Source organism: Pelophylax lessonae, assembly GCF_965119305.1.
Source record: "Pelophylax lessonae genome assembly, chromosome: 4".
Taxonomy (NCBI): domain Eukaryota; kingdom Metazoa; phylum Chordata; class Amphibia; order Anura; family Ranidae; genus Pelophylax; species Pelophylax lessonae.
In genome coordinates, this window is record NC_138771.1 from 17,159,781 (window position 1) to 17,674,285 (window position 514,505).

A 514,505-nucleotide genomic window follows, 5' to 3' on the forward strand; every position below is an offset into this window, starting at 1 on the left:
AAAAATACATAGCAAATTCTGCTCTCAAATAAAGACTGCCTTTACAGCAAAAACAAAACTCACATCATGAAACACATCATTACCGGGAAAAATAATCTTAATAAGACTCACACCACCACACCAGACATCAAACCTGCGAGGTCAAGAAACAAAATCACCCCCATTATGCATGCAGCCCTTCTTCAAAAATGAAGATATTAACCAACAAAAGCTAAGGGCGTGAAAGAAATAGCATAGGAAAAAAGCTTTTTACCCAGAGATGGACAGTTCACCAAAAGCAGGTCTGATATTCCTCCACGCCCTTATCCAGACCGCTCGAGGCTCCCTGCCCTTCTCAAGACCCCGAATCTTCCCAACCTCACCAAGAATATCGTACACCACCACCTCGACAGGGAGGACTTTCTTCCGCAGGGTAATCTGGCACCGTGCATTCCACGTGAAGTAACGGACAACTATACTAACTAGAAAACTTGTATCCAAATCAAAATCCCAGCGAGTCGGGAATGCCCCGTACACCCACTCCACATAACTCATGCGATAGAGAAAGGGGATGCCTAGAGCCCTCCCCACCCTTTTATACACCTCTATGTTAAAGGAGCATTCTTCCCACTGACCACCAATCTAAGGAGAATTCTTCCCACTGACCACCAATGTAAGGAGCATTCTTCCCACTGACCTCCAATGTAAGGAGCATTCTTCCCACTGACCACCAAAGTAATGGGAATTCTTCCCACTGACAACCAATGTAAGGAGCATTCTTCCCACTGACCACCAATGTAAGGGACATTCTTCCCACCGACCCCCAATGTAGGGAGCATTCTTCCCACTGATCACCAATGTAGGGAGCATTCTTCCCACTGATCACCAATGTAAGGAGTATTCTTCCCACTGATCACCACTAACCTCTATATTAAAAAAGAACTCTCACAAGCTTTAAAAAAAAATGAAATATAAAGTAAAGTTCCATACAATCATATCTACATATCTGTATTAGCCTCTTCAATTAAATCATATTGAAATGTGAAGAACATCCCTTCATTATTTTAGGCAACCCGGCCGCACAGCGCCATTCGTTTCTGGAACACAGGGCTGGCCCAGAGGTTTTTGGGGGACTCACCCAGAGGTTTTTGTTCAAACGGTGGAGAAAGACGAGAATATGGAGGAGGGGGAGATTCTGTAAAGAGAAAAGATTGAAAATGTCAATTTCTGCTTATTAAAGACAGAGACATTCCACAATAATACTTATAGAGTACATGGTGAGATTTACACAATTTAAAAGTACAAATATAAAATGTATATTATCTTTATACGCATATACTTATATATATATATATATATATATATATATATATACACATACTTATTTATTATGAGAGATAAATATATATATATATATATATATATATATATATATATATAATGAAATAGAGATAGATAGATATAAATAAAAAATCTTATAGCCATTTGTTTAGTAAATGTTCACTTTTTCCACATCTTATGTTACAGCCTTATTCCAAAATGGATTAAATTCATTATTTTCCTCAAAATTCTACAAACAATCCCCCATAATGACAACGTGAAAGAAGTTTGTTTGAAATCTTTGCAAATTTATTAAAAAAAAAAAAAAATTCCATGTACATAAGTATCACAGCCTTTGCCATGACACTCTAAATTGAGCTCAGATGCATTCTGTTTCCACTGACCTTCCTTAAGATGTTTCTACAACTTGATTGGAGTCCACCTGTGGTAAATTCAGTGGATTGGACATGACTTGGAAAGGCACATACCTGTCTATATAAGGTCCCACAGTTAACAGTCCATGTCAGAGCACAAACCAAGCCATGAAGTCCAAGGAATTGTCTGTAGACCTCCGAGACAGGATTGTATGGAGACACACAGGGCTGCTGTTAGGAATGATGGGGCCCCGTACAGCCTACCTGATGGGGCCCCCTTCAACCCCATCCCTGGCCCTGCCTCAAAACAAAATGCAGGTTTGTCACCGTTTACGTATATGTGCGGGACCAACATGCATGTTTGCAATTACGCATGAGCAAGGGGGAATGGGGGCTTTAAAAAGGTTTTACATTTTATTTTATTATTTATGTTACTTTGTGCAAAGTTGCTGGGGCTATCATGCTGCAGGGATGACCAAGATATCACCCTTCCAATCCAGGGACGTGCCGGTGTTCTGTCAGAATAGCGCTACCTATCAGATTCTGCTACCGGAAGTAATATACAGACGAGAACAACTTACTGCGCATGCGTCATGCATTCCAACATGGCTGCTATGCGTACCAATAGCTTTCCTAATGTGACAGAACACGAAGCAGCAGCGGACATCTTCTTACACCCACGCAAGTCTTCAATTTTACATTTATTTTATCAGTAAACTGACCTTATAGAATAAATCACAGTATTACATTTGTATTATTATTGTATTCTAGTAAATATAGCGAGAAACCTGCGGCCAATGTGGTGACGGCCACCTTGGTACACCCCGCACTGCTCAGCGACAAACTGATTCTATAGTGAAATAGACTGTTCCACTCGGTTGCGGTGAAATAGTCTATTTCAGTATATAAGGTGAGTTTACTGCTAAAATAAATGTAAAATTCAAGACTTGTGTGGGTGTAAGAAGATGTCCGCCTCTGCTCCGTGTTCTGTCACATTAGGAAACCTATTGGAACGCATAGTCGCCATGTTGGAACACATGGTGCATGCGCAGTAAGTTGTTCTTTCCGAATGCCACTTCTGCTAGCAGAATCTGATAGGTAGCGCTATTCTGACAGAACACTGATACATCGATGGGCGGGAAGAGGTTAAAGGGGAGTGGTTTGACTGCACATGTTTACTGTCCCCCAAACACAAGTTTAAAGTAGCATCTCACTGTGTCCTATGATCACCAGCATGAAAATCACACAGGCTACAGGTGCCCTGTCACAGTGTCACATGGATGCTGGGGATGCTGACTTTGTTATGCAGTAACACTCACTACAGTCATAGCTTAAAGTCAGCATCCCCAGAATTCATGTGACAATGTGACAGGGCACCAGCAGCCTGTGTGATTTTTATGCTGAGATCATAGGACACAGTGAGGACTCTATCTGTTCTTCACTCACTGTGTCCAATCCAGCCACGCTGTCCTCCTGCTGTTCCCTGTCAGCTGCTGAGCAATCTGCCTCCGTACATGATCACACTCTGCACTTGAGTAAGGGGAGGCGGGGCTGAGCAGAGAATTATTGTATCCCTCCGCCAGGCAAGGCAGTGGACAGCAGCAGCCAGGACTATATGGCAGCAAATCACCATGGAACTAAATCCCATGTATACATGCGACCCGAAAATGGAAAAAAAGTCCCGCCACTGCACTCACCTCCTGGGCCCTTCTGCTGTCATTATAGGGCCCAGGAAAATGTAATTACACCCCAAGAAATTACAAATTAGGAAAAGGTTTAGAAAAAACGATTTTTTTTTGAACATGCAGACATTAACTGTGATGCTGCCCGGGCCCCTTGTAGAGCTGATGGAGCCCGGGCCCGGTACAACAGGGCTGGTTGTACTGCCCTATCAGCGGCCCTGGAGACACAGATCGGGGGAAGGGCACAGAAAAATATCTGCAGCATTGAAGGTCACAATGATCACAGTGGCCTCCATCATCTGTAAATTGGAACCACCAGGACTCTTCCTAGAGTGGGCCGCCCGGCAAAACTGAGGGATCGGGGGAGAAGGGCCTTAGTCAGGGGGAATGACCAAGAACCCGATGGTCACTCAGAGCTCAAGCACTTCTCTGTGGATAGAGGAGAACCTTCCAGAAGAACAACCATCTCTGCACCAATCAGGCCTGTATGGTAGAGTGGCCAGACAGAAGCAACTCCTTAGTAAAGGGCACAGGACAGAACGCTTGGAGTTTGCCAAAAGTCACCTGAAGGACTCTCAGACCATGAGAAACAAAATTCTCTAGTCTGATGATACAAAGATTGAACTTTTTAGCCAGAATGGCAAGCGTCATGTCTGGAGGAAACCAGGCACCACTCATCACCTGGCCAATATCATCCCTATAGGAAAGCATGGTGGTGGCCGCATCATACTGTGGGGATGTTTTTCAGCGGCAGGAACTGGGAGACTAGTCAGGATCGAGGGAAAGATGAATGCAGCAATGTACAGAGACATCCTTGATGAAAACCTTCTCCAGAGCGCTCTGGACCTCAGACTGGGGTGAAGGTTCATCTTCCAACAGGACAACGACCCTAAGCACACAGCCAAGATAACAAAGGAGTGGCTACAGGACAATTCTGTGAATGTCCTTGAATGGCCCAGCCAGAGCCCCGACTTGAACCCGATTGAACATCTCTGGAGAGATCTGAAAATGGCTGTGCACCGACGCTCCCCATCCAACCTGATGGAGCTTGAGAGGTCCTGCAAAGAAGAATGGGAGAAACTGCCCAAAAATAGGAGTGCCAAGCTTGTAGCATCATACTCAAAAAGACTGGAGGCTGTAATTGGTGCCAAAGGAGCTTCACCAAAGTATTGAGCAAAGGGTGTGAATACTTATGTACGTGGGATTTTTTTTTTGTTTTTTATTTTTAATAAATTTGCAAAGATTTCAAACAAACTTCTTTCACATTGTCATTATGGGGGATTGTTTGTAGAAATTTTAGAAAAATAATGAATGTAATATTATTTTGGAAAAAGGCTGTAACATAAAATGTGGAAAAAGGGATTTTTGCTGATCCGGTGTACAGTAATCCTGCCTAAATTGGGCAAAAAAATGAATATTCTTAAGGCTATTTTCTCCTCTACATTAATGTTCTTTTACTATGGGCCAGCCATTCTCAACCAGAGTTCCTCCAGTGGTTGCTAGGGGATCCTTGAGCTTCGGCTGACTGACCACCCCATAGTTATGGGTCATTCCCACTTGACAGAGCCATCTGCATTACACCAATGATCATTTTATCTGTGTGTAGGGGTGGTACCCTATTCTGACTACCACTGTAATCACTTTTCATCCGCCCCATAGAAGACTTACTGCTGCAGTGCAAGATCATGTGTGTGCATGTATGTATATACATACACACACACACACACACACACACACACACACACACACACACACACATATATATATATATATATATATATATATATATATATATACACACACACACACACACACATATACACATATATATATATATATATATATATATATATATATATACACACATACACACACATACACACACACATACATACATATACATACACACACACATATACATACACATACAAACATACATACGCGATTCTGCACTTACACCTGTAGGAGGCGTGCGTGCAGAAGCAGATCTGCGGGTGTTGGGCACTGCATGTCCTCCGGCACTCGCCGATCGTCGGTAAAACACACAGAACGAGAATCTGCCTATGTAAACAAGGCAGAGCTCCGTTCTGACAGGGGGTAAGGCAAGGATCTTGTGTCCTTTCAAAGCAGGGAATATAATTCATATCTTCCCCTAGTAATAGCACCTCCCACAGTACACATAAACACTGGCTAGACACACAGTTAACCCTTTGATTGCCCTAGATGTTTAACCCTTCACAGTGTCACTGGGTCCCTAAAATTGTCAAAAGTGTCAGTTAGTGTCCAAATGTTCGCCGCAACATTGCAGTCCCGCTATAAGTCGCTGATTGCCCCTTACATTGATGATTTACCATTACTAGTATTAAAAAATAAGAATTACATAAAATATATCACATAGTGTGTAGACTGTAGACGCTATAACGTTTGAGATCAATCAATATACGCTTAATGGGATTTTTTTAACCAGAAATATGTAGCAGAATACATATTGGCCTAAATTGATGAAGAAATTTGATTTACATTTTATTATTGGATACGTTTTTATAGCAGAAAGTAAAATTAAAGTTTTTTTTTTTTTTCAAAATGGTCGGTCTTTTTTTGTTTATAGCGCAAAAAAAAAGAAAAAACAGCAGAGGTGATCAAATACCACCAAAAGAAATCTCTATTTGTGGGGAAAAAATGACAAACTTTATTTAGGTACAGTGTTGCATGACCGCGCAAGTAATGCAGTACTGTATTGCAAAAAATGGCCTGGTCATGAATAGGGGGGGGGGGGGGGGGATCTTCCAGGGGTCAAGTGGTTAAAAAATATTTTTTTTCCCATAGATCACCAACAGGGTGGATTTGATTTAAATCACTAGTAAAAAAGACTTGATTTAAATTGACTCTATTTAAATCATAATTTTTAGGGTAACTGTCATCTCTGTCCTGCAGCGGCTCCTCCGCTGACCCGCTGTTGACTCACCGACTGTCCCATTCACTTTAATGGGACGGCTGGTAATGCGGAAGTGACACAACAAGGTGAGGGACGTGGCGGCAGCAGGTGAATGGATGCCCGCTAACAGGCCCTGCCGTGATTGATCTGAAATGACAGGGGCTCTTTAAATTTAAGGACTTATTCTTGCTGGTAGTTAGGAAACCTTTGTTTTGTTTGCAAATATTAAGGAATTCTATTTAGAATAATAAGCTGTCAGGTTGGTAAAACAGCAAAATCAGAACCGATTCAATCATACAGTTTGTAGTGTACATAGATTTGCAAAACAATGGGATAAAGGAATGTTCCTGAACTTTGTTTTATCTCATGGTTTCTGTGAAATTGTGTGAATGCATCAATGCAGTGCATGTTATCTCCGCTTGCAGAGCTTGGATTCATTGAATGAGTTTACCAAAAATGTAAATATTGCGAAATATACAGCCCCATGCTACATAACTAAGCTCCATTTCATGCTGAATAAAGTAAATTATTATTGTATCTTAAATAGAAAGCTATCTTTAGATAGCTTTTTACTCTAAAGGCATTTTATTAAAATGTTGATAAAAATCAACAAAATCAGATTATTATTATTTTTTTTTTTTTTAAATCATTGATTTTAATCCACCCTGACCACCAATTAATTCATTTTACCAGGGGTTCCCTAAGACCTGAAAATTATTTCAAGGGTTCCTCTGCAGTAAAAATGTTAAGAAAGGTTGCTATGGGCAGTAGTAAAATACCAAAATTATGACCACTAGATGGAGCAGAGGAGGAGCACAGAAAAATTGGATTTTTAATTTTAAAACAATTTAAAATCCATTTCTCTGATGATCATTGACGGACACAGCTCCCGATCTTCATAACCATTGGGTTATACAGCCCCCTGCAGGAGTAGGACACTAGGCAGAAAAAGAATCTGGCTACGCCTATGGGCAGTTCCAGGGGGGTATACTCCCTCTCTCTGCTATAGGTACTCAGTTTTGTTACAAGCAGTGTTAGAAGAATTACAACTCCACAGAGGGGTGGGTGCTGTGTCCGTCAATGAACATCAGAGAAATGGATTTTCCGGTAAGTCAAAAAAACAATTTTCTCTTTAGTTCATTGACGGACACAGCTCCTGATCTTCTTAACCATTGGGATGTCCCAAAGCAGTGTTAAACATGAGGGGTGGGAACAGCAAAAAAATTCCCTAGGCTAAAACAGTAGCCAATCAGGCAACAGCAGACCAACCAAAACAACCGAAGCCCACCTGAAAAAAACAATACACCCTCAAAGAGGATCAAGTCCACTAAACAGCAGCCTACAAGACCTTGCGGCCAAAAGAAGAATCCACAGATGCCAACACATCCACTTCAAAGAACTTTGTGAAAGTGTGCAAGGAGGGTGCCTTGCAAACCTGCATGACTGACGCCTGATAACGGAATGCTCAGGAGGCACTAAGTGCCCGAGTAGAGTGCGCCTTGACAGGGAAAGTGGAAACCTTACCCCTGATGGAATAGGTCTGAGTAACCATCTGTCCAATTTATCTGGAAATGGTCGCAGAGGAAGCAGACAACCCCTTCTGAGGCCCATCCATGAGCACAAATAGTGAGTCTGACTTTCTAAAAGACTCTGTATTCAAGAGAAACCACCTTTGGGAGGAACAATGGGCAGGGGCGAAGGACCACCTTATCTCTGTGAATCACCAGTAAGGTGAACGACAGGACAAAGCCACCAGTTACGACACCCTGCTTGAACAAGTGATAACCAAAAAAGCCACCTTCTGAGAAAGCTTAAGCAAGGGAATCTCCCGAAGGTTCTCAAAAGGGAGGTATCTGGAGGACCGAAAGCACCAAATTGGAGGTACCAAGGCAGCAACAGAGACCGCACTGGAGGAACCAAATATTGGACACCCTGAAGAAAGATACGCACCAGGGTGTGTATGGCCAAGGGCTGTCGGAAAAAGACTGCAAAAGCCGACACCTAGCCCTAGATGGTACTCAAGGCCAATTTCTGTTTAACCCCCTGTTGAGGGAAGGTCAAGATCTGAGCCAGAGAGAAGGAGCGAGGATGTACCTCAAGAGATTCACACCGCGCATTGTACGTCTTCCACATACGATGATAGATCTTCCTAGAAGTAGATTTCCTAGCTCTTAACAGCCTTGGAATCACCAACCCAGATACACCTCTATCCATCAGCACCTGGCGTTCAACAGCCAAGCCGTCAAAGCCAGCAACTGTAAAGCAGGATGGAAGATTGGTCCTTGGGACAACAGATCCTCCCGAGAGGAAGCTTCCAAGGAACATTGGTGACTAGCTGCAACAGATTGGTGTACCAAGCTCGGTGGGGCCATTCCGGAGCCACTAAGATGACCGCATCCCTTCTGCCTCGATCCTGCGTAAAAGTCTTGGCAAAAGCTTTAGATGAGGGAAGGCGTAAATCAGACGTTACTGACCCCATGGGGCCACCAGCGTGTCTGTGTCGTCCGCCAGAGGATCCCGTGACCGAGCCACAAACCTCTGCACCTTTCTGTTAAGCTGAGATGCCAACAGATTACCTCAGGGATGCCCCACCAGAGACACAACTGATGAAACACCTCCAGATGAAGAGAGACCATTCCATAGCCGTTAGGACACTTTAGGTTTCCCCTTGGTGATTGACATAAGCCACGGCCGTGGCATTGTCCGATTGAATGCGCACTGGACCTCCCTGAAGATGATCCGTCCAATGGTCAAGGCACAGTTGATCACTTGGAGTTCCAAGACAATGATCGTTAGTCTAGACTCTTCCAGTGTCCAGATCCCCTGAGCAGAAATCGTTGCTGAGAATGCCTCCCCAGCTAGAACAGGCTGGCATCTTTGGTGACCACTGTCCAATACAAGGGAGGAAGGATTTGCTCAGCCAAAGCGCTGGAGAACGAAGCCACCATATCAGGGACACCTTCGTTCCCTGACTCAGCCGGATCAGATTATCCAGGGACTGCGGTGCCTTGTCCAATTTGGCCAGAATCACCATTGCCGGGACCTCGTATGGAACTGTGCAAACAGAACCGCCTCGAACGTAGACAACATCAGGCCCAGCACCAGCATGCTGGCCAGGAGGGATGACCATTTGCTGGACAGCAGAAGACGAATTGCAGCCTGCAATTTCTGGAGTTTGTCCAGAGGAAGGAGCACTCTGACTAAGGCCGAGTCCAGAGGCAGATCCAGATAGTCCAGCTTTGTGGATGGAACCAAAACAGACTTCTGAAAATACAGAACCCAGCCAAACTCCCTCAGAGTTCGTAAGGTGATTTCTAGGTTTTCAGCCAGAGCAGTAGAGGACTCCGCTCATAGAAGGAGGTTGTCCAAGTAGCCCAGTATCGCGATCCCCCATTGGCTTAACAATGCTAGCACCAGGGCTAACACTTTTGTGAAGGCCCGAGGAGCAGAGGCGAGACCAGAGGGTAACACATCAATCTGATAATGCTCCTCTCACATGGCAATGTGGAGGAAGCACTGGTAACCGGCACATATTGGAATGTGAAGGTAAGCATCCTTGATGTCGACAGAGGCAAGAAAATCCCCCTGATGCAGGGATGCCACCACCGTGCGAATGGTGAGGTCCAGGATTGGGCGCACCTTGCCTTCCTTTCTGGGAACTGTAAACAGGTTTGAGTAAAAACCCTGAAAACGTTCCAAAGTCGAAACCGGGACAATCACCCCTTGAAGCAACAGGTCTTGTACTGCCTCAAACAGACCCTGTAAACGGTACGGGAACAGGTGCAAGTTTGAAGGAGAGCAAAACTCGATCTTGTAGCCGGATCCTGGACCAGCTGGTCCGCCAGCTCAGTAAAAAGGCAGGGGGAGCTGTTCTCCATCCAGGTCACGGTGTAAAAGCTTAGCCCATTCAGTCAGAGTTTGCGACACCAGGGCAATGGTGAATACCGGCCTCAGTGCCAAACCAGCCAGAGTGTACATACTGCGGGCCACAGCCTCCGCCTTCCTGTCAGATGGATCTTTAAAGGCCGGGGACTCTTCAACCGGAATCATGGTTGCCTTGTTCAACCTGGAAACTGGAGGGTCCACCACTGGTGGAACAGTTCACTTCTTAATAGGGGACTCCTCATAGGGGCCTAGTAAATCACTTAGGGATCCCAAGGGGATGCTTTGGTCGTCCTCACTCTTTAGCGACTATTCTGTCATAATAGGCTAGGAAAGGAAACACCTTTGCCGCTCGTGATGGCTTGTAAATGCCAAAAGGGAACCTGAGCCTCAGGTTCCCTGCCACTTCCACCCAGGACACAAAGGACTCCAGAACCGCCATCAGTGCATCGATGGATGGTTGAGACCCGGAGGGCCCTGCAGCCTCAGAAAGGGGGCAAAGTGGGGTGATGTGCTCCAAAGACTCCATGAGTCACCAGAGGGACCCCACAAAAAGTGTAAAACACTGCAAAGGGACAACCCCTACCATGCTGGCAGCACCTCCCAGTCACCAGGCACAAGCACCAAGCGATCCTCAGCAGAGAGGGAGAGAACCCCACCAGATTCACCACCCAGCAGAAACAGGCACCTGCAGCCACCAAGATAATCTGCACTCACGTGCGGTGATTAGGAAGTGAAAGGATCCAGAAGTCAGCACCAGGGGATGAGGAAGGGCTCCCACTGCCGAAATCGCCGCCCCCAGGGCTCCACGGTCATGGTCACTGCTATTTTCAATGGCAAACCACCGCAAAATGGCCATCGGACTACACAAACATGGCCGCCATGCACAGAAACACACAGGCTACAGCAAAATGGTGGCACCACGAGGCACCAGGAAGGTTTCCTATGCCTCAAGGACAGGCCCAGGCAGGACAAGGGGCTCTGGTAGGAGCCTCCATCAAGTACAACCCCCCCCCCCCCGCGCGCACAGCCGATCGTCCAGTCGCCTGTGGCACACCTCCCCCCCGGCCCCATCGCCAGCAAGGGCCCTACCCCCACCCCAGAAGGTGGACCAGACCACACACACACGCATGCAACCTCACTAGGCGCTTAACTCGAAGGCCAGCCCCCATCCGGTGGGGCTATGTTGTGGCCGACCTAGCGCGCAGCTGAGGTCTGCACGCGCTTGCTGCCCAGACTGGGTTGACCACTGGAACTACATTATTCAGCCCAGTCTGGCAGCTGATTGTAGATCTCACAGGAAAAAGCCAGGAGAAAAAATTTCTATCTAAAAAGGAAAAAATTTGCCAGGACCAGAGATCCCAGCAATGAACTAGGTCCTTACTCCTGACTAGGAAGAAAAAAAAAAAAACGAACTACATATAGCAGGGAGAGGGAGTATACTCCCTGGGACTGCCCATAGGCGTAGCCAGATTCTTTTTCTGCCTAGTGTCCTACTCCTGTAGGGGACAGTATAACCCAATAATTATGAAGATCAGGAGCTGTGTCCGTCAATACATGAAAGAGAAATACATCTTTGTAACAAGAGATACATTGTAACAATTCTAATGTAAACATTGGTTACATTGGTATGTCAATTCCCTCTAGTGTTCTCTAGAACTATTAAATTGTATCTCTTGTTACAAACTACATATTTCCTGTGCTCCCTAGCACCATCTCGTGACCATAATGAAGTATTTCACTACAAGCCATAATCAAAGAATATTTGTTCAGAAGAGAAACTAGCAAAGTACGTTTATTTTAGCCCATTTTGCACAGAACCAGTGTACAGGCAGATTCACTGGACACATAGCTATGCAATTCTTTTTTTTTTTTTTTTAATAAATACCCCTTCAAGTGTTAAAAATGTGTATTACTCAATAGAATGTCATCATGGCATTGTGACATTACAACACCCCATGCATTCATTGGTTTTATCCACTGTTCAGCACTAGTCTCTAGTTATCTGCCTAGCACATCCTACAGACCATGGTCCTCCTGTGGTGGTCCAGCACTGGTCCCCTTGCGGAATAAAAAGCCCATGGGGTTATGGACACAGCCAACAGGGGTATGACATCATGGCACCCTACACAGACAACGATCTGTGACATTATTTCAGAACTTCTCTCTGCATCATTAAGCCCCATCCCCACTGTTCACTGGTCAAGATGACAGAAGAAGAAAGACCACCATGTTGGTCACGGTCCGGATTAAAGGTCGGCTTCTAATTAAATTATGTGACAATAGTCACATGATCGCTGGTCCTTCCCACCACTCAGAACTGTTTAAACCACATGACCCCCAGGCCTTTACTGGCACTTTTTGGATACATGTAACAATCAGTATTTTTTTGCTACAAAAATTACTTCGATCCCTCAAACATTATATTTCATTTTAAAGCAGAGGCCCTGGAGAAGAAATTGGTGGGTTTTGCAATTTTGTATGTTACACAGTATTGGCGCAGCAGTTTATTAAATGCATTTTTTGGGGGGAAAAAAAACACACTTTTTAAAATATTTTTGCAAAAAAAAAAAAAAAGCAACAACAATGCATAATCCAATCTTTGGTACAATATAAAAGATTATGTGATGTTATGCTGAGTAAATAGATACACACACACCCATTGCAATGGCGACAAACAATGTAAATTTTACTATCCATAGGTGGTGCTTTAAAAGCCTTAATGGGTTACCGCTTTAGATTTACGGAGGAGGTCTGGTGCTGGAATTACTGTCCCTAATCCGACGTTCGTGGTGATACCTCACATGTGGGACGATCGCGGTTTGCGTGTAAGCACGGGAGGACGAGAGCACTTTATTTTTTTTTTTTTACACTTTTTTTTTTTGTTTTTTATGATCACTTTTATTGCTGTCACTTGGAATGTAAACATTCCTTGTGGCAGTAATAGGCATGAGACAGGTCCTATTTATGGAGAGATCTGGGGTCTATGAGATCCCAGATCCCTCCCCTGCCCTTAAAAGCATTCAATCACAAAAAAAAAAAAAAGAAAGAAGATCGGTGTGATTAAATGCTTTTCATTTTTAAAAATGGTGCCGTTTACATCCAGATAACCCGGAAGTGATGTAAGTAAGGTCATCGCTTCCAGGATACAATATATATACAAAGCTGATCCAATCTTTGTTGGGCTCTATGATCAGGCAGGAAAAGCTGGTCGATCGAGACCCCCGGTGGGATGGGAGATGCAGCTAAAGGGGGGTGGTGGGGAGAAGAGCACAGTGCTGGAGGAGTGGAGGGTCAATAAGTAAAAGTGATTTTTGCCCCCCCCCCCTCTAGACCTAAATTAACATTTACCTTTGCAGAGAGCAGACAGCACCGATTTTCCTTTTGCCCCAAAGATGGACTTCATTTTTTTTTTTCCCCCTGAATGAACACGCTTTAAATCATGGGCAGTGGTAAAATACCACATTGCAGCCACTAGATGGAGCTTAGGCGCATAGGAAATATGACATACAATGAAACAACTCTAGAGAAGGCTAGAAAGTAACCATTGGTTACATTTATTTGCAAATTCCCTCTAGCATTCTCTAGAAATGTTACATTGTAGCTCTATGTATTTTGTGTGCACACTACAACTAACCACACAAGAAACAGATTCTAGCAACCTCACAAAGTGGATGGAAAATTCCCACTCCCTCCCCAACCCCCACCTGGATATCAGATTTTAACAGTGGCACCTACCAATGTCAGTGTACACTTATCAGTGGCTGATCAGCTGAAAATGTTCCAATAAATCCTTTCAACAGAAGATGCTTAAAGTGGCCCTTTACCCTTTTTTTAAATGTTGCTCTTCCCTTCCTCCCCCACCCCTCTCCATACAACAAAAGTGCAAAAACCTAGCAAATGGTTATCTCCACCTGCGATCATTGAGGGTTGTATGCTTTACCTCTAGGTGATCGCAACCTCTTTTTCTACACAACATCTATTTTTTGGGGTTTGGATTCAACAACTGCAAAACATATACCCACTACACCAGAGAGTGTACCAACCATGGTTCCATGGAACACTAGTGTTCCTCCAGAGGTTACCAGGGGTCGCTTGAACAATAAACTAAGATGAGTAAACACTGACACCAGTCATCTTTTTAGCTATCTGTAAGGGAAGGGGGTCATTGTTCGTATTGGGCACAATTAAAAGGAGCTTTCTTCCCACTTACCACCAATGTAAGGAGCATTCTTCCCACTGATCACCAATGTAAGGAGCAATCCTCCCACTGACCACCAATGTAAGGAGCATTCTTCCCACTGACCACCAATGTAAGGAGCAATCCTCCCACTGACCACCAATGTAAGGAGCATTCTTCCCACTGACCACCAATGTAGGGAACATTCTTCCCACTGACCCCCAATGTAAGGGACATTCTTCCCCCTGGTCACCAATGTAAGGAGCATTCTTCCCACTGACCCCCAATGCAAGGAGCATTCTTCCCACTGATCACCAATGTAAGGGACATTCTTCCCTCTGACCACCAATGTAAGGAGCATTCTTCCCACTGACCACCAATGTAAGGAGCATTCTTCCCACTGATCACCAATGTAAGGGACATTCTTCTGGCTGCCCATCACACTAATATCTGGTGAGCTGCAGATACAGTAATTATCAGGGGTTCCCTGAAGCAAAAAATTTTTTCAAGAGTCCCTCCATGTTAAAAAAAGTTTAAGAAGGGCTGCACTACACCATGAGGGGTCCCTCTCCTCATCCTTTTCTGGTGGACACTCGCTGGAGGGGATTGTAGCCGCATTAATGCACTTGCAACAGAAACAATTGCGTACGGTCCGTGATACTTTTTTTTATTTGCTCTAACATACAACTTTTCAGGACAAGTTTTCAGGGTGTAACCCCTGCTAGGACCTTCAAGAATAGAAGGGGGTACGCCCCAAAGGCTTGTCCTGAAAAATTGTATGTTCGTGCAATTAATAGTGCAGTATTTCTGGTGGACACTCACTGTGCAATTAATAGTGCAGTATTTCTGGTGGACACTCACTGTGCAATAGTGCAGTATTTCTGGTGGGCACTCACTGTGCAATTAATAGTGCAGTATTTCTGGTGGGCACTCCAATCCTATAGGTCTCGAATTTGCTTTATTTGGCTTGACCCGTCAGACCCCCGAGGACCACCACCCCTCACCCTACTAACTCATCGTCTGCTCACTGGAATTACACTGCGGTTTCCCTTTAAATAAAAATGCAATGCAGTCCTGGGCTACAAGAAGAGAGTGCAGTAATGAGGAACAACCCAGAAAAAAAAGGAAATGGAGAGAAAGGAAGGAAAAAAAAAAAAAAGGAGATATTCTAGGAGGTAGGGGGAGGGGTGGCCGGCTCTCATTCAGTTCTTTATAGAGGGGGAGTTTTCCTTCTAGGAGGAGAATAGATGGCATTTCTGAGGACAGAATGGGAGCAGGAGGACAGGACTGGGGGGTTGTGGTGACTGCAGCTTTAAGAAAAGCGCCTGTAATTGGCGAGATCTCCAGATAAACAGTCATTCTGGCGCCAGCAAAAAAGCAAACTCTGTATTATCACCACTCCTACTCCTGGACGGCGCAGGGACCTCCTCAGGAAAGCAGAACCGACGCTGATCTTATTTCAAAGAGAGCGAGTGCCTGCCAGACAAAATAACTCCAACCTCCCCGAGTCCCGGGCTCCTCCATTAGAGGCCGAAAACCATTACCGGGAAGAACGGACCCCCTCCAACACCAATAGAACCACTCCAGGCTGGTAGACGTTTAAATTAGGGATCGAACGATTATCGGCACCACTGATATATTGGGGGCCGATATGCACTTTCCCCGATATATCGGAATCGGTCCCAGAGGTTACCGATATTGCCGATATTTCGGGAAAGTGCTGTACCGGAGTGATACTTGCAGCTAGAGGCCTCAACCCGGTACCGGCGCCCATAGCCGACGGTCGGCTGTCTGGTAATGACAACCGACGCGGCTGAGAAGCCGCTATGCTGTCATTACAAGGAGCGGGAGGGGACCCGGGCATCCTACCTGCACGCCCGCCGAAGAGAAGACCCGATCAAAGCTGCATTCGCCTCTGATTGGGTCTCCATGTAAAAACCCGAAAGTGATGTCACTTGGCGTTTTGAATGCTTTTCAGTGCAGAGGAGGGGTTTGGGGTATTTTAGACCCCCAGATCCCTCCACAAGGAGTACCTGTGAAAAAAACAAACAAAAAAAAAACAAAACATTTTTTACATGTCCGAAACCAAAATATCGGTATCGGCACTGAAAAATCGATATCGGTCGATCACTAGTTTAAATAGCCGGAGGACGGTTACCCGCTAAACATCTTCATGGTTTAGGGCGAAGCGGGAATATTACTCCTATAGTAAACAAGTTAAAATTTAAATCTGACCTCCAGGTATGATGTGTATCGTATTCTATTGATCCAGGTTGGCACAATGTAATAGGTAGATCTCATACATGATGGAGCGCCGAGGAAGCGGGCAACCACTGCATTAGTCGGCGCTACTACACTAATAGCCACAATCTTCCAGGTCCTGTGCCGAGTGGCTTCCCCTCTACATGCCGACCACAGTGGGGGGGGGCGCTCACTAGGCACCACCGCCATTCACAGTGTGACTTTTAGAGGGAGACAGTACATTTACAATACAATAAAATACAAGAGGATTAATTCTCCGTTCACACTATGTCGCTCCGACTTAGGGGGCGACCTGTGAAGTCGCGTGCAGCGCGACTTGTACGGACTTCATAAAATGAATGTCTATGCAAGTCGCCCCGAAGTAGTACAGGACCCTTTTTCTAAGTTGGAGCGACTTGTGTCGCTCCTATTAGAACGGCTCCTGTACTACACAATGGGAGCGTGACGGACCGCGACTTGTCAGGCTGACAAGTCGCGGTCCAAGTTGGATCAATGTGAATGCGGTCTCAGAGGGCCCTGCTCAGAAGAGCTTACAATCTAATGGGGTAGGACAGGTGTTACAAGGGGTTGTAAGAGTAGGGAATGAGCTGATGGCAGATTAGTTGGCGGTGTGATAGGCTTCCCTGAAGAGAGGAGTTTTCAGGGATCGCCTGAAAGCAGCTAGAATAGGAGATAGCCGTACAGGTTGAGGTAGAGCATTCCAGAGGATGGGAGAGGCCCTGGAGAAATCCTGGAGATGAGCATGGGAGGAGGAGACAAGGGAGCTTGAGAGTAGGAGGTCTTGAGAGGACGATTTGGGTGATATTTGGAGACAAGATTGGTGATGTAGCTCGGGGCAGAGTTGTGAATGGCTTTGCATGTTGTGGTTAGTATTTTGGATTTAATTTGCTGGGCAATCGGGAGCCAGTGTAGGGATTGGCAGAGAGGGGAGGCAGACGCTGAGCGGTTGGTAAGGTGGATAAGCCTGGCAGCAGCGTTCATGATAGACGGAAGAGGGGATAGCCTATGGAGTGGTAGGCCTATGAGAAGGGAGTTGCAATAGTCGAGGCGAGAAATAACAAGGGAGTGAATGAGTAGCTTGGTGGTTTCAGTTGTTAAGAAGGGGTGAATTTTAGAGATGCTGCGGAGGTGAAGTCTACAAGTTTTTGACAATGATTGGAATTGGGGCTGAAAGGACAGGTCAGAGTCCAGGATTGGCACTTTTCCACTGCAAGTACCGGCTCGGCTCTACTTGGCCCTGTTTGGTTTTCCACTGCATGGTACCGCATGGTACGGTGTTGGAACGGTTCGGTATGGTTTGCTTTTCCACTAAAGTAGTACTAAAAGTGGGTGGGATAACAATGATTCTCTGACCAATCAGTGGCTAGTAGTCACAAACTACTTTGCAAGCAAAGGATTGTGGGATATGGTACCGGGTATGGTACCTCTTGGAACCACAATCGAGGTGGTACTGTTTTAGAGAGCCATTCGGTTCCATGTAGCGCCGCCGTACCGTACCAAACCGTTCCTACACCGTACCATGCGGTACCAGCAGTGGAAAAGCACAAAAGCGAGCCGAACCGTTCGGTTCCATGCAGTGGAAAAGCACGCTAGTACCCTGGCATGGGGGAAGGGATTGATGGTTGCATAACTAATTTTGATAGAAAAGTCATGGAGGGGGGCACGGGCGGGAGGGAATATTGCCAGCTCAGTTTTAGAGAGATTTAGTTTGAGGAAGTGGTGTGGCATCCATGTTGATATGTCAGTAAAACACAATGAACACAAAGAGTTCTCTGGAGGAGGTGGAGATCATGACATCATCACCTCTCCTCTACACTTTGCTCAATCAGAGAATTCATTGCAGCCGATCACTGGACACTCAGTAATGTCAGTACAGCTATGATGAAGGCTATATGCCGAAACGCGTTGGATTCTTTAACTTTTTCTAATATGTGTAAGCGGGGAGCCACATGACACAGACCGCTGCACTAGGAAACACGCTCAGCAAAGCTGGGCTTTTTGCGTTTATGTGCCTGGTGATGCCAGTGTATTCAGCCTATGGACTGAGATGTTGATACCATACTGCAGTGTTTGGATTTTGTAACCCTCTCCATGCTGACTTCAGTTCATCGCATCGAATATCCCTCCAGCAGTTGACTAATAAGATCAGCCAATACTCCTATGGATCTCTGGTTGGACAATTGTTGTGTACCTGCTATCCTTTCCTAACGTAGAGTTGGATATCAATGAATCAAACACCTTTAGGCCCTGTTCACACCTGAGCATATTTCAGCTCGTAAAACGCTCATCTCTGAAGTCTCAAAACACCCAACAAGCAAAATCCCATTCATTTCAATGGCCCCTGTTCACATCTGAGCGTTTGGTCACCTGAAGCAAAACACCTGAAGCTCAAAAAAGTACATGATCTTTTTTTAGCAATTTTTTTAGCAATTTTAAATGTACGAAAATATCGGCCCATACCAATATTCAATGGCCAAAATATCAGTATCGGCAACAAAAATCCGAAATCGGTCGATCACTAATTGACATCTAACAAAATAGCATTTTGTTAGATGTCAATTAGTGATCGACCGATTTCGGATTTTTGTTGCCGATACTGATATTTTGGCCATTGAATATTGGTATCGGCCGATATTTTCGTACATTTACAATTTTTTATTTTTAAACTTGACAGGTACTGTTGTGGAGGGATCTGGGGGCAGTGGCGGCTGGTGCTCAAAATTTTTGGGGGGGGCGCAAACAGAAAAATGAGTGACCAGCGTGCCCCCAATCAATGCAGAATGCCACAGTATTGCCCCCAATCAATGCATAGTGCCACAGCATGCCCCCCAATCAATGCAGAGTGCCACAGCATGCCCCCAATCAATGCAGAGTGCCACAGCATGCCCCCCAATCAATGCAGAGTGCCACAGCAATTCCCCCAATCAATGCAGAATGCCACAGCATGCCCCCCAATCAATGCAGAGTGCCACAGCATTGCCCCCAATCAATGCAGAGTGCCACAGCATGCTTTCCAATCAATGCAGAATGCCGCAGCGTGCCCCCCAATCAATGCAGAGCGCCACAGCGTGCCCCCAATCAATGCAGAGCGCCACAGCGTGCCCCCAATCACTGCAGAGCACCACAGCATTGTCCCCAATCATTGCAGAGCGCCACAGCATTGTCCCCAATCATTGCAGAGCGCCATAGCATTGTCCCCAATCATTGCAGAGCGCCACAGCATTGTCCCCAATCAATGCAGAGCGCCACAGCATTGTCCCCAATCAATGCAGAGCGCCACAGCATTGTCCCCAATCAATGCAGAGCGCCACAGCATTGTCCCCAATCAATGCAGAGCGCCACAGCATTGTCCCCAATCATTGCAGAGCGCCACAGTATTGCCCCCAATCATTGCAGAGCGCCACAGCATTGTCCCCAATCATTGCAGAGCGCCACAGCATTGTCCCCAATCAATGCAGAGTGCCACAGCATTGTCCCCAATCATTGCAGAGCGCCACAGCATTGTCCCCAATAAATGCAGAGCGCCACAGCATTGTCCCCAATCAATGCAGAGAGCCACAGCATTGTCCTCAATCATTGCAGAGCGCCACAGCATTGTCCCCAATCATTGCAGAGTGCCACAGCATTGTCCCCAATCAATGCAGAGCGCCACAGCATTGTCCCCAATCAATGCAGAGAGACACAGCATTGTCCTCAATCATTGCAGAGCGCCACAGCATTGCCCCCAATCATTGCAGAGCGCCACAGCATTGTCCCCAATCATTGCAGAGTGCCACAGCATTGCCCCCAATCATTGCAGAGCGCCACAGCGTGCCCCCTTCAATGCAGTGTGGGCTTCCGGGACTTCCTCCCCTTCCCCCCCTTCAATTTCTGAAAGCATTCTTCATTTACAGCAGACTTTCACACCTGCCTAAAACTTTTGCACAGTACATTATGCCCCTATATACTGTCAAATAGGAACACATGTACTAAGCTTTCCATTAACCATAATACAGTGCAGGAAAAGGAACGACTCCCTCAACGCGTTTCGTACAGTTTTGCTTTCACAGGAGGGAAGAAATGACTATCGGAAGGAAACGTGTCTAAACGCACATTAACGATAGGTGCGTTTAGCGCCTGAGCGATAATTCATTTTAAATTATTATTCCTGCAAATTAAATTAATGAGCGCTCACGCGCTTGACCCACCTAAATGCGTATTTACAAACGTCAATCCTTTTTTCTGCCCGAACGCCGCTGCCAGGAGGAAAGACGTCTAGGAGAGAGAGAGCGAAGCATGAGGCCTAAAAGTGCCCCGCATTATAACAAATTGAATTTGTATAAAAAGGGGGATTCACTCCAGAAATAAAGAGATTATTCTCCCGCTCTACAAGACTCTGGTCCGGCCACATCTGGAGTATGCTGTCCAGTTCTGGGCACCGGTCCGCAGGAAGGATGTGCTGGAACTGGAGAAAGTCCAGAGGAGGGCAACAAAAATAATTAGGGGAATGGAGGACATCGGCTATGAGGAAAGACTACAAGCACTGAACCTATTCTCTCTGGAGAAGAGACGATTGAGGGGGGATATGATATCAATGTACAAATACTGTACTGGCGACCCTAGCATAAGGAACAAACTATTCAGAGAAAGGGAATACAATAATACACGTGGCCACTCACTAAAACTTGAGGAAAGGCGGTTTAACCTTAAAGTGCGTAAGGGGTTCTTCACTGTAAGAGCGGTAAGGATGTGGAATTCTCTTCCACAAGCAGTCGTATCAGCGGGGAGCATAGATAGTTTCAAAAAACTATTAGATGTACACCTTAAAGACCACAACATACAGGGGTACACAATGTACGGTTAAAAGCAAACACACACGCATCATGGGTTGAACTGGATGGACTTGTGTCTTTTTTCAACCTCACTAACTATGTAGCAAAATATCAGAATTAGCAAGAAGACGATCACGCAGCTTTTATGGATGTGGCCCCCAAATTTTCAATACAACCAAAACGCCAAAAAAGTTTTGGAAATGCATTATTGAACTGTCCCCAATACGTGTGTAAATGTAATAAAGCCTTTGATTAAAAAGTAAGGAACAGCTTGTAACATTAAAGCAGTATTAAACCTAAAACCAAAAATGTAATAGATTTCAGCTTACCAATCAGATGTGGTGGCTGCATTAGTTTTCCTCTCTGCTTTCACCAGTAACAAATCTCCTGTATTAGTGAGACACAACTCTGGAGGAATGAGAACAGGAGGCACAGCAGGTAGCAGCATGGTCAAGGGGGGGGGGGGGGAAGAGTCTTAAATGTATTAGAAGATTTAAATTCACTAACAAGTTGAAGCCAAACTCCAGCTCACACTTTATAATCGGTTACAAAAATGATCGAATCGGCAAACAATCTAATACCTATTACCCAAAACAAACCTTTCCTATCAATTTAGTTTGATCGACCCAGCTTAGTTGAATCCAGACAGGGTGGAAAATTTCTGATCGGTTGCATTGATCGGCAGCATTGAATCTTACTGTATTCTGACCTATCAGATGATGGGATTGCATGGTGGAAATAGATGGGTGGATAGATCCATAACTTACGATATGATCTTCCAACTAGCAATCAAAAACTACTTCCCCCCCCTGTGTGACATATTAATTAGGTTTTTGATTATAGATCGATTATTCCTATTGAGAGAGATCGATCATAAGGGCTGCCGCACGTCATTGGCCACAAGCCCGCTCTAGGTTTGTATTTTCGGGAAGGCCATCGGTCTATGACTGGGCGGATAAGTGGCGGTACTGACAGCTCTGATTGCGGCTGTGTTATTAAACAGTGATATGGGCAGCGTGCCTCATCCAACTTCCCGAAGATTGCAGCCCCCCCCCCCCCCTTCCCCTTCACATCTGATCCCCACACGCATCGCTGGCTGCCTGCTATTCCACAAATGCGGCTCTCAGGACCCACAACGATTCCCCAGAAAAGAAAAAATATTCTGTACGCTCTGATTCTCCATAACACTGAACACACTTACCCTCCCCCATCAAAAAGCGACCCCCCTAACGTACATTGCCTTGAGAATGCCTGATAGTGGACGAACATTACCCGTCTCCAGTACACACCGCACAGTGTTTGTGAAGAGTGAGCCCCTTTCGTCATCATCTCATAGCCCTGTGTATGAATGAAGCATAGTAGGCCTACATAAACAACAGGATCAAATCACAGCCTGGCCATCCACCGGCCATCACTGACCGTCCACCAGCCATCCACCGGCCATCACTGACCATCCACCGGCCATCACTGACCATCCACCGGCCATCACAGACCATCCACCGGCCATCACAGACCATCCACCGGCCATCACAGACCATCCACCGGCCATCACAGACCATCCACCGGCCATCACAGACCATCCACCGGCCATCACAGACCATCCACCGGCCATCAAAGACCATCACAGACCATCCACCGGCCATCACAGACCATCCACCGGCCATCACAGACCATCCACCGGCCATCACAGACCATCCACCGGCCATCACAGACCATCCACCGGCCATCACAGACCATCCACCGGCCATCACAGACCATCCACCGGCCATCACAGACCATCCACCGGCCATCACAGACCATCCAAAGGCCATCACTCACCATCCAACACTCACCATCCAACGGCCATCACTCGCCATCCACCCGCCATCATTGGCCGTCCAACGGCCATCACTGACCGTCCACCCGCCATCACTGACCGTCCAGCCGCCATCACTGACCGTCCAGCCGCCATCACTGACCGTCCAGCCGCCATCACTGACCGTCCAGCCGCCATCACTGACCGTCCAGCCGCCATCACTGACAGTCCAGCCGCCATCACTGACAGTCCAGCCGCCATCACTGACCATTAGGGACCATCCCTGACCGCAAATTGACCATTCCGGACCATCCACCAACCACACACTGACCTTGTCTTTAATATGTTAGACCACCCCCTACTACTCCCCAAAAACTCCACGCCTTTGGTCTCTGTGACTGTACTCTTGACTGGTTCTCTTCCTACATCCAACCACACCTTTAGTGTTACTTACAATTCTACTTCCTCCTCTTCCTTTCTCTGTTGAGGTCCCCCAAAAGTTGTGTTCTTGGACCGCTCCTATTCTCAATCTACACCTCTTCCCTGGAGAAGCTAAAACCTTCTCTACCCTGACAACACCCAAATTTATCTCTCTACCATGGAATAGTATCCCTATATTATATCCCTATACTATACTATATCTCCTATAGTATTGATTCTGTCAGTAGGGGGAATGGTGCCCCATCATTGATGTAAATCGGTTGGTTTAGAGCCCCATTGATAGTGTCAGTAGGGGGAATGGTGCCCCATTGATCGTGTCAGTAGGGTGAATAGTGCCCCATCATTGGTGTCAGTTGGTGGAATAGTGCCCAATTGATCGTATCAATAGGGGGAATGGCGCCCCCATCACTGATGTCAATTGTTGGGATAGTGCCCATCTGATGGTGTCAGTAGGGGAAATAGTGCCTCATCATTGGTGTCAGTTGGTGGAATAGTACCCCGTTGATGGTGTCAGTATGGGGAATGGTGCCCCATTATTAGTGTCAATTGGTTGGTTTAGAGCCCCATTGATAGTGTCAGTAGGGGGAATGGTGCCCCATCATTGGTGTCAGTGTGCGGAATAGTATCCCATTGATAGTGTCAGTAGGGGGAATGGTGCCCCATCATTGGTGTCAGTTGGTGGAATAGTATCCCATTGATAGTGTCAGTAGGGGGAATGGTGCCCCATTGATCGTGTCAGTAGGATGAATAGTGCCCCATCATTGGTGTCAGTTAGCGGAATAGTGCCCAATTGATCGTATCAATAGGGGGAATGGCGCCCCCATCACTGATGTCAATTGTTGGGATAGTGCCCATCTGATGGTGTCAGTAGGGGAAATAGTGCCTCATCATTGGTGTCAGTTGGTGGAATAGTACCCTGTTGATGGTGTCAGTATGGGGAATGGTGCCCCATTATTAGTGTCAATTGGTTGGTTTAGAGCCCCATTGATAGTGTCAGTAGGGGGAATGGTGCCCCATCATTGGTGTCAGTTGTCGGAATAGTATCCCATTGATAGTGTCAGTAGGGGGAATGGTGCCCCATCATTGGTGTCAGTTGGCGGAATAGTATCCCATTGATAGTGTCAGTAGGGGGAATGGTGCCCCATCATTGGTGTCAGTTGGCGGAATAGTATCCCATTGATAGTGTCAGTAGGGGGAATGGTGCCCCATTGATCGTGTCAGTAGGATGAATAGTGCCCCATCATTGGTGTCAGTTGGCGGAATAGTGCCCAATTGATCGTATCAATAGGGGGAATGGCGCCCCCATCGGGATAATGCCCCACTGATGGTGTCAGTAGGGGGGAATGGTGCCCCATTGATCGTGTCAGTACGGGGAATGGTGACCCATCATTGATGTCAGTTGGTAGTGCCCCAAGGACCAGATAAAGGCAAGCAAAAGGCCACATTCAGCCCCCCCGGCCGCAGCTTGGAGACCCCTGGTCTAGTTCAACCCAAAAAAAAAAAAAGGGAAAAAAAAAATAGGAAACCTCCATATACACTATTCTATACCCATAGTAGTTGTAGGCAAAAAAACAAAAAAAAAACAAAGCATGGTCCAATTCACTCCAATCCCAGTTACTAAAAAAAGGGTTACTATGGAAAATTAGGCAAAATTCTGCTGTGCAAAATTTAGGATGAGATCTCAAAAAGGTTTGCCTCCGAAACAGAAGGGGTTACTAAGTGGCAGATTCCTTATCTCTTCAAGGCTGAGCTTTTCTATGCCCTGCCTGGGGCCACTTGTGTAATTACACAGAGAAAACAGGTCTTTAGTGGGAAACATTGCAGGCCTGTCATGACTAAACAGCATGATAACCCCTTTTAGGCTTGACACTTTCCAGGCATGAGGGGACCCATACTTCTCATTCTTCTCTCTGCTAGGATTACTGCCGCACGCGGAGACTTAAAACAGGAGCTACGCATGTATGGCCTTGTGTATTTAAAAAGATATAAAAGACCTATAGGTAGCAACAAAGATATCTACAGTGGAATGTCTTTGTATAATACTCATCATGCACAAAACCTTTCTTATTAGTCACATACAGACCAGGAACTTCCATCACTAGTCCACGTTCTTCGGTAGACCTCTACCAATGGAGGACCATTTTATTCCCTTTTCACATAAGACACTTGGAATCAGAGATGTATAGTAACTAAATAGAACTACTTCTATTTTGCGTTTCGGCACTGCGTGACGTTAACGGACAATTGCGCGGTCGTGCGACGCTGTACCTAAACGAATTTGGCGTCCTTTTTTTCCCACAAACAGAGCTTTCTTTTGGTGACATTTGATCACCTGTGCGATTTTTTGATCATGCGCTATAAACAAAAAAAAGAGCGTAAATTTTGCAAAAAAAATAATATTTTTCACATTTTTTATATGAAATTCCCCCCCAAAAAATTGTAAAAATCAAAATTTTTTAACATTTTAGGTCAATTTTTTTTTTTTTACCATATATTTGGCAAAAAAAAAAAAAAAATTGCAAAAAGCGTATTTTTGATTGGTTTGCGCAAAAATGATTGCGTTTACTAACAAAGGGAAAGATTTTTGTAATTTTCGTTGTTTTTTTTTTTTAACGCGTAATGGCGGCGACCTGCGATTTTTTTTGCGGGACTGCGACATTGCGGCGGACAGATCGGACCCTTGACTGACATTTTTGACACTTTTGGGGTTACCAGTAACATTACTTTCCTAGAGTAGAATTTTTTTCTCCTACTTCCACTTTTACTTAACTACATTTTTTCAATGATTTCAATACTTCTACTCCGATATTTTTTTTTTGTGCTGCATAGTTACTCGTTACAATTATAAAAATTACCACTGCCAGAACAGTAGATGGCAGGTTTCATGAAGCTCAAAACATAACATGTGTATTATCAGCGCATACGAAAATAAATGCTACTGTATGTATAAATAAAAGCTGCATTTGAAATAATAAAAAACAATATGATGTTCAAATTTTTGACTTCTTTCTTTAATAACTACATAACACAGTACTTGTACTTTTACTTTCAGTACTTGAGCAGCAAAATTTAAAAAAAAAAACTACTTGCAATACTTAAGTACAAAAAATGTTGAATACTTTAGTACTTCTACTCAAGTCACTTTTTGATCGAGCGCTTCCACTTCTACTCAAGTCACTTTTTGATCGAGCACTTGTACTTTTACTCAAGCATGGCTTTCGAGTACTTTATACAACTCTGCTGGGAATTATCCCACCAACTTTTCCCCTAGGCGGGAAGTAGTATTTATTATAGGGACTTTCCACTTTAAATGAATATAGATTCCCAGTTTAGATTCTTCTGAACTCAGAGAAGTCCACCCACCCTTGGTAAGCCACAGGACTACCCTGTCATTTCAGTTCTTCTTTCTTCCCACGTTGAACATGAAGCATCCTATTGTTAGCTTACTAAGCTAAAAGTTGAAGAACTAGCTTGAAAAACAATATTTTTGTGAGCCACCCAGAATAGAGAACTCATTTTTATATAGACAAGCCATTCTCATCCAGGTCCGGTGGAAGACTAGAGTTCCTCCAAAAGGTTGCTAGGGGTTCCTTGAGCTGTTGCTGATTGACCTCCAGTCTGATGGTGCTTGCAAAATCCTAGCTCCATTGGCACTTGACAGAGCCAGTTGCATGACCCTTTTTTAGTTGTCTGTAAGGAACATTCTGCCCACTAACCAATGTACGAAACATTATTACCACCAATGCAAGGAACATTATTCCCACTGACCACCAAAGTAGGGGGGTAGGTTTGATCTCTGAAAAGCTATAGTATTGTTTGCCTCCGTCCCTGTATATCTAGAGGGCTGGTAGGTTGGCGCCTCAAACCAAGGGGTGGGACTTTAAGGGCAAGTGATTCTATACACAGTTGTACATAAAAAAATCAAAATAATTTATTGATGAATTAAAACATATATTAAGTTGTTTCAAAATAGAAACTATTAACCACTTTACCTCCGCCCACAGTAATATTACTGCGGCAGAGTGGCTCGTTATCGTCTGACGACGTAGTACTACGTCGTCAGACACTCCCCCTTCTGGGCGGCGCTTGCGCGCCGCCGGAGGCGCGCTCCCGCTGTTTCCGGTCACAGCGGGAGTCGGGCCAGGGGAAGAGCAGCGGCGATCGCCGCCGCTCATCCCCGATCGTCGGGGATCTAGTGTGGAGATCCGCCCGCCTGTGTAAACACAAGCGGGCGGATCTCCCAAGTGACAGGGAGTGACAGATCGGAGTGTTCAGCATAGCTGGACATCCGATCTGTCCCTGGCTCACTCAGTCACCTCCCCCCCCACACGTCAGTAAGCACCAGGCATACATTAACCCCTCCCTCTCCAATAAAATTAACCCCTTCCCTGCCAGTGTCATTTTTACAGTAACAGTGCATATTTATAGCACTGATTACTGCAGTAATGTCACCGGTACCCCCAAAAGTGTCAAAAATGTCAGTCAAGGGTCCGATCTGTCCGCCGCAATGTCGCAGTACCGCAAAAAAAAAAAAAAAAAAAAAAAAAATCGCAGATCGCCGCCATTACGCGTTAAAAAAAAAAAACACCAAAAATGACAGAAATCTTTCCCTTTGTTAGTAAACGCAATAACTTTTGCGCAAACCAATCAAAATACGCTTATTGTGATTTTTTTTTACCAAACATGGGTAGCAGAAAACAAATTGGCCAAAAATGTAAAAAAAATAGTTTTTTACATCTTTTTTGGGGGGAATTTCATATAAAAAAAATGTTAAAAATATTGTTATTTTTTCAAAATAAACGCTCTTTTTTTGTTTATAGCGCAAAAAGTAAAAATCGCACAGGTTATCAAATACCATCCAAAAGAAAGCTCTGTTTCTGTTTTTGGAAAAAAAGGACGTAAATTTCGCTTGGGTACGGCGTCGCACGACCGCGCAATTGTCAGTTAAAGTCGCACAGCGCCGAATCGCAAAAAGTGGCCTGGACGTAAGACAGCAAAATCCTCCGGTGGTAAAGTGGTTAATGACAGTCATCATCATGTGCATAAGTGTTGGGTTATAGACCCAAAGTTCGTCGAAGGAAAGGTAAATTCGGAAAAGAGTTTCCGTGACAATTGTGAATAAGGTGACTTATATTGGAGGTTTGGTCTCTGTTTTTCCAGGCTTGATTGCTTGGAAATATGTTCACAGAGGTCATCCGGGGTTATCCAACGCGTTTCGGCTACAATGTAACCTTTTTCAAGGATTTTTATATCACCAATTCTGTAGAAGTAGTGATAAATATTAATAATCGTCTATATTATATATATATATATATAGTTTATTTTAGAACATAATTTTAGTAAGGAAAAAGGGGTACATAAATTTTTGCCTATTCTTGTAAGCTTCCCTTTGTCTGAAAAGAACTCGCAACAGGAACCAATGGGATGCAACCTGGAGGGTATATATGAATAATCATGATTGCAGATTTATTTGGAGTGTATGAAGTAAGGATTTCAAGGTAAGTAAGTCTTTTCAATCCTTACTTCATACACTCCAAATAAATCTGCAATCATGATTATTCATATATACCCTACAGGTTGCATCCCATTGGTTCCTGTTGCGAGTTCTTTTCAGACAAAGGGAAGCTTGCAAGAATAGGCAAAAATGTATGTACCCCTTTTTCCTTACTAAAATTATGTTCTAAAATAAACATTATATATATGGACTGACCACCAATGTGTCATGGACTTGCAATAGTTTGGCAGCTTACCTGTCCCATCATGTCTGTATTAGAGGTCAGACTGCACTTCTGGTTCCTTTTTATCACCTCTACTTCCTGTTCCTGCCCCACCCAGGTCATCACAGGAAGCCTATTATAACCAGTGCACTGCAGGCCTGCTTTGCTGTTCAACAGTGTTTGTTTCCCGTTTGCCGTGTGCTTGAACTACTCTTCTGTGTACCGACTTTGGCTTGTCTCTGACTATTCCTGTTTGCCTGTTACCCTGACCTTTGGCCTGTCCCTTGACTACCCTTGTCTGCCTGTTACCCCGACCTCGGCTTACCCTTCACCATTCTGTGTGTCCTGAGTGGCTGCTTCCCTTCACTCCCTACGGAGCGTGACCTGGGAGACCCCAGGGGGCGCGACCTGGGCCCAGCTGCAGCGAAGTCCATCCTCACCACTAGAGGCCCTGGTGAACACCTGCTGGGTCTTAGACTCCGCGCCCTGGGGAATCTTGGGTTCACGTTCCGGTCCATCCGCAGCAGTCTGCTATAGGGTTCACTACCTTGCGCTGCACCCCTGCCTCCAACAGGGTGCAGTTGTCACCTGGCCACAGGTGACCTGACACAATGTAAGGGACGTTCCTCCCTCCAACACCCAATAAATGATTTTTAGTAGTGGTTCCCTGAGACCTCATAATTATTTAAGGAGTTTGTCTTGGGTAAACAGTTAAGAAAGCCTGCTATAGATCCTTCAGATTAGTAAATCATTTCACATATACATTTCTAATACCAAACTAAAGAGAATCACACCCAATTATCATGGCGGTTGATGTAGAAAATGTTAGCAAATCTCTACTTGTGTAACAGGAAAGGGTCTTTCCTCTTAGACGTCCATGTTAAAGTGATGTTTGATTTCTGTAGGGGGTAGCATGCTGTGGATTACAATAAAGAAACTCAAGAACACATGTCAGACATTGCCCTTGACATCCGTCAAACTACATGTGCGAAGAATCATGGGAAGTGTTCTTCAACATTAGCTACAGTGCTCCTGGCTACAGCCCAGGAATTCAAGCCAGGAGGCCAACGATTTCTCATTACACTGGTATCTCCCAGTCTAAGAGAATGTACGTTTTCCGAGAAAATTCTGCAACAATAAATGTTATCTCACCAAAAGGTAAACGAATAAAAAGGCAGCTTAAAGGAGTCAGCAAAACTAAGCGTCAGCGGTCATTGCCACAAGTCTAGGAATAAATGACCAACGTAGTGTAACTAATGGAAAAAGCCTAAACTTTTTCACCACTCTGGCTATTTTAGAATAGTCCATTCGGAGACCTACAGTATTAAACTTAATAAACCTAGTTACAGTGTATCTAAAGCTGGCCAAATATTGTTTTGTAAAAATAGTTTGGACCAAAAACCACTCTACCGTCACCATCTACTAACCCGAGAGAAGGACATCACACCACGCTACCGTTACCATCTACTAACCCAAGAGATGGACATCAGACTACTCTACCGTCACCATCTACTAACCTTAGAGAAGGACATCAGACCACTCTACCATCACCATCTACTAACCTGAGAGAAGGACATCAGACAACTCTACCGTCACCATCTACTAACCTGAGAGAAGGACATCAGACAACTCTACCGTCACCATCTACTAACCTGAGAGAAGGACATCAGACAACTCTACCATCACCATCTACTAACCTGAGAGAAGGACATCAGACAACTCTACCGTCACCATCTACTAACCTTAGAGAAGGACATCAGACCACTCTACCATCACCATCTACTAACTAGAGAGAAGGACATCAGACCACTCTACCATCACCATCTACTAACTAGAGAGAAGGACATCAGACTACTCTACCGTCACCATCTAATAACTCTAGAGAAGGACATCAGACCACTATACCGTCACCATCTACTAACCTGAGAGGACATCAGACAACTCTACCGTCACCATCTACTAACCTGAGAGAAGGACATCAGACAACTCTACGAAGACCATCTACTAACTAGAGAGGACATCAGACCACTCTACCGTCACCATCTAATAACTTTAGAGAAGGACCTCAGACCACTCTACCATCAACATCTACTAACTAGAAAGAAGGACATCAGACCACTCTACCATCAACATCTACTAACTAGAGAGAAGGACATCAGACTACTCTACCGTCACCATCTAATAACTCTAGAGAAGGACATCAGACCACTATACCGTCACCATCTACTAACTTGAGAGAAGAACATCAGAACATCAGATCACTCTACCCTCACCATCTACTAACACGGCAGAAGGACATCAGACCAATCGATCGTCACTAGAGGTGCACCGAATGGAAATTTTGGTGCCAAAACCGAAAAGGACAGTTTCTAACCACTTCCAGTCCAAGCCTATTCTGGCATTCTTCGACTACATGTAAAAATCATCATTTTTTTGCTGGAAAAATACTCAGAGCCCCCATTATATATTTTTTTTTTAGCAGAGACCCTAGGGAATAAAATGGTGGTCGTTGCAACTTTTTATGTCACTCGGTATTTGCACAGCAATTTTTCAAACGTGTTTTTTTTTTGGGGAAAAAAATGGTTTCATGAATTAAAAAAAAAAAAAAAACAAAAACCAAAGTTAGCATTTTTTTTTTTTTTTTTTGCATAATGTGAAAGATGATGTTACGCCAAGTAAATAGATACCTAACTTGTCACACTTTAAAATTGAGCACACTCGTGGAATGGTGCCAAACTTCGGTACCTAAAAATCTCCATAGCCGACGCTTTTAAAATATTTTACAGATTACCCATTTAAAGTTACAGAAAAGGTCTTGGGATAGAATAATTGCTCTCGCTCCAACATTCGCGGCGATACCTCACATGTGGTTTGAACGCCCTTTACATATGCAGCCGCGACGTACGTATGCGTTCGCTATGCGTGTGAGCACACGGGGGGGGGGGGGGGGGGTTGGAGATCAAAATTTTATTTTTAATGTTTATTTTACTCTTTTTTTTTTTATTTTGACACTTTCCTTTTTGTTTTTTATCACTTTTATTCATATTAAAAAGGAATGTAAAGATCCCTTGTAATAGGAATAGGGCATAACAGGTCCTCTTTATGGAGAGATCTGGGGCCTATAAGTCCCCACATCTCTCCTCTAGACGGTAAAGCCTGAGAGAAAGAAAAAAAAAAAAAAAAAAAAGGATCTCGGCTTCCCAGCTGAAGAAATGGCATTCTTTATACCTGCTGAGGCTGGATGTGATATCATAATGTCACGCCCGGCCTCCGAAAGTCATAGAGATTACTGGGGACCATCTGGTCCTTGGTTAGCTCTATGGTAAATGGCCGCTGGCCGATTCAGGCTTGCTGATCTCATGGGTGAGCCGGTAGAAGCACAGGAGGGCGGCGGGAGGAGGGGGGGGGGGGTTTCCTCCTGCCGCCTGTAAAAATGTTCAAGTGGCTGAACAGCCACTATGATGGTTATATATGGTGCAGGGAATCGCCAGCAGAAAAAGATGATATCTAAATGTTGCCTGCAGCTGCACCCATCATTTAGATATCTCCACTCAAAGCCTTGGGTGGGAAGTGGTTAAAAAAAAAAAAAAAAAATAATATATATATATTTTTTTTTATATATAAAATTTTATTATATTTGACTTTTTAATTAATATCCTGAATGAATAAATATGAATTTGTCGGCCATTATTGGCACCTTTAGGGAAAGAAAAGCTCAAGAAAAATGCATCCCATTAAATGCTATGCATGTCTTCACACTGGTCCGTTGCGCTTCCGTTGTGGTGTTAAAAATCTTACTTGCTGCAATTTTCGTCAGATAAAAAAAAACTGCACCAAAAAAGGCACCTCCCTGTAGAGTCGCATTGAAAATGCAACAAGAATGTATCAATAACGCACCTGTGTAAGGCTCCATTCACACTACCGCGGCTTGTCAGCCTGACAAGTCGTGGTCCCTCGCGGTCCGTTGACTGCTACAGGACCCGTTCTAATAGGAGCGACACAAGTCGCTCCGACTTAGAAAAAGGGTCATGTACTACTTCGGGGCGACCTCAGAGCGACTTGCATTGACTTCCATCATCTGGTCCAACCGTATCTGGAGTATTCTGTCCAGTTCTGGTCGCCGGTCCTCAGGAGGGATGTGTTGGAGCTGGAGAGAGTCCAGAGAAGGGCAACTAAACTGATTAGGGGATTGGAGGACCTTAATTATGAAGAGCGTCTGCAATCGCTTGATTTATTCTCCCTGGAGAAGAGACGCCTGAGAGGCGACATGATAGCAATTTATAAATATCTCAATGGTGATCTCAGCTTAGAAAAAAAGCTGTTCATTCGAAGGGATTGCATGAGGACTCGGGGGCATACTATTGGAGGAGAAGCGTTTTAACCTCAGGCAACGTGGGGGGTTCTTTACTGTTAGGGCTACAAGATTGTGGAATTCTCTACCACAAGAGGTGGTTTCTGCGGGAAGTATGGTGGCTTTCAAAAGACTCTTAGACGTACATCTCAAGGATCAGAACATTCAGGGGTATGTGAGATGATTACAGCCACACACACCTACACAGGTTGAACTGGATGGACTATTGTCTTTATTCAACCTCACCTACTATGTAACTAAGTCGCGCCAAATTCGCGGTGCACGGGACTTCACAGGTCGCCCCCGAAGTCGTGCAGAAGTCGTGCCACTTCAGTGTGAATGCGGTCTTACGGGTTATATGTGGTTTTTGAGTAACATGACCTATGAGAAACACACCACAAGCACAGTAAAATCGTGGTCATATGGGCGTGCGCACAGGGTGTGCCAGGTGTGCCTGGGCACACCCTAATCACCCCATTTGCATCAGTATTATCCAGGGGAGGCACCAGGTGGGTGGTTGGGGGTGCCAGTGGCCAGTGTGAGTGCCCCCATTATTTTAAAGGCTTGGTTCAACCTCAGGTTACACCCGTATTTAGGGTGTAACGTAATATATGCTCCTGCAACTGCCTCCCACCACCAGAACCTCCTCCCTGTGACAGCAGGTGGCATTCATATGTGTTTGAGCTTTGGGGTGCACACCCGAATGCAATAGGCTGCGCACACCTATGATCGTGGTAAAATCACATGCGTGTTCAGCACCTTTTTCTCTCTCATCGGCAAAACGACAAAAACACCAATTTCTGCCGATATAGTTCAGCCGCAATGCAGTGCGGCGCACATAAAAGCCCACAGAAGAAAGACGACGGAAAGGACCTGAAAAGGAAATACAAGCTTAGGAAAAATGCACCAGAAACGCGTGAAAAAATGTGCATCGGATGCATATCACGGTGGATGGGATAACGCTCAGTAAACATGCAGTTTCTGGTTTAAGGGGGGGGGGGCCCTAAGGCTCGGTTCACTTTGCTGCAACTCCAAAGTCCTGCGACTTCCAGTGCAACTTCAATGTGACTTCAACTATGACAAATCATAACAATACAGAGTGTGACACAGTATTATACTTCCAAAACCTTCTGAAGTCACAGCTAAAGTAGCAAAGACAAAGAAGTCCTTGCGACTTTTGTAATTTTACCATCGCAGTCTACGGAACTCACAAGGAAGACGCAGAAAAGTAGTGCAGGAACCATGACTTGAGTCGCAGTAATTAAAGCCTAGTACACACTATTCGGTTTTTTTTTTTCCCCATTCATCCCAGCGGCTAAAGGGAAGGGAAAAAAAAAAAAAAAAAAAAAAAATGGAAGAGCTCAGGAGGAGCTGCTGTACTAACTATGCTATGTTAGTACAGCGATCTCCCCCACTGAGCTATTGTGTTAGGATAGGGCAACGCATGCAGGGCCGTCTTTAATATTGATTGGACCCTGGGCAGACATTTTCTTGGGCCCTCCCAAATCCACTTATCAACTATTCTCAGGCAGTGTGGGCTCAAGGGGCAGCTGCTTTAGGCCCCACAACAATCACTGGGCCCGGGGCAGCTGCCCCTTTTGCCCTGTCTTAAAGACGACCCTGAACGCGTGACTCCCGTCAGCGGTCATGCGCCTTCGACGCGGGCCGAACATTGTTTGGTTTCTTTTGAACCTGACATTTGGCCCATGTGTACTAGGCTTATGCAACTGTGTCGCATGAGAAGCCGCAGCAGTGTGAACCAGGGCTAAGGTAATACTTTTTTTTCCCCGTTTTTTTTTAGTATGCTTTGTGAATGGGAACACAGAACTTTGACTGCAAAAGTGGAAAAACCCTTTAGGTTTTGACAAATTACTGCAAGAAAATCTCACCACTTAGGCTCCATGCACACAGGGCATCATAAAAACGTGCTCCAAAGCTGTTTACTTGACGCCGGGAAACAGCAGCTGTAAAAACGTGCTTTCAGTAGCTTTTTCCATTAGCGTTATTGCACGTTTGGCCACAGTAGCTGTTAGCAGCGTTTTTTCTGCCTCCATTCAAAATCAATGGTTCCCTATGGGAGCTTATTGATTTGAATTGTAGTTGCACCACAGGTCGGATCAGGGTGATCCGATTTGCCGTGCGACTTGCGCTGTGAGAATCTTGAGGGGGAACTCCACGCCAAAATGGGGAAAAAAAACGGCGTGGGGTTCCCCCCCCAAAATCCATACCAGACCCTTATCCAAGCATGCAGCCCGGCATACCAGGAAAGGGGAGGGGACAAGCGAGCGGCCCCAACCCCCCTGGATCATACCAGGCCACACGCCCTCAACATGGGGGGGGGGTGGGTGCTTTGGGGCAGGGGGGGCTCTGCACCCCCCACCTCAAAGCACCTTGCCCCCATGTTGATGAGGACAAGGGCCTCATCCCCACAACCCTGGCCGGTGGTTGTGGGGGTCTGCAGGCAGGGGGCTCATCGGAATCTGGAAGCCCCCTTTAACAAGGGGGCCCCCAGATCCCGGACCCCCTCCCTATGTGAAAGGGTATGGGGGTACACTGTACCCCTACCCATTCACCCCATAAAAGGCAGTGTGCGTAAATAACGACAGGAGACGTTTTGGAAAGTTTATTAAAAATCTTCATCGGTCTTCTCCCTCTCCGGTCTTCTGCTCTTTTGCTGTCCACTCTTGTTGTCTTCTTTTGTCCGGTCTTGTGGTCTTCTGCTCTTTTGCTGTCGGCTCTTCTTCTTCCTCCGGTCCTCCAACGACGACGTCTCCGGTGATTATGCCGTTCTCCGGTCTCTGCAGCTTGTTATATAGCAATTAGGGGCGTGGCCGCCAGATGACGTCATCAGGAGACCCCGCCCCCTTATGTCACAGATGACTGATCATCTGTGACATAAGGGGGCGGGGTCTTCCGATGACGTCATCTGGCGGCCACGCCCCTAATGGCTATATAATAAGCTGCAGAGATCGGAGACCGGCATAATCACCGGAGACGTCGTCGGTTGAGGACCGGAGGAAGAAGAAGAGCCGACAGCAAAAGAGCAGAAGACCGAAGAGAAGAAGACAACAAGAGTGGACAGCAAAAGAGCAGAAGACAAGAAGGGAGGACAGCAAAAGAGCAGAAGACCGGAGAGGGAGAAGACCGATGAAGATTTTTAATAAACTTTCCAAAACGTCTCCTGTCATTATTTACACACACTGCCTTTTATGGGGTGAATGGGTAGGGGTACAGTGTACCCCATTCCCATTCACATAGGGAGGGGGTCCGGGATCTGGAGGGCCCCCTTGTTGAGCCCCCTGCCCGCAGACCCCCACAACCACCGGCCAGGGTTGTGGGGATGAGGCCCTTGTCCTCATCATGTTTTGAGGTGGGGGGTGCAGAGCTCCCCCTGCCCCAAAGCACCAACACCCCCCCATGTTGAGGGCATGTGGCCTGGTATGGTCCAGGGGGGGTGGGGCCGCTTGCTCGTCCCCTCCCCTTTCCTGGCCCGCCGGGCTACATGCTCGGATAAGGGTCTGGTATGGATTTTGGGGCCCCGCCGTTTTTTCGGCGTGGGACTACCCTCAAATTCCATACCAGACCCGTGGGGCCTGGTTTGGAACCTGGGGGGACCCCCACGCCGTTTTTTTCCCCATTTTGGGGTGGAGTTCCCCCTCAAGATTCTCACAGCGCAAGTCGCGCCGCAAGTCGGATCATCCTGATCCGACTTGCGGTGCGACTTCCATTCAAATCAATAGGCTCCAATAGGGAACCATTGATTTTGAATGGAAGAAAAAAAACGTATAACGTGGCTTAACGCACGTTAAGCAACGTTATGCAGCCTTTAGCAGCGTCAGACGTTTTTACAGCTTGACGCTGCAGCTCCAGAACGCACAGTTCCTGGGTTTTTTTTTGGACTGTAAAACGCCTATGCCACTTGGAGCTCCTAAAAGCTCTATGTGTGCATGAGGCCATAGAATAACATGGATGGGCGTTCTGCAGCTGCAAAAAAAAAAACGTCTGACGCTGCTAACAGCAGCTCCAAAAACGTCCAGTGTGCATGAGGTCTTAAAGCGTAACTCCACTTTTGTTGAGCGAAAAAAATCACCCCCCTCTGGGTGATCTCTGTACAATGCAGGGATTACCAAACTTTGTTGCAGATTCCTAACTTTTATTATTCTAAAGAAATCATTGTTTGTTCCTCTAAAGGGAGGGGTTTCATAATTATCTATCAGCTGTGGCAGCTGCAGAGCACTAATGAGGGAATCTGCTGGGCCTGCATCCCTTTAGACGTGTTCCTATTGGGAGTATCTCACCAAAAAATGACATTTTTGTTGCAGGGGATGCCAAAAATTTGACTTGTATCTTAGTGCAGACTTCTGGGAAAATTGGTGAGCCAATCACACAAGCAGGAAATTATGTTTCTGGGGGTGTGGTCAGTATACATTCTGTGTACAAAACAGCTCCAGGCGGCCATATTGCATTGCATTTTCAGAAAATGACAACAGCTGCAGATAGAAAAGGAAAGGGAATTTTTAAAAACATTCAATTACAATATGATTTGTGTCACAATTGTATAGATCAGGGATTCCCAAACTATGACCCTCCAGTTGTTCAGGAACTACAATTCCCATCATTCCTAGTCATGTCTGTGAATGTCAAGAGTTTTACAATGCCTCATGGGATGTGTAGTTCTGCAACAGCTGGAGGGCCATAGTTTGGGAAACCCTGGTATACGCTATATTGTTTTTTTTTTTCTTTATTTGCTATTTCTTTCCCCCCACGAAAGTGGAGTTACCCTTTAGGTTTTTGGCAAATCACAAATTACTGCAAGAAAAATCGCACCACTTAGGCCTCTTTCACACTTGTGTGACCTGAAAGTCGTGCGATTTTGCCACAATTTTTTTATGCGACTTTGACTGGACGTGAAGCAATGCCTGTATAATCCTGAGGTCTATGGACCTCAAGTCGCATCAAAGTCGGACCAAAGCAGTGCAGGGATTACTTTGAAGTCGCACAGATAAGAACGGTACTCATTGGAAGTCATTGGGGTACGACTTGTCATGCGACTCTGCAGTCCCAAGTTGCAGGGCAAGTTACCCAAGTGTGAAAGGGGCCTTAAAAGAACTGCCATAGTGCCGTGGTGCGCCCCGCTAGCGCCAGATAAACTTCAAAGAACGCTCATCTTGATTGGCCGGTGATTAGTGTATCTCTATTATTAATGCGTCATCCATATAAAAGGAAGCAATCTTTACTTATTAATCCCAATACTGATTTCTCTGATGATTGATCTTCCGAAGGAACAGTATTGACCAGCATAGAATTCTATAGCTCTCAGTGCGGTTACATTGATCGGCATGTGATTACTGGGTGATAATTGCCACAGCAGGGCTTCTCGGATATCCTACAGCCACTTACTTCCAAGGGAAAGGGAAGGCGGGGGCCAGGGAGGCTGCTGCCTTTGTTAGGCCGGAATTTACACTTCAGCTCCGGGCCTTTTTCCGACACTTTTAGTAACAATCAGTATTTGCTAGAAAATTTGTTAGAACCCCCCAAACATTACATTTTGTTAAAGCAGAGGCCCTAGAGAATAAAATGGTGGGTTTCTCAATTTTTTATGTCACATGGTATTTGCGCAGCGGTTTTTCAAGTACACTTTATTTGAATTTTAATGCAAAAAAAAAAAAAAATCAGCAACACATAACCCAATTTTTTGGTAAAATATAAAATATGATGTTGCGCTGAGTAAATAGATACCAAACATGTCACCCTTTAAAGTTGCGCACTGTCATGCAATGGCAACAAACAACATCAATTTTACTATCCATAGGCGTTGCTTTAACCACTTCTGGATCGGGCCTATTTCTGAGTGTTATGGTTTAGAAGTTAAAATCAGTTTTTTTTTTCAACTACAAAATTACTTGGAACCCCCAAACATTATATATATATATATATATATATATATATATATATATATATATATATATATATATATATATATATATATATATATATATATATATATATACATATACATATACATATACACACATATACACACACACACATACATATACACACACACACATACATATACACACACACACACACACATATATATATCTCCACATACATTATATATATATATATATATATATATATATATATAATGTTTGGGGGGTTCTAAGTAATTTTATATATTTTATATATGCCTTCACTCAACTTCCCTCCTGAGAGGAGAGTGGACCGGATCGTTTTCCCCGCTACCGTCGGGGCCGGTAAGCGACCAGGAAGCAGCGGGAGGGGCACCGCCCATAAAGGTGATCCCGCGGCTAATCAGCTGCTGGGACCACCCTTATGTTATAGTGGACCACCCGCCGTTTTAAAAATACCAGGGTTATGGCAGCTATCGGCTGCCATAAAACGCGTATTTAACGTCAAAGTACCGACGTCAAACTGCGGTGGGCGGTCCGTAAGTGATTAACAATCTTGCTGTGCAATAATTAGGAACAATCGTTGGCTCTAAGGCTACGTTCGCACTTTGTGAAAAGTTGTGTGCTTTCCCGATATCCAAGAAACGCGTTGCCCTTTAGCAGATGTGCCAATAAGTCTTAATAGCACCCCAATGCACCAGCCTACGCAGCACCATGCATTTCAGTATAAGAGTAAGGGACTTCTTTTGAGCGTTTCTTCTGCATAGGAAGCCCATTGAAATGAATGGACTGCCTACATGTAACGAGCCGAACCTTGTCGCGCCTGCGTGGTGTGAACGGAGTCCTAGGTGGACCACAGACAGGCCAATTTCTGTTAGATACGATGCCAGGGAGTTTAAATATTACTAGCCGTGACCAGGCCACACTGGAGGAAGAAACATGAGTAATGAAGAACCTACATGACGAAAATGTTTTATTACCTCTCATAGATACACTATATCACCAAAAGTATTGGGACGCCTGCCTTTACACTCGCATTAATGGCATCCCAGTCTTAGTCCGTAGGGTTCACTATTGAGTTGGCCCACCCTTTGCAGTTATAACAGCTTCAACTCTTCTGGGAAGGCTGTCCACAAGGTTTAGGAGTGTGTCTATGGGAATGTTTGACCAGTCTTCCAGAAGTGCCTTTGTGAGGTCAGGCACTGATGTTGGATGAAAAGGTCTGGCTCGCAGGCTCCGCTCTAAAATCGTTCCAAAGGTTTTCTATAGGGGTTGAGATCAGGACTCTCTACCCCAAACTCGCTCATCCATGTCTTTATGGACCTTGCTTTGTGCACTGGTGTGCAGTCATGTTGGAACAGGAAGGGGCCATCCCCAAACTCTTCCCACAAAGTTGGGAGCATGAAATTGTCCAAAATGTCTTGGTATGCTGATGCCTTAAGAGTTCCCTTCACTGGAACTAGGGGGCCAAGTCCAACCCCTGAAAAACAACCCCACACCATTATCCCCCATCCACCAAATGATTTAGACCAGTGCACAAAGCAAGGTCCATAAGTCAGCCTGCATATGCCCACTGTGATTATAGTTACCATGTAATGACCTTGGATGGCAAGAGATTTTGGAGCCTGGTTTTTGAGACTTGTGACTGAACTTTTTAACCATTTGGAGTCTGTTTGAGTGGGGTGTTGATGCCGGTTAGAGGTACCCAGACAAAGTCAATTATGATCTGTGAAGGTTCTCATTAATCCAGGTCATGGTATATATATAGCGGTAGTCACATTGAACTCGACATGTTGCGTAATGTTGAAGCTTATCCAAGCCAATTCTTCAAATCTAACGAATGTCAAGAACATGCCCCAGCATTTATACCCACACCAGTAGATACAATCACCAGAGGTCATGAAGAGGTTATTGTCTAAGGCAGCTTTTCTCAACCTTTTTACCACCCAAGGAACCCCTAAAAAAAATTTCAGGTCTCGGGAGACTCCTACTAAACCCAATTAGATTGGGGACCAATGAAAAAAATGTCCAACATTGATGGAGGCAAGAAGAATGCAGCTCTTACAGTGTTGGTTACCATTATAGACCCCTGAAAAGATCACTGGTGTCATGCTGCTGGCAAAGTGGTGTTGGCCCTGGATCTATGGAGGCACTATCAAATGGTGGGGGTCAATCTGCCACGGCCCAAAGAACTCCTAGCAGCCTCTGGAGTAACCATAGTGTTCTAGAAAATCCTGTTTGGGAATGGCTGGTCTAAGAACGGGATAGGTGGTGTAAAAAATTGTGACCCACCCTGTTCTAATCATAAGCCCTTCCTTGGGGTCAGGAAGGCTTCACAGGTGTTAATTCTTAAATTCACACGGCACCTTCAGCCATGTAATTTGAAGGATTATCACCTATGAAGCCTTCCCAACACAACTGATGGGATTAGGTAACGAACAGGGTGCTTCCACAAACTTTACATCTCCAATACCGTTCCTGGACATTAACATTCGCATTTCCGTGGTGATTGGATCAAGAGGTTGGTGCAACCTGCATCATTTTAAATTCTACGGTATTTTCTCCGACACTCATTAGAACCGAAGTGGCTTGGACAAGCTACAAAAGGACATCAACATTCCGGATTATGTCCAGCGGAACGTAACTTTCTACAATTAGTTGAGCCTGTTCAAGGCCAGTAACGAGCTTGGAGGTGTTTGGACCAGGATCCGAACCCACCAGGATGCTGTCTCCATCCTATTCTTGGACAAGAACATTTGCCTTTCCATGGTCATTGGATCAAGGTTTTGGTGCAACCTGTATGAATTGAATGAGCTTGGGAGTGTTTGGACCAGGATCTGAACCTACCAGGAAGCGGTCACCTGTACAGACCTTGTATACATACCTTGTATACACCTAGCCACTGATTAATTGGCCCGTGCAGGTGACAGCCCTCTGGCGGGCTGGCACTTTTCCACTGCAAGTACCGGCTCAGCTCTACTCGGCCCAGCTTGGCCCCATTTGGTTTTCCACTGCATGGTACGGTGTTGGAACGGTTCGGTACGGTTTGCTTTCCACTAAAGTAGTATTAAAGTAAGTGGGTGGGATAACAACGATTCTCTGACCAATCCGTGGCTAGTAGTGACTGCATGCAAAGGATTGTGGGATATGGTACCTCTTGGAACCACAATCGAGGTGGTACTGTTTTAGAGAGCCGTACCGTTCGGTTCCATGCAGTGGAAAAGCGCCGCCGTACCGTACTGAACCGTTCCAACACCGTACCATGCTTTACCAGCAGTGGAAAAGCACAAAAGCGAGCTGAACCGTTCGGTTCCATGCAGTGGAAAAGCCCCATAGGTTTGGATCCTAGTCTGAACATGCCCAAGCCTATCACTACTCAAGAGGGTCATCTTATTAGTTCAGATCTTCTCTGCCAATGATCGCTACATAAACAACTTTCAAGGCCAACAGATGTCTGAATTATCTGATGGTCAGAGAGGAGGTTGTAGTCATAAGAAGGCCACATTGGCCAAGCAAGTTCTGTACTGATGCCAGATGTTCAGTAAGGTAAACCTCAATACGTAATAGCCAGAACTGTCCACAACAGTGGCTAGCCAACTCTAGTCTTCCAGCGGGGAATATTCGGTACTGGTTTATATGGCTAGTGGAAGACACCAACAGCCAACCATCCTCGAGGGTAAAGGCAATTGAGTAGACTTAGATTTATTTTCATCCAAAGCCGATGTTGGGTCAGTTCGGCTGCTCTTCTCCACTACGTGAATGCTTGGGTGATATGTGCAAGCATGTTCATGGGAGGATAAATCAGTTAATAGCTTTAATTAGAGCAGCTGTTCACACTCTGTGGTAAACAACTGCTCCGAGGATAGAGCTGACCATTGATTTGTGCCACTTATAATTCAAAAAATAGAAATGGAATTTAAAAGTTCTCCTCAGCTTATGTATATGAGGAAATTATATTCTTTCAGGTGGTCCTTTATTCTTTAACTGCACATACAGTGCCTTGCGAAAGTATTCGACCCCCTTGAACTTTGCAACCTTTTGCCACATTTCAGGCTTCAAGCATAAAGATATAAAAATGTAATTTTTTTGTGAAGAAACAATAATAAGTGGGACACAATCATGAAGTGGAACGAAATTTATTGGATTTTTCAAACTTTGTTAACAAATAAAAAAACTGAAAAATTGGGCGTGCAAAATTATTCAGCTACTTTACTTTCAGTGCAGCAAACTCTCTCCAGAAGTTCAGTGAGGATCTCTGAATGATCCAATGTTGACCTAAATGACTAATGATGATAAATAGAATCCACCTGTGTGTAATCAAGTCTCCGTATGAATGCACCTGCACTGTGATAGTCTCAATGGTCCGTTTAAAGCGCAGAGAGCATCATGAAGAACAAGGAACACACCAGGCAGCTCCGAGATACTGTTGTGGAGAAGTTTAAAGCCGGATTTGCATACAAAAAGATTTCCCAAGCTTTAAACATCCCAAGGAGCACTGTGCAAGTGATAATATTGAAATGGAAGGAGTATCAGACCACTGCAAATCTACGAAGACCTGGCCGTCCCTCTAAACTTTCAGCTCATACAAGGAGAAGACTGATCAGAGATGCAGCCAAGAGGCCCATGATCACTCTGGATGAACTGCAGAGATCTACAGCTGAGGTGGGAGACTCTGTCCATAGGACAACAATCAGACGTATACTGCACAAATCTGGCCTTTATGGAAGAGTGGCAAGAAGAAAGCCATTTCTTAAAGATATCCATAAAAAGTGTGGTTTAAAGTTTGCCACAAGCCACCTGGGAGACCCCAAACATGTGGAAGAAGGTGCTCTGGTCAGATGAAACCAAAATCAAACTTTTTGGCAACAATGCAAAACGTTATGTTTGGCGTAAAAGCAACACAGCTCATCACCCTGAACACACCATCCCCACTGTCAAACATGGTGGTGGCAGCATCATGGTTTGGGCCTGCTTTTCTTCAGCAGGGACAGGGAAGATGGTTAAAATTGATGGGAAGATGGATGGAGCCAAATACAGGACCATTCTGGAAGAAAACCTGATGGAGTCTGCAAAAGACCTGAGACTGGGACGGAGATTTGTCTTCCAACAAAACAATGATCCAAAACATAAAGCAAAATCTACAATGGAATGGTTCACAAATAAACATATCCAGGTGTTAGAATGGCCAAGTCAAAGTCCAGACCTGAATCCAATCGAGAATCTGTAGAAAGAACTGAAAACTGCGGTTCACAAACACTCTCCATCTAACCTCACTGAGCTTGAGCTGTTTTGCCAGGAGGAATGGGCAAAAATGTCAGTCTCTCGATGTGCAAAACTGATAGAGACATCCCCCAAGGGACTTACAGCTGTAATTGCAGCAAAAGGTGGCGCTACAAAGTATTAACTTAAGGGGGCTGAATAATTTTGCATGCCCAATTTTTCAGTTTTTTTATTTGTTAAAAAAGTTTGAAATATCCAATAAATTTCGTTCCACTTCATGATTGTGTCCCACTTGTTGTTGATTCTTCACAAAAAATTACAGTTTTATATCTTTATGTTTGAAGCCTGAAATGTGGCAAAAGGTTGCAAAGTTCAAGGGGGCCGAATACTTTCGCAAGGCACTGTAAATTGGCAGATTGGGCCAACTGCAAATCTGACTGATCTGGATATCTTACAACTACTCCAGGACAATAGCAGCAATAGTACGGCATACACATAGCAGTGCAACCCTTGCACTCTATATGCTCTATATTTAAGCAATCACTGGGAGATTGGCTCCACAACTACAGTTCCATCTACCATGAACCAGATCTGCCACGTGCACGTCTCAGCCAGTCAATACACATTGGTTGGATGGTTTTCAAGTGAACCCTTGAAGCCCCAAAAATACTAGGTTGCCCCATTATGCAACAAGCAATTTCAGCCAAGAAGTTGGACTTGGCAGTACCGCCAAGCCCCATAATTGGTTAGGCAGGCGGTCCATCACTGCTGTGGGCCAAATAGTAGGCGGACAGACTAAAGCGCTGACTTCCTGCAGGGCTTTTCCATCTACAGTACTGAGCTAAAGTTTTAGGCAGGTGTGAAAAATTCTGTAAAGCTTTCAGAAATAGAAGTATTAATAGTTACATTTTTATCAATTAACAGAATGGAAAGTAAATGAACAAAAGAGAAATCCAAATCAAATCTATATTTGGTGTGACCACTCTCGGTCTTCAAACCAGCATCAGTTCTTCTAGGTAGACTTGTACACAGTTTTTGAAGGAATTCGGTATGTGATGGTGAGATCAGGGCTCTGCGGGGGTCAAACCATCACTTCCAGGACTCCTTGTTCTTCTTTACACTGAAGATAGTCCTTAATACCTTTGCCTGTAAATCAGCATCAGTTCTTCTAGGTAGACTTGCACACAGTTTTTGAAGGAACTCGGCAGGTTGGTTGTTCTATGTACATCTTGGAGAACTAAGCACAGATCTTCTGTGGATCTCGGCTGCCTCCAATCCTTTTGTCTCTTAATGTAATCCCAGACAGACTGGGATTACATGATGGTGAGATCAGGGCTCTGTGTGGGTCAAACCATCACTTCCAAGACTCCCTGTTCTTCTTTACACTGAAGATAGTCCTTATTACCATTGGCTGTATGTTTGGTGTGGTTGTCCTGCTGCGGAATACATCACATGCCTCCCTGATGGTAGGACATGATGGAGAAGTATCTGCCTATATTTCTCAGCATTGAGCACATCATTGATCCTGACCAAATCTCCAACTCCATTTGCAGAAATGCAGCCCCAAACTTACAAGGAACCTCCACCATGCTTCACAGTTGGCTGCAGACACTCATTATTATACCAACCTTCATCCATTCACCAACAAACTGCCTCCTGATCACAGGTGCTCTGTGTTCATAACAGCTGACCGTTCTCTTATCAGCAGGGAGCGATCATGGGTGCCCGGCAGCAATCGTTGCTGCTGGCCCCGTGGATCGGCATCCCCACTGCCTAGTGGGGGGGCAGCACGACCTCGTGTCTAGGAGCGCTCCCGCAAACCGCGGTACAGTTACAGTGATTCGTGCAGCCAAGACAGCCTGCCGTAATATATATGTAGTGGGCGGTCAGCAAGCAGTTACACTGTTAAATCAATGGCTTTACTTCCACTTTAAAACGAATCTCCAGTGTAAAGAAGAACAAGGAGTCGTGGAAGTGATGGTTTGGCCCCCACAGAGCCCTGATCACGCCATCATGGAGTCTGTCTGGGGTGACGTGAAGAGACAGAAGGATTGGAGGCAGCCGACATCCACAGAAGATCTGTGCTTAGTTCTCCAAGATGTCCATAGAGCAACCTACCTGCCGAGTTCCTTCAAAAACCGTGTGCAAGCCTACCTAGAACAGTGATGGCAAAACTTGGCACCCCAGATGTTTTGGAACTACATTTCCCATGATGCTCAGCTACACTGCAGAGTGCATAAGCATCATGGGAAATGTAGTTCCAAAACATCTGGGGTGCACAGGTTTGCCATCACTGACCTAGAAGGCGGCGGGGGGGGGGGAGGAGGGGGGGTCACACCAAATATTGATTGGATTTCTCTTTTGTTCATTTACTTTCTATTTTGTTAAATTGATAAAAAATAAAACTATTAAACACTCCTCTTTCTGAAAGAATTCTTCATTTACAGCAGTTTTTCACACCTGCCTAAGACTTTTGCGCAGCACTGTACATAGCAGAGCGCTGGGTTCGGGTTCCCGGGATGTCCTCTGCAGGGTAATACAGAGCGCTGGGTTCGGGTTCCCGGGATGTCCTCTGCAGGGTAATACAGAGCGCTGGGTTCGGGTTCCCGGGATGTCCTCTGCAGGGTAATACACAGCGCTGGGTTCGGGTTCCCGGGATATCCTCTGCAGGGTAATACAGAGCGCTGGGATCGGGTTCCCGGGATGTCCTCTGCAGGGTAATACAGAGCGCTGGGTTCGGGTTCCCGGGATGGCCTCTGCAGGGTAATACAGAGCGCTGGGTTCGGGTTCCCGGGATGTCCTCTGCAGGGTAATACAGAGCGCTGGGATCGGGTTCCCGGGATGGCCTCTGCAGGGTAATACACAGCGCTGGGTTCGGGTTCCCGGGATGGCCTCTGCAGGGTAATACACAGCGCTGGGTTCGGGTTCCCGGGATGGCCTCTGCAGGGTAATACAGAGCGTTTGGTTCAGGTTCCTGGGATGTCCTCTGCAGGGTAATACAGAGCGCTGGGTTCGGGTTCCCGGGATGTCCTCTGCAGGGTTAATACAGAGCGCTGGGTTCGGGTTCCCAGGATGGCCTCTGCAGGGTAATACAGAGCGCTGGGATCGGGTTCCCGGGATGTCCTCTGCAGGGTAATACAGAGCGCTGGGTTCGGGTTCCCGGGATGTCCTCTGCAGGGTAATACAGAGCGCTGGGTTCGGGTTCCCGGGATGTCCCCTGCAGGGTTAATACAGAGCGCTGGGTTCGGGTTACCAGGATGGCCTCTGCAGGGTAATATACTGTAGTGTGTGTGCAGCAGGCGTGAAGAGGTTAAAGTGGAATTCTAGCCAAAACCTAACTCCTCTAAAAACTGTCCCCTCCCCCTCCTAACACCTACGCCCCCGTCCGGTCACATGATCGCCTGTGTCAGCCAACGGCGGCTGCAGGGGAGAGGAGGGAGCATTCAACAATTTTCGTTTATCGGTTTCGATTTGCCGTGAAACACAGAGGGGAATAATAAAAAAAAAAAAAAAAAAAATTCAGACAACCGTTCCCCCCGATTATATTACAGTGTGTACCCCACTTAAGACAGCATTGAACCCAAAACCAAAAATGTCATTTATTGCAGCTTACCGACCAATCATTAGATGTGGCGGCTGCGTTACGTTTCTTCTTTTCTCCCCCCCCCCCTCGGTTTTCACCTGGTGATCGATCTGGCCAGTAACACACCTCCTGTATTAGAGCGCCCCCCACTATGGATGAAGGAGCACTGGGGGCATCTATGGATGGCACAGCATTGTCAGTCTAGGGGGGGCGTGTTAGATGGACTAGCAGATCTAAATACACTAACAAATTAAAGCCAAACTCCAGCTAATAGTTCACAATCTTTTGGGATAAAGGTTTTACACGAATACACTGCTCTCTTAGAGTGTAAGCTCTCAGGATCAGGGTCCTCTGATTCATCCTGTTTTGAATTGTAATGTAACTGTACTGACTGCCCTCAGGCTGTAAAGCTAAAGCGCAAACTGTTGGCGCTTTATAAATCCTGTATAAAAATAATAAATTGTAGACACGCCCATCAGTGTTAAGTGGTTTGTCTCATCCCTTTAAACTGATACATTCTGCTGGAAAGCTTGTGCTTTTGAAAAACAACAGACTTAGTGGCCAGATCACCGGGTGCAAATAAAATAAAGAAAGCCTAAAAATGAAAACTAATGCAGCCATCACATCTAACAATTAGTAAGCTAAGCTGCAATGTAATAAGGATTTGCTTTTGGGTTCAATACAGATTGTAAGCGCTAAGTAGTGGGACCCTCCGACTCCTCTTGTATTGAATTGAAACTGTATTACCTGCCCTCATGTTGTAAAGTGCTGCACAAACTGTTGGCGCTATATAAATCCTGTATAAAAATAATATATAAATCCTGTATAATATTATATATATATATATATATATATATATATATATATATATATATATATTGTAACAGGAAGTCAGCTAAATCTGGGAATGTAGTCACAGGAAGGAGATACATTCCCACCTGCTTTGAAAGTTCACTGATACTATAGGGTGTTGGCTGCAGAGAGAGCCAGCAGGAAGTTGAAAACCATTCAGCTGTTCAGAATGAGGAGATCAAGGACTCTATAATTTGTCCAGAGAAAATCTATTGACTGCTGCCTCCAGAAGCTGCATCCTGAAGCCATGTGGGCTGGGAGCAGGAGGACAGTCAGCGTGTGCCTCCCGACAGGATGTGTGGGCCTGGGAGAAGACCCCCCGGAGTGATGTGTGCCCGGGACGGTAACCAAGAGTGAAGACGTCTCAAAGGTGAGAAGACGAAGTGTTGTTGATGTGAAAGAAAACAAAGGGACATGTTCAATGGACAATGTTTGTGCTGTGTGAAAAGCAAACAAATGGACATTTGAGTGTCTGCTGTAGGATCAGCAGTGTCGGCCCAACAGTAGGTTGGGAAGACTTCTTAGGTAGGTTCCAGCGTGAGAAGGTAGCCGCCCACAGAGGCAAGGATTTATTTTGTTTTATTTTATTTTGATGTTTTTGCTGCATGCACTTGTTTGAAGAATAAACCTGTTGTTTGCAAGCACTTTTGGGCTATTTCTCTGTGAAAACGCACCCCCCAAGGAGTCATCTACACCCGCCACCGAGCTAATCCCTTACATATGGTGGAGGTATGCAGTGGGCATAAGCAGAGATCCCTGCAATGGAGTGCATATGTTTGATGAACTTTGTCTGGTGCATGAGATTGCACAATCTATGTGTGCAGGAGAGAAGATCCTGACAGAAAAAAAAAAAGTGTTTTAAAGAGACAGCGGTCTCAAAATTATTTGATGAACTTTGTTGTGTCTGGTGCAAGTGACTGCACAAACTGTGTGCGCAGGAAAAGAGATCCTGCAAGAGAGAGAAAAAACTACATGTGTTGAAGAGACAGTGGTCTGAAAATTGTTTGCTGGACTGTGAAAAATTTGTTTGTGGAGTTATTGAAGATGGGGCGTTCAAAACGCCTGAAGAATGTAAAGATAGATGAAATGAGAGACCGGATTCTATGGATGGAGGGGATGTTGCCGTCTGAACCAGCCCCATCCATGCCTAAAGAGAGTCTACTAAAGAGGAAGGTTGTTGTCCCTAGCAACACTGATGAAACGTGTGCTCAGATGAAAAGTAAACTCAAAATGGAGGAGATGTTGAAACATCTGATTATATCAAATGCAGCTCAACAGCAAGCAAATGCAGCTCAACAGCAGGCAAATGCGGATTTTCAGCAGAGCTTTGCAGCTCAACAAAAGGCTCATCAAGAGAGCATGGCAGGCTGGAAACAGAGACGCCAGCAGCCAATGGAGGCCATCGGTATGGAGGAAACCGAGTATGTGTGCAGGGCTGAGTTGGATGCCTTGCAACGGAAAATGGAAGAAAAGGAACAAGCCTTGGAGTTGCTTAAAATGGAGCATAGAAACTTGCAGGAAATGAATGAACTACTCAAGTCTCATGTGTTACAGTGGGAAGAATCCACTGCTCTTCTTTTGGTCGAGTTGCAAAAACGCAGAGAGACTATAATGGAGAAAGATACCATCCTCATGGAAAAGGAAAGTGAAATTCAGACTTTGCAGAAGCAAAGTATGGCTGATATGTTGGAGTTGCGTAATCAGCTGGAAAAAAGTCTTCAGTCTTTGGGAGCTACAAAAATAGACCTGCAGGAGTCGCAGGAACAGAATGTCGCTCTGAAAACGACATTGTCTCTCAGCGACAACGAGAAAAGTGAAAGAGAGGCTAAATTACTGAGTACTGTGTATGAGCTCACTACTTTGAGCAATGTGGTAGATGAATGGCGTGCGGACTGTGAAAGTTGGAAAGGGGAAGCCCAACGTGTCCAGCAGCAGTTAAAGGAGAAAGAAGCCTGTGTGGCAGAATTACATTCTTATTCCCAGATGCTAGCCAATGAGGTGAAGGCTCTTATGCAGGGAAAAGGAGATTGTGAACATAAGAGGGAAAAAGTAGAGGCACAGCTTCTGGAATCGCAAGTCAAGGTGTCAGAAGGTGACCGATTGTGTGCTAAGCTGTCAGAGAAGGCAAACCGACTGCAGGTTGAGTTGGACAATGTTACAAATCAGCTTTCTCAAGCAGACAGCAAATCTAGAGAAATTGCGGAAGATTTTTCTATCTTGGAATCGCAGCTGCAAGACACGCAGGAACTCTTACAGGAAGAGAGGTGTCAAAGGCTGAGTTTTAGCACAAAGCTCAAACAAATGGAAGATGAGAAAAATGGCTTCCTGGAACAATTAAAAGAGGAGGCGGAAGCAAAGAAAAACCTATCAGAGCAAGTCGCAACATTGCAAGCTCAGATAGCGGATATGAAAAAACGCATGGAAGAAAGCGTTGGTTCATTACAGTGTGTTGAAGATGTGAAAAAGAAGTTTGATCAGATGCTTGGTGAAGAGAAGACTGTGTCTGCAAAATATGCAGAAGAACGCGACCGTGCAAAAACGGAGGCGCGTGATAACGAGAGCAAAGCCCTGTTCTTGGCTCGCTCTTTGGAGGAAGTTCTAGAGTGTAAGGCTGAACTAGAAAGTGTTAACAAACAGCTGCGTACAGAAATGGAAGAATTGGTCAGCTCCAAGGATGATGTTGTGAAAAGCGTTCAGGAGCTAGAAAAGTCTAAACGAGCCTTAGAACAGCAAGTAGAAGAGATGAAGATTCCGTTGCAGGAACTGGAAGAGGAATTCCAGGCAACAGAGGATCTGTCCCAAAGAGGGGATAGTGTGCCTGATGCAGTTTTTAAAAGGATCAGTGTTTTGGGGTCTGTCCTGAGTGAGCCTCAGAAATGTGATGACACGTGGCTTGAATCACCCCTTTGGAATAAACCGTTCCTTCAAAAACTTCAAGCATTGGAAAATGTATCATTAGAACTTCAGCAAATAAAGGAGTTGTGTAAGAAATGTGATGATTTCTCAGTTCAGGCTGAAAACCTAGTGGAGAAAACTAAAGCGGAGAAAACTAAAGCAAGTGATATAAATCTGGGAGGAAAAAGCAAACGCCACCTAGTGGAGAAAACTAAGGCTGTTGGTGAAAACGTGAAGCAAATGAATTTCAAGTGCCTTTCAGAGAATATTTCTAAAATGAAACTGGTAAAAGACGGGTGGCAGAAGTTTGATCGTGATCTTGAGATGCATTCCATGTGGAATTCAGATAGAGAAAAAGAACTAGGTGACCTTGAGCGGTCAAATAGTTCAGCAGAAAGTGCATTGAAGAAACCTGTAAAAGAATGTGTTGCAGTTCCATGCTTCTTCACTGATGCAGAGAGGAGGTCTATAATGGATACCACCCAGATCGCTGGGTTCAACTGTGTTGTTGCCTTTGACCCCTATGTTGGTGGAAGGAAAGTTGATGATGTTCTGGTTGGCTTCTTCTGTGAAGAGTTTGGCAAGAAATATAAACTCAATATCAAATCAAATAGTAGGCCTTTACTGCGACTCGCTCAGGAGGGCGAAAAGTTTAAGAAGTTGATGAGTGCAAATGCTTCAGATCTGCCTATGAATATGAAATGTTTGAATGATATTGATATCTCTGGGAAAAGGAACAGGGGTCACTTTGAAGAAATGTGTGACAGCCTGTTGTCTCAATTGGAAAATCCTCTGCACAGCATCTTAGAGCAAGCAAAGCTCAAGAAGGAAGATCATTCCCTTTTACAACAAAAAGTCAATGATTGTGTACAGCTGTATGGAGAGGCAACTCAAGTCACAGAGGGATGTCAAGAGTCCCTACTTGGAACAAAGCTTAGTGAAGCAAAGGTTCTCAAAGTTTTGTGGAAAACATTTATGGATTGCAGAGAGAGGCGTCTTAAGAATGTTGAAGACATTAAGACTAGCCCAATTGAGTTGCCTATGGATCACGGTCCTCCATGGTGGATTGGACAGACGGTTATGAGGGACAAGCTGTCTGACATTTATGAGAAAGCTGTCAATGAAGATGACAGAAACGAGAAGGAGCAAAATGATGCCAAAAATGCAGTTGAAGAATGTGTATATGAGATGAGAGACAAACTGTGTGGCATTTATGAGAAATCTGTCAATGAAGATGACAAAACAGTTTCATCCGGAAGCTTGAGGATAATAGGAGGCTTATCAGTGAGTCAGCAGTGCCTGACACATGCGTGCCTGGAAATATGTGTCCCAACCCTAGGGTTGAAACAAGAGGGGGGGGTATGTAACAGGAAGTCAGCTAAATCTGGGAATGTAGTCACAGGAAGGAGATACATTCCCACCTGCTTTGAAAGTTCACTGATACTATAGGGTGTTGGCTGCAGAGAGAGCCAGCAGGAAGTTGAAAACCATTCAGCTGTTCAGAATGAGGAGATCAAGGACTCTATAATTTGTCCAGAGAAAATCTATTGACTGCTGCCTCCAGAAGCTGCATCCTGAAGCCATGTGGGCTGGGAGCAGGAGGACAGTCAGCGTGTGCCTCCCGACAGGATGTGTGGGCCTGGGAGAAGACCCCCCGGAGTGATGTGTGCCCGGGACGGTAACCAAGAGTGAAGACGTCTCAAAGGTGAGAAGACGAAGTGTTGTTGATGTGAAAGAAAACAAAGGGACATGTTCAATGGACAATGTTTGTGCTGTGTGAAAAGCAAACAAATGGACATTTGAGTGTCTGCTGTAGGATCAGCAGTGTCGGCCCAACAGTAGGTTGGGAAGACTTCTTAGGTAGGTTCCAGCGTGAGAAGGTAGCCGCCCACAGAGGCAAGGATTTATTTTGTTTTATTTTATTTTGATGTTTTTGCTGCATGCACTTGTTTGAAGAATAAACCTGTTGTTTGCAAGCACTTTTGGGCTATTTCTCTGTGAAAACGCACCCCCCAAGGAGTCATCTACACCCGCCACCGAGCTAATCCCTCACAATATATATATATATATATATATATATATATATATATATATATATATATATATATATATATATATATATATATATAAAAAAATCCTGTATATTATTATTATTTATATAATTCCTATAATAATAATTATAATAATAATATTCTATAAATCCTGTATAACAGGGGTAATGAATTAAAATACAAGGAGGTCCGGTCACTAAACTTTTCTTTGGGCCGAGGTCCGAATCTCAAGTCTGTGCCCATCACAGTACTCCTTTACATCAGGTGTCCTCATGACAGTGCCCCCTACATCAGGTGTCCCCGTCAGAGTGCCACCTTACGTCAGGCATTCCCATCAGAGTGCCCCCTAAATCGGGTGTCCCCGTCACAGTGCTCCTTTACATCAGTTGTCCCCATCACAGTGCCCCCTACATCAGGTGTCCCCATCAGAGTGCCCCCTTAACATAAATTGTGCCCATCAGAGTTCCCCTTAACATAAAATATGCACATCACTGTGTCTCACAGCATAAATATGCCCATCGGCGTGACCCTTTTTTTATGTTAAGAATCCCACTGATGGGCAAATTTTATACTAAGGAGCACATTTTATGTTAGGGGCACTCTGATGGGCATAACAAAATATGCCCATCAGCGTTGCACTTAACATAAAATGTGCCCATCAGCGTGATCCTTAGTATAAAATAAGGGGTACTCTGATGGGCACATTTTAGGTTAGGGGGCACGCTGATGGGAACATTTTATGTTAGGGGGCACGCTGATGGGAACATTTTATGTTAGGGGGCACGCTGATGGGAACATTTTATGTTAGGGGTAAGCTGATGGGCAGTGGCACAACAAAATGTGCCCATTAGTGTTGCTGTTAACATAAAATGTGCCCATCAGCGTGACCCTTAACATAAAATAAGTAGCATGCTGGTGGCCACTTTTTATGTTAATGGGTACTGTGATGGGCACAATTTTATGGGGCACTCTGATGGGCACAACAAAATGTGCAAAGCAGCTGTACAAAAAATAAAGGAACAGAGCGCCCTAGTGTAACACCATTTATTTGAAGTTAATAGAAGCCATAAAAACAGGTACTCACAAACAGATAGGAAGAGCAAAATGTGCCCATCAGAGTGCCCCTGAACATAATATGCCCAACAGTGTGCACTTTAACAATTATTCTCATCAGCAATCCTTTTTAAAATGTGCCCGACATACCTTTGGGGCAGGAGTCAGGAGATAAATACGAGATATACCAAGCCATGAGCCGCGAGCAGTGGGGGGGCGGGGTGCACTTGATGTCACACCCAATTTGCGGCCCAGCTGGGAGTAAGAGCCGGGAGCCGCAGTGAGGAGCAGGGGGGCGGGGCGCACACGTGATGTCACGCCCCCAACTCGCGGCTCGGAGTGAGAGCCGTACACCAGGAGACGCAGTAAGAAGCAGCGGGGCGCACATACAGGACGTCACTGGTTGCTGGGACACCCGCGGTCCCAGCAAACCAATGACTGCTCGTAGGTGGCGGCCTGACGGTCCAGGCGGAAGCATCGTGCGGTCCGTCATTTAATGACGACTGCTGTATAATATTATTATATAAATCCTGTATTGAAATAATAATAAATCCTGTAGAATAATAATAATAATAATATATATCTCCATCCTGGATAAGAATAATAATAATAATAATAATAATAATAATAAATAAAAATCCTGTATAATAAATAATATAAATCCTGTATAATATAAATCCTGAATAATAATAATATTATATAATAATATAAATATTATACAGGATTTATATAATAATAATATTATACAAATTTTTATATATTATTGATAATATATAAATCCTGTAGAATAATAATATTATAATATATATATATATATATATATATATATAGAATTACTGTATTATAATATAAATAAATAATAATACCTCTCTTGTTTTAATACCTGCTATAGCAAGTTTTATATCATTGTTGTTATTTGTTTCTCTGCCACAGCTGACATATACCCTTCTGGGCTAGGACAGGTTCTCCTATACCACTGATCCCCACTCAGGCCCTTGTGGACCCGGAGGTATCAATGTGAGGCATGCACCTATTACTGAATATTGCTGTATACAGTGATTGACTTATTTGTATGTATTCTTTTATTCTTGTTCTATGCTCTGTACAACAAAAGTTTTTGCTCTTTTTCAATAAACTAAGATTGAACTAAATAAATAATAATAATTATATAATATATATATATATATATATATATACACCCTGTATAATAATAATAATAATATATAAATCCTGTATAATAATAATAATAATAATAATAATAATAATATTATATAAATCCTGTATAATAAAAATTCTGTATAATAATATAAATCCTAAATAATAATAATAATAATAATAATAATAATAATAATATAAATAAACCCTGTATAATAATAATAATAATAATAATAATAAATATAAACCCTGTATAATAATAATAATAATATAAATCCTGAATAATAATATATAAATCCTGTATAATAATAATAATAATATATAAATCCTGTATAATAAAAATTCTGTATAATAATATAAATCCTAAATAATAATAATAATAATAATAATAATAATAATAAATAATATAAATAAACCCTGTATAATATTATTATAAATCCTGAATAATTATAATAATAATAATATATATAAACCCTGTATAATAATAATAATAATAATATAAATCCTGAATAATAATAATAATGCTTAAGTTAAAGTGGTAGAATACCGCTTTTTTTTCACTTTTAATGCAGGTAAGCATTAATGCTATAATAAGGCTTACCTGTGGGTACAATTAATATCTCCTAAACCGGCACTTTTTGGTGCACTGGACTGCACCAAAAATGCATCAAACATGCACTGAAACGCATAAAAAATGCGTCAAATAAGCACATGCAGAAAAGCACCTGGAACGCATCCGGACTGCGTTTCTATGCTGTGAATTGGCCCTAACAGTAGGCAGCCAGCTGACCTGGTTTAGTCCTTTAGATTCACTTTAAATCCCCTTCTTGACCACCAGACCCCGGTCACGCTCAATACTATCAAATGGGGGGGGGGGGGGGGGTCAGTTTAGGCTCCGTTCACACCTAGGCGATTTCAAACGAAATTGCTGCGATTCCAGAACCACAGCAAACCACGGGACACTTTTGTGATGCCGTTATTTTCTTAATGGCACCCCAAACGCAGTGTAATTTTACCGTAATTGTGGAGCAACAAAATTAATGCACTAAAAATCACAGCAAAAATCGCAAAGCCAAACGCTCCTGGCTCTGTGCAAAGATCTGAAACCGAGGAAGTCCCATTCAAATAAAAATGATCCAAAAACGCTCCACAAAAAAACAAAACAGGATTTTTGCTTGCAGCTGATTGGATGATGCAAGTCACCAGAACTTCACCTCATTCACTCAGGCTTGTTTCAAGTGTGCGACTCCAAAGTTGACTTGGAGTTGACCAGTGTGACTTTGTTGCGACTTTACACTCAAGTTGCAATAAAGTTGCATCATAGTAGTGCAGGAACCTTTTTAAAGTCGCTTCAACTTTAAGGCACATAGATTGGAATGGGTGCCATTGAAATCAATAGACTAGGAGCTTGTCATGCGACTTTATGGGGTTGATTTACTAAAACAGAAGAGTGCAAAATTCGTCACTCAAGTCGCAAGAAAGTTGCATCAATGTAGCGCAGGAACCTTCTTAAAGTTGCTGCAGAATTTTTGCTTGCAGCTGAAAAGAAGATAAAAGTCTGCTTCACTTCATTCAATTGAGGCATGGTTGACACACTTGTGCGACTCCAAAGTGCACAATTTCCAGTGCGACTTGAGTGCCAGAAAGTGTAAAGTTGCAAGAAAGTTGCATCATAGTAGTGCAGGAACCTTTTTAAAGTCGCTGCAACTTTAAGGCACATCGATTGGAACGGGTTGCAAGAAAGTTGCATCAAAGTAGTGCAGGAACCTTTTTAGGCCCCTTTCACTCTTTTGCGACCTAAAAGTTGCACGATTAGAATTTGCCGTGATTTAGAATGGACTTAAAGCAATGCCTATGGACCTCAAAACGCATTAAAACCAGCCCAAAGTAATGCAGGGGCCACTTTGAAGTCGCACAGATATGAACGGTACTCATTGGAAATCATTGGGGTACGACTTGTCATGCGACAGTCCCAAGTCGCAGGGTAAGTCGCACAAGCGTCTTACCCTTAAAGTCGCTGCGGTTTTTAAAAGCGAGGGAGGCCCATTAAAATTAAGGACCCCAAAAAGAAGGACTACACAAATGCTAAAAACACAAAAATGTAAACGCTGCAGCAGCGGTCGCTACGCTCAGGTGTAAATCTGCATAGCCATTCATCCAGCGAACTTTTCGTCTTGGTTCGCACTATAGCGATGACAGACATCGCATGGGATTCGCACCGCACTGCTCTGAAAATCACATGCAATGTCTGTGCAAAGCAAATTCAGCCATATAGATTGTATATAGATTATATGGCTGAATCCGCATCGGATTCGGGCACAACTCGCACAGGACCCTTTTTTGGGTCCGCAGCATAATCGGATCGCATGAGTGCTCACACCTATGCGATCCGATTCATGTCCGAACTGACAGTTCCCACTGCGATATGTGAACTGATCTGGGGGTGTCGTTAACTTTGTATTGACACCCCCAGCGATTCGCATATGGCAGTGTGAACTGCCTGCGATTTGAATGTGTTGCGGGAACCTGCAGTGGATTCGCAGGGTTCCCGCATCGCATATGTGTTATCCTGGAACTTCATGTGCAAAAAAGAATATTCTTTGTTGTAGGTTCCCTCGGGCAGCAGTATAATATTGCATTATGGCCACTGGATGGAGCCAGAGAGCAAATATATGTCTTTCTAACAAGAGATACAATGTAACTATTCTAGAGAACACTAGAGGGAATTAAACTGTTACATTTATCTGTTACTTCCCTTTATCATCTCTAGTATTTATAAAGGGGTATCAAACTGGCGGCTTCCCTACTGGTTCCCTCAGGCAGCAGTATAATGCATTATGGCCACTAGATGGCACAGCAAATATATGTCTTTGTAACAAGAGATACAATGTAACTATTCTGGAGAACACTAGAGGGAATTATACTGTTACATTTATCTGTTACTTCCTTTTATCATCTCTAGTATTTATAGAGGTATCAAACTGGCAGCTTCCCCAATGGTTCCCTCAGGCAGCAGTATAATATTGCATTATGGCCACTAGATGGCGCCAAAGAGCAAAGCAAATATATCTTTGTAACAAGAGATACAATGTAACCATTCTGGAGAACACTAGAGGGAATTAAATTGTTACATTCATCAGTTACTTCCCTTTATCATCTCTAGCATTTATTATACAGGGGAAACTGGCGGCTTCCCTACTGGTCACTCGGGCAGCAGTATAATATTACATTATGGCCACTAGATGGCGCCAAAGAGCACAGCAAATATAGGTCTTTGTAACAAGAGATACAATGTTACTATTCTGGAGAACACTAGAGGGAATAAAATTGTTACATTTATTAACTGTTACTTCCCTTTATCATCTCTAGCATTTATTATACAGGGGAAACTGGCAGCTTCCCTACTGGTTCCCTCGGGCAGCAGTATAATATTGCATTATGGCCACTTGATGGCGCCAAAGAGCACAGCAAATATATGTCTTTGTAACAAGAGTTACAATGTAACTATTCTGGAGAACACTAGAGGGAATTAAATTGTTACATTTATCTGTTACTTCCCTTTATCATCTCTAGTATTTATACAGGGGTATCAAACTGGCGGCTTCCCTACTGGTTCCCTCGGGCAGCAGTATAATATTACATTATGGCCACTAGATGGCGCCAAAGAGCACATCAAATATATGGCTTTGAAACAAGAGATACAATGTAACTATTCTGGAGAACACTAGAGGGAATTCAATTGTTACATTTATTAACTGTTACTTCCCTTTATCATCTCTTGCATTTATTATACAGGGGAAACTGGCGGCTTCCCTACTGGTTCCCTCGGGCAGCAGTATAATATTGCATTATGGCCACTAGATAGCGCCAAAGAGCACAGCACATGTAGGTCTTTGTAACAAGAGATACAATGTAACTATTCTGGAGAACACTAGAGGGAATTATACTGTTACATTTATCTGTTACTTCCCTTTATCATCTCTAGCATTTATTATACAGGGGAAACTGGCGGCCCTCCGGAGGTTGTGGAACTAAAAGTCCCATCATGCTTCGGCCCATGGGAGTCATGCTTGTAACTGTCAGCCTTGCAATGCCTCATGGGACTTGTAGTTCTGCACCAGCCACTTTGACCCCCATTCTGCCTGAGCACTGGTGACGCCCATCCCCCCTGCACTCACCTGGGCCGCACAGCCGGCTGTAGTGGTACGGGTTGCAGCACATGCTGTTGCTGTCGGCTCCTCCGGCTCCCTGACACCCGCTCAGGGCTTTGAGTTGCCCGGGATGCTGCAGCTCCGGCCAGCGGAAGAGTCTACAGAGCAGAAGGTGAGGGGGGGCCCCGCTGCGGGTCACCAGCACGCAGCCCCCCGGCGCCGCCCCCCTGGACTCCACCGCCTCCAGCAGGGCGCAAAGACTTTGCTCCTTCAAATGTTTCAGCACGCCCGACGCAGCAGACCGCAGTTCGGGGGACCCGGCGGGGGGCGGCTCGGACAGACCGCAGCAAGACACTCCCCCATCCCCGCCCGCCCGGCTCCGCCACAGGCGCCGAACCAGCCCGGTGCGTCTGGACTTGAACATGCGGCGCCCCCGGGGATGCGCCCGGGTCACCGTAGCCTCAGTGCCCGGGGCGAGCTGGGGGTGTCGGCATGCGGCTGCGCGGGGGCGGCTCGGCCTGGGAGGAGCCGTGGGGCCACGATGGTGCCAGGCACACTGCGATCCCAGGGGCTTCCAATGAGCCAGGTGCACAGCGCTACATCATAATGCCCTCCTGTGCCAGGTGCATGCAGTTCTGAGGGATCCTCTCCTGTGCCTGCTTCTAGCTGATCCCCTGCATGCCAGGCACACAGCTCAATGTCCTCAGCCAGGCAAACAGCAGATCCTCCTCTTGGCGACAGTTCTAGGTCCTTAGCAGTTCCTCTTTCAGGTCATGGACTGGATGCCAGGTACACAGCAGATCCTATTCCAGGTGGACTTTGGGGGAGGTACACAGGAGATCCTCCTGCAGGTAATCCAAGATGCCAGGCACACAGCAGATCCTAGGTCAGGTGATGGAGTTGGTACCAGGCACACAGTTCTCGATCCTCCGCCAGGCACACAACAGATCCTAAATCCAGATAATAGACTTGGTGCCAGGTACACAGCAGATTCTATTCCAGGTGATGGATTTGGTGCCAGGTACACAGTTTTATGTTCTCAGCCAGGCACACTACAGGTGATGGATGCAGTGCCAGGCACACAGCAGATCTTCCTCTAGGTAACGGACTGCATGCCAGGCACGCAGCAGGTACTCTTGGTACTAGGTGCCAGGCATAAAGCAGTTCCTCCTCTAGATAAAGGTCTGGATTGCCAGGTGCACAGTTATATATCTTCAGCCAGGCACACAGCAGATTTTCCTCTTGGTAGTGCAGATGTTATTCCAGGTGAGATGAACTGGGTGCCAGGTGCACAGCAGTTCCTGCAGGTACTAGGTGCCAGGCACACAGCAGCTCCTCCTGCAGGTGATGACCTGGATGCCAGGCACACAGCAGCTCCTCCTGCAGGTGATGACCTGGATGCCAGGTGCACAGCAGCTCCTCCTGCAGATGATGGTGTGGATGCCAGGCACAGTTCTATGTCCTCAGCCAGGCACACAGCAGATGATGGACATGAGTTCCTGCAGGTAATACCAGGTGCACAGCCGCTCCTCTTGCAGGTGATGGTTTGGATGCCAGGCGCAGAGCAGCTCCTCGGGTCTCCGGTGGTCACCCCCCTGTGGGGCCCCCCGGAGGTGTCACATGTCGGTCCCCCCTGATGTCCGGCATCCCGGGGAGCAGAGCCAGGCACAGAGCTGTGCGGGTATCGCTCGGTCCGGTCACTCCGCTCGGTGCTCTCCGCTCTTTGTGCTCAGCTCTTGTCTCGCTCACACTCGGGCCCAGCTCGGCCCCCCATTGGCCGCCGCCGGTCATGTGACAGTCTAGACACTTTGGCGGCTCCGCGGCTCTCACTGTTGCGCAAACAAATCTCAAGTTTCTCAACTCTTAAAGGAGCCGCACGGGGGGATGGGGGGGAGGATGGTCCTACCCTGTGCCTGGCTGAGGAGGGCAGCCAAGGACATCTCCTCCTCCTCCTTATATCTGCTGGTGGACAGATTGTACCATCACCCCACTATGGTGATCATACATACCATATGGTCCATCGATTTACTCTCCGAGAAAAATACATGAACCCCAACCTTCCATGAACCCCATCCTTCCATGAACCCCAACCTTCCATGAACCCCATCCTTCCATGAACCCCAACCTTCCATGAACCCCAACCTTCCATGAACCCCATTCCTCCACAAACCCCTTCGCACCAAGGACCCTATCGCTCTACAAACCGCATCGCTCCGAGAACCCCATCCTTCCACGATCCGCATTCCTTTACGAACCCCATCCTTCCATGAACACTATTCTTCCAAGAACCCCATTCCTCCATGAATCCCATTCCTATACGAACCCCGTTCCTCCATGAACCTCATTCCGCAACAAACCCCTTTGCTCCGAGAACCCCATTCCTCCACGATCCGCATCCCTTCACTAACCCTATCCCTCCATGAACCCCATTCCGCCACAAACCCCATTCCTCCACGAACCCCATCGCTCAGAGAACCCCCATCCCTCCACGAACCGCATTCTTCCACAAACCCCATCCCTCCACAAATCGCATTCCTCCACAAACCCCATCCTTCCATGAACCCTATTCTTCCGAGAACCCCATTCCTCCATGAATCCCATCCATCCACGAACCCCATCCCTCCATGAACCCCATTCCTCCATGAACCCCATTCCTCTACAAAACCCATCCTTCCATAAACCCTATTCCATTGCAAACCTCATCCTTCCAGGAAACCCCATCCTTTTGTGAACCCCAGTTCTCCATGAACCCCATTCTTTTCTTAAACTTCATCCCTCCATGAACCCCATTCCTCCATGAACCCCATTCCTCCATGAACCCTATCCCTCCATGAACCCCATCCCCTCCATGAACCCTTCCTTCCGTAAACTCCAATTCTCCATAAACCTCATCCTTCCAACTACCCCATTCCTCCATGAACCCCATTCCTTCATGAACTCCATCCTTCCATGAACCCCATCCTTCCGTGAACCCCATCCCTCCATGAACCTCATTCTTCCGAAAACCGCATCCCTCCAAGAACCCCATTCCTCCATGAACCTTTTCCTTCTGTAAACCCCATCCCTCCAATTACCTCATTCCTCCATAAACCCCATTTCTTCATGAACCTCATCTCTCTATGAACTCAATTTATCCATGAACCTCATCAATCCGTGAACTTCATTCCTCCATGAACCCCATCCTTTCAGAGAACCCCATTCCTCCATTAATCCTATCCTTTTCATAAACCCCATCTCTCCATGAACCCCATTCCTCAATGAACCCTATTCCCCATGAACCTCTTCCTTCTGTGAACTTTAATTCTCCATGAATCTTATCCTTCTGAGAACCCCATTCCTTCATGAACCCTGTTCCTCCATTAACCCCATCCTTCCGTGAACCCCATACCTCATTGAACCCCATTACTCCGTGAACCTCATCCTTCCATGAACCCCATCCTTATATGAACCTCATCTTTCCATGAACCTCATCCTTCCATGAACCCCATCCCTCTTTGAACCTCATCCTTCCATGAACCCCATACTTTCGTGAATCCCAATTCTCCATGAACCCCATCCTTTCTGTGAGCCCCATCCCTCCATGAACCCCATCCTTTCCATAAACCCCATACCTCCATGAACCCTATTCCTCCATGAACCCCATCCCTCCATGAACCCCATTCCCCCATGAACCCCTTACTTCCGTGAACTCCAATTCTCCATGAACCTCATCTTTCAGAGAACTCCATCCCTGCAAGAACCCCATTCCTCCATGAACCTTTTCCTTCCATAAACCCCATCCCTCCAAGAGCCTCATTCCCTTCATGAACCCCATTCTTCCGTAAACCCTATCCTTCCATGAACCCAATCCCTCCATTAACCCAAGTTTTCAGTGAACCCCATCCCCCCATGAACCCCATCACTCCATCTCCATAAACCCCATTCCCTCTATGTACCCAATTTATCCAAGAACCTCATAACTCCATGAACCCCATCCTTGCATAATCCCCATTGTTCCATAAACCCCATCCCTCCATGAACCCCAACACTCAATGAACTCCAATCTTTAATAAACCCCGTCCCTCCATGAACTCCATTCCTTCATGTACCCCATCCCTCCATGGATCCCATCCCTCCATGAACCCCATTCTTTCATGAACCCCATCCTTCCGTCAACTTCATCCCTTTATGAACCCCATTCTTTCATGAACCCCATTCTTCCATAAACCCTATCCCTCCATGAACCTCATCCCTCCATGAATCTCTTCCTTCCATGTACCTGTACCTTTCACAAACCCCATCCCTCCATGAACCCCATCCTTACGTGAACCCCATTTCTCTATAAACCCTATCCTTCCACGAACCCAATCCCTCCAGAAATCCCGATCCTTCCATGAACTCCTTCCCCATTCCTCCAGGAATCTCGATTCTTCCATGAACCCCATCACTCCATGAACCCCATCCCTACATTAACCCGATCATTCCATAAACCTCATCCCTCCATAAACCCCATCTCTCAATGAATCCAATACTTCCATTAACCCCAACCCTCCATGAACCCCCATCCTTCCATTAACCCCATCCCTCCATGAACCCAATCCCTCAATGAACCGTACACTGTTAGCATGGCACCCACATTTTTTTTTTTTTTCAAATATAAACTTTATTGAAAGTTAGAGTGGGGCAGTCTGCCAACATGCAACACCCCAATACAGTAAGAGAGAAACCATCACATTGCATGTTACAGAGCCAGAAGGACATGAAGATCCGCAGTATGAAACAAATCAAAACTAATCAGATTAAGGACATCATAGACCCCCCACTCCCACCATGCAGCCATAGTAGGCCTTGCAAAACTTGACCATGGAAGCGGGACGTCCTCCACTCTTCCCATTTTCTAAATGGGAAATAGAAATACCAAGAACAGCTAGAAAAGTCTAAAGCCTCGTACACATGCAATGATTGTTGGCCGACCGATCGGCCGTCTTTTGTCCAGTGTCGTTGTGTTGGTTGAAACGTGCTCTAGACTGCACACAAATTTTTTCGGCCAACAACAACCAACTTCAGAAGTGATGTCATGTTCTGGTTTCCTTTCCGTGTGCGGAGGAAAAGGGGGTGCACCCCCATCTCAAAGGAAGTAGATCCATCAAGCAATCCGACCAAAATGAACATAGCGAGGGCCTATGGACTCAGAAGAGCCACAGCTTCACCCGAGAGGACAAACAGGTTCCATGCATCCCATGTTCTAGAATAGCTTACCCTTTTGTGTTGGGCTGAGAGCACCAAATCCTCCATTTTGTTTATTTCTTCTACCTTCCGCATCCAACACGCAATTGTTGGAGGCGCAGGTGATTTCCAACACAGGGGGGGTACAAGATCTGACGTCATTCGACGGGTAACGTACGATAGATTTTTTATATCTCTTCACCGAAACGTTGGACAACTGCAAGAGAAAGAGGCACCAACATTTTAGGTTTGACAAAGGGGCGATTGTTAAAGGAGCAGAATGTGGCACGCATAGCACACTGCTGCAAAAAGTGGGTGTGACTAGTGGAAAGTGAGTGTGGTCATATGGGTGTGATTTACACATATCTCTAAAGAAGCTTTAATAAGAATTTAGTACAGACCAACCTTCCATTACAGACCTCCTCCATCCCCACCAGTACAGACCACCCCTCACCAGTTCAGACCCTTTCCTTCCCCACCAGTACAGACCCTTACACCAGTAAAGATCCCCCCTTCCAATACATACCTCCCACATCTTTATCAGCACAGACCACCCTTGCAGTACAGAACCCCCTCCAGTACAGACCCTCTACCTTCCCACCAGTATAGACCCCCACATTAGTAAAGAACCCCCTTCCAATACAGACCTCCTCCATTCCCACCAGTACAGATCATTCTTCTCCACTAGCACAGACCCTCCCTCCAGTACAGACATCCTTCCTCCTCACCAGTGTAGACCCCCTCCAGTGCAGACCTCCTCCTCCCTTACCTGTACAGCCCCACCTCCAGTGCAGACCCCCTTCCCCACCGGTAAAGAGCCCTCCCTCATTAGTACAGACCCCTTTCCACCCCACAAGTACAGACCCCCGCCCCCAGTTCACGCCAATATAGACTCCCCAACAAGTACATTCCTCCATGAAGCCCATCCCCCCATTATACCTATCCCTCCGATCCTTCAGTGAACCCAACCTTTCCATGAACCTTACACCGATAGCACAGCACCCAAATTTTCAACTTGAAAAAGAGGTGATTTTTAAATGAGCAGAATGTGGCACACATAAAGCACGGCAGCAAAAAAGTGGGCGTGGTCAGTGGAAAGTGGGTGTGGCCATATAGATGTGGTTTACACATATTCCTGCAGCTTCAATAGAAATTCAGTACAGACCAACCTTCCAACAGAGACCTTCCCCATCCCCACAAGTACAGACCACCCCACAAGTACAGACCCTTTCCCTCCCCAACATTACAAACCCAACACCAGTAAAGACCCCCTTTTCCAATACAGACCTCCTACATCTCCACCAGTGCAGACTTCCCTTCCCCAGCAGTAAGGACCCCTCCACCAGTATAGCCCCCTCCCTCCCCACCAGTACAGACCCATACACAAGAAAAGACCCTCTTCTAATGTAGACCTCTTCAATCCCCACCAGTACAGACCCTCCTTCCAGTACAAAGACCCCCCTCCCCTTCTTACCAATATAAACCGCCTCCAACAAGTACAGAGCCCCCCCCCCCCCCACTCCAGTACAGATCTCCTCCCTTTCCACCAGTAAAGACCCACCTCCTCCAGCAGAGATCTCCTCTCTCCCCACCAGTACAGACCCATACACAAGAAAAGACCCCCTTCTAATGTAGACCTCTTTCATCCCCACCAGTACAGACCCTCCTCCCAGTTCCCAGTACAGAGACCCCCCTCCCCTTCGCACCAATATAAACCGCCCCAACAAGTACAGAGCCCCCCCCCCACACACACACACACACACACACACACTCCAGTACAGATCTCCTTCCTTTCCACCAGTAAAGACCCACCTCCTCCAGCAGAGATCTCCTCTCTCCCCACCAGTACAGACCCCCCCCCCCCACCAGTAGAGACCCCCTATATAAGTAAAGACACCACCCGCATCCAAAATCGACCTCCTCCATCCCTACCAGTACAAATCCCCCCTCCAGCGTAGACCTTCTTCCTCCCCACCAGTACAGAACCTCATCCTCCTCCCCCCCACCATTACATACACCCCCCCCCCACCACCAGTACAGGCTTCCTCTCTCCCCACATGTAAAAATATCCCCCTACTAGTACAAACCTCTACACTTCCTACCAGTACAGAACTCCCTTCTCCATTGGTACAGACCACCCAACCTTCCCACCAGTAATCCCCCCCCCCCCAACAAGTACAGAGCCCTCCTCTCCAGTACAGACCCCCTCCCCACTAATACAGAACTTCCCTCCCCATGAGTACAGACCACCCCACCCTCCCCACCAGTAACCCCTCCCTCCCCCCCAACAAGTACAGCTCCTTCCTATCCAGTATAGACCCCCTCCCCTCTACAGTACAGACCTCCCACTAGTAGAGAGCCCCAATGAAATTGATAATTTTTTTCTCAAAATCAATCAATGACATAGTGAGGGTCTATTTAAAAAAATATTTGCATAGGCATTCATCAGCACATCTGCATGTATATATATTGTGTATGCACTGGGGAAAAACAAATGTTCTTTAGGCTATTTTCACTTTCTGAACAAATGTTCTTTTATTATGGGCAGCAGTAAATTATCTCACTATGGCCACTAGATGGAGCTGAAGAGCATAAGAAATACATATGTCTTTGTGTCAAGAGATACAATGTAACAATTCTAGAGACCACTAGAGGGAATTAGCAAATACCTGTAACCAATTCCCTCTAGCATTCTCTAGAATTGTTACATCGTATCTCTTGTTACAAAGACATTTACCTGTTTCTTATGCTCCTCAGCTCCATCTGGTTGCCATAATGTGGTATTTTCTGTTCTGAGGCTGGGTTCACACTGATGCCAATCGGATGCAGGTTTCCCCACATCCAATTCGCATGACAGGAGACTGTGACCGGCTCTCAATGCGGTTGGTCCACATTGGAAAAGGGTCCTGTGCGTCTTTGGCTCTGTTTCACGCAACAATTTGGACCTGATTCGCACCTGAAACAGAGAACAGGGACGCACTGGACCCCCCTGCTGGGAGCCACGGCCACAGCTAGTGTGTGAACCCAGCCTAAAGCCTTTTGTTTCACTTGACCCTCCCTTCTAGATTGTAAGCTCTAACGAGCAGGGCCCTCTAATTCCTCCTGTATTGAATTGTACTGTAACTGTATTGTCTTCCCTCACATTGTAAAGCGCTGCGCAAACTGTTGACACTATATAAATAATGTATAGTAATAATAATAATAACAATAAAGCAGTAATAAATCCAAAACCAAAAATGTAATACATTGCAGCTTACCAATCATTAGATGTGGTGGCTGCATTAGTTTTCTTTTTTTTTACCTCTGTTTTTTACCTGGTAATCTGGCCAGTAACAAACCTATATTCGAGCGCCTCCACTCTGGACAAAGGAGCACAGGAAGCACCTTTGGACGGCAGCATTGTCAGTCTGGGACGAGGGCAGTGTTAAACATATTAGCAGATTTAAATACACTAACGAATTGAAGCCAACCTCCAGCTAATACTTTAGGCTCCGTTCACATTTTAGCGTATGGATCACGGGCAGAACCGCCGCGGTTCCGCCCGCGATCCGGAGATTATTGCAAATCGCGGGACACCTGTGCGTTGCCCGTTGATTTGCAATAGACCCCCAAACGCTGAGCGATGTTGCCGCGATTTCCGCCTGCCGAATCGCGGCAACATCGCGCAAACAAAATTGCGGGACGCAATACGCTCCAAAGAAGTACAAGAGCTTCTTTGGAGCGTATTGCGTCCCGCGATTTTGTTTGCGCGATGTTGCCGCGATTCGGCAGGCGGAAATCGCGGCAACATCGCTCGGCGTTTGGGGGGCTATTGCAAATCAACGGGCAACGCTAGGCGTCCCGCGATTTGCAATAATCTCCGGATCGCGGGCGGAACCGCCGCGGTTCCGCCCGCGATCCAAACGCTGACATGTGAATGCAGCCTTAAAATCAGTTGCAGCAAACAGTTTTTTTTTCTTATTGTGATAAAGGTCTATAGACAAACGACGGCCTGACGGTGGTTTTGTTATCCTGAGTGGACGTCATATGACGTCCTCTCAGGAAGCACCGATCACGGGGCTACGCAGCAGCGCGATCTGTCAAAGGCACACAGCCAATGACTGATCAGAGTACCGTCTCGCTGACCAATCACAGCAGATCACAAGACAGTTGTACACGATGGCTTTCTTTCATGCCATTCAATCTGGTAACTTGTGTTGCTAGCTGTGATTGGTCAATTTGATCACATAGTACAGACAGGGCCAATCACAGCCCATCTGTACCATGTGATTAGCTTTGACCAATCACAGCTAATGACAGCAAAACCAACTGAATGCGTCAGTTTCATTCTGTAAAATGCTTGCTTATAGCAATATAATTCAATGCTATAAGCAAACAATGTGTAAAAAAAAAATCCTGATCACTTCCCCAGAGCAGTACAATGTTACTATGGCATTTGGTCACAGTGTTAAAAAATAATTGAAAATATTATAAATATATTAAAATAATTAAAACAAAACAAAAAAAAAAAACAATGTAATAAAAAAAAATTATAACTTTTTTTTTCTTTTTTCTGTACTGTCACCAGTCAGTGTCCCTGATCACCACCACACGAGTTCTATGATGACGCTGTACTGCACTGGTGACAGTATGTAAAAAAAAAATGTGAATTTTTTTTTTAATTTCTTTATTTCCACAAAATGATGACAAAAAAAATTACAACTTTAAAAACCCTGCCAATACATTGGACTGTCTTTTTTTTCCAAAAGGGGTGATTGGGTGGGGGGGGGCTTGGGATTTGCACTGACATGTTTGGGCCTCAAGAAATGTGATAGGCCATCAGTACATCAGGATTGGTCAATTTTCGGATACATACCATAGTTTGTGGATTTCACACAGGCTAAATAATTTACACTGATTTGGGTTATTTTCACCAAAGAAATGTAGCAGAATAAATTTTGGGCTAAATATATGAAGAACTATTATATATTTGCAAAACGTTATAACAGAAACAAGAAAAACTATTTTTTTTTTCAAAATTTCAGTCTTTTTTTCAACATTTCAGTCTTTTTTTATTTATTTAGCACAAAAAAAAATAAAAAAAAAACAACGGTAATAAACCACTTTCCACCCAAGGAAATTCCTGTACATCCTTGGGTTTTAGTGGTTATATCGGGATGGTGGGTGCACCTACAGGTATCATTCTTTTCAGCCAGCGATTCTCTTTCATGCAGTGATCCGAGCTGCTAATTAGCCACTTAATCACTTCTGTGGGTAGCAGAAGGGAGTCTCCCCCTTCCGGCCGCCGCCCCTGCCTCTTCCGGGCTCTCCGGACCTATCGCGGAGGCTAGGAACGATGGGGCTGGCGGCGAGGGCTGCCCTGTACATAGAGAGAGAGAACTGACATTGTTCTCCTCTCTCTGTAACCCTGAAATCCAGGAGCGATGAGTAGTTTGTCACTTCCGGTTCGGTCCCTTTGTTTACCTTGCCACCAGCAGCCAGAGAAGCAGCCGATTGGACCGATCTGTGTCTGGTTAGGTGCATGGGAGGCCAGAGGAGAGATTTGGGGTCTATTAGACCCCAAATCTCTCCATAAAGAGGTTCTGTCATGGCCCATGCTGTCACAAGGGATGTTGTTCATCCCTTGTGATAGCAATAAAGTTAGTACAAAAAACAATTTTTTGTATAAAATAAATTTAAAAAAAAATTTGATAGCATACGTTACTCCCGCATGCATATGTAAACGGTGATCGCACCGCATATTTGAGGTATTGTTGCAAATGTCAAAGCGAGAGCAATTATACCTCCTGTGCAACTCTAAACAGGTAACCTGTAAAAGCGTTTAAAGTGTCGCCTATGGAGAATTTTAAGCACCGTAGTTTGCCACCATTCCACGGGCAGACGCAATTTTTAAAGCGTGACATGTTAGGTATCTATTTACTCGCTGTAACATCATCTTTCACATTATACAAAAATAATTGGGCTACCGTTACTGTTTTGTTTTTTTTAATTCATGAAAGTGATTTTTTTTTTCCCCAAAAAATTGCGTTTGAAAAAACGCTGCACAAATACCGCGTGACGTAAAAAAAGTGCAACACCCATCATTTTATTCCAAAGGGTCTCTGCAAAAAAAAAAAAGAAATATATATATATATATGTGTGTGTGTGTGTGTGTGTATATATATATACTAGGGGGTAGGTATAAACTGCGCTAACCCAAAAAATTCCTTATTAGTGTATGTCTTACTCCAAAATATTGTGCATATATCTAAAGTGCAATATAAAGTGCTCTGGTGTTGGTCAGTGTTGTGATTGCTCACATACATCAAACCTTGTGACCATACATTAAATATCAATGTGTCAATATACAAAGATTTGCAAAAACAATATCCGATATACTCCAATCAATCGTGCATATATCAAGTGCAATATAGGTGCAAATTATTAAAATATAAAAAAACATCTAGAAAAATATTAAATACAAAAGTCCATATTGGTGCTGAGAAAAGAAAAAGTGCAAATAGTGCCAAAGTCTTATAGGTGCAAAATGCTGATAGGTGATATCTGCGTCCCTCCACTTCACCGCAAAGTGATATTGGTAAGGTAGCTCACTTACCAGATGACGTGGATTCCTTTGGCGTAGGAATCAATCTGCGCTTGTACCCCGCTCCAGATCGTGGGTATGTGGGATTCTTGAGACACTAATGAAAGCTCAGGTTGAAAGATAAAAGAAATACCTCCTCATCGTGTAGCCGGTTTAACAACCTTTTTATTTTTAAAAAACTTCACACGATCATCCAATAAACGTTTTCCATAAAAAGTTTTGCATAAAACAGTGCAGTGGTGCAAAATACTATTCACTCCAAAAATTGTGTCACAGCAAATGAATAAAACTCCATAAAAACTCCAAACCTTCTATTGGTATATGGTTTGGCTTAGTCCTTGTTCTAGCCAATTCTGAGTGCCTGTACTAGCCTCACGGCTATGGTGATTTAGGACGCTGCTGTACTAGCTGCCGCGAGATGTGCCGTTCCTGGAAGTAACTCCTCGGCCTGCGTTCCAGCAGACAACTCAGAACGAGGCAACGTGCGTACCAACTTGACGCGTTTCGTCAGAGATGTGACGTCTTCTTCTCCTACATTTAAAAATCTTCTTTTTTTGCTAGAAAATTACCTGGAACCCCCAAACATTATATATATAAAAAGATATATATATATATATATATATATGTGTGTATATATATATATATATATATATATATATATCTTTTTATATATAATGTTTGGGGGTTCCAAGTAATTTTCTAGCAAAAAAAGAAGATTTTTAAATGTAGGAGCGAAGTGTCAGAATAGGCTTGGGAAGGAGGTGATTAAATACCACCAAAAGAAAGCTCTAGTTGTGTGAATAAAATGATAAAAATTTCACATGAGTACAATGTTGCATGACCGTGCAATTGTCATTCAAAGTGTAACAGCGCTGAAAGCTGAAAATTAGCCTGGGCAGGAAGGGGGTGTACCTGCCCGGTAATGAAGGGGATAATATTGCTCAATATTAAAGTGGAAGTAAAGTCCACTTTTTAACTTGTACCTGCAGGTAAACCTATAGTAAGGCTCACCTGTAATCATATGCAGAAAGGCGGTCCCCGGGTTACAAACATCTGACTTACAAACGGAGGGAGACAACAGGAAGTGAGGAGAAATCTCCCCCTAGGAAGGGAAATTCACTCCTGGAAGAGTTCTCATGGGAAAAAGGTGTCTCCACCGAAGCTTTATCACCAATCCTTTGTTTCCACAACAACCCAAAATTTTCAAAATCCAGTTGTCACAGGGACAGAAAGTGAGGGGAAATCTTCTGAACAGGGGTACAGACAGCAACACAAATGGTACAGGGGTGTTAACCCTTCCCTATGCTATCCAAAAAACTTAAAAATTATTGTTTTGGCTGGAGCTACACTTCAAAAATTTATCTGTTCCGACTTAAGTGGGGTACACACTAGTAGAAAATCTGCCGAAAATTCCCATCCGAGGTAAAATCGTACGATTTTCGGCTAGCGTGTACACAATTTCAGGGAGGGGCAAACACCAAAATTTTTATCGTCCGTCCCCAGACGACCAATTTTCGTTTAATGTGTATGCAGTACGTCCGTGAAAAATCGGATATGAAAAACCGCGCATGATCTTAAGTTGCTCACGACCCGGAAGTCAAGGAACAAATGTCCCAAAAAAAAAAATCGGACGAGAAATTTTGTGAACACTGTCAACTAAAAACGGTTATGAACGCTGAGCAAAAGAGAGAAAAATCGGAGGATATTTCGTCCGATTTCCGTCAAGTGTGTCCGGGCCTTAACAAACAAATTCGGCTTAAGAACGAACCTACAGTCCCTATCTTGTTTGTATCCCGGGGACCGCCTGTACACACATCGGCCACTATATTAGGTACACCTGTTCAATTGCTAGGTAATACAAATTGCTAATCAGCCAATCACATGGCAGCAACTCAATGCATTTAGGCATCTAGAAGTGGTGAAGACAACTTGCTGAAGTTCAAACCGAGCATCAGAATGGAGAAGAAAGGGGATTTTGGTGGCTTTGAACGTGGCATGGTTGTTGGTGGCAGATGGGCTGGGCTGAGTTTTGGGATTTTCTGGGATTTTCACACACAACCATCTCTCGGGATTAAAGAGAATGGTGGGAAAAAAAGGAAATATCCAGTGAGTGGCAGTTGTGTGGAGGAAAATGCCTTGTTGAGGTCAGAGGAGAATGGGCAGACTGGTTCCAGATGTTAGAAAGGCAACAGTAACTCATTACACCCAAGGTGCTTGGCACGCTGTTCACTCTGCATTGAAAGGGGGCACGCTGATCCCTGCATTGAAGGGGGCACGCTGGTCTCTGCATTGAAAGGGGGCACGCTGGTCACTGCATTGAAGGGGGGCACGCTGGTCACTGCATTGAAGGGGGCACGCTGGTCTCTGCATTGAAAGGGGGCATGCTGGTCACTGCATTGAAGGGGGCACGCTAGTCTCTGCATTGAAAGGGGGCACGCTGGTCACTGCATTGAAGGGGGCACGGGGGGGGGGTGCTTGGCACGCTGTTCACTCTGCATTGAAAGGGGGCACGCTGATCCCTGCATTGAAGGGGGCACGCTGGTCACTGCATTGAAGGGGGGCACGCTGGTCACTGCATTGAAGGGGGGCACGCTGGTCACTGCATTGAAAGGGGGCACGCTGGTCTCTGCATTGAAGGGGGCACGCTGGTCTCTGCATTGAAAGGGGGCACGCTGGTCACTGCATTGAAGGGGAGTACGCTGGTCACTGCATTGAAGGGGGCACGCTGGTCTCTGCATTGAAAGGGGGCACGCTGGTCACTGCATTGAAGGGAGCACGCTGGTCACTGCATTGAAGGGGGCATGCTGGTCACTGTTTTGAAGGGGGCACGCTGGTCACTGTGCATTGAAAGGGGACACACTGGACACTGTGCATTGAAAGGGGACACGCTGAACACTGTGCATTGAAAGGGGGCACGCTGGTCACTGTGCATTGAAAGGAGGCACGCTGGTCTCTGCATTGAAAGGGGGCACGCTGTGGTCACTCTGCATTGAAGGGGGCACACTATACTTTAATTACTGAAGGCCGCTTTCACACTTTTGTGACCTCAAAGTCACGCAATTCTTTACAGCATTTTTTGCCGCAAAGCAATGCCTATTACATTTTTCTGTTTGCGCACCCTGAAAGATTTTGAGCACCAGCCGCCACTGCATCTGGGTGCCACTCCTGTCAGCTAAGAACAGGAAACTGAGGCTACAATTGGCACAGGATCACCAAAATTGGACAATAGAAGACTGGAAAAACGTTGTCTGGTCTGATGAGTCTGGGTTTCAGCTGCGACATTCAGATAGGAGGGTCAGAATTTGGCGCATGGATCATGGTTCAGAGCCCAGCAGACCCACTACCAGTAAAAGCAATCCATCGGCTTATCAGCCGCTAGGATGGCTTTTATAAGAAAATCGCCGGCTGAAAAAAAGATACTGGGATGATGCCTGTAGCTGCAATCATCATCTTGGTATAATAACTGAAAGTCAAGGACATCATATAATATCCACCCTGGGGAAGTGTTTTTTAAATCAATGAAAAACATTCCACCAAAACAGGAATTAGCCTAATAAAAATGTTTTTCCCCTATTCCCCTATTCCCCTATTACATGCACATTAAGGGCTGGAGGGAGACAGCCAGAGGGCCAGATGTGGCCCTGGGGCCGCAATTTGTCCAGGTCTGCTTTAACCACTTGCCAACTGCCCTCCGCAGATATACTGCAGCAGGCTGGCTCTGCTGCGTGAACTGCTGTACCTGTACGGCGGTTCGCGGGACTGCTCCTGGGGGCATGCTTGTGCTGCTGGAAGCGCACGCCCGCCCCCATTAGGAAGCAGGGAAGTGGATCCACGGGGCCGGAGGCTGCGATTGCCGCCGGGCATCTGTGATCGCTCCCCACTGAGAGAGAACGACGATCAGCTGTTGTAAACACAGCAGATCGTTGTTCTCTCTGGAATGAACACAGAGCGCCTGTGATCCTTCTATATGGGATCACAGGTCTCTGTGTTGATTCCACAAGTCCCTCCCCCAAACACCTCCTAGGCTCACACTTAACCCTTTGATCACCCCTGGGTTAACCCCTTCCCTGCCAGTGTCATTATTACAGTAACAGTGCATATTTTTAGCACTGATTACTGTAGTAATGTCACTGGTCCCCCAAAAGTGTCAAAAATGTCAGTTAGGGGTCCGATCTGTCCGCCGCAATGTCGCAGCCCCGCTAAAATCGCAGATCGCTACCATTACTAGTAAAAAACCATAGAATAAAATAAAAATGACATACATCTTTCCCATAGTTTAACTTTTGTGCAAACCAATCAAAATACGATTATTGGGATTTTTTTTTACCAAAAATATGTAGCAGAATACAAACTGGCCTAAAATGATAAAAAATTTTACATTTTTTTTAATGGGAATGCTATATAGCAGAAAAATATTGTTTTTTTTTTTTTTTTTTTCAGAATTATCGCTCTTTTTTTGTTTATACCGCAAAAAATGGCACAGGTGATCAAATGCCACCAAGAGAAAGCTCTGTTTGTGGGGAAAAAAAAGGACACAATTTTATTTGGGTACAGCGTCGCACGACCGCGCAATTGTCCGTTAAATTCACGCAGTGCCGAATTGCAAAAAATGGCCTGGTCATTAAGGGGGTAAATCCTTCCGGGGTTAATCCAATTAAAAACATTTGACCAGCACAGGGAATAGCCCCATTCCACAGAATGAATGTACATTCACTTTCACTGGATGAACTGCAATGCAATCTTTTTTATTTTATTTTTTATAAATAGTATTTTTGGTAATATTGGAAGAACGATTGCTTTGTGTACAGTGCATTGCGAAAGTATTCGGCCCCCTTGAACTTTTCGACCTTTTGCCACATTTCAGGCTTCAAACAAAGATATAAATCTGTAATTGTTTTTTGAAGAATCAACAACACATGGGACACCATCATGAAGTGGAACGAAATTTATTGGATATTTCAAACTTTAACGAATGAAAAACTGAAAAATTGGGCATGCAAAATGATTCAGCCCCTTTACTTTAAGTGCAGCAAACTCTCTCCAGAAGTTCAGTGAGGATCTCTGAATGATCCAATGTTGACCTAAATGACTAATGATGATAAATAGAATCCACCTGTGTGTGATCAAGTCTCCGTATAAATGCACCTGCACTGTGATAGTCTCAGAGGTCCGTTTAAAGCGCAGAGAGCATCATGAAGAACAAGGAACACACCAGGCAGGTCCGAGATACTGTTGTGGAGAAGTTTAAAGCCGGATTTGGATACAAAAAGATTTCCCAAGCTTTAAACATCCCAAGGAGCACTGTGCAAGCGATAATATTGAAATGGAAGGAGTATCAGACCACTGCAAATCTACGAAGACCTGGCCGTCCCTCTAAACTTTCAGCTCATACAAGGAGAAGACTGATCAGAGATGCAGCCAAGAGGCCCATGATCACTCTGGATGACCTGCAGAGATCTACAGCTGAGGTGGGAGACTCTGTCCATAGGACAACAATCAGTCGTATACTGCACAAATCTGGCCTTTATGGAAGAGTGACAAGAAGAAAGCCATTTCTTAAAGATATCCATAAAAAGTGTTGTTTAAAGTTTGCCACAAGCCACCTGGGAGACACCAAACATGTGGAAGAAGGTGCTCTGGTCAGATGAAACCAAAATCCAACTTTTTGGCAACAATGCAAAACGTTATGTTTGGCGTAAAAGCAACACAGCTCATCACCCTGAACACACCATCCCCACTGTCAAACATGGTGGTGGCAGCATCATGGTTTGGGCCTGCTTTTCTTCAGCAGGGACAGGGAAGATGGTTAAAATTGATGGGAAGATGGATGGAGCCAAATACAGGACCATTCTGGAAGAAAACCTGATGGAGTCTGCAAAAGACCTGAGACTGGGACGGAGATTTGTCTTCCAACAAGACAATGATCCAAAACATAAAGCAAAATCTACAATGGAATGGTTCACAAATAAACATATCCAGGTGTTAGAATGGCCAAGTCAAAGTCCAGACCTGAATCCAATCGAGAATCTGTGGAAAGAACTGAAAACTGCTGTTCACAAACGCTCTCCATCCAACCTCACTGAGCTCGAGCTGTTTTGCAAGGAGGAATGAGCAAAAATTTCAGTCTCTCGATGTGCAACACTGATAGAGACATACCCCAAGCGACTTACAGCTGTAATCGCAGCAAAAGGTGGCACTACAAAGTATTAACTCAAGGGGGCTGAATAATTTTGCACGCCCAATTTTTCAGTTTTTTATTTGTTAAAAAAGTTTGAAATATCCAATAAATTTCGTTCCACTTCATGATTGTGTCCCACTTGTTGTTGATTCTTCACAAAAAATTACAGTTTTAGATCTTTATGTTTGAAGCCTGAAATGTGGCAAAAGGTTGCAAAGTTCAAGGGGGGCGAATACTTTCGCAATGCACTGTATATCTGGCGTTTTCTCTTGTTGTGTTGTTTCAGGTGTGTGTATTCGGATGAATTATCCATCCACCCAGATTTATAGAGGGGTTGCTTTTTGGCGGAATCATTCTAGAATTACTGTTCAGGTTACTTATTCTGGTCAGTAATTAATTTATTGTTCGTTAATAGATAACTCGTCTTATTACTCATACGGGAACGTTTTATTTGCCGTCTGGCTACTCATCAGTCCACAGCAATTTGCTATAGTAATACATACTGTATGTGCAGACCCAGTAACTCAAATGCACAGCTCCCATCATCTCAAACCCCTCTCCTCCACTTCATCTTGGGGGTGCTCCCTTGCCACCCTCACATACAATGCAGGGGTGCATTGTACTTAACCAGTTCTGGACCGGAAGGATTTGCCCCCTTAATGACCAGGCCATTTTTTGCGATTCGGCCCTGAGTTATTTTAACGGACAATTGCGCGGTCGTGCGACGCTGTACCCAAATAAAATTGATGTCCTTTTTTTCCCTACAAATAGAGCTTTCTTTTGCTGGTATTTGATCACCTGTGCAATTTTTTATTTTTTTTGCACCATAAACAAAAAAGAGCGACAATTCTGAAAAAAAAAACAATATTTTTCACATTCTGCTATAAAACATTCCCCAAAAAAAAAATTTAAAACTGAAAATGTTTTAACATTTTATGCCAATTTGTTTTCTGCTACATATTTTTGGTAAAAAAAAAAAAATCACAATAAGTGTATATTGATTGGTTTGTGCAAAGGTTATCGCGTCTACAAACTATGGGAAAGATTTATGTCATTATTTTCTCTTTTTTTTTTTTTTTTTTTTTTTACTAGTAATGGTGGCGATCTGCGATTTTTTGCTGGACTGCGATATTGCGGCGGACAAGACCATAGAGGTGATCAGAGACAATCTGGTCTCTCTTTCACCTCTATGGCCAGCCGCGTGACCTGACAGATCATTTCCTGGGCTCGCTGGTAAGAAAGGTAAGCTCAAGAAACACCGGCGAGTGGTAGGAAAGGGGGGGGGACCCCTCCCACTGCTTCTAAAAGTGAACCAGTAGCTAATCAGCTGCTCTAATCACTTTTAATAGAAAGAGCATATTTTTAGCACTGATCACTGTATTAGTGTCACTGGTTCCCTCAATGTGTCAAAAGTGTCAGTTAGTGTCAGATTGACCGCTGCAATTTCGCATTCCATGGTCAGAAGGGTCCATTTAAATATGTGTGGTGGGCGTCTCTGAGGGCCGCCCCCATCCCAGGGCACAGCCCAACATATGGTTAGTAGGTGCCCGGGGCAGGAGGAGGGCCTCTCCCCCCTCTCTCATTGACCGTCCCAATGACGCACGTTTGGCGCCAAAAATGGGGCATCTAATCCCAATTGGAAGATTCACACTTCCGGGTAAGATGGCGATCAAGAAGCCTATCGCGCAGGAAGGGAAAGCACCTTCTTCCATTGGTTGGCTGTGTCCCCCACATGGCTTCTCACAAACTGCAAACAGGACTTCTTATGGCTTTCTTCCACCAATGGCTTTCTTCTTCTCACTTTTCCATAAAGGGCAGATTTGTGGAGCGCACGACTAATAGTTGTCCTGTGGACAGATTCTCCCACCTGAGCTGTGGATCTCTGCAGCTCCCCCAGAGTTACAATGGTAATGTTCTCCTTGCCCGGCCGGTCAGTTTAGGGGGACGGCCATGTCTTGGTAGGTTTGCAGTTGTGCCATACTCTTTCCATTTTCTGATGATGGATTGAACAGCGCTCCTTGAGATGTTCAATGCTTGGGATTATTTTTTTACAACGAAAACTCTGCTTTAACCTTCTCCACAACTTCATCCCTGACCTGTCTGGTGTGTTCCTTGGCCTTCATGATGCTGTTTGTTCAATAAGGTTCTCTAACAAACCTCTGAGGGCTTCCCAGAACAGCTATATTTATACTGAGATTAAATTACACACAGGTGGACTCTATTTTCTAATTAGGGACTTCTGAAGGCAATTGGTTCCACTACATTTTAGTTAGGGGTATCAGAGTAAAGGGGGTGAATACAAATGCAGCCACACTTTTCACAGATTTATTTGTAAAATTTTGAAAACCATTTATAATTTTCCTTCCACTTCACAATTATGTGCCACTTTGTGTCGGTCCATCGCATAAAATCCCAATAAGTTACATTTATGTTTTTGGTTGTAACATGAGAAAATGTGGAACATTTCAAGGGGTATGAATACTTTTTCAAGGCACTGTATATTGATTGGTTTCCACAAAATTTATAGCATCTACAAACTATGGGATATACTGTATACTAGAATTTTTTTTTTTTTTTTGTAAACTAGTAATGGTAGCAATCAGTGAATTATAGCGGGAATGTGATATTGGGTATTAATATTTTTTCAAGGCACTGTACCTTTATTGGGATTTTTGTTTACCATAAATTTGCAGCAGAATACATATTGGCTTAAATTTATGAAGACATTTGATTTTTTAAATTTATTTTATTTGATATGTTTTATAGCAAAAAGTAAAAAATATTGTTTTTTTTTTTTTGTTTTTTTTTTTAAATTGTCAGCCTTATTGGTTTATAACAAACAGAAAGAAAAACCCCAGTGGTGATTAAATAACACCAAAAGAAAGCTCTATTTGTCAGGAAAAAATGACACAAATTATATCTGGGTTCAGCGTTGCATGCAGTGCTGTATCTTGGCCTAGGCCAACAAGGCCCAGGCCTAGGGCGGCACTTTGCAGGGGGGCAGCAAAAAAAGCTGCACCCTGCACAAACAAAAAAACAGCCTCCTCCCGGTTCCCGCATGAAAGGGTCTCTGCCGGCATGTGCTACACTTTTAACCGCTTGCCGACTGCTCACAGTATATTTACTGCGGCAGTCAGTCCCTCACAGGCAGAGTGACGTAGGTCTACGTCGCTCACCTGTGAGGCTCTGGGGAGCGAGCGCGCGCCCGCGGAGGCGCGCTCCCGCTCCCGCGCGGTCACGGACCCCCCCGCGCGTGTGACCAGCGGACCCGATGTCCGCCGGTCACTCGGCGATCGGCGGGGGAGAGGGAGAATGTCAGGCAGCTTGTGTAAACAAGCCACCTGTCATTCTCCTCGCTGTAAAAACACTGATCACTCGGATCTAGTATGTAGATCCGTTGATCAGTGTCCTTACAGCTCAAGCCACAGCCAATCACAGTAGAAAGCACGCCCCTAGGGATACACACAGCCCCTCCCTCCCAAATAAAGTTAACCCCTTCACTACCAGTGTATTATTACAGTAACAGTGCATATGTATAGCACTGATTACTGTAGAAATGTCACTGGTAACCCCAAAAGTGTCAAAAATGTCAGTCAAGGGTCCGATCTGTCCGCCGCAATGTCGCAGTACCGCAAGAAAAATCGCAGATCGCCGCCATTACGCGTTAAAAAAAAAACAACAAAAATGACAAAAATCTTTCCCTTTGTTAGTAAACGCGATAACTTTTGCGCAAACCAATCAAAATACGCTTTTTGCGATTTTTTTTACCAAACATATGTAGCATAAAACAAATTGGCCGAAAATGTTAAAAAATTTTGATTTTTACATTTTTTTGGGGGGAATTTCATATAAAAAAATGTGAAAAATATTGTTATTTTTGCAAAATGTACGCTCCTTTTTTGTTTATAGCGCAAAAAGTAAAAATTGCACGGGTGATCAAATACCACCAAAAGAAAGCTCTGTTTGTGGGAAAAAAAGGACGTCAAATTCGTTTAGGTACAGCGTCGCACGACCGCGCAATTGTCCGTTAAAGTCACGCAGTGCCGAATCGCAAAATACCCCCTGGTCGTTTAGCAGGAAAATCCTCCGGGGCTTAAGTGGTTAATATAGTGCTAGTCTTATGGGGTGAATTGGGCCAGAGTCCAGAAGGCAAATCGGTCTGGCACCCCCATAAAGCGGTCAGTGATGAGGCTGCACTGATGGGCAGTAATGAGGCGGCACTGATAAGGCTCCGCTGATGGGCACTGATAGACTTGTGGTCTGTGGTTCACAGATGACAGGGCGGGTCGTAAACAGTAAAGGGTGTGGCCTTTACAGGAAGGGGTGGGTCATATGTAAATTAGGGGGTGCACAAGTTTAGTCAGGCCTAGGGCAGCACTAAACCTAAATACACTACTGGTTGCATGACCGCACAATTGTCAGTTAAAGTAACACAGTGCTGTATCGCAAATAATGGCCTGGTCAGGAGATGGGGTAAATCTTTCAGAGTTCAAGAGGTTAAAGGCCACTTAAAACGACATGTTCACCTAAGACTATCCTGTTCACATGGTAACAAAACTGCTGCGCTGTCACTACAGAATGAATACTGTTGTCACTCTGGAAAAATCACAGATTTACTGGCAGGATCAACAGGCAATATAACTATAAACTGTCAAAAGTACCCCATCATTGTATTAGTGGGAGGAATAGTGCCCCATCATTGGTGTCAGTGGGAGGAATAATGCCCCATCATTGGTGTCAGTGGGAGGAATAGTGCCCCATCATTGGTGTCAGTGGGAGGAATAGTGCTCCATCATTGGTATCAGTGGGAGGAATAGTTCCCCCATTATTGGTGTCAGTGGGAGGAATAGTGTCCCATCATTGGTGTCAGTGGGAGGAATAGTGCCCCATCATTGGTATCAGTGGGAGGAATAGTGCCCCATCATTGGTGTCAGTGGGAGGAATAGTGCCCCATCATTGGTGTCAGTGGGAGGAATAGTGCCCCATCATTGGTATCAGTGGGAGGAATAGTGCCCCATCATTGGTGTCAGTGGGAGGAATAGTGCCCCATCATTGGTATCAGTGGGAGGAATAGTGCCCTATCATTGGTATCAGTGGGAGGAATAGTGCCCCATCATTGGTGTCAGTGGGAGGAATAGTGCCCCATCATTGGTATCAGTGGGAGGAATAGTGCCCTATCATTGGTATCAGTGGGAGAAATAGTGCCCCATCATTGGTGTCAGTGGGAGGAATAGTGCCCCATCATTGGTGTCAGTGGGAGGAATAGTGCTCCATCATTGGTATCAGTGGGAGGAATAGTTCCCCCATTATTGGTGTCAGTGGGAGGAATAGTGTCCCATCATTGGTGTCAGTGGGAGGAATAGTGCCCCATCATTGGTATCAGTGGGAGGAATAGTGCCCCATCATTGGTATCAGTGGGAGAAATAGTGCCCCATCATTGGTATCAGTGGGAGGAATAGTGCCCCATCATTGGTGTCAGTGGGAGGAATAGTGCCCCATCATTGGTATCAGTGGGAGGAATAGTGCCCTATCATTGGTATCAGTGGGAGGAATAGTGCCCCATCATTGGTATCAGTGGGAGGAATAGTGCCCCATCATTGGTGTCAGTGGGAGGAATAGTGCCCCATCATTGGTGTCAGTGGGAGGAATAGTGCCCCATCATTGGTATCAGTGGGAGGAATAGTGCCCCATCATTGGTATCAGTGGGAGAAATAGTGCCCCATCATTGGTATCAGTGGGAGGAATAGTGCCCCATCATTGGTGTCAGTGGGAGGAATAGTGCCCCATCATTGGTATCAGTGGGAGGAATAGTGCCCTATCATTGGTATCAGTGGGAGGAATAGTGCCCCATCATTGGTATCAGTGGGAGGAATAGTGCCCCATCATTGGTGTCAGTGGGAGGAATAGTGCCCCATCATTGGTGTCAGTGGGAGGAATAGTGCCCCATCATTGGTATCAGTGGGAGGAATAGTGCCCCATCATTGGTGTCAGTGGGAGGAATAGTGCCCCATCATTGGTGTCAGTGGGAGGAATAGTGCCCCATCATTGGTGTCAGTGGGAGGAATAGTGCCCCATCATTGGTATCAGTGGGAGGAATAGTGCCCTATCATTGGTATCAGTGGGAAGAATAGTGCCCCATAATTGTGTCAGTGGGAGGAATAGTGCCCCATCATTGGTATCAGTGGGAGGAATAATGCCCTATCATTGGTATCAGTGGGAAGAATAGTGCCCCATCATTGGTGTCAGTGGGAGGAATAGTGCCCCATCATTGGTATCAGTGGGAGGAATAGTGCCCTATCATTGGTGTCAGTGGGAGGAATAGTGCCCCATCATTGGTGTCAGTGGGAGGAATAGTGCCCCATCATTGGTATCAGTGGGAGGAATAGTGCCCCATCATTGGTGTCAGTGGGAGGAATAGTGCCCCATCATTAGTGTCAGTGGGAGAAATAGTGCCCCATCATTGGTATCAGTAGGAGGAATAGTGCCCCATCATTGGTATCAGTGGGAGGAATAGTGCCCCATCATTGGTGTCAGAGGGAGGAATAGTGCCCCATCATTGTATTAGTAGGAGGAATAGTGCCCCATCATTGTATTAGTAGGAGGAATAGTGCCCCATCATTGGTATCAGTGGGAGGAATAGTGCCCCATCATTGGTGTCAGTGGGAGGAATAGTGCCCCATCATTGGTGTTAGTGGGAGGAATAGTGCCCCATCATTGGTATCAGTGGGAGGAATAGTGTCCCATCATTGGTGTCAGTGGGAGGAATAGTGCCCCATCATTGTATTAGTAGGAGGAATAGTGCCCCATCATTGGTATCAGTGGGAGGAATAGTGCCCCATCATTGGTGTCAGTGGGAGGAATAGTGCCCCATCATTGGTATCAGTGGGAGGAATAGTGCCCCATCATTGGTATCAATGGGAGGAATAGTTCCCCAACCAATGGTATCAGTGGCAGGAATAGTATCCCATCATTGGTATCAGTGGGAGGAATAGTGCCCCATCATTGGTATCAGTGGGAGGAATAGTGTCCCATCATTGGTGTCAGTGGGAGGAATAGTGCCCCATCATTGTATTAGTAGGAGGAATAGTGCCCCATCATTGGTATCAGTGGGAGGAATAGTGCCCCATCATTGGTGTCAGTGGGAGGAATAGTGCCCCATCATTGGTATCAGTGGGAGGAATAGTGCCCCATCATTGGTATCAGTGGGAGGAATAGTTCCCCAACCAATGGTATCAGTGGCAGGAATAGTATCCCATCATTAGTGTCAGTGGAAGGAATAGTGCCCCACCATTGGTATTAATGGGAGGAATACAAATAGAATATAAAAGCTGCCATTTTTTTATGTCTCCCTTTAATATCTCACCCACTGATAAGATTTCCCTTGCTGTACCTGTCCAGCTCTGGTTTCATCTTGCATGTTCATTCCTGTGTAATCAACTTAACAATAATGATGGAGAAATCATTCTCCAATACGAGATGAGTAAGGTTGGGGTTCATTTCCTCAATCTAAACATCGAAGCGTTGGATGATAGATTGGTGACTTCCACTATCTTCAAGGATACTGACCGTAACGGTTTCTTAAATATGTAGAGCAGCCATCATACTTCTTGACTTAAAGCAGAGTTCCACTTCCGCTTATCTGTCTCCTCCCCCCCCCCCCCCATTCGGTGCCACATTTGGCACCTTTCACCTGTCCCCACTTCCGTCGGACCTCGCCATGGCGAGGTACGTCAGAGGTTCGACCCCCTCCTCCTCCCTCTGCTTCCAGGCCAGTTACCGAGCACAGCACGCTTCGCGCATGAGCAGTAGGAACCCGGCCGTGAAGCTGCAAGGGTTCACAGCCAGGTTCCATTATCGGCAATGGCGGCGGCAGCACCCGACAGCCGATAGAAACATCCGACATCGCTGGACTCCAGGACAGGTATGTGTCCTCATATTAAAAGTCAGCAGCTACAGTGTGTGTACAGTATGTGTAGCTACTGACTTTTAACTTTTGGAGAGGGAGCCGCTTTAAGGCAATACTGAAAAGCTAGTTCTTACGATAAACCACTTGCCTACTGGACACTTAAACTCCCTCCTGCCCAGGCCAATTTTCAGCTTTCAGCGCTGTCGCACTTTGAATGACAATTGCGCGGTCATGCAACACTGTACCCAAATGAAATTTTTATCATTTTTTTCAAACAAATAGAGATTTCTTTTATTTAATCACTACTGGGGTTTTTATTTTTTGCTGAACAAACAAAAAAAGACTGAAAATGTTGAAAAAAAACCCAAAAAACCAACTGTTTTTATAGTTGGTTATACAATTTTTCAAACAGGTAATTTTTCTCCTTCATTGATGTACACTGATGAGGCGGCACGGATGGGCACTGATAGGCTGCACTGATGGGCACTGCTAGGCTGCACTGTTGGGCACTGATAGACTGCACTGGTGGGCACTGATAGGCGGCACTGATGGACACTAATATGGCGGCACTGATAAGATGGCACTGATAAGGTGGCACTGATGGGTGGCACAGATGGGCACTGACTGATGGGTGGCACAGATGGGTACTAATGGCCGTCACTGAAGGGCACTGGTAGGTGGCATTGAAGGGCACTGATAGGCTGCACTGATGGGCACTGATAGGCTGCACTGTTGGGCACTGATAGACTGCACTGGTTGGCACTGATAGGCGGCACTGATGGGCACTAATATGCCGGCACTGATAAGATGGCACTGATAAGGTGGCACTGATGGGTGGCACAGATGGGCACTGGTGGGTGGCACAGATGGGTACTGATGGGCGGCACTGAAGGGCACTGGTAGGTGGCACTGAAGGGCACTAATAGGCAGCACTCATGGGCACTGATGGGCACTTATAGGTGGCACTGATGGGTGTAAGGAGAAAAAAACAGCTGATCGCCGGCTGCTATTTACTTCACATTATCAGCTGTCATTGGCTGACAGCTGATCACGTGGTAAGGGGGCGGGACTCGCTGATCACAAAGCATGTCATTGTACGCCCTCCCGGCAATTCAGGTCCGTGCTGTAGCCGTCATTCGGCTATAGCACGGGTGCAAGGTAGTTAAAGAGGAACTATACTTACCGTGAGAAATATTTTCAAGAGGCGGATACCTTGAAGAAACGGTTTTTGGAGAAAGGGTTATGACCCTGTAGAACTCAAACGGGTTATACATGAAGTAGGTAATAGAGATAGATCTGACATCTTAGCCCTCCCGATCTCAGTTAGCTAAACATTATTCCTCCAAGTTTTCTTTTGTCATGTCTTATTCCACTCAACATTATGCGGTTAAAAACATACTTAAAAAAAAAACATGGGGATGTCCCTAAGAGCGACTTGGCCCAGGCTTGCCAGCAGCACCTGCATTCGTTTTTAGGGGGTTCCTCTCTTCAGGCTACAGATTTCACCCAATGTAATAGACCCCCCCCCCCCCCCCCCCCAAAATCTGTTTTTTTTTCCAACAGATGAAAGGGCTTTACCACTGTAGGAGGTGTGCGGTCTGCCAAATTAGCTGTCTTAAGGAAAGAAGGTATACCTCCTTTCAATCAAATGTCACATCCAAGTCATACGAGATTAACTGTCCAGTTCTGGTCGCCAGTCCTCAGAAGGGATGTGTTGGAGCTGGAGAGGGTCCAGAGAACGGCAACTAAACTAATTAGGGGATTGGAGGAACTTAATTATGAAGAGCGTCTGCAATCGCTTGATTTATTCTCCCTGGAGAAGAGATGCCTGAGAGGGGACATGATAGCAATTTATAAATACCTCAATGGTGATCTCAGCATAGAAAAAAAGCTATTCAGTCGAAAGGATTGCATGAGGACTCGAGGCCATACAATGCGATTAGAGAAGAAGCATTTTAACCTCAGGCAACGCGGGGGGTTCTTTACTGTTAGGGCAAGATTGTGGATTCTCTACCACAAGAGGTGGTTTCTGTGGAAAGTATGGTGGCTTTCAAAAGACTCTTGGATGTACATCTCAAGGATCAGAACATTCAGGGGTATGTGAGATGATTACGGCCACACACACCTACACAGGTTGTACTGGATGGACTATTGTCTTTATTCAACCTCACCTACTATGTAACTATATAATTCATTTCTGACATTCAGAAAATTTCGCATCAAAAAATGTGGTATATATCATTACCTCTCCATGAGGTCTACAGTATGTTGGCCGTACTATTCGAGCATTTCAGGTGCGAATGAAAGAGCATAGAGCCAACATAAAGAAAGGCTTTCCTATAGCCTCTTGAAGCATTTTGATTGTCACCATGGTAGAGACCATAAGGAAGCCTTTTTCAACCAGGATGCCTAGGCCCCCCCAGGGGTGCCTTGGCAAAATGCCTACAGAATGCCCAAAAATTGTATACAAGCCAGCAAGTAGAACAAGCCTGCCTTTTAGTTACACAAAGTCACAGATTTTTATCGTGCACCATTACGACCTTCTAGCCACCGACGTCCTAACAACCAATGACATCATCAGTTAATAGGGAGGATAACTGTTGCCTGCACGGCATCCTTGTTTGACCCTCCCCTGCCCCAATCCATTAGCAGTAGAGTCACCTTAGCTGAGGGATGGAGAAAAACTGAGGGAGAAGAGAAACATTAAGATACTAGTCAGTACCAGTGTGCAAAAATGTATTTGCTTTGGAAAAATAAATCACCTCTAACGTTTGGTTTCCTACGTGTGTGAACGTTGCTGAATTACCGTATTTATCGGCGTATAACACGCACTGGCGTATAACACGCACCTCACATTTAGGAGGGAAATTTTAGGAAAAAAGCTTAAAATTTTAAATAAACAGCATTGAACTCAGAACTATTTTTTTTTTAATCAAATGCAGTCTTACCTGTGCCCATGAATGCAGCCTCATCAGCGCAGTGTCCATAAATGCAGCCTTGCCAGTGCAGTGTCCATCAATGCAGCCTAGCCAGTGCAGTGTCCTCTGCAGCCTAGCCAGCGCAAGTGTCCCCAATGCAGCCTAGCCAGCGCAAGTGTCCCCAATGCAGCCTAGCCAGCGCAAGTGTCCCCAATGCAGCCTAGCCAGTGCAAGTGTCCCCAATGTAGCCTCACCAGCGCAAGTGTCCCCAATGCAGCCTAGCCAGCGCAAGTGTCCCCAATGCAGCCTAGCCAGAGCAAGTGTCCCCAATGCAGCCTAGCCAGCGCAAGTGTCCCCAATGCAGCCTAGCCAGTGCAAGTGTCCCCAATGTAGCCTCACCAGCGCAAGTGTCCCCAATGCAGCCTAGACAGCGCAAGTGTCCCCAATGCAGCCTAGCCAGCGCAAGTGTCCCCAATGCAGCCTAGCCAGCGCAAGTGTCCCCAATGCAGCCTTGCCAGCGCAAGTCTCCCCAATGCAGCCTCGCCAGCGCAAGTGTCCCCAATGCAGCCTAGCCAGCGCAAGTGTCCCCAATGCAGCCTAGCCAGCGCAAGTGTCCCCAATGCAGCCTTGCCAGCGCAAGTCTCCCCAATGCAGCCTCGCCAGCGCAAGTGTCCCCAATGCAGTCTAGCCAGCGCAAGTGTCCCCAATGCAGCCTCGCCAGCGCAAGTGTCCCCAATGCAGCCTAGCCAGCGCAAGTGTCCCCAATGCAGCCTTGCCAGCGCAAGTCTCCCCAATGCAGCCTCGCCAGCGCAAGTGTCCCCAATGCAGCCTAGCCAGCGCAAGTGTCCCCAATGCAGCCTCGCCAGCGCAAGTGTCCCCAATGCAGCCTCGACAGCGCAAGTGTCCCCAATGCAGCCTCGACAGCGCAAGTGTCCCCAATGCAGCCTAGCCAGCGCAAGTGTCCCCAATGCAGCCTCGCCAGCCCAAGTGTCCCCAATGCAGCCTAGCCAGCCCAAGTGTCCCCAATGCAGCCTCGCCAGCGCAAGTGTCCCCAATGCAGCCTCGCCAGCGCCATTACATTACATTCATTTTTTAAAAAAGCCGGGCAGCTCTGAGGCAGAGGGGGGGGGGCGGGCCATGCGAGGAGAAGCGAGTACTAGCCGCCGCTGTCATCTGACGTCCCGTCGCCTATGATAGATGTCACACATCCCGTGTCCCGACATTGGGCCACTGTGCTGTCTATCATAGGAGACGGGACTGACAGCAGGCGCTCGTCCTTCCTTCTGCTCTGCCCGGCCCGCCGCCCTCCTCTAACTCTCAGCGCTGCCCGGCTTTTTTTTTTTTTTTTTTACTATATCGGCGTATAACACGCACTGGTGCTTTGCCCTCCATTTTTAGGAGGAAAAAGTGCATGTTATACACCGATAAATACGGTAATTAAAACTATTAGAATCGTTTTTTTAAATGTTAGAATGGGGTGCTGTCTATAATTCTAGAAGGTGCCTCAAAATTTTCCAAAATTTAAAAGGGTGCCTTGACTGAAAAAAGGTTGAGAAACACCGCCTTAAAGGTATCTCTTTTATGGCCATAGACCAATACCAACCTCATTGGAGAGGTAGTCATATCAGGAGGGAGATTTCTAAGCTAGAAACAGAGTGGATCTTACAGGCCCCCTGGCCTAAATATTGAGTGGGACATCAAAGCCTTTCCTAAGAATAGTTAAACTTATTTTATCATTGATGAGTTGGTTCAATTTTATTCTTTATTTTTTCCTTATATATATATATATATATATATATATATATATATATATATTTTTTTTTTTTTTTTTATTAATTTGATTGTAATTTATATTTTGTTGTTTTAAACACTGTTTTTCTATGTATTCTTTGTCCATTTGATTCTATATTATTGTTTTTGTATTTTATGTAGCATCCTGCTAGGTAGGTCTGTCTGCCTATCAGAGGAGCGGCAGGCAAATCTATGTTGCTTTCTTCCTACCAGGGAGCAGGATCTGTGAGTTAGGTCCGCTCAGTGTGCTCAGTGTGTGATTCATTGGGTCTAGATAGTGTTTCGCACTGGTCCAATAGGGAGGCATTTTGGACAGTGGGAGGCAACCTAACCAATGGGTACACAGGCTTTGATACAGTCCCAGTGATTGGCAAAGATTGGTTGTCTCAGTGCATTATGGGATACTGTATAAAAGCCAGGAGCACATGTGCTACGGGGTCTTTGGCCGATGAGCAGAGTCCCGGAGAGAGGGTGGCGTCTGCCTCCTCCTCTGTAGTGGTGGCACGTGGTCACAGGCGGTCGGCCTGGGGACCAGAGGAAAGGAACTGAGCCCAGAGGTCCAGGAGAACTGACTGGAGGGGTAGAGATACTGGAGACCTTAGAAAAACTGTATCGTGAGTACAGGGGATCATGTCTAGGAGCCTGACCTGAGGGGGGCCACCCTGGGGTGAGATAGTCAGAGGACGGGTGTCAGTCTGTAGAGTGAAAGGAGATACTAGGAGGGTCTCCTGAAGATAATCTATCCCTTCAAGTTATCTGCACAGAGACTAAGACCCCGTTCACACTGGGGCGACGCTACTTGCCGGGGCGACCTCACAGGTCGCGGTGCGCAGCTCGCACCACGACCTCGGAGCGGCCAGCACGGACTTCATATCATATCAGTCAATGCAGGTCGCTCCGGGTCACCCCAAAGAAGCTCCGGACCCTTTTTCTAAGTCGGAACGACTTGTGTCGCTCCTATTTGAACGGGTCCACAGCTTCTCTATGGCAGGCGACCTACGGCAACCTGTCAGGCGACCAGGTCGCCTGACAGGTTTGCCCCAGTGTGAACGGGGTCTTAATCTAAAATCCACCTAGTGGCAGGGTAAATCAGCAGCCTGGCTGCATTGCAAGTAAGAAGTCCTCAACCATTGTGAATAGTTTGATTTGGAGTATCCCACTCTTCCCTTCTCCCATCCCTAATTAAATAAAACAACAACAAAAAAAAACTACATTCCCTAGCCTAGACTGTTTATTGACTGAGCCAAGGAGTAAAGTGTTAATCTGTGCATGCTGCAGTTGCTAATGGTAACCCAGGGGGGAATCTGGAATGCTATTCATGCTAGCCAGTTTTTTGCTATTGGATTCTTCATAATATATATTGGTTTTCCTTTTGATGCGGCGAGACCCAGTGTTTTTATTTTTATATTTTTTTATTTGTGTTTGTTTTATGATTTGCAACAATTTTTGGCTTTCTTCATGGAATACATTTGCATAAGTAACAAGGTTGTTGTGTCTATATGAAACCCATTTATATTACTTCCGGTTAAGGTGCTGGGACATGTCTGTCGCCGAAATATAGTTACGTTATTTCTGGTTCACCTGTGTTTACATTTGTGCAGTCTGCAGCATATTTATGTCAGTTCTGGTTGGACGAGGCTTCACACCCGCCTTCCAGAACGCCGCTTCCGGGGCTGCTTTTTTTGATTTGCTCTTGTTTCTCTATGAGTTGCTTTATCATTTCCGGCTGCTACCCTATAAAATTAGTGATGGGCACACACGTCGCCACATCCCTGATGATGTCTGCTCATGACAAAACGCATTGGGAGGAGCTAGGTCACGTGATGTCGCCACGCTGGTTAGTCGGCCATACTGTTGGATGGAAACATCAGCTATTGTATGACTTACATGCAGTTTTTATGCTTCTGTTTGTAAGTATTTTGCACCTTAGCAATAAATAATTAGATATGAGTAATACTTCGCAATGAGGTTTTTTTCTGCTTATCCTTACATATATCTATCATGAGAGTCTATATATGGTGGTATATGCCATTTTATTGATGATCCTTGATGCCATAGCAGTGGAGAGTTGGAGTGAGATATGCCTAAGCTTTTTTGACTACTCTTGCACAAATAGTCCTCTTTTGGGGTAAGGATCAGTGTGAACTCTTTCCTCCGGTGGCGGATTCTTCTCAACACTTCTCTTGCATGCGGTTTTGCACATTTATTGACTCTTTTTTGGAATATTGTTTTTTCATTTGCATATTGGACTTTTTAAGTGGTCTTAAGTGCTGCATTTGTGTGCTAATATAATGATGGGGAAATATTCCTCCCACTGACACAACTGATGGGGTACTCTTCTTCCTACTGACACCAATGATGGGGAACTAATCCTCCCACTGATACCAATGATGGGGCCTTTTTCTTCCACTGACACAAATTATGGGACACTATTCCTCTCACTGAAACCAATGATGGGACACTCTTCCTCCTACTGACACCAATGATGGGGAACTATTTCTCCCATTGACACCAATGATGGAGCACTATTCCTCCCACTGATATCAATGATGGGGCACTATTCCTCCCACTGATACCAATGATGGGGCACTATTCCTCTCACTGAAACCAATGATGGGACACTCTTCCTCCTACTGACACCAACGATGGGGAACTATTTCTCCCATTGACACCAATGATGGAGCACTATTCCTCCCACTGATACCAATGATGGGGCACTATTCCTCCCACTGATACCAATGATAGGGCACTATTCCTCCCATTAATACCAATGATGGGGCACTTATCCTCCCACTGACACCAATGATGGGGCACTATTCCTCCTACTGACACCAATGATGGGGCACTATTCCTCCCACTGACACCAATGATGGGGCACTATTCCTCCTACTAATACCAATGATGGGGCACTATTCCTCCCACTGATACCAATGATGGGGCACTATTCCTCTCACTGAAACCAATGATGGGACACTCTTCCTCCTACTGACACCAATGATGGGGAACTATTTCTCCCATTGACACCAATGATGGAGCACTATTCCTCCCACTGATACCAATGATGGTGCACTATTCCTCCCACTGATACCAATGATAGGGCACTATTCCTCCCATTAATACCAATGATGGGGCACTTATCCTCCCACTGACACCAATGATGGGGCACTTATCCTCCCACTGACACCAATAATGGGGCACTATTCCTCCTACTGACACCAATGATGGGGCACTATTCCTCCCACTGACACCAACGATTGGGAACTATTTCTCCTACTGATACCAATGATGGGGCACTATTCCTCCCATTGATGGGGTACTATTCCTCCCATTAATACATATGATGGGGCACTATTCCACCAACTAACACCAATGATGGGGCACTATTCCTCCCACTGATACCAATTATGGGGCACTCTTCCTCCTACTTACACCAATGATGGGGCACTATTCCTCCCACTGATACCAATGATGGGGCACTATTCCTCCCACTAACACAAATAATGGGGAACTATTTCCCCCATTGATACCAATAGTGGGTCACTATTTCTCCCCCTGACACCAATAATGGGGCACTATTCCTCTCACTGACACCAGTGATGGGGCACAATTCCTCTCACTGACAGCAATGATGGGGCACTATTCCTCTCACTGACACCAATGATGGGGCACTATTCCTCCTACCGACACCAATGATGGGGCATTATTCCCCTCATTGACACCATTGATGGGGCATTTTTTTACTGATGGCAGGACATTTTCTACTCCTACCGACCACAGTCTGGCTCCTCTTTAGTCTGAAGAACAATAAACTGGCCCTCTGTTTAGAAAATTTGGAGACCCATGCCCTAGACTGATCTTTGGGCCAGAGGAAGAATGCTGTAAATGCTGTGTGCCTGGTTGTGTGTGCTGTGAGTGGGGAAAATAGGCCCAAATTACCAGTGGCTCCTGCAGGGAAAGCGCTACATAATTTCAGCTGTAAATCATGAATCATCGTGCATTTGTGGTTTTGCTGAAGGTAATTTCTGCCGTGCATTTTTTTTTTTTTTTTATCTTGAGTTTAGTTTGCATTGCCCGGGTTCATAATAAGTTTACTTTAATAGTAAAGAGTTGTGATGGCGACAAGCCTAGTTAATGAGTACAAATCATTTTCAGGGACAGTCGGAGTTCTGAATTATTGCCTCTGGAAACTTTTAGCCCTGACAACGTCCATGGCCATCACCAGGAATTATGAGTTTTAATACACTAAGACAGCTGAGATCTTTTATGTATTACAGATGAACTAACTGAAGAGTTCAGGGACTGTTATTCGTCCCTGGTAGTCATTTTCCATGTTTCCATTTGTTAAATAATAGTTTAAGAAGGTTAAAGTGTTATTAATGTTATTTCAAAGGGTACAAGTTGACAGGGGAGGTGGGGGGCACTCTATAGGAAGAAGGAGGTAGTGGCTCTATCATGCATTGGTGTGGTGAGGGGCAATCTATAGGAAGAGGGAGGTATAGTCTCTGCCATGCACTGGTGAGGTGGGGGCACTCCATTGGAAGAGGGAGGTAGAGGCTCTGCCATGCACTGGTGAGGTGTGGGGCACTTCATAGGAAGAGGGAGGTAGAGTCTCTACCATGCACTGGTGAGGTGGAGGCACTTCATAGAAAGAGGGAGGTAGAGTCTCTACCATGCACTGATGAGGTGGGGGGCACTCCATAGGCTGAGGGAGGAAGAGTCTCTTACCATGTACTGGTGGGGGGCACTCTATAGGAAGAGGGAGGTAGAGTCTCTACCATGCACTGGTGAGGTGGAGGCACTTCATAGAAAGAGGGAGGTAGAGTCTCTACCATGCACTGATGAGGTGGGGGGCACTCCATAGGCTGAGGGAGGAAGAGTCTCTTACCATGTACTGGTGGGGGGCACTCTATAGGAAGAGGGAGGTAGAGTCTCTACCATGCACTGATGAGGTGGGGGGCACTCCATAGGAAGAGGGAGGTAGAGTCTCTACCATTCACTGGTGAGGTGGGGGGAACTCCAAAGGAAGAGAGAGGCAGAGCCTCTGCCTTGCACTGGTGAGGTGGGGGGCACTCCATAGGAAGAGGAAGGTAGAGACAAATCTCTACCATGCACTGGTGAGGTGGGGGGGCACTCCATAGGAAGTGGGAGATAGAGTCTCTACCATGTGTTGGTGAGGTGAGGGCATTCCATAGGAAGAAGGAGGTAGAGTCTTTGCCATGTACTAGTGAGGTGGGAGGCACTCTATAGGGAGAGGAAGGTAGAGTATCTACCATTCACTGGTGAGGTGGGGAGCACTCCATAGGGAGAGAGAGGCAGAGTCTCTGCCTTGCATTAGTAAGGTAGGGGGCACTCCATAGAAAGAGGGAGGTAGAGGCTCTACCATGCACTGGTGAGGTGAGGGCACTCTATAGGAAGAGGGAGGTAGAGTCTCTACCATGCACTGGTAAGGTGGGTGCACTCTATAGCAAGAGGGAGGTAGAGTCTCTACCATGCACTGGTGAGGTGGGGGGCACTCCATAGGAAGAGGGAGATAGAGTCTTTACCATGTGCTGGTGAGGTGAGTGAGGTGAGGGCATTCCATAGGAAGAAGGAGGTAGAGTCTCTACAATGCACTGATGAGGTGGGGGGGGGGGGCACTCTATAGGAAGAGGGAGGTAGAGTCTCTACCATGCACTGATGAGGTGTGGGGGGGGGGAACTCTATGGGAAGAGGGAGGGAGAGTCTCACCCATGCACTGTTTAGGTGAGGGGCACTCCATAGGAAGAGGGAGGTAGAGTCTATAACATGCACTGGTGAGGTGGGGGGGGGGGACTCCATAGGAAGAGGGATGTAGAGTCTTGACAACAGGATGCAATGAAAAATATTACAGAAATTTATTTGTGGGCTAGGGGGCCTATTCATTAAAAGGGGGACCCCTGAGCCCATCAGAACCATTTTGCAGCATATATGGGTGGTTGGATTTCAGGTCGGGACTGCAAGAAGTCTAGCATGTAAGTGATCTGGTGCACTGGGGGCAGCAGGGGTAGTACCAACTGGGTTGCCAAACCTTTAGTTGCTCTTGTCCATCAGAAAAAAGGGTGGGGTTTTGGAACGTAGGGCGTTTAGTTAGCTCTGTAGGGTTGGGGCATCTCCTAGCCATCATCAAAGTGTATATCTGTCTCTGACAGAGAGGCAACAATGCAGGAGGGGTTGTTCATAAATAAAAACCACTGGTTTATGCTGGGGGATTTATTGCTGCTCCTACTGAACTCCAATGTTGAGAGTTTATTCCAACTCCCATCTGAACACCAATGCTTTATTGTTGCTCCAACAGAACACCAGTGCTGGGGTTTGTTGCTACACCCCTGACACCGAAGCTGGGGTTAATTGATGCTCCCATCTAAACACTAGTGCTGGGGGTTATTGCTTCGCCCAAAGAGCACCAATGCTGGTGATGTACTGCTGCGCTCAGTGATGCCAATGCATAGGGTTTATTGCTGAAATAATGCTGGAGATTTATTGCTGCACTCACTTATCACCAATGTTGCAGATTTGTTGGTAGATACCAATGTTTGGGGTTTATTGTTGCACCATTGCCACCAAAACTAAGGTATATTGCTGCTCACATTTATGAACTAATGCTGGTGGGTAATTGCTGTGCCCACTGAACAATGGTGCTGGGGGTTATTGCTGTGCCCACTGAACACCAGTTCCGGGAGTTATTGCTTCACCCACAGAGCACCAATGCTGGGGGATGTATTGTTGCACCCAGTGACACCAGTGTTGGGCATTTATTGCTGATCTAATGCAGGACATTTATTGCTGCACCCATTTAACAATAATATCGGGGGTTGATTGCTGCACCCACTAGACCCCCATGCTTGAGGTTTATTGCTGCTCCCATCTGAACACCAAAGCTGGGGTTATTGCTGCAAAACTGACACTAAAGCTGGAGATTATTGCTGCACCCACTGAACACCAATGCTGACTGAGGTTTATTGCTGCTCCCATCTGAACACCAAAGCTGGGGTTTATGGTTGCTCCAATCTGAACACTAATGCTGGGGTTTATTGCTGCTCCTTCATCTGCACACCAATGCTGGGGTTCATGGTTGCTCCCATCTGAACACCAATGCTGGGGTTTATTGCTGCTCCCCATCTGAACACCAATGCTGAGGTTTATTGCTGCTCCTTCATCTGAACACCAATGCTGGGGTTCAAGGTTGCTCCCATCTGAACACCAATGCTGGGGTTTATTGCTGCTCCCCATCTGAATTCCAATTCTGAGGTTTATTACTGCTCCCATCTGAACACCAATGCTGGGGTTTATCGGTGCTCCCATCTAAAGACCAATGCTGGGGTTTATTTCTGCTCCTTCATCTGAACACCAATGCTGGGGGATGTATTGTTGCACCCAGTGACACCAATGCTGGACATTTATTGCTGAACCCATTTAACACCCATGCTTATTGCTGCACAACTGACACTAAAGATGGGGATTATTGCTGCACCCTCTGAACACCAATGCTGGGGTTTATTGCTGTTCACATCTAAACACCAGTGCTGGGGATTATTGCTGCTTCCCCTTCTGAACACCAAGGCTGTGGTTTATTGCTGCTCCCATCTAAACACCAATGCTGGGGTTTATTGCCGCTCCCCCATCTGAACACCAATGCTGGGGATTATTGCTGCTCCCAACTGAACACCAATGCGGATGTTTATTGCTGCTCCCCCTTCTGAACACCATCCTGGGGTTTATTGCTGCTCCCATCTGAACACAAATGTTGGGGTTTATTGCTGATCCCATCTGAACACCAATGCTGAGGTTTATTGTTGCTCCCCCTCTGAACACCAATGGTGGGGTTTATTGCTGATCCCCATCTGAACACCACTGCTGGGGTTTATTGATACTCCTTCATCTGAGCACCAATGTTAGGTTTTGTTGCTGCTCCCCCATCTGAATAACAATGCTGAGGCTTATTACTGCTCCCATTTGAACACCAATTCCGGGGTTTATTGCTGCTCACCCATCTGAACACCAATGCTGGGGTTTATTGCTTCTTCCCCATCTGAACACAAATGCTAATGTCTATTGCTGCCTCCATCTGAACACCAATGCTGGGGGATGTAGTGTTGCACGTTGTGACACCAAAGTTGGGGGTTTATTGCTGATCGAAATCTGGGCACCCATGCTTGAGGTTTATTGCTGCACAACTGACACTAAAGCTGGGGATTATTGCTGCCCCCTCTGAACACCAATGCTGGGGTTTATTGCTGTTCACATCTGAACACCAGTGCTGGGGTTTATTGCTGTCTCCATCTGAACACCAATGCTGGGGATTATTGCTGCTCCCCCATCTGAACACCAGTGCTGGGGATTATTGCTGCCCCCCCTTCTGAACACCAATGCTGGGGTTTATTGCTGCTCCCATCTGAACACCAATGCTGGGGATTATTACTGCTCCCAACTGAACACCAATGCGGAAGTTTATTGCTGCTCCCATCTGAACACCAATGCTGGGTTTCTTGCTGCTCCCAACTGAACACCAACGCTGGTGTTTATTTCGGCTCCCCCATCTGAACACCAACGCTGGTGTTTATTTCTGCTCCCCCATCTGAACACCAATGCTGGGGTTTATTGCTGCTCCTCCATCTGAACACCAGTGCTGGGGTTTATTGTTGCTCCCCCATCTGAACACCAATGTTGGGGTTTTATGCTGCTCCAATCTGAACACCAATTCTGCTGTTTATTGCTGCTCCCCCATCTGAATACCAATGCTGAGGTTTATTGCTGATCCCATCAGAACACCAGTGCTGGGGTTTATTGCTGCTCCCCCATCTGAACACCAATGCTGGGGTTTATTGTTGCCCCAAACTGAACACCAATGCTGGGGTTTATTGCTGCTCCTATCTGAACACCAATGCTGAGGTTTATTGCTCCTTCCCTATCTGGGCACAAATGCTGGGGTTTATTGCTGATCCCATCTGAACACCAATGCTGGTATTTATTGCTGCCCCCTTCTGAACACCAATGCTGGGGTTTATTGCTGCTCCTATCTGAATACCAATGCTAAAGGTTTATTGCTGCTCTCATCTGAACACCAATGCTGGGGTTTCTTGCTGCTCCCATCTGAACACCAATGCTGGGGTTTATTGCTGTTCCCCTATCTGAATACCAATGCTAAAGGTTTATTGCTGCTCCCCCATCTGAACACCAATGCTGGGCTTTATGGCTGCTCCCATCTGAACACCAATGCTGAGGTTTATTGTTGCTCCCCCTCTGAACACCAATGGTGGGGTTTATTGCTGTTCCCCATCTGAACACCACTGCTGGGGTTTATTGATACTCCTTCATCTGAGCACCAATGTTAGGTTTTGTTGCTGCTCCCCCATCTGAATAACAATGCTGAGGCTTATTACTGCTCCCATTTGAACACCAATGCCGGGGTTTATTGCTGCTCACCCATCTGAACACCAATGCTGGGGTTTATTGCTTCTTCCCCATCTGAACACAAATGCTAATGTCTATTGCTGCCTCCATCTGAACACCAATGCTGGGGGATGTATTGTTGCACGTTGTGACACCAAAGTTGGGGGTTTATTGCTGATCGAAATCTGGGCACCCATGCTTGAGGTTTATTGCTGCACAACTGACACTAAAGCTGGGGATTATTGCTGCCCCCTCTGAACACCAATGCTGGGGTTTATTGCTGTTCACATCTGAACACCAGTGTTGGGGTTTATTGCTGTCTCCATCTGAACACCAATGCTGGGGATTATTGCTGCTCCCCCATCTGAACACTAATGCTGGGGTTTATTGCTGCTCTCCATCTGAACACCAATGTTAGGTTTTATTGCTGCTCCCCCATCTGAATAACAATGCTGAGGTTTATTACTGCTCCCATCTGAACACCAGTGCTGGGGTTTATTGCTGCTCCCCCATCTGAACACCAATGCTGGGGTTTATTGCTGCTCCCATCTGAACACCAATGCCAGGGTTTATTGCTGCTCACCCATCTGAACACCAATGCTGGGGTTTATTGCTTCTTCCCCATCTGAACGCAAATGCTAATGTCTATTGCTGCTCCCATCTGAACACCAATGCTGGGGGATGTATTGTAGCACCTAGTGACACCAATGTTTATTGCTGATCTAATGCTGGGCATTTATTGCTGCACCCACTTAACACCCATGCTTGAGGTTTATTGCTGCACAACTGACACTAAAGCTGGGGATCATTGCTGCACCCTCTGAACACCAATGCTGGGGTTTATTGCTGTTCACATCTGAACACCAGTGCTGGGGATTATTGCTGTCTCCATCTGAACACCAATGCTGGGGATTATTGCTGCTCCCCCATCTGAACACCAGTGCTGGGGATTATTGCTGCCCCCCCCCCCTTCTGAACACCAATGCTGGGGTTTATTGCTGTTCCCCATCTGAACACCACTGCTGGGGTTTATTGATACTCCTTCATCTTAGCACCAATGTTAGGTTTTGTTGCTGCTCCCCCATCTGAATAACAATGCTGAGGCTTATTACTGCTCCCATTTGAACACCAATGCCGGGGTTTATCGCTGCTCACCCATCTGAACACCAATGCTGGGGTTTATTGCTTCTTCCCCATCTGAACACAAATGCTAAAGTTTATTGCTGCCTCCATCTGAACACCAATGCTGGGGATGTATTGTTGCACGTTGTGACACCAAAGTTGGGGGTTTGTTGCTGATCGAAATCTGGGCACCCATGCTTGAGGTTTATTGCTGCACAACTGACACTAAAGCTGGGGATTATTGCTGCCCCCTCTGAACACCAATGCTGGGGTTTATTGCTGTTCACATCTGAACACCAGTGCTGGGGTTTATTGCTGTCTCCATCTGAACACCAATGCTGGGGATTATTGCTGCTCCCCCATCTGAACACTAATGCTGGGGTTTATTGCTGCTCTCCATCTGAACACCAATGTTAGGTTTTATTGCTGCTCCCCCATCTTAATAACAATGATGAGGTTTATTACTGCTCCCATCTTAACACCAATGCCAGGGTTTATTGCTGCTCACCCATCTGAACACCAATGCTGGGGTTTATTGCTTCTTCCCCATCTGAACGCAAATGCTAATGTCTATTGCTGCTCCCATCTGAACACCAATGCTGGGGGATGTATTGTAGCACCTAGTGACACCAATGTTTATTGCTGATCTAATGCTGGGCATTTATTGCTGCACCCACTTAACACCCATGCTTGAGGTTTATTGCTGCACAACTGGCACTAAAGCTGGGGATCATTGCTGCACCCTCTGAACACCAATGCTGGGGTTTATTGCTGTTCACATCTGAACACCAGTGCTGGGGTTTATTGCTGTCTCCATCTGAACACCAATGATGGGGATTATTGCTGCTCCCCCATCTGAACACCAGTGCTGGGGATTATTGCTGCCCCCCCCTTCTGAACACCAATGCTGGGGTTTATTGCTGCTCCCATCTGAACACCAATGCTGGGGATTATTACTGCTCCCAACTGAACACCAATGTGGATGTTTATTGCTGCTCCCATCTGAACACCAATGCTGGGTTTCTTGCTGCTCCCAACTGAACACCAACGCTGGTGTTTATTTTTGCTCCCCCATCTGAACACCAATGCTGGGGTTTATTGCTGCTCCTCCATCTGAACACCAGTGCTGGGGTTTATTGTTGCTCCCCCATCTGAACACCAATGTTGGGGTTTTGTGCTGCTCCAATCTGAACACCAATTCTGCTGTTTATTGCTGCTCCCCCATCTGATTACCAATGCTGAGGTTTATTGCTGATCCCATCAGAACACCAGTGCTGGGGATTATTGCTGCTCCCATCTGAACACCAGTACTGGGGTTTATTGCTGCTCCCCCATCTGAACACCAATGCTGGGGTTTATTGTTGCCCCAAACTGAACACCAATGCTGGGGTTTATTGCTGCTCCTATCTGAACACCAATGCTGAGGTTTATTGCTCCTTCCCTATCTGGGCACAAATGCTGGGGTTTATTTCTGATCCCATCTGAACACCAATGCTGGTATTTATTGCTGCCCCCTTCTGAACACCAATGCTGGGGTTTATTGCTGCTCCTATCTGAATACCAATGCTAAAGGTTTATTGCTGCTCTCATCTGAACACCAATGCTGGGGTTTCTTGCTGCTCCCATCTGAACACCAATGCTGGGGTTTATTGCTGTTCCCCTATCTGAATACCAATGCTAAAGGTTTATTGCTGCTCCCCCATCTGAACACCAATGCTGGGCTTTATGGCTGTTCCCATCTGGACACCAATGCTGGGCTTTATTGCTGCTCCCCCCTCTGAATACCAATGCTAGGGTTTATTGCTGCACCCTCTGAACAGCAATGCTGGGGTTTATTGCTGTTGACATCTGAACACCAGTGCTGGGGTTTATTGCTGCGCCCATCTGAACATCAATGCTGGGGATTATTGCTGTTCCCCCATGTGATCACCAGTGCTGGGGATTATTGCTGCTCCCCCATCTGAATACCAATGCTAGGATTTATTGCTGCTCCCCATCTGAACACCAATGGGGTTTACTGCTGCTCCCCCATCTGAATACCAATGCTGAGCTTTATTACTGCTCCCATCTGAACTCCAGTGCTAGGGTTTATTGCTGTTCCTTCATCTCAACACCAATGTTGGGGTTGATTGTTGCTCCCATCTGAACACCAATGCTGGGGTTTATTGCTGCTTCCCATGTGAACATCTATGTTAGGTTTTATTGCTGCTCACCCCTCTGAATAACAATGCTGAGGTTTATTACTGCTCCCATCTGAACACCTGTGCTGGGGTTTATTGCTGCTCCCCCATCTGAACACCAATGCTGGGGTTTATTTCTGTTCCCATCTGAACACCAATGCTGGGGTTTATTGCTGCTCACCCATCTGAACACTAATGCTGGGGTTTATTGCTGCTCTCCATCTGAACACCAATGTTAGGTTTTATTGCTGCTCCCCCATCTGAATAACAATGCTGAGGTTTATTACTGCTCCCATCTGAACACCAATGCCAGGGTTTATTGCTGCTCACCCATCTGAACACCAATGCTGGGGTTTATTGCTTCTTCCCCATCTGAACGCAAATGCTAATGTCTATTGCTGCTCCCATCTGAACACCAATGCTGGGGGATGTATTGTAGCACCTAGTGACACCAATGTTTATTGCTGATCTAATGCTGGGCATTTATTGCTGCACCCACTTAACACCCATGCTTGAGGTTTATTGCTGCACAACTGACACTAAAGCTGGGGATCATTGCTGCACCCTCTGAACACCAATGCTGGGGTTTATTGCTGTTCACATCTGAACACCAGTGCTGGGGTTTATTGCTGCCCCTATCTGAACACCAATGCTGGGGATTATTGCTGCTCCCCCATCTGAACACCAGTGCTGGGGATTATTGCTGCCCCCCCTTCTGAACACCAATGCTGGGGTTTATTGCTGCTCCCATCTGAACACCAATGCTGGGGATTATTACTGCTCCCAACTGAACACCAATGCGGATGTTTATTGCTGCTCCCATCTGAACACCAATGCTGGGTTTATTGCTGCTCCCAACTGAACACCAATGCTGGTGTTTATTGCTGCTCCCCCTTCTGAACACCAATGCTGGGGTTTATTTCTGCTCCCCCATCTGAACACCAATGCTGGGGTTTATTGCTGCTCCCCCATCTGAACACCAATGCTGGGGTTTATTGCTGCTCCCATCTGAACACCAATGCCAGGGTTTATTGTTGTTCCCATCTGAACACCAATGCCGGGTTTATTGCGGCTCCCAACTGAACACCAATGCTGGTGTTTATTGCTGCTCCCCCTTCTGAACACCAATACTGGGGTTTATTGCTGCTCCCATCTGAACACCAATGCTTGGGTTTATTGTTGCTCCCCCCATCTGAACACCAATGCTGGGGTTTATTGCTGCTCCCCCATCTGAACACCAATGCTGGAGTTTATTTCTGCTCCCCCTTCTGAAATCCAATGCTGGGGTTTATTGCTGCTCCCATCTGAACACCAATGCTGGGGTTTATTGCTGCTCCCATCTGAACACCAATACTGGGATTTATTGCTGCTCCCCCATCTGACCACCAATGCTGGGGTTTATTGCTGCTCATCCATATGCACACCAATGTTGGTGTTTATTGCTGCTCCCATCTGAACACCAATGCTGGGGTTCATTGCTGCTCCCATCTGAACACCAATCTTGGAGTTTATTGCTGCTCCCCCATCTGAACACCAATTTTGGGGTTTTTTGCTGCTCCACCATCTGAATAACAGTGCTGGAATTTATCACTGCTCCCATCTGAATACCAGTGCTGGGGTTTTTTGCTGCTCCTACATCTGAACACCAATGCTGGGGTTTATTGCTGCCCCAAACTGAACACCGATGCTGGGGTTTATTGCTGCTCCCATCTGAACACCAATGCTGAGGTGTATTGCTGCTCCCATCTGAACACCAATGCTGAGGTTTATTGCTTCTTCCCTATCTGAACACAAATGCTGGGGTATATTGCTGCTCCCCCATCTGATCACCAGTGCTGGGGATTATTGCTGCTCCCCCTTCTGGACACCAATGCTGGGGTTTATTGCTGCTCCCATCTGAACACCAATGCTGGTATTTATTGCTCCCCCCCTTCTGAACACCAATGCTGGGGTTTATTGCTGTTCCCATCTGAACACCAATGCTGGGGTTTATTGCTGCTCCCATCTGAACTCCAATCTTGGGGTTTATTGCTGCTCCCCCATCTGGATTCCATTGCTGAGGTTTATTGTTGCTACCCCATCTGAACACCAATGTTAGGTTTTATTGCTGCTCACCCATCTGAACACCAATGCTGGGGTTTATTGCTTCTTCCCCATCTGAACGCAAATGCTAATGTCTATTGCTGCTCCCATCTGAACACCAATGCTGGGGGATGTATTGTAGCACCTAGTGACACCAATGTTTATTGCTGATCTAATGCTGGGCATTTATTGCTGCACCCACTTAACACCCATGCTTGAGGTTTATTGCTGCACAACTGACACTAAAGCTGGGGATCATTGCTGCACCCTCTGAACACCAATGCTGGGGTTTATTGCTGTTCACATCTGAACACCAGTGCTGGGGTTTATTGCTGCCCCTATCTAAACACCAGTGCTGGGGATTATTGCTGCCCCCCCTTCTGAACACCAATGCTGGGGTTTATTGCTGCTCCCATCTGAACACCAATGCTGGGGATTATTACTGCTCCCAACTGAACACCAATGCGGATGTTTATTGCTGCTCCCATCTGAACACCAATGCTGGGTTTATTGCTGCTCCCAACTGAACACCAACGCTGGTGTTTATTGCTGCTCCCCCTTCTGAACACCAATGCTGGGGTTTATTTCTGCTCCCCCATCTGAACACCAATGCTGGGGTTTATTGCTGCTCCCCCATCTGAACACCAATGCTGGGGTTTATTGCTGCTCCCATCTGAACACCAATGCTGGTATTTATTGCTGCCCCCCCCCTCTGAACACCAATGCTGGGGTTTATTGCTGTTCCCATCTGAACACCAATGCTGGGGTTTATTGCTGCTCCCATCTGAACTCCAATCTTGGGGTTTATTGCTGCTCCCCCATCTGGATTCCATTGCTGAGGTTTATTGTTGCTACCCCATCTGAACACCAATGTTAGGTTTTATTGCTGCTCCCCCATCTGAATAACAATGCTGAGGTTTATTACTGCTCCCATCTGAACACCAGTGCTGGGGTTTATTGCTGCTCCCCCATCTGAACACCAATGCTGGGGTTTATTGCTGCTCCCATCTGAACACCAATGCCAGGGTTTATTGCTGCTCACCCATCTGAACACCAATGCTGGGGTTTATTTCTTCTTCCCCATCTGAACGCAAATGCTAATGTCTATTGCTGCTCCCATCTGAACACCAATGCTGGGGGATGTATTGTAGCACCTAGTGACACCAATGTTTATTGCTGATCTAATGCTGGGCATTTATTGCTGCACCCACTTAACACCCATGCTTGAGGTTTATTGCTGCACAACTGACACTAAAGCTGGGGAAAATTGCTGCACCCTCTGAACACCAATGCTGGGGTTTATTGCTGTTCACATCTGAACACCAGTGCTGGGGTTTATTGCTGCCCCTATCTGAACACCAGTGCTGGGGATTATTGCTGCCCCCCCTTCTGAACACCAATGCTGGGGTTTATTGCTGCTCCCATCTGAACACCAATGCTGGGGATTATTACTGCTCCCAACTGAACACCAATGCGGATGTTTATTGCTGCTCCCATCTGAACACCAATGCTGGGTTTATTGCTGCTCCCAACTGAACACCAACGCTGGTGTTTATTGCTGCTCCCCCTTCTGAACACCAATGCTGGGGTTTATTTCTGCTCCCCCATCTGAACACCAATGCTGGGGTTTATTGCTGCTCCCCCATCTGAACACCAATGCTGGGGTTTATTGCTGCTCCCATCTGAACACCAATGCCAGGGTTTATTGTTGTTCCCATCTGAACACCAATGCCGGGTTTATTGCTGCTCCCAACTGAACACCAATGCTGGAGTTTATTTCTGCTCCCCCTTCTGAAATCCAATGCTGGGGTTTATTGCTGCTCCCATCTGAACACCAATGCTGGGCTTTATTGCTGCTCCCATCTGAACACCAATACTGGGATTTATTGCTGCTCCCCCATCTGACCACCAATGCTGGGGTTTATTGCTGCTCATCCATATGCACACCAATGTTGGTGTTTATTGCTGCTCCCATCTGAACACCAATGCTGGGGTTCATTGCTGCTCCCATCGGAACACCAATGTTGGGGTTTATTGCTGCTCCACCATCTGAATACCAGTGCTGGAGTTTATCACTGCTCCCATCTGAATACCAGTGCTGGGGTTTTTTTGCTGCTCCCACATCTGAACACCAATGCTGGGGTTTATTGCTGCCCCAAACTGAACACCGATGCTGGGGTTTATTGCTGCTCCCATCTGAACACCAATGCTGAGGTGTATTGCTGCTCCTATCTGAACACCAATGCTGAGGTTTATTGCTTCTTCCCTATCTGAACACAAATGCTGGGGTATATTGCTGCTCCCCCATCTGATCACCAGTGCTGGGGATTATTGCTGCTCCCCCTTCTGGACACCAATGCTGGGGATTATTGCTGCTCCCATCTGAACACCAAATGCTGGTATTTATTGCTCCCCCCCCCTTCTGAACACCAATGCTGGGGTTTATTGCTGTTCCCATCTGAACACCAATGCTGGGGTTTATTGCTGCTCCCATCTGAACTCCAATCTTGGGGTTTATTGCTGCTCCCCCATCTGGATTCCATTGCTGAGGTTTATTGTTGCTACCCCATCTGAACACCAGTGTTGGTGTTTATTGCTGCTCCCCCATCTGAATTCCAATGCTGAGGTTTATTGCTGCTCCCAACTGAACACCAATGCTGGGGTTTATTGCTGCTCCCATCTGAACACCAATGTTTGGGTTTATTGCTGCTCCCCCATCTGAACACCAATGCTGGGGTTTATTGCTGCTCCCCCATCTGAACACCAATGCTGGAGTTTATTTCTGCTCCCCCTTCTGAAATCCAATGCTGTGGTTTATTGCTGCTCCCATCTGAACACCAATGCTGGGGTTTATTGCTGCTCCCATCTGAACACCAATACTGGGATTTATTGCTGCTCCCCAATCTGACCACCAATGCTGGGGTTTATTGCTGCTCATCCATATGCACACCAGTGTTGGTGTTTTTTGCTGCTCCCATCTGAACACCAATGCTGGGGTTCATTGCTGCTCCCATCTGAACACCAATCTTGGGGTTTATTGCTGCTCCCCCATCTGAGCACCAATCTTGGGGTTTATTGCTGCTCCACCATCTGAATACCAGTGCTGCTGGAGTTTATCACTGCTCCCATCTGAATACCAGTACTGGGGTTTTTTGCTGCTCCCACATCTGAACACCAATGGTGGGGTTTATTGCTGCCCCAAACTGAACACCGATGCTGGGGTTTATTGCTGCTCCCATCTGAACACCAATGCTGAGGTGTATTGCTGCTCCCATCTGAACACCAATGCTGAGGTTTATTGCTTCTTCCCTATCTGAACACAAATGCTGGGGTATATTGCTGCTCCCCCATCTGATCACCAGTGCTGGGGATTATTGCTGCTCCCCCTTCTGGACACCAATGCTGGGGTTTATTGCTGCTCCCATCTGAACACCAATGCTGGTATTTATTGCTGCCCCCCCCTTCTGAACACCAATGCTGGGGTTTATTGCTGTTCCCATCTGAACACCAATGCTGGGGTTTATTGCTGCTCCCATCTGAACTCCAATCTTGGGGTTTATTGCTGCTCCCCCATCTGGATTCTATGGCTGAGGTTTATTGTTGCTACCCCATCTGAACACCAGTGTTGGTGTTTATTGCTGCTCCCCCATCTGAATACCAATGCTGGAGTTTATTGCTGCTCCCATCTGAACACCAGTGCTGGGGTTTATATCTGCGCCCTCATCTGAACACCAATGCTGGGGTTTATTGCTGCCCCAAACTGAACGCCAATGCTGGGGTTTGTTGCTGCTCCCATCTGAACACCAATACTGAGGTTTATTGCTTCTTCCCCATCTGAACACAAATGCAAGGGTTTATTACTGCTCCCATCTGAACACCAATGCTGGAGTTTATTTCTGCTCCCCCTTCTGAAATCCAATGCTGGGGTTTATTGCTGCTCCCATCTGAACTCCAATGCTGGGGTTTATTGATGCTCTCATCTGAACACCAATACTGGGGTTTATTGCTGCTCCCCCATCTGAACACCAATGCTGGGGTTTATTGCTGCTCACCCAAATGCACACCAGTGCTGGTGTTTATTGCTGCTCCCATCTGAACACCAATGCTGGGGTTCATTGCTGCTCCCATCTGAACACAAATGTTGGAGTTTGTTGCTGCTCCCCCATCTGAACACCAATGTTGGGGTATATTACTGCTCCCATCTGAACACCAATGCTGGGGTTTATTGCTGCTCCCATCTGAACACCAATGCTGGGGTTTATTGCTGCTCCTATCTGAACACCAATGCTGAGGTTTATTGCCTCTTCCCCATCTGAACACAAATGCTGGGGTTTATTGCTGCTCCCATCTGAACACCAATGCTGAGGTTTATTGCTGCTCCCCCATCTGAATACCAGTGCTGGGATTTTATTGCTTTTCCCCTATCTGAATACAAATGCTGGGGTATATTGCTGCTCCCATCTGAACACCAATGCTGGTATTTATTGCTGCTCCCATCTGAACACCAATACTGGGGTTTATTGCTGCTCCCATCTGAACACCAATGCTGAGGTTTATTGCTGCTCCCCCATCTGAATACCAGTGCTGGGGTTTTATTGTTTTTCCCCTATCTGAATACCAATGCTAAAGGTTTATTGCTGCTCCCATCTGAACACCAATGCTGGGGTTTCTTGCTGCTCCCATCTGATCACCAATGCTGGGATATATTGCTGTTCCCCATCTAAACACCAGTGCTGGGGTTTCTTGCTGCTCCCCCATATGCACACCAGTGCTGGTGTTTATTGCTAATCCCATCTGAACACCAATGCTGGGGTTTATTGCTGCTCTCATCTGAACACCAATCTTGGGGTTTATTGCTGCTCCCCCATCTGAACACCAATCTTGGGGTTTATTGCTGCTCCCCCATCTGAACACTAATGCTGGAGTTTATTGCTGCTCCCCCATCTGAACACCAATCTTGGGGTTTATTGCTGCTCCACCATCTGAATACCAATGCTGGAGTTTATTGCTGCTCCCATCTGAATACCAGTACTGGGGTTTATTGCTGCTCCCCCATCTGAACACCAATTCTGGGGTTTATTGCTGCCCCAAACTGAACACCAATGCTGGGGTTTATTGCTTCTTCCCCATCTGAATACCAATGCCATGGTTTATTGCTGCTCCCCATCTGAACATTTTGATCCAATTTAAATTGGTTCTTTATACGGTGCATGCTGGGTCAGTGAAGTCACAAGGTGGCGGTGCCACCAGGTGACCTCGCTGCGTGGCCCCATCACTAAGCTACTGTATTAAAGAACTGTCATACAGTGTAGCAGGCAGATCGTGGAAACCTTTGGCATGGGCGGAGATTTTTTTTCATTTCTCTGGATCTACACCGGGGAACATTGCTTTTTTTATTTTTAATGAAGAAGTTGTAAATAACTGTGTCTGTTGTTTTTAGTTCTTTTTGATACTTTTTTTGACGAATAAGTAGGGGTAAAATATAACCCATACTCATTCACATGGGGAGGAAGCTAGGATTCCGGGGCCCCCTTGCTAAGGGTCTGGTATTGATTTTGGTGGGGGGACCCCACGCCATTTCTTTTAATTTTGGCATACGGATTCCCCTCAAATTCCAAACCAGACCTGAGGGTCTGGTATGGATTTGGGTGGGGGGACCCCACGCCATTTTTTTAAATTTTGGCGTGCGGATTTTCCTCAAAATCCAAACCAGACCTAAGGGTCTGGTATGGATTTGGGTGGGGGGACCCCACGCCATTTTTTTTAATTTTGGCGTGCGGATACTCCTCAAAATCCAAACCAGACCTGAGGGTCTGGTATGGATTTGGGTGGGGGGACCCCACGCCATTTTTTTAAATTTTGGCGTGCGGATTTTCCTCAAAATCCAAACCAGACCTAAGGGTCTGGTATGGATTTGGGTGGGGGGACCCCACGCCATTTTTTTAAATTTTGGCGTGCGGATACTCCTCAAAATCCAAACCAGACCTGAGGGCCTGGTATGGATTTGGGTGGGGGGACCCCACGCAATTTTTTTAAATTTTGGCGTGCGGATTCTCCTCAAAATCCAAACCAGACCTGAGGGTCTGGTATGGATTTGGGTGGGGGGACCCCACGCAATTTTTTTTTCTACATTTTGGCATGGGGCTCTTCTTAAAATTTGCACCAGACCCAAAAAGGCCTGGCATGAATTGGGAGGGGACCCCCAACTGTTTATATTTTTTTTCAGATTGAATTTGTGTTTAAGCCTGATGACATGTGCGATTCAGATGCGTTCCCTTAGGCAATAGCCTGGAATTCCCATCTGAACCACACCACAGTGCTCAGAAAACGCACTTTTTTTCAATTTGCAGCGAATTCGCACTGCCGCTGCACCGCATATATGTGAACCAGCTCCATAGAAAAAGGCTGCCGGTTCACATTTCATGCAAATTCGAATGTGGTTAAAAACGCATCCGATTCGCATTTATGTGAACGGAGCCTTATGCAACTAAAAACACTGTCTAGAGCCACGCGCGGCGGCATCGCTCGGTAGAAAGCGGATGGCTCAGTAGCAGTCTATGACATGAATGTCACTCGCTGACAGGCCGCTTCTAATTACAGCCACTCGGTTACATGAAGTCATTTCGATTCCTTCGGTCGCGTTGCTCGCAGTCTCTCGAATGGCAGGCGTCTGTGGGCAGAGGTGGAAGTCATCCGGCAGTGAAGGAGTTGAACTCCTGGAGTCAGAGAGACTGGCCACGCCCCCCCACAATGTGTTTACTTGTCCATGGTGGCAAAAGTTCAAGCTTCCAGCCCTGCCATTGGATGGATAGGCTGCCCAGCCACGCCCCTCCCTTCTCCTTTAAATGAAAGAAAAGCAGAGCTGTCAATCACAGAGCGGCATGTGTTCATATGTGTCAGAATGATCTTACAAATGCCATAGAAATCTGCAACATTACCCTGACGAGAAACATAATCATGGAATCCAATAGCTTGCAGCGAAGGGAGATAGAGGAAGCGCAATTCAACAGCCATGAATAAATGATGGAGTAAACAAAAGCACAACACTTGCTGCTGATATCAGGGTTACAGACAGCGAAGGAAAAAAAAAAAAAGCCTGTTTAACATTCGCACTGATCCCTGTAAATAGACGTGACTGGCACGCATCGATTGTTCTACATTATCCATCGTCACACTTTGGGGTCTACTTAACCACTTCTGGGCCAGAAGGATTTGTCCCCTTAATGACCAGGCCATATTTTGCGATTCGGCACTGCGTTACTTTAAACGGACAATTGCGCATCCCAGCGACGCTGTACCTCAAAAAAATTTATGTTCTTTTTTCCCCACAAATAGAGCTTTCTTTTGGTGGTATTTGATTACCTGTGCGATTTTTATTTTTTGCGCTATAAACAAAAAAAGAGCGACAATTCTGAAAAAAAAAAATATATTTTTCACATTCTGCTATATAACATTCCGCCCCCCCCCCCCCCCCTAAAAAATTAAAAAATTCAATTTTTTCATCATTTTAGGCCAATTTGTATTCTGATACATATTTTTGTTTAACCGCATTCCTTTGATCCATAGGAGATGTACAGCCATACAAGCTTTCCCCGTACTTCTCCTTTAACCACTTCTGGACTGGAAGATTTCCCCCTTATTGACCAGGCCATTTTTTGCGATTCGGCACTGCGTTACTTTAAACGGACAATTGCGCGGTTGTGCGTCGCTGTACCCAAATAAAATTGATGTCCTTTATTTCCCACAAATAGAGCTTTCTTTTGGTGGTATTTGATCACCTCTGCAGTTTTTATTTTTTGCGCTATAAAAAATAAAGGAGCGACAAGATATAATTGTCAGTGGTTTAGACATTAATGGCTGTGTGTTGAGATATTTTGAGGGGACAGCAAATTTAGAGCCCTTTCACACGGGTGGTCCAATCAGATCCGCCTGTCAGTTTTTTAGGTGGATCTGATCGGATCCTCCATGCAGCTCTATGGGGCAGCGGATGTCAGCGGAGACATGTCCGCTGACACCCGCTGCCATCCATATCCGATCCTGTCCGTGAAATCTGGACGGATGGAAACCCTATTTTTCCATCCGTTCAGGTATCGGATCGGATCGGATGAGAGCGGACAGTCGGTCTGCTCTCATCCGATCCCCCATAGAGAGCAGCGGGGGCTGTGACACCTCCCTCTCCGCACTGCAAGCGGAGACGGAGCTGTCATCCGCCGGCTCAGCGGGGATCGCGGATCGATCCCCGCTGAGCAGCACGGATCCGCCTACGGAGGAGAGCCCTTGCACTGTTATACAAGCTGTACACTCACTACTTTACATTGTAGCAAAGTGTCATTTCTTCAGTGTTGTCACATGAAAAGATAGAATAAAATATTTACAAAAATTCTCATTCTGCTACATAACATTCCCAAAAAAAAAAAAATATATAAAAATCAACATTTTTTAACATTTTAGGCCAATTTGTTTTCTGCTACATATTTTTGGTAAAAAAAAATCGCAATAATTTTGATTGGTTTGCGCAAAAGTTATTGGGTCTACTAACTACGGGAAAGATTTATACCATTTTTATTGTTTTTTTTTTTTTTTTACGAGTAATGGCGGCGATCTGCGATTTTTTGCGGGACTGCGACATTGTGGCGGACATATCGGACGCCTAACTTACATTTCTGACACTTTTAGGGGTACCAGTGACATTACTACAGTAATCAGTGCTAAAATATGCACTGTTACTGTAATAATGAAACTGGCAGGGAAGGGGTTAACAGTGTGGGTGATCAAGGGGTTAAATGTGTACCTGGGGGAGTGTTTCTAACTGTGGGGGGGCGTGGCTTGTGGAGTGACCATAGAGACCTGTGATCCTATATAGAAGGATCACAGGGGCTCTATGATAATTCCAGGGAGAAGAACGGTCGGCTGTGTTTACAACAGCTGAACGTTCTTCTCTCTCAGCGGGAGCGATCGCGGGTGTCAGGCGGAAACCGGAGCCGCCTGCCCCATGCATCGGAGTCCCCGCTGATGAGCGGGGGGCGGGAGCGCGTCCCCTGGTTGCCTCCAAGCGACCGACGTAGACCTACGTCGGTTTGCCTGGGAGAGCCACACTGCCGCAGTAAATATACGGTAAGCGGTCGGCAACCGGTTATTAAAAAAAAAAAAAAGCCAGCGAATCTGCATGTACGTTTGTTCTGTGCAAAACAAGCAAAATGAATGTTCTTTAGGCTCCGTTCTCATATTGGCTTCCCGGATTGCGGACAGAATCGCAGCGATCCTGAATCACGCCAAATCGTGGGACACCCGTGCGATTTCCGTCACTTCCAATGACACCCCAAATGCGGCGCAATCTTGCCGTGATTGTCGACTGCCGAATCACAGTAAAATCACGCAAACAGAATTGTAGGACGCTCTTGTTGGGCGACAGGCGTCCCGCGGTTCTGTTTGCATGATTTTACCGCGATTCATCAGGCAACAATCGCTGCGTTTGGGGTGCCATTGTAAGTGACTGGAATTGCACGGGCGTCCCATGATTTGCCGCGATTCAGGACCGCGGTGATTCTGCCCGCAATCCGGGACGCCAATATGTGAATGGAGCATAAAGAACATTCGTTTCGCTTGATTTGCACAGAACAAACGTACATGCAGATTCCCTGGCTTTTTTTTTTGTTATAAGTAGACCCCAAAGTGTGATGATGGAGAGTGATTTGGGATCTAATAATATGAACGGAGCCTTAGTGCAGGTTCAAACTAGTGCGATGCCAGACATCGCATGTGATTCGCACTGCATTGCTGTGCAGATCACATGCGATATCTGTACGATGCAATTTTATCCATACAAAATGTGTGGCTGAAATTGCATTGCATTCGCACCAGAATGGTGCAGGAGCCTTTTTTTCGCACTGGAATCGGATCATCGGGTGATCCGATTCCTGCACCATTTCACAGTTTGCACTACGATCTGCAAACAGATCTGGGGTGTCATTAACCACTTCTGGTCCGGAAGATTTTCCCCCTTAAAGTGGTAGTATACTCCGCTATTTGACTTTTACCTACAGGTAAGCCTATAATAAGGCCTATAATAAGGATTACCTGTAGGTACAATTAACGGTTTAGGACATATTTAACCTGCATGCAGCCGCTGACGTCAGCGACGCATGCGCTCTGAAGGACCTTCAGAGCTCCTTGCCGGAAAGTGAAATTCCCACGCGCATGCGCGGGAGTGACGTCATCGCGGCTGCAGCCACTCACAGCGCTGGAGCCGCCGAACCAGGAAGAGACGCAGAGGGAACATGACAGCGACCTCAGCGTTGTCCAGACAACGGTGTCTGGGCTTCGTTCTAAGGTAAGTATTTCATAATGAGCTAGTATGCGATGAATGCTAGTATGCGATGCATTGCCTTATGCCTTTGTCCTGCAGGGGTTTGGTTTTTTTTTTTTTTCATGAGGATACAACCGCTTTAATGACCAGGCCATGTTTTGCGATTCCGCACTGCGTTACTTAATTGACGATTGCGCGGTTGTGCGACGCTGTACCCAAAATAAAATTTGTTGACACGGTACAGGAGAATGCAGGGCTGCGGACATGGTACAGGAGAATGCAGGGCTGCGGACATGGTACAGGAGAATACAGGGCTGCGGACATGGTACAGGAGAATACAGGGCTGCGGACATGGTACAGGAGAATACAGGGCTGCGGACATGGTACAGGGGAATGCAGGGCTGTGGACATGGTACAGGGGAATGCAGGGCTGTGGGCATGGTAATGGTACAGGAGAATGCAGGGCTGCGGACATGGTACAGGGGAATGCAGGGCTGTGGACATGGTACAGGAGAATACAGGGCTGCGGACATGGTACAGGGGAATGCAGGGCTGTGGACATGGTACAGGAGAATACAGGGCTGCGGACATGGTACAGGGGAATGCAGGGCTGTGGACATGGTACAGGAGAATACAGGGCTGCGGACATGGTACAGGAGAATACAGGGCTGCGGACATGGTACAGGGGAATGCAGGGCTGTGGACATGGTACAGGAGAATACAGGGCTGCGGACATGGTACAGGGGAATGCAGGGCTGTGGGCATGGTAATGGTACAGGAGAATGCAGGGCTGCGGGCATAGTACAAGAGAATGCGGGGCTGCGGGCATGCTACAGGAGAAAAAGTGCTGCGGGGATGGTATAGTTATACCATCCCCGCAGCACTGCATCTCTTGTAGTATGCTCGCAGCCCCGCATAATGGCAGGCAGTGCGGCTGTGGAGGAGTCTCACTTACCTGTTCCTGAGGCGCCATCGATTTAAAAATGTCGCCGCCCGGCGCCAAAATGTCATTGCGCATGCGCCGCCGCTCGGGAAAGCGCGTATACATTTGGCTATTCCCGGGAATAGCTAAACTTGTACGGACTTTCCCGAGCGGCGACGCATGCGCGGTGACATGTTGGCGCCGGGCGTCGCCATTTTTAAATCGAAGGCCCCTCAGTAGCACGTCGAGCCGGCCGGAGACATTTTTTTTTATGACTGTTAAAGTGACACCGGCAACCCAGGGACATTTTTTCCTTTCAGTGACACCACAGACACGGGTAATTTTTCTTCTCAGTGACACCACCAACCCAGGGACATTTTTTTCCTTCCAGTGACTCAGGGACATTTTTACCTTACAGTTATACCAACAACACAGGAACATTTTTTTTCTTTCGGTGACACCACTGATGCAGGGGCATTTTTCTTCTTCTCAGTGACACCACCGACTTCTCCACTGTTAGCCTCAAATGTATGCACCGATCAAATAATTTCACTGCCGTGTACCATAAACATCGGTACTATTTTATTGCATGCCACAAACATTTTGGCGTGTGCCGGTATTGGCCCCCAGCCCTTTCCGCACTCCAGGAAAAGGGTTGATGGGTTTGGGGTGTCCGATAGGTGGGGGGTTGTAGGCTGGTGGGGTGTCTGCAGTGCTGTATTTTGGCCTAGGCCGACAAGGCCCAGGCCTAGGGCGGCACTTTGCAGGGGGGGCATCAAAAAAGCCCCCCTCCACCTTAGACTCTATTGGCCAATAGTTGATAGAGCTGCCTCTCTCACCCCCCTCTCTCTCACCTACCTCTCTCTTTCTCTCTCACCCCCTCTCTCTCTCAGCTTCCCTTTCTCTCTTTCTCTATCTCTCATCCCCCTCTCTCATCCTCCCTCTCTCTCTCTCATCCCCCCCTCTCTCTCACCCCCTCTCTCTCTCACCCCCCTCTCTCTCTCACCCCCTCTCTTTAATCCCCCTATCTCGCAGTCTCTAATCCCCTCTCTCACCCCCCCCCTTCTCTCAACTCCCCCCTCTCTCTCTCACCCCCCTCTATTTAATCCCCCTATCTCGCAGTCTCTAATCCCCTCTCTCAACTCCCCCTCTCTTTCTCATCCCCCTCTCTTTCACCCCCTCTTTCTCTCATCCACCCTCTCTCTCTCTCTCATCCCCCCTTTCTCTCTTTCTCTATCTCTCATTCCCCTCTCTCATCCTCCCTCTCTCATCCCCCCTCTCTCTCTGTCCCCCTCTCTCTCAACCCCCCTCTCTCTCTCTCATCCCCCCCTCTCTCTCTCATCCCCCCCTCTCTCTCTCTCTCAGCCCCCCTTTCTCTCTTTCTCTTTCTCTCACCCCCCTCTCTCATCCTCCCTCTCTCTCTCTCAGTCCCCCTCTCTTTCTCATCCACCTCTCTCTCACCCCTCTCTCTCTCACCCCCCTCTCTCTCTCTCTCATCCCCCCTCTCTCTCTCTCACTACCCCCTCTCTCTCTCACCCCCCTCTCAACTCCCCCCTCTCTTTCTTATCCCCCTCTCTCTCTCACCCCCCTCTCTTTAATTCCCCTATCTCGCAGTCTCTAATCCCCTCTCTCAACTCCCCCCTCTCTTTCTCATCCCCCTCTCTTTCACCCCCTCTTTCTCTCATCCACCCTCTCTCTCTCTCTCTCTCTCTCTCATCCCCCCTCTCTCTCTAAATTCTTTACCTACCCCCCTCTCTCTCTCCCACCCCCTCTCACCCCCTCTCATGAGATCTCAGGGGTTCATGCTGGGACTTGTAGTCCTTCAATTTTGGAGGGAGTCACATCCATTAAAAAGGAAGGAGTGGGGCACATTTACATAGGAGGGGGAGGGGGGCACCCAATTTTAGTCTTGCCTAGGGCAGCACAAAACTAAAATACACCACTGGGTGTCGGGGGGAGTGGGGTGCACAGTTTCTCATTTAGTGGCGGGACGGAGGATATCTATAGAAATGGAGAACATACGATATTTACATTCACTTTTCATGGAACGCCGGAGGTGATCCTTCTAGCTAGCTGTGTATACTGGCAGTGTGCGGGAAATGTTATCTTTCAGAGTTTCCTGGTAGGCTGCAGACTGAGAGTCCCGCACCGTATCTTAAATCCAAAATTCCTCAACTCCATCTCCATGGTGACAGTCATCTCTGAGGCCCAGGCCTTATCAGAAACGCTGATTACACCCCCCGGAGGCATGAATGCATGAGAGAAAGTATGCACTTAAATCTGCGATAGCGGCCGATTCCCCTATAAATGTGAGCAGGCCTGAGCCCCGGGCGCACGTCACTCACAGCAAGATGGGCCCCTCGTCTTCCGCATGCCGAGAGAAACTAGAGAAAAGCTTCCAGCGAATGCAGAGACTAAATCTGCCCATCCAATTCCTACAAACATTCTCAGCATACAGTGCCTGGAAAAAGTATTCATACCCCTTGAAATGTTCCACATTTTGTTACAAACAGAACCATAAATGTATTTTATTGGGATTTTATGTGATAGACCGACACAAAGTGGCACATAATTGTGACGTGGAAGGAAAAATGATAAATGGTTCAACATTTCTTACAAATAAATCTGTGAAAAGTGTGGCTGCATTTGTATTCACCCCCCGGAGTCAATACTTTGTAGAACCGCCTTTCCCTGCAATTACAGCTGCAAGTCTTTTTGGGGATGTCTCTACCAGCTTTGCACATCTAGAGAGGGACATTTTTGCCCATTCTTCTTTGCAAATATCTCAAGCTGTGTCAGATTGGATGGAGAGCGTCTGAGATCAGCAATTTTCAAGTCTTGCCACAGATTCTCAATTGGATTTAGGTCTGGACTTTGACTGGGCCATTCTAACACATGAATATGCTTTGATCTAAACCAGGGGTGAGGAACCTTTTTTCTGCTAAGGGCCATTTGGGTATTTATAAAATCATTCGGGGGCCGTATAAAATGATCAACTTAAAAATGTGCCTGTTATATTTGGTCAAACATTTAATTAACTCACCCCTAATGTGATGGCTGCAACTGCTTCTCTTTGGTGCGGTGTGTGATGTTAGCTGGTATTTATGATGATGCTACTCGCAACTGGTTTTCCATGTTTGCGTCTGTCAGTCTGGAGCGCACTAGAATCTTTGTGGTGGTAAGTTTTGAAAAGAACTGCTGGCGGGTACTGTTGGTGGGTACAGCTGGCTGGTACTGCTGGTGGGTACAGCTGGCTCAGACTGGTACTGGGCTGGCTTGTACTGTGCTGTGGGTACTGCTGGCTGGTACAGCTGTGTGTACTGCTGGCTCAGGCTGGTACTGCTGTGGGTACTGCTGGCTCAGGCTGGTACGGCTGGCTTGTACTGTGCTGTGGGTACTGCTGGCTGGTACTGCTGGCTCAGGCTGGTACTGCTGTGGGTACTGCTGACACAGGCTGGTACTGTGCTGTAGGTACTTCTGGCTGGTACTGCTGGCTCTGGCTGGTACTGCTGTGTGTACTGCTGGTGGGAAATGCTGGCTAGCAGTGGCGCCGCGCTGGAGGAAGAGGCGATGTTTCCTGCATTGGTCACAGACGGAGTGCATTTGATATCACTCCGGCTGTGACTCACTCAGACTGTCAGAACAGAGCCGGAACTATACAGGAAGCATCGGCTCCACTCTGACAGATCAGAGAGACTCAGCTGCACTGGGGGCCGGACCAAATGACTTTGAGGGCCGCATACGGCCCACGGGCCTTAGGTTCCCCACCCCTGAAAAACCATTGACGGCAAACCTTGGCACCCCAGATGTTTTGGAACTACATTTCCTATGATGCTCAATTACATAAGCATCATGGGAAATGTAGTTCTAAAACATCTGGGGTTCCAAGGTTTGCCATCACTGATCTAAACCATTCCATTGTAGCTCTGGCTGGATGTTTCGGGTCGTTGTCCTGCTGGAAGGTGAACCTCCGCCCCAGTCTCAAGTCTTTTGCAGACTCTAACAGGTTTTCTTCTAAGATTGCCCTGTATTTGGCTCCATCCATCTTCCCATCAATTCTGACCAGCTTTCCCTGTCCCTGCTGAAGAAAAGCATCCCCACAACATGATGCTGCCACCACCATGTTTCACAGTGGGGATGATGTGTTCAGCGTGATGTGCAGTGTTCTTTTTCCGCCACTCATAGCATTTTCCTTATAGGCCAAAAAGTTAAATTTTGATCTCATCTGACCAGAGCACCTTCTTCCACATGTTTGCTGTGTCCCCCACACAGGGTTGCCAATCGTCTGTATTTTCACTGGCAGCCAGTAAAAAACAAATACTTTTCTCCTGCCAGTAAATACCAGTGGCAGGAAAAGGTCGCCAGTAAAAAATATGGGTCTGACGCTCGGCTTGGAAATGTGCATGTGCAGTTCTGGTCCGGAGCTGGCTGAGACGATACAAGTGCCTGCTACATCGTGTTCCGGTGGTGCCAGCAGGGGGCGGGTGCCTGAGTGTGTTGTGTGATGTCATGGTGCAAGGAAGCTGAGCAGGTCTGCGGGACGGGAGCAAGGCAAGCCGGGAGCGGGACTGACAGTGCTGTTTGGACTGAAGGGACCACCTTGCCATGGATAGAGACTGTCACTATGACTCAAGAGGGGACGTGTCGTGTCAGCAAAGTATCATCTCCTCCAGTTGAAACCACATGGGATGTGGCGTAACGCGTAGAGGTACCAAGCAGTGGGCAGGTTTGAAGCTACATATTTGAAAACTGCTGGAATTGATTTTATATATGCCGTGTTTTCTTTTAGTAAATGTGAGTGTAATGTACGAAGCTGCGATTGTGATTTATTGCAACCTTTGACCCGGGTTCTGCACTATTGGAGATTGTCTCTTTCTTCCTATATGTCAATTCTAGAGCGCGGCTAAGTGGTGTGGAGCCATATAGCGATTGGACGCCAGAGAGAACTTTCATATTTGCTGTGTTGACCCCTTGTGGGTCTGTAATGGAGGTGAGCAGGCACTTCACCTAGCGATTTGAGCACAAGATTGAAGGAGAGACACACACCGAGTGATTAACCACTTCTGGACCGGAAGGATTTGCCCCCTAAATGACCAGGCCATATTTTGCGATTCGGCACTGCGTTATTTTAACGGACAATTGCGCGGTCGTGCGACACTGTACCTAAATAAAATTTTCCCACAAACAGAGCTTTCTTTTGGTGGTATTTGATCACCTGTGCGATTTTAATTTTTTGCGCTATAAACAAAAAAAGAGCGACAATTCTGAAAAATATATATATATATATATTTTCACATTCTGCTTTATGACATTCCCAAAAAAAAAATTTAAAAATCAATTTTTTTTTAACATTTTAGGCCAATTTGTTTTCTGCTACATATTTTTGGTAAATAAGCGTATTTTGATTGGTTTGCGCAAAAGTTATCGCGTCTACAAACTACGGGAAAGATTTATGTCATTTTTATTGTTTTTTTTTTTACCAGTCATGGCGGCGATCTGCGATTTTTTGCAGGACTGCGACATTGTGTCGGACAGATTGGACCCCTGACTGACGTTTTTGACACTTTTGGGGGGACCAGTGACATTACTACAGTAATCAGTGCTATAAATATGCACTGTTACTGTAATAGTGACACTGCAGGGAAGGGGTTAACACTGTGGGTGTAATAGTGACACTGGCAGGGAAGGGGTTAACACATTGGGTGATCAAGGGGTTAAATGTGTACCTAGGGGCGTGTTTCTAACTGTGGGGGGGGCGTGGCTTGTGAAATGATCATAGAGACGTGTTTTCCTATATAGAAGGATCACAGGCGCTCTGGGATCATTCCAGGGAGAAGAACGGTCGGCTGTTGTAAACACACATCTGTGACATGAGGGGGCCACGCCCACAATGGCTATATAACAAGCTGCAGAGACCGAAGACCGGCATAATCACCGGAGACAGCGTCGGAGGAGGACCGGAGGAAGAAGAAGAGAAGAGCCGAGGGCAAAAGAGCAGAAGAGCAGACAGCAAAAGAGCAGAAGACCAGGAGAGGGAGAGGGAGAAGACCAGAACAGAGAAGACCGGATGAAGATTTTTAATAAACTTTCCAAAATGTTTCCTGTCGTTATTTCCATACACTGCCTTTTATGGGGTGAATGGGTAGGGGTACAGTGTACCCCATACGCATTCACATAGGGAGGGGGTCCAGGATCTGGGGGGCCCTCTTGTTAAAGGGGGCTTCCAGATTCAGATGAACCCCCTGCCCGCAGACCCCCACAACCACCGGCCAGGGTTGTGGGGATGAGGCCCTTGTCCTCATCAACATGGGGGCAAGGTGCTTTGGGGTGGGGGGTGCCCCAAAGCACCAACACCCCACCCATGTTGAGGGCATGTGGCCTGGTATGGTCCAGGGGGGGTGGGGCCGCTCGCCCCTCCCCTCCCCCTTCCTGCCCTACCGGGCTGCATGCTGGGATAAGGGTCTGGTATGGATTTTGGGGGGGACCCCACGCCATTTTTTCGGCCTGGGGCTACCCTCAAATTCCATACCAGACCCGAAGGGCCTGGTTTGGAACCTGGGGGGACCCCCATGCCGTTTTTTTTCCCATTTTTGGCGTGGTGTTCCCGCTCAAGGTTCTCACAGCGCAAGTCGCGCCGCAAGTCTGATCATCCTGATCCGACTTGCGGTGCGACTTCCATTCAAATCAATAGGCTCCCATAGGGAACCATTGATTTTGAATGTAAGAAAAAAAACTTATAACGTGGCTGAACGTAGTTCATCACGGTCGGCCGCGTTTCTGCGTTTGAAACGCCGGGAAACACACGTTCGAACGCAATTAATTGCGTTCCAAAAAACGTCCCTGAACTCAACTGCCTGCAAATGACTGTAAACGACCCTGTGTACATGGACAGATAAGATAACATGTAGGTGGGTTCAGGGGGCTTCTGAAAAAAACGCCCAACTACTCCTAAACGGCCATTTCCAGCGTCCCGTGTACATGGAGCCAGGGCCGGTGCTTCCACTAGGCAAACTAGGCAGCCGCCTAGGGCGCATTGCCACCTAGGGGCGCAGCCATGAGTCAGCACTCTCTCTCCATCATTAATGATCCTTGTGAGCTGAGGGGAGAGGCGGCAGTGGGCGAGGAAGAAGGGACAGAGGAAGATGATAGGTGTCTGGGGCAGTGGCAGAACTACCAGGCCTTGGCTTTCCATCGCTGTTTGGGGGGTCCCAATAGGCAGGAAGGGAGCCCACCGGAGTGCTGCCTGCATGATGATCCTCTTCGGCTGGAGCTGAGTGGCCTAAACCCCGAGCAGGAAGTGATACTCTGCACTGAGCTGGTGAGCAGCCGTTCACGTCTCTGGGTCGATATTAAGCAGGGAGCGGAGGAGAGCTGAACCTGAGCCGGAGCTCGGCACTGACTGCTGCTTCTCCCTCCACCACGAGCCGGTTGGAGCCGTGGCGAGCACTGTGGTCCAGGAGAGGAGCGTCCTGGGAAAAGGAATCACGGTGAAGGTGGGCAGAGAGCGGGCCACTCTCTTCATACTGCCCAGTGGGTGTCCCCAGAACCAGTGTTAATTTCGTCGACTAAAACCGACTAAAACGTTTTCGTCGACTAACACAATTCAGATGACTAAAATACGACTAAAACTAAAATGGCATTTTAGTCTTAAGACTATAACTAAAACTAAATCGAAATTTGCTGCCAAAAATTAACACTGGTGCATGCTCAAAGCATAAATAATAACATATTAGATTTTTCACTCCAGGACCAGCAGTAGTATATAATGAGTTTGGAAATTGTAGAGAAATGCTTAAATAATGCATTACAAATTACAATTGAACTACACCCATTCCATTATAGATGACTAAAATGAGTTTTAGTCGACTAAAATGTAGGGCGTTTTAGTCGACTAAAATATACTGGAGTTTTAGTCGACTAAATACGACTAAAACTAAAACACTTGCAGAAGACTAAAATAGGACTAAAACTAAAATGCCATTTTAGTCCTAAGACTAATGCCTCGTACACACGTGCAGATTATCTGCAGACTTACCTTTTCTATGTAGTGCAAGAGCCTGCCGGATTGCATACAAATTGAAAGTGTTTAGGTTTGACCTCATATTATATGGTTTTGGTAAGTCTGCAGACAAAAGTCTGCAGATAATCTGCACGTGTGTATGGGGCATAAGACTAAAACTAAATTGAAATTTGCTGCCAAAATTAACACTGCCCAGAACAGGGGATTGGGGTCCTGGGGTGTGACATGGAGGATCCCTGGTGTGAAAGGGAATCGGGTCACCAGGTTTGCCATGGTGAATCGGAGTCACCAGGTGTAACAGGGGTTCGGGGTCACCATGTGTGCCCTGAGAAATTGGGGTCCCTTTGTGTGCCATGGGGGATTGATGTCCCCAGGTGTGACATGTAAAAACATCAGGGTCTCTCTGAGTATGACGTGGAGGAACATCAGGGTCCCTGGGTGTGACATAGAGGAAGATTGGGGTCACTGGGTATGACAGCATGACATTGAGGAATATTGGGGTCCCAGGATGTGACATGGAAAAACAATAGGGCCCCTGGTGTGACATAGAGGAAGATTGGGGTCACTGGGTATGACAGCATGACATTGAGGAATATTGGGGTCCCAGGATGTGACATGGAAAAACATCAGGGTCCCTGGGTGTGACATAGAGGGACATAAGGACATGAAGGAATATGGGGGTCACTGGGTATGACAGCATAACATGGAGGAACCATCAGATCAGGGTCACTGGGTATTACATAGAGGAGTTTTTAACCCTTTCCCTTTTTTTTTTCTTTTTTTTGGTGGGGGGCGCAAGTAGCTGGTCTTGCCTAGGGCGTAAAATAGTCCAGCACCAGCCCTGCATGGAGCCTTAAAGGTGAAGTAACCCTTTTATATCACACAGCCGTCCCTCTGGAGACAGAGAGCCCCATCCGCTCTGCGGAAGCCACTTAAAGGAAAAGTTCAGATTGTTATCTGAGGGCTGCTCTGTGAAGTGTGTGTGTCAGCCAGAAAGCAATGTGACTGACCCCAGATTGTGTGGAGGTGACATGCGGCGGGGAGGGGCCCCCAGGCCTCGTTATTTCAGGGCTGGCTCCTTTCCCACACAGTGAGGGGAGGCCCTGGTGCTTATCTCAGGAACATGTCTCCAGGCGGCTCCCACACACTGATAACTCTGCAGCCTCGGGAATTCCTGCGTCCCTCCGAACAGGGCAACCAGGCGCCAGCCTCATTAACCTCCTCACTGCCGCCGCCACACTGACCCCCATAGGCAGCGCTCAGGCCTCCGCTCTGTTATTACTGGCAGCCTTGGCTTCAGCTTTCCCTTCCAAATGTTTGTTTTTCTCTTTTCTCCTGCCATTTTCTGTCCTCAGTATGCAAAAAAACATACAACAAGGCCGAGCTACAGAATCCAGGCCGAGAAGAGCCAGCAAGAAAATCGCTATACTTAACCACTTGCTGTCCAGGGCAATTTTTTAAAATTTTCATACACATTAAAAAATTTGCGTATTTTGCTTAAAAAATTAATTAACCAGTTCTGGATTGGAAGGATTTGCCCCCTTAACCACTTGCCGACTGCCTAACGCAGATCTACGTCGGCAGTCAGCCCCTCACAGGCAAAGTGACGTAGGGCTACGTCACTAGCTTGTGAGGGTCTAGGGAGCGAGCGCGCGCCCCCGGGGGCGCGCTCCCACTCCCGCGTGGTCACGGACCCCCCCCCCCGCACGTGTGACCAGCGGACCCGATGTCACTCTGCGATCGGCGGGGCAGAGGGAGAAAGTCAGGCGGCTTGTGTAAACAAGCTGCCTGTCATTCTCCCCTGTGTATGAAGGATGATCATACGGTTCTACTATGTAGAACCGTTGATCACTCTTCATACATCTGAAGCCACAGCCAATCACAGTAGAAAGCACGCCCCTAGGGACACACATAGCCCCTCCCTTTCAAAAAAAATTAACCCCTTCACTGCCAGTGTATTTTTATAGTAACAGTGCATATGTATAGCACTGATTACTGTAGAAATGTCACTGGTAACCCCAAAAATGTCAGTCAAGGGTCCGATCTGTCCGCCGCAATGTCGCAGTACCACAAAAAAAATCGCAGATCGCCGCCATTACGCGTTAAAAAAAAAAAACAACAAAAATGACAAAAATCTTTCCCTTTGTTAGTAAACGCGATAACTTTTGCGCAAACCAATCAAAATACGCTTTTTGCAATTTTTTTTACCAAACATATGTAGCATAAAACAAATTGGCCGAAAATGTTAAAAAATTTAGATTTTTACATTTTTTTGGGGGGGGGAATTTCATATAAAAAATTGTAAAAAATATTGTTATTTTTGCAAAATTGACGCTCTTTTTTTGTTTATAGCGCATGATCAAAAAATCGCACAGGTGATCAAATACCACCAAAAGAAAGCTCTGTTTGTGGGGAAAAAAAGGACGCCAAATTCGTTTAGATACAGTATCGCACGACCGCGCAATTGTCCGTTAAAGTCACGCAGTGCCAAATCGCAAAATACCCCCTGGTCGTTTAGCAGCCAAATCCTCCGGGGCTTAAGTGGTTAATGACCAGGCCATTTTTTGCGATTCGGCACTGCGTTACTTTAACAGAGAATTGCGCGGTCGTGCAACGCTGTACCCAAATAAAATGTATGTCCCTTTTTTCCCACAAATAGAGCTTTCTTTTTGGTGGTATTTGATCACCTCTGCGGTTTTTATTTTTTGTACTATAAACAAAAAAAGAGCGACAATTCTGAAAAAAAATACCGTATATACTCGAGTATAAGCCGAGTTTTTCAGCACATTTTTTTGTGCTGAAAACGTCCCCCTCGGCTTATACTCGAGTCAAGAAAAAAAAAAAAAAAGTCCCTGGCTGCTCCGACGTGCTTAAGCTTTAAAAATGGCACCGCCCGGCGCATACATGTCATTGCGCACGCCCCGCTGCCGCTCGGGAGAGGCCGGGAATAGCCGAAAGTATACGAGCGGCGGCGGCGCGTGCGCAATGACGTGTCGGCGCCAGGCGGCACCATTTTTAAAATGAAGGCGTCTCTGGAACAGGTAAGTGAAACAGCTGCACTACCTGCCATTATGCAGGGCTGCGGGCATACTACAAGGGATGCAGTGCTGCGGGCATGGTCCTGTAGTATGCCCACAACCCCGGATCCTCTTGTACCATGACAGTCACCCTGCATTCTCCTGCACCATGCCAGTCACCCTGCATTCTCATGTACCATGCCAGTCACCCTGCATTCTCCTGTACCATGCCAGTACCCTGCATTCTCCTGTACCATGCCAGTACCCTGCATTCTCCTGTACCATGCCAGCCACCCTGCATTCTCATGTACCATGCCAGTACCCTGCATTCTCCTGTACCATGCCAGTACCCTGCATTCTCCTGTACCATGCCAGCCACCCTACATTCTCCTGTACCATGCCAGCCACCCTGCATTCTCCTGTACCATGCCAGTACCCTGCATTCTCCTGTACCATGCCAGTACCCTGCATTCTCCTGTACCATGCCAGCCACCCTGCATTCTCCTGTACCATGCCAGTACTCTGCATTCTCCTGTACCATGCCATTGCCCTGCATTCTCCTGTACCATGCCAGTACCCTGCATTCTCCTGTACCATGCCAGTACCCTGCATTCTCCTGTACCATGCCAGTACTCTGCATTCTCCTGTACCATGCCAGTACCCTGCATTCTCCTGTACCATGCCAGTACTCTGCATTCTCCTGTACCATGCCAGTACCCTGCATTCTCCTGTACCATGCCAGTACCCTGCATTCTCCTGTACCATGCCAGTACCCTGCATTCTCCTGTACCATGCCAGCCACCCTGCATTCTCCTGCACCATGCCAGTACCCTGCATTCTCCTGTACCATGCCAGCCACCCTACATTCTCCTGTACCATGCCAGCCACCCTGCATTCTCCTGCACCATGCCAGCCACCCTGCATTCTCCTGTACCATGCCAGCCACCCTGCATTCTCCTGTACCATGCCAGTACCCTGCATTCTCCTGTACCATGCCAGCCACCCTGCATTCTCCTGCACCATGCCAGTACCCTGCATTCTCCTGTACCATGCCAGCCACCCTACATTCTCATGTACCATGCCAGCCACCCTGCATTCTCCTGTACCATGCCAGCCACCCTGCATTCTCCTGTACCATGCCACTACCCTGCATTCTCCTGTACCATGCCAGTACCCTGCATTCTCCTGTACCATGCCAGCCACCCTACATTCTCATGTACCATGCCAGCCACCCTGCATTCTCCTGTACCATGCCAGCCACCCTGCATTCTCCTGTACCATGCCAGCCACCCTGCATTCTCCTGTACCATGCCACTACCCTGCATTCTCCTGTACCATGCTAGTACCCTGCATTCTCCTGTACCATGCCAGTACCCTGCATTCTCCTGTACCATGCCACTACCCTGCATTCTCCTGTACCATGCCAGTACCCTGCATTCTCCTGTACCATGCCAGCCACCCTACATTCTCCTGTACCATGCCAGCCACCCTGCATTCTCCTGTACCATGCCAGTACCCTGCATTCTCCTGTACCATGCCAGCCACCCTGCATTCTCCTGCACCATGCCAGTACCCTGCATTCTCCTGTACCATGCCAGCCACCCTACATTCTCATGTACCATGCCAGCCACCCTGCATTCTCCTGTACCATGCCAGCCACCCTGCATTCTCCTGTACCATGCCACTACCCTGCATTCTCCTGTACCATGCCAGTACCCTGCATTCTCCTGTACCATGCCAGCCACCCTACATTCTCATGTACCATGCCAGCCACCCTGCATTCTCCTGTACCATGCCAGCCACCCTGCATTCTCCTGTACCATGCCAGCCACCCTGCATTCTCCTGTACCATGCCACTACCCTGCATTCTCCTGTACCATGCCAGTACCCTGCATTCTCCTGTACCATGCCAGTACCCTGCATTCTCCTGTACCATGCCACTACCCTGCATTCTCCTGTACCATGCCAGTACCCTGCATTCTCCTGTACCATGCCAGCCACCCTACATTCTCATGTACCATGCCAGCCACCCTGCATTCTCCTGTACCATGCCACTACCCTGCATTCTCCTGTACCATGCCAGTACCCTGCATTCTCCTGTACCATGCCAGCCGCCCTGCATTCTCACCCTAGGCTTATACTCGAATCAATCATTTTTCCCATCTTTTTGTGGTAAAAGTAGGGGCCTCGGCTTATACTCGAGTATATACGGTATATATTTTTCACATTCTGCTATATAACTCCCCCCCCCCCCCCCCCAAAAAAAAAATTAAAAAATTCAATTTTTTCATCATTTTAGGCCAATTTGTATTCTGATACATATTTTTTTTTAACTGCATTCCTTTGATCCATTGGAGATGTACAGCCAAACCAGCTTTCTCTGTACTTCTCCTTTAACCACTTCTAGACTGGAAGATTTCCTCCTTATTGACCAGGCCATTTTTTGCGATTCGGCACTGCGTTACTTTAACGGACAATTGCGCGGCCGTGCAACACTGTACCCCAATAAAATTGATGTCCTTTATTTCCCACAAATAGAGCTTTCTTTTGGTGGTATTTGATCACCTGTGCAGTTTTTATTTTTTGCGCTATAAAAAATAAAGGAGCGACAAGATATAATTGTCAGCGGTTTAGACATTAACCACTTAAGCCCCGGAGGATTTGGCTGCTAAAAGACCAGGGGGTATTTTGCGATTCGGCACTGCTTGACTTTAACGGACAATTGCGCGGTCGTGCGACGCTGTACCCAAACGAAATTTACGTCCTTTTTTCCCACAAATAGAGCTTTCTTCTGGTGGTATTTGATCACCTCTGCGATTTTTACTTTTTGCGCTATAAACAAAAAAAAGCGTTTATTTTGAAAAAATAACAATATTTTTCACATTTTTTTATATGAAATTCCCCCCCCCCAAAAAAAATGTAAAAATCAAAATTTTTTTAAATCTTTGGCCAATTTGTTTTCTGCTACCTATGTTTGGTAAAAAAAAAATCACAATAAGCGTATTTTGATTGGTTTGCGCAAAAGTTATTGCGTTTACTAACTAAGGGAAAGATTTCTGTCATTTTTGGTGTTTTTTTTTTTTAACGAGTAATGGCGGCGATCTGCGATTTTTTTTCGGGACTGTGACATTGCGGCGGACAGATCGGACCCTTGACTGACATTTTTTACACTTTTGGGGGGACCAGTGACATTACTACAGTAATCAGTGCTATACATATGCACTGTTACTGTAAAAATGACACTGGCAGGGAAGGGGTTAACTTTATTGGAGAGGGAGGAGTTAATGTATGCCTGGTGCTTACTAACATGTGGGGGGGAGGTGACTGAGTGACACAGGGACAGATCGCAGATTGAGCTATGCTGAACCCTGCAATCTGTCACTGCCTGTCACTTAGGAGATCTGCCTGCTTTGTTTACACAAGCGGGCGGATCTCCAGACTCGATTCCCCGACGATCGGGGAAGAGCAACGTCGATCTCCGCCGCTCCTCCCCTGGCCCGACTCCCGCTGTGACTGAATACAGCGGGAGCGAGCCTCCGGCGCGTGCGCCCCGCCGAGAAGTGGGAGTGTCTGGCGACGTAGGTCTACGTCCTAGACGATAACGAACCACTTTGCCGCAGTAGAGCTCTAGTGAGCAGACGGTAAGTGGTTAACGGAAAATTGCGCGGTCGTGCGACACTGTACTGAAATAAAATTTATGTCCCTTTTTTCCCACAAACAGAGCTTTCTTTTTGGTGGTATTTGATCACCTGTGCGGTTTTTATTTTTTGTGCTATAAACAAAAAAAGAGCGAAAAAAAAACAATATTTTTCACTTTCTGCTATATAACATTCCCCCAAAAAAATTTAAAAAATCTAAATTTTTCATCTTTTTAGGCCAATTTGTATTCTGCTACATATTTTTGGTAAAAGTTATCTTGTCTATAAACTAGGGGAAAGAGGTAAAGATTTATGTCATTTTTTTTAAATTTTTTGTACTAGTAATGGTGGCGATCTGCGATTTTTAGCGATTTGGTTACAATGCCATTTTTAGCGATTTGGTTACAATGCCATTTTTAGCGATTTGGTTACAATGCAGGCTGGGAAGAGCAAGCAAGAAAATTGCTATTCTTAACCACTTTCTGCTGGGGCAAGTTTTTTTTAAATGTTCACACACATTAAAAATCAGTGTATTTTGCTAGAAAATGCATGAATTATGGCCCTAGAATTATTGCTCCCACTCCAACGTTTGCAGCAATACCTCACATGTGTGGTGCAATCGCTGTTTACACTATATTGTCAAAAGTATTGGGACGCCTGCCTTCACACACACATGAACTTAAATGGCATCCCAGTCTTAGTCTGTAGGGTTCAATATTGAGTTGGCCCACCCTTTGCAGCTATAACAGCTTCAGGTATTCTGGGAAGACCGTCCACAAGGTTTAGGAGTGTGTCTATGGGAATGTTTGACCATTCTTCCAGGAGCATATTTGTGAGGTCAGACACTGATGTTGGACAAGAAGGCCTGGCTCTATTTCATCCCATATGTATCCTATCGGGTTGAGGTCAGGACTCTGTGCAGGCCAGTCAAATTCCTCCACCCCAAACTCACTCATCCATGTCTTTATGGACTTTGCTTTGTGCACTGGTGCGCAGCCATGTTGGAACAGGAAGGGGCCATCCCCAAATTCCTCCCACAAAATTGGGAGAATGAAATTGTCCAAAATGTCTTGGTATGCTGACTCCTTAAGAGTTTCCTTCACTGGAACTAAGGGGCCAATCCCAACCCCTGAAAAACAGCCCCACACCATAATCCCCCCTCCACCAAATGATTTGGACCAGTGCACAAAGCAAGTTCCATAAAGACATGGATGAGCGAGACTGGGGTGGAGGAACTTGACTGGCCTGCACAGAGTCCTGACCTCCTAGAACACTTTCGGGATGAATTAGAGCTAATACTGTGAGCCTTCTCGTCTTTTTTTTTTTTGTTTTTGTTTTTTTCAAAATTGTCGTTTTTTTTTTTGTTTATAGTACAAAAAAGAGAAAAAATGGATACATTTTATTTGGCTACAGCGACACATGACCGCGCAATTGTCAGTTAAAGTAACGCAGTGCAGTATCGCAAAAAATTGCCTGGTCATTGGGGGGGGGGGGGTAAATATTCCAGAGGTCAAGTGGTTGAGCGCCTCATAGAGGATTAATTTTTTTTTCTTTCAACCGGCAAGATGAAAAAAAAAAAAAAAAAAAGATTTAATTTCCCCATTCGCACATTCGTGGTAGATGGGGGAATCCTCCCCGCTGAGTTATTTTAGGGCCCTTTTACACTGATGCGTTTTTGCTGCATTTTTCACCTTGCTAAAAACGCAAGAAAAAATGTTTCTCTTTAAATCCTATGGGACTCTTCACACCCTGCATTGAGGCGTCGGTGCGCTTTGAAAAGTCCCGCTTGCTGCATCTTTGGTGCTTTTTCAAAACTGCACCAAAAACGCAGCTCTTAACCGCTTGCCGACTGCTGCACGACTATTTACGTCAGCAGTCAGCCCCTCACAGGCAAAGTGATGTAGGACTACGTCGCTAGCCTTTGAGGCTCTAGGGAGCGAGCGCGCGCCGCCGGAGGCACGCTCCCGCGCGGTCACAGACCCCCTCCCCCCCCGCGCGTATGACAGGCGGACCCGAGGTCTGCCGGGCACTTGCGATCGTCCGTTACACCGGAAGAAAGGCAGGCGGCTAATGCAAACAAAGCCGCCTGTCATTCTCCCCTGTGTAAGAATGGAGATCAGATAATTCTACTATGTAGGACCGTTGATCACTGTTCTTACACATCAAGCCACAGCCAATCACAGTTAGAATCACGCCCCTAGGACACACTTAACCCCTCCCTCTCTAATACAGTTAACTCCTTCCCTGCCAGTGTCATTTTTACAGTAACAGTGCATATGTATAGCACTGATTACTGCAGTAATGTCACTGGTAACCCCAAAAGTGTCAAAAATGTCAGTCAAGGGTCCGATCTGTCCGCCGCAATGTCGCAGTCCCACAAAAAAAATTGCAGATCGCCGCCATTACTAGTTAAAAAAAAAAACAATAAAAATGACAGAAATCTTTCCCGTAGTTAGTAAACGCAATAACTTTTGCGCAAACCAATCAAAATACGCTTATTGCGATTTTTTTTTACCAAACATATGTAGCATAAAACAAATTGGCCTAAAATGTTAAAAAATTTAGATTTTTAAATTTTTTTATGAGAATTTCATATAAAAAATTTGAAAAATATTGTTAGTTTTTCAAAATTTTTGCTTTTTTTTTGTTTATAGCGCAAAAAATAAAAATCACGCAGGTGATCAAATACCACCAAAAGAAAGCTCTGTTTGTGGGGAAAAAAAGGACGTCAATTTTATTTGGGTACAGCGTCGCACGACCGTGCAATTGTCCGTTAAAGTCACGCAGTGCCGAATCGCAAAATAGGCCCTGGCCAGGAAGGGGGTAAAATCTTCCGGGGGTTAAGTGGTTAATTAAGATGAGTTGAAAACAAATCAAAAACTTTTCAAAAATGCACCACGCTTTGCGTTTTTGGTGTGTTTTTTGAGCCATGTGTCCATGTTTCACAGGTGCATGCTGGGAGCCAGGCAACCAGAAAATGCTCCAAAAATGCATAAAAAAAAAACGCATATTTGCTTTTGATGGATTTTTTTTTTTTTAACGGAAAGCAGCCGTGATCTGACAGCAGAGACACTTCCCCCGACATCAGAATACACTGATCAGCTCCTGATCGAGCTGCAAAAATCCAACAGAAGTCGATCGGTAGACAACCACCCTGCCCATACACGGAATGAAATTTAGCCGGTCTCTGCTGGGCAGGACGAATTCGACCATTGTATAACACCAGAGCAGTCATTGTTCGGCCAAAATTTTTGACATACAAATACCTTTTAACCACTTAAGGACCGCCCGCCGCAGTTTTACTGCGGCAGGCAGCCCCTCCTGCGCAAACCGACATAGGACTACCTCGGTCACGTGCCTGCTGCTAGGGGGCTAGCGCGCACCGCCGGCGGCATACTCCTGCCCCCACTCAACAGTGAGTACTCCAATGCACAGGTCAGGCGGCTCTGATTGTCGCCTGGCACCCGCGATCGTTCCCCGCTGAGAGAGAAGGACGGTCAGTTGTTGTAAACACATCCAACCGTTCTTCTCCCTGGAATGATCACAGAGCGCCTGTGATCCTTCTATATAGGAACACATGTCTCTATGATCATTTCACAAGCCACGCCCCCCACAGTTAGAAAACACCCTCTAGGCTTACATTTAACCCCTTGATCACCCACTGTATTAACCCCTTCCCTGTCAGTGTCATTAGTACAGTGACAGTGCATATTTTTAGCACTGATTACTGTAGTAATGTCACTGGTCCCCCCAAAAGTGTCAAAATTGTCAGTTAGGGGTCCGATCTGTCCGCCGCAATGCCGCAGTCCTGCTAAAAATCGCTGATCGCCGCCATTACTAGTAAAAAATAAAAAAATAAAAATGACATCACTTCCGGGTACAATTAAAAAAACTGACAGCATTCAAAACAGCCAAACTTGGCGTTTTGAATGCTCTTAACCGGTTGCCGACCGCCGCAAGTACATATACTGCGGCGGTCAGCCCCGGCCAAGCAAAGTGACGTACCGGTACGTCACTAGCCTGGGAGCCAATAGCGCGCACGCGTGCCGCAGGAGGCGCGCTCCCGCCTCGGCTCGTTCACGGACACCACCGTGCGTGTGACCGGCAGACCCGATGTCCGCCGGGCACTTGCGATCGTCTGCTGTGAAGGGAAAAAGGCAGGCGGCTAATGTAAACAAAGCCGCCTGTCATTCTCCCCTGTGTAAAAGCACTGATCTAACGGTCCTGCTATGTAGGACTGTTGATCTCTGCTGTTACACACACAGCCACGTCCAATCACAGTTAGAAGCACGCCCCTAGGGACAGACATAGTCACTGCATCTCTAATTCAGTTAACCCCTTCCCTGCCAGTGTCATTTTTACAGTAACAGTGCATATGTATAGCACTGATTACTGCAGTAATGTCACTGGTACCCCCAAAAGGGTCAAAAATGTCAGTCAAGGGTCCAATCTGTCCGCCGCAATGTCGCAGTCCCGCAAAAAAAAATCGCAGATCACCGCCATTACTCGTTAAAAAAAAACCCAACAAAAACGACAGAAACCTTTCCCTTAGTTAGCAAACGCAATAACTTTTGCGCAAACCAATCAAAATACGCTTATTGTGATTTTTTTACCAAACATAGGTAGCAGAAAACAAATTGCCCAAAAATTTAAAAAAATTTTGATTTTTACATTTTTTTGGGGGGAATTTCATATCAAAAAAATGTGAAAAATATTGTTATTTTTGCAAAATTGTTGCTCTTTTTTTGTTTATAGCACATGATCAAAAAATCGCACAGGTGATCAAATACCACCAAAAAGAAAGCTCTGTTTGTGGGAAAAAAAGGACATCAAATTTGTTTAGATACAGCGTTGCACGACCGCGCAATTGTCCGTTAAAGTCACGCAGTGCCGAATCGCAAAATACCCCCCTGGTCAGAAAGGGGGTAAAATCTTCCGGGGCTTAAGTGGTTAAGTGCAGAGGAGGGGTTTGGGGTCTTTTAGACCCCCAGATGCCTCCACAAGAGTACCTGTCAACTAAAAAAATTTAAAAAATTTTTTTTTTTTAAATGTACGAAAATATTGGCCCATACTGATACGCCATGACCAAAATATCGTTATCGGCAATGGAAAAACGATATCGGTCGGATCCCTAGTGTGCACGGTTCATCTCTTTTTATCACTGACTGTCCACATCTCACTTCCACCTCTCCCCCTGGGTTCGGGGGCCACAAGAAATGGCCTAGTGGGCTGGATTCGGCCCGCGGGCCTTGTGTTTGACACATGTGATGTAGAGTAAGATTGGAAGAACCATGTGAGCGGTCCCCCGCATTGGATGGACACACTAACAACCAATCTAAATCAGAGGGATTCCTTTTGAATTGTTTCTTTGTGTGTTTATTCTTTGTAATGGTAAAGAAAAAAATGTTCTGGCACTTGCAATTGTGCGCACCTCCATCCCTAATTATTTGCAAAAACAAAGAACGTGAGTCCTGATGGGACTTTATATGAGGTGGACACAATAGTCACTGGGAGTCAAAGAGTGAATTTTAACCACTTGCCGACCGCTCACATTGAGCGTACTGCGGCAAAGTGGCTCGTTATCGTCCAGCGACGTAGACCTACGTCGCTGGACTCCTCCCCTTGTGGGCGGCGCGTGAGTACCGCCGGAGGCTCGCTCTTGCTGTATTCAGACACAACGGGAGTCGGGCCAGGGGAGGAGATGGGGTGATCACCGCCGCTCTTCCCCGATCGTCGCGGATCGAGTGAGGAAATCCGCCCGCTTGTGTAAACAAAGCAGGCGGATCTCCTAAGTGACAGACAGGGACAGATTACAGGATTCAGCATAGCTCAACCTGAGATCTGTGTCTGTGTCACTCAATCCCCTCCCCCCACACACGTCATTAAGCACCAGGCATACATTTAACCCCTTGATCACCAATAAAGTAAACCCCTTCCCTGCCAGTGTGATTATTACAGTAACAGTGCATATTTATAGCACTGATTACTGTAGTAATGTCACTGGTACTCCCAAAAGTGTCAAAAATGTCAGTCAGGGGTCCGATCTGTCCGCCGCAATGTCGCAGTCCCGCAAAACAAATCGCAGATCGGTGCCAGATCGCCGCCATTACTAGTTAAAAAAAAAAACAATAAAAATGACAGAAATTTCCCGTAGTTAGTAGCTGCGATAACTTTTGCGCAAACCAATCAAAATACGCGGGGCGCATGACGCCCCGGAGAAGCTCTTGTACCTTTTTTGGGCGTCATGCGTCCCGCGATTTTTTTTGCGGGATGTTACCGCGATTCGGCAGGCGGGAATCGCGGTAACATCGCACAGCGTTTGGGGTGCTATTGCAAATCACGGGGCAACGCACAGGCGTCCCGCGATTTGCAATGATTTCCGGATCGCGGGCAGAATCGCAGTGATTCTGCCCGCGATCGCTACGCTCACATGTGAACGTAGCCTTAAGGTATATACTGTATCACTTAGTGATAACAGAAAGAAGGGGATATTCTTTGTAATGGTGTCACACTGAAATGTTCCATTTACATGCCTCCATTTATGAGGGTTCTCTCTTTTAATTTTTTATTGATGCAATAAACTTTTGTAACATTTTTATTTTATTTGTGGTGTAAGTTCTTTTGCCATACCATGAAAGTCCTCAATGCCCAACTCTATTTTTCCAGTAATTATATGCTGTAGTTTATACAGTCTACCTGCTCAGGGTCAGCACAGCGCTCAGGTCTTCACTGCTCCAATGGTATAATGAAACGCATGCATCAGTACGTACTTTGGAGGATAATTACAATGCTGGGCTCAGGATGGAGGCTGTCATTATTCTTTATGGCTTCTCCTGCTGGACTGCAAAGCAAATCTGGAGCACTGAAAACGATTTTCTGGCCCAGGAAAAACTGAGCCGTATAAAAGTGCATCCTGCCAGCATATGAGGTATGTGCTTACATTAGGAAAGTTGCTGCAGAGGTTGGGATGCAATTGGAGAGTAAACTTCCAGGTGCACTAATCCATTAAAGGGTAACTCCACATTCGTAGGGAAAAAAAAAGCAAATAAAAAAATAATAATAATAATATAGTGTATACAATTGTGACACAAGTCATATTGTAATTGAATGTTAACCAGTTCTGGACCGGAAGGATTTGCCCCCTTAATGACCAGACCATTTTTTGCGATTCGGCACTGCGTTACTTAAACTGAAAATTGCACACTTGTGCGACGCTGTACCCAAATAAAATTGATGTTATTTTTTTCCCACAAACAGAGCTTTCTTTTGGGGGTATTTGATCACCTCTGCGATTTTTATTTTTTGCGCTATAAACAAAAAAGGAGCGACAAGATATAATTGTCAGCAGTTTAATGGCTGTGTTAGAACTCTACGTACATCGGGGATACTGTAGTATGAATTTATATATACAGTGGGTACGGAAAGTATTCAGACCCCCTTACATTTTTCACTCTTTGTTATATTGCAGCCATTTGCTAAAATCATTTAAGTTCATTCTTCTTCCTCATGAATGTACACATAGCACCCCATACTGACAGAAAAACACAGAATTGTTGACATTGTTGCAGATTTATTAAAAAAGAAAAACTGAAATATCACATGGTCCTAAGTATTCAGACCCTTTGCTGTGACACTCATATATTTAACTCAGGTGCTTTCCATTTCTTCTGATCATCCTTGAGATGGTTCTACACCTTCATTTGAGTCCAGCTGTGTTTGATTATACTGATTGGACTTGATTAGGAAAGCCACACACCTGTCTATATAAGACCTTTCAGATCACAATGCATGTCAGAGCAAATGAGAATCATGAGGTCAAAGGAACTGCCTGAAGAGCTCAGAGACAGAATTGTGGCAAGGCACAGATCTGGCCAAGGTTACAAAAAGATTTCTGCTGCACTTAAGGTTCTTAAGAGCACAGTGGCCTCCATAATCCTCAAATGGAAGACGTTTGGGACGACCAGAACCCTTCCTAGAGCTGGCCGTCCGGCCAAACTGAGCTATCGGGGGAGAAGAGCCTTGGTGAGAGAGGTAAAGAAGAACCCAAAGATCACTGTGGCTGAGCTCCAGAGATGCAGTCAGGAGATGGGAGAAAGTTGTAGAAAGTCAACCATCACTGCAGCCCTCCACCAGTCGGGGCTTTATGGCAGAGTGGCCCGACTGAGGCCTCTCCTCAGTGTAAGACACATGAAAGCCCGCATGCTAAAAAACACCTGAAGGACTCCAAGATGGTGAAAAATAAGATTCTCTGGTCTGATGAGACCAAAATATAACTTTTTGGCCTCAATTCTAAGCGGTATGCGTGGAGAAAACCAGGCACTGCTCATCACCTGTCCAATACAGTCCCAACAGTGAAGCATGGTGGTGGCAGCATCATGCTGTGGGGGTGTTTTTCAGCTGCAGGGACAGGACGACTGGTTGCAATCGAGGGAAAGATGAATGCGGCCAAGTACAGGGATATCCTGGACAAAAACCTTCTCCAGAGTGCTCTGGACCTCAGACTGGGCCGAAGGTTTACCTTCCAACAAGAGCAGCTAAAATAACGAAGGAGTGGCTTCACAACAACTCCGTGACTGTTCTTGAATGGCCCAGCCAGAGCCCTGACTTAAACCCAATTGAGCATCTCTGGAGAGACCTAAAAATGGCTGTCCACCAACGTTTACCATCCAACCTGACAGAACTGGAGAGGATCTGCAAGGAGGAATGGCAGAGGATCCTCAAATCCAGGTGTGAAAGACTTGTTGCATCTTTCCCAAAAAGACTCCTGGCTGTATTAGATCAAAAGGGGGCTTCTACTAAATACTGAGCAAAGGGTCTGAATACTTAGGACCATGTGATATTTCAGTTTTTCTTTTTTAATAAATCTGCAACAATATCAACAATTCTGTGTTTTTCTGTCAGTATGGGGTGCTATGTGTACATTCATGAGGAAGAAGAATGAACTTAAATGATTTTAGCAAATGGCTGCAATATAACAAAGAGTGAAAAATTTAAGGGGGTCTGAATACTTTCCGTACCCACTGTATATATATAAAAATTCATACTACAGTATCCCCGATGTATGTAGAGCTCATCATAGAATGAACAGGCACCTACACACATTTGAGACATGTTAGCCGGATATGATTTGAGGAATGTTCCTTTGTAGATCGTTCTTGGCACCCATTTGCCAAGCCTTCTCAAGTGGAGGTTGGCCGGAATGGACATTCGGCTGATCGATATTGCTTTCCACCGAGATAGAATGTGCTCCCCTTCCAACAGGTATAAACATGCATGTTTACTCAATGATAACATGTAGGTTTATACCGTGCTTGTTGGAAGTTTATTGATTGGCTCATTAGATGTTTTACAGTCTGGTGACCAGATCAATTATATCTGTAGGCACCTTTACAGGCTATGGATGAATATGTTTACAATGTCTACATATGTTCATTGCTTTTGGCTGATATGCAATAGAAATCCATAAGCTAAAAAAAATGATTTCTGTACAACTGTTTGCATGCCTCTCCAGTGCTCAAGGACATGGCTATTTTAGTTGGCAAAATACAAGTAGAATTTAGTTAGAAAAATTTAGTTTTTGGATAATTCATTTCATTCATTTTTAAAACTTTCAGACAAGCTGTATAATTTCAGCACTTTGAACGTATGTGGAGGAGATACGACTGCAGATAAACAGGTACAACTTATGTAGGAGAATTTGTTTCATCTCTGTGTATCACCTGAGGCTAGTCACTTCACTGGGTATATGGAAGGGGTTACAACTATTGATCGACCGATATCGTTTTTTTTGAACGCCGATACCGATATTTTGGTCATCGGATATCGGTATCGGCCGATATTTTCGGACATTAAACATTTTTTTTTTTTTAATGTCTACAGGTACTGTGGTGGAGGGATTGGGGGTCTAAAAGACTCCAAACCCCTCCTCTGCACTTAAAAGCATTCAAAACACCAAGTTTGGCTGTTTTGAATGATGTAGGTTTTTTGAATTTGGCGCCGCTAGTACCCGGAAGTGATGTCATGTCATGACATCACTTCCGGGTACTTGGCGCCTGGTTAAAAAAAATGAAGACCCGGTCAGACGGCGGCAGTGAAGGTAGGATGCCCGGGTCTCCTGGTGGGACGGAAGACCCGGGCGAGCCACGGAAGGTGGCGGGAGGGGGGGGGACGTCCCTTCCCACTCCTTGGAATGACAGCCAAGCGGCTTCTCAGACGCATTGGTTGTCATTACAAGACAGCCGACCGTCGGCTTTGGACGCCGGTACCGGGGTGATGCTTCTCAGCCGCATCGGTTGTCATTACAAGACAGCCGACCATCAGCTATGGACACCGGTACCGGGGTGATGCTTCTCAGCCGCATCGGTTGTCATTACAAGACAGCCGACCGTCAGCTATGGACGCCGGTACCGGGGTGATCCTTCTCAGCCGCATCAGTTGTCATTACAACACAGCCGACCGTTGGCTATGGATGCCAGTACCGGGGTGATGCCTCTAGCTGCAGACATCACTCCAGTACAAGCACTTTCCCGAAATATCAGCAATATCGGCAAATCAAAAGGCCAATAACGATATATCGGGCAAAGTGCAGATCGGCCACTGATATATCGGTGTTGTCGATAATCAGTCAATCACTAGTTACAACCACTTTAATGGGACTCCAATCAACAATAGTTTTGACCATAGTGCTAAAAATAAAAAATAAAAAAACAACAAAGAAGCAAGATGGAATTTTTCTTTTGACTGAATAAAATTCTAACAGTGAAAGGGGTTTTCATCTGGGGAATTCCAGTTTTTACAAGGTCCAAGTATGTATGTGACATTACCGTAAGCTGGAAATCACTGGAGTAGGCACCAATGCTACAGAGATTGCTGCTAGCTTCCGGGTCCAACACTCTGCAGCTGCTTTGCTGCTTACTGAACACAGGAGTTTGCTCGCTTGGCACAGGTGCCACCTTCTTAGTGTTCTTTGATTGGACGAGGTGGAGATTGTGATGTCACCGCCTCATCTCTCCACCTTGTCAGAGAATGCTTTGCATTTATTGAGAAAATGCAAAGTGTTCCGTCAATGGTGCCCGTGCTGAATGATCCATGATCCAGAAGCAAGTGAAGATAATTGTACAACAGTAGCGGTACCAGCTACAGTGATTTCCAGTTTCCATGGGGATCCCACAGGTATGGCACATACATACATAGGTCCAAGCTGGTCCAATGCCACTATGTTAAAATGGTGATGCCTAAACTTTACCTTAAAAAACATGGAAAGTACTTTCAAATGGCATTCATCAAGATTCTGAAATGAACTATCGAAAAGTGAAATGTAGGGCTTGCCCTCAAAAGGGCTCACTGAATTACCCCAGGTTCCTCTTCCAGCTTAGTGCGGGAGCAGCCAGGCACACAGAAACTATCCCTCTTCAGGCTCAGTAAACTGTCTAGGAGTTGGTTTTCCTTTAAATTATTATTATTGTACAGTATTTATTTAGTACCAACAATTTACGCAGCCCTTTACAATATAAAGGGAGACAGTACAATTACAATACAGTTCAATACAGAAGGAATAGGAGGGCCCTGCTCATGGATCTTATAATTTAAAGGGTGGGGGAGGTGGTACAAAAGGTAATAGCTGCGGGGGATGATCTAATGGAGGTGGCTGAAATATAGTTCTTAGGTGGAGGTGGAGTAGGCTTCCCTGAATAAATACGTTTTGAAGGTAATAGCTGCGGGGGATGATCTAATGGAGGTGGCCAAAGTACAGTTCTTAGGTGGAAGTGGGGTAGGCTTCCCTGAATAAATACGTTTAAGGATCACCTGAAGGCGGACAGGGTAGGAGCTGACCAGACATACTGGAGCAGGAAGTTCCAGAGGATGGGAGAGGCTCTGGAGAAGTCCTGGAGTCAAGCATGGGAGGAGGTAACAAGGACGCTAGAGAGTAGGAGGTCTTGGGAGAAGAAGAGAGGACAATTTGGGCGATATCTGCAGATGAGGTTGGTGATGTAGCTGGGGGGGGGGGATGTTGTGGATGGCCTTGTATGTTTTAGTTTTTTGAATTTTATATGATAGGGTAGGGGAAGCCAGTGGAGTCTGCGAGGGGCAGCAGTCACGGATCAGTTGGTAAGATATATAAGTCTAGCAGTAGCATTTATGATGGATTGAAGGGGGGGTAGCCTGTGTAAAGGTAGGCCAAGGAGGAGAGAGTTGCAGGAGTCAAGGCAGGAAATAAGTGAATAAGTTGATTTGTGGTGCCGTTAGTCAGGAAGGGGCTAATTCTGGAGATGTTGCGAAGGTTCAGGCGTTAAGATTTAGCCAATGATTGGATGTGTGGGCTGAAGGAGAGGTCAGAATCTAGGATCACACTCAGCACTCTGGAATATGTGGATGGACCAATGGTTGTGCCGTTGATCTCAATGGTAAAATCACGGGGAGGGGATCGGGGAGGAGGAAATATCACAAGCTGAGTTCTAGAAAGATTGAGTTTGAGGAAGAGGTGTGACATCCATACGCATATATCACTCAGTAAGTTTTTGATACATAAGGAAATTGAAGGGGTGAGTTAGAGAGATAGATCTGGGTGTTGTCAGCTTAGAGGTGGTATTGGAAACCATAGAAGGTTATCAACTGGCCCACGGAAGAGATATAGAGAGAGAATAGGAGGGGCACAAGGATGGATCCTTGGGGTACCCCAACAGAAAGAGGAAGAGGAGCGTAGGAGATGGTGTTGTATGAGACACTGAAACTACGCTTAGATAGGTAGGAGGAGAACCAAGAAGGAGCGGATTCACAGAGCCCAGGGGAGTGGAGGTAATTGTGGAGGAGAGGGTCAACTGTGTCAAAGGCAGTAGAAAGGTCCAAGAGTATAAGTATGGAGTACTGGCCATTGGTTTTAGCAGTTAGAAGGTCATTGGTGAGTTTTAGTAGGGTCGTTTCAGTGGAATGTTGTCGAAGTAACCGGACTGTAGGGGGATCGAGAAGATTGTTGTCAGTGAGGTAGCAACTCATACGATTGTGGACAAGGTGTTCAAGAATCTTGGAGGTAGGGAGATGGGTCTTAAGGTATTCAAATAGGTGGAGTCCAGTGAGAGTTTTTTTAAGTGTGGGGGTAACCAATGCATGTTTGAGCAGGGAGGGAAAGGTTCTCGGTTGAGGATGTGGGTTAGAAAGTTTAGGATAGAGAAGGAAGGTGGTCGCAGTAATTACGAGGGGACAGGGACCAGGGGACAGGGTCCAGGGGACAGGTGGTGAGGTGGGCTGTGGAAAGGAGTTTGGTAACTTCCTCAGTGGTAACGGGGCTGATAGAGGAAAGTATTAAGTGCGGTGATGGAACTAGTGTGTTCATTGGGGGAGGAAGCTAGACGCTGGATATCTCATCACAAATTGTCTTGATTTTGTTTTTGAAATGATTGGCAATCTCCTAAGCAGTAAGCAAATTGGTGGGTGGAGGCAGTGAGGGGTGAAGTAAGGAATTAAGGGAGGAGGTTTGGATGAGAGAGTTTTAATGAGAGCTGCGTAGTAGGTTTGTTTAGCAGTGTGGAGGCAGTTGTATTTGAGAAGGGCAGATTTGTTGAGGGTGAAGTCTTGCAGGGATTTAGTTTTACACCATGCTCGCTCAACAGCATGGCTAGGTCTCTTGGTGTCGTCTGTTTGCCATGGTTGTAGCAGAAGAGGCCTATTTCTGCATGTAGAGAGAGGAACGAATGTGTCCAGGTGGGATGAATGTATGTTGTTGTAGACAGTGGCCCGGTCTGGGCAGGACAGGGGGTGCGATTTTATCTTAAAGGCAGTCAGTAGCAGAATAAAGAAGAGAAGATAGGAATAGAGCATAGGGAGCTGCAGGATACTCCAAAAAAAAAAACCCTGAACAGTAAAAGGACACTCTTCACTCTGTAGCTACTATTTGGAACAGTTCTTCAGTGGCCAGGCCAGGCAAGCTTTAACCTTCATGCACAAAATGTTGCAGCATCAGCAGTCACCAGGATCCTGCACACAGGTCTGTACTCACAGTGCCCCTGGATACTTGGATTGCCACCTTCCACTTTACTTTGTGAGCTTTCCTAAATGGATCCTCAGCAAAATCCATTGTATGGTTGCAGCAAATCTCAGCAAGTAGGCTCCACAGTTCAGCAGAAGCTGGGACCTCGATGACTACAGGCAGGTTTTCAGCTAGGCTGTCTGGAAAGGCAGCAGTCCTTCAGGTTGGGAAATTTTCCTTCTGGGTAAGAACAAGGCTACCTTAATTCCCAGACTATTTATGCACTTCTCCAGCCACCTTCTGGGTATCCTCCCCCAGGGATTGGCTGAGACAAGATAAATATTCAGGTTGCTGATTTGCCTTTCCAGCCCACTACATTCTGGAATCTTTCAAAAGGCAGGGAGAAACAATTAAACCTGCAGCCAGTGGAACCCAGAACAGCCCAAAGCAATCACAGACTGCTCCACTGATTACAGAGAAGCCAAAGAAAACTAAACTTACCTAGCCTTCCTAGTAACCTATCTGGGAGGGTGCTACACAAATTACTAATATTGTACAAACCCAATTCCAAAAAAGTTGGGACACTGTACAAATTGTGAGTAAAAAAAGAATGGACTAATTTACAAATCTCATAAACTTATACATACCTCCCAACCGTCCCGGAATTCGCGGGACTGTCCCGCAATTTGGAGTGAGTCCCGCGGTCCTGCGGAGCGGGCTGAAGTCCCGCAAAATCATCTGGCCGGCCATCTCTTCTCCCCCCTCCTCCTCCCAGCTCCACCCCCGTCTTCGGCTCCTGCCTCTAAGCGCCGGGAAACTATCAGAGACACAGACTGTAGTCAGGGCGTCTTTAATGCAGGTGAAACCAGGGCTGTCATTTTTGGGGTGCCCAAAGCAGTTGCCCCTTGCTGCCCACGCTTGCCAAATGTCATGGCTTTGTCTAAGCTGCTGTCCCGCTGTGCTCCATTCCCCGGCTGCATTCCGGCAGAGCCACGGTTGGGACAGCTTGCAGCCATTTCACTCCATGTTTGCTGCCCCTGCCCGCCCACTGCTCACACATTATTGCCCCCTGTACCTCCCCCCAGTGGCGTACCAAGGGGCGGGGGGGGGGGGGGGTGGCCCGCCCCGGGTGCCACGCACTGGCGGGTGTCAGCTGGTGTCCTGCCCGGTGTCAGGGGGGGCGGAGCCGCGGCGGGAATAAAGGGCGGAGCCGCGGCAGAAGAAGGGGGCGGGGCCTCGGCGAGAAGAAGGGGCGGATCTTCAGCGGGAAGAAGGGGCGGAGCTTCGGCGGGAAGAAGGTGAGTGCCGAAGTGTGTGCTGGATAGGAGGGTTGGGGCAGCTGCATATGAGGAATTCATCTTTCCCTAGCTCCCTGTCCCCTTCAGTGCTCTCCACCCCCCTGGTTTTCCCTGCCCACCCCCCAAGTGCTACTTGTCCCCCCCCCCCAGTGCTCTCCACCCCCCTGGTTTTCCCTGCCCACCCCCCAAGTGCTACCTGATATGTGCCCTCCCAACCCCCATAGCGTGTGCCCTCAGGTTCTGATATGTGCCCTCCCAACCCCCATAGCGTGTGCCCTCAGGACCCCCTGATATGTGCCCTCCCAACCCCCATAGCGTGTGCCCTCAGGACCCCCTGATATGTGCCCTCCCAACCCCTATAGCTGTGGCTGTGTGTGAGAGAGGCAGAGGCTGGGCGGGATTGCCGTGTGTCTCATTGTAGAGGGGAGTTTGTGAGACTACAATATCCAGCATGTCTATGGAGGAGGAGCTCTCCCCCCCCCTTTCTCTTCTCCCCCCTTTTTCTTCTCTCCTCCCTCCCTTCCCATCCTTTACCCCCCCTCTGTCCTCACTTCCTCTCTGTCCTCCCCCCCTTCCTCCCTCCCCCTGTCATCTCTCCCTCCCTCCCTCCCTCCCTCCGTCATCTCTCTCTCCCTCCCTCCCTCTGTCATCCCTCTGTCATCCCTCCCTCCCTCTGCATTGAAAGGGGTCACGCTGGTTATTTTCTATTAAAGGGGTCACGCTGGTCATTCTGCATTGAAAGGGGTCAGGCTGGTTATTCTGCATTGAAAGGGGTCAGGCTGGTTATTCTGCATTGAAAGGGGTCAGGTAGGTCATTCTGCATTGAAAGGGGTCACGCTGGTTATTCTGCATTGAAAGGGGTCAGGCTGGTCATTCTGCATTAAAAGGGGTCACGCTGGTTATTCTGCATTGAAAGGGGTCAGGCTGGTTATTCTGCATTGAAAGGGGTCAGGCTGGTCATTCTGCATTAAAAGGGGTCACGCTGGCCATTCTGCATTGAAAGGGGTCAGGCTGGTTATTCTGCATTGAAAGGGGTCAGGCTGGTTATTCTGCATTGAAAGGGGTCAGGCTGGTTATTCTGCATTGAAAGGGGTCAGGCTGGTTATTCTGCATTGAAAGGGGTCACGCTGGTTATTCTGCATTGAAAGGGGTCACGCTGGTTATTCTGCATTGAAAGGGGTCAGGCTGGTCATTCTGCATTGAAAGGGGTCACGCTGGTTATTCTGCATTGAAAGGGGTCACGCTGGTTATTCTGCATTGAAAGGGGTCAGGCTGGTTATTCTGCATTGAAAGGGGTCAGGCTGGTTATTCTGCATTGAATGGGGTCACGCTGGTCATTGTGCATTGAAAGGGGGCACGCTGGTCTCTCTGCATTGAAAGGGGGCACGATGATCTCTCTGCATTGAAGGGGGGCACGGCATGCTGGTCATTCTGCATTGAAAGGGGTCAGGCTGGTCATTCTGCATTAAAAGGGGTCAGGCTGGTTATTCTGCATTGAAAGGGGTCAGGTAGGTCATTCTGGATTGAAAGGGGTCAGGTAGGTCATTCTGCATTGAAAGGGGTCACGCTGGTTATTCTGCATTGAAAGGGGTCAGGCTGGTCATTCTGCATTAAAAGGGGTCACGCTGGTTATTCTGCATTGAAAGGGGTCAGGCTGGTTATTCTGCATTGAAAGGGGTCAGGCTGGTCATTCTGCATTAAAAGGGGTCACGCTGGCCATTCTGCATTGAAAGGGGTCAGGCTGGTTATTCTGCATTGAAAGGGGTCAGGCTGGTTATTCTGCATTGAAAGGGGTCAGGCTGGTTATTCTGCATTGAAAGGGGTCAGGCTGGTTATTCTGCATTGAAAGGGGTCACGCTGGTTATTCTGCATTGAAAGGGGTCACGCTGGTTATTCTGCATTGAAAGGGGTCAGGCTGGTCATTCTGCATTGAAAGGGGTCACGCTGGTTATTCTGCATTGAAAGGGGTCACGCTGGTTATTCTGCATTGAAAGGGGTCAGGCTGGTTATTCTGCATTGAAAGGGGTCAGGCTGGTTATTCTGCATTGAATGGGGTCACGCTGGTCATTGTGCATTGAAAGGGGGCACGCTGGTCTCTCTGCATTGAAAGGGGGCACGATGATCTCTCTGCATTGAAGGGGGGCACGGCATGCTGGTCATTCTGCATTGAAAGGGGTCAGGCTGGTCATTCTGCATTAAAAGGGGTCACGCTGGCCATTCTGCATTGAAAGGGGTCAGGCTGGTTATTCTGCATTGAAAGGGGTCAGGCTGGTTATTCTGCATTGAATGGGGTCACGCTGGTCATTGTGCATTGAAAGGGGGCACGCTGGTCTCTCTGCATTGAAAGGGGGCACGATGATCTCTCTGCATTGAAGGGGGGCACGGCATGCTGGTCATTCTGCATTGAAAGGGGGCACGCTGGTCATTCTGCATTGAAAGGGGGCACGCTGGTCATTCTGCATTGAAAGGGGGCACGCTGGCCATTCGGCATTGAAAGGGGGCACGCTGGTTTCTCTGCATTGAAGGGGGCACACTCTACCTTGATTACTGAAGGCCCCTTTCACACTTTTGTGACCTCAAAGTCACGCAATTTTTAACAGCGTTTTTTTGCTGCAAAGCAATGCCTATTACATTTTTCTGTTTGCGCCCCCCAAAAGAGGGCATTTGGGTTGGATGGAGCTGGGGGCATTTGGGTTGGATGGAGCTGGGGTGGGCATTTGGAGTGTTTGGAGGTTGGATGGGTGTTTGGGATAGATAGTGCTAGGGTGGGCATTTGAGGTGGATAGAGCTGCTGGGGGCATTTGGGGTGGATGGGGGGGGGGGGGTGTATGGAGCTGGGGGGGGGCATTTGGGGTGTATAGAGCTGGGGGGGTGGATGGTGCAGAGTCTGACCCTTACATTCTGTACATTACATACTCCTGTCTCCTGCATTCTGTACATTACATACTCCTGTCTCCTACATTCTGTACATTACATACTCCTGTCTCCTGCATTCTGTACATTACATACTCCTGTCTCCTGCATTCTGTACATTACACTCTCCTGCACTATATACACAATACTGTACATTATATACTTCTCACCAAAGTCTTCATTGTCTCAACAGTTGCTGGTTGCTATGCAGTCTCTGACTATTTTAATGAAGTTCTTCTTTAAGATAGGCTGAGCAATCAAAGCATATTTTATGAGTACTAGTAAGTCTGGGTTTTGTTTACCCTATCCCTTAAGCCCCTCCCACTGCTAAGCAATTGGCCACATCCACAATTTGCCGCAGGTTTGTTTCTCTTTCAGTGTCCCTCATTGCGAAGTTCAAAAGTTGGGAGGTATGCTTATATTTTAGTCACAATATAATATAGATAACATATCAAATGTTGAAAGTGAGACATTTTGAAATGTCATGCCAAATATTGGCACATTTAACCACTTTACCTCCGCCCACAGTAATATTACTGCGGCAGAGTGGCTCGTTATCCTCTGATGACGTAGTACTACGTCGTCAGACACTCCCTTTTCTCAGCGGCGCGCGCGCCGCCGGAGGCTCGCTCCCGCTGTTTTCGGTCACAGCGGGAGTCGGGCCAGGGGAGGAGCAGCGGCGATCGCCGCCGCTCTTCCCCGATCGTCGGGGATCTAGTGTGGAGGTCCGCCTGCTTGTGACAGGCAGGGTCAGATTGCAGGGTTCAGCGTAGCTGAACCTGCGATCTGTCCCTGTGTCACTCAGTCATCTCCCCCCACACACGTCAGTAAGCACCAGGCATACATTAACCCCTCCCTCTCCAATAAAATGAACCCCTTCCCTGCCAGTGTCATTTTTACAGTAACAGTGCATATTTATAGCACTGATTACTGCAGTAATGTCACTGGTACCCCCAAAAGTGTCAAAAATGTCAGTCAAGGGTCCGATCTGTCCGCCGCAATGTCGCAGTCCCGCAAAAAAAAAATCGCAGATTGCCGCCATTACGCGTTAAAAAAAAACACAAAAAATGACAGAAATCTTTCCCTTTGTTAGTAAACGCAATAACTTTTGCGCAAACCAATCAAAATACGCTTATTGTGATTTTTTTTACCAAACATAGGTAGCAGAAAACAAATTGGCCAAATATTTAAAAAAAATTAGATTTTTACATTTTTTTGGGGGGGAATTTCATATAAAAAAAATGTTAAAAATATTGTTATTTTTTCAAAATAAACGCTCTTTTTTTGTTTATAGCGCAAAAAGTAAAAATCGCACAGGTGATCAAATACCACCAAAAGAAAGCTCTGTTTGTGGGAAAAAAAGGACGTAAATTTCGTTTGGGTACAGCGTCGCACGACCGCGCAATTGTCAATTAAATTCGCACAGTGCTGAATTGCAAAAAGTGGCCTGGACGTAAGACAGCAAAATCCTCCGGTGGTAAAGTGGTTAAGCCCCGGCATTAGTCATATGGTATCTATTATCCTAAACTCTCCATATTATTACTGTTTTCTGTTATTATTATTATTGCCATTGCTGTCACCGGGGTACAGAAGGCTCTGTCTTATATATTCGCCTCATTCCGCTGCTTTCTTGACTTCATTCCTGTCTTTACTAGTTGCAGAGCATTGCCTACAGAGAGATGATTACGTTTGAAGTCATAGTGAAGAAATATGATATTCTAAAGACAGATTATTAACATTCCTCTCGGAGAAATCCAGCTCAGATTAGGAAAAAAAAAAAAAAGAGAAGAGCGCAGATTTCTTGGTTTGCTGTCACTTCTGTTCATCATATCCCAGAGCCGGAATCCTTTGACTTAGGCAGTAGCCGAGTGGAAGAGTTTGCAGATTCCAGAGAGCCCGGCCAGGCCCAGAATGCTCTCCAGAGGAGCTGAGTTTAATGTGATTTCACAGGCTGCATTCCAGGCAGGTTAAATAACCAGAAGAAATAATCAGAAATAGATGGAGCTGGAACTGCCTGTGGCTGTGACTGTGACAGAAAGCAGAGGAGTTCCTTGGGGGTAGGAGGAGGGGGGGGGGGGGCAAACTTTGGCTCAGAAGGCATCTCCGTCCTTTGATGTTTGAGATGTTCTGAAGATGCTGATTCTGCTCATGTAACCTGCTTCATCCCTGAATGTCCGCATTGTTCTGCTGATCCAAATCATTTCCCTGCTCTGCTATGGGCAGCCAGAAACTCCTCTGTGCATTGTAAGAGGCTTCGCTTTTCTCTAGGAATAAATACCTTTGTGAATTTTTATTCTTTATTATTAACCACTTCCAGGGCCGGTGCTAGACTATTTTGCGCCCTAGGCAAGACCAGCTACTTGCACCCCCCCAAAAAAACTGCACACATTGCCCCCCTTCCTGCACATAATGCCCCCCCCTTTAACCCTACACCCACCTTCCTATACACACTGCCCCCCTTTAACCCTACACAACCCTTCCTGTACACACTGCCCCCCTCTAGAGATGACATCCACTGGGGATGAGGAGATGACAGGAGAGGAATGTGGCACTGGCCATGGCTATGCCCTAGGTGGCAGTGTGCCCTAGGCGGCTGCCTAGTTCGCCTAGTGGTAGCACCGGCCCTGACCACTTCAGTACCGAGCCACTTCCACCCCCTTCCTGCCCAGGCTAATTTTCATATGACATTTCTATCATTTTTTTTTCACATAAATAGAGCTTTCTTTTGGTGGTATTTGATCACCTCTGGGGTTTTTTTATTTTTTGCGCTATAAATAAAAAAAGAACAAACATTTGGAAAGAAAAAAAAAAACGTGTTTTGCTTCAAGAGATTGTAAAGGTAAATAAAAAAATAAAGCAATCATGTCTATACTTACCTGCTCTGTGAATTAGAACATAGAATTGCACAGAGGCTCTGCAAACCTCCTCTTTTTGGGTCCCCCACCAGGGCTCCTGGCCCTTCCCCTCTGTCCAGTGCCCCCCATGGGAAGCAGAAGAGATTGTAACGGTAAATAAAAAAAAAAAAAAAAAAATCATGTCTATACTTACCTGCTCTGTGCAATAGGATTGCACAGAGGCTCTGCAAACCTCCTCTTCTTGGGTCCCCCACCGGGGCTCCTGGGCCTTCCCCTCTGTCCAGTGCCCCCATGGGAAGCGGAAGAGTTTGTAACGGTAAATAAAAAAAACAAAAAACAAACATGTCTATACTTATTTGCTCTGTGCGTCCGCAGACCTCTTCTTCTCGGGTCCCCCATTGGTGCTCCTGGCCCCTCCTCCCTCTCCAGTGCCCCTATGGGAAGTGGAAGAGATTGTAACAGTAAAAAAAAAAACAAAACCAAACATGTGTATACTTATTTGCTCTGTGCGTCTGCAGACCTCCTCTTCTCAGGTCCCCCATTGGTGCTCCTGGCCACTCCTCCCTCTCTAGTGCCCCTATGGGAAGTGGCTTGTGTGTGCCCGCTCCCCCAGCCTGACCCCTCCTCCCTCTCCAGTGCCCCCATGGGAAGCGGAAGAGATTGCAACGGTAAATTAAAACAAAACCTAACATGTCTGTACTTATTTGCTCTGTGCGTCCGCAGACCTCCTCTTCTCAGGTCCCCCATTGGTGCTCCTGCTCCTGGCCCCTCCTCCTTGTCCAGTGCCCCTATGGGAAGTGGCTTGTGTGTGCCCGCTCCCCAGCCCCGCTGCTGCATCCTTTAATACGGACAGCGGGACTCAGCCCCCCCCCCCCCCGCGTCACTGGATTTGATTGACAGCAGTGGGAGCCAGTGACTCTCGTTGCCCCAGCAAAGCCAGCAAAACCCAGAAGTGAGGGGAGAGATCTAAAGACATTCACAGAGCTGGATTGAATGTAGGGGTCAGGTAAGTAAAAGGTGTAGGGGGGGGGGGGGGGATGCTGATGCCTAAATATTTTTTTACCTTAAAGCAATTAAGGTAAAAAATGGTTCCTTTTGGTGGTATTTGATCACCTCTGGGTTTTTTTATTTTTTGCTATATAAATAAAAAGAGAGCAAAAATTTGGAAAAAAAAACAAAACGTGTTTTGCTTCAAGAGATTGTAAAGGTAAATAAAAAAAAAAACAATAATGTTTATACTTACCTGCTCCGTGCAATAGGATTGCACAGAGGCTCTGCAAACCTCCTCTTCTCGGGTCCCCCACCAGGGCTCCTGGCCCTTCCCCTCTGTCCAGTGCCCCCATGGAAAGCGGAAGAGATTGTAACGGTAAATAAAAAATAAAAAAACAAAACCTAACATGTCTATACTTATTTGCTCTGTGCGTCCGCAGACCTCCTCTTCTCAGGTCCCCCATTGGTGCTCCTGGCCCCTCCTCCCTGCCCAGTGCCCCTATGGGAAGCGGCTTGTGTATGCCCGCTCCCCAGCCCTGCTGCTGCATCCTTTGATATGGATAGCTGGACTTGTCCACGCCCCCCACGTCATTGACTTTGACTGACAGCAGCGGGAGCCAGTGGCTCTTGGTGCCCCAGCAAAGCCAGCGAGACCCGGAAGTGAGGGGAGAGAAGAGCTAAAGACGTGCACAGCGCTGGATCAAGTGTAGGGGTCAGGTAAGTAAAAGGTGTAGGGGGGTGGGGGATGCTGATGCCTAAATATTTTTTTACCTAAATGCAATTAAGGTAAAAAAATGCTTTCTTTTGGTGTAATTTGATCACCACTGAATTTTTTTTTATTTTTTGCTAAATTAATTTTTTTTTTTTAACACACTGTGACCATAGTCTACTCAGGGAAAGTGATCAACTTTTTTACACAAAATGATTGATTATAGCAGCAGATTTCTAATTTATAAGTAACAATTTTTACTGAATGAAATGGATTCATTCAGTGTTTACTATTGTGGTTAGCTGTCATTAGCCACAGCTAATCACATGGTACAGATGGTCTGTGATTGGCCCTGTCTGTACTACGTGATCACTGTGACCAATCACAGAGATCAACACAATAGTACACAATGGATGGCATGAATAAAAGCCATACATTGTGTACCATTGTCATGTGATCTGCTGTGATTGGTCACAGCAATCACATGGTAACAGCAGCGGTCCAGTTTACTGATCGGTCATCCGCTATGTCCCCTAACCTTAACCTTAACAAAATAAATAACTAAATGATAAATAAATACCTAAATAATAAATAAATAAATTTGTAATACTCACCTTTAAACCCTAACCCTTAGCCCCTTACAAAAGAAAAGTCAAAAGATGAATATATAAATAATTGTAAATAAATCATAAATAAAAGCGAATGAAAAAGCTGAAAAATCTAGCAACAAATGATGAAACAGATGCCACAGCTCAAAAAGGCTTTAAAAATGGGCACACAAACACAAAAAAAAAAAAGGCAGGAAAAAAACGCTCAAAAACTTGACGCCCGGGTGTGAATGCAGCCTTGATTTTGGGTGGACTAGCCGTTAAAATGTGTAGATACATCTAGAGGTCACAGTCCATTAAGATTGTAGGCGTGTGCAGGGGGTGTGCCGGTGTTCCGTGAGAATTACCTACCCGTGAGAAAAACCTACCCCTCGTCACTTCCGGTACTCGGCACTGTATGTAATGCAGCGGGTACATTAAAACAGCTGTGCTGAAATAGGAGTGATCTCCGCTCCTGTCCCGGTCACTTCCCTGCTCTCGGATAGTAAATATAAAAGCGGCGGCGGCTGTATGAAAACATAAATCACTGAGCCGAAAGCCGCTTTTATATTTACTTGCCGAGAGCAGGGAAGTGACCGGGACAGGAGCGGGGATGACTCGTATGTCAGCACAGCTGTTTTAGGTAAGCGCCGCGTCGGTAGGTTTTTTTCACGGTACACCGTGATCGTTTTATACTAGTGCGCATGCGCACTAGTAAGCTCCTCTGTTCTGCCATTAGGTATCCGGGGCTCTGAGCATGCGCACTGCTGCGCTGCTCAGATGCTTCTGGCCGGAAGTGACGAGGGGTAGGTAATTCTCACAGGGTAGGTAATTCTCACGGAACACCGGGAGTGCGTGTGCCACCCTAATTACCATGTGCAGCACAGATTCCCCCTGCTGATATTTTACCAAACCCACCCAAATGAGGCTCCAAAAAAAATTGGGAAAAAAAAAAAAAAAATTGTGAAAAACAATTCAATCTCTGCTATACTGACACCGTCCTCTGCCCTAATGACACCATCCTCTGCCCTACAGACACTGTCCACTGCTCTACTGACACCATCCACTGCCCTACTAGCACCGTCCTCTGCCCTACAGACACTGTCCACTGCTCTACTGACACCATCCACTGCCCTACTGACACCAAGCTCTGCCCTACTGACACCGTCCACTGCCCTACTGGCACCGTCCACTGCCCTACTGACACCGTCCACTGCCCTACTGACACCGTCCACTGCTCTACTGACACCGTCCACTGCCCTACTGACACCATCCACTGCCCTACTGACACCGTCCACTGCTCTACTGACACCGTCCACTGCCCTACTGACACCGTCCACTGCCCTACTGACACCATCCACTGCCCTACTGACACCGTCCACTGCCCTACTGACACCGTCCACTGCCCTACTGACACCGTCCACTGCTCTACTGACACCGTCCACTGCCCTACTGACACCGTCCACTGCCCTACTGGCACCGTCCACTGCCCTACTGACACCGTCCACTGCCCTACTGACACCGTCCACTGCTCTACTGACACCGTCCACTGCCCTACTGACACCGTCCACTGCCCTACTGACACCATCCACTGCTCTACTGACACTATCCACTGCTCTACTGACACCGTCCTCTGCCCTACTGACACTGTCCTCTGCCCTACTGACAACGTCCACTGCCCTACTGACACCATCCACTGCTCTACTGACACCATCCACTGCTCTACTGACACCATCCACTGCCCTACTGACACCAAGCTCTGCCCTACTGGCACCGTCCACTGCCCTACTGACACCATCCACTGCCCTACTGACACCATCCTCTGCTCTACTGACACCATCCACTGCTCTACTGACACCATCCACTGCCCTACTGACACCGCCCACTGCTCTACTGACACCGTCCACTGCTCTACTGACACAGTCCACTGCTCTACTGACACCGTCCACTGACCTACTGACACCGTCCACTGCTCTACTGACACCGTCCACTGCCCTACTGACACCGTCCACTGCTCTACTGACACCATCCACTGCTCTACTGACACCGTCCACTGCTCTACTGACACCATCCACTGCTCTACTGACACCATCCACTGCCCTACTGACACCGTCCACTGCCCGACTGACACCATCCACTGCTCTACTGACACAGTCCTCTGCCCTACTGACACCCTCCACTGTTTTTTACATTTATTTATGAGTGTGTGTGTTTTTATATACTGTATATATATATACAGGACTTTTTATTTTGTTGCAGAGAATAGGTGCAGGTACTCCCCCCTTCCAAGTTACCCCTTGTCTCCATCCCCTACCCACCTTTGAGCACCCCCCTCTCTTACTTCCACCCCCCTACCCACCTCCCAGTACTGCTCCTTTTAGAGATTACTGAACCAAGTAACTTTCGTTGTAACGCTCTGCAATTTGTATGAAATTTGTTAGTGACAACAATAAAAGCAGTAAAATAGATCCCCCTGTAACCAGCAACAATGGACCCCCACAGCAATAACAGACCCCTCCCCCAGCAACAATAGACCCATTCAGCAATAAGAGACCCCCCAGCAATATTAGACTCCTCCAGCAATAATAGACCCCTCAGAAATAATAGATCCCCTTCAAAAAATGACTCCCCCAGCATTAAAAGATCCCTCCTTCAACAGTAGCTCCCTCACAACAACAATTGACGCCCTCCAGCAACAATAGATCCCCAGTCGCCAATAATAGACCCCCTGCAACAAAATACTCCCTAAGAATCAATAGACCTCTCCCTCAACAGTAGAACCTTGCCAAAAACAATTGACTACCCTCCAGTAACAATAGATCCCACACCAGCAATAATATATGTCCCCAGCAGCAATAGACCCCTAGCAACAAAATACTCCCCCAGTATCAACAGACCCCCCTCACTCAACAGTAGATCCCTCCTAACAACAATTGACCCCCCCAGTAACAACAGTCCCACCTCCAACAAAAGATCTGCCCCTGCATGTGTGTTTGAGCTCTGGGGTGCACTCCCTTATGCAATAGGCTGCGCACACCTATGATTAAGATATACGCTTCAAGGATTTCCAAGACAAACTGGAGCACTTCAGGAGGTTGTACATTTGAACATGACCTTGAATGAACATTGAATGAACTTAAATCATTATTAGCAGACACAAACATAACAGTGAACCCGTGTGAATTAGACCGTTTTATTTTACATTTAAACAAAAATGATAATTAATTTTAAAAATGTTAAAAATGTTTACAGTTATTTTATTTTACAATTTTTTTTAAATTAATTTATTACAATGTTTAATTGTTATTTTTGTAATTGCCCCTCCGCCCGACCGCACCGATTCCCTGTGCTGTTGGGGCCCCCTTGTGTGCCCGGGCCCCCTACAGGATGACTGGTGGGCCCCTCCTATTAGCGGCCCTGAATGAACGTGACGTACATGACAGGGGCGTAACTACAGGGGTTGCAGGGATTGCAATTGCAACCGGGCCCCATGCTCCAGGGGGCCTGTGCTGCGGCTCCCCTGTACACCTGGATAGGAGGGGGGGGGGGGCAGCATGTAGAGAAATCACTGTCCTCCTGTAGCTGCAGGAGGAAAATGGGAGGAGATTGGTTCCTCTGTATGCTGCCCCAGCCACTCCTCCTATACAGTTCACTTGTGTTCTGCTGTCTCTGGGCCCCTCTGTGCTCCCCTGGTGCCCCCCCCCACCCACTCCTCCTATACAGTTCACTTGTGTTCTGCTGTCTCTGGGCCCCTCTGTGCTCCCCTGGTGCCCCCCCCCCCCCACCCACTCCTCCTATACAGTTCACTTGTGTTCTGCTGTCTCTGGGCCCCTGTGTGCTCCCCTGGTTACCCCCCCCCCCCCACTGTGCTGCCACCCCCCCTCTCCACTGTGCTCCCCCCCCCCTCTCCTGCCGGCTGCTGCAGGGGATGTGTCACAATAGAGAACCAGGAAGGGGTCGGTAAATATGTAATTTACCAGCTCCTTCCTTTTCTGAATGGACAGAGTCATAGTCAGTGACATTGTAAAAAAATAAAATAAAATGATAAAAAAATAATACAATTAAAATACCAAAAAATAAAAACTACTGACAGAAGTGGGTGAACTTCCAGGATCGCAAAGGTCACACTTGCGACCGGGCCCTGGCGTTCCACCACCGTGGGGAGGCCCCAAGATGGCAGGAAGGGGCCCCACTGCAGAACTTGTGAAAGGGTCCCGCTGCGGGACCGTAATAAAGGGCCCCGCAATGAGAGCAAAGGGCCCCAGGATCAGTGGGAAGAGCTTCAGGCTTGAAGGGAAGGGCCCCGGCCAGGGGTCCGGGGGGCCCTTCATGGTTTCTTGCAAGGTTCTAGTTACGCCTCTGGTACATGACCTTGAGAAATTGGACCATGTGCAGTCATATGTTCAGCCAGGTCATAGTGGACACCTTGTATACCTTTGTATACAGTAGCGGTAAGCTGGGGTTTAGGAGATTACCTTAGATGCCTCTTCCCCCCACCCCAGGTTTTTGGCCTGCTCACCTCTTCTCCCCAGGTGCTTGGTTTGGGATGAGGTCACCTCCAGTCCTGAATGGGACGTTCAGTTCCATAGGAAACGGCAGGAATTTCTGTCATTTTGGCAGCAGCGGCTGTGCCAAAGCACTGAGCTCATAGCTCTGAACTGGAATCTGAACTGGCCACGTTGACCGGTGAACACATTCACATTCTCCAATTCCGATTGTAAGCTCTTGTGAGCGGGGAACAAATATTTTATTATTTCTTTGTTGTATCCTAAGTTATGCACATTTTGTCTTTTTGTACCAAGGAGTTTCCCAGAGCAACCTTATTTCAGACGCAGCGACATTTAACTCTTTCGCTGCTGGAGTCATTTTTGTGGGCTTTTTTTTTGCACACGTGCCTAATATTTATTTCAGCTCTGAAAATGACATAAAACTCCCCAAAAACAAATATTTTCTGAAAGCAGACACCCTAGAGCAAGGATCTTCAAACTACGGCCCTCCAGCTGTTCAGGAACTACAATTCCCATCATGCCTAGCCATGTCTGTGAATGTCAGAGTTTTACAATGCATCATGGGATGTGTAGTTGCGCAACAGCTGGAGGGCTGTGGTTTCAGGATTCCTGCCCTAGAGGATAAAATAGTGGTAGTTCCAATTTTTTTACGTCACACGATATTACCGCAAAGGTCTAGCACATTGTTTCTCAACCTTTTTTCAGTCAAGGCACCTTCTAAAATTATGGGGTCTCGAGGGACCCCATTCTAAAATGTAAAAAACTATTCTAATAGTTTTACGTAATGCAGCAACATCCACACGTAGGACACCCAACGTTCGGGGCGATTTTTTTTCTTTCAAAGCTAATCCACTTTTGCACACTGCTACTGACTAGTATTCCAATGTTTCTCTTCTCCCTCAATTTTTCTCCATCATTCAGCTAATATGACCCCAGTGCTGAGGGATAGAGGCAGAAGAGGGTCAAACAAGAATGCTGTGGAGGCAACAGACATCCTCCCTATCAACTGATGACATCATTGGTTGTTAGCAGGGGCGTAACTACAGGGGTTGCAGGGGGCTCAATTGCAACCTGGGCCCCATGCTCCAGGGGGTCTGTGTGGCTCCCCTGTACACCTGGATAGGAGGGGTGGCAGGGGCAGCATGTAGAGAAGTCACTGTCCTCCGCTTTCCTCCTGTAGCTGCAGGAGGAAAATGGAGGAGATTGGTTCCTCTGTATGCTGCCCCCGCCACTCCTCCTACCCAGTTCACTTGTGTTCTGCTGTCTCTGGGTCCCCCCCCCCCCCCCCTGTGCTGCCATCTTCCTCCCTCCCCTCTCCTGCCGGCTGCTGCAGGGGATGTGTCACAATAGAGAACCAGGAAGGGGTCGGTAAATATGTAATTTACCAGCTCCTTCCTTTTCTGAATGGACAGAGTCATAGTCAGTGACATTGTAAAAAAAATAAAATAAAATGAAAAAAAAATAATACAATTAAAATACCAAAAAATAAAAACTACTGACACCAGTGGGTGAACTTCCAGGTTCGCAAAGGTCACACTTGCAACCGGGCCCCGGCATTCCCCCACTGTGGGGAGGCCCCAAGATGGCAGGGAGGGGGCCCACTGCAGAACTTGTGAAAGGGTCTGGCTGCAGGACCGTAATAAAGGGCCCCGCAATGAGAGTAAAGGGCCCCAGGATCAGTGGGAAGAGCCCAGACTTGAAGGGAAGGGCCCTGGGCAGGGGTCCGGGGGGCCCTTCATGGTTTCTTGCCCCTGGGGCCCTGAAGGTTCCAGTTACGCCTCTGGTTGTTAGGATGCCAGTGTCTAGAAAGTTGTAATGGTGTATAATGAAAACCTATGGCTTTGAGTAACTAAAAGGAAGGCTTCATTCACCTGCTGGCTTGTATACAATTTTTGATAGATTTTTAGGCATTTTGCCAAGGAACCCCTAAAGAAGCCTCGAGGCGCCCAATGGTGGCTGGGCACCCTGGCTGAAAAAGGCTGCTCTAGGAAATGCAAAATTTCAGTAGCAAATACACTAAAGTTAATTTTAGGGCACACAAAGATGATAAATTACTCAATTTTTTTAGTAAAATCTAAAAGACGAGCTTGCACCGAGTAAATTGATATATAACAAGTTATACCTTAAATTTGCATGCACCTGTGAAAAGGCGACTAATTTCAGTACCCTATATTTTCTATAGCCGACACTTTCTTTAAAACCACTTATGGACCGCCCACAACGTATTTACGTCACTAATTTGACGTTAAATACCGAGGTTATGGCAGCAGATAGCAGAAAGCTGCCATAACCCCATTATTGTTTTAAACGGCGGGCGGTCCGCTTTAACATAAAAGTGGTCCCAGCGGCAGATTCGCCTCCGGAATACTTTTATGGGCAGCGGGTGAGGTGCCCCCCCCCCCCACTTCCCGGTCGGGGGGGGGAAATTATCCGGTCCTTTCCCCTCCTAAGGAGGAAGTCGAGTGAGGGCAAGATGGCCCCCACTCCACTCTATGGCCTTGGAGGACCGGAGCGACGTCATATGTCGCTTCCTCCCAACGGCCTTAACCACTTAAGCCCCGGAAGATTTTACCCCGTTCCTGACCAGGGCCTATTTTGCGATTCGGCACTGCGTGAATTTAACGGACAATTGCGCGGTCGTGCGACGCTGTACCTAAACAAATTTGTTGTCCTTTTTTTCCCACAAACAGAGCTTTCTTTTGGTGGTATTTGATCACCTCTGCGATTTTTTGATCATGCGCTATAAACAAAAAAAGGGTCAATTTTGCAAAAATAACAATATTTTTCACATTTTTTTTTATGAAATTCCCCCCCAAAAAATGTAAAAATCAAAATTTTTTAACATTTCCGGCCAATTTGTTTTATGCTACATATGTTTGGTAAAAAAAATCGCAAAAAGCATATTTTGATTGGTTTGCGCAAAAGTTATCGCGTTTACTAACAAATGGAAAGATTTTTGTCATTTTTGTTGTTTTTTCTTAACGAGTAATGGCGGCGATCTGCGATTTTTTTTGCGGTACTGCGACATTGCGGCGGACAGATCGGACCCTTGACTGACATTTTTGACACTTTTGGGGTTACCAGTGACATTACTACAGTAATCAGTGCTATACATATGCACTGTTACTGTAAAAATACACTGGCAGTGAAGGGGTTAACTTTTTTTGAAAGGGAGGGGTTATGTGTGTCCCTAGGGGCGTGTTTCTAACTGTGATTGGCTGTGGCTTGAGGTGTAGGAACAGTGATCAATGGTCCTACATAGTAGAACAGTATGATCACTATTCCTACACAGGGGAGAATGACAGGCGGCTTGTTTACATCAGCCGCCTGCCTTTCTCCCTCTCCACCGACGATCGCGAGTGACCAGCGGACGATCGGGTCCGCCGGTCACACGCGCGGGGGGGTCTGTGACCGCGCGGGAGTGCGCCTCTGGCGCGCTCGCTTCTGAGACCCTTACAGGCTAGTGACGTAGCCCTACGTCGCTTTGCCTGTGAGGGGCTGACCGCCGACGTAAATAGTTTTGCAGCGGTCGGCAAGCGGTTAAAGAGCACATTTTTTCGTGATGACAAAAAATTACTTTTGCTTTTTAGTATAGATGGGAGGTCTTTTTGACCCCAGATCTCACATTAAAGAGGACCTGTCATGCTTATTTCTATTACAAGGGATGTTTACATCCCTTGTAATAGAGATAAAAGTGGTCAACTAATTTTTTTTAAAGGAACAGTGTAAAAACAAAAATTAAAAGGTGAAAAATAAATAAGAAAGGAAGAAAAAATTTAAAGCGCTTCGTCCCTCTGAGCTCATGCAAAGAAGCGAACGCATACGCAAGTCCCGCCCACATACGTAAACGGTGTTCAAACCACACATGTGAGGTACCGCTGCGATCGTTAGAGTGAGAGCAATCATTCTAGCCCTAGACCTCCTCTGTAACTATAAACTGGTAACATGTAGCAATTTTTTAAAGTGTTGCCTATGGAGATTTTTAAGTGCCAATGTTTTTCGCCATTCCACGAGCGTGTGTAATGTTGAAGCATGACATGTTGGGTATCTGTTTACTCGACATAACATTATCTTTCACAATATAGACAGAAATTGGGCTAACTTTACTGTTTTCCAATTTTGTAATTAAAAAAAGTCTATTTTTTTTCCAAAACAAATTGCTGACTCCCGCTGCTATCCAATCCGATCCTGTCTGTAAAATCCAAATGGATAGTAACCCTATTTTCCATCTGTCTGGCAGATCGGATCTAATGAAAACTGACAGGCGGTCCATTTTGATCCGATCTCCCCATAATAGAGGAGAGTGGGACCGTCTCTGCACAGTGAACGGAGACTAGCCTGTCATCTGCCTGCTCAGCGGGGATCAGTGGATCGATCCCCTGAGCAAAGCAAAGCGGAACGCCTGTGTGAAAGGACCCTTAGTGTGTCCTGAGAACCACCTTTTTAATACATTTAATACTCCCCCCCAACCCCCAGACTGTCAAAACTCCTGTCCGCTTAGGTGTGTTACCGGCCAGATCACCAGGAGAAAACAGAGGGGGTAAAAAAGCTAAAGAAAAAGAATGCAGCCACCAAATCTAATGATTGGTAAGCTGCAATATATGACATTTCTAGTTTTGGGTGGGTTTAATACCACTTTAATTCTTTATTTTTTTTTTGTGTGTGTATTTTCCTGGGACATAAAAAAGCCAAATTAAATTTTTTAAATGTATTCATATACACAGGTATTCTGATCACTAAGAAGATATGTGCAACATTGAGTGCACAGGTCCTTGATACACAGCGCCCTCTGCTGAAATAATTCAACAAATGCGGCCTTTGCATGAGACAAAGTAGATACATTATGTATACAGTATCATTTCCTACAAATACAGCCTCAGGCGTTCTTTATGTTATCATCGTGCCCCATGGATCAAACAATCAGCTTGCTATAGAATATCCTGTTTTTCATTTTTTGCGCAATAATGAAGAAGAAATGTTTGTATGTCTGTATCAGGAAGGGGGTCATTGATTTATTGCAGGTATTTACAGTATCTCACAAAAGTAAGTACACCCCTCACATTTTTTGTAAATATTTTATTCTATCTTTTCATGTGACAACACTGAAGAAATGACACTTTGCTACAATGTAAAGTAGTGAGTGTACAGCTTGTATAACAGTGTAAATTTACTGTCCCCTCAAAATAATTCAACACACAGCCATTCATGTCTAAACCGATGGCAACAAAAGTGAGTACATCCCTAAGTGAAAATGTCCACATTGGGCCAAAAGTGTCAATATTTTGTGTGGTCACCATTATTTTCCAGCACTGCCTTAACCCTCTTGGGCATGGAGTTCACCAGAGTTTCACAGGTTGCCACTGGAGTTCTCTTCCACTCCTCCATGATGACATCACAGAGCTGGTGGATGTTAGAGACCTTGCGCTCCTCCACCTTACATTTGAGGATGCCCCACAGATGCTTAATAGGGTTTAGGCCTGGAGACATGCTTGGCCAGTCCATCACCTTTACCCTCAGCTTCTTTAGCAAGGCAGTGGTTGTCTTGGAGGTGTGTTTGGGGTCGTTATCATGTTGGAATACTGCCCTGCAGCCCAGTCTCTGAAGGGAGGGGATCATGCTCTGCTTCAGTATGTCACAGTACATGTTGGCATTCATGGTTCCCTCAATGAACTGTAGCTCCCCAGTGCCGGCAGCACTCATGCAGCCCCAGACCATGACACTACCACCACCATGCTTGACTGTAGGCAACACACACTTGTCTTTGTACTCCTCACCTGGTTGCCGCCACACACGCTTGACAACATCTGAACCAGATAAGTTTATCTTGGTCTCATCAGACCACAGGAGATGGTTCCAGTAATCCATGTCCTTAGTCTGCTTGTCTCCTTAGCAAACTGTTTGTGGGCTTTCTTGTGCATCATCTTTAGAAGAGGCTTCCTTGTGGGACGGTAGCCATGCAGACCAATTAGATGCAGTGTGGGGCGTATGGTCTGAGCACTGACAGGCTGATCCCCCACCCCTTCAACCTCTGCAGCAATGCTGGCAGCATTCATACGTCTATTTCCCAAAGACAATCTCTGGATATGACGCTGAGCACGTGCACTCAACTTCTTTGGTCGACCATGGCCTGTTCTGAGTGGAACATGTTCTGTTAAACCGCTGTATGGTCTTGGCCACCGTGCTGCAGCTCAGTTTCAGGGTCTTGGCAATCTTCTTATAGCCTAGGCCATCTTTATGTAGAGCAACAATTCTTTTTTTCAGATCCTCAGAGAGTTCTTTGACATGAGGTGCCATGTTGAACTTCCAGTGACCAGTGTGAGAGAGTGAGAGCGATAACACCAAATTTAACACACCTGCTCCCCATTCACACCTGAGACCTTGTAACAATAACGAGTCACATGACACTGGGGAGGGAAAATGGCTAATTGGGCCCAATTAGGACATTTTCACTTAGGGGTGTACTCACTTTTGTGAGATACTGTAGATGCATTACACGCATATCACGCAAGTGATATATTTCAAGCATTTCTTTCTTTTAATTTTGATGATTATGACTTACAGCGAGTGACACCCCAAAATTCAGTATCTCAGAAAATTAGAATGTTACATGAGGCCAATACAAAAAAGGATTTTTAATACAGAAATGTTGACTTAGTGAAAAATCTGTCCATGTACAGTATAGGATGCACTCAATACTTGGTCGGGGCTCCTTTTTGCATGAATCACTGCATCAATGTGGCGTGGCATGGAGGTGATCAGCCTGCAGCACTGCTGAGGTGTTATGGAAGCCCAGGTTGCTTTGATAGCAGCATTCAGCTCATCTGCAATGTTGGGTCTGGAGACGTCTCTCATCCAATACCCCACAGATTCTCCATGGGGTTTAGGTCAGACCAGTTTGCTGGCCAATCAAGCACAGTGATACCATGATCATTAAACCAGTCCTGCTGGAAAATGAACTCAGCATCTCCATAAAGCTGGTCAGCAAAATCAAGGTCCCAGAGTCTGGAGGAAGAGTGGCGAGGCACAGAATCCAAGTTGCATGAGGTCCAGTGTGAAGTTTCCACAGTCAGTGATGATTTGGGGAGCCGTGTCACCTGCTGGTGTTGGTCCACTGTGTTTTATCAAGTCCAAAGTCAGCGCAGCCCTCTAGCAGGAAATTCTAGAGCACGTCATGCTTCCCTCTGCTGACCAGCTTTATGGAGATGCTGATTTAAATTCCCAGCAGGACTTGGCACCGCCCACACTGCCAAAACTACCAATACCTGGTCACATGATCGTGGTATCACTGTGCTTGGTTGGCCAGCAAACTCATCTGAAATAAACCCCATGGATAACCCACTTACACTTCAAATGACTGGAAAAAAACAACATCTAAAATTACTGCCATTACCTGAAGTAAAATTGCGTTGAATTCAATTTCTGTGTCTTATTGAAGAGTTAGGCTGCCTGTGGATGATGCCAAGTTAGCAAATGACAGAAAGGAAGGTGTACAGGATGGAGTTGTCTGCAGCTGACTAACCACCACCAGTACACATTAACAACAAACAAAATGGCCACTGCCCCCACCTATTACTGGCCTTCATAGCAAAGAACACACGGAAGGGCTCCACACATGAAACAAACAAAGGTAAAATTCCCAGTTCAATCTGCTAGCCAGTCTGCTTACCAACCAAACTAACCTGTCTAACAGTTTGCGTCAAAACAGGGGTTTAGTTAACACACATTTGCAAACGCATGTGAAAGCTGCAGGGCCACTCCACGGCTCCCTGTATTACCTGCAGTCCTAACTCTAATGAATTTATAAGAGCCTTCACAGTGGAAGCACATGCAAGCGAATGGATAGATATGGGGCAGGTGAGCCTGGAGGTGGCCCATCCCTCCTCTGAAAGGTAATTCATTATGCCCCCAATTACCTTTCAGAGGAGGGATGGGCCACCTCCAGGCTCACCTGCCCCATATCTATCCATTGGCTTGCATGTGCTTCCACTGTGAAGGCTCTTATAAATTCATTAGAGTTAGGACTGCAGGTAATACAGGGAGCCGTGGAGTGGCCCTGCAGCTTTCACATGCGTTTGCAAATGTGTGTTAACTAAACCCCTGTTTTGACGCAAACTGTTAGACAGGTTAATTTGGTTGGTAAGCAGACTGGCTAGCAGATTGAACTGGGAATTTTACCTTTGTTTGTTTCATGTGTGGAGCCCTTCCATGTGTTCTTTGCTATGAAGGCCAGTAATAGGTGGGGGCAGTGGCCATTTTGCTTGTTTGTGACTAACCACCACCGCCTAAGAGGGACCAGCTGGAGGTGTAAAGTGGATCTACGTTACCAATTACCCCTAGGAGAGGTGGATGAACAGATGCTTCAGTTAAAACACGTGCTTTTGTGACCTGGACATGGACAAACTGAGCGAGCATTTCTGTTGGTGGTGGAGAACTTTAAGTTTTGCTTGGAGCATCGATTTCGGCATTCACAAGATCATTGGAAGGAATTGCTTTTGTTTATTCAGAGGGCTGTTATCACCTAATGGTGGTGGACCACTTGACCCTTGGAAAGTTCATTCCATGAACCAGGCCATTTTGTGCTATTTAGCACCGTAGACATAGGGGGTCCTATGTCAAGAAAACAGGAAGTGCTGATCCAGTCCCTTTCTTTCTGTCAACCTACCAGTCCTCTACTTCTCCCATCCTTACCTTCCCTCATTCTTATACCCTACTCAATCTTTACCCAGCTATCCAAACTTCCACACCACTTGCCCCCTTTTGTTAGCATCCATCCGACTACACAGAGCCATGCCCTATCCCTCTTTGGGGGTTCCAGACTCCGCCACACTTTTGCACCATCCAAGGGAGTCCCAGGATCCTCTGAGGGTGGACACCAATCCCCCACCAGCAGGACTTCAATTCTCTGGCTCTTCCACCATGAAAGTTTTACCCTCCTCAATCCAACTAGGCAGGGCAGCATGAGGAATTCTGTGCTAAGCCTAAACAGGCTTCTGGCCACTCAGCACATCGTACTGCACACACACATCCTCAGGCCGCAGCCTGGGGGTAAAAGCGTTTACCAGGCCAATCCCCAAATATTTATATTGTGTACCCTCCTATAGTTTTGGCATCTCTGTAGTCAGTGGAGCAGTGATCAGTAGTCAGGGTTTCCTAAGCTAGATGTTTGCTTTCTTCCACCTGCGTCTAGAAGAAGCTTCCAGAATATAGGGCAGGGAGAGTCAAATACCCAATATGAATATTTATCATTCCCCAGCCAATCCCTGGAAGGAGGAGTCCAGAAGGTGGCTGAGGAGGTAATACATTTTGGGGAGGTCTAAATAGAACGTTCTTTCATCTTCAGGGAGGGTTCCAGTTCTCCTGGGGCTGCTGCTTCTGACAGCTACACTGAGACAAGAATTATAGTCTGGGCTTAAGTTAAAGCTGAGCTGAGGGCCTGAACTAACTAAAAGGATTTTTGCTGGAGGGCACTGTCCTGAAGTCCTGGTTTGGAGAGGGATCTTTTGTCTTCCTTACTGAGGATCTACCTGAGGAAGCTGGGTGGCAGACATTGTGAGTAAGACCTGATGTTGGGACCTTCTTGTTTGCCTCCAGCTATAAGGATTTGTGCTAGAAATGTGTCCTCCTATTGATGGTTTTGGGAGTGTGCTGAACCCTTCTCCTGTTTCAAGTTATTCAGCAATAAATTCTAAAAAGACATCCCGCTAGATCAGGGGTGTCCAAACTACGGCCCTCCAGCTGTTGCGGAACTACACGTCCCATGAGGCATTGTAAGTCTCTGACATTCACAGACATAACTAGGCATGATGGGGATTGTAGTCCCTTAACAGCTAGAGGGCCACAGTTTGGACACCCCTGCGCTAGATTAAGCCTGTATGATCGGTGTGCATGGAGCTGTGCTTGTGACTGGCAGCCTCAATACTAACTAGGGAGAACTGGGTTATTTTCAGTGGGCCCTTCGGGGGTGAGCGTTCCATGATCCTCCCACAGCATGCACCACTGGCCATGAACCTCCTAGTGGTTGCCAGAGGAGACATAAAAAAAATCAATAGCACAAGATTGTTACCACCCCCCATGACTAGTGCCAGTGACACCAAATGGTGGCAGCAGGGAACAGCAGCAAGCCTGAATTTAGAAGAGAGCCAATTGAAAAGCTACAAATTAGCCTGGGCAAAACTACTACCCAGCACAAGTCAATTTCTCCTACACCTCTGACGACAGGGTGGCTACATATACACCTCTGACGACAGGGTGGCTACATATACACCTCTGAGCTCTGACGATAGGGTGGTTACATATACACCTCTGACAACAGGGTGGTTACATATACACCTCTGAGAAAGAAGGTGCCTACATATACACGTCTGACGACAGGGTGGCTACATATACACCTCTGACGACAGGGTGGCTACATATACACCTCTGACGACAGGGTGGCTACATATACACGTCTGATGACAGGGTGGCTACATATACACCTCTGACAAAACGGTGGCTACATATACACCTCTGACAAGAAGGTGGCTACATATACACCCCTGACGACAGGGTGGTTACATATAGACCTCTGACCACAGGGTGGCTACATATACACCTCTGACGACAGGGTGGCAACATATACACCTCTGACAACAGGGTGGCTACATATACACCTCTGACGATAGGGTGGTTACATATACACCTCTGACGACAGGGTGGCTACATATACATCTCCGATGACAGGGTGGCTACATATACACCTCCGACAACAGGGTGGCTACATATAGACCTCTGACGACAGGGTGGCTACATATAGACCTCTGACAACAGGGTGGCTACATATACACCTCTGATGACAGGGTTTCTACATATACACCTCTGATGACAGGGTGGCTACATATACATCTCTGACGACAGCAGAGACGTAACTAGAACCTTCAGGGCCCCAGAGCAAGAAACCATGAAGGGCCCCCGGACCCTGGCTGGGGCTCTTCCTTCTGATCCTGGGGCCCTTTTACTCTTGTTGTGGGACCCTTTCACAAGTTCTGCAGTGGGCCCCCTTCCTGCCATCTTGGGGCCTCCCCACGGTGGTGGAATGCCAGGGCCCGGTCGCAAGTGTGACCTTTGCGATCCTGGAAGTTCACCCACTGGTGTCAGTAGTTTTTTTTTTTTTTTTGGTATTTTAATTGTATTATTTTTTATCATTTAATTTTTTTTTTTTTACTCTGTGACTGACTATGACTCTGTCCATTCAGAAAAGGAAGGAGCTGGTAAATTACAATTTACAGACCCCGACCTGGTTCTCTATTGTGACGCATCCCCTGCAGCAGCCGGTAGGAGAGGGAGCACAGTAGGGTGGGGGGGGGGGACAGCACAGTAGGGAAGGACCAGGGGAGCACACAGGGGCCCAGAGACAGCAGAACACAAGTGAACTGGATAGGAGGAGTGGCGGGGGCAGCATACAGAGGAACCAATCTCCTCCATTTTCCTCCTGCAGCTACAGGAGGAAAAAGGAGGACAGTGATTTCTTGACATGCTGCCCCCACCGCCCCTCCTATCCAGGTGTACAGGGGAGCCACACAGGCCCCCTGGAGCATGGGGCCCGGTTGCAATTGCAACCCCTGCAACACCTGTAGTTACGCCCCTGGACGACAGTGTGGCTACATATAGACCTCTGACGACAGGGTGGCTACATTTAAAACAAAATAATTTTGAGGTCACAAAACATTTATAGTAATATGCTTTGGTAGATAAACAGTACATTGATTTAAGAGGATTTAAAGATCGAACAAAAAGGAACCCACAGACAAGAGATGACGGTTGACTGATCCAGCTGAATGAAGCTAAACGCCGGCCAAAAACATTTTTTGTCCATTTGCACTGTAAAAATCAATGAACGCCAATAGAATTTGTGCTATGTCCTAGTTTGGCTAGTAGCAGAATGCAGGTGCACATGAATATCCCAACCCCACCCCCGCCCCCCAATCCAATCACAGAATGTCTTGCATTTACTCACAAGTATGTATGGTCTTTTTTTTTTCAGAATGGATGAGCTGCAGAGCGCGCAACCTGCTATGATCTGTGTGCTCCACCAGAACTGTAAGTTTCAACACCAGATGTTTGGCGCTGAACGTACTGTACAGGGGGAGTCAAAGTAAGAGAATTGCATAACATAGCAGCGGTCACTCGTTGCACACACTTCATTTCCATTCATTTATTTTTATAGTGCAAAAGGCCAAAGATTGTTTTTGGCCAGAGTTCAGCTTTTAAGGAAACTCTGTCCAGCTACTTTTGTGATTAAGTGGCGGTTCACACCAGTGCGGCTTCAAAGTCATGCTACTTTGAAGCCGACATCCCTGCACCACTTCATCGTGGTTTGCATACGACTTAACAAAAGTTAATGCAAGTCGTGATGAAGTCGCCCCAAAGCAGTGCTTTTCTAAGTCGGAGCGACTTGAGTCACACTGATAAGAATGGTTCCATTGCCATTAGGGGGCGCGATTTGTCACTTTTCATGCGACAAAGTCGCGGCAGTGTGAACCGTCCCTTAGGCAGCACCAGCCAGGAGGGTGACTCTACTTTCTCTGTTAACCACTTCTGGATCGGAAGGATTTGCCCCCCTTAATGACCAGGCCATTTTTTGTGATTCGGCACTGCGTTATTTTAACTGAAAATTGCGCCGTCGTGCGATGCTGTACCCAAATAAAATTGATGTCCTTTTTTTCCCACAAACAGAGCTTTCTTTTGGTGGTATTTGATCACCTGTGCGATTTTTATTTTTTGGACTATAAACAAAAAAAGAGCGACAATTCTAAAAAAAATATATTTTTCACTTTCTGCTATATAACATTCCCAATAAAAAAAATGTAAAAATTAAATGTTTTCATTATTTTAGACCAATTTATATTCTGCTACATATTTTTGGTAAAAAAAAATCCCAATAAGCGTATTTTGACACACCATGGGATATATAGTCCTTAGAAATGGAGGAGAAGCTGAAAAGCACACTGGGAATTGGCTGCACGAACCAAGGCTCCTGGGGGCGCACGCGCCGCCGGAGGTGCGCGCCCGTCCCCATTAGGAAGCAGGGAAGCCGATCCCCCAGGAGCCTCGGTTCGTGCAGCCAAGCCAGCCTGCCGCAGTATATCTGCAGTAGGTGGTCGGCAAGTGGTTAAAGGAGATTTATGGTCCACAGCACACACTTTTCATTTTATCAATATTTTAAGAAATAAAGAAATACATACAATAGTTATATTTGACAATCCAATATAAGATTACTTGAAAAATCTATTTTCATGTTGTGAGTGCTGCTTGTCTGCTGGCCATCTTTTTCTACAACTTCCTGACTTCCCAGCGTGCTTTTCAGCTTCTCCTCAATTTCTAAGGACTACATATCCCATGGTCCCTTGCTGCCTGCAAGCAGTGATTCCTGTACTGACTCCACCTCCAGAAACTCTTCCTCTCAGTAGGCAGGCTCTGTGAAATGTGTGACACAGCAGTGCCTACTCACAGGGCATAGTGACTACGTGTCACAGAATTCAAGGAAGTAAATGTGTTGGGATCTTCACAAAATAAGTTTATAAACTTCAAGATGGTTCAGATTAATAGGAGTGGGCTAGAAATAATTTAAATAAAATGTGGAAATAAACAGGATTCAGAAGGGAGCTGTTAAGCAGGAAGAGTTTTAAAGACTGAGTCTGGGAGCATTGCACTGTGGGAAATGTAGTCCCGAGGAGAGACTTTACTGTAATCAAGAACTTTTAGACTGCATTTTGCAGTTAGATATTGCCTGGTGGAGGTAAAAGGGCTGCATTTTCTCAGGCTGTACAGGACACAGCTTCCTCTTGCCAGGAGGGAGCACAAAGTGCTGAGTTGAGGTGCAGAGAGTCAGAGTCAACGGGGTGCAGAGCAGAGAGTGGACTAATCACTGTGTGAGGTGCAATACCGCTGGGACTGGTGAGCTGTTGGTGTGGGGATCTATTATTTGCTGCTAGAGAGACTGAAACCTTTAGGAACTGATTATACAGCCTTATTGCTGCCTGCAGGCTTAACTGAGACTGCTCTCATTTACACCAATGGTACAATTTGGCCCCAACGCTAGCCGGTTGAGGAGTTAGGACTAAAGACTGTCCCATTGAAGCTATTACGCAGAGACCTATCACTTATGCTATGAGATACCTCTCAGGGGACATTGCCACCATTTCCTATACTAGGAATTGTATTAATATTCACATTGCAATTATTGCTTATATTCACTGTTTATTTCTGACATTGCAGATTCATGAGTTATTCCCAGTCTAGTGGTTATAGATCTCTATTCTAAGTTACCTTGGCATGGTAATTATACTGTCTAGCAGGCTTTGTCTGAACCTACCTTCTGTGTAGTGAACCTACCTTCTGTGTAGTGCACCCCATGTAGGAGCCGCTGGTGAACTGGGATCCCCCACCCTGCACAACCTGGCACACCGAATCATTACAGTGTCTCAGAGTCAAGAAACAATCCAGTGCTTGTTTTTATGTTTTATTGAGGGGATAAAACTTGGATAGGGAATAGGGAAATTATGGGATGCCCACTTGACTTCAGAACTGTTAAGGGACAACTCTCCTATATACAGTCTATATATGTTCCTCTTCCCCCAGCACTCACTTACTTGCAAAAAATCACAGACGCAGCTGGAACACTGTTTGATGTATCTGGCAAAGCACTCAGCCAGATCAAGCAAAGGCCCTTTACAGGCAGGCACAGCGGGCCCCTTTGGTTGTGTAGAAAAAGGTCCAGCTACATTCCTGTGGCTACTGATCCCAGCACCACCTCTTCAGGCACTGCCAGCCCGCCTGACTGCAGCTGCCTCTCTCACTAGCCCTCCTGGCTTCTTCTCACAGTCCTCCCAGACTGCAGACTCACCAGCCAACCCGGCTGACTTTTCATGGAGACCCCCTGGATGTGCTGACTTTATCTCCTGCTGTCCTCACACCTGCTCCTGGGCATCCAGGACAGGACTCCTCCTTGTGTGCATCCCTCAAGCCCCCGAACCCCAGGCCTGAGGTCACCCCCCACAAACTATGGTGCACCCTCAAGTCCCACCAACAGCCTCCTCAGCACTCCATCTCAATCTTCCACCCTACTGTCCCTACTGGCATGACCCAAGAGTATTTAAGAGGTGCCCACCCTCTGCCAGCCCATTATGAATTCTCCAAGCAGCTCCCCCTAACCTCCCACCCATTCTTCTGGAAGATTCTACAAAGTTCCAGCAAGGAGAGGGATGTATCAGAGGTGCTTCTTGAGTAATCCAGCCTCCCCGAGTCACTCACCCTGACCAAGATTCACTATAGGCTTGGCTGCCAGCCAAGCCAAAGTTAGCTACCCTAGCAAAAAACTATTTACACTAGCACACCTTAGTGGGTGCTACATCTGTGGGTTATTTTATGCTCAAGGCACCATTTATTCTAACCTATACCAATACATTGAGTTCATATAACACAAAACAGTCTTGTGTCTATTTCACAATCAAGTTGAAGGTATCTACACTTGTGTTCCTATAGGTGCTTGTAGTAACTTTCATTCAACCAGGCTTGTCAGAGGGGCCGAGGGTGTTCTTGAAGTCAAGGCGCAGAACAGAGAATCCAATTTACCAAGCGGCTCCTTTGTGAGTAATGATAAATTCGATTACCACTTCATTCTGCTCACACATCACTAATTTACTAACTGGCATTAGTATGGATGTCACATCACTTACTCAAAGTCAGTCTTTCAAAAACTGATTTCATAATATTTCCTCCACCCCCTAGTCACCTACCCCCATTTTTCTAATCAAGATCAACAGCACAATCCTCAAACCCTCCACTCAAGCCAGGGTGTTAGGTGTAATCCTAGACTCTTCAGCCTCCACATCTAATCACTGTACAAAGCTTCCTGCCTTAATTTCTACACATTTCCAAAATTCAGACCTTCTTAACAAATAACACAACAAACCTCCCAATCCACTCCCTTGCAATCTTCTGCAACTCCCTTCTCGTTGGCCTACCTTTACACATACTATACTACCTGAGTCTATAATGAATGCTACTGCTAGGTCCATCCACTTCGACACCATCCACTCAGCATCCTCCACCCTTTTCTGCCAACCTCAACTGAAATTATCACCCAAAAAGTCCACTCTGCTCCTCCAAAGACCTCCTGCTCTCTAGCCCCCTTGTTACTTTCCCTCATGCTCACATCCAGGACTTCTCCAGAGCCTTCCTGTGGAACTCCCTACTATAATCTGCCCAGATATCTCCTATGCTGTCTACCTTTAGATGATCCCAATAAACTCAGCTCTTTAGAGTAGCCTATCCTGCCTCCAGGGGGCGTACCTACAGGGGTTACATGGGTCGCAATTGGGACCTGGCCCCATGCTGCAGGGGGCCCATGCGGCCCTCCCTGTAAACCTGGATAGGAGCGGTGGGGGAACCTGCATATCGAGGAACTGATTTCTCCATTTTCCTCCTGCAACTGCTGAATGCCTGCGGGAGGGAGAGGAGGACACGTGGGCATTCAGCGGCTTCAGGAGGAAAATGGAGAGATCGTTACCTCTATATGCAGGTGCCCCCGCTGCTCCTCCTCCACCACCTCTTTCTGCTGCCCCCTGTGTCACTAAAAAAATCAGAAGTTCAGAAACCGACCGCCCATAAAGTAGTTACAAACGAGGACCAACAGCAGTATAACCAGTCACAATAGCTTTATTGAAGTCACAAAAAATGAAAAAAACATTATTGACTTAAGGCCTTAAATCCTACAAACACCATTTAATAAGGATTGTGCTCTACAGCCCCCCTGTGCTCTTTCCTGGCGCTCTCTCTTGGCCCCACCCCCTTTGTCCCCTGCAGCTCTGCTGGGTTCCCCTCTCCCCTCTCTGGCCGGCTGCTGTGGGATATCTGTCATATCTGTCGAAATGGAGAGCAGGGAAGAGGCCTATAAATGTGTAATTTACCAGCTTCTTCCTTTTCTAAATGGAAAATCAGTGATCGGTACTGATCACTGACTATTTATTCATACCTGAAACATAGTAAACTGTGTTTACTGTGCTTCAGTTTGTGAATGGAGGGGAAGCTCTGAGGCTGCAGAGATGGAGATTGAGGGCTGTGTTCTCAATCTCATATCTCTGTCTCAAAGGTGAAACATCAGAGGTCTGTTTAAACACCTAATATTTTACCAAAGTTCACAATGGGGCTCTAAAAAAAAATTAAAAAAATAATAAAAAATAAAATTGTAAAAAAAAAAAAAAAAAAAATACAAATAAAAAAAATGGTAAAAAATAAAATAAGAAAAATAAAAAAACTATTGACACCAATGGTGGAACTACCCGGGGGCCACAAAGCTCACACTTACGACCAGGCCCTGGCGTTCCACCAACGGACTCAGATGGAAAAGCCCCAATTGGGGGTCCGGGGGGGTCCTTCATGGTTTCTTGCACCAGACCCCTGAAGGTTTTAGTAATGCCACTGTCTGCCTCAACCCAAAAACTGTACTACTTCTTACTCCACCAGCTGATCCCCTGAAGTTATTACCTTATGCATCACTTGCCTCATCTTTTTATCTTTATAAAGCACCATTCAAACTGTTGGCGTTATAAACCACCATATTAATAATCAAGCCATGTGATCTCTGTAGCTGCAGGCACTGTGGAGCAAATCATCCTCAAAGTTCACAAGAGAATTACGTCGTCCAAGTCCGATCTCAGCACTATGCTCATGACAGATTACAATATTACAAGACTGCCAGCTCACTGCCGGAGGGGAGGAACAAAACAATCCCAGGAATTTGAGGATTAATTACTCCACTATGCTTGCAGCTACAGTGGTCAGTGGTATTTTGTTTTGCACAACTTCATTATATGGTGATATCATATCTGCCTGAAATTCTGCCTGAAACTTTAACCACATAACGACCGCCCGCCGCAGTTTTACTGCGGCAGGCAGCGACTCCTGGGCAAAGCGACGTTATGTTACGTCGCTCTCTCAGGAGACTCTAGGGGGCGAGCGCGGGCCGCCCGCAGCGCGCTCCTGCCCCCGCTCGTTAGCTGGGGAGCCAGTGCGTGTGACCGGCGGCTCAGTTGGCCGCCGGCCATTCACGATCTCCCGCAGCTGAGAGAGAAAGACAGACGGCTGATGTAAACACAGCAGTCTGTCATTCTCCCTTAGATGATCACAGAGGCTATGTGATCCTGCTATATAGGATCGCATGTGCCTGTGATAGTGAGTGCACAGCTTGTATAACAGTGTAAATTTGCTGTCCCCTCAAAATAACTCAACACACAGCCATTAATGTCTAAACCGCTGGCAACAAAATTGAGTACACCCCTAAGTGAAAATGTCCAAATTGGGCCTGGTGTCATGTGACTTGTTAGTGTTCCAAGGTCTCAGGTGTGAATGGGGAGCAGGTGTGTTAAATTTGGTGTTATCGCTCTCACTCTCTCATACTGGTCACTGGAAGTTCAACATGGCACCTCTTGGCAAAGAACTCTCTGGGGATCTGAAAAAAAGAATTGTTTCTCTACATAAAGATGGCCTAGGCCAGTGATGGTGAACCTTGGCACCCCAGATGTTTTGGAACTACATTTCCCATGATGCTCATGCACTCTGCAGTGTAGTTGAGCATCATGGGAAATGTAGTTCCAAAACATCTTGGGTGCCAAGGTTCGCCATCACTGGCCTAGGCTAAAAGAAGATTGCCAAGACCCTGAAACTGAGCTGCAGCACAATGGCAAAGACCATACAGTGGTTTAAGAGGACAGGTTCCACTCAGAACAGGCCTCGCCATGGTCGACCAAAGAAGTTGAGTGCACGTGCTCAGCGTCATATCCAGAGGTTGTCTTTGGGAAATAGACGTATGAGTACTGCCAACATTGCTGCAGAGGTTGAAGGGGTGGGGGGTCAGCCTGTCAGTGCTCAGACCATACGCCGCACACTGCATCAAATTGGTCTGCATGGCTGTCGTCCCAGAAGGAAGCCTCTTCTAAAGATGATGTACAAGAAAGCCCGCAAACAGTTTGTTGAAGACAAGCAGACTAAGGACAGGGATTACTGGAACCATCTCCTGTGGTCTGATGAGACCAAGATAAACGTTTTTGGTTCAAATGAGGTCAAGTGTGTGTGGCGGCAACCAGGTGAGGAATACAAAGACAAGTGTGTCTTGCCTACAGTCAAGCATGGTGGTGGTAGTAACATGGTCTGGGGCTGCATGAGTGCTGCTGGCACTGGGGAGCTACAGTTCACTGAGGGAACCATGAATGCCAACATGTACTGTGACATACTGAAGCAGAGCATGATCCCCTCCCTTCGGAGACTGGGCTGCAGGGCAGTATTCCAACATGATAACGACCCCAAACACACCTCCAAGACGACCTCTGCATTGCTAAAGAAGCTGAGGGTAAAGGTGATGGACTGGCCAAGCATGTCTCCAGACCTAAACCCTATTGAGCATCTGTGGGCATCCTCAAACAGAAGGTGGAGGAGCGCAAGGTCTCTAACATCCAAAAGCCCCGTGATGTCGTCATGGAGCAGTGGAAGAGGACTCCAGTGGCAACCTGTGAAGCTCTGGTGAACTCTATGCCCAAGAGGGTTAAGGTAGTGCTGGAAAATAATGGTGGCCACACAAAATATTGACATTTTGGACCCAATTTTTGACATTTACATTTAGTACTCACTTTTGTTGCCAGGAGTTTAGACATTAATGGCTGTGTGTTGAGTTATTTTGAGGGGACAGCAAATTTACACTGTTATACAAGCTATACACTCACTACTTTACTTTGTAGCAAAGTGTCATTTCTTCAGTGTTGTCACATTAAAAGATAGAATAAAATATTTACAAAAATGTGAAGGGTGCACTCACTTTTGTTAGATACTGTATGTTCAGTATGTTCTACCAAGACTAGGCTAGACTACTTTGTAGAGTACATCATGACAGTACTTTAAAATGAGAAGATATAGACAATCTAAGGTCAATCTTGGAGCCTAGGGGCATTTGCTACTTCTGAAGCTTTTGCTGCTATACCCTTATCCCGAATCCAGCTAAGTAGAGAATTCCATACAAACTTTTTAACCCTCTTGATCAACATGCTTTAGAATTAGCAATCTTGATGAACCCGAACTCTACGTTACATATGACTATGATCTTCATTACGTTTTCAGTATGCTCTACTGAGATTGAGATAGACTCTACTGTAGAGTATATCATGACAGTACTTCCAAGAAGGAAGAAATAGACATTCTAAAGTCAAAGTTGGGGCCAGCGGACATTTGCTGCTATACTCTTAAACTGAACCCAGCTAAGTGGAGAATCCCAGCCATACAAACTGTTTAACCCTCTTGATCAACATGCTTTAGAATTTGCAAGCTTGATGAAACCAAACTCTACATAACATATGAATTTGATCTTCATTATGTGTTCAGTACGTTCTACTGAGACTGAGCTAGACTCTACTTTTGTAAATAAATCAGCGTCAGCAGTGACCTTTTAAAATTATGGAAAAAAAAAATGTGAAGGTAGGATTTGTTCTCAGCTAGAATTTAACCACATCCCAAACACTACAAAGTGGTTAACATGGGTCAGCATGCCAAAGCAGTTCTCATTAGTTCTATTCTCATAAGGCAGGACATTGGCCTCTCTCTTATTCCAGCTTCCAAGGGCCCCCTAATTGGGTCTGTTTCCACCAACAACACAAGCTCCACGACAGGAAAGTTTTAATTATAATGTTCAGGAGGGTGGGCCGCATCCCCCGCACACTCAGAGGTCCTGTCCGTTCTACTCAGTCCTTGCAACACTAAGCACACAGTTCTCTTTGTCACCCAGACCTGCCCTGCCAGTCTCTAGGCAACTTGTTTTAGTAGCAGCGATGCCCTTGGGCCGGAAGCTGGAGCGGTGAGAGGTAATCCGCTTGATATGGATCTCATTCAGCTTTTTAAATGATTTAGTGTGGGAACAATGCAGCTTAGGGCTCAGTGAAGGTTCATGGCTGTTACGCATTTTGTTTGGTTCTACAGATGGCAAATGCCACGACTTTCCAGTCCAAAGTTATCAAGGATTTAGTCTTGGCCCATTTGTCTCTGAAACTGTATTCAAAATGTTATGACTTGCCAACTCCCCAATATACAGTTCTTCATTGATGTGGTGGATTCATAGAGTCATTATGACCCTGGTCTGGTGATCTGCACATGTGAAATTGTCCTAGGCCCAAAGTTTCCTCCTCTTCAGGGGGGTATGTACAGGGGTCGCCATTCTGACACAACCCCATGCTCCAGGGGGCCCGTGCGGCCCCCCTGTGAACCTGGATAGGAGGGCAGCCAGGGCGGCGGCATGTTGAGGAACTGATTCCTTCATGCAGTCGCTAAATGCCTGCTTCTCCTCCTCTTCCTCCTGCAGACATTCAGTGGCAGCAGAAGGAAAATGGAGGGCACCAGTTCCTCCACATACCGCTCCGCCACTTCCCTATCACTGTCCTGCTGCCCCAGGCCCCTGTGTGCTTTTTTGGCCTCCCCTAACATCGCTGCCGGGTTTCCTCCTCCCACCTACCTCTGGCTGCTGCGGGGGATCTGTCATGGTGGAGAGCGGGGAAGGAGCCGATAAATGTATAATTTTTTAGCCCCTTCCTTGTCTTAAGGAATAGAGTCAGTGTTTGGTACTGATCACTGACTCTGGTTTTCTATTAATTCATAGCTGGAGCATAATAAACTGTGTTCATTTATACTCATAGACGTGCGCACAGGGTGTGCCAGGTGTGCCTGGGCACAACCTAATCCCCCTGTCCTGCGCAGTTTCCCCCTGCTGCTTGGCTGCAAAGAAAGGGACCGGGGAATTTCTGTTCTCAGTCCCTTTTCTCTGTCTCAAAAGTGAGACCTCAAGGGTCAGTTTAGACCCCTGATATTTCACCAAAGCCCCCCAAAAGGGCTCCTAAACAAAATTGTAAAAAAAAAAAGTAATAAAAAATTATTGTAAAAATAAAATAAAATGGTAAAGTAATACTAAAAAAAAATAAAATAATAATAATAAAAATAAACGACTGACATTGGTAGAAGTAGTTTATTTTTATAATAGATTATACAGTTTATATTTATTTTTATAATTGTATTCATTCATATTGTTTTTATTAGTATTATTATTATTTTTTTTTATCTCTCCCCTACTATAGTCCACTGTTCTACTGACACCAGCCTCTGCCCTACTGACATTGTCCACTGCTCTACTGACACACTGCGCTATATATATATATATCCATATGTTTGAGCTTTGGGGTGCACACACTTATGCAATAGACTGGGCACACCTATGTTTATACTTGTGTTTCCTATGACTCAGTTTATGAAGGAACGGGAAGCTCTGTACAGAGCTATTCCTGTTAATTCATTCTGTGAAGCTGAGGCTGCAGAGAAAGGGACTAATGAATCTGTCCTCAGTCCCTTTCTCTGTCTCAAAATACTGTCACCAGTGGCTGAACTACCAGGGTCGCAAAGGTCACACTTACTACTGGGCTTTAGCGTTCTGCCACTGTGGGGGGACCCCAAAACGTCAGGAAGGTGGCCCACCGTGGGAGCATAATAAACGGTCCCACAATGGGAGTAAAGGGCCCCGGTCGTGGGTCAGGGGATACTTCATGGTTTCTTGAACCGGGGCTCTGAAGGTTCTAGTTACATCTATGCTCCTCTGGGTCCTGTGTCAGACACACTGACCTGTTTGTAGAAAGATTCTCCACTGTGCAAAGATGTCTATCCCATACACACAAGCAAACTGTCAGGGCTGGGCTCGCAGCAGCTCTCTTCTCTGTGCTCAGGCTGCTCAGCTGTCGCATAATTGTCAGCATTCATTGGTTCCCAATGGCTCACCTGGTTATCATTATCTGCTCGTCAGTCCTGCCTACAGCCAGCCCCTTCTGGCTTATTAATCTGCCTTGTTCATTCCTTTCCTGCCCCTGCCTGGTCAACATATCTGGAGTTTCTCTGCTATGTTCCTGTGAAAGACTTTGCTCGGCTGACGTCCCTTCTGGTTCCTGATCCTGTTCCTCTGCCTCTGACTATGCTGATTTCTGGTTTCCTGATCACTGGCTCGTCTGACTTATTGGCGTATTGGCTTCTGACCCCTGGCTTATGTTTTGACTACGTTTACTGTTCTGTACCATTTTTTATTTTTACATTAAAGGTATGATTTTACTGCATTTTCAGTCTAAGTCTGATTCATGGTGACATCCTGACATAAACCATATGTAGAAATTGAAAATGAGTTCAAATAATTTATCAAGATCCTTGAATAAAAGTTAAAGTAAATAACCACCTATCTCCCCAATTTAAATTACAGCATGACATGTGCCAAGGGTGCCCTTTGTCCACTTTATTACTTGCGATAGCTATAGAACTCTGCAGGTCCATCAAGATTATCACTTTTTATAAACATCTTGTGATATGAACATTTCTAAACAAAAAAAAAAAAAAACTTTGATTCCCCATTACTTGAGAGACAAAAAAAAACCCCAGGCGCCAGGTCACCAAGGCGACTAGAAATTGCGTCCTGGCGCCTGGGTTTGTCAGTCCATTCACTGCCAGGGTTGCAGGCTGTAGCGCTCTGAGAGCGTCTCTCTCGTATGCCGCCCAGAGCGTGCACTGATAGTTCCCCCCTCCCATCCACACAGACGGTAGAGGAGACAGAGAGCTGGTCAGCTTCTCCTCCTCCTGCCCTCTCCTTCTGTGTTGTGATCCCAGGTGCACATGGAGCCACCAGGGCCAGTCGGATTGTGGCTCCAGCAGAGAGCACATGCAGAAATACAGTAACTACATATATCCTGGAAGGGGTGAGAGTAAGACACAGATTCCTACAATCTGTCTCTCCTTGAAACCTCATGCCACTTATCTGTGCTACTACACCACTGACTCTCTGGCAATTAACCCTCTCCTTGGATGCTAGTGGAGGACTGGGCTTATCTACCCTGCTTCATTTATGTGCTGCTTACCTAAATGGTTAAATAATTAACACTTTACAGCTTAACATCTGCAGGCTTTTGCTTCAGGTATGAATGGCATTTGTGCCTGCTTGTGTATCTGGTTAACCCTTCATAGCTACCTGGGACTGTATGGCTAATGCTGCCTTCTGACCAGGGGCGAACCTACAGGGGTTGCAATTGCGACCGGGCCCCATGCTCCAGGGGACCTGTGCGGCTCCCCTGTACACCTGGATAGAAGGGGCGGTGGGGGCAGCATGTAGAGAAATCACTGTCTTCCTTTTTCCTCCTGTAGCCGCAGGAGGAAAATGGAGGAGATTGGTTCTTCTTCTGCTGCCCCCGCCACTCCTCCTATCCAGTTCACTTGTGTTCTGCTGTCTCTGGGCCCCTGTGTGCTCCCCTGGTCCCCCCCCCACTGTGCTCCCTCCCCTCTCCTGCCGGCTGCTGCAGGGAATGTGTCACAATAGAGAACCAGGAAGGGTCGGTAAATATGTAATTTACCAGCTCCTTCCTTTTCTGAATGGACAGAGTCATAGTCAGTGTAAAAAAATAAAATAAAACAATAAAATAATACAATTAAAAAACCAAAAAATAAAAACTACTGACACCAGTGGGTGAACTTCCAGGATCGCAAAGGTCACACTTGCGACCAGGCTCTGGCATTCCACCACTGTTGGGAGGCCCCAAGATGGCAGGAAGGGGGCCCACTGCAGAACTTGTGAAAAGGTCCCTCTGTGGGACCATAATAAAGGACCCCGCAACAAGAGTAAAGAGCCCCAGGATCAGTGGGAAGAGCCCCAGGTTTGAAGGGAAGGGCCCCGGCCAGGGGTCCAGGGCGCCATTCATGGTTTCTTGCCATGAAGGTTCTAGTTATGCCTCTGCTTCTGACATATGAAGAAAAGTGTCATTTCTGAATATAGATCAGTCTGGATTTTATTGTCCATCCTGCTGACTACATTTAAGACTGATGGATATTTCTTTTTTTTTTTCTTTTTTGTGTGTGTCCATTTAGGTACACATGTCTCTATTTGTAGTGAACAGTGCAGTTTGCTGAAGAGGCCAATAATTCTGCCCTGCTATGATCTATCCATCAGCTCCCGTCTATACTCCATCCACAGACACATGCACACACTTACTTTCTGTGTGTATGTAAGGGGGGCAGGACAGGTGTCAAATTGGAGTACATGCACACTAAAGGCTGAAAAATTGGTGAGTTTAAACACCACCTCTCCCCTTGACAATTGCACTAATGCCTCCTCTGCTGCTCGGAGTCTCTGATTAAAAAAGACTGCCACTCTTCTGAAAAGCAATCCACATACAGATTTCTTTTCAGAGACAATTGACAGGCAGTGAGGAGGTGATATGTCACCGTAAATGCTGCAGCATGGACCCTTTTATTTGAATGGGTTGCGTTCAGTAGTAGTGGGTTGCAATTCTTGAGAGTAGGTGCATAAATGATGGCAGGCCGATAGGGGACGTGTGGGCGGTAAGCTTAAAGCCCAACAGCGAGAAAAGGAAAAAATAAAAACCTGACTCCTAACTTTTTTAGCTGGTTCCTAGATTCAAAGCATATTTGTCAAACCCTGACATAGGTCCCCCACAATCATAGATTGGATTAAAGGAATAGCTTATGTTTCCGAAATGGAAGAACTCATCAAGACAGACTATATTAACCAGTTGCTGATAATGCCCTATGGCAGTAAAGCTGCTATAGGATGGCCACTCTGTACAGAATCACGTATATATACGTGATTCCACACTTCTGGGTAGGGAGCGTGTCACTTCTGCTGTGATTAGTCACAGCAGAAGCCGATCAGTGGGTGCCGGCCAATGGCTGACCGCTGACACCCGCTGATCGGTAAGGAGAGACAGACAGAACAGAGCTCTGTGAATGTAAACAATGCAGAGCTCCGTCCTGTCAGTGGAGATGTGGTGGATTTTGTTTCCCTATAAAGCACATCCCTTAGTGAAAGCAGCACATAGTACACACATAAACACTGGCTAGGCACACATTTAACCCTTTCATAGCTCTAGATAATGGATGCCCCACCTGGGGCCTTCCAGTTGTTGTGAATCTATAAGTCCCATGAGGCATTGCAAGGCTGACAGTTACAAGCATGACTGCCAAAGGCAGAGGCATGATGGGACTTGTAGTTCCGCAACAGCTGGAGGGCTGCAGGTTGGGCACCCATGCTCTAGATCAGGGGTCTTCAAACTATGGCCCTCCAGTTGTTCAGGAACTACAATTCCCATCGTGCCCAGTCATATCTGTGAATGTCAGAGTTTTACAGTGCCTCATGGGATGTGTAGTTCCACAACAGCTGGAGGGCCGTAGTTTGAGGACCCCTGCTCTAGATGTTTAATCCCTTCCCAGCCTGTGTCATTAGTACAGTAACAGTGCATATTTTTAGCACTGGTCACTGTATTAATGTCACTGGTTCCCACAAAGTGTCAAAAGCGTCAGTTGGTGTCAGATTGTCCGCCAAAATATCGCAGTCCCGCTATAAGTCGCTGATCGCCGCCATTACTAGTATAAAAATTTAATAAATACAAATTTCAGTATATTCAGTGTACTAGTTTGTAGACGCTATAACTTATGTGCAAGTCAATCAATATACATGTATTGTAATTTTTTTTTTTTAACAAAATTATGTAGCAGAATACAAGGTGGTATCAAAAAGTTTCGAGACAGTATTCCAGTTTCATCCCACGCTCCAAAGACATACTGGTAGGTAAATTGGCTCCTGTCTAGATTGGCCTTAGTATGTGAGTTGGGAACCTCACACTATAAACATCATGAGGGCAGCAACTGATGTGAATGTGTGATATATGTAAAGCACTGTGTAAACCAGGGGCTGATTGGCAACTTTCAGCCCAGGGGGCAAGTACAAACCAGAGGCCCATGGTGCAGTGACTAAGCCCCCCTCCCACTCTCCCTTCTTCCCAGCATCCTCCTGACCCCCATTCCAGGCTGAAGCTCCGCTCCAGGTACTCTCTACTCACGAGGTGAATCCGGGTTCCCAACCTAGCCAGCAGGGGGCGGTTCGGGGGAGCTAGGACTGCACGGCCGGGGCTGCCTGGGGGAGGAGAGTCTCCAGTGGGGCATGGAAGTGGCCTCTGCTCAGACCCAGTTTACACCATCCATGCTTGGGGGGGGCTGTGCTCTGTCCTTGTCTTCATCCTGCACTCAGTAGGTCAGCAGTGGGGACCTTTTTACTTCTCTTCACCAGGAATCCTTTAGGCATGTCTGTGGCAGAAGCGGTGCAGCCTTTTTACGGAGCCCCCCTACCCCCTGGCCCAGTCCTCCCCTGGTGTAAACTGTCAGCACTGTATAAATGCATGCAAGTAACAAATCAACTGAAAAATGAGCAGGGCCCTCTGATTCCTCCTGTATTGAGTTGTATTGTAAATGTAGTGTATGCCTTCATTTTGTATAGCGCTGAGCAAACTGTTGGCGCTATATAAATCCTGTATAATAATAATATAAAAAAAAAAAAGAGAGGAAAAAAGATAAAAAATAAAAGTTTTGAGACTAGTTTTGTTACACGCCAACAGATGGCAGCACAAGGCTGCACACACACAGTCACAGGGAGCACCAACCTTCATAAGTCAGTGTGCCAAAAACAGTGTACATCGGGAGCTGTGCAACTGGTGCTATTCTGACCACGTGCATTACCACGCCTACTATTTCATCATGGACAGCAAGTTAGAACAAAGAGCTAATGTGAAATTCTCGGTGAAACTGGCAGAATCTGTCACAGAGACGTTTGACGTGATTCGTCAAGATTACGGCGATGCTGCAATGAGTTGAAAATCCAGCTCAAAGGTCACCGTTTTGACACCATTGCGGAGATCTAGCGTGAATAGCAGAAGGTGCTTGGCACGCTTTGAAAAGAACACTTCCAGGACACATTCCAAAAGTGTCAGGAACGATGGGAGCGCTGTATTGCTGAGCAAGGGGACGATTATGAAGGTGATAGTGTGTAAACGTAGATAACTAAAGTACTTTATTGTAAACAGAGCTAATCTCAAAACTTTTTGATACCACCACATACATGTTGGCCAAAATTATAAAGAAAATGGGATTTTTGACTTACCGCAATCATCATTTCTCTGATGTTCATTGACGGACACAGCTCCTGATCTTCTTGACCATTGGGTTATGCTGCCCCCTACAGGAGTAGGACACTAGGCAGAAAAAACTTCTGGCTACATCCATGGGCAGTCCCAGGGGGTATACTCCCTCTCCCTGCTATAGTCACTCAGTTTTGTTACAAGCAGTGTCAAGAGAATTATAACTCCACGTGGGTTCTGTGTTCGTCAATGAACATCAGAGAAATGGATTTTACAGTAAGTCAAAAATCCAATTTTCTCTTTCGTTCATTGACGGACACAGCTCCTGTCATTCTTGACCATTGGGACGTCCCAAAGCAGTGTTAAACATGAGGGGTGGTAACAGGAAAAAAAATTCCAAGGCCAAACAGTAGCCAACCAGGCAACAGGGGCTAAACCAAAACAACTGGAGCCCACCTGAAAAACACAATGCACCCTCAAAGAGGATCAGGTCCTCTAAACAGCATCCTGCAAAACCTTGCGGCCAAAGGAAGCATCCGCAGATACCAACACATCTACTTTATAAAACTGTAAAAGTGTGCACCAAAGACCAGGTGGCTGCCTTGCAAACCTGCGTCACTGACGCCTGATGACGGAAAGTCCAGGAGACACTAAGCGCCCTAGCAGAGTGTGCTTTGATAGGGAAAGGAGGGACCTGACCCATTATGAATAAGGCCTGAACCACCGTCTGTCTGATCCATCTGGAAATGGTCGCACAGGAAGCAGACAATCCTTTGCAAGGTTTATCCATGAGCACAAATAGAGAATCTGACTTTCTGAAAGACTCCATAGCTGCCAGGTACACCCTAATAGCCCGGGCCACATCCAAGGCATGCAAGGCAATTTCCTTTGGCTGTTTAGGCCACAGGGAAGGCAACACAATGTCTTCATTCAAATGAAAGTCGGATACCACCTTAGGAAAGAATGATGGACAGGGGCAAAGCACCACCTTATCCTTGTGAATCACCAGATAAGGTGAATGACAGGATAACGCCGCCAGTTCCGACACCCTGCACGCAGAGGTGATAGCCACCAAAAAGGTCACCTCTTGGAACAGCGTAAGAAGGGGAATCTCCCGAATATTTTCAAAAGGAGGCTTCTGCAGAGCTGAAAGCACCAAATTAAGATCCCAAGGCTTCAACGGAGCCCACACTGAAGGAACCAAATGTCGGACACCCTGAAGAAAAGTACGCACCAGGGAGGGTATGGCCAAAGGTCATTGGAAAAAGACTGCCAAGGCTGATACCTGGCCCTTGATAGTACTCAAGGCCAATTTCTGTTCAACCCCCCATTGAAGGAAGGTTAAGATCCGAGCCACTGAGAAGAAGCGAGGATAAACCCCAGACTCAGTCAGAGTTTGCAACACCAGGGCAACGATAAATACTGGCTTCATTGCCGAACCAGCCAGAGTGTTCATAGTGTGAGCCACAGCCTCCGCCTCCGCCTTCCAGTCAGCTGGGTCCTTAAAGGCTGGGGACTCTTCAACTGGAATCATGGTTGCCTTGTTTAATCTGGAAACCAGTGGGTCCACCACCGGTGGCACAGTCAACTTCTTAAGAAGGGACTCCTCATAGAGGTAACACCTAGTTAAACGCTCAGGAACCCCACGGGGACGCTTTGGACGTCCCCACTCTTTAGCGACAATTCTGTCAAAATAGGCGGGGAAAGGAAACACCTTTGCCACTCTGGACGGCTTGTGAGTGCCAAAGGGTACCACTGCCTCCTTCACAGCTTTAGCTGTGTCCTTCATCTTCAGGGTCTCACGCACAGATACAATCAGTGCATCCACCAGCGTCTTTTCGTGCACGGTCGCAGACGTGGAGGAATAATCTTCACTATCAGAGGATTCCAGGAGCGTGGTCGCAGACCCAGAAGGGTGACCCACATCCATGGTGGCTGAATCAGATTCAGGATCTGATGAGACAGATGAGGCAGGGGAAGGCGGGGGGGGCGCTTTTTGCCAGCCCGTCTCCCGCAAGGCGCCTTGCTAGGGACAACCCCCCACTGCACTGGCAGCACCACCTGGTCGCTAAGCACAAGGCACAGAGTGATCCTCAGGAGAGAGGGTGAGTACCCCACCAGACTCACTACCCGCCAACACAGGCACCTGCAACCACCAGGATAATCTGCACTACATGTGAAGCAATCAGGAAGCTAAATGACCCAGGAGCCAGCACCAGGGGATAAGGGGGGGGCTCCCACCGCCAAAATAGCCACCCATAGGGCTCCACTGTCATGGCTGCGGCTATTTGCAATGGCAAACCAAAAGAAAAAGGCCACCGGACTACACAAACATGGCTGTATAGGAATACATAGGCTCAGTGGCGGCCCATCCATTGGGGGCGCAGGGGCGCCGCCCCCCCATTCATGCGTCTGGCCCCCTAATCTACATGCATGGGAAATGTCATTATAATGGGGGACTTTAATTATCCTGATATAGACTGGGCAGAAGGAACCGCGCATTCAGCCAAGGCTCGGCAGTTCCTAAATGTTTTGCAGGACAATTTCATGGGTCAGATGGTGAATGCACCGACAAGAAACAATGCGGTACTTGACCTACTGATTACCAACAATACAGACCTGCTCACGGATATAGAAATACGGGACAACTTAGGGAACAGTGACCATAGGTCAATTGGTTTCAGTATTAATTACAGTAATAGGAAACACAAGGGTAATATAAGGACACTGAATTTCAAAAGAGCCAATTTCCCTAAACTGCGCTCACTGCTAGAAAATATCAAATGGGATAGAACCCTGGGAACAAAGAACACGGAGGAAAAATGGGAGTGCTTCAAGAGCATACTTAACAAGGGGGTGGGCCAGTGCATTCCACAGGGAAATAAATTTAAAAGAGCAAAACTAAACCCTGGGTGGCTAAACTCCAACATAAAAATGTATATTAGAGCTAAAGAAAAGGCCTTCAAAAAATACAAGACTGAGGGGTCATTGGCAGCATTTAAGCATTACAAAGAGTGTAATAAGAAATGTAAAGATGAAATCAGGGCGGCTAAAATAGAACACGAGAGACATATAGCGGAGGAGAGTAAAAAGAACCCCAAGAAATTCTTTAAGTATATAAACAGTAAGAAAGCGAGGCCAGAACACATTGGCCCCATAAAAGATGATAAAGGAAAAATGGCCACTGAGGACAGAGAAAAGGCGGAAGTGTTAAATAATTTCTTTTCTTCAGTCTTCACAAAGGAATCGGGGGGCTACATGAACCCCGCTTGTAAGGCCGAACTAAATAATACACCTCAGGAAGTGCCGCCATGGCTAACAGAGGATAGACTTAGAGCTAAACTAGAGAAACTTAACATAAATAAATCCCCGGGACCGGATGGCTTGCACCCAAGGGTTCTGAATGAGCTCAGTCAGGTGATTGCCAGACCATTATTCTTGATCTTTAAGGATAGTTTACAGACGGGTATGGTGCCAGCTGATTGGAAAAAAGCCAACGTGGTACCAATATTTAAAAAGGGGCCGAGATATATCCCGGGTAACTATAGGCCGGTCAGCCTAACATCTGTAGTCTGCAAAATTTTGGAGGGGATGATAAGGGACCACATACAAGACTTTAGTAATGAAAACGGTATTATAAGTAGTAATCAGCATGGATTCATGAAAAATCGTTCTTGCCAAACCAATCTATTAACCTTCTACGATGAAGTGAGCTGCCACTTAGATGAAGGTAAGCCTGTGGATGTGGTGTATCTGGACTTTGCAAAGGCCTTTGACACCGTTCCCCACAAACGCTTACTGTACAAACTAAGGAAGGTAGGTATGGACCATAAGGTGAGTACCTGGATAGAGAATTGGCTCCAGGGGAGAGTACAGAGGGTGGTGATTAATGGGGAGTACTCGGATTGGGCGGGTGTGGAAAGTGGGGTCCCCCAGGGTTCTGTCCTGGGACCAATCCTGTTTAATTTATTCATAAATGATCTAGAGGAGGGGATATCTAGTACAATCTCAGTATTTGCAGATGATACTAAATTAGGCATGCCAATATCTTCTATGCAGGATGTGGAAATCTTGCAAGCAGACCTGAACAAAATAACGGGGTGGGCAACTACATGGCAGATGAGATTTAATGTAGAAAAATGTAAAGTAATGCACTTGGGGGCCAGAAACCAGAAAGCAAGCTACTCACTAGGGGGGGAACCTCTGGGTGAGTCTAGGATGGAAAGGGACCTGGGGGTACTGGTAGACAACAGGCTTGGAAGTGGCATGCAATGCCAAGCCGCTGCAAGCAAAGCCAACAGAATACTGGGTTGTATAAAAAAGGGGATTCACTCCAGAAATAAAGAGATTATTCTTCCACTCTACAAGACTCTGGTCCGGCCACATCTGGAGTATGCTGTCCAGTTCTGGGCACCGGTCCTCAGGAAGGATGTGCTGGAACTGGAGAAAGTCCAGAGAAGGGCAACAAAAATAATTAGGGGAATGGAGGACATCGGCTATGAGGAAAGACTACAAGCACTGAACTTATTCTCTCTGGAGAAGAGACGCTTGAGGGGGGATATGATATCAATGTACAAATACTGTACTGGCGACCCTAGCATAAGGAACAAACTATTTAGAGTAAGGGAATACAATAAGACACGTGGCCACTCACTAAAACTAGAGGAAAGGCGGTTTAACCTTAAAGTGCGTAAGGGGTTCTTCACTGTAAGAGCGGTAAGGATGTGGAATTCTCTTCCGCAAGCAGTCGTATCAGCGGGGAGCATTGATAGTTTCAAAAAACTATTGGATGGACACCTTAAAGACCACAACATACAGGGGTATACAATGTACGGTTAAAAGCAAACACACACACATAGGTTGAACTGGATGGACTTGTGTCTTTTTTCAGCCTCACTAACTATGTAACTATGTAACTATGTAACAAGGCGTGTAGCTGTCCTCAAGATTGTGAATAGTTAATAGTTGGAGTATCCCACTCATCCATTCTCCTATCCAAGTTTTCAATAAAAACACAAAAACGACATCCCCTGGATTGATTATTGACTGAGCAAAGAAATTTCGTTGCTGTTTATCTGCTGTCAGTTGCTAAGGGTAACCCAGGGGAATCCAGAAAGTGTAATTCTCAGCAGTCCTCTAGGGGGCAGTGCTACACTCGTTTACTACTTCAATTCGTTTAATGTGATGGTCTCCAAACTGCGGCCTTATGCTCGTCTTTATCTGGCCCATGGGGCATTACTCCCACCACTGACACCAACACGAGGCAATATTCCTCTAACTGATACCATTGATGGGGCACTATTTCTCCCACTGATACCGTTGATGGGGCACTTTTCCTCCCACTGATACCAATGATGGGGCACTATTCCTCCCACTGATACCAATAATAGGGCACTATTCCTCCCACTGACACCAATGATATGACACTATTCCTCCCACTGATACCAATGATGGGGCACTATTCCTCCCACTGATACCAATGATATGACACTATTCCTCCCACTGATACCAATGATGGGGCACTATTCCTTCCACTGATACCAATGATATGGCACTATTCCTCCCACTGATACCAATGATGGGGCACTATTCCTTCCACTGATACATTGATGGGGCACTATTCCTCCCACTAATACCAATGATGGGGCACTATTCCTCCCACTGATACCAATGATGGGGCACTATTCCTTCCACTGATACCAATGATATGGCACTAGTCCTTCCACTGATACATTGATGGGGCACTATTCCTCCCACTGATACCAATGATGGGGCACTATTCCTCCCACTGATACCAATGATGGGGCACTATTCCTTCCACTGATACCAATGATATGGCACTATTCCTCCCACTAATACCAATGATTGGACACTCTTTCTCCCACTGATACCAATGATGGGGCACTATTTCTCCCACTGATACCATTGATGGGGCACTATTCCTTCCACCAATACCAATGATATGGCACTATTCCTCCCACTGATACCAATGATATGGCACTATTCCTGCCACTGATACCAATGATATGGCACTATTCCTCCCACTGATACCAATGATGGGGCACTATTCCTCCCACTGATACCAATGATGGGGCACTATTCCTTCCACTGATACCAATGATATGGCACTATTCCTCCCACTAATACCAATGATTGGACACTCTTTCTCCCACTGATACCAATGATGGGGCACTATTTCTCCCACTGATACCATTGATGGGGCACTATTCCTTCCACTGATACCAATGATATGGCACTATTCCTCCCACTGATACCAATGATATGGCACTATTCCTGCCACTGATACCAATGATATGGCACTATTCCTTCCATTGATACCAATGATGGGGCACTATTCCTCCCACTGATACCAATGATGGGGCACTATTCCTTCCACTGATACCAATGATATGGCACTAGTCCTTCCACTGATACATTGATGGGGCACTATTCCTCCCACTAATACCAATGATGGGGCACTATTTCTCCCACTGATACCAATGATATGGCACTATTCCTCCCACTGATACCAATGATGGGGCACTATTCCTGCCACTGATACCATTGATGGGGCACTATTCCTCCCACTGATACCAATGATGGGGCACTATTCCTCCCACTAATACCAATGATGGGGCACTATTTCTCCCACTGATACCATTGATGGGGCACTATTCCTTCCACTGATACCAATGATATGGCACTATTCCTCCCACTGATACCAATGATATGGCACTATTCCTGCCACTGATACCAATGATATGGCACTATTCCTCCCACTGATACCAATCATAGGCGTGCGCAGCCTATGGCATTAGGGTGTGCACCTCAAACCAAAGCTCAAACACATGTGCGTGTGTATATGTGTACATGTGTGTATATATATATATATATATATATATATATACACACACACACACACACACACTTTTATAAATAAATGTAAACAAACATTTTAAGCTGTATTAAAACATTTTTAATTAAATAAACAAGTATCAATGTAAAAAAACATTATTCTTTGGATGGTGTCAGTAGAGCAGTGAACAGTGTCAGTAAGGCAGTGGATGGTGTCAGTAAGGCAGTGGGTGGTGTCAGTAGGGCAGTGGATGGTGTCAGTAGAGCAGTGGACGATGTCAGTAGAGCAGTGGACGGTGTCAGTAGGGCAGTGGACGGTGTCAGTAGAGCAGTGGCCGGTGTCAGTAGAGCAGTGGGCAGGGCCAGTGAGCAAGTGGAGGGTGTCAGTAGGGCAGTGGAGTGTGTCAGTAGGGCAGTGGACGGTGTCAGTAGAGCAGTGGGCAGTGTCAGTGAGCAAGTGGAGGGTGTCAGTAGGGCAGTGGACGGTGTCAGTAGGGCAGTGGACGGTGTCAGTAGAGCAGTGGGCAGTGTCAGTGAGCAAGTGGAGGGTGTCAGTAGGGCAGTGGACGGTGTCAGTAGGGCAGTGGACGGTGTCAGTAGAGCAGTGGGCAGTGTCAGTGAGCAAGTGGAGGGTGTCAGTAAGCCAGTGGAGTGTGTCAGTAGGACAGTGGAGGGTGTCAGTAGGGCAGTGGAGGGTGTCAGTAGAGCAGTGGAGGGTGTCAGTAGAGCAGTGGACGGTGTCAGTAGGGTAGTGGACGGTGTCAGTAGGGCAGTGGATGGTGTCAGTAAGCCAGTGGACGGTGTCAGTAAGCCAGTGGACGGTGTCAGTAAGCCAGTGGACGATGTTGGTAGAGCAGTGGATTTTTTTTTATAATCTAATTTTACAATTTTATTATTTAACAGCCTTGTTTGGGGGCTTTGGTAAAATATCAGAGGTCTAAACAGACCCCTAACATCTCACTTTTGAGACAAAGAAAGGGACCGAGGACAGAGATTCCCCAGTCCCTATCTCTGCAGCCTCAGCTGCACTGGATAATGAATGAATGGGAAGTGCTCTGTGCTGAGCAGCATACCATTCATTCAGAAACAGAAGCATAGCACCCCCCCCCTCCCTTTCCCCGGCAGCAGCTGGCAGGAGAGGACAGAGGGATGCCATCAGTGCTGCAGGGAGCCATCATGGGGTGAATCAAGACAGGTGGCAAACCTGTCTCCTCCCGCACCTGGTCCGGCCGACTTCTCTTACCTGGGTGCGGTGCTTCTTCTGAGCCGAGAGCCAGGGACTGGTGGTGGCCCTTCCTCTTGAGAACCGAGCTGGGCAACGTGGACCAGGGTGAAAAGGTGACTTTCACTTTTGGGACAGGCGGAGTAATCTTTCGTTCCGCAGCTTTTGCCTACAAATTAAATCCCTAGCCTGCCTCAGCGGATTGATATAGAAGAGGCCGCCGCCGGGACTTTAATTGTCGGGAGCCGCAGTACGGTAGATCACTACGCCTGCACCCGAAAGTGGTTAAATAGTTCCTTTTTCTGCCCCCAGTCCTTAGCTGAAAAATGGGACTTGGGAAGATTTTTTTTTAAAATAGCTGCAGAGCCAGAGGAGGAGTTAAATTGGCAGGTCCTGGCAGAGCGATGCACAGGGGGTTGATTAGGGTGTGCCCCGGCACACCCGGCACACCCCGTGCGCACGCCTATGATACCAATGATGGGGCACTATTCCTCCCACTGATACCAATGATATGGCACTATTCCTCCCACTGATACCAATGATGGGGCACTATTTCTCCCACTGATACCAATGATATGGCACTATTCCTCCCACTGATACCAATGATGGGGCACTATTTCTCCCACTGATACCATTGATGGGGCACTATTCCTCCCACTGATACCCATGATGGGTCACTATTCCTCCCACTGACACCAATGAAGAGACACTACTCCTCCCACTGATACTAATGATGGGGCACTATTCCTGCCACTGATACCAATGATGGGGCACTATTCCTCCCACTGATACCAATGATGGGGCACTATTCCTCCCACTGATACCAATGATGGGGCACTATTCCTGCCACTGATACCAATGATGGGGCACTATTCCTTCCACTGATGCCAATGAAATGGCACTATTCCTCCCACTGATACCAATGATATGGCACTATTCCTCCCACTGATACCAATGATGGGGCACTATTCCTCCCACTGATACCGATGATGGGGCACTATTCCTGCCACTGATGCCAATGATGGGGCACTATTCCTGCCACTGATGCCAATGATGGGGCACTATTCCTTCCACTGATACCAATGATATGACACTATTCCTCCCACTGATACCAATGACGGGGCACTATTCCTTCCACTGATACCAATGATATGGCACTATTCCTCCCACTGACACCAATGATGGGGCACTAGTCCTTCCACTGATACAATGATGGGGCACTATTCCTCCCACTAATACCAATGATGGGGCATTATTCCTCCCACTGATACCAATGATGGGGCACTATTCCTTCCACTGATACCAATGATATGGCACTATTCCTCCCACTGACACCAATGATGGGGCACTAGTCCTTCCACTGATACAATGATGGGGCACTATTCCTCCCACTAATACCAATGATGGGGCATTATTCCTCCCACTGATACCAATGATGGGGCACTATTCCTCCCACTGATACCAATGATGGGGCACTCTTTCTCCCACTGATACCAATGATGGGGCACTATTCCTGCCACTGATACCAATGATGGGGCACTATTCCTGCCACTGATACCAATGATGGGGCACTATTCCTCCCACTGATACCATTGATAGGGCACTATTCCTCCTACTAATACCAATGATGGGGCACTATTCCTCCTACTAATACCAATGATGGGGCACTATTTCTCCCACTGATACCAATGATGGGGCACTTTCTCCTACTGATACCAAAAATATGGCACTATTCCTCCCACTGATACCAATGATGAGACACTACTTCTACCAATGATACAAATGATGGGGCCCTATTCTTCCCACTGACACCAGTGATGTGGCTTTGTGTGTTCCTGTGCATTGCTTTAGATCAGTCTCCAACTGTGGCCTTTTGCTTAGGCACTATTCCTCTCACTGACACCAGTGATGGGGCACTCTTAATAACGATCCCGTGCGTAGTGAGAAAGGGAGAGATAACGGTGAAGAGTGAAGGCTCAAAACAGGTTCTATAATCTGGATAGGCCAGGCTGGGCTTTGAATAGAGCGCCCAAAGTGGGGTGGTGCCATCTCATTAGGCTTCTTTTACATGGGTACAGTCAGGCGGCAAAATTAGGCATTCGAAGCACGTTTTTATCTTGTCTCAGCCACCTGTTAAAATCAGGCGATGGACACCAGACAGCCCTGTACACATTGCTGCAGGCGATGCCGCCTTCCACCATGCCCTGGGGCCGTGCTGCAACCACGATGCAACCACATCCAATGGGTGCAGCATGGTTTTCTCTTTTCTGTTTTCTCTCTTTCTCTTGTTTTCTCTCTTTCTCTTGTTTTCTCTCTCCTTTTTTGTCCTATAATGAGTTACATAAAGATCAGATTGCATTTTAGATGCTGGTAATTGCAAAATCTCTGCCAACTGCTAAGGATAAAACATTGCCCCTCACAGGTACATATATGCATTAATTTATAAAACCTTTGGTGTTGCCATTCCCTGAATTCAGAGTCCAGAGCCCCAGTATCCTGCGCCCTCTGGGGTTTAGTTGTATTCTACAAAATATGCAATGTGCGCCACCTAGTGGTGATAGGTTATTTCTACAGCCTGTTACGCTAATGCACTGCACAGGTAGGTGATACATAATGTTATGAAATACTGTATACAGATAAAAGACATTATAAAGGAATAAAATGTAACTGTGTATTTTTTTAATTGTGATAAAATATTCAGTTATGTGATCACAGATTTATTTTTATTTCTTCCTGGGAAGAATGCAAAAGAATGCAGTGTGATGAAATAGAATAAGCAAAACTGATTTTATTTAGGTACAGTGTTGCGCGACCGCGCAATTTTCCGGTAAAGAAGTGCAGTCGCAAAAAATGGCCTGGTCATTAAGGGGGCAAATCCTTCCTGTCCAGAAGTGGTTAAAAAAAAAAAAATAAGAAAAAAAAAAAGTTAAATGCCCCAATCCCTCCATGCTCACATGCAGAAGCGAACACATATGTAAAAGTTGTTCGCACCACACGTGAGGTATCTCCCCGAACATTAGAGCGAGAACAATAATTCTAGCCATAGACCTCCTCTGTAACTCTAAACTGATAACCTGTAAAAATTTTAGAGCATGGAGATTTTTTAGTATCGTAGTTTGCTGCCATTCCATGAACTTGCACATTGTTAAAGTGTGACATGTTAGGTATCTATTTACTCAGAGTAACATTATCTTTTATATTATACCAAATAATGGGGTTATATATTTCTTTCCAAAAAAATTGCGTTTAAAAAAAACCCCTGCGCAAATAACATGTGACATAAAAAATTGCAACAATTGCCTGTTTATTCTCTACGGTCTCTGCTAAAAAAAATATATACAGTGGGTACGTAAAGTATTCAGACCCCCTTAAATTTTCCACTCTTTGTTATATTGCAGCCATTTGCTAAAATCATTTAAGTTCATTCTTCTTCCTCATGAATGTACACATAGCACCCCATACTGACAGAAAAACACAGAATTGTTGACATTGTTGCAGATTTATTAAAAAAGAAAAACTGAAATATCACATGGTCCTAAGTATTCAGACCCTTTGCTGTGACACTCATATATTTAACTCAGGTGCTTTCCATTTCTTCTGATCATCCTTGAGATGGTTCTACACCTTCATTTGAGTCCAGCTGTGTTTGATTATACTGATTGGACTTGATTAGGAAAGCCACACACCTGTCTATATAAGACCTTCCAGATCACAATGCATGTCAGAGCAAATGAGAATCATGAGGTCAAAGGAACTTCATGAAGAGCTCAGAGACAGAATTGTGGCAAGGCACAGATCTGGCCAAGGTTACAAAAAGATTTCTGCTGCACTTAAGGTTCCTAAGAGCACAGTGGCCTCCATAATCCTCAAATAGAAGACGTTTGGGACGACCAGAACTCTTCCTAGAGCTGGCCGTCCGGCCAAACTGAGCTATCGGGGGAGAAGAGCCTTGGTGAGAGAGGTAAAGAAGAACCCAAAGATCACTGTGGCTGAGCTCCAGAGATGCAGTCAGGAGATGGGAGAAAGTTGTAGAAAGTCAACCATCACTGCAGCCCTCCACCAGTCGGGGCTTTATGGCAGAGTGGCCCGACGGAAGCCTCTCCTCAGTGTAAGACACATGAAAGCCCGCATGGAGTTTGCTAAAAAAAACACCTGAAGGACTCTAAGATGGTGAGAAATAAGATTCTCTGGTCTTAGGCCTTTATTCTAAGCGGTATGTGTGGAGAAAACCAGGCACTGCTCATCACCTGTCCAATACAGTCCCAACAGTGAAGCATGGTGGTGGCAGCATCATGCTGTGGGGGTGTTTTTCAGCTGCAGGGACAGGACGACTGGTTGCAATCGAGGGAAAGATGAATGCGGCCAAGTACAGGGATATCCTGGACAAAAACCTTCTCCAGAGTGCTCTGGACCTCAGACTGGGCCGAAGGTTTACCTTCCAACAAGACAATGACCCTAAGCACACAGCTAAAATAACGAAGGAGTGGCTTCACAACAACTCCGTGACTGTTCTTGAATGGCCCAGCCAGAGCCCTGACTTAAACCCAATTGAGCATCTCTGGAGAGACCTAAAAATGGCTGTCCACCAACGTTTACCATCCAACCTGACAGAACTGGAGAGGATCTGCAAGGAGGAATGGCAGAGGATCCCCAAATCCAGGTGTGAAAGACTTGTTGCACCTTTCCCAAAAAGACTCCTGGCTGTATTAGATCAAAAGGGGGCTTCTACTAAATACTGAGCAAAGGGTCTGAATACTTAGGACCATGTGATATTTCAGTTTTTCTTTTTTAATAAATCTGCAACAATTCTGTGTTTTTCTGTCAGTATGGGGTGCTATGTGTACATTCATGAGGAAGAAGAATGAACTTAAATGATTTTAGCAAATGGCTGCAATATAACAAAGAGTGAAAAATTTAAGGGGGTCTGAATACTTTCCGTACCCACTGTATATATATATATATATATATATATATATATATATATATATATATATATATATATATATATATAAAATGGTTGGGGGTTTTAACCACTTAAGCCCCGGAGGATTTGGTTGCTCAAAAAACAGGTCCTATTTTGTGATTCGGCACTGCGTGACTAACGGACAATTGCACGGTCGTGCGACGCTATACCCAAATGAAATTGACGTCCTTTTTTTTCCACAAACAGAGCTTTCTTTTGGTGGTATTTGATCACCTGTGCGATTTTTACTTTTTGCGCTATAAACAAAAAAAGCAACAACTTTGAAAAAGTATCAATATTTTTCACATTATTTTATATGAAATTCTCAAATAAAAAAATGTACGAGTGACGTACTCATACGTCACTTTGCCCAGGAGAGGCTGACTGCAGCAGTATATAGTCGTGCGGCAGTCGGCATGTTAGGTATCTATTTACTCAGAGTAACATCATCTTTTATATTGTACCAAATAATGGGGTTATATATTTCTTTAAAAAAAAAATTGCGGTTAAAAAAACCCCTGCGCAAATAACGTGACATAAAGAATTGCAACAATCGCCTTTTTATTCTCTGCTAAAATATATATATATATATATATATATATATATATATATATATATATAATGGTTGGGGGTTTTAAGTAATTTTCTAGCAGAAAATACTGATTTTGGCTGGGTTCACACTAGCTGCGGCACAGCTCACAGCAGGGGTTCCGTTTGGTGTCTGTTCACCGTTTCAGGTGCAAATCAGGTCCGAATTGTTGCCTGAATTCATACCTGACACGGAGCCAAAGACGCACCCTTCTGCAATGCGCTCCGCGGCCGTTCCGGAGATATGTGAACCGGCTCCATTGAGAGACGGTTGCACTCTCCTGTCGTGCGAATTGGAAGTGGAGAAGCCACATCCAATTCCAATAAGTGTAAACCCAGCCTTAACCACTTACCGCATACTAACGTAGGTCTACGTCAGTAAACTTTGCGGTAGTGTACCGGGATGATGCCTCTAGCTAGAGGCACCATCCCGGTACCGTGGTTTAGAGCCGACGGTTGGCTTTCCGTCGGTACCGACCGATGCGGCTCGGGAGCCGCTCGATCGGTACCCGGGGGGGCGGGAGGGGACGTCCCCCCCCCTCCCGCCGCCTTCCGTGGCTTTGCCCGGGGCTCCCGTTCCACCGGGAGCCCCGAGCACCCAGCCGGCACGTCCGCCGGCTGGATGGAGTCCCGATGAATGCCGGAAACGGCATCGATCGGGTCTCCGATGACGTAACCCGGAGGCGGCGTCCATGACGTCACTTCCGGGTTACTGTGCTGCAAAAGGCGGCAAATTTGAAAAACGGCTGTATGCAAAAATGCCGTTTTCGGCGTTTTGCATACAGGGAAGTGTAGTGGAGGGGTCTAGGGTCTTTTAGACCCTCGATCCCTCCATAAAGTGTACCTGTCACTACATATTGGTGTCACAAGGGATGTTTACATTGCTTGTGACAGCAATAAAAGTGATCAGATTTTTTTTTTTTTTTAAAACTTTAATAAAGTTAAAAAAATAAATAAAATAAATGGGAAAATAAAAAAAAAAAAAAATTTAGCCGCCCCCGTCACCGTTAGCTCGCGCACAAAAAAAAACGTATACGGAAGTCGAGCCGCAAATGAAATCGCTGTTCAAACCACACATGTGAGGTATCGCCGCGATCGCCAGAGCGTGAGCAATAATTTAAAAAAAAGAGCTACACTCTAACTCTAAACTGGTAACCGTTACATAAATTTAAAGCGTCGCAGATTGAGATCTCTTTTGACCGTAGTTTGTCGCGATCCCACGGGGGGGCGCAATTTTAAACCGTAACATGTTGGGTATCTATTTACTCGGCGTGACATGTTCTTTCACAATATACAAAAAAAATGGGCTAACTTTACTGTTTAGTATTTTTTAAAATTAGTGAAATGTGATTTTTCAAAAATTTTCCAAATAAATGGCGCTTTAAAGACCGCTGCGCAAATACCGCGTGATAAAAAATATTACAATGACCGACATTTTATTCTCCAGAGTCTTTGCTAAAAAAATATATATAATGTTTGGGGGTTCTAAGTAGTTTTCTAGGAAAAAATACTGATTTAAACTTGTAAACAAAAAGTGTCCGAAATAGGGCTGGGGCTTAAGTGGTTAAACTTGTAAACAAAAAGTGCCAGAAAAGGCCTGTTCTTCAAGTGGATACACAATGATATCATAGTTTATAATTGTATGTATGGTCCTGTCTATTTATCGGTCAGTCATGTCTCATCTCTCAACAGGGCTGGCCCTACCATGCATACTTGCCAACTGTCCCGTTTTTGCCAGGACAGTCCCGGCAAATAGGAGCCTGTCCAAGCCCGTTAAACGGGCTGCCTGTAAATGCCCGTTACGGGCAGCCGGTGCCCTAATAAAAAATGGTTGCGGGCCGACATCGTAACTGCGCATGAATGGGAGAATTACTCCAACTCTGCTACTTTGGCCTTAAGTTTGAAATTCCCTTTTCAATTTCCTGTAATTCTCTCTTTATTGAGTAGACCCTATAATCTGATAAGTAGGCGGAGATTAATTATGCAGAGTGGTCGGAGCTTCGGAAAGTGGGTGTGGTAAGTAATTGATAGCCGTGCTGCAAAGTGTCCCTGGAAATTGTTTTCAAATGTTGGCAAGCATGTACCATGGGTCCAGGCGGCACTTTCACAGGGGCAGCAAATTGATGTCCCAGATTTGTTTTTCAGCAGTTTTGAGTGTCACCAGTTTGCGGCGCATTACGTGCGGCATTTCCCCATCTCATACTGCCGCTCATAGTGCAAACTGATGAGTATGAGGAGGCGGAGCGTTTCCTCCGGGGAACATCCCTCGCGTGATTGTGGTGTGCGCAATGACGTCAAGATATCAGCGCACTCCATCTCATGAAGGGTAGGCTGGATCTTCTAGGGGGCAGGGGCCGCGGCAGACACAGGAGTGACAGGAGGACCGACAGTGGGTGTTTGGTGGACCGGTCCGGTGGTGAGGTATGAAAGACGATAACACTATATATAATATTTTCTACATTTTATATTTATTTTAGTTATTACTGCTTTTTGTTTGTTCCTATACCCCACAAAGCAGCTCCTTAACCTCCCCCACAAAGCAGATCTTTAACCTCCCCCACAAAGCAGCCCCTAAACCTCCCCCCACAAAGCAGCCCCTTAACCTCCCCGACAATGCAGCCCCTTAACCTCCCCCACAAAGCAGCCCCTTTACTTCCCCCAACAAAGCAGCCCCTAAACCTCCCCCACAAAGCAGCCTCTAAACCTCCCCCACAAAGCAGCCCCTAAACCTCCCCCCACAAAGCAGCCCCTTAACCTCCCCCACAATGCAGCCCCTTAACCTCCCCCGACAATGCAGCCCCTTAACCTCCCCCACAATGCAGCCCCTTAACCTCCCCCGACAATGCAGCCCCTTAAACTCCCCCACAAACCAGCCCCTTAACCTCCCCCACAATGCAGCCCCTTAACCTCCCCCACAAAGCAGCCCCTTTACTTCCCCCAACAAAGCAGCCCCTAAACCTCCCCCACAATGCAGCCCCTTAACCTCCCCCGACAATGCAGCCCCTAAACCTTCCCCCACAAAGCAGCCCCTAAACCTCCCCCCACAAAGCAGCCCCTAAACCTCCCCCCACAATGCAGCCCCTAAACCTCCCCCACAATGCAGCCCCTAAACCTTCCCCCACAATGCAGCCCCAAAACCTCCCCCGACAATGCAGCCTCTTAAACCCCCCCACAATGCAGCCCCTAAACCTCCCCCCCAAAGCAGCCCATAAACCTCCCCCACAAAGCAGCCCCTTAACCTCCCCCCACAATGCAGCTCCTAACCCTCCCCCCACAAAGCTGCCCCTTAACCTCCCCCCACAAAACAGCTCCTTAACCTCCCCCCACAAAGCAGCCCCTAACCCCCCCCCACAAAGCAGCTCCTTAACCTCCCCCACAAAGCAGCCCCTAAATCTCCCCCCACAAAACAGCTCCTTAACCTCCCCTCGACAATGCAGCCCCTTAACCTCCCCCCACAATGCAGCCCCTAAACCTTCCCCCACAAAGCAGTCCCTTAACCTCCCCCGACAACGCAGCCCCTTAACCTCCCCCCACAAAGCAGCCCCTTAACCTCCCCCCACAAAGCAGCCCCTTAACCTCCCCCATAATGCAACCCCTAAACTTCCCCCCACAAAGCAGCCCCTAAAAATTTTTGCATATAAACAAGTTGCTGTTACTTGCAAGCTTGTTGCTTGACTTCCTCATAAAATTAATTTGAGTTTTATTTATCATGATATAAAATAATGGATGTGGGGGCCTTTTGGTGGGTGTGATTTTTTATTTTTTTTGAGGGGGGGTTTCATTCTTGGACCCAGGCAGCACAATATTTTGGATCCACACTCCACACTGTCACTGGCGCAGTCGCAGTGGCGCCTGGCGGGCGGCCGGCGGGAAGACTTGAATGACGGCGGGGGCGGAGGCAGGGGCGGGCGCAGGCGCAGTGCGAGCCTGCATCTCTTCTCAGCGAGTCCGAGAGAACTCGGGAATCTCCGGAGTCCGGAACTGCGCGCCGCACATGCGCAGTTCTGACCTTGCCGCCGCCGCCGCCGTAGATTTACTGGCACTTTTCTCCTGCTACGGGCATTTACGGGCAGGAGAAAAGTGCCCTGATTTTACGGGCTGTCCGTAAATCTACGGGCGGTTGGCAACACTGCCCTGAGCCCTGTCTCTCAATGTGAGTAGCAGGCTTCTCAGTAACGTAGAATGTAATTGTGGAATGAGAGATGACTAGAACACATTTGCTGGGTCACACGGTCCTACTCTAGGACAATGCCTCCTAATAGAAGTTCAGTAGCCCACAGTGCTTTGCGTCCACTGTCCAGGCATTCACTCCCAGCAGCCTTTTCTCTACGTTTTGTGGGCCTCAGCTAATTTTTCCGGCCTCGATAGTTCTGTGTTGTTTGGGGTTTTGCTGCAGCTAGAGAACATCAGGACCAGACTCTTCTCTGAGTTTCCAACATTCTCACTGATATTCACCTTCGGGACAATTGGCTGGAGCTGAGTTTGTGGGAAGAACATAGGAAGGACATTCTTGACCAGAGGAGGTAAGCTGGACCTTGGATTTACAGAGATAAATACAACCAACCCTCATATCAGTCATGAGCTAGGTTAGTGGATTCATCCATGGACAATAGTAGATTTGAATATTTATGTCTGGTGCATCCAAAACAAATTCATTTTATTCTGGGTGGAACATTTGCAACACTTCATTTTAGATCCAATACCATGAAATTCCTAAATTCGTTTTCCTCCTAGAGAACAGACTGGACATGAAGGCATGCAGAGCACCCGGATGCACAGTACTGGGTCTCTGCAGTCCCGTAGGGACAACTTTGACCCAACAGGGTCTTTCTCTAATATATTCGCTATGTTTTTAATTTATATATTTTTATATAATATATTTATATAATTTATTTATTTTAATTTATTTTTAAGAGCCCATTCAGACTAGCGCGACACGACTTTGGGGGGCGACCTGTGAAGTCGCGTGCACCGCGACTTCCGCGCGACTTGCATAGACTTCACATAATGGAAGTCTATGCAAGTCGCTCCGAGGTCGCCCCAAAGTAGTACAGGACCCTTTTTCTAAGTGTGTCGCTCCTATTAGAACGGGTCCTGTAGCGGTCAATGGACCGCGACCGAGCGCGACTTGTCAGGCTGACAAGTCGCCTGACAAGTCGCGCTAATTTGAATGGGCGCTAACTGTTTTTTCTTTATATAGGTTTGTACCAATAAAATTTCTATTTGATACAATCATAGTTCTCAGTGCAGTGCCCGTTAACCACTAAAGCCCCGGAAGATTTTACCCCCTTCCTGACCAGGCCATATTTTGCGATTCGGCACTGTGCGACTTTAACTGACAATTGCACGGTCGTGCGATGCGGTACCCAAACGAAATTTACGTCCTTTTTTTTCCCACAAACAGAGCTTTCTTTTGGGGGTATTTGATCACCTGTGCGATTTTTACTTTTTGCGCTATAAACAAAAAAAGAGCGTAAATTTGGAAAAAATAAAAATATTTTTCACATTTTTTTATATGAAATTCCCCCCCCCCCCCCCCCCAAAAAAAATGTAAAAATCAAAATTTTTTTAAATTTTTGGCCAATTTGTTTTCTGCTACCTATGTTTGGTAAAAAAAAAATCACAAAAAGCGTATTTTGATTGGTTTGCACAAAAGTTATTGCGTTTACTAACTAAGGGAAAGATTTTTGTCATTTTTGTTGTTTTTTTTTTTTTTTAACGAGTAATGGCGGCGATCTGCGATTTTTTTTGTGGTACTGCGACATTGCGGCGGACATCGGACCTCGGACCCTTGACTGACATTTTTGACACTTTTGGGGGTACCAGTGACATTACTGCAGTAATCAGTGCTATACATATGCACTGTTACTGTAAAAATGACACTGGCAGGGAAGGGTTTAACTTTATTAGAGATGCAGTGGCTAAGTGTGTCCCTAGGGGCGTGCTTCTAACTGTGCAGGGATGTGGCTTTTCATGTAACAGCAGAGATCTACGGTCCTACATAGCAGGATCGTATGATCTCTGCTGTTACACAGGGGAGAATCACAGGCGGCTTTGTTTACATTAGCCGCCTGCCTTTCTCCCTCTGTAACTGACGCCGGGTCCGCCAGTCACTCGTACGGAGGTGTCCGTGAAAGAGCGGGGGCGGGAGCGCATCTCCGGCGGCGCACACTCGCCCCCTATTGGCTCACAGACGAGTGACGTACCCATACGTCACTTTGCCTGCACGGGGCTGACCGCCGCAGTATATGTACTTGCGGCGGACGGCAAGCGGTTAAAGTCCCACCAGAGGGTTTTTTGATCTGTTTTGTGTCAATTTAAGGGCCATACACACTATAAGATTTTCTGAAGACTTTTTCCTTTAGACTTACCAAAACCATATAATATGAGGTCAAACCTAAACACTTTCAATTTGTATGCAATCATGCCAGCCCTTGCACTACATAGAAAAGGTAAATCTGAAGGAAATCTAACCACAAAAGTTGGCTAGTGTGTATCCAGCTTTTTAGGGATGTGGGCATTCCATGTGATGTTTCCAATAGTGACCTAACTACCAACAATATGAAATTCCTAAATTCGTGGCCTCCTAGAGAGCAGACTGGACATGAAGGAATGCAAATCACCCGAATGCACAGTACTGTGCAAAAGTTATAGGCAGGTGTGCAGAAATGTTGTAAAGTAAGAATGCTTTCAAAAATGTATATTTTACTTATTTTACTCAATTTACGAAATGCAAAGTGAGCGAACAGAAGAAAAATCTAAATCAAACCAATGTTTGGTGTGACCACCTTTTGGATTCGAAGCAGCATCAATTCAATTCATCAAGCTGAAGAGATAGGGAACACTGGTTCACAAAGAACCACCGATCATTGCCACATCCCTAAAATATATTAGAAAACAAAATTGGGTGAGGGAGTAGTATTGCACTATTGCATCTTTTACTATGCTTTGTTGCTTTTTAACATGTTTGTAATAAAATTCTAATATTTTATTCATAGATGGTCCATTGTTCTATTTCATGTCCACCATATTATCCTTGCCCCAAAGTCCCATGTTCTTGGTAGGGTGGTATCCGGACATTTCTTCTCCAGCCTTTGGCTTGACTCAATGCCGGACTACTCCCTCACCCAATTTTGTCTTCAATTCATCGTGCACTTTTGAAGACACACAAAGAAACTGGTAACAGGTCCAACGGGAAACTTAACCACTTTATCTCCGGAGGATTTTGCTGTCTTACGTCTGGGCCACTTTTTGTGATTCGGCACTGTGCGACTTTAACTGACAATTGCGCGGTCGTGCGGCGCCGTACCCAAATGAAATTTACATCCTTTTTTTTCCAGAAACAGAGCTTTCTTTTGGTGGTATTTGATCACCTGTGCGATTTTTACTTTTTGCGCTATAAACAAAAAAAGAGCGTAAATTTGGAAAAAATAACAATATTTTTCACATTTTTTATATGAAATTCCCCCCAAAAAAATGTAAAAATCAAATTTTTTTTAAATTTTTGGCCAATTTGTTTTCTGCTACCTATGTTTGGTAAAAAAAAAATCGCAAAAAGCGTATTTTGATTGGTTTGCGCAAACGTTATTGCGTTTACTAACTAAGGGAAAGATTTCTGTCATTTTTGGTGTTTTTTTTTTTAACGAGTAATGGCGGCGATCTGCGATTTTTTTTTTGCGGGACTACAACATTGCAGCGGACAGATCGGACCCCTGACTGACATTTTTGACACTTTTGGGGGTACCAGTTACATTACTGCAGTAATCAGTGCTATATATATGCACTGTTACTGTAAAAATGACACTGGCAGGGAAGGGATTCATTTTATTGGAGAGGGAGGGGTTAATGTATGCCTGGTGCTTACTAACGTGTGTGGGGGGAGGTGACTGAGGGACACAGGGACAGATCGCAGGTTCAGCTTTGCTGAACCCTGCAATCTGACCCTGCCTGTCACTTCGGAGATCCACCCGCTTCGTTTACACAAGCGGGCGGATCTCCACACTCGATCCCCGGCGATCGGGGAAGAGCAGAGGTGATCACTGAAAACAGCAGGAGCGAGCCTACGGCGGCGCGCGCGCCGCCCACAAGGGGAGGAGTCCAGCGACGTAGGTCTACGTCGCTGGACGGGAACGAGCCACTTTGCCGCAGGACAGTCAACGTGACTGGTCGGCAAGTGGTTAAAGAGGAAGTAAACTCTTCTGTATTTTTTCAGTTTTTTTTTTTCTTCCCTGTGAAGTAAATGCATAATATGCTAGTGTGCATCGCATACTAGCACATTATGTGACACTTACCTGCAAAAGAAGCCGTGTTGTCCCCGCTGGCAGCCGCATCCATCTTCGCCCGTCTTCCTATCCGGTCTGTGGACTCCGGCTGTATTAGTGGCTGGAGCCACCGTGACGTCACTCCCGCGCATGCGCGCCGGAGCCGCCGGTCACGGCACAGGGCTCTGAAGAAACAGCACGGGCTGCTGTTTCTTCAGAGCGCGTGCGCCGATGACGTCATCGGCTGCATGCAATGTAAATATCTCCTAAACGGTGCAAGTTTAGGAGATATTTACAGTACCTATAGGTAAGCCTTGTTATAGCCTTACCTATAGGTAAAAGTTATTAAGGTGGGTTTATAACCACTTTAATGCAGCAGATAAAAGACACATCATGCTTCCACATCTGAAAATGTCCAGCAGTGCCATTAACACAGAACTGGAGGAAACCAATTGGACCCAGGTACACCCATCTACTGTCCGGAGAAGTCTGGCCAGAAGTGGTCTTCATGGAAGAATTGCTCCCAAAAAGCCATACTTCTGACGTGGAAACAAGGCTAAGTGACTCACCTGTACAGGAAAACATAGGAACTTGGGGGCATAAAAATAGCAGATGGACTGATGAGTCAAAATGTGAAATACCTGGCTGTAGCAGGAGGCAGTTTATTGGTGAAGGGCTGGAGAGCGGTACAATAATGAGCGTCTACAGCCAACTGTGAAGCATGGTGGAGATTCCTTGCAAATTTGGGGCTGCATTTCTTCAAGTGGAGTTGGAGATTTGGTTAGAATCAATGGTGTCCTCAATGCTGAGAAATACAGGCAGATACTTCTCCATCATGTCCTACCATCAGGGAGGCGTGTGATTGGCCCCAAATTTATTGTTCAGCAGGACAACCACCCCAAACATTCAACCAATGTCATTAAGAAATATCTTCAGTGTAAAAAAAGAACAAGGAGTCCTGGTAGTGATGGTTTGGCCCCCACAGAGCCCTGATCTCACCATCATGTAGTCTGTCTGGGATGAAATGAAAAGACAGAAGGATTGGAGGCAGCCGACATCCACAGAAGATCCGTGCTTAGTTCTCCAAGATGTCCATAGAGCAACCTACCTGCCGAGTTCTTTCAACAACCGTGTGCAAGTCTACCTAGAAGAGTTGATGCTGGTTTGTAAGCAAAGAGCGGTCACACCAAATATTGATTTCATTTTTATTTCTTGTTAATTGATACTGTATATGGGTATTTAGTGTTATACCAACAGTGTTCCCACTAGACATGAACAGTTTGTGTCGTTCCAAATAAATATTCAGAGGAATTTTATGTTATTAGGAGATTCGGATATATCAAATTCCCCGAATTACAGTACAGACAATTTTTTTTTTTTTCTTTATAAATCTTTTTTTTTTTTTTTGAGGTTATGAACAAAACACATTACAGTACAGACAATTTTTACAGAATTCTCTGAATAACGAAACAAAATTAGTCTGAATTTCCGAAATATGAATTGAAATTCGACTCGAACATTAAATCGAATTCTATTCGAACTGTAAACATATTGTAGAAATCAAAGACTGTGCGTGTTATTAGAGTACCATTTCGAAATAATGCTGTTTTTATTAAGCCAAAGGTGATTTAACCACTTCACCCCCGGAGGGTTTTACCCCCTTAATGTCCAGCCCATTTTTTGCGATTCGGCACTGTGTTGTTTTAACAGACAATTGCGCTGTCGTGCGACGCTTTACCCAAATACAATTGATGTTATTTTTTTTCCCACAAATAGAGCTTTCTTTTGGTGGTATTTGATCACCTCTGCGGTTTTTAGATTTTGCGCTATAAACAAAAAAAGAGCTGCTATAAAATATTCCCAATAATTTTTTTTTTAAAAAATCTATTTTTTTTATCAGTTTAGGCCAATTTGTATTCTGCTACATATTTTTGGTAAAAAAAAATCCCAAAAAGCGTATATTAATTGGTTTGCTAAAAAGTTATAGCATTTACAAACTACGAGATAGATTTATGGACTTTTTATTTTTTTATTAGTAATGGCGGCAATCAGCGATTTTTATCGGAACTGCAACATTGCGGCGAACAGATTGGACCCCTAACTGACATTTTAGAAATTTTTTGGGGAACCAGTGACATTACTACAGTAATCATTACTAAATAATATGCACTGTTACTGTATAAATGACACTGGCAGGGAAGGGGTTAACACTGGGGGTGATGGAGGGGTTAAATGTGTTCCCTATTGTGCTTACTAACTGTGTGGGGGGATGGGTTGGACAGAGGCAGAGAGAGATCGGTCAACTTAGCTGAATCACATGATCTTTCCCTGCCTCTCTGACAGGAGAGCCGCCTGCTTTTTTTACATAGGCAGGCGGCTCTTCTGTCATTCTAGCCGAAGATCGCGGGAGACCGGCAGCGATCGAGCTCTCTCCTCCCGCGGTCTGACTCCCGCGGTGTCTAATCACAGCAGGAGTGCGGATCCGTTGCTGCCAAAACCACGCCCACGTAATCCTGTAGATCTACGTGATTATGCGCAGCCGAGCAGCCCTGCCGCAGTAAATCTGCGTGGGGCGGTTGGCAAGGGGTTAAAGTGGTTGTAAACCCACTTTGATGACTTTTACCTATAGATGATCCTATGATAAGGCTTACCTATAGGCACTGTAAATATCTCCCAAACTTGTACTGTTTAGGAGATAGTTACATTGCATGCAGCTGATGGCGTCATCGGCGCATTCGCTCTGAAGAAACGGCTGCCCGTGCCGTTCCTTCAGAGCCCTGTGCCGTGACTGGCGGCCCAGTTCACTTCCTCTTTAACCACTTAAGCCCCGGAAGATTTTACCCTCTTCCTGACCAGGGTCTATTTTGCGATTCGGCACTGCGTGATTTTAACGGACAATTGCACGGTCGTGCGACGATGTACCCAAATGAAATTGACGTCCTTTTTTTCCCACAAACAGAGCTTTCTTTTGGTGGTATTTGATCACCTGTGCGATTTTTTGATCATGCGCTATAAACAAAAAAAAGAGCATCAATTTTGCAAAAATAACAATATTTTTCACATTTTCCCCCCAAAAAAAATGTAAAAATCAAAATGTTTTAATATTTTAGGCCAATTTGTTTTATGCTACATATGTTTGGTAAAAAAAAATCGCAAAAAGCGTATTTTGATTGGTTTGCGCAAAAGTTATTGCGTTTACTAACTAAGGGAAAGATTTTTGTCATTTTTATTGTTTTTTTTAACGAGTAATGGCGGCGATCTGCGATTTTTTTTTTGCGGGGCTGCGACATTGCGGCGGACAGATCGGACCCTTGACTGACATTTTTGACACTTTTGGGGGTTCCAGTGACATTACTACAGTAATCAGTGCTATACATATGCACTGTTACTGTAAAAATGACACTGGCAGGGAAGGGGTTAACTTTATTGGAGAAGGAGGGGTTAAGTGTGTCCCTAGGGGCGTGATTCTAACTGTGATTGGATGTGGCTTGTGATGTAACAGCAGAGATCTACGGTCCTACATAGCAGGATCGTATGATCTGTGCAGTTACACAGGGGAGAATGACAGGCAGCTTTGTTTACATCAGCCGCCTGCCTTTCTCCCTCTGTAACCGACGATTGTGAGTGACCGGCAGACATCGGGTCCGCCGGTCACTCGCACAGGGGGGGGGGGGTCCGTGAGCGAGCGGGAGCTCGCCTCCAGCGGCGCGCACTCGCTCCCTAGAGCCTCACAGGCTAGTGATGTAGACCTGTGAGGGGCTGACTGCCGACGTAAATCGTCGTTAGGCAGTCGGCAAGTGGTTAACCACTTCCCGCCCGCCCTATTACAATATGACGGCGGGAATGTGGTTGAGTTATCCTGACCGGACGTCATATGACGGCGGCAGGATAACTCCGCTCTGGGCGCCCCCCGGGGGCGCGCAGAGCGGCGATCGGTGATGCGAGGTGTCAGTCTGACACCCTGCATCTCCGATCTCGGTAAAGAGCCTTGTGCTGCCCACAAGTGCCCATCACTGCCATCCGTTAGTGTCGCCCACCAGTGCCCATTATTGCCCACCGGTGCCGCCTATCAGTGCCCATTAGTGCCCATCAGTGCCGCCCGTCAGTGCCGATCAGTGCCGCCCATCAGTGCCCACCAGTGCCGCCTATCAGTGCCCACTAGTGCCCGTCAGTGCCACCTATCAATGCCCGTCAGTGCCACCTATCAGTGTCATTCAATGCCGCCTATCAGTGCCCAGCAGTGCCGCCTATCAGTGCCCACCAATGCTGCATATCTGTGCTACCTATCAGTGCCACATATCAGTGCCTATCAGTGCCGCATATCAGTGCCGCCTATCAGTGCCACCCCATCAGTGCCTCCTCATCAGTGCCTGTCAGTGCAGTCTCATCAGTGCTCATCAGTGCAGGAAAACAATTATTTATTTACAAAATTGTATAACATAAACAAAAAAATTTTTTTTTTTTTTAAACTTTTCGGTCTTTTTTTATTTGTTTAGCAAAAAGTAAAAATCGCACAGGTGATCAAATACCACCGAAAGAAAGCTCTATTTGTGGGGGGAAAATGACATAAATTCGGTGTAAGTACAGTGTTGCATGACCGCGCAATCGTCATTCAAAATGCAACAGCGCTAAAAGGGGAAAATTGGCCTGGGCGGGAAGGGAGGAAAGTGCCCGGTATTAAAGTGGTTAAAGAGTCATTGTAATCATTTGATGAAGATTTTTATTTTGTTCGTTCACTTTGCAAGTGTAGAATTGATAAAAAGAAACCAGTAAAATATAAATATTTAAAAGCATTTGTATCTGACATTATCATTTCTGCACAGTTTTGTACATAGTAACATGGTGAAAGTAAGATCCTAGTTTTATTAATTAGAACATTTCGCATATTTTGAATCAACGTATTATTAATACAAAAAAGATCAATGTGTATAAATAACAATCAGATGTTTGGTTACTCAGCTGCCGCATTCGAATCTAAAGAAAAACCTAAAATTATCGATTCGACCGATTCAAACGATTTGAATCAAGAAAAAAATAATCTGTAAATTTGAAAAAAAAAATTGAAAAATACATACAATACAAATCCCGAATACGAATTAACAACATTTAACGAAACAAAATAACTAGATTAACCGGTTGCCGACCGCCGCACGACTACATACTGCGGCGGTCAGCCCCGGCCAGGCAGAGTGACGTATGGGTATGTCACTCGCCTGTCACTGACTTGTGAGCCAATTGCGGGCGGGCGGGCCCCCCCCCCCCCTTACCCATGGAGCACCAGCCGCCACTGATCTGAAAGTTCCATTTAGACCAGAACTTTGCCAGGAATCCACGGAATGTGATTCTAAACCTGGAGATCTGAGGATTGATACTTAGTGATGTCAGAGGGATGGAGAGTGAGGCAAGTCCTTCAGTGTGTAACCGCTGATCCTCCGCTTATGTATATGAAAATATTGTTGAAGGGATTACAATTACGTAAAAGATCTGCTGACGTCTTTGTATTTCAGGCTGTGAGCTGTGGGAGCCCCGGGCAGAGAGAGTCAGTCTCTGGAATCTGATGGACCTCGCTGGGGTAGGCAATGGTGTGACCTACATAGAAAGCTCCTGAAGGTCTCATGGTGTGTAACCATCACTGATGTAGCTTTGTTGTATTATATCTGCAGCTACTAGATATGCTTACAGTTGGTTTCTTTTATCTTTGATATCAATATATTGCAACTGTGTTTTACTTCTTCCATTATTTGAGCCCTGCACAGGTACATATAATTAGGGGAATTCAAAACAGCCCCAATGACAGGTTTCTGGTGGTAGTTCCCCTTAAGTAGAACAACAAAAAAAGGTGCAGAACCCATTCTGCCAAAGGCGGACTTTACTGGCATAAGCATGAGACCACCAGACCCATTGAAAGTAAACAGTATCAAAATTTAAATGTATACATGTAATAGAAAAACACAACTTTGGTATCACACCAGTATAGTACAACAACACATATACACAGAGGCGTAACTAGAACCTTCAGGGCCCCGGTGCAAGAAACCATGGTTGGGGCCCTTCACTTCAAGTCTGGGGCTCTTCCCACTGATCCTGGGGCCCTTTACTTTCGTTGCGGGGCCCTTTATTATGGTCTCGCAGAGGAACCCTTTCACAAGTTGGGGAGCTATATGGCCCTTATGTCAGATTATGAGACGCTAAGATAGCCAGCCTTGGATTCAGCTAATATTGCCAATAGGAATCCCTCCCACAAATGGTCTTGAGGAAGCTAAGCTTGTTAGCGAAACGCGTTAACCTGTGACCAGTGGAGGTGTCTTGGTACATTGCATGTACCCCTTATACACATAGGGGGAAAAATCTATTACTTGTATAAATTAAAATTTTGATATTGTTTATTTTCAATGGGTCTGGTCTCATACATATGCTAGTAAAGTCCGCCTTTGGCAGAACAGGGGTTCTGCACCTTTTTTTTGTTGTTCTGCACTATGGGATGTGGCACAGATAGAGGTTTTCCTTTCTCCCTTAAAGCAGAGTTCTGCCTCCCCCTCCAAAAATTAAAAGTCAGCAGCTACACATACTGTACACATACTGTAGCTGCTGACTTTTAATATTACGACACTTACCTGTTCTGGAGTCCAGGGATGTCCGCACCGTAGCCAAGGTTTCCATCGGCTGTCGGGTGCTGCCGACGCCACCATTGCCAGTAAGGGAACCCGGCAGTGAAGCCTTGCAGATTCACAGGCGGGTCCCTACTGCGCATGTGCAAAGCGCGCTGCGCATTCCTATTGGCTCGGCGGTGGAGGAGGGAGGAAGGGGCTGAACTTCCGAGGGACGGCTCCGCGGCGCCGTATCCCGGAAGTGGGGAAAGGTACCTGTCAGAACCAGGTACTCATTCCCCCCTGAAAGGTGCCAAATGTGGCACCGGATGGGGGGAGGAAACAAAAGAGCGGAAGTTCCACTTTTGGGTGGAACCCCGCTTTAACTAGAAGTCTAAACCTAACCAGTCTTAAAAAATGCATCAGCCAGCAGCAGCTGCAGGGGAGAGGGGAGACTGCTCAAGAAGGGCTGGGAAATCCAGGAGCGTTGACGTTACCCATAGGCTCTTGTGTCCCAGCCATTGTTGACGATCCCTCCTCTCCTCATACAGCTGCCACTGATTGACACAAGAAGGATCACATGACGGGACCAGAGTGGGCTGAAAATAGGTACAAAGATAATACATCTTTTTTTTTTTTTTTTAAACATGTTAGTTAGAGTAGGTTCTAGGAGGGGGGAGGAAGCATTTTTAAGACTAGTTATGTTTCGGCTGGGATTCTACTTTAAGAACTAGCTGTGCCTAATTCATTTGCACCAGTGTCGGTACATTTCTGACACCTGGTGGCAAATTTAGGTAGTTCTTACTACCACCGCTTTAAGAATCTATCGCTGTAGCAGCAACAAATTCTTAAAGAATTATTACTAGTTCTCCGTTTAAGAAACTGACGGTAATTAAAACTGTAACAGATCCCCAATACTTGGACCAAGTATTTCTGTCTTAAGTCTCCAGAATCTCAAGTGATGCAGTGACCTGGCCCCTCAATTCCCCCCAAACATCAGCCTAGGCTCGATGAAGGGTAAAACAAAAGACACTTTATTCACCAACTCACTTCCAATATATACAGTCTCATGAGTTTGATTTCATTATCATATGCAAATGTAATTGTATACAGAACATAGTTAACATACATTGGCCTTCTGGAAAGAGACAATAGGTGAATGAGACTGCAACATTATCATAATTAATTCAACAAACAACAAGCCCAAAACATAGCCGAATACGCATTCCTAGAAGTGTGAACACACTCCACCTCTAAACAGATGAAAGCAGAAGACATAGGCTCTCAGACTGCACGTCTCCATTTTCAACACACCTTATTATAACTTAAGTGTCAATTCACATCCCCCCTGTATACAACTCTAATCTGGCGTACAAACGCTTATAGGAGGGGCTTTATGGTTGGTTAATAATGGTGCCAAGAGCACAAATCCCTACCTCTGATGCTGCCCTGCTAGAACTTTGCCTCTCATGCTGTGGCCAATCCCTCCGCCATATTGAGCCTCATTCCATGCCAGAGGCCTCCACACAACTTTCCCGGCCATTGACCTTTAAATCCTTAAGAAGGAATGTCCACACAAATGAGTAGAACTCCTGCAATTTACTGATGGAATTCAGGGAATGGCATAATAGTCATATCATAACCCACATACATTTCAGAGTCACTTGCCATCCATCTCTACCTATACAGTCTCTCCTTCCACCCGGGGTCATTAGTACTCAAATGGGTTCTCTGTAGTCACCTCCATTATTGGTACACCTCTCCTGGGACCCTCCAGGGAAGTAGCCTCACTCAGGCCTGGCCTAAAAGGCCTTTGCAGCCTGACATAAAGGTCAGGAAGTCTACAGCTGGCTCCCCTGGGTGCAGGTCTACTCCTCCAGCACTGTCAGGGGCCTTCATGTGCTGGTTACTTCTGTGCTGGTGTGGGGTGCTTGGCTACCATGCCCCAAGTGCACTAAGGCTCCTCCCAACCAGGTTTATATGTGGGTGCTGCCTCACCAATGACATCACTGTAGGAGGGCTTTGCCTAAAAAATGCCCAGCACCTGATGACACTGTCTGCTGTAACCAGACACTATTCTGGTACAGAGCCACCTAGTGGCAAACTAGCTAACTGCACCTGCCTACTTGCTAGTACCTTAGCTGTGAAGCTGAAATAACAAAAATGGAAGGACCAAGAGAGGTCCCAGAAAGCGGGACTATACCAGCATTTAAATGGTTGCAGGGATATTTTTTACGCTTTGTATATATGTCTTGTTGTCATATTTGTTCTTTTATCTTTTTGTAATAAAATGAATATGTTTTACACATATTAGTGTTATGTTTGTATCTCTGCAACCATTTAAATGGGACCTCTCTTGGTCCTTCCATTTTTGTTGTTTCTACATTCTATGGGGATGATGGCATATATATCACGGTACCCTTTTTTGGTTAGCTGTGAAGCTGTCTTTTATGGAACAGCTTCCCACACAGAGCTGTATCCCCAAGCTCATTTAGCAGTCGGCTGGGGGATTCCATGTGACTGCAACGGGGAAGGAGAGTAAAGGGTGGTGGACACTCCTTCACCAGTGCAGAAACGGACAAATTCGTGTACCTATCTCTGATGGGTACATGAATTGGTAACAAACAATTGGCCCTGCCCCCACCTATAATTGGCCTTCACAGCGAGGAGCACATGGAAGGGCAATGCATGCAAAACAAAACCAAAGAAAATTCCCAGTTCAACTTCCCGAACAGCCTGCAACGTACCAAATTGTCCCGTTCAACAGTTAACGTTAAAAACAGGGGTTTAGTTTGCACACATTTGAAAATACATACGTAAGCTGCAGAGCCACTTCACGGAACCCCAGTATTATCTGAAGTTCTAACTCTAACATTTTTTTGAGAGCCTTTCATAGTAGAAGCACATGCATTCTAATGGATAAATAGAGGGCAGGTGATCCTTGATGGAGCTCACCCCTCCTTAAAGGCAACCCGGGATGCCTTGGAGCTGTTCTGCAGCTTCCGCATGTATTTGCAAATGTGTGCAAACTAAACCCCTGTTTGAAACGCATACTGCTAGACAGGTTAGTTGGGTTAGTTGCAGACTGGTTGGTAAATTGAGCTGGGGATTTTCTTTGGTTTTGTTTTGGGTACATAAATTTGGTGCAAGCACTGACACTTTCGGTGTCGCATCCAGATAGAATGTTAAAGGGGGTGTCTAGGACACGCTTTATGAATTCCCCCGATTATGCTTAATCACTTAGTATCAAGATTATAAAAATGTTGTTGACAGTCTTCTTTATTTTGTGACATTGCAGGCATATGAATTGCTGTGATTCTAAGTAGTTGGATTGTAATGATGACCTTGCAGCATAGAAGCAGAGGGCCGCATATGGCTTTAAATTTTTGCAATGGAACTCCAAAAAAAAATGAAAATGCACTTGTACTGTATGTGTTTTGTACAAATATGTGTGATCCTGTGCAGCCTGTGTCAAGTCCATTGTTAATTTGCTTCCACAGGTTGAGCACTACGAAAGTGTAGTTTTGGGGTCTCCAAACCTTTCAGTATAAGAGGCACATCATATATTTTACAAATATTCATGCATCAAAAAAAAAAAAAAACTAAAAAAAAAAAAAAACAGTTTTATCATCATTTAATCATGTAGGTCCAGGAGCGCCCATCATAGTTCCCCCCCCCCCCTTACATCAAGGAGTAATCTATTGAGTCCAATTATTGAATCCAGGATTGCCCCTCAGAATCCCCCCCCCCTTTTACACCCAGGAGTGCCCATCATAGTCCCCCCTTACATCAAGGAGTAACCTTTGGAGTCCATTACTTAATCCAGGAGTGCCCATCAGAATCCCCCACTTTTACAGCCAGGGGTGCCCCTCATAGCTCCCCTTACATCAAGGAGTAACCTATGGAGTCCATTACTAAATCCAGGAGTGCCCATCAGAATCCCCCCCCCTTTACATCCAGAGGTGCGGTGCTGATCATAGTCCCCCCTTACATCAAGGAGTAACCGATGGAGTCCATTACTACATCCAGGGGTGACCATCAGAATCCCCCCCTTTTACATGTAGGGGTGCTCATCATAGTCCCCCCTTACATCAAGGAGTAACCTTTGGAGTCCATTACTAAATCCAGGAGTGCCCATCAGAATCCCCCCCTTTTACATCCTGGAGTGCCCATCATAGTCCCCTCTTACATCAAGGAGTAACCTTTAAAGTTCATTACTAAATCCAGGAGTCCTCATCAGAATCCCCCCCTTTTACATCCAGGAGTGCCCATCATAGTCCCCCCTTACATTAAAGAGTAATCTTTGGAGTCCATTATTAAGTCCAGGAGTGCCCATCAGAATCCCCCATCCTAATATTTAGGAGTGACTATCAGATTCCCCCTTACATCCTGGAGTGCCCATCAAAGTCCACTTTCCCCCTTACATCAAGGAGTAACCTTTGGAGTCCATTACTAAATCCAGGAGTGTCAGTCAGAATCCCCCCCTTTTACATCCAGGAGTGCCCATCATAGTCCCTCCTTACATCAAGGAGTTACCTTCTGAGTCCATTACTAAACCCAGGAGTGCCCATCAGAATCTTCCCCTGTTAAATCCAGGAGTGCCCATCATAGTCCCCCTTTACATTAAGGAGTAACTTTTGGAGTCCATTACTAAATCGAGGAGTGCCCACCAGAATCCCCCCCTTTTACATCCAGGAGTGCCCATCACAGTCTCCCCTTACATTGAAGAGTAATATTTGGAGTCCATTATTAAGTCCAGTAGCACCCATCAGAATCACCCATCCTAACATTTAGGAGTGACTATCAGATTCCCCCATTACATCCTGGAGTGCCCATCAAAGTCCACACTTAAATCCAAGAGTGGCCATCAGAACACCTCTTAACACTGAGAAATGCCAATCAGAGTTCACCTTACATTCAGGAGTGCCCATGAGAGTCCCTCTTACTTCCATGAGAGTCCCCCCCCCTCCTTTACATTCATGTGTGCCTAGCAGAGTCCCCCCATCCTGGAGTGCTGGATCCTAACAATCAACCATGGCATAGTTGGGGGGTGGGGGGGACATGGCTGGCTAGTAGTGGATGCACTGCTCTCCATAGTATAATACCCAGACCAGCTCTTCCACTGCCAGCCAGCTGGTATATTTCATGGACGGTTGCTGCCGGCTGGATGAAATCTCATAGCTAGCCATATGTGGCCTGTGGGCCATGGTTTGGGGACCCCTGGTATAGGACATGATACCAAGAACACAGCTTGGCAGATGATGCTATTCCCAGTTAACATTTAGGGTTCATGCTGGCAGTTAGAGCTACACATCGCATGTTGACCAATGTGTAATGGGCAATGCTTATTATTCTAGATACAGTGAATTCACCATCACCTCTGCTGCAGAATGTTGTTCCCGGTGCTCTGGGTGACCCAAGTGTTGTCACTGGTACTACCGAGCTGGGCAGAAGAGGAATTCCAGTGGACACAGACAGATCGAGGATCATTTTATTATGGCACTTTTCCACCCAGTAAGTTCATTGGTGAATAGTTACATAACTGGTAAGGATGAATAAAGACACCAGTCCATTCTGAGTGTGTGCATGTTTATGTCACTAACATTATCCATATCCCTGTACATTGGTTTTGCTAAGAAACACATCAAAATGTTTTTTTTAATTAATCTATATTCCCCGCCAACACTACCAACTGTGGAAAGGAGCTTCACAACCTTACCACTTTAACAGTAAAGCCCCGTACACACGTACCGATCGTCGGCCGAACGATCGGCCGTCTTTTGTCCCCGGGCTGTCGTGTCTGTTTAAAAGTGCAAAAGACTGCACAAGAATTTTGTCCGCCGACTACAGCCGACTGCAGAAGTGATGTCATGTGATGGTTAACTTTCCCTGTGTTTTTTCTTTTCTGAGCATGCCCAGTCTTGCAAATCTGCTGTCTGTCGGCCGAATTCTGTATTGACTGGCGAACAATCGGCCGTTCTGGTGTCGGCATACTAAAATTTTAATGCTTGCAAGACAGATTCTTTTCGGCCGAAAGTGCGCTGTCGGCTGTCGGAAGCATCATACTAACAAGCCGAAAATCGGCCGATCGTTCGGCAGCCGAACATTTTCGGCCGACAATCGGTACGTGTGTACGGGCCTTTAGGAATCGCTTTACACAGTTTAAGTTGCAGATTTTGGGCGTGTTACACAGGCCTCAAAAAACGTCATTTTTTTTTTACTTTAATTATCCCTAATTAACTCCCTTTTCTCCTATCTTCAACCAATAACTTACTGCTGCTTTTTTTTATTTGCTTCTATTTTTTTAACCATTAATATATAAACTTTTTTTATTTTTGTTTTGTTTGTTAATATTTTTACACATTTAACATACATTTACAAATTTTCCCATTTAAAAACGCGCACAATTAAAAAAAAAACAAAAAAAAAACACTTTATTTAATTTGTAAATAACTTTGAAATGCCTTGTACCAGAATCATAATTATAGTGTAATTTTAAACAGGACAAACTACAGGATAAAATATGCACATTATGTGCAGTAACACTATTTATTTTTATTTTTTTGTCTAAAAACGTTTATTGAAAGTGTTTCGGTACAAAACATACAATGTATAATAAAACATCCATACATCATACATATAGTTTTGTAATATAAATATGAAAATATAGATCCAAACAATAAAAAATAAAGGTTCTCCTCTTCTTTTTAGAAAAACCAACTGTAATATCATCAGTAATAGCAAGATATTAAAGTATATCAATGTCAATAGGACTCAGTAATGAACAAACGGTATATTGAGGTAAAGGTTAATGCTAACATATAGTATTAGGGATTGACTGGAGGTGCATCAGTTTGTGAAGCTTTGTACGTGAGCCAAGGGTTCCACTTAAGGTCATATAAGTGTTTGGTGTTAGTAATGGAGTGTTGTAAATACTCCATATGTCTTATTTCCTCAACTCTACTAAGAACCTGTGGTAAGGGGACAACATTTTTTTTCCAGTGTAGAGCAATTTGTCCAGTGAGCGGCAACACAGATCGTGTGGACAAGTTGTTGGAATTGGGAGGGTGTATCGTGTATGTTCTGGAAAAATATGCAGTGGAAGTGTGTCAGTTCAAGACTCTTACCGGCCATCTTGTCCACAATCTTGAACAGTTCGGACCATACTTGTTTGACCCTGTCACACTCCCAAAATATATGTAAGAGTGGTCCAAGGTCTGGACAACCACGAAAACATAGAGGGGAGGTGTCTGGAAAGAATTTATTTAATTGGACCGGCGTGTAGTACCACCTGGTGAATAGCTTAACTGCCGTCTCTCTAATAGAAAGGGATCTGGTGCATTTGCGCAAGTTTGACCACATTTGATTTCATTCACCAACCGAGTACACCGCATCAGGCTCGGTTTCCACTAGTGCGACTTGCGGTGCGACTTGACACATGTCAAGTCGCACAGCAAGTCAAAACCCATTGTTTTCAATGGGGCCCGTTTCCACTGCCGCGGCTTCAGTTGCGGCAACTTCAAAAGTAGATCGTGCACTACTTTTGAGCCGCCTTCAGTGCGACTTCCCTCTATATATGAGGGACAAGTCTCACTGAAGCCGCAGTTTACTTTCGCTACGAAGTCGTGCTAGAAGTAGCACGACTTCGTAGCCGCACTAGTGGAAACCGAGGCTTAAGGTCTGTCTCCCATTTCAGCATATATGATAATTTAACATCTAAGTGTTGAGAGTTAAGATCACTGTATATGATAGAGATGAGACCTCTGCCCCCGGGTGTTGTAGAGCAGATATGTTCGAAGCCTGTTACTGGAGAACCGGAGGGCTTAGGGAGAGATGATTCAAAAAATTGTCTAATTCGTAAATAGTTTGATTTCTCTGAATCTGGCATGTTGTATGAATTGGAAAAATGGGTAAAAGGAAGAAATACTCCTCCATGATAGAAATCTGAAAGTTTAATAATATTTCTCTCTATCCATTGTGAGAAATCTGAAGGGGAGACAAAAGCTTCTACAAATCTGGGGTCTCCTAGGAATGAGGCTCCCGGAGGAGGGTTGGAGATCAGAGATCCCTCCTTTTTAAACTTATTCCAAAGTTTTAATGAGTCTGAAACACTAACACTAACAGTAACACTATTTTTTAAACTAACACTGCTCAAAAAAATATAAAAAGTGTTTTTTGTTTAGTTTTGTTGTGTGTTTTTTTTTTTTTTTTTGCCTAAGGATTGTGTGTCTAAGGATTGTGAGTCTAAGGATTGTGAGTTAAAAATATAATTTTTGCAAGACAATATCTGAAAAGAAAGCCTTGTTTGGCCATAAAAAAAAAAAAAATCTATGATCTTGTTATCTTAACCACCTAAGGACCAGCTCTCTCACCAATGCTTCCCCTCCTCTCTTACTAACGCCCCCCCAAGCTCTCTCACCAATGCTTCCCCTCCTCTCTTACTTATGCCCCCCCAAGCTCTCTCACCAATGCCCCCCTCCTTTCTTACTAATGCCCCCCAGCTCTCTCACCAATCCCCCTTCTCTCTTACTAATGCCCCCCCAGCTCTCTCTTCAATTCCCTCCTCCTCTATGACTAATGCCCCCCCAAGCTCTCTCACCGATTCCCCTCTCCTGTCTTACTAATCCCCCCCCCCCCACGCTCTCTCACCAATTCTATCCTCCTCTCTTACTTGTGCCTCCCCCCAGCTCTCTCTCACTAATTCCTCCTTCCTCTCCTACTAATGCCAGCTCTCTCACTAATTCCTCCTTCCTCTCCTACTAATGCCCCCCGGCCTTAGCTCTCTCACCAATTCCCCCTTCTCTCTTACTAATGCCCCCCAACTCTGTCACCTATTCCCCCTCCTCTCTTACTAATGCCCCCACCCCAGCTCTCTCACCCATTCCCCCCCTCCTCTCTTATTAGTCCCCCCCCCAGCTCTCTGATCAATTTCCCTCTCCTCTCTTACTAATGCCCCCCCAGCTCTCTCACCAATTCCCCCCCCTCCTCTCTTATTAGTTCCCCCCATGTCTCTGATCAATTTCCCCCTCCTATCTTACTACTGCCCCCCCAGCTCTCTCACCAATCCTCCCCCTTACTAGTGCCCCCAGCTCTCTAACCAATTCCCCTCTCCTCTCTTACTAATGCCCCCCCAGCTTTCTTACCAATTCCACCTCCTCTTACTACTGCCCCCCAGCTCTCTCACCAATTCCCCCCTCCTCTCTTACTACTGCCCCCCAGCTCTCTCATCAATTCCCCCCTCCTCTCTTACTAGTGCCCCCCAGCTCTCTCATCAATTCCCCCCCCCTCTTACTAGTGCCCCCCAGCTCTCTCACCAATTCCCTCCTCCTCTCTTACTACTGCCCCCCCCATCTCTCTCACCAATTCCCCTCTCCTCTCTTACTAGTGCCCCCCCAGCTCTCTCACAAATTGCCCCCTCCTCTCTTACTAGTGCCCCCCCCCCCCAGCTCTCTCACCAATTCCCCCTTCCTCTCTTACTAGTGCTCCCCCCAGCTTTCTCACCGAGTCCCCCCTCCTCTCTTACTAGTGCCCCATTCCACCAGCTGTCTCACAAAGGCAGATTGATATTTACTGTATCCCTGTGCTTTTTTAAGCACAGTGCTGCTGACAGAGCTCCGAGTGTCAGGACTGTAGCGTGGAGCTGAGGAGGAGTTTCACAACACTTCACTCAGCTCCATGATACAGTCCTGACAGGCAGGGAAAGAAGGCACCTCCAGCATCCCCAATTAAACAGCGATGTGGGCAGTTGTGGCGCTGGGACCCAGGGTACCCACCAGCAAATGTGGGCTATGTCCCCCCTGGGTGCCTGATGTAAACACACAGAAGCAGGTGGAGTGCTTCTGTGTGACAAGGAGTTCCTCTTACCTGTGATGAGGATGACAAGGGGTGGGGTGTTAGCAAGGTTGTAGTGGGGTGCCAGGTTTAATGAGGATGACAGGGGGTGGGCTGTTAGCAAGGTTGCAGTGGATGCTAGGTGTGATGAGGATGACAGAGGGTGGGGTGTTAGCAAGGTTGCAGTGGGTTGCCAGGTGTGATGAAGATGAGGTGGAGGATGGCAGGGGGTGGGGTGTTAGTGAGGTATCAGTGGGTTGCAAGGTGTGAAGAAGAGGAGGATGACAGGGGGTGGGGTGTTAGAAAGGTTGCAGTGGGGTGCCAGTTGTGATGAACATGAGGATGACAGTGGTTGGGGTTTTATCAAGGTTGCAGTGGGGTGCCAGTTGTGATGAACATGAGAATGACAGTGGTTGGGGTGTTAGTAAGGTTGCAGTGGGGTGCCAGGTGTGATGAAGCTGAGGATAAAAGGGGATAGGGTGTTAGTAAGGTATCAATGGGTTGCCAGGTATGATGAAGATGAGGATGACAGGGGGTGGGGTGTTAGCAAGGTATCAGTGGGTTGCCAGGTGTGATGAGGTTGAGGATGACAGGGGGTGGGGTGTTTGTAAGGTATCAGTGGGTTTCCAGGTGTGATGAGGATGGTAGGGGGTGGGGTGTTAGCAAGGTATCAGTGGGTTGCCAGGTGTGATTAAGAGGAGGGTGACAGGGGGTGGGGGTGTTAGCAAGGTTGCAGTGGGGTGCCAGATGTGATGAAGCTGAGGATGAAAGGGGGTAGGGTGTTAGCAAGGTATCAGTGGGTTGCCAGGGGTGATGAAGATGACGACAACAGGAGGTGGAGAGTAAGAAGGGTATCAGTGGGTTGCCAGGTGTAATGAGGATGTCAGGAGGTGGGGTGTTAGCAAGGTATCAGTGGGTTGTCAGGTGTGATAAAGATGAGGATGACAGGGGGTGGGGTGTTAGCAAGGAATCAGTGGGTTGCGAGGTGTGATGAAGATGAGAATGAAAGGTGGTGGTGGTGTTAGTAAGGTATCAGGGGGGTGCCAGGTGTGATGAGGATGGTAGGGGGTGGGGTGTTACCAAGGTATCAGTCGGGTGCCAGATGTGATGAGGATAGCAAGGTATCAGTGGGTTGCCAGGTGTGATGAAGATGAGGATGACAGGGGGTGGGGTGTTAGTTGCGAGGTGCGATAAGGAAGACAGGGGGGAGAGAGAGAGAGAGAGAGAGAGAGAGAGAGAGAAAGGAAAGGCACTGAAAGAGAGAAAGAAGGATCACAAATATTAAAAAATAAAACATAACACATTTTTGGCATGATCTGTCTTATTTATGAATTTAGAAATTGGGAAAAAATGTATTTATAAAAGTTTAGAAAGATTTATGACCTCAATATGCACGTCTGCAGCCAGTAACTGATGCTGTTGAGAAGTCAAAATAGAACAGTGCAAAAACATGTACAGTACAGGGGTGTGATTTCCTTTATGGAATCACTGCCTCTTGAAATCCTCTATAGCCTGTATCCTCATGCTTTTATGGGAGGCGGAGCATCCATCAATCAACATGTGACATCCCATCCACTGTGTTCTTCTTTAGTTACTGGGCATGGAGTAGGAGGGAGGGACTGGGCTGTCATTTAGGATCTGAATACCCGCCCAAATGTGTGATGATAATACCATGTGACTTCAATAGCTCAGCTAAAACCAGCAGTAGAGACCAAACTGAGCATGTGCAGCTGAACTACACTTACTGTGTCTTATCTGGACTTGTCCAAAGTGAAGGCGCAGGAGAGGGAGGATCTGTGCATAGAGGATCACACAGCCTTTTTACACAATGCAGAGGATTACTCACTTAAGTTACACAGTGAGTATAACAAGTGTGCTATTCTGCATCTCAGGGCCGTGCAGAGACCTTTGGAGGGGCAGATGCTCAGTTAACATTTAGGGTTCATGCTGGCAGTTAGAGCTACACATCGCATGTTGACTAATGTGTAATGGGCAATGCTTATTATTCTAGATACAGTGAATTTTCTGCATCTCAGGGCTGCGCAGAGACCTTTGGAGGGGCAGGTGCTCAAAGTATAAAAGGCGCACATGGAACGGGGCTTTAAATAGGACTGTGCTCAAAATTTCAATACAGCAATTTATCATGATGCATTCCTTCCTGATACGTGTATCGATACGGATGATTCTGTATTGATAGGGCAGAAAAATTTAGAAGTCAGGAACACTGCACATGCTGGGATATTTACAATTATGTGCAGGGGGATAGTTGCACCCCTAGCACATGTGACTTAGGCAGCCAGAAAATGTCATGTCTTTGTTCATACATGTATGAACAAGGACATGACATTTTATTATGACAGAACACAACTAGATATTTTAAAACATATTGCAACAATTAACACACAGATCACATGGATGCACTGTGGTTTACCTGCTGGTGGTTACTGCTGGCTGGTACTGCTGGAGGGTACTGGTGGCTGGTACTGCTGGAGGGTACTGGTGGCTGGTACTGCTGGCTGGTACTGCTGGTGGGTACCGCGTACTGGTGGCTGGTACCTGGTACTGCCAGTGGTTACTGCTGGCTGGTACTGCTGGTGGGTACTGCTGGCCAGGAAATGCTGGCTCCTCTAAGACACATCAACGCCGGAGTATGAGGAGCGGCGCTGGAGGAAGCATGCAGAGCCGATGCTTCCTGTATCTCTCCCTCCTCTCACAGACGGAGTGCATTTGATATCACTCCGCCTGTGACAGGGTGGAACCGGAACTATAAAGTAAGCATCAGCTCCATTCTGACTCGGGGATACGCTGACGGCTGGGCAGCCGGGACATCGTGCGGTACATGCGGGTGTGAGGGAGCCGCAGCCCAAATGCGGGAGACTCCCGCACCTTGCAGGATACTTGGGATGTCTGCCTTGACATAAGGTCACTTTGGGCATCAAGGGGCAAAGGGGCAGGTGCTCAAGCACCCTGTGCTCCCCCCCCCCTCTGCACGTGACATGCTGCATCTACAGACAGATTTTACTGTTGAGGGTTTAGTAACACTTTAAAGCGGAGTTCCTCCCCCCCTCCATAATGTAAAAATCAGCAGCTACACACACTGTAGCTGTTGACTTTTATTATTAGGACACTTACCAGTCCTGGAGTCCAGCGACGTCGGATGCTGCCGCCATTGCCGGTAAGGGAGCCCGGCAGTGAAGCCTTGCGACTGCACGGCCGAAACCCTACTGCGCATGCGCGAAGCGCGCTGCGCTCGGTAATAAGCCTGGAAGCAGAGGGAGTAGGAGGGGACCGAACGTTTGACGATCCCTCGCCGCGGCGAGGTCAGATGGAAGTGGGGACAGGGTACCTGTCAAAAATAGGTACCCCCAGCCCCTCCCCCCTGAAAGGTGCCAAATGTGGCACTGGGGGAGGGGGGGGAGTGTAATGTTCCGGTACCTTTGGTACCCTAAATTACACTTTCCACAAGTGTATGCGCCCCACCATTTACTTTTGGAAAGGTGCGCATACACCTTTAAGACTGGAGCTGTCATCACCCAGCGCCGGACTAGATGGCTATTTAAAGCGCCGGTTCTCACTCACATGTGTTCGTTCAAACACCCTTACCTGGATGCTAACCTTGCTTGAAGCTTCCATGCTTGCAAGCTTACCTCGCTGACGGAACCTCGCCGCGCTGATCCCTGTATCCCGCTACTGGATCATCCGCCTCTCCTGAACCACCCTTCGGCTGTATCGCTAATAGTGCTAAGTACCCCGCAGGGGAATTCTCTATAAACTTATACTAAGCTTACACTATCTAGCTCTGCATAGTAAAGACTGTTTATCACATCTGCATAACTAGATTGCTAGCTCTTGAGACTACTGCTACTTTTCTGCACTGGGTTGATCTCTTTTGTATGTCCACCTGCTATTCTATCATCTGCTATCATACAACATTGCTAAACCTTCCTGCATCCATCTGCTACTGTCTCACCTTCAAGTGTCTATCACCTACCACCTCCACTCAACCTATCCCTCAACCTTCATCATTGTGTTACCACATACATAAAGTCACTCTAGGAACCAGCTTGCTAATTGTGTGTATTTACTGGCTGAAATAAGACCTTCCACACATGATGAGTCATTGAGGTTGGGAATGGTATCTCAGCATATCTCTTACATGACTACTGACGTGGAACTATTTCTGCAGCTGAAAATCCACACCATATAAGAAACGCAGAAGCGTTACAGATTGAACGAACCAAAAAATGGATTCAGCAGAAATAACCACTCAGGTGACACAATTAAAACAGCAAGTATCTGCGTTAATACACGCACTTGCTGAATTAAAAGAAGACAATCAGGCTCTGTCGCAGCAGGTAATTAGACTGACACAACTTACCTCTGCTCAGTCCCCTGAACCCAAGATAAATCCCCCTTTGGTATTTACAGGCGATCGCAAAAAATTTCGCGAATTTAAAAACGCATGTGAGTTACTTTTTTTGCTAAAACCTCGTACCTACCTTACTGATCACATTAAGGTTTGTACTATTATTTCTTACCTATCAAGCGATCCTCGAGCCTGGGCAGATTCTCTTTTTGAGAAAAACGACCAGCTTCTCAACTCCTATGCCTTGTTCCTGGCAGAGCTCACTAGCCTATATGATGACCCCAATAGGCAGAGTACTGCTGATCTTCAGTTAAGATCCTTGAAACAAGGAAGGAGGCCTGTAGAAGACTTTGTCGCAGAGTTCAAGAGATGGACCCTTGATTCAGAATGGAATGATGCATCTCTGAAAACCCAATTTAGGCTTGGCCTATCAGAAGCCGTTAAGGATGAGCTTGCCCGAGCGGATCTGCCAAAAACCCTGGATGCATTAATACAACTCAGTATTACCATAGATAGAAGACTACGAGAAAGAAAGGCTGAAAAGATGGGAATGCCATTATCCGTTTCCTCTCGGAGTCTGGCCGTTCCTATGGAGGTAGGAACCATACGCCCACCGCTATCAACTATGGAAAAAGCCAAAAGACGAAATGAAAATCTCTGCTTGTACTGTGCATCCCCGGATCACAAGATAAACGTCTGTCCCCTAGTCAACAAAAAGAAGGGTGAGTGTTCACATGTCTCCCTAGGAGGATTGACAACTTCATTCACTAACCCCTACATTTCTGTTTTTTTGACATTACAGTGGGACCAGAACAGGATTACTACTAAGGCCATGATTGACACAGGATCTTGTGGAAATTATATGGATATATGTTTTGCTGCATTAAATAAAATTCCTATTATTTCTAAACTCAAACCTGTCTCAGTAAGTCTTATTACCGGTGTTCCGTTATCTTCTGGTCCGATCACCGATCAGACACAAGCACTTCTAGTCACTATTAACGAGTCTCATAGGGAGACTTTTACCTTCGATTTAATACCATCACCCCACTTTCCCATTGTGTTGGGACTTCCCTGGTTGCACACACACCAACCAACCATAGATTGGAAGAAACGGTCCTTGACCTTCCCTTCTTGTTATTGCGAGGAAACGTGTAACCTCCCGTTTTCCGGGAAGATTCTGTCTGTGGTGACAGATGAGATTGCACCACTATGTTATCAGGATCTTTCTGAGGTTTTTCTTGAGAAAAATGCTCAAGCATTACCTCCTCATCGAGACTATGATTGTAGCATTGATCTACTCCCAAATAGCAAATTGCCGTTCGGTCATGTTTATCCTCTTTCACAGGATGAACATGCCCATCTCAAAACCTATTTGGATGAGAACTTGGAAAAAGGTTTTATTAGACCTTCCACTTCTTCCACAGCAGCAGGACTCTTTTTTGTTCCCAATAAAGATTCAAGTCTCAGACCTATCATCGACTACAGGAAATTGAATGCTATTACAATAAAAGATCGCTATCCTCTACCGCTTATCCCTGAGCTCATTGAGCAGGTGCGTGTAGCTACCTATTTTTCAAAATTAGACCTGAAAGGAGCATACAATCTCATTCCAATCCGTGATGGACACGAGTGGAAGACTGCATTCAGAACTAGATACGGATTGTTCGAATATCTTGTGATGCCATTCGGCCTATGCAATGCCCCTGCAGTTTTCCAACGATTTATAAACTATATTTTTAAAGACTTACTAGATGTCTGTGTTGTGGTATATCTGGACAATATACTTATATATTCACGGACCCTGTCTGAACACATAAGGCATGTAAGACTTGTATTATCGAGATTGCTTGCACATAATCTTTATGTGAAGCTGAAGAAATGCTTGTTCCATAAAGATGAGGTACTCTTTCTAGGCTACATCATATCCAAAACAGGAATCGAGATGGACATGAGTAAAATATCCTGCATTCAGGATTGGCCTACACCAACTACACGCAAGGCGCTACAGCGATTTCTGGGATTTTCAAATTTCTACAGGAAGTTCATAAAAAACTTTTCTGCTATTGTGAGACCCCTCACACAGCTCACTAGCATAAAAATACCATTTAAATGGTCAGAAGAAGCAAATAAGGCTTTCCACTTGTTAAAGACAAGGTTTACTTCCGATCCCATATTACGCCATCCAGACCCATCCCTCCAGTACATTCTGGAGGTAGATGCGTCAAACATGGCAGTAGGAGCAATACTCTCCCAACGACCTACCCACACTTCCCCACTTCATCCAGTCGATTTTTTTTCTAAATCCCTGAGCAGTCCCGAGACAAATTACCCCGTGGGTGAAAAGGAACTGCTTGCTATAAAATTGGCTCTGGAGAATTGGCGACATTTACTCGAAGGCACCCAACTACCAATAATTATATACACGGACCATAAAAACCTCCAATATCTTCAGACTAGCAAAACTCTCTCGCATCGACAGGTACGATGGTCACTATTCTTTCTAAGGTTTAACTTCCTAGTGACCTACACACCTGCAGATAAGAACAAAAAGGCGGATGCACTATCACGACTAACTGAAGAAAACTACTTTGAAATCCCTTCCGTTCCTATAATACCTCACAAACGCATTATTGGAGTTGTCCGTTCCTTAAAGGAAGAGGTTCTGCATGGTATAAGTTTGGATTCACCCCCACCACAACTAAATACTGATGCAGAAGGCTTCCTCTACTACAACGACAAACTTTACATACCACCTACCCTACGCACCAAGATCTTGGAATTATCGCATGATGTGCCTATGGCAGGACATATGGGTATGACAAAGACTTTCAATTTGATTTCTCGACAATTCTGGTGGCCTGACATGAAAACATCTATACAAAAATTCGTCTCTTCATGCAATGTCTGTGCCAGGTCCAAAATTGACACTACGAGACCATCCGGTCTACTATGCAGTCTACCAATACCCCAAACTCCATGGGAGGTTTTGTCATTGGACTTCATCGTAGAATTGCCTCCTTCCAAAGGATTTAATACCATCTTGGTGTCAGTGGACCATCTGACAAAGATGGCACATTTCATTGCTATTCGCAGACTACCTTCGTCCAAACAAACGGCAGAACTCCTGATGAAACATGTCTTCAGATTACATGGTATCCCAAAAACTCTTCTGTCTGACCGTGGATCCCAATTTATTTCTAAATTCTGGCAAGAACTATGTCACATACTACGGATTGAGCGGAAGCTCACTTCTCCTTACCATCCGCAGACCAACGGACAGACTGAAAGAGTCAACCAATGCATAGAGCAGTATTTACGTTGTTACACTTCTTACCAACAGGATGATTGGTTGGATCTTCTCCCCCTGGCAGAATTTGCCTACAACAACGCAACTCACAGTACAACCAAGCAGAGTCTGTTCTACTTGAACTATGGGTTCCATCCCTCTATTCTCCCTCCACGCATCCTTCCTTCAAATAACCCAGTAGCCTCAGACTATCTTACCCAAATAAAGGATTCTCTGGGCTTACTAAATACTAACATTGCACACGCTCACAGTCAACAAAAGAAGTACTATGATCTTTGTAGAAGACCTTCTCCACAGTATACTATCGGGGACCTCGTTTGGCTCTCAACAAAAAACTTGAGACTGAAGATCCCTAGCAAAAAGCTTGGACCTCTGTTCTTGGGACCTTTCCCAATCAAGAAACTTATTGGAAAAGCTGCAGTGCAGCTTACATTGCCAATGGACCTAAAAATCCATCCCATTTTCCATGTGTCGCTACTAAAACCCCATGTTCCGGACCAAGGAATAAGGCCTAATATTCCACCTCCCCCTCCTGTACAAGTTGAAGGTGGAGAAGAATACGAGATAAAAGAGATTCTGGATTCTCGTATCTACAGAAGAAGACTTCAGTACTTGGTTAGATGGAAGAACTATGGGCCCCAAGACGACACCTGGCTAAACACCTCTGACATACATGCCCCTAGATTAATCCGCAATTTTCATGCGAGATACCCAGACAAACCAGCTCCAGAGGCCTTCAGGAGCAGGCCTTAAGGGGGGGGTATTGTAATGTTCCGGTACCTTTGGTACCCTAAATTACACTTTCCACAAGTGTATGCGCCCCACCATTTACTTTTGGAAAGGTGCGCATACACCTTTAAGACTGGAGCTGTCATCACCCAGCGCCGGACTAGATGGCTATTTAAAGCGCCGGTTCTCACTCACATGTGTTCGTTCAAACACCCTTACCTGGATGCTAACCTTGCTTGAAGCTTCCATGCTTGCAAGCTTACCTCGCTGACGGAACCTCGCCGCACTGATCCCTGTATCCCGCTACTGGATCATCCGCCTCTCCTGAACCACCCTTCGGCTGTATCGCTAATAGTGCTAAGTACCCCGCAGGGGAATTCTCTATAAACTTATACTAAGCTTACACTATCTAGCTCTGCATAGTAAAGACTGTTTATCACATCTGCATAACTAGATTGCTAGCTCTTGAGACTACTGCTACTTTTCTGCACTGGGTTGATCTCTTTTGTATGTCCACCTGCTATTCTATCATCTGCTATCATACAACATTGCTAAACCTTCCTGCATCCATCTGCTACTGTCTCACCTTCAAGTGTCTATCACCTACCACCTCCACTCAACCTATCCCTCAACCTTCATCATTGTGTTACCACATACATAAAGTCACTCTAGGAACCAGCTTGCTAATTGTGTGTATTTACTGGCTGAAATAAGACCTTCCACACATGATGAGTCATTGAGGTTGGGAATGGTATCTCAGCATATCTCTTACATGACTACTGACGTGGAACTATTTCTGCAGCTGAAAATCCACACCATATAAGAAACGCAGAAGCGTTACAGGGAGACAGATAAGCAGAAGTTCCACTTTTGAGTGGAACGCTGCTTTAAGTGTTTATGGGGTACTGTATCAAATGCTTTAGTAAAATCTAGACACAATGGGGATTTACCAAAACAGGAGAGTGCAAAATCTGATGCTGCTCTGCCCAGAAACCAATCGATTGGTTACTATGCAGAGCTGCAGCAGATTTTGCACTCTTCAGTTTTAGTAAATCTCCCCACTGCGTCCACAGGAACACACACCATGTGATTAGTGTGGCATACAGTAAGTATCTTGTGTGACATAAAGCTGAGTATCTTTGTCTTCTGTACAGCTTTCATGTGGGGAGTGGGCAGCTCTGCCTATCAGACTGAAGGAGCCTGGGACCAGGATGGCAAAGGGAAGAGCATATGGGATGTATTCACTCACAAGAAAGGGAAAGTGTATATGAACCAGACGGCAGATTCTTCCTGCGATGGATACAACAAGGTCAAGGTGAAGACAATATATTCATAACACAAAACTTTGTGAATAAAAACTGAAACTCTGGGCAACCGACTAAATACACAAATAAAATACATGTATGGGAACTGATCTACCTGCCAAAGAACTTGAATTAATGTCCATCCAGTCCTAAGATTTACAAAGCTCTGCCACACAGCTCAGTCTCGTCTGGCAAGACAGGAGACCTAACTTTTCTCAGCTGCCTCTAAGTAATACATCCATAGGTGTGCACAGCTTATTGCATTAGGGTGTGCACCCCAAAGCTTAAACACACATGTGTGTGTGCATCTGTATATATATACTGACGGTGTCAGTAGAGCAGTGGACAGTGTCATTTGGGCAGAGATTAATGTCAGTAGGGCAGTGGATGGTGTCAGTAGCTTTTATTTTTTAAATTTAACCCTGCATTGTACTTAGAGGCAGTGGTGGGGTGGCGGTTGGGAGTACCTTAGTGAGGAGGCTTTGCAGAACCAGTTGCAGCACTGGAAGAACCCTGCCTGAGCGAGGAGTAAAGCCGCTTACAGATGGATCATATCTCGTCTGGTTCAGCAGGGATAGGAATAAATTTGATCCATCCAATGGCAGACTGGTTGTACTGAAGTATATCCACCGATCCACTTTAGTAGAACCAGCCTGTCTGATTTTTTTCAGTACGATCGCTGCTGAGAGGGGGCCCTGGGATGAGGACAGAGAGGGGGCCCTGGGATGAGGACAGAGAGGGGGCCCTGGGATGAGGACAGAGAGGGGACCCCTTGGATGACAGCAGAGAGGGGGTCCTGGAATGACAGCAGAGAGGGATCCTGAGATGACAGCAGAGAGGGGGCCCTGGAATGACAGCAGAGAGGGAGCCCTGGAGTGAGGACAGAGAGGGGACCCTGGGATGACAGCAGAGAGGGGGCCCTGGGATGAGAACAGAGAGGGGGCCCTGGGATGGCAGCAGAGAGGGATCCTGGGATGACAGCAGAAAGGGGGCCCTGGAATGAGGACAGAGAGGGGGACCTGGGATGACAGCAGAGAGGGGGTCCTGGGATGACAGTAGAGAGGGGGTCCTGGGATGACAGCAGAGAGGGACCCTGGGATGACAGCAGAGAGGGGGCCCTGGGATGACAGCAGAGAGGGGGCCCTGGAATGAGGACAGAGAAGGGGTCCTGGGATGACAGCAGAGAGGGGGTCCTGGGATGACAGCAGAGAGGGGGCCCTGGGATGAGAACAGAGAGGGAGCCCTGGAGTGAGGACAGAGAGGGGGCCCTGGGATGAGGACAGAGAGGGGGCCCTGGGATGAGGACAGAGAGGGGACCCCTTGGATGACAGCAGAGAGGGGGTCCTGGGATGACAGCAGAGAGGGACCCTGGGATGAGAACAGAGAGGGGGCCCTGGGATGACAGCAGAGAGGGGGCCCTGGAATGAGGACAGAGAGGGGGTCCTGGGATGACAGCAGAGAGGGGGTCCTGGGATGACAGCAGAGAGGGACCCTGGGATGAGAACAGAGAGGGGGCCCTGGGATGACAGCAGAGAGGGGGCCCTGGAATGAGGACAGAGAGGGGGTCCTGGGATGACAGCAGAGAGGGGGTCCTGGGATGACAGCAGAGAGGGGGCCCTGGGATGAGAACAGAGAGGGAGCCCTGGAGTGAGGACAGAGAGGGGGTCCTGGGATGACAGCAGAGAGGGAGCCCTGGAGTGAGGACTGAGGGGTCGGCCCTCAAGGGTGGGCTCTTGTGGGCAGCTTTCCCAGAAGAGTTGAAGCTGTTATAGCTGCAAAGGTTGGGCCCCCTATTGACTAGGACTGGGATGCCATTAAAGTTCATGTTTAAATATTAGAGTTTACCTGTCCAGGGTTCCCGCGATGTCAGCTCCCGAAGCCAATTTTCGTATCAGCTCTCGGGTGTTCCCGCCGCCATTCAGGGTAAGCCTTTCAGCTTCACAGCTGGTTCTCTACTGCGCATGCGGGAAGCACGCTGCACTTTCTAATTAGCCTGGCGGTGGAGGAAGGAGAGGGCTGAACTTCTGAGGAAGCATATAAGCAGAAGTTCCACTTTTGGGTAGAACTCCGCTTTAAACAATGACAAAGTTATTGCAGAATAAACAGGTCCATAGCAGAAATGTAATAATTGCTTTGGTCCATAGGGGTGAACAGGTGGGATAGGCGAAGTGGATAAGGTTAAACCGCTTCTCATCCAATTTTCATTGTGTGGCTGTGAGGGCAGCAAGACTTTAGATGCCAACAATTTAGCCACCGCCTCTTTGGTTTTTACATTTGAGCGCAGGAGACATTTACTTGGCTGCGTGTCTTCTTTAGAGACCTCAAGTTAAATAGTTTCCAACCAATGCTAGAGTCCCCATTGAAAGATTTGTATATTGCAATCATATCCCCTCTTAAGCGTCGCTTCTCCATGGAGAACAAATTTAATTTTTGTAGTCATCCTCATAACTGAGGTCCTCCATTCCCCTTATTAGCTTTGCCGCCCTTCTCTGGAACTCTCTCCAGTTCCAGCACGTCCCAATACTTTTGGTAATATAGTGTATATCAAAAACCAATAGCTGAGATCTGATTGGCTTCTGTGGATGGCCATTCTCTTTCTGCTTGTCTGTGTACATTAGGAGTATATATGTGTTTTCTTTCATAAATGAGAACAATATTTTGCCATCACTGTGTGTTTCAGGAGGACATAGATCTGCTGAAGGAGCTGAAGGTTTCTCATTACCGTCTTTCTATCTCATGGCCTCGGTTAATTCCTACCGGCATTAAATGTGAGTGTGTAAGAACCCAAGAAACACCATATCAGGACATGGATGTGTGATAAAGTTTACCAAACAAGTTACAATCTCCTTTTTATTTACCAACAGATATGTAGAGTAAGGATCTGCCTGATTGGATTCACCAAAACTATCCAAATTTGCTTGTACGGTCAGATTGTAGCGTACACTATATTGTAAGAAGTATTGGGACGCCTGCCTTTACACGCACATGAACTTTAATGGCATCCCAGTCTTAGTCTGTAGGGTTCAATATTGAGTTGGCCCACCCTTTAGAGCTATAACACATTACAATACAATAAATTATTGCGGGAAGTTGTATTCTGTTTTACAAGAATTTCCATAACTCTAGTAACCTATCCAATATTGAGTTGGCCCACCCTTTCTAGCTATAACAACATCAACTCTTCTCCGAAGGCTGTCCACAAAGATTAGGAGTGTGTCTATGGGAATGTTTGACCATTCCTCCAGAAGCGCATTTTAGGCACTTATGTTGGAGTAAAGGCCTTGCTCGCAGTCTGCGCTCAAATTAATTCCAAAGGTGTTCTATCAGGTTGAGGTCAGGACTCTGTAAGGCCAGTCAAGCTCCTCCACCCCCTGGACTTTGCTTTGTGGCCATCCCCAAACTGTTCCCACAAAGTTGGCAGCATGAAATTGTCCAAAATGTCTTGATATGCTGATGCCCTACTAAAGTCAGATTTTTTTTTTTTAAATTAAAATAACAAACATGTTATACTTCAAATAACAGTGGCTCCTACGAGCCTCTACAAATAAAACTATATCAATCAAGAGCTGCAGGCACCAATCACCATCTCATTCAAACGTGCTGTGCAGGTTTCAGTCTAAAATGGTGCTGCGCTACAAACAAAACTATATCACACAAAATTATATATATATACAGATTAATTCCTGCTAACAATAAAAAGGATTGATTTAAGGCAGATACAGTATCTCACAAAAGTAAGTACACCCCTCACATTTATGTAAATATATTATTATATCTTTTCATGTGACAACACTGAAGAAATGACACTTTGCTACAATGTAAAGTAGTGAGTGTACAGCTTGTATAACAGTGTAAATTTGCTGTCCCCTCAAAATAACTCAACACACAGCCATTAATGACTAAACCGCTGGCAACAAAAGTGAGTACACCCCTAAGTGACAATGTCCAAATTGGGCCCTATTAGCCATTTTCCCTCCCCGGTGTCATGTGACTCGTTAGTGTTACAAGAACTCAGGTGTGAATGGGGAACAGGGGAAGATTGCCAAGACCCTAAATTTGAGCTGCAGCACGGTGGCCAAGACCATACAGCGGTTTAACAGGACAGGTTCCACTCAGAACAGGCCTTGCCATGGTGCACGTGCTCAGCGTCCTATCCAGAGGTTGCACACTGCATCAAACTGGTCTGCATGGCTGTCGTCCCAGAAGGAAGCCTCTTCTAAAGATGATGCACAAGAAAGCTTGTAAACAGTTTGCTGAAGACAAGCAGACTAAGGACATGGATTACTGGAACCAGGTCCTGTGGTCTGATGAGACCAAGATAAACTTATTTGGTTCAGATGGTGTCAAGCGTGTGTGGCAGCAACCGGGTGAGGAGTACAAAGACAAGTGTGTTTTGCCTACATTCAAGCATGGTGGTGGGAGTGTCATGGTCTGGAGCTGCATGAGTGCTGCCGACACCGGGGAGCTACAGTTCATTGAGGGAACCCTGAATGCCAATATGTACTGTGACATACTGAAGCAGAGCATGATCTCCTCCCTTTGGACACTGGGCCACAGGGTAGTATTCCAACATCATAACGACCTCAAACACCTCCAAGATGACCACTGCCCTGCCGAAGAAGCTGAGGGTAAAGGTGATGGACAGGCCAAGCATGTCTCCAGACCTAAACCCTAGTCTCCAACATCCACCAGCTCTGTGATGGAGAAGTGGAAGAGGACTCCAGTGGTAACCTGTGAAGCTCTGGTGAACTCCATGCCCAAGAGGGTTAAGCAGTGCTGGAAAATAATGGTGGCCACACAAAATATTGACAGTTTTTGCCCAATTTGGACATTTTCACTTAGGGGTGTACTCACTTTTGTTGCCAGCGGTTTAGATATTAATGGCTGTGTGTTGAGTTATTTTGAGAGGACAGCAAATTTACACTGTTATACAATCTGTACACTCACTACTTTACATTGTAGCTAAATACCATAAATAGCAAGTTCTTATATAAAACCATGCATGTGATCTAAATAAAATTAAAATACAAATATGATTAAATGATAAATCGACATTTATCATTTCACCGTATTTGTATTTTAATTTTATTTAGATCACATGCATAGTTTTATATAAGCATTTGCTATTTATGGTTTACACTCAGTAGGATTCAGGTATTTGGGAGATGGTATTCTCTGCCCTAAATCAATAATTGTTTTTTATTGTTAGCAGGAATTAATCTGTATATAAATTAATTTTGTGCGATATAATTTTGTTTGTAGCGCAGCACTATTTTAGACTAAAACATGTTATACTTATCTGCTCTGTGCAGTGGTATTGTACAGAGTGGTCCTGAACTTCCTCTTCTGGGGGTCCCCCGGCAGCGATCTTGGATCCTCCTCTTTTGAGCCGTGCTCCGCACTCCCAAGACTTACAGAGCGGGACTTAGGACCGCCCCCCCCCCCCCACTTCCTCTTCACTGCATTTGATTGACAGCAGCAAGAGCCAATGGCTCCTGCTGCTTCTCAAACGCTGTGTGAAGAGGAAGTAAGGGGAGAACAGATGCAGCCGTGCACAGAGCTGATCTCTTCTCCCCTCTCTTTCTTCATACAGGGGAAGGGGGGCACAGGGAAACCAAAAATGTTTTTACCTTAATGCAACCAATGCATTAAGGTAAAAAAACGTTTTTTGGTTTAGTAATACGTCAAGAGTTCCCTTCACTGGAACTAAGGGGCCAAGCCCAACTCCTGAAAAACAACCCCACACCATAATCCCCTCCACCAAATGATTTGGACCAGTGCACAAAGCAAGGTCCATAAAGACATGGATGAGCGAGTTTGGGGTGGAGGAACTTGACTGGCCTGCACAGAGTCCTGACCTCAACCCCATAGAACACCTTTGGGATAAATGAGAGCGGAGACTGTGAGCCAGGCCTTCTCGTCCAACATCAGTGCCTGGCCTCACAAATGAGCTTCTGGAAGAATGGTCAAACATTCCCATAGACACACTCCTAAACCTTGTGGACAGCCTTCCCAGCCGCCGGCCTCCCGCGATCTGGCTCCCGCTGTTTCGCATTCGGACCATAGCCGCACAGGACCCTTTTTTTGGTCCGCACCAGCATTGGATCACATGGGTGTTCACTCCTATGCGATCCAATTTCTGTCTGAACTGGCAGTTCGCACTGCGATATGCGAACTGATCTGGGGATATCGGTAACTCTGTATTGACACTCCCAGCAGTTTGCATATGGCAGTGTGAACTGCCTGCGAGTCCGGAGGGATGCGGGAACCCGCAGTGGATTCGCAGGATTTCCGCATCGCCCCAATGTGAATCGGCACCTACCGGTATTCAAAACTGTATACAGCTTTTCTCTGACTTGTTTGACTTTATCAGTACAGTGCATGTAAGACATGTCTTCTGTAAATGTAATGCTCTATACAGTCAATTTTGATATTTGTTTTTTTTTTGTTTTTTTGCAGCTGAAAATGTCAATGAAAAAGGTATAAAATACTACAACGATCTAATTAATGTGCTTTTAGAAAACAAGATTACTCCAGTAGTTACCTTGTATCACTGGGACTTGCCACAGGTATGTTATACACTGCTGATTTTGTATGTTTGCCCACTGACAAAGAAAGGATCAGTCTATAATTTTATTGGTCGTTTTATTTTAACAGTGAGAGACAGAATAACAACAAAAATATCTAGAAAAACGCATTTCAAGAAGTTATAAATTGATTTGCATTTTAATGAGTGAAATAAGTATTTCACCCCTTTGCAAATCATGACTTAATACTTGGTGGCAAAACTCTTGTTGGTAATCACAGAGGTCAGACATTTCTTGTAGTTCGCCACCAGGTTTGCACAAATCTCAGGAGGGATTTTTCCAATGGTGCCTCATCAGTGGTGTCAGTGGGAGGAATAGTGCTCCATCATTGGTGTCAGTGGGAGGAATGGTGCCTCATCATTGGTGTCAGTGGGAGGAATAGTGTTCCATCATTGGTGTCAGTGGGAGGAATGGTGCCTCATCATTGGTGTCAGTGGGAGGAATAATGCCCCATCATTGGTGTCAGTGGGAGGAATAGTGCTCCATCATTGGTGTCAGTGGGAGGAATAGTGCTCCATCATTGGTGTCAGTGGGAGGAATGGTGCCTCATCATTGGTGTCAGTGGGAGGAATAGTGCCCCATCATTGGTGTCAGTGGGAGGAATGGTGCCTCATCATTGGTGTCAGTGGGAGGAATAGTGTCCCATCATTGGTATCAGTGGGAGGAATAGTGCTCCATCATTGGTGTCAGTGGGAGGAATGGTGCCTCATCATTGGTATCTGTGGGAGGAATAGGGCCTCATCATTGGTGTCAGTGGGAGCAATAGTGCCTCATCAGTGTTGTCAGTGGGAGGATTGGTGACCACTATTGGTATCACTGGGAGAAATAGTGCCTCCTCATTGGTGTCAGTGAAAGGAATGGTGCCTCATCATTGGTATCTGTGGGAGGAATAGGGCCCCATCATTGGTGTCAGTGGGAGGAATAGTGCCCCATCATTGGTGTCAGTGAGAGGAATAGTGCTTATCATTGGTGTCAGCAGGAGCAATGGTGCCTCATCATTGGTGTTAGTGGGAGAAGTGGTGACTCATCATAGAGGTCTGTGGAAGCAGTGGTGCCTCATAACAGTAGAAACAACAGTGCCCAAAGGGCTGGATAGAAGCAAGCAAAGGGCCATATTTGTCCCACAGGCCACAGTTTGAAGATCACTGCCATAGAGTAAATGAGCATTTAGGCTTTGCATCATTTTTAGGTTTCCTGGAGTCAAAGGCTTTATATTTTCTGTTTGGTTCCAGCTTTGTCATGTTCAGCAGTACAGTAGTGGCAGACTTATTACAATATGCCACAGAAGCAGTCGCATGCTAAGCAGCCTCCTTTACTATCACCCAGTGGCGGCCGGTGCATAGGGGGCGCCAGGGCGCCGCCCCCCCTGAAAAAAGGAAGAAAAAAAAAAAGATAAAAAAAAAAAAAAGATTGCAAAACGAGCAATAAAGTTTGAAAAAAAAAAAAAATTGCGTTCGCCGCCGCCGCCGCCAGCCGATGTGGAGGGGGTGGGGGGGTGGGGTTACCACCCAGAAGAGGCGCCGATTGGCTGCCTTCTGGGGGGCGTAACCTGGGCGCAAGGCAGATTCCTTGGAAACCCCCACTTCGTGGATTCCTGGCTGTGATTGGTCCAGCCTCCAGCCTGGACCAATCACAGCATCCAGGACATCCAACGCTGACCCCGCTGACGTCACTCGCAGCAGTGGACCGGACCGCGGGCGATGGAGTCGGGTGGACACCGGACGGGAGTGACGGCGGCACCGGAGAGGAGACCAGACCACCGGAGGTCATCTGCTGGAAGAAGACATCACCACCGGTGAGTCCTCGTGGTCCTCCTGTCCTGTCAGTCCTCCATGACCATCCATCCAGCTTTTCCACCGCCATCCCCCTCTGCTCTGCCTCATCCCATGAGTCATGGGATGAGGCAGAGCAGAGGGGGATGGCGGTGGAAAGGCTGGATGGATGGTCATCATGGGCCATGACCATCCATCCATCCAGCCTTTCCACCGCCATCCCCCTCTGCTCTGCCTCATCCCATGACCATCCATCCATCCATCCAGCCTTTCCACCGCCGTCCCCCTCTGCTCTGCCTCATCCCATGACCATCCATCCATCCAGCCTTTCCACCGCCATCCCCCTCTGCTCTGCCTCATCCCATGACCATCCATCCATCCAGCCTTTCCCACCGCCATCCCCCTCTGCTCTGCCTCATCCCATGACCATCCATCCATCCAGCCTTTCCCACCGCCATCCCCCTCTGCTCTGCCTCATCCCATGACCATCCATCCATCCAGCCTTTCCACTGCCATCCCCCTCTGCTCTGCCTCATCCCATGACCATCCCTCCCACTGCCATCCCTCTCTGCCTCATGCCCTCATCCCTCCCACCGCCATCCCTTTGCCTGATCCCATCTCTCCCACCACCATTCCTCTGCCTGATCCCATCTCTCCCACCACCATCCCTCTGCCTGATCCCATCTCTCCCACCACCATCCCTCTGCCTGATCCCATCTCTCCCACCACCATCCCTCTGCCTGATCCCATCTCTCCCACTGCCATACCTCTGCAGGGGGCATGTACGCTGGTCACTGTATTGAAAGGGGGCATGCACGCTGGTCACTGCATTGAAAGGGGGCATGTATGCTGGTCACTACATTGAAAGGGGGCATGTATGCTGGTCACTACATTGAAAGGGGGCATGCACGCTGGTCACTGCATTGAAAGGGGGCATGTACGCTGGTCACTGCATTGAAAGGGGGCATGCACGCTGGTCACTACATTGAAAGGGGGCATGTATGCTGGTCACTACATTGAAAGGGGGCATGTATGCTGGTCACTACATTGAAAGGGGGCATGTACGCTGGTCACTACATTGAAAGGGGGCATGTACGCTGGTCACTACATTGAAAGGGGGCATGTATGCTGGTCACTACGTTGAAAGGGGGCATGTATGCTGGTCACTACATTGAAAGGGGGCCTGTATACTGGTCACTTCATTGAAAGGGGGCCTGTATACTGGTCACTACATTGAAAGGGGGCATGTACGCTGGTCACTACATTGAAAGGGGGCATGTACGCTGGCCACTACATTGAAAGGGGGCATGTACTGTGTGGTCTGTGCTAGGGGGTCTGTACTGTGGGGTTTGTACAAGGGGCCTGTACTGTGGGGTTTGTGCTAGGGAGTCTGTACTGTGGGGTTTGTACAAGGGGCCTGTACTGTGGGGTTTGTGCTAGGGGGTCTGTACTGTGGGGTTTGTGCCACTCTCAGTCAGTGTATCCCATAATAGGGCCCCTGCTCCCTATTATGGGATATACTAGTACTGATGGAGCCCTTAATATGTGATATATTGGGAGAATTGGTTCACGCAAGCAAAATACAGGGGACAAAATGGGTGGGGTCTATAAGGGGTGTGGCTTCTGAGAAATGGGAGGGGCCAAAATAGAAGGGCGGGGTCTTGCGCCCCCCCATCTTAAAACTTCACCAGCCGCCACTGCTATCACCTTGACTTTGCTTGGTCTTGCTGTATGATATGTGTTGTAGCCTCACAGACCAAGACTTGTCTCACATAGAAAATAATAAATGTGGTTGGAGCTTTCCCTTTTAAATAATCTAAAAACATGACAGACTTTAAGCCACAATGGCTAAACACAATGTGACTTTGCGCCATACTTCTTACTTTAAAAATCTGCCATTGGGATTATATAAATGACTTCCATAGTGAAGCTCTCCTTGAACTTGTGTTGTGTTCTTCCATCAATGCTGCATCTCTAACCATGTTATTTATCTGTGTGACATCTGCAGAACCTCCAGGAGAAATACAGCGGGTGGCAGAACATCAGTATGGTTGCCTACTTTAACGATTATGCCAACCTGTGCTTTGAGAAGTTTGGTGACCGAGTGAAATATTGGATCACATTCAGCAACCCCTGGGTGAGTTACAGTCAATGGCTGGCTCTAAAATGAAGCATAACTCTAATTTGGAAGTAGGGAAAGACATCACTGTGAAGAGTACTGAAAGTTATGTTGTAATTGGAATGTTCATGGCTGTTATGCTGACCTATTGGCTTCAGCACTTTAAAGAGGAAGTAAACCCTTTTACCTATAGGTAAGCCTATAATAAGGCTAACCTATAGGTACTGTAAATATCTCCTAAACATGCACCGTTTAGGAGATATTTACCTTACATGCAGCCAGTGACCTCACTGGCACATGCGCTCTGAAGGAACGGCCGCTGGTGCCCGTGCCGTGACCGTCGGCTCGCGCGCGCGCGCTGGAGTAACGTCACCGCAGCTCCGGCCAATCAGATGGCCGGATGCCGCGATCCAGGTAAGCGGGCGTCACAGCGGGGGCTCGTTCTAAGGTAAGTATTTCATAATGAGCTAGTATGCGGTGCATACTAGCTCATTATGTGTTTCTCTTTCAGGTTACAAAAAAAAATATATATATATATATATATATGGGTTTACAACCTCTTTAAGTCAGTGACTCAGAACAAATAGGTAGATGAGACAACTCAGAGGTTCTTCTTTGCATACTTGATCTAGATCAGTGATTTAGAATATTTAACCTCCCTGGCGGTCTGATTATGTCAGGATTTTTGTGCTAAAAGCGGTACATTGTTTTGCATGGAAATCTGTTGTTTTATATTTTAAAACTCACCTTCCCCTGCGATCCCCCGCCGTCCTCCCGCTGTGTGCTTGGCCAATGCCGACACCTGTCTTCCAGTTCCCTTCCCTGCAAGCGTTGCGACGCAGGGGGGGGGGGGGGTGGAACCGGTGGCAAATTCAAAAGTGTAAATACACCAAATGCGATGATACAAAGCTGTGATCCTAACAGATTACACTGTATCATACCATACCACCACAGGATTTCACCTGGTGACTTTTCCAGTTCTTTGTGCCTGGAAAATAGAGAACAACCATGGCGTCCAAAAAGCGTTCTTTTTGCGCAAGAGCGCTTTTAGACGAACTGGAAAACAGCGACAGCGAAACTGAGTTACTTGAAGAACTGAGCGATAGCGATTGGTGGGAAAATTCGTTATCAGATACGGAAAGTGAGGACAGCGACGATTCTGATGTCTCTTTCTGGCACATCGCTTGTGGAATTTGGGAAGTATATCAAATGATTCTTCAAAATTTCCAACGGAGCGATGTGCCAGAAAGAGACATCAGAATCGTCGCTGTCCTCACTTTCCGCACCTGATGACGAATTTTCCCAGGAATCGCTATCGCTCAGTTCTTCAAGTAACTCCGTTTCGCTGTCGCTGTTTTCCAGTTCGTCTAAAAGCGCTTTTGCGCAAAAAGAACGCTTTTTGGACGCCATGGTCATTCTCTATTTTCCAGGCACAAAGCACTGGAAAAGCACAGGCAGGGCACTGGAAAAGTCAGCAGGTGAAATCCTGTGGTGAAATGGGATGATACAGTGCAATCCGTTAGGATCACAACTTTGTATCATCTCATTTGGTGTATTTACACTTTTGAATACGCCGCCGGTTCCACCCCCCTGCGGCGCAACGCTCGCAGGGAAAGGAACCGGAAGGCAAGTGTTGGCATCTGCCGAGCACACAGCGGGGAGAGAGCGTGAGGATGGCGGGGGATCGCAGGGAAGGTGAGTGTGCTTCTGGGGTAATCCCGAGTGTGGCTCGGGGTTACCGCTTTTGGTACTGAAAACTAACCCCGAGCCACACCCGGGAATACCGCCAGGGGGTTAAGCCGAAAGGGTCAGCATGACACCAGGCAACTAGAATCTCTCCTCCAGGACTTCTCCAGAATCTCTTCCAGCCTCTGTAACTCGCTACCCCAGTATGTTAGGTTAGCTCCTACCCTGTCTGCCTTAAAGTAATCCTTGAAAACTCATGTTTTCAGGGAAGCCTACCCTAGCTCCCCCTACAACTGTACTTTGGCCACCTCTATCTGTTCATCCCCAGAGAGCTATTACCTTTTGTACCACTCCCCCCCCCCCCTTCTCTTAAGATTGTAAGCTCCATGAGCAGGGCCCTCCTTTTCCTTCTGTATTGAACTGTATTGTAATCGTACTGTCTCCCTTTATACTGTGCAAGCTGTTGGCGCTATATAAAACCTGTGTTATAATACTATTCTCTAGAAAGGCAAGTGAACTATGGCAACTGCAAAAAAACGGCTTTCATAAATATGTGCACCCCATTCCTCAAAGCTAATTAGTGCATGAAGTAATAAAGGAGGTTTTGGGGACTTTGCAGGTTCTACTTGGAATATTCAGATATATACACTATATATATATATATATATATATATATATATATATATATATATATATATATATATATACATATATATATATAGTGTATATATATATATATATACTGTATAATACACAGGTAATCATGCCATATATTGTTAAAATCACATGTGTAGTGTAATTTAAGCATTAATATAACAATCGAATAGGATCCAACCTACAATAGGTATTCTCCAATAGCATACATAATTAACATACAGCATAATGTAATTATACTGAACAAAATTATAAACGCAACACTTTTGTTTTTGCCCCCATTTTTCATGAGCTGCACTTAAAGATCTAAGACTTTTTCTATGTACACAAAAGGCCGATTTCTCTCAAATATTGTTCACAAATCTATCTAAATCTGTGTTAGTGAGCGCTTCTCCTTTGCCGAGATAATCCATCCACCTCACAGGTGTGGCATATCAAGATGCTGATTAGACAGCATGGTTATTGTACAGGTGTGCCTTAGGCTGGCCACAATAAAAGGCCACTCTAAAATGTGCAGTTTTACAGTATTGGGGGGCCTGAAAACCAGGCAGTATCTGGTGTGACCACCATTTGCCTCACGCAGTGCAATATATCTCCTTGGCATAGAGTTGATCAGGTTGGTGATTGTGGCCTGTGGAATGTTGGTCCACTCCTCTTCAATGGCTGTGCGAAGTTGCTGGATATTGGCAGGACCTGGAACACGCGGTCATATGACGATCCAGAGCATCCCAAACATGCTCAATGGGAGACATGTCCGGTGAGTATGCTGGCCATACAAGAACTGGGATGTTTTCAGCTTCCAGGAATTGTGTACAGATCCTTGCACCATGGGGCCACGCATTATCATACAGCAACATGAGGTGATGGTCGTGGATGAATGGCACAGCATTGGGCCTCAGGATCTCGTCACGGTATATCTGTGCATTCAAAATGCCATCAATAAAATGCACCTGTGCTCATTGTCCATAACATACGCCTGCCCATACCATAACCCCACCGCCACCATGGTCCACTCCATCCACAATGTACGCCTGCCCATACCATAACCCCACCGCCACCATGGGCCACTCCATCCACAACGTATGCCTGCCCATACCATAACCCCACCGCCACCATGGGCCACTCCATCCACAACATATGCCTGCCCATACCATAACCCCACTGCCACCATGGGCCACTCCATTCACAACGTACACCTGCCCATACCATAAACCCACTGCCACCATGGGCCACTCCATTCACAACGTACACCTGCCCATACCATAACCCCACCGCCACCATGGGACACTCCATCAACAAAGTACACCTGCCCATACCATAACCCCACCGCCACCATGGTCCACTCCATCCACAAAGTACACCTGCCCATACCATAACCCCACCGCCACCACGGTCCACTCCATCCACAATGTACGCCTGCCCATACCATAACCCCACCACCACCACGGTCCACTCCATCCACAATGTACGCCTGCCCATACCATAACCCCACCGCCACCATGGTCCACTCCATCCACAACGTTGACATCAGCAAACCGCTCACCCACACAACACCATACACGCTGTCTGCTATCTGCTCTGTACAGTGAAAACCAGGATTCATTCATAAAGAGAACGCCTCTCCAAAGTGCCAGACGCCATCAATTGTGAGCATGTACCCACTCGAGTCGGTTACGACAAACTGCAGTCATATGGAGACCCCGATGAGGACGACGAGCATGCAGATGAGCTTCCCTGAGACGGTTTCTGACAGTTTGTGCAAAAATTCTTTGGTTATGCAAACCGATTGTTGCAGCAGCTGTCGGGTGGCTGGTCTCAGACGATCTTGGAGGTGAAGATGCTGGATGATGTGGAGGTCCTGGGCTGGTGTGGTTACACGTGGTCTGCGGTTGTGAGGCCAATGGATGTACTGCCAAATTCTCTGAAACGCCTTTGGAGACGGCTTATGGTAGAGAAATGAACATTCAATTCACGGGCAACAGCTCTGGTGGACATTCCTGCAGTCAGCATGCCAATTGCACGCTCCCTCAAAACTTGTGACATCTGTGGCATTGTGCTGTGTGATAAAACTGCACATTTTAGAGTGGCCTTTTATTGTGGCCAGCCTAAGGCACACCTGTGCAATAATCATGCTGTCTAATCAGCATCTTGATATTCCCCACCTGTGAGGTGGATGGATTATCTCAGCAAAGGAGAAGCGCTCACTAACACAGATTTAGACAGATTTGTGAACAATATTTGAGAGAAATCTGCCTTTTGTGTACATAGAAAAAGTCTTAGATCTTTGAGTTCCACTCATGAAAAATGGGGGCAAAAACAAAAGTGTTGCGTTTATAATTTTGTTCAGTATATAATGTTGGCAAACTTGCTGTACACCTATATATCGTATCATCCTTGTTAGAAGAATGGGGGATACTTACTTACTCAAAGCATTTCAGCAGCATTATAACCAAATGTAATATAAATATTTAATTGCACAATTCATATAAACATTTATGCACAAATGCAATTCTTGCATCACCACTTACATATAGATACACTATATTACCAAAAGTATTGGGACGCCGGCCTTTACACATGAACTTTAATGGCATCCCAGTCTTAGTCCGTAGGGTTCAATATTGAGTTGACCCACCCTTTGCAGCTATAATAGCATTATTATAATTATCTGCATTTAGAAAAAAAATGACCACTTTTTTTTTTTCATAAACAGTCTGTGGCAGTTGAAGGCTATGAGACCGGAGAACATGCTCCGGGCCTAAAGCTAAGAGGGACTGGAGCATACAAGGCGGCACACCACCTTATCAAGGTTAGTAAATATTGCAGAAAGTGAAGCCTCATGGCTGATCACTGAAGGATATGTTATGACCCACAACTGATGTCAGATTTCCCACAAGCAAAATTATACAAAAAAAAAAAAAAAAATTCTTTCATTTTGGAAATTGAGTATTTCCAATATACTTACACTTATTATAATTATTGACAGTGGGGCTGCTAGACATTAGGAATGTTGCAGAGTATATTTTTCTCCATGTGTGTACTTTATAGTCCAAATGTAAAACCCAGGGGCACAAAAAAAAAAGGTCCCTTGCAGTGGGGCTGTGCCCACAGAGGAGAAACAGTTTTACTTACCTGATCCTCCTCTCCCCGGTTGATGGTCTGTCCCCCAGTGTCCTCACATCCAGAGTATGAACCCTGCTCTGGATGACTTCAGGACCCTATACCACTAGAACATAGGTCAGCAACCCGCGGCTCCGGAGCCGCATGCGGCTCTTTTGAACCTTTGCTGCGGCTCCGGGGCAGATGCTAGCGAGGGGAGGACTGTGGTGCTGTCCTGGCTGTGACGTCGCGTGGGGGGCGACGTTACCTTCCCGCCCGCTGTCAGAGAGGAGGGCAGCGGCGCGCATGCAGTCCGAAGAAGACGTCCGTCTAGACTCCCGTCAGCAGCAGCACGCCAGGCACCAGTGTGAGGTAAGTGAAGTGATGCCTCCGGGGGGGGGGGGGCACACACTGCTTTGAAGGGGGCATGCACGCACGCTGGTCTCTGCATTGAAAGGGTGCATGTATGCTGGTCACTACATTGAAAGGGGCATGTATGCTGGTCACTACATTGAAAGAGGCATCTATGCTGGTCACTACATTGAAAGGGGGCATGTATGCTGGTCTCTGCATTGAAAGGGGGCATTTATGCTGGTCACTACATTGAAAGGGGCATGTATGCTGGTCACAACATTGAAAGGGGCATGTATGCTGGTCACAACATTGAAAGGGGCATGTATGCTGGTCTCTGCATTGAAAGGGGCATGTACGCTGGTCTCTGCATTGAAAGGGGCATGTACGCTGGTCACTACATTGAAAGGGGCATGTATGCTGGTCACTGCACTGAAAGGGGCATGTATGCTGGTCACAACATTGAAAGGGGCATGTATGCTGGTCTCTGCATTGAAAGGGGCATGTACGCTGGTCTCTGCATTGAAAGGGGCATGTACGCTGGTCACTACATTGAAAGGGGCATGTATGCTGGTCACTGCACTGAAAGGGGCATGTACGCTGGTCTCTGCATTGAAAGGGGCATGTACGCTGGTCTCTGCATTGAAGGGGGCATGCATGCTGGTCACTGCATTGAAAGGGACATGTACGCTGGTCTCTGCATTGGGGTATGATCATTGGGCATAGCAAATTTTGCTATGGGGCCCTGTGATTTCTAATTACGTCCCTGTTTTCGACCCCCCGGTAGGTTTTTGTAAGTTTTGCGGCTCCCAGTTTTTTTTTTCCTTCGGAAACGGGTCCAAGTGGCTCTTTATGTCTAAAAGGTTGCAGACCCCTGCACTAGAACATGGGGGTTCTAATGCTGAGGGGACCAGCCTAGGTACAGGGAGGATCGTATAAGTAAATCTCCTTTTCTTGTTAGGGGCGTGGCCTGGTCAGAGTCCAGACTGAGGTTGCCACACACACCCCAGGGTCATGAATGTGCGGTCATAGGGAGAGTCTCTTCATTCCTTTTCTTGTTCCCCTATACAGTACATAAAGTAGCAAACAACCCTTGCAGTGCAGTCACAGTAAGTTATTTGCCTAGAGTTGAACTGTAAATAGAAACCAACCCCAGCGAGACTTTAAACAAGAATCAGAATATTCTACATGATGGTTTATTATACCTTAAGAATGAATATTAAATTTGTTGAACAGGTTGACTTTGTGGTTGGCTCTCTTTAAATCTGAACTCCAGGTATTGTATAGTTATATCGGTCCAGCTTGGCACAATATAAGTAAGTATACAGTGGCGGCTGGTGCTTCATGGGCCGGGGGGGGCGGCAGACAGACCACACCATACCCCCTGGACCACACTAGCTCCAGCCCGCACACCATACAAACCCCCACCCCTCCCCCGTCGCCGGCTCACTCACCCTGGACGGACGTGGAAGGCAAGCAGCGGCTTCCCTCGGCAGCGGCTTCTCCTTTCAGTCAATTGGGAAACGGGTCTCAGGACCCGCTTCTTGTTTGGCTGGGAGGAGAATGAGTGTGATAAATACAAATATTCATTCGCTATGGTCACACAACTGGGTGTGCTCACTGCGCCCTGAGCCCACCCTTTTTTGAAGCCTATTCGAGCCTCTGGCTCTAATCACGTGCCGTGCTTAAAAAAAAAACCCCATTGGAATCTATGCATCCGGCGCCCTGCATGTAGATTAGGGGGCCGGACGCATGGATGGGGGGGGGCAGCGCCCCTGTGCCCCCAATGGAAGGGCCGCCACTGTATGTATATCTCATACATGAGGGGCAGCTGGGGAAGCTGACAATCACTGTAGTAGTCCTTGTTACTACAGAGATGATCTGCAATCTTCCACGGTCTATACCAACCGGCTTTCATTTCCATAATGACCACAGGGGGTTCTTGTCTGGTACTGTCACCATTCAGAAAAAGTCTTGTAATACTTTCAATAAATGCAAGGCTTTTTCTGATTGGACGAGGAGGCGATTGTGACATCACTGTCTTGCCTCTCCACTTTATTCAAACAGAAAATGCCTTGCATTCATTAAAAAAAATACAAGGCGTTCTGTGAATGGTGGCAATGTCAAGCAAGTGACCCCCTGCGGTCAGTGTGTAGATGGAAGGCTGACGATCAGCACAGGACCCAGAAGATTGCGGCTATCACTATAGTAGAGTAGACTAGGCCCTCTTTACTAGGAATGCACCGAAATGAAATTCTTGGCCGAAGCCGAAGCGGAATAATAATGAAATGCTTGGCCGAAGGCCGAATACCGAATGCGGTGTTTCGCATTTTTTCCATTTATTTTGCCAATTTTTTCACCATAAAAATAACATAAAATAAGGGGCACGCTGATGGGCACATTTTATGTAAGGGGGCACTCTGATGGGCACATTTTATGTTAGGGGGCACGCTGATGGGCACATTTTATGTTAGGGGGCACGCTGATGGGCACATTTTATGTTAGGGGGCACTCTGATGGGCAAAACAAAACATTTAAATCAGCGTTGCTCTTAACATAAAATATGCCCATTAGCGTTGCCCTTAACATAAAATATGCCCATCAGAGTGCCCCTTAACATAAAATATGCTCATCAGCATGTCCCTTAGCATAAAATAAGGGGCACGCTGATGGCCACATTTTATGTCAAGGGAGCACTCTGTTGGGCACATTTTTTTTCTTTTTTTTTTTAAGGGGCACTTTATAGGGCACTCTAATGAGCATGGCAACATATGGCAAAATATGCCAGTCTGCACACTAATGCTTGTGCAGCTACCGTATTCTCCCCCAAATGTGCTCCACATACCTGAACTGCAGCCAGGTCGGAGCCAAAAGCCGCGAACAGGGGGGCGGGGCGTGCGCATAGTGTCACGCTCGCTGGACCGAGTGTGAAGGAGCCGCAGTCAGGAGCAGGGGGCGGGACGCGCGCGTGACGTCACACCCCCTACTCGCGGCCGGACAGGACACCGGCGGCGTGTGAGCAGGGAGCCGCAGTGAGGAAGGGGACTGAAGGACTCCTAGGTAGCGGGCTCGCGGTCCGGGCGGAAGCATCGCGCGGGCCGCCATTTAGTGACCGCCGCTGACATTGTTCGGCACAAATTTATTCGGCCTTTTTACTTATTCGGCCGAACACCGAAAGTGCTATTTTTTCTATTTTCAGCCGAATAATGTTCGGTGGCCGAACATTCGGTGCATCCCTACTCTTTACGTCTAGTGGAAAAGAGATTTCGTCCCCAAATATAATGGTTTCTTCACCGTAAGAGCTGTGAAAATGTGGAATAGACTCCCTCCAGAGGTGGTTCTGGCCAGCTCAGTAGATTGCTTTAAAAAAGGCCTGGATTATTTCCTAGGTGTACATAATATAAATGGGTACTAATATTTATAGGTAAAGTTGATCCAGGGAATATCAGATTGCCTCTCGGGGCATCAGGAAATAATTTTTTCCCCTTCTGTAGCAAATTGGATCATGCTTTCCTTTGGTTTTTCACCTTCCTCTGGATCAACTGTGGGTATAGGATTGTGTCTATGGGATTGTATGGTAGGGTTTTCTTTACTGTTTTTTTTTTTGGTTGACCCAGATGGACTTGTGTCTTTTTGTCAACCTGAATATGTAACAAGGACTACTACAGTGTTTGTCAGCTTCCCCAGCGGCCCCTCAGGTATGAGATATACACAACATTGTGCCAAGCTGGACCAATAGAACTATACAATACCCATCATACCTGGGGGTCAGATTTACATACAAGTATACACCTCAATCCACTAACCAGTTTTTACACAGAAGCCAATAACACACCTGTGACGTGATGTTCTATATGTTGCAGGCACATGCCAGGACGTGGCACAGCTATAACAAATACTGGCGCGGCAAGCAGAAAGGTATGACTTTAGTGCCTTCAATATATGTTCACATATACACAAAGATTGCCATGGTAAAATGGTTACAGGTCTCAACTTACATACTAAAAAATGATTTCACTAATGTAAATTTCTGATTGAAAACCAAAATGTAAGTTACATAATCAGCCATCTTGACGTGGCTACACATTTCTTGATTTTAAAGTGGGACTAAACCCTCCTACTGTTTTCAGCCAAGGAAGCTGCCATCTTGGCCTCAATTTGATCTTCAACTTCCATGGTGCTGCACATGTGATCAGTTATGACACCAGCCATTGGATGGTTTGACAGTTTGGTTGAGAGCGCAACCAATGTGACAGTTACATTCTTCTATGCAGGATGTGGAAACCTTACAAGCGGACCTGAACAGAATAATGGGGTGGGCAACTACATGGCAGATGAGGTTTAATAATAAACAAGCAAAAAGTTGGGGGAGCAATGTTGAAAAATGTAAGGTAATGCACTTGGGTGTCGGAAATATGAACGCAAGTTATTCGCTAGGCGGTGAACCTCTGGGTGAATCTATGATGGGAAAGGACCTGGGGGATCCTAGTGGACAACAGGCTTGGCAGTGGCATGCAATGCCAAGACGCTGCAAGCAAAGCCAACAGAATACTGGCATGCATAAAAAAGGGGATTCACTCCAGAAATAAAGAGATTATTCTCCCTCTCTACAAGACTCTGGTCCAGACACATCTGGAGTATGTTGTCCAGTTCTGGACACCGGTCCTCAGAAAGGATGTGCTGGAACTGGAAAAAGTGCAGGGAAGGGGAACAAAGATAATTAGGGGAATGGAGGACATCAGCTATGAGAAAAGACTGCAAGCATTGAACTTATTCTCTCTGGAGAAGAGACGCTTGAGAGGGGATATGATATCAATATACAAATACCGTACTGGTGACCTTAGCATAGGGAACAAACTTTTCAGAGAAAGGAAATTCAATAAGACACGGGGCCACTCACTAAAACTAGAAGAAAAATGTTTTAACCTTAAACTACGTAAGGGGTTCTTTACTGTCAGAGCGGTAAGGATGTGGAATGCTCTTCTACAGGAAGTGGTATCAGCAGGGAGCATCGATAGTTTCAAAAAACTTTTAGATGGGCACCTTAAAGACCACAACATACAGGGGTATACAATGTACTGTTAACAGCAAACACACACACTGAATCTGTCTAAATCTGTGTTAGTGAGCACTTCTCCTTTGCCGAGATAATCCATCCACCTCACAGGAGTGGCATATCAAGATGCTGATTAGACAGCATGATTATTGCACAGGTGTGCCTTAGGCTGGCCACAATAAAAGGCCACTCTAAAATGTGCAGTTTTATCACACAGCACAATGCCACAGATGTCGCAACTTTTGAGGGAGCGTGCAATTGACATGCTGACTGCAGTAATGTGCACCAGAGCTGTTGCCCGTGAATGAAATGTTCATTTCTCTACCATAAGCTGTCTCAGAGAATTTGGCAGTACATCCAACCGGCTTCACAACTGCAGACCACGTGTAACCACACCAGCCCCGGACCTCCACATCCAGTATCTTCACCTCCAAGATCGTCTGAGACCAGGCATCCGGACAGCTGCTGCAACAATTGGTTTGCATAATGAAAGAATTTCTGCACAAACTGTCAGAAACTGTCTCAAGGAAGCTCATCTGCATGCTCGTTATCCTCATCTGGGTCTCCACCTGTCTGCAGTTTGTCATCGTAACTGAAATGAGTGGGCAAATGCTCACATTCAATGGTGCCTGCCACTTTGTAAAGGTGTTCTCTTCACGGATGAATCCCGGTTTTCTTAGATCTTTGAGTTCAGCTCATGAAAAATGGTGGCAGAAAATAGTGTTGCATTTATAATTTTGTTCAGTATAGTAATGAATTTTATTGAAATCCATTAAACATAGTTTTGTTTACTTGTTTTCTAACTAATTCCAACTTTTAGGAACAATTAGAATTTGGATTGGTCGAAAAACGATTGACCGATCTGAATTCAGTGTGAAGAAATAGCTGGTTGTTAAGCAGCGGCCCGAGAAGCTTAGTTATTTATATACAGTGCTTTGCGAAAGTATTCGGCCCCCTTGAACTTTTCGACCTTTTGCCACATTTCAGGCTTCAAAAATAAAGATATAAAACTGTAATTTTTTGTGAAGAATCAACAACAAGTGGGACACAATCATGAAGTGGAACGAAATTTATTGGATATTTCAAACTTTTTTAACAAATAAAAAACTGAAAATTGGGCATGCAAAATTATTCAGCCCCCCTTAAGTTAATACTTTGTAGCGCCACCTTTTGCTGCGATTACAGCTGTAAGTCGCTTGGGGTATGTCTCTATCAGTTTTGCACATTGAGAGACTGAAATTTTTGCCCATTCCTCCTTGCAAAATAGCTTGAGCTCAGTGAGGTTGGATGGAGAGCGTTTGTGAACAGCAGTTTTCAGTTCTTTCCACAGATTCTCGATTGGATTCAGGTCTGGACTTTGACTTGGCCATTCTAACACCTGGATATGTTTATTTGTGAACCATTCCATTGTAGATTTTGCTTTATGTTTTAGATCATTGTCTTGTTGGAAGACAAATCTCCGTCCCAGTCTCAGGTCTTTTGCAGACTCCATCAGGTTTTCTTCCAGAATGGTCCTGTATTTGGCTCCATCAATCTACCCATCAATTTTAACCATCTTTCCTGTCCCTGCTGAAGAAAAGCAGGCCCAAACCATGATGCTGCCACCACCACGTTTGACAGTGGGGATGGTGTGTTCAGGGTGATGAGCTGTGTTGCTTTTACGCCAAACATAACGTTTTGCATTGTTGCCAAAAAGTTTGATTTTGGTTTCATCTGACCAGAGCACCTTCTTCCACGTTTGGTGTGTCTCCCTGGTGGCTTGTGGCAAACTTTAAACAACATTTTTATGGATATCTTTAAGAAATGGCTTTCTTCTTGCCACTCTTCCATAAAGGCCAGATTTGTGCAGTATACGACTGATTGTTGTCCTATGGACAGAGTCTCCCACCTTAGCTGTAGATCTCTGCAGTTCATCCAGAGTGATCATGGGCCTCTTGGCTGCATCTCTGATCAGTCTTCTCCTTGTATGAACTGAAAGTTTAGAGGGACGGCCAGGTCTTCGTAGATTTGCAGTGGTCTGATACTACTTCCATTTCAATATTATCACTTGCACAGTGCTCCTTGGGATGTTTAAAGCTTGGGAAATCTTTTTGTATCCAAATCCAGCTTTAAACTTCTCCACAACAGTATCTCGGACCTGCCTGGTGTGTTCCTCGTTCTTCACGATGCTCTCTGCGCTTTAAACGGATCTCTGAAACTATCAAAGTGCAGGTGCATTTATACGGAGACTTGATCACACACAGGTGGATTCTATTTATCATCATTAGTCATTTAGGTCAACATTGGATCATTCAGAGATCCTCACTGAACTTCTGGAGAGAGTTTGCTGCACTGAAAGTAAAGGGGCTGAATAATTTTGCACAGCCAATTCTTCAGTTTTTTATTTGTGAACAAAGTTTGAAATATCCAATAAATTTCGTTCCACTTCATGATTGTGTCCCACTTGTTGATTCTTCATACAAATATTACAGTTTTATATCTTTATGTTTGAAGCCTGAAATGTGGCAAAAGGTCGCAAAGTTCAAGGGGGCCGATTACTTTTGCAAGGCACTATATATATATATATATATATATATATATATATATATATATATACAGAGAGAGAGAGATATTAATAAAATATTAAACGAGATTAATTTGTGTATTAGTTAAAGCAAACACATGATTTAAAAAAAAATTCCAGGTATGGCTTTAATATACAAAATTACATTAGTCCAGCTTGGATCAATGTAATTATACTGTATATATGGCATACTTGGCCAATGCCCCTGGAATTTGGAAATCACTGAAGTAGACACCGCTACTACACTGCTACTATACAGTGATCTCCACTAGCTTCAGGGTCCCGTGCAAGTAGCTGTACTTAGCCATTTAGCACTGGCTTCATTCAGGGAATGCTCTGCTTTTTCTGAATAAATGCAAAGCATTCCCTGATTGGAAGAGGCAGCAGAGAGAGGGGGTTGTCACATCACAATCTCAATCTTCAAGCAGAGAACACTTGGCATTCATTCAGAAAATTCTGAGCATTCTCTGAATGGCGACTTTGCTGAGCAGTTGACCTCCTGTGTTCCCAATGCATCAGGTTGGCCACTGAGCACAGGACCTAAAAGCTAATGGAAATCACTGTAGTAGTGATTTCTTCAGTGATTTCCAGCTTTCAGGGGTATTGGCCAGGTATGGTATATACATAGTTACACTGCTCTAAGCTGAAACATGTAACTATGTAAAAATATACCATCCCTGGAATTCTCCTTAATTTTAAGGCCGCTTTCACATGGGCGTTCAGATCAGTTCTATTCATTCCTATGAACAGGTGAGTGTAAACAGACTTGGGTCCGTTTACAACTGCCTACCTCCGGGTCCGATCAGGCCAAAAAAAAACAGGAGAGGACTTCACCCACTTGTATTCAGGTGGAGCGGATCGGAGGTAGCCACGTAACAAATGGACATATATAAATGAACAATTAGCGCAGTACTAATCTAGTGTGACTATACCAGGGATCCTCAAACTACGGCCCTCCCAGCTGTTGAGGAACTACACGTCCCATGAGGCAATGTAAAACTCTGATATTTAGAGATATGACTAGGCATAATGGGAATTGTAGTTCCTGAACAACTGAAGGGTCATAGTTTAAAGACCCCTGGACTATACCAATGTGATACAAAATACAATCCTTGAATGCCACTAAACATTAACAGTACTTCCTTACCACACTATACATACTCAGAATAAAAGAACATAGGAGCCGATCCATGCTGTAGGTGAAGGTTGTATTTGTACGAGTTCTTGACAAGTTCCTGTATTCATTGTGAAGCGCTTACCATAGCACTGGGGGTGCGCTTGGAATTCTCATGTTACCTTGCCTGTGAATGTTGGCTAAAGAAGAGGAGTGTTTAAGTGGAGGAAATACTGCCCTGGATGGAATAACATGTCAGTTTGACGATTATATTTAGACAAAAAGAAGTTAGAGGAATCAATTTGTTGTCTCTATTATATTGGGGTCCATAGTGGGAGTCAGGCGCTGCTGGAGGAGAATACAGAAGTATGGAGGAAAAGACGCCCCTTTGGTATTCATGATTTAAGCTTGTATGTCCTTGATATTATATTTGGAGGTGAGCAGATGTATTGCACTGGTAGGCTAGAAACACAGCACAACATTTTGGGAAGTTTACGGAAATCTTCACAAACACTATATTGTCAAAAGTATTGGAATGCCTGCCTTTATATGCACATGAACTTTAATGGCATCCCAGTCTTTAGTCTGTAGGGTTCAATATTGAGTTGAGGGGAATGTTTGACCATTCTTCCATAAGCACATTTGTGAGGTCAGTTACTGACGTGAACGAGAAGGCCTCGCAGTCTCCACTCAAATTCATCCCAAAGGTGTTCTGTCGGGTTCAGGTCAAGGCCAAGTTATGCAGGCCAGTCAAGTTAGTCCACCCCAAACTCGCTCATCCATGTCTTTATGGACATTGCTTTGTGCAATGGTGTGCAGTCATGTTGGAACAGGAAGGGGCCAACACCAAACTGTTCCGAAAAAGTTGGGAGCGTGAAATTGTCCAAAATGTCTGGTATGCCGACGCCTTTAGAGTTCCCTTCACTGGAACTAAGGGGCCAGGCCGAACCCCTGAAAAACAACCCACACCATAATCCCCTCTCCATGAAATGATATGGACCAGTGCACAAAGCAAGGACCATAAAGACATGGTTGAGTGAGTTTGGGGTGGAGGAATTTGACTGGCCAACACAGAGTCCTGACCTCCACCCGACAGAACACCTTTGGGAAGAATTAGAGAGTGCTGAGACTGCGAGCCAGGCCTTTTCATGCAACATCCATGCCTGACCTCACAAATGCGCTTCTGGAAGAATGGTCAAACATTCCCATAGACACACTCCTAAACCTTGTGGACAGCCTTCCCAGAAGAGTTGAAGCTGTTAAAGCTGCAAAGGGTGGACTAATGCCCCATACACACGTGCAGATTATCTGCAGACTTTTGTCTGCAGACTTACCTTTTCTATGTAGTGCAAGGGCCTGCCGGATTGCATACAAATTGAAAGTGTTTAGGTTTGACCTCATATTATATGGTTTTGGTAAGTCTGCAGACAAAAGTCTGCAGATAATCTGCACGTGTGTATGGGGCATAACTCAATATTGAACCCTATGGACTTAAAGTTCATGTGCGTGAAAAGGCAGATGTCCCAATACTTTTGACAATTTAGTGTACATAGTTACACTGGTCTAAGTTTGAACATGTAACTACAGTATGTAAAAATATACCATCCCTGTAATTATTCATTTAATATTAGGACCACTTTCACGCAGGCATTCTGATCAGTTCCGTCTGTCAGTGTTAAAGGCACACCTGATCAAAAGGTCCATTCATCCCTATGGACAGGTGGGTGTAAACGGACTCGTGTCCATTTTCACTTGCTTACCTCTGGGTCTGATCAGGCCAAAAAAAAAAAAAAAAAACGGAGAGAACTCCGTCCTCTTCTGCTTAAACAGAGCAGGATTGGAGGTGGTTGGGTGGAAAAGGACAGCCGAGTCTGTTTACTCCCGGCCACCCATAGGTGCGGAGTGGGTGCTGTCTGGGTCCACTCTGCAGAAACCGATGTGTCATTCACCTGCTCTGCTTTGATCAGCTTTACAGATCCCCTGCTGATCGCATCATAATCCGCCCCGTGTGAAAGGGGCCTAAATTGAATATTTAAAAAAAAAAAATATTCTCAGAATTGTGAAACTTTTCAAGTCATCTTACGGGACTTTACTGATACAAATGTACTTTCTTCCAACCCTTTATTGTTGAGGAGTACGTGTGTGTGAATTTCTTTATCCTCTTTAGGAATGGTTGGAATCTCCCTGACTACAGAATGGGGTGAACCTGTGGACATCTCCAGTCAGAAGGATATTGAAGCTGCAGAGAGATTTGTTCAGTTTAATTTTGGATGGTTTGCTAATCCTCTTTTCAATGGAGACTACCCACAGATCATGAAAGAATATATAGGTAAGGGCGTCCTGCTTAAAATGGACCAGAGGTCAAAACCTAAAGATTTTCTATGTTATAGGGCAGCCTTTTTCAACCAGTGTGCCCAGGCACCCTGGGGTGCCTTGAGGTTTCTTCAGGGGTGCCTTGGAAAAATTCCTAAAAATGCATCAAAAATTGTATACAAGCCAGCAGGTGGATCAGGCCTTCCTTTTAGTTACACAAAGCCTTTCTAGACACTGGCATCCTAACAACTAATGACAACAGTGAATAAAGGAGGATGTCTGTTCACTCTACAGCATCCGTGATTGTCCCTCCTGTGCCCCTCTCCCTCAGCACTGGGTGACATTAGCTAACAGATGGAGAGAAATTGAGGGAGAAGAGAAACATTGGAATACTAGTCAGTACCGGTGTGCAAAAGAGTATTTGCTTTGGAAGAATAAATCACCTCTAATGTTGGGTGTCCTACGTGTGGATGTTGCTGCATTATGTAAAACTATTAGAATAGTTTCATTTTTTACATTTTAGAATGGGGTGCCTCAAGACTGTCCATAATTTTAAAGGGTGCCTTTAGATTGTCTATAATTTTAAAGGGTGCCTTGACTGAAAAAAGGTTGAGAAACACTGTTATAGGGAGCACCTAGAAATCTTTGCTGGGTCTAAACATTACAACCGTGGCGAAAAGTTTTGAGAATTACACAAATATTAATTTTCACAGTCTGCTGCTTCAGTGTTTTAAGACCTTTTTGTCAGATGTTACTATGGGATACTGAAGTATAATTACAAGCATTTCATACGTGTAAAAGGCTTTTATTGACAAGGACATTAATTTGATACAAAGACTCCTTGTTTGCAGTGTTGAGCCTTTTTTTCCAAGACCTCTGCAATTCCCCCTGGCATGCTGTCGAACAACTTCTGGGCCACATCCTGACTGATGGCAGCCCATTATTACATAATCAATGCTTGGAGTTTGTCAGAATTTGTGGGTTTTTTTTTTTAATTCACCCACCTCTTGAGGATTGGCCACAAGCTCTCAATGGGATTAAGATCTGGGGAGTTCCCTGGCCATGGACTCACAATTTTGATGATTTGTTCCCCAAGCCACTTCATTATTACACTTGCCCTATGACAAGGTGCTCTATAATGCCGGAAAAGACATTGTTCATCCCCTCTTGGATAGTTGAGAGAAGTTGCTCTCCGCGGATGTTTTTGTACCATTCTTTAACCACTTAAGCCCCGGAAGATTTTACCCCCTTCCTGACCAGGCCCTGTTTTGCGATTCGGCACTGCGTGACTTTAACGGACAATTGCGCGGCCGTGTGAGGCTGTACCCAAATGAAATTGACGTCCTTTTTTTCCCACAAACAGAGCTTTCTTTTGGTGGTATTTGATCACCTGTGTGATTTTTACTTTTTGCGCTATAAACAAAGAAAAAGCGTAAATTTTGAAAAAACAACAATATTTTTCACATTTTTTTAATATGAAAACATACATATGTTTGGTAAAAAAAAAATCGCAATGAGTGTATTTTGATTGGTTTGCACAAAAGTTATTGCATTTACTAACTAAGGGAAAGATTTTTGTCATTTTTATTGTTTTCTTTTTTAACGAATAATGGCGGCGATCTGCGATTTTTTTTGTGGGACTGCGACATTGCGGCGGACAGATCGGACCCCTGACTGACATTTTTGGGGGGACCAGTGACATTACTACAGTAATCAGTGCTATACATATGCACTGTTACTGTAAAAATGACACTGGCAGGGAAGGGGTTAACTTTATTAGTGACCAAGGGGTTAAGTGTGTCCCTAGGGGCGTGCTTCTAACTGTAAAGGGGCATGGCTAGTGATGTAACCACAGAGATATATGATCCTACATAGCAGGATTGTATGATCTCTGCAGTTAGATCCGGGAGAATGACAGGCGGCTTTGTTTACATCAGCCGTCTGCCTTTCTTCCTCTCCACCAGGTGATCGCAAGTGACCGGCAGACATCGGACCCGCCAGTCACTTGCACTGGAATGTCCGTGAACGAGCGGGGGCGCGCCTCTGGCGGCGCTCGCTCGCCCCCTAGAGGTTTACAGGCTAGCGACGTAGTCCTACGTCACTTTGCCTGTATGGGGCTGACCGCCGCAGTAGATAGTCGTGCGGCGGTCGGCAAGCGGTTATTCATGGTGGTGTTCTTAGGCAAAATTGTGAGTGAGCCCACTCCATTGGCTGGAAAGCAACCCCACACATGAATGGTCTCAGGATGCTTTACTGTTGGCATGAGACAGGACTAATGGTAGCGCTCACCTTTTCTTCTCCGGACAAGGTTTTTTCCGGATGCCACAATCAGAAAGGGGATTCATCAGAGAAAATAATTTTACCCCAGTCGTCAGCAGTCCAATCCCTGTACCCGTTGCAGAATATCAGTCCGTCCCTGATTATTTTCCTGGAGAGAAGTGGCCTCTTTATTGCCCTTCTTGACACCAGGCCATCCTCCAAAAGTCTTCTCCTCACTGTGTGTGCAGATGCACTCACAACTGCCTGCTGCCATTCCTGAGCAAGCTCTGCGCTGGTGGTGCCCCGATCCCACAGCTGAATTAACTGTAGGAGATGGGCCTGGCGCTTGCTGGACTTTCTTGGGCACCCTAAAGCCTTCTTCACAAATGCAGTGAAAATGTTTTTATGGGATTAAAATTCATTTTCATGGCAAAGAGGGACTTTGCAAATAATTGCAATTCATCTGATCACTCTTCTTCATAACATTCTGGAGTATATGCAAATTCCATCATAAAAACCGAGGCAGCAGACTGTGAAAATAATATTTGTGTCATTCTCCATACTTTTGGTCACGGCTGTACTATAAAAAATGTTGGTCTTGAATTCCTCCTGAAAAATAACATTGTATTCCCTGGTATGTGATAGTGCATAAGCATCCTGGGGTATTCACTGTTTTCCTTGCTGGAGACTCTGACATGAGAAAGCAAAACCCTGCCGCTAAGAAAATGGCTGCCTCCACAAAGAGGGCAGAACAAGGCATTGGATCAGTAATTGGAGAAAAAATCAGATGCAGAGAGAGAGAAGATTCTAAAGTTTTAAAATGTTTGGCATACAATAATGTTGAACTGCTATAAACTTTCAGCATTTCCAAATTAATATGTCAGGTCAATCTGCATTAAGCATTTCCACTCAACCAGAATAATTTGCTACTGCAACCCAAAATAGCTATAAAAAGAGAAATGGCACTTTTGGCAATTGCTGGTACATTAGCATTCTGTGAAGCTGATCTTAGAACTATGCAGTGTTTTATTACTCAATGAGTTAAAGGCATTGTAATATAAAATGCTGTACTAATATTGCTACAGATGATAAATTAGTTCAAGGATAAATTACCACAGGAAGGTTGATTTACAGACTGTTTCATTGCAAGGGAATAAGTACAGTGCAAGGGATTTTTCCATTCGCTTAGTAAAAGTGGTGACGATGCACTTAGCAAAGAATACCCAATCACATGAAATGACGGTATGTTTGCTTGCACAAGATTGGGTTATGGACATCAGCAAAGCCTCACCTCATTTACTCAAGCATACGCAGCTTAGCATGCATTCCTGGTGCACTTTGGTTGTGCTGGAATGACTGTCTCCAGTGTACATGTGCGGGATGACGTCATCCTCCACCGGCCAATCAAGAGGCTGAAAACCCTAGCACCCGGGGTGAAGGTGACAGCAGCTGGTGAGGTATGTAACCACCGCATCGCTGGAAGGTGGAGGTGAGTATAATGGGGAGTTAGGGGACAAGAGGCACTAATAATCTTACTTATTTTTATCATACAGGATTTATATAGCGACAACAGTTTACGCAGCGCTTTACAACATAAGGACAAAGAGTATGATTACAATACAATTTATTACAGTAAGAATCAGAAGGCCCTGCTCGTTAGAGCTTACAATCTATGAGGTCAAGAAACACAAAAGGTAATAACGGTGGGGGATGAACTGATGGAGAAAATAGATGTACAGTTGTTAGGTGGAGGTAGGATAGGCTTCTCTGAAGAGAGGGGTTGTCAGGGATCTTCTAAAAGTGGACAGAGTAGGACATATTGGGGTAGGGCGTTCGAAAGAATGGTATAGGCTCAGGAGGAGTCCTGGAGGAAAATCTGGGAGGAGGTGATGGGGGAGCTAGAGAGCAGGAAGTCTTGGGAGGAATGAAAAGAATGATTAGGATGGTATTTTGAGACTAGGTTCGTGATATAGCTGGTGGCAGAGTTGTGGATGGCTTTTTAAATTGCTGTTAGTATTTTGAATCTAATTTGTTGGCTGAGTGGAAGTCAGTGAAGGGATTGGCAGAAAGGGGTCGCAGGCGCTGAGCAGTTGGTAAGGTGGATGAGTTTGGCAGCAGCATTCATGATGGACTAAAGGGGGCCCATGTAAAGGTAATCCTGTGAGGAGGGAGTTGCAGTCGTCAAGGCGAAAGATAACCAGGGAGTGGACTAGGAGCTTTGTGGTGTAATTGGTTAGGAAGGGGCGTATTTGAGAGATGTTACTTATCTAACCAGGAGCAGTCCTTCCTTCTGTCCTGCACTGCCAGCTGTGCCAGCTCCTCTCAGCCCATGCCGCTGTTGGTTACGAAGGGGCCAGAAATCTAACTGTACCATTTGGAGCCATCAACCTGCCTGGTTGTATTCAGCAAGACAGTCAAGCAGGGCATTAAATCCAAAGTTGAGTGGAGATAAATTCACTGCAACAGTGGATCACAGCGGAACCCTAGGGTTTAACTGAACCCCAGTTGAGATATCCTGATCTAGTTATTAGCAGTAGTAGTTTCATGCTCATTTATTTAAGTGGTTTTAAAGGCAGAAGGTTTTTCACCTTAATGCACTCTTTAAATTAAGGTAAGAGTTTGCTTGTTCTCCCTGTGGAGGTTTCCTCCGAGTACTCCGGTTTCCTCCCACACTCCAAAGACATGCTGGGAGGTTAATTGGCTCCTGCCTAGAGTGGCCCTAGTACGTGTGTGTATGAATATGGGTTAGGGACCTTAGATTGTAATCTCCTTGAGGGCAGGGACTGATGTGAATGTACAATGTGTGTAAAGTGCTGCATAAATTGACGGCGCTATACAAGTACCTGTAATAAATAAATAATAAATAAAAATCTTCCATGATCAGCTCCCTATCTTAATCCAGCGATGTAACTATCTGCAGCGGCTCTCTCTTCTCTCTCTGCTCACAGAAGCAACCAAACCCTGTGAGCAGAGAGTGGGGCTGAGCCACGCACACATATAGAGGCACACAGCCTAGCACGGGATCTACCCACAGGTGTGCCCCATAGCAAGTGGCTTGCTATGGAGGCACACAAAAAAGGAGAAGGACCCAGGAGCACCAGTGGGCGACCCAAGCAGAGGAGGTTCTGGGCGCTCTGTGCAATACCATTGCACTTAGCAATGAAGTATTTACATATTTAATTTTTAAGAAAAAAATAAATCTTTACAATAACCTTAATGTAATATATATATATATATATATATATATATTATATACAAACCCCATTCCAAATAAGTTGGGACACTGTACAAATTGTGAATAAAAACAGAATGCAATGATGTCGAAGTTTCAAACTTCAATATTTTATTCAGAATACAACATAGATGACATATCAAATGCTTAAACTGAGAAAATGTATAATTTTAAGGGAAAAATAACTTGATTTTAAATTTCATGGCATCAACACATCTCAAAAAAGTTGGGACAAGGCCATGTCTACCATTGTGTGGCATCCCCTCTTCTTTTTATAACAGTCTGCAAACTTCTGGGGACTGAGGAGACAAGTTGCTCAAGTTTTAGGTCTTCTTTGTCGCATCTTCCTCTTTATGATGCGCAAAATGTTTTCTATGGGTGAAAGATCTGGACTGCAGGCTGGCCATTTCAGTACCCGGATCCTTCTTCTATGCAGCCATGATGTTGTAATTGATGCAGGATGTGGTCTGGCATTGTCATGTTGGAAAATGCAAGGTCTTCCCTGAAAGAGACGACGTCTGGATGGAAGCATATGTTGTTCTAGAACTTGGATATACCTTTCAGCATTGATGGTGCCTTTCCAGATGCGTAAGCTGCCCATGCCCCACGCACTCATACAACCCCATACCATCAGAGATGGAGGCTTCTGAATTGAGCGCTGATAACAACTTGGGTTGTCCTTGTCCTCTTTAGTCCGGATTGCATGACATCCCAGTTTTCCAAAAAGAACTTCAAATTTTGATTGGTCTGACCACAGAAGTTTTCCACTTTGCCACAGTCCATTTTAAATGAGCATTGGCCCAGAGAAAACGCCTGCGCTTCTGGATCATGTTTAGATATGGCTTCTTTTTTGGCCTATAGAGTTTTAGCCGGCAACGGCGAATGGCACGGTGGATTGTGTTCACCGACAATGTTTTCTGGAAGTATTCCTGAGCCCATGTTGTGATTTCCATTACAGTAGCATTCCTGTATGTGTAAAAAGAAGGGGTGTGGGAGTTGGATAAATTTGAAGAGGTGCTGAGTCGTTTTAAACCCTCATCCCTTTAGCTAGTGAAAAGCATACATATGGAAAAGATCCCCCAGTTTGGGACTGTAACGGGTAACGACACAGGTAGGTATAGAAAAGAAAATAATTTATTTTTGTATAGATAAAGTGTACAAAAATTGGCAAGAGAGCAAATATTTTACACGGTTGCACAATTGTAAAAATACATTAAAAATTCGGGCGACTCTTTTCAATGTTAGATCAAATGATCATTTTAGACATGGAGGAACCTGAAGTATGGTTTTGAAGACCCTACGCGTTTCAATGTCGCTCTTCTTCAGGGGTCTTTTGACCGTGGTCCCAATTTAATTGTATAACTATTTTGTCATGTTCTATAACAGGATAAAGACAAAGATATTAATTTCGCATTACGGTACAAATTGTGTTACCTAGCATTTGTTTTCTTTTGTGTCATTCAATATATCTCACCATACACATACCATGTCTTTTTTGGCATTCGATCTGAAAGAGTCGTCTTTAGTTAAAAACTCAATCGTTTTGGCGTTACCCAGAATGGCATGCTAGGAGGATCCGGGGGGCATACACTGGAGATTCTGATCATTCCCACTCAGTCCAGGAAGGAAGAAGGTTGGTGGGTCAGTGCTGGGTTTGGAGCCGAACAATAAGGACAAGACGGCAGGACCGACCACTATGACACTACATGGGGTCCATACCCCAGAATACACCAAGTCCTCCAATCTGCAACTCTAAAGAGATTAAATTAGGATATATGTAATGTTGTTTTTATATTAGCAAAAAAGTTTTTTATACAATACATAATCCAGCAAAGACAAAGAATGTTGTTCATTCACTGTGTTTGAAGAAGCCTGGATTCTAAATCTTCACATCAAGTTGCATTGGCCACATTCCTGTATGTGAGGCAGTACCGTCTAAGGGCCCGAAGATCACGGGCATCCAGTATGGTTTTCCGACCTTGACCCTTACACGCAGAGATTGTTTCAGATTCTCTGAATCTTTGGATGATATTATGTACTGTAGATGATATTGCGCCACTATTTTTCGCCGCAGCATTGGGGTAATTGGTGATCCTCTGCCCATCTTGACTTCTGAGAGACACTGCCACTCTGAGAGGCTCTTTTTATACCCAATCATGTTGCCAATTGACCTGATAAATTGCAAATTGGTACTCCAGCTGTTCCTTATATGTACATTTACCTTTTCCGGCCTCTTATTGCTACCTGTCCCAACTTTTTTGGAATGTGTAGCTCTCATGAAATCCAAAATAAGCCAATATTTGGCATGCCATTTTAAAATGTCTCACTTTCAACATTTGATATGTTATCTATATTATATTGGGAATAAAATATAAGTTTATGAGATTTGTAAATTAGTCCATTCCTTTTTTACTCACAATTTGTACAGTGTCCCAACTTTTTTGGAATTGGGTTTGTATATATATATATATATATATATATATATATATGGGATAAAGTAGATAATGGAGACAAGAGATCCTTTCTTAAACCTACCACGTTCCCAATAAAGAATGGCTTTTTCTGGGGGTTCAGTAGTACTAAAGATATTACTGGTCTGTCTGTTGGTTTAACAGAATGAATTATATAAGGTGATCACCATAGGCTTAGATTATTTTCTGCAAATAAGATAAATATTGTAACCTTAGACTACAGTAGTGGTTGTCCTATGGCAATTCAAAAAGTTCTAATAAAAGCAACCTGTGCATTCTTTTGTTCCAGCCTTCAATTAATGTATAAATTGTCTTCTGCTTTAAGGCCAGAAGAGTGCTCAGCAGGGTTTAGGAATGTCCAGACTCCCGACCTTCAGCTCTCAAGAGAAAGGTTTCATTAAAGGCACAAGTGACTTTCTTGGGGTTGGCCACTTCACCACCAGGTACATCACAATCAGGAACTTCCCATCTACTCAGGGGCCCAGCTACTTCACCGACAGAGACCTGAGAGAGCTGGTGGACCCCAAATGGCCTGAGCCAGAGTCAAAATGGCTATACTCTGTCCCATGGGGTTTCCGGAGGCTGCTTAATTTTGTCAAGGTAACTTCCTAGAGGTAAACACTTCTCACTAAACACTGACTTAATTTCTTTTCAGTTCCATTTCTCAGTGGGAGGATCAGGTTTAATGTCTAACACTGGCTGGGGATAAGCAGAAATCACTGACAAAGGCACACTATAATCGAACAGATTTTGCTTGACTTAATTAAGTAACTCCATTCTACTCTAATGGATATGCTTTTCTTAGACCCAGTATGGAAATCCAATGGTGCTGGTAACAGAGAATGGGGTGTCAGAGAAGATGCACTGTTCTCAGCTGTGTGATGAATGGAGGATTCAGTACCTCAAAGGCTACATCAATGAGATGTTAAAAGGTGAGTGGTGAATGTTGGGATGCCACAACTAACTTTCTAGCATCTCCTTTTCACATTTATAAACTGGCCCAATGACCATCAAGTCATTACACATGAAATTACCTATAAAGTTTTTTTGGATTACTTATTCTGAAGATCGAGTGTTGAGTAAGTAGGAAAATCACAGTTACACTAGTAACTCTGTTTGCAGGACAGTACATGAAAGAGCATGACTACACCATCTGAAGGCAGGCAAAAAACAGGAAAGACTAATAGGCGGTCTTCAGCATAGTCCATCGGTGTTTGTGTTTCCTCTTAGAGTTAATCTTGGTAGCTTCTTAATTGCCCAAAAGATTTTGATTCTCCCATCTTTTACGTCTTCTAGAGGAACCTCCCTTGATGCTTCCTGTCAAGGAGGATCTTGTCTTTCAGAGTACAGTGTTTAACCCTCAAAAATAAGCTCTGAAATTGGCAGCCTGGTGTCTTGGGTAAAGAAACTTGAAGGATAAGGGGCTTTCGGACTGAGTAATCAAGACCCTTCTGTGACGGTTGCGGGTATCAGACCCCTGGCCTTCTCATCCAACTTGTGACCAAAGACCAGGCAATCTCACACCCTGCTGTCACTTGCGTAACAATGCCACTCTCAGCTGCACCCGGCACACAGATTGTCCAGCTTGCGGGACCACAATCTAGATGCCAGCAGGCTGAGAGCGATTGTCACCGGGCTAATTAAGCAATTAACCCTTTCTCTGCCCACCACCTCTACATTATGATGAGCCCAGAGGACGCTCGTAATTTTAGAAATATCAATTATGACTTTAGAATAATCATCTGTAACACACACTGTCACCGCAGACAGGAGTGTCCAGAAAATGTATTCTAGACAGTAGCGCTCTTCAAGAGACAGGTTCTTGGGTTAGCTTGCGTTAAGAGCTTAGAGACAAAATTAACACTTTTCAAAATAAGGTTTAATTTATAAAAAAGGTTACAATTGGTGCAAATAAAAATATTTACAGAAAAATGGGTTACAAAGAAATAGAGACACAATTCAGCAATTTAGAAGAATAGATAAAGAATTAGAAATGAAAATACTTGCAGCCAATGTCCTTGTATTATCAGAGTTCCAGAAGCTGAGCATGTGTGATCGGTCTTCCTTGATGTTACATGAGACTTCGAACCTCATCAGCTTCTCTCTTTTTCTCTGACCCGCAGGGGGTGCCACCAGAGGTCCTTGACCAATAAACACTGGGGCCATGGGCGGTCCTGAGTGTCAGCAAGATGCCACGACACCTCCCGTTTAGACAGATTTATACCAGAATTCATATCTTGAAATATGTAATGGTTACATTCTTGAAACTGATATTTTATAACTCAGCATGTTATTTGCTTTCAAACAATATCAAACATGAATATTTTTATCACACAAGGAATATCTTATCGCTCTTTTCTATTCCATGTGCGATAGGATGACCATGCATGGTCTCGTTTCCTTCAGTATTTTATTTGGCATTCAAATATATACTTTCTAGAGACATATCTTGGCTGTGTTTACAATTATGAATTTGTGTGTGAATGTATTACAGTTCCAATGACCATATGGCTGTGTGTTATTTACGACCCAGCCTGGTCAGTCTTAATGGCTTGCTGTTTATGGCTTTACAACCTGGCCTGTCCTACCATTTGCCAGGATGTGCTTTGAGATAAGGCGTTCTTTTGAAGCCTGCTTACTTTTGAAGCCTGCATATTAACGTTAATTAGGATAAGGTGGGGGCTGGTGAATGAGTGCCTTTTTGGTTTACCTGTAATGGCTGCTCTCTGAGACAAGATGGTTGCTTGACAAAATGGTGTCCCAGTGCACAATACCATTACACCTTCTTTTCTAGCAGGAAAAGGGCTACCAGAGCCATTTATGAGAAAATGCAAAAGGTTTTCTTTTTGGTGTCAGGACAGGAGGGTGTCCATGAGAATTCCTTCCATGTTGAATTTTTTGAAAAACGGGGCAGATCAGGGTCTCGCCCTGCTATGTTTCGTGCCTCCAGAAGGGGTAGAGTCATGCTCTCTCATGTGCTGTCCTAGAAAGATGACTGGGGAAAATATGAAAACAAAAATTTCTGAGTTCAGATTGTAATTACAAAGGATCTTCAGGACGTAGACAACTGAATGGAGATTCTACTGTAACCAGTAAAATTGTACTTATCTGTTAGTGGTAAACCCTAAACTAGTTCTTCAAAAGGCACACCAATTTTTTCATACAGTTGTAATGGTACATTTCTTCTTGTTTGTCAAAGTCACATGACTGGCCTCTGCTCCAATCACAGAGTGCGTTCTGCAGCATAATGCAAGCAACACTCAATTGGACACTGCATACTCCATACAGCAACCTTATATATGGAGTAAACACTAGAACGTCCAGCAGAGAGCGGTTTCTCTCTACTCAACGGACCCAATTCAATATAAACTACAGGAGGTGATAAAGCCATGTGATACCTACTTATTGGGGATTGACCAATTATCGGCAGTGCTGATATATCGGGGGCTGATATGCACTTTCCATGATATATCGGAATCGGCCCCTGAGGTTACCGATATTGCCGATATTTCGGAAAGTGCTGTACTGGAGTGATACCTGCAGTTAGAGGCATCACCCCGGTACCGGCGTCTATAGCCGATGGTCAGCTGTCTTGTAATGACAACCGATGCGGCTGAGAAGCTGCTCGGCTGTCATTACAAGGAGCGGGTGGGGATTTCCCCCTGCGGCTCGTCTGAGTCTCCCGTCCGACTGGGCATCCTACCTGCAAGGCCGCCGAAGAGAAGACCAGATCAAAGCCGCAATCAGCTCTGATCGGGTCTCCATGTAAAAAACCCAGAAGTGAAGTCATGACATCACTTCCGGGTACTCGGCTGCAAATTCAAAAAAATGTGAGCATTCAAAACAGCCAAACTTGCCAAATGCTTTTAACTGCAGAGTAGGAGTTTGGTGTCGTTTTAGACCCCCAGATCCCTCCACCAGAGAACCTGTGAAAAAAGAATAAATTAAAAAAAAATGTTTTTTTAAATGTCCGAAAATATCGGTCAATATCGATATCCGATGACCAAAATATTGGTATCGGCAATAAAAAAAACTATATCGGTCGATCACTACTACCTATTGGAATCAAAGTAATGTATTGTCACTCTGTGCCAGTAACAACTTTAAATGGGCTTTTGCTACAGCCTGCAACATGCCAAACAATCACCAACTTGTAGCATCATAAGGGCTCTTTCACACGGGCGGTCCGATCAGATCCGCCTGTCAGTTTTTTAGGCGGATCTGATCGGATCCTCCATGCAGCTCTATGGGGCAGTGGATGTCAGCGGAGACACCTCCGCTGACACCCGCTGCCATCCGCTTCCGATCCTGTCCGTGAAATCCGGACGGATGGAAACCCTATTTTTCCATCCGTCCAGGAATCGGATCGGATGAGAGCGGACAGGCGGTCCGCTCTCATCCGATCCCCCATAGAGAGCAGCGGGGGCTGTGATACCTCCCTTTCCGCACTGCAAGCGGAGACAGAGCTGTCATCCACCGGCTCAGCGGGGATCGCGGATCGATCCCCGCTGAGCAGCACGGATCCGCCTACGGAGGCGGACCGTGTGAGAGAGCCATAAGACTTTTTTTTTGTCTAACTTACAAACTCATAATGATAACACGAGAGTTACTTTAAATAAATACCAAGAGACAGGTGTTCCAGAGTAGTACTCGTTGTTGACATTTCTCATTTCAGCTATAAAGGACGGGGTTCACATCCAGGGATATACAGCTTGGTCTCTGATGGATAAATTTGAGTGGGATGAAGGCTTTTCAGAAAGATTTGGACTCTATTTTGTGGAATTTAAAAGCAAGAACAAGCCTCGTTATGCAAAAGCATCTGTTCAGTTCTACAAAAAGATTATAAGAGCCAACGGCTTCCCTAATAGCCGAGAGGTAAGACCAATCTCTAAAGAGAAAAACCGAAATGGAGTTATTTTGAGAATATAAAAACTGGACATTTACTTTAGACTACAGACTGTACCGGTCTTTCTCAACTTTTTTTTAACAAAAAGGAACCTTTGAAATAATTTTCTGGGCTTGGGGAATCCATCCTAAAAATGACTATATCTACAACTCATGATACATTTGAGTGATGGTCAGTGGGAAGAATGCCCCTTACACTTGTGGCCATTGGGAGGAGTTACCCCCTTACAGATAGCTAAAAAGATCAATGGTGTCAGTGGGAACTTATCTGAGAGGCAGAAATTTCTTGTTGCTCAAGGAATCCCTTGCAACCTCTGGAGGAACCCTGCTATATACTATGCACTACAACATATTGCAATTTTAGACAGTTGTTTGTTTTTATGTCACATTTAAAGTGGTTGTAAAGGCTCAAGGTTTTTTATCTTCATGCATTATATGCATAAATGTTAAAAAAAATCTGCCTCGATCCTGCGCAAGAGTCTTAGCAGAAGCTTGAGAGGAGGAAAAGCATAAATAAGACGATACTCGGCCCCAGGGGGCCACCAGCTGTTGCGTCTCCTAGCGGATCCCGTAACCATGCCACAAACCTGTGCACCTTGCTGTGGAGTCGAGACGCCAACAGATCTACGTCGTGGATGCCCTACTGGAGATACAGCTAATGAAACACCCCTGGAGGAAGGGACCACTCCCCTTCGTCCAACGCCTGCCGACTGAGGTAATCTGCCTGCCAATTTTCCATCCCTGGAATGTGTACAGCAGAGGGCCGGAATAAAACTTTCTGCCCACCGAAGAATGCCAGCTATCTCCAGATTTGCCAATACACTTCTTGTTCCACCCTGGTGATTGACATAAGCCACGGCCATGGTGTTGTCCAATTGGATTCGCACCAGACACCCATGAACGCAATCAGTCCAGTAAATCAGGCACAGCCTGATAGCTCGGAGTTCCAGGACATTGATCGGGAGTCTGGACTCTTACAGTGTCCAAACTCCCTGAGCGGAGTGCCGACCCAGGACACCTCCCCACCCGGACTGACTGGCATCCGTGGTGACCACTGTCCAATACAGGGGGAGAAAATATTTGCCCTGGCGAACAGCTGGAGAGCGAAGCCACCAGATCAGAGACCCTTTTGTTTTTCAGCTCAGCTGGATCGGATTGTACAGAGACTTCGGACACTTGTCTCATTTTGCCAAGATCTCGCTTTGCAGGGACCGCATGGAACTGTGCAAACGAGACCGCCTCAAAAGGTAGAAACCATCAGGCCCAGCACCCTCATACAAGTCCAGAGGGACGAAAACCTGCTGGACAGCAAAAGATGAATTACAGCATGCAACTTATGGAGTTTGTCCAGAGGAAGGAACATTCTGTCTAAAGCCAAGTCCAGAGTCAGACCCAGATAGTCCAGTTTTGTGGAAGGAACCAGAGTAGACTTCTGAAAATTCAGAAGCCAGTTAAACTCCCTCAGAGTTCATATAGGGATGTCCACGTTGTCCATCATAGCAGTAGGAGACTGCTCGCAAGAGAAGGTCGCCCACTACAATTCCTTGCTGACGTAACACCAGCACTGGAGCCAACACCTTTGTGAATATCCAAGGAGCAGAGGTGAGACCAAAAGGTAACGCCACAAACGGATAATGCTCCTCTCCCACGGAAAAGCGGAGAAAGCGTTGGTGACAGACACATATTGGAATGTGCAAGTAAGCGTCCTTGATGTCGATAGAGGCAAGGAAATCCCCCAGAAACAAGGATGCCACCACCGTGCGAACAGACTCCATTCTGAACTTCTGTACCCGCACAAAACAGTTCAGGGTCTTGAGATCCAGAATTGGACGCACCTTGCCTGCTTTCTTCGGGACTGTGAACAGGTTTCAATAAAACCCCTGAAAACATTCTGGAGTTGGAACCAGAACAATTACCCCTTGAAGTAACAGGTCTTGCACTGCCCCGAAGAAGGCTTGAAATTGGTCCAGGGACAGACGCACATTGGAAGGGAAGAACCTCTCCGGAGGGTAAGAATGAAACTCGATCTTGTAGCCGGACCGTATCACTTTGTGGACCCACTTGATTTGCACCAATAAGGACCACAGGTCCAGGAACCAGCGAAGACTCCCCTATCCCCCCCCCCCCCCCCCCAGGCCTGAGCACACCTTTATGCAGAAAGAGCCTTCTCTGCGGGTCTGGAGAACCCAGCTTTGGACTTGCCAGACCAAGTTCGCTTGGATCCTACCGAAGAGGTCCTGGAAAGCTTTGAACCCTTGTAAGCCGACCCTGAGGGACAAAAAAACTTACTGTGAGCCAAGAAGGACGGGACACATCTGCGATGAGGTTCCTTACATTTACTAGCCTGCGGAAGAAAGATTGCACTTCCCCCCTGTGAGACTCTTAATGTTGTCATCCAGGGTAGTTCCAAACAGGCAATCTCATTAAAAAGTAGGATCAGTTAAGGCTTTGTTAGAGGTTTGGTCCGCAGACCAACATTTAAGCCACAAAACACGCCTAAGGACCACTGCCGAAACAGGCAGTCTAGAAATCAGGGGGCCGCATTCAAAGAGGCATCACAGATAAACTGCAGCCCCTGGACCAACTGTCCTGCCAGCTCCGCAAAGACAGGGGGGAGCTGCTCAACCTCCAGGTCACGGCGTGAAAGCTTAGCCCACTAAGTTTGTGACACCAGGGCAATGCTGAAGACCGGTCTAAGTACCGAGCCGGCCACAGTGAACATACTGCGGGCCACAGCTTCTGCCTTTCGGTCAGCTAGATCCTTAAAGACTGGTGATTCTTCTACCGGAATTATGGTTGCCTTATTCAACCTGAAAATCGGGGATCCCCCACTGGTGGAACAGTCTATTTCTTAAGGAGGGATTCTTCAAATGGGTACCTCATTGCAAATCGCTTAGGGACTACAAAAGGGACGTTTTGTACATACCTATTCTTTTGTGACAAATCTGTAAAAATAGGAAGCAAACAAACACCTTCACCGCTCTAGACGACTTGTGAGTGTCAAAGGGAACCGGTGCCTCCTCTGCAGCTTTAGTTGCGTCCTCCATTTTTAGTCTCACACACAGACACAATCAGTGCGTCCATCATCGCCTTTTCGTGCGCGGCTACAGGAGTGAAACAATCACCCTCACTATCTGAAAACTCAGGGCGCGAGGCCGCAGACCCCTCAGGGCAGGCCTCGTCCGCGGCGGCCAGATCAGATTTAGAATCTGAGGAGACAGATGACGCAGGGGAAGGCAGGGGGCGCTTTTCACTACCCTGCAGCCCAAAAGCCACCTCCTCCCAGGACACAAATGACTCCAGGACCGCCGTCAGTGCATCAATGGATGGTTGGGACCCAGAGGGCCCCGCAGGCTGTGAGAGGGGTCAGGTGGGGAAATGTGCTCCAAGGACTCCATGAGGAATAAGGGTACCCCACAAAAGTGCAAAAAAACACTGTTAAGGGACACCCGCTGGTAACACCACCCTGTCGCCAGCCACAGAGCACCCCTGATCCTGACGCAGAGAGAGGGAGAGGACCCCACCAGACTCACCACCCCACCAGGCAGTCACTGGCAGCACCAGGATCAAAGCACGTGCGGCGTCCAGGAAGGAAAGAAGCCCAGGAGTCAGCACCAGGGGATAAGGAGGGGCTCCCACACCTAAAATGGATGCCCAGAAGGCTCCACAGTAATGGCCACCATGCAATTCAATGCAAGACTAATGCAAAATGGCCACCGCGGCTACACAAACATGGCCGCCAGCCTATACAAAAAATAGGCTACAACAAAATGGTGGCTCCGAGGAGAGATCCCTGGGCCCAGGCAATACACAGAGCAAGAAGGCACAGACCCCCCCCCCCCCCAGCAGATCGCCAAGTTGCCAGCGGCGTAGCCCCCATCACCAGTTTAGCACCCTGCCCCAGACCCAGGAGGTAACCAGACCACCATACAACCCCAGTATAGGTGGAGGGGGGATGGGAAGGGCAGAGAGGGGAGGGGGGTAGATGACCAACAAGGCCATCAGACTCAAGGGGGGGGGCTAACAGGAAGAAGGGGAACCCAGGGGTCTGACCGTCCCAGGGAGGGGCCTGAGTCCACCCCAAAATCCTCCAGGGGCAGAGCTACTCACCATACCAGGAACCAGGCGGCACTGCTCCAGACAGAACCTCCTCACCATCAAAATGGGGGGGCTGTTGGCCAGGAGGAACGCTGCGACGCAGGCCGAGACCCAGTCGTTTGCGACCTCGCAAGGCGTTTAACTCGCAGGCCAGCCCCTGTCCGGTGGGGGTCATGGCCAACCTAACAAGGAGCTGAGGTCTGCACGCCTTTGCTGGCCAGACTGGAGTGACCACTGGCTCTAGATTATCCAGCCCGTCGCCAAGTCCAGTAGTTGACTGTAGATCTTGCAGGAAAAAAAAAACATGAGAAAAAAAAAAAAATCTATCTAAAAAGAAAAAATTACCAGGACCAGAGATCCCAGCAAGGAACTAGGTCCTTACTCCAGACTAGGCAGAAAAAAACAGAGTAAATATAGCAGAGAGGGGGTGGGATACCACCTGGGGCTGCCCATAGGCGTAGTCAAGTTCTTTTTCTGCCTAGTGTCCAACTCCTGTAGGGGGCAGTATAACCCAACTGTCAAGAAGATCAGGATCTGTGTCCATCAATGAACGAAAGAAAAATGTAGGTCTCTTTCATACTTTATCCTTTTCCCATATGGAATATCACTGGTTTTGGGTTTGTTATAATCATATTCATACTTTATTTTCATGTTTTATATGCACTTTTGTTAATTCATTATACAAAGTGAGAAACATTCAGAATAGGGATTTTCCAAACTGCAGATACATTAAAAACCATTTGGATGATAGTATGTCCAATGTTTTTTCCTCGATGCAATGCCTCTTGAAAGATTGCACATGACTCAGGTTTACATGTTCATTGAATTTGATGACTTATACTATATATTCTAAATGATTGGTTGGACTGGGATGTTATCAATGTGATGATTGTTACAAGACATTGGAGATAATGCAGTACACGTTTCTTTTTTTTTTTTTTTTTTTAAGACCCCATTCACACTAGCGCGACTTGTCAGGTGACTTGGTCGCCTGACAAGTCGCGGTGGGTCGTCTGCCATTGATTAGCACAGGACCCGTTCTAATAGGAGTGACACAAGTCGCTCCGACTTAGAAAAAGGGTCCTGTACTACTTTGGGGGCGACCTGGAGCGACCTGCATTGACTTCAATTATATGAAGTCCGTGCATGTCGCGCCGAGGTCGCGGTGCCCCAGCAAGTCGGGTCGCCCCTGTGTGAACGGGGTCTAAGAGTACAACTATGAGCTTGATGCTTTTTGTTTATTGTATTTCAATTAAAACTCAAAAAAAAAAAATAAAACATTTGGAAAGAGTAATTTCAATGCAAACAACTTAACGAGGCTTAACTTTATTAGGTGGAAAACTGGCACCGTATGTCGATAGAAACCTGCTCCACTACAAACCAACTCCTGGCTGCAGGTAAGCACATATAAGCTGTGTGTGTGTTTGGCAAATAATACAAGGGCTGTACCAAAAAAAACTCAGAAGTGGGCCTATTTTTCTTCTTAAAGTGGTTGTAAACCCTTACAAATACTCAGTGAAGTGACTGGCTCAGGTGATACACAGATGAAACAAATCCTCCTACATACCTTGTACCCATTTATCTGCAGCCTTTTCTTCTCTACATCTGTTCAAAGTCCAGAATTTAAAGTTTGTCTGAGCGGTCAGTAAAAAAGGGGTGGAAAGCTGAATTTACACTCTGTAGAGCTCAGTGTGGAAAGCTCTGAGAGCTGGAGGGAAGGGACACAACCCCCCCCCCCCTTCACACAGCTCACGGGAACAGAGCTGAGGCTGTCAATCCCAGGCTGTGGGCTGGAGATCCCTCCCCTGTCACCTTTTTCTCTTGGTGTCAGGAAAACTTGTCAGAAGTGACAATAGCAGAGGAAGGAATCAGCAGACAGAAATGACACTTAGTTCTCTGGATTGAGACAGGTACACACTATATAGGGATATACTTTGTTCATATTTAAAGTGATTGTAAAGTCTTGTGTTTTTTTTTTTTTTAAATAAACATGTTATACTTACCTCCTCTGTGTAGTTGGTTTTGCACAAGGCAAAGATCCTCCTCTTTTTCGGTCCCTTTTCACTGCTTCTGGCCCCTGCTAGTGTTGAGTGCCCCCACAGCAAGCAGCATGCTATGGGGGCACCCGAGCAGAGCTGCAGCTCCGTGTGTCCATTCAGACAGAGCTGCCTTTCAGCCCAGCCCCCTCTCTCTCCTGATTGGCTAACTGACTTTTATTGACAGCAGCGTGTGTAAATTGCCCGCCAATCAGGAGAGAAAGTCCCGGAGGGCCGAGGGACCTGTGTGCATGGATAGAGAGATGGCTCAGGTAAGTATTAGAGGGTGCTGAGGTGGCTGCTACACACAGAAGGCTTTTTATCTATAATGAATAGAATGCATTACCCCTTAACGACCGCCCGCTGCAGTTATACTTGTCAGCGGGGATCCCGATGCACGGCGCAGGCGGCTCCGATTGTCGCCCGACACCCGCGATCGCTCCCCGCTGAGAAAGAAGAATGGTCAGCTGTTGTAAACGCAGCTAACCGTTCTTCTCCCTGGAATGATCAGAGTGCCTGTGATCCTTCTATATAGGAACATAAGTCTGTGATCATTTCACAAGCCACGCCCCCTGCAGTTAGAAACACACCCCTAGGTTGATGAAGGAGGGGGGCAGGCTGCCCGACATCCACAGAAGGCTACACAATGCGAAAATGGAGATGAATCCCCTGACCAGAGCAATGTTTTGTCATTGGTGACTCTTGTCAATGATGTCATCCATGTCAACATTCTGTAGCCTTCTGTGGATGTTGGACAGCCTGCACCCCTTCTTCATGAAGAACTCAATGATTGCACCTTGCTTCTGCATGGAATCCATTACTTACCTGTAATGAGAAAGAAGATCTGATTGTCCAGAGACTGTGGAGTCTTGTCCCATTTGGCCAGAATCTCCCTTTGCAGGGACTTCGTATGGAACTGTGCAAACGGAACCGCCTCAAAGGTAGACATCATCAGGCCCAGCACCTGCATGCATGTCCGGAGGGATGACCGTCTGCTGGACAGCAGGAGATGATTTGCAGCCGAAAAGGAGCACTCTGACTAAGGCTAAGTCCAGAGTCAAACCCAGATAGTCAAGTTTTGTAGACAGAACCAGAGCAGACTTCTGAAAGTTAAGAATCCAGCCAAACTCCCGCAGAGTTCTTATGGTGATCTCCAGGTTTTCCACCAGAGCAGTAGGAGACTGCTCACAGAAGGAGGTTGTCCAAGTAGCCCAGTACCATGATCCCCCATTGGAGTAACAAACCTAGCACCGGTGCTAACACTTTTGTAAGGACCCGAGAAGCAGAGGCGAAACCAAAAGGTAACACCAAAAACTGATAATGCTCCTCTGCTGCGGCAAAGCAGAGGAAGCGTTGATGACCGGCACCATATTGGAATGTGAAGGTAAGCATCCTTGATGTTGATAGAGGCAAGAAAATCCCCCTGGCACAGGGATGCCACCACCATGCGAATGTACTCCATTCTGAACTTCTGAACCCGCACAAAGCAGTTCCGCCCCTTGAGGTCCAAGATTGGACGCACCTTGCCTTCCTTCCTGGGAACTGTAAACAGATTTGAGTAAAAACCCTGAAAACTAGGACAAAGTCAGAACCAGGACAATCGCCCCTTGAAGTAACAAGTCTTGTACCGCACCCAAACAGACCCTGTAAGCGGTTCAGGGATAGGCGCAAGTTGGAAGGAAAGAATGTTGCCGGGGGACAAGAGCGAAACTCGATCTTGTAGCCGGACCGAATGACTTCGTAGACCCACTTATCTTGTACCAGGGAAGTCTGGAAACTAGCAAAGACGTCCCCCCCCCCCCCCAACCCCGAAATGGGTGAGGGAGCACCTTCATGCTGAAGGAGCCTTGTCCGTGGGTCTGGAGAAGCCTACTCTCGGCTTGCCAGACCAGGTTCATTTTGATCCTCCAGAGGAGGCCCTGAAAGGCTTTGAGCCATTGCCAGTCGATCGGGAGGGATAAAAAAACTTCCTATGAGCCGAGAAGGAGGGCCCACGTCTACGATGAGGTTCCTTTCTCTTAGGAACCTGCAGAAGAAAGACTTGTGATGTCATCCAGGGTAGCTCCAAACACGCGATCTCCCTGAAAGGGTAAATCAGTAAAGGCCTTTTTAGAAGTCTGGTCCACAGACCAACATTTGAGCGAAAAGAAACGAGGGAGCGCACCCCCTAGACTCTCCAGAGCAAGCACCGTACATGTACGGGGCTTCGCTCATGAGTGGCTGCCTGCCACAGGCGGGCGGTCATCTAGTGGTTAACTGAGACAAGTTCACTCTATAGAGGGATATGCTTTGTTCATATTTCATGTCTGAGGTTTACAACCACTTTAAGACAGCCCATTCATTTGGATAGGCTGCCAATGCCCCACAATGGACCAGGAAACACATTACACACCACAATATATGGTAGTGCGTTCCTTTGCATTGTGGTGGTCAAAAACCCAAGTACATTAACTTTAGTGGACTGAGGTGTCATTCAAAATCAATGACACTAATGCGTGCATGGTGCACTACCGTGTGCTGCAGCAGCACATCTGTTACCACAAAGCATAGGTGGACATTTGGTGCCCGCATGGCAAAGTAATGGCATTAAAACCAGCTAGACCTTAACCACTTGCCGACCGCCGCAAGTAGATATACTGCGGCGGTCAGCCCTTCACAGGCAAAGTGACATATATAAACGTCACTAGCCTGTAAGGCTCTGGGGAGCGAGTGCACCGCCGGAGGCACGCTCCCAGACCCCCCCCCCCCCCGATGTCCGCCGGTCACACTGCGATCGTCGCTGCAGAGGGAGAAAGGCAGGCGGCTGATGTAAACAAGCCGCCTGTCATTCTCCCCTGTGTAGAAACACTGATCATACGGTTCTACTATGTAGGACCGTTGATCATTGTTCCTACAGCTCAAGCCACAGCCAATCACAGTTAAAATCACGCCTCTAGGCCCCTCCCTCTCAAATAAAGTTAACCGCTTCACTACCAGTGTATTTTTACAGTAACAGTGCATATATATAGCACTGATTACTGCAATAATGTCACTGGTAACCCCAAAAGTGTCAAAAATGTCAGTCAAGGGTCCGATCTGTCCGCCGCAATGTCGCAGTACCGCAAAAAAAAACGCAGATCGCCGCCATTACGCGTTAAAAAAAAAAAAAAAAAATTACAAAAATCTTTCCCTTTGTTAGTAAACGCGATAACTTTTGCGCAAACCAATCAAAATACGCTTTTTGCGATATTTTTTTACCAAACATATGTAGCCTAAAACAAATTGGCCAAAAATGTTAAAAAACGTTTGATTTTTACATTTTTTTGGGGGGGAATTTCATATAAAAAAAATGTGAAAAAACTGAATTTTTGTAAAATCTTACTTGTAAAATTCCTTTCTCTGAGTCCTCCGACAGTCGCCGCCTCTTCATATTCGTCACAATGGGTATTAGACTTTGCTCCGAAGGAGTAGCTAGGCAACAGAATATGTTAACATTAAAGCTTTTAACATATCCCACCCACAGGGGGTGGTCCCCTCAGTCAATACCCTCCTACTTCCTGCAACCATATCTCAGTTTCAGTGGAATAGCAGTAGAGTATACAACCAAACCCCAAAAGAGGGGCGGGGGCGGCGACTGTCGGAGGACTCAGAGAAAGGAATTTTACAGGTAAGATTTTACAAAAATTCCGTTTTCTCTTACGTCCTCCGACAGTCGCCGCCTCTTCATATTCGTCACAATGGGGACGTCCCAAAGCAGTGCAAACATGAGGGGTGGGAAACGCAGCCGCGCCGTAAGGCAACGCAGTCTCCACATCAAAGAAAGGAACCTTACCAAAGGAAGGACACCAGCTGGGCAACAGGAAAAAAACTTGCTCAACAGGAGCAACAACCCAGGAAAAAACAAATAACCCAGTAATAAAAACGTATCCCAACAGCCAGGGGTCCAAAAACAAAAGGACCCTAAGGAACTGCCGCACTAAGAACCTTGCGGCCAAATGAAGCATCTGCCGATGCCTGAACATCTACTCTGTAGAATTTTGTGAAAGTGTGTACGGTCGACCAGGTCGCCGCCTTACACACCTGGGCCACAGAAGCCCCATGACGACAGGCCCAAGACGTACTCAGACATCTAGTAGAGTGCGCCTTCACAGGCACAGGAGGAACTTTCCCCTGCAAAGCATATGCCTGTTCAATGGTCTGTCTGATCCATTTGGCGATGGTAGAAGCCGACGCCGCCATACCCTTCCGAGGACCCTCCGGAAGGACAAACAAAGAATCTGTCTTGCGAAAAGACTCAGTCGATTTAAGGTAAACCCTTATCGCCCGAACAACATCCAAAGAGTGCAACCTCACCTCCTTCGGATGTTTAGGCTTCGCGCACAGCGAAGGCAAGACAATATCCTCATTGAGATGGAATGCCGAAACTCGCTTTGAAAGAAAAGAAGGATTAGGTCGCAAGACCACCTTATCCAAGTGAATGACCAGATACGGAGACTTGCAGGACAAAGCCGCCAGCTCCGACACTCTGCGAGCCGAAGTGATCGCCACCAAAAAGGCGACCTTCTTGGACAACATGGACAACGAGGTCTCCCTGATCTGTTCAAAGGGAGCACGTTGTAACACAGATAGAACGAGATTCAAGTCCCAAGGAGGCAGAGGTTCCCTCCTAGGAGGGACCAGATGCCGCACTCCTTGAACAAAAGTGGCAACCAAGGAGTTAGAAGCCACAGGACGTTGAAAAAGAACGGCCAGCGCAGACACCTGACCCTTGACCGTAGCCAGCGCCAAACGCTGGTCGACACCCGTTTGAAGGAAGGACAACACTCGAGAAACCGAGTACGTGCGAGGTGAAAACCCCCTGGACTCACACCAGGCAAAATAGGCCTTCCAAGTACGGTAATAGACCTTCCCTGAGGAAGGTTTCCTCGCGTTGATCAAAGTGTGAATGACCTCAGGGGAGAGACCCCTATCCTTCAGGACCTCAGTCTCAACAGCCAGGCCGTCAAAGCCAGCGACTGTAAAGCAGGATGGAATATCGGGCCCTGAGACAGGAGATCGTCTCGAAGAGGTAGACGCCATGGGGCGTCGACCGCCAGATTCACGAGGTCTGCGTACCAGGACTGGCGAGGCCAGTCCGGTGCCACAAGAATCACCGTGCTGCGTTCCGAGTGCAACCTGCGGAGGAACCTGGACAGCAATTGAATCGGTGGAAACGCATACATCAGTCTGTACTGATGCCACGGGGCTACCAACGCGTCTGATGCGTCTGCCCGAGGGTCGCGCGTCCTTGCCACGAACCTTCTCACCTTGTTGTTCAGACGAGACGCGAACAGGTACACATCTGGAAGACCCCACTTCGCGCACAACATCTGGAAGACAGCCGGGTGGAGAGACCATTCCCCTTGATCCAGGGTTTGCGACTCAGATAGTCCGCCTGCCAGTTCTCCACCCCCAGAATGTGAACTGCCGTTATCGCCGGGACATGAGTCTCGGCCCAAGACAGAATGTCGGCCACTTCCCGAGCCGCTTGGGCACTCCTGGTGCCCCCTTGGTGGTTGATGTAGGCCACCGCCGTGGCATTGTCCGTCTGCACCCGAACCGGACAGCCCTGCAGTCGGTCCGTCCAGCGACGAAGGCAGAGATTTATCGCACGCAATTCCAGAATGTTGATAGGAAGGGAGGACTCCCCCTCCGACCAAGTTCCCTGGGCGGACAGAACGCCCAGAACACCACCCCAGCCCGACAGGCTGGCATCCGTGGTGATCACTGTCCATGAGATAGGACGAAAGGACTTGCCCCCCGATATCATAGGGGACTGGAGCCACCACAGAAGATCCCTTCTGGTGCGAAAGCTCAACGAAATTAGAAGATCCAGAGATTGCGGTCGCCCGTCCCACTTGGACAGGATCTCCGCCTGGAGACCCCGCGTGTGAAACTGGGCGAAGGGAATCGCCTCGAAAGCCGAGACCATCAATCCCAGACATCTCATACACATCCGGAGAGACGAGCACGGACTGTCCCTGAGGGACCTGACTTCCTCCTGAAGAGTCCTGAGCTTGTCTTCCGGCAGGAAGACCTTCGCCTGGATCGAGTCCAGGATCATTCCCAGGTAGGGAAGACGAACCGACGGACTCAGCGTCGACTTTGGAAAATGTATCGTCCAACCAAACTCCTGTAGAGTTTGCATCGTGACGAACAGGTCTTTTTCCAGACCCTGGCTGGACGCAGACCGAACCAGAATGTCGTCCAGATACCCCAGGACAGAGATGCCCTGAGCTCTCAACAAAGCCAGAACGGGAGCAAGCACCTTGGTGAAAACCCGAGGAGCCGAGGCGAGACCAAAAGGCAACGCCACGAATTGGTAATGATCCTCCGCAATGGCGAATCGAAGGAACCTCTGGTGACCCTCGAAAATCGGGATGTGAAGGTACGCATCCTTCAGATCGATGGAGGCCATGAATTCCCCCGGAACCAGGGCAGCCACCACCGACCGCAGGGATTCCATGCGGAACTTGCGAACCCGCACAAAGCCGTTTAAAGCCTTTAAGTCCAGAATTGGACGAACCTTGCCCTCCTTCCTGGGCACGGTGAACAGATTTGAATAAAACCCCCGAAATCTGTCCCGATGAGGCACCGGAACCACCACTCCCTGAGCCCTCAGGTCCCGCACCGCTAGGTGCAGGTCCCGCAAACGCTCCGGAGACAGCTGAAGATTTGAGGGAAAGAATCTGCTCTCCGGCCGAGAGAGAAACTCGATCTTGTAGCCAGATCGAACGATTTCCTGAACCCACCGGTCCCGCACGCGGGCCAGCCAGGGTTGAAGAAAAAAGAGCAAGCGTCCCCCCACCCCAGAACTGGGTGAGGGCGCCCCTTCAGGTCGCACTGTTATGGGTAGAGGGTCCGGACTGACCGGACTTCTGTTTACCAGACCACGGCTTCTTTTGGGAGCCTTGACCCTTGAACGGTTTGCCCTTGTAGTGCGACCGAAAGGCACGAAAGGACCCCTGAGGAGGCCGAAAATTAGTATGCTTCTTACCAGGAGCCTTGGGGAAGTGGGGCAAGAGCGTGATCCCCTTAATCAACGTATCCAAGGACTCCCCAAAAAGGCGAGATCCATCATAAGGCAGATTGGCTAAGGTCTTGCGCGAAGATTGGTCCACCGACCAACACTTCAACCAAACCAGGCGGCGAGACAACACCGCCACGCTTTGTACACGTGCAGCCAACGGCACTAAGTCCAAGTCCGCATCACACAGGTACATGACACCCTGATGGATTTGATCCACCATATCCAATGTCGCCGGTGAGGCCGAATCAGCCACTAGGACGCGCCTAAGCACCTGCGTCCAACTTGTGACAGCCTGGGCTGTCATAAGAAAGGCAAACAGAGCTTTAAGCATCAAACCCGTAACAGAAAAAGTATGACGGGCAAGAGACTCCATCCTCCTATCCGTGGCATCTCGGAACACCGGGGTATCCTCTGCAGGAATCGCAGTGGATTTGTTCAAAACCGCAATGGCGTGATCCACCGGGGGTGGCACACACCACCGTTCATCAGTGGCAGGCGTGAAAGGATAACGCAGCCTGAACCTACTTGGCACAGCAAAAGGTTTGCGTAAATTGCGCCATTGTTCCTTAACAGCGCGCTGAAAATCATCAGTGCAGGGAAAGACCTGCGATGTCTTGCGTCTTTTCTGCGTCCCATAAGCCTCCAAGGCAGCGGGAGGACACAGTTCATCCTGCAAACGCAGCGTTTGTTTTATAGAAGCAACCAATTCATCCATGATTGCAAGCTCTTCAGGCGAGCCAGGGGTAGAATTATCAACCCCTTCAACCTCAGCCTTTACCTTGGACCCCACGAGATCCAGGGAGGAACGGGACCCTGATAAGGAGACCCCAGCCATAGCAGCCCCATCATCTTCACCCTCAGAATCAGAGGAAATAGAAACTCTGGGTCTTTTAGTGGATTGAGCAGCCACCAGCATCTGCACCTGAGCAGCAAGGTTAGCCACCACTTCGGCTAAATCCCCCCCTGGAGGGGAAACAGCAGTCCCCTGGCTTCCCACCAAGGTGGCAGGAAATTTGCCCTCCTGAGAATCCATTTGCCCCAAAAAAATATGCCGGAGAATAAAGGGTTAATTGCCCCTTTAACAAGCGCGGCGAGCGCAGCCCACCGCACACACACACTAGCACAATGAGACCCCCACAGGGATAAAACTGAACACAGGCAATGGATATAGGAAGGAACAGAAGGATAAAACCTGAGGAGACCCCTGCTGCTGCTGCCGCCTCGATCGGTGCACCCAGGAAAGAGGAAGTGATGCAATCAGGGCGCTCTATTAAAGCCTATGGAAGGCTACAAGAAAATGGCCGCCCGCAGTGAAAACATGCGGTTGGAGCGAGCGCAGGCAAAATTGCGCCGTTTGGCGCCGAAACCGCCGCTCCCCCACTACTGTGATGCATATAACACCACCCATGTAAAAAAACATGGCGGATCACCTCAGCGATCGCTGTATCGTGCCCCAAACATGACAAAAACAAGCCCCACAGCACACAGCCCTTCACACTGTACACAGGCTGACCCTGACAGTGCCACACAGCCCCCCCCCCCCCCCCCTGCAGCCCACAGCATGCAGCCAGAGCGATAGGGAGACAAACAGTGTGAACAGAGGCAGGTTACACAGTCCCAGACTGACACCCCCCCCAGACAGACAGGTCCCCACATAGACACACTTACCTCATAATGGCGTGGGGAACCCGCACAGGCGAACAAGCCGCTGCACATGAGGCAGGGAGAGTCGCATCCAGGACGCACAAAATCGGGGTTAAGAAACCGCACAGCGTCCAGTGAGGTAGCCACCTCACCAATCATCCCTGCACCGAACAGGGATGGGTCGTTCACTGCGCCAGGAGCATTACCTGGCTGAACGCTCGACGGCAGGCTGGGAAGCCACTGACCCACGACCTGCGACCAGGGGGATCAGCCCGAGACCCGGCCCGCACGAATCCTCTTCATCAGAAGAACTAACTAACGCTGACAAAAAGAACAGCTAAGTAAAGAGAGAGAAAAAACTCAAACAAAAAATCAAAAAAGAAGAGAAAGGCTGAGGCAAAATGCCCCAGCATAGAGAGATCCAGCTACTCCTGACAAGCTAGACATTGAAACTGAGATATGGTTGCAGGAAGTAGGAGGGTATTGACTGAGGGGACCACCTCCTGGGGGTGGGATATGTTAAAAGCTTTAATGTTAACATATTCTGTTGCCTAGCTACTCCTTCGGAGCAAAGTCTAATACCCATTGTGACGAATATGAAGAGGCGGCGACTGTCGGAGGACGTAAGAGAAATATTGTTATTTTTGCAAAATTGACGCTCTTTTTTTGTTAATAGCGCATGATCAAAAAATCGCACAGGTGATCAAATACCACCAAAAGAAAGCTCTGTTTGTGGGAAAAAAAGGACGTCAAATTCGTTTAGGTACGGCGTCGCACGACCGCGCAATTGTCCGTTAAAGTCACGCAGTGCCGAATCGCAAAATACCCCCTGGTCAGGAAGGGGGTAAAATCTTCCGGGGCTTAAGTGGTTAAAGAGCTCTATATATAACTGACCCATCAATGCATTCTGAAATCATTACCATTTGGAGGCTGGAGATCTGTTCAACATCTTTATTAACCAATGTTATAACTTGTACATTACACATCAAATGGATAGAAGCGAATAACATGAAGAGGTGATGAAAAAGAAAACATGGAGATAACATGAAAAATAACCTACAGACAGACAGGATAGGAATGTTAAAATGCATCTACACTCATAAGTTATGCCAGTAAGGGTCCATTAAAACACATTTAATGGACTATGCGATGCATAGTAGCTCATTATGCAATTGCTTTACAGGGGAAAGTTTTTTTTTTTTTTACTGCTTAATGTTTAAAATAGCTTTAACCCTTGCAGTGTGGTTGCAGCCCCACTGCAAGGGATCATTTTAAGTGTTCCCGGAGTTGGGCTTAAAAGACACAGCCTCCTGCATCGTACTATATTGTCAAAAGTATTGGGACGCCTGCCTGCCTTTACACACACATGACCGTTAATGGCATCCCAGTCTTAGTCCGTAGGGTTCAATATTGAGTTGGCCCACCCTTTGCACCTAGAACTGCTTCAACTCTTCTGGGAAGGCTGTCCACAAGGTTTAGGAGTGTCTATGGGAATGTTTGACCATTCTACCAGAAGCGCTCTAATTTATCCCAAAGGTGTTCTATTGGGTTGATGTCAGGACTCTGACTCGCTCATCCATGTCATCATTATTATTATTATTATTATTATACAGGATTTATATAGCGCCAACAGTTTGTGCAGCGCTTTACAGTGTGAGGGAAGACAATACAGTTACAATACAATTCAATACAGGAGGAAACAGAGGGCCCTGCTCATTAGAGCTTACAATCTAGAAGGTAGGGTCAAGTGAAACAAAAGGCAGTAACCGAGGGGGATGGGCAGATGTCTTTATGGACCTTGCTTTGTGCACTGGTGCACAGTCATGTTGGAACAGGAAGGGCCTTCCCCAAACTCCTCCCACAAAGTTGGGAGCATGAAATTGTCCAAAATTTCTTGGTATGCTGACGCCTTAAGGCCCCTTTCACACAGGCGGTCGGACCGTTCAGATCCGCCTGTTCATTTTTTTTGGCGGATCTGAACGGTCCCCCCATGCATCCCTATGGGGCATCGGATGTCAGCAGAGACATGTCCGCTGACATCCGATCCGTCAAATCTGGACGGATGGAAACCCTATTTTCCATCCGTCCAGCAGATCGGATGAGAATGGACCAACGGTCCGTTCCCATCCGATTCCCCCCATAGAGATGTATGGGGAACTGACAGCTGTGTCAGTGCGAAGAAGAACTGTCATCCTCCTGCTCAGCGGGGGATCGGTGGATCGATCCCCCGCTGAGATAAATGGAGTCCGTCCGACGGACAGGCTGTGTGAAAGAGCCCTAAGAGTTCCCTTCACTGGAACTAAGGGGCCAAGCCCAACCCCTGAAAAACAACCCCACACCATAATCCCCCCTCCACCAAATGATTTGGACCAGTGCACAAAGCAAGGTCCATAAAGACATGGATGAGCGAGTTTGGGGTGGAGGAACTTGACTGGCCTGCACAGAGTCCTGACATCAACTTAATAGAACACCTTTGGGATGAACTAGGGCACAGACTGCGTGCCAGGCCTTTTCGTCCAACATCAGTGCCTGATATCACAAATGTACTTCCTGGAGAATGGTCAAACATTCCCATAGACACACTCCTAAACCTTGTGGACAGCCTTCCCAAAAGAGTTGAAGCTGTTATAGCTGCAAAGGGTGGGCCAACTCAATATTGAACCCTACGGACTAAGACTGGGGTGCCATTAGTCACGGTTCACACTGGTGAGATGCGGGAAACCCTACGATTCAGTACTGGCTCCAGCATCGCACCTGAATCTCACACTGGTTCACACTGAGATCTGCGAACCGCCGGGGGTGTCAATGTAAAGTTAAGGAAACCGCCATTAGGGATCGACCGATATCTGTTTTTCGTTGCCGATACCAATATTTTGGCCATTGCATATTGGTATCGGCCGATATTTTCAACATGTAAAGTTTTGCAATATAAACACAATTTTTTACACAAATCTGTTAATGAACATGTTAATGTTTGTTTATTAAAATTTTTAACATTAAGGGCTCGTTCTTCACACCTTAACTGCAGGACAACTGATAGGAAAACTGCACTTGCAGGGACATCAGATTCACATCATCTAATTGTGAATGATGCATAAACTGCTGCAGCACTGCACTCACTCACTGCAATCATTTTAAATCACTACTGCAGTGCAGTCAGTGCAAAACTGCTAGAAAAAAAGCTAGACAAACAGCTAGACAGTGGATTGGAGTCAGTGGACTACCGCTGCAGTAGTGCACTCACTGCAATGATTTTAAATCACTACTGCACTGCAGTAGTGATTTAAAATTATTGCAGCAGTAGTCCACTGACTCCAATCAACTGTCTAGCTTTTCTTCTAGCAGTTTTGCACTGACTGCAACGCAGTCAGTGCAAAACTGCTAGAAAAAAAGCTAGGCAAAAGCTAGACAGTGAAATGGATTGGAGTGGACACTAGTACTATACTACTACACTTTCAATACTCCCAGTTAAGTAGAACATTATTATAGTGCAGAAAGCATAACATTTGACAATATCGGTAACCTCCGGGGCCGATACCGATATATCGGGGAAAGTGCACATCGGCCCTCGATATCTCGGCCTTGCCGATAATCGGTCGATCTCTAACCCCCATATTGGTTCGCAGTGCGAACTGTCAAAAGGTGCAGGAATCGGATTGCATAGGTGTCAACAACACCCATGCGATTTGATTCCAGTGTTAACCAAAAAAAGGGTTCTGCATCCGTGAAATCCGTACGGATGGAAACCCTCTTTTCCATCCGTCTGGAGGATTGGCTAAGATCGGATGAAAACGGACAGGCGCTCCGTTTTCATCCAATCTCCCATAGAGGAGAGCGGGGCTCTGACAGCTCCATCTCTGCAAAGCAAGCAGAGACGGGGGTGTCATCCCCCTGCTCAGCGGGGACCGGCGTATCGATCCCCACTGAGCAAAATGGAGTCCGCCGGGCGCCCCGACCGTGTGAAAGGAGCCTTAAGGTTCATGTGTGTGTAAAAGTAGGCAGCTCCATCTCTGCAAAGTAAGCAGAGACGGGGGTGTCATCCCCCTGCTCAGCGGGGACCGGCGTATCGATCCCCACTGAGCAAAATGGAGTCCGCCGGGCGCCCCGACCATGTGAAAGGAGCCTTAAGGTTCATGTGTGTGTAAAAGTAGGTGTCCCAATACTTTTGTCATTATAGTGTATGTTAAGGAGAAGATCAGCCTGTCCCTGGAGCATACGTATTCTGAGATTGTTCAGAAATGATCGCAGCTTACCATGAGGACTTCCTCCTGGTAAACAGATAAAAAAGTAAGAAATATATATATATATATATATATATATATATATATATATATATATATATATATATATAAAAAAATAGATATGCTGTGTGAATGGGAACACATAATACTATACACAAAGGTTTTCTCAATTATGACTGCAAAAGTGGAATACAAGGCTGGCTCTCACACCCCCATAGGCCTCACCAGTAGTGCGCACATTACATTTACAGTGAAATAGTTTACAGTATCACCTGTGAGATGCACAGCACATGCACGATTTGTGAGGCCAGATCAGTGCTTTATCTAGTGACACCCTGTATCAGTGATGGTGAACCTTGGCACCCCAGATGTTTTGGAACTACATTTCCCATGATGCTCATGCACGCTGCAGTGTAGGTGAGCATCATGGGAAATGTAGTTCCAAAACATCTGGGGTGCCAAGGTTCACCATCACTGCCCTATATGTATCTAGTGACACCCCATATTGTGATGTTGTGGGCCAGCCAGCTATGGGATTGTGCAGGATTTCATCTTGATTGATTTTCATGTTGCCTACCCTTTTTTTCTGTTTTCTTCTTGAAAAAAAAAATTCAGAGGAACAGAGGAATACAGCTGCAAATATTCTGCGGCTAATTAATGGTAAGATGTGCTTGTAGAAAGAAATGACATATCATAAATGTAGTGAAATATTATCTCACAAAACTAGCTTTTTTCTTGCAGCTTTCTACCCAGATCAAGGCAGCCAGTTATTTATAATGGAAATTTAAAGCAGAACTATAGGCACAACTTCTTTCCATTTTGGATACAGTACGTGGAGGGTTAGAATACGTCAGATTTTTTTTTTTCCGCCATCTCGGTCTTATTGCATTGATTTCCCTTAGCTTCCTGTCCCTTAGCCAAATCGGAAGTGAGAGAAAATTTCTGCAAATTAAAGGAATTTCTTGGGGACCCCCAGGTCACCATAACTAGTGTCCCCATTGGAAGATTTCCCATCTATTACTTTTCTGGGGACAATCCAAAATTTGAGGTTTTCTTTTACTGTCACTTTCAAAGATCATGGTAAACAGGACTAACAGAGAGGGAGAATCTCTCCCTAAGGCCTCTTTCACACAGGCGTTCCGATCCGGTCTGCCCGTCAGTTTTTCAGGCGGACCTGATCAGGCGCTTCATGCACCCCTATTGGGCAGCAGATGTCAGCGGTGACATGTCTGCTGACACCCGCTGCTATCCGATCCTGTCTGTAAAATCCGGACGGATGGAAACCCTATTTTCCATCCGTCTAGAGGACGGAGCGGATGAGAACGGACAGGCGGTCTGTTTTCATCTAAACTCTCCATAGAGGAGAGCGGGGCTCTGACAGGTCCGTCTCTGCACACAGAGCATCAGAGTCTGTCATCCATCTGCTCAGTGGAGCAAAATGGAGTCTACCGAGCGCACACCGCTCGTGTAACCCTTAGGCCCCTTTCACACATACGGTCCGTTCATTTCATCAGTTCAGTCATGTTTTTTTTGTCATCAGTTTTTTTCAGTCAACATCAGTTTTTCATCCATTGTCATCTGTTGTCCTCCTTTTTCATCCGTTTTTCGTCCATTGTCATCTGTTGTCCTCCTTTTTCATCCGTTTTTCGTTTATTGTCATCTGTTGTCCTCCTTTTTCATCCGTTTTTCGTCCATTGTCATCTGTTGTCTTCCTTTTTTATCAGTTTTTCGTCCATTGTCATCTGTTGTCCTCCTTTTTCATCCGTTTTTCGTCCATTGTCATCTGTTGTCTTCCTTTTTCATCCGTTTTTCGTCCATTGTCATCTGTTGTCTTCCTTTTTTATCAGTTTTTCGTCCATTGTCATCTGTTGTCCTCCTTTTTCATCCGTTTTTCGTCCATTGTCATCTGTTGTCTTCCTTTTTCATCCGTTTTTCGTCCATTGTCATCTGTTGTCTTCCTTTTTCATCAGTTTTTCGTCCATTGTCATCTGTTGTCCTCCTTTTTCATTCGTTTTTCGTCCGTTGTCATCCGTTTTTCGTCTGTATTTTAACAGATGAAAAATAGGGCTTTCATCCGTTCAAAAAAAACGGATGTTGATGGAAGCAGATCAAAACGGATGTAAATGAACGATCATCCATTTACATCCCTTTTCCCATAGGAATGCATTGATGTCTGTTTTTAATCGGTCAACGAATGGATGAAAAACAGATGAACGGACCGGTCCGTATGTGTGAAATGGGCCTAACAGGGGCACAGACAGCAATAAAAATTGACAGGGGCTCTAATCCCTCTCCACTATGTCCAAAGATAAAATAAAAAAAAAAGTTTTGCCTTTAGGCCCCTTTCACACTTGTACCACCTGAAAGTCACTCAACTTTGACTGGGCTTTATGCAAAGTCTGTGTAATCTTGAGGTCTATGGACCTCAATAAAATTGGGCCAAAGTAGTGCAGGGATTACTTTGAAGTCGCACAGATATGAATGGTACTCATTGGAAGTCATTGGGTATGAATTGTCATGTGATTTAGCAGTCCCAATTCGCAGGACAAATCGCACGAGTGTGAAAGGGGTCTTAGTTATATTTTAAGGGAATTCCTTGGGGACCCCCAGGTCACAACTAGTGTCACCATTGGAAGATTTCCTCTCTCTTAATTTTCTGGGGACAACCCACAATTTGGGATTTTCTTTTACTTTCAATGATAACAGTAAACAGGAAAATAGAGAGGGTGAATCTCCCTAACGGGGGCACAGACAGCAGTAAAAACTGACAGGGGTTCTAATCCATCTTCACTTCAAAAAAAAAAAAAAAAAAGTTTTGCCTTGTTATATTTTTAAAGGATATATGCTGCAATCACTGTTTCATTACCCTCTTCCCATTACAGGACGACACTAGTTTAACTTAAAGGGGAGGAATACTATTTTTTTAACCCAATATAACCAAATGACAATCAATTTTATCGCTTTTCTTTGTAATGGGAACAGACATTATATATATATATATATATATATATATATATATATATATATATATATATATATATATATATATATATATATATAGTCACAGTTAATCACCTGGCACTAGAAAAAAGTGTTTGTGCTCAGTGCTCCACTACATCATGGCATAGTGTAGTGATGGCAAACCTTGGCACCCCAGATGTTTTGGAACTACATTTCCCATGATGCTCTGCTACACTGCAGAGAACATGAGCATTATGGGAAATGTAGTTCCAAAACATCTGGGGTGCCAAAGTTCACCATCACTGACATGTGCAATGTTTCTCAACTCCAGTCCTCAAGTACCTCCAACAGGTCGTGTTTTCAGGATTTCCCTCTGATGAAATGGCTGTGGTAATTACTAAGGCAGTGAAACTGATCAAATCACTTGTGTAAATCTATGGAAAGCCTGAAAACATGACCTGTTGGGGGGATTTGAGGACTGGAGTCCAGAAACATTGGCATAGTGTACACAGGAGAGGGAAAGCTGCTATTACATCATAAAAGATGTCCTATTCTTTCTGGTTCAGACCTGCCCTGCTTTGAGACTAAGGAATGGCCACACACTCTTAAGGTAGAATTCTTTGCTTACTAACTAACCTAAAATTAATTGTAAACCTTTTTTTTTATTAGATAATAAACATGTCATACTTACCTGCTCTGTGCAATGGTTTTGCACAGAGCAGACCCAAACCTCCTCCATTGGCGCTCTTGGCTCCACCTCTTCAGCGAGTGCCCTCATAAGAAACCGCTTCCTTTGAGGGCACTCGTGCAGACTCGATCCAGAGCCGCACTGCCTATGCTAACTGGGGGGGATTTTAAATTACTTACCTATTTTCAGCCCTGGGTCAGTCAGTAATGGCTGCAGGGGAGAGAAGAACACACCTTACTATGGCTGGGAGATCTGGGAGCAGCGACATCACCCATAGGCTCCCATATCCAAGCACTTGTTGTCACTTTCCCATCTCCCCTGCAGCCACCGACATAGTGGAGCCGGATCACGTGAACGGAGCGGGCCGAAAATAAGTAAATATACACTTTTTTTTTTTTTTTAGACAGGTTAGTCAGTACAGGTAGCTGGAGGGGGGCACATGTTTAAGGCTAATTAGTGTTAGGCAGGGGGTCATTTTGGTGCCTTAAGCCAAGGGGGGTGAACAGGCAAATAAATGTATGTATATACACATGATTATCTAATACCAACGGCATATTATCCAATGACCGTGGTAACCACAGCTAATAATTAATGATTTTATTATTTATTAAGCTAATGGGTGACCATTTGTAATTGATCCATTACATCATGGCATAGTGTACACAGAACAGAAGAGGGTAAACTCCTGTATTACATCATGAAAGATGGCCTATTCTGTTTCAGACCTCTTCTGCTCGGATATCAAGGAATGGCCACACACTTAAAGAAGAAGTACAGCCAAAGCTGGTTTAGCTGTACTTCTCCTCTGGATCAGTTCTTTTTGCACTCCTGTGACCCATTTTTAGCACACAGCGGGCTAAAGTCCACTGTCTGCTGACGTGACAGAGCCAGTCAAGACTTGGGCAAAATCGTGACCATGGAGGGTCTGCCTGGACTGGCACCCGGCTCAGTCTCTCAACGAACCGCTGAGAGCCTGAGCTGGCCGCTCCCGCCCCCTTCACAGCTCAGCGCTCCAGTGAGCGAGGGTGGGGGGCAGAGCAGAGAGCCGCTGACTGACAGTGAGCAGCGAGAACCCAGGGGGTCTGCGGCTGGAGGAGATGTAGAGGCAGTTTGCCCCCATCTTAAATCACGTCCGCCCTATACCCACGGGGTCCGGGAACTTTTCCTCCAGCGGCCCTGTTTTGCCATCATTGGTGGACTGGGACACCCATGTGGAATATTTTGCATGTGGCCAGATAGGCACTATGAGTTCTAGCATTTTTTAAACTGCCCACTAGATGGAGCTTTTCCCTTTCTATATATATATATACTAACACACATAGGAGCAGTGGAGAAAATCACATGTGATTCAGACAGGAATCACACCGCATTCCTATTCAAATTGCATATGATTCTTTGCAGTGCGATTTGTGCCAATTTTTTTTTTAGGTATTGACGCAAATCGCACCCCAACGTATCGGTACTCGGTATCGGCCAGTACTTGACCGAAAGTATCGGTACTTGTAACCACCAGTAAAGAAAAACGGTATCGGTGCAACCCCAATGCAAATAGTGATGGCTCCTCTCAGCCTTTCATTTGTGCAGGTTAAGTGACTGCCGCTGTTCTTATACATCTGTCATTCCAGCTGCAGAAATATGGCAGATGCACGTATTCGTCTATGTCAGTGAGGCCGGCCTTTCGCTTCCTTACATTCTTGGCGTTAAGAAAAAAAAATACAGTTGGGCAGCTTTCTGATTTCCTCAGATGAAAACACTATTTAGTGGTCATACACAGTGATTGACAGCAGTCATTTCATATAATGTATACTTTTTATTTCATATGTTGTATATTTTCATACACTGTATATTAAACACACAGTCTATGCTCATTCAAGTATTTCTCTACAAATCCCTAGACCCACTGACCAGGCACATGGAGATGGTGACGGAGATCGTGGTACCTACAGTGTGTACATTGTGCATTCTAATCAGCGCTGTGCTCCTGATGATTCTTCTGCGAAGACGGAGCTAGGACAAATACAGGGGAATACCGACAAGATCACGGACATTACCACTATCTCTGCCCAGCATAGACTCTGAAGAATTGTGACCCCCCCCCTTCTCTTCTGTTTCCCTGATGAAAAAAAGGAAATGCGGTGTTAGAATTACCCTCCACATCATAGCGTGTATAGAATTACCCACCACATCATAGCATGTATAGCATTACCCTCCACATCATAGCGTGTATAGAATTACCCTCCACATCATAGCATGTATAGCATTACCCTCCACATCATAGCATGTATAGCATTACCGACCACATCATAGCATGTATAGCATTACCGACCACATCATAGCATGTATAGCATTACCGACCACATCATAGCGTGTATAGCATTACCCTCCACATCATAGCATGTATAGCATTACCCTCCACATCATAGCATGTATAGCATTACCCTCCACATCATAGCGTGTATAGAATTACCCTCCACATCATAGCATGTATAGAATTACCCTCCACATCATAGCGTGTATAGAATTACCCTCCACATCATAGCATGTATAGAATTACCCTCCACATCATAGCGTGTATAGAATTACCCTCCACATCATAGCATGTATAGAATTACCCTCCACATCATAGCATGTATAGAATTACCCTCCACATCATAGCGTGTATAGAATTACCCTCCACATCATAGCATGTATAGCATTACCCTCCACATCATAGCATGTATAGCATTACCCTCCACATCATAGCATGCATAGCATTACCGACCACATCATAGCATGTATAGCATTACCCTCCACATCATAGGATGTATAGCATTACCCTCCACATCATACCATGTATAGCATTACCCTCCACATCATAGCGTGTATAGAATTACCCTCCACATCATAGCATGTATAGAATTACCCTCCACATCATAGCGTGTATAGAATTACCCTCCACATCATAGCATGTATAGAATTACCCTCCACATCATAGCGTGTATAGAATTACCCTCCACATCATAGCGTGTATAGAATTACCCTCCACATCATAGCATGCATAGCATTACCCTCCACATCATAGCGTGTATAGAATTACCCTCCACATCATAGCGTGTATAGAATTACCCTCCACATCATAGCGTGTATAGAATTACCCTCCACATCATAGCGTGTATAGCATTACCCTCCACATCATAGCATGCATAGCATTACCGACCACATCATAGCATGTATAGCATTACCCTCCACATCATAGCATGTATAGCATTACCCTCCACATCATAGCATGCATAGCATTACCGACCACATCATAGCATGTATAGCATTACCCTCCACATCATAGCATGCATAGCATTATCCTCCACATCATAGCATGTATAGAATTACCCTCCACATCATAGCATGTATAGCATTACCCTCCACATCATAGCATGTATAGCATTACCCTCCACATCATAGCATGTATAGCATTACCCACCACATTATAGCATGTATAGCATTACCGACCACATCATAGCATGTATAGCATTACCCACCACATCATAGCATGCATAGCATTACCCACCACATCATAGCATGCATAGCATTACCCTCCACATCATAGCATGTATAGCATTACCCCTCCACATCATAGTGTGTATAGCATTACCCTCCACATCATAGCATGCATAGCATTACCCACCACATCATAGCATGTATAGCATTACCCTCCACATCATAGCATGTATAGCATTACCCACCACATCATAGCATGCATAGCATTACCCACCACATCATAGCATGTATAGCATTACCCACCACATCATAGCATGTATAGCATTACCCTCCACATCATAGCATGTATAGCATTACCTTCCACATCATAGCATGTATAGCATTACCCTCCACATCATAGCATGTATAGCATTACCCTCCACATCATAGCATGTATAGCAATACCTACCTGTCTGAGAGGGCAGAAGGGGGTGGGCAAGTGCCACAACTTTTCTCAGTAGCAGCGGCCACTGTTAACCCACAGTGCCAGAAAACTGCAACTCAGGATAATATCAGACGGCGAAGTGGAAATTTTTTAAGCACAAGCAGCTGGTGTGTAATGGGATACAGAACCATTACACATTGTATTTGTGTATGGTGCTATAGTTCCAAAAAAAAAAAAAGAAAGAAACTGGAAGAAAACCCTATCTATAACTATTCTTAAAAATGTTCCCTCCGCCCCACATAACTTGTATAAAAAAATAACTGTATTCACCTATATTCAACCTGCGAAAGTCTGGTCACATGATTCTACAGCTCTAGGTAAGGGAGTGCTTGACAATGGCTGTGAATTCTGGGAGCCATAATGGCACTTATAGGTTTCCTTGGCCGAGCCATTGTCAGCGTTCTCTCCTCTCCCCTGCAGCAGTCACGCACTGACACAGGAGAGCCGGTGTAACGTTATAATTCCATACCGTCGTCACTTCCTGTGTGAAACAGCTGAGCAGCGCAGCAGTGCGCATGCTCAGAGGGCTGGATACGCAATTGAACAGCAAAGAATTTGAGAAGTGCGCATGCTCGGAGGGACTGAAGTTACCACGGCACTGTGTGTAAATTTATACTTGCGGCGGTTTATAAAAACACTTCGGCTGCAACATCAATCATCTCCTCTCCGATCCCTGTCATTTCCCTGATGTGGGCTAATAAATATAAAAGCGGCGGCGGGTGTATGAGATGTAAATGACGCTGATCGCGGCTCCGTGAGCCGCTTTTATATTTATTACCGGAGATCAGGGAAGTGACAGGGAGAGGAGCGGACATGAGCGATGATGTAGAGGAGGTGTTTTATTGTAACCGCCGCAAGTTTAAGTACCGCGAGAAATCCATACCCTCCGTAGGTGAACCGGAAGTGACGAGGGTATGGTTTTCTCACGGGTATGGTTTTTTCACGGAACACCAGAGCTGCGAGATCATGTGACTGGATCGAATTAAAAATAGGCAAATACACAGATCTTTCTTTTATACAGGTTAGATAGGAGGAGAAGAGAGGGGACATTTTTAAGAACAGTTAGGCTGGGTTAACATATATTTTAACCGCATCCAATTCACTCTCAATGGAGCCGGTGGACACATTCAGGGCGGCTGCAGAGTGGTTTTGAAAAGGGTCCTGTGCATTTTTGGGTCCGGTTCAGGTGCGAATGCAGGCAAAAATTTGCACCTAAATTGCACTTGAACCAGTGAGCAGAAATGCAGCTGACTCTGGACTGCAAACTGCAGCCAGACATGTGTGAACCCGGCTTTATAGCTGGGTTTTCTTCCTTTCTTTCACGTTAAAGCGGTAGTAAGCTCTGCTTTTGAACTTGTACCTTCAGGTAAGCCTATAATAAAGGCTTATCTGTAGGTACAGTGACTATCTCCTAAACATATTCACACTAGATGCAGCCGGTGAAGTCACTAGCGCATGCGCTCTGAAGGGCCGGCATAACAGTGCCATCCCTTTAGAGCTCGGTGCCATAAACCGTGACTCCCTTGTGCATTCGCGGGAGTTACATCATCACGGCTCAGCCATTCACAGGACCGGAGCAAATGAACCTGGAAGAAAGACCGGGGGAAGATGGAAGCCCTGTCGGCGGTGACAGCGCACTGCTGGAGGACTTTGTTCTAAGGTAAGTATTTCACAATGTACTCCAAAGACATGCTGGTAGGTTAATTGGATCCTGTATAAAAAAATAAAAAAAAATTGGCCCTACTGTGTATGTATATGAGTTAGGGACCTTAGATTGTAAGCTCCTTGAGGGCAGGGACTGATGTGAATGTACAATGTATATGTAAAGCGCTGCGTAAATTGACAGCGCTATATAAGTACCGGAAATAATAATGATAATAATAATACTAGCATGAAATGCATACTAGCACATTATGCCATTGCCTTGCAGGGGACTTATTTTTATTTATTTATTTTTAACGTCTGTGGTTTACTACCGCTTTAAACCCAACAGGACAGCTCAGTAGAAAACATGTTACATACATATGAACAGTAATCATAAAATGATGAAGGGTAACATATTGATCATATCTTGGTGAAAGCAGCTCACAAGTAGTTTGAAGTGTGTCAATGGGATTGTTTGACCATTCTTTGAGTTGGCCCACCCTTTGCAGCTATAACAGCTTCCACTCTTCTGGGAGCCGTCCACAAGGTTTAGGAGTGTGTCTATGGGAATGTTTGACCATTCTTCCCGAAGCGTATTTGTGAGGCCGTGTACGGATGTTGAACGAGAAGGCCTGGCTCGCAGTCTCCGCTCTAATTCATCCCAAAGGTGTTCCATCAGGTTGAGGTCAGGACTCTGTTTAGGCCAGTCATATTCCTCCACCCCAAACTCGCTCATCCATGTTTCATGCACCTTGCTTTGTGCACTGGTCATGTTGGAACAGGAAGAGGCCATCCCAAAACTGTTCCCACAAAGTTGGGAGCATGAAAATGTTCAAAATGTCTTGGTATGCTGACACCTTAAGAGTTTCCTTCACTGGAACTAAGGGGCCAAGCCCAACCCCTGAAAAACAACCCCACCCCATAATCCCCCCTCCACCAAATGATTTAGACCAGTGCACAAAGCAAGGTCCATTAACACTTGGATGAGCAAGTTTGGGGTGGAGGAACCTGACTGGCCTGCACAGAGCCCTGACCTCAAACTGATAGAACACCGTTGAGATGAATTAGAGCGGACACTGCGAGCCGGGCCTTCTCATCTATCATCAGTGCCTGACCTCACAAATGCAATTCTGGAAGAATGGTCAAACATTCCCATAGACACTCCTAAACCTAGTGGACAGCCTTCCCAGAAGAGTTGAAGCTGTTATAGCTGCAAAGGGTGGGCCAACTCAATATTGAACCCTACAGACTAAGACTGGGATGCCATTAAAGATCATGTGTGTGTAAAGGCAGGCATCCCAATACTTTTGGCAAAATAGTGTATGTTAGACTTATAGAACTGTGCAATGCAACAGTGTGACCGGCCTACAGCACTGGTATTCCCACTCTCAGCTCGATTTCTGATATGCAACAGATTACAGGACGTTTATATATATATATACACAAATATCATGTTACTACACGTGCGGGATTTGATAAGTTTGGAAGCTATAATGAAGGGTGCATTTCTATGTTCCCCTGGTGGTTTGCCTTTAGACATGCACATGAATGAAAAACGAATAGACCTTAAAGTGGTGTTGTGGTCACGTGTAAACATGAAGTCTTCTGCTGGCCAGTGTTGGGGTCTCCTTTACTCTCATTCTACTTTACAGGACAATTCTAGGCAGTTTTGAAAATATGCAGAATTTTCAAACTTTCACATTTCTCACAAATATATTCCGCACTCCCAAAAAAAAATATTTAAGAGCATCCTCACATCTTACTACAGCAGAAAAATGGAATGCAGCCCTGACATACATTGTATAGGAATTGTGGGGTTAATGCTGCTGAATGTTTTTGACATATTTTACAGTTTGGGTTGTGGAATGTTTAGCATTTGGCCAGGAACATTTCTGACGTTCTCTGATTTTTGGCTAATAGAGATGTCGTCTAAAACTGGTGATGTATGATATACTGTTTTATATTTGCACTTTGTGTTAATAAATTTTCATGAAAAACTGTATCTCAAATCATAGAAATCCACGTATTGCTTAATTTAACCCTTTAGGCTCCATGTACACGGGACGTTGTTAAAAGTCCCTTTGAATGCTGGAATTTTTAGGACGTTTGAAACGTTTGAATCGTTTACGTTTAGAACCGTTCGTAGGAAGTCAAAAAAATGATTCCCCTTTAAAATGGAAAAACGCATACGCTAAACCCAGGTCATTGCGTTCGGTCGCATTTGGCCACGTTTTTGCGTTTGAAACGCCGGGAAACACACGTTCGAACGCAAATAATTGCTTTCCAAAAAACGTCCCTGAACTCAACTGCCTGCAAATAACTGTAAACGACCCTGTGTACATGGACAGATAAGATAACAGAGGAGGGTTTAGGGGCTTCTGAAAAAAAATGCCCAACTGCTCCTAAACAGCCATTTACAACGTCCCGTGTACATGGAGCCTTAAGGTTTTAGGACTGGGGTGCCCAACCTTTTGAAGAGTGAGGGCCACTTAAGCGACTTGGTAACCGGTCGCAGCCACAATGAGCGGAGTAGGTGGATGACAGGTCCATGTCCACTCTGCATATGCAGAGCAGACACAGCCCTGCTCTACCCTATGGGCCCTCAATCAGACAAAGGTTTCTGTTTAGCTGATCGGATTAGAGATAGGCGGGTGTAAATGGACACAAGTCCACCACAGAGCTGAAAAACGGACAGGCGGACCCAATCAGACTGATCTTGTGAAAGGGGCCTAAGCAGGGGCGTAACTACAGGGGTTGCAATTGCAACTGGGCCTCATGCTCCAAGGGGCCTGTGCGGCTCCCCTGTACACCTGGATAGAAGTGGAGGTGGGGGCAGCATGTAGAGAAATCACTGTCCTCCTTTTTCCTCCTGTAGCTGTAGGAGGAAAATGGAGGAGATTGGTTCCTCTGTATGCTGCCCCCGCCACTCCTCCTATACAGTTCACTTGTGCTCTGCTGTCTCTGGGCCCCTGTGTGCTCCCCTGGTCCCCCCCCCCACTGTGCTGCCCCCCCCCCCCCACCCCACTGTGCTCCCTTCTCTCCTGCCGGCTTCTGCAGGGGATGTGTCACAATAGAGAACCAGGAAGGGGTCAGTAAATATGTAATTTACTAGCTCCTTCCTTTTCTGAATGGACAGAGTCATAGTCAGTGACATTGTAAAAAAATAAAATAAAATGATAAAAAATAATACAATTAAAATACCAAAAAATTAAAACTACCGACACCAGTGGGTGAACTTCTAGGATCGCAAAGGTCACACTTGCCACCGGCCCTGGCATTCCACCACCATGGGGAGGCCCCAAGATGGCAGGAAGGGGGCCCACTGCAGAACTTGTGAAAGGGTCCCGCTGCGGGACCGTAATAAAGGGCCCCGCAACAAGAGTAAAGGGCCCCAGGATCAGTGGGAAGAGCCCCAGGCCAGGGGTCCCTTCATGGTTTCTTGCACCGGGACACTGACGGTTCTCTGGGCCCAAGTTTACCCGAATCTTTGAAAAGAGATTCCAACAATTGTATCGCTTAATCAGTGTGTATGAATACAATGTGAATATATATATAAAAACAAATACCAAACAATTCAAACCAAATTAGTGAATGAAACAAATATCAGAGTATAAATATTGAACCAAAATAACTTCTGTGATTAAAAGTGAAAAGAAAGTTTAGTACCAAAAAGTAAAAGAAAAATAAATCCACAGCCAGTTCTGAGATGGATAATCTTCCTGGGGCTCAGTGTTCCACCCTCATGCTGATTAATAAAAATTGTCCACTTACCAAAAGGCTATGGTCATGCAGCATGATAGATAAATCCACCACTCAGTGGTGTATTTTGGTTTTGTGCTGCCCTAGGCAAGACTAAAATTGGGCGCCCCCTCCTATGTAAATTTGCCCCACTCCTTCCTTTTTAACGGATGTGACTCCCTCCAAAATTGAAGGACTCCAAGTGCCAGCATGAACCCCTGAGATCTCACGGGGTGGGGGGGGGGGGTAAGAGAGGGGGGGAGAGAGAGAGGGGGTGGATGAGGGAGGGAGAGAGGGGGGTGAGAGAGAGAGAGGGGGGTGAGTGAGGAAAGGAGGGAGGGAGAGAGGGGTGAGGGAGAGAGGGGGTGAGAGAGAGAGGGGGGGATGAAAGGGAGAGAGAGAGAGAGGATGAGAGAGAGAGAGAAGGGGGGGCGGTGAGAGAGAGAGGATGAGAGGGGGAATGAGAGAGAGAGAGAGAGGATGAGAGAGGGAATGAGAGAGAGAGAGAGAGAGAGAGGATGAGAGAGAGAGAGAGAGAGAGAGAGGATGAGAGAGAGAGAAAGAGAGGGGGATGAGAGAAGAGGGGTTGAGGAAGAGGGGTTGAGAGAGAGGGGGGGTGAGAGAGAGAGAGAGAGGGAGGGGGGGTGAGAGAGAAAGAGAGAGGGGGGTGAGAGAGAAAGAGAGAGGTGGGTGAGAGAGAAAGAGAGAGGGGGAGAGAGAGAAAGAGAGAGGGGGAGAGAGAGAGAGGGGGGGTGAGTGAGTGAGAGAGAGGAGGGAGGGGTCAGAGAGAGAGGTGGGAGAGGCGGCTCTAGCAACCAGTGGCCAAAAGAGTCTCAGGTGGAGGGCGGGGGGCAGCTTTTTTGCTGCCCCCCTGCAAAGTGCCGCCCTAGGCCTGGGCCTTGTCAGCCTAGGCCAAAATACAGCACTGCCACCACTGATAAACCAACTCGGGATCAAACTCTAACTCGGATCAGAAACCCAGCCACAGAAAAGTAGATGCAGCAACAGATTCGCTCGATACAGGATAAATCATATATGGAGAAAAAGGAGCTGATAGTGCATTATCTTAACCACTTTACCGCTGAGTACCGTAGTACTACTGCGGCAAAGTGGCTCGTTATCGTCTGACGACGTAGACCTACGTCGCCAGACTCCTCCCCCTGTAGGCGGCGCTCGCGCGCCGCCGGAGGCGCGCTCCCGCTGCTTTCATTCACAGCGGGAGTCGGGCCAGGGGAGGAGCAGCGGCGATCGCCGCTGCTCTGCCCCGATCGTCGGGGAATCCAGTTTGGAGATCCGCCCGCCTGTGTAAACAGAGCGGGCGGATCTCCTCAGTGACAGGGAGTGACAGATTGGAGTGTTCAGCATAGCTGGACATCCGATCTGTCCCTGTCTCACACAGTCACCTCCCCCCCCCACACGTCAGTAAGCACCAGGCATACATTAACCCCTCCCTCTCCAATAAAATTAACCCCTTCCCTGCCAGTGTCATTTTTACAGTAACAGTGCATATTTATAGCACTGATTACTATAGTAATGTCACTGGTACCCCCAAAAGTGTCAAAAATGTCAGTCAAGGGTCCGATCTGTCCGCCGCAATGTCGCAGTCCCGCAAAAAAAATCGCAGATCGCCGCCATTACGCGTTAAAAAAAAAAAACACCAAAAATGACATAAATCTTTCCCTTTGTTAGTAAACGCAATAACTTTTGCGCAAACCAATCAAAATACGCTTATTGCGATTTTTTTTACCAAACATGGGTAGCAGAAAACAAATTGGCCAAAAATTTAAAAAAAAAATTGGTTTTTACTTCTTTTTTGGGGGGAATTTCATATAAAAAAATGTTAAAAATATTGTTATTTTTTCAAAATAAACGCTATTTTTTTGTTTATAGCGCAAAAAGTAAAAATCACACAGGTGATGAAATACCACCAAAAGAAAGCTCTGTTTGTGGGAAAAAAAGGACGTAAATTTCGTTTGGATACGGCGCCGCATGACCGCGCAATTGTTAGTTAAAGTCGCACAGTGCCGAATCGCAAAAAGTGGCCCAGACGTAAGACAACAAAATGCTCTAGTGGTAAAGTGGTTAAAACATATGGATTTATTAAAAGATTATTGCACTTACATCACAGACAGGAATAAGGACATTTGTAAAAACAGATGTGCACGGCCGCCTGCAGTGCCAGCCATGCAGGAGTGACGAGCGTGGCTACTTCATCCTTTAGGAGTGGACTTTTTCACTTTTTTCACAGAAGTTATTTTGGTTCAATATTTATACTCTGTGACATTTGTTTCATTCACTGATTTGGTTTCCATTGTTTGGGGTTTGTTTTTGTATATATATTCACATTGTATCCATACACACTGATTAAGCGATATAATTGTTGGTTTAGAAAATACATGTAAGTATTTTTTACTTCATGGTAAGATAGCGCACTATAATTATTTTTTTCGCATACTTTTTTTCCCTAATATTCAATACATTTTTCCCCAATATTCAATACTTTTTTCCCCAATATTCAATACTTTTTTTTAGTGCAGCAATCTATTCAAAAACCAGCGCATCCTCAACCCTTTTTTTTCCCCATTTGCTGAAGGCTAGCTGCACTTTGCCATAGAATTCTATTGTATCCTCCAGGTGTGGAGCACCTCCTAAAGGTGCAGCAAAACTCCTGCATTCAGGAGAGCACCAAACCCACAGGTAATAACAGAAATATTTGGCTCAGTCCAGGTAACCCGCAGGTGCACTGCGCTGCACCTGTGGATCAGTTTGAAAGCAGCCCAGAGTAACCAGTGCAGAACTAGAACAGATACATTCAGGTCCATAAATATTGGGACATTGACACAATTCTAATCTTTTTGGCTCTATACACCACCACAATGGATTTGAAATAAAACAAACAAGATGTGCTTTAACTGCAGACTTTCAGCTTTAATTTGAGGGTATTTACATCCAAATCAGGTGAACGGTGTAGGAATTACAACAGTTTGTATATGTGCATCCCACTTAAGGGGCCAAAAGTAATGGGACAGATTAACAATCATAAACCAAACTTGTACTTTTTAATACTTGGTTGCAAATCCTTTGCAGTCAATTACAGCCTGAAGTCTGGAACGCATAGACATCACCAGACGCTGGGTTTCATCCCTGGTGATGCTCTGCCAGGCCTCTACTGCAACTGTCTTCAGTTCCTGCTTGTTCTTGGGGCATTTTCCCTTCAGTTTTGTCTTCAGCAAGTGAAATGCATGCTCAATCGGATTCAGGTCAGGTGATTGACTTGGCCATTGCATAACATTCCACTTCTTTCCCTTAAACTCTTTGGTTGCTTTTGCAGTATGCTTCGGGTCATTGTCTATCTGCACTGTGAAGTGCCATCCAATGAGTTCTGAAGCATTTGGCTGAATATGAGCAGATAATATTGCCCGAAACACTTCAGAATTCTGCCCCCCCCCCTGGACTGCCAGGCTGCATGCTCAGATAAGGCAGGCCAAAGACGAGTCAAAAACCGAACGTTATGTCGATCGAAATACGAAAATGGCGCATACGATTGTGTCTTAATTTGTTTCCTTTTCGAAACAAAATGCAGCATGTTGGTTTGGGCACTTTCGATTTGATTTCGAAAATCGTGTGTCACATCTGGCACACTGATAAAAAAAAAAAAATCAAACAACCAAGAATTTTTGCTCAGTTTTCGTTTTGACTCATCTATGGTTTGCTTAATGGTCTGGTTTTGATCCTGGAGGGGGGGGGGGGAGGGGGAACCTCATGTCGTGTTTTTTAACAATGTTGTATTTTTTTACTGTCGGTCTTTTTGTTTACATTCTGCTATCGGCGGGGAATCTGCTCAGGAAGGAGTCATGGTTGTTAGGGCTCAAGCACACTACATCTCAAAGAAGCGGCTCCTACAGGCTTTTGAACTCTCATTTTTGGCCTGACTGAAAAACAATAATAGGAAACTAGAACAACATGGACTTTATAGGCACTGGTAATAAAATCATACATTTCTATATTTGAATATACAAAAGTTACAATATATACAAAGCTTATATCATCACAATTTTAAAATCAAAACTAGGATACCAATTAACCTTAAAGCCAAACCGCATGTGTCTAACTCTATCGGTCCTGAAGATTCAGGTCCTCGAAGAGGTAAACACCGCGGATATAATTACATATATGGTTGGAACAGGGTCCAAGCTCAACAGGTTTTGCAACGTAGCGCTCCTTTGGGAGCTCTTCAGACCATTCCCCAAAATGTCCAATATAGGATAATGGGGAAAAGAAAAGCAACTCTTTGGTTGATTCCTTTAGTTTGCTGAACAAAATTGGAGAGGAGTCACTGCCGGCTCAAGATCAATTATCTCATGATTGGTAAACACCTGGCAGGTTTCACCGTTATGGCGCTTTTCCCTTGCATGGAACCGAATGGTTCGGCTCGCTTTTGTGCTTTTCCACTGCTGGTACCGCATGGTATAGTGTAGGAACGGTTCGGTACGGTACGGCGGTGCTTTTCCACTGCATGGAACCGAACGGTATGGCTCTCAAAAACAGCACCACCTCGATTGTGGTTCCAACAGGTACCATACCCGGTACCATATCCCACAATCCTTTGCATGCAGTCACTACTAGCCACTGATTGGTCAGAGAATCCCACCCACCCCGTTGTTATCCCACCCACTTAACTTTAGTACTACTTTAGTGGAAAAGCAAACCATAGCGTACCGTACAGAACCGTTCCAACACCGTACCATGCGGTACCAGCAGTGGAAAAGCAAATCGGGCCAAGCAGGGCCGAGTAGAGCCGAGCCGGTACTTGCAGTGGAAAAGTGCCATTAGAGGAATATATAGGGAAGGGGACAAGTTAGTTCCTAAGCTAGATGTACAAATACATAGATGGCTTTCCAATAATAACCCGATGGTGGTAGAGTAATGGCCACAAATAGGGGGGCCTATATATTGATATATGAGGCCAATGTGTACTTCCAAGTAGAAGTCTAGTTAGTTATAAGTGTTCCCAAACGTCATCTAGTGGTACCCCAGGGCTGGTGTATAATACTATGTGTATGTATAATGTGGGTGATCAATCACCATATAGTTCATAACCTCTGGAATCAAAGGAGCTAAATTCATCTCAGGACTGGGGATATGATGTGCAGACTGGGATCTCCTCACCGTTTTATAATATTGATCTTCACTCAAATAAGTTGTAGTGTCTGTGACATTACATAGTTGAAAAGTATAAAGGATCGTCGCAGGATCCATTTTGCTACATAAGACTATAAGGTAACTGAACCGTTTCTGATTGCCTGCTGTCCTATATCACCAAATAATCCTTAGTTGGAACTAGGTCTGAACGATAGTCGATACGATATCGACTATCGTTCTGCGGGTGTGGGCGATATTCATATCGCCGAAGACACGATATTTAGCATAGGCAGGGAGAAGTCGGGACTCGGGGGGAGGAGGAGGACTCGCAGTGCTGGCAGCCAACACATCCGTTTTGCTTTCGGCTGTGATCGGAACTCCGCCCCTCCAGCCCGATGCAATCCAGCCCTCCCAGCTCTGCCTCTAGTCTCCAGGCGACCACAACTCCGCCCTGCTCAGCTCATTGTCTCTCCTGGCTGCATCGGGGCGGGATCAGGCTGTAATGTTTTGTAAATAGATTCAATGGAGAGACAATGGGCAGAGTAATGGTCGGCTGGAGACTAAGAGGCAGAGCTGGGAGGGCTGGATTGCATGGCGGCGGAGAGGCTGCAGAGCGCTACAGTGCAAAGCAGAAGGAGAGGGGGGAGAGACGTCCGGAGCATGGCGGAGGAGCACTGGGGGACAAAGGCTGCTACCATACTACTGCACCATACAGGGTTCATACACATTTTAACCAATAAAATTCCATGACTTTTCCATGACTTTTCCATGACTTTACGTAAATATTCATGACCTAAAGTTTCATGAAATGTCTATGTATACATGTTAAATAAGAAGAAAATCCATGTCACACCCAGCATATTTTTACTAAAATAAATGACAATCTTTGTAGTGTACAATACCTCTGCAGTTAGGGTTTCGTTTCTGGATACAGCGCGACTAAAAATGGTCCCTTGTTTTACAGTGGATGAGATGGAAGCACCACTGCCGCAGCTGGGAGCGGGTGTCACTTCGAGCGCACGGGTGAAAAAGCTGAGAACTCTGATGTAGGGGGGGACTCTGGTGACCAAAGACCACTTTCCACAGAGTGAATGCACTAAGGAAGGGAGGGGGGGGTCCTGATACAAGGAGGAACCTTTATAACAGTATGGTCCATACTACTGCTGGGGACACTTCACTCAGCCCGATTCCTCTGAAGAAGTTCTACAAGTGTGGCGGATCCCCTGGCGGAGAGCTGAGCTCTGCTCACTGATCCCTCCTCCGGAGACTGTCCGGGAGAAATATTGCGATATATATTGTTAAAAACCAAATATCGCAATGTACTTTTTTTCCCAATATCGTGCAGCCCTAGTTGGAACAATGTAAATAATACATTTAAACTGCTGTATAATTGAAAATCATTCACAGGAAATATGGTTACAATATAGGACAATATTTCCCGAGGGTACCTGTGTGAAATCTCAGCAGAAGCACACTTGACTGCAGCTGACGTGGGCTTGATAGTAAGCGACTTCCTCATTGTCTGCGCTAAATGTCATGTCACTTTGTACACCTAGGAACAAAAATACAACAACTCTGAGGGCACGTCATAACTACTGTTATGTCTGTGGAAATATCAGAAATAATGTTGCGTTTATTTAAGCATGAGAAAATTTGTACAAAACCAGATCTACACATTTAATTACAGCATCAATGTCCTAAAAAATGTGATACTCACGTTATCGTTCTCACCATAGATTAAGTTGTCTAGTGCTTAGAGAAATATGTAGGCTCTGATTGTTGGCATTTCCTTCCTAGCTATAATGCTCACTTATTTAACCACTTGACTTTGGGCATTTTTTGCTATTCAGCGCTGAGATACATTAACTGGCAATTGCGCGGTCATGCAACGCTGTACCCAAAGAACATTTTTTTTCACACAAATAGAGCTTTCTTTTTGTCTTATTTGATCACCACTGTTTTTTTTTTATTATTATATAAACGAAAAAAAGACAAAACATTTTGAAAAAAATATATGTATATATATATATATTTTCTGTCAAAAAATAAATCCAATAAAATCAAATTTCTTTATAAATTCAGGCCAAAATGTATTCTGCTACATGGCTTTGGTAAAGACAAATCCCAATAAGTTTAAATTAATTGGCTTGTGTGAAAGTTATAGCGTCTACAAACTATGGGATAGATACTGAAATTTATGCAGCTATAAATACTATACTGTAATGGCGGTGATCAGCAAATTATGGTGTGAATGTGATAGTGTGGTGGGCAATCTGGCACTAACAGACACTGGCTGGGAGAGTCACTAACTGGCACTGACGTTGCTAGTGACACTAATGCAGTGATCGGTGATAATATTGTACACTGTACTAATGACACTGGCTGGGAAGGGTTAACCACTTAAGCACCGGAAGATTTTACCCCCTTCCTGACAGGGGTTTTTTTGCAATTTTTTACTGTGTGACTTTAATGGACAATTGCGCGGTCGTGCGACGCTGTACCAAACGAATTTGGCGTCCTTTTTTTTCCCACAAACAGAGCTTTCTTTTGGTGGTATTTGATCACTTGTGCGATTTTTTGATCATGCGCTATAAACGAAAAAAAAGAGAGTAAATTTTGCAAAAATAACAATATTTTTCAAATTTTTTTATATGACATTCCCCCAAAAAAATGTAAAAATCAAAAATTTTTTAACATTTTCGGCCAATTTGTTTTATGCTACATATGTTTGGTAAAGAAAAAAAAAAATCGCAAAAAGCATATTTTGATTGGTTTGCGCAAAAGTTATCGCGTTTACTAACAAAGGGAAAGATTTTTGTCATTTTTGGTGTTTTTTTTTTAACGAGTAATGGCGGCGATCTGCGATTTTTTTTGCGGTACTGCGACATTGCGGCAGACAGATCGGACCCTTGACTGACATTTTTTTACACTTTTGGGGTTACCAGTGACATTACTGCAGTAATCAGTGCTATACATATGCACTGTTACTGTAAAAATGACACTGGCAGGGAAGGGGTTAACTGTATTGGAGAGGGAGGGGTTAAGTGTGTCCTAGGGGCATGCTTCTAACTGTGATGGGACATGGCTACTAGTGTAAAAACAGAGATCAACGGTCCTACATAGTAGAACTGTCTGATCTCCATTTTTACACAGGGGAGAATGACAGGCGGCTTGTTTACATTAGCCGCCTGCCTTTCTCCCTTCCCGGCGAACGATCGCGAGTGACCTGCAGACATCGGGTCCGCCGGTCACACGCACTGACTTGTTAGGGAACGAGCCGGGGCGGACGCGCGCCCGCTATTGGCTCACAAGCCAGTGACAGGCTAGTGACGTACCGGTACGTCACTTTGCCTGGCCGGGGCTGACCGCCGCAGTATATGTACTTGCGGCGGTCGGCAACCGGTTAACAGCAAAAGGCAATGAAGGGTTAGAATGTTGAAGAATGAGGTGCGCAAACAAAAAATTAATCTCCAGCAGCAACCGAAACTTTAACCTTGATAAAGTAAACGTGTGATGTGCAAAAAACGTGTGCATTTGGTTCAACACACATGGTGTTCACATCTAGCGCACCCATTTCTTGCACAATCAAGGGGTTAACCTGTGTGTCTAACAAGTGTAATGTGTGCTGCTTTTACTTGGAGATCTGTTTTTTTTTCTCCCTGCTTTTTTAGGGAGAAGAAACAGCTAGATCGCTGTTCTTTGTACATAGTTATGTGTGCTTGTAAACACAGAACTCTGTGTTGTGATTGGACACAGCTAATCAGCAGGTTTCAGCTAAAATCTACACAACTAAAATCCGGCGCTTACCAATTGGTGGTGGTGAAGAGTACAGTGCCTGACTGATCCTGAGCTTCTGTAGGGAGACCCCTTGGGAGGGAGGCAACAGAGAAAAAGCCACACGGTTAGAGAGAAAGCGCTGGCAGGAGCAGGATACCTGATGCTGGTATCTACTAGGAGTGCCCTAACCGGTGAGCACTAGGAGACTAGCTCATAAAAATGCAAAGTTTATTGTAAATCCAAAGTGATAAAACAGAGTAAGCCAGATCTATAAAAAAAAGTTCCACTGCTGCATTGATGCAGGGGGTAGGGTACTTTAAAAAGGGGGAAGCCTTGATCCGTCCTCCACGATGGAGTCTGCACTGGAGCCGTACGATGTAGCAGGCAGAAGGGTGCTCTCTCCGGTAAGGAGGGGTGGGGGGGGGTGTGGAGTGCCACTTGATGGAGGAGGGGGGCAATTTAGCCAAGTGACCGGGATAGATGTGCAGTGTAGCGTGCCTCGGCCGTGGGAACCTGCAGTCCGGTCACTGCGCTGCGTGATGACGTCCTTCACCGCGCTTAGGCTCCGGGCATCAGGGGGAGTAGGCGGAAGAGGAGGCAAGCTTGACAAGGCTCGTGTGAGTGAAACATGTTGCTATAGCGACAGGAGGACCTCAGGCGCTTGCTTCCTCATTAATGATAACATTCCGAGATAGAAATATACTAAAAGTGCTGACTTCCCTACAAGTTACCATGCTGCATGCTTCCATGGAGGCCACCAATGGCAGCAGCCTACATAGTTCCATTAAAGTGGACCATCACGCAAAAATGAAAAGTGCCACTTTTCCTCCTCCCCACCCCTAAGACTTTCACATGAGTCTCGGACACGGACAGAGCCCGCTCCATCCTATGGGCAGCCGGAAGTCCAGTGTCCAAACTCCCTGAGCGGAGTTCCGACCCAGGACACCTCCCCACCCGAACAGACTGGCATCCATGGTAACCACTGTCCAATATAGGGGGAGAAATGATTTGCCCTGGCGAAGAGCTGGAGAGCGAAGCCACCTGATCAGAGACCCTTTTGTTTTTCGGCTCAGCTGGATATGATTGTCCAGAGACTTCGGACACTTGTCCCATTTGGCCAAGATCTCTCTTTGCAGGGACCTCGTATAGAACTATGCAAATGGACCGCTTCGAAGGTAAAAACCATCAGGCCCAGCAGCCGCATGCAAGTCCGAAGGGACGACCACCTGCTGGACAGCAAGAGATGAATCGCAGCATGCAACTTCTAGAGCTTGTCCAGAGGAAGGATCACTCTGGCTAGAGCCCAGTCTAGACTCGGACTCTGATCCAGTTTTGTGGAAGGAACCAGAGCAGACTTCTGATCATTCAGAAGCCAGCCAAACTCCCTCAGAGTCTGTATAGTGATGTCCACATCGTCCATCAGAGCAGTAGGAGCCTCTGCTCGCAAGAGAAGATTGTCCAGGTAGCCCAGTACTGCGGTCCCTCGCTGACAAAACAATGCCAGCAACGGGGCGAATACCTTTGTGAAGACCTGAGGAGCAGAAGCGAAACCAAAGGGTAACTCCACAAAGAGATAATGCTCCTCTCCCACGGCAAAGCGGAGGGATCGTTGGTGACAGACACATATTGGAATGTGAAGGCAAGCGTCCTTGATGTTGATAGAAACAAGGTAATCCCCCTGATGCAGGGATGCCACCACCGTGCGAATAGACTCCATTCTGAACTTCTGTACCCGCACAAAGCAGTTCAGAGGCCTTGAGATCCAGAATTGGACGCACCTTGCCTTCTTTCCTTGGGACCGTGAACAGGTTTGAATAAAACCCCTGAAAATGTTCCGAAGTTGGAACCGGAACAATCACCCCTTGAAGCAACAGGTCTTGCACCGCCACAAAGAGGGCCTACAATCTGTCCAGGGACAGATGCACATTGGAAGGAAAGAACCTTTCCGGAGGGTAAGAACGAAACTTGATCTGTAGCCGGACTGTATCACTTCATGGACCCACTTGTCTTGCACCAGGGAATTCCACGGGTCCAGAAACCAGCGAAGACGTCCTCCCACCCCAGGCACGGGTGAGGGTGCACCTTCATGCAGAAGGAGTCTTGTCTGCAGGTCTGGAGAAACCCGCTTTGGACCTGCCAGACCAAGATCGCGTGGATCCTTCCGAAGAGGTTTTGAAAGGCTTTGAACCCTTGTCAGCCGACCCTGAGGGACGAAAAAACTTAATGTGAACAGAGAAGCACTGGCCACGTCTGCAATGAGGTTCCTTATCGTTATAGTAGCCTGTGGAAGAAAGGTGCTCTTCCCCCACGAGACTCCTAATGATGTCATCCAGGGTAGCTCCAAACAGGCGATCCACCATCAGTGGAACAGTCTACTTCTTAAGGAGGGACTCTTCAAAGGGGTACCTCATAGCGAATCGCTTAGGGACCACAAAGGGACGTTTTCGACGTCCCCACTCTTTTACAACAAATCTGACAAAATATGCAGGAAACGGAAACACCTTCACCGCTCTAGATGGCTTGTGAGTTCCAAAGGCAACCGGTGCCTCCGCCACAGCTTCAGCTGCGTCCTCCATTTTTCAAGTCTCAGGCACAGACACAAATAGTGCGTCCACCAACGCCTTTTCATGTGCGGCTACAGGTGTAGAGGAATCATCCTATCTAAGAACTCAGGGCATATGGCCGCAGACCCCTCAGGACGGGCCCCGTCCGTGGCAGCCAGATCAGATTCAGGATCTAACGAGACAGATGAAGCAGGGGAAGACGGGGGGAGCTTTTTACTACCTAGCTGCCAAAAAGCCACCTTTACCCGGGACACAAAGGACTCTAGGACTGCTGTCAGTGCATCAATGGATGGTTGGGACCCGGAGCGCCCCCCAGGCTCTGAGAGGGGTTAGGTGGGGAAAAGACTCCATGAGGAATAAGGGTACCCCACTAAAGTGCAAAAAGACACTGCCAAAGGACAACCCCACCGCGCGGTTAACATCACCTGGTCGTCACCAACAGAGCACCCCACGATCCTGCAGCAGAGAGAGGGAGAGGACCCTACCAGGCAGTCACCGGCAGCCCCAGGCTCAAAGCACTCCATGTGTGGCATCAAGGAAGGAAAGGGACCCAGGAGACAGCACCAGGGGAAACGCCGCCCAGAAGGCTTCACAGTAATGGCACCATTGATTTCAATGCCGGACTAATGAAAAATGGCCACCGCGGCCACACAAACATGGCCGGCACCCTATACAGCAAATAGGCTACAACAAAATGGCGACCCCACGAGGCTCCCAGGAGGGATCCCTAGGGCCCAGGCAGGACACAGGTCAGGAAGGGGGGGCCATGGCAGGAGACCCCCACCAGGTACAGCTCCCCCCCCCCCCCGACCCCTGCCAGTAAAACACCCTGTCCCAGCCCCAGGAGGTAGCCAGGCCACTATACAACCCCAGTGTAGGTTAAGGGAGGATGAGTGAAGATTGGGGGGGGGGGGGGGGATAGATGACCCACAGGACCATCAGACTCAGGGAGAGGACCTAACGGGAAGGAGGGGAACCCGGGATCGGACCATCCCAGGGAGGGGCCTGGGTACACCCCAAAAACCTATCGCGTCTGCAAACTATGGGGTACATTTCTGGACTTTTTACTTTTTTTATTGTTTTTACTAGTAATGGCGGCGATCAGTGATTTTTAGTGGGACTGTGACAATGCGACGGACAAATCTGACACTAATGCCCCATACACACGTGCAGATTATCTGCAGACTTTTGTCTGCAGACTTACCTTTTCTATGTAGTGCAAGGGCCTGCCGAATTGCTTACAAATTGAAAATGTTTAGGTTTGACCTCATATTATATGGTTTTGGTAAGTCTGCAGACAAAAGTCTGCAGATAATCTGCATGTGTGTATGGGGCATAAGTGACACTTTGGGACCAGTGACACCATACAGTGATCAGTGCTAAAAAAATTGCACTGTAACTGTATAAATGACACTGGCAGTGAAGGGGTTAACGCTAGGGGTGATCAAGGGGTTAAGTGTGCTCCTAGGGAGTGGTTTCTAACTGTGGGGCAAATTAATTTACTAGAGGAAAAGAGAGATCTGTGTTTCAGATTAGCTGAAACACAAGATCTCTCTCTTCCTCTGACAGATCAGCGGTCTGCCTTGTTTACATAGGCAGATTGCTGTTCTGTCATTCCGCTGAACGATCGGCGGGTCCCGGTAGCCATTGTGAACCCGCTGATTGGCTCCCACTGTGTCCAATCACAGCAGGAGCGGTGCTCCGGAGGCACGCGTGTGCCCCAAAAATCCCCTGCACAAAATCACACGTACATGTACGTGATTTTGGGCAGCCGCACCGCCCAGCCGTAGTAAATATGCTGTGGGCGGTCCGGAAGTGGTTAAATAAGTGTACTCTTAGAGGGATCTGTATTATAGGCTGGGGACAGAAGAAGTCAATTTCTTCTTTGGCTGCTTCTCTTTTGTTTTGCTTCTCCTACTTCACCAGATTTACCCCCCTTTATGACTAGGCCATTTTTTGCGATACAGCACTGCATTACTTTAAATGACAATTGTGTGGTCATGCAGCGCTGTACATAAATGAAATTTATATCATTTTTTTCCCCACAAATAGAGAATTATTTTAGTGGTATTTGATCACCTCTGTGTTTTTTATTTTGTTGCTGTATAAACAAAATAATATCTGACAATTTAGAAAAAACAATACAACATTTTTTACTTTCCACTATCTAACACATCCAATAAAAAAATAAATAAATACCTAATATAAATACATTTAGGGCAATACGTATTCTGCTACATTATTTTTTGTAAAATATTTTCCAATAAGAGCATATTGATTGGTTTGCGCAAAAGTTATAGCGTCTACAAACTATGGGATATTTTTATATATTTTACTAGTAATGGTGGCGATCAGCGACTTATAGCGGGATTGCGATAATGGCAGCCAATTGAATACTAACTGACAATTTTTGGGAACCAGTGACACTAATACAGTGATCAGTGCTAAAAATATGCACTATCACTGTACAAAGGACACAGGCTGGGAATGGGTTAAACATTAAGGGCCATCAAAGGGGTAACTGTGTGCCTAACCAGTGTTTTTGTGTACTGTGTGTGCTGCTTTCACTAAGGCAAGAGATGGAGTTTTTTTTCCTGCTTTGAAGGGACACAAAATCCATCCCTTCCTCCCTGTCAGAATGAAGCTCTGTCTTGTTTACATATGCAGAGCTCCACTCTGTGTCGCTGCCCAACGATCAGCAGGTGGCGGCGGACAGCCAGTGCCCGTCACCCGCAGAACGGCATCTATTGGGAATAATCACAGCAGAAGAAGTGGCCAGTCAGCGGCGCACGCTACCCCCTGTAGGTGGAAGTGCAGAATCATGTATATATATATATATATATATACACGTGATTCTGTGCAGGAGAGCCTCCCTGTAGCAGGAAATCTGCTATGGGGCGGTCAGTAAGTGGTTAATCTATATGTAGCACCCTCCTAGGTAGGTGCTAGAGAGTGAGTATAGTTTTGGCTCTGTCTGCCTATCAGAAGAGCAGTAGGTAAAGTATATATTCTCTCTGCGTAACAGAGAGCAGGATATGTGAGTTAGGTCTGCTCAATGTGCTCAGTGTGTGATTGATGTGGTCTAAGGGAGTGTCCCCACTGATCCAATGGGGAGGCACATTGCACAGTGGAGGAAACTTGACCAATGGGCACACAGGCTTTGATACAGCCCCAGTGATTGGCACAAGACTCCTGTCTTGGTGCATTGTGGGGTGTGGTATATAAAGAAATCCAAAGTTTGAGACCGCATTCGAGGTATATGATGAAATCAAAAGGGTTTCTTTATTCCTCATGGGTAAAGTAGACAGACAGTGTGCAAACAGACGTGCCAGGTTGACGCCTTTCACGACGATGTAGGTCGTGGTTATGAGTAAGCGACCTACAGCGTCGTGAAACGCGTTAACCTGGCACGTCTGTTTGCACACTGTCTGTCTACTTTACCCATGAGGAATAAAGAAACCCTTTTGATTTCATCATATACCTCGAGTGCAGTCTCAAACTTTGGATTTCTTCAGTTCTTGGATGACGGATCTGACCTGCACCAGGTTTGGAATAAGCACCTGAGCGTATTTCCCCTCCTCATTGCTTCATTATTCGTGTGGTATATAAAGCCAGGGGCTCATGTGCTCAAGGTCTTTGGCTGGTGAGCAGTGTCCCGGAAGGAGAGCAATGACTGCCTCCCCTTCTGCAGCAGTTGGTGTATGGTCACAGGCAGTCGGCCTGGTGAGCCAGAAGTGTGGAGCTGAACCCAGAGGTCCAGGGAAGCTGACTGAAGGAGTTGAGGCAGTGGAGGACCTGGAAAGCAGTATCCTGAGTACAGAGGATCGTGCCTATGCGGCCTGACCAGGAAGGCATCCACTCTGGAGTAGAGTAGTCAGTGGATGGGTGTCAGCTGGTGGATAGAAAGGGGGTACTAGGTGTGTGCCCTGAAGAGAAGTACTAAAAGGAACATTACACCTCAGATTCATCTAGTGGCAGGATGAAGCTGCGGCCTTGCCGCATTCTCAGATAGAAGTCCTCAGCATTGTGAATAGTTCAAGTGTTGGCGTATCCCACTCATCCCTTCTCCCATCCCAATATTAAATAAAAATACAAAAACAACTACAACCCCTAGACTGTTCATTGACTGAGCCAAGAAAGTAAAGTGTTAAGATTCTGCATGCAGTTGCTACGGGTAACCCAGGGGAGTGCAGAAGTGTGAAAAACCAGCAGCTCTTAAGGGGGCAGTGTTACATATATATATATATGAAACATAAATGCACACAGTAAATGTGTAGTGTATTACCCGAAGCATCACTAGGCAAATGGTCTACAGGTGGTCTGGAACTGAGCTGCCATGTGGTTTTTACTTCTTTTTGCCCATGTCCACTGAGGATCTCCAGTCTCCATGTCTGAGGGTGTGAACTGTAGGGAAACAAAGAATATATGAATTGCTTATTGAAGTTTTAAAGCAATCAAAGACCAGAATAGATCCTCATCAACTATCAATAACAGTGAGAAATACATTTAAACCCCAAGCAACTCATTATTCAACACTTATTGTTAAAGTATGACAGAGAGCTAAGTGAAAAGCTAACCACTAATCATACAGATGATATACATATAATGGAGAGGTTTTACCTGACAAACTGTATTTGTATTTCTGTCCATCCAGTTATGAGATTTACACAGCACAGCCAGGGGGTTGACATCAGGAATACAGTAGTGTCCTCCTTCCACCCCCAGCCTCCCAATAGTTTACCTATAAGAGCTTCCTGGAAGATAGCCTTCCCAGGGGGCTGCTGAGAGGCACTGGCTAAGCCATCAGTGCTTCAAAAAGAAATCTAGCTGTAAGTTTACAGAAAAAAAAACATTTAGATAAAAAAAAAAAAAAAACACTTTACTAAGTGTAAAGTGTTTAAAGCAGTGCGCCAAATTGTTGGTGCTATATAAATCCTGTATTACAATAATAATATTACTATCCTAACAGAAAAAGTGTGAGCTGGAGTTCAGCTTCAAAGTGTTAGTGTATCTGAATCGGCTAGTATATTGAACTGTCCCCTCTCTCCATACGGACAATGTTGCTGCCCAAAGGTGCCCCCTGTGCTCCTTCATTCAGAGTGGAGGCACTCTAATACAGGAGGTGTATTACTAGCCAGATCACCAGCTGAAAACAGGGGGGGGGGGAGCCCTAAAAAAGAAAATAAATGCAGCCACCACATCTAATCATTGGTAAGCTGCAATATATTACATTTTTGGTTTTGGGTTTATTACTGCTTTAAAGTGTATACAGTGTTTAGATAATCAGCATTGTGTATGTTTATCATCACCCACTACAGAGAAAAACTGACCCTTTACAGCAATAATCTCAGGGGAACACAGATTAGTTTATTCTCTTTTTCCTCCTGTAACAAGCAAAGGAGCTCTGGCCTATGTGACCCCAAATAAAACAGGAAACAGAAGGAGTGGCAGACCAAGGGTAAGAGAGGTCAAAGAAATGTTTTATTAAATGATCAGAAAAAAAAGAAGGCGCGTTTCAGGGGTTTGGACAACCCCCCCCCCCCCCCCCCCCCATCTTCATCAGAGCTTGTGTATTGCATTATCTCTAGATGTGGCTGGACTTGATTACCTGTTTGCACACATCTTAAAATTCACATTTTAAGCCTAAAGTTTAAAGGGATATCAAAGTCTTTTTTTTTTTTTAAACAACAAACCTGCTCTGCGTAGTTGGTTTTGCACAGAGCTGCCCCGATCCACCTATTCTCGGGCCCCTCTTCGGTGCTTCTGGCGAGTGCCCCCAGAGCAAGCAGCTTGCAATGGGGGCACCGCTACCAAGCTGTGGCTCTACATGTCCATTCACACACAAAGTCACAGCTTGGCCCGCCCCCCCTCTCTCTCATGATTGTCTCAGCGGCTGTGATTAACAGCAGCGGGAGCCAATGGCTCCCACTACTGACTCAGCCAATGAAGAAGCAGAGTTTCCGATGAGCCGAGGCACTTGTGGACATCGCTGGATTGAGATTGGGGCTCAAGCAAGTAATAGCGGGTATCCTGTACAGAGAAGGTTTTTTACCTTCATGCAAAACATTGAGCCTTTACAACCACTGTAATTAAAACTCTGAAAATTATATATTTTCTGACAGCAGAGATGCTAGAGAATAAATTGGTGATCATTGCAATATTTTGCATCACCAGGTACAAGTTTATATAGGACGCTGGTAGCTAAAGCAAATTTTCATCCCCCATCCCACCCAGTTTTGTTTTGTTTTTTGTTAAACCTTTACTTACATGGTAGTGAGTTCTGCACACTTCAGATACTCACCCACCCAGCGGATCCAGCATTGTCCAGCTGAGATCCGCTTCTCTTCTGGTAACGCAGGCGCCAAGTTTTGGTGTAATGTCCTTAATAGGCTGCTAGCCCACCCCTTCTTTTACTTCATGAAAGGCTTTGCCTCCTGGGATTTGTAATGTGCATATCCCAGGAGTCAAAGGGAGGACAGGGCACATCATTTGCATTCAAGGGGGGCGGGGTGGTGCAGGACAGTTTATTAAAAAGAAAAAAGAAAAGTAAATAAAGAAACAAAAAACAGCCCTAATCAAGTAGAGGCCCAGAGGAGAAAGTGTGGAGAGGAAGGATAATGTATTGGAAGGTGAAGATCAGCATTAATTAGAAAGCCTCAAACTAAACAAAAAGTTATTTACAACAAAAACAAGAAAATTTTTTGTTTCAAATACCACCAATTACACAGTTCATAAAATACAAATATTGTTGCTTTTAAATTGAATTCAACACCTAGAGATTATACAATACACTGGCCCAGATGAAGAGGGGCTTTCTGAATCTCTGAAATGCATTGGCTTTCTTTGTATTGACCTCTTACCACTGATGTGGCACTCTGTTTCTTGTATACCTGAGCTTGTTTGAAGATCCCCCCTCGTTTTGGTGGTGTTTTCTGGTATTTGCGTGCTGCCTAACATCCCCCCGCTTTGACAGCTAGCGGGGGATCTTCTCCCTCCCCGCTGGCTGCCACAATTCATAGGCTGTGTTACTCATTCAGTGTCCTGTGAATGGAAAACTACAAGATAAAGCAGCCTTTGCCAGCTGTCGGCTTGTAGTTCTCAATCAACTACCAGGGCGCTGTGAGCTCTGTGGTAGTTCACTGAGTCTTCCTGTCAGAATGTATCGGCTTCCTTGTACAAGGTATGAGCAAGCTAATACACTGACAAATCTGCAGGAGATCTGCATGGCATCAGTGATCTTCTGATCGCTGGTGCAATGCTTTACAGCACATGTGTCAAACACAAGGCCCGCGGGCCGAATCCGGCCCTCCAGGCCATTTCATGTGGCCCTCACACCGAGGGCTTTTTTTTCAGCCTGAATGTGGCAGAACTCCTAATCCCTGCACTCTGCATATAGTTTACTCCTCAACCCTGCTAACTGTACACAGCACACCCCTGAACTCTGCATTCTGTGCATAGGGCACCCCTGAACTCTGCACTATGTATGTAGCGAACCCTTGAACTCTGGGGTGGGGTGTGGTTGAGTTTCTGCACCTATTCTCTGAGAAAAAAAGCAGTGGATAAATTTATATAGAGACTTACAGATACAGCCACCCCTTTGAGGGCAACCATAATGCTGATGCGGCCCACGATGAAATTGAGTTTGACACCCCTGCTTTACATGCTCCGGGACCAAAAATAATAACTGCACATTTTTTACTTGCAAAAAAAATGTGCATTTTTTTTTTTTTTTTAAAGTAAACTTATCCTTTAATCAATAAGATGGTCTTTGACAATACCGGATACTAATATAGGAAGATCTAGCACACCTCTGTTGGTTTGTAGTCCAAAATAATACAGTGCATGGCAATTCTGTCCCTCAGCGACTGTGAAATGGATAGCAAAGTCAGTTGCGGCAGGTTTTATAATCAGTACTCAGAACAAAGACCATCAGTATTTCTGGAGACCCCCCTTAATATTATTCATAGGTGTCACCAAATATACAAATGTCAATATAAGAAGAATGCAATCTGTATTCAGTCAGGTTATCTATCAGTGGAAATCAAGTGGGCCGAAGTAAAAGCATAAAAGGAAAATACATGACTTGGACATTCAGACTTACTTTTGGTAAAAGCTGCTGATAACAGTAGGTCTGATTGGAAGCTTAAACACATGCTTCTCATTCCAGGGGTTCTCTTTGTAATGCTTGAGACAGATTCTGTGTAGGAGGAAATAAAGGAGCTTTAATGTCTGATCAGTGATATCAAAAGAACTGACATATCTAATATATAAACTGCAGAAATCTAGAAAATGCCACATAATGTAAATTTAATGTTCAATAGAAAAAGTTCTACTCAGACCAACCAATCAGAATGCAAAGAAATGTGTGTTTTTATTTGTTATGGGCTGCAACATAGTGTTGCACCTTGCACAGCTTATTGAATAAAGCTGGCCATACATGGATCGAAATTCATCCTGTTCAGCAGGGACTGACTGAATTCTGATCCATATATGGGCACCCTGGTTGTACACAAGTGGATCTACTGACAATCTTGTGTACAACCAGTGCCAGGGGTTATTTTCCAAACAATCAGTGCAGCCGGCCAAAGCCAGCAGCACAGATCATTGTATGGATGGCTGGGAAGTCTCCCAGCCATCAGAACACAATAGCACAGTGGGAGAGATTTCCCCATCCACTCCAAATGTGTGCATGGGAGAATTGGATCAATTTTTAACCATTCACCTCCCCTGGTTGAACGAAAAGAAAATGTATGGACGCCCCAAGTCTAGATATCTGATCAAGCAATGCTACAGTAAATGAATCCTATGTCTTAGGCAGATCATACATTACGCTTTTTGCTTGCAGGAAAGACAATCGCTCAATTCCCCCATCAACACAGTCAATGTTGATGTGGGAATTAATCCCATGGAGCTATTGTATTATCCCAGCGGGGGTGGGTGGTTCGCAGAGAGCCTTCCCTACTGGGAGAACACAATGATTAGCTGCTAGAAATAATTGCATGCTAAAAATCCAACATGCTGCTTGTATCAGCCGGCCCATCTTTAGATCGAATCTCTGCCGCTCCCTTCTGAACCGACATAAATCGATCCATCTATGGCCGGCTTTAGGAGTCTAATATTCTCATTAACCACTTTACCACTGGGAGGATTTTGCAGTCTTACGTCTGGGCCACTTTTTGCGATTCGGCACTGTGCGACTTTAACTGACAATTGCGCGGTCATGCAACGCCGTACCCAAATTAAATTTACGTCCTTTTTTTCCCACAAACAGAGCTTTCTTTTGGTGGTATTTGATCACCTGTGTGATTTTTACTTATTGCGCTATAAACAAAAAAAGAGTGAAAATTTTGAAAGAATAACAATATTTTTCAAATTTTTTAATATGAAATTCCCCCCAAAAAACTGTAAAAATCAAAAATTTTTAGCATTTTTGGCCAATTTGTTTTCTGCTACATATTTTTGGTAAAAAAAAAAAAACGCAATAAGCGTATTTTGATTGGTTTGCGCAAAAGTTATTGCGTTTACTAACTAAGGGAAAGATTTCTGTCATTTTTGGTGTTTTTTTTTTTAACGAGTAATGGCGGCGATCTGCGATTTTTTTTTTTTGCGGGACTGCGACATTGCGGCAGACAGATCGGACCCTTGACTGACATTTTTGACACTTTTGGGGGTTCCAGTGACATTACTACAGTAATCAGTGCTATACATATGCACTGTTACTGTAAAAATGACACTGGCAGGGAAGGGGTTAATTTTATTGGAGAGGGAGGGGTTAATGTATGCCTGGTGCTTACTGATGTGTGTGGGGGGAGGTGACTGAGTGACACAAGGACAGATCGCAGGTTGAGCTATGCTGAACCCTGCCTGTCACTTAGGAGATCCGCCCGCTTTGTTTACACAAGCGGACGGATCTCCAGACTCGATTCCCCGACGATTGGGGAAGAGCGGCGGCGATCGCCGCTACTCCTCCCCTGGCCCGACTCCCGCTGTGACTGAATACAGCGGGAGCGAGCCTCTGGCGGCGCGCGCGCGCCGCCCACAAGGGGAGGAGCCCAGCGACGTAGGTCTATGTCGCTGGACGATAACGAGCCACATTGTCGCAGTAGCAGCAATGTGAGCAGTCGTTATGTGGTTAATTTTCATGCTGTAAGGACATTGTTAGGAACAGTGTCTAAAATGACTCACTGTGTGAGTGGAAAGAGATTCTCATGCTCCAGGCTGAGGAAAGCATTGCAATGTGCTACTACTTCAAGCATATGATGCAGTTTCTTGACACGATGCACTTGCTCCTGCAGATCCACAGATGTGCTGATGAAGTAATCCTAAAGAATGTAAAATGAGGGCAGATAATTACATGGGACATAGACAACAGTAACAAAGTTGGTGTCATCATTAGGTCAAAGCAGATATACAATTATATCTGCTTTGAGAGTCCAACTTTATTAGTAAAAAGTTTAGAAATTCCTCCCATCAGCAAACATGGGTTTCTTTTTACTTTCAAGAAAAAAAGGATTTCCTGGCAGTCTCCATGGCAGCCTACGTGTGGGTTAACCCCGCCTCCTCTCCAATTGTATAGGACCCCCCTCTATAAATTTCAGCTTGCAGGCACAGCCAGTGTTCCTTTTTTGTCCTCCTCCAAGGACCAACTATTTGGATTATTTCCTGTTGGAATTTGGTCGGCTTACCTCAGAATGAAAAGTCGGTGTCTATGTCCAGGGCCCAGCCACGGGCGGGTGAGTGACATTTCAAAATCCCCTTTGGCTGATAACTGTGCGGTGCTTCGGATGGCCGACGGATATCCTGACAGGGTCTGAAGATTTGTCTCCTCCATGGCAGTGTTTTTGTTATGTTTGTTTGTCTCCAAACTATCTTTCTTTGCTATCCCTGGTGGCCCAATGGCGGCTGGAACGCTCCGTGCGTTCCAGCCATCTCCTTCCTGCTTCCCCTCCGCTCAGTCCGGCGGACGCATGCGCTGTATGGTAATGGAGCTCCGCTCGCTGCCTGCGCATGCGCACTTCGCCGCGATCGGAAGCGAGGCCTGGTCCGCGCATGCGCACTTGCGATCACGGCCGGCCATCGCTGACGTCATCCTGGCGCGAAAATTTAAACGCCTGTCAGCTCCAGAGCATTTGGGAATGCACTGTGGGCATAGCGACGTCTTCCCGGTACCTTGTCCGTTTGTTTACCAGGTATGTGGGGACCGGATGCTGCATACCTTTTTGTGGTATGCAGGGGGGGGGAGAGCGGTTGGATGCATATTAGGACAACACCTGAATGTTCCTTATTGCTTTGTAGTGATCCCTGTATGCTCTACTTCCTAGTGAGTTTGTGGTTTTGCCTGAAACATGGATCCTGCTTCACCGCCCTCTTGTGGCCAGCCCTCTCACAACAGGTGAGTGCTGGTACATTTAGAGGGATATGAAGGGAGGGATGCTGGCTCATGATTCATGGCTAAATCCTGTGTCTCCCTGGATTTCTCTTTCTCCCAGCTCCTCCAGGTCTGGTCAAGAAAGAGTCCCTGTCAGGCCACGAAGAGAATCATCTTCAAGGTCAAGACGCCGTGAGTCTCCATCAGGGAGCAGACATGAGAGGAGACGCTCACATTCCTCCTCCAGACACCGCACACACCGCCACAGTAGCCATACGGCCCAGAGAGCCTGTTGGGGTTGTGGGGCGCATGTCCCGGAGGACAAGTCCCTTTGCGAGCCCTGTTTCGCTCGTGCAGCTGGTGAAAGAGAGTCTGAAGATCAGAGATTGGAATCCCTGGTGAAACGGATTGTCCAACAATCCATGAAAGAGTGGAATGCTAGTCCCACACCTGGATCTGCTACTCCCAGCTCTCCTGCTGATGCTCCTGAAGAGCAAGGTCCCTCTCAGCCAAACTTCACTTCCGGGAAATCCTCAGAGAGCGATTCGGAAGAAGAGGAAGGTGCAGTTGGGGGTTTTGATTTTGCCCTTGTTGCACCTCTCATAAGAGCAGTCAAAGAGGCTCTGAAATGGGAAGATCCCAGTACCCCACAAGTAAAACAGAGAAGGTTTTTCAAACATTTGGGGAAAGAGCGGCTAAACTTTCCGCTCCTGTCAGAATTGAAGGATGTCATCCTAGAAGAGTGGAGTAAAGGGGATAGCAAGACCTCCTTATCCTCCAAATTGTCTAAGTTGTATCCTTTTAAATCGGAAGAAGTCAGTCACCTGGAATCAGCTCCTCTGGTTGATGCTGCAGTTTCCAGACTGGCTAAACACGTTACACTCCCGCTGGATAATGCGGTGTCCTTTAAAGACCCTCTGGATAGGAAGATGGACTTGGATTTAAAAAGAATTTATGTCACAGCCGGTGCGGCTTGTAAACCTGTGCTAGCACTAGCAGCCATGTCTAAGGCCATGGAAACCTGGGTTTCTGATGTTGAACTAAAATTAAGAAGTGTGTCTGAAGATGCAGTAGAGAACTCTCCTGTTCAGGAACTGAAGTTAGCTTCTGTGTTTCTTGGAGAAGCATCCATTGATGTGTTACGTCTCTTATCCAGATCCATGTTGGCTTCTGTCACAGCCAAATGGGCCCTGTGGTTGCGTCCCTGGCTGGCAGACCCAGCCTCTAAACAGGCTTGGTGCAAAATCCCTTTTGAAGGTTCCTCTTTATTTGGAAACAAATTGGATAATGCAATTACTAAAGTGACGGGTGGAAAGTCAGGTCTCCTTCCCCAAGATAGGCGCCTCTTTGGCCCTAAGAAGCAGCAACCAAGAAAGCAGTTTGCAGAGCGATCAAAGGATGCCCGCTCATATAGGCCTGGGCGAGATTACAGGAGAAATTGGAAGAGCAGCCAAGCATCCTCTCGTAAGCCGGTCAGAGGCTCAGCACCTTCCGGTCAAGAAACCTCAAAGTCCTTTTGAGATTGGGCCCGTTCAGACATGCCAGGTGGGGGCACGCCTGCTCCGCTTTCAGCGTGTCTGGGCGGCCTCAATCTCAGACTTCTGGACCATCAGGACAGTGTCCACAGGACACACATGGACTTTCTTTTTTTTTTTTTTTTGAAAATCTTTTTATTGTTTCAACAGAAAAACATAACAACACAAAAACAATAGGTGCAAACAGGTTCACATAACAATCTTGCAGCGCATTGTCAACGTCAAGGCAATCAAACATGAAAAAAAAAATAATAAAAAGAAAGGGGGAAAAGTGGGCCCACGCAGGGGCATAATTACACTGGCAGCAAGAATACAACGATAATCAGTGTACAGCATAGGATAAGTAGTATAGTCCGGGCCGCCTCTCGGCCGGCCCCGGGTAGCGGTCTACGGAGCCCCCAAGCCGCCCCCGCCCAGACAGGCGGCAAGCAGCGGCACGGAGGAGTCCGCCAGCCACTTGGCCCAAACCCTGTCATGCTTTTTGGGGCATCCCCTGTGAGAATACGTGTCCTTGTACAACGGTATCACCGAATCCACCAGCGCCCTCCACCGCCGGAGCGGGGGAGGGGACCGCTGCCTCCAATGAAGTACTATGTTCTTCCTGGCGAAAAACAGGAGGAGACCCATGAGGGTGCGATCCGCCACCCTTGGGAACAGATCGTCCAGTAGGCCCAACAGGGCCGTCTTGGGCGAGGGGTCTATCGAAACCTGCAACACTCCGTTTGCAGCCGCGTAGACCCGAGACCAGTAATCAGACAAATCTGGGCAGGTCCAGAAAATGTGGATAAAGTCCCCGGGCGCATGGCCGCACCGCCAGCACTCCGGGGAGTGGGACTCATGCATTTTATGTAGGCGATGGGGAGTGAAGTACGCCCGGTGGGCGATCTTATACTGCACCATGCGGTCCCTCAGGGAGACCAGGATCTTAAAGGGGGAGTCCCACACCTGTTGCCAGTCCTCGGCGTCCATGTCCGGGACATCCCGAGTCCACCGATCTCGGAGACCCGAGAGCTCCGGAGAGAACACCCGAAGGAGATGGGCGTGCAGGACCGAGGCGGCGCGGGCGGAGCAGTCAAACCGAAGAACCCGCTCCAGATCCGACTGCACCACCCCCGCCCCCCCCCGCGGGAACTGAGCCCCGAAGGCATGGGACAACTGGAGATAACGGAAGAGGTGAGACGGGGGCACCCCGTGAGACTCACAAAGTTGGGCAAATGAAGGGAGGGAGAAGTCCGAGGACAGATCCGAAATCACCTTAATGCCGTATCTGGTCCAGGCCGCCGGGTCGGGGAGGGAGTACAAGTGGGGCAGAGTAGGGTTGATCCACAGCGGCGCCCTAGGGGAGACCGCGGTGCTCGGGTAAGCCTCCAGCGCCAGGCCCTGACGCCAGGCTCTGAGCGTCGTTAGCATGGATGAGGTCAAAGGATACGGAGCCTTGGGGCCCCGGAACAACAGATGCGACAGCGCCTCCATTGACCCCAGCACCGCCGCCTCCAGCACCACCGCGGAGTTGGAGGCATCAGGAGACAGCCACCACACCGCGGAAACCAACTGGGAGGCCAAAAAATATTTATGACAGTCTGGGAAAGCTAGACCCCCCTGTGACTGGGGTCTCATCAGCGTTGAAAACTTGTAGCGGGGGGGGCGAGGGCCCCACAAAAAGGAGGAGAAGAGCCTATTCAAATTGGTGAAGAAGGTTTTGGGGATCCATTGGGGTGAGTGGCGAAAGAGGTAGGTCAATTTAGGGAGGATCTTCATTTTTATCAGATTCACCCTGCCCAACAGGGAGAGGGGAAGGTTCTCCCATGCCTTCAGCCTGGCCCGAACATCCCGCACCACCGGGTCTAGATTAAGGGAAATAAATTCCGAGGGGTCCTTAGACACCCTCACCCCCAGATACATGAAACTGTCGACCCACTGTAGCGAGAGATCCGGCGGGGCAGCACTCCTGGCCGCCTCGTCGATCGCAAGCAGCTGGGACTTTGACCAATTCACCTTTAGGCCCGTCACCCTGGAGAAGCCGTCCAGGATGTCCAGAGCCCCCCGAAGGGAGGGACCCGCATCCTGCAAAAACAACAGGAGGTCGTCCGCGTACAGCGCCACCCTCTCCTCCAGCCACGCCACCCGAAGCCCCCGAACCTCCGGCGAGGTTCGGAGCGCCTCAGCCAAGGGTTCCATGGCGATGGCGAAAAGGGCCGGAGAAAGAGGACAGCCCTGCCGCGTACCTCTGGACAACAGGAACGAAGGGGACAGCCTTCCTCCCAACCGAATGGCCGCCCTTGGAGATCTATAGATTGTCTGCAACCATCGTATAAACAACAGGGGGAACCCCATTCTCCTGAGGACCTCCCACAGGAACAACCACTCCACTGAATCAAAAGCCTTCTCTATATCCAAGGAGGCGACCACCCGTGCACCGGAGTTCAAATGTTGAGTTTGCAAATTAGTATAAAGCCTACGCAGATTGACATCTGTGGATCTGTTGGCCATAAACCCCGTTTGATCCTGGTCAATCACGGAGGGGAGGATGGGGCGAAGTCTGGAGGCAAGAATTTTAGTGAGAACCTTGAGGTCATTATTAAGTAGGGCAATTGGGCGGTAGGAAGCGCACAGCTTTGGGTCCTTCGGGGGTTTAGGGATCAGGATAATGTGTGCCTCTGCCATAGAGGGCGGCAAGGAGCCCATCTCCAGGCAATCGTTGTACAATGCCGCCAGCAGGGGGGCCAGCACTCCTGCATGAGTTTTGTAGAATTCAATGGGCAGCCCATCGGGGCCAGGGGCCTTGCCTCCAGGGATAGAACGTATCACTATCTCCACCTCCTCTGCCGCGACCGGCCGAACCAAATCGGAGCGCTCCGCGTCCGACAACCAACCCAGGGCAACCGGATCCAGGAGCTGTTGCAGATCCTCCGGCCGGAGGTCCGCGGGCAAGGTAGTAGCATATAATCGGGAGTAGAAGTCCCCAAAAAGCCCCAAAATTCCCTCCGGTGAGGTGACCGCCCCCCCAGAAGGAGAAGTGAGCTCCGGAACCAGGGTGAGGGGGGCATCATGATGAGACATAACAGCCAGCAGTTTCCCGTTCCGATCCCCGTATTCAAAAAACCTCTGTTTAGAGTGGTACATAGACAACCGGGTGACCTCAGTCAGGTGTAGATGCAAGTCTCTCTTACTCGCCTGCAGCTCCTCAAAGTTGGTGGCCGAGGGGTCCCGGACATAGCGGCCAGAAGCCGCCTCGGCCGCCGCCTCCAAGTCGGACACCGCAGCCAGCTGCTGGACTCGAACGGCTTTGATTGCTGAAATATAGTGGCCCCTAGTAACCGCCTTAAAGGCGTCCCATACCAGTCCGGGAGAGGATGTACCTGCATTAGTCTGCCAATAGTCGTTTATCATAGACGGGGTCTGGGCTACAATCTCGGGCTGGTCCACCCACTGGGCACCGAGGCGCCACAGAGCACTACTGCGGTCACAGCCCGAGCGAATAACAACCTGCAAGGGACTATGGTCCGACAAGCCGCTGGGGAGATAAGAGACCTCCTCCACATCAGACAACATGTGCGGGTTGGCGAAGCCATAGTCTATCCTGGAGGATGTTTTGTGGGTAGCAGAGAAGCAGGAGTAAACCTTCTCCTGGGGGTGTTTCCAGCGCCAAACCTCCTGTAACCCGGCGGCCGAAGACCAATGGAGAAGGTCCCCGGAAAAGGCCTTGGGAGGCAAGGGCCTGTCAAGGTCCGGGGAGAGGATGGCGTTGAAGTCCCCCAGGAGAAGCAGTTTGGCTGGACAGTAGCCGGAGACCCTCTCCAGGACGGCATATAGGACCTCAGCTTTGAACGGTGGGGGCACATAAATGCCCGCCACCACATACCTCTGCTGCCACATAGTGAGCACCAGCACCACATATCGTCCGGAGGGGTCGGTGTGCACCGCCTCCACCACACAGGGCAAAGATTTATGAATCAGCACAGAAACACCCCTTGCATAAGTAGAGTAGGAGGCATGGAACGACCTCTGTACCCACGGTTTTTTAAGAGACAGGAGCTTGCTGCCCACCAGGTGGGTTTCTTGCAAAACCAGTATGGAGGGGTTGTAACGCTGCACATACTGAAAGAGCAATGCCCGCTTAAACTTGGAATTGAGACCCCGTACGTTCCAGGATAGCACAGAGAAGGTAGATGGTTTACGTGATGCCATCCTGGAAGGTTACATAAATGAACACCCCAGAAGTATCACCCATAGGTACTTCCTCCTGGGGAGCAGCAAGATCGAGTAAACCCATGCACCAAACAAAAACACGAACAAACAAAGTAAGCCCCCCTGGAGGGAGAGCACAACACCCCAAACACATAACGTTTACCCTACTGTACCCCGTTACCCCAAAAACCAAGGGGGAGAGCCCAGGGACAGTTTGAACCCAAAACTGAGAAAAAAAAAACGGTTAGGCACCGGCCAACAGACCGCCTGGGCCTACCGCCACAGTCTGTCCAAAAACAGTCCGCCCACCGCCAACAGGGCCAGCGGAAAGCACAGTTCAGGGAGCCTGTCAAAAAACAAAAAAGGCAAAAAGTCAAGCAAAAGGGAAGAAAAAAAAAAGAAAAAAAAACAGTGCAGTTCACCCGAGCTCCGTGGTGAACAAAAGGGACATAAGGGCCAAAGGAGGATGCAGGGCAAGCATCTGCCGTGAGGACGGAGGTGCAAGTGTCCAGGAGTCCCGAGAAACACATCCGAGGGAGGCAGAATAGAAGCATGTAGGAGAGCAGGAGCGGGAACAAAAGGGGCAAACAGGGCAGAAGTCAGCACAGGAGTTCACTTACAGAGTCCAGGACATCGCACAGCCGAGGGGAACACAGGGGGTCATCAACAATCAGGCCGCAGCACCCAAGGTGTCAATCCATTCACTGGCATCTGGGGGGGTCTCGAAGAATCGCACTGTGCCCTGATGGGCCACCCTCAGCCGACTGGGATACAGCATACTGTATTTAATATTCCTCTCTCGCAGGCGACGTCTCACCTCGTTAAAGGATCTGCGGCGCCTCTGTACTTCAGCCGAGAAATCTGGGAAGAACATCACCCTGGTATTCTCATAGGGCAACTCCTCTTGCTTCCTAGCCGCAGCAAGGATCATATCCCGGTCCCGGTAATTCAGCATCCGGACCAGGAACGGTCTGGGGGGGGCCCCCGAGGGTCGCTTGCCCGTGGGCACCCGGTGAGCCCGCTCAACCACATAGGTAGCAGGAAGGTCACGCAGGTGCAGAAGGGATTTGAAGAAGTCCTCAGCAAAGGCCTCAGGGCGATCACCTTCCGCGCCCTCCGGCAAGCCCACCACACGGATGTTATTTCGGCGTTGCCTGTTCTCGGCATCATCCACCTTGCTAGTGAGCGCGGCGACCAACGCCTGTAAGTCCGCTAGCTGAGCCGAATGGGATCCCTGCCGGTCTTCTACCTCTCCAATCCGATCCTCAGCCTCCGTCATCCTGCCCCTGATCTTGTCCAGATCGTGGCGTATCAGGGTGCATTCGGAGGCCACGCTGTCTATGCGGAGCATGAGGGAAGCTTTGCAGCCTTCAATGGCCGCGAGGATGGGTCCAGTGATCGCCGCCGCCTCCACCGCCACTTCCGCGGGCGCAGGGGAGCTCCGCTCCGGCGTCCGTGAGCCCGATGGCTGCGAGTCAGGGGAGGAAGACATCCCCGCCGAGGCCTTGGAGCAGCGACTTGCCTGGGGACTGTCGGAGACTGGCAAGATGGCGCCGGGAGGACACGTGGCCCGGCTCTTCCCCGGGCGCTGAGGCTTCGGATCCTTGGGCAGCTTACCCTTCGGCTTGGTCGACATGGCAGCAGGACCAGGACGATCCAGAGGAGCAGGACAAGCCGGCAAGCCAGGTACAGTAAACAGAATGGCCCTAAAACGGAGGAATTTGCACGGATGGTCACGGAGCTCTGCAGCCACACGTCCGCTCAGACTCACATCCCGGCCACGCCCCACACATGGACTTTCTTAACAGATCCCGTGTCCAGATTTATTCCCACTCGCTTGCCTTCTCAGGACGAGAAAAGAAACGTTTTGCTCGGCTATGTAAGCACTTTGGTAGCTCAGGGCGCAATAATTCCGGTGCCCGTGCAGGAAAGATTCCAAGGCGTATACTCGCCCCTCTTTCTAGTACAGAAGAAGAATGGATCCTGGCGCCCTGTGATAGATCTCACCTATCTCAACAGGTTCATCAAGAACGAAAAGTTCAAAATGGAAACCTTATCTACTATCCAGAAAGCAGTACTTCCAGGAGACTGGCTAGTGTCAATAGATCTCAAAGACGCGTATTTCCATGTGCCTATAGCAGTAAACTTCCACAAGTACCTTCATTTCGCGGTAGAACATCAACACTTCCAGTTCATCTGCCTTCCTTTTGGCCTGTCCACATCCCCAAGGGTGTTTTCCAAGGTCCTTCTAGCTGTGGTGGCTCTAATCAGAACAAAGGGTGTACGTCTACATCACTACTTGGACGATCTTCTACTGTTGTCACAAGACCGGGATCAACTTTTGTTCCACAGGGACCTGGTCACTACAACTCTCATGGAGTTCGGGTGGTTGTTGAATCTTCAAAAAAGTCATCTGGAGCCCTCTCAACATCTGGTCTATCTAGGGGCTCAATTCAACACCGTTCAGAATACACTTTCTCTGCCTCTAGAGAAAATCCCGGTGGTTCGGGAGAGGATCCTTCCAGCCCTCTCATCCTCTTTTCTGACGGCATCCCAGTGTCTCAAGATCATCGGCACAATGGTCTCGACGGCCCCTATGGTCAAGTGGGCACTGTGGCAAATGCGGCCCTTTCAGAGGGGCTTCCTTCGGCAGTGGAATCCGGAAGATCACGATCAGCATATCTTTATTTCCCACAGCATGAGGAGCAGCTTATTTTGGTGGCTCCAACGCAAGAACCTGCTCAATTGCCATTCTCTAGTCCCCATCACATGGGTCATCATTACAACCGACTCTGGCTGGGGAGCCCATTGCATGACAGAGGTGGCTCAAGGCAAATGGCCCCCGCAAGCCCACTCCCCGGTTTCCAACGTCCTGGAGCTTCGTGCGGCTTTTCTAGCTCTTCAAGCTTTCCATCATCTAATAGAAGGCAAATCCGTACTTCTTCGAATGGACAACACCACGGCAGTGGCTTATGTGAAAAGACAGGGCGGTACCAGGAGTCTCTCCCTGCTTCAGGAAGTAGACCCAATCATGACATGGGCCCAAGCCCATCTGTCCAACATCTCGGCGGCCTACATTCCGGGGCCACAGAATGTTCAGGCAGATTTCCTTTCCAGAGTTCAGTTGAATCACAACGAGTGGTCTCTCCACATAGACTCATTCAAGTGGATTCTGTCCCTAGGGGTCTCACCAGAAGTAGACCTGTTTGCATCTCCATGCAACCACAAGCTGGACCGGTACTTCACACGCAGCAAGTGTCACCAAGCATGCGGAACGGATTCTCTGACCGACAGATGGGAATTCAGCAGGGCATATGCTTTTCCCCCATTTCCCATCATCCTCAGATTTCTTCAGAGACTCCAAGCAGAAGATGTGGAGATCGTCATGGTAGCCCCTCACTGGCCGAACAGGCCCTGGTTCCCACTTCTCCTGCAACTCAGCTATCGGAGCCCGATTCCCCTGCCCATCAAACCAGACCTTCTCTCGCAGGGAACAACATTACACCCCTGCCCCGCCTTGCTCAGGTTAACGGTCTGGTTCTTGAGAGGGAGAGGTTGGAGTCACTCGGATGCCCTCCTGGGGCAATCCCTACTTTAATGAACTCTAGGAGACCTAGCACGAACAGAGTTTACTGTAGAGTCTGGTCTAGATTCTTGGAATTCACGTACCCGGAGGGAAATCCTTCCCTGAATTTCGGAGTTCAAGAAGTCCTGAAGTTCCTTCAAGCAGGTCTGGATAAGTCCCTATCAGTTGGGACTCTCAGGGTGCAAATATCAGCCTTATCGGTGTTCTCAGGGTTCTCCTGGGCCAAGCATATACTCATACAACAATTCTTCAAAGGTGCGGTCAGACTCAGACCTCAGAGGAAGCCAAGGTTCCCAAAATGGGACCTTCCCCTTGTCCTTAACGTCCTTTCAAGATCTAGTTTGTCGGACTCCATTAAAGATCTTACCATTAAAACAGCCTTTTTAGTAGCAATCACTTCAGCTAAAAGAGTTTCTGAGATCAGTTCTCTTGGTTATAAAGAACCTTTTCTCACGTTTTTCCCGGACCGAGTAGTCCTAATTCCGTTGCTCAATTCCAATCCGAAGGTATCATCGGTTTTTCATGAGAACCAGGAGATTGTACTTCCTACCTTTCGTTCTTCAGAGGATAATGAACCTCATCCCTTGGATGTAGGGAAAACTCTTATGGAATATCTCCAGTCAACGTCTTCTTTCAGACAATCGGATAATCTCTTCGTCCTTTTCTCAGGCAAGAATAGAGGGAAACGGGCCTCGTCAAGGTCCATTGCGGCCTGGATTGTGTCTGCCATTCAGCGAGCTTACTGTGTAGAGGGTTTGGCTCCTCCGGAGGCGGTGACAGCCCACTCGACGAGAAGCATCTCAACGTCCTGGGCGGCTTCACATCATGTTGCACCAGAAGTAGTCTGCAGAGCAGCTTCATGGTCTTCTGTAAATACGTTTATGACACATTATTGTGTGGAGCCAGCCTCCTTATCTTCAGTTAATTTTGGCTTGACTGTTTTGTCTGCTAATAATTTGAAGTAAAATTTGATTTGAAACATTCCCACCCGTGTGGTTTGGGCTAGTTATTTCCCACACGTAGGCTGCCATGGAGACTGCCAGGAAAACGGAAAATTCCTATCATACTTACCGTAATTTTCCTTTCCTGGTGGTCTCCATGGCAGCCGGAGTTCCCACCCTCTGGTCTTGGATTCGGCCAAGATATGGAACACTGGCTGTGCCTGCAAGCTGAAATTTATAGAGGGGGGTCCTATACCATTGGAGAGGAGGCGGGGTTAACCCACACGTAGGCTGCCATGGAGACCACCAGGAAAGGAAAATTACGGTAAGTATGATAGGAATTTTCCGTTTTGCGCACTTCTATGGGCATGCAATAATAGGCACCTCATCACATTGCAACAGTAGCGGGCAAAGCACACACAATGCAGTGGTTCACAACACACATACTGAGCTTTGTAGTGCTCTGTGTTAAAGGAGAAGCTAGGGAATTAAAAAAACAATCAATCAATCTTCTCTAGATGCCTACAGCATCAATCCAAGCTGCAGCTGTCCCCACTGGCTCTACACTCAGAAGTGAGCAATCAAAGACCGCTGATCTCTCAGTTCTCAGTCTTCAGTGAGCAGAGATCGGTGACCGTCAGTCACCAGCTCTCTGTTCCCCCAGCACTCACTGGAACGCTGGGCTGTGGAGGGAGCGCTGGGCTGTGGAGGGTGTGGGAGGCTCAGGCTCTCAGTGGCACGCTGAGAGGCTGAGCCAGCTGCCGGTCAGGCTTCTGGCTGGGATTCCTGCAGAGCCTTGACCGGTTTTGTGATGTCAGGCAATAGCGAGCTTTTCTCCTTTCAGAAAAAAAATGTGGATCGATTTTTGTGTGCACGATGGTGCACTGCCACCCCATTCAAAATAATAGGCTGCCTTAAAGCAGAACTTTACTCGAAACATCTTGATAAAAAATAATGTTCTGTAGCAAGGAACATACATTCCACTTGCACTGATACCGGTACAGATAGTAATAATTTGCACGAGTACTTGTACTCGTGCAAATGCTCCGATACCTTTGCAGTGCGATTTTAGCCCATTCAAAACAAATAAGCTCAAACACGGTGCGATTCCTGTCGTAGTTACATGCATTTTCCCACACTGCTCCTATGTGAACCCAGGCTTGTTATAGCAACTTCAGCCTGGGTTCACAAATCCACTGATGTGCTGATGAAGTATTCCTAAAGAATATAAAATGAGGGCAGAGAATAAAAATGGGACATAGACAACAGTAACAAAGTTGGTGTCATCATTAGGTCAAAGCAGATATACAATTATATGAGTGTCCAACTTTGTTAGTAAAAAGTTAAAAAATTCCTTCTATCAGCAAACAGGGGTTTGTTTTTATTTTCAAGTGAAAAATGTTTGCACACTTCTATGAGCATGCAATAATAGGCACCTCATAATATTGCAACAGTAGCGGCCACAAAAGCACCCAAAATGCAGTGGTTCACAACACACATATTGAGCTTTGTAGTGCTCTGCGTTAAAGGAGAAGTTTGGGAACTGAAAAACAAACAATAATAGTCATCTAGATGGCTACAGCACCAATCCCAGCTGCAGCTGTCTCCCGCCAGCTCTACACCCAGAACTGAGCAATCAAAGACCACTGATCACTCATTTCTCAGTCTTCGGTGAGCAGAGATCGGTGACCGTCAGTCACCAGCTCTCTGCTCCTCCAACACTCACTGGAGCGCTGGGCTGTGGAGGGAGCGCTGGGCAGTGGAGGGTGTGGGAGGCTCAGGCTCTCAGGGGCACACTGAGAGGCTGAGCCAGCTGCCAGTTAGGCTTCTGGGTGGGATCCCCAGATCCCCTGCAGAGCCTCAACTGGCTTTGTGATGTCAGGCAATAGCGAGCTTTTCTACTTTCAGAAAAAAAATTTGGATGTATTTTTGTGTGCGCGATGGTGCACTGCCACCCCATTCAAAATAATAGGCTGCCTTAAAGTGGAACTTTACTCATAACGACTTGATAAAAAATAAAGTTCTGTAGCAAGGAACACACATTCCAATAGGGTTGCAACGATACCCGTATCAATACTAATCATTTGCATGAGTACTTCTACCCTTTCAAATGCTCTGATACCTGTGCAGTGCAATTCGAGCCCATGCAAAAAGAATGAGCTCAAACACGGTGTGATTCCTGTCCACATTATACCGTATATACTCGAGTATAAGCCGAGTTTTTCAGCACATTTTTTTGTGCTGAAAACGTCCCCCTCGGCTCATACTCGAGTCAAGGAAAAAAAAAAAAAAAACCCTGTCCGCTCCGACGGGCTTAAACTTTAAAAATGGCGCCGCCCGTCACATACATGTCACCGCACACGCGCCGCCGCTCGTGTAATTTCGGCTATTCCCGGCCTCTCCCGAGCGGCGGCGCCGCTCGGGAGAGGCCGGGAATAGCCGAAAGTATACTAGCGTCGGCGGCGCGTGCGCAATGACGTGTCGGCGCCGGGCGGCGCCATTTTTAAAATGAAGGCGCCTCTGGAACAGGTAAGTGAAACAGCTTCACTACCTGCCATTATGCAGGACTGCGGACACACTACAAGGGATGCAGTGCTGCGGGCATGGTCCACCTGTACCATGCCCACAGCACTGCATCTCCTGTAGTATGCCCACAACCCCCGGATCCTCTTGTGCCATGCCAGTACCCTGCATTCTCCTGCACCATGCCAGTACCCTGCATTCTCCTGCACCATGCCAGTACCCTGTATTCTCCTGCACCATGCCAGTACCCTGCATTCTCCTGCACCATGCCAGTCACCCTGCATTCTCCTGCACCATGCCAGTCACCCTGCATTCTCCTGTACCATGCCAGTACCCTGCATTCTCCTGCACCATGCCAGTCACCCTGCATTCTCCTGTACCATGCCAGTACCCTGCATTCTCCTGCACCATGCCAGTACCCTGCATTCTCCTGCACCATGCCAGTCACCCTGCATTCTCCTGTACCATGCCAGTCACCCTGCATTCTCCTGCACCATGCCAGTCACCCTGCATTCTCCTGTACCATGCCAGTACCCTGCATTCTCCTGCACCATGCCAGTCACCCTGCATTCTCCTGCACCATGCCAGTACCCTGCATTCTCCTGCACCATGCCAGTCACCCTGCATTCTCCTGCACCATGCCAGTCACCCAGCATTCTCCTGTACCATGCCCGCCGCCCTGCATTCTCACCCTAGGCTTATACTCGAGTCAATGATTTTTCCCATCTTTTTGTGGTAAAAGTAGGGGCCTCGGCTTATACTCGGGTCGGCTTATACTCGAGTATATAGGGTATGTGTTTCCCACACTGCTCCTGTGTGAACCTAAGCTTGTCATAGTGACTTCACCCTGGGTTCACACAGGAGCGGTGCAGGAAACCACATATGATTCAGACAGAATTTGCATGGCATTCCTGTTCAAATCACATGTGATTTTTTTTGCAGTGTGATTTGAGCCTATTCATTTTGTATGGGCGCAAATCACACCGCCAAGGTATCAGTAATTGGTATTGGCGAGTACTCGAACTCAAGTACAGTATCGGTACTCATACTCGCTCGTAAAAACCAGGTATCATTGCTCATGTTTCTTCTTGCTGGAGGCGGCCATTTTGCTGAAGCCCAGAATTTTTGAGCAGCAGGAAATCTTAAGGCTGTCAGCAGATCAACCTCTATGTTTTCAGACCAGTGCTGAAAAATAGAGGCAAACTGAGTATATGCAGAACGGGGTGAGACAGTGTATTACTGATAGACACTTATTTTTAATGTTTTACATGGCTATACCTGCAAAAGGGGCTGGCCTGAAGTGATCCAGCAGAACTTAATTTGCTGGCTAAAGCTCCACTTTAAAGCTCCATAACAACTTGCGCTAATGTATGCGCATTAATGCAATGGTAAGAATAGGCCCTTTCGTTTTCATATGCTAATGCACAAATCTTGCTATGTGTTTTTATTCAATGTCTGCACGCAGTAAGCAAGTAACAGTTTTCAGAAGTGCCATCACCACTACAAAACCACTACTTTTAGTAAACATGCCTTAAGGCATGGGTCCCCAACCCCTGGCACCGGTCTGGTGCCTGGGGCCTGTTGATGACCAAGCCACACAGGTAAAACGGCGACTGCGGTCCGCACACAGCTATGACAGATCGCGGTCGCCACTCCCCTCCTGCTGTGCGGCCATGCCTGTGTCCTCTCCCAGCTTCTCCCACCGCCTGACGATGTGATCCTATCAGCAGCGTAGGGAGTGGGAGGAGCTGCAGATCAGAAAGGAGAGCTCCTCCCGCTCCCTGCCCTGCTGATAGGATGATATCGTTTGGCGGCCGGGGAGGGGGGGGGGGCAGGAGAGAACATACTGACTGATCACAGCCTCTGCCCTGCCAAAGGTAGGATCCCGTACAGGGGAGGCAGAGATAAGCGATGAATGATGTTAAGGAGGGGGGGGGGGCAAACTGGGGGAGCACTTTGATGGAGAAGGCTGTAATTGCTATGGGCACTGTATTCTAAAGGGGACTGCACTGTAGAGGGGCATTGTAATTAATGTAAAGGGGAGCTAAGGACACTGATATAAAAGGGATTTGTAGTGTGAAGGGGAGCTGGAGACAGACTCCATGAAGATCCCATCCCCTGACCCATACACCAAACCTCCCCCCCATCCCCCTCCCCCTCCCCCTGTCCCTGGGAAAAGTGGCTGCCATTAAACCAGTCCCTGGTTTCAAAAGGTTTGGGGACCGCTGCCTTGAAGCATAAGTTCACCTTTAAAAATCTTTATTTGCAAAAAAAAATGTGCATTGATTATTTTTTTTTCTTGGGAGCCTGTAAAGCACTGCTCTTGTGATCAGCAGATCGTAGGTGCAGTGTCAGGCTCTTGCAGACTGTCAGTACACTGTCTGCCCGTACCTCATTACTGAAGTCCAGGAAGCTCACCAGTGCCCTGGCAGTTCATTGAGAATTATAAGCCATCAGCCACAATGGCTGGCGGTACTTGTAGGCATTCACTCACAGAACCTTGTGAATGACAGCGGGTGCAAGGAGGAGGTTTCCCCCGCCGCTTGTCACAAGGAGGGTCGGATCAGGGAATGAGGCTGTGGATGCCCAACATATTATAGGTTACACTCTAAATTTGGGTGTAGCATGTAACATGTTGAGAAACGTAAACCTATACTTTAACAGCACTGAATTCTATTTTCTCGAGACCTAAAAACAGAACAGATTTACTAATTCACTTACCAAGTAATTAAAAGTTGCAAGTTCTCGACCTGTTGAAGAGAAATATCCTGTCACATTATGAAATAAAGTGCATGCAGTCCACCTATATTTCTAGGATACAGGCAAGGAAACCTACTAGTAAACAACGCATAGCACTGAACACAATGGAAAAGCGATGACCCCCTTGTCAACAAATCAAATACAAAGTCAAAGCAACCAGGTAGGCTCTCTTCATTAGCAGATTTGTGAAACATGACAGTTGTTCGGATTATGAACCCATCCCCGCATGCCAAGTTCCTAGGTGTAGTCCTGGACTCTGAACTCTCCTTCAAACCCCACATCCAATCGCTGTTCAAATCTTGCCGCCTCAACCTTCGCAACATCTTTAAAATACGCCCCTTCCTAACAAAGCTCCTAGCTCACTCCCTGGTCATCTCGTGCCTCGATTACTGCAATTCCATTCTCATTGGCTTAGAGAAGAGGGGGATTTTTTGTTTGTGAGCTAGCCCTTGTGTGCCATAATCCTATTAATTAGAAAGGAGAAACTCAGTGATACAAAACAAGTTTGTTCAGAGAGATAAGGGTTTAGCGGACTTTAGAGGCACATGTTAAGTAGGCAAAAATTACCATAGGTGTAAAAAACATATATTCTTTTATTAACCAAATCTTTAAAATCAATAGTTGAAGAGACAAAATTGTACAGTGACATACAGATTTTTAAAATAAAACATTCATTATATCTATAGGTCAAATTTTGAATATACAGACATTTTAATAGTTACACATTGTGGGTAATACAATAGCGGTCTGAAGAGGTCGACGCGTTTCACCTTAGCTTCTTCTGGACCTCAGACGCAAATATAATTTATCTCTCTCAAAATGCAGAAACCCGTGTAATCCGTGGTCATCAGTATATCATATTGATCATAGAATAAGGAAAGATAGGCGGGGGGAGAAGGAAAAAGAAACAGATGGAGTAGACCACCTAAGTTCCCCACACTGAAATCCACCAAGGATTCAGGCCGAGACCAGAGCTGTGATATGGAGGCTGCTATTGGCTCTTTCACATAATAGTCTTGTATCTTCCTGTGTAATGTTAGACCATATTGGGACCCAATCCCCTCATAGTGATGAATATAGGTATTTTGTTGAATTGGCTGGAAGTCTTCCCCTAGTTTTATAGTGTGTCCAATAATAGGGTATACTCCAGTATGAAGCAACAGTATTATAGATATTACAGCTGATGTTAGTTATAATTGTAATCCCCAGCAGTGGAAAGGGTATAACCATCTAGTCCATAAAGGGGCATCTGCGCCATAAGCCTCCGCCAGCCTGCTTGTGTCCCGCCATATATTATTGGACACACTATAAAACTAGGGGAAGACTTCCAGCCAATTCAACAAGATACCTATATTCATCACTATGAGGGGATTGGGTCCCAATATGGTCTAACATTACACAGGAAGATACAAGACTATTATGTGAAAGAGCCAATAGCAGCCTCCATATCACAGCTCTGGTCTCGGCCTGAATCCTTGGTGGATTTCAGTGTGGGGAACTTAGGTGGTCTACTCCATCTGTTTCTTTTTCCTTCTCCCCCCGCCTATCTTTCCTTATTCTATGATCAATATGATATACTGATGACCACGGATTACACGGGTTTCTGCATTTTGAGAGAGATAAATTATATTTGCGTCTGAGGTCCAGAAGAAGCTAAGGTGAAACGCGTCGACCTCTTCAGACCGCTATTGTATTACCCACAATGTGTAACTATTAAAATGTCTGTATATTCAAAATTTGACCTATAGATATAATGAATGTTTTATTTTAAAAATCTGTATGTCACTGTACAATTTTGTCTCTTCAACTATTGATTTTAAAGATTTGGTTAATAAAAGAATATATGTTTTTTACACCTATGGTAATTTTTGCCTACTTAACATGTGCCTCTAAAGTCCGCTAAACCCTTATCTCTCTGAACAAACTTGTTTTGTATCACTGAGTTTCTCCTTTCTCATTGGCTTACCTCTACACAGGCTATCCCACCTTCAATCCATCATGAATGCCGCTGCCAGACTCATCCAACTTACCAATCGCTGTGTCCGATATTCCTCTCTGTCAATCCCTCCACTGGCTTCCGCTCACCCAATAAATTAAGTTCAAAATACTAAAAACAACTTACAAAGCCATCCACAATTTAGCCTCCAGCTATATCACTAACCTGGTCTCAAAATACCAACCTAATCGCTCTCTTCATTCCTCTCAAAACCTCCTGCTCTCTTGCTCCCTCGTCACCTCCTCCCATGCTCACCTCCAGGACTTTTCCAGAGCCTCTCCAATCCTATGGAACTCCTTACCCCAATATGTCAGATTATCTCCTACTCTATTAGCTTTAAGACGAAACCTGAAAACCCTCCTCTTCAGAGAAGCCTATCCTACCCATCCCTGAAAACCCTCCTCTTCAGAGAAGCCTATTCTACCCATCCCTGAAAACCCTCCTCTTCAGAGAAGCCTATCCTACCCATCCCTGAAAACCCTCCTCTTCAGAGAAGCCTATTCTACCCATCCCTGAAAACCCTCCTCTTCAGAGAAGCCCATCCTACCCATCCCTGAAAACCCTCTTCAGAGAAGCCTATCCTACCCATCCCTGAAAACACTCCTCTTCAGAGAAGCCTATCCTACCCACACCTAACAACTGTACAACCATTTTCTACATCAGCACACCCCCCACAGTTATTGCCTTTTGTTTCACTTAACCCACCTTTCTAGATTGTAAGCTCTAACGAGCAGGGTCCTCTAATTCCTCCTGTATTGAATTGTATTGTAACTGTATTGTCTTCCCTCATATAGCAAAGCGCTGCTCAAACTGTTGGCGCTATATAAATCATGTATAATAATAATTTGTGGCAGTGGACAAAGACAACGTTCCAGCATGTAGTTATCATACAAGAAGCTAAAGGCATTTAGTAAGGCCCTTTTAACCCATGCTGTCCGTTTGTCAGTTTTTCAACCATCTGTTGATGGATGAAAAACAGGCACCAATGCATCTCTATGGAAAAATGGATGTAAATGCATGATCATCCACTTACATCAGTTTACATCTGCATCCGTCATCATCAGTTTTTTTAAACTGATCAAAGCTCTATTTTTCTTCTGTTAAAAAAAACGGATAGGACGAAAAACGGATGTAAACTGACAAACGGTTAGTTTTTTTACCCGTTTTGGCATTAGTAGTGGATGTAAAAAAACTGATGAAAAACAGATGAAAAATGGATGAATACTTCATCCATTTTGACGTGACTGAACTGATGAAATGAATGGTCCATAAGTGTGAAAGGGGCCTAAGGGAAAATACATGTAGGTGGATGTATATTTTTTTAAATGTCCCACTCTGGGTAAAATCTATTTTCCAATCACTCTCCCTCTCACCCTCTTCTAACCCATCCCACCAGGCAGTGGTTTTAATTAATGTGTTAGGTCACACAAATAATATGACTGCACTAGGATTCAAAAATAACCATGTGAATTCATAGATGATTCAATCAATCAATAAAATAATGCTCAATACATGATGTTATAAATAACTAAAATATCCACTTCTGGAACGCTCACTGCACTGTACATGTGTAGCCTGGTTGCGATGGATCACATATAGAGTGGGTACGGAAAGTATTCAGACCCCCTTAAATTTTTTACTCTTTGTTATATTGCAGCCATTTGCTAAAATCCTTTAAGTTCATTCTTCTTCCTCATGAATGTACACATAGCACCCCATACTGACAGAAAAACACAGAATTGTTGACATTGTTGCAGATTTATTAAAAAAGAAAAACTGAAATATCACATGGTCCTAAGTATTCAGACCCTTTGCTCAGTATTTAGTAGAAGCCCCCTTTTGATCTAATACAGCCAGGAGTCTTTTTGGGAAAGATGCAACAAGTCTTTCACACCTGGATTTGGGGATCCTCTGCCATTCCTCCTTGCAGATCCTCTCCAGTTCTGTCAGGTTGGATGGTAAACGTTGGTGGACGGCCATTTTTAGGTCTCTCCAGAGATGCTCAATTGGGTTTAAGTCAGGGCTCTGGCTGGGCCATTCAAGAACAGTCACGGAGTTGTTGTGAAGCCACTCCTTTGTTATTTTAGCTGTGTGCTTAGGGTCATTGTCTTGTTGGAAGGTAAACCTTCGGCCCAGTCTGAGGTCCAGAGCACTCTGGAGAATTTTTTGTCCAGGATATCCCTGTACTTGGCTGCATTCATCTTTCCCTCGATTGCAACCAGTCGTCCTGTCCCTGCAGCTGAAAAACACCCCCACAGCATGATGCTGCCACCACCATGCTTCACTGTTGGGACTGTATTGGACAGGTGATGAGCAGTGCCTGGTTTTCTCCACACATACCGCTTAGAATAAAGGCCAAAAAGTTCTATTTTGGTCTCATCAGACCAGAGAATCTTATTTCTCACCATCTTGGAGTCCTTCAGGTGTTTTTTAGCAAACTCCATGCGGGCTTTCATGTGTCTTACACTGAGGAGAGGCTTCCGTCGGGCCACTCTGCCATAAATCCCCAACTGGTGGAGGGCTGCAGTGATGGTTGACTTTCTACAACTTTCTCCCATCTCCTGACTGCATCTCTGGAGCTCAGCCACAGTGATCTTTGGGTTCTTCTTTACCTCTCTCACCAAGGCTCTTCTCCCCCGATAGCTCAGTTTGGCCGGACGGACAGATCTAGGAAGGGTTCTGGTCGTCCCAAACGTCTTCCATTTGAGGATTATGGAGGCCACTGTGCTCTTAGGAACCTTAAGTGCAGCAGAAATCTTTTTGTAACCTTGGCCAGATCTGTGCCTTGCCACAATTCTGTCTCTGAGCTCTTCGGGCAGTTCCTTTGACCTCATGATTCTCATTTGCTCTGACATGCATTGTGATCTGGAAGGTCTTATATAGACAGGTGTGTGGCTTTCCTAATCAAGTCCAATCAGTATAATCAAACACAGCTGGACTCAAATGAAGGTGTAGAACCATCTCAAGGATGATCAGAAGAAATAGAAAGCACCTGAGTTAAATATATGAGTGTCACAGCAAAGGGTCTGAATACTTAGGACCATGTGATATTTCAGTTTTTCTTTTTTAATAAATCTGCAACAATGTCAACAATTCTGTGTTTTTCTGTCAGTATGGGGTGCTATGTGTACATTCATGAGGAAGAAGAATGAACTTAAATGATTTTAGCAAATGGCTGCAATATAACAAGAGTGAAAAATTTAAGGGGGTCTGAATACTTTCCGTACCCACTGTATGTACTTAAAAACAGAGCTCTCTTCTGTCATTCGTTCAGCTGATCAGTGGGTCCCAACCATAAATCATTGGCGGGGACCCGCTGATCGGCTTGTGCTGTAGCGAATGACAGCACAGAGATCTATGTTGGTAAATAACACAGAGCTCTCTACAGACAGCAGCAATTTGCCATTTTTTTATCCCTGCAAAGCAGGAATATAAACCGGCACTTTGCTTAATAAAAATACATCACACATATTACACATTGCTAGGCACAGTTAACCCTTTAATTACCCCTAAATTTTAACCACTTCTCAGCTAGTGTCATTGGCACAGTAACAGTGCATATAATCACTGATTACTGTATTAAAGGAGAAGGCCAGGCAAAACATAACTAACGCTAAACCTGCTCTGTGCCACATTATAAACCTAATCTTGTAAAGCAAAAATCACTGCACTTACCTTTTCTGCAGCCGATCTGGTCAGGTGCCAGCATCAGCTGTCAGGGTGGAGGCGGCGGGTGCAGGAGAGGAATCGGACAAAAGAAGCCCCATAGTAAGTCTATGGGTTACGTCACTTCCCGTTCATTTCACAGCCATTGTCAGTCCTCTCCTGCACAGAGCTTCCGCCGCTGGAGACCGGACCAGATCGGGTGCAGAAAAAGTAAGTACAGCGATTTTTGCTTTACAGGGTTACATAGATTAGGTTTAGCATGTGGCTCAGAGCAGGTTTAGCGTTATTTAGGTTTTGCCTGGACTTACCCTTTAATGTCACCAGTCATTGTCAGTGGCAGTCAGTACCCAAAAAGTGTCAGTTAGCATCAGATTGCCCACCGCACTATCACAGTCCCACTATGGCTTTCCTGCAGGTTAGCTGCACTGAGCCATAGACTTCTATCACATCCTGCGGGTTTGGCGTGCTTTCTGAAAGAGCACTAAAACTCCAGAATGCATGAGTTTTGGTGCGCTTTCATAAAGTGCACCACACCCGCAAGATGCAATAGAAGTCTTAGAAGTAATAGAAGAACCTGCAGTGTGGGCAGGACAGTAAGGGCTTGATTACATTTGTGGTTTGGGTGGTGGTAAAACCCCATATTCCATTGCAACCCCTGACTGGTTACCAGAACACTTATGTAGCCCTCGCGCTTCAAAGGGTTGAGCACCCCTGATATAGTGCAAATAATACATCCATCAGTGTCCAAATATCATCATTCAAATATCTAAAGGGTCTGAGTAAACATTTTTGCAATACATGCAGTGTTAAAAACACAAAGTGCAATGGTGAGTCCAAAAGCAAGTGTCCACAAAATATCCTCCTTCCCTACGCATTTCCACATGGCATCAATTCAGTCCCTGATGACATCACGCCAAAACGCATAGGGAAGGGTTTGTTTGGAGTGACGTCATCCCGTCCGTGCTTGTCTGCTTGCAGCCTGAGGTTTACAGCTGGATCCCGCAATGCAGTTTAGAAACAAGCGGGTAGTGTCGGGAGACAGACACTTGTCGATGTACAGTAATGCAGGATTTTGTATTTGATTTTTATTAAGAATAATTTTGCACTATTAGCGCCTTTGATCCCAAATCTATGGTCTCGGAAAGGAGAGAAAACGACTCAAAGCTTTACCATTATTGCTTGGCAAGATCATGCTATGCTAGCCCTGTGGTTACTGGAGAGGATTTGGTTGTGTTAATAAAAAAAAAACAAAGAAACGGTGGGTCTATAATTCTGGCGATTGGTTAGAGTGAAGGGTGGAGGACACCGGGTGTGGCCAAGGAGTCGTAAGGAGGATATTTTGTAGCCACTTGACTTTGGACGCACTGTTGCAAAGGACACTTTATATATTTGAATCATGATATTTGGACACAGATGGATGAATTTTATTGCATTATAGGATATGGATGATGGAAGACACTTTTAAAAGGTTTTATATTTTAGTTATTTATAACATCATGCATTGAAGATTATTTTATTTTTTGATTGATTGAATCATCTAAGAATTCAGGTTGCTATCTTTAAATCATAGTGCAGTCACAATGTATATATTTGTGAGATTTTAAAACCACTTGAACTCTGGAAGATTTACCCCCTTATGACCAGGCCATGTTTGTGAAATTGTGATACAGCACTGCATTACTTGAACCTACAATTGAGCAGTCGTGCGACACTGTACCCAAATAAATGTCCTTTTTTTCCCCAAATATTGCTTTCTTTTGGTGGTATTTGATCATCCTATTGTAAAATGACGGCCGGGTGGGAGAACTGTTGTTCTGGGAGGACATCATATGACATCCTGGGCCACGTTCCGGAGCGATCTGTCACCCGCTGTGTCCACCCGACATGGCCGATGATAGATCACTGTATCAGCTCGCTGCCGGTACCATGTGATCGCTGTTGCCAATCACAGCAGATTACATGACAGTTGTACACAATAAAAGGCTTTGATTCATGCCTTTCATTGTGTACTACTGTGATGAGATCTGTGATTGGTCACAGTCATCACATTGTACAGATAGGACCAATCCCAGCCCATCTGTACCATGTTATTAGCCGTGGCCAATCACAGCTGAACATAATAGTAAACACTGAATGAGTAGTTTTCATTCAGGAAAAAAATGGTTGCTTATAACTTTAAAATTCACAGTTATAAGTAGGGATGCACCGATCTGATATTAGGATCAGATATCGGCACAGATACTGCCACGATAGCGGTAAAATTAACCGATCCTCGGGCCGATCCGGTTTTGCCGAGTCCCGGCTCAGCTGTCCCTTACTTGGTGTAGTAGTAGTAAGGGATGGGAGCCGCTACTTCCTGTATAGGTCCGGCTCACAGGTGGAGTGATATCAGATGCACTCCGCCTGTGAATGGATGAGCCATACACATGATGCAGCGGCTTTGCTCTGTACTGCAGCTGCATGCATATTGTGTAGTTCCAGATCGGTTTAGGTATCGGTAGATACACAATGCCAGATATCGGTATCGGGACAAGAAAAGTCGGATCGGTGCACCCCTAGTTATAAGTAATCATAGTGTTTAAAAAAAAAAAAAAAAACTGGTCACCTCCCCAGAGTATTACAGGGGTACTGTGCTAATATACTGCTCTGGTCACTGTATGTTTAAAAAAATAAAAGTAATAATAAAAAAAACTAAAAAATAATACCAGTCAGTGTCCCTGATCACCGCCACACATATGATGATGTTTTACTGCACTGGTGACAGAATGTAAAAAAAAAATTTAAAAATCTTTTTTTTTTTTTTTTTGCCTTCATTTTCCAAAAAAGTGTCACAAAAAATTACAACTTCAAAAACCCAACATATCTCTTACTAAATACCTTCGACTTGTCTTCTTTCCAAAAAGAGGTAATTTGGAGGATATTATTTGTACTGTCCTGACATTTTCAGACCTCAAGAAATGAGATGCAAGTACATCAGGATTGATTTTCAGATTTATATACCATAGTTTGTGGACTCTATAATTTTCCTACAAACTAAATAAACACTGATTTGGGTTATTTTCACCATAGAAATGTAGCAGTATACATTTTGCCTAAATCTAGGAAGAAATATTATTTGCAAAATTTTATAACAGAAATGAAGAAAAATAGGTTTCATGTTCGGTCTTTTTTCATTTGTTTCGCAATAAATAAATTAAAAAAATCAGCGGTGATTAAATACCACCAGAAGAAAACTATTTGCGTGAAAAAAAAAAAAAATTATAAAAATTTCTTATGGGTATGGTGATGCATGACAATTGTCATTCAAAGTGTGACAGCACTAAAAGGTGAAAACTGGCCTGGGCAGGAAGGGGGTGAAAGTGTCTGGTATTGTAGCGGTTAATAACATACCCTAATCCCCATAAAGAATTTCACAAATGCTTTCAGTGCTAACCTATAAAGGAGTTCAAGTAATCTTTTTTCATCTTGTCTAGACCAATCTCAAGCAGCATGCGGATAGGAGTAAGGCCTGAAAGAGGGATGCTTTTCATCTCTCCATGGTACGATTGTTGTATTAGTTGACTCAGGGTACTGCTGCTTCCACGATGGATCTGCAAAAGACAGTTGCAAAAAAATCATATAGACAAACTGGAAAAATGACAAAGTATTCAAACTAAAAAACAGACCCCTTTTACCCCACTTGCCTATTCTTAAACTTCTCACGTATATTTAAAAACCAACATTTTTGCTTGAAAATTACTTAGAACTCCAAATATTATATATATTTTTTTTCTTGTTAAAGAGGCCCTAGAGCACAGGTGTCAAACACAAGGCCCGCGGGCCGAATGCGGCCCCCCAGGCAAATTCATGTGGCCCTCGCACCTCTCCTGCAGTTGCAGCACCCCCCTTGACACAGTAGTCGGCAGCAGGGAGGACAGAACTCCTTTGCCAGATCCTGTGCTTCTATGTGCTGCTGCAGAAAGGCTTATTTTGCCCACCCCCACCCTCCTTCTCAGCAGTCAAAGAGAGAAGAGAGAGTAGAGAGGAGGGCAGAACTCCTACAGATCCTGCACCTCTATGTGCAGCCACAACACCACCTTGTCTAAGGGCTCTTTCACACGGGCGGTCCGATCAGATCCACCTGTCAGTTTTTTAGGCGGATCTGATTGGATCCTCCATGCAGCTCTATGGGGCAGCGGAGACACCTCTGCTGACACCCGCTGCCATCCGTATCCGATCCTGTCCGTGAAATCTGGACGGATGGAAACCCTATTTTTCCATCCGTTCAGGTATCGGATCGGATCTGATGAGAGCGGACAGGCGGTCCGCTCTCATCCGATCCCCCATAGAGGGCAGCGGGGGCTGAGACACCTCCCTCTCCGCTCTGCAAGCGGAGACGGAGCTGTCATCCGCCAGCTCAGCGGGGATTGTGTGAAAGAGGCCTAAGCCTCCCCTGGTCTCAGCATTCAGCAGACTCTGTAAGCTGACTCCAGCCCTCCTTTGGTACTCCTCCAAGATCCAGCCACATCTTCTTCCAGATAGTAGCACAAGGTAAGTAGGTGGATTGTGATGTAAGGAAGGGTGGGTGACTCTTGACTTCTGATGGTGGGGGGACTCTTGACATCTCATGTAAGGGGGGTGGGTTGCTCTGGACATCTAATCTTACAGATATAACCAGCCCTTTGAGGGAAACCATAATGCTCATGTGGCCCGCGATTAAATTGAGTTTGACACCCCTGCCCTAGAGAATAAAATGGTGCGCAGCAGTTTTTCAAACAATTACAAATCACAAACTTTTGGGGAAAAAAAAAGTTCAGGCAAAACTAAAACTAAACTAAATTAAAAATTGGGTATTATATTGTATTCATTTGCACTATAATTCGTTAAAGTGTAAGTCCAGGCAAAACTACTAAACCTGCTCTTTGCCACATTCTAAACCTAATCCATCTAACGCTGAAAAGCAAAAATCCCTATACTTCCCTATTTTGCAGCCAATCAGGTTCGGTCCCAGCATCTGCTGTCAGGGGCAGTTCAATGTGGAGACGGGTGCAGGAGAGGCAGCCGACAACGGAAGCCCCATAGTAACTCTATGGGTGATGTCACTTCCCAGCCGTTGTCGGCCCTCTCCTGCACACAGCATCTGCCTCTGGAGACCGGACCGAATTGGCTGCAGAATAGGTAAGTACAGAAGTTTTTGCTTAACAGAGTTAAATAGATTAGGTTTAGAATGTGGCAGAGAGCAGGTTTAGCGTTTGTTAGTGTTTGCCTGGCTTTACACTTTAATTAATTTTAGTGCACATGAACACAATAGAATACCCAATTTTTTGGTAAAATATAAATAAAGATGATGTTATGCCGGGTAAATTGGATACCACACATTTTACACTTTAATATTGCGCAAGCCCGTGGAATGCGTCAAACTACCGTAAATTAAAATAACCATAGGCGGCACTTTACATGCTACCATTTTAGATTTACACAGGAGGTGCCAGAATTATTTCTCTCTCACTGACGGTCGTGGCGATACCTCACATGTAGTGTGATTGCTTTTTATGTATGCGTGTGGGACCGACGCATGCATTCACCTTTGCGTGCAAGGACTAGGGGCCACAGTTCTCTCCTGGTTCTCCTCCTGGTTTACCCAATGCTTTTTCCTCCAGTAGGGACTTGTTTACATCTGGCGAAACCAGAAGTGACAAAATACTCTTCCCTTCCGATTTCTTAGACCAGAGAAATGATGGGGGACATTCTGGTCCTTGGTCATCTCTATGGGCAGCCGGTGGAACTGCACATCTAAGTATGCAGGCATCCAGGGGCAAAGCTGTACACATAGACTGTCCTCCTCACCACCGGCTCTCACCGCTGTCAGTCTGCAATCGTGACCGGGAAGACTTCCCTGCAGTAGAGCGATCTGAAAGCGAGGCTTGAAGCACTCGTGGAGCGCAGTGTGTAAGGGATGACGTTGATGTCGGTGCGGAGGACCGTCTATGTGGACAGCTTTACCCCGGATGCCTGAATACTATGTGAGTTGCTAAATGTTGAAACTTCATTAGATGTTGAACCTTCATTAACCACTTCAGCCCCGGAAGGTTTTCTCACCCCCTTAATGACCAGGCCATTTTTTGCGATTCGGCACTGCGTTGCTTTAATTGACAATTGCACGGTCGTGCAACACCGTACCCAAATACAAGTGATGTCCTTGCTTTCCCACAAATAGAACTTTCTTTTGGTGGTATTTGAACACCTCTGCGGTTTTTCGTTTTTGTGCTATAAACAAAAAAAGAGCAACAATTTTGAAAAAACACCAATATTTTCTACTTTCTGCTATAAAATATTCCCAATAAAAAATTTTTAAAAAAATCGAAATTTTATCAGTTTAGGAAACTTTAGGCCAATTTGTATTCTGCTACAAATTTTTGGTAAAAAAAAAAATCTAAAAAAGCGTATAATAACGGAATTTTTGTAAAATCTTACCTGTAAAATTCCTTTCTCTGAGTCCTCCGACAGTCGCCGCCTCTTCATATTCGTCACAATGGGGTAATTGACCTTTGCTCCGTAGGAGTAGCTAGGCAACAGAATATGTCACTATTAAAGCTTTTAACATATCCCACCCCCAGGGGGTGGTCCCCTCAGTCAATACCCTCCTACTTCCTGTATCCATACCTCAGTTTCAGTAGAATAGCAGTAGAGTATATAACCAAACCCCAAAAGAGGGGCGGGGGCGGCGACTGTCGGAGGACTCAGAGAAAGGAATTTTACAGATAAGATTTTACAAAAATTCAGTTTTCTCTTACGTCCTCCGACAGTCGCCGCCTCTTCATATTCGTCACAATGGGGACGTCCCAAAGCAGTACAAACATGAGGGGTGGGAAACGCAGCCGCACCTTGAGGCAACGCAGTCTCCACAGCAGAAACAAAGGAACCTTACCAAAAGGAAGGAAACCAGCTGGGTAGCATGAAAAAAACTTGCTCAACAGGAGCAACAACCCAGGAAAAAACAAATAACCTAGGGATAAACGACATCCCAAACAGCCAAGGGCCCAAAAACAAGGGACCCTAAGGTACCGCCGCACTAAGAACCTTGCGGCCAAAGGAAGCATCTGCCGATGCCTGAACATCCACCTTGTAGAATTTCGAGAAGGTGCGAACGGATGACCAAGTCGCCCCTTACACACCTGGGCCACAGAAGCCCGATGATGACAGGCCCAAGATGTACTCAGAGATCTGATAGAGTGCGCCTTCACAGGCATGGGGGGAACTTTCCCCTTCAGAGCATAGGCCTGTTCAATGGTCTGTCTGATCCATTTGGCGATGGTAGAAGCCGACGCCGCCATGCCCTTCCGATGCCCCTCTGGAAGGACAAATAAAGAATCAGACTTGCGAAAAGATTCCGTCGATTTCAGGTAAACCCTGATCGCCCGAACAACATCCAGGGAGTGTAAATCCACCTCCTTCGGATGTTTAGGCTTCGCACAGAGCGAAGGCAAGACAATGTCCTCATTGAGGTGAAATTCCGAGATCCACTTCGGAAGAAAAGGAAGGGTTAGGTCGCAAGACCACCTTATCCAAGTGAATGACCAAATACGGAGATCTGCAGGACAAAGCTGCCAGCTCCGACACCCTGCGAGCCGAAGTGATCGCCACCAAAAACGCGACCTTCTTGGACAACATAGACAACGAGATCTTCCTGATCTGTTCAAAAGGAGCGTGTTGCAATACGGACAGAACAAGGTTCAAGTCCCATGGAGGCAAAGGTTCCCTCCTAGGAGGGACCAGGTGTCGCACCCCTTGAACAAAAGTGCTAACCAAGGGGTTAGACGCCACAGGGCGTCGAAAAAGAACGGCCAGCGCAGAAACCTGGCCCTTGATTGTAGCCAACGCCAAACGCTGGTCCACACCCGTTTGAAGGAAAGACAACACCCTAGACACCGAGTATGAGCGAGGACTCACACCAGGCAAAATAGGCCTTCCAAGTACGGTAGTAGACTTTCCCCGAGGAAGACTTCCTCGCGTTGATCAAAGTGTGAATGACCTCAGGGGATAGACCCCTATCCTTCAGCACCTCGGTTTCAACAGCCAGGCCGTCAAAGCCAGCGACTGTAAAGCAGGATGAAAAATCGGTCCTTGAGACAGAAGATCTTCTCGAAGAGGCAGACGCCACGGAGCGTCGACCGCCAGATTCACAAGGTCTGCGTACCAAGACCGGCGAGGCCAGTCCGGTGCCACTAGAATCACCGTGTGCGGTTCCGAGGTCAACCTGCGAAGGAACCTGGACAGCAGTTGAATCGGTGGAAATGCATACATCAGCCGATACTGATGCCACGGAGCTACCAACGCGTCTGACCGAGGATCGCGCGTCCTTGCCACGAACCTTTCCACCTTGTTGTTCAGACGAGACGCGAACAGGTCTACCTCCGGAAGACCCCACTTCGCGCACAACATCTGGAAGACATCCGGGTGGAGGGACCATTCTCCCTGGTCCAAGGTCTGGCGACTCAGAAAATCCGCCTGCCAGTTCTCCACCCCCGGAATGTGAACCGCCGTTATCGCCGGGACGTGCGTCTCGGCCCAAGACAGAATGTCGGCCACCTCCCGAGCCACTCGGCACTCCTGGTGCCCCATTGGTGGTTGATGTAGGCCACCGCCGTGGCATTGTCCGTCTGCACCCGAACCGGACGGCCCTGCAGCCTGTCCGTCCAACGTCGAAGGCAGAGAGTTATCGCTCGCAATTCCAGAATGTTGATCGGAAGGATTCCTCCTCCGACCAAGTTCCCTGGGCGGACAGAACGCCCAGAACACCACCCCAGCCCGACAGGCTGGCATCCGTGGTGATCACCGTCCATGAGAAAAGACGAAAAGACTTGCCCCCGACACCGCCGGGGACTGTAGTCACCACAGAAGATCCCTTCTGGTACGATGACTCAACAAAATCTGGAGATCCAGAGATTGCGGTCGCCCGTCCCACCTGGACAGGATCTCCGCTTGGAGACCCCGCGTGTGAAATTGGGCGAAGGGAATCGCCTCGAAAGCCGAGACCATCAATCCCAAACACCTCATACACGTCCGGAGGGACGAGCACTGATTGTCCCTGAGGGACCTGACTTCTTCCTGAAGTGTCCTGAGCTTATCGTCCGGTAGGAAGACCTTCGCCTGGACCGAGTCCAGGAGCATTCCCAGGTAGGGAAGACGAACCGACGGGCACAGCGCCGATTTTGGAAAGTTTATCATCCAACCAAACTCCTGTAGAGTTTGCATCATGACGGACAGGTCCTTCACCAGACCCTGACTGGTCGCAGACCGAACCAGAATGTCGTCCAGATACCTCTGTCCTGGGCTCTCAACAAAGCCAGAACCGGTGCAAGCACCTTGGTGAACACCCGCGGAGCCGAAGCGAGACCAAAGAGTAACGCCACGAACTGGCAAAGATCCTCCGCAATGGCGAATCGAAGGTACCTCTGGTGACCCTCGAAAATGGGGATGTGAAGGTATGCATCCTTCAAAACGATGGAGGCCATGAATTCCCCCGGAACCAGGGCAGCCACCACCGACCGCAGGGATTTCATGCGGAACTTGCGAACCCGCACAAAGCGGTTCAGAGCCTCTAAGTCCAGAATTGGACGTACCTTGCCCTCCTTCCTGGGCACATTGAACAGATTTGAACAGAACCATCGAAATCTGTCCCGATGAGGCACCGGAAACCACTCCCTGAGCCCACAGGTCCCGCACTGCCAGGTGCAGATCCCGCAAACGCTCCGGAGACAGTTGAAGACTTGAGGGAAAAAATCTGCTCGCCGGCCGGGAGAGAAACTTGATCTCTGCTTACCTGTCCACGGCTTCTTTTGGGAGCCTTGACCTTTGAAGGGTTTGCCCATATAGTGTGACCGAAAGGCACGAAAGGATCCCTGAGAGGGTCTAAAAGAAGCATGCTTCTTACCATGAGCAACCTTAGCCTTGTGGGATTGGGGCAAGAGCGTGCTCTTACCCCCCATGATCCCCTTTATCAGCGTATCCAAGGAGTCGCCAAAAAGGCGAGATCCCGTATAGGGTAGATTAGCTAAAGTTTTGCGAGAAGCTTGGTCCACAGACCAACATTTCAGCCAAATCAGGCGGCGTGTCAACACCGCCACGCTGTGCACACGTGCAGCCAAAGGGACTATATCTAAGTCCGCATCACACAAATACATGACACCCTGATGGATTTGATCCACCATAGCCAACGTCGCCGGAGGGGCAGAGTCAGCCACCAGGACGCGCCTGAGCACCTGCGTCCAATCCGCGACAGCCTGAGCTGCCATAAGTGAAGCAAAAATAGCTTTCAGCATGGAACCGGTAACCGAGTAAGTATGGCGTGCAAGAGACTCCAGCCTCCTGTCCGTGGCATCCCGGAACACCGGGGTATCCTCCGCCGGAATCGCAGTAGATTTATTCAACACTGCCACCGCGTGATCCACCGGAGGTGGCACACACCAACGTTCATCAGTAGCGGGTGTGAAAGGATAACGTAGCTTGAACCTACTTGGCACAGCAAAAGGCTTCCGTATATTGCGCTATTGTTCACTAACAGCGCGCTGAAAATCCTCAGTGCAAGGAAAAAACCTGCGATGATTTGCGTCTTCGCTGCGTCCCATAAGAGGCCAGGACGGCAGGAGGACATGGTTCATCCTGCAAAAGCAGTGTTTGTTTGATAGAAGCAACCAATTCCTCCATGAGTGCAAGCTCTTCAGACGAGCCAGGGGGGAACTATCAACCCCTTCAACTTCTGCCTCCCCCTCAGACCCCACAAGGTCCAGTGACGAGCGGGACCCCGATAAGGTGACCCCAGCCATAGCAGCCCCATCACCATCGCCCTCTGAATCAGAGGAAATTGAAACTCTGGGCCGTTTTGTGGATTGAGCAGCCACAAGCATCTGCACCTGAGCAGCTAGGTTAGCCACGACAGTAGCCAAATCACCCCCCGCGGGGGGAGCAGCAGCAGTCCCTTGGCCCCCCACTAAAGTGGGAGGAAATCTGCTTTCCTGAGAATCCATGCCCCCAAAAGTGTGTAGGAAAAAAAGAAGTACTGCCTCTTTAAGATCGCGGCGAGCGGAGCCCACCGCACACACAGCACACACCGACCCCCACAGGGAGAATCACAAAAACTTAGGCAAGGAATACAAGAATAAGGAAGATAAAACCTGGAGAGACCACTCAAGCTGCTGCACCGATCGCTGTTCTCAGGGAAAGGAAGTGATGTAACACAGACCGCTCCCATAAAGCCTATGGAAGGCTCCACAAACATGGCCGGCGGTGAGGGACTTGCAAAGGCAGAGCATGCAGCGCTGACATGTGGCCCGAGCGATCGCCACCAAAATGCCCCAGCACAGAAACAGCCAGCTAACTCCTGAAAGCTAGACAATGAAACTGAGGTATGGATACAGGAAGTAGGAGAGTATTGACTGAGGGGACCACCCCCTGGGGGTGGGATATGTTAAAAGCTTTAATATTGACATATTCTGTTGCCTAGCTACTCCTACGGAGCAAAGGACAATTACCCCATTGTGACGAATATGAAGAGGCGGCGACTGTTGGAGGACGTAAGAGAAAATTGGTTTGCGCAAAAGGTATAGCGTTTACAAACTACGGAATAGATTTATGGACTTTTTTTATTTACTTATTTTTTTTTTTTATTAGTAATGGCGGCGATCAGCGATTTCTATCGGGACTGCAACATTGCGGCAGACAAATCTGACACTAAGTGACACTTTTTGGGGACCAGTGACATTAATACAGTAATCAGTGCTAAATAATATGCACGTTACTGTATAAATTACACTGTAAGGGAAGGTGATAACACTGGGGGTGATCAAGGGGTTAAATGTTTTCCCTAGATGTGCTTACTAACTGTTTTGGGGATGGATTGAACAGAGGCAGAGAGAGATCAGTCAGGTTAGCTGAATCACATGATCTTTCTCTGCCTCTCTGACAGGAGAGCCGTCTTACATTGTTTACATTCCAGACTGCTCTCCTGTCAGTTTTGCCAAAGATCGCGGGAGGCCGGCAGCGATCGAGCCCGCTCCTCTCACGGTCTGCCTCCCGATGTGTCTATTCACAGCAGGAGCGTGACTCTGGCAACCGTGTGCACATATTAACGTAGATCTACTTGATTATGTGAAGCCGAGCCGCCCTGCCGCAGTAAATCTGCGTGGGTCGGTCGGCAAGTGGTTAAATGTAACCAAATTGCTACACTTAGAAGCACCTCTCTTCTCTTTACTACTCTGTAGCTCCTGCTCAATTCTGCTTTATGCATTACATATTGACACTTTTTTTTTTTTGTGGTTGTGGAACGAATCATCTCAGTCTCCATAAATTTTTATGGGGAAATTCGCTTTGATATACGAGTGCTTTGGATTACAAGCATGTTTCCGGAACGAATTATGCTCGCAACAAGGATTTACTGTAATAGTATTGCTATAACGTTAAAGATAGGGGTATAAAACACTTACCCAGGGGTGGACTTCCCCATATCTCATAGCCTGGATGACCATAGAAAAGCAGGTTACAACATCTTGGTAACAGGAGACGCCTTCAAAATAAAAACACAAAAAGGTTAAAAAAAAAAAAACTAGCCTTCGCTTGCAGAAAGTTATTACAAAGAGGCTACTGGAGATCAGTGGCACTAAAATGTCACAGAGGATGAAAGAAAGCCAATTCCAATACGTAGTACTTTAGCAAACGAAATGTGTTCCAGTTAGGGTTTCAGGTATCTGGGTATCTGAATATAGCTTAGTGAACTTTGCTGCAATAAACACAAATACTATGTGATTGATTTACTAAAGGCAAAAAGACTGCACTTTGCAAGAGAAGTTGCTCCAGAGCTTAGTATATGAGCATAAGCTCTGCTGACTTCCATCATCCAATCATGTGCAAGCAAAAAAACGGAATTTTTGTAAAATCTTACCTGTAAAATTCCTTTCTCTGAGTCCTCCGACAGTCGCCGCCTCTTCATATTCGTCACATATGGGGTATTAGACTTTGCTCCGAAGGAGTAGCTAGGCAACAGAATATGTTAACATTAAAGCTTTTAACATATCCCACCCTCAAGGGGTGGTCCCCTCAGTCAATACCCTCCTACTTCCTGCAACCATATCGCAGTTTCAGTGGAATAGCAGTAGAGTATACAACCAAACCCCAAAAGAGGGGCGGGGGCGGCGACTGTCGGAGGACTCAGAGAAAGGAATTTTACAGGTAAGATTTTACAAAAATTCCGTTTTCTCTTACGTCCTCCGACAGTCGCCGCCTCTTCATATTCGCCACATATGGGGACGTCCCAAAGCAGTGCAAACATGAGGGGTGGGAAACGCATCCGCGCCGAAAGGCAACGCAGTCTCCGCATCAAAGAAAGGAACCTTACCAAAGGAAGGAAACCAGCTGGGCTACAGGAAAAATAATTGCTCAACAGGAGCAACAACCCAGGAAAAGACAAATAACCAGGGGATAAAAAACTTATCCCAACAGCCAGAGGTCCCCAACAAGGGACCCTAGGGAATTGCCGCACTAAGAACCTTGCGGCCAAAGGAAGCATCCGCCGATGCCTGAACATCTACTTTGTAGAATTTTGTGAAAGTGTGCACGGTCGACCAGGTCGCCGCCTTACACACCTGGGCTACAGAAGCCCCATGACGACAGGCCCAAGACGTACTCAGAGATCTAGTAGAGTGCGCCTTCACAGGCACAGGGGGAACCTTCCCCTGCAAAGCATAGGCCTGTTCAATGGTCTGCCTGATCCATTTGGCGATGGTAGAGGCCGACGCCGCCATGCCCTTCCGAGGACCCTCTGGAAGAACAAACAAGGAGTCCGTCTTTCGAAAAGACTCAGTCGATTTCAGGTAAACCCTTATCGCCCGAACAACATCCAAAGAATGTAGTCTCACCTCCTTTGGATGTTTTGGCTTCGCGCACAGCGAAGGCAAGACAATATCTTCATTAAGATAAAATTCGGAAACTCGATTCGGAAGAAAAGAAGGATTAGGTCGCAAGACCACCTTATCCAAATGAACAACCAGATACGGAGACTTGCAGGACAAAGCCGCCAGCTCCGACACTCTGCGAGCCGAAGTGATCGCAAACAAAAAGGCGACCTTTTTGGACAACATAGACAACGAGATCTCCCTGATCTGTTCAAAAGGAGCACGTTGTAACACAGATAGAACGAGATTCAAGTCCCAAGGGGGCAGAGGATCCCTCCTAGGAGGAACCAGATGCCGCACTCCCTGAACAAAAGTGCCAACCAAGGAGTTGGAAGCCACGGGACGTTGAAACAGAACGGCCAGCGCAGACACCTGACCCTTTATCGTAGCCAGCGCCAAACGCTGATCGACACCCGTTTGAAGGAAGGACAGCACTCGGGAAACCGAGTACGTGCGGGGTGAAAACCCCCTGGACTCACACCAGGCAAAATAGGCCTTCCAAGTACGGTAATAAACCTTCCCCGAGGAAGACTTCCTCGCGTTGATCAAGGTATGAACGACCTCTGGGGAGAGACCCTTCTCCTTCAGGACCTCGGTCTCAACAGCCAGGCCGTCAAAGCCAGCGACTGTAAAGCAGGATGGTATATCGGTCCTTGAGACAGGAGATCGTCTCGAAGAGGCAGACGCCACGGGGCGTCGACCGCCAGATTCACGAGGTCTGCGTACCAGGACCGGCGAGGCCAGTCCGGTGCCACAAAAATCACCGTGCTGCGTTCCGAGTGTAACCTGCGAAGGAACCTGGACAGCAACTGAATCGGTGGAAACGCGTACATCAGCTTATACTGATGCCACGGGGCCACTAACGCGTCCGACGCGTCTGCCCGAGGGTCGCGCGTCCTTGCCACGAACCTTCTCACCTTGTTGTTGAGACGAGACGCGAACAGGTCCACATCTGGAAGACCCCACTTCGCGCACAAAATCTGGAAGACAGCCGGGTGGAGAGACCATTCCCCCTGATCCAGGGTCTGGCGACTCAGATAGTCCGCCTGCCAGTTCTCCACCCCTGGAATGTGAACCGCCGTTATCGCCGGGACATGAGTCTCGGCCCAAGACAGAATGTCGGCCACTTCTCGAGCCGCTCGGCACTCCTGGTGCCCCCTTGGTGGTTGATGTAGGCCACCGCCGTGGCATTGTCCGTCTGCACCCGAACCGGGCAGCCCTGCAGCCGGTCCGTCCAGCGATGAAGACAGAGATTTATTGCACGCAATTCCAGAATGTTGATCGGAAGGGAGGACTCCCCCTCCGACCAAGTCCCCTGGGCGGACAGAACGCCCAGAACACCACCCCAGCCCGACAGGCTGGCATCCGTGGTGATTACCGTCCACGAGATAGGACGAAACGACTTGCCCCCGGACACCATCGGGGACTGGAGCCACCACAGAAGGTCTCTTCTGGTGCGATGACTCAACGAGATTTGAAGATCCAGAGATTGAGGTCGCCCGTCCCACATGGACAGGATCTCCGCTTGGAGACCCCGCGTGTGAAACTGGGCGAAGGGAATCGCCTCGAAGGCCGAGACCATCAATCCCAGACATCTCATGCACGTCCGCAGAGACGAGTGCGGAACGTCCCTGAGGGACCTGATTTCCTCCTGAAGAGTTCTGAGTTTGTCTTCCGGCAGGAAGACCTTCGCCTGCACCGAGTCCAGGATCATTCCCAGGTAGGGAAGACGAACCGACGGACTCAGTGTTGACTTTGGAAAATTTATCGTCCAACCAAACTCCTGCAGAGTTTGCATCGTGACAGACAGGTCCTTCTCCAGACCCTGGCTGGTCGCAGACCGAACCAGAATGTCGTCCAGATACCCCAGGACAGAAATGCCCTGGGCCCTCAATAATGCCAGAACCGGTGCAAGCACCTTGGTGAAGACCCGCGGAGCCGAGGCGAGACCAAAAGGCAACGTCACGAACTGGTAGTGATCCTCCGCAATGGCGAATCGAAGGTACCTCTGGTGACCCTCGAAAATGGGGATGTGAAGATACGCATCCTTCAAATCGATGGAGGCCATGAATTCCCCCGGAACCAGGGCAGCCACCACCGACCGCAGGGATTCCATGCGGAACTTGCGAACCCGCACAGAGCGGTTCAGAGCCTTCAAGTCCAGAATTGGATGAACCTTGCCCTCCTTCCTGGGCACGGTGAACAGATTGGAATAAAACCCCCGAAATCTGTCCCGATGAGGCACCGGAACCACCACTCCCTGAGCCCTCAGGTCCCGCACCGCCAGGTGCAGGTCCCGTAAATGCTCTGGAGACAGTTGAAGATTTGAGGGAAAAAATCTGCTCTCCGGCCGAGAGAGAAACTCGATCTTGTAACCAGATCGAACGATCTCCTGAACCCATCTGTCCCACACGCGGGCCAACCAGGGTTGAAGAAAACCGAGCAAGCGTCCCCCCACCCCAAAACTGGGTGAGGGCGCCCCTTCTTGCCGCACTGTTATGGGCTGCGGATCCGGATTGACCGGACTTCTGTTTCCCAGACCAGGGCTTCTTCTGAGAGCCTTGACCTTTGAACGGTTTGCCCTTGTAGTGCGACCGAAAGGCACGAAAGGACCCCTGAGGGGGCCGAAAATTAGCATGCTTCTTCCCAGAAGCCCCCTTAGCCTTGGGGAAATGGGGCAAGAGAGTGCTCTTACCTCCGGTGATCCCCTTAATCAACACATCCAAGGACTCCCCAAAAAGGCGAGACCCATCATAAGGCAGATTGGCTAAGGTCTTACGTGAAGATTGGTCCACCGACCAACATTTCAACCAAACCAGGCGGCGAGACAACACCGCCACGCTGTGCACACGTGCAGCCAACGGGACTAAGTCCAAGTCCGCATCACACAGATACATGACACCCTGGTGGATTTGATCCACCATATCCAGGGTCGCCGGCGAGGCCGAATCGGCCACTAGGACGCGCCTAAGCATCTGCGTCCAACTTGCGACAGCCTGGGCCGCCATGAGAGAGGCAAACAGAGCCTTAAGCATAGAACCCGTAACAGAATAAGTATGACGGGCAAGAGACTCCAATCTCCTATCCGTAGCATCACGGAACACAGGGGAATCCTCTGCAGGAATCGCAGTGGATTTGTTTAAAACCGCAATTGCGTGATCCACCGGGGGTGGCACACACCACCTTTCATCAGTGGAAGGCGAGAAAGGATAACGCAGCTTGAACCTACTTGGTACCGCAAAAGGTTTGTGTAGATTGCGCCATTGTTCCTTAACAGCGCGCTGAAAATCATCATTGCAGGGAAAAACCTGCGGCGTCCTGCGTTTTCTCTGCGTCCCATAAGCCGCCAAGGCAGCGGGGGGACACACTTCATCCTGCAAACGCATTTGTTTTATGGAAGCAATCAATTCATCCATGATTGCAAGCTCTTCAGGCGAGCCAGGGGGAGAATTATCAACCCCTTCAACTTCAGCCTCCACCTCGGACCCCACTAGATCCAGGGAGGAGCGGGACCCCGATAAGGAGGCCCCCGCCATAACAGCCCCATCACCTTCACCCTCAGAATCAGAGGAAAGAGAAACTCTGGGTCTCTTAGTAGATTGAGCAGCCACCAGCATCTGCACCTGAGCAGCAAGGCCAGCCACAATAGTGGCTAAATCCCCCCCTGGGGGGGAAACAGCGGTCCCCAGGCTTTCCACCAAGGCGGTAGGAAATTTGCCCTCCTGAGAATCCATTGCCCCAATATCAAATGCCGGATAATAAAGGGTTAACTGCCCCTTTAACAAGCGCGGCGAGCGCAGCCCACCGCACCACACACAAGCACAATGAGACCCCCACAGGGACAATAAAACTGACACAGGCAATGGATAAGAAGGATATAACCTGAGGAGACCCTCGCCGCTGCTGCTGCCTCGATCGGTGTATCCTGGAGAAGAGGAAGTGATGCGGCCAGGGCGCTCTATTAAAGCCTATGGGAGGCTACAAGAAAATGGCCGCCATGCATGTAGAACATGCGGCCGGAGCGAGTGTAGGCAAAATGGCGCCGTTTGGCGCCGAAACCGCCGCTCCACAGTACAGTAATGCACACGTCATCCATGTATAAAAAAACATGTTAGATCGCCGCAGCGATCGCTGTATAGTGCCCAAACATGCCACAAAACATGCCCCACAGCACACAGCTTCTCACACTGACAAGGCTGACACACACAGTGTCACACAGCTCCCCCCCCCCCTTGCAGCCCACAGCATGCAGCCGAGAGATAGGGAGACAAACAGTGTGAACAGAGGCAGGTTACACAGTCCCAGACTGACACCCCCCCCGACAGACAGGTCCCCACATAAATACACTTACCTCACATGGCGTGGGGGACCCGCACAGGCGAACAAGCCGCTGCACATGAGGCAGGGAGAGTCGCATACAAGACGCACAGAATGGGGGTTAAGAAACCGCACAGCGTCCAGTGAGGTAGCCACCTCACCAATCATCCCTGCACCGAACAGGGATGGGTCGTTCACTGTGCCAGGAGCGTTACCTGGCTGAACGCTCGATGGCAGGCTGGGAAGCCACTGACCCACGACCTGCGACCAGGGGGATCAGCCCGAGACCCAGCCCGCATGATCCTCTTCATCCGAAGAACTAACTAATGCTGACAAAAAGAACAGCTAAGTAAAGGTAGAGAGAAAACTCAAACAAAAAATCAAAAAAGAAGAAAGAGTCTGGGGCACAAAGCCCCAGCACAGAGAGAGCCAGCCACTCCTGACAAGCTAGACATTGAAACTGAGATATGGTTGCAGGAAGTAGGAGGGTACTGACTGAGGGGACCACCCCTTGAGGGTGGGATATGTTAAAAGCTTTAATGTTAACATATTCTGTTGCCTAGCTACTCCTTCGGAGCAAAGTCTAATACCCCATATGTGACGAATATGAAGAGGCGGCGACTGTCGGAGGACGTAAGAGAAATGCAGTTTATTTTATTTTTTTTTCCTTGCATGTGATTGGGTATTGTTTTCAAAGTGAAGCTTTCCTCATTTACTACAACCTGGAGAAACTGCGCCTGCAGAGTGCAACTGCACTTTGCAAAGTGCAGTCTGCTTGCCTTTAGTAAATCAACCCCTATGAAAATCCATCTTGTGTACAGTTACTCTCCAAGTCTGAGAATTAATTTTCCTGGGCTTGGAGCATGCAAAGATAAAGGAATAATCAGGTATTTATATTTCCTGTTTTTAACCACTTCAAGCCCAGGCCAATTCTGGCACTCCTGTCCTACATGGAAAAATAATTTATTTGCTAGAAAATTACTCAGAACCCCCAAAAATTATATATGTTTGTTTAGCAGAGACCCTAGTGAATAAAACGGCAGTCGTTGCAACTTTTTATGTCACACAGTATTTGCGCAGCAATTTTTGAAACGTGATTTGTTTGGGAAAAAACAAATTCATGAATTAAAAAAATAAATAAAAAACAGTGAAGTTAGCCCAATTTTTCTTGTATAATGTGAAAGATTATGTTACGCCAAGTAAATAGATACCTAACATGTTACACTTCAAAATTGCGCACACTCGTGGAATGGCGCCAAACTTTGGTACTTAAAAATCTCCATAGGCTACACTTTACAAAATTTTACAGTTTACCATTTTAGAGTTACAGGGGAGGTCTTGTGCTAGAATTATTACTCTCCCTCCAACGTTCTCGTCGATACCTCACATGTTTGAGCGCTGTTTACATATGCGGGTGCGCAACGTACGTATGCCTTCGCTTCTGTGTGTGACCATGCGGAGACGGGGGCTCTTTAAATCTTTTTTTTTTATTTATTGTTAATTTTTTTGTAAACATCTCATGTAATAGGAATAGGGCATGCCAGGTCCTCTTTACAGAGAGATCAGGTGTCTAAAAGACCCCACATCTCTCCTCTAAGCAGGAAAGCCTGAGATAAAAAAAAAAAAAGCGATCTCAGGCTTTCCACCCGAAAACATGGCAGTGTTTACATCTGCCGGTGCAAGAAGTGAGGTCATAACTTCGCTCCCAACCTCTGTGAGTCATAGAGATGGCCAGGGATCATCTGGTTCCTTGGTCAGCTCCTTGGTAAACTTCCGCTGCCGGCCAATTTATTCTCCAGCTCGCTAATTGCATGGGCATGTCGGTAGAAGCATTGAAGGGCAGCGAGAGGGGGAAGATGCCCCCTCCCACCGCCTGTAAAAAAAAAAAATCAAGTGGCTGAAAAGCAGCTATGATTGTTTTTACTGTGCAAGAAATCGCTGGCGGAAAAAAATAACATCTAAATGATGATGCAGCTGCACGCATCATTCAGATGTCCGTACTCAAAGCCCAGAACGTCATATGATATTCTATGGGCGGGAAGTTAACTGCACTGCATTCTAACCTCCCTAGATATCAGTTTTAGTATATAAAGGTGTCACCTACTATTCCTCATCTTGCACCACAACATCTCAGCAAAGTCCAGATCTCCGCGTTCTGAGAGAAAAGAATGGATGGAACTCTCTACTTCTGCCGCGTCACTCTTGACTTTCTAGAATGATATAATTGGAGGAATAAGAATCTAAAGGCAAACAAACAATTTGGTGTAATAATACAAATATGAAACTAGCAAATCATCAGTCAAACATTTAAATTTAATAATAAAAAATCGTATGCATAATTTTTTTTTGTTAAAGTTCATTTGCCTTCATAGATTAATAGGGAGAATGAATAAAAAGTGTCTGAGACAAGTTTTGTCTTAACTTGTACTGTGCTGTTACAACCAACCAGCTTCCTATCTTTCATTGTTCCCCGCACAGCTAGGGAAATTAAAATTTAAAAGATAAGTTCACCTTTCGGAACATGTAACTAGTGATGGACGAACATCGGCCGGGGCGTTTCGCGAACGCCAGCCACAAATTTTCTCAAAAGTCCGCGAACCGCGAGTTCGCGGCAGGCCCCATTGACTTTAATGGGAGGTGAACTTTAAAAACCTTTAGGTCATACTTGCAGCCACAAAAGACGTACTAGCTGTTCACAAATAGTCCCAGCACATGGACAATGTCATAACAGAAGTATTGCAATTAAAAAAGTTGCCCTAAATGTTTTGTTTTTTTTACAGCAAAAAATATATATTTTTTTTTTATAAATCAGCCAGAACTGACAGCAGCCGGTAAATACATTGTCTAATACATATAGGGTTTATTCACACATCTGTGACAACCACTGGATACTGGCCCCTATAGTAAAACGACTGTAATAGACCCTAAAACGACATTGGAGCACATTAAATGACTTTTGTGGACATTGACAGAGCGATTTGTGTGAGATCAAAATTAGCGATTTGTGTGTGACTGCAGCCGATCTCTAACTGTCCCTAAAGCAACCACCGGATACCTGGCCCCTATAGTAAAGAGACTGTAATAGACCCTAAAACGACATTGGAGCACCCTAAATGACTTTTGTGGACATTGACATAGCGATTTGTGTATGACTGCAGCCGATCTCTAACTGTCCCTAAAGCAACCACAGGATACCTGGCCCTAATGTTAAAGAGACTGTAATAGACCCTAAAACGACATTGGAGCATTTTAAATGACTTTTGTGGACATTGACAGAGCGATTTCTGTGCAACTGCAGCCGATCTCTAACTGCCCCTAAAGCAACCACTGGATACCTGTCCCTAACCTGAAAAGAGACTGTAGAAGGCCTATACCGAAATACCAGCCCTGAAAAGGACTTTGTGGATCTTCACAGCGCTATATGTGTCTAGCAAACTCTCCCTAATGAGCACAGCACACCTCTCCCTACACTGGCAGAAAGCGGAATGTGAAATGGCCGCCAGATCGGGTCTATTTATAGGGTAGGGGGACTGTCCACGTGCTGGAATGTTTCAATTGGCTTCCCCGTTCCACCTGACGGCTGTGTCACGGGTCAAAGTTCTTCGGAACGAAAAAGAAAATGGCGACACGGACATATTCGCGAACATCGGCAAAAGTCTGACTTTTTGCGAATTTGTGAACAAGCAAAATTCGCCGCGAACTGACCGCCAGGCGAACCGCAAGGCCATCTCTACATGTAACATGTTCCAGCTCCTGCAACCCCACCCCGATCCCTGCCTCATTGTGACGGCGGGCATCGGATCCTCTCCCCGCATCGACTGTCACAATTCAAAAATATCACTGCCATATCATTCATTCACAGTTTCCTGTGAAATGGATAGACTACAACTCCCATCAGCTTCATGGCCTGACAATTTGTAGTTCTGAAGGAACTGTGATGGCGTGGAGGAGCTCCCTTGTAGTTCTTTCACAAGTTCTGAAGCTTTGTAACTGACAATCCGTATGAAGGTACAGGCTGAAAGCTGCAGGGCAGAAACCTAACATTTCACCCCTGATAATGGGTGCGATGCTTTCCAGGCTCCTGCAGGAAAAAATAATACATCTTTTTCTGCAAATCTATGTGCATTTATTATTTTTTCTTATTGCGCAAATCCACTTTTGTTGAGAAAAAAAACATTCTCTGTATATTGAAGGGATTTTACCAAACGTTGCAGATTCCTTCCTTTTGTTATTCTGAAGAAATAATTTTTTGTTCCTCTGCACCTTTGTGCTGAGTGAGTCTAATGGGAGTGGTTTCATAATTATCAATCAGCTGTAGGGCACTATTGAGGAAATGTGCTAGGCCTGCATCCCTTTAGATGTGTTCCTATTGGGAGTATCTCACCAAAAATGACATTTTTGTTGCCTGAAATCTTATAATCCAGTGACTTCAGTGACCACCACCTCTAGCTGCTCACCTCAAATCAATGACCCCACTACATAGTCACAATCGCCTGTTAATATGTCCCTCTGGACACAAGTTCTCTGGAGCTTCCCGAAGTAGCTCACTAAGAAGCGTAACGCGTATAGGTGGAAGGAGCCACTATTCATCATGTTTTTTCGTGTTTGTATCAGCTAGGAGAGCTGATGATATGCTTGTGTATCACATTGTTATGTGAGTATTTTTATCCCTGTGTATAGTTTTAATAAATCATTCTAAGCAGAGAGCACTGTGGTTTATCATTTTTTGGCCATACATGAATGACTGAGATTCCTAGAAGAGTCCAGTGTGGTCCAGGAACATCTTGTGGAGGAGCATCCCAGTGGTATCCAGAAAGACATATTAACCACTTTACCTCCGCTCACATGGAGGCTACTGCGGCAAAGTGCCGCAATCCCGTCCAGCGACGTAGACCTACGTCGCTGGACTCCGCCCCTTGTGGGCGGCGCTCGCGCGCCGCCGGAGGCTCGCTCCCGCTGTGTTCATTCACAGCGGGAGTCGGGCCAGCGGAGGAGCAGCGGCGATTGCCGCTGCTCTGCCCCAATCGTCGGGGATCGAGTCTGGAGATCCGCCCGCTGTGTGTAAACACAGCGGGCGGATCTCCATAGTGACAGGGACTGACAGATCGGAGTGTTCAGCATAGCTGGACATCCGATCTGTCCTTCTGTCACACAGTCACCTCCCCCCCCACACGTCAGTAAGCACCAGGCATACATTAACCCCTCCCTCTCCAATAAAAATTAACCCCTTCCCTGCCAGTGTCATTTTTACAGTAACAGTGCATTTATATAGCACTGATTACTGTAGAAATGTCACTGGTCCCCCCAAAAGTGTTAAAAATGTCAGTCAAGGGTCCGATCTGTCCGCCGCAATGTCGCAGTCCCGCAAAAAAAATCGCAGATCACCGCCATTACGCGTTAAAAAAAAACACCAAAAATGACAGAAATCTTTCCCTTAGTTAGTAAACGCAATAACTTTTGCGCAAACCAATCAAAATACGCTTATTGCGATTTTTTTTACTAAACATAGGTAGCAGAAGACAAATTGGCCAAAAATTTAAAAAAAATTTGATTTTTACATTTTTTTGGGGGGAATTTCATATAAAAAAATGTGAAAAATATTGTTATTTTTTCAAAATAAATGCTCTTTTTTTGTTTATAGCGCAAAAAGTAAAAATCGCACAGGTGATCAAATACCACCAAAAGAAAGCTTTGTTTGTGGGAAAAAAAAGGAAGTAAATTTCGTTTGGGTATGGCGTCGCACTACCGCGCAATTGTCAGTTAAAGTCACACAGCGCCGAATCGCAAAAAGTGGCCTGGACGGAAGACAGCAAAATCCTCCGGTGGTAAAGTGGTTAACAGGCGATTGTGACTCTGTAGTGCGGTAATTGCTTGGAGGTGAGCAGATATGCCAGCTAGAGGTGGTGGTCACTGAAGTCACTGGATTATATGATTATTTTTTACACTATTTAGAAATCGCACGACGGTGGAATTTTTTTTTTTTTTTTATGTATAAATTGGGACTTAGAATATTGATTGCGCTACATTGGATTTGTTATATTGTTGTTGAGAAGACCCGGTGTTCCGTGAAAAAACCTTACCCGTGAAAATTCCCTACCTCGTCACTTCCGCTTCACCTACGTCATGGAACAGCTGAGCAGCCTACCACTGCGCATGCTCACAGCTCCGTAGGGTAGGGAATTCTCACGTTACACCGCATCAGCTGTTGCAGCGGGTACATTAAATCATCTCGCTGCAACATTAAATCATCTCTGCTCCTACCCCTGTCACTTCCCTGATCTCGGCTACTAAATGTAAAAGTGGCGGCGGGTCTATGAAAATATAAATCACAGAGCCGAGATCTCCGTGATTTATATTTTCATACACCCGCCGCTTTTACATTTACTAGCCGAGTTCAGTGAAGTCACAGGTGTAGGAGCGGAGATGATTTAATGTGGCAGCGGAGATGATTTAACCTAGCGGCGGCAGCAGCTGATGCGGTGTAACTTTGCAAAAAACAGTACCCCGTGAGAATTCCCTACCCTACGCAGCTATGAGCATGCGCACTGGTAAGCTGCTCAGCTGTTCCATGACGTATGTGCACCGGAAGTGACGAGGGTAGGGAATTTTCACGAGGTAGGGTTTTTTAAAGTTACACCGGTTCACACTACTCCGACTTGGGACGCGAATTGTGCGACCTCAAGTCGCCCCAAGTCGCTTGTCATTACAAATTCAATGTAAATGAATGAGAGCCGTCTTAATATGCACTACTGAAGTCGCTCCGACTTCAGAAAAGGTTCCTGTACTACTTCAAGGCGACCTCTATACTTGTGCACATAGACTTCAATGGGAGTCGCATCCAAGTCGGATCCTTATCTATTTTCAAGCGACTGTGATCAGACTTTCCAGGAAGAAGAATAAGATTACCCATGCATTCCCCACAGACAAAGTCGCCTATCATTTAAGTCTCTTCAAAGTCACGCTAAAGTCGCGCTAAAAAGTCGCTCCTTCATGGGGTGACTTTCTGGTCGCGGTTGTGTGAACTGGCTGGACACACTTTGATAATTGTTGGTAGCAATCACAATTTGCAATTTTATAATTGACTAATGAGTGGTTTATATTGTTTGTTCATAATTTTGTTTTATTGTGTTGACCACATACTGATTTTGATATAATAAGTACTAGTTTGCACACTAGGTTTAATTAACATCGCACTGATTATATATTGTGTTTATATGATGCCTGAAATCTGACTTGTATCTTAGTGCAGACTTCTGGAAAAATAAGTGAGCCAATCACACAAGCAGGAAATGATGTCTCTGGGGGTGTGGTCAGTATACATTCTGTGTACAAAACGGCTCCAGGCGGCCATTTTGCATTTTCAGAAAATTACAGCAGCTGCAGATTGAAAAGAAAAGGTAATTTTTAATTACATTTAATTACCTGTGTTGCAATTGTATAAGCTTTTTTTTATTTATTTTCTTTATTTGCCATTCTTTTCCCCCACGAAAGTGGAGTTACCCTTAAGGCTCCGTTCACATGTAGGCGTTTTGGGGGAGTTTTTCTGCTCTAGGATCAGCTCTCAAAACGCCCAACAAGACAAATCCTATTCACATCTGAGCATTTTGACGCTGTGAGCAAAAAACGCCCAACGCTCAAAAAAGTACTTGAGCTTCTATTTGGGTAGATTACAGGCGTTTTCCATTGGTCTCTATTCAATCTAAAAACGCCTGCCCAAAAAACGCCTGTAAAAACGCTTGTAAAACGTGGTAAAAACGTAGTAAAATCGCAGTAAAAAACACGTGAAAACGCTACGCTCAGGTGTGAATGTAGCCTTAAGGGGTCAACTTGTCTATTGAAAGCTGATTGGCTGGCCTCCAGTTGAGACAAAGTTTATTTTAATTTCCCCATTAACTGAAAGACTTTCAACTTAAACAGAAATGTAATGAGGCGATTGAAACCAAATTAAACCAACAGAAGGAAAAAGGTCTCAGCATGCCTATAGGAATCCAATTATACCTTAAATAGTGCAGCGCAACCCTAAAAATAAAAAAAAATATTTGTGAACAACAATATTAAAGTCCAGCGTCCCAATTTGTGACACCCACTTCCGTGACAGAAAGTGCACAGTGATATCCTTTTATCGTCAATCCACAACAGCGGTGTATCCTGGGATACTGAAGAAAGAGGAAAACGCTGCTCCAGGTGTATAGTGTGTGGTAATTGCCAGGAGATAGGATATACCATAGAGTGCTGGCCCCGGCCCGCCTCCGTGGGAATACTTGTAGAAAAAGAAATAGCCGCACATCCAGGGATTCAAATAAGTTTCAAATACCTTTAATTCCAAAATGTTGCAAGTGATGACACCAAAGACACCAACATGAAGTCTCGTAGACGCGTTTCACACATACATCTTGTGCTTAATCATTACCATCCTGGATATCCTGGGATAGGTCATAAATGCCAGGGGCACATGTGACAGGGCGTCTTTGGGTGGGAAGCCAGGTCCCAGGAGGAGGGTGACGGCTGTCTCTCCTCCTGTCTGTTGTGGAAGGTGGTCACAGGCGGTCGGCCTAGTGAGCCAAGAGTGTGGTGCTGGGCCAGGAGGTCCAGGAAGCTGACAAGTGGAGTTGGAGGCAGAGCAACCTTGAGAAAAACAGTGTCCGTGAGTAGCAGGAAGCTTGCCAGGGGTCTGCCCAGGAAAGGGATCGCTCCAGTGGAGAGTCAGTGGAGAGGTGTCAGTGCACACAGCAAGTGAGAAAGGGGGGTGCCAAGTTAGAACCCTGTAGAATAACTCAAACAGAAAACACATTATCTACATTCACTTCTGTGGCAAGGTGACGCAGCGGCTTTGCCGCACGCTACAGCTGGTTGTCCTCAAGATTGTGCATAGTTCATAGTCGAAGTAACCCACTCATCCCTTCTCCTATCCCAGTTCTAAAATAAAAAACACAAAAAACCAACATCCCCTGGATTGAATATTGACTGAGCCAAGGACTTTGAATGCTTTTTGTCTGCTATCAGTTGCTAAGGGCAACCCAGGGGAATCCAGAAAGTGCAATTCTCAGCAGTCCTCTAGGGGGCAGTGCGACATGTGTTAAAGTTGAAGCAAGTGTATTTTCTGGGATTGCCCGCTGATTCAGCGCTACTGGTCGGAAGTTACCACCTGCTTAGGGGAGGTGCTGATGACTGCGGTCCCGCTGACTCCAAGTGTTTGGTGGAGGAGGTGGTTCCCTCGGTGGCACATAGAACCCTTCTAACTATATTGCTATTTTATGCCAAAAAGGCCATATTGTTACAATGGAAGAAGGTGACCCCGCCTTCCCTGCTGTACTGGAAGGGTCTGGTGAATGCCGTGTTGCCCCTTTATAAAGAAACATATTTGTCCCGAGGGTGCCCCAAGAAGTTTGATAAAGTGTGGAGGGCATGGGTGGAGTCTCCTGTTACGGTACGGTAGATAGCGTTTGTAATTTGTTGTGATAATGTTCACCTAACTGAGTGATGCTTCCTTTATGTGTGGGCTGGGAGCGGGGACGGCTGGGCACTGGTGCGCCGGGGCTCAGTCGTTCCGGGTCCCATTATCCTGCTTTTTTCGGAGGGAATCCGGCTGTGTTTGGGGGTTGGGTTGCCAGGGTGGGGGGTGGGGGGGGGACTTTACTGTTTTGATGCTGTTGTTTGTGTGACTCCCCCATGTTGGGGTGAGCTGGTCTATTGTTTTTGTATGTTTTGTTTGTGTGAAAACTTCAATAAAAAGAATTTTACAAAAAAAAATAAGTTGAAGCAAGTGTAAATAAGCCCTAACACTCATGTACCTGTGCACTTTGATATTACGGTCAGTGCTGCTTTCTTTGGATTATGAATGACAGCTGAGCACAGCGATAAATGTGTAATTATGGATGGCTATGCTCCAGTAGCATGACCCGAATAGAGAGCTTAGCTTGCAGCACTGGAAGGGTTAACAGTAGTCAGCACAGCACTTAAACGGCTTAGTCACCTGTTTAAGAGCAATACATATGAAAAATGCCTGAAAGATATTAAGTGTCCCCATCCATCATGTGTGCTGAAAGAAAGGGGCATACATAATACATGAGCGCAGCAGAATGACTGGGAAATCATTTTATCGAAGCTGTTTGGATACACCCTTCAAACCTCGAGAGTAAATCCTCAGCAGTCTACGAGCAATAGACCTCGACATGAAACGATTTCCCCTCGGGCCTGCTTGTTGTTTCCTGGCTTTCTATCAATTTTTATTTAGGTTTCCTTTTTTTTTTTTTGCACCCTGGGGCAAAGCAGCTGAATTGTGCAATGGTAATGTGCATCACTCAGTGTAATTGCCATGTTTAATAATTGGAATATTACTCCTGAGTATTACCTATATCAGCATGCAGCTAGGAGAAAAAAAAACAGGTTTGTAGTAACCTTGTCAAATCGTACACCCCTTCATTGCCAAAGCCGAGCAGCCAACCCTATTATTATTCACTGTGTTACACTCCTTAAAGTGGAGTTCCACCCTAAAATTATACTTACCTCCATCTTTTCGCCCCGGGTCACCTGAAAAACAAATGGATAATCGCAATTTTTTTTTTTTTTTTTTTACTTACCTCGTTTAGAAGAAAAAATACTTACCTTACCATCCACTTCCTCCTTCCTCGGCCGCGGCGTCACTTCTGCTTTGCAATGATTCCTGGGAGCTGAACGTCATCGCTCCCAGGAATCAATGCGCCTGCACCGGCCCCGACGTCAGTTCCGGTGTAGGCGCGTCATACCTTGCAAAACAGCTTCTGGGCATGCCCAGAAGCTGTGCAGGGATGACGCTGTGGCACCGGAAGTGACGGCGGGGCCGGTGCAGTGCATCATGGGACCGAAGAAGACGGAAGAGGACACAGAAGAGGATCGGGCTGGCTTCAAGCTGCCCACACCTGAGATGGCAGCGCTGGAGAATACATTTTCAAGGTAAGTATTTCTTCTTACAGGAAAGTGCAACCCGGGACAGATCAGAGGCTATCCATTGTGGAATGCACTAGCCCAGACTGTCCCGGGGGTATTTTTATTAAAAAAAAAACATTCACTGGGTGGAACTCCGCTTTAATGGGACTTTTACTTGAGATATTCACATATTCATTTACTTTTTTTTACTTAATTGATGCTTTTGGTCATTAAAGCGGAGTTCCGGCCACCAAAAAAAAAAAAACAATGAAAATCCCCCCGGGACAGTCAGGGCTAGTACATTCCACAATGAATAGCCTCTGATCTGTCCCCGGGTCGCACTTACCTTTTAGAAGAAATACTTACCTTGAAAATTTCTTCTCCAGCGCTGCCATCTCAGGTGTGGGCAGCTGAAGCCGGTGTTCTAAAATTTAGTCGGACCCGTGAAAATTCCGGACCCTCGTCACTTCCGGGGACGGCTCCGTCACCACCAGCTGCTGCGAGCCCCGGTGTGCATGCGCACAAGACATTTTCAAGGTCCGATAAAAATTCTAACACGAACAGCTGACTGAGTGGAGGAGGGGCTGAGGTGGAACGCACACACCGCTGCGGGAAAATGTTACAACACCGCCGCGCAGAGCTGACTCAGAGGAGGCGGGAAGGAAGTGAATACTCATACTAGTAATGATAAAAAATGTTTAGTATTTCTTATTTTTTTTTATCATTACTATTTAGTATGAGTATTCACTTCCTTCCCGCCTCCTCTAAGTCAGCTCTGCAACATGTTCCTGACGCAGCGGTGTTGTAACTTTATCCCGCAGAGATGTGTGCGTCCCACCTCAGCCCCTCCTCCTCTCAGCTGTTCGTAAGTCGTAGAATTTCATCGGACCTTGTGCGCATGCGCACAGGGGCTCGCATCAGCTGGGTTATGATGTAGTGTCACCGGAAGTGACGAGGGTCCGGAATTTTCATGGGTCCGACGAAATTTTAGAACACCGGCGCGATCCTCTTCTGCGTCCTCTTCCGTACTCTTCGGTCCCACGATGCACTTCGCCGGCCCCGTCGTCACTTCCGGGGCTGCAGCGTCATCCTGTAACGCTCCTGCGTTTTATGTATGATGTGGATTTACAGCTGCAGAAATATTCCACTTCAGTAGTCATGTAGAGAAACGCTGAGACACCAATCCCAACTCCCAAGACTCATCATGTGTGGATGATCTCAATTCAGCATACAAATATACACACTCAATAAGAAGTTCCTGGAGTGATCTATGTATATAGTAGTATAGAGGTGATAGGCTGAAGAGACAGGTTGAGTAGAGACGATAGGTGACAGACACTTGAGAGGAATGTTCTTGAGAATGAGATAGTAACAGGTGGAATGCAGATAGGTTAGCAATCATGTATGGTAGTAGATGATAGGATAGCAGATGACATACAGGAGAGACTAACCCAGTGCAAGAGCAGATGATAGTAGGCTCAAGAGCTAGCAATTTAGATAGTGCAGATGTAGTAACAGTCCTTAGTATGCAGAGCTAGACAGTGTAAGCTTTAGTATGAAGGTTATTGAGGTTTCCCCTGTGGGGTACTTATCACTAGTAGCAATGTAGCAGAGGAGAGGTTCGACAAGAGCGGATGATCCGGTAGCGGGATACAGGGATCAGCGCAGCGTGGTTCCGACAGCGAGGTATGCTTGCAAGCATGAGAGCTTCAAGACAGGTTAGCATCTAGGCACAAAGCAGGTTGAACGAACACATGTGAGTGAAAGCTGTTGATTTAAATAGCTGTTCAGTCCGGCGCCTCATGATGATGTCAGCACTCTTAAAGGGAAACACACCTATATGTGCTTCATCTATCTAGGTAGATGGAAAGCACCCGGAAATGATGTGATAGGAGGCACTGAGAGTGCCAGAACCTTACAGTACCCCCCCCCCCCGTAAGGCCGGCTCCGGAAGGCCTCTAAGGCTGGTTGTCGAAATAAGAATCGGAAACAGCTGGTTGCCGATGTGAGAATCGGAAAAGACTGGTTGCCGATATGAGAATCGGATAACACTGGTTGCCGATACGAGAATCGGATAATACTGGTTGCCGATACGAGAATCGGATAAGACTGGTTGCGATACGAGAATCGGATAAGACTGGTTGCCGATACGAGAATCGGATAAGACTAGTTGCCGATACGAGAATCGGATAAGACTGGTTGCCGATACGAGAATCGGATAAGACTGGTTGCCGATACGAGAATCGGATAAGACTGGTTGCCGATACGAGAATCGGATAAGACTGGTTGCCGATACGAGAATCGGATAAGACTGGTTGCCGATGCGAGAATCGGATAAGACTGGTTGCCGATGCGAGAATCGGATAAGACTGGTTGCCGATATGAAAATCGGAAAAAAAAAAAAAATGGTTGCCGATATGAGAATCGGATCAGGTTGGTAACCGATCTGAGAATCGGATCAGGTTGGTAACCGATGTGAGAATCGGATCACTTGTTGCCGATATGAGAATCGGATCAGGTTGGTAACCGATCTGAGAATCGGATCACTTGTTGCCGATATGAAAATTGGATCAGGTTGGTAACCGATGTGAGAATCGGATCACTTGTTGCCGATATGAAAATCGGATCAGGTTGGTAACCGATGTGAGAATCGAATCACTTGTTGCCGATATGAGAATCGGATCAGGTTGGTAACCGATGTGAGAATCGGATGACTTGTTGCCGATATGAAAATCGGATCAGGTTGGTAACCGATGTGAGAATCGGATCACTTGTTGCCGATATGAGAATCGGATCAGGTTGGTAACCGATCTGAGAATCGGATCACTTGTTGCCGATATGAAAATCGGATCAGGTTGGTAACCGATCTGAGAATCGGATCACTTGTTGCCGATATGAAAATCGGATCAGGTTGGTAACCGATCTGAGAATCGGATAGGACTTGTTGTTAGGGTGTCTGCTACATGAACCCCTCACTAGAATCGGACGCATAACCATCCGAAGTAATCCTAGTAGTCCTAGCAACCAATGCTTCTTCAAACATCCTCAGATCCTTCCTACATACCACCGTGCCATTAGAAGCGCGTACGCAGTCAGGTGCAAGAATCTCAATGTTTTCATTGGAAGCTAAAAATGTGCTTGCAAAAATAGGAGTATCCTCAGGAGGTGGTACAGGAGGTTTTTCAGAACGTGGTATCGAGTTCACTGGAGTTGAAGGAATATCTATTCCAATATTTGTCAAAGTCTGGGTGCCCTTTTTTGATATAGGACGGGGACAGGGCTGGCAACAGCCTTGGTAATTTCCAGGCTGTTTTTCAGGGAAGACCGTTCGGATTCGCCTGGCCTCCATTGGGAGAGCCTTAGGCCTATGGGGTCGGGTTGGGCAGGATGTAATGAAATGTCCCCCTTCTCCACAATAAAAACAAAGGCCACAGATTCTCCTGTGATCTTTTTTTTTGTAAGGACAACTTAGTATGTACGGCACCAATCTCCATAGGCTCCTCATCCATCTCTGTAGGATCAGGGTTCAAATGAGATGTGTCAGAGTGACAAGGCTGACTGTTTAAGGCAGGCTTGGACCATGACCAGGCAGGATCACCATATTCATTTGGTTTCCTTTTTTCCCTAGGTAGCCGGGGTCTGCGGTTACCTGGAGAAGGTTTAGGAGTAGATTTTTGGGAGGGGAGACACTGGGAGTGCATCGCAATTGCAAATGATTCCCAATTGTCTAGGATCAGACTTTTTTCTTGCAGTTTCTGGTATGCCCACGTTTTCATTTTGCCAGAAAGCAAATTAACGGCAGCATGCACTTTAATAAAGTCATTATGATAGGTCCTAGGCTTAAGGATAAATAGGAGCTCACAATCCATACGAAAAAAAAGAAAAGAGGAACGGGAACCATCAAACCTGTCTGGTAGAAGGACAAGAGGTTCTGGGGGTTGAGCAGCAGTAGGCCGTGTCAGTCTGGCCACCTGCTGCGTTAGAGCCTGATTGTCTTCTTTTAATTCCGTAAGTGCGTGTATTAACGCAGTTACTTGTTGTGTTAACTGTGTCACCTGAGTGGTCATTTCTGCTGAATCCATTTTATCAGGTTCGTTCAATCTGTAACGCTCCTGCGTTTTATGTATGATGTGGATTTACAGCTGCAGAAATATACCACTTCAGTAGTCATGTAGAGAAACGCTGAGACACCAATCCCAACTCCCCAAGACTCATCATGTGTGGATGATCTCAATTCAGCATACAAATATACACACTCAATAAGAAGTTCCTGGAGTGATCTATGTATATAGTAGTATAGAGGTGATAGGCTGAAGAGACAGGTTGAGTAGAGACGATAGGTGACAGACACTTGAGAGGAATGTTCTTGAGAATGAGATAGTAACAGGTGGAATGCAGATAGGTTAGCAATCATGTATGGTAGTAGATGATAGGATAGCAGATGACATACAGGAGAGACTAACCCAGTGCAAGAGCAGATGATAGTAGGCTCAAGAGCTAGCAATCTAGATAGTGCAGATGTAGTAACAGTCCTTAGTATGCAGAGCTAGACAGTGTAAGCTTTAGTATGAAGGTTATTGAGGTTTCCCCTGTGGGGTACTTATCACTAGTAGCAATGTAGCAGAGGAGAGGTTCGACAAGAGCGGATGATCCGGTAGCGGGATACAGGGATCAGCGCAGCGTGGTTCCGACAGCGAGGTATGCTTGCAAGCATAAGAGCTTCAAGACAGGTTAGCATCAAGGCACAAAGCAGGTTGAACGAACACATGTGAGTGAAAGCTGTTGATTTAAATAGCTGTTCAGTCCGGCGCCTCATGATGATGTCAGCACTCTTAAAGGGAAACACACCTATATGTGCTTCATCTATCTAGGTAGATGGAAAGCACCCGGAAATGATGTGATAGGAGGCACTGAGAGTGCCAGAACCTTACACATCCCTGCACAGCTTCTGGGCATGCCCAGAAGCTGTTTAGCAAGGTATGACGCACCGGAACTGACGTCGGGGCCGGTGCAGGCGCATTGATTCCTGGGAGCGATGACGTTCAGCTCCCAGGAATCATTGCAAAGCGGAAATGACGGCGCGGGGCGGCCGCCAAGGAAGGAAGTGGAAGACAGGTGAGTATATTTTTCTGCAATTACAAGGTAAGTAAAAAAAAAAAAAAATCGTAATTATCCATTTCCTTTTCAGGTGACCTACAAGAAAGTGGATGGCCCAAAATCGACATAGTCGATTTTGGGGCCGGAACTCCGCTTTAATGTGTATCTAGATACTCATCATTTTTTGCATGATTTTTTTTCTCCATCTATATTTATTGCATAGTAATTTATCAATGATTATTATTTAATGCATCCTTTTCCAATATCCTAGCACTTTATTTTTTTATTTTTTGTAAAATTATTTTTAAAGTTTTGAACAAGAAAGTACATACAGAACAATACAAGCAAAAACACATCAAAACAGAGAAAAACCCCCAAACAGGCACCCCCGAACATGAGGTAACCATATACAAAATAATAATAAACCCCCGCCCCCCAACCCAGTCTCAACTCCCCCCATCTACCCCCCCCCCCCCCCCACCCAGGCAACTCAAACCCAAGTAGGCCGGATGCTTAGGGCTCGGGACGCCTGAACCCAGTTATACCCAGCATCCAGTAGCCCGACCCCCAGTTCACATAGAGGATCGTCACTCAACTAGGTGGACAGCATCAAGGCAACAGAGCCAGCCAGCGGCTGAAGAACAGTACAGAAATAAACATGGAGAGTACAATGGTAGTCAGAATACAATCACCCCACCGTATCAGAAGATTCCACCCACGCCCTCCACACCTTCTCAAATTTTTTAGGGCACCCTCTGGACAGATAGGCAGCTTTATATACAGGCAGGACAGCATTTACCAACCCCTTCCAAAATAACAGGGAAGGGGGGGAGGACACCTTCTTCCAATGCAACAATATGGCCTTTTTGGCGTAAAACAACAGGATAGTCAGTAGGGTCCTATATGCCACAGAGGGAACCACCTCCTCCACCCTAGCACTTTATTTTTAGCATTGTACAGGCATACCCCGTTTTACGTACACTCACTTTACGTACACTCACGAGTACAGACACAGCTTGGTCAACTTGGCATGGCACTACTCCCAGTTTTTAACATTGGCGTCTATAGGAAATCTTGGTCAGCTTGACATGGCACTGCTCCCTGTGTAACATATGCATCTATGGGAAATCTTAGCCAGCTTGACATGGTACTGCTCCCAAACCATAAGTGACAGGGACACCAAACTTAGGGAGCACCAAGAGGGGACCCAGGACTACAACATATCCAATTTTGTTGCTGACCAGCTTGCCTAGGTAATCTACCATGTCATAGCCTGGGCCCACTTAAGCCCAGGAGGATTTGGCTGCTCAAAGACCAGGGCCTATTTTGCGATTCGGCACTGCGTGACTTTAACGGACAATTGCGCAGTCGTGCGATGCTATACCCAAACAAAATTGACGTCCTTTTTTTCCCACAAACAGAGCTTTCTTTTGGTGGTATTTGATCACCTGTGTGATTTTTATTTTTTGCGCTATAAACAAAAAAAGAGCGTCAATTTTAAAAAAATAACAATATTTTTCACATTTTTTTTATATGAAATTCCAAAAAAAAAAAAATGTAAAAATCAAAATTTTTTAACATTTTAGGCCAATTTGTTTTCTGCTACATATTTTTGGTAAAAAAAAATAAAAAAAATTGCAATAAGCGTATTTTGATTGGTTTGCGCAAAAGTTATTGCGTTTACTAACTAAGGAAAAGATTTATGTCATTTCTATTTTTTTTTTTTTAACGAGTAATGGCGGCGATCTGCGTTTTTTTTTTTTGCGGGACTGCGACATTGCGGTGGACAGATCGGACACCTAACTGACATTTTTGACACTTTTGGGGGTACCAGTGACATTACTGCAGTAATCAGTGCTATACATATGCACTGTTACTGTAAAAATTACACTGGCAGGGAAGGGGTTAACTTTATTAGTGATCAAGGGGTTAAGTGTGTCCCTAGGGGCGTGCTTCTGTCAAGGGGCGTGGCTTTTGATGTAACCATAGAGACATACGATACTACATAGCAGGATCGTATGATCTCTGCAGTTACACCAGGGAGAATGACTGGCGGCTTTGATTACATCAGCCGCCTGCCTTTCTCCCTCTCCAGCAGGAGATCGTGAGTGGCCGGCGGACATCGAAGCCGCCGGTGACTCGCGCAGGGATCCCAGTGAATGAGCGGGGGCAGGAGCTTGCCCGCTATTGGCTACCAGTACGTCACTTTGCCCAGGGGGGGCTGACCACCGCAGTATATGTACTTGCGGCGGTCGGCAAGTGGTTAACGTGCTCCCCAAGTTTGGTGTCCCTGTCATTTATGGTTCGGAAGCAGTGCCATGTCAAGCTGACCAACATTTCCTATAGAGGTTGTGTATTTACATGCATTGAGAAGTGAAAAAAGGTATTGCTTCACTTTAAGTACATTTTCATTTTACATACATGCTCTGGTTCCATTGTGTACCTAAAAGTGGGGTATGCCTGTACTTATTTGGGACATTTTGGTTCATCATTGTTGTCACTATTTCATTTATTTGCATGAAATTTACAATCAATTTTATAGATCTATTTGAACATACTCTTTTTTTTCACTCAGAGTGATCAATTTATTAATTGGTCACCCTTTTTTTGATCACTTAGGCTAAGTTCACATGTAGGCGTTTTGGGGCGTTTTTCTGCTCTAGGATCAGCTCAAAAAGCGCCTAACAAGACAAATCCTATTCATTTCAAAGGCCCCTGTTCACATCTGAGCATTTTGACGTTTAACCACTTTACCAACGGAGGATTTTGCTGTCTTACGTCCAGGCCACTTTTTGCGATTCGGCGCTGTGCGAATTTAACTGACAATTGCGCGGTCGTGCGATGCCGTACCCAAACGAAATTGACGTCCTTTTTTTCCCACAGACAGAGCTTTCTTTTGGTGGTATTTGATCACCTGTGCGATTTTTACTTTTTGTGCTATAAACAATAAAAGAGCGTTTATTTTGAAAAAATAACAATATTTTTAACATTTTTTTATATGAAATTCCCCCCCAAAAAAATGTAAAAATCTAATTTTTTAAAATTTTTGCCCAATTTGTTTTCTGCTACCTATGTTTGGTAAAAAAAATCACAATAAGTGTATTTTGATTGGTTTGCGCAAAAGTTATTGCGTTTACTAACTAAGGGAAAGATTTCTGTCATTTTTGGTGTTTTTTTTTTTTTTTAACGAGTAATGGCGGCGATCTGCGATTTTTTTTGCGGGACTGCGACATTGCGGCGGACAGATCGGACCCTTGACTGACATTTTTGAGGGTACCAGTGACATTGCTACAGTAATCAGTGCTATAAATATGCACTGTTACTGTAATAATGACACTGGCAGGGAAGGGGTTAACTTTATTGGAGAGGGAGGGGTTAATGTATGCCTGGTGTTTACTGACGTGTGTGGGGGGGAAGTGACTGAGTGACACAGGGACAGATCGGATGTCCAGCTATGCTGAATCCTGCAATCTGACCCTGCCTGTCACTTAGGAGATCCGCCCGCTCTGTTTACACAAGCGGGCGGATCTCCACACTCGATTCCCCGGCGATCGGGGAAGAGCAGCGGTGATCACCGCCACTCCTCCCCTGGCCCGACTCCCGCTGCGACTGAAAACAGCGGGAGCGAGCCTCCGGCGGCGCTCGAGCGCCGCCTACAAGGGGAGGAGTCCAGCGTCGTATGTCTACGTCGCTGGACGGAATCGAGCCACTTTGCCGCAGTACAGTCCCAGTGACTGGTCGGCAAGTGGTTAAAGCAAAATGCCCAACGCTCAAAAAAGTACATGAGCTTCTTTTTGGGCAGATATCAGGCGTTTTTATTTTTTTCCATTGGTCACTAGTCAACCTAAAAACGCCTGTAAAACGCCTGAAAAAACGCCCATAAATACGCCTGTAAATAGCAATGCCAGGATGTGAACGTAGCCTTGGCGCAGCTTGTTTTATTATTATACCCTCCTCATGTTAAACTGTCATTTATTTCAGGGATACTTGCCTCGGCTTCTTTCTTAGGTGCAGGATTATTAACGCCATCCAGTTTATTCTTTAACTCTGGAAAGAATAAAATAATAGCTATGAAATTATAGAGGATGACACATCCAAAAAACATTTGATCACAAACAGGCTAAACAAACAATGCGGACAGTTCTTAAATTAACGTAAACATTTATGAAATACTTAACCACTTCAGCTCCGGAAGATTTTCCCCCCTTCATGACCAGGCCATTTTTTTGCTCTTCAGCACTGCGCTACTCTAACCACTCTACTCTAACTTGCTTACTGGGCACTTACACCCCCTTCCTGCCCAGGCTAATTGTCAGCTTTCAGCTCTGTCACTCTTTGAAGGACAGTTGCGCGGTCATGCTACACTGTACCCATACGAAATTTTTATCATTTTTTTCACACAAATAGAGCTTTCTTTCTGTGGTATTTTATCACTGCTGGGTTTTTTTTTTTGCTAAACAAACAAAAAAAGCCCAAAAAAAAAAAAAAAAGTTTGCTATAAAATTTTGTAAACAGGTAATTTTTCCTTTACAGATGTGCGCTGATGAGGCTGCACTGATGGCCACTGGTAGGTGACACTGATAGGCAGCACTGATAATGAGGCACTGATTGGCAACATTGATTGGGCACTGGTAGGTGCTACAGGTGGGCATTAATAGGTGGTACTGGTGGACACTGGTAGGCACTGCTTAGCAGTACTCAAATGCACTGGCAGGTGGCACTGGTGGGAACTGCTTAGCAGCAGTGGATGCCCATGTGTGGGACTGATGTCTCGTTTACACAAGCCAGTAATTGGCTTTTTTTTCTCCTCCCGCTTTTAGTGTGAGGGAAAAGAAAGCCGATTACCGGCTTCTGTTTACATCACGTGATCAGCTGTCATTGGCTGACAGCTGATCACATGGTAAAGGGCCGGGATCGGCCTCTTACTCTGATCTGGTCTAAAATCTTGCAAACAGGTAATTTTTCTCCTTTAAGGATGTGCGCTGATGAGGCTGCACTGGTGGGCACTGATGAGGTGGCACTGATGGGCACTTGTGGGGGACACTGATAGGTAGCACTGATGATGAGGCACTGATTGGCAGCACTGATTGGGCACTGATAGGTGGCACTAGTGGGAATGGATAGGTGGTAGTGGTGGACACTGGTAGGCACTGCTTAGCAGTACTGATATGCACTAATAGATGTCACTGGTGGGCACTGATAGATGTCACTGGTGGGCACTGATAGATGGCACTGGTGGGCACTGTTTAGGAGCAGTGGGTGTCCGTGTGCAGGACTGATGTCCCGTTTACACAAAGCGGTAATTGGCTTTTTTTTTCTCCTCATGCTGCGTAAGGGAAAAGAAAGCCGATTACCGGCTTCAGTTTACATCACGTGATCAGCTGTCATTGGCTGACAGCTGATCATGTGGTAAAGGGCTGGGATCAGCCCCTTACTCTGATCTGGGATCAGCTGATTCTCATGAACTCGCTGATCACAAAGCACGTCGCAGCACATGCATGGGAGGACATATACGGACCCCCTTCCGGCAATTTAGGCCAAAAGACGGCTACAGTGCGAGCAAAAAGAGGTTAACTGGCAATGTTGCGTTCATGCAACGCTGTACCCAAACAAAATGTTTATCATTGTTTTCACACAAAAAGTGCTTTCTTTTGGTGGTATTTGATCACCACTGATTTGTTTGTTTTTTATTATATAAACGAAAAAAATACTGAAAATTCTGAGAAAAGCAAAAACAATATTTTTTACTTTCTCATATAAAACATCCAATTAAAAAAAAATTACAAAATCGAATTTCTTCATAAATGTCGGCCAAAATGTAATCTGCTACATTCTTTGGTTAAACAAAAAAAAATCCTAATAATTATATATTGATTGGTTTACGTGAAAGTTATAGCATCTACAAACTATGATATAAATATTGGAATTTGTATTTATTTATTTTTTTGTACTAGTAATGGTGGTGATCAGTGACTTATAATGGGACTGTATGCAAAGAAGGGGGGTTGGGAATTTGGATAAAAAAATAAGTCAATGTTAAACATATTGTAAATTATCTTGAACAGTAGGTAGCATAATACAACACAGATAGTACATACATGAGTTTATGAACATTTCAATAACATGTTGCAGATCATACAGAAACGATCATAGCAGTATAGCACATTGCATTGTGTGGTGTAAGAGAATTGTCCTCCATGTCATAAAATCACTTTACAAGGGATTGTAAAGTCTCACAGTTTTTCAACTTAATGCATTTCACCAAATTCTATGCATTAAGGTGAAAAACCTCCTTTGCTGCAGCGCCCCCAGACCCCCCCCCCACCCTTTTTTCTTACCTGAGCCCGTCCGTCCCAGTGTTGTGCATGAGCCCAGCAGCTCCAGCCGCTGGCTCTCATCTCATTGGACAGATTGATAGCATCAGGAGCCATTGGCTCCTGTTGCTGTCAATCAAGTCCAGTAACATGGGGGCTGGGCCAAGTCCCTCTGTCTGCATCAACAGATGCAGACAGAGGGACTTGGCCCAGCCCCCAGATGCAGCAGCAGGACTCAGGATGCCCCCCATAGAAAGTGGCTTTCCAAACAGGCCCTAAATAAGGACATGTGCATTCCAGTGCGTTTTTGATGCGTTTTACAGCATTTCAGTACAGTCCAGTGCAGGAAAAATGCAACATGTTCAACTTTTTTTTTCTGGAACTTGATCGCCCTGGAACTGACCGTACCGGTGTGAACTATGCCATTGGAAACCATATGACCTACTATCCATGCGTTTTTGATGCAGAAAAGAAATGCATCAAAAAAAGGGTGTGAACTGGCCCTTAAGGTTAAGAAAAAAAGGGGGGGGGGAAATGCAGTGGAACGCATCAAAAACACAAATGCAGAAAAGCATCTGATACGCAACCGGATTGCGTTTCTATTGTGTGAACCGGCTCTAAGAGTGATTGGCTCACTTTTACGCCCCTGGATCACCCTGGAACTGACCGCACTGGTGTGACCTATGCCATTGGAAACCATATAACCTACTTTCAATGCGTTTTGATGCTGAAAAAAATGCAGTGGACTGCATGTGGTGTGAACTGGCCCTTACGGTTAAGAAAAAAAAAAGGGGAAAAATGCACTGGAACGCATCAAAAACGTAAATGCAGAAAAGCATCCGATACGCATCCGGACTGCGTTTCTATTGTGTGAACCGGCTCTAAGAGTGATTGGCTCACTTTTACATGAAAGCTTCAGGTATTCAGACAGCCAAATCGGTTGTGGCTGTCTGAATGCAACACTCCCTACATAAGGAGCATTGTCACTCTAGGACTGGAAGTGTTAAAACCGGAATGACCACCAGGTAAAAAAAAGACAAAGATTGAGGAAGGAAAAAAGACAAACAAAGATGCCGCTGGAACGTTTGGTAGTGGACATTATTCATTTCATGTACAGTTACACTTTGGGGTCTACTTTTCCTGGTCAAATACCTCAGCACTTGCACAGCCACTGCAAATAATCCCATTCCTTTGATCGTCAGCTCCATCCAGTGGCCATAATGTGTTTTTGTCCTGCAATTATTTTTATAAATAGACCCCATTTAAAGCGGAGTTCCACCCTAATTTTGAACTTTACACCATCAATAACATTAAAACATTCTAAAAACGAATTGGATTATTTTTTTTTTTTTTGTTTCACCGATCTTATTTTTAATTAAAATTAACTTACCTTCCTGCCACTTCCTCCTTATGCGGGCACGGATGTCATTTCATGCTTTGCATTGACTCCTGGGAGATGAGTGTCATCAATACCAGGAGTCAATGCGCCTGCACCGGTGTCCCTCGTCTCTTCCGGAGGCAGGCACAAGAACAGCTTCTGGGCGTGACCAATGACAAGGAATCTGGCTGTGGGATGACACGCCTGCGCCGGAAGTGACGAGCAGGGCATTCTGGGACTCCGAAATCCAGGAAGACACATAGAAACATAGAATGTGTCGGCAGATAAGAACCATTTGGCCCATCTAGTCTGCCCAATATATCTGAATCCTTATGAATAGTCCCTGGCCCTATCTTATATGAAGGATAGCCTTATGCCTATCCCATGCATGCTTAAACTCCTTCACTGTATTTGCAGCTACCACTTCTGCAGGAAGGTTATTCCATGCATCCACTACTCTCTCAGTAAAGTAATACTTCCTCATATTACTTTTAAACCTTTGCCCCTCTAATTTAAAACTGTGTCCTCTTGTGGTAGTTTTTCTTCTTTTGAATATGCTCTCCTCCTTTACCGAGTTGATTCCCTTTATGTATTTAAAAGTTTCTATCATATCCCCTCTGTCTCTTCTTTCTTCCAAGCTATACATGAAGACACAAAGAGAGACACTGCGGCTTCAGCTGCCCACACCACAGATGGCAGTGCTGGACAAGAAATTTACAAGGTAAGTAATTCTTCTTACAGGTACACTAAACAGGGGACAGTTCAGAGACTATCGTTGTTTAATCACATAAACGACGGCCCGCCGCAGATATACTGCGGCAGGCAGCCGCTGCTGGGCAAAGTGACGTAGGGGTACGTCACTCGCTCAGCCTCCGGCGGCGCGCGCTCGCCCCCCCACAGGCGGCTGAGCTCCCGCCCCCGCTTGTTCACTGAAATCCCCGCGCGAGTGACCGGCGGCTCCGATGTCCGCCGGTCACTCCCGATCTCCCGTTGGAGAGGGAGAAAGGCAGGCAGCTGATGTAAACACAGCCATCTGTCATTCTCCCTGATCTAACTGCAGAGATCATACAATCCTGCTATGTAGGATCCTATGTCTCTGTGGTTACATCACAAGCCACGCCCCCCCACAATTAGAATCACGCCCCTAGGGATACATTTAACTCTCTTTTAATAATAAGTGTGTCAAGGATTTTACACTATTGGCGGCTTTCTTTTTATATGGGCTGGTCTGCTGTTACATCCTGGCCACTGAGTACCTATTGTGGTTTACCTATTGGTGTCATCGGGTCCCTGAGGCTGCCTGCTTATACGCTGGGGGAGTGCATCCAGTGACCATACTGCACTATTCATCTGTGGTCTGGTAAGAGGCTTAAGTGTCCTTGGGTGTCTCGCTGGCTTAGGTGGTTTGAATACCTGAACGCTGCTGTTTTCTTTTTCAACCTGGTAAGAGGCTATACGTTGGTGGTGATTTCCCCTTCTAATTTATCACTGGGACAGTTATTCACAATATTCACATTGTGTTTAATGTCTGGTAAGCTGCCTCACAATCGGTGAAGGATACTCACACACTATGTGGTGAAATAAGATTTGAAAATAATTTATTTTTTTTTTCTGTACGGTATCACGCTATGGAATGTTTTCTTTTTTATATGGTTCAATACATTACACATCGAGTATCCATCGTATGAACTTCACGCAATCTCCTTGGCTTGTGAATCTTACCTCAGCATTTGTATCGCGCAGATTCAAATTGTCCTTCTGGTAAGCACATTTCCTAAGGGACCTTGGAGACTGTTCAAGATTTTCAACGTTTTCCACATATTTATTTATTCACGTTCACTATTGGGACATTTATTTGTTCTTTATCACTCAGCGTGACTTATTGTATTATTATTGTTTAAGGGTGTGGTCACAATTGAAGTCGCTGCTCTACATTTATTTTCACCTTCAGCGCGGTTACTACACTCCTTCTATACATTTAACCCACTGATCACCAATAAAGTTAACCCCTTCCCTGCCAGTGTCATTTTTACAGTAACAGTGCATATTTATAGCACTGATTACTGTAGTAACGTCACTGGTCCCCCCAAAAGTGTCAAAAATGTCAGTTAGGGGTCCGATCTGTCCGCCGCAATGTCGCAGTCCCGCAAAAAAAAAAAATCGGATCGCCGCCATTGCTAGTAAAAAAAAAAAAAAAAAAATGACATAAATCATTCCCGTAGTTAGTAAACGCAATAACTTTTGCGCAAACCAATCAAAATATGCTTATTGCGATTTTTTTTTACCAAACATATGTAGCAGAAAACAAATTGGCCTAAAATGTTAAAAAATTTAGATTTTTACATTTTTTGGGGGGGAATTTCATATAAAAAATGTGAAAAATATTGTTATTTTTTCAAAATTGTCGCTCTTTTTTTGTTTATAGCGCAAAAAAAAAAAAGAAAATCGCACAGATGATCAAATACCACCAAAAGAAAGCTCTGTTTGTGGGAAAAAAAGGATGTCAATTTCATTTGGGTACAGCGTGGCATGACCGCGCAATTGTCCGTTAAAATCACGCAGTGCCGAATCGCAAAATAGGGCCTGGTCTTTGAGCAGCCAAATCCTCCGGGGCTTAAGTGGTTAACATGTTGCTCCAATAAAACCTTTCAATTTTACTTTTTATATAACTGAATGATTACTTGGGCATCGTTCAAAGTCCCTTTTTTTCACCTCTTGGCCCTTGTGGTGTGTGCTATGTTTAAATGAAAGTGCTTGTGCCTGGATTTCAGCTTGCAAGAGATTCTAAAAGCTGCTTTATTTTAACCTAAAAAAAAAATTAAAAAAAAAAGTTTATACTTACCCGCTTGGTGCACTAGTATTGCATAGAGTGGCCACGAAACTTCGGCTTCTGAGATCCCCCACTGGCAATCTTGACTCCTTTTCTGGGTCTAACACCATAGCAAGCCGCATAGCACCGAAGGTGGCAGCATAACCCCTGGTACAGACTCTCTACAATGCTGTGCTACTCACGTGCCTCTCTGGCCACTGACAAAGTATAACTAAAGGGAAAAAATCTATTGTTTTTAGTCTTGGACAGGAATTAGAACCGCTGTCAGGATTTTATTGCGGTCTGTGCCCCCATTAAGGCGATTTATCCCCTCTATTCCTCCGGTTTACCATTGTCATCAAACGTGAAAAGAAAAGCCCAAATTTTGGATTGTCCCCAGAGCAGTAATTGATGGGAAATCTTCCAATGGGGACAATAGTTCTAGTGACCTGGGGGACCCCAATGGATTTCCTTAATTTTTTTTTGTAGCAAAAAAAAAAAAAATGTATAGATTTTTTTTTTAATTTTCAGCCTTTTTTCATTTGTTTAGCCAAAAAATAATAATACTGATAATAATAATCAAATACCACCAAAAGAAAGCACTATTTGTGAAAAGCAGGAATATATATATATCATTTGGGTACAGCGTTGCATAACCGCGCAATTGCCAGTTAACCACTTTCCGCCCGCCCCATAGGCAACTGAGGGCGGCAAAGTGGTTGTACTATCCTGAATGGCCGTCATATGACGTCATGCAGGATAATGTCCTGGGGGGTGCGCAGAGCGGCGATCGGTGCTGCGGTGTCACTCTGACACACCACATCTCCGATCTCGGTAAAGAGCCTACTGACATAGGCTCTTTACCATGTGACCAGCTGTGTCCAATCACGGCTGGTCACATAGTAAACAGGAAGAGCCGTTGATCGGCTTTCCTCAGTTCGTGCCTGACAGGCACGAGTAGAGGAGAGGCGATCTGCGGCTCTCTTGACAGGGGGGGGGTCTATGCTAGTAATCAGAGCATTGATTACCAGTGCAGACCCTTGGGGGGGTGCCACTAGAGCCACCAGGGATGCCCACCCATGGCCAACAGGGATGCCCAGCCATGGCCAACAGGGATGCCCAGCCATGGCCACCAGGGATTCCCAGCCATGGCCACCAGGGATGGCAATCAGGGCTCAGGGAGCCTGCCAGTGGTGCCCTCCCCATCAGTGCTGCCCATCATTGCCATCTATCAGTGCTGCCCACCAGTGCCCATCATTGCCATCTATCAGTGCCCATTATTACCCACCAGTAGTGCCCATCAGTGCCGCCTATTAGTGCCCATCAGTGCTTTTCTGTCTTTTTTATTTGTGTAGCAAAAAAGAAAAAACCTTGTGTGATCAAATACCACCAAAGGAAAGCTCTATTTGTGGGGAAAAAAATGACATAAATTTGGTTTAGGTACAGTGCTGCATGACCGCGCAATTGTCATTCAAAATGCAACAGTGCTAAAAGCTGAAAATTGGCCTGGGCAGGAAGGGGGTGTAACTGCCCTGTATGGAAGTAGCGCAGGGGTAAATAACAAAAAATGGCCTGGCCTGGTTAAACATTCCGGAGGTCAGATGATTAAGATAAGTCTTGGTGATGTAATCAAGGAGAAGCACTTCTTTCACTGCCGGCCAGGAAAATGATCTGCCATTTCTGGCGCAAAAACATAAAAAAAGAAACAGGAGACATAATCACCATTCAAATGTTCCTGCACCATCTCCACAGCTGACTTCGATTCGGAGGTCTCTGGCCATTCTGTTACTCCGGTTCTTAATCCTTCAGACAAAACCTGTCAAAATATCAGTTTTAGACGCTTCCTTAAAGAAACAAAAATACAAACTACTTTGAGACAAGCTGCTTACTAACAAAAATCAAAAGCAGAAGTTAATCCTAAATGCAGCCAAAATAAAAAACACAAATCAGCAAAAGGGACATAATGCATAGTCAGGAGGATTTGTCCCTTGTGCTGATTCCTATTCTTGTTAGTAGAAACTCTACTCCACCCTCTGATTTTTAGATTTGTAAGGCCGGCCAAACACAAAGCAAATTTCTTTCCTGCAACTGTGGAAATTCGCTCAATTCCCCCATCAACACAGACAGTGTTGATGAGGGAATTCCTCCTGCCGCGCCATAGTCTTCTCCTGACGCGGGGGGGGGGGGGCAGTGGAAACTGTCCCCACTGGGAGAAGACTGTGATTATATAAATATAGAAGACAGTAACAATAGCAGTGGCTAGCGATAATCGCAAGAGATTCCAGCAGGCTCATTGTACCCACACTGATTGATTGATCAACTTGGTACAATTCAGCCTGCCCATTAACGGTTCTAATCTCAGCCGGTTCCTGCAGATTTTTTTAAAACACAGTTTTTTATGGAGATCTTATTTAAAGTATAACTAAAGGCAAAACTTTTTTTTTTTTTTAGTCTCGGGTGGAGAGGAATTAGAAACCCTGTCAGTTTTTATTGTGGTCTGTGTCCCCATTAAGGAAATTCACCCTCTCCATTTGTCCTGTTTACCATTATTGAAGGTGAAAGTAAAAGAAATTACCCAAATTTTGGGTTGTACCCATAAAAGTAATAGAGGGGACATCTTCCAATGGGTACACCAGTCCAAGAAATTCCCTTGATGTAGAGCTGGGGTGTCAAACTCCATTTCATCGCGGGCCACATCAGCATTATGGTTGCCCTCAAAGGGCCGGTTATATCTGTAGGATTAGATGTCCAGAGCACCCCATGTCCTGGGTGGGGCAAAGACAAGCCTTTCTACAACTGCACAGGAGTGCAGGATCTGGCAAAGGAGTTCTGTCCTGTCTGCTGTCGACTACAGAGACAAGGTTGGGGCAGAGACAAGGGGGGTGCCGCAGCTGCAGGAGAGGTGCGAGGGCCACATGAAATGGCCTGGGGAGCCGCATTCGGCCCGCGGGCCTTGTGTTTGACACCTGTGATGTAGAGTGATTTCCTTTCACTTCCTGTTTGGCTATGGGACAGGAAGTGAAAGGAAATCTGACGGGTTACAACCCCCCCCCCTTACTCTACTCAAAATGAAAAAAAAAAATTGTGATTTTAGTTTTCCCATCAAATCCATTTCTCTGATGTTCATTGACGGACACAGCTCCTGATCTTCCTAACCATTGGGTTACACTGCCCCCTACAGGAATAGGACACTAGGCAGAAAAAAAGCTTCACTATAACTATGGGCAGTCCCAGGGGGTATACTCCCACTCTCAGCTATAGGTACTCAGTTTTGTTACAAGCAGTGTCAGAAGAAATCCAACTCCACAGAGGGGTGGGTGTTGAGTCCGTCAATGAACATCAGCGGATTTTAGGGTAAGGCTCCTTTCACACGGCCGCTCCGTGTGAAAGGTCCGCTGTGGGACTTTTTTTTTTTTTTTCCACGGAGCGGATGACATTTCTGTCATCCGCTCCGTGTGCCCGCATATCATCCCATCCGTTTGTGGATGATATGCGGACCTAATGTAAGTATATGGCACTGCGGATGTCAGCGGATGACACCGCTGACATCCGATTTTCCTTCCTTTCCGTTTTTTACACGGATGGAAAAATGGGGTTCTGTTCCATTCGTAAAAACGGAACAGAACTGAAAGGAGGAAAATCGGATGTCAGCGGATGGTATTCCGCTGACATCCGCAGTGCCATTCACTTACATTGATGTCCGCAAATCATCCGCAAAAAAATAGGATGATTTGCGGACACACGGAAAGCAGCGGAGCGGCCGTGTGAAAGGACCCTAAGACAAAAAACCCATTTTCTCTATCGTTCGTTAACGGACACAGCGCCTGATCTTCCCAACCATTGGGATGTCCCAAAGCAGTATTAAACATGAAGGGGTGGAAATAACAGAAAAAAATTCCCCTTAGCCCACCAGGTAACATGGAGCTCAACCAAGAACAACTGGAGCTCACCTGAAAAAAACAATACACCCTCAAAGAGGACAAGATCCTCAAAAACAGCAACCTGCAAAACCTTGCGGCCAAAGGAAGCATCCGCAGATGCAAACACATCCACTTTATAGAACTTTGTAAAGGTGCGCACAGACGACTAGGTAGTCGCCTTGCAAACCTGCATCACTGGCGCCTGATGGCAGAAGGCCCAGGAGGCACTAAGTGCCCTAGTAGAGTGCGCCATAACAGAGAAAGGAGGAACTGGACCCTTAATTGAATAGGCTTGAAACCCCATCTGATCCATCTGGAAATTTGCACAGCAGAAGCGGACAACCCCTTCCGAGGTCCGTCCGTGAGCACAAACAGTGAGTCTGACTTCCTAAAAGACTCCGTAGCTGCCAGGTACACCCTAATTGCCCGAACCACATCCAAGGAATGCAAAGCAATTTCCTTAGGATGTTTTATCCCGGGATACATCGAAGGCAACACAATGTCTTCATTCAAATGAAAATCAGAAACAACCTTTGGAAGGAACAAAAGACAGGGGCAAAGAACACCTTATCTCTGTGAACCACCAAGTAAAGTGAACGATAAGACAACGCCGCCAGCTCCGACACTCTGCGCACAGAAGTAACTGCCACCAAAAAGGCCACTTGCTGGGATAACGTAAGCAGGGGAACCTCCCTAAGATTTTCAAAAGGATTATGGAGGACTGAAAGCACCAACTTGAGGTCCCAAGGCAGCAATGGAGACTGCAATGGAGGAGCCAGGTGTCAAACTCCCTGGATAAAAAGTACGCACCAAGATAAGTGTGGTCAATGGTCATTGAAAGAAGACCGCCAAGGCTGAGACCTGGTCCTTATTAGTACTCAAGGCCAGGCGCTGCTCAACTCCCCGGTTGGAGGAAGGTCAAGATTTCAGCCACCGAAAAGGAGCGAGGATGAACTCCAAGAGACTCACACAACGTAATGTACGACTTCCATGTATGATGGTAGATCTTCCTAGAGGTAGATTTTATAGCTTTAAACAGTGTAGGAATCACTGAATCAGACAAACCTCTATCTTCCAGCATCTGGCTTTCAACCGCCAAGCCGTAAAGCAGGATGGAAGATTAGCCCTTGGGACAGCAGATCTTCCCTTAAAGAAAGTCTCCAAGAAACATCGGCGACAAGCTGTGCCAGATCGTCGTACCAAAACCGGCGAGACCATTCTGGAGCTACTAAGATTACTGGAGTCCCTTCTGCCTCGATCCTGCACAGAAGTCTTGGCAGAAGCTTGAGAGGGTGGGAAAAGGTCAAACTCACCCTACGGGGCCACCAGCGCGTCTGTGGCGTTCGCCAGAGGGTTTCTGAGACCGTGCCACAAACCTCTGCATCTTTCTGTTGAGACGAGAGGCCAACAGGTCCACCTCGGGAGTACACCACTGGAGGCATAGCTGATGAAACACCTCCGGATAAAGTGACCATTCCCCCTGGTCCAACGCCTGTCAACTGAGGTAATCCGTCTGCCAATTTTACACCCCGGAACATGTACAGCAGAGATGGCTGGAACAAAACGTTCTGCCTGCCTTAGAATGCCGGCTAGTTCCCGAGCCGCCAGGACACTTCTTGTGTCCCCTTGGTGATTGACATAGGCCACAGCCGTGGCATTGTCTGATTGAATTTGCACCAGACACCACTGAAGACGATCCGTCAAATGATCCAGATAAAGTCTGATTGTTCGGAGCTCCAGTACATTGATCGGCAGTCTGAACTCTTCCAGTTTTCAGACCTCCTAAACAGAATCTTTTCCCAAGGACGCCTGCCCACCCAGACAGGCTGGCATCCGTGGTGACCACCGTCCAATACAGGGGGAGAAAGGATTTGCCATGGCGAAGTGCTGGAGAACAAAACCACCAGATCAGGGACCCTCTCGTACCCTGGCTCAGCCGGATAAGCTTGTCTATAGACTGTGGATTCTTGTCCCATTTGACCAGAACCTCTCTTTGCAGAGATCTCCTGTGGAACTGTGCAAACTGAACCGCCTCGAAGGCAAACACCATCAGGCCAGCACCCGCATGCAAGTCCAAATAGATGACCGTCTGCTGGACAACAGAAGTTGAATTGCTTCCTGCAGTTTCTGGAGTTTGTCCAGAGGAAGGCACACTCTGGCTAAGGCCGAGTCCAGAGTCAGACCCAGATAGTCCAGATTTGTGGACGGAACCATAGCAGACTTCTGAAGGTTCAGAATCCAACCAAACTCCCACAGAGTTCGCAGAGTAATCTCCAAGTTGTCCACCAGAGCAGTCAGAGACTCCGCTCGCAGCAGAAGATTGTTCAGGTACCCAAGTACCGCGATCCCCCACTGATGCAACAATGCCAGCACTTTTGTGAAGACCAGAGGAGCAGAGGCGAGATCAAAGGGTAGCGCCACAAACTGATAGTGCTCCTCTCCTACGGCAAAGCCGAGGAAGCGTTGGTCACCAACACATATTGGAATGTGAAGGTAAGCATCCTTGATGTTGATAGAAGCAAGAAGATCCACCTAATGCAGGGATGCCACTACTGTGCGAATGGACTCCATTCAGAACTTCTGCACCTGCACAAAGCAGTTTAGCGCCTTGAGGTCCAGAATTGGACGCACCTTGTCCCCGTTCCTGGGGACTGTAAACAGGTTTGAATAAAAGCCCTAAAAACGTTCCGAAGTCGGAATTGGGACAATCACCCCTTGGCTTAGCAAGTCTTTGCACTGCCCCCGTAAGTGGTCTGGAGACAGGCGCAAGTTGGAGGGAAAAAACCTTTCCGGAGGGTAAGAACAAAAATGTATCTTGTAGCTGGACCGTATGACTTCATGGACCCACTTGTCCTGTATCAGGGAGGCCCACGGGTCCAGAAACCAGCGAAGACATCCCCCCACCCCACATACGGGTGAGGGTGCCCCCTCATGCTCAGGGAGGTCTGGAGAAGCCCGCTCTCAGCTTGCCAGACCAGGTTCGTTTGGATCCTCCAGATGAGGTCCTGGAGGGTTTTGATCCCTTGTCTTGAGACCCTGAGGGACGAAGGGGCTCCTTGCCCTTACTAGCCTGCGGAAGAAAGGTACTCTTCCCCCCGTGAGGCCCTTGATGTTATCCAGGGAAGCTCCAAACAGGCAATTCCCTAGAAAGGGGAGATCAGAGAAGGCCTCCACAGACCAGGATTTAAGCCAAATAAAAACGCCTAAGGACCACTGCTGAGAAAGACAGCCTCGAAATCAGAGGAGCTGCATCCAAAAGAGGCATCACAGACAAATTGCAGCCCCCGGACCAGCTGGTCTGCTAGCTCAACAAAGGCCAGGGGAAGCTGCTCCCCCTCCAGGTCCCAGCATAAAAGCTTGGCCCACTCATCAGAGTTTGCGACACCAGGGCAATAGTAAAAATCGGCCTAAGTGCTGAACCAGCCACAGTGTACATATGACAGGCCACAGCCTCCGCTTTTTTGTCAGCTGGGTCCTTAAAGGGTGGAGACTCCTCAACCAGAATCATGGCTGCTTTGTTTAACCCAGAAACCGGAGAGTCCACCACAGGTGGGACAGTCCACTTTTTAAGCAGGGAGTCCTCATAAGGGTATCACATAGCAGAACGCTTAGGGACCACAAGGGAACGTTTTGGACAGCCCCACTGTTTAGCGACAATTTTGTCAAAGTAAGCGGGAAAGGGGAACAGCCTTGCCGCTCTGGAGGGCTTGTAGATGCCAAAAGGAACCCACACCTCTGATGCGGCATTAGCCGCAGCCTCCATTTTTAAAGTCTCACGCACAGATACAATCAGCGCGGCTACAGGAGCAGAGGAATCATCCTCGCTATCAGAGATCAGGGTGTGTGGACAGACCCAACAGGGTGACTCGCGTCCACGGCGGTCAAATCAGATTCAGGATCTGATGAGAAAGATGAGGAAGGTGAAGGCGGGGGAGGCATTTTGCTAGTCCGTTTCCCCAGGACCAAATCCCCCTTGGACACCAAAGACTCTAGGAGCGCTGTCAGTGCAGTAAAGGGACTGTTGGGACCCGAGAGGGGATAAGGTGGGGAAATGTGCTCCAGGGACTCCAAGAGTAAAAAAGGGGGACCCACAAAAAAAAGGTGTAAAAACACTGCTAGGGACAACTCCACCAAACTGGCAGCACCACAGGCTGCTAGGCACAGAGCACCAACCGATCCTATAGCTGAGAGGGAGAGGACCCCACCAGAATAACCATCCACCAATCAGGCACCACAGCACCAGGCTATCTGGACACACATGAGGCGATCAGGAAGAGAAAGATCCAGGAGTCAGCACCAGGGGATAAGGAGATTGACCCACAGTCCAGCCCCCGTCCAGTGGGGCTATGTCGCGGCCGACCTAGTGCAGAGCTGAGGCCTGCGCGTGCTCGCTGGCCAGACTGGGGTGACCACTGGATTTTAACCACTTACCGACCGCTCACTGAGCTGGTACTGCGGCAAAGTGGCTCGTTTCCATCGAGCGACGTAGACCTACGTCGCTGGACTCCTCCCCTTGTGGGCGGCGCACGCACGCCGCCGGAGGCTCGCTACCGCTGTATTCAGTCACAGCGGGAGTCGGGCCAGGGGAGGAGCACCGCCGCTCTTCCCCGATCGTCGGGGAATCGAGTTTGGAGATCCGCCTGCTTGTGTAAACAAAGCGGGCGGATCTCCTAAGTGACAGACAGTGACAGATTGTAGGGTTCAGCATAGCTGAACCTGCGATCTGTCCCTGTGTCACTCAGTCACCTCCCCCCACACACGTTAGTAAGCACCAGGCATACATTAACCCCTCCCTCTCCAATAAAATTAACCCCTTCCCTGCCAGTGTCATTTTTACAGTAACAGTGCATATGTATAGCACTGATTACTGTAGTAATGTCACTGGTACCCCCAAAAGTGTCAAAAATGTCAGTCAAGGGTCCGATCTGTCCGCCACAATGTCGCAGTCCCGCAAAAAAAAAAAAAAAAAAAAAATCGCAGATCGCCGCCATTACTCGTTAAAAAAAAAAAAAAAAAACACCACCAAAAATGACAGAAATCTTTCCCTTAGTTCGTAAACGCAATAACTTTTGTGCAAACCAATCAAAATATGCTTATTGTGATTTTTTTTACCAAACATAGGTAGCAGAAAACAAATTGGCCAAAAATTAAAAAAAATTTTAATTTTTACATTTTTTTGGGGGGGAATTTCATATAAAAATATGTGAAAAAGTTATTTTTTTCAAAATTTACGCTCTTTTTTTGTTTATAGCGCAAAAAGTAAAAATCGCACAGGTGATCAAATACAACCAAAAGAAAGCTCTGTTTGTAGGGAAAAAAAGTACGTAAATTTTGTTTTGGTACGGCGTCGTAAGACCGCGCAATTGTCAGTTAAAGTCGCACAGTGACGAATCGCAAAAAGTGGCCTGGACGTAAGACAGCAAAATTCTCCGGTGGTAAAGTGGTTAAGAAATATCCAGCCTGTCGCTCAGTCCAGCAGTTGATTGTAGATTCTAACAGGAAAAAAGAAAAATATCCATTAAAAAGTGCCTATAGCTGAGAGTGGGAGTATACCCCCCTGGGACTGCCCAAAGGCGTAGTCAAGCTTTTTTTCTGCCTAATGTCCTACTCCTGTAGGGGGCAGTATAACCCAATGGTTAAGAAGATTAGGAGCTGTGTCTGTCAATGAACGATAGAGAAAAAAGTTTTGCTTATAGTTCTGTTTTAAAGCCATAGTTCCCCCCCCCCCCCCCCCAAAAAAAAAATGCCTATGCAGGTAAGGGGTGTCTGTAGATAAACACAAACTGTGCAGCTTTGACCAAAGTTGAAAAATGCCCTTGCTGTAGGTGTAAGCCATTTATTTATCTCCTAAAGCCTGGCCGAAAAACTCCCAGAGAAGGGATCATCCCGTCCTGCCTTGTTGTTGGGATGTTGCTAAGAGACTCCTACCTCTTACTATTCAACCCCAACATCACAAGGAAAAAAAGAAGTATGCCTACCAGTAAAAACTCAAGCTCCCTATACACGGGGTATACAGGACTTCTGGGATCTCCGGATTCCACCATGATATTCTGTAAGATGACAAAGAAAAGGAAGGAATGTTGGGAAATTGAAGAGAAAGCATGGTGTAACAATGGTGAGTACATATTTTGATCTATTACAACAATGTTTGCTTTAAATGTTTTTGTCGTCCGGTAGTTTTGTCAGGTACCCGCTACCACTTCAGCAGGAATCACCTAAACAATCGCCCCAGAATTTCTCTCCCCTGCCAGCAACCACACAGGATACATCACAGATTCCAGGAGGCTACGGGACCATTCATGCAGCGCAGCTTGCGCATGCACAGTGTGGAGCCGGCTATGAAGTTGCAGGGAGTCACAGCCGGCTTCCCACAGCAAACTTGCCAGCGCCGGTGACCCGAAGACCAGCAAAGAACCAGCCAAGGGAGGACAGCGCTAGATCCCTAGACAGGTAAGTGTCCTTTTACTAAAAGTCAGCAGTTACAGTATTTGTAGCTGCTGACTTAAATTTTTTTATGCAGACTGAAAAGCCAAGCACAATTTATCTGGTTTTTACATTTCTGCTTGCTTGTCCACCTTTAACTAATTTTATTAGAGATTTATAGAGTAACCACTAGAGGGAGCTGGTATATTTCAATCCTCTAACGGCAATGCCACTGTCGTGGGGAAAAAAATAGCAAATAAAGAAAAAATAATAAAGCGTATAAAATTGTGACTGAATGTTATAAAACATATTGTAATTGAATGTTATAAAACATTTTTTTTTTTTTTGTTAATTGAATTAATGTGGCTGGCGTTTGTGCATTGAAGTCAAAGGGACGCGATTTTGCATTGAAGTCAATAGGGGGGCGTTTTTGCATTGAAGTCAATGGGACGTGAATTTGCTTTGACGTTAACCACTTGCCAACCGCCGCTCGACTACCCTCACAGGCAAAGTGACGTAGGTCTACGTCGCTAGCCTGTGAGGCTTCTAGGGAGCGAGCGCCGCTGGAGGCGCGCTCCCACTCCCGCGTGGTCACGGACCCTCCCGCGCGTGTGCCCGGCGGACCCGATGTCCGCCGGGCACTCGCGATCGTCCGTTACACCGGAAGAAAGGCAGGCGGCTAATGTAAACAAAGCCTCCTGTCATTCTTCCCTGTGTAAGAATGGAGATCAGACGGTTCTACTATGTAGGACCGTTGATCTCTGTTCTTACACCAGTAGCCATGTCCAATTACAGTTAGAAGCACACCCCTAGGACACACTTAACCCCTCCCTCTCCAATACAGTTAACCCCTTCACTGCCAGTGTCATTTTTACAGTAACGGTGCATATGTATAGCACTGATTAATGCAGTAATGTCACTGGTAACCCCAAAAGTGTCAAAAATGTCAGTCAAGGATCCGATCTGTCCGATGCAATGTCGCAGTCCCGCAAAAAAAAAAAAAAAAAATCGCAGATCGCCGCCATTACTCGTTAAAAAAAAAAACACCAAAAATGACAAAAATCTTTCCCTTTGTTAGTAAACGCGATAACTTTTGCGCAAACCAATCAAAATACGCTTTTTGCGTTTTTTTTTTTACCAAACATATGTAGCATAAAACAAATTGGCTGAAAATGTTAAAAAATTTAGATTTTTACATTTTTTTTGGACAATTTCATATAAAAAAATGTGAAAAATATTGTTATTTTTGCAAAATTGACGCTCTTTTTTTGGTTACAGCGCATGATCAAAAAAATTGCACAGGTGATCAAATACCACCAAAAGAAAGCTCTGTTTGCGGGAAAAAAAGGACGTCAAATTCATTTAGGTACAGCGTCGCACGACCGCGCAATTGTCCGTTAAAGTCACGCAGTGCCAAATCACAAAATAGGCCCTGGTCAGGAAGGGGGTAAAATCTTCCGGGGCTTAAGTGGTTAAAAAGGGGCATTTCTGCATTGAAGTGAATAGGTGGCGTTTTTGCATTGAAGTCAGTGAGATGCGATTTTGAATTGAAGTTATTAGGGGGTAAATTTGCATTGAAGTCAATGGGAAGCAGCATTCCATTGTTGGCACCTTTTTTTTTTCTCTATTAGCAAAACACCAATAACCCAAATTTCGGATGATATATTGGTGCATCTGTAATGTTAGTAGAACACAATCCATCCAAACTCAAACTAAAATACCATATGATGTTTTGGGTTGATTTACCAAAACTGTAGAATGCTAAATCTGGTGCAATTCTGCATCGAAACCAATCAGTTTTCAGGTTTTTTTTTCTGCCAAGATATACTGTACTGTATGTAATAGGGTACCAGTATCCCGGGAACACCCAGGACATAGAGGAGAATCTCAACGCCCGTTGACCACTTAATTTAACAGGATGGTCAAAACAAGCAGATTTTAATATACTCCTCCAGCTCTGCTGGGACCCCACAGGAATGAATGTTGACTACTGGTCACTGGTGAATACAACACTTCATATAAATCATAAAAGAGGAGAGAATTTATTCTGTAAACTCTTTAACCACTTGCCGACCGCCTGCCGCAGATATACTGCAGCAGGCTGGCTTGGCTGTGGTGCTGGGGGGCAAGCGCGCGCCGCCCCCACTAGGTAGCTCGGTTGCTGATCCACCGGACCGGCGGCACAGATTGCCGCCGGGTACCTGCAATCGCTCCCTGCTGAGAGAGAACGACCGTCTGCTGTTGTAAACACAGCAGACCGTTGTTCTCTCTGAAATGATCACAGAGTGCCTGTGATCCTTCTATATAGGAACACAGGTCTCTATGATCATTCCACAAGTCCCTCCCCCATACAGTTAGAAAACACTCCCCTAGGCTCACACTTAACCCTTTGATCGCCCCTGGGTTAACCCCTTCCCTGCCAGTGTCATGAGTACAGTAACAGTGCATATTTTTAGCACTGATTACTGTAGTAATGTCACTGGTCCTCCCCAAAGTGTCAGTAAGGGGTCCGATCTGTTCGCCGCAATATTGCAGTCCCGCAAAAAAAAAAATCCCAGATCGCCGCCATTACTAGTAAAAAATAAATAAAACAAAAATAACATCCCGTAATTAGTAGATGCGATAACTTTTGCGCAAACCAATCAAAATACGCATTATTGCGATTTTTTTTTTTTACCAAAAATATGTAGCAGAATACAAATTGGCCTAGAAGGATGAAAAAAATTTGATTTTACATTTTCTTTGTTTGGGAATGTTATATAGCAGAATGTGAAAAATATATACAGTATATATATATTTTTTTTTTCAGAATTGTCACTCGTTTTTTTTTTTTTTGTTTATAGCGCAAATAAAAAAAATTCACACAGGTGATCGAATATCACCAAAAGAAAGCTCTGTTTGTGGGAAAAAAAGGATGTCAAATTAGTTTAGGTACAGCGTCGCACGACCGCGCAATTGTCCGTTAACCACTAAAGCCCCAGAGGATTTGGCTGCTAAAAGACCAGGGGGTATTTTGCGATTCGGCACTGCGTGACTTTAACGGAAAATTGCGCGGTCGTGCGACGCTGTACCTAAACCAATTTGGCGTCCTTTTTTTCCCACAAACAGAGCTTTCTTTTGGTGGTATTTGATCACCTGTGCGATTTTTTTGATCATGCGCTATAAACAAAAAAAGAGCGTAAATTTTGCAAAAATAACAATATTTTTCACATTTTTTATATGAAGTTCCCCAAAAAAAAAAGTAAAAATCAAAATTTTTTAACATTTTCGGCCAATTTGTTTTATGCTACATATGTTTGGTAAAAAAAAAAAATTGCAAAAAGCGTATTTTGATTGGTTTGCACAAAAGTTATCGCGTTTACTAACAAAGGGAAAGATTTTTGTCATTTTTGTTGTGTTTTTTTTTTTAACGCGTAATGGCGGCGATCTGCGATTTTTTTTGCGGTACTGCGACATTGGGGCGGACAGATCGGACCCTTGACTGACATTTTTGACACTTTTGGGGGTACCAGTGACATTTCTACAGTAATCAGTGCTATATATATGAACTGTTACTGTAAAATTACACTGGCAGTGAAGGGGTTAACTTTATTTGAGAGGGAGGGGCAGTGTGTGTCCCTAGGGATGTGATTCTAACTGTGATTGGCTGTGGCTTGAGCTGTAGGAACAGTGATCAACGGTCCTACATAGTAGAACCGTATGATCAGTGTTTCTACACAGGGGAGAATGACAGGCGGCTGTGTTTACACAGTCTGCCTGCCTTTCTCCCTCTCCCCCGACGATGGCAGAGTGACCGGCGGACATCGGGTCCGCCGGTCACACGCGCGGGGGGGGTCCGTGACCGCGCGGGAGCGCGGCGCGCGCTCGCTCCCCAGAGCCTCACAGGCTAGTGACGTACCGATATGTCACTCTGCCTGTGAGGGGCTGATCGCCGCAGTATATGTACTTGTGGCAGTCGGCAAGCGGTTAAAGTAACGCAGAGCCGAATCACAAAATATGGCCTGCTCATTAAGGGGGAAAATCCTTCTGGTCCAGAAGTGGTTAATAAAAGAACAATAAAATACAAATAAACTGCACTTCCACCCTCATGCGTTTCATTTGTATTTTATAGGTTTTTACAGAGAAGTATGGCCAAAGCTTTCTTGGCGGTCACAGGAGTACACTTACTTTCATTCTCTTTTGGCCCAGAGGCAGCCAATCATGGGCTGTTGACCACTATTATCTGATGGGTTAGAGAATGGGCAGGCTCTGGAAGGATCCTAACAATATTGTCAGGATCCACCCCACTGCCCGAAAGCTGGCTCTGCCTTTCAGTGCGCAGCTGAGAGCCAGACACAACCATCCCCTCCCCAGTGAGCGCTGCAGGAGCATAGCGGAGAACAAAGACTGACATTCACTGATCTCTACTCCAAGCAGACTGAGAACTGAGTGATAAGGGGGTCACGTGGTCGATCAGTTTTTGGTTTTAGAACCGGCGTGGGGAAGCTGGATCTCGAGGTTTGATTTTTTCATATTTCATACTTCTCTTTTTTAAAAGAGACTTGGCATATCCAACTAGTTATGTCTGAATATTGGTTTGCATTGCTACAGAGGAGCTGGGGAAACAAAGAGGATGAACTGAGTAGCCATTTGAGCAGAGCTTGACAAATTTGCTTTGAATCTAAAAAGTTAGTACCCCTTTTTTTTTTACCCACTTGCCACCCGCCATATAGCAAAATGACGGTGGCAAAGTGGTTGCACTATCCTGACTGGCCCGTCATATGACGTCCAGCAGGATAGACAACTCTGCGCGCGGCGATCGGTGGTGCGGTGTGTCACTCTGATCTCCCATACTGGCAAAGAACCTATGACATAGGCTCTTTACATGTGACCAGCTGTGTCCAATCACAGTTGGTCACATAGTAAATAGAAGTGCCGTTGATCGGCTTTCCTCAGCTCGCGCGAGGAGAGCCGATTGGCGGCTCTCCTGACGGGGGGTCTGTGCTGGTAATCAGAGCATTGATTACCAGTGCAGACCCTTGGGGGGGGGGGGGGTGCCCCTAGAGTCACCAGGGATTGCCCACCCACGGCCACCAGGGATGCCGACCCATGGCCATCAGGGATGCCCACCCATGCAACCAGGAATGCCAATCAGTGCTCAGGGAGCCTGCCAGTGCCCTCATCAGTGCTGCCCATCATTGCCATCAATGCCGCCCACCAGTGCCCATCACTGCCATCTATCAGTGCCGCCCATCATTGCCACCTATCAGTCCCCATCAGTGCCGCCTATCAGTGCCCACCAATGCTGCATATCAGTGCTACCTATCAGTGCCACATATCAGTGCCCCCTACCAGTGCCCATCAGTGCTAACCCATCAGTGCCTCCTCCTCAGTCGCTGTCAGTGTGGCTTCATCAGTGCAGGAAAAAACTTATTTATTTACAAAATTTTATAACATAAACAAACATTTTTTTTATTTTTTTCAAACTTTTTTGTCTTCTTTTATTTGTTTACCAAAAATGTATTTGTTTAGAAAAAAAAAGAAAAACTTGCAGTGATCAAATACCACCAAAAGAAAGCTCTACGGGTCCCTCTCAAAAAATTAGCATATTGTGATAAAGTTCATTATTTTCTGTAATGTACTGATAAACATTAGACTTTCATATATTTTACATTCATTACACACAGCTGAAGTAGTGCAAGCCTTTTATTGTTTTAATATTGATGATTTTGGCATACAGCTCATGAAAAAACAAAATTCCTATCTCAAAAAATTAGCATATCATGAAAAGGTTCTCTAAACGAGCGATTAACCTAATCATCTGAATCAACTAATTAACTCTAAACACCTGCAAAAGATTCCTGAGGCTTTTAAAAACTCCCAGCCTGGTTCATTACTCAAAACCGCAATCATGGGTAAGACTGCCGACCTGACTGCTGTCCAGAAGGCCATCATTGACACCCTCAAGCAAGAGAGTAAGACACAGAAAGAAATTTCTGAACGAATAGGCTGTTCCCAGAGTGCTGTATCAAGGCACCTCAGTGGGAAGTCTGTGGGAAGGAAAAAGTGTGGCAGAAAACGCTGCAAAACGAGAAGAGGTGACCGGACCCTGAGGAAGATTGTGGAGAAGGACCGATTCCAGACCTTGGGGGACCTGCGGAAGCAGTGGACTGATGCCCCATACACACGTGCAGATTATCTGCAGACTTTTGTCTGCAGACTTACCAAAACCATATAATATAAAGGTCAAACCTAAACACTTTCAATTTGTATGCAATCCGGCAGGCCCTTGCACTACATAGGAAAGGTAAGTCTGCAGACAAAAGTCTGCAGATAATCTGCAGGTGTGTATGGGGCATGAGTCTGGAGTAGAAACATCTAGAGCAACCGTGTAAAGGCGTGTGCAGGAAATGGGCTACAGGTGCCGCATTCCCCAGGTCAAGCCACTTTTGAACCAGAAACCGCGGCAGAAGCGCCTGACCTGGACTACAGAGAAGCAGCACTGGACTGTTGCTCAGTGGTCCAAAGTACTTTTTTCGGATGAAAGCAAATTTTGCATGTCATTCGGAAACCAAGGTGCCAGAGTCTGGAGGAAGACTGGGGAGAGGGAAATGCCAAAATGCCTGAAGTCCAGTGTCAAGTACCCACAGTCAGTGATGGTCTGGGGTGCCATGTCAGCTGCTGGTGTTTGTCCACTGTGTTTTATCAAGGGCAGGGTCAATGCAGCTAGCTATCAGGAGATTTTGGAGCACTTCATGCTTCCATCTGCTGAAAAGCTTTATGGAGATGAAGATTTCATTTTTCAGCATGACCTGGCACCTGCTCACAGTGCCAAAACCACTGGTAAATGGTTTACTGACCATGGTATTACTGTGCTCAATTGGCCTGCCAACTCTCCTGACCTGAACCCCATAGAGAATCTGTGGGATGTTGTGAAGAGAAAGTTGAGAGACGCAAGACCCAACACTCTGGATGAGCTCAAGGCCGCTATCAAAGCATCCTGGGCCTCCATAACACCTCAGCAGTGCCACAGGCTGATTGCCTCCATGCCACGCCGCATTGAAGCAGTAATTTCTGCAAAAGGATTCCCGACCAAGTATTGAGTGCATAACTGAACATAATTATTTGAAGGTTGACTTTTTTTTTGTATTAAAAACACTTTTTTTTTATTGGTCGGATGAAATATGCTAATTTTTTGAGATAGGAATTTTGGTTTTTCATGAGCTGTATGCCAAAATCATCAATATTAAAACAATTAAAGGCTTGCACTACTTCAGTTGTGTGTAATGAATCTAAAATATATGAAAGTCTAATGTTTATCAGTACATTACAGAAAATAATGAACTTTATCACAATATGCTAATTTTTTGAGAGGGACCTGTATTTGTGGGGAAAAAAATGACAAATTTGGTTTAGGTACAGTGTTGCATGACCGCGCAATTGCTGTCCTTTAAATTGCAGCGCTAAAATCTGAAAATTGGCCTGGGCAGGAAGGGGGTGAAAGTGCCCGGTATTGAAGTGGTTAAACTAACAAATCTTATGGGTGGAACATGTAACATCGCATGCAAAGGTGATCCTATCCTTTTAACAACCAGCGAATTGTTTTTTTTTGCACACATTTCAAAAATCATTTTAGGCCTGAAGATTATATAAAACCCCAAACATTATATATTTTCTGAAAGCAGACACCCTAGAAAATAATTCAGTGGTAGTTCCAATTTTTTATGTCACACAATATTACCGTAAAGGGTAAATGTAAAAAACACATTAAAGTTAACTTTAGGGGACACAAAAATGCAATAAATTACCCAATTTTTTTTGGTAAAGTAGATTGCAGTTAAAAAGATACCCAACGTGTCAAGCCTTAAAGAGAAGTTCCACCCAAAAGTGGAACTTCCATTCATTTGATTCTCCCCCCCCTTCCGGTGCCACATTTGGCCCCTTTCAGGGGGGAATGGGTACCTGTTTTTGACAGGTACCCTTTCTCACTTCCGGGAGATGGCGCCATCCCTCGGAAGTTTGGCCCCCTCCTCCTTCCCCCGCCGATGAGCCAATCCGAATGCGCAGTAGGGACCCGCCCGTGAAGCTGCAAGGCTTCACTGCCGGGTTCGCTTACCGGCAATGGCGGCGGAAGCACCCGACAGCAACACCGGCTGCGGTGCCGACATCACTGGACTCCAGGACAGGTAAGTGTCCTAATATTAAAAGTCAGCAGCTACAGTGTGTGTGGAGGGGGGGGGGGGGGCGGAACGCCGCTTTAAATTTGCGTATGCCTGTGAAATGGCAACCAACTTCAGTACTTTTATATATTTTATATTTTTCATAGATGACAGTTTAAAAGCCCCCTATAAGGTCATCAGTTTAGCGTGCTATAATTATTGCTCTCATTCCAGCTTGTATCGCTTGTATGTATCGTAATTCACGTTTTCAGGCGTGGGCACCCTGAGGCGTGCGTTTATGTTTGTTCTTGCATATATGTGGGGATGGGGGAGGAAGGGATTTTAAGTGCTGGGGTGTAACTTTTTTACACCTTAAAAACATTTTTTTAGTTAACTTTTCTTTTTCCATCACATAGGGGACAAAAAGTCCCCTATATGATGATTTTTTTTTTTTGGTGTGTGATGGGTTCTCTTTAGGGCACTTTCACACGGGCGTTCCGCATGTCCGTATATCATCCTATTTTTTTGCGGATGATATACGGACATAATGTAAGTCAATGGGATTGCGGATGGTAGCGGATGACCATCCGCTGACATCCGATTTTCGGCCTTTCAGTTCTGTTCCGTTTTTTGGAATGGAACAGAACCCTATTTTTGTTCCGTTTAAAAAAGGAAAGGACGCAAAATCGGATGTCAGCGGTGTCATCCACAATGCCCATAGACCTACATTATGTCCGTATATCATCCGCAAACGGATGGGATGATATGCGGACATACGGAGCGGATGACACAAGTGTCATCCGCTCCGTGAAAAAAAAAAAAAAGTGCCGGAGCGGATCGCAATGCGGTCCGCTCCGTGTGAAAGAGCCCTTAGTGAGACATCCAGAGTCTAAAAGATGCTGGCGCCAGGTCCGCAGATGGGCAAGTGGAGCCCAGGATAGATAGTGGTCTTGGGAGAGTGATAGAATTAGGAAGACTTGAAGGACATCAACATTAAAAAAGTAAATAATACACTGTATGTTTCCATTTCCAGGTTTGATATATAGTGAATGATTTATGCTGATTGATATAGCATACCAATGTGGCTGCAGAGGTCAAAGGTGGGATCTGCAAGATCTTGTCCACTCCGTTCCAAACAAAACCGACTGTGACATTCGTTTGTGATTCTATAATAGAGCTTTCCACTGTGCTAAATAAGTCATACTCAGCAAATCCTCTCGTCTGCATCTAGGAAGGAAAAAAGAAAGCGTGGCAAGGGAAAGATATTAGAGGAGGCATCGAAAATCATCCACTTATATTACCCCCCGACTTGTCTATCTTTTAGGTTAAACAGTTTGTTTCAGTGTACAAATGTTAAATATTTTTGCTACTGCAGGCAACTAAGGCCCCTTTCACACTGTGCAACCTGAAAGTCACGTGACTTTGACATGACTTTGACGCGACTTGAAGCAATGCCTGTATAATCTTGAGGTCTATGGACCTTAAGTCGCATCAAAGTCGGACCAAAGTAGTGAATGGACTATTTTGAAGTCGCACAGATATGAACGGTACTCATTGGAAATCATGGAGTACGACTTTTCACGTGACTTTGCAGTCCCAAGTCGCACAAGTGTGAAAGGGGCCTAAACCATAAATATGTCTTTCATATATTTCATGTGTGTCTATTTATATGATTACAATGTACATAAAGGAGGGAAGATCAAGGCTGTACGTCTCTATTACTATTAATATAACATGTCTCAACAAACTATAATAAAATACCTGAAGGACCATTGTATTGAGAAATATTGCTTTCTGGTTATTGTAGGTGGTTAATACCTATGAGCAACAGTTTATTATCTATACATAAATGTACATGTTAGTAAAGTATGTCATAAATTCATTTTTAAGGCTACTGCTGTTTGTGAGTAAAAAATAAAGAGCAATGCCTGCCCCAAAAGCACCCCACCCCCTACATTGAGGGCATGTGGCTTGGTATGGTTCAGGAAGGGGCCCTTTCCTGACCTGCCGGGCTGCATGCTCAGATAACGGTCTGGTATAGATTTGGGGAGGGGGGGAGGGGGCAACGCATTTTTATTTTTTTTTACATTTTGGCATGGGCCTTTGGGTCTGGTACGCATTGGGGGGACCCCATGCTGGGGTTTTGTTCAGGATTTTTAACTGTCAACATGTTGTTTTAGCATTTAGCTGTCACGGGTAACCCACTGAAAACTGATGATTCATCTGTCGCCAAGGACTCGGTTCCCTAGCAACCAGCTCAATGCGGTAAATTACCACACAAAAAACATGCGGTAATAATGCTTAATTGAACAAATACTGCATTCGTTATTTAACGTAAAATTCTTAGTGAATTTCACTTTTAAATCTGATTTACCGCAAGCGATATTTTACCTGCATTTTATTGGTCGTTATTTAAAGCTTAGTAAATTGACCCTTATGAGGCTTCCCTTATATATAATTTGGCCCTGGTGTGTCACCTCCACTTCTGTGGGCTGTTCTGGGGGTCCCCTTCCCCACACCCCTTTGGGAGATTGGACACTTTATAGGCTTTGTGATAACTATAAACCCACTCGTGCCAATAAACAAAATAAACTAAAATAAATACAATGTGAATAATTGAGCAGCTGCTGTTGTAAACCCAACAGTTAAATTTGTGTTAAATTGTGCAGTCTCCAGCTTCCGAACACGTCAAATTGATGACAAAACGCGTCAAGCTGGGACGCATGTTGCAACGCATCTAGCGTTAGTTTGAACGCACGCCAACACTTGGTGGATCGGCTCATATCCCTCCAATTGTACAGCACAGGAAACTGCACAGGAGCCTTTTTAACCTATTAGCACTATACAGGGACTTATAATAAAGCTCATTTGTACTTTTTTATGCTATGAGGAGCCTCTCACTTGTTTTTGTTTGCTCCCCGGGATTGGACTGGGAACTTTTCACCCTCTGGAGGAAGGTGATTAAGAGGACTGCCTGAAGGCTGCATCTTGGTCACGGAGACCGCCATAGCTGTATTTGATCCCCTTGCCTTATGGTAAGAAGGAGAACACCGTCCGGCGAGTGAGAATTTTTTTCAACATCTTTCACGGAGGATGCCACTATCCTTATTAGGATTTATGCCCATGACGCATCTGGTCTTGGTGGCAACAAGATTGCGCTGCCTCTGGTGGGAATCTATGAAGAATTTATTATATATAAACATTGGGACTGTGATCACTGGACTGTATTCTAAGTTTTTTGAGTGCACTGGGTCTTTAGGGGTCACGCAATTTCTTCTTCTTTTTTGCACTAGCACTTTATGTCCATATATATATATATATATATATATATATATATATATAAATAAAATTTTTATTTTAATTCATTATTTTTATTCTATTTTTAATTTCATCCTCACCACTTTGGATATCATTTGAATATTGCCAAAGTGTGTTTTTTGGGGATATCTGCCGATTAATCCATTTGGGAGAGCTAGGCGCTGTTTACCCCACAGAGTATATCATTTTTGTGTTTTTTTTCTTTTACTTCATAGGCTCTGGCTCTAGCTTTGTGCATGATGACCTGAGGAAGCCTTTCGGTGAAATACGTAGAGATCTACATCAGTAAACCCTGAATTTTTACCCTAAATATGGAAGAATTCAAATCAATTTCCTATACCTAAGTCTTAAAATTCATTGGGTCATATAATACGGGTCTCAGCACCTTTAGACCATTGTTCCCATGTTATTTGGGGAGTGCAATGTATTGTGTCTGATGGATTTGAGATTGTGTTTTTATGTCATGAATATTTTAATTGATTTACATTGTTAATAAACGATTGTATTTTTATACACTACTCATTTCCTATATTTGGGGTAAAAGGTGGCAACCTATAAAGTCAATTCTGCTCTTTCTTTTTTGAGATATATATATATATATATACATACACATACATACATATATATATACATACATACACTGTATATCACACACACACACACACATATATATATATATATATAAACACACACACACACACACACACACACATTATATATATAAAAGTTTCTGCACTTTTATATATTTGTTGGAGTTAAAAAAAAACAAAAAAAGTATGGGATCTTTTTAACCACTTTACCACTATAGCATTTTGCGGTCTTACGTCTGGGCCACTTTTTGCGATTCGGCGCTGTGCGACTTTAACTGACAATTGCGCGGTCATGCGACGCCGTACCCAAACGAAATTTACGTCCTTTTTTTCCCACAAACAGAGCTTTCTTTTGGTGGTATTTGATCACCTGTGCGATTTTTACTTTTTGCGCTATAAACAAAAAAAGAGCGTTTATTTTGAAAAAATAACAATATTTTTCACATTTTTTTATATGAAATTCCCCCCAAAAAAGATGTAAAAACCAACTTTTTTTAAAATTGTTGGCCAATTTGTTTTCTGCTACCCATGTTTGGTAAAAAAAAAATCGCAATAAGCGTATTTTGATTGGTTTGCGCAAAAGTTATTGCGTTTACTAACAAAGGGAAAGATTTCTGTCATTTTTGGTGTTTTTTTTTTTAACGAGTAATGGCGGCGATCTGCGATTTTTTTTGCGGGACTGCGACATTGCGGCGGACAGATCGGACCCTTGACTGACATTTTTGACACTTTTGGGGGTACCAGTGACATTACTGCAGTAATCAGTGCTATAAATATGCACTGTTACTGTAAAAATGACACTGGCAGGGAAGGGGTAAATTTTATTGGAGAGGGAGGGGTTAATGTATGCCTGGTGCTTACTGACGTGTGGGGGGGAGGTGACTGTGTGAGACAGGGACAGATCGGATGTCCAGCTATGCTGAACACTCCGATCTGTCACTCCCTGTCACTGAGGAGATCCGCCCGCTCTGTTTACACAGGCGGATCTCCAAACTGGATTCCCCGACGATCGGGGCAGAGCAGCGGCGATCGCCGCTGCTCCTCCCCTGGCCCGACTCCCGCTGTGAATGAAAACAGCGGGAGCGCGTCTCCAGCGGCGCGCGAGTGCCGCCTACAGGGGGAGGAGTCTGGCGACGTAGGTCTACGTCGTCAGACGGGAACGAGCCACTTTGCCGCAGTAGTACTCCGGTACATAGCGGTAAAGTGGTTAAACAACCCTCGTGTATATGTGAAATTAGGTAAATCGTGATACCCTCTACAGCAAGAATAATTTGTAATTCATTGAATCTATTGCACTGGTAAAAATACAAACAAGGCCACTTGGTAAAAGATGAAAATCAGGAGCTCACAGCAGATGAGTGATGTCTCTCTTTGTGTGATTTCTTCAGGGCTTCTAAGCTCGGAAATGAGGTTTTGTCTGTGGTCGGGCCTGTGAATAAACAACAAGATTAGTACAAGAAATACAACAAAACCCCTCTAATTAATATTTATAACAAATTAACATGTGAATTGCATTATATCTGTTCATGAATATAAAGTGGTAAACCTGTGGCAAATGTATAAACCCTGCTGTGATATTACAGTTAGTTTGAAAATGACTTTACACTGTGATTAGTGTACCCTCCTGATCAGGTGGAACACTGGATCTCGTAATATAGGAATCATAGGGTCAATACACCATGCAGCCTGTGCACCCAGAAGCATCCTGCAGAGCTAACCTATGCAGTATGTGCATTACCATCTGTATTTTCCAAATCGATTAGCAGGGGCCATGCAAAACTCAATGATACAGTTCCCTTAAAGTCATGCTCCTTGAGTTTTTCGCCTGCATAAGATGTACTTTGATCATGTAGTTTCATGGGGTCATTTGTTGCTCTGTACACACAGCCTATAGGAAAACTGAATTTTTGTAAAATCTTACCTGTAAAATTCCTTTCTCTGAGTCCTCCGACAGTCGCCGCCATCTTTATATTCGTCACAATGGGGGGTATTAGACTTTGCTCCGTAGGAGTAGCTAGGCAACAGAATATGTCAATATTAAAGCTTTTAACATATCCCCACCCCAGGGGGTGGTCCCCTCAGTCTATACCCTCCTGCTTCCTGTTTCCTGCTACAGTTTCAGTGGAATAGCAGTAGAGTACCTAAACCCCAAAAGAGGGGCGGGGGCGGCGACTGTCGGAGGACTCAGAGAAAGGAATTTTACAGGTAAGATTTTACAAAAATTCCGTTTTCTCTTACGTCCTCCGACAGTCGCCGCCATCTTCATATTCGTCACAATGGGGACGTCCCAAAGCAGTGCAAACATGAGGGGTGGGAAACGCAGCCGCGCCTAAAGGCAACGCAGTCTCCACATCAAGAAAGTAACCTTACCAAAGGAAGGAAACCAGCTGGGCAACACGAGAACAATTTTGCTCAACGGGAGCAATAACCCAGGAAAAAAACAAATAACCCAGGGATACAAAGAAATCCCAAACAGCCCAAAGGACCAAAACCAGGGACCCTAAGGGACCGCCGCACTATGCGGCCAAAGGAAGCATCTGCCGATGCTTGAACAACCACTCTGTGGAATAGAGTGAAGGTGTGCACGGTCGACCAAGTCGCCGCCCTACACACCTGGGCCACAGAAGCCCCATGACGACAGGCCCAAGACGTACTCAGAGATCTGGTAGAGTGCGCCCTCACAGGCATAAGGGAAACTTTTCCCCGCAAAGCATAGGCCTGTTCAACGGCCTGTCTGAACCAATTGGCGACGGCAGAAGCCGACGCCGCCACGCCCTTCCGAGGACCCCCGGAAGGACAAACAAAGAATCCGACTTGTGAAAAGATTCAGACGAATTTAGGTAAACCCTAATCGCCATGAACAGCATCCAAGGAGTGCAACACCACCTCCTCCGAATGTTTAGACTTCGCGCAAGGCGAAGGCAAGACAATGTCCTCATTGAGGTGAAATTCCGAAACCCTCTTCGGAAAAAAAGAAGGGTTAGGTCGCAAGACCACCTTAACCAAGTGATTGACCAGATACGGACAATGGCAGGACAGGCTGCCAGCTCCGACACTCTGCGAGCCGAATTGATCGCCACCAAAAAAGGTGACCTTCTAGGACAACATAGACAACGAGATCTACCCGATCCGTTCAAAAAAGAACCATGTTGTAACACGGACAGAACAAGATTCCAGTCCCAAGGAGGCAGAGACACCCTCCTAGGAGGGACCAGATGCCCCCGAACAAAAGTGCCAATCAAGGAGATAGATGCCACAGGACATTGAAAAAAGAACGGCCATCGCAGACACCTGACCCTTGATCATAGCCAGCGCCAAACGCTGTCAACACCCTTTCGAAGGAAGGACAACACCCCAGACACCGACCACGGGCGAGGTGAAGACCCCCTGAACTCACACCAGGCAAAATAGGCCTCCGAAATACGGTAAAAGACCTACCCCGAGGAAAAATTCCTTGCGTCGATCAAAGTGTGAATGACCTCAGGGGAGAGACCCCTATCCCTCAGGGCCTCGGTTTCAACAGCCAGGCCGGCAAAGCCAGCGACTGCAAGGCAGGATGAAATATCAGCCCTTGAGACCGGAGATCTTCCCGAAGAGGCAGACGCCACGGGGCTTCGACCGCCAAATGCACGAGGTCTGCGTACCAGGACCGGCGAGGCCAGTCCGGTGTCACAAGAATCACCGTGTTTTGGTTCCGAGACCAACCTTCGAAGGAACCTGGGCAGCAATTGAAACAGTGAAAACGCATACATCAGTCGGTACTGATGCCACGGAGCTACCAACGCGTCTGACGCGTCTGCCCGAGGATCGCGTGGCCTTGCCACGAACCTGTACACCTTGCTGTACAGACGAGACGCGAACAGGTCCACCTCCGGAAGACCCCACGTCGCGCACAACATCTGGAGAACACCCGGACAGAGGGGCCATTCCCCCTGGTCCAGGGACTGGCGGCATCAGATAATCCGCCCGCCAGTTCTCCAACCCCTGGAATGTGAACCGCCGATATCGCCGGGACATGCGTCTCGGCCCAAGACAGAATGTCGGCCACTTCCCGAGCCACCCGGGCCCTCTTGGTGTCCCCTTGGCGAATGACGTAAGCCACCGCCGTGGCAATGTCCGTCTGCACCCGAACCGGACAGCCCTGCAGCCTGTCCGGCCAACGTTGAAGGCAGAGAATCATCGCACGCAATTCCAGAATGCTGACCGGAAGGGAGGATTCCCCCTCCGACCAAGTTCCCTGGGCAGACAGAACGCCCAGAACACCACCCCAGCCCGACAGGCTGGCATCCGTGGTGACCACCGTCCATGAGAGAGGACGAAAAGACTTGCCCCCTGACACCGGCGGGGACAGGAGCCACCACAGAAGAACCCTTCTGGTGCGATGGCCCAAGAAAACCGGATCCAGAGATCGCGGTCGCCCGTCCACCTGGACAGGATCTCCGCTTAGAGACCCCGTGTGTGAAACTGGGCGAAGGGAATCGCCTCGAAAGCCGAGACCATCAATCCCAGACATCTCATGCACGTCCGAGTGGACGAGGACGGAGCGTCCCTGAGGGACCTGACTTCCTTCCTGAAGAGTCCTGAGTTTGTCGTCCGGTAGGAAGACCTTCGCCTGGACAGAGTCCAGAACCATTCCCAGGTAAGGGAGACGAACCAATGGGCACAGAGCTGACTTTGGAAAAGTTATCGTCCAACCAAACTCCTGCAGAGACTGCATCGTAACGGACAGAGCCTTCTCCAGACCCTGGCTGGTCGCAGACCGAACCAGAATATCGTCCAGATACCCTAGGACAGAGACGCCCTGGGCTCTCAACAAAGCCAAAACCGGTGCCCGCACCTTGGTGAACACCCGTGGAGCCGAGGCGAGACCAAAGGGCAACGCCACAAATTGGTAGTGATCCTCCGCTATGGCGAATCGAAGGTACCTCTGGTGACCCTCGAAATTCGGGATGTGAAGATACGCATCCTTCAAGTCGATGGAAGCCATGAACTCCCCCGGAACCAGGGCAGCCACCACCGACCGCAGAGATTCCATGCGGAACTTGCGCACCCGCACAAAGCGGTTCAGCGCCTTTAAGTCCAGAATCGGACGTACCTTGCCCTCCTTCCCGGGCACGGTGAACAGATCGGAATAGAACCCCTGAAACCTGTCCCGATGAGGCACCGGGACCACCACTCCCTGAGCCCTCAGGTCCTGCACCGCTAGATGCAGATCCCGCAAACGCTCCGGGGACAGTAGAAGATTTGAGGGAAAAAAATCTGCGCTCCGGCCTATAGAGAAACTCGATCTCGTAGCCAGATCGAACGATTTCCTGAACCCACCTGTCCCGAACCCGGGACAGCCATGGCTGAAGGAAACCGAGCAAGCGTCCCCCCACCCCAGAGTCGGGTGAGGGTGCCCCTTCAGGCCGCACTGTTGTGGGCCGCTGAACCGGACTGGCCAGACTTTTGCTTACCAGTCCACGGCTTCTTACCAGGAGCCGTCTTAGCCTTGTGGGATTAGGGTAAGAGCGTGCTCTTACCACCCGTGATCCCCCTAATTAACGTATCTAGGGACTCACCAAAAAAGGCGAGAACCATCATAGGGCAGATTAGCCAAGGTCTTACGCGAAGATTGATCCACCGACCAACACTTCAACCAAACCAAAACGGCGAGACAATACCGCCACACCATGTACACGTGCAGCCAACGGAACCATATCCAGGTCCGCATCACACAAATACATGACACCCTGGTGGATTTGATCCACCATATCCAAAGTCGCCTGGAGGGCAGAATCAGCCACCAGGACGCGATTAAGCACCTGCGTCCAGCTCGCGACAGCCTGGGCCGCCATAAGTGAAGCAAATAAAGCTTTCAGCATAGAACCCATAATAGAATAGGCATGACGGGCAAGGGACTCCGTCCGTTTGTCCGTGGCATCCCGGAACACCGGGATATCCTCAGCAGGAATCGCAGTGGGCTTATTCAGAACCGCTATCGCGTGATCCACCGGAGGTGGGACACACCAACGCTCATCAGTAGCGGGCGTAAAAGGATAGCGCAGCTTAAACCTACTTGGTATAGCAAAAGGCTTGCGTATATTACGCCAATGTTCCTTTACAGCGCATTGAAAATCATCAGTGCAGGGAAATACCTGCGATGTTTTGTGTCTTTTCTGCGTCCCATAAGTCGCCAAGGCAGCAGGAGGACAAGGTTCATCCTGTAAACGCAGTGTTTGCTTGAAAGAAGCAACCAATTCATCCATGAGTGCAAGCTCTTCAGACGAGCCAGGGGGAGAAATATCAACCCCCTCAACCTCAGCCTCCATTTCTGACCCTACAAGGTCCAGGGAGGAACGGGACCCCGACAAGGAGACCCCAGCAACAGCAGCCCCATCACCAACATCCTCTGAATCAGAGGAAATTGAAAACTCTGGGCCTTTTTGAGGATTGAGCAGCCATCAGCAATTGCACCCGAGTCGCAAGGCTAGCCACAATCGCAGCCAAATCCCCCCCCCCCCGCGGGGGAAAACCGCAGTCCCCTGGCTTCCCACCAATGTGACAGGAAATATGCTTTCCTGAGAATCCATGCCCCAAAATGAGTAAAATAAAATGGGTGACCGCCCCTTTAAATAAGGCGCTGCGAACGTAGCCCATCGCCACACAAGCACACCCACACCAGGGACCCCCACAGGGAGAAGTTATACTCAGGCAAGGATACAGAGAAAAGAGGGAAAAAACCTGGAGAGACCGCTGCTGCTGCTGGCCAGATCGGTGCTCCTGTAGAAAAGGAATTGCTGATATTCAGGGCGCTCCATTAAAGCCTATGGGAGGCTACAAGAAAATGGCCGCCATGCATGTGTACCATGCGGCCGGAGCGAGTACAGCCAAAATGGCGCCGTTTGGCGCCGAAACCGCCGCTCCCCCACCTCATGAAGGTGGAATAAAAATACACCACATAGTTATAAAGAACATGGTGGACCGCCGCAGCGGCGCTGTAATGTGCCCCAAACATGATAGCATCAAGTTCCACAGCACACAGCCGTTCACACACTCAGACTGACACAGAAGTGCAGCACAGCCCCCCCTCCTTGCAGCCCACAGCATGCAGTGTGAGAGATAGGGAAACATCAATAGTGTGAACACAGGGCAAGGTAACACAGTCCCAGACTGACACCCCCCAGACAGACAGGTCCCCACATGAATACACTTACCTCTTACATGGCGTGGGGGACCCGCACAGGCGAACAAGCCGCTGTACATGGGACAGGGAGAGTCGCATCCAGGACGCAGCAGAAGGTGGCTTGAGAAACCGCACAGCGTCCAGTGAGGTAGCCACCTCACCCTAGCATCCCTGCACGGAACAGGGATGGGTCGTTCAGAAAACTCAGGAGCGGTACCTGACTGAACGCTCGATGGCGGGCTGAGAAGCCACTGACCCACAACCTGCGACCAGGGGAGTCAGCCCGAGACGCAGCCCGCATTATCCTCTTCATCCGAAGATCTAACTATTGCTGGTAAAAATAACAGCTAAATAAAGAAAGAGAGAAAAAACTCAAATAAAATCAAAAAAGAGAGAAGGCTGAGACAAAATGCCCCAGCATAGAGACATCCAGCTACTCCTGACAAGCTAGACATTGAAACTGAAGCAGGAAACAGGAAGCAGGAGGGTATAGACTGAGGGGACCACCCCCTGGGGTGGGGATATGTTAAAAGCTTTAATATTGACATATTCTGTTGCCTAGCTACTCCTACGGAGCAAAGTCTAATACCCCCCATTGTGACGAATATGAAGATGGCGGCGACTGTCGGAGGACGTAAGAGAAAGTAAATATTCACATTTCCGTGTCAGCAGTTTCTGCTCATATTGAAACATGAGGCATGGCACTGCACAGGTTAATGCATGACCTCTGTCTGCAGTGTGAGACCTGACACTTCCTAAAAATAAACTACATATCCCACAATCCCTGGGTCTCACAATCTCCAGCTTTACAGTAAGCATATCTAAAACAGAGACAAGCAGACGGAGCATTTCCAGACACACAGAGAGCTTCCACATTTGTGATGCAACACAGAGGGGATGGCGCGCTATGGATTGGAAGCTGTGTGACCTGGAAGCTGTCCTTTCGCTTTGGCACCTATGAACAGGCTAGCTAAAGCAATGCATGGACATAGGGGAATTGATCAGCCATGACACTACAAGCTGCAGCCACAACATGTGAGCCCATCATTACAAGGTAAGGCCAACAACACAGGGAATAGAACTACACTAATAACTAGTTAAAACAATGAAAACATTTGAAAAGTGTACAATGCTTTTAAGCAATAGGCCTAAGATATAAATCAGCGGTCTCGAAGTGCCGGTTCACATACTGTATATGGGATGCAGGAACCCTGCGAATCCACTGCGGGTTCCCGCATCGCATTCAAAACGCAGCTCACACTGCCATATGCGAATCGCTGGGGGTGTCAATCAGGGCCGGTACAAGGGGAGGGCGGGAGGGGCGGGTGCCCTGGGCGGAGTATGGGAGGGGCGCTGGGTTGCCAGCAAGAAGACTCACAGAATAGGAAGGCTTTCACTCCACTGTATGCTGCAACCTCTGTTGTTGCTACTAAAGGATGCGCCCTTATCTGTTGGCTGCCTCCTCTGTACAATGGCTCTCACTTCCCTTTACAGAAGAGAGAAGAAAGCTTTCTCCCGGGCTTTAGTTCCTTACTGTGTTCGGCTCCATCTGGGCTGTCACAGGAAGAGCTTCTCTGCAGGGGGCGGAGCAAGAAGAGGACACTTCTCTGCAGCCCCGATCATTGCTCCCGCCCAGCACTGAAGACATCAGAGCTCAACAAATGGCAGAATGAAGATGTGACAGGATGGATGGATGGATGTCTTCTGCACCTGTGAGTCCCTATCTAGTCTGCCTTCCAATCTGTACCTGGCTGTGCTGTAAACTTGCCCTGTACTTTGCTAGATGTGAAAGTGAAAGTAAAATGGATTCATATAGTGGGAATATACTGAGATGTTTCAGTATTCTACAAAGTGTAAAATAACTCCATTCCATTCTGTGACTGACACTTGTAGCTGCAGGCAGCAAAGATGGATATAGTGGTGATGGAGCACAGTGAGAATTGGTTGCTATGTAAGTTTCTTTCCTTTGTGCTCTTCATGCACATGGCAGTGACAGTTCTCCTGATCTCCCTCCTGTGTGTCCTGCTACATTTATCCCCTGCCTCTACATTACAGCCCAGTGCAAGCATATGAAATGTGCAGAATTGCTTTGATAGCCCCAGGATCTCAGCAAAGATGGAGGAGTTGTCCTGAAGCACAGAGCTCTTCATGTACAGACTGGGGCAGTGCTGGGGAGAAATCTTGGGAGTTTCTAGCTGTAGAAACACATTATTTCAGCAAGCTGCAAATGCCATATACCCTGTTGGGAATCAGAGCTCCCTGTGCGATAGTGTGACCTCCTCATTCTCTTTCCCACACTCACTTCAAACAGGTGAGAAGAAGCAGAGGTGTGCTGGTGTGGAGTGGTGGGTCCTGCTTTCCATAGGCTAGTGATGTATGCAGTGCCATCTTAATCGCATTATAGGCCCCCGGGCAATGCAGTGCAATGGGAACCCACCTACACAATCACCCACGAGAATAAAATTACAAATTATCGATAATGCGATATTTATTGGTACAGCAGTGCCAGGCTAATGACAGCTTCCAAGTTTTTCAGCTGGGTCCGGTGAACACACACACAGGCGGGAGTCAGACTGGACTGTCCTGTGTGTGTCTGTTCCCTTGGAGGTAGACAGACATTCCTGCAGTTGTGGGCTCCCCCTCCACGGCCCAAGTGGCCTGATAGCCGCCCAGGGCCGAGAGGCGCTTGCCACCTGTTAAGTTTGGTGGTGGGATGCACACGGGAATCAGGACTAATGCTTGGCTGGGGCTGGGTTGCTGGGCAGGTGGGGCCCCCGGGCAACTGCCCAGCGTGCCCATTCAGTAAGATGGCCCTGGATGTATGTTCTGAATTGGTCTAGAAACTAGCAGGAATGTAGTAACAGATCAAACTGTCAGGATTACTTCACTCCTAGCAAACCAAATTCAAAATACATTTTGTCACAATCACATTGTGATCCTGGTGTTGGTGTCAACTAGCCAGCAAGAGGAGAGGACAGGGAAACTACTGACCCGTTCCTACAGCATCAATTCCTCACCAGCCATACTGACAAAGGACATTCCACACTTTCTGTCAGCATGGTAGCAATGTCAGGTGATGACATTCTCTGCTCTCACTAGCAAACCTGTCACCAGCAACAGGGTCACAAGTGTAAAGTAGACATTAAAGTGACATTAAACCCACAAGTAAACATTATATTGCAGGTTACCAATTCTTAGTTGTGAAGGCTGCATTTGTTTTCCTTTTTTAGGCTTTCTTTCTTCCAATTGTTTTTATCTGGTGATCCAGCGAGCAAGTCTGTTTTTCAAAAGAACAAGCTCACTTGCAGTTAGAGATGTGACTAACCATTTACCACTGGCAGGGGTGCTTAGAAAGGTCAGCATATATTTCAGTAAAACCTTTATACTAAGAGAAAAAAAATGTAACAGTTAATGATTATAAAGTGGGAGCTGGAGTTTGGGTTCAATTTGTTAGTGTATCTAAATCTGCTAGTTCATCTAACACTCCCTTCCCCCCAGACTGACAGCACTGCTGTCTGCTGTGCTGCCTGAGCTTCTTTATCCAGAGTGGGAGCGCTCTAATAAAGCAGGTGTGCTACTGGCCAGAGCACCAGATGACAAACGGTAGAAAAAAAGCCTAAGAAAAGAAAACGCATGCAGCCACCACATTTAATAATTGGTAAGCTACAATATATTACATTTTTGGTTTTCAGGTAATTATTTCTTTAAGTGAACCACTCCCCAGTTTATGCACCCTAAAGTATTGTAGATATTCGGAACAAACAGTAAAAGAACTTTAAAGTGGACCCTCCCCACCCTAAAAACCTTTGGATCTTCTGAATGCCCCCCTTCGACAATCATAAAAGTCTGAACTCTGCGTCATTTGCTACTGAGCCCTTGCACTGTTCGTGCCCTTACATCTCTTGCCACACCCAATAGTCAGCACAGTGAAAGCCGCATCTAATTTTTGCCACACGCTGCACTTTCCTCTAGAAGCAGGTCCCAATTTATTATTTTAAAAATAACCCCGTTACTGACTCCTGCACTCACTTTTTATTGTTCCCAACCCTTGCACTTTCTAATTTATCCAATCCTGACTTCTGCACTCTATATGTAGGTATAATGATCAGGTGTGGCTAACAGGTATAGGTAAGATGATTAGTCATATGTGGCCTGGGGGGGGGGGGCGCAATTTGAAATGTTCGCCCTGGGCGCTGGATGGCCTTGTACCAGCACTGGTGTCAATACAAAGTTAACAACAGATAAGTTAGCATATCGCAGTGCGAACTGTCAGCTCGGACATGAATCGGATCGCATAGGTGTAAACACCCATGCGATCGGATTCTGCTGCGGACCCAAAAAAGGGTGCTGTGCGAGTTGTTTCCGAATCTGATGCAAATTCAGCCATACAATCTGTATGGCTGAATTTGCATCGCACAGACATCGCATGTGATTTTTAAAGAGCTTCCGATTCACATGCGATGTCTGTCATCGCTATAATGTGAACCGGGACTAAAGGTTCTAAACAACGAGCTAGTTTACTGTTCTTCAGATTTTAGGTAGGGCAGAGTGTGGCCAGTCGAAGTAGAAAATGTCCTGGCGTCAGTGGGGGGTATACAGTGCCACATCTTTAGTAATAGTGCCCCATCATTGGTGTCAGTGGAAGGAATAATGCCCCATCATTGGTGTCAGTGGGAGGAATAGTGCCCCATCATTGGTGTCAGTGGGAGGAATAGTGCCCCATCATTGGTGTCAGTGGGAGGAATAGTGTCCCATCATTGGTGTCAGTGGGAGGAATAGTAACCCATCATTGGTATCAGTGGGTGGAATGGTGCCCCATCTTTGGTGTCAGTGGGAGGAATAGTGCCCCATCATTGGTGCCAGCGAGAGGAATAGTGCCCCATCATTGGTGTCAGTGGGAGGAATAGTGCCCCATCATTGGTGTCAGTGGGAGGAATAGTGCCCCATCATTGGTATCAGTGGGGGGAATAGTGCCCCATCATTGTTGTCAGTGGGAGGAATGGTGCCCCCTCATTGGTGTCAGTGGGAGGAATAGTGCCCCATCATTAGTGTCAGTGGGAGGAATAGTGTCCCATCATTAGTGTCAGTGGGAGGAATAGTGCCCCATCATTGGTGTCAGCGGGCGGAATAGTGCCCCATCATTAGTGTCAGTGGGAGGAATAGTGCCCCATCATTAGTGTCAGTGGGAGGAATAGTGCCCCATCATTGGTGTCAGTAGGAGGAATAGTGCCCCATCATTAGTGTCAGTGGGAGGAATAGTGCCCCATCATTGGAGGCAGTAGGAGGAATAGTGCCCCATCATTAGTGTCAGTGGGAGGAATAGTGCCCCTTCATTAGTGTCAGTGGGAGGAATAGTACCCCAAGAGCTGGATAAAGGCTAGCAGAGGGCTTTATTTTTTTACTTTCTGGTATAAAACATATCCAATAAAAATTTTTTTTTTTTCAAATCAAATTTCTTCATCAATTTAAGCCAATATGTATTCTGCTACATACTTTTGGTTAAAAAAAATCCCAAAAATTTGATCCCAAAAAATCCTCCACCGTGTGTTAAAAGAAAGGGAAGGAGCCAAACATAGTGAAGCCCGTAGGTGTTTTATTTAATAAAATATAAGAAAACTACTCAACACCACCTTTCTTTTAAACACACGTGGAGGAGAGAGTGGAGAGGAGCTAAAACAGAGATACTTTGGAGGCTGTGCTGGATCCATCCATCCATCCAGGGTATATTTCTCCAGTTTAAGGCTTGTTTTATCCTAGGTCTGGTGAGTGCATCCCCATAGGGGTTTCTTCTTTGAGAGCACTTTGGCACCTATGTGGATCACTTTGAGCACCTTTTCAGCACTTTAGTTCCAGTCAAGGAAACCATTCATTTTGGACTGCACTTTAATTTAACCACTTAAGCCCCGGAGGATTTGGCTGCTAAAGGACCAGGGGTTTTTTTGCGATTTTTTACTGCGTGACTTTAACGGACAATTGCGCGGTCGTGCGACGCTGTACCTAAACGAATTTGACGTCCTTTTTTTCCCACAAACAGAGCTTTCTTTTGGTGGTATTTGATCACCTGTGCGATTTTTTGATCACGCGCTATAAACAAAAAAAGAGCGTAAATTTTGCAAAAATAACAATATTTTTCACATTTTTTTATATGAAATTCCCCAAAAAAAAAAGTAAAAATCAAAATTTTTTAACATTTTTCGGCCAATTTGTTTTATGCTACCTATGTTTGGTAAAAAAAATCGCAAAAAGCGTATTTTGATTGGTTTGCGCAAAAGTTATCGCGTTTACTAACAAAGGGAAAGATTTCTGTCATTTTTGGTGTTTTTTTTTTTAACGCGTAATGGCGGCGATCTGCGATTTTTTTTTCGGTACTGCGACATTGCGGCGGACAGATCGGACCCTTGACTGACATTTTTGACACTTTTGGGGTTACCAGTGACATTACTGCAGTAATCAGTGCTATACATATGCACTGTTACTGCAAAAATGACACTGGCAGGGAAGGGGTTAACTTTATTGGACAGGGAGGGGTAAAGTGTGTCCTAGGGGCGTGCTTCTAACTGTGTAGGGACATTCCTATTGGTGTAAAAGCAAAGATCCACCATTCTACATAGTAGAACGGACAGATCTTCACTTTTACACAGGGAGAACTGACAGGCAGCTTGTTTACACAAGCTGCTCTGTCTTTCTCCCTTCACAGGAGCGATCGCAGTGTGACTGGCGGACATCGAGTCCGCCGGTCACACGCACTGACTTGCCTGTGAACGAGCCCGCGATAGGCTCGCAAGTCAGTGACAGGCGAGTGACGTACCGATACGTCACTCTGCCTGGCCGGGGCTGACCGCCGCAGTATATAGTCGTGCGGCGGTCGGCAACCGGTTAAAATGCATGCACTATTTGCATTGTTTGCACTATGGACATTACATGATTGCACTTTATGTAAACGCACTTTATTATATATGGATTTTGTATTTATTGGTCATATTATGCATCGATTCATTTTTCAGTAGTCACCATTATTTTTTATACCTGTTAGCGCTGCTTTTAGATTGATTTTTTAGTGATTCTTGGTTTTTACCTAAGTGAGTAGCGGCTTCAGGAGATATATATATTCATTTATATTTACTTATGTTCATATAGCGTAGGTTTTAACACTTTCAGGTTTACATGTATAGACAATTTGTCTTACCATGGACTGATGAACAGCAAGGCTTTTGGAGATACTTTTATAACCCTTTCCAGCTTTATGCAAGTCAACAATTCTTAATCGTAGGTCTTCTGAGAGCTCTTTTGTGCGAGGCATCATTCACATCAGGCAATGCTTCTTGTGAAAAGCAAACCCAGAACTGGTGTGTGTTTTTTATAGGGCAGGGCAGCTGTAACCAACACCTCCAATCTCATCTCATTGATTGGACTCCAGTTGGCTGACATCTCACTCCAATTAGCTCTTGGAGATGTCATTAGTCTAGGGGTTCACATACTTTTTCCACCTGCACTGTGAATGTTTACATGGTGTGTTCAATAAAAACATGGCAACATTTCATTCTTTTTTTTTTTAATTTTGCACGCCCAATTTTTCAGTTTTTTATTTGTTAAAAAGGTTTGAAATATCCAATAAATTTCGTTCCACTTCATGATTGTGTCCCACTTGTTGTTGATTCTTCACAAAAAATTACAGTTTTATATCTTTATGTTTGAAGCCTGAAATGTGGCAAAAGGGCGCAAAGTTCAAGGGGGCCGAATACTTTCGCAATGCACTGTAAATGGAGAAAGTTCAGCACTGCTGCTACTCTCCCTAGGAGTGGCAACATTTTATTCTTTGTGTGTTATTAGTTTAAGCAGACTGCGATTGTCTATTGTTGTGACTTAGATGATGATCAGATCACATTTTATGACCAATTTGTGCAGAAATCCATATCATTCCAAAGGGTTCACATACTTTTTCTTGAAGCTGTATAAGCAAAGGTTATCTTTGTTAAAAAGTCAAATATGGAAACAAATCGGACCAATAGATAGCCTTTACAAATGGGTGAACACAGCTTTACCATTAGAGGAAAATTAAACTTGCTAATAATTTTCACACACATTTTGTGCCAGTTCACATTGGTGCGATGCGGGAACCATGCCAATCCACTGTGGGTTCCCGCATCGCTGCCATATGCAAACTGCTGGGAGTGCCAATACAAAGTTAACGACACTGCCAGATTAGGTCGCATATTGCAGTGGGAACTATCAGTTCGGACAGGAATCGTATCGCATAGGTAGGAACATCCATGCGATCCGATTCTGGCACGGACCAAAAAAAGGGTCCTGTGCGCCTTAGGTCCGAATGCGATGCAAATTCAGCCATGTAATCTGTATGGCTGAATTCGCAGCGCACAGACACCGCATGTGATTTGCAGAGCAGTGCGCAGATTCATTTGATAAATAATAGAGTTTTGTGGAAAATCTGGGGGTATGGACTTTATTTAAGTCTCCAGTTGGTGGACAAGTCTAACATACCTGCATAAGTCACTTTATGGAAGGTCATTCCTGTGATCTCATTTCTGCTGGTTTTAATAGGCTCAGCACCAAGCCAACAAGTTCCTTCTGGATCAGAGCCGTCACATCGCACCCACAATTGAGGCAAGACGTCCACTGCTTTCCCATTCCTCAGCTCAGCCATGTTGGGGTTGTGTGTCAAAGAATAGCAGGAAAGTAACTGCCTACAAAAGGTAACACACACTTACTACATTGGTATTCTTGATGAATACATTTTTTTTTTAACCACTTCAATACCGGGCATTTTCACCCCCTTCTTGCACAGGCAAATTTTCAGCTTTCAGCGCTGTCACAATTAAATGATAATTGCACGGTCATGCAACAATGTTCCCATATGCAATTTTTATCATTTTTTTGAGACAGACAGAGCTTTCTTTTGGTGGTTATTAACCCTTTTTGGACCGCTTGCCACATATATAGAGGCAGGGCGGCCCGGCTGCGCAAAATCACGTACGTGTACGTGACTTTGTTCACGAGATCTGGGTCGCGCGATGACCGCTGGGACCCGCCAATCGTTCTGAGGAGAGGCAGAACGGCGGTCTGCCTATGTAAACAAGGCAGACCACTGTTCTGTCAGCACTGGTTCACATATATGTGATGACAGACATCGCATGTGATTCGGAGCGCACTGCTCTGCAAATCACATGCGATGACTGTGCAATGTAAATTCAGCCATACAATCTGTATTTTGCATTGCATTCAGGCACAACTCGCACAGGACCCTTTTTTGGATCTGCACCAGAATCGGATCAAACTTATGCAAATCGATTCATGCCCGAACTGACAGTTCGCACTGTGATAGGCGAACTGATTTGGGGATGTCGTTAACTTTGTATTGACACCCCCAGAGATTCGCATATGGCAGTGTGAACTGCCTGTGAGTTGAATGCGATGCGGGAACCTGCAGTGGATTTGCGGGGTTCCCACATCGCATATGTCTGAACGGAGACTTACATAGGACAAATGGAGATCTTGTGCTCTGTTATTCTCTAATGCATCCAACCCCCCCCCCCCCCCACACACACAACTAGAAATCACTCCCTAGGAGCACACTTAACCCTTTGAGTGCCCCTGATCCTGATGTTAACCCCTTCCCTGCCAGTATCATATATACAGTGAAGGTGCATTTGTTTTTTGTTTTTTAGCACTGATCACTGTATTGGTGTCACTGGTTCAATATCAATATACGCTTATTGGGATTTTTTTTTTTACCAAAAATATGTAGCAGAATACATATTGGCCCAAATTGATGAAGAAGTTAGATTTTTTACTTTTTTTTTTTCATTGGATAGGTTTTAAAGCAGAAAGTAAAAAATATATATATTTTTTTTTTCAAAATTGTCAGTCTATTATTTGTTGAGGGCACACAAAAGAAAAAAAAAAAAAAAAAAAAAAATCGCACACGTGATCAATTACCACGAATAGAAAGCTCTATTTTTGGGAAAAAAAGGACAGCAATTTTATTTGGGTACAGCATCGCACGACCGCGCAATTGTCAGTTAAAGCAACGCAGTGCCGTGTTGCAAAAAATGGCCTAGTCAGGAAGGGGGTAAAACCTTCCGGAGCTGAAGTGGATGAACACAACTGGGTTATTTTCTGCTAAACAAACAAAAAAATACTGAAAATTAAAAAAAAAAAGTTTTTCTAATATAAAATCTTGCAAATAAGTAATTTTTCTTCTTCATTAATGGGCACTGATGAGACTGCAGTGATAGGCACTTATAAGCTACACTGATGAGACTGCAGTGATAGGCACTGATGGGCACGGATGAGGAGGGTACTGATAAGCTGCACTGATAATCAGCGTAAAGATTGTACTAACTGTCTGGTCAGCCTTGCCAGTGATCGGCTCTCTTTTCATCACACAGGCACAGCGTGTGAGGAAAGGACTGCCAATAGCCAGCAAGTATAACTTGTTTACATGTGAAAAGCTGTGATTAGACAGAGCTGATCACATGGTAAAGGGCCACTTTGATTGGCCCTTTACCGTGATCTGTGACCAGCTGTGTCCAAAGGATTCTATCTATGGTGGGTGGACGTAAAGCGGTTGAATAAAAGACAGGTTTTTTTTTGGACATAAGTCATATTTTCAATATCAATGCCAACATTTTACAATGTCTGCCAGGGTATGCAAACTTTTGAGCACAACTGTATATGAACAATGATAGTGATTTAACCAGAAGAGATACAGAATGCACATGATGCATGCCTAAGAAAAATAATTCTACAAGCCAGCCATGTTCCCTAACTCTAGATTACCAGAAAAAAGGAAACCATTATATAACAGAAGTATAAATACCTGGCTTTCATGGAGGACAGTGGCAATGGTAGGCAGGACTCCTCCACAGGGGCATTGAATGAATGGCTGTAACTGTCCTGGAATTTGTCCATATTCTCTTCATCTGCTTTGATAGCCTGGAAAAGGGATCACTTAAAAGTGTAACCAAAGTAAATAAAAATGACATATATGCTTTTGGTTTCCATTCATTCTCCTTGTTTAAAATTCTGTATAGATTTAGTTCTCAAAAATACTTTAGAATTGTTCCATCTGCATTAATTTCCTTTATGTTTGTGTCTACAATTAATTTGTCTCTCTTGGTATCTCCCCTGGTAGCCACCCATTCAGCTGCTCAAAGAGCAGAGAATGTTAAGCCCCGTACACACGTAGCGAATGTCGGCCAAACGATCGGCCGTCTTTTGTCCAGGGCTGTCGTGTCGGCTGAAAACTGCAGAAGACTGCACATGAATTTTGTCGGCCAACAACAGCCGACTGCAGAAGTGATGTCATGTGATGGTTAACTTTCCGTGTGTTTTTTCTTTTCTGAGCATGCCCAGTCTTGCTAATCGGCTGCTTGTCGGCCGAATTCTGTACTGACTGGCGAACAATCGGCCGTTCTGGTGTTGGCCAACAAAAATTTTAATGCCTGCACGACAGATTCTGTTCGGCCGAAAATGCGCTGTTGGCTGTTGGAAGCATCATACTAACAAGCCTACAATCGGCCAATCGGTCGTCGGCCGAATATTTACGGCCGACAATCGGTACGTGTGTACGGGGCTTTAGGAGGGATAAGAACACATCCCCAGCATCCCCTTTAGACAAGCATGTTCCTTCCTGATGGCCCCTGGATGGTGCTCTTTCCCTAAAAATTGCACATCTAAATGGAGCTCAGGCATGTGTTTTTTTCCCTTTTGAAAACAGCGGGATTCCAATTTATGAAGAACAGGAAATAGTAAAGAAAACAGCAGCTACATGGATGGACTAATGACATGCACACATTTTCAAAGTAAGAAAAAAAGAGTCAGTGATTAGGTTCTTTATTAATACTTAAAACTAGAGGCAAAACTTTTTTTAGTTTTGGATGGAATGGAGAGGGATTAAAACATCTGTCAGGTTTTTGTTGCTGTCTGTGCCCCCCCCCGCTAATTAGATTCGCCCTCTCTGTTTGTCATGTTTACCATTATCTTTGAAAATGAAAGTAAAAGAAAATACCAAATTTTTGGTTGTCCCCAGAAAAGTAATATAGAGGAAAGATTCCAATGGGGACACTAGTTCTGGTGACCTGGGGGTCCACAATGGAATTCCCTTCATTTACAGGGATTACTGCTCACTTCCTGTTTGGCTATGAGACAGGAAGTGAAGGGAAATCTCCACAATCGGACACGGTTGGTGAAAAAAAAAAAAAACTGAGTTAGAACCCTCCATTACTCTATCCCAAAAAAAAAAGAAAAAAAAAATGTTGCCTATTGTTCTACTTTAATGCAATTAGTGTGCTTTGAGTACACTCTTTATAAATGCTCAGTGTTCTTAACCGCTTGCCGACCACCGCAAGTAAATTTACTGCGGCGGTCAGCCCCTCACATGCAAAGTGAAGTTAATTAACGTCACTAGCCTGGGAGGGTCTGGGGAGCGAGCGCGCGCCGCCGGAGGCGGTCACGGACCCCCCCACGCGTGTGACCGGCGGACCCGATGTCCGCCGGTCACTCGGCGATCGTTGGGGGAGAGGGAGAAAGTCAGGCAGCTTGTGTAAACAAGCTGCCTGTCATTCTCCTCGGTGTAAAAACACTGATCACACGGTTCTACTATGTAGGACCGTTGATCAGTGTCCTTACACCTCAAGTCACAGCCAATCACAGTAAGAATCACGCCCCTAGGGACACACACAGCCCCTCCCTCTCAAATAAAGTTAACCCCTTCGCTACCAGTGTATTTTTACAGTAACAGTGCATATGTATAGCACTGATTACTGTAAAAATGTCACTGGTAACCCCAAAAGTGTCAAAAATGTCAGTCAAGGGTCCGATCTGTCCGCCCCAATGTCACAGTACCGCAAAAAAAAAAAAAAAAAATCGCAGATCGCCACCATTACGCGTTAAAAAAAAAAAAAAACAACAAAAATGACAAAAATCTTTCCCTTTGTTAGTAAACGCGATAACTTTTGTGCAAACCAATAAAAATACGCTTTTTGCGATTTTTTTTACCAAACATATGTAGCATAAAACAAATTGGCCGAAAATGTTAAAAAATTTTGATTTTTACATATTTTTTTTTGGGGGAATTTCATATAAAAAAATGTGAAAAATATTGTTATTTTTGCAAAATTTACGCTTTTTTTTGTTTATAGCGCAAAAAGTAAAAAGCGTACAGGTGATCAAATACCACCAAAAGAAAGCTCTGTTTGTGGGAAAAAAAGGATGTCAAATTTGTTTAGGTACAGCGTCGCACGACCGCGCAATTGTCCGTTAAAGTCACGCAGTGCCGAATCGCAAAATACCCCCTGGTCGTTTAGCAGCCAAATCCTCCGGGGCTTAAGTGGTTAAAGAGGAAGACATCATGTTTTCAAGGCACCATACCTTTCCCTCCATAACAAAAGCCATTTCACCTCCACCCCAGAAACCTTCCAGTGACTTGCATTGGCCTGGATTAACCAAGTGAACCTGCAGCTCATCCTAAAATGAAAAAGAACAGTTTATTAAGACAACATTACAAAGTGTTCCTATAATGACATAAAAAACATGCTTGCTGTGTCCTGTAATATGCAACATACTTTCATGTTTATCTCATATTTTTTTATATTTTATGCAGGATTGGTAGCTGGTGGGGATAACACTAATCTATAGGGCTGCAACCAATGATTATATTCATAATTGATTAGATGGCCGATAATTGTTTCAAATGAATGATTACACAGATTAAAACCTCAAATAAAAGTTGGTATATAACTTAGGTATTACATAAAGTTTAAAAGAAAGACAATGTATTATTGAATCTCTATATGCAGTGGTAAATTTAAATAACCGGCCCATATAGTTGGGGAAAAAAATATACATTGCTAAAAAAAAAAGGAAGACTTTTTAATCAGATAATCAGAGTATAGCATCAAGTCAAGCAAACTCCTGGGATATTGATCTGGTCAGTTAAATAGCAGAGGGGGTTGTTAATCAGTTTCAACTGCTTTGGTGGTAATGAAATTAACAGGTGCACTAGATGGGCAATAATGAGACAACCTCAAAAACAGGAATGGTTTTACAGGTGGAGGAAACTTAGATTTTCTTCCCTACTTATCTTTTCTGACTGTTTTTCACTAGTTTTTGCATTTGGCTAGGGTCAGTGTCACTACTGGTAGGATGAGGCGATATCTGGATCCTATAGAGGTTGCACAGGCAGTCCAACTCCTCCAGGATGGGACATCAATACGTCCCATTTCCAGGTTTGCTGTGTCTCCCAGCACAGTCTCAAGAGCATGGAGGAGATTCCAGGAGACAGGCAGTTACTCTAGGAGAGATGGACAGGGCTGTAGAAGGTCCACAAAGCGGCGTTCCAGCCTCCCCCTCCAAAAATAAAAGTCAGCAGCTACACACACTGTACACATACTGTAGCTGCTGACTTTTAATATTAGGACACTTACCTGTCCTGGAGTCCAGCGATGTTGGCACCGCAGCCGATGTTTCCATCGGCTGTCAGGTGCTGTCGCCGCCATTGCAGGTAAGAAAACCTGGCAGTGAAGCCTTGTGGCTTCACGGGCTGGTCCCTACTGTGCATGCGCATTCGGATTGGCTCGGCGGCGGGGGAAGAAGGAGGGGGCCAAACATCCGAGGGACAGCGCCATCTCCCGGAAGTGGGGAAGGGTACCTGTCAAAAACAGGTACCCGTTCCCCCCCTCCCCCCTGAAAGGTGCCAAATGTGGCACCGGAGCAGGGGGGGGAAGCAAATGAGTGGAAGTTCCAGTTTTGGGTGGAACGCCCCTTTAACCCGTCAGGAGGATGGGTATCTGCTTCTTTGTGCAAGGAGGAACAGGATGAGCACTGCCAGAGCCCTACAAAATTACCTCCAGAAGGCCACTGGTGTGAATGTCTCTGACCAAACAATCAGAAACAGACTTCATGAGGGTGGCCTGAGGGCCGAATGTCCTGTAGTGGGCCCTGTGCTCACTGCCCGGCACTGTGGAGCTCGATTGGCATTTTCCATTGAACACCAGAATTGGCAGGTTCACCACCGACTTTTCACAGATGAAAGCAGGTTCACCCTGAGCACATGTAACAGACGTGAAAGGGTCTGGAGAAGTCGTGGAGAACGTTATGCTGCCTGTAACATCGTTCATTATGACCGGTTTGGTGGTGGATGACTGATGGTCTGGAGAGGCGTATCCATGGAGGGGCTCACAGACCTCTACAGGCTAGACAATGGCCCCCTGACTGACATTAGGTATCGGGATGAAATCCTTGGACCCCCCATTGTCAGACCCTATGCTGGTGCAGCGGGTCCTGGGTTCCTCCCGATGCACGACAATGCCCGGCCTCATGTAGCGAAAGTATGAAGCCAGTCCCTGGAGGGATGAAGGAATTGATACCATTGAACGGGCCCCACGCTCACCTGACCTAAATCCAATAGAACACCTCTGGGACATTATGTTTCAGTCCATCTGACGCCGCAAGGTTACATCTCAGTCTGTTCAGGAGCTCAGTGATGCCCTGGTCATCCAGATCTGGGAGGAAATACCCCAGGACACCATCCGTCATCTCATTAGGAGCATCCCCAGACATTGTCAGGCATGCATACAAGCACGTGGGGGCCATACATACTACTAAGGACCATTTTGAGTTGCTGCAATGAAATTTCAGGAAAATGGACTAGCCTGCTGCATCATTTTTTCACTTTGATTTTTGGGGTGTCTTTGAATTCAGCCCTCTGTAGGCTGATAATTTTAATTTCCATCAAACCACGTGGCATCCTTTTGTTCCTAACATATTACCCAGTCCATACCAGTATAGATCCTAACACATTACCCAGTCCATACCAGTATAGATCCTAACACATTACCCAGTTCATACCAGTATAGATCCCAACACATTACCCAGTCCATACCAGTATAGATCCTAACACATTACCCAGTCCATACCAGTATTGATCCTAACACATTACCTAGTTCATACCAGTATCCACCGGCATCCACCAAAATCACATCACTAGTTTTCTGGCTGTGGAAGGACATAAGCCTCTTCTATAGAGGCAATGATGGATCTGAACAGCTCCAAGTTCTTGGCACCACAGACAAGGTTGGTGCTATATAAGGAGGAGGAGGAAGATAAGAATAACCACCACATACCTTATAGATATAAGGGCTTTGCTGCCGCTCTGTCTTCACTTCCTTATAGATACTGCAAGAGAAAGAATAACGTTACACTTTAGAAAAACTGAATTTTTGTAAAATCTTACCGTAAAATTCCTTTCTCTGAGTCCTCCGACAGTCGCTGCCCACTCATACAGTCTTCACCAATGGGGTATTGACATCCTCTCCTTAGGAGTAGCTAGGCATAAGACTTGTTAAAACAAAAGCATTTACATAGACACACCCATGGGGGCTGTCCCACTGGTCCAATACCCCCCCTGCAATAGCCATCCCACTTCAGTTTGGTAGCAAGCAGTTAAGTGTATAAAAACCCCAAAAGAGGGGCGGGGGGCGGCGACTGTCGGAGGACTCAGAGAAAGGAATTTTACAATAAGATTTTACAAAAATTCAGTTTTCTCTTACATCCTCCGACAGTCGCCGCCCACTCATACAGTCTTCACCAATAGGGTTGTCCCAAAGCAGTGTAGACATGAGGGGTGGGAAAACGCAACCGTCAGAAAAGGCCACGCAGTACCCACATCAGAGAAAGGAACCTTACTCGAACAGCAAGGAAATGCTCTGGGCAACAAAAAAGCTCAAACAGGAGCAACAACCCAGGAAAGCGAATAACCAAGGGGTTAAACAACCCCAACAGCCAGGGACCCACACAAAACCTGGGTTCCCTACGGTACTGCCACACAGAGAACTTTGCGGCCAAAGGAGGCATCAGCTGATGCCAGAACATCAATTTTGTAGAATTTAGAAAAGGTGTGCACCGACGACCAAGTCGCAGCCTTGCACACCTGGGCCACCGAGGCCTGATGCCGGAAAGCCCAGGACGCACTCACCGACCTGGTAGAGTGCGCCTTGACAGGGAAGGGTGGTACCTGTTCCTTAATGGAATAGGCCTGAATAATTGTCTGTCTGATCCATTTTGCAATGGTCGCCGCAGGCGCAGCCATACCCTTCCGAGGTCCCTCAGGAAGGACAAAGAGAATCCGATTTCCGAAAGGATTCAGTCGACGACAGGTAAACCCTGATAGCCCTGACAACATCCAAAGAATGCAAGGAAACCTCCTTAGAATGTTTAGGATTCGCACAGAGCGAAGGTAAGACAATGTCCTCATTGAGGTGAAAATCCGAAAACCACCTTTGGAAGAAAGGACGGGTTTGGTCGCAAGACCACCTTATCCCTATGAACCACCAGGTAAGGGGAGCGGCAAGACAACGCCGCCAATTCCGACACTCTGCGAGCAGAAGTGATCCCTACCAGAAAGGCAACCTTTTTAGACAGCAGAGGTAACGAAATTTCCCTGATGTTTTCAAACAGGGAACGTTGTAACACGGACAGAACCAGGTTCAAGTCCCATGGAGGTAGAGGCTCCCTTCTAGGAGGGGCCAAGTGACGCACACCTTGAATGAAGGTGCAAATCAAAGAATTAGATGCCACAGGGCGCTGAAAAAGAACAGCCAGTGCAGATACCTGGCCCTTAATCGTGGCCAACGCAAGGCGCTGGTCCACACCCGACTGGAGGAAAGCCAACACTCTCGCCACTGAGTATGAACGAGGAGAAAAACCCCTGGACTCACACCAGGCAAAATAGGCTTTCCAGGCACGGTAATAAATCTTACCAGACGAGGCTTTTCTAGCTTTGAGTAAAGTAGGAATGACCTCTGAGGAGAGACCCCTGTCTCTCAGGACCTGGCTTCCAACAGTCATGCCGTTAAAGCCAGCGACTGTAAAGCAGGATGGAAGATCGGTCCCTGAGACAGCAGATCTTCCCACATTGGCAGCCGCCATGGAGGCTCGACGGCCAGGTGAACTATGTCTGCATACCAGGACCGGCGTGGCCAGTCCGGCGCCACCAGAATCACCAGTGTTCGTTCCGAGGCCAACCTGCGAAGGAACCTGGACAACAACTGAATCGGAGGAAAAGCAGAAATCAGACGATTCTGATGCCAAGGCACCACCAGCGCATCCGAGGCGTCTGCCAGAGGATCGCGCGTCCTTACCATGAACCTTTCCACCTTGTAGTTTAGCCGAGATGCGAACAGATCCACATCCGAGGATCCCCACTTCGCACACAGCATTTGAAATCCTCCGGGTGCAGGGACCATTCCCCCTCGTCCAGGGTCTGGCGGCTCAGATAATCGGCCTGCCAATTCTCCAAAACCCGGAATGTTAACTGCCGATATCGCCGGGACATGAATCTCGGCCCAAGACAGAATACTGGTCACTTCCTGGGCCGCCCGGGCACTCCTGGTGCCCCCTTGGTGGTTGATGTACGCCACCGCAGTGGCATTTTCCGTCTGTACGCGTACAGGACGGCCCTGAAGACGATCCGACCAATGGAGCAGGCACAGCCTGATCGCTCTCAATTCCAATATGTTTATCGGAAGGGAGGATTCCTCCTCCAACCAAGTGCCCTGGGCAGATAGGGTGCCCAGGACGCCACCCCAGCCTGACAGGCTGGCATCCGTGATAATCACCGTCCACAGTAACGGGCAGAAGGACTTCCCTTCTGAGACAGCCGGGGACTGAAGCCACCACAATAGATCCATTCTGGTTTGGCAACTCAGAGACACTCTCAAGTCCAAGGACTGAGGAAGCCTGTCCCACCTGGCCAGGATCTCCGCTTGGAGAGACCGCGTGTGAAACTGAGCGAACTGTATCGCCTCAAAGGCTGACACCATCAACCCCAGGGACTGCATACAGGTCCTGAGTGACGAGGATTCGTTGTCCCTGAGGTACCTGACCTCGGACTGCAGGGTCCGGAGCTTGTCCTCCGGCAAGAACACCCTCGCTTGAGCAGAGTCCAAAACCATTCCCAAATACGGGAGACGAACCGAAGGAGACAAGTTGACTTCTGAACGTTGATGGTCCAACCGAACTCCTGAAGCGTCTGGACCGTAGTGGACAGATCTCGCAGCAGGCTCTGACTGGCACTGGATCTTAATAGGGGATCGTCCAAATATCCCAAGACCGCAATGCCCTGTGCCCGTAACAGGCGCCAACACCTTGGTAAAGACCCTTGGAGCCGAACCGAGACCAAAAGGCAACGCGACAAACTGATAATGATCCTCCGCGATGGCAAACCGGAGGTACCTCTGATGACCCTCGAAAATGGGGATGTGTAGATACACATCCTACAGGTCGATAGAGGCTAGGAATTCTCCCGGACTCAGAGAGGCCACCACCGAGCGGAGCGATTCCATGCGGAACTTTCAAACGCGCACAAAGCGGTTCAGAGCTTTCAAGTCCAGAATCGGACGCACCTTGCCCTCCTTTCTGGGCACAGTGAACAGATTCGAATAAAACCCCCGAAATCTGTCCCGATGAGGCACCGGGATGCTCACCCCCTGGGCGAGGAGATCCTGCCCCGCTTGATGCAGGTCCTGCAACCGCCCTGGGGTCAAATGAAGATAGGAGGGAAAAAATCGGTCTGCCGGCCGTGAAAGAAATTCAATCTTGTACCCTGATCCAATGATTTCCTGAAGCCACCTGTCCTGAACTCGGAGCAGCCAAGGTTGGAGGAAACCGCGCAAACGTCCCCCCACCCCTGAAATGGGTGAGGGCGCCACCCTTCAGGCAGAGGCGGACGGAGCCGCCGCACCAGCTTGGCCGGATCTTTGTTTTCTGGCCCAGGGCTTTTTCTGGCCACCCTGGCCCTTGAAAGGTTTTCCCTTGTACTGTGCCTTAAAGGCACGAAAGGACCCCTGGTTTAGTTTAAAGGCGGGACCCCGCTTTCTGCGGAAAAACTTGTCTTTAGGGTTCTGGGGCAGCAAACTGTTCTTGCCCCCAGTGACTCCCTTAACCAGTTCATCCAGGGATTCCCCAAAAAGGCGAGACCACGCATAGGGAATGTCAGCCACCGCCTTCCTAGATTTCTGGTCAACCGACCAGCTCTTTAACCATATCAGCCGACGGTTAAGCACCGCGACACTGGGCAGGCGCGCAGCCAAAGGGGCCTCATTTAAGGCCGCATCGCCCAAATACATGACCCCTTGATAAATCTGGTCCACCATCTCCACGGTAGTGGGGGGGGCAGAATCAGCCACGAGTGTGCGTCTGAGCACCTTGGTCTAATCCGCCACAGCCTGAGCCGCCATGACAGAGGCGAAAATAGGTTTCAGCATGGACCCTGCCACCATGTAAGAATGGCACGCAAGAGATTTCAGCCTCCTATCCGTAGGATCCCTAAATACCGGAGAATCTTCGGTGGGAACCAGAGTAGCCTTGTTCAATCTGGCTACAGTGTTATCCACTTGAGGAGCCACACACCAGCATGTAACCGTAGTAGACGCAAACGGGTAGAGAAGTTGAAAACTTTTTAGGCACCGTGAAGATGTGTTTCAAATGGCGCCATTGCTCATTCACAGTGTGATGAAACTCAGCGGGGCAAGGAAAAACCTGCGGGTTCTGTGTGTACCAAAAGATGACACAATGCCCGGAGGATTGGGCTCATCCTCTAAATGTAGTGTTTCTTTAATGGCAGAAATCAGCGCGTCCATAGCTGCGCGTTCCTCTGGCGTCCCAGGGGGGAATCACCCACCCCTGTAACCTCCGCCTCCCCCTCAGACTCTTGCGGGTCCAGAGAAGAGCGAGACCCTGAAAGGGGTACGCTACCCACAGCAACCATGTCACATTCAGAATCAGAAGAAAAAGAAAACCTAGGCCTTTTTCTAGCAGCACGTTCAGTCATCAGCACATCCATTTTGGACACCAAAGTCGCTACAACAGCAGCCAAATTAGTCAGAGTAGAGGATTCAGCAGGGCTGGAATCCCCCACCAAGGCTGGAAGGAATTTGCTGTCCTGGGATTCCATTGCAAAAAAAGTGTCAGTTATTTTTTTTTGACGGTACTGGCCCTTTAAGAGTGCCGCGGACCCCGCAGCACACGGCTACAATGACTGTGGAACCCGGCCCCCCCCGAAGGGACAGACTGAACCAGGAAGATTGCACAATGGAGTAAATGAAAAGGACAGCAGTACAGAGCCCCATAAATGTGTTACCAGCTCCTTCGGTAGCTTCTGAGGAAAGGAAGGAAGTGATGTCACCGCCGAGACTGAACTGAGGCTGCAGGCTAAGGAAACATGGATGCCAACGTAAAGCAATGGGAGGCTTCGGCAAAATTGCCACCGACATGTGCTCGGAACGATAGTTTGCCACACACAAGATGGCGCTGTAAGGCGCCAAAATACACTAAATACAATGCTGTATAAGCGCCCATAGTGAAGCCAGACATGCTGCCCACACCTAAAATGACGGACCGGCGGTTTTTAACCCCGCAGCAGTCGCTGCACGTGTCTGTACCTCCAAAGCACCCTTCGTGACACAGGAGAGGGATCCCCCAAAACCCCACACAGCGACAGCGCTGGCTGTGACAGAAAAAACCCCCGCAGGGACCGGGATCAGGGAGCCCAAAAACGTACAGACATAGGGGACACCACAGCACACATGACTGCCGACCCCAGACAGAGGCCCCACATAGAGTGTACTTACCTGTACCCGATGGCGTGGGGTGCCTCATATTAAACGGAAAACCGCCTGCCCTCAGATGGCAGGGGAGTGCTGCCAGGCAGAAAATGCAGGACACCAGGGGTGCACGGGCAAACCGTACATGTGTCCAGTGAGGTAGCCATCTCACAGGCTGCATCCCTGAGGACAGGGATGGGTCGTTTGTGAGGCCAGGGCGAACACATAGCCTTCTAAACGCTCAATGGCGGGCTGGGATTCCATCTGATCCTCCGTCCTGGATAACCAGGACGACCAGTCCGATTCCAAGCTCCGCAAACTCCATCTTCATCCGAAGATCCGACTAACTAAGAGCTGACAAAATAAACAGCTAGTATAGCAAAGAAAAAATGACATTATCAGAAAATAAAATCATAAAATAGAAGAAGAAGGCTGAGACTGTAGCCCCAGCACAGTGAAGCCTGACTACTCCTGAACTAGGCAGAGGACAATCTGAAGTGGGATGGCTATTGCAGGGGGGTATTGGACCAGTGGGACAGCCTCCATGGGTGTGTCTAAGTAAATGCTTTTGCTTTAACAAGTCTTATGCCTAGCTACGCCTAAGGAGAGGAAGTCAATACCCCATTGGTGAAGACTGTATGAGTGGGCGGAGACTGTCGGAGGACGTAAGAGAAATCCACAATTTATTTCATATTGATATTTCCTTTAAGTGATTGTAAAGTCTTTTTTTTTTTTCCATTTACATAACAAACATGTTATACTTCCCTCCTCTGTGCAGTTGGTTTTGCACAGAGCAGCCCGGATCCTCCTCTTCTCAGATCCCTCTTCGGCTCTCCTGTCCCCTCCCTCCTATCGAGTGCCCCCACAAGCAGCTTGCTATGGAGGAACAGGAGACGAGCTGCAGCTCCGAGTATCCATTCAGACACGGAGCTGCCATTCGGCCTCGCCCCCCTCTCTCTCCTAAATGGCTGAGTTTGATCGACAGCAGCGGGAGCCAATAGCGCCGCTGCTGTGTCTCAGCCAATCAGGGGAGAGAGTCGTGGACATCACTGGGGGGCTCAGGTAAGTATTATGGGGCTGAAGGGGGCTGCTGCACACAGAAAGCTTTTTATCTTCATGCATGAAGATAAAAAAAAACCTTCTGACTTCACAACTCCTTTAAAATTCTAAATAACCTCCGGAAGATTTACACCCCCCCCCCCTTATGACCAGGCCATTTTTTTGCCATCTGTTACTGCGTTAATTTAAATGAAAATTGCGCGGTTGTACGACGCTGTATCCAAACGAAATGTATGTCCTATTTTTCCCACAAATAGACTTTTCTTTTGGTGGTATTTGATCACCACTGCGGTTTTTATTTTTTGCACTAAAAATTAAAAAAGACCAACAATTTTGAAAAAAAAAAAAAAAAAAAACTATATATATATATATATATATATATATATATATATATATATATATATATATATATATATATATATATATATATATATATATATATATATATATATATATATATATATATATATATATATATATTTTTTTTTTTTTTTTTTTTTTTTTTTTTTTACTTTCTGCTATAAAACATATTAAAAAAAAATTAAAAATCAAATTTCTTTATAAATTTAGGAAATACAAAAGAAAACCTGGTGCTTAGAACAGACGAACAATGAACAAACCCAAGGAGCTGGCTGATTTGGGCAATAAACTAGGTTAAAAATGGGTTAAGAAATATTAAAGCACACACATGTGGGAATGGCATTGCATCTGTCCCATAAACAGTCCCAAACCAAAAGCAACAACGATGGGGTTATTAGCGTTCACAAAAACAAAAAGCCACAAGGCTGAAAAGTAAAGGAATAATATCACAATTTATTAAAAGGTCTCCCAAAACACTCCGCTATAAAGATGGCAGGGAACAGCCACAGGTCACCATGAGAACATGGGCGATGGAACAGTACCTAAAGAGGGAGCCAATGCTGCGGGTGATGTATCCAGGGAAATGATTGCCAAGGAATGATGGTGACAAAGGCTGTATATGATGTAGATGGAGGATCGCCTCCAAGAAGTACCTCACAAGAGAGAAAAGGAGAAGAGGGTCCGAGGCATCCGTCTGTACCAGGAGTAGATGACACCGCTGGATGCGTGGGTGAACCGGCTACAATCGCAGAGCGCGCCGGCTTCTCCTGCACTTCCTGAGTCCTCGGCCGCGCCGGTTGTTGACATCACTGGATGTCAGAAGCCGGACCGAGGACACAATAAAAACAGAAGCAAAGTCCCCTCGCAGGGCGAATACCGGAGAATGATAGGCAAATGGGGAGAAATTAAAACCGCCAAAAGGAGATAACATGTTTCGAGGGACACACCCCTCTGACGAAGTGGGAGTGTTACACACTAGACCAATAGGGAGGCATATTGGACAGTGGAAGAAATCTGACCAATGGGTACATAGGCTTTGATACAGCCCAAGTGATTGGCACAGACTGATTGTCTAAGTGCATTGTGGGGTGTGGTATAAAAGCCAGGAGCACATGTGCTGCAGGATCTTTAGCTGGTGAGCAGAGTCCCAGAGGTCCATAAGCGAATGCTCCTGAAGAAGCGCGTGGTGCGAAACGGCCGTAGAGCAGGGTTATATGCCAGAGATCCATAAGCCACCAGTTCTTTTTAGTCTGGTGGCTTAATATGTAAATATATGTTGTACTACTTAGGGTTAGGGTAGTGAACAAGCACGTTGTGAGCCGTGTGAAACATGTCTACCATCCATTTTGCTGTGCCTTGCATTCTTGTTCAATAAAGCCTTTCATCGTGAGCCATCGCTTGGTGTGCGGCCATTTCTCTTGTATCCTGTTTGCAGTGGCGATCTGAAGTCCAACTGCCTGAGCGGTGTCCATCTCTTTCTCTGCCTCCTCCTCTGTAGCAGTAGCACGTGGTCACAGGCGATCGGCCTGGGGACCAGGAAGGAAGGAGCTGAACCCAGAGGTCCATGAAAGCTGACTGAGGGGATAGAGAAAAACAGTATCGTGAGTACAGGGGATCGTGTCAAGGGGCCGGACCTGAGGGGGGGCCACCCCGGTGTAGGATAGTCAGAGAATGGGTGTCAGCAGGTGGAGTGAAAGGGGGTATATAGGTGTGAATCCCCAAGATAATTCATTTCAACAAGTAATCCTAAATTCATCTAAGTGGCAAGGCGAATCAGCAGCCTGGCTGCATCTTTAAGCCTCCTACACACGCGTCGAAATTCGGCAGGGAATTTTCGTCCGACGACCGATCTGCCGATTTTCGGCTTGTTAGTATGATGCTTCCGACAACCGACTCCGACTTTTCGGCCGAAAAAAATCTGGTGTGCAGGCTATAAAATTTTTGTCCGTCGTCAAAACACGTCCGATTTTCGTGCAGTCAGTACAGATTTTGACGGGAAAAATCTTATGAGCAAGTCTGGGCATGCTCAGAGAAGAAAGAACACAAAGAAAGCAAACCAACACATGACATCACTTCTGAAGTAGAATTTTGTCGGGCGAGAAAATTCGTGTGCAGTCTAGGCACATTCCAACCAACAAAACACCACTCTGGACAAAGGACGGACGATTGGTCGGCCGATAATCGTTGCGTGTGTACGGGGCTTTAGGCAGGAGTCCTCCCCTATTGTAAATAGTTCAAGTTGGAGTATCCCACTCTTCCCTTCTACCATCCCTAAACTAAATAAAACCACAAAAACAACTACATCCCCTGGCCTAGACTGTTCATTGACTGAGCCGGAGAGTAAAGAGTTAAAATTGTGCATGCTGCAGTTGCTAATGGTAACCCAGGGGGATCTCAAGGTGAACAATTCAGCAGTCCTCTAGGGGGCAGTGCTAAAAGTATGTTACAGGGACACTCAGTCACCTCCAGTTTAGATATCGCACTGCTTGCGCTCGCAGACCCCTTATTTGCACAACTTGTCCAGACGAACCATGGAACCTAACTCCCCTTTATTTTCTTTTTGGGCATTGTGTGCCTCCTTGCTGAGGGAGCCTTCTGACTCGCCTAGCATGGACACAGACACGTTGGGAATAATCTACGAACCACATTGGATATTGATGGTTGTTGTGTATGCCGAAATAAGTCTCCCCGTTCTCCACTTCCCTTACAGGGAGGATGGTTTATCAATAAAGATGCTCCCGATACCTGGCGCGGACAGAAATGCGCCTCACTGGGGCAGCCCCTTCATAGCGACTTTGTGGGAACATTTTACATGGCCGGTTGCCGTGGACGGGGACCACAGGCTCTGCTGTCACATTTACAGTTAGGGCTCTTACACACAATACTCCTGTTTGAGCATCTACTTTTTCCAGACTTTTTTTTTTTTTGTATGTATTTATGTGTATTCGCGTGCATTGAGGCTTAAATTACTGACCAAAAATGCAGATTTTTCTATTTTGTTGTTACTGAAGAATGCACAGCGCTTGGTTACACGCCTGTGTGCACAGGCACATTACAATTAACCACTTTACCACCGGAGGATTTTGCTGTCTTACGTCCAGGCCACTTTTTGAGATTCGGCACTGTGCAAATTTAACTGACAATTGCGCGGTCGTGCAATGCCGTACCCAAACAAAATTTACGTCTTTTTTTTCCCCACAAACAGAGCTTTCTTTTGGTGGTATTTGATCACCTGTGCGATTTTCATTTTTAACAAAATTAATTAAAAAATGCGACACTTTTGGAAAAATAACAATATTTTTCTACTTTGACAGTTAAAAAATATCCAATATATTCAATTTTTGTCATATATTTAGGCCAAAATGTATTTACCTACATATCTGACAAAAAAATTCTCAATGAGCGTATTTTTAACCGCTTTATGACCGGAAAGGTTTTACCTCATTCCTGACCAGGCCATATTTTGCCATTCGGCACTGCGTTACTTTAACGGACAATTGCACGGTCGTGCAACGCTGTACCTAAATAAAATGTATGTCCTTTTTTCCCCACAAACAGAGCTTTGATCACCTGTGCGATTTTTACTTTTTGTGCTATAAACAAAAAAAAGAGCAACGATTTTGAAAAAAATAACAATATTTTTCACATTTTTTATATGAAATTCCCCCCAAAAAAATGTAAAAATCAGAATTTTTTATCATTTTAGGCCAATTTGTTTTCTGCTACATATTTTTGGTAAAAAAAAAAAAAAAAAATCGCAATAAGCGTATTTTGATTGGTTTGCACAAAAGTTATTGCATTTACTAACTACGGGAAAGATTTCTGTCATTTTTGGTGTTTTTTTTTTTTTTTTTAACGCGTAATGGCGAAGATCTGCGATTTTTTTTTGCGGGACTGCAACATTGCGGCGGACAGATCGGACCCTTGACTGACATTTTTGACACTTTTGGGGGTACCAGTGACATTACTACAGTAATCAGTGCTATACATATGCACTGTTACTGTAAAAATGACACTGGCAGGGAAGGGGTTAATTTTATTGGAGAGGGAGGGGTTAATGTATGCCTGGTGCTTACTGACGTGTGTGGGGGGAGGGGACTGAGTGACACAGGGACAGATCGCAGGTTGAGCTATGCTGAACACTGAAATCTGACCCTGCCTGTCACTTAGGAGATCCGCCCGCTCTGTTTACACAAGTGGGCTGATCTCCACACTCGATCCCCGACGATCGGGGAAGAGCAGAGGTGATCACTACTTCTCCTCCCCTGGCCCGACTCCCGCTGTGACTGAATACAGTGGGAGCGAGCCTCCAGCAGCACACGCGCGCCGCCGAGAGAGGGGAGTGTCTGGTGACGTAGTTCTACGTCGCCAGAGGATAACGAACCACTTTGCCGCAGTACAGTCAACGTGACTGGTCGGCAAGTGGTTAATGGGCTGTATTTTCGCTCAGAAAAAAGCTGTACTGAGCTTTTTCAAGCTGCAAGATGCTCAAACAGGAGTATTGTGTGCAAGAGGCCTTAAGCAGCAGGGTCGGGGTTGTACTGTCCCCACCTGGTCACGATCTTCTCACAAAAGCAGCCCTGAGCTTTATTTTTCTCAGCATACTGAATAATAGATTGACTGTGATGCTGTTTAATTTTTTCGTGGCACCAATTTATTTTCATGTGTTTGTTCATTTTTTTTTTTTTATTTCCAAATATAATAAACAAAGATAGTGAAAGATAAAAGGGACGCCAATCAACGGGTCCAGCGGAATCGATGTCCACCGGCAACCCACAATTGTTCCCCAGAGAGGAAGAACGGCGATCTGTCTATGTACACAAGGCAGATCGCTGTTCTGACAGGGGAGAAGATGGAGGTATTGTGTTCCTGCTAAGCAGGAACACAGATCTCTGTCTTCCCCCAGTCCGAAAGCACCCCGTAGGGACACACTTAACCCTTTAAACACCCCTGATGTTAACCCCTTCCCTGCCAGTGTCATTAGTACAGTGACATTGCATATTTTTAGCCCTGATCGCTGTATTAGTGTCACTGGTCCCCAAAAAAGTGTAAAAAGTGTCAGTTATGCCCCGTACACACGTGCAGATTATCTGAAGACTTTTGTCTGCAGACTTACCAAAACCATATAATATGAGGTCAGACCTAAACACTTTCAATTTGTATGCAATCCGGCAGGCCCTTGCACTACATAGAAAAGATAAATCTGAAGACAAAAGTCTGCAGATAATCTGCACGTGTGTACGGGGCATTAGTGTCCAATTTGTCTGCCACAATGTATGTGGCAGTCCCTGCTATAAGTCGCTGATCACCATTACTAGTAAAAAAAAAAAAATAAATAAATAAAAATTCCAAAAATCTTTGCCCTAGTTTGTTGACGTGATAACTTTTGTGCAAACCAATCAATATACACTTATTAGGATTTTTTTTTTTTTCCATCAAATTTTTGTGTCAGTTAAAGGAACGCAGTGCTGCATCGCAAAAAATGGCCTGGTCATTAACCACTTAAGCCCCGGAAGATTTTACCCCCTTCCTGACCAGGGCCTATTTTGCGATTTGGCACTGTGTGACTTTAACGGACAATTGCGCGGTCGTGCGACGCTGTACCTAAATGAATTTGACGTCCTTTTTTTCCCACAAACAGAGCTTTCTTTTGGTGGCATTTGATCACCTGTGCGATTTTTTGATCACGCGCTATAAACAAAAAAAGAGCGTCAATTTTGCAAAAATAACAATATTTTTCACATTTTTTTATATGAAATTCCCCCCCAAAAAATTTAAAAATCCAAATTTTTTAACATTTTCGGCCAATTTGTTTTCTGCTACCTATGTTTGGTAAAAAGAAAAATCGCAAAAAGCGTATTTTGATTGGTTTGCGCAAAAGTTATTGCGTTTACTAACTAAGGGAAGGATTTTTGTCATTTTTATTGTTTTTTTTTTAACGAGTAATGGCGGCGATCTGCGATTTTTTTTGCGGGACTGCGACATTGCGGCGGACAGATCGGACCCTTGACTGACATTTTTGACACTTTTGGGGGGACCAGTGACATTACTACAATAATCAGTGCTATACATATTCACTGTTACTGTAAAAATGACACTGGCAGGGAAGGGGTTAACTTTATTGGTGATCAAGGGGTTAAGTGTGTCCCTAGGGGCGTGATTCTAACTGTCAGGGGGCGTGGCTAGTGAAGTAATCACAGAGACATACCATCCTACATAGCAGGATCGCAAAGGCTCTGTGCTTACATCAGGGAGAATGACAGACGGCTGTGTTTACATCAGCCGTCTGTCTTTCTCACACTCCTGAGGGAGATCGCAATTGGCCAGCGGACATCGGAGCCACCGGTCACAGGCGCTGGCTCCCCAGGAAAGAGCGGGGGCGGGAGCACGCCGGCGGCTGTAGGGCTACGTCACTTTGCCTGTAAGCAGCTGAGTGCCGCAGTAAAACTACGTTAGGCGGGGCTAAAGTGGTTAAAGTGTATTTTTTTTTTCCCAAAAAAAAAAATGCGTTTAAAAAAAAAAAAACCGCTGTGCAAAAACCGTGTGACATAAAAAAAATAGCAATGACCGCCATTTTATTCTCTAGGGTCTCTGCTATAAAAAAATAAATAAATGTATAAACATGTATGTTTGGGGGTCCTAAGTAATTTTCTAGCAAGAAAATACTGATTTAAACACTTGCCGACTGGCCACCATGTATTTAATTCGGCAGTGTGGCGCTACTGTGTGAAACAACGTACCTGTATGTCGTTTTGTTCAATCGCCACTAAATTGCGACGCCAGAGGCTTGATCGCGCTGTGATTGGCTAGTGGGGATGACAATCAGCGGGTCCGGCAGACTTGATGTCAGCCGGTCACCTGTGCTCACCCCCGGGAGAGGCAGGGCGGAGATCTGCCTATGTAAACAAAAAGGACAAGATGGAGATATTCTGTTTCTGCTAAGCAGGAACACGGATCTCTGTCTTCCCCTCAATCAGTTGAACCCCCCACACAGTTAGTAAGCACCCCCTAGGGACACACTTAACCCTTTCATCACCCCTGATTTTAACCCCTTCCCAGCCAGTGTCATTGGTACAGTGACAGTGCATATTTTTTTTAGCACTAATTACTGTATTGGTGTCACTGGTCCACAAAAAGTGTCACAGGTGTCAGTTACAGCCCATTCAGACTGGCGCGACACGATTTCCAGGGGCGACCTGTGAAGACGCGGTGCACAGCTTGCACCGCGACTTTGGCGCGACTTGCAGGGACTTCATATCATTGAAGTCAATGCAAGTCGCCTCCAGGTCGCCCCAAAGTAGCTCAGGACCCTTTTTCTAAGTCGGAGCGACTTGTGTCGCTCCTATTAGAACGGGTCCTGTACTACTCAATGGCAACCGACCCACCGCAACTTGTCAGGTGACCAAGTCGCCTGACAAGTCGCGCTAGTCTGAATGGACCCTTAGGGGTCCGATTTGTCGGCCACAATGTCGCAGTCCCGCCAAAAATTGCTGATCGCCGCCATTACTAGTAAAAAAAACGTAATAAATAAAAATTCCATAAAAATACCCCATCGTTTGTAGATGCGATAACTTTTGCGCAAACCAATCAATATACGCTTATTGGGATTTTTTTTTACCAAAAATATGTAGCAGAGTACACATTGGCCTAAATTGATGAAGAAATTTGATTTTTTACTTTTTTTTTTTTATTGGATATATTTTAAACCAGAAAGTGAAAAAATATTGTTTTTTTTTTTTTTTTTTTCAAAATTTTTGCATTTTTTGTTTATAGCGCAAAAATAAAAAAAATAGCACAGGTGATCAAATACCACCAAAAGAAAGCTCTGTTTGTGCGCAATTGTCATATAAAGTAAAGAATTGCCGTATCGCAAAAAATGGCCTGGTCATTAAGGGGGGGTAAAACCTTTCCGGGGCTGAAGTGGTTAAACTTTGTAAACAACAAATGTCAGAAAAAGGCTGGTTCCTTAAGTGGTTAATTAACTGCTCATGGACCGCCCCCCACGCAGATATACTGCGGCAGAGCGGCCCTCCCGCGCCATATCATGTACTTAAAAATCGCTGATCGCCACCATTACTAATAAAAAAATAAATAAGTCCATTAACTTCTTCCGGCCCACGCTATAGCCGAAAGACGGCTACAGCGCGGGCTCTAATTTCCGGGAGGCCGTCTTTAAACGGCCTCCCAGAAACAGGCTCCCCGCGCGCTCCAGCGAGCGCGCATGAGGGAAAATCTGTGTCGGCCGTGTCCCTTGGACTCAGCCAATCACAGATCGTGGTGAATGGCCAATCACAGCGGCCATTCACCACGTGATCGGACCGTGCAATGAGCGATGATCTCATATGTAAACATATGAGATCATCTCTCATCGCCAGCTCTCCTTCCACGCAGAGACTGCAGTGTGAGGAAGGAGGAGAGCCGATCAGCCATCGGGGACACAGAGGAATGTAATCAGGGCACCGATCACCATTGCCCTGATTACAATACAGGGAGTGCAGAATTATTAGGCAAATGAGTATTTTTGAGGATTAATTTTATTATTGAACAACAACCATGTTCTCAATGAACCCAAAAAACTCAATAACCTGCTGCCATCCGCGCTACAGCCTATATACGGCTGCAGCGCGGACTCGAATTTTCGGGAGGCCGTTTTTAAACGGCCTCCAGTGACACGCCCCCCCCCCCGCGCGCTCCCGCGAGCGCGCAGCGGGGAAAATCTGTGTCACAGATCGTGGTGAATGGCCAATCACAGCGGCCATTCACCACGTGATCTGGCCGTCCAATGAGCGATGATCTCATATGTAAACATATGAGATCATCTCTCATCGCCGGCGCTCCTTCCTCACACGGAGCCTGCAGTGTGAGAATGGAGGGGGAGCCTCACAGCGCCGGGGACAAAGAGACATGTAATCAGGGCACCGATCACCAGTGCCCTGATTACTAAAAGGTAAAAACATACACACAGTGCCCCCCCATCAGTGCCCACAGTGCCCGCCATCAGTGCCCCCATCAATGCCCACAATCAGTGCCCATAGTGCTGCCAGTCAGTGCCCATCAGTGCCTGCTCATCTAGGCACTGATGAGCACTGACTGGCAGCACTATGGGCACTGAGTGTGGGTACTGATGGTACTGCCCATCAGTGCCGCTCATCAGTGCCACCCGTCAGTGTCAAGTAGGGCTGCAACTAACGATTATTTTCATAATCGATTAGTTGGTCGATTATTGCTTCGATTAATCGACTAATCGGATAGAAACCTAAAAAAAAAAAAAAAGTGTATAATTTAGTTAATATTCTTGAATATCTATATGTAGTGGTAAATATAAATATCCAGCTATATAGTTGGATATTTAATCCACTCTGAAACAGATATATGTATTATTAGAGGTTTAAATGTGGTACATATCAGACTCCGAGATCAATATTTTTAAAAGACCTAAAACACTGTTTTGCAAATTTTCAGACCGGATTGGTATATAATCATGATAGACTCCCTTATTAATAGGCAGGTCGTTTGATACAAGCTCCCTGTGCCTGCTGTCACTTATGCTGGTAATACACAAACTAAATTTTTTTTTAGAAAATTTTTAAAAAACATTCATCCGATTTTTTTTCTAACCATTAGTGTATTCGGTGTTCGTTGTCAACCACAGTGACAGGAAAATTTGAAGGAACAGAATAGAAAAAACTTATCGATCAAACAAATCTTCAAATAGTGTATGTGGTTTTTGCTCAGCAGTTATATTCATTTTAAAATTTATTGTTAAAAGCAAGTGGAATTTTCAAACAACACTCGTCCATTAAACAAATATACAAATCATTTTTGAACAAATATAGATGCAAATATTTTTGTCCAAAAATCCAATACATGTATGGGCAGCAGAAGACATTTAGTAGCAGCAGCATGCTTTTTTTTTCATGTGTATGTATATGAAAAAAATATGCCCAGAAGTCGGATATGCAGGATATTTTAACTGGGAGTCAGACATGAAGCTCTATGAAGGGTGGAGGGGGGAAAATAACATTTATATATTAAAGTAGTACTAAAAGCTGAGACTTTTTTTTTTTTTTTTCATGGATATAATCATTTTAAATATAATGCACAATACTAGTAAACTTTTACTTTAAATGTAATTGTAATGCCTTATATCACCTCTAGTCTATCGGCCTCCACCTTCTCTGGGTTCAGATGCTGATCTTCCCAGCACAGAGCCCTTAAAGTGATTTTAAACATTGGATTTTTTACTTTTTAACAACAATCTTATCATACTTATCCTCTCTGTGTAATGATTTTTCACAGAGCAGCACTGATTCTCCTCTTCTGCGCCCACCCAACCCCCCCCCCCCACCCCCACCCCCACGGCACTTCTGGCTTCTCCTGCCTTCAAAGTGCCCCTATAGGAAGCAGCAAAGTATAGTACTGTACAGAGTGTCCCTATAGGAAGCAGCAAAGTATAGTACTGTACAGAGTGTCCCTATAAGAAGGTTAAAAAACTCTGCCTTTAGAATCACTTGGTTCCTTCTCTTGCCCAGGACTACATTTCCCATGAGGCATTGCTCCTCACGCATTCACAAGTTCTCTGTCATCTACTGACATGTATGGGTGGTTTACTGAGGTGTATGTTTGTTGCACTGTATTTTCTGATATGTAAACAAATAATGCATTCTGTATGCAGGACAACTAATCAGCTGATCGATTAATCGATTACAAAAATAGTTGACAACTATTTTCATAATCGATTAGTTGACGATTATAATCGATTAATCGATTAGTTGTTTCAGCTCTAGTGTCAAGTGCCATCCGCCAGTGCCCAGTGCCGCCTATCAGTGCCCATCAGTGCCGCCCGTCAGTGCCCAGCAGTGCCACCTCTCAGTGCCCAGCAGTGCCACCTATCAGTGCTCATCAGTGCCGCCTATCAGTGCTCATCAGTGCGGCATATTAGTACCTCCTCATCAGTGCCCATAAGTGCCACCTCATCAGTGCCCATCAGTGCAGCCTATCAGTGCCGCCTCATCAGCGCACATCAGTGAGGGAGAAAAATTTATTTTCAAAATTTACTCGCAGAAAATAAGAAAAACTTTTTTTTTTTCAAAATTTTCTGTCTTTATTCTTTTTTTTTGTAAGAAATAAAAAACCCAGAGGTGATTACATACCACCAAAAGAAAGCTCTATTTGTGTGAAAAAAATGATAAAAATTTCATATGGGTACAGTGTAGCATGACCGCGCAATTGTCATTCAAAGTGTGACAGCGCTGAAAGCTGAAAATTGGCCTGGATGGGAAGGGGGTTTAAGTGCACAGAAGGCAAGTAGTTAATATCAAAGCTGACTATTTTTGGAAGTAGTTTTTAGTTTGTTTTTAGTTTTAGCTATTTTAGGGGGATATCTGTGTGTGCAGGTGACTATTACTGTGCATAATTATTAGGCAACTTAACAAAAATCAAATATACAGTATACCCATTTCAATTATTTATTTTACCAGTGAAACCAATATAACATCTCAACATTCACAAATATACATTTCTGACATTCAAAAACAAAACAAAAACAAATGAGTGACCAATATAGCCACCTTTCTTTGCAAGGACACTCAAAAGCCTGCCATCCATGGATTCTGTCAGTGTTTTGATCTGTTCACCATCAACATTGCGTGCAGCAGCAATCACAGCCTCCCAGACACTGTTCAGAGAGGTGTACTGTTTTCCCTCCTTGTAAATCTCACATTTGATGATGGACCACAGGTTCTCAATGGGGTTCAGATGAGGTGAACAAGGAGGCCATGTCATTAGCTTTTCTTCTTTTATACCCTTTCTTGCCAGCCACGCTGTGGAGTACTTGGACGCGTGTGATGGAGCATTGTCCTGCATGAAAATCATGTTTTTCTTGAAGGATGCAGACTTCTTCCTGTACCACTGCTTGAAGAAGGTGTCTTCCAGAAACTGGCAGTAGGACTGGGAGTTGAGCTTGACTCCATCCTCAACCCGAAAAGGCCCCACAAGCTCATCTTTGATGATACCAGCCCAAACCAGTACTCCACCTCCACGGCGTCTGAGTCGGACTGGAGCTCTCTGCCCTTTACCAATCCAGCCAAGGGCCCATCCATCTGGCCCATCAAGACTCACTCTCATTTCATCAGTCCATAAAACCTTTGAAAAATCCGTCTTGAGATATTTCTTGGCCCAGTCTTGACGTTTCAGCTTGTGTGTCTTGTTCAGTGGTTGTCGTCTTTCAGCCTTTCTTAACTTGGCCATGTCTCTGAGTATTGCACACCTTGTGCTTTTGGGCACTCCAGTGATGTTGCAGCTCTGAAATATGGCCAAACTGGTGGCAAGTGGCATCTTGGCAGCTGCACGCTTGACTTTTCTCAGTTCATGGGCTGTTATTTTGCGCCTTGGTTTTTCCACACGCTTCTTGCGACCCTGTTGACTATTTTGAATGAAATGCTTGATTGTTCGATGATCACGCTTCAGAAGAGTGCTGCATCCCTCTGCAAGATATCTCACTATTTTTGACTTTTCTGAGCCTGTCAAGTCCTTCTTTTGACCCATTTTGCCCAAGGAATGGAAGTTGCCTAATAATTATGCACACCTGATATAGGGTGTTGATGTCATTAGACCACACCCCTTCTCATTACAGAGATGCACATCACCTAATATGCTTAATTGGTAGTAGGCTTTCGAGCCTATACAGCTTGGAGTAAGACAACATGCATAAAGAGGATGATGTGGTCAAAATACTCATTTGCCTAATAATTCTGCACTCCCTGCAGAGGTAAATGAAATACAATGTGCCCACCATCAGTGCCCACAGTGCCCTGATTACAACAGAGGTAAATAAAATACACTAAGTGCCCACAGTTCCCCCATCAGTGCCCATAGTGGTTCCAGTCAGTGCCTGCTCATCTAGGTACTGATGGGCACTGACTAGCAGGACTATGGGCACTGAGTGTGGGCACTGATGGTGCTGTTCATCAGTGCCGCCCATCAGTGCTCATCAGTGCCACCTGTCAGTGTCCATCAGTGCCTAGATGAGCAGGCACTGACGGGCAGCACTATGGGCACTTAGTGTATTTTATTTACCTTGTGTAATCAGGGCAATGGTGATCGGTGCCCTGATTACATTCCTCTGTGTCCCTTACCGCTGATCGGCTTTCCTCTTCCTCACCCGCAGTCTCTGTGCGATGAGAGATGATCATCAGTGCCACCTCTCAGTGCCACCTCTCAGTGCCGCCTCTCAGTGCCGCCTCTCAGTGCCCAGCAGTGCCGCCTCTCAGTGCCACATATCAGCGCTCATCAGTGTGGCATATTAGTACCTCATCAGTGCCACCTCATCAGTGCCCATCAGTGCCGCCCGTCAGTGCCACCTCTCAGTGCTCATCAGTGCGGCATATTAGTACCTCCTCATCAGTGCCACCTCATCAGTGCGGCATATTAGTACCTCCTCATCAGTGCCTCATCAGTGCCCATCAGTGCCGCCCGTCAGTGCCCAGCAGTGCCACATATCAGTGCAGCATACTAGTACCTCCTCATCAGTGCCACCTCATCAGTGCCCAGCAGTGCCACCTCATCAGTGCCCAGCAATGCAGCATATTAGTACCTCTTCATCAGTGCCCATAAGTGCCACCTCATCAGTGCCCATCAGTGCCGCCCGTCAGTGCCACCTCTCAGTGCCCAGCAGTGCCACATATCAGTGCTCATCAGTGCGGCATATTAGTACCTCCTCATCAGTGCCACCTCATCAGTGCCCAGCAGTGCGGCATATTAGTACCTCCTCATCAGTGCCTCATCAGTGCCCATCAGTGCCGCCCGTCAGTGCCACCTCTCAGTGCCCAGCAGGGCCACATATCAGTGCTCATCAGTGCGGCATACTAGTACCTCCTCATCAGTGCCACCTCATCAGTGCCCAGCAGTGCCACCTCATCAGTGCCCAGCAATGCAGCATATTAGTACCTCCTCATCAGTGCCCATAAGTGCCACCTCATCAGTGCCCATCAGTGCCGCCCGTCAGTGCCACCTCTCAGTGCCCAGCAGTGCCACATATCAGTGCTCATCAGTGCGGCATACTAGTACCTCCTCATCAGTGCCACCTCATCAGTGCCCAGCAGTGCGGCATATTAGTACCTCCTCATCAGTGCCACCTCATCAGTGCCCATCAGTGCCGCCCGTCAGTGCCGCCTCTCAGTGCCCAGCAGTGCCACATATCAGTGCTCATCAGTGCGGCATACTAGTACCTCCTCATCAGTGCCACCTCATCAGTGCCCATCAGTGCGGCATATTAGTACCTCCTCATCAGTGCCCATAAGTGCCACCTCATCAGTGCCCATCAGTGCCGCCTCATCAGCGCACATCAGTGAAGGAGAAAAATGTATTTATTTTCAAAATTTACTGACAGAAAATAAGAAAAACTTTTTTTTTTTTTCAAAATTTTCTGTCTTTTTTCTTTTTTTTTTGTAAGAAATAAAAAACCCAGAGATGATTACATACCACCAAAAGAAAGCTCTATTTGTGTGGAACAAATGATAAAAATTTCATATGGGTACAGTGTAGCATGACCGCGCAATTGTCATTCAAAGTGTGACAGCGCTAGAAGGCTGAAAATTGGCCTGGGCAGGAAGGGGGTGGAAGTGCCTGGTAGGCAAGGGGTTAATCTTTCCCATAGTTTGTAGATGTGATAACTTTTGTGCAAACCAATCATTATTCGCTTATTGACGATTTTTTTTTTTTTTTTTTTAATCAAAAAATATGTATCAGAAAACATATCGGTCCAAATTTATGAAGAAATTCGATTTTTTAATTTTATTTTTTTATTGGATGCGTTTTATAGCAGTAAGTAAAAAATATTTTACATTTTTAATTTTAATTGATTTAATTAAATATTTAATAAAATAAAAATAATAATTAATTTTAATTAACATTTTTTTTTAAATTGTTGCTTTGTTTATTTATAGCGCAAAAAATAAAAGTCGCAGAGGTGATGAAATACCACCAAAATAAATCTCTATTGGTGGAAAAATAGGACATCAATTTTATTAGGGTACAGCGTCGCACGACTGCGCAATTGTCAAAGTAACGCAGCGCCGAATCGCAAAAAATGGCCTGGTCGTGAAGGGGGGTAAATCTTCCGCGGTTCAGGAAGTTTAAAAAAAAAAAAAAAAACAGGAAATAGGGGTAACCCATAGCAACTTATAAAGTCAGACCAATGATGAGGAGTTGTGATTGGTTGCTATGGGTTACCACAGAATGAAGAATGGACATTCTCCTCCCGCACAGTGTCCTATGAGGTGACACTCACCCGCTGAGGAAGGAGAAGAGCTCATTGGCCGCCCCGTGCCGGTCCCTCCACATCTTCCCCTCCTCCGCCATCCGAACTGCGCGCGCTTTCCCTCCCTGTCACACCGGGGATCACCAACCCGGAAGTACTCCCGCACGCCCTACTACTGGAAACCTACAGAACGTATCAAAACATCCTAAGATCTTAATAAGTCCATTCAAATACTAAAATTAAATGATTCTCCTGGTTTATTTGATTGATTTAAAGTGATCTGTAGATTCTCATCAACGTCACTTCCTGCTTGTCATGAACACCGAATTCATCCGCGACAGAAAATAGTCCGTGTGTTCGGATTTGGGTTACGGCTGTAAATTTTGGCACGATATTTATAAATCCCGGAGTAAGGCGATGAGGGGGGACACTGGTTGTATTTATCGGCTGGTATTGAACGGGGTAGAGGGGCGCTAAGGTGTGGATGTAGTGCGCATGCGCGGCCCTTTTCCTCAGGCGGGGGGATATAGTGCCGCGTTGCCGTGACTCCTCCCTTTTCTCTCTGTGGCCGCCATCAAGCAGCAGCCCGGAGCAGGCGGTCAGCATGGTAAGATCGGGGATTGGGGTCCGGTGTACCGGGAGGGGGTAGATTGGGTTACCGGGGAAGGGCGGGGTGAGCCTTCAGAGTCCGGTCCCCGGGTGTCGCCCAATACAGAGCGGCGGGAGCAGGCCGCAGACACGTGTGAGACCGAAGACCAGGCCGGCTGTCTGCCATGAGGCCTTCCAACTTCTACTGAGCCTGCCGGCCTTCTACCTCACACTGAGCCTGCCGGGAGTCTTCATGCCTCCCAACTTTCATCCAACTCTGTGCTGCCCCCTAACATAGGCCTAGGCCCGGGTTGGACCCCCTTTTGCCTTCATTCTTCATGGCATAGATACAACAAGATGTTGGAAACTTTCCTCAGAGATTTTCCTCCATAGTGACATGATGGCATCACACAGTTGCTGCAGATTTGTCAGCTGCACATCCATGATGCCAATCTTTCATAACACCACATCCTAATGGTGCTCTATTGGATGAGATGTGTGGAGGACAGTGACCTCATTGTCATGGTGAAGAATCCAGTGGTGGGATGGGGTTGCCCTTGTATGTAGGCTGTGCTGCGTTGCCTGCACTCTGGGGCTGCCCTCGTAGGCTGTGCTGCCTTCCCCCACAGAGAAGATGAAAGGATGGGATGCACACACAGCTAGCGAGCTCTGTGCGTTTCCCCAGTTTCATTTCTTTAAAGAGGACCAACTCAAGAGCCAAAACATGGGCTGCGGGCATGGTACAGGAGAATGCGGTGGCTGCGGGGACGGTACAGGAGAATGCGGGCATGGTACAGGAGAATGCGGGGACGGTACAGGAGAATGCGGGGACGGTACAGGAGAATGCGGGGACGGTACAGGAGAATGCGGGGACGGTACAGGAGAATGCGGGGACGGTACAGGAGAATGCGGGGACGGTACAGGAGAATGCGGGGACGGTGTTCTGTGAGAATTACCTACCCCGGCCAGGAATGGCTGAGCAGCGCAGCAGTGCGCATGCTCACAGGGCCGGATACCTAAAGGGACAACAGAGGAGCAGACTAGTGCGCATGCGCACTAGTATGGAAATAGCACAGTGTACCGTTGAAAAAACCTACCCACGCGGCGGTTAAATAAAACAGCGGGGCTGCAATACGAATCATCTCCGCTCGTGTGCCTGTCACTTCCCTGATCTCGGCAAGTAAATATAAAAGCGGCTGGCGTCTCCGTGATTTATGTTTACATACACCCGCCGCCGCTTTTATATTTAGTTGCCGAGATCAGGGAAGTGACAGGCACACGAGCGGAGATGATTCGTATTGCAGCCTCGCTGTTTTAATGTAAGCGCTGCATTACATACAGTGCCGTGAACCGGAAGTGACGAGGGGTAGGTTTTTCTCACGGGTAGGTAATTCTCACGGAACAACGGTACAGGAGACTGCGGGGACGGTACAGGAGACTGCGGGGACGGTACAGGAGACTGCGGGGACGGTACAGGAGACTGCGGGGACGGTACAGGAGACTGCGGGGACGGTACAGGAGAATGCAGGGGCTGCGGGCACGGTACAGGAGACTGTGGGCACGGTACAGGAGAATGTGGGGCTGTGGGGACGGTACAGGAGACTGTGGGGACGGTACAGGAGACTGTGGGGACGGTACAGGAGACTGTGGGGACGGTACAGGAGACTGTGGGGATGGTACAGGAGACTGTGGGGCTGTGGGCACGGTACTGGAGATTGTACAGGTATGGAACAGGAGATGCAGTGCTGCGGGCATGGTACAAGAATGTCCTGTACCATGCCCGCAGCACTGCAGGAGAAATGTAAGGGCTGCGGAGGAGTCTCACTTACCTGTGGGTGAGGCGCCTTCGATTTAAAAATGGTGCCAACACATCACCGAGCATGCCCCGCCGGTGCTTGGGAAAGCCCGTATACGTTTGGGTATTCCTGGGCAGATGGTGCATGCGTGGTGACATGTTGGCGCCAGGAGGCGCTATTTTTATAAAGCCAGTGACTAGAGTATAAGCCGAGGGGGGCTTTTTCAGCATAAATAAACATGCTGAAACATTCGGCTTATACTTGAGTATATACAATATATGAAAACAGCCGGATCCTGGAGCAGAGTCCATTCATCACAATACAACTGTATTCAGAACTTTCTCACAAATTTCCATAGATTTGTATATTCTAAACTGAAACTCATACATGGACTTTAGACTGGGGTCAGTACAGATCTAGTTATGGTTTTCATACTTTCCCCATATAATGGCTGATAATATTCTATGCTGTACCCATCATACCGGATGCTCTTCTTACTGTAACAGTCTTTAGGTGTATGCAATGCATCCTCCATGTGGCTGGGGGTTGCTCTGATCTCTAGTACTTTATTCCACAGAGAATGTCCTGGAGATGTGTGGTGTTCTCCCCATCTGAAAAAACATGCTAGTGATATCTCCTGCATGCTGTGACCCCCCCACCACCTCATCTCTTTACACCAGGACTTGCATTAATTACAGGTTCTGTGGCTGATTAAGGTGGTAATTCAACTCAGTGCATTATGTGCATTATATCAGCCTCAGAACCGGTGTAATGTGTCCTGGTTTAAAGGGATGTGGTGGCAGTCCTACTCCAGATACATATTAACCACTTCAGCACTGGACGGTTTTATCCCCTTAATGACCAGACCATTTTTGCGATTCGGTACTGCGTTACTCTAACAATTGCGCAGTCGTGTGACTCTGTACCCAAATACAATTGATGTCCATTTTTTCTCACAAATGGAGCTTTCTTTTGGTGGTATTTGATCACCTCTGTTTTTTAGATTTTGCGCTATAAACAAAAAAAGCGACAATTTTGAAAGCACTTTGTTTTGCTTTTGGCTATAAAACATTCCCAATAAAAAAAAAATTAAAAAATGTTTTATCAGTTTAGGCTAATTTGTATTCTGCTACATATTTTTGGTACAAAAAAAATCTTAAGCATCTTGGTTTGCGCAAAAGTTATAGCATTTACAAACTATGGGATAGATTTTTGAATTTTTTGTTTCTATTAGTAATGTCGGCGATCAGCAATCTTTTTTTTTTTTTTTTTTTTTTTTTTTTTTTTTTTTTTTTTTGCGGGACTGCCATATTGCAGCTGACAAATCTGACACTAAGTGACATTTTTTGGGGACCAGTGACTCCAATACAGTAATCGGTGCTAAAGAATATGCAGTTACTGTATAAATGACACTGGCAAGGAAGGGGTTAATACTGGGGGTAATCAAGGGGTTAAATGTAAGCCTAAGAGCCCATTCAGACTAGCGCGACACGACTTAGGGGGCGACCTGTGAAGTCGCGTGCACCGCGGCTTTGGCGCGACTTGCAGGGACTTCACATAATGGAAGTCGCTCCGGTGTCGCCCCAAAGTAGTACAGGAACCTTTTTTCTAAGTCGTAGCGACTCGTGTCGCTCCTATTAGAACGGCTCCTGTACTAAATGGAGCGCGACCGACCGCGACTTGTCAGTCTGAATGGGTTCTAAATGTGCTTACTAGCTGGGGGGGCTCTGTGAAAGGCACACAGAGATCGGGGTTTCAGCTTTGCGGAGGCGCACACTCACTGCCTGTGTGACAGGAGAGCCGCCTGCTTTGTTTACATAGACAGGCAGCTCTCCTGTCAGTTTCCCCAAAGATCGCAGGAGGCTGGTGGCGATCAAGCCAGCTCCTCATGTTGTGTTCTCCTTGGCGCCGCGTGCATAGTCGCATAGATCTGTGGTTATGCGCAGCTGAGCCCCCCCCCCCCCCCCCCCCGCGCATTAAATCTGCGTGGGGCGGTCGGCCAAGTGGTTAAGGTGGTAATTAACTCGGTGCTTTATGTGCATTAGATCAGCCTCAGAACCGGTGTAATGTGTCCTGGTTTAAAGGGATGAGGTGGCAATCCTACTCCAGATACATAATAATGATCATATGACTTGTGTAGGAAATTCCTTCCCTCTGGCATCTACCCACAATGAGATCTCGGTGTACAATCAGAAAAGCGTTCTGTTAATAGAAGAAATTGGGGGGGGGGGGTGATAAAAATGCGTTGTTACCAGCACAGATGACCTATTCTGTTGTCATATTGAAGTCATAGAGATCTCCACCTATGGGACAAGCACCCGCCCCTGTACACCTCGTCCTCATTTGCTGATTGGCTCCCATTAATGATTGAGATGTATAAGGATACATTAGATCATTGAGCAATGCTGCACTAAAAATAACTTACATTTATTACCGGTATTTATCTTGGAAGTCTTTGGACGCGTTGGGTGAGATTTACTAAGTGTCAGTTCACACTATGGCGATCCGACTTTAAGGGCGACCTGTGAAGTCGCGTGCACCATGACTTCGGCACGACTTGCATGGACTTCACATAATGGAAGTCAATGCAAGTCGCTCCGAAGTAGTACAGGAATTATTTTCTAAGTCGGAGCAACTTGAGTCGCTCCTATTAGAACGGTTCCCGTAGCACTGAATGGACCGCGATTTTGTCAGGCTGACAAGTCACGGTAGTGTGAACCGGGACTACGACTTGGCCATACATTATAGAACTTTCCTTAGATTTACCAAAACCATGAGGTCAAACCTAAACGCTTTCAATTTGTATGCAATCAGACGGGCCCTTGCACTACATAGTTGAAGGTAAATCTAAAGGGAATTGAACAATAAAATTGTATAATGTATGGCCAGCTTAAGACTGGAGCTCTCAGAATCTGGTGCAGCCGTGCATGGTAACCAGTCTGCTTCTAACTTCAGCTTGTTCATTTAAGCTTTGGTAATAAAACCTGGAAGCGGATTGGTTTCTATGCAAATCAGCCAGATTTTGCACTCTTCAGTTTTAATAAGTTTCTACCCCAAACCCCACCCACAATGCAATGATGGTGTAATTTGCGCCTTACCCGGTACTCAGCGACAGTTGCCTGCTGTCATTATGCTGATGCTGAGGGCTGATGATAATTGAGTCTGAGCATTGTGTGTAATAAATGAGAAATGTCTTTTGTTATAAGCATGTATATGACCACTTGGTTTTTTTCCCCTCCCCCCAGGCCTGCGCTCGACCTTTGATCACGGTGTACTCCGAAAAGGGGGAAACGTCAGGCAAAAATGTGACTATGCCCGCAGTGTTCAAGGCTCCTATACGTCCTGATATAGTCAACTTTGTTCACACCAACCTGCGCAAGAACAGCAGGCAGCCGTTTTCAGTGAGCGAGCTTGCTGGTATGTAATCTGAATGAGGGGGGGGGGGTGTAGTCTTTAAACAGCGTCAGTTCAGACCGTTTCTTGCATATAAAATGGTTGTAAACCAGTGACTGGCCTCAGGTGATAGACATGAAACAAACCTACATAAGTTATACCAGTTTATCTATAGAATTCTTTTCCCTACATCCATTAAAGTACAGAATTTACACAGGATCTCTCAGCTCTGAAAAGCAGGGGGCAGAGATCTGATTGGAAGCTGGAAATCACTGTATAGGTAATGCTACTACAGTGATCTCCGCTAGCTTCCGAGTGCTGTGCCACGTGGCTGCTTTGCTGCTTGGTGAAAAAAGGTGGACAGCTGCTAAACATGGATGCCATTAAAGGAACACTTTGAGGTTGATTAAAGGTAAATTAGTAAGTGCAGTTTCTCAAGAGCTTAGGAAGTGACATGTAGATTCTTTTTGCAAAGAATACCCAATCGCATGATTGGATGATGAAAGTCATTACAGCTTTTGCTCACTAAGCTTTGGAGCAACTGCACTTGTAAATTGTACTGTGTGCCTTGCAACTGCACTTGTAAAATGTACACTGTGCCTTTAGTAAATCAACCTCATTGTTTCCTCAATGAATGCACAGTCCTCTGATTGGATGAGGTGGAGTTTGTGACATCACCACCCGGTCTCTGTACTTTGCTTTCCAGCCCATGAAGTCCAGCATTGTCTTTCTTGCCCCTTATTTGTTGCTGGGCTTCTGATGCTTTGTACCACCACCTTGCATTTGGAGCTGAAAAGCATTAAACACATTCCAAGCACTCCTCGGGTGCCCGTATGGTGGAGGGTAAAAGCAAGCTTGTGAGGCTCCCCAGCGATTTGTTATGCAGCGAATAAGCTTAGGGAGGGTGCTGACACAGATAAAAGTACATTACAATAGCAGCGCATAAACACACCGGGACGCAAAGGATTAAAAAGCCAGGTGGAAATCCAGTAAAAAAAAAGGGGGGTTTAATTTTTTGGTATTGGGGACCAAGGAAAAAAGTACATGAATTGCTTAGGTCACCCTGGGCACCGACAGCGAGCAACACGGATGCTGAGACATCAATCTCCAAGGACCGTTGAGCTGTGTGTATGCAGAGCCAGAAACCAGCCAACTCAGGGATGGAATCACTCTGCTGTAGTTCCGGTATGGTGACGTCAGGCAGACAGGCGCCACTTGTGTGAAGAAACCAGGAGCCAGGGTGGAACACAAACGATCGTGTTGCCAAGACTACATGTTTTGCGCCATGTGCTTTATCAAGTCTCTAGTTGATAAAGCGCATGGCACGAAACCTTGTCATGGCAACACGATAGTTTGTGTTCCACCCTGGCTCCTGGTTTCTTCCAGCAAGCGGCGCCTGTCCGGCTGATGTCACAATACCGGAACTACAGCAGTGATTCCGGCTCTGCATACACACCGCTCAGTGGTCCTTGGAGATTGTTCTCGCAGCATCCGTGTCGCTCGATGTCGGTGCCCTTGTCCACTCCAGCCCAGGGTGATGTAAGCAATTTGTGTACTTTTTTCCTTGGTCCCCATTACCAATAAACTGTTGCACCCCATTTTTTTATTGGATGTCCACCTGACTTTTTAATCCTTTGCATCCCGGTGTGTTTATGTGCTGCTATTTTCATGTACTTGCATTTGGAGCTGGCCCATTTAGTGTCTACAGGGTGTTGCCAAGTACCTATTGCCAATAGATTATATTTGGGGCCTTCGTTGCTTCTGAGGTAGTGAGCTCCACAGCCCCAAAAGTATAAAGGGGGGGGGGGCTTTAGATTTCTTACTATTTGTGTGGGCAGAGTTCCGTAGCTCCACTCCCTGGTTGAACTCATAAGTAGTCTAGGGTTGGAGTACACACTAGGGATGCACCAATCCGACTTTTTTGGACCCGATACCGATATCTGGCATTGTGAAATCGCCGATACCGGAACCGATCCGGAGCTATACACAAAGCAAGCGGCTGCAGTACAGAGCAAAGCTGCTGCTTCATGTATACGGCTCCTCCATTCACAGGCGGAGTGCATCTGATATCACTCCGCCTGTGAGCCGGACCTATACAGGAAGTAGCGGCTCCCATCCCATACTACTACTGCACCAAGTAAGGGATGGCTGAGCCGTTACTCAGCAAAAACTGGATCGGTCAATGTTACCGATCCATCTAAAATGGCCATATCGGCGCCGATATCCGATTCGAATATCGGATCGGTGCATCCCTAGTACACACTGGTGGTGGAGGGATGGTAAAAACAGGCGGTTGATCCACGTTTTTCACAACTTAACACACCTACTTCCCTACACTTGCATGGATGCCAGGGGGGGGGGGTGAGTTCCCATTGTCATGGGCGCAGTACTTTGTTGCAGCATGTCTAATTTGAAAGGCGACAGAGCCGGTCATATTCGCACATTGAAGTTAGTGGTATTGCACCACAACCACATGTTAAGCACAGCTATGAAGTTTGCAACAAGGCAGTTCCATGTAAGATAGGCAAAATACCAAAGTAAGGTTACATCAACGCCTTTTTTTTTTTCTGTCAAGTACTTGCTAGTAATGATACTTTTGCAGTGCGATTTAAACCCATACAAAATGGGCTCAAAACGCACTGCAAAGAATTGCATGCGTTTTAAACAGGAATGCGGTGCACTTCCTGTCCATATCGGAGGCAGTTTCCCCACACTGCTCCTTTGTTAACCCAGGCTGAAGTCCCTTTGCCAAGCCTGGGCTCACAGGAGCAGTGGGGGAACCACATGCGATTCGGACAGAATTCACACCGCATTTTTTCAAATCGCATGCAAGTTTTTTGCAGTGCAATTTGAACCCATACATTTTGTATGGGCTTAAGGTGCAATGTAAAGATGTTTCAGATAATTGGGGCTTGTGTACTCCTGCAAATGCTTAGTATTGGTGGAACCCTACAAAAAAGCATGGGGGGGGGGGTGGGTATTGGTGAGCACCTGTAAGCCAGCTGTCAACCGAAGTCTGAAAAGTAAGTTATCGCAGATCTCTTTTCAGAGTGTGGTAAAGTCTGCCCAAGCACCTTTTTAGTTCACAGATCAGCAAGTACTTATTGAGCTGTATTTAACCCTTATGTGGAAATGGTTTTTGCACATGATGAGCTTCACTTCATTGGTCCGTGTTTCTGAAACTAATGATTGTCAAGAAGTTCTGATGAAAACTTTTCAGACTGTTTGAAGTTGGAATGCAATAAATATTTTCACTTGCTAATAGCAGTTTCTCTCATTTCCAGGTCACCAGACCAGTGCCGAATCATGGGGAACCGGAAGGGCTGTCGCCCGTATTCCCCGTGTCCGCGGCGGTGGAACGCACCGTTCCGGCCAGGGTGCGTTTGGAAACGTATCCTTTTTAAAAATTTGCAGAATTTGTGGCTTGCTGTGATGTTGTAATTTGCGTCTTACTCCTCACTTTGCGACAGTTGCCTGCTGTCATTATGCTGGTGAGGATGGCTGATGAAAACTTCAATTCTGAGCAAGAGGAATTCAATTTTGGTAAAATTTTGGGAAGTAGCTTTTTCTTTTCCTATTGATACAAAGTGTGTTCCTTAATATGGATATTTTTAGATGTGTCGAGGTGGGCGTATGTTTGCCCCAACTAAGACCTGGAGACGCTGGCACCGTAGAGTCAATGTAACCCAGAAGCGATATGCCGTTTGCTCGGCACTGGCTGCTTCAGCCCTGCCTGCACTCATCATGTCTAAAGGTAAGTAGCAAATGGATACTAGCGACAGTTCTCATTTCAGGTGTTTTCTATGTGGCTCCATATGATGATTTCCACTTCTGGTCCGTGTTTATGAACTCTGTGATTTCTGTGGAAGTTCTGATGAGCCTACTGTAATTGTATAACTTATTTGTATATCCACTTGATGACCAGCGACATACTAGTTTGTTGCTGGACTTCAAGTGCTTATCCTGGGATGATGCCTGCAGCTGAACTGCTTTTACAAGCAGCGAGATGGGACTTCCCCAGCCTCCTCGCTGTCCCACCGGTCTTCTCTCATGGTCTAAGGCAGCGGTTTCTCCAAGGGGTGCCTTGGGGTTTCTCCAAGGGGTGCCTTGGGGTTTCTCCAAGGGGTGCCTTGGGGTTTCTCCAAGGGGTGCCTTGGGGTTTCTCCAAGGGGTGCCTTGGGGTTTCTCCAAGGGGTGCCTTGGGGTTTCTCCAAGGGGTGCCTTGGGGTTTCTCCAAGGGGTGCCTTGGGGTTTCTCCAAGGGGTGCCTTGGGGTTTCTCCAAGGGGTGCCTTGGGGTTTCTCCAAGGGGTGCCTTGGGGTTTCTCCAAGGGGTGCCTTGGGGTTTCTCCAAGGGGTGCCTTGGGGTTTCTCCAAGGGGTGCCTTGGGGTTTCTCCAAGGGGTGCCTTGGGGTTTCTCCAAGGGGTGCCTTGGGGTTTCTCCAAGGGGTGCCTTGGGGTTTCTCCAAGGGGTGCCTTGGGGTTTCTCCAAGGGGTGCCTTGGGGTTTCTCCAAGGGGTGCCTTGGGGTTTCTCCAAGGGGTGCCTTGGGGTTTCTCCAAGGGGTGCCTTGGGGTTTCTCCAAGGGGTGCCTTGGGGTTTCTCCAAGGGGTGCCTTGGGGTTTCTCCAAGGGGTGCCTTGGGGTTTCTCCAAGGGGTGCCTTGGGGTTTCTCCAAGGGGTGCCTTGGGGTTTCTCCAAGGGGTGCCTTGGGGTTTCTCCAAGGGGTGCCTTGGGGTTTCTCCAAGGGGTGCCTTGGGGTTTCTCCAAGGGGTGCCTTGGGGTTTCTCCAAGGGGTGCCTTGGGGTTTCTCCAAGGGGTGCCTTGGGGTTTCTCCAAGGGGTGCCTTGGGGTTTCTCCAAGGGGTGCCTTGGGGTTTCTCCAAGGGGTGCCTTGGGGTTTCTCCAAGGGGTGCCTTGGGGTTTCTCCAAGGGGTGCCTTGGGGTTTCTCCAAGGGGTGCCTTGGGGTTTCTCCAAGGGGTGCCTTGGGGTTTCTCCAAGGGGTGCCTTGGGGTTTCTCCAAGGGGTGCCTTGGGGTTTCTCCAAGGGGTGCCTTGGGGTTTCTCCAAGGGGTGCCTTGGGGTTTCTCCAAGGGGTGCCTTGGGGTTTCTCCAAGGGGTGCCTTGGGGTTTCTCCAAGGGGTGCCTTGGGGTTTCTCCAAGGGGTGCCTTGGGGTTTCTCCAAGGGGTGCCTTGGGGTTTCTCCAAGGGGTGCCTTGGGGTTTCTCCAAGGGGTGCCTTGGGGTTTCTCCAAGGGGTGCCTTGGGGTTTCTCCAAGGGGTGCCTTGGGGTTTCTCCAAGGGGTGCCTTGGGGTTTCTCCAAGGGGTGCCTTGGGGTTTCTCCAAGGGGTGCCTTGGGGTTTCTCCAAGGGGTGCCTTGGGGTTTCTCCAAGGGGTGCCTTGGGGTTTCTCCAAGGGGTGCCTTGGGGTTTCTCCAAGGGGTGCCTTGGGGTTTCTCCAAGGGGTGCCTTGGGGTTTCTCCAAGGGGTGCCTTGGGGTTTCTCCAAGGGGTGCCTTGATGTATACAAGCCGGTGAATGGATGAAGCCTGCCTTTTAGTTACAGAAATCTACATGTTTTCTTTGTTTAACATTGCAACCTTTTAGCTGCCGGTGTTCCTGTCTAAAGAGCCAATTACATCACTTCTGTTGACTCTCCAGCAGCAGTAATTGCAGATTTCGATGACTTGGCTATTTTCACAGAACACAGGCAGCCTTTACAGTACGCTATATAATGAAAGAACATTGTTAGTTTTGCCCGCTACTACCCAACAAGTTGGCCGCCTCCGAGGCGGTGATCACTTTTTTACTCTTCTAGTGATCTGTCAAAACAAAGTTGTCGTGTACCGTATAGGCTGCTGGTAAGTGAAAATAGCCAAGCTGCCGAAATCGACTACTGCTGCTGGGGTCACCGGAAATGACTTAAAGATTTTGACTAGTTGGCTCTTTTGTCTGAACACCGGCATCCTAATGGCATCAGTTGATAAAGAGTATGTCAGTCACCTGCATAGCATCCTTGTTTGACCCTCCTCTGCTCCTCTCAATCAGCATTGGGGTCACATTAGCTTTGTGAGGGAGAAGAGAAACATTGACATATTAGTCACTAACATTTAGCAAAAGTGTATTTGCTTGTAAAGAATAAATCCCCTCTAACATTGGGTGTCCTACGTGTGGATGTTGCTCCACTGTGTAAAACTATTAGAATAGTTTTTACATTTTAGAGTGGGGTGCCTTGAGACTATCCATACGTTTTTTAAAAGGGGCCTTGACTGGAAAAAAATTGAGAAACGCTGGCCTAGGAAACCGGAAGCGATGAGCATTTCATCACTTAGGTTTCTCCAGATGCAAACAAACCCTTAGGAGTTTGGAAAAAACTATTTTGGTTTGATCCGAAGCATTGAATGGCAGAGGAGAGATCTGTGGTGTGTTAGGTCTTTCAGTAAAGAGTACCTGGCACTGCATGTTTCTGTCAGTGTATATTTATATTCACTGTGATAAGTGATCAAATAAAAATTGAAAGAACAGTGGCAAAATGAAAATTAAAAAAGGGGAAAAAGGGTTACACACAGGTTATAGCGCACGTGTGCAAACAGTGATGCAAGAGAAATTGAGCCCTTCAGTGTAACCCTTTTCAGGTGGAATCCAAGTACACTCACCTGCTGCAGCCACATCCCTCGCCTTGTCACTGCCACATCACCAGCCGTCCTATTAGGCTCCTTTCACACACTCCGTCCGTTGGACGGAGTCCGTTTTTCTCAGCGGGGGATCGAGCCGCCGATCCCCCACTGAGCAGCAGGAGGACAGCTGTGTCTCCGCGCTGTGCGGAGACACAGCTGACAGTTCCCCATGCATCTCTATGGGGGAAATCGGATGTCAACGGACCGTCAGTCCGTTCTCACCCGATCTCATCCGATCCGCTGGACGGATGGAAAATAGGGTTTCCATCCGTCCAGATTTGACGGATCGGATGTCAGCGGACATGTCTCCGCTGACATCCGATGCCCCATAGGAATGCATGGGGGGACCGTTCAGATCCGCCAAACGGACAGGCGGATCTGAACGGTCCGCCTGTGTGAAAGGGGCCTTAAAGTGAATGGGACGGTCGGCAAGTCCGAGAGAGCTACTGTGGGACAGATGACAGTTGCTTTTTAAAAATGGATTTAAATCCAGCCTTTTTACTAGTCCTTTAAATCAAATCCACCCTGAATGGCACTCAAGCTTTGTCAGCTCTGACATGTTGAGCAGAAATCCATCCTTTTGTGATATGGCAGATGTATTTACACCATGGAAAGTGCTTTTCTTTTAGGAATTAAGTGTTTTTAAAATGCATAATTAAGGTTCTTGGGATTTAATTCTTTAACCTTTTTTGTCATTTTTAGGTCACCGCATTGAGGAGATTCCAGAGGTTCCATTGGTGGTTGAAGATAAAGTTGAAAGTTACAAGAAGACAAAGGAAGCCGTTCTAATGCTGAAGAAGCTCAAAGCGTGGAATGACATCAAGAAGGTGAGAGGCTTATGGTAGTTTCTACACTATTTTATATACTAGATATAGGGGGGGTGACTATAGCAACACTTAGGTAAATGCCTTATTATGGAAAATTTTACACGCTAAACTTTTTTTTTTTTTTTTTTTTTTCCTTTAAAACGATACCTTAAGATTGCTGCTCCACCCTAATCTTAATAATGCAGTATTGGAGTTCCAGCCTGTATTGAATCAGCAGTTACAAATACTGTAGCTGCTGACTTTTTCATATAAGGACACCTGCAGCCTCCCGAAGCCAACCCATCCATCGGCTGTAGGCGCCTTCATCCTTACTAAGGGAAATGGGAAGCCTGTTGCCTATTGTACATGCGCTAGTCGCTTTCTGAATGGTTCCGCTTTTTCTTGGGCGTGTCTCCTAGAAGGCGGCGGAAGGAGGGGCTGCAAATGATGTAGTGGGAGCAGTTAAATGTTGGACAGGTGTGCTAAATGTGCCACCGGAGGGGGGCAGGGTGGAAGCTTTGGGTGCAACTCCATTTGAAACTGTTTTGTCAAAAATGCAGCAAGAGTTTTAAAATTGGTGTTACAACTGGAGGGATTTCTCAGTTTAAAAATGGATATATAACTGGACATGATGAAACGTTTTTTTCCTCACCAGGTTTGTAGATTCCTGGCTCGTCTCAGGCCTGAATTACAAATCTTTTAACAAATGATTCACCTAGTGCAGGGGTAGGCAACCTTGGCTCTCAGCTGTGCTGAAACTACAAATCCAATCATGCCTCTGCCTTGGGGAGGCATGCCTGTGACTGTCAGTCTTGCAGTGCCTTATGGGACTTGCAGTTCTAAAACAGCTGGAGAGCAAAGGTTGCCTACCCCTGACCCTAATGTATTCAAAGTGTGTATCCTGCGGTTTCCCTGAGGCTTGGTTTGAGCACTGATGGAATTTTGGTTGTAGCTATGATGAGTTCCACTTCTGGTCCGTGTTTCTGAACCTCTGTGATATTTGTGGAAGTTCTGAGCTACAGTGAATTGCCTTGGATCCCCTACATGAATGTTTTGTGCATGTGATTCTGAAGTCCGGCTTCTTGCCAATGATTTCCCCTAAATTACATTAGGGTAAATATACAGCATAATTGTTTGTAAAATGTTTTAGCTGCCAAAGGTAGTTTTACTAGTTCATTGAACAATTGGCATCACACTTCCGGTCCATCATAAGCAATTTTTAGTCCAAGGCGGTCAGCAAGCAGTTAATGGTGTTAGGGTCTCACTTGTTGCTTTTCTAATCTGTTTGGTCAAGCAGAGCCCCTGTGTGGCCAGTGACGCAGTCTGTTCTAAACTAGATGTTCTTTTTGTTCAGGTCTATGCTTCCCAACGTATGCGTGCTGGTAAGGGTAAAATGAGAAACCGCCGTCGCATCCAACGCAAAGGACCTTGTGTCATCTACAATGAAGATAATGGCATAATTAAAGCCTTCAGGAATATCCCAGGTACGGTCAGTCTGTCAGCACAAAAGCCATCATGTCCAGCTTCAGTCATTGTCCTTATTTCATATTTGTGGAATTCAGAGTTTAATTATAATGTCCATATCGGTTTTACCATTTTTAGGAATTACGCTCCTTAATGTAAACAAACTGAACCTGTTGAGGCTTGCTCCTGGTGGTCACGTTGGACGGTTCTGCATCTGGACGGAGAGTGCCTTCCGCAAACTGGACGCCCTCTATGGCACATGGCGCAAACCAGCCACCCTAAAGGCAAACTACAAGTATGTATGAATGCACGGGTGTTAAGTGGCTTCTACTAGAACCCTGGTCCTCAACCCTGGTCCTCGGGGGCCCACTAACAGGCCAGGTTTGCAAGATAACTAAATTACATCACAGGTGATCTCATTTGCTGCTCAGTGATTGCAGTACTCTAGTCTGCATCTCCCCAAGGTAATACTTAAAATCTGGCCTGTTAGTGGGCCCCGAGGACCGAAGTTGAGGACCACTGCACTAGAGCATGGCTTTTAAAGGCTTTCAGCTGCTTTATCACTACGCCTACTTAGGCTCCATTTACATTAATGTGTCTTGAAGGTCACCGAGTGACTTTTGGTACAACTTTGATCTGACTACTTTATCTGTGCCAAAGTAGTGCAGGCATTCATTTGCTGCAACTTTCTCGCTAATTTTAATGTTTGCCATTGAAAATGGGCTGCAATTTGTTAGCTTGATTTCCCAAGTTGCACAAGTTTTAATGAAGCCTTAGGCTCCTTTCACACTTGTGTGACTTGGGACGACTAAGTCTCATGGTAAGTCGTACTGCATGATTTCCATTGAGTGCCGTTCATATCTGTGCGACTTTGGTCAGACTTTGTTGCGTTATGAGGTCCATAGACCTCAATATTACACAGGCATTGCTTCAAGTCAAGGCAAAATCGCACGACTTTTTTACGTCGCACAAGTGTGAAAGGGGCTTTTTTACTGTTCATTGAGACCAGGGATACACAGGAAATTACATATTTTTGCTGATTTGAGGTTTAGCTACTTATTTTCTGATAGCAACACATTAAAGTGGTAAACGCTAGCAATTTTTTTAACCTTAAGAGCCGATTCACACTGAGGCGATCCGACTTGCCGGGGCGACCTGTGAAGTCGCGGTGAACAGCTCGCACCGCAACCTCGGAGTGACATGCACGGACTTCATATCCTTGAAGTCAATGCAGGTCGCCCCAAAGTAGTACAGGGCCCTTTTTCTAAGTCGGAGCGACTTGTGTCGCTCCTATTAGAACGGGTCCTGTGCTAATCTATGGCAGGCGACCAAGTCGCCCCAGTGTGGACCGGCTCTTAGTCAAAGTTATAATGTGCCAGTACAATAAACATGCAGTTGGGCTTTACCCATTGATGTTTAATAAATACAAGATCATTGGTAAGTTAGGTTTTAAGAGAGCAGGACTGATGCAACCGTAATGTGAGCAAATCGTAGGAAATCCTTGATGGGGTATATTAAGTCCAGTAGTAGCTTGTAGTATAGCAATAATGGCGGCTGGAAGTAAAATCTAAATAGGAAAGTAGACAAGAGGGGCACCAGCCAAGTGTAGCTTAACTTGCTGTTTATTGCTCCTCTTTGCTGACGCCTCTTGGTTGTCCCTGGATAATGGTTAACATGCGTAATTCTTTTTTCAATCATTTTTATTGAGAATTTTAGGCATTAACATCAGAAACAATGACAGAGTATCATGTAGGGGCAAAGCCATCACTGCAACAAGCTGTAATAATCCCCAGGACAGACAAAGAAAATAAAGTAATTCCCCCACATAACAATCGAACAGAAGCACATGAAAAACATGCGTAATTCAAGTGTGTAACTAGCTGTGTGCCTGGTGTTTAGTTTTTAAGCACTGTTGGATTTTCAGCTGTAGACATGATGAGTTCCACTTCTGGTCCGTGTTTCTGAATCTCCGTGATTTTTGTGGAAGTTCTGAGCTACAGTCAATTTCCTTGAATCCTTGCTAAAATTTTGTACGGGACTGTTTTAAACGTTTCCCTGGTTCTGACCCATGTATGTTATCTTCTTCCTTCCACAGCCTCCCAATGCACAAAATGACCAACACAGATCTGAGCAGAATCTTGAAGAGTCCGGAAATCCAGAAGGCTCTGCGTGCTCCAATGTAAGTTTGCTTCATTTTTTTTGCCTGTTTTCTAAAACTTCAAACCTGCAGAACTCTCTTTTTAATGATGAATTCCACTTCATTGGTCCGTGTTTATGAAACTCTGTGACTTGAATTGAAGGTCTGATCCTAAACAAATTGCTTTGTGTTTTTTACTATGTTTAGTCACTGAAAATATTAAAGGTGTTCATGTTTGGAAATTTCAGTAAGAAAGTGAAGCGCAGAGAACTCAAGAAGAACCCAATGAAGAACTTGAGAATCATGATGAGGCTGAATCCATACGCAAAGACTGCCAAACGCAATGCCATCCTGCGTCAGCAAGAGAATGTGAGTACTGGGAGATCTGCTTTCACGAATTGGGGGTTATCAAAACTTGTGTGCTTGAAATGGCATCTGTTTACTTGCCGACCGCCTTGTAGCAGACTTGCTGCTACAGGGTGGCTGCACTGCAGAACTATATATATATATATATATATATATATATATATATATATATATATATATATATATATATATATATATATATATATATTACAAATTCTGTATTTGCGTGTAGGGATAGTGCACTGCTTCTGCTGTGATTTCTCACAGCAGAAGCTGGCATCCACCGATCGTCGGGTAGACACTGGACAGAGCTCTGCCTATGTAAACAAAACAGAGCTTTGTTCTGACAAGAGAAGTGTTGACTTTTCTTGCGTAAGGGAAATGTTTAGGTGGGTAGAACTAAAACCCCCCCCCCCCCCCCCCAAATATTTGAGCCCCAATTCAATTCAGCGCTGTGCCCATCTGCAGTGGCTCTCCCCTCACTGCCTGGTCTCATAGGCTATGCTGTGGCAGCGGGAGCCATTGGCCCCCATTGTTGGTCAAAGCCAATGGTTTTTTGAGGGGGGAGGATAAGCCCCACCCCATGGTCTTTTGATGCAGGCAGTGACCCCCAATAGGTAGCCACTTCTATTGGGGCTGAAAGGAGCCAGAAGCAGTAGTAGGGGACCTGTGACAAGGTTTGGAGCTGCTCTGCAATTCCATTGCACGGAGCAGGTAAGTGTAAAACTAGTTTGGGTTTTTAAAAACACTTGAATATTAAACTTGTATATATATATGCGTGCCCCCAGGTTGTTTATGCATATTGTGCTAGTATGTGCCTCATATTTGCACATTGACAACTGTCATATGCCTTCCAGTGCGGTCACTGATTCCGCAGGTCCAGGACACTTAGACCGCATTCACACTAGTCCGACTTGGACTGCAACTGCGGTCCATCACGCTCCCATTGTGCGGTACAGGAGCTGTTCTAATAGAAGCACAAGTCGCTCCGACTTAGAATTGATACCTGGAAGCCAACCACTCAAAAATGTTCACGGCCAGTGAGCTGCTTCAGGATACCACATCGCTGGACTGAAGGGGAGTTTAATTCCATTTTACACTTGCAGTAGGTTAGAACACCCATTCTTCAAAAGGTTTTCTATGGGCTATAAATATGAATTTTGTCAGCTGCTCGTTGGGTAATGGACTGTGATCTGGATTGTTTATTGCAAACTTGTCCTTGTCTATATCCTAAATGTGGTGTTTATTTGCAGATCAAGACAAAACAAGCGAAGAGGGAGGCCGTAGCCGCAGCCAAGGCAGCGCCCAAGGGTACACCTGCACAAAAGCCAGCAGCCAAGGGTCGTAAGCCAGCACCCAAGGGTGGAAAGGCAGCAGCCAAGGTTGCAGCAAAGGCAGCAGCAAAGGCAGCAGCCAAGAAATCTTAAAGTGACTCATAAAAGTTCAGCACTTTGCATTTGTCACCAATAAAATGCCATTTAATATGAACTGCTGTTGGTGTTATTGAAAAATTAGTTATTGAAAAAGATTTGTTAATAAAGTGTTGTATAGATCAGACTTTAATATGTTTGAACATATTTCAATCTTATGCTATTTTAGAGAAAATTTCTCACGTTTTATGGTATGTTTAGCAGTCTGCAAGGTGTTTGCTCATTTTTTTTTTATGAAAGGAGAACCTCACGTAAAACTGAACTGGTGCAGATGGGATACGTCCACTTTCATTCATGCATTCACTTCAACTGTATGTACAGTATGGGTGAGCAGATCATATCCATATCGCTAGTTGCAAGATCACCATTTGGCACAGTTTCCATGCGTTTTTCTGATTTGAGCAGTCACTCATCCTAACAGCTGGAAATTTTTGCATCCCAGAAGTATGGTTTGCATTTGGGTAGAATTGGCATGTTTTGTAGGTAATTGGTAAAGGATGTCTTTCCAGGTTAATGCCACCTGACTGAAACAAGTTTGAGACTGCCAAAGGCTGTTGGCAAGAAACTGCCCTGATATCTCTAGTCTTGAACCTTGTAAAGCTAGGTACATCTGTTCAGAAGTTCAACCACCCGAAGACCAGGCATTTTACTGGATTTTTTTTTTTTTTTGTTTAAAGCCCCGTACACACGTACCGATTGTCGGCCGTAAATATTCGGCCGATTGTAGGCTTGTTAGTATGCTTCTGACAGCCGACAGCGCATTTTCGGCCGAACAGAATGTGTCGTGCAGGCATTAACATTTTTGTTGGCCAACACCAGAATGGCCTATTGTTCCAGTCAGTACAGATTTCGGCTGACAGATAGCAGATAAGCAAGACTGGGCATGCTCATAAAAGACAAGGAAAGTTAAACATCACATGACATCACTTCTGCAGTCGGCTGTTGTTGGCCGACAAAATTCGTGCAGTTTTCAACACACGACAGCCCTGGACAAAAGACGGCCGGCGATCAGTACGTGTATACGGGGCTTTAGAGTTTAAATCCGTATTTCTCCTCTCACCTTCTAGGAGGGCAACACCTGAGAAATGAGGCCCCTCTCTACAGGAGACAGTTTACAGCTGCCTAAAATGCCCCACCCTTCCCCGTGTCCCTCAGTATTTCTCCCACAGTAAACCATGTATTTTTTTTTATATATATATATATATATATATAAATTGACCCAGAAAGTTGGATGGTACCCCTGTGAGGCAGGTTTGGCGATGCTGGTGAGGGCCACACTAAGGCCTCTTTCACATGGCGGATCCGTGTTGCTCAGCGGGGATCGATCCGCGATCCCCGCTGAGCTGGCGGATGACAGTTCCATCTCCGCTTGCGGAGAGGGAGGTGTCTCAGCCCCCACTGCCCTCTATGGGGGATCGGATGAGAGCGGACCGCCTGTCCGCTCTCATCCGATCCGATTACTGAACGGATGGAAAAATAGGGTTTCCATCTGTCCAGATTTCATGGACAGGATTGGATACGGATGTCAGCGGAGGTGTCTCCGCTGCCCCATAGAGCTGCATGGAGGATCCGATCAGATCCGCCTAAAAAAAAACTGACAGGCAGATCTGATCGGATCGCCCGTGTGAAAGAGCCCTAACCTGCACGCCTCAAGCTTCTCACAGGTCACGCCTTGTGTTTGTACAGTCGGTTCGGGCACAGTCTGACCCCTGCTTTTGTACTTGACTAAGCAGCCTGGGTCCCCCCCCCCCCTGTATGCAGCAGGGGCTGGCTGGATGTTGTAAGCAACAAGGGGGAGGACTGCGCACTCTAAGCCTTGTTCTGAAAACCGAACTTCCGGTTAGAACAGGGAAGAGGCAGAGCAGGCACAGCGTGACCTGGTGGAGGGAATAAAGCTGTGGCTGCAGATGACACTCCTATGCCTCCAGGAGCCAGTGAGCTGCAAAGAGCGTAAAGCTTGCCTGGACCTGCCTATTGGAGGAGGAAGTAAAGGCAGCAGAGGTGGCTGCAGGCAAGAGCAAGCCAAGACCTGGTAAGTGCCTTTGTGGCCAGAGGAGGGGTGGGGGGTGTTGGAAGAGTCACGGATGTTTTCCTCTTTTTGCAGAATCCCCAAGTGGAACCCAGGAGGTCTCTGACAAATTGCCCTCCATCCACTAGTTCTAGCTCCACTAAGAAGATGTTGATTGTCAAGTCTCACACTAAGCAATTTTATTATAGGTGTGTATTGACAAACTGGGAAAGAGGCCTCAGGCTTAAGCCTCATACACGCGCAACGGTTGTTGGCCGACCGATCGGCCGTCTTTTGTCCAGTGTTGGTTGAAATGTGCTCTAGACTGCAGACAAATTTTATCGGCCAACAAAAACCAACTTCAGAAGTGATGTCATGTTTTGGTTTACTTTTCGTGTGTTTTTTCTTCTCTGAGCATGCCCAGTCTTGCTCATCACATTTTTGTCTGCTGAAATCTGTACCAAACAATCGGCCGTTCTGTTGACGGCCAACAAATTTTATAGCATGCACACCAGATTTTGTTCGGCCGAAAAGTCGCAGTCGGTTGTCGGAAGCATCATACTAACAAGCCGACAATCGGACGTTGGCCGAAAATTCACAGCCAACAATCGTTGCGTGTGTATGAGGCTTTAATGAAGGATTTTCTTAGAAGAAGTAAACCCTCATGGAAAAAATGAGAAAAAAACCTGTTAAAGACAGGCATAATGAGCTAGTATTCATCGCATACTAGCTCATTATGAAATACCTTAAAACAAAGTTCTTGCAGTGCCGCACAGTCAGTGACAGGGCGGCCGACATGTCTAGCCATCCTGCTTCCTTGTTCACGTTGTCTGGCCATCTGAATGGCTTGAGGTGCAATTACATCACTCCTGCGCGTGGGAGCCGCCGTTCACGGCATAGGGCTCTGAAGGAACCACGGGTGGCTGTTCCTTCAGAGTGCATGCGCTGATGATGTCATCAGCTGCATGCACTGTAAATGTCTCCTAAACTGTATGTTTAGGAGATATTTATAGCGCCTATAGGTAAGCCTTAATATAGGCAGAAGACTTTAAAGTGGGTTTACAACCACTTAGGCTCCATGTACACGGGACGTTGTTAAAAGTCCCTTGGAATGCTGGAATTTTTAGGACGTTTGAAACGTCCGTTCGGTCGCGTTTGTACCCGCGTTTAGCGGCGTTTGCGTTTAGAAGCGTTCCTAGAGGTCAAAAAAATGATTCCCCTTTAAAATGGAAAAACGCTAAACGCGGGTCATCGCGTTTGGACGCGTTTCAAACGCCGGGAAACACGTTCGAACGCAAATAATTGCGTTCTAAAAAAAGTCCCTGAACGCAACTGCCTGCAAATGACTGTAAACGACCTGGTGTACATGGACAGATAAGATAAAATGTAGATGGGTTCAGGGGCTTCTGAAAAAAACGCCCAACTGCTCCTAAACGACCATTTCCAGCGTCCCGTGTACATGGACCCTTAAAGTCTGTCCTAGAGTAAGTGTTGGCTACTATTCAATCCGTGTGCACCTCTGTAGGATTTACTTTAGGTGGCAGAACCAATGGAGCCTACCCCTAAGGATGGCCCCTTCCTCTCAGTTTACTCTCAAAGGCTGGGCTTAGTGTCCAGTCTTGGGGACCCCCAGGCTAGAGAGAAGGAAGGGATAGAAGCGGAAAGTAAGGCAAAATCGTAGCCTAGCTCAGGGGATGAGGTTGATCTGGATAGTGAGGCAGAAGAGAACAAGTTAAACATCCGTCTCTTTGGTATGGGTGGCTTGGAGAGGGATACCAAGCTATTTATGCCACTGAAGAGATCCCTGAGCCAGTGAAGGAAACCTCAGCACAAGATAAGATTTACAGGAATTCTTCAAGACTAGAATGTTCCTGAAAAGTTTGGTCAGAGCAAAAGCATGGTAAAGGTTCCCTTTTGAGGAGGTGGAAAAATTCCTGAAAGTCCCAAAGCTGGGCGTTTTTCCTATCCCAAGTGACTAAAAGGTCTTGCCTCTCCTTTGAGGAAACGGAACACCATGGACTGCAAGTTGGGAGTCCCTGTTGAAGAAAGCATGGGGTGCCAATTCCTCCACTATGGTACCAGTATTTGCAGTAACCTGTGTTGCTAGGAATGCTGACCTCTGGCTAGAAAGACTTGCAAAAACACCCCTTACAGGGTAATAAGTCTCCAAGTTCTCCAATTCCTATTAGTCTGGTAGGGCGATCTCCTCTCAAGGGCTAAACAGTGGTCTTCCTTTTGAAGGGTCCTTGCTATTTGGCCTAGGCCTGGATAAGGTTCTGTCCAGGTCCTCTGAGAAAGGGAAGACGTCAAGCCCAAGTGAGGCAAAATACAGGATATATTTTTCAAAATCAGCAAAAAGCCAAGAAGGAACCCAGTAAGAAGTGGGGGTTTGGCAGAGGTAGGCAAAGAGGCAATTTGCACTTTCTCTCGCCAGGTTCAAGCACCAAAGATAACGATGCCAAGTTCAAGGTGGTGTGGACAGGCTGTCTCATTTTATTTCCCAGTGGGAGGAAATCTGACAGTGTATACATTGCTCTTCTTTTCAGAGAAGGCTACTTCCTAGCAGTCTCATCCAAGCCGCTGCTGATGTTTACATTGATGCATACACCCAGGGATGCACTAAAAAAGCCCTACTAGAAGGGATTTAGGAACTGGCGTAACAATTGGTAGTTCCAGTGCCAAAAAGTCAGCTATACCAAGGCTTTTTACTCCCATGTTTGTGGTCCCCAAACCCTCAGGGACATGCCACCTTTTTATAAACCTCGGTAACTTAAATTCTTGGAATACAAGAGGTTTTCCATGAAGTGTATTTACCCTGTGCAAAAACCTGTTAAAATAAGTCTTTTAAAACTCTGGATCTCAAGGATGCCTACTTGCATGTCCCTTTCCACCTGTAACACCAGGCATTCCTGAGATTTGTGCTGGTAACCCAGGAGGGGGGGGGGGGGGGGTTCTCCATTAGCCCAAAGAAGTGTCCTGAAATGCCAAGGGCCAGTCCAAGGATCTTCACAAAGATACCTGGATGATCTACTGATCTTTGGCCCATTAGCCGTTCAGGAAATAACATGCCCAAAAGGTAATTTCAGTCTTGCAGATGCTGGCTGGCTCATGGGCAAGGACAAATTGTACCTGGAACCAGCACAGGTCCAAACCTATCAAGGCTACCAGGTAGATTCACAGGCACTAAAGCTCTTACTCCCAAGGTAGAAAGTAGTCCTGGCCATCTAAAGGTTGATAGGAGACCCCCCTCATGTCCCAGGAAGGAGATCTCAGGGTCTTGGGCCTCATGTCAGTCAGCATCCTAGCAGTTGTTTGGGCACAACTGCATGCAAAGGGACCTTCAATTTTTCCACCTTTTCTCTTGGGACAAAAAGAATGAGTCCCTGGACTAAAGTCCTCCCTGAAATGGTGGTCAGTCCTAACCAATCTGGAAAAGGACAGACCTTGGGGCCAGTGGAATCCACTGAAAATCACGGATACAAGCATCTGGGGATGGTGGTATCTAGGGAAGCCAAAGCTCAGGGCACCTGGGACAAGGGAGTAGCCTAGACTTTTTCCAATTTCAGAGCGGTGAGCCAAGCTCTAAAAAAAAAAAAAAACCTTTGCAAGTACAATCATAGGCAAAGAAGTTTAGATTTGCTCAGACAACGCTACAGTGGTAGATTACCTGAAGCATTAAGGGAAAACCAGGTCCAAACACCACCTAGACCTAGCAAAAGAGATTTTGGGCTGGGCCAAAGGCAGTGTAGTCTCGGCAGTCCAAATAAGGGGGACAGACAGTCGGGAAGCAGACTTCCTCAGCCGCCAACCAATCAGACAGGGAGAATGGTAGTTGAACCCGAAGGTATTTCAGGCATTAGTCCAGAAGTTTGCCTGGAAATAGATGCCAGTTTCAGGAATGTAAGGAAGTTTTCTTTTTTTTTTTCCCCTCTCTCGGAAAAGAGAATAAGAGGGCTTGGATGCCCTAGCCCAGAGGTGGCAGTTCCAGTTGGCTTATGCCTTTTCCTCTCTAGCACTAATTCCTCGAGTCATTCAAAAACTCAGCCAGTCCTTGGGCCTCCTCCTCCTGATTGCTCTATGGTGGCCAAGGAGGGATTGGTTTGAAACCTTGAAGGCGCTGTCAGTAGCGCCTCCCTGGAAGCTTCCAGACCTCCTCTTACAGGGTCCAGTGCTGCACCCTGGACCGGAGTTTTTCCAACTGACAGCCTGGTTAGTGAGCGCCAGATCCTCTGGTATAAAGGTTGCTCAGACACAGTGATTGATACTCTTCTCTTGAGCAAAAAAAAAACAGTAACAAGAAAGATATTTAGCCTCCATTCACACTAGCACGACTTGTCAGGCATCTTGGTCAGCCTGACAAGTCACGCACCGTCGCGGCCCATTGACTGCTACAGGAGCCGTTCTAATAGGAGCGACACAAGTCACTCCGACTTAGAAAAAGGGTCCTGTACTACTTCGGGGCGACCTGGAGCGACTTGCATAGACATTCATTTTATGAAGTCCATGCAAGTCATGCCGAAGTCGCGGTGCACGCGACTTCACAGGTCGCCCCTGAAGTCGTGCCGCTTCAGTGTGAACCGGCACTAACTCTAAGGTATGGAAAAACTTTTGTACTTGGTGCAAAACAAAAGCAAGTTGCTTCCACCTTTGTTCCCGTAATCCTAGAGTTTCTTCAGGATGGTGTAGAGAAGGGTGTGGCAGCACTTTCAGTTTTTCTTTTAGCGAAAGAACCTATAGTTAAAAGATTTTTGGTGGCCAGACGTACGGCTACCCCTGTCACAAAAAATAGGTTTCCACCTTGGCACGCTTGTGCCGACCATTGGGACCCGTACTGGGATATAAATAAGGTGGAGAGAAGTGCATAAATCCAATGTTGATTCCGAGGGCAGCGCTGGAGGCAGGCAAAAGCCAAAATCCCGCTGGCACACATAAAAACAGAAGAGGACAGGCGCCACTCAGTAACAAGCAAAGTTTATTGCACAAAGAAACATTACTTTTTGTGGCTTGGTCCTGCTCCCCCATTGGATTCCATTCAGTGGCGTCATCTCCCGGCTGCGGGTCCGGCTGACAAGAAGAATCGCCATGGCATACAGGGGTAGAGAAGCCATTAGGAGAAGCCCGAATCTAATTTCTATATAAGTGTGCTATGTTTCTTTGTGCAATAAACTTTGCTTGTTACTGAGTGGCGCCTGTCCTCTTCTGTTTTGAACCTATTGAGGTTCCCTTTAGGTTTTTGACCATAAAGTTAGCTTTCCTGTTAGCTATGACCACAGCTAAAAGAGGACTTACAGAGTCTATTCATTAACCACTTTCCGACCAGCCACTGTAGTTTAACTGCGGCAGGTCGGCGCTTTTGCGCAAAACAACGTACCTGTACGTAGTTTCTTGCAATAGCCAGTGATGGCATGCATATTTTTAGCATTGATTCCTGTAGTAATATCACTGGTCCCCCCAAAAGTGTCAAGTGTCCGATCTGTCCTCCGTAATGTCGCAGTCCCGCTAAAAAACGCTGATCGCTGCCATTACTAGTAAAATAAATAAAAAATTCCATAAGTCTATCCCCTAGTTTGTAGACACGATAACTTTTTTGCAAACCAATCAATATACACTTATTGGGACTTTTTTTTGTCACCAAATATGTGGCAGAATAAATATTGGCCTAAAATTATGAAAAAATTATATTTTTTTTATTGGCTGTGTTTCATAGAAAGTAAAAAATATTGTTTTCCCAAGTCATCCTCCAGGACGGTCATATGAAAGATAGGCTCCTCCTCCTGCAGGAAACCCAAGCACAGATATATTTAAAATATGCCACCCACCGGCTGCCCCTGAGTTGTATAAAGATGAACTGGACAGCATAGGCTTTAAGCCTGAAATAATCCATTTAACATTATCCAGTAGGGTGGGTGTCCATCGTCCTGGAGGATTCCTGTTAACTCCTTCCCTATGAGACTCATTAGTACAGTAACAGTGCATATTTTTAGCACTGATTACTGTAGTAATGTCACTGGTCCCCCCCAAAAGTGTCAAAAATATCAGTTAGGTGTTCGATCTGTCCGCCGCAATGTCGCAGTCCCGCTAAAGATCGCTTAATAAATAAAGATTACATAAATATTTCCCCTAGTTTGTAGACGCGATAACTTTTGCGCAAACCAATCAACAAACACTTATTGGGATTTTTTTTATAAAATATGTAGCAGAATACAAATTGGCCTAAAAGGATGAAAAAAATTGATATATAAATGTTTTTATTGGTAATGTTATAAAGCAGAATGTGAAAAATTATATATATTTTTTTCAGAATTGTCGCTCTTTTTTTGTTTATAGCGCAAAAAACAAAAATCGCAGAGGTGATCAAATACCACTAAAAGAAAGCTCTATTTGTGGGGATAAAAAAGGTCATCAATTTAATTTCAGTACGGTGTCGCACGATGGCGCAATTTTCTGTTAAAATAACGCAGTGTCGAATCGCAAAAAATGGCCTGGTCATTAAGGGGGAAAATCCTTCCGGTCCAGAATTGGTTAAATGCCTTTACAGGTTACCTGTTAGTTTGAGGTCTACCGCTAGAAGTATTGCTCTTACTGTAACGCTCGCATCGATACTTCACGTCTGGTGCGAATACCATTTACATATGTGTGCGCGACTTGCCTTTGCGACTGCACACGAGCACAGAGAGATGGACGCACTTTAAATTTTTATTTTTACACTGAATTTTTTTTTTTTATAACCACTTTTAGTCTTAATACAAGGAATGTAAACATCACTTGCAATAGAAATAAGGATTACCGGTCCTCTTTATGGAGGTAGCTGGGGTCAAAAAGACCCCAAATCTCTCCTTTAGCTTTAACCACTTTAGCCCCAGCCGCCGCAGATGTACTGCAGCAGGCTAGCGCTCCCAGGCAAAGTGGCGTACATGTACGGCGCTCGCCTGGGTGGAGCTCGCCGCGCCCTCAGAGGCGCACTCCCGCCCCCACTCGTCACCTGGGGAGCCAGTGTGTGACCGGCAGCTCCGATGGCCGCGGCCACTCGCGATCTCCCACAGCTGAGAGAGAAGGACAGACGGCTGATGTAAACACAGCTGTCTGTCATTCTCCCTGAAGTAATCACAGAGGCTATATGATCCTGCTTGGATTACTTCACAAGCCACGCCCCCTGATAGTTAGAATCACGCCCCTAGGGAAACATTTAACCCACTGATCACCAGTACTGTTAACCCCTTCCCTGCCAGTGTCATTTTTACAGTAACAGTGCATATTTTTAGCACTGATTACTGTAGTAATGTCACTGGTAACCCCAAAAATGTCAGTTAGGGTTCCGATCTGTCACCTGCAATGTCGCAGTCCAGCAAAAAAAAAAAAATCGCAGATCTCCACCATTACTTGTAAAAAAAATGAAAATTACATAAATCTTTCCTGTAGTTAGTAAACGCAATAACTTTTGCGCAAACCAAACAAAATACGCTTATTACAATTTTTTTTTTTACCAAAAATATGTAGCCGAAAACAAATTGGCCTAAAATGTTAAAAAATTTTGATTTTTACATTTTTTATTTGAGAATTTCATATAAAAATTTTGAAAAATATTATTTTTTCAAAATTGTCGCTCTTTTTTTGTTTATAGCGCAAAAAGTAAAAATCGCACAGGTGATCAAATACCACCAGAAGAAAGCTCTATTTGTGGGAAAAAAAAGCACGTCAATTTTGTTTGGGTACAGCGTCGCACGACCGTGTAATTGTCCGTTACAGTCACGCAGTGCCGAATCGCAAAATAGGGCCTGGTTTTGAGCAGCCAAATCCTCCGGTCTAAAAGTGGTTAAAAGCATAAGATCAAAAAAATGTTGCTCTTTTTGTTTTAAAAAAAAAAATAAAAATCAGCCTGGACCGAAAGTTACATGATGTCACTTTAGTCCTCCAAGGCCATTGAATTGATGCAAGCGGATCTAGTCTTTGATCGCCTGTGTGGCCAGCTGCTGGATCATTTCATTTCGAACCGGCGGAAACAGCAATCCTAGGAAACGGTATGGAGGGGGAGAGACGCCCCTCCCACTGCTTCTGACAGCTAGGACTGATTTCATAAGAAAAACGGCTGTTAAAAAAAAAAGGGGGGGGGGGGTTATTTTTTTTTTTATTATTATTTATTTATTTCAGCATTTACCCAGGTAAACCACTTGCAACATGTATGCGTATATATACCAATTTTGGTTGGCAAGTGGTTAAAGCAGAACTAAATGATGCTGGTTCTCGCCGGTGTGGAATGTCACTCCTCTGCAAGAGCCACTTAACCTGGCATGCAGGAACTGGGCCAGTTCTGTAAGCTGAGCTGTACATGCACAGCTCAGTTTACATGCCGTACAATGCTGGGAGCAGGTAGGTGTATTTTATTGCAGAAGAGACATTGCGTGTCGCTTTGCTGCAATAAGAGCCTGCCGGCTTGCAGTAACAGGAACTTTAGTTTGCTGTAATGGTGCACATAAATATAGAAAAAAGGGGGTATAAGAAAAAAAAAACCCACGCTTAGTGCGCTTGCAACCAATGTATAACAAAATTGTGTATATATACAGTATGACACCCTTTACAAATGTGCCAAAAAACGTATATGTGCAGTAAGTGATATTACAACATATAAACTCAATCCAGCTGTAAAAAAATATATATTAAACACAAATCCTGTGAAATAAGTAAATAATGTCCACAATATTTCAGTCTATGTGCGGTGTAAGAGTTACACCATATATGGATGAAAAACCAGGATTCCAAGATAGATATTCTAGGCAGGATGATAAATCGGTGATAGGGATTTTTTGTAAGGGTCACCACTGTGCTCAGGGAGGGTATGTCAGAAGGCTCACCAGAAAGGTTGGATCCCCTCTTACCTTACGGCAGGGAGATCATTCAAGCTTGTGAAGAGTAAGATATCTCTTTCCAGGACCTGGAGCTGTGTTGCTGGTCCTCACACTTCTCCTGGATATGGGTTCCCTTATCTGTGCACTCCGTGGCCGACAGGTATTAAAAAAGTGTAAGAAGCCTCATAGTGAGATCAGTTTAAATAATTTATTTAGATATAGTCTATCATATAAAAAACACACTTTGCATGCATAGGAGACAGATCTATAAACGAACTAGTTAAAAACCATAAAGATAATAAAAAATAATAATATATATATATAGAGGCAGGCACGGATGGTACGGTATCACTGCAAGTAGGAAGGAGACGGGGAACGCCGTCTTCCACGTGCGTTCCACACCGTCCCACCAGACTACCGGTCACGTGCCCCTGCGTTCGTTCCAAAATGACGCGTTTCGTCATCAATATGCGACGTCTTCAGATTCTGGAATGATGCACATAGCTTTTCTGAATTTTGGTTCCAATTATTGGCCTCTATTATTGGAACCATAGAGCTCTGAGCAGCACAGTCAGTCTAGTGAAAGTACATTAAATACAGCTTTGGCTCTGCACCAGATAAAAGGCCTACTCACCAAGGCAGCAGAAGAAAAATCTTCCACCTTTTTCTGTCTAAAGGTAATCTCGTAAGGCTTCATGTACACTGGCAGCTCCTAAACTTGGGTTTAAGAGCTTTTGGTGGTTTTTTGTTAACCACTTGCTGACTGCCAGCGGTACAGGTCGGCTCTGTCCCACGAAACAGCGTAACTACGTCGTTTCGCAGGACCGCTAGTGGAGGTGCACGGGCCGATTGGCTACAGGGGGAGCTAATCAGCGGGTCCGGCGGCCCCGGTTGCCTCCGGACTTCCACGATCGCTCGCCATGGAGACAGAACAGCGGTCTGCCATTGTGTTGTAAACACGGCAGACCATTGTTCTGTCAGTAATGAACCCAGGGATCCTCCTATTTAGGAACACAGGTCTCTGTGTTCATTCAGCAAGCCCATCCCCCAAACAGTTAGAAAACACCCTAGGGACACATTTAACCCTTTGATCGCCCCTGGTGTTAAGCCCTTCCCTGCCAGAGTCATTAGTACAGTAACAGTGTACGTTTTTAGCACTGATTACTGTAGTAATGTCACTGGTCCCCCCAAAAGTGTCAAAAATGTCAGGTTTCCGATCTGTCCGCCGCAATGTCGCAGTCCCACTAAAAATCGCTGATCGCCGACATTACTAATAAAAAGAAAAAAAAAGTCCATAAATCTATCCCATAGTTTGTAAACGTGATAACTTTTGTGCAGACCAATAAATATGCGCTTTTTGGGATTTTTTTTTTTACCAAAAATATGTAGCAGAATACAAATTGGCCCAAATTGATGAAAAAAAATTGATTCTTTAAATTTTTTTATTGGGAATGTTTTATAGCAGAAAGTAAAAAATATTGCTTTTGTTTCAAAATTTTCGGCGCAAAAAATAAAAAACGCACAGGTGATCAAATACTTTAAAAGAAAGATCTATTTGTGGCAAAAGAAGGACATCAATTTTATTTGGGTACAGCGTCGCACGACCACGCAATTGTTAGTTAAAGTAATGCAGTTCTGTATCACAAAAAATGGCCTGGCCATTAATGGGGTAAAACCTTCTGGGGCTGAAGTGGTTAATAAGCTCCACATCTTAGTCGGTTATGATATACTGGATTTTTGATCCTTTCTAGATATTTTCAATTATGTTTTTTCTTATTTGCCATACAGTATCTCACAAAAGTGAGTACACCCCTCACATTTTTGTAAATATTTTCATGTAACAACTGAAGAAATGACACTTTGCTACAATGTAAAGTAGTGAGTGTACAGCTTGTATAACAGTGTAAATTTGCTGTCCCCTCAAAATAACACAACACACAGCCATTAATGTCTAAACCGCTGGCAACAAAAGTGAGTACACCCCTAAGTGAAAATGTCCAAATTGGGCCCAATTAGCCATTTTCCCTCCCCGGTGTCATGTGACTCGTTAGTGTTACAAGGTCTCAGGTGTGAATGGGGAGCAGGTGTGTTAAATTTGGTGTTATCGCTCTCACTCTCTCATACTGGTCACTGGAAATTCAACATGGCACCTCATGGTAAAGAACTCTCTGATGATCTGAAAAAAAAAATTGTTTCTCTACATAAAGATGGCCTAGGCTATAAGAATATTGCTAAGACCCTGAAACTGAGCTGCAGCACGGTGGCCAAGACCATACAGCGGTTTACCAGGACAGGCTCCACTCAGAACAGGCCTCGCCATGGTCAACCAAAGAAGTTTAGTGCACATACTCAGCGTCATATCCAGAGGTTGTCTTTGGGAAATAGACGTATGAGTGCTGCCAGCATTGCTGCAGAAGTTAAAGGGGTGGGGGGTCAGCCTGTCAGTGCTCAGACCATACGCCGCACACTGCATCAGATTGGTCTGCATGGCTGTCGTCCCAGAAGGAAGCCTCTTCTAAAGATGATGCACAAGAAAGCCTGCAAACAGTTTGCTGAAGACAAGCAGACTAAGGACATGGATTACTGGAGCCATGTCCTGTGGTCTGATGAGACCAAGCTAAACATATTGGGTTCACATGGTTTCAAGCGCGTGTGACGGCAACCAGGTGAGGAGTATGTGTCCCATTGCTGTGTCCCATCAGTGGGACAGACCCCCCCCCCCTTTCCCACTCCCGGAACACTGCTTAGTCATTAACAGGAAAACTTCTGTGAATGAATATAAAGCTTCCTCTGATTGGCTGAGAAGATTATTGTGTGGGCGGAGCTCAACATAGCCCTGTTTTTTTTTTTACCAGTTGCTGACCGACTGTCTCAGTTTTTACTGTGGCAAGGTTGTTCGGCTGTGCGAACCAACGTAACGGTATGTTGGTCGTGCACGGAGCTAGGGGGTGCTCGCTCCCACCGTCCCCGCAATGTTCCGATTTGTTTCAGAACCGATCAGTCATTAGGTGCAGGCCAATGATTTTTGGCCTGGACCTGGTGATCGGTCATGACCAATTGCAGAACGTCCTGTGCCTGTGTAATGTAAACACAGGCACAGGAAATTATGCAATCTTCTCTCCTGGAGCCCTTTTTGGTTTCAGCGTGAGAGGAGAAAGCATCAAGTGTGAGTACACAAGCACTACACTGGCACCAGTACAGATAGGCACACATTTAACCCCCTGATCACCCCCCAGTTAACCCCTTCACTCCCTGTCAGTGTACACTATATACAGTATACAGATAATTTACTGATCACTGTATTAGTGTCACTTGTGACTTCAGTTAGTGTGAGGGACAGTTAGTGGTAGTTAGAAGTAGTCCCAGATTTAGGTACCGGCCATATATCCCCTAATAAAGATTTAACCCCCTGATAAACCCCAGTTAACCCCCCTATTGCCCTGTCACAGTGTACAGAACTTTTTTCTGATCACTGTATTAGTGCCACGGGTGACATCAGTTAGTGTTAACGTTAGTCTCAATACAGGACAACGTCAGATTGGCCATCGCATATTTAGTAATGTAGCACCCTCCTAGGTAGGTGCTAGTGAGAGAGTATAGTTTTGAGCTGTCTGCTTACCAGAGGGGCTGTAGGTAAATCTTGATTGTTCTCTGCCTACCAGAGAGCAGGATCTGTGGGGTCTGCTCATTGTGCTCAGTATGCGATTCATTCAGTCTAGAGGGTGTCTAACGCTGGTCCAATAGGGAGGCATGTTGGACAGTGGGAGGAAACCTGACGAATGGGTGCATAGTTGTAATAAAAAGTGGTTGAAACACACAGGGGAATTGTCAAACACTCGCCCAGCGCTTAAAATCTTGAGAGTAAAACCACATAACCATAAAACGACTCGGTATAAATATCATAAAAATTTGCTGATCGCAGCTACTGTAAAAGAAAACAATCTAAAATGTAATGTAATAAATACTAAAACCAGCAATATCAAGCATGAATCACATTCAGCAGCGCTTAATATGTATACACCATATCCTGATCATATAGTCCTCATGTAAGAGAGTTATACCGCCAAAACAGTCTCTATTAAAACAAGCCAGTTATTCCTCAAATATTCGGTGTTCCCGGTGTTCTAAAATACTCAATCCGGTATAAGCCTTCACCACACCATCAGTGACCCCTTAAGAGTGGGCACTCACCAGAAATAACATGAAATTGCGCATGTAAGCTTTGGTTGCTTGGACCCTTGATACTCCGGACCACATCTGCTCTCACCAGAAGGACTCCGTTTACCGGTCTTTGTCAGGGATCAGCTCATAACCATAAAAGATTGGAAAGATAGGAGGCACAATAGTGTGATACCGTTTCAAAAAAAACTTTATTTAGTACCCACACTTTCACATAAAACCCCCAATTCCAATCTGCTTACATCAAAGATAGAAATATTCAAGCCTGTAATTGGTAATCACGATGTGATGGCCTGCTCACCGTTCCTGCACAGGATCTGACCGTGTGGCTTATGGATAAGCTCCGGAGTTCGACCAAGACCTTAGTGACCACCAGGGAGACAGCGTGCCTGTGTCCTGACGCGTTTCGTCCTGTGCGACTTCAACAGAGGACACGACACGACAACAGTGGTCACTAAGGTCTTGGTCGAACTCCGGAGCTTATCCATAAGCCACACGGTCAGATCCCGTGCAGGAACGGTGAGCAGGCCATCACATCGTGTTTACCAATTACAGGCTTGAATATTTCTATCTTTGATGTAAGCAGATTGGAATTGGGGGTTTTATGTGAAAGTGTGGGTACTAAATAAAGTTTTTTTTGAAACGGTATCACACTATTGTGCCTCCTATCTTTCCAATCCTTTATGGTTATGAGCTGATCCCTGACAAAGACCGGTAAACGGAGTCCTTCTGGTGAGAGCAGATGTGGTCCGGAGTATCAAGGGTCCAAGCAACCAATGCTTACATGCGCAATTTCATGTTATTTCTGGTGAGTGCCCACTCTTAAGGGGTCACTGATGGTGTGGTGAAGGCTTATACCGGATTGAGTATTTTAGAACACCGGGAACACCGAATATTTGAGGAATAACTGGCTTGTTTTAATAGAGACTGTTTTGGCGGTATAACTCTCTTACATGAGGACTATATGATCAGGATATGGTGTACACATATTAAGCGCTGCTGAATGTGATTCATGCTGGACATTGCTGGTTTTAGTATTTATTACATTACATTTTAGAATGGGTGCATAGGCTTTTGATACAGTCCTGATGATTGGCAGAGGGCAGGTCGCTTCGGTGCATGCTAGGATACTGTATAAAAGCCAGGAGCACATGTGCTCGGGGGTCTTTCGTTGGAGAGCGGAGTTCCGAGGAAGGGGACGGCTGCCTCCTCCTCTGTTGATGTTCCATGCGGTCGTCCTGAGGGCTAGAGGAGCTGACTGAGAGGAGAGACACTGGAGACCCTGTGGCTGCAGTATCATGAATACAGGGACTCGTGTCAAGGGGCCTGACCTGAGTGGGGGCCACCTCTGCTCATAAGATAGTCAGTGGACAAGCGTCAGCAGAAAGAGGTTGCTAGGGAGAGTGTCCTGAAGATTAAATAAGATATTGTCCACCAAGTCGTCTTGAGGGAAAACAAGAGACCCAATCTCATTCATCTAAAGTGGTAGGATTAATTAACAGCCTGGCTGTTCCATACCTACAAGTGAAGTAGAGAAAATAAAAGTCCTCCGATATTGTGAATAGTGAAATTGGAGTATCGCACTATTTCCTTCTCCTATCCCCATTACAAAATAAACAACAAAACAACCAAATACACATGGGCTGTTTATTGAAGTGAGAGCCAAGAGGAATGTAAAAATTGCATTTGCTTATAGCCATGTGTTGGTAACCAGGGGGAGACGCAGGGTGGATATCCAGCAGTCCTTACAGGGGGCAGTGCTACAGTAATACATTTTAACTCTTTGATTGCCAGTGACACACACTCACACCTCCATTACTAGTATAGTGTCCGTACGGATCGAAATCTTTGATCAGAATTATACTAGCGTCCCCAATAGTTTAGTGTTCCCAAAACACAGCGTTAGCAGGATCAGCCCCGACACCTGCCAGCACCTGCGTTTAGCCCCTCCGACCCCCCCCCCCCCCCCCAAGAATTGCAGAATCAGCAGATTACTCTCACTTTCAATACACAGCACACTAAACCGCGGCGTTATCAGAGTCAGGCCTCATCTCTGCTAGCACTAGCAGTTACATTTTTTGGTAGCGGTTCAAACAATCCTTGACAACCAGGTGCTTTTTTACCTGTGAGTCACACTAGGTACCTATAAATTCATTGGCCGAAACGTCCAAACAGAGGTACACTAGTTGAGAGGCCTACACGATGCTGAGCATGACAGATGAGAGCGATGGGGAAGCCTCACTGTCAGAATCAGGTTAAGTATTCAAACCTGTAGACAGCAGCGGCACCCTGACAGATAGCTCTGAAGCTGGAGTAGTGGTCCCAGCTAAGGTCAGGCGTACCCGACCCCGTACTTTTGTTGCTGAGGTGCAACAACCGCAGGGTTCTTGTATGCAGTAGAGTGTCGGTACTAGTGCCGCTCAACCTTCTGGTGAACTGGCAAGCACCAGCGCCCTAGTACATCCTTGTCATAGTCAAACCAGCACTGCAGTAACACTTGGTGATGTGGCGAGTCCCATAAGTACAGTTCAAGCTGGTGTGGTAGCTAGCACAAGTAGTGTTCCGCAACCACCAATAATTTGAAGACAGGCCCGTAGAGCGCATAGTGTCCTTCCTTATGCCCTTGCAAATCTTGATTGGGAGCCCACCACTTCTGCAGCGCCCTTACTTCCCCCATTCACTGCCCAACCCAGAATTCAGGTGGAAAACAGCCGATTGTACTCCCCTTGGTTTTTATGAGCTGTTTTTCATCTAAGATCTATTGTGGACCAAAGCAATTTAAATGCCGATCAATTAATTGCCACAAATCCAAATTTGACCCTTGCCACAGAATTTGCATGGAAACGTATCACTGTTTCCAAATTTAAAACCTTTCTGGGCCTATCCCTCCTCATGGGCATTACTAAAAAGAGTGAGTTGCAGTCATATTGGTCCACTGACCCAATTTATCATATACCCATGTTCTCTGCTGCCATGGTCAGGACAAGATAAGAGCAAATCTTGCGGTTCATGCACTTCAGTGACAATCAACTCTGTCGTCCTCGGGGTGACCCTGGATATGACCCGCTCCACAAAATTCGGCCCCTTTTAAATCACTTTAACCACTTCTGGACCAGAAGATTTATCCCCTTAATGACCAGGCCATATTTTGCGATTCGGCACTGCATTACTTTAACGGACAATTGCGTGGTCGTGTGACACTGTACCCAAATAAAATTGAAGTCCTTTTTTCCCCACAAATAGAGCTTTCTTTTGGTGGTATTTGATCACCTCTGCGATTTTTATTTTTTGCGCTATAAACAAAAAAAGAGCTACATTTCTGAAAAAAAAAAAATATATATATATTTTTCACTTTCTGCTATATAACATTCCCCAAAAAAAAAATTAAAAATCAAAATGTTTTAACATTTTAGGCTAATTTGTTTTCTGCTACATATTTTTGGTAGAAAAAACAATCGCAATAAGTGTATTTTGATTGGTTTGCGCAAAAGTTATCGCGTCTACTAACTACGGGAAAGATTTTTTTTTTTTTTTAATTTATATTTTTTTTTTATACTAGTAATGGCGGCGAGCTGCAATTTTTTTGCGGGACTGCGACATTGTGGCGGACAGATCAGACCCCTGACTGACATTTTTGACACTGTTGGGGGGATCAGTGACATTACTACAGTAATCAGTGCTAAAAATATGCACTGTTACTGTAATAATGATACTGGCAGGGAAGGGGTTAACACAGTAAGTGATCAAGGGGTTTAATGTGAGTCTAGGGGGTGTTTCTAATAGTGGGGGGCGTGGCTTGTGAAATGATCATAGAGACCTGTGTTCCTATATAGAAGGATCACAGGAGCTCTGTGATCATTCCAGAGAGAAGAACGGTCAGCTGTGTTTAAAACAGCTGACCGTCCTTCTCTCTCAGTGGGGAACGATAATGGGTGCCAGGTGGCAATCAGAGCCACCTGCCCCGTGCATTGGAGTCCCCGCTGCCGAGTGGGGGCGGTAGCTGCAGGTGTTGGTTCGCGCAGGAGGGCCGCCGTGCCGCAGTATAACTGCGAGGGGCGGTCGGGACGTGGTTAACCAGAAGTTTGCAGCCTTGTCTACTCCCCAACAAACTGTCTGCTTTGATGAGTCCCTGATTAAGTTTACTGGCCGCCTTGCTTTCAAACAGTTCCTCCCCAGCAAGCGTGCCAGATACGGGGTCAAGCTGTATAAGCTCTGTGACAGGGCCACAGGCTATACAAGTAGTTTCCGGATTTAAGAGGGAAAAGATAGCAATGTGGAGCCCCCAACTGCCCAGACTACATGGGGAGAAGTGGCAAGATTGTTTGGGACTTGGTGTCACCCTTATTCAGAAAGGGGGTACCATTTATATGTGGACAATTATTACACAAGCGTGCCACTTTTTAGTTACCTATTTGATTTTGGAATTGGCACATGTTGCACCGTGTGAGCTAATCACTGGGGCTTCCCCTAAGCAGTGGCGGAGCTAGACTTTTAAAACAGGGGTGGCAAAGGGGTGGCTAGGTATTATTTTGGGGGGTCAATATACAAAGTGTAATTTAGTGTCAGATTCGTCCACCGCAATGTCGCAGTCCCTCTAATGATCGCTGCCATTACTAGTAAAGACAGGATACAGGTGGTGGTGATCAGAGGATACAGACAGGATACAGGTTTGCCCCCAATGATTATTGCAGAGTGCCACAGCAATGCACCCAATGATTATTGCAGAGTGCCACAGCAATGCCCCCAATGATTATTGCAGAGTGCCACAGAAATGCCCCCAATGATTATTGCAGAGTGCCACAGCAATGCCCCCAATGATTATTGCAGAGTGCCACAGAAATGCCCCCAATGATTATTGCAGAGTGCCACAGAAATGCCCCCAATGATTATTGCAGAGTGAGACAGCAATGCCCCCAATGATTATTGCAGAGTGCCACAGCCTTGCCCCCAATGATTATTGCAGAGTGAGACAGCAATGCCCCCAATGATTATTGCAGAGTGCCACAGCCTTGCCCCCAATGATTATTGCAGAGTGAGACAGCAATGCCCCCAATGATTATTGCAGAGTGAGACAGCAATGCCCCCAATGATTATTGCAGAGTGCCACAGAAATGCCCCCAATGATTATTGCAGAGTGAGAAAGCAATGCCCCCAATGATTATTGCAGAGTGCCACAGCCTTGCCCCCAATGATTATTGCAGAGTGCCACAGCAATGCACCCAATGATTATTGCAGAGTGCCACAGCAATGCCCCCAATGATTATTGCAGAGTGCCACAGAAATGCCCCCAATGATTATTGCAGAGTGAGACAGCAATGCCCCCAATGATTATTGCAGAGTGCCACAGAAATGCCCCCAATGATTATTGCAGAGTGAGACAGCAATGCCCCCAATGATTATTGCAGAGTGAGACAGCCTTGCCCCCAATGATTATTGCAGAGTGCCACAGCAATGCCCCCAATGATTATTGCAGAGTGCCAGCAATGCCCCCAATGATTATTGCAGAGTGCCAGCAATGCCCCCAATGATTATTGCAGAGTGAGACAGCAATGCCCCCAATGATTATTGCAGAGTGAGACAGCCTTGCCCCTAATGATTATTGCAGAGTGCCACAGCAATGCCCCCAATGATTATTGCAGAGTGAGACAGCAATGCCCCCAATGATTATTGCAGAGTGCCAGCAATGCCCCCAATGATTATTGCAGAGTGCCAGCAATGCCCCCAATGATTATTGCAGAGTGCCAGCAATGCCCCCAATGATTATTGCAGAGTGCCACAGCAATGCCCCCAATGATTATTGCAGAGTGCCAGCAATGCCCCCAATGATTATTGCAGAGTGCCACAGCATTTGCCCGCAATCATTGCAGAGTGCCAGCGTCGTCGTCCCCCCCCCCCATGAGACCGGCTTACTTACCTCACGGACGGACGGTCATCACAGCAGCTTCTCATCGGTCCGCGGCTCCCTGCATCTTCTCAGTCCTCCCGCCGGCGCCTCCTCGACCAATGGCACGGCATTTGCCATTCGGCCAATCAGGAAGCGGGAGGACCCGCTCCCTGATTGGCCGGAGGAGGATCCATGTGACAATAGCGAATTTTCATTCGCTATTGTCACAGAATGGGCGGGCTCGGCTTCGGGACGCACTGTTCTGCTGCTCCCTGACCCTGGCCGCCAGCTTAGAGGGATCAGCCGGTTCTGCGAACCCGCTGATCCCATCCCACCACTGCCTGTGATTCCTCCGCTGTCAGCCTGGATCGGGGTGGCAACAGGGGTGGCAGGGACTTTTTCTGGGGTGTCAATTGACACCCCAGCTAACCCTCTGGCTCCGCCACTGCCCCTAAGGGCTTGAAGATTCCTGACTAATGCCCCGTACACACGTTCCGATAATCGTACGATAAAAACTCACTTTCGACCTGATCGCACGATAATCTGATCGTTGGTACACAGCTTTCGACAGCCGATCACGACAGTTGGTCCAACAAAATCCGAAGGGACATAACAAGAAAACTTCTGTTGTACGATAGCCCCGCGAACGACAATCGTTTCATCAGTACACTGTGCGTCCGCTAAAAATTGATCGACAAAGACTGCGCATGATCAGAAACACTAAAATAGTACGCAAAAAGCCTGGCTGCCATTGTTTTTGGTTTTGCACCATCTGATACGTAGCTAAGCAACCAGGAAGCTTTTCCCGAATCGTACGACAAAAATCATACAGTTTGTACGCATTGTTGAATTCGATGTTAGTATCATGCAACAAAATGCGAATGATAAGTCGTCCGATTATCTGAACGTGTGTATGGGGCTTTAGACGGGAAGGAGAGAGTCTGCTTGAAGTGTAATAAATTGCTTGCAGTGAAGGGACACACGGAATGTTTTCGTTCTGTCCTCCATTCATGCAGATACGACAGTCCAAATTTCAACAGCAACTGGTGTTGTTGAGAAGCCCCTCTGTGTCCATGAATACAACCTTAACCACTTTACCACTAGAGCATTTTGCTGTCTTACATCTGGGCCACTTTTTGCGATTCGGCGCTGTGCGACTTTAACTGACAATTGCGCGGTCATGCAACGCCGTACCCAAACGAAATTTACGTCCTTTTTTTCCCCACAAACAGAGCTTTCTTTTGGTGGTATTTGATCACCTGTGCGATTTTTACTTTTTGCGCTATAAACAAAAAAAGAGCGTTTATTTTGAAAAAATAACAATATTTTTCAAATTTTTTTATATGAAATTCCCCCCAAAAAACATGTAAAAACCAATTTTTTTTTAAATTTTTGGCCAATTTGTTTTCTGCTACCCATGTTTGGTAAAAAAAAAAATCGCAATAAGCGTATTTTGATTGGTTTGCGCAAAAGTTATTGCGTTTACTAACAAAGGGAAAGATTTCTGTCATTTTTGGTGTTTTTTTTTTTTAACGAGTAATGGCGGCGATCTGCAATTTTTTTTGCGGGACTGCGACATTGCGGCGGACAGATCGGACCCTTGACTGAGATTTTTGACACTTTTGGGGGTACCAGTGACATTATTACAGTGATCAGTGCTATAAATATGCACTGTTACTGTAAAAATGACACTGGCAGGGAAGGGGTTAATTTTATTGGAGAGGGAGGGGTTAATGTATGCCTGGTGCTTACTGACGTGTGGGGGGGGAGGTGACTGAGTGACACAGGGACAGATCGGATGTCCAGCTATGCTGAACACTCCGATCTGTCACTGAGGAGATCCGCCCGCTCTGTTTACACAAGCGGGCGGATCTCCAAACTGGATTCCCCGACGATCGGGGCAGAGCAGCGGCGATCGCCGCCGCTCCTCCCCTGGCCCGACTCCCGCTGTGAATGAAAACAGCGGGAGCGCGCCTCCGGCGGCGCGCGAGCGCCGCCTACAAGGGAAGGAGTCTGGCGACGTAGGTCTACGTCGTCAGACGGGATCGTGCCACTTTGCCGCAGTACTATTCCAGTACTCAGCGGTAAAGTGGTTAACATGGGAGGGGTGGACTTCAACGACCAGATGATGTCGCTGTACTTAATTGCCCGCAAGGCCAGACACTGGTACAACAAAGTGTCTGTATACTTGTTTCAATTGGCTCTGCTGAACGCTTATGTACTATACAAAGCGTCAGGACAAAGTGGATCCTTCCTAAAATTCCAGGAAGAGATCATCACAGCCCTTCTGTATCCAGGAGGTTCTGTGGCCCAAATTCACAATCCAGATGCAGTGAGCCGGCTGCATGAAAGGCATTTTCTGGATGTCCTCTCTAGTACCCCTACCTAAAGAGTACTCCAAAGAAGATGTCACTTCTGTAGGAAACGCGGATATAGGTGTGACAACCGGTATTTTGTCCCTCCTGTCCTGGCCAACCTGGTCTCTGCATCGGGGACGGTTTCCGTCGCTACCACACACTAGTAGAGTATTAGTACAGGGTACAACATGGCACAGTCTAGAGCACACTTTCACACAGGGTCTCAAAAGATGTTGGCTATCACATTTTGAGACCCTAGCCGGCAATTGTTTTTAACTAAAGGATGATCAAATTAAATGGAATCAGTATACAGAGGTTTACTTCTTCTGAGAGATATTAACCACTTAAGCCCCAGAAGATTTTACCCCCTTCCTGACCAGGCCCTATTTTGCGATTCAGCACTGCGTGACTTTAACAGACAATTGCGCGGCCGTGCGACGCTGTACCTAAACGAATTTGATGTTCTTTTTTCCCCCACAAACAGAGCTTTCTTTTGGTGGTATTTGATCACCTGTGCTATAAACAAAAAAAGAGTGACAATTTTGCAAAAACAACAATATTTTTCACATTTTTTATATGAAATTCCCCCCCCAAAAAATTTAAAAATCAAAATTTTTTAACATTTTTGGCCAATTTGTTTTCTGCTACCTATGTTTGGTAAAAAAAATTGCAATAAGCGTATTTCGATTTGTTTGCGCAAAAGTTATTGCGTTTACTAAGGGAAAGATTTTTGTCATTTTTGTTGTTTTTTTTTTTTAACGAGTAATGGCGGCGATCTGCGATTTTTTTTGCGGGACTGCGACATTGCAGCGGACAGATCGGACCCTTGACTGACATTTTTGACACTTTTAGGGGTACCAGTGACATTACTACAGTATTCAGTGCTATAAATATGCACTGTTACTATAAAAATGACACTGGCAGGGAAGGGGTTAACTTTATTGGAGAAGGAGGGGTTAAGTGTGTCCCTAGGGGCGTGCTTCTAACTGTGAAGGGATGTGGCTAGTGGTGTAACTACAGAGATATACGATCCTGCATAGCAGGACCGTATGATCTCTGCACTTACACAAGTGAGAATGACAGGCAGCTCTGTTTACATTAGCTGCCTGCCTTTCTCCCTCTGTAATGGACGATCGTGAGTGACCGGCGGACATCGGCACACGCGCGGGGGGGGGGGGGGGGTCCGTGACCGAGCGGGGGGGCGGGAGCGTGCCTCCGGCGGTGCGCGATCACCCCCTATTGGCTCACAGGCGAGTGACGTACCGGTACGTCACTTTGCCTGCATGGGGCTGACCGCTGCAGTATATGTACTTGCGGCAGTCGGCAAGCGGTTAAAGGAACACTCTAACCACCATGACCACTTCAGTGATTTGAAGTGGTGATGGTGGGAGGAGTCAGAAACAATGCACATGCTGGGATATTACTGTTATGTGCTGGGGGATAGTTGCACCTCTAGCACATGTGACTTAGGCAGCCAGAAGATGTCATGTCCTTATTCATACATGTATGAATAAGGACATGACACATACTATGACAAAACACAACTACTTATTAAAAAACATATTGCAACAATTTACGCACGCTAATGCACATACCTTTTCTACTTATTTTGCAGACTGCTGGTGGGTACTGCTGGCACGGTTACTGCTAGCGCGGTTATGGCTGGTGTGGTTTTGGCTGGCTGGTAATGCTGGTGGGTACTGCTGGTCATGACTTTGGGTACAGCTGGAGGAAGCAGCGGCTGCAGTAGAGAACAGAGCCGCTGCTTCCTGTATGGCTCCTGTCACAGGCGGAGGAGGGGTGCATTTCATATCACTGTATGGAACTATACAGGAAGCAGTGGCTCTGTCGCTGACTGCAGACATCCTAAGTCTCCCGCGGGAGCCGTTAGATCCAGGGCCTGATTAAGAGCATCATGGGCTTGGTGCTGAGGATTTTGAAGGGCCTTAAGGGCCGTGCCTTGGCATGCACCCAGAGGAGGAAGGGTGCAGCCATGCATGCCTAATTCAACATGGGATGCTGTCTCTGAAGCCCATAAACACATCCATGCATCGGCAACTGTCCCTCCTTGTCCGGCCTTCGCGCTGTGTGGGGAGGTTCTGAGGGAGCTGCCAGGGGAAGCGAGCATAGAAGCCAGACTTCTGTGTTTACAAGTGACAGAAGAGCGGTAACAGTGAATATGGCCAACCCGGGGCCTATATTAAGGTAGGGGCCTGGAGCTGCAGCTCCAATAGCCCCTACGTTAATCTGGCCCTGGTTAGATCACACGGCACTTGTGGGTGTCCATGAGCCGACCGGGCAAAGGCGGAAGACTCCCGCAAGTCATTTTTTTTTTTTTTTTTTGTCATTTTTCAAACACCTGTGACAAAAAAAAAAAAAGAAATGTTCAATGGCCTCTTAGGAAATTCCTTGGGGTGTCTACTTTCCAAAAAGTGGTAATTTGGGGGGGGGGGGGGGATGTTTGTACTGCCCGGACATTTTAGAACTTCAAGAAATGAGATCGGCAGTCAGAAAGTAAAAGCTGTGTAAATTCCGCTATATACACCATAGTTTGTAGATGCTAAAATTTTTGTGCAAACCAATAAATATTTGAGATTTTTTTTTTTATCAAAGACATGTAGCTAAATACATTTTGGCCTAAATGTATGACAAAAATTGAGTTTTTCGGATATTTGTTATGAGAAAATGTCATTTTTTTTCTCCGAAATTTTGGTTTTTTTTCTTTTATATCGCAAAAAAAAAAAAAAAAATGCAGAGGTGATCAAATACCACCAAAAGAAAGCTCTATTTGTGGGGGAAAAAAGGGTGTAGATTTTATTTGGGTACAGCGTCACACGACCGCGCAATTGTCAGTTAAAATCACGCAGTCAAATTGCAAAACATTTCCTGGTTATTGAGGGGGGTAAATCCTCCAGAAATGGTTGATATGATCTATAGAGAAGACATATTTGTGAGGGATGAGAGAAATGTCAGTGCGGCGTTTCATACTTCCAGCCAGTAGGTGGCGTCAGCCTGCCTATACATGACACGCTGGAATCCAGCTGCCAGCACTAAACATGGCGCCCAGCGTTGCTCTCACCTGATTCGGCGCGGAGAGATTACGTCAGGATAGTCGTGACAGGGGATTGTGAGGAGCGGAGGGGGTTCTGTGGTGATGGGGCAGCCGAGGCGGTGATCCGGGGCACAGAGCACGATGCTGAGTCGCCTGCAGGAGCTGAAGAAGGAGGAGGAGACTCTGCTGAAGATCAAGGCGGCTCTCAATGACCAACTCAACAGGTTGAAGGTCGGAGGGCGACTGGGGGAGGGAATAGGAGAACGGGGGGGGGGGGGGGGGTCCTGCTGAGGAATGTTCTGGAATGATCCATTACTATCTAATCCATATACTATGATCAGGGATGAAATCTGCCCATACACCATCCAATCTGATTGTACAAATCTCCCCACTATGAATCCCAGGAGGCAGGGGGACAGACAGTGGGCGGGGATGCAGCAGGACAAACAGTGGGCGGGGCCACCACAATCCCTCCCACTGACTGTTCCTCTGTGGCAGCTCTGCCCATCCCACTGGCTGTTCCTTTTGCCAGCTCCGCCCCCTCCCCCCACTGGCTGTCGCTTTTGCCAGCTCCCCCTCCCCCACTGGCTGTCACTTTTGCCAGCTCCCCCTCCCCCACTGGCTGTGTGCTTTCCCCAGCTCCGCCCCCCCTCCTCTGGCTGTGTGCTTTCCCCAGCTCCGCCCCCCCTCCGCTGGCTGTGTGCTTTCCCCAGCTCCGCCCCCCCTCCGCTGGCTGTGTGCTTTCCCCAGCTCCGCCCCCCCTCCGCTGGCTGTGTGCTTTCCCCAGCTCCGCCCCCCCTCCACTGGCTGTGTGCTTTCCCCAGCTCCGCCCCCTCCTCCTCACTGGCTGTGTGCTTTCGGCAGCTCCGACCCTCCCCTCCTCACTGGCTGTGTGCTTTCAGAAGCTCCGCCCCCCCTCACTGGCTGTGTGCTTTCGGCAGCTCCGCCCCCTCCTCCTCACTGGCTGTGTGCTTTCGGCAGCTCCGCCCCCCCTTCTCACTGGCTGTGTGCTTTCGGCAGCTCCGCCCCCCCTCCTCCTCACTGGCTGTGTGCTTTCGGCAGCTCCGCCCCCCTTCTCACTGGCTGTGTGCTTTCGGCAGCTCCGCCCCCTCCTCCTCACTGGCTGTGTGCTTTTGGCAGCTCCGCCCCCCCCTCCTCACTGGCTGTGTGCTTTTGGCAGCTACGCCCCCCCCTCCTCACTGGCTGTGTGCTTTTGGCAGCTACGCCCCCCCCTCCTCACTGGCTGTGTGCTTTTGGCAGCTCCGCCCCCCTTCTCACTGGCTGTGTGCTTTCGGCAGCTCCGCCCCCTCCTCCTCACTGGCTGTGTGCTTTCGGCAGCTCCGCCCCCCTTCTCACTGGCTGTGTGCTTTCGGCAGCTCCGCCCCCTCCTCTCCCCTCCTCACTGGCTGTGTGCTTTTCGGCAGCTCCGCCCCCCCCCCCACACACACTGGCTCCCTCTGCTCATTGGCTTTCCCTGCAGCTAATGTATTACCTGGTTCCTGCCCGGCCTGTAATCAGATGACAGCCAGGTGGAACAGTCTCTCGTGGGTGGATGTCATATGATGTCCTCCCGACCCCCCCCCCCCCCCCACGGGCTGTGACGCATCACGATCTGTCACCCGCTGTGCCCAACGCATATTACTGATCAGTGTATCGGCCCGCTGGCTGTACCATGTGATCGCTGTGACCAATCAATTCATTCAGTCAACGATGAAGGGCTTTGATTCATACCATTCATTGTTTACAATTGTGTTGCTATCTGTGATTGGTCACAGTGATCACATGGTACAGACACCGGCCAATAACAGCCCATCTGTACCATGTGATTAGTAGTGGCCAATCACAGCTAATCACAATAGTAAAAAAAAAAAAATAATGAATGGATTTCATTCAGTAAAATGGTTGTTTATAACAATGAAATTCATACATAGTGTGAAAAAAAAAAAACTGATTTGGGTTATTTATTACCAAAGAAATGGAGCAGAAGAAATTTCTGAACAAAGGTTACGTAGTTGCAAAATTTTATAACAGAAACAAAGAAAAACTTTGTATTTTTTTTTTTTTTCAAAATTTTCAGAATTTTAGTTAATTTAGCAAAAAATTAAAAAACCCAGTGGTGATAAAATACCACAGAAAGAAAGTTCTATTTGTGTGAATAAAATGATAAAAATTTCATATGGGTACAGTGTAGCATGACGGCGCAATTGTCATTCAAAGTGTGAGAGCGCTGAAAGCTGAGAATTGGCCTGGGAAGGAAGGGCGTGGAAGTGCCCGGTATTGGGGGGAGGGGGGCAGAAGTGCCCAGTATTGGGGGGAAGGGAAGGGGGTGGAAGTGCCCGGTTTTGGGGGGGGCAGGAAGGGGGTGGAAGTGCCCGGTATTGGGAGGGGCAGGAAGGGGGTGGAAGTGCCTGGTATTGGGGGGGGGGGCAGGTAGGGGGTGGAAGTGCCTGGTATTGGGGGGGGCAGGAAGGGGGTAGAAGTGCCTGGTATTGGGGGGGGCAGGAAGGGGGTGGAAGTGCCCGGTATGGGGGGGGGCAGGAAGGGGGTGGAAGTGCCCAGTATTGGGGGGGCAGGAAGGGGGTGGAAGAGCCCGGTATTGGGGGGGAGGCAGGAAGGGGGTGGAAGTGCCGGTATGGGGGGGCAGGAAGGGGGTGGAAGTGCCCGGTATTGGGGGGGGCAGGAAGGGGGTGGAAGTGCCCGGTATATGGGGGGGGCAGGAAGGGGGTGGAAGAGCCCGGTATTGGGGGGGAGGCAGGAAGGAGGTGGAAGTGCCTGGTATTGGGGGGGGGGAGGCAGGAAGGAGGTGGAAGTGCCTGGTATTGGGGGGGGGGGGAGGCAGGAAGTGGGTGGAAGTGCCTGGTATTGGGGGGGGAGGCAGGAAGGAGGTGGAAGTGCCTGGTATTGGGGGGGAGGCAGGAAGTGGGTGGAAGTGCCCAGTATTCGTGGGGGGGGCAGGAAGGGGGTGGAAGTGCCTGATATTGGGGGGGGGGGGCAGGAAGGGGGTGGAAGTGCCCAGTATTGGGAGGGGGCAGGGAGGAGGTGGAAGTGCCCGGTATTGGGGGGGGGGGCAGGGAGGGGGTGGAAGTGCCCGGTATTGAGGGGGCAGGAAGGGGGTGGAAGTGCCCGGTATTGGAGGGGGCAGAAGTGCCCTGTATTGGGGGGGGCAGGAAGGGGGTGGAAGTGCCCAGTATTGGGGGGGCAGGAAGGGGGTGGAAGTGCCCAGTATTGGGGGGGCAGGAAGGGGGTGGAAGTGCCTGGTATTGGGGGGGGGAGGCAGGAAGGGGGTGGTCATTATCTTTGAAAATGTATTAAAAATAAAAAAACGAAAAAATCCCATGTACATAAGTATTTACACCCCTTGCCATGACACTCAAAATTGAGCTCAGGTGCATCCTCTTTCCACTGATCATCCATGAGATGTTTCTACAACTTGATTGGAGTCCACCTGTGGTAAATTCAGTTGATTGGACATGACATGGAAAGGCACACACCTGTCTATATAAGGTCCCACAGATAACAGTGCATGTCAGAGCACAAACCAAGCCATGAAGTCCAAGGAATTGCGTGTAGACCTCAGAGACAGGATTGTATGAAGGCACAGATCGGGGGAAGGGTACAGAATCATTTCTGCAGCATTGAAGATCCCAATGAGCACAGTGGCCTCCATCATCTGTAGAAGTTTGGAACTACCAGGACTGGGCCGCCCGGCCAGACTGATTGGGGGAGAAGGGCCTTAGTCAGAGAGGTGACCAAGAACCCGATGGTCGCTCTGAGAGCGCTCCAGCATTTCTCTGTGGAGAGAGGAGAACCTTCCAGAAGAACAACCATCTCTGCAGCACTCCACCAATCAGGCCTCTATGGTAGAGTGGCCAGACGGAAGCCACTTCTCAGTAAAAGTCACATGACAGCCCACCTGGAATTTGCCAAAAGACACCTGAAGGACTCTGAGACCATGAGAAACAAAATTCTCTGCTCTGATGAAACAAAGATTGAACTCTTTGGCCTGAACAGCAAGCGTCATGTCTGGAGGAAACCATCACCTGGCCAATACCATCCCTACAGTGAAGCATGGTGGTGGCAGCATCATGCCGTGGAGATGTTTCTCAGCAGCAGGAACTGGGAGACTAGTCAGGATTGAGGGAAAGATGAATGCAGCAATGTACAGAGACATCCTTGATGAAAACCTTCTCCAGAGCACTCTGGACCTCAGACTGGGGTGAAGGTTCAACTTCCAACAAGACAACGACCCTAAGATCACAGCCAAGATAACAAAGGAGTGGCTAGGGGACAACTCTGTGAATGTCCTTGAGTGGCCCAGCCAGAGCCCAGACTTGAACCCAACTGATCATCTCTGGAGAGATCTGAAAATGGCTGTGCACTGACGCTCCCCATCCAACCTGATGGAGCTTGAGAGGTCCTGCAAAGAAGAATGGGAGAAACTGCCCAAAAATAGGAGTGCCAAGCTTGTAGCATCATACTCAAAAAGACTTGAGGCTGTAATTGGTGCCAAAGGAGCTTCACCAAAGTATTGAGCAAAGGGTGTGAATACTTATGTACATGGGATCTTTTTTATTTTTAATAAATTGGCAAAGATCTTTACCACCGGAGGATTTTGCTGTCTTACGTCCAGGCCACTTTTTGCGATTCAGTACTGTGCGACTTAAACTGACAATTGCGCAGTCGTGCGACGCTGTACCCAAACAAAATTTACATCCTTTTTTTTCCCACAAACAGAGCTTTCTTTTGGTGGTATTTGATCACCTCTGCAATTTTTACTTTTTGCGCTATAAACAAAAAAACAGCGTTTATTTTGAAAAAATAACAATATTTTTAACATTTTTTTTTTTTATATGAAATTCCCCCCCCAAAAAAAGTAAATCAAATTTTTTTAAAATTTTTGGCCAGTTTGTTTTCTGCTAC

At 46.3% G+C, this 514,505-nt stretch overlaps 5 protein-coding genes across 8 annotated transcripts in view; 3 read left to right on the plus strand and 2 right to left on the minus strand.

Moving 5' to 3' along the window:
- The window catches only part of SMAD6 (SMAD family member 6), a 108,514-nt gene extending 46,524 nt beyond the window's left edge, over positions 1 to 61,990 (minus strand). The window contains exons 1-3 of the mRNA XM_082253029.1: positions 61,957 to 61,990; positions 60,632 to 61,278; positions 1,118 to 1,174 (exon numbers count right to left, since the gene is read on the minus strand). Coding sequence (XP_082109155.1) covers positions 1,118 to 1,174; positions 60,632 to 61,028 — 454 coding nt within the window. The 5' untranslated portion in view covers positions 61,029 to 61,278; positions 61,957 to 61,990. The remainder of the gene's footprint in view (positions 1 to 1,117; positions 1,175 to 60,631; positions 61,279 to 61,956) is intronic.
- Positions 61,991 to 221,580: 159,590 nt separating this feature from the next.
- Positions 221,581 to 300,731, plus strand: LCTL (lactase like). 3 transcript variants are annotated; one of them, XM_082253014.1, is made up of 14 exons: positions 221,581 to 221,706; positions 235,583 to 235,743; positions 238,413 to 238,500; positions 242,192 to 242,301; positions 246,100 to 246,228; positions 251,264 to 251,359; positions 255,864 to 255,918; positions 262,901 to 263,062; positions 271,334 to 271,608; positions 271,814 to 271,940; positions 275,684 to 275,883; positions 281,345 to 281,408; positions 295,596 to 295,640; positions 300,525 to 300,731. In XM_082253014.1, the coding sequence occupies exons 1-14, from the start codon at positions 221,583 to 221,585 to the stop codon at positions 300,638 to 300,640; spliced, it is 1,752 nt and encodes a 583-aa protein (XP_082109140.1). In that variant the 5' UTR covers positions 221,581 to 221,582; the 3' UTR covers positions 300,641 to 300,731. The 3 variants fall into 3 exon arrangements, with proteins under 3 accessions (XP_082109140.1, XP_082109141.1, XP_082109142.1); XM_082253015.1 differs by having other exon boundaries at positions 235,583 to 235,737; XM_082253016.1 differs by lacking the exon at positions 295,596 to 295,640.
- On the minus strand, positions 300,722 to 464,729 carry ZWILCH (zwilch kinetochore protein). 2 transcript variants are annotated; one of them, XM_082253012.1, is made up of 19 exons: positions 464,643 to 464,729; positions 442,457 to 442,508; positions 439,704 to 439,799; positions 437,152 to 437,267; positions 434,814 to 435,016; positions 420,499 to 420,578; positions 416,319 to 416,468; positions 406,659 to 406,730; positions 398,483 to 398,576; positions 390,251 to 390,306; positions 372,362 to 372,467; positions 364,477 to 364,556; positions 355,449 to 355,605; positions 346,315 to 346,343; positions 329,638 to 329,774; positions 327,554 to 327,649; positions 323,738 to 323,856; positions 314,560 to 314,663; positions 300,722 to 300,742 (listed from the first exon to the last, which is right to left on the minus strand). In XM_082253012.1, exons 1-18 carry the CDS (start codon positions 464,711 to 464,713, stop codon positions 314,572 to 314,574), a joined length of 1,806 nt encoding a protein of 601 aa, XP_082109138.1. In that variant the 5' UTR covers positions 464,714 to 464,729; the 3' UTR covers positions 300,722 to 300,742; positions 314,560 to 314,571. The 2 variants fall into 2 exon arrangements, with proteins under 2 accessions (XP_082109138.1, XP_082109139.1); XM_082253013.1 differs by lacking the exon at positions 437,152 to 437,267 and having other exon boundaries at positions 464,643 to 464,719.
- Positions 464,730 to 465,123: 394 nt separating this feature from the next.
- RPL4 (ribosomal protein L4) lies at positions 465,124 to 483,259 on the plus strand (the record flags this gene model as incomplete). Its single annotated transcript, XM_082256269.1, has 10 exons — positions 465,124 to 465,219; positions 470,242 to 470,413; positions 473,674 to 473,780; positions 474,005 to 474,143; positions 477,762 to 477,886; positions 479,220 to 479,349; positions 479,468 to 479,624; positions 481,425 to 481,508; positions 481,715 to 481,883; positions 483,086 to 483,259. Exons 1-10 carry the CDS (start codon positions 465,217 to 465,219, stop codon positions 483,257 to 483,259), a joined length of 1,260 nt encoding a protein of 419 aa, XP_082112395.1. The 5' UTR covers positions 465,124 to 465,216.
- A 26,360-nt stretch (positions 483,260 to 509,619) lies between these two features.
- Positions 509,620 to 514,505, plus strand: part of SNAPC5 (small nuclear RNA activating complex polypeptide 5) — a 10,342-nt gene continuing 5,456 nt past the window's right edge. Inside the window, exon 1 of the mRNA XM_082253043.1 lies at positions 509,620 to 509,816. Coding sequence (XP_082109169.1) covers positions 509,727 to 509,816 — 90 coding nt within the window. The 5' untranslated portion in view covers positions 509,620 to 509,726. The remainder of the gene's footprint in view (positions 509,817 to 514,505) is intronic.

What these genes read in the sequence shown, in the direction of transcription:
- LCTL (XM_082253014.1), top strand. Translation starts at nt 221,583, where the DNA reads ATGTTGTTCCCGGTGCTCTGGGTGACCCAAGTGTTGTCACTGGTACTA. An exon ending in CGGCACACCACCTTATCAAG is followed by an intron (nt 251,360 to 255,863) that starts GTTAGTAAATAT and finishes TATATGTTGCAG; the next exon opens with GCACATGCCAGGACGTGGCA. An exon ending in GCTTCCCTAATAGCCGAGAG is followed by an intron (nt 275,884 to 281,344) that starts GTAAGACCAATC and finishes TAACTTTATTAG; the next exon opens with GTGGAAAACTGGCACCGTAT.
- ZWILCH (XM_082253012.1), bottom strand. Translation starts at nt 464,713, where the DNA reads ATGGCGGAGGAGGGGAAGATGTGGAGGGACCGGCACGGGGCGGCCAAT. An exon ending in CCATAAAGTGACTTATGCAG is followed by an intron (nt 420,579 to 434,813) that starts GTATGTTAGACT and finishes GTTTATTCACAG; the next exon opens with GCCCGACCACAGACAAAACC. An exon ending in CACCTAAGAAAGAAGCCGAG is followed by an intron (nt 372,468 to 390,250) that starts GCAAGTATCCCT and finishes ATATCATTCTAG; the next exon opens with AAAGTCAAGAGTGACGCGGC.